Consider the following 569764-nt stretch of genomic DNA (forward strand, 5'->3'; position numbering starts at 1 on the left):
CTCCCTTTCTTTCCTTTGCTTTCTCTGCCACTAGCTGCTAGCTGTCTCTTTTATTTCATATCTTCCCTAAGGCTGAGTGTGACATAACCTCTGCAGATCTCATTCCTGCACGATGGGGAGGAGAGACAACAATAATGTTATAAATCTAGCTGCTGATATCATTCCTTCACTCTCCTGCTAAAAGGATAAATTCATCCTCTGCAAAATAAACATGAAATAAGCACAGGCAGTCTGCTGGGGAAGTGGCAGGAAAATGTGCAATAGGGCTCGTACTCAGCGTGCCCCACCTCACCCACCTGGCTCCTGCAAAGCAGAGCGTGGGTGGCCCCAAGCCAAGGGACTGGGGGCAGCCAAAAGCTTCTCCTTTCAGTTCTCCAGACTCTCTTTGTGCAGGAATGGGGAATTGCATGGGCCCAGGTTGGGCTGCAGGCAAATCTGCTCTGGGCAGAGGTTGGGCTTTGAGCTGCAGACTGCAGCAGGGACAAGCTCCCATCCCCTGGGTGGCATCCTGGGAAAAGCAGAGGGATTGTCAGAGCAGCACAGCTTGATCTGGCCTCTCATGGTGGAAATTCAGCTCTTGGATCACAACACAGTGATAACTGGAGAGGTGTTGATGCTGATACTGGAAATGAATCTGATGTCAGGCAGGTGAACACAGGCATGTCTTTGTTCAGGTGGTAACAGGTTACAGGAGCAGAGATGTGTTTTGGTATGAGTGTCTCAAGGTTTCTGCCTGTATTGACTTCAATCTTTGCTTCTGTCCTGGTCTAAACTGTCACATTTTATGTGCTACCATCCTATTATATTATTATTTTTAACATTTTAATGGCAATTTCAGCTTACAGACACTAGTTTATTTTTCTTGTTAGTCTGTTTAGCAAATTTCTTTTACTTTCCCAATGATATGATTAGCAAATCTCCACTTACCCAGGTATTGTGAGAAATACATTTCATGATGACAGAGGGAATCCTAAGGAGCAATTTAATGTGTCCAATCTCAGAAAAGCCCAGCAACATTTGCACTGTGAAAAATCAAGACCTCCTAATACAACAAAATGAATTCCCAATTGTACTTGTGAAAACAAGTCTTCTACTTAAAATATAATGTAAAACATATTTGAAATTCCAAATAGCTTTGGTGAAAACTGTAGGAATCCATTTGACAGCAAGTTTGGTCACAGAAGATGGAAAGGATGGCAAGGACAGGGTGACAAGACACTGTGCATGTAGATAGTAGAGATGTGAGATAAGAAATCAGTAGGAATTGTGCTTGTGCATGTGAATCACAGTTTAGTTACCAGTTCCCAGCCTTCTACAGCAGCACCTTTTCTTTGGGTTCATTTATGTTCATCTTCACTCTTGATTGTTACAGCAGGCTTCCAGAGAGAGAGCTGGCTGGTCTTGCTTTGGGCTAAATAAATTCAAAAAAATCTCCTGTTTCTTGAGTTACAGGATATATAGAAAGAAAATTGCAATAATGAGAACACCACTCCAACACCAGACAAGTTCCACATTGCTCCAGTCTAAGCTCAGAAAATCCCATTGCTGTGGAAGTTTATTTAAGAAACTCAGAAGTAGTGTTTCAGTGTGAAACTTTTTGCTACCACTGTGAGCATTTCAAACAGTTCTGTTCATTTCCAGGTGCTGAAGCAGTAATAAAAATATAGCAGCCCAAAATAGTTGTCAAGTTTTTAATTTGTCTAAAATTTATCATAAAAAAGATGTGGGAAGCTGTGAATTTGCCTGAGGCACAGTAAAACTAAAATACTAATAATTACATAAAAAATTACATAATCCAGGGATTCCCTTCTCCTTCATCCCAGTTACAAAAAAGGCTTAGAGAAGCTGGTGCTATATTTTCATCTATTTCTCTTTGACAGAAACCACCATGGAATATCTTTTTCCAAGGAAAAAAACCAAAGAAGACACTTTGCAGAGCTGTAAACTTGTGTCAGGATCATTTAATCATGGGCTAATTGGGTTACTCTGCTTATTTGCTTTTTCTTTATGGTGCTGATCCCCACAGATGAAACAACAAGTTTGTCTCCAAGCTTCAATGGATTCTTTTCTCTGAAATAAGAGCCAGCAGATGTTTCCCTGCAGGCTTCTGGAGAGCTGCATGAATTCAGCTGTCCTTGTTGAGCTGCACAAGGTTCCTGCCCCATGCCCACTCCAGCCTGTCCAGTCCCTCTGGATGACAGCACTGAGCCTATGGATGGCACCATCATTCCAGCTGTGTCAGGGCAAAGGGCTCTTCATCACAGCCCCAGGGGGATGGTGGCAAACAGCACTGGTCACAGGACAGACCTGCAGAGCCCCACTCATGGCCAGCTCCCAGGAGAAGGTGTGTGACCCATTAACCACAGCCCTCTGAGCCCAGCCACCCAAAGAGCTGCTCACCCATCCAAATCCCCACCATTCAGACTACAAATGACAAATTCTGGTGCATTATTATTATAGGAAACAACATTTAAAAGCCTTGATAAAGTTACATGAATGCACCCACATCATTAAAGCTGAAGTAAATGGTAAATGAGATCCAGTTGGGGTCATTTTATCACAGAAAGCAAACAGGCTGGACAGGTATGATTTGCCTGTGTAAAGCTGTGCTGGGGACTCTCATTCTTCTTCATGTGTCCAGAAATGCACTCCCTGATTTTCCAGAGACTGAAAGGTTGATTTGCCAATTATTCCCCAAATTTTGCTTCTGGTTCTTTTCAAGACAACCATATATAACAACCTTTTCCACATGCTGCTACATACAAAAGGTCATGACACCTGGCAAAATTTATGTGAAGTCCCTTCACATCTCTCCTGTGGCCATCTTTTTGATCATCCCAGTTTACCTAAAATTATTTGGGGGGAGCAAAAGGGTGGAATGAGAAATGCTCATGTCCCTTTGAAGGGAAATTCTCCTTCAGACAGTTGGGAATTCCAGTTCTATAACAATCCTTTCTGCTCCTACTGCAGAAACCCAACCCTGTCTCCTAAAGCCTGTCCAAGTTCAGCAGTGCTGGACTGGGAGAAGTGGCTCTGCTGTCACTGTCCCCTCGTGCTGCAGGCATGTACAGGAGATGCCAATCCACAGTCTGCATCCACAGACTGTCCACCAGAAGCACCTGGCAGGTAAGGAGAAAGACAGGCTTTCAAAAATTCATTCAGTATGTTGCAGAAAATTAAACACATCCACTTGTCTACTACAGCCTTCTGAAACACACAAAGAGTGAAAAAAGTCTGTGTGTCCTTGTTCATCTACCAGGAGGATGTGTCCTAAGTGGTTTCCATAAAAAATAGAGATCCCAGAAACAAAACATTGTTCACCAGGGTTTTCAAGGTGCTAATGAAACAGCCTCCAGCAGCTGCTTGCTGCAGAGTAGAGATGCTTAGGCTGCATTTTCACTGGGGGAAATATCTGCTGTTCAAAAAGACACAGGTGAAGGTCCAGCATAGAAAGGAGCCACCTGCACTGATGGCACATCTCAGTCTGTGGCTCTAGCTCTTACTTCAAACAAGAAATTGATCTAGAAAGACCTATGTTAGAAAGGATGGGGCAATGAACCCTCCTAAAGGTAGGTGAAACTGTAAAAATAACATTGACATCAGTTTTACAAATAAAGATACACCTGTTTTTTCTGAGCTTTGTTACAAACGTTTTCAACTGATCCTCCAAAACTTCCTTTGCTTTCATCTTTGATCACTAATAGCACTGGACAGCAGATCTCTTCACTTATTATTGCCAGAAATACAAGCATCTGACATTTGCATCAGTCACCTATGGAAAATATGAGCAGTTTATTCATGGAAGTAAATATCTGTGCTTTTTTGAGAACCTTGCTTAGCTATGGCTCGTGAGAGAGTTGTCAAACATAATTTTGCCTGTTTCTGCACTGTCAGACACAGTAACACAGCCCTTGGCCTCTGATTTGAGCAATGAAGGTTCTTTGGCTTCCCTTGAAGTCTCCATGGACATGAGTGCTACCTTCTGGCCAGCAGGGCCTTCCATAAAATAACAACTATGGATGGTAGGACACCCTGGAAACCCACTTCTAACAATTCTTCTGTATTCTCTTGTACAGCTTGACACAATTCTGGCTTTGCAAAATGTCACTACTGCCCTGACACAGCCTCCAGCCCTTTCATCAAAGCTAGTAGGAGGGTCACATAATTTGTGTTTATCTTTTTTTTGGAAATTTGATGCTCTATATCCCTCTAGCCCATTTAGATACAATTCCTTTAAATCTATTATAGCCAGGGAGGATTTTTTTGCTTTTGAAAGCAAAGTCCCACTGTTTACCTCAGTATTGTTGCCTTACTCCCATTCTTTACAAGTCTCTCCCTTTTGTAAAACTTCCTTTGTGCTAATTCTAAGGACTCAGCATAAAGGAGCTCTCACCACACCTTCTCTATTCCCAGAAAAAAATGCTAGTGTGATACATAACAAAGGTGGAGAGCAGTATCAGTAATTTTAATTTAAAAATACTACTTTTGTCTTCTTGAAGCTGTCTCCAACCCAAGCAGAATAGGGTCAGCAGACAAAAAACTGAGACAAAACATGAAATAAATAAAATCCTGATAAAACATAGAAATGAAAAATCAGGGCATCCCAAAAATCATATTACTCTTCTGCAGTGACACTATGCCAAAGTGATATGATCATGATCAAAGTTCTAAAGTAACTCTGACCATAGATTAAACTTGATTCAAGCTTAGGACATGTTACCTTTATTTCCTTCTACTTCCAACACCCTCCAGAGACACCTACAAATGAAAGCATTCAAACTCAGGGGACTTTCCTGAAAGAATTGCCCTTAATCTTTTAGCTGTTGAATAAAATCACTGTGTGGAACATGAATCTAACAATTCATCTTTTACTGATAGGGCTCTTGTTAAATTGTCTGTTCCCAAAGTCATAGGACTGTAGAAGCTATTATGAGAACAGAGCATTTTATTTCAGATGCAACCACACAAATCTCAAGGAGAGAGAAGACTGGCAGAAAGAAATGTCCCCTGATATATATCTTTTAATTAACATTGCAAAACATTCCTTTCTGTATGCAGGTGAATAATTTATGCACAATTCACTTGTATTTCTAATCCTTATCACTAAATACTTCTTTCTTTTTCTTCCAAGTTTGATTTATTTTGAAAAAAAATCGAACAAGTGAAGAGTATTGTATGGTGAGGGACTTCAGGATGTATACCACCAAGAGTATTGAAATTGCATCAATTCCTCCACAAAGTGAGAGCATAAAGGCCACTCTGTCTTACCCAAGTTTTGCATTATTCACTTAATGGATCCAAGTTTATTTTAAGGTTTTGGGGTTTTTTGGTTTTGGGCTTTTTTTCCAGAATGCTGAGCTATGAGCCAGGGACATGCTAAACTTTTAGGGCCCCATTTGTCAGCAAGTCAAATACAAGAGACAATTCCTTTGCATCAGGATCCTTTCCCCAGAGCAAGAAGCACAAGCAGAAGTTCAGGTCCAGTTCAGGCAGTGTCAGTGTTGGACAACTGATGTACCACCACCATGAATTCACCTACTGCCTGCATCCTCTGAAGATCCCAGGGAGTGTGTTACAGCCCTCAGACCCACTGATGGCCACAGAAAGTGACTGACTTATTAAACTATAGAAAATAAAACCAACAACTTAAAGCACCATAAAAATTAATGTTACTGTCCACAGGGCTACATGGAGGAATTGCCTTGAAACATTTTTTGAGGGGGACAGACTCAGCACATATGCACAGGGTGCTTATAGCACAGTCACACATAAACTCAAATTACTGTACTGCAAGGAATTCTGCCATTTCAGACACATTGTTTGTTCTCTACATCACTAGTTTCCTAAATTTGGATGGAGGTTAGATTTTCACCCCAATTATTTTCACCCAAAACCAATTTTGATTTCTGCAAAGTGTGCATCCATCTGGGTGGGCTTAATTTTATACTCTCTATTACTGCAGTATCTGTAGTAGTCATGTACTGTGACCACATGTATAGTATGCAAGGTCTTTAAAAATGGCTATCCTGAACTACCAATGTATTGGAGATGACAGCAGAGCCACCAGACCTTCTCAAGGGTGTGTAAGGGGCTGACCCTGGCTGGATGCAAGATGCCCACTAAGCCACTGCATCACACCCTCCTTCTCAGCTGAACAGGGGAGAGAAAATAGGATTGAAAACAACTCATAGGTTGAGATAAGGCAGTTTACTAAAACCAAATAAAAGGCTGCGAGCACACAAGCAAATGTAAAAACCCCATATATATTATTCTCTACATCCCATCCACGAGTGATGTCTGCCCACTTCCTGGGAAGCAGGGCTTCAGGACACGTGGCACTTGCTCTGGAAGGCAAAGGTTGCAAGCAACAAATGTTCCCCAGATCCTCCTCCTTTTCCCAGCTTTCATTTCTGGGTAGACATCATATGATATGGAATATCTCTTTGGTTAATTCAGGTCAGCTGGCCCAACTGTGTCCCCTCCTGAGACTTTGCCCCCTGCCTTCTGCCCCCTACTGATGTGGGGGCAGAATGTTGGAGAGAGAGCACCGAGGCTGTGCCAGCCCTGCTCAGCAGCAGCCAAAACTCTGGAGTGTTATTGGCTCCTGCCTAGCTCCAATGCAATGGGGAAAACAAGCTCCACTTCAGACAGACCAATCTCCACCCCTTATTCCATACCATATGTGTCATACTCAGATCCTACAAAATTTAATCTTCTAACTATTCCACTGCATTTACTTCTTATTACTGAAATCTCTTTTTACCAGCACTTACACTTTAAACCACACCCTTAAAACATCTTATACCAAACATATACACTTTCATCGACTATTGTCCCCAGTCCTTCCACAGATAGATACAATCTTCCCATTCCATGGGTTCCTCCACCCCTCCAGATGTTCAGAGACAGTCCATGGCTTGGATTCCATTCCATGAGGATGGGCTTTCAGGACAGGAGAAGCAGCACAATTGATCATTGGGCACTGACACAGCCTGGCTCGGGTTGTCGTCGCACTCTCCTTGCTCCTTTCAAAACTCACTCTTCACCAGTTCATGTCACTCCTGCTACTTTACTTCCTGCAACATAAAACTCACACCACAGATCATTTCCCCCCCAAGCTCAAATCTCCTTGAGACACACACCAGGTCTCCCCATCCTTTCTCATTACCCACCAAGTCCACCCAGGTCCTTGGGCAAAGACAATCCCACAAATGGGTTTGCCTTTTCCCATGGGACAAGAAATCCACACTGATTTCCCCAGCTGCTTCCCTAGGTGTAGTACAGGGACCTGACCTCCTCCCACAGCTTGGGCAGGACCAGGGCGGTTAGCAGATCCCCTGGTGTTAACCAGCCAAGTGGCTTCTGCTAAATTTGCATCCCAATTCTTCCATGCCCCATTGCCCAGCAACTCCCAACATAGTCTTCAGCTGGCCATTCCACCTCCCAGTCTTTCCAGAGGCTTGTGGCTGATAAGGGATGTGATACACCCATGAAAGATCATAGGACTGTGTTTCCACCCCCTGGGGCAGTCGATTCCAGGTTTATTTCTCTCACTCTTCACACTGGAGTTCTGACATGTTTGATTCAGCAGCACTCAGGGGTGCTGTGACTTCATTTAGGCCATGATAGCCTATGCCAACTCCATCCTCCATCAGACTTTTGCAGTGGCCTTATGGGACTGTTACAAGGGGAATGAGTCTTGCTGATGACTCCTTGGTTCTCCAGCTGATGAATCAGCTCTGATCAGCCAGGGAACCTCCGTGTGATATTGCTGCTGATGCACTGTCTTGGTAGCAATTGGCACCTGCTGCTCTTCACCTTGCAGCAATCCTACCAGGAAAGGATGTTCTGAGGCTGCTTGGGGTGGATAACTGCTTGATCTCTGTATTCACAGTAGCTACACCAAAAGGCCATTGGTACCCCTTTAGGTCCTTGAAGTACCCTTTCCTGAGACAGCCAGGTCCAAGGATACCAGGGGCCTCTAGGCCAGTCACAATGGGGCACTTTTCCCACTTGTCCCCTGCTCAGCTCCCTTCAGCTTCCAAAACAGACGATTCTTGGCATCCCCATGTCAATCCAGAGATCCAGGTGGGTTCTGAGCCCCTGTACCCCAATGGCACAAGCATACACTATGCACCAGTATCTACCAAAGCCTTACATGCTTCTGTGGGTCTGATGTGCCAGGCTATCAAATCCAATACATCCAGTCATCCCTTTCCTCCTCCTGGCAGAAGGGAGGGACACTCTATTCTTTTTCCTGATTAGAGCATTCACTGTCTGCCCCTCACAGTGCCAGACCAGAAGTGCCCTCGCCAGGATCAAGAGAGGTGATGTCAGTTCTTCTATGTCTGGGAGGCTGCTGGTAGTTGTCTTGTGTCTGCAGAAACTACACTGACAGCTTTGTTGGATGGCTCCTTCTCTCTTATCTCACAGCTCTCTTCTTTCCCAGCCCTCTTCTCTCTCAGTTCACGGGCACGGGCTTCCAGCTTAAAGGTGGGCTCACCATCCCACTTCCTCATGTCTTCCCCCTGATCACACAGAAAGAACCACAGAGCACCACGTGTCATGTGTCTGGGGCTCTCTTTCGCTCTGATCAGGGCAGGAGAAGACTGATTTCTTGGACTACTCTTGACAGCTGAGGTGCTGGCCTGTAGGGATGAGGAGGTAGAAAGAGTTTCTTCTAAGTTTTGGAGCCAAAAAGATGCTCTCCCTACAGCTGGTATCTCCATTTCTGGGTAATACATTGCTGCCAACCGGTTAGAATATGATGCAGGGGCACTTTGAATCACCTTCCTCCACATGGCCCTTGTGCAAGGGACGTCCCCTGGATCTTTAGAGATGTTATCATTTTTTACATCACCATAGATGACTTCCAGCACTGCTAATTCTCTCAGGTACTGGATACCTTCATCTGCAGTGGTCCACTTTCCTGGGGAGTTCACAAGATCTTCTTTAAATGGATGTCTTGCCTTCACACTTGAGAGGAGTCGTCTCCAGAGACTGCAAACTGCTGTCTCTTTTCCAATTCCTCTATCAATTCCCCGATCTCTAGCAAGGGATCCCAGCTGCTGGGCTTCCCCACCTCCCAGCAGGTGACCATCAGCCCCACAATTCCAGCACCTAAGCAGCCAGGCAGAAATCTGCTCACCTGGCTGGCGCCTGTAATTTTTCCGCAAGTCTTGAAGTTCTGAGGATGTCAGAGACTGGGTAATTTCTGCTTCCTCTTTGAATTCTTTCACTCCTTCCTTTAACTGATTTGTTGAAGGACTGGTTTCTTGATCAGACCTCTCCTTTCCTGATGATTCTTCTTCTTCCTCTTTTTCCTTGTCTTCTTCTTCTTCTTTTTCTTCTTTTCCTTTTCCTTTTTCTTCTTCTTTTCCTTTTTCTTCTTTTCCTTTTCTTCTCTTTCTTTTTTTCTTTTCCTTTTTCTTCTTTTTCTTCTTTTTGTTTTTTTTCTTCCCTTTCTTTTTCTTCTTCTTTTCCTTTTTCTTCTTCTTTTCCCTTTTCTCTCTTTTCTTTTTTTTTTCGTTTTTTTTCTTTTTTTTTTTTTTTTTTTTTTTCTTCCCTTTCTTTTTCTTCTTTTTCTTCTTCTTCTTGTCCTTCTTTTTCTTCTTTTTCTTCCTTTTCTTTTTCTTCTTTTTCTTCTTGTCCTTCTTTTTCTTCCTTTTCTTTTTCTCCTTTTTCTTCTTGTCCTTCTTTTTCTTCCTTTTCTTCCTTTTCTTTTTCTTCCTCCTTTTCTTTTTCTTCTTCTTCTTCCTCTTCTTTTTTTTCTTCTTCTTCTTCCTCACTTTCTAATTGACAATAAGGACCTGCAGCTCTCCTTGCCCAGATTTTCTTTTCCATTGCAGGGGCAGTTTCAGCGGTTGCTGTGGTCTGGGTCCCTGTCTCAGCCATCCTGACCTCACGCACAGTTTGTGTCCCTGCCTCAGTGACAGTCCTCTGAGAGTGCTGAGCTGTGGCTCGGTAGGCACAGGCCAGGCCCCAGCACAGGGCGAGCAGCTGCTGGTTTTCACTGGGCTGGGCAAGGCACCCCTCTATCAGCTGCCGGGTCAGCTTGTCAGGGTTCATTATCTGCTCAGGTGTGAACTCCCAGGCAATGGGAGGTGATAACCGCCCTAGGAACCTGCCCAAATCCTTCCACACTCCCTGCCACCCAGGAACTGACTTCTTCAGGGAGTGTTTTGATACCACCTCACCCAAAATTTGTTTTCTCGTGCACCACCATGACATCAGATTCCACAAACTCCATGATATGCTTACAGTACTAATTAAACAGATCATGTAAGGATGAACAAGGACTGCTGGAGCCTGCATAATAAAAGAATCCGCATCAATCCCGGGTAGGAAGAGAGAGATGTATTCCCTCATTGTCTCCACAAGATAGCTCCCCCAGCACAGCAAGGCCATCAATGCCAGGGAAAAGCACAGAGCCATTGTTTGTATTAACATGTTCCCAAACTCAGCAAAATAAAGAGATAAGCAGTGCAGCTGACAAACCGCGTTCCGCACAGGAGCTCGCTGCTGGGTGATTAATGCTGCTACAGCCTGCAATATATATACAGGATGCTGTTGTCTCACCCCCTCATCAGGCACCAAAAGGGGCTGTGGTGGGCTGACCTGGGCTGGATGCCAGGTGCCCACCAAGCTGCTCTATCACTTCCCCTTCTCTGCTGGACAGGGGAGAGAAAAATCAGACAGAAGACAACCTGTAGGTAGAGATAAGGCAGGTCAGCAAAGCAAAAGTGAAAGGTTGTGCATGCACAAGCAAAGGAAAAATGTCCAAAGATATTATTTTCTACTTCCCATGAGCGAGTGATGTCCGGTCACTTCCTGGGAAGCAGGGCTTGAGGACACACAGCAGTTGCTCTGGAAGGCAAATGTTGTAACAAATGTTCCCCACTTCCTCTTCCTTTTCCCAGCTTTTATATCCGAGCAGACGTCATATGGTATGGAATATTCCTTTGGTCAGTTTGGATCAGCTGGCCTAGCTGTGTCCCCTCCCAAGACCTTGCCCCCTGCCAGCCTACTGATGTGGGGGCAGAAATGTTGGAGAGAGAGCACCGAGGCTGTGCCAGCCCTGCTCAGCAGCAGCCAAAACTCTGGAGTGTTATCAGCTCCTTTCTAGCTCCCCATGCAACACACAGCACTGTGAGGGCTGAGCTCCATCTCACCCAGACCCAATGCGGGACCTTAAGACACAAAGTTAACCTACAATTCTCAAGGAAGAGCTGGAAATTTAAATACAGGTGCCTGCTTTTAAAAGTTTGGTATCACCCACCTTTCTTCTCCTTCCACCATTGGCAAGCTGTTTATAAAGTGAACAGAAGGAAAAGCTTAACCTGGGAATCCTGGCTGCAGTTGTGGGAATGCCACCAGCCCCCCCTGTAACTTCCTGGCAACTAATGCAGCTTTTCTGCTGTGAGACAGGACAGAGATTTCTTTGATTTTCCTTTAACTACCAACAAAAGTAAATGCTTACTGGGAAAAGTAATCTTGGAAATGTAATCCTAAACTCGGGAGAAAACATTAATACTGTTTTCAGCATTTCCTATACATACTGCATTTGCTCTGCTGCTCTTCCTTACTGTGTCATTCCTCCTGCTTGTTATGTTCGGGACTTCAGTAACAGCTGGGAAGGTAGGAAACTTCATAGATCATTATTAGCTTGATTATTTTTTGACATTACAGTACTCACATTACTCTTTTGATATTCACACTACTTTTGCTCACACTACTTCTCATACTCAGAAATTATTAGCTCTTTTGAGCAATTCCTGCATAAGTGTGGGGGGTGAGTTATGTACATATAGCAAATAGGCCATGAGAATGATGATAAATCTAACTAAAACAACAGAATTCACTACAAAGATATTGTTTTGAAGCATTTCTCTTACAGATTTTTTTTATGATATTCTTTGAAACAGTTTATAGTGTTTTTTATCTCTTTGACTGTCATTACAATTTAAAAGATTAACTAAAAATGCCCTACGAAAAATAAACCAGTAGAGCAGTCCAATTTGATTGTATTTATTCTGCTCCAAGAAATTAGGATACAGGTTATCAGCAACTGTTCTTAATTAGTAAGAAACCAATTTAAACCTAATGATACGCATGGTCAGGGTTGCTGCTGCTCAATGGAGACAGTAGTTCTGCTCGATTGGGATGCTTTCAGATGGTGTAATTGTTGAAACTGATGCTCTGCTGGTTCAGGCTTGCAGTGGTTCTCGCTCTCTCCTCAACTTGCTGGGAACACTCTGCAATTGGAGCTGACATAGCACCCAAAGGGCTCCCTGACTGATGCCTTTTGCTTCCCAGCTCATGCCTCCGGCACCCGTTCTGCACTGCCAGCTGCCCCACTGCACAACAAATCTGCTGCCGAGGACAGGGACGACTCAGGGCAAGGGCTGCTGTCAGCTCCCTTGAGTGTTGAATCAGTGCTTTTCAGTAGCTGGAAGGACTTTATCATCAGCTCAAGGGCTCAGCAACACAATACAGACGTACCTGCTGCCCCCACCACACAGAAGAGCAGCAATTACAGCTGCTTGAATTATTTCAATGAGAAGTTTCAGAAGTATGTGACTCCTGCTGCTGTGACTTCCTCCCCAGCAAACACCCAGTGATTTTTATATTTTGCATTAATGCTGTACCACTTGAGAGCTGTTTACTAACCCATGGGAAATGGAGATGAAGCCTTAGTTCAGCTCCTAGAAGAGCCTCCCTCTCACTCAAACCTTTTGCTGGCAGCCTCAGTGGGAAAGGGTCACCAAGAGAGTCACATGTTTTCTCAAACTGGACAGATGATCTCCCCAAATCACTCTGCTGAGCAAAACAAGGAAGCTTGCAAAGTAGCTGATCTGTCACGCAGAAATAACAAAAATTGTCTCAAAAGATGGAAGTTTCTGGTGGCCATTAAATTCACTGCCAATAACAAAGGCAGCATTTTAGACAAAGTACCAAAGCCAGGACAAAGTTTGCACAGTCCGCAGCACTTGGCAGAGTGTCAGTATAACACAAGATGGCTCCACTTCCACCAACAAAGAGCTCAGTGCCACTGCAGAGTCCCTTGCATCCAACTAATCGTGCCCATCGACTGAAGCCAGACCTGCCAGGCTGTCCCTGCCAGCCCACTCAGCCCCAGGGCCAGGGAGCACAACACTGCTGCAGCCTGCCCCAGGTGAGATGGGAGGGGAACACAAGCCTGGGAAAAATGTGGAAAGGGACGTGAACTCCAAACTGCTTTACAGATCAGCAGCTGTCTCCAGCCAAAGACTGACAAATGGGAGACCAAGGGCAGTGTAAATATGCCTCTACTGATCCATCTATAGCTGAACATTCTTACAATCCGCTTTCGCATTTTTGGTGTTTCCTTCTGGCTTTTCACACTCAGAATACCTCTCAGAATCAATGCAGACATTTTGTGAAAAAGGCTGGGTTTGAAACCTTGCCTGTACCAGTTCCTATATAAAGTTTCACTGGGGTTTTGCTAGTACAATCCTGCTGCTAAGTATTGATGTTCTCAGCACAGGCTGGTGGGAGAACAGCTGAGGCAGAAACGACCAGAAACATCAGCATCAGCCACAACAACAGCAGGTGGAGGGAGAGAGGAGTGAGAAAGACTGGTAAGTGTGTAGGGAGAATGGAAAATCAGAAGGCTTTAGAGAAAAGATGAAAGGAGAAGGAAGGGTAAGAGAGTATAAAAATTACACACCAACACTAAACCACCTCAGGACAGGAGACTGGTTTGGAGCAGGCACTTGCCTTGGGCAGAGGTGGCTCAGTGTGACAGTCTGTAGGGACTGGAAACATGAATTCAGATGCACACAGTGCACCTATTTAGAAGTGAAACAGGACTGCTCGTCACTGTGAGCATGTCTGTGTGGCAGGGAATATCCATGCAAGATGATGCAGTGCATTTTGGGGCCTGTCAGTATATCTTTAGAGAACACTGAACCCCATCAGCTGTCTTGTGTTCAGCTACATCCAAAACCTTACTTCCTACAGAAGGATTTTCTGGAATACATGGGGGGAAAAGGCATCATTTCAGTGGCATGGTTCCACTGTTCAGGAACCAAAACTTCACCATTACACACAGAGAAGGCTTTGTTCTTTAAAGAAAAAAAAAACAACTCCAGGCTCCCATCCTTTTATGTGAGTCTTGCCTGATCCATTGCATTTCACAGCCCTCACTTCCATGGCCTTCCTGCTGTTCCCCTCTCACCTGGATGAAGGCCTGCAGGGTGACAGGGAGATGAAATCTGCTCAGCCAGAATGCTGGCCCCTGCAGCTGCCAGTGAAGGAAACTGCCTGACCAGGGGAAGAGAGAGCTCTGGATACCTGTCATAGCACCTGGGTCACAGCAAGTGCATTTCTGTATGGGGTGACCATGAAGAATAAAATGGCCTGCCCTGGAACAGCTGCAGTAAAACTTTGAAAATGCCAAAATGCAGAAGATCCCAATAACAAACATGGAGCCTTTTACACCTACAGTGAAAAAAGCATTAAAACAACTGAACAAGACCAGCTCTGTACTATTGATTTTCAGATAAATGCCTGGGTCTGGGAATGACTGCAAGCACAGAATGAAGAGATTTGGATGAAAAGTTAAATGCTATTTTGGCTTTCCTACGACCTAGGCTGGCCATATGCTCTATGAAGATTCATGATCAGAACTGTAATTTGGTTACCACTACAACAGTTTTGGGGTTCCCAGCAGCAGCTTGCTGGATCTGCTGAGGTTTAAGATGAATTTCTTGGTTTTTTGAGCTATATGAATGATCATTAAACAAGATTGCTAAAGAAGCAAACTGTCAAAGTCATTTCATTTATTTCTTAGTATCACATCTGTACAATTTTCATACATACAGCAGGAAATGCACATTGGTTACACAATGGCATTTGGCTGCATTTCCAAGTATAATACAGTAAGTGCAACTCCACTTAAAATGTACATTTATACAACTTAAACAAATTAAGGATTGCTACACCACTATCTGTGACAGTATAAAGCTTCATTTATGTTATGTCTCATTACTAAACCACTTCCAGGTTAAATATAAAACATATTCAATCATTTTAAAATGGCCTTTGTGGTACCTGGCCAGCATATAAAATATTTGTTGTTTAAAATTTAACCATTAACTTTTTGTTTTAAAAAATAATCCTCTAAGCCTATTTAAACATTTGCTATTGAACTGTTATACTGACACTTTGTAGCAGGAACCAAATTTTACCCTCCTTTTGTTTGCCCTTGCTTACCACCAGAAGAAATTACGTTTGCAATGTATTGCAGCTTTATTCAGATACAGTCAGGTGGTTAAACTATTTAACAATTTTGCTCAAAAGGTAAATAACATTTTTCTTTAAAAAAAAAAAAAACAAAATTACATTTCAGAGATACATGTCAAAATTTTAATGGGTAGAGTGCTACCAGCACTAAAAAAAGAAAAAAAGAAAAAATAAAGAAAATAATTAATTTATCTTTTAAGAAATGTCCGAATATTCTTATAATTTTACTTTTGGAATACATTGGTCCACAGACCACATTCTTGTTACAGCTTACCAAATGAAAATCAAAATTTCTTATTGCCGTCCCTGTAACAGGAATGGTTCAGTTTTAAACCTCCTTTAAAAATATACATTTTACAATCCTTTCACCTCAACAAAGGTGACACTGACAATAAATACACTGGTTTGGTGGGTTATTTCCTTCACTATGAAAAGACTACAAACTACCTATTGTATGCCCTTTCTTTTTTAGATTTCTCCAATGCCTTGTCCATAGTTTTCTCGTTTTCTCCTCTACATTTGGGGCAGTACCATTTGCCCTTTGGTTTATGGTTGAGTCCCACACAAGAGAAGTGAAACCATTCAATGGGGCACTCATCATTATCACATCCAATCATTTCTCCATAGGAGACTTGGTTGCACAAGCAGTATGTTGGCTCATTAGGGTCAATAGGAAGGTCAGGGGGAGAAGCTTCCCGCTCTGCTTTAGCCTTGGATCGTTTCTTCTTCTTGGATGTTTTTGCTTTCTTCTCCTTTGGTGTTCCTGAGGTGATGTCATCATGATCATGATTATTTGAGGCATTTTCTCGATTCTCATTATTCCTCTGCCTCCTCGATCTCTTGTTGTTGGGCTTTTCAGCCTGTGAGATTGTCTCATTCTTTGACTTATCCTGGCTGCCTTTCCCGCTGTTTCCTGTGGTGTCATTAGTCTCTTGACAAGTCTCAAACAGTTCCACGTGGCTGTCCACTTGCCTTGTTCTGTTCTCAACAAGCTCCACCATCTGACTGACAATTTGGATCTTCTCGTCCCCCAGTTCCTGACTCCGAATCAAGGCTCTCTGTATGCAGTGCAACATTCTCCTCTTCTGCACAGCATCTGTCTCCCGTTTAAATTTTTCATAGTAATCATCCAGATCCTTCAGAATCTCTGCAAAGAAGAAATAAAAACTGTAAATATTTTTGACAGGGAGAATGGCAAAACAAAACCTCCCATTTTTCCTTCCACACAGCAACAACTTCTTGCAACATACAGCACTGATCAAAGACAGATTCCCTGAAGCTCATATCTGACAAGCAGCTCATAGCTCCACTGGACTACTTTTGTTCTAGTTGGTCCCACAGGAATGGAATGCAAATACTGATTTAGAAGAAAATAGTGACTAAATAAATGTTTATGTATGTTGATAATATTTCTCTTTAAACTTTTCAGTAATTAAAAGTAACTAACTAAACCAATACAAATGTAACAAAAGTTACAAGGTTAACTGCAAAAGTAGAGGGGAAATTAATGGGCATTTTCTGTGTAACAACATTAATATTTTCAGTGAATGACAGAGTGAGATAAAGAGAGAGGGACAGAAAAAAAGCACAAGCCAGTGTAGAAGCATGTTGCTGGGTTATTTGACAGGAGATGCAGAACCACCAAATACGTGGTCTGGACCCAAAGCTATTTCATCCAATACTGTCAAGCTATTTCTGCTGAAAATATGAGGCCACATAAATTCCTTGATTGCAGAATCAGGATTACAATATACAGGATGCTTAGATTATTTCCTACCTATACTTTCTGTGTTTCTGTAAAATACATGTTAAAACACAAAAACATTATCTTCATTAAATATTTACTGCAAAGCAGGAGGTGAAGTTGAAGGATAACATTGAAGATGATAGACAACAATGGCAGTAGCTAGAGCTTCTGCTTTAAAATACGTTACATCTGAATTGCACCTCAAGGATTGTTCTAGCAGTTTACAAAAAACAACAATACACCAAATATCTAAGGTTTTAAGAATGACTATGGAAACCTATTTTTAAGAAGATGTTTTTGAGTTTCATTGTGATACACAAATCAACTACAGCATATGGGACACTCAGCACTCCATATTAAGTCCTCAAAAACATATGGAATGTTTTTCCTGAATCTCTGTTCTTCTCTGAATTTTCCCTTTCTCACAGGTTAGAAGTCTATCTTAGAGAAGCAAGATACACTGGGATATAAAATCTGACCTCAATTCATGTAACAGAAACCAGGATCTCTCACACATGCAAATAGCATTACCAAAACTTTTTTAAACTTGTATTTATTAATTTATTTACTTACTTATTTATTAATAGGAGAATGTGACACATATGCAAACCAAGAGTTACCCCGTGGTTTAGGTTTTTTCTTTCCTGGACAGAGTTTTTAAAGACACATGATTTCCAGTGAAGATATGGAAATATTATGGAAGCTTTACTTCAGATTTTAAAGCCGCAGCTTGTTCTTCACACATTGGTTAAACACAACCTGTCAGCTGCTTCTGCAGCACAACCTACCTGACCAAATCAGCATAAAATGTTATTAACCATTTTAAGCAACTGGTGGGCTTGTTTATGTTTTTTGACCTACAAAAAAAGTCAAAAGAAAGCAACAATAAAAAAAAATACCAAAAAGAAATCCAAACCCAAGATGCCACCAAAAGATCCTTCAGCAGATTCCACATTCGGGGAGGCTGAAGAAGCAGAGTTATTGATTTTCAGTGGCTGAAATGCAGAAGTTTTATGCTTTAAGCTTTGGTACTTGACTGATGTCACCAGTTTAACCCATGTGAATCTGGTGGGTGGGCATCCTCCGTGAAGAACAGCGCAGAACAGTCAGCGAGTGGAGCTGGGCGCTGTTGCGTTCGGCTGGGGCAGGGCTCGGTGCGGCTGCCGGGGCAGCGCGGCTGCGCTGGGCTGTTCGCAATGCGAGACGCGGCGGGGCTGCCGCACAGCCGGGATATCCGCTCAGCCCGCCGCCCAGAGCCATTCGGGCGGCCGTGCTGCGCCCGGGGCTGGCTGCGGTGCCCGCCTCGGGAGCCCGCTCGCGGCTATTCCAGGAATTCCGAGCTGCCACAGCGGGATCGGGAAGCTGCGCTCTGAGCGACAGGCGAACGCACACTCGATCTGGGGAAAGCGGCGCTTCGCTCCGCAGCCTCACGGGGGCCGAGACAGCGCGGAAGGACGACGAGCGGGACACGGGCGGGGGCCCGGCCCCCTCCCCGCCCCTCTGCGGCGCCCGGGGCCACCCCGGAGGTGACGGAGCCGCCATTGTTCTCGGGCAGGAAACCGGGGCGGCCCCGCGGCGCTCCCGGGCGCGCGGGGGGGGCGGGGCGGCCCCGCCCCCGCGGTCCCGAGCGGGGCGAGCAGATCCTCGCGGGGAAACAAGCGAGTGATTGACGCGGAGCAGCGGCCAATCACGGCGGGCGGGAGGCGCTCGCGCCCGCCCCCTCCGGCCATTCACCAGCGAGGCGCGGCTGGATAGCGGCGCCCCCCCCACGCCGGGACACGTCAGTCACCCTCCGGACGGCCGAGGCTGCCCCGCCCCCTGCCGCGAGCCCGGCCAATCAGAGCGCGCCGGCCGGGGCCGGCCGAGATATTCAAATCAACCCCACGGAAAAGTTGCTTCTCGAAACGTCACGAGGGGGCGAGGCCGCGAGACGGCCCGGCCCGGCCCCGGAGCCAATCCGCGCGGGGAGGCGGGGCAAAGCCGGCCCCTGGGCCGCCCCCGCCCTATCAGCGCCCCCGAGGGGCGTGGCCTACAAAGATATGCTAACGAGGGGTACCTATAAAAGGAGCACGGACGCCCCTTCCCAACACAGCGCGGAGGTGCCCGCTGGACGTGGTTTTATGGGGCGCGATGTCCGCCCTGCCCTTTTCTTCTCCTCCCACCCCCGACAGCCCCCGCGGGCTCCGGTGGAAGTTTCCCCCGGACCCTTCCCCCGGGAGCTGATGGGCTCTCATGGCGAGCTGCCTGAGGAGCGGCTGAGGCAACGGCAGGCAGGACTCGCTGCCTACCGCCGCTAAGGCCACATGGACGGGGACGGGGACGCGGGCAGGGAGACGGGGTCCCCCCTCCCGGCACCCCGGCTGTCACCGCTACCTGCTGCACAGAATAAAGATTGGCCACCCCCTCCCCCCCCCCACTTCCCGAGCGGACGCCAGCGACCAAGTGACACAGCTGCCCCGAGTCCCGCAAACCGGCCTCCCCTTCCTTCCCTCCGCCCGTGGGGACAGGGACGGCGTGCCCCGAGCTCGGGGAGGGGAGGGGGAGCTTCAGCCCCGCCGTAAACGCGACCGTGTGTGCCGTCCCCCCCACTCACACCGCACACGCCGGTCCTGCCCCCTCGGCCCCCCCGCCCCACGGAGCGGGGCTGTTTCACCGGGTGAAACGAAACCCACCGAGGAGGCAGCCAAGAAAGCACACCCTGCCCCCCACTCTCGACTAACCCCCCTCTCCTCTACTCCCTCCCTCCTTCCCTCCCTCCTTCACTAGCTGCCTCTCTCCCCTACTACAGCCATAATGAATACTGTACATTCCTAAATGTTGTGCTGTAATCTCTCCCCCTCTATCCACCCAGCACTTTCTTCCGTACCCCCAAACCCTTCCACCTCAGCCCCACGGCCAGGGACGGCCCCCCTTTGTGCACCGCACACCCCACTTCCCTGCCCCCGCCTTCTTGGCCAGCAATTTACACAGAAAAGCAGAGTCCTTGCTTAATAAGAAAAGCCGGAGACCTTTTGTTCCGCCCCATGACAAGAGCTAACGCTGCAGATCAGTACCCTCTCTCTCCTCGGATCTTTCCTCCCGGCTTTCTTTCTCCTTTTACCTCCAAAAAATAAAACTACCATCCCTGTGGGGTGCAGAGGGGCAAACGGAGCCGAGGCTCAGCTCTAAAGAAAAGAAAGACACCCTTCCCCCCTGAGCCCCGAACCACACACACGGACACACACATATATAGAAAGCACTTACCTTGATATTTGGCGTCAATTTCCCTCATCAAGGAGACATTTCTCTGCAGATCGAAGGGCATAGACTCGATGGAGTCCAGATAATCCTCCACATAGTTCACTAGGTGAAGCTGGTCTCCGTTTGCAGGACTCAACATTTTCATCCGGCAGAGAAACAAAAATCCTTCCCCACACCTCTCTGTGTGAGAGCAAGTGCTGCTCCCTTCAAAGACGGTAACCCCGATGAAGGTCTCACTCCCTGCCCAGCTCTCTCCGTAGCTCCCCCCCAAAAAACCGAGGGAAGCTACATCTGACTCCTCTTGTGTGAAAAAGAGGGAGAGAGAGACACACACACACCCTCCGCTAGTCCCCTACAGCCAGCAGCAGCTGATTGAATGGCTGTCGTTGTGGGTAATTCACGAAGGAGGTGGTAAGAACAATCAGAGGGATTTGTGTGTGTGTGTGGGGAGGGGAGGGAGGGAGGAGGAGGAGAAAAGAGGGGGGCTTAAACCAGCTCCTCCGAAACAATCTGGAAACAAAATGTGCTCTGCAAAGTGTCTGTCAGAGGCAGCGGCAGCCCCTCTGCCTGCGCCAGCGCCGCTCTGCTCCGCTTCTCCTCCGCTCCCCCCTTCCCCGCTCTGCTCCTCACCGCCGCCGCCGCCGCCGCTCCCCGGCGATATCAACGCAGCCTCCTCGCTCCCATACGCCGCGCTAGATCCAACGTGGAAAACCCAAATACCAGTTTCAAACACTTGGGAAACATTCGGCCCCGCCAGCCAAGGCGCATGCGCTCTCTCCCAGCGCTGTGTACACACACACACAGACACACACACACTCACACACTCACCGCACACACTCAATCCCTTCCCCCGCCCGGAACCTCCGCATATCCATCGTCCCGCCTCCCTTACTCACGTTTGGGGAGGGAGGGAAGGCGGCGGGGATGCGGGCCGAGCCAGGGGGCGGGCGGCGCAGGGCCGGCGTGGGCGTGGAGTGAAGGAAGCCCCGGGGAAGGCGGAGGCTCCGGTGAAGTTGTGCGGAGGCTGCGAGGCGAGCGGCCCGCGGGGACACTGGGGGATCGCGGGGGCAAGTGAATGCTTTTGCGGTAGGGTACCGGGACTTTGGAGGAGTCTCGCCTCCTGCCAGCTCGCCCCGGGATGGAGCGGCTCCGAGGCCTTTTCTAGGAGAGGGGAACACTGAGAACCATGCGACGCCACCCCGCGCTGCGGCCAGGGCTGTGCCCGGCGCGGCGCCGGCCGCCGAAGGGAAACGGGGAACGTTTCGTCCCTCCCTCCTCAGCGGGCACCCGCATCCATCACCCCGCGGCGCCTGACAGCCGGCGCAGCCAATCAGCGCGCCCCTCGCGTCCCGCCCCGCGGCGCCCTCAGCCAATCCCCGCTGTGCCACCGCTGCCCGGGATACCGCGCGCCGCGGCAGAGGGGGCGGTAACGCCCGAGGGGAGGGGGCGGGATTGCGCATGCGCGGTTCGTCTGGCGAGGGGCTAAAATGGAGTCGTTAGGGACGCAGTGCGACTACGTTTCCCAGCGGCCTCCGGGCGGTTGCGCTTGCGCGAGGCAGGCTGGCTGGAAGGCGGGAGGGGAGGAAAAGGGAAGGAGGGCGGGAGCGTGGCCGAGCGGGTTTGCTGCGGCTGCCTGGTCCCGCGCAGTGGCGAGGGAACGGTCCCGGGGGACGCCGCCGGGGCTGCGTTGTAGAGGAAGCCGGCGGCGGAACACGGCCGCCACGCATGGTTGCCGGCGGAGAGGCCGGCGAGGAGGAGCAGAAGGGGCGCCCGGAGTGACCCAGGGGTCGCGCGGCGGAGCCCCGCTGTCGGTCGGCGTTGCCTTTGTGCCGGAGTCGCTGCCGTGTCCCGGAGCCTGCGGGCGCCCGGCTCTGCGAGGAGCGGGGGAGGCGGGGCTGGAAAGAGCTACCGAGCTCTGCTGAATCAAAACAACGTGCGCTTTCTGCCTCATGTTTTTTTTTTTTTTTCGCAGACGTCACTGGCAATCCCCTAATTTAGGGGAGACTGAGTCATCCCTTGTGAGCGGCCGGACTCGCTGGAGCAGTCGCTGCTCGGCGCGGCCCTGGTTGTGCTCGCTGCAGGGAGCGGCGCCCGGCCCGGCTCCTCTCAGCCCCTGCTGCGGGCTCAGCTGGGTGCGTGCACGCCCAGAGCTGGCTTTTCAGGGAAGAACAGGCAGCTGTTAGCAGTACTTCCAGTATCCTCTCTCCAGCGGGAGACATGCACCCAAATATTTTCTGAGGAGTGGAGGCGGTGCCATAGACCAGACTTTGAGCTGATACCGACCCGCTGTTTCGGGCAGATGTCAGAGGGCACTTCCTTGTTTTCTGAAGATGCCTGTAAGTTCTCCCGTTATTTTCTTCTTCTCATTTCCTGTTTCCATGAGTTGTTGTAAAAAAATGAGTTGCTGAAGTAAACCTCATATACCCACGATGTCAGATTTTTAACTTAGAAGCACCAAGGCATCTAAGGCAGTGCTCCGAGCCCGTGTTTCTGGACCTGTGTGCTCTGGTTTACTGTGGTATAGAGAAGGAGTTGGCAGCAGTAGCCTGGGAATACCTATTCCAGATTGTTGGCACCAATTTGGTAGTTAGAGCCTGTTTCACCCTCACCTTCAAGCAGGTGAGCCACTGTCAGCAATTAAAGGCAGTTAACAGTCCCCTGGGTAGTGTAAGAATCCAAGCCAATAATTATGGCTCAGTAGAGGCAAGACATCTGAAAAGAATACAGGTGAGTCCTAAAAAGAGTCATTCTTGCAAAAAAGATAATCATTCTAGACACACACAAGTAATTACACATATAAGAAATGAGTTTGTAAAAGTACCTGCTAATTTACTAAGCAGGAACAAAAAAAAAATAGGAAAGGAAATGCTGAAGTGTAATGGTAGCCTACTAAGTTTGAGCAAATTTGGATGAACTGAGGTTAGAGAGCTTAGTATCATCTGGCTCTTAGCAGTGCTGTCTACTAGATCCTCCTCTGTTAGTTTCTTATATGTTGCTAGAAGAGTGACAGAGAGAAAACCATCATGGGACTTTGCACAAGTCCCTGGGACAGGAAGGGACTGAGCTCCCCTGAGAATGCATTTCATATCCACTTTGAAGGTCCTCTTTTACAGCTCTTCAAGATGATACTCAGTGCTTTGTACATTAAATATATATATTTTATATATTTATATATATTATTTATATATATATTATTTTTATATATTTATATATATATTTTATATATGTTATATATATATATATATTGTAATTAAATATATACCCCTACCCAGAAATATCAATTCTTTGCACCCCCCTCTAGGCTCAGCAGCAGGTCAGCCATTGTTTTAGGAAGCTGGGCAGGGGGGAAGGAAGGATCAAATCAAGTCAGGTGTATGTGTACATGTCTAGAGTGGAAAGTTTTAGAAGGTATAGAGCTGATGCCCATTGCCCATCTCTGCTTTACCTCATTATGGGTCCATTTCTTACCCTTGAAAAGAATTCACAAGTACAAGTGAATGTCATGTGCCAAAGAAGGAAGAGACTCCTGGGCTTCATTTTCTTGTTAGTTCCTATATTTGACTGGAGAATAAAGTTATCTATCTATAGTCCTTTGGCTTCCTAGTCCATTTGCTCTGTTTGTAAGAAATCTTTCTTATTTAGAATCTCAATATCTGATGTTTTCAGAAGTTTCTTGAAGCTGTTGCCTTACTGCAGATCTAAACTCATAGCAATTGAAATCAAGGGAACTTATAACCAGATCAACAACTTGCACAACAACTGTGTCATATACATACTATGTGTGTATATGCAAAATATACTTCATATAATAGAAATGTTTTAGTAAATATAGTTGTTGCAGTCATTATGGTTATTCCAGCTAATCAGCACAAAGTTCAGAATACTTGATATGAGCAACATAAAATCCCAAACCTCCAAACGTTCCACAAATGCATATACTGCATAGCTGGTACAAAGAATTGTGGCTGCCTCCTTTCTCCTCTGCTTTAGCTAAATATTGCTGTATGAAATACTATTTAATCATTACAGCTGTGTCTCTGTTTATTAGAAAAGATAGTGTCTTCTGATCATTTGTCATTATACTTTATGGTACAGACAAATCAGCTGGGTTTATTCCTGCTAATGAATTGCTGTTTCCACACCATTTAATAGCTTAATCCCTCTTCTATAGTTACATATGCTTGGATGGTTTTTTCCTTGCTTGTTTGTCTGTTTATTCTTTATGAGGCTAAATTCATGCTTATGTGGATGATGGTAATAAAATTTTACAAGTCTGCTCATTTTGCTTGTGGTCAAAAGTTTTGAAATAAATGTACAAACAGTTAACATGCAATATGAGCAGAGCTGAGGTTTGCAATAGCAGAATCATGGCTCACCCTTACACGCACTATGTATTGGCTGTGCCCTGGATAGTATATACTGTTTATGGATATTTAGGCCAGAAATACCTATTCATGTCACCAAATGATGTCAGATGAATAGATTTTAAAATCTGGAAAACAAATCTAGTTGAGTTTGTCCTTTTTCTGCTTCCCAGTAAAGGCTCAAGAACTTTGAACTTTCCAAATGCCTACCTAACTGGCATTTGGAAACTACCTAATTGGCCTGCCATTCTAAACTTCTCCCTTTTTTATCAGTCAAGTAAGAAAGCAGGTATTTCACTGGGTACACCTCATCTCCTCCTGTGCTTGCCCCAAGGCAGTTGCACTCCTTGCCTCTTCTCACACTTGTTTCCTGGCTGCTGACTTTTCTTGCACCTTCTGTGCTGGTGCACTTCCAAAGCATTGTGAGCTTAAACAGCATTACACTGGCATTAAAAAAAATTCTGAAGGTAGTAGGTGGTGCTATAATTTAATAGATTTTTGGTAAGAGCAAGAAAATTTAATTGGTTGTGTATGCCCACCAATGAATTTTCTTTTGCAGTGTTACTGCCTGTCCCCAGAATTACTCTTTTCAAATAGGTTTCTCAAGATTATTTATCTTTTATAAAAACATACTCTTACCTTGTGAATATTTGGTGGAATGGCCACTCAGCATTTACAGTATTTCTGAGCCAAGCATTTGTAATAAGATTGAGGCAATTTTTAGTGTCCTTTTAAAAATTAAACAAGATTCTGAAGCCAACCAATAAGCACCTAGATTTTGTAAACATAACAGGAACATGAAAGTTAAGTCAAAATGTGCCTGTAATTACAGATTACTACAGAGCACCAACAGAAATTCAGTCCACCTAAGTGGATTTAGCTCATCCATATTTTCTCAGGTTCAGCTTTCTTTGCTGGGTTTCTGAACTAGAACTTGATGAGAAAGGCCACAGTTACTGGAAACATGCTCTTGTTAACACAGAAAAAGCAACCTTTTTCCCCTGTGAACAATTCTAAGATGATATGGTTGAACTTTTTAGAAGAAAGAATGCAGCGTCTTTAGTAATAGGGGAAAAACTGTAAAACAAAGCATGTGTCTCCTAATAATAAGTGGAAATGGAAAATTGTTTTTAGCTTTATTTATGTATGATACAAAACAGCTCTGGGATCTTACTTCTGGGGGCAAATCTTATTGGTATTCCTGGGACTGGAAACTGGAAAATACTGAAGACAGGTGAGCCAAAATTCCCAAAGATCCTCCCTGCCCACCACAGAGACGTTGCCAGCACTGCTGGTGGACAGCACACACAGCTGTACTTCTAACAGACTTCCTTCTTGATCAAGGATGGAAGGGAAATGTTGCCTTCTTACAAACACAGATAAAGGGGAAACAGAAAATGTAGAGATCCCTTCTAAGGTGTTCAGGAGTCACCCCTTTACCATAGAGCTTCAGTTTTTATTTTAAAGGAAGTTTTACCCTTAATGACTCATAAGAAAAACATAAGAACATGACCTGACAGTATTAAATACAACAAGAGTTTACCTGAAGCTCAGACAGACGTGCAGTGGGACTGTGAGTCTGAGCTGTGCTGCTCTGCAGATCACATTTCCTCCTGGCTATTCGGCAAGTACGGAAGCAACAGGAGTACAGCACACCCAGGCCTGGCACTGATCATATGTACCTTGGCTCCAACTGCTTGCAACCTCCAATGGCATCTCCTACTCCAGGTGGAAGCAAAAAATCTTTTGCTGCTATACTGCCTTTCTGGTGGATGACTGTTGTGTCCTTGCACGTGTCCCAGAGCAAGAGTAAGGGTGCAGTATAGGTGGCATAAAGTGGAGGTGTGCTTACAGCCACAGACCAGTTGATTCTGAGAATGCTGGTGTTTTTAACATGAATAATTTATGGGTTTTATTCACCAGGATTAGTTTTGCTTTTATTTGAAATTAGGTTATTTTTGTACTTCGGTGCTTGAAGAACACTTTCCACTGTTCCACTGGATGTATCTGTGCATTAAATCTCAAGTGTGAATGCTAATAGCTGTTTGTTTCAGGTATTTAATAATTGTGGCTTTTCCCACTGTCAGAAAATAATATTTTACAGTAGGAATAGCGGTTTTGGGACTAAATGCTAAAAGCCAGTCTAGCTAGCACAGACACTAAGCCTTCTGAAACCAGTGGGAAAGAAAAAGCTCTTGCATTCTTCTGATCTGTTGGCAGTTTCATCCATGATTAACTAAACCTGGAAATTAAGTCTAGAAAAGTCCATTGTTACTTAGTATTGATTTGAACTCTATCAAAGTGCTTGGAACCCCACAGAACAAAGAAGACAACAGAGTTAATGACAACTCTTAACTAGATGTGTGTTGAACAGCAAGACATCAAAAACAGCTCATTATGGAAGCTGAAATAATTGGCTTGTGAAGCTTCCTGAGAAACATATAAAGCAAACATTTACAAAGGTTATTGGATAGTATCTTGAATTTCATCCTAGGTAGTCTTAAATTAACAAGCTCATAAAATAGGTTTCTTATTTGATCAAAAAGTTAAGATTGTTAAATGAAAAATTCTATGGAAAGTACCTATTAAAAGAGAAAGGAAACATTTGTCACTGGTAGGGCTTTATATCTGATATGCTCTAAAATTAAATAAGATGTAAACAGACATCAAGTATTATGTAAAAGCAATTATTTTAAATGATCTTATTACTTATGGGAGAAATCCATAAAGTAATCCCTGGCAGATAGAAGAGGAAACAATACAAACACTTCTGGGAGGCAGCTCACCACAGGCAGACCTGCAGCATCCAGAAGAGTATTACCATCTTCCCAAAGGCCAGCAAGGTGCTTTAGCAGGTAATACAGTGGCCTGAGAGACCTGAAAAGGCTCTGCCCTGAGCGGCCTGTTTAGAGGATTGTGTGGAGGAAACAATCAGGAAGTCAGGAGCAGGAAAGACAACGTGCTGGCACTGGCAGTTCACTCTCTCTTCTTGTACAAGAGCAGGGGTGGCACAATTGGAGCTCACGGGCCTTGACTTCAACACATGCCAAGAGGCTGCTTCCTAAAGATGGCACTAGACCTGCAGTACTCCTTGGCAAAGCCTGGCATTGATGTGGGTTCACAGAGAATGGGGAAATTAATGGTACAGCAATCTACCAAGCATGGGTACAAAAACTTTGGGGGGGGGATTTTTTTTCTCTTCCTAGCATCTATCTAAATCACTGCTCTCTCAGTTCTAAACTGTTCCTCCCTTGTCTATCTGTACATGTAAAAAGTTGCCCTCCCCCTTTTGTAAAATCCACTGTAGGTACTGGAAGGTGATGTGAGGTCTCCCTGGAGCCTTTTGCAGGGTGAACAACCCCAGCTCCCTCAGCCTGTCTTCACAGGAGAGCTGTTCCATCCGTCTCATCATCTTTGTGATTATAAGCTGTGGAATTCTCACTTGTTTCCTTGGTACCTCCTCACAGTGACTTTTGGAAACAAGTTACTAGTTCAAAAATACTTTTGGTCCCTTATGTCAGTTCCATTACACTGTTACTCACTCCAGTTGAATAGTTTACAGTTTCCCAAGTGGTTCAAGGTACCGCAGACAGTTAATCTCCATTTCTCTCTGAAAGAAAAAAAAAACCCTAGTGAGGAAGCAGACCTTGACAGTCAGCTGGGCTAAAGGCCGGGGTACCTCACCAAGTACCCGGCAACACTTGCTGTCATTTTTGAAAATGTCCAGGTTAGGTAACACTTTATACAAGTATGTGGGAGTCAGGGGGTGCATAAGTGTTTTCTGAGACTCTGATTTATTATCCGGTTTGGGAATGTCACACCATGTTTTATTTTCAGGAGCTGTAACAGGCTGCCAGACGTATTCTGACCTGAAAGGCAATTCAAAAATAGATTCACTCGCCAAAGTGACCGAATTGACTTAACACAGTGTGGACCGTTTTGCTAAGCTAGTCGCACATTTCCTACAAACATCGCCCTTACCACCTCGCTTAGAAGCCGCGCTGGGTTATACCGAAGCACAAGGCTAGTACGCGCTGTTCCAGCGGAGCCCGCACCGACAGCTCAGCACAGCGCCGCTCCCAGACCGCGCCGGGAGCGCCCGCGGCGCTGCCCCGGGACCCGGCGGGAGGCGGCGGAGCCCGGCCCGGGCAGAGCTGAGCGGCCCCTCGGCCCGGCGGGAGGCGGCGGAGCCCGGCCCGGGCAGAGCTGAGCGGCCCCTCGGCCCGGCGGGAGGCGGTGGAGCCCGGCCCGGGCAGAGCTGAGCGGCCCCGCGGCCCGGCGGGAGGCCGGGGAGCCCGGCCCCGCCCGCAGGCCCCGGCCCCGCCCGCAGGGCCGCCCCTTCCTGCGCCCCGGCCGGCGGCTCCGCTCTCCCCGCACGGGCTCGGCGGGTTGTGCCCGCTCCCCGCCCGGGCACCGTGCGGGCCATGCTGCGCGGAGCGGCGGCGGCGGCCCTGGCGGTGCGGCCTTGGCCTCAGCCTCGCTCCCGGTGCCGGCCCCGGTGCCGGCCCCGGTGCCGGCCGGGGGCAGGCGGGGGCGCGGCGGTGCTCGGGCTCGGCGCGGCGGCAGTGGGCGCCTCCGGCGGGCTGCGACAGCGGGATCGTGGCTTACAACAGCCGGAGCCAGAGCAAGGAGCCGCTGGTGCTGGCCACGGAAGGAGTGGCGACCTGGTAGCGCCTTGCGAGCGGCGGGCCTGGGGCTGGCGGGGTGACAGGAGCGGCTTGTGTACGGAAACAGCTCCCGCGACCGGTTCTGGGCTCCAGTACACGAAAGCCTGGAGCTAGTGGAAGAGGTTTAGCGAAGGGTCGCAAAGGTGATGAGGGGACCGGAGTATCTCTCTTATGAGAGACTGCAGGACCCGGGCCTGTTTAGTCTAGAGGAGAGAAGACTGGGAGGGGATCTCATCAATACATATAAATATCTCAAAGATTTCAGGAGGATGGTACCAGGCTCTTCTTAGCAGTGCCCAGCGACAATACTAGGAATAGTGGCCATAAACTAAAACATAAGACGTTTCAGCTCAACATGAGGAAGAACTTCTTTACATTGAGAGTGGCAGAGCACTGAACAGACTGCCCAGGGGCTTGTGGAGACTCCTCTGGAGACATTCAAAACCCACCTGGACACATTCCTGTGTCACCTGCTGTAGGTGACCCTGCCTTGACAGGGGTTTCGACTGGGACATCTTCCAGCCCTAACAATTCTGTGATTCTCCTTGCCTCCCCTCTCTGCAGGTACAGCTGTGGGCCGACCGTGTATGACCATGCACACCTCGGGCATGCCTGGTGAGTCGTGGATTGCAGCCTGGAGGCATCCAGGCACATAAACAGTGCTGGGCATCCCCAGCCAGTGGTGCTGGGGGATCCAGGCTGATACACAGAGCTGGACATTCCCAGGCTGCAGTGTGTGTCCGGGTGACAGAGCTGTGACTGGTGACACAAGGCCCAGCCCTTCACCTCCTGTGCTGTGCAAAGGGCAAAAGTCTGTTTGTTATATATTTTTTCCTCTTGGGCTGGGATAGTTTATAAAGGGGCTGTTGGTTCTGGTGCCAGGCTGAGGCAGAGACAGTGTGTGTCTGTGTCTTGGGAAGAAGCATTAGGAATATGTGCAGTTTGTTTGGTAGGGTGAGTTGTTTCATATCGTATCAGCATGATGTGACCTGTCATGTGGAGGAGTTGTGATTCTGGAGCAGAGCCTCTCAGCTGTGTGAAAGGATAGTTTCACTGCTGGCTTAGTTCAGACACTGTGTTGGCACCAAGGAAACACCATGCAGGATTGGCTAATAGAAAGGTACTTCCTAGGTTTACACATTATCTTAGATCTCAGAAAGTCCAGGTAGCTTAAAGGCCTTTTTGCATAATAACGCTGCAGTGTATGTTTAAAAATAAAAAGCAATCCAGAACAGCACAGGTTTTTCTCTGTAGTTCATTAGGATGAAGCTAGCTTCATTATAAGTGACTTTGAAAAAGTATGTTAAATACACCAGAGGAGGTTACTGCCACTTGTTTCAAAACAACATACCTGATGAATAGGCATGCAGAGTGTCTGCTGTTCCTGTGAAACAGAGGGGAGTTGCAGCAGCTCAAGCTGCTCTTAAGGTTCTGTTTTTGCATTCTTAAAAAGTAAGTTGTGTTGGGCTCTTTGGAAGAGCAGGGGTTTATGAGATAATTGCTGTCTGTATGAAGATCAGGTATTGTGCATTTCAGTAACTGAATAATTCCCTTTCAATGTAAGGGATTTCACAGCTTCTCATTCAGAAACTTGTGTTGAATCTTGCTCATGTTGAACTGAGCCATTGCAGTAACTGCACAACTGCTGCTTTGCTCTGTAAAAAAGAAGACTTAAAATACCAGTTATGTAAAAGTATTATTGTCAGTGCTAGTGTTAATGCTACTTTACTGTTGTGTGTATGTGATAGTTTCTTTTTCTTCCTTGCTTTACTCAAGTCTCAGCAGAAAAATTACTTAGCTGGTAACCTAAAAATCAAGAAAACAATATCTTGGACTTTTTGTTTGTACTTAGTATCTTCAGGGGCACTTTTTGAAAGTCATAGTAATCTGTGTATTTAAATCTACAGCTGTTGTGATAAAGGCTCCATTACAGTTTACCTTGAAATAATAAGAATTTAAAATCATCACTTGAAGGTAACTGTATAAAAAAGATGATTTGTAAGTTTCTTGTCTTTATCCCTCAGTTGGGGCTCTCTGGTGTGGTAGGGCCTGTCTTCCCTGACATGGTCTAATAAGGAAGGGAATTGCACAGGTGCTTCTATCCTAAGGGGTGTAGTTGATCTCGACCACAATGTTTTATAGAGGTGGAGAATTTCACCTTTTGGTCTTGCAGCTCTCTGTAGCTTTTAAATGTCTGTTTTTTCTTGCCCTCAGACTTTTTTGATTAAAAGAGAGAGTAGAAAGGCCTTGCTTACACTGGTCTGTTTTTTTACTCATCTTTTCTTACCTGTGTCTAAACTAGCAATTTTAAGCTTTCCTGTTGTGGAGTTTTGCCATGATCTGCATCACCTGTGTCTGACCTCTTCATTGCTGATTTAAGGAAGACTGGTTAGTGCTGAATATTGCCTTTGGTGTATCATGCAGATATACCAGGTATAATTCTCTCTTTTAGCACCTCTTCAAGCACCTTCACCTGTGGTTCCTGTTGTGTGCCAAGGTGTCTGCACTGAAGACCATTTGCTCTCTTTTCTCATCAGTTAAACCCTCCAATGTGGGAGGAGTTGGCTGTTCCTTTCCAGTATCTCTGGTCTTGCACATGTCAGTGTTGACATCCTGTTGCTCAGCTGATTTGTTCAGGATGATGGAGCACTCTTGGTTCTATTTATTTATTTAATTTTTTAAAATGGTATCCTTTTTTCCTCAGTAGCTAGGTCCAACCATAGAACAGCTGAAATGTATGCTGCTGTTGGGGGCAAGAAGATGCACTAGGAAATAGCATAAATTCAAGAGGAATGGTGGCTGTTGCTACTCTTCTGCTCTTGTTAAATACCATAATTTTGTTGTACTCCTGCCACATATTCTCTTCTCACTAGAATTCCTCTTTTTCGTCTCTGTCTTACATTTGAGTTGTGTCGAGCACAACAAATGCAGCAGGTAATAAAGCTGAAATGGATCATGGAAATGAGTTTGAGATCCTTGAGGAGAATTTGGAAATAATGGCATTATTTTTCTCCTGTCCTCTTTCCATTCCATAAGGAGTTCTTATTTCTCTAAATAATTTAACATTCTCTAGTATGTTGTGCTTCCTGTCTTAAAAGCAGATGCTCTGTCTGTCTCTGTATGATATCCAACACCCATTCTATATGGAGAAAGAAGTAAGACAGGCAAATAATGCTGTTTTTTCCCCAGTTCTGGGTCTGACCTTGATTGTGCTGGTTTGACCTGCAGCCTGGTTGGCATCCAGGTTCCTGGCTGAATGCTTTGAAGTAATAGTAAAACCAAGCATGAGAGATTTCTCTTATGTGTACTCTGCCACCCCCTGATCTTGACTGTTTGTTTTGACTTTTTTTTTTTTTTTAATCAATCCTGAAGAGGTAAAGACCCTGCTTTCTGAGGTATTAGGAAATCTGCTCTGGCTCTTGCAGAGTTTCATTCATTAATTCAGTTGGAAGATGAGTGGAGAGGGAACAGTGTGAAATTTGTGCCTGCTCTGGGAACAGTGACTGCAGGGCTGTTCAATCTAATATCAAGCTTTTGATGCTGGCGTTGTTCCTCTGAACAAGATCCAAAGACCAATTTAATATTCTTATGGAATCGTGTCACCACATTAGATGAACCTTACTCCCAGTGAGCTGCTATTCATTAAAAACTATCTCCCTGGCAGCAAAGCTTTCAAAAAGTCTTTTTTTTCCAGCATGGGCATGGTGCAAGCAAGAACAAAAAGTATTTTTCTTCATTGAGATATTATGCATCCATAAATCAGTACCTTAGTGCTACCTGGCACTTGCAGGGAATGGTGCACATCCATTTCTGGTAGTTGCTTACACTTCTTTGTTCTGACAGCCATGGGAGTTGCAGTTTGTGTGATGCTGTGGGTGAAATGGGAACCTGTAGGTCTGTGAACCTTCTTGGTGGCTTTGGACAAAACAGAGCCCAGAAGGGCTGAGGATTCTCATCATTCTGCACAGCAGACCCAGAGTTTTTAGTCACCTTCTAGTATCTTGGGTTTAACTCAGTCAAAGTGTGTCTTGAGAATTACTAATGGAGAGTCTATGAGCAGAGGCAGCTGCAACAGCCCTTTACAGCTTGTATATCCATCAATCTATCAGCATTAAATACTCTGCTTTGTGACAAAACCCATGAATAATTTCCAGAATAACTTTTATTCTCAAGTGTAAATAAAACAAAGTGATCTATAGAGCATCTACTCTTTGCTATCAGAAAAGATCTGGGGTGGTGTGTGAATGAAGTACTTCATTGGTGGCTGGTATCTGTTGTTACTCAATCCTAAGAAAAATTCACTTGAATCCTGCTTTATTCTCCCTGTTCTTCTATGGGAATGACTTTTGAAAACCTGTCAGGATATGGTAAGCCCAAGGGATGTATTTCAAGAACATCTGATCTCTGTGTCTTACTTTGTCCTGTTGGCTTTGAAAGAGTTTCCTGGCTCATGTAGCTTGTGATGCCCTTTGAATAAAGAGATGCAACAAAAGAAAGCACTCAGAAAATTTGGTGTAATGTGTCACTAATGCCAGAAGAGGGTAGGCCAGTTCAAGAGAAATTTGCCAGACTTTTGTTGAGGTAGCAAAAGGTTTTGGAAAAAACACATTAGGCACTGAAGATCTTTTCTTTACAAGTGTTGGGGTAATTAAATTGTCCCTGTGGCTGTTGGTTATTTAAGTTTATTCTTAATACTGCATGTTGAAAAGCTTGCATTTCTTTCTCTTCCAGCTCCTACGTTAGGTTTGATATAATTCGAAGGATAATGACAAGGTTTTTTGGAATTGAAGTTATCATGGTGATGGGGATCACAGACATAGATGACAAGATAATAAAAAGAGCCAATGAGGTAGGTGTACGCTCCAGTCTTTGACTAACATTTTGATATTTTCTGAGTTACTTATATAGAAAAATTAACCTAAGTTTGTGGTTTTTTTGTTATGTTTGTTTTAATTAGTAGATAATAAGTGTTGAGATTTCTGGTCCCCTAGTGTGTCTGTAATGGGTGTGGGGGTGAGAAGGGCTGGGTGTCAAGAGCTGAGTGGGGTAAATGGGTAGAGAGCTGTGTGATGGGGGGAGGCAGAGAGGGGGCTACCTTACAGCACCCACACTTGGGATTCTCCTGCCCTCTCCCCCTGCCTGAGAGGCTAGCAGGGAACAAAAGCCCTGCATGAATCCTCAGCACAGTGAAATGATCCCAAAACTTACCAGCCAGAAGGGTTCCATGAGTTCTGGAGAGGTGCTGTGTGCCATGATCATGAAAAGCAGTGATGAGGAGAGGCAGTAGGTACAGCAGTGCCAGTGGGGCTGAGGCAGTTCCTGGCAGGTGCAGAGCACCATCTAGCTGCAGTGTCAGCACCTTGGAGAGCTTTGTCAGGCCCGACTGTGTCACCTACAGGAGAGTTAACATGTGTGTAGGGGTAACTCTTGATAAGACTGGGGCAGTAAGTGGTTCTCAGCTGAATTTTAATATGACCTTTTACCAAATGAGCTTGTTGAATAATTATTGCAATTATTTTTTTTAAATTGTTTTAAAAACACTTTTTGAACCCTGAAGGTATTCTGTGTTTTATTCTGCATTTTGAGTCTTTTTGTTTCATTTGATTTTAGAGTCTATAACATGTGTCTTCAGGATCATAAGTGAATGTGTTGGATTGAATTGCAGTTTCAATTTTTAGGATAGTTTCTTGGAGCCAGAGAATTTGACAGCTGTTCCTTTTACTTATCTTTAAGTAAACAATTACTTTTGCAGTTAAATATAGGCCCCTGCATTCAAATGAATACTAGCACACGACTCATGTAGAAATGTCTGTTCCCTTAGTCCATTTCCTTACATTTTTCTAAGGCTGTAAACAATTTTAAAACAACCCCCCTCCAAAAAGCAGGCATTTTAAATCTATGTTTGCATTTTAAAAATTTTCCTTATTGTCAAAACATCTTAGAGATTTTATGTTTGAGGAGGGAGAATTGACATGTTCTTGGATGATATGTTGCTTTACTACATTCTTCTACATTCTTTGATTCTCTGAAGTCATAGAAGAGTAGTTTTCTTGGCTTTGTTTTGGTGACTTTTTGAAATGTTTGCTCAGCCATTTTGTTTGGATGGCCAAGGCCTCTACCTCAGTAGCCTGCTTTTGTTGTTGGAACCTGTGCACCTGAAGCATTACAGAGGTAGAAGCAAAATGCCTATGTTTGTTCTTTATCCCCTGGTGGGATTCATCTGGGAGGAGCCTGAAAGCTGGGTACTAGTTTATGATGAATGTGCTGCATGCCATCAGTGGTCCTTTGAGAGAGAGATGAGTCTCTGTGTGTGTTGAACATCCATCTGGATGGGAGGAAAATCCCCATGTTCTTTCTGTGGGTGCTTTGTTTCTCTCTTGATCAAAGAAGGAGCTGAGCTGTCTGGGGAGATTAAACCAGTCACTGGTCTGTAGGCAGAAGCATGTCTTTGTTTTTTGGTGCTGAGCATCATCCTCATGCATCATTGCTGCATGGATATCTGGACTGTCTTCACCAGAACTCCTGCTTTCTCCAGGAGTTTGTATGAACAGTGGTACCCACCTGCTCTCTCAAAATCAGAACCCATAAAGATGCTCCAGTAATGAATTGGAAGTGATTAAATGGGATTTATGTTGTTAATTATTCAGTTACCTGCAAGATGGAGAGACTGACAGTATGCTGTCTTCTTCCCAGTAGTTTATTCTCAGAGAAAATGTAAAAAAGCATGCATTTGAAACTTTGATGCCAATGCAAGCTGTTTCTTGCTAGGGCAGGTTTTGCTGTCATGTGCATTTCAATCCCTGGCCTCTTCTGAATATTTGAGAACAAGTACCTAACCATGTGCAAGTACCTTTCCTTCTGGGTTGCATTTTCTCATTGTCTCTGCAAGAGGAACCTGTTCATGTCCCACAGATGAGAAATGTAGAGAAGGTGCTTGAGAAATGTCAGACTTGACAAAGTGTGGAACTGCTTTTCAATATTGAGATCTATGAGTACCCATGATCTTCAGAAATAGCTTATTTTTCTTAATCATTGGAAATTAATATCTTGTCTCATCCTGCAAGTCTCTGATCTGTCTTTCTGACACGTAGGTGGTATTGGTGTTTCCTGTCAGTAAGTTGAATGGTTTTTATGTCCTCTGTATGGTGGTATATTTTGTCGCTGGAAATGAAAGACCCTCTCAAGAGGAAAAAAATAAGAGAGGGAAGGAGTTTATTATTTTAGTCTTTGGTTACTTTCTCTTAAAAGAGCTATATTAATATTTTGGAAATTGAGACACATAAGTGAAATACTACTTCTAAGTTATTTATAACTTACATCTCCTCCCTGTCAATGTTAGATTAATAAGCCTTTCTGACTCTTTACCTTGGGGGCTCTCTAAGTCTTCCAATTAGCTATTAGCTGTCTGAGAAAAGATTGCCATATTTTATGTCATTACTCTGATTTATGATTTGCTAATCTGCTTCTCTTTTTTTTCAGATGAATATATCGCCAGTAGCTCTTGCTCGTATTTATGAAGAAGACTTTAAACAAGATATGGCTGCCTTAAAGGTACAAATACTCAAGATTCTAAATTTAAGAGTATTTCTAAGCAATTATTTTGGTAAAGAATCTAGTTTTGAGAGTTTGGTCTGAAAAACTGAATTTGTTGCTTGGAAGCTGAGTGCTGATTTACTTTTTAATTCTTCTGGAACAATATTGCGCACATTTTGAGTAAGGAAATGTGAGGAGAAGCAATCCCAAGCTTTGGAATGAACAAGTTAAATTTCTGTAGGAGCAGATTTTTTTTCATATTCAGTAGATCCTTGATTCACAGATATTTACTATAATGCAGAAGTAGCTTGATTGAAAGCACAAGAAACATGAAATTTCTCATTGAGTTCAGTGCCTTTGCTTCTTGTTTTCCTGTCAGAAGCAGGGATTGAGCCACTGGGAAAAATCAGAGGGTTTTTTGCCACCCTTAAAATATTTTTTCTGTATGTGTATTCTTAAATACTACTCATGAATTTTTTATGATACTTGCAACTTTTTTTAAAGATAAGATTGAGGAGAATGCTCTTTTAGTTAGTTTGTTTCTTAGAGTGAAGGAACTCATCGGCAGTGTGTTAAAGAGATATTACTCTTTCTTTAAGGTCCTTCCTCCTACAGTATATATGAGGGTGACTGACAATATTCCTCAAATAATTTCCTTTATAAAAGCAATAATTTCCAGTGGACAAGCTTATGCAACCTCACAAGGTAAGACTTTGAGTAAGGTAACTCCTTGTTCAGCACATGTATAGGAAGTCACTGCTCTTAATAATCCTGTTTTGGAATCAGATGAGATATCCTGTGCCAGGCTTTCCTTCTGTTGCTTAACAGGGTGTGAGTGAATTGTTTGTGATGACATGAGTGGGCAGAGCAACTATTACTCAATTTCTAAGTTAAATGTGGCTCATTAGTTAATATAATTGTTTACTGTAATAAGCTGCTGTCTAAACTCCTTGGGGAAATCCTGGCCTGGTTTCTACAAGAAAATGGGGGAATCTCTGAAGAGGAGCTGTGTATCTCCTGTGTGCTGTAAAAGATTGTCTACAAAGCAAAATGTGTGGTTTTCTTTTTTGGCAGAGCTGGTGGCTGTAGAAGAATTCAGGTACATTGTAACTGGACTAGGTGTAGCTTGAGCTGCAGTAGGGGAGGGGATTGCTGATTGTGCATGGGCAAGGAAGAACCTGGGAGATCTCCAGAATTCAAAGTTTTGCTATGGAGAGAATGAGCATGTGCACAGAGGATACTGAAAAGCTGGATAACATGGAAGCATCTGCTACTACTTTTGCAGTGTTTCTGAATTGCTAAATCAGAATTTCAAATGGGAGTGGAAGAGGTCTTTGTTTTGCTTTCAGGGAAATGTTATCAAGTTCTCATCAATGTGCCTCATCTTTGCTATACATTTCTTTTGTATTAGGCAATGTTTATTTTGATGTTAAATCCTGGGGAAAAAGATATGGAGTGTTAACTGCTATTAACCCTGATACCCAAGATGAAGCAGGTAAGTTCATGACAGCAGCATGTGTGCTAATGCACTGTTTGAATGCATTTTGCATCTGTGTGCAAACTTTCATTCAACAGTCTAAAACAGTTTTCTAACCTGTTGTGTATAGCTAACATTCTGGTTAATTAAGATTACAGTGTTTTTGTAGTTAATTTTTGAGGTGCACACTACTGCCACTACAGGATGAAACTTTTTTTTGTCTTCATTTCATCCTTCCCTCTACTTTTTTTCTGGTACCTTAGAACAATTAGAATTCTTAAGCAATTTTAATTAAATACTTGGCACTGGTACATAGAGACTTCCCAGTGAGGTGGTGTTCTTGCTGTTGCACTAGCCAGCAGTGATGTACTCAAAGGCAAACACAAGAAAACCTCAGCTGCTGTGTTATTGTTGGGGCAGTTGGACTGCTCTGAAGTTAGCTGGGTGAATTGCTTCCTTCATTACTTGTCACTGGGCTAAGCAGCCTCTTTGTGTGAGGGTGAACAATCTCTTCACAGGCTGTGCTAGAGCTGGTCTGTACCCTGGGCTGTGGGGATGTTGCTGCAGTTCCTGCTTTGCAGGATTGCTGAACCTCTGTAGTTTCTGTAAGGATCTGTTTGGGTCTCTGTGTCAGAGAATTTGATACAGGTCTCCTGTGTCCTTTTGCAAACTGAAGTTCAGCATTTAATAATTTTAAAAAATCTGTTTGTAATTACTGATAATGCCTTGGAGGCTGATGCTCAGGTGCAGATAGAGCTTCTCACAGTTCTGCTCTGGAGTTGTTTCAGCATTATAGCTTACAGAGGGAATGCTTCTTGTCACCAGTTATTTAGAGGTAATTACTGACTGCAGAGAGCCAGCAGTCTCCTGGGCTGCACAGGGAAGAAGATTGTGGAGATGATCCTTCTCTGACCTCCTTGCCAGCAGCCAGTGGAGGGGATCCTTCTCTGCTCAGCCCTGGTGAGACATGCCTGGGGTGCAGGTCTGATGCTGGGCTCCCCAGAACAGCAGTGCTATGGACATTGTGGAGAAAGGCCAGCAAAGGGCCACAAATATGGTGGAGATACTGGAGCATCTTTCATATGAGGTAAAGCAGACAGAGCTTGGACTACTCAACATGGAGAAGAGAAGGTTCAGGGGAATCTTACCCATGTGCACTCATGTAGAGTAAAGCAGATGGAGCCAGGGTTTTCTTAGTGGTGCTTGGTGATGGGACAAGAGGCACTGATTCCAACTTGAAACACCAGAAATTCCATTTAAAGCTAAGAAAAATCCTTTTCACTCTGAGCATGGTTAGCACAAACCATGTTGCTCAGAGAGCCTGTGGAGTCTCCATCCTTGGTGATAATCAAAGCCTGACTGGACACCATCCTGGGCAGCCTGCTGTAGCTGCACCTGCTCTGAGCAGGGGGTTGGATTGGACTGTCCCCAGATGTGCCTTCCAGCCTCAGCTGTGACTGATTATGTGTTTTACCCTGCTTCCCCTCTAGTCACAACTAAGTGTTCTTACTTCTAGAGATTTTGACTTGTTTTGCTTACAGCTGAGAAGAGTGCTCTTTTGTAGCAGTATACTCAAAAAAGGGCAAAAGAGGGTTGGAGTCAGCAGATACTGGTTAGTCAGAACTTGGCAATTCAGTGCAAGAGCCCAGGTGAAGATTCAGTGTATAAAACTAGGGTTATATTTCTGTCTCTTTAGTTCTTAGAAATTTTGAGTTGTATGATTCTAAAAGTGAGGTCATGTGTTTGTCAGAAAGATTAAGTCCATAGTCCAGAGCCCTGTTCTGTGGCTCCTGCCAGGGAGTGCTGGGTATTTGGCTGGAGGTTAGGAGTCAGCAGAGATGAACAGTCCTGCAGTATTGTGACAAAAAGGACTGCATCCTTGGCAATGTAGTGAAGGAAGGAACAAATAGCTGGGAGAAAACCGTTGTAGAGAGCTCTTGGTCAGAATGAAAAAAATATATGTAAAATTTTTCTGTAAAAAAATTTTTGTGCTGAAAAATTGCTACTGTCCAAGAATAGTTTTGATTCTTACCTCTGTGTGCTTTGTTTTGTAGAATCTAAACCACAAAGTACTTGTGTCCCAGAGAAAAAAATTGTGGGGTGTTTGTGTGTTTTGGTTTTATTTTATTGCCATTTCTGCTGCAGTGCAGTCAGTTTGTCCTGGGGAAACTGCCTGATGTGTAACTAAATGAATGAAAAATCAGGCAAACAAGGGAAGGATGAAAGGACTGATAGGATAAGATGTATTAAGGAATCTTAAATTCATCTTTGTAGCTTGTCAAAATTCAATATTTCACTTTTCCCCTGTGTGAGAGGGGAAAAGAGGGAAGTTGTAGTGAAAAGAAGTTGACTGAAGGGGATTAAAATCAGAGTAGTTCACTAAACACACATTTCCTTTTGCTTTCATTTGGTCATTTTTTTCCTTTGAGACATATCCCATTAACAAATCACTTATTCTTGCCAGTTGATTCTGATAAACGACATGGTAAAGATTTTGCCCTGTGGAAGGCTGCCAAGCCTCAAGAGCTATCTTGGAATTCTCCCTGGGGAAAAGGAAGACCTGGCTGGCACATTGAATGTTCCACAATATCAAGGTCAGATTCCTTGGATTTTGATAAATCTAATGCTATTTTTTGTTTTCAGTCACAGTGCAATGGTAGCAGCAGTATTGAAAGTGATTTCTGATCAGTATATAGCACTGGTTTTAATGTGACCATTTTATGCAACTTGGGCTGTCACTTGTGGCCCAGATAAACTCTGCTTCACCTTACTGTCACAGCTGTCTCTGTGTTTTGGCACCATCTCTTGAGTCAGATATAAGACTCTGTGCTTAAAATATGGCAATGGAGTCACACTGTCGATTAGCAGTCATTTAACTTGAACTGAGTGACCAAAGGTATGGTGAAAGGTATGGTAGCTCTTTCATTTGCTTCCACTTCTCCATCAGACCTAGTTCAGGATGTGGGTGTCAGGAGGACATGTGGGATTCCAGCTTGATCTGTGAGATCTTGCAGTCCTTATCTTAGCAGCAGCTGTGCATGTTCATGCTAATAATCTGAGTGTTATTCAGCTTTCTTGCTGAGTAGTGTTTTGCTTGCAGTTGGTTTGATGTAATTTGCTCTTAATTTAAAGTTTTATTTTCACCACAGGAGAAAAAGTCTTCACTCTTGGAAGATTGATAGTGTACTTAGTTCTGCATTAGTCTCAGATCTTTTTTTGGAAGCTAATAACAAATAATTTAGATCTGACCTTGTTTAGCTTAAATTTTCAGCTAAAGCTGAAAGGAGGAGGAACCAGCTGCTTTAGGTTTCTCTTTTATATGCTTTTCTGGTGCACCTGGAATTGTTAGTAATTTCTACCTTCTTTGTGAAAAGTGTTTATAAGGGTGATTTTCTGTCTGTAAATAGTTTCAGCATAGTGAGGCAGCTCTTAAAGCTATCAAAGTGCAAAAAATCATGCTGTGTTTGATGTACAACCTGTGACAGAAGTGCACAGATAAGAAATGCCAGTTACAACATGGCTTATCAGCTAATCTAGTACTGTCTATAGTCTGCATTTCTTTCTGTAAAAATGTATTTTACTGAGGCTGGTTGAGTCTCCTGCCATATAAATAGAAACTGACCCATGGAGAGCATAATGTGGTAATCTTGGACTGTGAAAAATCGAGAGCTTACTTTGGTAAGTGACCTAAAACAATTTGCTGTCCCAGTCAGCTGTTGAAGGCCCATTTTTAAACAATATTTATTTAGCTGTCTGTTTTGCCAAGTATCTCAAAGCACTTCAACAAAGTTAGGTGAATAATTTTGAGAAGTCTGTTGAATGTGGAGTCTCCGGTCTCTAGAGCAGCCCTAGAGGAGGGAATCCCCTGCTTTGACCCCGTCAGGTCTGACCTCTCTGCATTTTCCCTTGTGGTGAGGTGGATGGTTCCTCCTGTCCCTGTGCATTGGGCAGATCCATCTGTCACCTCTCTCAGCGATTTTCTTGGAGGAAACAGCAAGTGCTCCTCTGTGAGTGGCACAGGGGAAGGTGAGGGTCAGTCCTGGGAAGATTTGTGCTTTAGCTGGTTTTGAAGCAGGCAGGGGCAGAGAAGGATGAACTTGGGAGATGATGACAGCTGCTCTTTCCTCCCTTCTCTCTTCTCCTCCTTGTCTTTTCCTCCTGTGCACCAACAGCTTCTGCAAAGCCCTCATGTGGCACAGTGTTAGCAGCGTGTTTTATCTCAAAAAGGGACCAAAGTATTAATGTTTAGCCAGCTACCAGGAGCACCTTGTTAAGGTGACATATGGGAGGCCTGTGTGTTTGTAGGTTTGCATCTTTCCCTGCTTGAGCATTCCTGGTTTCTGATCAGTTAAGGTTGACTGACATCACTGTGAGGCTGTAAGTGTAATCTTTGTTTAACAGATAAGCAAAATAAAGTTGTTAACGTGCCCAGCTTGACCTGACTGCACACAATATTGTCTGAATTCTTACAGAAGAGGTACAAGATAAGGAAGAGTAATACTGAATTTATAGAAATACATTGTTAGGTTTGCACATAAAGACACTTGTCTGATACTGAAACTGTAGCAGGACAAGGAAAGGAGTCATCCTGCTTGTTGTCTTTTAAACTAAGGTAGAAAAATAATTGCTTCTACTAAGGAGAAATAATTGTGAACAGATATGGGTCCTGTCCTTTTGTATCCAAGATATGTGTTAAAGTCTTGTTTTAAAACTGCAGTTACTAAATTGTACACTTAAATTTATGTTGTTTTGTCTTACCTGCATTTCTTTTTACAAAAACTTTTTGTGGTGTTCTACTTACTGATCAGGAAAATATTGTTACAGTGCAGTATTTGGAAAGCAGCTGGACATCCATACTGGTGGAATAGATCTTGCATTTCCTCATCACGAAAATGAAATTGCACAGTGTGAGGTGTATCATCAGTGTGAGCAATGGGGGAATTACTTTTTGCATTCTGGTAAGTAAAGTATTGATCTTGAGATCAGGCTTTTTGAGAGGCCTGTACAAATACAGTAGTTTGGGTTTTTTAAGTTTGCTATTTTATGCTGTAAAAGCACATTACACTGATTGGCATTATGTAAAACCTTTCCTTGCTCCCTCTGCACTAAAGTGCTTCATTCAATGAAGTTTGTGCTGTAGAGTGCTTTCAACTACATGACTGATGGCTCTGATGCTGGTCCCATTGATGGAAAACCTTGACATTTGTTCTTCCTGTTGCAGATGTGGTGGTTCTGGATGGACAGCTGAAGTCAATAGAAAGTCAGATTCAAGTCTGCAGCCTCTCTTTTGCTGATTAGTATTTTGAGCAGGATGTCTTTGTGAACTCTTGGAGCAGCTTCTCTGAGTAGAAGAGCTGCAGAGTTAAGCCTGTGGTACACTCTGGGAATTACATGAGCTTTCATTTTTATTTATTTGTACTGTATGGGATGCATATTGAATTCTAGTTTCAGATTCCAGTGTAGAGCCTGTTGTAAATCAATAGCAGTTGTTCAGAGGCTGGTGCATCCTCCAGGGTGTGCTTTGTTCCCAAGGTGCTGTGGAATCTTCTGCACTGCCACTGGGATGCACTGGTTACAGTCAAGTGGAGCCTTCTGTTGACAAATCAGTAAATCTGGCTTTCAAACTTGGAACTGGAACTGTAGGGGAAATGTTTTTCGATACCAGCTAAATAAAATGAGTCCATAAAAAAAAAAAAAAGGGGGGAAAACTTAATTCCAAGGGCAATTTGTACACTGAGGTTTTTCTAGAAGCTGACAGATTACATTCATTAAGTCAAAAAGTCTTGCTGGAGGATGATGGTGTGAATTATTTAGGGCAAATGAATCAGCTTCAGAAACAATTTATTCTGCTAACAGACTTCAGAATTTTAGCAGCTCAAAATTGGAGGAGCAATCCCCATTAGAGGAAGAAAATCCCTGTACTGGGGATAAATCTTATAAGGACTCTATTTTTAGACTACTTGTACTCTGGGAAGAGTGCCAAACCAAAGTTATGAAAATCCTTGTATTTTGTATTCTTGAATGAAATCATTCTAAGTACTGAAACTCTTGGAAGAGGAATATTAATTCAAATTCAGATGTTACTGGTACCTTTTTAGGAAAACAGAATCCAACTATTTTAAGTCTGCCTGAAGTTAAGTAAGTCAGTATTTGGGCACCTTTGCAAAAGAGAAAAAGCAATCTTACTCAGGCTCTTCCCCTTCTCCCATTAGAATTTTGGCTGTGGGTTTTACTTGAGTCACGAGAGGTGCAGGTGTCCAGCTGTGTCTCACAGCCTGAATATGCTTATTGAGTGTCCCAGGTTTAAGGATGCAGTGGTGGAAGTGGCCTTGCCTGCTAGCAGACAGGACAAACAGTGAAAGCAAGATTTTTTTTTATCATGCTGTAGCTGGTTCTACATCCATAGATTTTTTTTATTCATTCCTACTCTCCTTAGAGTATGTTACACAAAATTAAATTTTGAGCTGGTCACGGTAGGACTGGAGGTAGTCTTCTCATGGTGAGTTCCTGCTGCTTTGAATCATTATCAGAAATAGCTGAGAAGTGAAACTGAGCTTTTCAGGTCCAGTTATCAGGCCTGAGCTTGTTGCTTTCATGTCCTGATGAGTGTAATGGGGATTTTATCTACTTGTGGAAGCAAGAGAGTTTCAGGCAAGGCTGCGAATCAGCTCTGTGCAGTGAGTAGCACAGAGTGTGACAGCTACATAGATTGCTGAGCAGGAAATGCCACTTCTGTCAGCACTCACAAAAGCAGGTGCATGATCATACATTGTCCTTGTGTAGCACTCTGAGACATTGGTAACACTGGGCTTCCAAATGTGAAAGAATGCAGTGCTGGTAGGGTTTTATAGAGCAAGAGAAATTTGTGCTAAAAAATCTCCCTTGGAGTATGATTAAGTGCTGGATAATGCAGGTCACAGAAGTGCCTAAAATGCCATGCTAGTTATGGGTGGTTGGTAACTTACAGAATTATTCTTTCATTGGGAGAAGTCTATTAAGGCTTTTAACAACATTTCTGAAATTAGGCTGAGTAGTCTTTCAATGGCAGCATGTTTGCCATCTCCAGTGTTGTGAATAATTGGTGTTTTCCATCAGTGGTGCTGCTGTGGCTCACATGGATGAGACCTGGAAGCAGGCAACCTCAGGCTGTATCTCTCCTATCTTTCTTTGACAGAGCTTTCAGTCCTAAAGCCAAGCTCTACATACCCTCTTAAATGCAGTGTTACTACCTTTTTCCTGTGCTGCAGCCCTGCAAAGCAGTGGTCCATGTGACAACTTGAAAATTCTAGCTGTTCTCAGAGATCACATTTTGAAATAAACTAACTTAAATTTGGCACTGTAGCTGCATCCCTCCCTCTCCCTGCTTTTTCTCAGTCTCACAAGTCTGGTGAAGTTGAGAATGTGTAGAAAATTCATTTTGCATTTAAGATACTTCAAACTAGTGCTATAAAACTTTGGGGTAAAAAATACACTGCTAACAGCCACCAGCAAGTAATAAATACAGAAGATTGAGTTTTAAGGATTTTTTTTAATGTGAGATTGCTGGAAAATATTTCTTAAAATACTTCTGAGAAGTCAACAGTAACAGGTAAGGTACTTGTCTTGTGAGGACTGAAACTATTTACTTGCTTGTTTTTATCAGTTTATTGTTGATTGTGAACAGGGAGACTCGTGATGTTTTGTTTTGTTTTTTTTTTTTTTTTCTGAAAAGAAACATTTTAAAATGTTTTAAATGTCTATATTTTAAAATTTACCCAGTGTAAGTTTGGAGGATGGAGAGGTGTGCAGGACTGAAGGCAAAGCTACTGAAAAATGTTACCTATTATATTTAAATGTTTGACATGTATCCATCATAGTATATGCTGCCTCCAACATTTACAGTGTCTCAGTGCAGTCTTTCTCATTTGCTTCCTATTCAGAAGCACACTTATTTATCCTGATTAATTCAGTTTTGTTTTGTTTTTTTACTATAGGGCATTTGCATGTTAAAGGAAGTCAAGAAAAAATGTCAAAGTCACTGAAAAACTACATAACAATTAAGGTAATTTCTTTGTTTGAATTGAAGCAATTTTGTAGGTTTGTAATATGTAAATATTAATCACAGCCCTCTTCTGAGAAAACTTTGGAATATGTGCTTGTGCTTCAGTGTTTCTCTGGTACTGATGTATCTGTTACTGTGGATTTGGATGTAGGATACCTGCTCAGATTCATGGTTTGCTTATAATGATGGATCTTGCTGAGCTGAGAGTGTTTCTAGGAGCAGAGTTTGTGCCCTGTACCAGGATCCTGCACTATAGATTTGTGGTTGGACTTGACAGTCTCAGGGTCTTTTCCAACCTTCTGTAGTGATGGGTTCTCATCAGTTTGTTCTTAATAGTGCTTTGAAAAAGCATGGACTTGGAAAAGATGGATATTTTTCCTTGTCCTTCTTTAGGTGAAATGGGATGTAGTGTCAGTGTTTTGCCAGGAAGCTACTGGATATCCTGAACTACAGTATTGCAGCAGTCTCTCCCATTACCCTTTATTTTTATACAGTGACCTTTGTGATGCACAGAGGCTTTTCCTTTTGATATCCATGAGCCACATGACTATGTTACATTTCACTGTGTCCCCAGGTCTTTGGTGTGGCCCAGAGCAGGATTTCTCTGCCAATTATGTGTGATAGAACTGTGGGTGGGGGTGGCTCCCATGATGGCTGATGCCTTCTGCTGGATTACAGTGATTTCCTTCCTTTAGACAAAACTTGGGAAGCTGCTTTGGCATATATGTTCTCCTTTGCCCTCTTGGAAGAATTAATTAAAATTCCTTTAAAAAGAAGTTCAGTATGAGCTGCTTTATTCTTAAGTCCTTTGGTGTTGTCTGGGTACAGTTAAGCCCTGTTTCCCTGGAGCTCTCAATTTTCACAGAAATCTCATGAATCTCAGCAGATGTTGTAGACAGGGTGGAGAAGTGACCACAAATGCATGGAGTTAAAAGCAGCATATAAAAATGTTCCCCTCCATGTCCCTCTAGATGACACAGTTTGTGTTGAGGAAACAAATATTTCTGGCCTCTCTACTTTTCATGTCTGCCCTTACACATGGCTAACAAGTATTAATCCTTCCTGGGAAGTAATTTTCAGTCCAGTAAAACAACTTTTTTCCTGGCAACCTGCCTGGCACCTTGAAAGTTAAGCCCTACATTGAAGATTTTATGCCTGTGCCAAAAGAGGGGAGGTCTGTCCAGGATCTTCCCTTGGTCCAGCCAGTTGCCACCTGCATCCCAGGCTGTCACCTGGGCATAGCAGCCCTGCATCCAGCTATGCTGTTTATCACCCCTTGTACCCTATTCCATTTTTTTTCTTTCATTTTTTTAATAGCTATTAATTCTGATGCCAAAAATCAAAGAGATTGTGATAACACAGGGCCGAGCAGCCTTCTTTCAAAGAGCTGTGATTCTTCATCTGTTCTCTGTTTTTAAAGAAAAACACAGTTGTTTTTTCTAGTTTGGGTGGTTTTTTCCCAAATTTGAATTTATTTCTGTACTGTAATCATATTGTTCTACCTCTGTATATTAGTGTAAAGCTTTTCTGGGCATATTTGGTACACTCATTTATATCAGTTTATTTTAAAAACACACAACAAAAAGAACACCAACCAAAATAATCAGTATCACTGTCTCTTGATCATGATTGCCTCAATTATTCCTGTTTTCACTTGAGAGACAGTACATTGCTGTTCAGGCTGGTTTAGTCTTGTAGCAGAAGTCTTATTTCAAAATGTGAGATTTAAGCAAATGACACTTCCTGTATTTTCTCACTTGTACTGGCTTCTTATGATTTTTGATTTTTATGCCATTTCAGAGAACCTCACCATTTTGCAAATTAAAAAAAAAAAAGAGCAGAAGTGCAATAGTCACAGTCAATCTACCACAGTGTCCAGCCTTACTGAGAGCAGGGTTGGAATTGATTGAATGTTTTATTAGTGTACCTTCCAAACATTTAAATTGTTCATTATACTATTAATATAAACTAACTGTACTAGTAGTAATACTAATAGTTTACTATTTACTGGAGTAAATTATTTGTAAAGCTAGATAAATATTAGAGTGGAGTTTATTAGGCCTCATAATTAACACAGTTAACTCTTTTTATATAGGATTTATCTTTGTTCACTTCCCATGTTTCTTCATATTCTAGTCCTGCAGAAAAAGTACACTTATTTTCCTTTTCAATAAATCTTTTTTTTTTTTTTTAAGTTTGCAAAACTCATGAGCTTTCTTTTCTGTAAGATTGTATCCCAATCGTAGTCTGATAATTTCATTTTGGGTTTTTTTTGCAAAGTTCTTTATATAGTGTATGTCTGATTGTAGATGCAAAGTAATTGTCACTGTTTTATATTGGACATCGTGTGTATATTTGTATCTTGTATAAATGTATGCACATCTATCTTATATGGAATTGAATTTTATTTAGTTTAGCTTCTAAAGCAGTGTTAGGGTTTAAAGATTCTATGCCTATCTTAAATTGCAAAGATGTGTTATTTGTCATGTTAATTTGAAAAGCAAGGGGGTGGAAGAGCTCCTGAAATTAATACCATGCTAAGGCTGTCTTTTTGTGCACGGAGTTTAGGATTTCCTGAAGAAATGTTCATCAGATCAATTCAGGATGTTTTGTTTGCGTGGCAGATACAGCTCAGGTAAGGAAAAGCCCCGTGGCTGTTGAGCTTTCCACACACCCTCCCCTCTGTGAGGCTGTGCAGTTCCAAAATCCCCTGGGTAGAAAGGTTGTGCTGGTGCTCTGTGGGGCTGCTTCTTGGCTAACATTTAGAAAATTGTCTTTTGTGAGCACAGTACATAACCATTCATTTAAATACCTTCTTGAGCTGCAGTTAGTTGTGGCTCTCCGTTAATTGTGCTTTTAATTAATGAATTACCTCTGTCTCTGATTTGCATTTGTTGTAGTTATTTGTATTGCAGTCACGATCAGCTGCTGTTGGAGACATATCTAGATGGAGCTGTGGCTTGTATTCCTGTAGGGTAGGATGAGGGCTGGCTAATAATTTTTTATCTCCCTGCTGTGTTGCCATTTTGTCCTGTGGAGTTCCTGAGTGTTCAGGCAGTTCTGTGGTGCAGTGCAGCTCTCTCAGACCAGCACGTGATAACCTAATGAGCATTTTAGCCTGGCAGATCATGTCTCTGCTGGTGGGGAGAGGTGTGGCAGATTTTGTCAGCTTCCCTATCTACCCCATAGTGTTTCCAGCAGGTAGGTGCTACTTTGAGCTGGAAGAGGTTTTCACATGTCTGTGTTCTTACCAGTTTATTGGGGCCTGGCAAAAGCAGGTGATAGTTCCTTAACCACTGCTGTGTCAAATGGCTTGTTGGCTGTCCTGGCATGGCAAGGGAATGGTGGAGCATGGGGCAGCAGCTGCTGTGCTGTTTCAGTGGGCCTCCATCTGCCTTGGATAAAGCACCTGTAGCTGTGTGACTATGAAAGCTGGCATGGCCAAGGCTCTGGGGCACTGCTCGTGGCTGTCAGCATTCAGTGTGCTGCCAGTCTTTGTAGTCATGCAGTCATTGGATGAGAAGTCTTTCTGCTTGTTAATACTGCTAGCTGCCTTTCAGGAGCCATCCATGTGATTTTCCTGGTGGATCCTCCCTCTCCTAGGACAGCTGAAGGCATCAGGAAAGGAATAGATCCCTGCAGTATTTCAGAGCTTGGGATAGTAAAGACAAAGGTGGTTATTAACTTCCCCTCCACTGTGATAGAGCGGGATGCATCCCATTGGAAGATCTGCTGCAGAACAGCATCCTGTTTGGGACAGGCAGTGGGTTTGTGGCATGCTTGGCTGTTCTGGGATGATACTGCAGGGCAGTGGCACATTTGGCTGATTTCCTCTTTTAGGAGATGAAATACCTTGTGTACACTTAAGTGGTTCCCTGGCTGAGAGAACCTGAGAGTCATGAACAAATGTGTGTTTAAAACAAAAGAAAATACCTACTACACTATCATATATATTTTTGTCATGTAAACAAGAGCCAAATGTCTGGTAGTTTCTAACCTTGCCTCAGGACAAGGAATGGTACTGGACCCCTGCAGTAGAGTGTACCTGCTGACTTTCTTCACTCTCACCCTGTCAGCTGGCTGCATTTGAACCTGTGCTTTCTGCATTACTTCTAGGATAAACACCTTCCTGAAGTTGAAAAAGAACACTACCTGTGTGGATGTGGGTGGCTTTGATGAAAGGATATAGTGGTGTCATATCAGAGTTTAAGGCAGTTGGCAGGTAAGGGTTGATCAGAAGTCTCCACTTGCCACCTCCACTGTTTGAGGCTGTGTGCATTATTAGCTTCCCAAAAAAAAGCCAGAGTTGGTCTCTGCTGAGCCAGGTATTCATTCTGCTGCCTGTCAGCTTGTATCCCTGCTGTAGTCACTTTGGTCTAAACATAAGTTTACTGCACTCCTTCTCATTTGGCTGTCTGCTCATATTTTTATTAGAAGTGAGATCTCAAGCACTTTCTGTTTGTTTCTTAAAAGGTTTTTATAGCCTAGACCTGTGGGTGATGGTTCCTGCCATCCCTACCTGCCAAAGAAAGCCTTTTGTTAAATCCAGGTTTGGGGGTCAGGTGGCACCACAAACGTTGGACTGAATGTGTAAACCAGATCTTTGTAGGCCTGTGGATGAGGGCAGCTCCTGACATTTGGAAATGACTTGTGATTGATATGTGGTTTCTTGAGCTTGGAGTGGGCCTTTTTTGTTGTCTGAGTGACCCCCCTGTCTCTGTGTGCACTAACAGGCACAAATAGAGACAAATGTGACTCCAGACTGCCTCAGCCTTGGAGGGGCAAAGGTTGAAAGGGGGTACATATGTTTCATGGGAGTGGAGTCCCTTCCTGTGATTATTGTCAGAGAGAGGATAAAGCTGCATGCCTTGATTGTGGGAAAGAGGAGAAAAGTCAGAGGGAAGAGACTTTGATCATCCTTCCGTAATGTTTTCCTGAATGGGGGTCCTCTGCTTCATTGCTCTCTCTGCCTGCTTGGGCTGGTGATGCAGAGCTGCTCAGGCTGAAGCTGAGCTCTGGGGGCAATGGTGATTATCTGGGCATTTTGCTTTGGCTGGTGCCTCTGGCTCTTCCCTTCTTGGCCTGAACCACCACCCCGTGGCCCATCTGAGGCTGATAGGAAAATGGTTCCTAGGTACCCTAGGCAGCAGCATGATGACCCTGCACCAAAGTGCCAGCTGCTTCTGGTGCAGCTTGAAAGGAGAGGTGCCATCTCTGAAGATCTCTGTGACCCTGCTGTGAGGCAGCACTTTTCCTCTTGCATATCTCATCAGCAGTGGCTTCACTTCATGCAGTGAAGGGCAGGGCGTGCGAGCCCTGGCACAGGCAGTGGGGTTCTGTTCCCAGAATGCTCACCTGGTCTCCAGAAATGCTCCGGTGATTTATTTTGTGAACCTGAGTGAACTGCAGTGTTTTGAACTCTCTGGTGTGTAATTACTTGTTGGTGCTAATAAACAAATGTGTTTTGATGGTGCATTGATGATGCTGTCGATGGCAAAGGAAGGAAGGAATGGGGAGCACAGTGAAGGTTTATAGGGCCAGGCTTGCCTGTGCTGCATTGTGGGTTTGAAGTGCCTGCAGCCAGTGGTTTGGGAGTATGCCCTGAACTGGGGATGAAGAATGTCTTGAAGCAAAGTAGGTTTCATTAGGATAAACTTTTATCAAGTATTCTGTGCAGAATTCTTGTAACCAGGTTAGTCAGTTGAGTAATCCTCGTGTATATAAATGATCACCCTCAGTGTCTCACTGTTATAGAGGTCTGTACATTGGTCTTTTTGAAAACTGAGTAATGCTTGATTTAATGAGGCAGTAATGCAGATTTTTAATTATACACAAATGAAAAATCTGACAAATACAGGGCAAGGCTTACACCTTTGTTACACTGGGGTAAATCCTATAGAAAGTATTTTTAAACAGTTAGAATTCCTTGGGATTTAGGCTAATGGAACTGAGATCTGTCTCACATCATTTTCCCCTTTTACATCTGTCCTCTTGCTAAGACTGTCTGCTCTTAAGAGTCTGTCTGGGCATCAGGTTATTCTACAAAGCAGTTGAATGTACCATGGGCAGGACGAGAGGTCAGATTTCTGTAGAAATTATGGATGATGCTCAGTGCTGATATTAGGAAAATGCTGGCAGCTGTAGTTTGGATTACCTTATTGCAGAAGCTACACAACTGTGAAGCAACACTGCACTGGCTATGAATGCTCTGGTGTGATACTGGGGCAAGGAATGCATTCAAACTTAGGCCTGTCCTAGGTGGCCACAACTTCCACTGAAGTCAGGTGAACTCTCCTATGTGGGGTCAGAAAGCTTTTGTACAGAAAATTGCACATTACAAATATAACAAAGCCTTTCACTGATAGCAATTCCCAGTAAAAGTGACAGGGAGCTAGTCTGGCATCTGCACTTTTCAAGGTGCAGGCAAGGCAAGAGGAGCCTGAGCTGCTATCAGGAGTGCACTCTGGAAGTTCCCAAAGTGGAATTGCCTGCTGAGGTCTCCCTGAATGCAGTGGGGATGTCTGTGCATGGATGCTGGTTAGTGGTAGGGCTAATGTTTCTGCAGCTGGTGGAAGAGAAGCTCTGTAGAGTTCCTGTACATCACATCTCATTGTAAAGTGGAGCTCAGCTGTGGATGCAAGGAATCATTTACTTTGAGGTTTTATCTTTCTTTCCAGTGGCCATAAGAGGCTTTGATATGTGTGTGTGATGAATCCCACTCCAGACATGCCCTTATGAGTTTAAGCAACTTATATTTTCTCTAAAAATAACTTTCTCAAAGTGATATGGTTGATTTCTCTTTGAAGTTGTGAGGGAATTGTTCAGGAGTTAGATCACAAATTTTAGGTTGATCTAGATTTTAGATGTTGGTGAAGCAGCCCTTTTAACAGAGTCAGTGGTGAGGGTCAAGCCTTTTTGGAGGTCTCCAAATACAAATTGTGTCTACCTAATTTAGAATAGGCACAAAATTAGAGGTATATGTCATCATCACTAGAACACTTAGAAATATATCAAATCTAATGCTTTGGATTGATAACTTTGTAGAGAGATTCAGTAATGGGAAAAAAAATAAATAGTGATTGCTTCAGTAAATTTCCAGATTCAACTTTTTTAATCAGTTTGGTATGTTTTCCAGTAGGTTATACTTTGTCATATGTAGTGATAGTCTTTTATATTGATTTAATTTACCTGGTGTGCATGGAAAATGGAGATTTTAATTAAATGTGCAATTAATTGTAAGAAGTTTGTTGTATTAGTAATAACAAACTTCTCCTTTGTTTCCAAATACTGTTCCTATGTATGAAAGACAGCATTCTCTCCATCATAATACCTTAATTTCTTTATTTTTTAGCAGTAGAATTTAGCGAGGAGAGCATGGAAGATGCAAAGAACCTTCTTCAGTCAGTCTCCTCATTTATTAGAGATGCAAATGCTTATATAAAAGGACAGCTGTTGTGTGACCCTGTTAAAGAAGATATATTGTGGGAAAGGTAAGTGCACCTCCTGTATAAGACTGTAATTATGTGAGCAGCAGTTTGCTGTCAGACTCAGAGGTTCTGTTTAAGCAGCAGTCTTCCCTCCCAGATTCTCTTTCTTGCCAGCTGTTTTTGCTCATAGTCTGCTACACTCAGTTCACTGTGTTTCTAAGGTCTGTGTGCCTCTCCTAACACAGGTGTCTTTGCCCCTTGTGAGTGATGCAGGAGGCAAAGCAGTTGTGGGGTTCCCCAGTTCATAAGTAGAGCTGGGCAGTAGTGACTGGAGAAGAAAGAGGATGACTGAAGAGTGACACAGCCTGGGCATGTGAATTTGTAATCAAGCTGACTGGCACTGTGGTGTGCAGCAGAGGGGAGAAGGGGCTACTGAGAGATTGGCCATGGGCTGGGATGTCACAGGGAAGGGAGCAGTTAAAATTGTTGTGACCCTGATAATGGTGAGGAGAATCCTTTGGAGTCCATTATGAAAACCAGATTATTTTAAGGCCTGAGATGTGTTGGGTGCAAAGTTGAGAGCAGGAGCACAGTGCTCTGGAGTCAGGGTAGGAGGGGTGAGAGCCCTGAAGCAAGGTTAGTGCAGGCAGCTCTGGGCTGTAGAATCAGAGGGGGGAGACAGTCTGTGCTGTAGAGGTGAGAGGCAGCTTCCTTGTGGCTCAGGTACCTCACTGTTGGGAAGCTTGTGGCTCCACTGACTGAGGGTTGCAAGGGGCACTGGAACATGATACAGGAAAGTGGAGTTGCATTAAGTAGCTGTGGTATTTGGCAAAAGCAAATCCTTCAGCAGGAGGCTGCAGGGGATCTGTTGGTGCAAGATAAAACTGAGCGGCATGAGGAAGTTGAAATGGATAATCAGTAGGGGACGTGTGGGAGGGCACAACTTGTGTATTCCTAGGTGTAAAAACAACTAAAATGAAACAAAGCTCTTAATTAGCAAAGTGTTAGATACTCAGTGGAGAGGGGAGGCTTGCAGGGAAAAGTGTTGGGAGGGATAAATTAGAACAGCAGCCATCCAGTATCTGAGGGGAGGTAGGCATTCCAGGCAAAAAAAATCAGAAACAGGCAAAATAAGGCTCAGGAGAGCCCCAGAGATGCTAGGATAGCTTGAGGTTCCCCAGTTAACCTTGCACTTTTTTGAGAATTGGCATCCTTGGGCCAGTGCTGTCAAGCTCTGATTTGCCTGGCTGTGTATGGGAGCAGGCTGCCAGCAGCTGTTTGTAGCTCCCACTTATCCCTGCTGCTCTCCTCATCTCCCACTCCAAGTGGCTGCAGCTGGAGGCACTGGTTCTGTGGTGATCTGTGCTGGTTGCCTGCTGGCTTTTGGCACTGTTACACAAATGGTCCTACTGGACCTTTCCATCTGGGCCATGGTGAGTGGAATCCCTTGGGACTGGGCTCTCCTGGGAAATGAGGAGGCAGGGCTTGGTCCTGAGTCGGATCCTGACACCAGGATTCTTGGCCAAACCCAGGACAGCTTTCTTGCCAGGCACTGGAGTGCTGCCTGTGATGTGCCTTTGGAAGAGAAGCATGCTGTTAGCATGATTAATGGGCTGCTGGGAAAAAAAAAAGCCAAACAGAACTTTGATGTGCTTAATATCAGCCTCATTTTCCATCTGTTTTTAAATGATTTAAGGCAAACGTTGCTGTGTTGCTGTTGGCCCCTCTGATTAACCATGTGTATTTATTGAATGGATGTAACACTTAGGATTTTGACATGCATCAAATTTTTCCCTTCACAGCAGAAATATGCATTCTCCCTGATGAGTGCAGCACTGTCCATCACAGGACAGCTGGGAAGGAGATGGCAGTGTCCTTTCAATGACTCCCTCTGGCTGAATGGCTGATGAATTCAGCATACTGCTGGCATCTTGTTTGTCTTATCTTAAATGTTACCTTTTCTTCTTGAAGGCTAGCCAACACAAAAGTAACCGTGAAGGCTGCGTTTGCAGATGACTTTGACACCTCCAGGGCTGTTGCAGCAATTATGGACCTCATTCACCATGGCAACAGACAGCTTAAGGCTGTTACTAAGGTAACCCATTAGGATACAGAGATCAGAAAATGACAGCTGTCCACTGTCCTACTGCTTAATGCAGACAGATTAGTTTATTGTTCACATAAGAAACCGGCAGAAACAAAGCTCCATAAATTGTTGACCTTAATGGAGCCCATTTGTCCTGACCCTATCACAGGAATTGTGCATGGCTATTGTTTTGTGCTTTGTTGTGTCCAGAGGATGTTTCTTTCTTGCTGCCCTGTATTATTTATACCTAAGGCTCCTGAAGCTGTTGTGACATGCTGCTCATTTAAGTGCTGATTCTGTGTTCTTACCCTGCTTCTTTGCTTAATATCCATGCACAGAAATTAAGCTAAACTGGGAAGTGGTGGGGGGTGGTTGCTGCAGGGGCTTTGGCTGGCAGCCCCAGGTGCACTGGACAGTCTTGGTGGCAAGTTCAGCATCGGGGTCTGAGTGGCTCCTGCTGTCAGCAGACTGTAACTGGCATCAGCATTCCCTCATGAGTCTGTCTTCAGATTGCTTTGGCAAATTAAGACCCTGTTAAGATCTCTCATGCTGACACAAAAAGCATGTGGTAAGGACAAGACTTGAGCAAGAAACACTATCTGAAGCATTTCTGGGTTCTCCATTTACCAACAGCTCCCTTTATCACTCAAGGAGAGCACCTCAGCCTTGTTGCTGTTCTCCCTGAGTACTGTTGTCACCCTGTTCACCATGTTCATGCAGTAAAAGAAATGTGTACATGGTAGTAACTGGTTTTAAGAGAGAATTAGCCTGTTGGTTTAGAAATCCTGCCTCCTTCTGGTCCTGTTTTGGCATTGGCTTTACATTCTGTCCTTAGACTTATATTTACAAATTGATCTCTAAGTGAATCCCTGACCTGAAACACTTTGCAGCAGAGATCTGTAATGGCATTGCCAGTCCTAGATGCAACTACCCCCATTTTGTCAGTCACTACCTGTTCCCTCTGAAGTCCTCCTGTCAACCATTTTGTTGAAAATGGGATGGGATATTTGGGGCAGCCAACTGGGATTTCTGGTTGAGGTGGTGGAGCTTTTCTAGGTACAGCTCAGCTGTGTGGAGTGTTCCCTCTTTAATATATGTTATGACTATAGTTTTTCTCCTTAAGAACTGTGATTAAATCCACATAACTACTTATTCCTCTCTTTAGCCTTCCTGCTAAGCATTTCTCACCTTAGATGGCATGCTCCTGTTCCCTTGTCTCAGTGGCCTGATCCACCTCCTCCCAGTTTAGATGCACCTATACATGTTAACCTATAGCTTATCTCAGGCCCTAATGAAGGTGTCAGATAAAATCCAGTACCAACTGCTGATTTGCTTGTGCATGTCATCACTCTTACTTTTTAGGCAAGGGTTAGTCTGTCATTTAATCCTTATTTTCTTGCTACTGCTGCCAGGGCATGACAGAACACCATACACTATCTCGAAGTGGTCTCCACATGGATCAAATCAATAAGATACTCTTAAGAATTTTTAAAATCTTTTATATTTTAGGTGCCCATTAATGTGGGATTTTGTTCCTTTCATTTTGTTTCCATACACACAGCCCTTTCATGCCCAGAAGTTCTATTTTTAGTTCTATTTTTTTTTAATTTACTGCACACATGTAATGCATGGCAGCTTCTCACATCTCTTCTCACTGTGCAGGCTGGTGATAAGCTCTTCTCTTCCCTTGTTTACTTAAATCCCTTCCCTTTGTGCTGTGAGGTGCTTTTATATCTGTAAGATTGCCTGTCTGGGCAGGTGCTCCTGGTGGAGGTAGATCTTTATAATTAGTAATAGTTTTCCCTTGTGAACTAGGCTGCAGAGAGATGCTGAGTTCTGTAATATGTATTGACTGGACAATCTCTTTTGAGTGTTTTCTAAACAGGATGCTGGATCTCCTAGAAGCTCTGTTGTGTATGGAAGCATTATTTCCTATATAGAAGGCTTTTTCAATGCCCTTGGGATGTCCTTTGGAGAAAGACAGGTAATGAAATATCTTTTCTATGTGTTTGAGGATATGGTAGCAGCCCCAGTGTTATATTTCATAGAGTGCTTTCTGAAAGCATCAGATGTAACAAAGTTATTTATGGTTTTAGTAAACCTTTCTGCACTGCTTGCAGTTTCTCCTGTGATGTTTTAGGGCAGTGTATGAGCAGGTGGAAGAAAGTATTGGCTTTTTAGTTCCTGGAGGTACTCCCATGTGACTTCTGCACCAGTTTTGCTGTGGAAATGAAAGACTGAGGAATGAAACAAGAAAAAGTTAGCATTGGAGGCCTTTAAATTGTCGTGTTATGTGCCTATCTTGCCCCAGCTTTTCCTCTTCTTCCAGATGGCAGCATCCAGGCTGGCTTTGATTGCTGTATGAATATTTGCAGTTGTGAGGTGTCCCACTCTTCTGCAAAAAGCCAGGGAGAGGGGCTGCTTTGCCTTGAGCCATGGGGGAATATGGGGAGGGGAGGACAGTGAGCTGGGGATGGGAACCAACTAGTTCTGGGAAAGATAGGAATGGGGAGAGGGGGAAAAAAAAAGGAGAGGAAATCTCAAACCAAAGTACTGAACAGGAAAAAGAGAAATCAATATGGAGGTGATACCCCAATGTATGGAAGGGGATCATTTAAAATGACACAAGGTGCTGGAGAATAGCAGGTTGCTCTTTGCTCCTCTCTGCCCAAATATGGAGCTGAATGCAAAATAGTGGAAAAACTTCCTGTAGAGAAACTGTTCTGCAAAACAGAAGAGTTCTTTTGGGGAGGGGGAGAAGAGAATAAGAAAATGTAAATAATGTTATTTATCCTTTGAAAATCAGGCAGTATAGTGGTAAATGCATTTATTTAGTTTGCCTTCGTGGATTTTCTCACAAAATTTGTTTCAGTGACTGGATGTAATTTGGCTGTGTGTTACTCCTCACAGGCTGTGGTTTGCATGTTAATTTTTAGTGGAGTTCTAAACACTTAAAATTTTTTGTTAGCTGGATGGCCAAGTCATTCCTCCAGATTCTGGGCTGTCTGTGTGCAGGCATCTGCTGCACCTACATAGTTGCTGAAACAAGTATCTGAATGCCTTTCTTTGTTGTAGTCTGTGCTAGTCCCTTTCTCTGTGTGGCAGGGGCACCAGCAGAAGATGCTGGTCTGAGATAAGCAGGAAGAAAGGAGCTGCTCATCAGACTCCTCTCTGTTCCTCTGCTCTTTCAGCTTCCAGTAGATGAATCAGTCAAAATCTTCATCAGAAAGGCCCATGAACTACCACAATTTAGTAAATAAAATGGTGTAGGGATTGTTCCCTGACTCTGAGACCAGCCACAGCAGCTCAGCATCCAGCCTTTCTTGCCCCTCAGCCAAGTAGCCCCAGGCATGCAGCTTGCTAGGAGCAGTCCTTGACCACAGTGGGTCCTGGCATGTGTGCTGTGTGGGAGAGACTGCCTGGCCTGGACACTGCTGTGCTAACAGTGCAGAGAATACAGGCAGCACTGTTTGGGCCCCCTCATTTGGATGTTTGCTTGTAGCCTGTGGGTCTGTCTTGCTCCTGGGCTGGGATTCATCTCAGCTAATCAGCCTAATGTAGCTGCATGTGTTTTGAAGTCATCAGTGGGGATGCTAAGGAATGGCTCATCCCAGTGGCTGTATACAATAAGAGCACCTGTCTCTCTCTGCATTGGCAAGAGGAGATCTTATCCAAAGGGAGGTAAGATGAATCCATCTGGAAAGGTGATGAGTGAAAACCATTGTGCCTGTTTTTGAGCTGGGGACCTTTTGCTCTCCCAAAGAAGTGCAGAGTGTTGAATGTATTGCAGGTGCAGCTGGGGCCAATCTGTGGAGTAAGCAAGGGCCAGAAATTTGAGAACAGCTCTGAGTGGTTACACAGTGTTTTATGTGGCAATCAGACTGCTTCATCTCCTAAAGCTGCTCCTCCTCTTGAAAGCTCTCCCTCCAGTAGGTGCCTGGTTTGAGCTCTTGGAGTGCTGTTTGTAGAGCCATGTTTCTTGCTCCCATCATCATGGCTTTTCCTTCTGTATTTAAGTATTTATCCTGCCACAGGTTACTATGGAGCATTTCTGGCACTTGTATTTGCTACCTTTTTCAATCTCATAAACTTTTTCCTTAGTATGGTTACATGTTTTGAAAGCTTGAGGAATTCACTGCATTTCACACTCATACTTCAATAGCTTCCCCCTCACCTCCTCCTCCTGCTCCTCTTTGTTTGTCAGTGACCTCTGAAACTCTGCTGCCTTTCATTTCCATCCTGCTGTTCGGTGACTAAACCCAGTCCCCTCTGGCTTTAATTACTCAGCTGCTCTTCTGCTCCCAGATGATGTTGCTGCCAGGAGCTTTGCCCGTGGCCTTGGTGTGCTTTGTGCTCCTGCCCTTGTGTCTTAGTGATAAAACACTGCAGTGGTGTTCTTGTTTGTTGGCGGTTTGTCCTTTCCTCCCCCTTGGGAGTTTGCCTCTAATGAGAAACAGGGGTGGTCTCTGTGCCAAGAGTGAGATCAGGAGCCTGGCTGTGCTGGTGCTGAGGAGTGGCCTTCCTCTTCAGCTGGCTCCCAAGCTCCTGTGCTGGCAGCTGTTGGAGCAGGGCTCTGTAGGAGGAGTGAGTCTCTTCCTTCCTGAGGCATTGACCAGTGAGACTCCTGCCAAGCCAGAGGAGGGCAGGGAAGCCTGGAATTTGCTGAGGGGAGGAAGGGGCTCAGCTGCAGCCAGGAAACACCCACGCCCTGAGTGCAGTAGCTGCTGCTTCCTGCCGGTTTGTTTGAATGCTGAAACTTTGGGTAAGGTGGATCAGATTAAAGTTCTGTGGATTTGGGAAGGGTTTCTGTAGATGAAAGGAGAAAGGATAGGATGGACTAGAGATGTGAAGCCAAAATACTTACTTTTCCTGGTTTGTTTTTCCTGAAGGCAGTCTGGAGCTCAAAGACAAGAGTTAAGGGGCTGATGTGTTCTCTCTCTTTGGACTTGTACAGCCAAGGAGCTGTCTGAGCTGGTGGCTAGGCTTTCCTTGCTGTGTTGGATTCCTGTTGCCAGGCCTTTCCTACATGAACTTGTCTGATCCCTTTTTAAGCTATGCACACTTCTGGAATCTCCGAGGTTTCCTGTGGCAATGAGTTCCCCACTTGGGTTATGCAGTGTGTTGTGTTCATGTGAGAGTACTCTGCTCCAAGGTAAATGCTTTCTTGTGCAGGAATATGCTGCATTACTTGCAAGTATCACTCCACCATAATTTTTTGTCCAGCATTAGTGAGATAGTGACGTTTTAATCCTACCAATATATGGAGGATGCACAATCAAGAGAGGTGATAAGGCTCACATTGCTATGGCAATGGGGGTGATTTTTGAATATCATACTCAGGTGTTTTTGAACAAGCACTCTGCTTGGTTCTAGGTGGCTGTGGGAGGAGACAAGTCTGCAGTGCTCTGCAATGTCATTGAAGAGCTGGTGAGGTTCCGCTCCAAGGTGCGTCATTACGCGCTGGCCCTGCCCGAAGCGGCAGGCGCTGTGCCAGGGCAGGGTGAGGCAGGAGCTGAGGAACACAAACAGGAGCAGAAGGAAAAGAGGAAGCAGTTACTGCAGGAGAGAAAGCCCCTCCTGGAGGCTTGTGACAGTCTGCGTGGGGACCTTGCTGCCTTTGGGATCCACATAAAGGTAGGAGACAATAACCCTCTTTGTGAGACTCTCACTTTGTGCTGTCCTTGAGCAGCTTGTGGCATTGTGCCCTGCTCCCTGTGTGACTGCAGTTGCAGCAGGTGGAAGTCAAGCCCTTGTCTGGTGGTACTGCTGCCTTCTCTTCTGCTCCCCCTCAGCCTTGTGTCTCCATGCAAGCCACTGAAAATCTCATAATGCCCAGAAATCCCTAGGTTGCCCAAGTTCAATTCAGAAGGAAGTGAGTAATGTGTGCAATCTTAAAAAACATTGCAAAGGAACTGGAAAGTAAACCGAGATGACTTGTGAAAATAATGCCTTATCTACCCCACACTCCCCACCAAAAATAAGTCTTCATGAGTAAGCCTCTTCCATGTTCAGCAGCTTCATTCTCAGTTGTTCTTGAACCATAGGATTAGTACAGGATTTGTGAACCACTCCTCTCTCCATCCTGCTTTCTACTTCTTGTGTACACCTGATCTAGGCTAAAACACCACTGTTCTTTTCCATTATCTCAGTGGCATCTCTGGCTCAAGAGCAGACCCTCTGTGGCATTACTGCCTTCTGCTGGTTCCAAGGACCTGCATTACTTCTTTGAAGTGCTGCTTCTTCAGTTCCTCTTGGTCATTGCCCTTCTTTCCTCTGTGAGACAAGGGTCAGTGTTGCTCCTTGAGTGCAGAATAATCCTCCACCTTCTCTCCCTCCATCCAGCTTATCCTGTTCATTTTTCCTTTGCCTGGGAACTGATCCTGGCAAGTCTGGCCCCATGGTTTTACCAGTGGGAGGATGGAAAGCACAGTGACATCAGGGAGTGACAGCACACATCTGCTCCAGCTGCTGAGTGTGAGGGCTGTCACTTGGCAGCGTGGTCAGCTCTCTCCTCTCTGGGATGACAAACCAGGGTGAGGGCCAGAGTGTGGTGGTGGTGGTGATGGTGAGCTGCAGCTGTGAAAGGAAAGGGAAGCTGGAGCATCTGCTCCCTGTAACTTGTTTGTAAATCCTCACTACACTCACCTGTCAAGCAAGTTTGCAAATCCAAACAACTGCACTGAGACAGTCTCGGAGAAGTAGCCTGCCTTTTCATCTATTGGAAAAATGTTGTAGCCCCACCTCCATCCTTTCACAGATCTGTTTTGGTTTGTTTTTGAAGGCATTTACATTTGAAAATTCCACAAATTAATCTGAGCCAGGATTCAAACCATTCCATTTATTAAAAAAAAAAAAATTAATAACCTGAAGCTCAGCATAATCTGTCCCAGAATAGATTGCTCCAGCAGACAAAGCACACACATGCACTTAGGAGCACACACAGAGCAAGCATCAAGCTGAACTCCTTCTTTTTTTGCTGATACTGTGGGAGCATCCAAAGGTGTGTTGTGAAGTTAGCTCACATCTTGCTTTTGCAAATCCCAGAGTCCTGCAAATGGAGTGATGCAGCTCTGCAGTTCCTCACACAGGCTCACCAAAGCACATGTGCAACAAGACACAGCCTACACAAAGCAGGGCTCTCCCCACCCTCTTGCTCATCATGAGTCTGCCTGGCTGGCTCAGCTGATGCCAGAAATGCCTAGTAAAACCACCTAACAGGAGGCCTGCTTGCCTAGTAAGTGCTTGAGACAGTTACATGAAGTTCTCATTTCTGTCCAGCCCCTCATTTCCACAAAATGTTTGAACCTCACACTGTGCATGCATTAATGCCAACACACTGCCCTCTGTCATGTGAGGCTCAAGCAAGCCAGCAACTCCTGAAGTCCATGTGCAGGAGGAAAAGCAGTGGAACAGATGAAGCAGACTAGGAACCCTGGTTTGAGACAGGGGAGGGTGGGGGTGGCTTAATTTTCTTAAAAATCAGGATTGTAGAAAGGATAATTTGTCCTTCATGTTCTAGCTTGTGATTTCCCTACTCTGGTTTCTTCTGTGAGGTTGCTCATTGCAAAGGATGTTGGCTGAAGTTCATAACTTGCAACAACAGACTGATTTAAAAAAATCCACATGCCTTTTCTTGTCATTGTAATGTACTTGGAAGCAGTGCTACTAAGGGAAATGTAGTAATTGGGTATTTAGGCATCAAAGTTTTCATTTTCATGTAAAAAAAGATTCAGCAGTTCCAGCTGCTCTCATGAGTCAGCACTCATGGAAGGTTGTCATGTTCAGATTAACTTTTATTTTCAACCACTGCAATCAGACAGCTGGTTCTAAATAGAATGTTCAGTTTAGCTGCAGTATTGGCTTTCAAAAATGACAGTATCACATTACAGATAGTAAAACCAAGATGCTTCTGTCTTGAGTTCAGATGAAACATGTTCAGCAGTACATTCTTATGTACTGAACGTGTGTTTTCAGGGACATGAGCCACTGAGACTTGAAAATGCAATTGCATGAGTTGGGTATGGCTACTCATATGAGAGGCTGCAGCCTGCTGCTGCATCCCACGCTCAAGAGGTGACATTCCCACTCTGTATTTCTTCCCTCTGAGCTAGGAAAAATTGTCTGGTTTTGTTTTACAACTCTGAGCATTATTAGTAGCAGTGGCATTCCTATGAGATTGTATTGCCACCTCTTTTGTCCAGTTGGATGAACAGCTTTGCTGAGTGAATCTTGGTTAAAAACCTGTGATGCAGTCTGGCAGGACTGACCTGCTGACCTGCTTACTTTTTCTTACAGGACAGAGCTGCTGTTTCAACCTGGGAAATTGTGGAAGGAGGGCAGACAGAGAAGCAGGCTGAGGAAAAAAGCTGATCCCTCATCTTTGGACTGTTTTTTTATTTCAGCTGCTTTGGCAACTGCTGTAAATACTAATTCTTTCAAAATAAAATCTGTTGAACAGAATGGCTAAAAATGATAGCATGTAATTTGAGCAAAACTGTTGGCACTAGTACTTGGTAAATAAATACAGGCCTTGCAGCACAGGTGGTGGAAGCATCCAGAATACAAGGCAGCACAGGAGCAGCTGCACTGACTTTACACAGATATGGCTCTGTTCAACTGCAGGAACTGCCCCAGCCCAAGGGCTCTGTCATCTGCCCTCACCTCATGTTGCTGACTTCACACAGAATTTAAACACAGTGAAGGCAGAGGCAAGAACTTGGGCCAGTTTTTAAGGTAAAAACAGTTTTATGCCTGTTGGTTTGACAATTCTGTTCCTCTGACACAGGAAAGGGGGAAACTTTTAACCTTGAAGTATTTCCTTATTGCAGTGGTGCTGCTTTGATCCTATGACACCTCTACCTGCAATATGATGGTATCCAGTTTCCTGTAAGGCTTGGTATCTTCTGTTTGCTTTAGCACAGAATACAAGGAATTTCTCTGGCACACTCAGGATCTGCACAGAATTGGGAAGATAAAATTAGGATGTATATGTATCAGTATAAAGTATGTTTAGTTTGCCTTTTTGCTGGCACTGGCTGCTGTGGCTGTGGGCAGAGGTGCAGAAGCCTCTCTTACACCTGAGGTGACCTGTGTTCTAGGGCCTGTGTTAATGTGGGGCTGGTACTTACCTGGTACCTGCACTTTTTAAAAATTAATTTATGGAAACATAAGAACCAAGAATGTGGGTTCATTACAAGGCACTTGTGTGTTTTTAAAGTATCTGTTCAAGAGGCTGAAAGCTTTCTTTTATACTGTTGAGAATAAAATGTGTAGCTATTTTTCTGCTCCCTTTCTCTACTACCTCTATTCCATAGAAGAGTGGGGTGTCTCTCCATTCAGCACTAGGGCACAGGTGCTTATTTGACACAGCTGGTAATGTACATTTGCTTGTGGCAGTGTTGTTCTAGCAAAACAGAATAAATGGGGAGCAGCAGCTCAGCTGCTGTGTGAAATGGGATCAGCACACACCAAACAAAGTCCAGTCAATTTGCTATTATTTTTATTTCCTACCAAAAGAAACTGCTACATTTCCAGAATGTTTAAAAATTGTAACAATTTGTATACATTAGTGAATAGCAGTTACAACTTCTGTGTAGCTTTAAAACCAACAGGGCAGGTTGAAATCTGTACTGAGCTCTGTTAATTGATTGACTTTGCTTACATGTCATTTAGATTATAGTACCACTGATGTTCTAATTACAAGAAAAAATAGTATTTTGAAGGCAGTAGCTGTTTAAAAATCAGTTTTAACTTTCTGATTTCATTTAAAAGTAGTCAGGTCTCTCAAAAAACATTTAAAGGGGGAAATAATAGCTTAAGTTTCCCCAAAGATGCAGACAGTTTACAAAACTGCTTAAATTAAACACTAAAACCTCAGTTCTTAAGAGTAGTCTGTGAACCCTCATAGAGCAACACAAGCAAACACTTAAAAACCTATTTTAAAAATAGGTAACTGGTTTAAAAAGAAAAATGCATCAGGGTGAGGTAGTAGTCACAGTGCATCCAGAAATACCAACTCTAAGGGCTGAAGGGAAATACTTGGAGTAGCCTTTCTGATTCCAGGTGCTTTCTGCAGGCAGCCATTGCAAGGAATGAGAACAGTCTGACTGGTCTGTGAGACACATTCCAGCTGAGAGCACCACAAGAGTGGCTGTGCTGAGCAGGTGACATCTACTGCAATAGCTGGATGTGTTATGTGCTTTAAAGGGCAGGAACACTTGGAGCTGGAGTGGGGGTTCAAGGGCAGTACCCATTTAAATTTGCTTTGCATTAACTTGCCTCCCTCTCCACTCTGGTTCAATCCCTACAAGATTTGACTAAATCTCCAAAAATTTAAGGAATGGTCCTGTGCAAAATCCAGCTGAAGTTCTGCTTCACACCTAATGCTTGCCTGCTCTGCCAGTGTGCCAGATCAGCGTGGCACTGACAGTGTGTCTGTCCTGCAAAGATCAAGTAAAAGCCTCTATGCTTTTTGCTCTAAGAACTGCTTTTTGCAGTACTGTGCACTGCACCTGAAGCTCAAACAGCAACCACCCTATTTCTGTTCCTCTTTGACTTGCTGTGCATGCTGCCTGCACTCTGCTGTGAGGGTACAGGTACGAGCTCTGGGCTGCCTTTTGCTCCTTCAGCTTGCATTCCTGCTGGCTCATCACTGTCCACCTACAGATCTGTGTGCTGGGCTGCTCTGAGCTCTGACCCAGCAGGCAACTGGAGTTTCAAAAGCACTTTGCTCTTCCATGGTCACTGAGAGCTGAGCCAGTTCTGCTGGCTATCACAGTCTCTTGCCCCACCTAGTACCTCTCTGAATGACAGTTTCAAATGTTCATTGTACTGAGCCAAGACCAGATAAAGAAAACAAATTTATTTATCTTTCAGGTAAGCCTAATTATTGTTTAATGAATTTTACTGCTAAGATTCCTATAGCATATCTTTCTTCTGCCAAGGGGGAACCTTTTAAAAAAAGACATTACAGGAAGGGATGCCTTGTCCTAATGAATGCTGCCTCTGGGACCAGGAATGGGAAAAGGCAACTAATTACATTCAAAATCTACAGCAACTCTCATGCATTCCCTTTCCAAAGAGGCTTACTTTTTGCTTCTTACTATACTAGCATGGCAAAATATGAAGTGCAATAGCTAATTCTAGACAGAGGGTCTAATAATGACAAGTGACAACCTTGGTGAAATCCAAGAAATTCAGTTGAGCTGGTGGAAGACTTTTATCTACATATCAAGTGCATTTTTTTTTTTTGCTGTTCACACTTTAGTTATTGCTCAATAACTATCAAAAAGAACAGAGGAATACTTTCAGTTTAGTTTTATTATATTATAACAGTTCTGCAACTACAGCTTATTTCAGCCAAAACATTTTTGTATTCCAAACTCTTAAAAAATATCTACATTAATCATATTTTTCTATTCTTAAAAATAAAAAATATCTACCTAACATGTCAATGCTGCTACAGCACTTGAAAGGGTGCATTATGTAAATTCTACGGTACATGTAATTACTCTTGCAGTCATTGTTCTTCCTCCTTCTCTGCAGCTTTGGCTTCAGGTTTCAAAGAGTTTGTTAAAAGCTGTTCCAACTTCTGAAATCATGTCAGAGGCTGTCATTGAACGTCCGAATTTCTGAAAGGCTTGGTGGTTGGACTGCCTTGTGAGAGAGCAAGCTCCAAATGCAGCCACTAGAAAGGGATTTTGACTGAAAGGAAAAAAAAAAACAAACCAGAAAACAACATTGTAAAGAAGAACACTTCTGTGCAATTTATAAGATGGTGGACATCATCTTTGTACTTGCAAATATTAGCATTGCCAGGAAGGCCTCTTAAGCAAACATGTTCTAGACTCTTGCATTGCACAGCATCTTTTGTCTGAGGTTTTTTAGTCAAATACTTCCCTACCCACGGCACAGCATGTGACTGCATAAGAAACACCACCAGGGCCAAAGCACTCAAAGGACAACAGGCTTAAAAAGTGGGGAAGGTGTTCCATGTCTAGTTTACTGATGTGAAGCTTCATGCTTTCCTTCAGAGAAGACTGAAGGCTCACCTGACAGCCTTTGAACCCCATTTCCTCTCCATTCTCTGGGTAACTCTGTTTAGTTTTGTCTTGCAGGGCTGGGGAAGGTCATGGGGACACAGACAAGGCATGATTTTCAAAAGGGCCATAGGGACTGCCCCAGAGCCTTCATTAGATCAGCTTCAAAGGGGTACAGTGGCAAGTGAAGACCACAACACAAGCTAAAGCACTGCTGAAATGCCTCCTATACACTTATGAACCTTCGTACTTCTAATACTGAACCTTCCCCAGAGCAGCCAGCACAGTCCAGAGCCACCTCCAGGGAATCTTCTCACAGACTGGGCTATGGGAGTTTAAAACAGAAAACAACTGCAGAATAATTCAGCAGCCAGTGCTGTGCTCCACGTCTGGCTGATTAAAAAAATCTCACAAAGCTCAGCCTCAGCTGAGCATTGCTGCCTGGAACACACTAAGGACCTCCTGACTCCTCTGCCAAGTGAGAGTTTTGTGAAGCATCCCAATGTAAAACACAGGTAAAGCAGGACATTCACAATTAAGTGTTACTTAAGCAATATCAAGGAGCAGGAGTATTTAAGCCACCTTGAGAGTGAATCCTGGATGCCCAAACACTGAAATGAGCTGTGTACAGCCTCCTGGGCTCAAGGCAGCTAAAGCACCATACTCCAAACACATCAGCATCCTCCCTACCCAACTGAGGAATGCTACCTACTGTGCCACTAGCACCCCTGAAAGCACAATGTCAGTGCTTGAAAACCTTTCTGTACAGACCCATTTTGAAATGCCAGAGCCAGGCACAAGCTGGAAGGACTGGCTGGACTGCCTGCAGTGCAGTCTCCAAGCGGATGCCCTGGCTCACTGAACCCAAAAAGCTCCTCCTCTCCTGCAACACATGAGGTAGGCAGGATTGGTACAGCAGGTGTCTGTGAAGGGTCACCTTAACACCACTGCAGGAGACACAATGCATAGCTGGTGCCAATTACACTTTTCCTTCATCTATAAAATAAAGGAGTTTCCGAGAGAGCTGTTTAGAAAAGCCACGGGAGCTCAAGTCAGGACAGCCTGGAAAACATGTGCTGTGTTTGCTAATCTCTCCAACAATTTAATACTGCTGTGCTGTACCCAATGCAAAAATGAAGGCACTCTTTAACAACTTAAAACAGAATTCTTCCTTTAGTGGCAGCTGCAAATTCAGATACCCAGAATGACAAAGTAAACCAAGATTCAGATTTCAGGATTTTGAAGCCTGGTTCAACTCTTTTGCCCTGGGGCACCTTGTGCAGTGCCCTTCTGGTAACAGAAGCACAGCCTGGGTAACTCCCATGGACATCTGATACTGTGCACCTGCATGCAGCACCCCAAAGGCTACAGAAGGTCTCCACTCCTCAAGCTTCCATAGCTCATTACTTACTGAGAAGAGGGACTGTAACTCCCTGACTGCTAACATTGCTTTCAACTTTATTTAAAGCTGATGCTCTCACAGAAAGACTCCATGAGTATCTGAACCAGCCAGTTCAGCAGGAACTGACATAATTTAACTAAAAAGCCAAAAGCTGTCTGCATGGCTGCTTTATGTCCAACCCAAGTGGACTGCCATTTGGCCTTAAAAGAATTAACTCTCTTTGAAACTGTCTTTATTTGCAAGTTTAAACATACCTGCCCCACTGAATTACTTAGCCACAATGCAGGAGGATTCACCAAAACAGAAAAAACAAAGCCAAATAACATGTCTTTTGAATTACAGAGATGTTATTGCCAATGACTACCACTTATTTATCCTTTCTACTTTCTGCCTACATTCAATTGTTTTGAAAACATGCACCTCATACATAAAAGTCCTTGTGAACAGATCCAGAGGCTGTTTTTTTGCCCCAGACTTGGAAGATGTTAGATTACTAAAAGGTTTGTCTAATTGAAATTATTACTGTTATATAGACTACTCTAGACACTCTTATACTTCTAAAAAGTGGATACTTTCTTACAAAAATCTCCAATTTAATTTAAAAATTTATATAATAGCAGGTCTATGACAGTTGCTACAGGTGAACACAGACTCACAGCAATTAAGTTGTTAATTAATATTCATACCCATTTGTTTTTTCAGCTCCAGCAACAAAAGCCCAGTGTGCCATGACTCCAAGAGAACCAGAAAGGAGGTCCCCCTGTCCACCACATCTCCGGCTGCTTCCTTCGTGACTGCACACGAGTACTGTGAACAGACAAACCACAGTCATGTGCTTTTATCCATCTCTGTACAGTGACAGCACTGCAGCTGCAAGGGTTACCCTCTGAGGCACACAGCAACTAGCAGGTGAGAGACAACACAGGCAGAAGAAGAATATGCTGAAATACATTATTAAAAAAAAAAAAACCTGAATTAACATTTCTAAAAATACTTTTCTCATTACCTTTTAATCCATCACACATAATATTGCACCATGTGTGCACTTTCTTCACTTCACTCAGCCTGCATAGCTGAGTTTAGCTCATGTGCCATCATGAGCCATCACCCCAAACTGGACCAGGTCCTTCCACAGAGCCACTGCACAAACACAACTCTTCAGTGTCTCTGACCTTTGAGTCTGCCAGTGTAAACCAAGGTGTTTACAAAAAGCACTTGCAAAATAGAACTAAAATCTCAAATGTCCATCACAAAAAGTATTTTATTGAAACAGCCTTTTCCTTAGGCTTTGTAAAAAGCACATGCAAGATAGATTTATTTTTTTTTGCCAATCGACAGTGTCCTCACCATCCGTGTATGTTTCTGTCAGCAGTGTCACTGTGGATAGGCTGTGTCAGGATATCAGATGTTACATTTCTATTTTAAATACACAAAAGACCTTGATCTCTTTGTGCAGCTTTAACTACGAGGAACATGCAAAGGGTTTCACTACATTTAACTCCTTTGTTCTCCACTCTCAACAAGCCCAAGCAGGAAGGCTGGAGGACATATAAGGCACATAAAAAGAAAACAGCATCAATTCTGCTATCCTCCAAGTCTCTTGTGGGTATGTACCTACCCTTAGCTTTTTTTTTCTTGCTTGACTCTGAAAAAAAACCAAGAGAATTCATTTTCCTCTCCTAGGAGGATGGAAGAGCTGGCAGAATCATGACTGGCCAAGTGTGATCCTTAGCATCTCCAGACAGCTACTGCAGGATTCAGATCTGTGCACACAATCACTTGTGTGCTGCTGAGCATGCCAAATATACAAGCAAAGGATAAAGCCAGATCAGGCACTGCTTGGACAACAGCTCTTACCTCAAGCCTGGGCTGGATTTCTCCAAAGAATAGAAGCAGAGCAGCCCAAGTGTTTTAAAGGGAGTACTGCCCACATTTTTAAAATTTAAAAAAAAAAAAAAATTATTTTCCAAACTAATGGAAAAAACTCGCACAGAACTGAAGGACTTGCAGATACATCTTTCTAACTAGCAAGTGGTAAAATACTACATAATGCCAGTAAACCCCTTCCAGTTCATTGTGTGCAACAGCAGAGAATTGTACTTCACTTCCATTTCTGACCCACCCTTCCAGCAGTAATTGCAGGGCCAGGCAGTTGTGCGTGTTTGCTGCCACTGAGAGGGCAAAGATTCATTAGTCACCATGAGCACAGCACACACCACTGCAGCCCTGCCAGCAGTTCATTTTCCCAATCACTCTTCTCCCCCTCCCCCTCTCAAATTAAGATTCTGGATGTGTTTCCCAGTGAGCAGTAGCTAATGTCAAATTTCACAAGTGTAATGCCCTTCTGAGTTAGCTATCTGAAGAAGGTATGCCCTTTTAGGTGGCCTGATTTATTCTTATTTTTATTTTAAATACAGTGCTTTGGAGAAATTACCTCTAATTCTACTACTTTGAAGATGCTATCTCACAGGATTTTTACTTTGAGGGCTTGAACTCCCAGCAGGAGGCAGGATGGAAATCCTCTGTTCAAAAGCTTTGGGGCCTTCTGACTGACAGCTGAGCACAAGCCCCTGCTTATTAGCTGTATGTCACCATCTGCCACTGCTCTGTAGCCCCACAACCTTCCAGTCATCTTTGAGCTGTACAGGAAAGCAAGATCACCTCAAACTAGGCCAATTATAATACTCTGCTAAACAATTTTTTTAAAAAAAGTGATCTTTTGTTTGTGGTTTAAAAAAGTAAGTCTCAAATATGTGCAGACTACCTCACAGGCAATAACAAAAGCAGACCTTTGTACTCTGCACACAGATGCTGGAAAACAAATCCACAAAATACCTTCAAAGAAGCAGAACTAGAGAAAATTCACTTGAATGAGAAGGGAAAGATATAACACACAATTCTTGTGCAGAGGCTCGGCTCATCAAAGAATATCTCAAAATAAAAGGATGATGAACATGACAACAGGCAATGAGAAAAGGATTTAACAACACTTCTGAATTACAGCCATTATTAAGAGCTTTTAGAATATAAGAAGGAAGCCCACAGTGGCATTAAGACAAACCAGCATACTGCTGAATCAACACAGGATGCTTTTCCCACCCTTCTAGAACAGCAAAATAGAACTGCTGTGTTCGTGCTCACCAGTGCAACATCCCCCACTGCAGGTCTGAGCCCTGCTGTGACCAGTCCCAGCAGTTCTTCAAGGACCATGGGGTGATGTCTTTACCTTGCACTGAGCAGTCACAACCAGTGCCAATGTTATAACACCTGGATTAGATGGACATGGCTGGATAGTCAGCTGTGATGCTGAGAAGGTGAGCAGCTCTATTCCCTGGAGACATGCACAATGCTCTATTTAGGGAAGGATGAAGCTGGTTTTGATCAGCTGTTCATGTACATCAGCAAGCATAGAAAACATGGGTCATGGAAGAGCTGAGGAGACCAAGATGACTGGATATGGGACAACAAGGAAACTACAAAGACTGAAATCACCACAAGTGTCAGTTTTGAAAAGGCAGCAGCCAGGACCACTTAAGGTCAATTAGTTTGACACCAGTCCAGACCAAAACAATGGAGAAGTTCAGTTATAGTTCCACTGACAGAAACACACAACTAATGCTGGTCAAGCAGCCTGTTAGGGCAGAGTGTCTAGTTCTGTTTTCTAACAGCTCTGAGCAATCAAATCTGATGTCATTATTGCTCAGGGTAATGAATCAAAGAAATTCCACCTCAGTGGAAGCAGCAGACAGTTTATAATGAAAACTAATTTATACCAAGTAACTCTCAGAGAAAAAAAAAAAAAAAGACCAAACTCCCTAGCACTTATTCATGCAGCACACATATACTATCAGAAGAAAAGGCTAGATGAAATAAAAATGTCATCACTGAAGAAATGTCTGCAAGGAGATCTGCTGGAGTCAGAACCACCACAGTCCTATTCAACAGTTTCAACACAGTCTCAGCAAGTAAACATCACATAAATACTGCCAGAGCTTTAGGCAGCAAATAAAACACATCCCTCACATATAATCACACAGATTTCTTGTGTGCCTAACCCATGGAAATAATTTGTAATGAAATGAGTGCAACAGAAACAAAAAATTGAAGGCTGCCATATGACAGAATATTGTAAAATCGAAATTCAAGAGTTTTAGGCTTCAAACAATTCAAAGCCCTGCCCCAGACTTTCTGGGTAACTATGCTCAAGTCATTTAGTAGCTCTGTGTTTAATATATTTCAGGCCATAAAATATCTTCAAGAAGTGCTGAAAAGGGAGTAATGGTATGATATACATTAATATATATGAAAGCATTCAGACCATGCTGTCTCATGTAGCTGTATCATTGCCAAGTTTTAAGCTGAAAGAACTCTCAGCCCAAATTTTGCTGCTGCCAAAAGCCCAGAAGAATGACTTATTTATGGGTATTATATGCTTAATTTAAAAAGCCCAAAACACAACAGTCTGTTATGTAATTGAAAATAGCTGTCTTCTCTTTGAAGGGAAAAAATAAATCAGAATGCAGTAGTTTTGCTGACTTCAAGCACTACAAGTTAACTGGAAAGCACAGATTTTCATATGGCTGTATGCAGGCAGCACCATTTCCAATGCCAGCTCCTAGATACATCAGTTAGAAAACCAAAGTTTTTCTAACTACAAAAGGTGTTGTTCCTGATTCACCATGTTCACCCAGTAGTGAAAAAAATAAATTAATCTCTGGGGTGGTTTTTATTTTTGCATTTAGAGCAGGGCATGTGAAATATGGGATAGTTTAGTTCTTCTGATGATGGCCAAGAAGACTGAAGAGCCTATGTGAAATATCACATTTATTGAGACTGCAGACTGAAAGACTGGAGATTTGAATTTAATTCCTGAATCTCAGACATCCTGAACAAATTCCTTGCACTTGTTTTCCTCTTATAGAGGAGGAGTATTACACTCACCCTGATGTGGTCATGAATCCATGTAAGAAACATGACCATTCTAACCTCTGACCCATCTGGATCAACAGCTAACAGCCACCCCACACTGCAAACACACTCCAGTTTAATTGAAAGGCTCAATATTTCCATTCTCCTATGCAAATAATGTAGCTACCAAGGATCATTTTACCCCATCAGTGCAAGATTTAGACCATTATAAGATTTTTAGTAAAATCTCTTACCAATATACACCTCTAACCTAGCATTTACTTACACTAGTAAGAAATGTATCTTTTTCCTTTTGCAAGTTAGTTCACAAAAGCACATAGCTGGAGATGATGGATTCCCAGGAACATGTCCCAGAGTGCATACAGACAGGGAAATCAAGTTTAATGACTCTGGCTGGAGAAACAACTCAACTGATGTGGAAAATGTAAGTTGGCTTTTATATAAAGGGTGCTTATACTTTTTTATTCCCTAATCATACTTTTAAAACTTAGATAAGTCCTTGAGTGCAAGACAGAGCAGGCAATTCAAGCTGAGACGAAAATGACCCAAATTTTCCATGAGTTTTGCTGGACAGACAGGAGCCAGGGGCCAGGTGAACAGTGCCAGGGAGAAGCTGGCTGGGCTGCACGTGCCAGAGACAGCACAGTGGCACCAGGGACAGGAGCCATCACCTCCCCATTTTGCTCATTCTGCAGAAGAAGGTGCTGTCTCAGTTACAAATCCAGGTGAGATTTACTCAACAGCTGTGAGTGAACCAGGCAGTGAACAGCTCTTTCTTTCCAGCTCTGTGGGGAGATGGATGGCTGGAATTAGAAGGACTACCTGGGCACTTATGGCAAGAGTTGGCTTTTTACCCCATGGCCAGTACTCAGTATTCTGCTTCACATGCTTCTTTTGACCACAGCTGCAGCTGAGCAACTGGAGAGAAAATGAATTTAGCTACTGGCTCCAGGTAAAAGGAGTCCCAGACAGCAGGGTGGTTCCCATAAAACCTGCCTTTTGGAAGGGAGGAGGGTCAAACACAGAAACTCACTATCATGTTTAAAAATCAAAACCCAAATACTCTAATTCAAGGACCTAGCCAAATTTTAAATATGTTAGGAACTAAGGCTGGTATAACCACACTTTATTATTGACCAGTTCTCCAAAGAATAATAAAAAGATAACCTTAGAGAGCTGTGCCATAGTGAATAAAAGCTGACTTACCTTTTACCCACAGGCTGAGTACTCATTCCTACCCTGGTCAGTGATGGCACTGATATCACCTACCAAGAGCATGGTGAAGCTCATCTTTGTAGAGCAGGGAATCAACAACTGTAGACCAAGCTATAATGTGAAATTGCAAAAGGAAAGAGAAAAAGAGTATATAAACTTAATTTAAAATCTTGGTGATTATGTTTACAGGCCAGTTGGCAGCTCACTACTGAAATGGAGACAAATTTTAGAAAAACCTCCTTTATACTGGAGGATTGCTTCTGCTTTTACAGAGGCCAGAAGGAATCACCTGCACCAGCTAGCAAAGTTTCAGGTACATTGCTGTATTAGTTAATTTGTCTAAATCTCACTTTGAAGTTATTAAACTTCAGCTTCCAATCAGAATTTATCAAGCCTCTTTGTGTAGGTTACAAAGCTTTTTGCTGAGAGTAGTTCTTCAGCAATACCTGACACCAAATCACCTGTTAACCCTTTGTGTCTTCAGGCAACAGAAGTAAACTCTCTACTGCATTTCCTACAGACTCATGAATAAAAGTACTGTGAAAATAACCACTACAATCACTCTAGGCTATAAAGCATTCACAAACCAAATCTTCCCTGCTGCAAAATCTGGCATCTTCAAAAAGCATTTCTTCCTCAACAACTAAGCATAAAACACTAAAGTTACACGGTTGTGTTTGCAACTTCTCAGTTTCTGGTTTTCCTGGAGAGCACTGAGAGTGACTTTTCTCTTTTTTCCTCCCCCTGGAAAGCACACAGGCAGTATTTTCCCAAAGGAGAAAGTTTAAAAGTAATATATGCAAACTGGAGTGTCAATATGCTGAACACAGGAGGTCAAGCAGGAAATGCCTAATAAGTAGGGCTTAAGCACTACAAATAAATGATGACATATTAAATAGAAGGCAAGAGGAGTACAGAGATCTTTTCATAATGTTTGATTGTGCCCAGAGGACATTGGCCCAATCCAGTAACTTTGGACTTCCCTCATATATGTAGTCTTAGCTGAAAAAAAAATAACATCAGATCAAAAGAAGAGACAGGAGAAAAACAAGAAAAATCCTGGGAAAGAATTCCATGTCAGTAACATGACAACATATTCCATGTTTGGCACAGAACACACAGAGTAGAATCTCCTTTCTCAAGGTAATTTTGCATTTGAGAAGTTTTTAAAAAAATGACCAACAGATCAGACCCAAAGAATATTGCTGTTAAAAGGAAGCTGAAGTCTTTAGTTTCTGCAAAAGTCTCAAGAACCTTCTTCAAAGTCATGCAAACTCTAAAAACTGTTCTTGTAACAGACATAGTAACCTGCTTTCTTACTTAGCTCAGCAATGCTGCCTGTAATGTCTGTAATCCAACAAAGCATCAGTGATAGCACCAAGGTAAGAACAAGAAAGCAGCCTATACCTGGACATCAATCAACTGCTGTAAAGGCACAGAACTGCTTTTATTCCAGAACAAAAGCCACTTCACTAATAGCAGAAAATGCCAGAACACAGAGACAAATAGCAAGGTGGGGAAAAACATAAAACTAATAAAACCCCTGAAAACACACAAGACATACATGAATTTGTGCCACATATGAACATTCAAAATTGAAACTGTAAAGAACTTCACTTGTTTCCTGGTTTGTTTTTTTTTTTTTTTAAATCCTGCATGACAAGAGACATTGGAGACCTGTCCTGTCTCTGCAGCAGATGTGAGGATACACTAATCTCAAGAATAACAGTTCAAAAAGAGAACAGACATATACTAGATAATGTACTCAATCTAAAGTGCTCACCCAGTCTTCCCAATGTTCATTTAAAAAGCAACAATCCTGTATAAAAAGAAAATTGTTGACATAAAAGCAGAGGAAGAAGACAACTACAATGCTCTCAAGCTCTCTAGCTGGCATAAACTGGAGTCAAGACATTTTATCCTCCAGCAGAGTTTGTCCACCCTAAAGCCTGGCCTGACTAAGGTTACAAATCAAGTCTGTAGGGGTGCAAAAATGACAGCAGACTTCCTGTGGGGATAGCTGGCTACTGTGTGAGGGAGGTCCTTCAGCACAGAGATGTAACCCTACCCTACTGCTGCCAGGTCCCACTTGTGGCACAGTGTCTGCACTAATGGGGTATGTGCAAGGTGGCTCTGCACAAACCAGTTGTCACATTACATCTGCTTTTCTGTTATAAAAGACTTCCATGGCTCCCAGTAATGAAAAAATGACTGTATATACAAAACAGTTCTGAAGCAGCATAAACATTTATCAGAGATTAGCATTTTAAGTAATTAAAAGCAGAGCTGCTGCTTGTTATGTATGTGAAATAAGACCATGCAGGCAAAATGTGACTAAGGCACTTGTGAATTAATTTTACGCTGATCACAGTAAATGATCAGTATAAAAAAAATCAGACAAGCAGCTAATGTTATTAAGTATACCTTAAACCACGTTGGTATGAGACTGTTGTAAGGGCAATCTAGAGTTAATTTTTTAATTTGCCAGGGCTGCTGTGAAGTTGTATATGTACATGATTATCTACAGCCCCATGATGGACAGCATAAACTGGAACTGAGCAGGTCATGAGCCTCAAGACATCTTCACTTCTCACACACACTGATACATCATGAACTAACAGTATTATTTTGTATCAATTTAGCAATGACAACTGCACTTACATAAACCATCTCAGCAAAGAACTTTCAAATGCTCATGATGATTAAATAATTAATTTCTCAATGTCCATGTAATGTAAAATATAACATCTACAAATGTGAAATAAAATCAGCATTTTTTTTCAGCAAATAAATTTAGTTGCACTCTTAAAATATCAATTTACACAAATGATCTAAAGGTGATCTGCAAAGGCAGCAATCCCTCCATCTTCAGGGGAATACAGCCAATTGCTATACACTCTACTGGACTATGACTGAAAGCAAACAAACAGAACAACCACATTGCTAAAAGCAGGAAGCTTCACTTACCCTTCTCTCCATCTGAAATAAGATCTCTTTCTCCCTTTTGCACAACTGTCAAATTCCCCATGGCTTGGCTGAGTCTCAGTACACATCCATGGTGATCACTACTGTCTACGGGGTCTCTAAGCTACAACACAAGAATTCCATACACAGTGCATATTTTACTACTAGAACAACATATTCTAACACATGCTACTTACATATGCATGGGGGGAAAAAAAAAGGCAACATCAGTCTTCCTATGTATTTTTTCTATACCCACTGCAATGTTAAAAAATGCATTCAAATGAATCTTCTTTAAAAAAAGAGCTCAGTTTAAGAATATGCATTGCTGTGGCAATTATCCCATAGAATAAAAACCCAGAGTGTTTCTCTCACATACAAGAAACAGCACATAATATTTAAGCCAGTAATAAGTTACTTATATTCAAGGACAAACAGACTAAACTTGCACATACTTAAATACCAGAAAGGCAGAGAGCTCACCATGGCTTCATACAGTCTACTGAACTCCATATAGTTTGGAGTGAGAATAGCTCGCTGGTAGCCTTGAATAAGAGAAGGCTGCTGGGAAATGAGCCACAGTCCATCCTGCAAAACACAGCAAGAACAACATTTACTGAACAGGTTCTTAAATGTTAAACCACTGACTGAAATCAAGAAAATACTTACTGCATCAATAATGATAGGAATTCCTTTCACTTTTGACTTCTCTATAATACCCTGCAAAAAACACAGATACTTTTAAGATGCTTGTTAATTTAGATCTTGTATGATCCAAACCAAATTCAAACAAATTTGACCATGAAACTTTTTTTTACAAAGTGTCAGAAAAAATCTGTTATTTCTGCAAACTAATGTAAAACATTTTCAAACCAGTAGGTAATTTTACAGTCAATGTTCTCTCCTTGGTTTAAATGTCCACAGAGTTGGTATGTGTATTGGGTACTCATGGCAAGGTTTTGGGAGGGGGAAGAGGGGCTACAGGGTTCTCAGAGAACTTGCTGGAAGCTTCCCTCATGTCCAACAGAGCCAGTGCCAGCCAGCTCCAAGCCAGTCCAAGGCCAAGCCCATCAGCAACAGTGGTAGCATCTCTGGGATAACAGATTTAAAAACTGGATAAAATTACTGTGCTGAATCAATTGCAGCCAGAGAAGAGAGGAGTGAGAATGTGTGAAAATTACAAACATGCAGGTCAGTGAAGGAGGAAGAGGGGATGTTCCAGAGCAGAGATTCCCCTGCAGCCCAGGGAAATCCACACAGTACCAGAGCAGGTGGATGCCCAAAGCAGCCTGTGACTTCATGGACAGCAGAGACCATATGTGATGAACTGACCAGAGTACCCATTTCCCAACCCCCTGCACCATTGAGAGCAGGAAAATGAACCATTTTGGAGTTAAAATAAGCTTGGGAAGAAGGGAGGGGTGGCAGGAAGGTGTTTGACCATTTGGTTTTATTTCTCATTATCCTACTCTGATTTCATTTGTTATAGAACTCATTTAATTTCCCCAATTTGACTCTGTTGCACATACTTCAATAGAACAGTAAATGGTGAATGATCTCTCCTGTCCTTGTCTTAACCCATGAGTCTTTAGTTGTATTTTCTCTCTGTCCAGCTGAGGGAGGGGAGTGACAGAGAAGCTTTGATGGGCATCCAGCATTCAGCCAGGGTCAACCCACCACAATAAGGAAACAAACAAGCAATCCCACCCACTCTGCCTGCTGTAGTAATGCCAACACAAATCACACATAGTAAACATACATGTTCAATTTAAAAAAACTCCAGAAAAACCCCAGTGACTACCCTTGATAGAAATCTAACAATAATACTAACTTCAGTTGCTTTGCTGCTGACAGCTCCACTGCAGTGTTAGTTTATACAAACAAACATCTGAGACAAACAGTATGCATGATGTCATTTCACCTGTGGTTCTGGAGGTTTTCTGCTTTTAAAGCCAAGCCAAGGTGGCCCAGACAACAGACCATTTGTCAAAGTGTTTTTTTCAGCAAGCAGTATCTCTGAGCAGACTGTCTGCCCTTGTCCTCTCTCCTAACTCAGCAGCAATGACAGATCCTCAGGCTTTTTAATGAGCAGTGGATGACAATCAAGTTTTTTTCACTGTTGGTTATTACCAACTCATCTTTGAAGCTGGAGGGTTTATCTTTTTCCTGTATAAGATAACAGAGCATGCTACCCATCCGAAAGTTTAATTAATTTGGAATGTTATTAAGCTCTTCAGATTAGCTATCACACAGCACTGAGCTTCACAGGTTAGCAAAACATGATGTAAGGAATAAGGAAGTAATTTCTAATTAATATTCAGAGATTGAACATCTCTCCTTTCTTGTATAGTGGTCAAAATCAACACCACCCACCTTGCTCCCTGTAAATTATTACATATGGCATATACATATCCTCACAAACATTACTGCTTGACTCTGATTTTTCCAATACCAGTGGAACATATTTCCCTTCTATTTTGTTTGTTGGGCACTGTTTGCAGTTTGGAAGCTCCAAAGCCTGAGGACTTGTCTCAACACACAGCTGCAGCTACAATAGAAACCACTAGGGAACAGAAACCTTTCCTACATGGATTTGGAATGTGTGTCAGACTGCCAGGTGCCCACCTCCTTTGAGATCCCTAGGGAACACCACAGAGTCTTCTCTTACACCCAAATACTTCAATATTTTTGAACTAATGGCAAGTTTTACACAACTCATACTGTTCAGCTACTGCTAAATTATTCAAATTTATTAGTAAGTACACCCAACAGCTGTGTGAGGATGGAGTCTTAAAACCTAGAATTAACTGTGGCATTCTGAAAACCAGAGCTCCTTACTTGCAAAGCTTTTAAGAAATGTATGAGAGAGTAATTTCTTCATTCATTCATGTTAATCTGCACAGATGTGCACAGCTCAGTTTTACTTCACAGAAGCTGCTTTGCCCCTGCTGTGTTAAGTTCATTAACAATTATGTTTAACTTGGCTCACTTTGTAACAATAAAACAAAGCTGTGGATCTAGCAACCAGATTCTGTGTTTTGCTGTTTGCATTTTCCATGTATGAATGAATTTTACAGATCCAAGAGCCCAATTATTTTTGAACCATACTAAGATTTTCTGATTAGATATCATAGGGCACTGAGACCCAGACCTCATCAAGATCCTCCTCCCTCAATCTTTGAAAGTACAAACACCTTTTACTGCATCCTGGTTTTCTATCTGGTTATAATTAGAATATTTTTGTACATTAGCAGCTTCACCAAACTCCTTCAGAACACTTAAAATGATTACTGCTCTACTTCCCACTAATATGAATCACCAGTTTATTCTAGTATGTCAACTTCAGTAAGCCAGTCTTTCATGACACTTGATATTCTAAAACTAAAAAACATTTCCCCACCAGGGTCAGTAAGGAAGTCTGGAGGAAGACACCAGATCTCACGAGTCCTTGTCCTTCTGAATTACATTACAAGCAATCTAGGGAAGAAATTTTGTCAAAGTTCTGTTCCCAAAACAGCTGAAGTTTGGCAGTTGCTGTTATTGTATGGCCCCTTTTCATGTTTCCTCATAACTGCCATCTTGGCTACTGGAATCTCTCACTCTCTCCTAATTAAGCAATCCTGATGATCCATGGCATACCAAAAGAATGTATGTGTAAGATTAAAAAAAAAGTGCAAGTTACAAAGCATGACACTGTGTCTACAGCTAAATAGCATCTGGAAGGTCAGATCACTGGTGCACTTCAGAGAAATAAGGCATTTTTTCCTAATAATGTTTTGAGTTCCCACCTCTACAGCACATCTTCCACAATCCTGAAACATCTGACCTCTACTCTAAAAAGAAATTTCACCTTGCTAAATAAAACCCACTGGGCAAGCAACTTCTATTGTGTACCAAGTCTCTGAGGAATCAGTTTCTAATCTGACATACTGAATGATCTTTGCTTGTTCCTCCTCTCCTTATAAAACAAATAATCAGGGGATACAAAGTTGTTTGTCTTATTTAGAAAGCTCATTTTTGATTAAAAATGCTTCCTACTGATGGTGGACAGGCCCACTGGAGAGCAGCTCACCCCATGCAGCTCAGACACCTCATTTAGGGTGGGATGAGCAGCCAACAGGCACACCTGTCTCTCCTCAGCTATCACAGGGGGTGCAGAGACACTTCACTGTTTTGTTTTTAGACATCAAGAACTAGATGAGATGAAGCTCACTTTTAAATACTCTATTTCTGCAAATATATTAAAAAAAAAACCCTCTTAAATATTAAAAGGAGTTTATGGCAATAATGGTAACATCCTCCATGCAGAGCACCTTGTTCCTGGATGCAAAAAATCAATTTTCAGCTGTATTTGTGCCCTGGTATTTGGCATGGACTTTTTCGGTTAATACCTGTAGATACAAAAGAACCTTCACTGTTTATTGCCCACTTAATACAGCTCAGACTAACTCTGCTTTTACACCAAATGTAACAGTTCCTGACAGAATTCCATGTATGAGCACAAACCATGTATTCAGTTTTATCCAATGTAACAATTACTTCTATGGAAAAGGATTTAAAAGAGAACATTGACAATTAAAAATATTAAGAAATGTCACTAAGACAAAAGCTGAAATCAAAACACCAATGACAAGTGAACAGCAACACATACAGATATCAATGACAGGCCCAGGACATCACTCCTTCCCTTCAAACAGCATTTTCAATATTAAGATTTTGAAGATTCTAGCTCCAAGACATCCCAGCGGACAAACTTTCTGTGCACTGGATGTCTTCTACTACAACAGTGGTGGTTCAGCTTGGAGCAAGGCAGGAGCACTTCCTTCAGTTGATTCCTAAGCCCTCAAGAACATCCAAAACTGAAGCACTGGACTCAAGGCAACCTTGGCACGAGCCAGAGAGCAGAGAGGACAATGATGAGAAGAAGAGGATGACACACTGCTGTCACCAAACCTTAAGACCTACAGCCACACTGTGTACCTAAGATATCAAAGACTGAAATTTGGATCCTTCCTCTGTAATTCACAGCCAGGGCCAAAATTCAGTCTCTTACCTTTCATATTGAGAGTCTTAATAATGGGGTTTGGGCAATCTCTTGCTAGAGATATTCCTCTTTGTATTGGCTGGCTAAATACCTGGTAGTCCTCTGAAACAGTGACTCAACATTTGCATGAGAAAAGGAAAAGAGGTGTCAACCCCCTCTTACTAAAATCAGTGATGATTAACTGTATTGCAAGACTGCAGTACTGGTGCTAGAACAAATCTGTAAGAGGAGTTTCCTCTCCTAATAACAAGGCCAGATTGAAGCTCCTATCCTCATTAAGCCAAAGAGGAAATTACCTGGGATTGACACATCCCACAAAGATGCTCTATGGGACAAACTCTCTACAGTTACCACCATTTGTTAGCAGCACCAAATTCTTGACATTTAAAATTGCCCAAAATAGTATTTCAGTCACTACAGTTTTTGGTGGTGCTGATTGAGGGGAAGAAAGCCAGAGAGGGTAAAATTAACCTGAATCTACTCCTACTCTACTCTTGAAATACACTGTTTCCTGAAAAAAACTTTCTTTGACTCATTATTCAGGACTTCTACACAAGCAACCTACTCAATAAGAACTGAAAAAGAACTTGTGTCACAGTAGAAACCACTGGTCTATCTGACCAGTGTAATTACAAAATAATTAGTGTAATTACAAAAATTTATGCAGTTAGGATGAAAAATTAACATGTTTTAATTATTTTTTTTTATTATCATGGAAACTATTCCCTTAAATGCAATCCACACACTGCAGTAGAAATCTGTATTCTGTCCCAACTTTCATACTGGAATTTTAAGAGATTCCCAAACCCAAATTCCAATCTTTAAAAGAAACCCAAAAGACAAAGCTGAAACACAGAAAAAGCAAAACATACCAAAACGAAACCAAAACACACCAACCACCACACTTCCCTCCAAATAACCTGAAACACAAAACCCCAACACACTGATACCTGTACAACACACACACAAAGACAAAATTATTCAGGCTGGAAAGGACTGCAGGAGGAGAAGCCTGAAGGAACAGACAGGATGCTGCTGAAAGAGGACACAGGAGTGCAGAAAAGCAGGATATGATTTAACCATTTGTTAGCCTGCAGCTGTGCTGTGAAACAAGATTCACCTGCACTGTACTAACATGGACATCCAGGACTCCTGCACACTTCCACAAATATTATGGAAAAGGGAATGGGGCTGAGATGAGCCACTGGTTGTAAGAAACAGCCATGTGGAGAACAATGGGGAACATGTGAAGGAGGAATAAATTACTATGGAGCTCCTAAGCTCAAGCAGAGGATTCCTTAACATGGAGAAAAGTGGGGAACATGAGGGAGGAATAAATCACTATGGAGCTCCTAAATTCAAGCAGAGGATTCCTTATCAGCCATGAAAGTCCTCCCAGAGCAGCCACCCTGAGGCCCCAGGGGCAGGGAAGAGGTGGATCCCTCTCAGTCAGTACCCACAGCCTCTTTGAAAGAAACTCTGCAGTCTGGACTTCTCCACCTGAGTCCACGAGCCAGCAATAACACCCATCCTATTTATGCTGCCCACATGCAACAACATAAAAGCTTCTCCACACATCCACAGAAAAGACAATTATGTAGGTTTGCCATACCTAAGTGAGATACACTTTTCAGCTTTTTAAATTAGATGTGGATTAGCAAAAGAATGCCTGCAGTGACTTCTAATTTATTAGTAGTTTTATCTTACTTAAGTTCTTCCTCATGAGCTAGTTCAGCTACACAAAACTTTCATTTGGTATTTACAAAGGGAAGAATCAGGAAATTAGAGCCAGTCATTTAATTATAAGATGGAATTTTAATGAAATGAACAGAAAACCATATTAGCAGAATATGTAAAGCAACATCTACCCCACATCAGTAATTAATTTTCACACTGCATTTTTCTACCTAGCAAAGGAAATAATGCTTTTCTTGACATCAGCAAAAACCACTGGATTTCCTCAGTCTCTTCAGGAGTCATGTCTCGACCCACTCTTAGGAGAAGTCTTACTCATGTTCTCAAAAAGAAATTCATGCCTTAACACGCCATAATAATGGAAAGTATTGACCAAAATGACATGCAAACACTTTAGGAAGCAGTGCCTTCAGCCCACTGAAAGGGCACTCCACTGCAACCTGCAAATGCCAAGTATGTAATTACACACTCTGGTTTGGTATAGACATGCAAATGTGCATAACCTGGCACTGGCAGTTCCTTTTACAAAGAACCCTCTCCTGAAAGCCAGGGTCAGAAACTGCTGTGGAAACACCACCTATAATTGCTTATATTTTCTGCATGGATGTTGCTCTCATCCAGCAATCCTGAATCCACAATTTTGTCTGAAACAGAGAGATAAAAGAAGAAAGGAGCCAAAATTTTCCTGTAAATGCTGCAGCTCAAAGCATTTCCACACATCCTCCTCCCCAAGGTGACCGGGAGGAACAAATAAGTTCCAGCCCAACACGCTGCAAATCGATTCCTACAAACAGGCACTGAAAGCCCTAGGAAGCATTTCTGCCTTGCTTGCTTCAAGTCTGGATAAATGCAGAGTTAGCAGGGACTCAGCTGCAATAGAGGTCAGGATGCAGCTCTCTGGTGGAGATGCCTGGAAAATGGGCTTGGCAAGCAGGAATTTGTAATCTTGCACAGCTAGAAGCAGGCAAACATCCCAGGCACAGGCTGTGCTCAAGGCTACAGTCATAGCTGGCAGGGGGGAGAAATGTCCCTTAATATATTCTATTTGATGCAAGAAGTCTGAAAAACATTAAGAATAGAGTTCTACTGTTTGAGATTCTTCCCATTAGAGCCATATTTTCAGAAAACACAAAACTGGTTTTAGGCTTTTTATTGACTCACTGGTTAAAACGTGCAGTTGTCTCTTAAATGTGATTTTATTAATTCCTACACACTGATCCAAAGACCTATCTTCCTTTCAAAATTCACCAAAGACAATGAAAATCTCTCTCTGTGGACAAGATATACATATAAATCACCCTTAACTAGCCTAATTGCCTGAGCTTTACTTTATGTATTCCTGTATTAATACCTATCAGTAATTCATTATTGCTCCACTAAGCCCTCAAACCTCAAGCAAGGAATGACCACCATTTGTGAATGAGGAGTCACATAACAGAGATGAATATCCCTCCTCTGGAACAAATAGGCTCTTCACCTCGTGGTTCATGCTCCATTCAATTTAAGTTGGTCTTTTGTCTTTTAACTGTAGTGCCACATGCTAGGCCCTGTTTTCCAGAACAGATTTTCAGGTGCACAGCAAAATATTTCACTTAAGCCAGGCAGAGTGTGATAAGGACTCTAAAATTCCCCCCTACACATCAGGCTTATTAACTGCTTTGGGAGATGCTAGAACCTGTTACAATTAACAAAGCTGAAGACACTGTAGAGGACAGCTCATCAAAACTGTTCTATTCTACATTAAAAAAGATACTAAAATTATTAATTTCTAGATTCTTTTTTGAATTCAAATTAGATCACTTGCCTCAAGCATGGAGGAAAACTGCAACTAACAGTTTCTTAATATCAGCATCAATCATATGCTAAATTTTTAAAGAAGTGACATAAGCTAAAGTAATGCCTGAATACAAGAAGAAAAAGAAAAAGCCTCTGAAATACTGTCCTAGTTATAAAAAAATCCAGAGCACTCCTTTTTGCCTATACTACCCCAAAATCATGGTCAACCAAAGACCACTTGAGAAGCTTTTATAAATACATTTCAGCCCTGTACACATGAAAGTCCACTTTTAAGCATTAATCTTTTTTATTGCAATTCAAAGTATAAATACCTACATTAGAATAAATAAAAGCAATTTTTCTCCTGCTCTCATTAACTGAATGTTTGCACTCACAATGAAAACTCTACAAGGTTTCCAATTTATAGCTGATTATGTTAACTAGATTTGGCTTAAGATATTCATGGTCAGCTGTTGGCACTTTGTCTTAAATAAACATAAACTTAAAATGAACTTAATTAACTGAATTTTTCAATGCCAATTCCCTTGCAGGGTTTCTAGCTGAATGAGATCAGAAAGAGTTGAATAGATATCCAATACCAGTGCTTTGCTTACAAATGCTTTTGAGTATCAAAATCAAGTTACACAATATAAGCCTACATGCAGAAAGCAAATAAATATCCCACTTCACTGTGAATGATTTTCATCAAGATCCATTACACATATTAGAAATAAATTCTGTTTGCAAGCTGCATAAACCTGTATTTAAGGTTCTGTTAGCATATATTCAAACACTATTTTTCTAATCAAGACATCTGTGAGGAAGTCACAGAATACTAATAGTTCTTAGCACAAGCAGCAGTAGTTTCTTGGCATAACCAAGAGGGTTGAGCCTTGAGCTGGTGCTCCCAAGCTTTATCCACACCAGTAACACCACCACAGATAAAGACCTGCATCCTAACCCAGCAGCTGCTCCACTTTAGCTGATGACATCCACAAATTCTGAGTCTCATCAGACCTTTTGAAAGCAATGAAGCTTGGCGAGCTGGAGATCAGTTTTTCACTGATTCTGTTTGGGATATGTGCATCAGTGCTGGGCCTTGGGTGAAGGCTGACAGCACACGTGTTCCCACATAGAGGGCACATACATCCCACTGGGTTTTGCCCTTGCAGTACCCCAAACACAAAAGATTTCAGCTACCTCATCTCCTTCTAGCTGGGAAGAGGCACATCCTTGCTGCTACTTCAGTTCCTTATGAACTGCTGAATCCCCACAGCAAGAACCTCCAAAGGGTATGAACAGAGATGAAGCAAATGCACATGACACAGTAAAGAATGAACTTTACAGAAAACAATTCTTCTGCTGATTTGAGCTGCCATGAGCAGTGACTCCAAACAATAATACATTCTGTTGGTTCATATTTGCACATGGTGGCAGGTACCACAGGCAATACTAATCTGTCACCTGGGATGCTTCTCAGGTGTCTTACACCTGTGCTACAAAGAGAACTGAGAAGGTTACTTAGATATGAAGAGGAAAATCCTTCTCAAGTCCCACAATGGCAGATTCAACTCTAACAAACTTATATGGTAACAACAGGTGGCCCTGTACTCTGCAGTGCTGTTGATCTTGCAAAAAAAAAATAGTGCAGGTAATGTAGTGAAGCACCTGATCCCACTCTCACAACCTACTAGGGCTGTAAAGCATTGCCTAAATCCTGAATGCATGAGGCTTGAAAGCAGGAAAATAATCCAGCTAATCAAACACAGAAAGGCAGATGCCTCAGTCAAGCTGGAAAATTTCAAATGGGCTCTCTCTAGGCACACCTGATAGAGATGATCCATGACAAGAGCCCAACCTCTCTCACCATGCAGATGTTAACTACAGCCAAGACATTTTAACACAACCTTAAGACCATGTCCCAAAGGGTGGAAAATGAGATTCTGAAATATAAATCCCCAAGAGATAGCAGAGATCTTTAAGGGCAAATGACTGACTTAGGGATGCATTGCAGGGCAAAGGGGCTGAAGGAAGAAAAACAGCAATAGCAATAGGCACAAATGGCAGCTAGGCAGGGCCTGAGCCAAAAGAAAACCCAGGCTAGTCTTCCTGACATGCTCTGGAAGCTAAAACAAAGACTGAGAATTGAGCAAGAGGAACGAGCATATGGTTTGAGAACCCAGTCAATTTTATCATGTGATCTGAATTACACAGAGCTGTTCTTGCTATTGATTACTACCTCTCTCCTACAGGAGGAAAGCAAGCATGCTCTGCTGAAAACAGCACTGACTTCAAGCAAAACTCTGGAAAACCAGAGTCCAGGATTTGGTGCTACCACTTCAAGGAGAGAGGCAAGGAACTCAGTGACAAGCAAAGAAGATTCCACCATCAAAGTGTTCATTAAGGAGAGGGCTCTTCATCAGGATGAATGCTTATCTATGAGATCCCTGCAGTAACAGCTATTCCACCAGCAATTCTGTATGAGACCACTTGGCCTCAAAGCCAGAAGGAACAGGGGAGGGGAGATGAAGAGGATGGAAAGTGCTGAAGGACATGGCTCAGCCTGTAACTGCCTAACTGCTAGGTGGCAGCAGAATGCAGAACATGCTGGAGCATTAGGCAGCATCTCCTGCTCTCCCAGGGGGCTATGCAAGGAACACTGTGCTTTTAACACAGTCCTCTCAAAGCAGAGGAACCTGGTTCTGCCACACACAAAAAGATACAGCTCTTGATGGTACAGGCAGAACTTTCCCTACTTCCAAACTTCTCCTAGAAAGAAAATCAGATCAGAGTTGCCAGAAGTGCAAACATACATGCAACAGCTGAATGAAGCAAACTGTGATTGGTAGATGTGATAGGGACATAACACTGCTGCTGTGTGAAAAAAAAGGAGAGTATCCAACAGCTTTGGAAATATGTTGCTTCTAAGCAGAGGACAGTCAAAAGGATCTTGGCCTTGCTTCCACATAGCAGCTAAACTCTTTCTCAACAGGCTAAACCACCAGCAGCAGCAGCAGTCCAACTGGGCTAAACTCTGTGACATAACACACTGGTATCTTTGGCCAGAATCAGTCATGGACACTGAAAGGAAAAAACAGATGGCCTGATGCTCCCTACAAGAAAGCTGACATCATGGCCCACTTTCACACCAGATGTGCTAACAGCATTTCAAAAGCCTGTAATAGTATGGGGAGCAGAACTGCTTCAATCTGCACACTCCAGAGCTGAGAAGCAGAGCAGAAATGTGTTTTGGCTCTTTACTCTTGAAGAGAAGCTGCTTGGACAGCTTATTTGCTTTGGAACTGGAAGGTCTAACCAGGCTGAGACCAGAATTGTCACATCTGCAAGGGATTCAGGTGTACAGCTATCAGGACACAACAAATGCTTTCTTTGGGAGAATTTTCTCAAGCTGAAGCTCCTGGTCTCACAAACTCATGGCTAGAAAGCTCTGACAGAGCATCAGCTCCAAGCAACTGAGTAACAGCATGTGAGGGTTCTGGCACAGACCCACACAAATGGCTTATAAAAGAAGGATATAACTTGCAGAGCAGCTTCTTGTAACAGGACTTGTAAATGGAACTACAGCCAAACCCACAAAATTGCAGGAAGCCAGTAAATATGAATTCAAAGACTATCAAGGTGCTCAAGAAAAAAAAAAAAAAAAAATCAAAGGAAGCTGATCACAGGGTGGGTTTTTTAAAATCAGACTGTTGAAAGGAGCTCAGATGCCACAGTGAGCAGTGCAGGCATTAAGAATGAGGGAGGCAGGTGACACACTAAAGATGCTGAGGAAGCAAAGCATTCTTTGATCTGGAGATGATGCACCATCTGGTCAACAAGCACTCAAGCTATTCCACAACAAAACACTGTCTCTTGGCCATATACCACAAATTGAAGGTTACAGCACTAGTAATTAATTTCTTAATTTCTCAATGCTCAGAAGAGAGAAGAAGCCCAAACACATGACTGTTTGGAGAAGCACATTAATTGGAAATGTGTTGGCACAATACTGACAAGAACTGACATAAAAACAGCTTTAGAGAGATGCCAGAACACGATGCCTCAGCACCTTAATGGGACAGAAGGAGGCAGAAGGGAGGCTCTATCTCACCATCACTACCACTCTGACACAAAACCCTGAGCAGAAAGCAGGCACTCACCTTCCTCCCAGCCCTGTGTTCGTACGACACATGCCACACTCAGCTTAAAGGGAAACAAGAAAACTTTATACCAAGCCAGACTCCTATAAAAGTTTAAAATAGCTATGCTATCATCTCTTGTTTTTTTTTTTTTTTTTCTTGACACTTAAAATTTGCTGCTGAAGCAGGAGGGAGACTCAGCTTTCTCTCAGCACAGAGGCACCACTCTTCCTCAGACAGGCAGCCAGGGTTCACTTGTCCCCAGTGGCATGTTAAAAACCTCAACACTGGGCACTAATGAACACTTACACAACTACAGTGCAGACAAAGAACTTGAGCTTTAATGTGACTTGAAATTAATAAGGTCAGATCCACAGCTCATATGAATGTGCCCTGAGATTTTAGCATGCAGTAACTTCCAAATGCCTTGTCTTTATTGGCTGGGTTTGTTTCTTTAACTCTAAGCTGGCTTACACAGCACAGCCAGACTGAGGTAAAAGTATGCTTGTAATTCACTAAGAAAGCAATATTATTTTTAGCAATTAGGAAAAAAATACAATCAAGAAATCTTCCAGATACTTCTGTAGTACAGATAAGCACATAAACCCTGGACAGAATTCTGACATAAAAGCAGCTAATCTTAGATATTCTAAATAAATTCTTGTATTCTTTTGTTTAAAGTTGTTTTCCTTTAGGGAAAAGCCCCAAACTTCATTTTTTTTTTAGCCAAGAAAACAAAGAATTGTCTCAATGATTTTTTTTCTGTTAAAAAAATTCTGAAAAAAGTGTTATCAGAAAATAAAATCTGTTTAAATTTTTCACTTATAATACAATTGGATTTCTTCATCAGCGGTAATATATTTATTTTCTAATCTTTATTAGTTTTGCACCTCTGCATAATAATATACACATTTTTCCTTCAAAAAAAAAAAAACCAAAGAAGCATGAAACTCCAACAGCAACTTTCTCTAACAAAATCTAGCAACATCACCATTCATAGCTCTTAAGGTATTCTAAACACTTGGATAGTGTAGTCTCCACCTCCTGCCTCCCCTGTTTCATGATTTCACTGTGTAACTGTCAACATTTCTGTAAATTATATTAATTCCACTTGTTAGTGCCACTGATTAATTTAGTAATATTGCTCAGGAAAAAAAAAAAAAAATTAAATTGACATTAGACTGAAAGACACACTTTGAGCAAACAAAGATAAGTTGACAGTAATACAAAACATCATTGGGAAGATATTATTTAAAGTAAAAAAAACTATCTAATCTCCTGTTTCAGCTCTCCACTAAGGCTCAACAGAAAACTGGACTATCTCTTTATCCAAAGTAGAAATCTGCAACATTTTATAATTATGAGTATTATTTCTTACTGCTAGAGGACACAGTCCCTGTTCTTTGGTGCAAGCTGTCAGAAATTAGGGACTCAAATCCATATTCATGTACTTACAGTACTGGTGCTTTGCACCTAAGAAAACACAGAGCCTTTTATCTAGATATGCCAACATCTATTTCATAATTAGTAACTTTCACAAGCTAAACAAAAGCAGATCAGATCAACCATACAGGTGCCTAAAACTCAGACTGAAGATCACAGCTTAACAATGAAGACCACGGATAGAAACTGTAATTTTCAGCCAACAATATTTTATTAAATTTGGTATTTAGCAATCAGGACAAGAACATTTGTGCAATGATGTACAATATAGGAATGGTTAACATAAAGACACAGGATAAATTATCAGTATGCACATTACCTTAGCATTCTCAAGCAGAACTTCATCTCTGCCCAAGCCAGGTCCTATGACAACTGAGTGCAGCCGTGGTAGCCACTTTTCCACCTCATGGACAGCATTGGGACTATCACTACAAGGAAGTGTGAAGAAAAAAAAAAACAAGAAGAGAGAGAAGTTTTAAAAGGCTTCATTTTGTAAGATCAGAAACTGAATTCAGGATGCAAGATAGGAAATACCTCTTTCTATCTTGAGTGTCAGGCAATTTTATCCTCCAAACTACCAAGAATTGTGACCCAGGAAATACAGAATGGTTGTCCAAATAGATAAAATGAAAAATTTCTCTCAATCCATTCTTTAGGGGATACCACATAAAAATGAGGTAACTGCAACTATCCACTACAGCTGTTACAAAATAAAAAAATAAAATCCAAGCAGGAAACCACCAATTTTTCGAGTCTGTCACAATTCCTTATTTAATGCTTCTTTGCAGAGGTTATACCTTGGAGAGAGATCCACCATCTCACAGGTATATATTGCAGCTTGCTGGAAATGATGCAATTGTTTATTACCCCACATGGCAGAATGATAAATCTACTCATATGGTTTTGTCAGTTGCTCCATAAGAATTTGTTCCAACTGAATTGCAGCCAAATTGTCCCCTTTCCCCAAAAGGCAACAGGAGAAACAAGCTATTCAGTATGGGCATTATCTGCTTGTAATGCTCAAAATTTCTATAGCATTCCAGGTTTTGTCTACATTGGAAAAATAATGAGAAAATTCACTGCCAAATATAGCTGCCACAATACAGCATTCAGCCACTGACCAGAACTGTTTATTTTGTTCTGACCAGTTTTGTTGTGTAAATAGGTCAGAATATTTTGAAAGCACTGCCCAGCATTTGCAGTTAATCCTTACTGACAGTATGGAAGGAAAATTTTCCCTCCCTCCCTCCCTCCCTCCCCATCTCTGACATCAGTGACAACAATAAATGGACATTTTTAAACGGAAGCACAGGGGAATAAAGCTCCCTGTAGGCTGAGCAAGGGGGTACTGCTTCATAGTATTGCTCAGATTATTGTAAGCTTGCAGTACTCCAACAAAGCTGCATTATTACAGATGAAAGCCACCGCACGTTTTTCATAACCAACAGCTGTCCTGATGGGACTCAGCACTTGGGAACAAGTGTTTGGGTTGTGTCTGGCAGAATCAGCAAATTCCACAATGATTTCTGCAAATGCCAGGCAGGAGCCCAAAGCTTTTGCAGCTGCAGGGAGCGAGGCATCCCACTCAAGGGCGCAGGGATGCGGAGCCTGGCCGCAGCCCAGGCAGCCCTGCCTGACCAGAGCTGCTCTGAGAGCCCAGAGCTGCCTGTGCTGACACCACACAACTGCTCTGGCTGGGAGCAACGCCTGCTGCAAGGGCAAGGGACACAGGGAACCACGGCAGGATGTGGCTGTCCCTGGAGCAGCCCTGTGCCAGCAAGCTGAACTCCCACCTCAACACTGCAGCTCCTTCCTCCTCCTCTACCTCACAAGGAGACCATAGCAGCTGCAGAACTGCTACACAGCTCACTTTTTATTTCTCTGTACAGTCACCTATCAGTTTATAATGCAGGTAAAGGCTGGAAATAAAATTTACTTAAGAAATACCTAAACCTTTATTTAAAAAAAAGGACAGGTCTTTAATATGTGGTAGGTTGAACATGTGAAAAATTGCCTGCAAACAAAACTCTAATAAAACATCACCATTTCTGAATGCAGAGCATTTTTTTTGTTCACATACTGAACTTATTTCAGCTTTGGAGAGCAATATATATCTCAATATATGTATATTTCTCAAATAAATATATCTGTATATCATATAGTTGTAAGAACACTGCAACTTCTAGATATATAAGGATGTCTGGATTCAACATACATTTGGATAGTAGAAGCCAAATACATTAAAGAAAAGCTTAATTCAATATAAGCTAAGAATAGAGCCATAGGTAGTATAATAAATGCTCTGCCCTTCTACAAATACCTTATGCAAATAATCTAACCATAAAAAAGTTTGTCAATTTATTTATATTCAGGATTGAAATAACATAATTTTGTCTAAAACTCAATCGATAATGTGCACTTTTCAAAACAAAGCCATCTCCTGGGAAATAAACAATCCAATATTAAGCCACTCCTGCACACTTTGCCTCTGGTAATAATAAAAAACCTACTGGGAAGCTTTTCATCTTCAAAGCATTTTACAAACATTATGTTCAACTCCTTTGCAACATCACATCAAGAAGCAATCCAAGATGTGAAGGGTCAAGAGATTAAAAATGGTGATAATGACTACTACACTGCAAAATCAGCCATAAAAACATGCTGTAAAGTAACTGATGGATTTTGAATCTTCATAAAGGAAGCAGAAAAATACTGTCTCACCACAGCATCCTGCCAGCTTCACTTCCAGACACTGGATGTTCACAATGGCTGTGGCTTGGCAACTACAGACACTGTACCAATATCCTGTACCTACAGCTGCTCTGGAAGGGCTGTTATTTATCTCACAGTTTATGTCCACACACACACACCCCAAACCAGTGGCATTTTAAAGCTGATAGGGTACAAATGATCAACAAGCAGCTTTCTTCAGGCAGGGGTAAACCTTGAATGTTCCTGACCATGGGATTTAGCACAAAGGCAGAAATTCCTCTAGCTCTTAACAGCTACAGTCTACACTCTATGTTTAAACACACCCAGAAAAGCTCTCTGACTGAGATCAGATGGCCTCTGCACTCTCAGGCTTCAAAAGAGACAAAGCTCAACCTCCTGTCAGGCACAGTTCCTGGGCCATGGTAGTTCCTCATCAGTGAAAGAAGTGGTTGGGAAAGCTAGCTGGCATGGACCAAAATCCTTGCTAAGAATCATTTGGATAATTTGCCTGTACAGTTAATTGTGCCTGGGTACTGAGGAATAAATATTTCTTGGCAGTATTTAGTTTATCATTATAGAAAAAGTCAATGCACGTTCTTGTTTGCCTTTGGATCAAAACCAGGCAAAAATGTCTTTGGAAAAAACTACTTTGGAGGCACCAGCACAGAATATCTTGTCATGTCCTGAGCTGCTCATGGTGTGCTATGCTCACACAAAGAACACAGTTAACCACTTTTGCCACTTCTTGCCAATTTCTCTCTCTGCCTAGTTACTAATCTGATCTCAAACCTCTCCTTTTAATTATCACCTCCACTGCCCAAGACATTGAAACAACAACTGAAACTAGTGCTGTATTTAGAAACCCAACACCTCTCTAGAAAGGTACAAAGAAGTCCCCTTGACTAAAAGAGATGTGATCTTCAAGCTTTGACAGAAATGAATCAAGTAAGCAAGAATTACTATTCCTTTAGAGGTGCAAAGCCATATGATATCCAATTTGATTTTTTTCCAAAAGCGGTATCACAAATGCAATACCTTCACTCTAAAGCACAAAGCTAGTAATAATCTAAAGAGGAGTAAGGAAATCTCTTAAAGCCAGAAGAAAACAGTATTTCCGTTTCTGAGAAGAGGATAAAACCCTTGAGAGAGACTTTGACTACATAAAAATTTGGGATTTTCCAAAATAAAAGCAAGTTTTTTTTGGAAGGTGATAGGGCAAGACTTTGGGAACTAGTCTGGCCTTCCCCTAATATAAAAATACACTCTGCACCATGGACATACAAAATAGGAATAATTGGGAAGCTGAATTCTAGCAGTAACACCTGTAAACATGGATAGTGAACTACAGTACCATTGTGCAGATGTGTGCAATAAAAGATTCTAGTGACAAACCACACCAGGGAATAAATGGGGAATAAACAGATCTTCAATAGCTACTTCCAGATAATCACTATGTGTTATGTGACATGTTATCAGATGCCATTCTGATGAAAATCTAGCTTATGACAGCTCGCTGTTGTTCAACTAAGCAACACCCCTCCAAACTCCCAAAAACTTCCTCAAAACCTCAGCTTGTCTGCAAAGCAACTGATAATCTGACTGCACACATTAAAGACCTGTCACAAGATAAACACAAACAACAACTGCAGAACAATAGAATAACTAATAAGAAAAGCAGAGGAGCTTCTGTAACTTGTGTTGTACCTATGAAGCTGCCTAGGTAAGACTAAAACTAAAGTCAGCAATCACTGAACCTACTTCATCCATTGTCCATTAGTCAGATCTAAACAAATGGACAGAGGGGTTACATGGAGGCACACGAGGGAAAAGGACACCAGAGATGGAGTCTGATCAGCTTTCCTTGGCTTTTAGTCAGAGGCAAGGGGAGGCTGGGATGTCTATTGCTTGGTGGCTTTTGATCATTTGGTAAAAGCCAGTCATTGAATAAAATGCAGCATAGAACAAAATTTTATTTGGGATGACTGATGATCCCTTGGGAAGGCAGACACAACACCTCTATCATTTGCCATCCCTGAAGCTGCTGGGTAGACAGGACCACAGTATGGTGTTCAGTATCTCACATGTTTAGCATTTTCCTCTTTTCTCTGCTTCCAGAATGTATTGAGAAAAGTACTTTCCATAGCAAAATAGACAAGGATTCTCAAAATTAAACATCATCAAGTCTCTAAAATTATGAGGACAAATTTTCTTTGTAAATTATTAGCGGCTCTAGATAAGTTTTGTCACATTAACTTCATGAAGTTCAATGAGTACAAGATGCTGCCCCTGGACTGGGCCAATTCTAGATATGAGTACAGACTGGGAGAAGTCATTGGGGGCAGCCTTGAGGTCAAGAGCTAATAAAGAAAGAAGAACTAAGTTAAGTTTTTTGCTCTTCAGAACTCTTCTATATTTCACTATCACACAAAAATTATCTTAAAACACAGTTCTGTAGATCTTCATCTTAGGAGAAGCCTGATGTAATAACCTTTCCAAAGCAAACACAAAAACTTCCTAACATTAAAAAACAAACAAAAATCCCCAACAAATACCAAAGAGGATGGCTATTGACCTAATATCACCCACAGTTCCTAGAGCTGTTTGTAACAGATACCTGACAGGTCCCATCTGCTTTAAAGTCTCCTCTAGTTTGGTCACTGTCAGGGTAGGGGGGACACATGACAGCTAGGATCTGAAACACCACTCCCATCCTCAACTCTCCAGGAAAATAAAATTTTGTTCTATGCTGCATTTTATTCAATGACTGGCTTTTACCAAATGATCAAAAGCCACCAAGCAATAGCTTTAAATAATCACAGAAAGCTCTAAACACAGCAGCTTTCCCCATTCAGGATGAATGACAGTTTCTGTCATTGATTTCTAGAGGAGGGAAAGGAACAAGAGATAAGGTGCAGCCTTGTCAAATTTTACATGGAAACAAGAAAATGTGAAGCAAAGTAAGCAAGGGTATAACCAGGAGCTGAAATAGTAGATAAGCATGAATGACAGCATGAACAGGAGGCAGCAGGACTGCAGCTTTTCACATGGGTCTTAGGCAGAGCTGGTACCACCTTAGCAATCAGAGATGTGGTCTGGACATCAGAAAATGCCAATCACTGGGATCTCCTGCTAGAGAAGAACAGGGGACAAAAGCAGGACTGCTGACACCAGATTGACTATGTGGCTCCTCACTGGAGAGCACATTATTCAAATTCTGCTCATTATCTGTACACACTTGGTATGACTGAGGCAACTCCAAATGCATTGAAATGTACCACTGCACAAGTCTGTTTATGCAAATTCAGACAAAGCCACACTAAGGGGGCAGTTTCATAGCAAACCTCCAGACTTAAGCTCCAAAGATGGGAAAAAGTTTCTCATCTGAGGATGAAAGAGTTTCAGTTTTGTAGGTAATTATAATTAATGTGAATTGAATGTTACACCTGCTGACCCTTGGAATATGCCATGTAATACAACACATCAAAAGGGACAAAGATATGACACAATGTGTAGCCCTAGAACTGAAGTAGCTCTGTCAGAAAGCTAATTGTTATAAACCTTAGGTGAGGTTTTTATTGGAAACTGGGAAAACAAGAGAGGGAGTAAAATTATCCTGGAAAGGAATGAAAAGCAAACCCAAACAGTGAAAAAAAAAATGTTGAACATAAAATTAAACTAATTCTCTATTCCAAGAGTGGCTGTATTTGCCAACATTTAAATCATCTTTCTTGTAAATTAATGCCAAATTTTCAGAAGTCAAGGGCATCAGGCAGCCTCTCTCAGTCCCATGAACAGAACTGGAAATAATAGCTTCTTCTAGAGAAGCTCACTGAGCCCATTATCAACTTGTGTCAACAAGCACCTCAGGTTGAGCAAATCACAGAGACAACACACTGGCATGAAGCTGTCTGGATGCAATTAGACAACAAAGAGAAATACATTTATTAAAAATAGGATTAGCATAATAAAATGTACTCCCCCCCAAGTTTAGAAGACAAAAGCATCATATTTTCACCTAACATGTTTAAATCTTTAAAGTCTGTATAATTCTGGATAGACAATACATATTTTCCAGCTATAATTTGATTAAATAACAGGAAATAAAATGAAAGAAAAATAAAGACCTTAATGAATGAAGGGCTGAATTCCATTCAAAGCAAGTCTCTGTTTCCAGACATTAAGTTAATTTAGACACCAGAGGTGAACCTGCTAGGCTTCTTCTGAATATTAGCAGCAGCAGGAACAGCAACCCATTATCCAGGAGAAGCAGGGGTGTCCCAAGTTCATAGAAAGGGACTGCTCTTAATGTGCAGATACCAGAGTCTTTACTTGCTCCCTATTCTACTTTCAAGGCAGTAAAAGAGTGAACAACCTCCTGAGGCAAACTTTCAGAAAAAATTGTCTTATTGACCATATTGTTGGCTTTGGGTTTTTTAAATAATGACAATGACAAAGTGTTTTCCATAGCTGCTACTTGGACACCAGGCTCTCACTTAGGTATCAGATGTTCTGCTTCATTAGGAATTGGGTGGTCACACAGAGCCACAGCAGCCTCTTTAACAACAAACCCAAAAGCACTACACACATGGGATCACCTCTCTTAAGCAGAGCAGAGCCTCTTGCATCCTGTGAGAGAGCCCCAAAGGAGAAGCAGCTGTTGCCTGTTTTCTGAGATTTGTCATACAGACATGACAACAGCACTGAAGGTCAACCTTATCTAGCCTTGTAAAGATACCACAGCTACCAACACAATCATTTTATGACCTGTATTTGGATATATACAAAAACTTAAAGCAGTTGTAGTCTGTTTTGATCTCAACCACATTACCAGTGTGTATTCTGACAATCCTCCCCAAAAGCATAATGATAACCACATGTCTTGATCTCCTATTTTCAGAGTTCATAGAAGTGGTCTTGACCCATTATACTTCCTGTGAACTGAATTGATAAATAGAATCTGTCTAATATTTTTCAAATGGACAGCAATCAACCAAACTTGTGACTTTAAAGGCCATACAATGAAGATGACAATGCAATTTCCCTTAGAAAGCAACAAATTAAAAATGTCCCTAGGAAAAATAATGCCTTTTTTTTATGTTAAAAGAGTAAATAAAGTGACAAGCTTTTATCACATTGGTAGCCCTCACATTCAACCCTCAAGGCAGAGATAATAGTTGAATTAATCCCCAGAAGGCTAGAGCACTTCCAGTCAGCTGTGGAAACATGAGAAGGCAGGACAGGTCTCAGCCCTAAATATCTGCTTTGCTTATTGTCATCTGGGGGTGGGGGGGGTGGGGTTGGATCCTAAAACCTTCAAAAACAAACTCCATTCACTCAAACTCAAGAAGACTGAACACCAAAGAAATTTGATCCCATTTGCAAATCACAGCAGTATGGCAAGCATTCAGGAAGATAAATCTGGCCAGATCTAACAGGAGCACATCTCTTTCTGACATATCAGAAGGCATTAAAGGCCAGCAGCACTCTCAGCAGCAATGCTAAAAATCTTTGGCTTCTCACATTCTGAGGAGGTGACAAAATCTCTGCTGGAATCACATGGGACCTGTGCAACAACAGGAAGGAAAGGGACTATAGTACAGGGTGAATGCACCTCCCAGATTTTATTCACTCTGCAACACACAGCAAAGGAGGAGCAGCTTTTTGCCAAGAAAGCTGGACATGGCAAACAGGTCCATAAGCAAGTTTTGGCCATTGCATGGCAGAACAAGAAAAATTTAACTATATAAATTCTCTAACTCAGCACATATAAACTGAACTTGATCTCTCCCTAAGTACTCAAGAAAAAACCCCAAACTTTCTCATGTGATTCCTAGCCAGGCTGATGTCTAATGAGGCTTTGGAAGGAAGATCACAGCGTTTGTCTTCCTTCATCTTCTCTGCAGATGAAATGGGGACCCAGCAGCCAAGTCACTTGTGAGACATCTTTTTGATTGTTGGAGCAATCTCTGTTTATTCCCTGACTTTCCCTGGTGACAACAACTCTGCACTTCTTCCAGCAGCTGATCCAAAAGTGAGGTTAGTGCCAGCATTACACTGAAGTAGTGTTCAATAGCTATCCTTAGCTAACACAACTAAAAGGCATGAGCATCCTCCCACATTGCATCCATGTTTTTGCATCTCCTCTCCCCATAATAAATCACAGGGGGGCAAAAATCTTATTATTCCTGGGCCTTCTATAAGAGATTTGGCACTGGTTCAGAGTGCTCAAGTAACTTATCGGGCCTCAACTACCCATGATTCACTTTAATGTTTTTTTCAAATGATCAAAGTATAGACAAAATTCAATAAAACTAAATAAAATATGTTCCAGAAACCCTGATCTTGAGTTACTTCATTAAAGGTAACTGGTCTCAACACAGTCCTCAGGAGAATTTTCTTCCCAATTATTCTTATTTCAAACTCAAAAGAATCATCTTTTTCAAAATGCAACCCGAAACCTGAACTCTGCAATTAGCTGTAAGACTTCTAGTAATTCTGACAATCTTTCCTGGTCCACACAAACCCAGAGATCCAACCAGCTAAGAGGAAGGTATTGGCTCTAAATCCATGCCTTGTTCAAAGGTTGCTTTTTTGGTGGATAATGTAAAATTACATCACCTCTTTGGCACCACAAGAAATTAATGACCTCATTCTATTTCTCTGATAAAACCCTGGAGATTAAGGAGTATATTGACTATTGACTTTACAAACTGTCTGATAACTAGCTTACAAGGGGGGTTACTCAGTAGTATCTGGCTCTTTTCTGGCCTATAGAGAAAAAAATCTCTCTACAATTATGAAAAATCCCTGCAAGAGGGGAATATAGCACAATAGATTTCTTCTCTCTTCTTCCAACATACAACTGGCTCATTTAGCTCTGTGATCACTTGCCTATCCAGGAGAGGATACCCAACGCAGGCATCCAAGAAGTCTATTCAACCTGATCTGAGCCAGGCCACTAACATGGAAAATATAAAAAAGCTGTTGAAAACTCTTCTCTGGAAATGCATGAAGGAAGTGTGCACACATCTACAGCAAAAATCCATACAGAGAACACCTGCAATAAAACTTAATAAAATGCAAAGCTAAGTTTTATCTTGCCTGTATTTGTGAAGCATTTACAGTAGGAGCACATTACCTGACAAAATAGGAAAAAGCTTCACAAACCTGGGGTAGCAGTAACAAGACCAAGGAGAGCAGATGTTACCAAGACTGTATAGTGGTATATTAATATATAATAGTGGAATAATCCACTACTCAAAACACTCCAACTTCTGTGATAGACATTTTTTGCTTCTTCACAGGAAAGCAAAAGTCAGACGACAACAATATTGAACTGGTTAATCGAGCTGGTCAATTTTTGAACAATACCATGTCATTGTGAAAGGGACCATAATGCATTTGACAGAATCCCTGAATAAAAAGGAAAAGTTACTATTGATAACACTGACTATTCACAGCCCCTAGACACCCTGCTTTCATTATTCTGCTCAGGTAGTGAGGACACAGAGGCAGGAGCTGAAGCACCATCTTTCCAGATCCCAAGCTGTCACTTGCAGCTCTCACATTCACTTACAAGGAATGAAGTCAAGAAGCAAAAACCACAGAGAGTGGCACTATGGGTGTCCCCAGCATGGAATGTTACACCAAAAGGATTCCCAGGATGGACTACATCTGAGGTCACATGGAATTGCCCTGGCAGTGCTGCAAGATTGATGTTCATTTTCATAACCCTCCTTCTGCAATCCAGCTCAATCACTCACATAACCTTCTCTGCATCCTTCAAGTGACAGACATCTGCCAAAGACCTGAAACACTCCAGTCCAACTTCTAACTCTCACGTGCCTTCACCAGTCATGCTGGCAGAGATCCACAAGAGCAGCTCTAATGAGCCAGAAGAGCCCAAGCACTCAGAGGGGGCAAGGAAAGAGCATTTTCTTCCCTTGAGGTGATCCCCTGTGAGGTGAAGGCAGCAGAGAAAGCAGTGGCAGCTAAGATGATAAAATGTCAGACTCCAGGCAGTACAAAATGGCAGCTGAACCCTGGCAAAATGCCAAGCTGCTCAAACAAGGAGTTTGAACACGGGGCCATAATTAGGATTTGCATAATAAGAGAGTGGTACAACAGCTACCTAGTTACTCTGAAGGGTCAGGGAGAAATCATAACAAAGCAAAGTTTTAGGGAGAGACACAAAGAAAACAATGCCATAGCTGCCCGTGGTTTTACCCGTGGCTCTCCCATGCGTGAAGAGAGAAAGTACAAAGCTGTTTAGGAGATCAGGCTCTGAAGGGAGAGCAGCCAGCCCTGCCTGCAGAACTCCACAGCACAGAAAGGATCCTACGGGAAGTGTGACGCCCAGCACAAAGCACCTTACAAGAAAAACAAGCTGTTGGTGTAAATTTCAACAAAACCTGGCCTCAGTAGAGTCAATCAAGATTGTTTCCTTTCTAACCAGAAAAAGACTGTTTTCTCTTTCCCTCTGTCCTGGTTTGAGAATGAAGGAGAAGAGATAAAAATAGGAGAAAATTTAATAAGTAAAATCTGATCACTCAGATATTTGCATGTTTTTAATTTTGAATGTCATGTAAACAATATTTACAGATCCACTGCATTATGCAATTAGCCCAAGCTGTCTGTGTGAAATTAATCAGAGTTTTAATAAAAATATGAAATACTAAGTCACAGATTTAATATGGATATGAAAATCTGTAGATTGACTGTACTGTGTACAGCTGAAGGAACTCATAGACAGAGCAGAAGTTTAGAACCTAAATTTCTTTTTGCAGATAGGAAGAAGAGAGTTTTCACTGAAATCTGAATTCCACAGAAGACACTGACAATCTGTGTATACAAACAATATAAAAATCCCACTCTTTCTTAGCAGGTACAGTCTGGTCCTTCATGAACAGAAGTGTACTGTTAACCCTATTTTCACCTCCCTTTTCCTCTGTGCTGCTTCTATTTCTCCTATTAATGTTTTCCATTACCAAACATCAAGAACCCTCATGTACACAAACAATGCTTTTCTCAAGGCAAGGTCAACTCGTTGCCACACAAGATGACCATATGCTCTGTTTCAAGTGGGACACATCAAGACACCTCAGGTTAAATGTTAATATTGCCATTAGGCTTCTCCATTGCATTTGCTATCATATGATATCAACTGAAGAGATGCTTTTTAGAGTGAAGAGGCAAAGAGTACTGGTAAAAACTATCTCTCCCTTGCTTTCAAACATTTTTATTTTGTCTGAAATCCATAAAGCTATGGGTTTCTTCTATCTTTGGGAAGTGGGGGAAAAAGCAGCCAACAAAACACAACCCTGTTTAAGTGCCTTCCTTCTAAGCACCTCTGTTTCCAGAGACAGAAATGAAACCCACCTTCAAAATGCAATAAGCTTACGACTCCCAACCATGGGCATTCCCATAAGGAAAAACATGTTCTAGTTCTCTGACACCAAAATATTTCTGCTGTCATAAATCCTTCCTGACAGCAGTATCTGACAAACATGTTTTTAAATTATACTTTTCCTACTCTAATCACAGCTTTGCTACATACAGTAACAGACTGACATGCACTGGTGCAAGCTATGTGCAGAGGCACATACCTAAGGCACACATCTAAATTCTCATTTGCAGTGCTCATTACAAATAATCATAACACCTAGATGAAACAAATTTATCCTGAGAAAGTTCATCAATCAGTAACACATTCAGAAGGAAAATTCAGAGAAGCACACACATGCTGATTTTTCCAAATAGGAGGACAGTTACTTATTAAACTTTTCCTCTTCTTAATTAAATCCTCTATTTTATATAATTTTGGAACATCTATTTATTCCCAAGAACAAGTGCATATCTCAAAAAACATACACATGAAGAAAAAGGAGAATTAGCATCTCTCTTGCCTAGTAATTTTGCACAGGTGTCTATACACACAGCAGTGAGAGGAAAACAGATACATACTATTAAATACTACTAGGGCTGAAGAAGCAAGAGAACACACTCCATTTGCCTTTCAAATGCAGATTGCAAAATGCTGACTTGTAGTAATTTGTAGTTCTGGATCTTGCTACTGTTCACTGAGAAATGCATTACAATCACAGAACACATCAGCAAGAAGCAGAAAGAAAGTTCTTTGCTTTTTAGAAATTGTACTTTGACAGTCATGAAAAGAAATTCACAACTGACCATCTCATATTTAATATTCAACTGCTTGTAATGAAAGGACAAAGCCTGGAGTTCTTGTGATCTCCAGCTCATCAATCCAGTTACTCAGCAAAAAAACACCCCACAAACTAATTGATTATCAGACTGAAATATTAAAACTAGTAAGCCTGAGTAGCTCATTTAAACAAAATGTATGTCACTTACAGAACTGGATGAACAATCAGCTCTGGACTATATGATTTGATTACTGTTGCTGCATCTTTGGTACAAAACACATGGGACAAATCTGCACCCTAAAAAAGAAAATTTGCAAACAGTATTAGCAAATTTATACTTAATAATAACTTCACCATTCCAAACATTACTCAACTAATAATTCAACTGAATTCTTTTTTCTCAATAGGTTAAATAAATTTTATTGTCTTTCTTCTATTTTGGCATAGACTAGTATGAAACATTCTGTTCTTTCTGTATCTAACTTCCAATGTTTTTTTTTTTTTTTGTTTCTCACTTACAGAATGACTGAAAACACAAATCTCAAATTTTTATCCACTTGAGGAATGTTTCTCATCTGTAGATGAGCAAAGACTACAATGTCTCATGAACAAAAGAAAACAGATGAAAAGGAGAAAAACTACATAAGAGAGCCATAATACTACTGTAACATACTTGCAAAATACAGCTATGGCAACCCATGAATACATCTCTAGTCCTACCATTTTTACTCAATGGGCCAAATTCATACAAGAAAAAGACTGGCACAATTTTGGCAACACACCCTATGTTAAGTAAACATTAAAGCTGAAGAGTTGAGTCTCAAGCTTCTGCTACCAACTCAAAAAACCAGAATACACTTAAAATTATGTAAGCAGACCAGTGATCTTATATTGGTCATGCACACTGAAATTTCCCAGTATTAAGAAAGTGTCTTCTTTGCTTTACTACTATACATGTAACATTTCAAGCTACTCTGACTGTTTATGTGCAGATGTAACCTCAAATCAAGTGATTTCAGTAAGGAACCTCCCAGTATTACCACTGGATTTGCACATAGTGGACAGAAAGTTGAGTGGCCTTGGGATTTTATAATAATATGGTTAAATAACATCATTTCAGTTTTAAATCTTTAAGGGTTTGCATCCTGAGGGAAGAGGTGGCTAGAAATATCTGTGATGGTTACCTATGTATTGAGAGAAATCTTCAAAAAGAAAAATATATACAATGAACTGAAAGTACTGACACACTATATACAGCATTCTGAAAATTAGATGTATTATGCAAGCATGACTTTTTAAAGTTTACATTTAAACAATCATCCTGTATTTACATAGTCTGTTTAACCATTTAATATGTCAATAAAATAAGGAAGTTCATGCTTTTATGAAAAAATAAAAGCTTAGAAAACACTTATGATGAAGATTAGAATGCAAATAAAATGTGCTATTAGAAATTACACTGAATTCCACCCACAATCTTTAAACTTGCAGCATGTAAGAATTTTACTAGGTTAAAGTTTTATCAGGTTGAGAAAAAAATTCTGATAAACTCACTACAGTGCAAAAAACCGTAACTTTAAACAATAATCTAAGGTTATTTTATTGTTCACTTTTGGAGAAAATATATCATCAAGTCTTGAAATTTCCTATCCAAGTCCCTGAAATTGTCTAATTCTAGACATATTTCTAACTTCACCTTACACAGAGAAAGGAAACACAGTGAATGAAACACAGTAAATATCGCATTTATAAAGTATTTCTACAAATTCTGGACTAAGGATTTTCTTTGCTCAAGAGAAGATCTTCTTGAGCTCAAAGTTCATGTGCACTACAGAATGAATGCTATTTTAGACATGACACCTAGGCAACAGAAATGATGAAAAGTTGCTTTTGGACTTGTATAAAAGAACACATACCACTTTGAGAGCTGTAATTGCAGCAAAATATGGTGCTCCAGTGTATCTAAAATGAAATAAAATTTAGGTTAGGAAGCACAGTAATAAGATTAGATAATGATCTTCCATATAAATATTCACGAAGATCATGCCAGAAACCAGCAAAATTTTCTCAAGTAACAGAGGTAAAACTTTAGAGACAAACAAAACAAGAACCAAAAACTGTCTGCCAGCTAAATATGGGATCTGTGACCTGGATCAATCCCATCTGGCTTTAGATGCTTAACTAAAGTGCCTAAACTGTGATTCCAGTTGCCCTAAATTCTCATTATAAAAAACTGAAGAGAGATATGAACACCATCACCCTCCAAAGGTACTTACTTCAGCCAAGAGGTAAAAACTTAGGACCATTAGCTCCTAACTCCTGGCTATTCAACCCAGCTACAAGACAGCAGTTTTGTTCCTTATGGGATGTTTATTAATATGTCCAACAGTAGACCTATCTTACAGGAGAAAGATGTCATCTCCTTTTCAAAAGGGGAAAATGAAAAACAGGAAGGTGTAGTGGCTCAAAGTATTAGGTCAGTACATAATTTAACTGATTTATGCAGTACATCTTTTTTTACCTGAAATAGGATATTTCCATTGTTCCAGTACATGTTATTGACAGAATCTAGTAAATACCAGTATTTTCCAAACTAAAAAGCCCACAAAAAAACATAGCATAAGAAAATACAGAGACAGTTCCCAAGAAAGCAAAAAAATCAGATGTGCCACTGTCCTACTCTACTCATTCTAAAATCTCATCATAAAATGGGAAAAGACTAATATTGAAAGCAGAGATTTTGCTGGTCAAAAAAAGACAGAGAAGGTAAACACAAGCAGCATTTTAAGTTCCTGTTACATTCAGTATCAAAATTTTGCAACACATCTGCAACGTAACATGCTCTTTCCTAAGTATGCATGGTCATGATAATGGAGTATTGAAGCTCTCTGGAATTAAGTGTGAGTTTAAATGGCTTCTACATGTAGTTGTGACATCCTGAAGCTTTATCAGAAGCAAAACCCAAAGTTCTATTTGACTTACTCTCGACATCCTCCAACAATGCCTATACGACCATCTTGACCTTTATGCTTTTTCCCTGTCAGAGGAGGGATAACATTGCGCACCAGCTGGAAAATGTTCTCCATATCCTTCAGAGTGTGTGTTCTGTGCAGTGAAAAAGATCTCTCTATAACTGAAAAGAAGAAGATAAGTGTTACTTCAAAGAATGTTCTGCCTTAAACTAATGTCAAGCATTTCTTTTAAGTGCTCATGTAGACTAATAAAATCACATGGTTACACGTCTAAAATCCAAATGCTTTGTCACTTAAAGGCCTTTAGAACAGTGAGTAACTAGGGAAGGTGGCATTCAGGGTCTGATGAAGAGAATATTCTCACTGACTGTTCACAGTTCTAATTTAGGGCTCAGGTACAGAAAGAAACAACCCAGAATAGTTATATGAACATTTTGTAACTAGAAATACCTTCTTAGTGCAGCCTGAAATCAGTTCCATAATTAAGCTCAACTGAAATAGGAACATTTAGTAAGGACTAAACACATCCACAGAGCAAGCACAAAGCAACTGAAACCAAATTTTAAATGTACACCCTACCTTATATTTCGCTTCCCCTTAAAGACTTGCACCTCTTAGCAGAACCAGGGCCTAGCTCACTGTTTTTTTATTTTGGTAGGCAGTTACAAAGCACAGTGAAAGTCTTTCTGCAAAACTATATTCCAACACGCTAGATGCAAACATCACAAATATCACACACACATCATTTTTAGCTATAATACATCTCCAGATCTCTGATGCAAAGCTACATGTCAAGCCACATACTAAAACAACTGCACACTCAGTAGGCTGTGTCCAAATGACTTTCAAAAGGCTACAAGAATTTAGAAGAAAAAATTACTTCAACAATTACAACTAGAAAGAATTAAAATATTTTCCTAACATGGGAAAAATGTGAAGATTCCTACTTCTATCAACAATGTGTTAATTATAAACTGCAGCAAATACACTAAAAGAGCAAGTTCTTAAAAGCTCCTCATTACCTGTAAAATTTTGTTCAGAAGAGCAGCTTATTTGAATTAGAGTATCAGTGTCCTACACCACAGCCATGCTCACTTTCTTTTTTACAAAAAAAAAAAATCCTTCAAGGAACTGCTACACACATATAATGTAATTATGTAGAAAACAATTCCCATGATACTCCTTATTTTCAGCTGTAAAAAACTCAGTAACCCCACCTCCCAACTCCAAAATACAGAGGAGAGAAAAAAAGGAGGAAAAATAAATAAATCAAGAAAAGCTGTTCCAGGAATACTGTGCATAATAAGGAAAAAAAATGTAATAAACAAGAAAATTCCAAAACTGTGTGCTATCATTAAAGTGCATCTTTTTCTCTGTCTTCCATGGAATATAAACCTGAACTAGACATGCTAATTTTCAGTAATAGTATGCTTTAGTCTTCAATAATGATAAATATCTTGGTTGATCTTTTGCTTTTGAATACAGGCATCCCACTCTTAGAAATAATAAAAAACAGGGCGAGGGGTGAAGACAGGAATGAAAATAAAATAAAAAAAAACACAACTTGTTTTGGATTATAGCCAAAACAGCATTGCAGTGACCCAGAGGAGAACAAAATGCCCATCTCCTCTGAAAACATGCAGATTACTGTCTTTAAATCACACTTCATACACTCACTGGTTTTCAACCACACAAGAACATTATATAGCTTGGAACCTTTAAAGTGCAGCATTGTTAAGAAGGCCTTCTGTTTATTTGCTGCTGGTTTTTGTTCATGTGGGAATATAAAGTGACTACACAATAAATGGAGAGAAAGTAGAACTATGCAAAAAGCCATTTTTAATATAGCCCTACTCTACCTACAGAATCACTATGGCATATTCAGCTCTTAACAAATAAAATCTTAATTCCTTAAAAGATGTGTTGCCTGAAGCCTTATGTTCACATTTTAGCATAAACACTTTCTTACAGTTTTGCCAATTATAAGATTAGGATCTCAAATTGCTCTTGCTATGGTTAAATAAATAAAATGTATTTTTGCACAGTGCAATATGCCTGTACACCTATATGATGAAATTCAATGAGAAAAACTGAACCTCAGTTTCAGGTTGTTACACATAATTAAGCTTCTCAGGAAAAAACTTTCACAAATAAGGGTAAGGTCTTGCAGGTACCTTCACTCCAGTCTAGAACCTTAAATTATTTCCTAAGGGATTTTCTGCAGCACACCAGTTTTCCCTTATTTTAAAAGTGAAAATAACATTTGAAACACTGTATCCATTCATATCCCATAAATTATCTACAAAACTCTGCTGCCACCAGGAAATCCTACACACCAACTATCCACTCAAGAAACACAACTAGATCTGCCAGCCTAAACACTCCACAATCCCAAGCACCCAGTCTGCCACAAATTTACAGAGATCAGTGACTAACACACAACTGGAACAGCCTCTCAGGACCCAAAGAAAACCCCTTAGGATTTGGCATGCCAGGTTATTATTCAACACTGATACTGGGTGGCTTGTTTGTTTTTTTTTTTTTTTCTTTCCAGACTAGACTTTTTTCCTTCCAAGCAGTGTGAAATTCAGAATGAGAACAGAGTAAGACTTGTTTCATTTCCACGTGGCAGTCTACAATCACTAAGCCCCAATCTGACTCTAGTTCCAGCACTGATGGAGTAATCCCTGATTTCCTCCTGCCCATGCAGTCCACGACCATGATACAGATAAATGCCACAGGCACAGAGATCCCATCATTCTGGCCCACATGAGGTACAGAAAGAAGAGCTTGTGCATAAATACCAATTCTTGAGATACTGCTTTGCCTTTTTCTTTAAAGTAAATTCAGATGCCCATTGAATTTATAAAGAGGTGGTGCAGGAAAGAAAAAATAAGCAAATATTTTCATCTTCTATTACACCTACTACAATAACACACTGTTTAATTGAGAAGATTCAGAATTTTGTTGTAAATAAATTTATTTTAAAGAAGCTAGATCTTTAACATCTGACTTACTTCGGTGTAGACAAAACTCCACTTTTTTCCCAGCCCTGAAAAAACACATGCACAGCCTTAACTTCATATACTGAGTTATGCTTGAAAACTCAAGCAGAACAGCAGCAAAATTTCTGCTACAAAGTAACTAATGCTTCCAGCAACTCTCCTACTTGTTTTTTACATACAAAACTCCTCCTAACTTCACTGTACAGAGACACAAATGTGGAAAGAAGTTCCCAAGGTTTACAGGTTTCACTTTGCTCATCAAATTCTGTTATAACTAATGTACCTGTATTAAATAATCAGCACAATGGTACGAATAATCATTCAATTTCATTTGACATCAGACAAACACCTTCACCACAGTATCAAATAATTAGCTTTTATTTTCAAAAGCTTATTCCTACCAGTGCTTTCACACAGAAGTTTTAAAAAGTACCCTAGCTTTTTATTTATGCTGTAGAGGGAAGTACCTATCGGTGGAGAAAGTGTTGCTGTCATAGCATTATAATTAAAGTTATCCGCATATGAACGATGGTTTGCTCTCCGAGGTGGGCTTGCTGGTATAGACTGTGACCTTTGTGATACAGTAGATGAAATTCCAGCCAACATCTGTCCCAACATCTGCAACATCTGGAGTTCTCGAGCATGCTCAGCTTCCCGACGCTTGTCCTCAATTCTGAGCCTCTGCTCTTCGAATCTGTAAAATTTCTCATCTGTATCCATGCTCTGCTGCAGGAATTTTTCCATCATTTTATCCAATGTCAAATTTGTATGGCGTTTTTTTGATCTTTTGGGCTGGTTGAGAGGTGGGGTAATAGTTGGAGCATTGACTTCTTTAAAGCCTAAAGCAAGGAAAGAATCTATTATTTTTCTGATGGAAAACAATTTTCTAAGAGGAAAGCAGCAAAAAATCTCCATACAAGATGTGACCTAACATCTCACAAAGCATTATGTTACTTTCTCAATATGAGCTGTATTTATTTGAGATATTTTTCTTTCAGAGTACTAAAGCAAACACACAAACTTCTACCAAGTTGCAAGGGTAACACAAAAATCACAGAGGCATTTTTAAATTGTTGTAGTACTAAACTTCAACAATAGGAGTCTTTTTCATCTTCTAAAAAGGTTTGAGTGAAGGTTATTAAATAGTATAGCCTCATTTGTGTATTGCAGGTAATTACATTAATCTAAATTGAGTTTCAGTCTGTTGGCATTCTAGATTTGCATTTCAAAAGAACATTAGTGTAAACAACTCTTTGAAGGGGTTTAAGTGTAAAAAGGTTGCTTAAACGTCAACCAATTGGCTGATTCCTAAGTGATGTCAACTTCTGAAGACAGGTTCACGTTTGTATTAAAAAGTCTGCATTAATCTAGATTGAAAACAAACAAGCGACATTTTCCCCACACCTCCACAACACAAATGTGGACGGTAAAGAACGCACAGGGAAAGGACAAGCTTTACTGAAGCGCTGTTTCTGTTCGCAAGCTAGATAAAGTTAGAAACAGTGTTTCTGAAACAACCCGTGCAATTGATCATTTAAAAGCTTTCCCCTAGCTTTCCGGCCCATCTGCAACAATAAGCAGATTTCTCAGGTATTATCGTCATCATTGTTTTAATGCCGATTAGCAAAACTGCACACAGTCTGCAGGGAACAGGAAAATCCTCCAGCGAGAAGGATGCTTATTTTCTTGCACAATGCTACCTGACACTTTGTCTCGATAATCTCTGCGCTAGTTTTCCAGGGGTCTCCCATTGATAAATGCGGATAAAATCTCGCTAGAGTCCCTGTCCGCAGCATCTCCTCCTCCCCGGCATGCAGCATTTCCAGCAGCCCGCTCCCGGGGAGCGCAAGGTGCAGGAGCGGGGGGAGGCACGGGCGCCTTTCGGAGCGCCAAGGACCGGACAGGAGGCAGCAGCACCAGGCAAAAGGCACTGAGAAGCGCCGGCAGCGGGGCTGCGAGAGCCGCGGGGTGAGGAGAGGACACCCGGAGCTACTACTCACCGTCACCCGGCGGCACGGGGATGGCGAAGGACGGGCACTCCACCTTGATGGGGTGGTCGGCGTAGGACGAGCACTCGCCGGAATCCTCGGTGAAGTTGTCGCGGGGGGACTCCGGCCCGGCGTCCTCGTCCAGCTCGTCCAGCTCGCGGCTGTGGAGCGGCGTGCCCGGCGCGGGCGGCGCGGCCAGCGGCCCCGCGGGCGGCGGGGCACCCTCGGGTGGTGCAGCCAGCGGCTCGGGGCCGCCCTCGGGGCCCCCCCGGCAGCTCAGGATCCGGTCCATCTCGTCGTAGTACTTGCATATCTTGCGGGCGTGCCCGTTCTTCTTCAGCCCGTCCCGGGCCTGGTAGTACTGCCGCTTGAGGCCCTTGATGCGGATGCGGCACTGCTCGGGGGTGCGCTCGAAGCCCAGCTCGGCCAGGCGGCACGCCACGTCCCGGTACACATGGCTGTTCCGAAAGTTGCCGTCCAGCGCCGACTGCACGTCCGCCTCGCCCCAGATCTCCAGCAGCGCCCGCGTCTCCAGATCCGACCACAGGAAGCCCCGCGTGTTCGTAATCATCCTTGGCCGGCCGGGGTCACTGCAATGGCCGCGCACCGGGGAGAGGGAAGGAGGGAGGGAGGGAGAGAGGGAGGGACGGAGGGGGCGGAGGAGGGCGGCGGGGAGGAGGGAGGGGGTTCAGTGCCCGCACGCGGCTCTCCCAGGGGGCGCCTACGCCAGCCCCGGCAGCCGCGGTGCGGCGGGCAGCGGCGGAGAGCCGGGCCCCGGGCCCCGCATCCCGGGCCGCCGCCGCTCGCAGCCCGCACGCGCGCACACAAAACTTTCCAGGCGCCGCTTTGCGTAGCGGGCACCTGCAACAAGGGGGGTAGTGGGGTAGGAAGAAAAAAAAAAAAAAATAAAAAAAAAGAGAAAGAAAAACGCCTCTTCCCCTTGACTTGCCCCCTCCGAAAAGGATGATGAACATAAACAAGCGAGATGAAAGGATGAAATAAACAAGCGGGCACCCGGCGAGGAGCCGCGGTCCCCTTCTCGCCCCCACTCAGGCAGTCATCCGTGCGCTGCCGCTCCCCCGCCCCGGGCTCCGCTGGGAGCGACAGGACGACGGCGCTGGCTGGACTTGGAGGCTCTGCTCATCACAGTGCGCCTGCCTCCCTCTCTTCCTCCTCCCTCCCTCCCTCCCCGCCGCAGTGGAGCGCGATCCCTGCGCACACACACACACACACACAGACAGGCGCTGCAGCTCCGCTCGGCGCCTACCTCACCCCCGCGCACCGCCGTGCCGGGCCGCGCCGCGCCAGCGCGGGCAGCGACATCACCGCGCCCCGGCCGCCGTGTCAGCAGAGCCGGCGGGCTGTCCCCGCACCGCGGCGGCACCGGGCACACAGCGCGGCAGCGCTGCCCCTGCAGGCCGCCGCCACAGCCGCGCCGCAGCCGGCGCCGCCCGCAGGCCCGCGGGGACCCGGCAGCGCTGCCCTCGGCAGATCCGCGGCGGGGCTGGGGGTCGGGTCTGCGAGCGCTGCCCCCGCCCCCGGCCGTCCCTCCGCGGGCAGGTGAGCGGCCCGGCCGGCCCCCGCGGCAGCCAGGGGGGCTGCATCGCGCTGGGCCCCGCTGCCGCCCCTTCGCTTCGGTTTTGCTCTCCGGCGGCAGCGTCACGGGGCCGCCACCGCCTCCCTCCCGCCCCGGCCCAGCCCCCGGCCAGGGCCCTTTCCCTCCGTGGGACGCGCACGGCCCGGCCGCCCGCGGCTCCGGCAGCACCCGGTCCCCCGCTCCCGCCCGGGCCGGCGCTCCGGGGTTTGTACCTTGGTCCCGCCGCAGCCAGAGGGCCGCGGCCACTGCGGCCAGGGCGATGACAGCGCCCCGTCCCCACATCCCGGCGGGGGACAAGGCAGGGCCGTTCCCTCTTACCTCGGCACAGCGCGGGGCTCCGCACGGCCGCTGCCCAGCGCGCACAGCTCATCGGCGCGGCTTCCGCCTCCGCGCCGGCGGGGCCGGGCCGGGCTCCGCGGCGGGCGCGCCCTCCGGCACCGCTCCGCGCCTGCCCGCGGGCTGCCCGCGCCCTCCGGCACCGCTCCGCGCCTGCCCGCGGGCTGCCCGCGCCTCCCGGCACCGCTCCGCGCCTCCCCGCGGGGCCGCCCAGAGGGTTCTGTGTTAGAGCCCCGTTCGGGAGCTGGGAGAGCTTGGAGTGCCTGGCCCGGCTCTTTCGGGCTGTTTTCCTGGCCCTTTAATTGGCAGCTCTTACAAACTCCCAGGAATTTGCTGCCGGCGTTTCACACTCTTCCCATCCCTCACCTCACCAGGTGTTTATGAGAAAACTCCTCATTAGCAAGTGTGATTTGGTTCTAAGGTGCTGTTTCTTGCTCAGATATACCATTTTCCCTATACACACACTTGCCCTGTGCTCCACTGGTGAGGCCACACCTCACGTACATATCCAGTTCTGGGCTCCTCAGTCCACAAAGGACACTTGAGGTGCTGGAGCAAGTCCAGAGGAAGGAAACAAAGCTGGTCTGAACACCAGTCCTGTGAGGAGCAGGTGAGGAAGCTGATGTTGTTTAACCTGGAGAAAAGGAGCCTCAGGAGAGACCTTATCACTTTGGACTGTCAGAAAGGAGGTTGTAGCCGGGTGAGGGTCAGCCTCTTCCCCCAGGTAACCAGCGACAGGACAAGAGAACAGTCTTACTCTGGGCTGGGGAAGGTGTATGTTGTACATCAGGAGGAGTTTCATCACAGAAAGGGCGATTAGACCTTGGAATGGGCTGCCGAGGGAGGTGGTGGAATCACTGTCCCTGGAAGTGGTTAAGGAAGGACCAGATATGGCACTTAGTGCTGTAGTCTAGTTGACATGTGTGATTTTATAACAGCATTCCATAGTTATTCCATTGTTATTCTCTTTAAAACACAGCAGGGCTGGTAAAACTACCATCTGATGTTCACCTCTGGTTCTATGGCACCTGCTTAATCTACACAATGAATCAAAATGCAGCATCACAAATTTAACAGGATTATATGCTTGAGAAATCTGAAACATTTTTTAAAGCTCAAAACAATTGTAATTTCTGCTTTAGACTCCTTGATATTTCAAGAAAAAGTGTTGTTATTAACTCATAAATTCTTGTAGCCTAACCAGCAGTAAAATGTCAATGTTTCAATTAATATTTTGAAAAGGTGAAGACAGACAACATTTTCCTTTACTGCCCTGTGTTATATGTAAGCTGTAGTCAAACAGTCCTGCTGGTGTTACCTGGACCAAACCCCAGCACATGATATTTATGTTTTTCAGCTTCAGAAACACTGCTTTAAACAGCCGTGCTGTCTGCAAAGTACAAAACAGACAACCTGAACTTTTAGTGACCCAGGTTGATCAGTAACCCATGTTTTGGAGCAGGACCTTGGACCACCTGATGGTTTCACTGTCAAGTATTAACTTGTTCAATGAAAAGCTGCTCTTCTATAGGTCCTGGTATCTGGTATGATTTTAAAGCCAATACAAAGTTGGTGACATTTTCCCTTCATTCAGTCAGCACAAGTAATGCATTTTACCCTCTGATTATTTGAGTGGCAGTCCAAAAGATAGATTAAACAGACAATCACATTTAGTTTGCAGATGAATTTCAACCCAGAAAAACTGTTGAACACCGCATTTCATACACTCATGTTTTGATTCCAACTGGAAGAATAATGAATGTGTAGATTCCCACAGCTCCAGCACTGATTTAATGTCTGGAAAAGATGTTTTTTTCATCCCATCAGGTATCTCCACCAAAAGCATGTCTTGTGCCCAACAAAGGAGAGGAGCAAAGTTATGTTTATCTTAGTACAGGACAAAATGTGGCTTTATGGTGTAAATTTTAGTTTATTAGTTTGATGTCTCTCTAGGCCACAAAGAAACTAGGAAAACCTGAAGCTATAGTAATTATTCCTATCACTTCACTTTGCATATCTGGTATATTCAAGAGAAAGAATAGCAGCAAGCAATTGACAACAAACTGTTACAAGAACACATCAACATGGCTTTGGTTTCCCTATAAAGTTTATTAAACAGGAATGTTGTGTGGGCTGAAGAAGGAAAAGGAAACTGTATGTGGAAAGAAACATACCCACACCTGATTAAATACTGTGATGAAAGTTTGTCCCTACAACTTCTGTTATTCTTCATATTCTTACCAGGGCAGTACAGATATTATCACTTCTAGACCTAGTCAAATAATATTTGTGAAACTCTATGTTTCACTAGGTAATTTTTGTTTTACCCAAAGTGAACACTCTTTCTGCTGAGTGTTAATGGCAAAAAAAATAAACATGAAGAAAACAATAAAGAGGCTGTTTCTGGTTTACACTCAGAGCAGGCAGTAAGAAGAGAAGAGGGGTTTTTTTGGGCTCACTCAAATTCTTCAAACAAGTTCCTGATATCTAGTGCAAACAATTATGTAAAACCTCTTAAGCAACAACCACAATGTTAAAACAAATGGCCTCTTTTCCAAGAGGGAATAATGAGACTTTCAGGAAGTTGATACTGGGGAGTTATAAATTTTTTTTTAAACTGTTTTATCCTTTTTTTTGGTGGCAGAAGGTAACATTTGCCAAATCCATTAACTTACACAATTTAGAACACTGCTATTATTATGAAATACACCATTTATATAACCTTTTTACTCTTCAGTAATGTCATTTAGACATGATTTATTTTAGTTGTGTTGTAGCTGAACCTGAAGGATTTGCCTGAATTTCATCTTACCCATTGTACATATACAAATATCAGCCCCTTGCTCAAAACTCAGTTTTATGTGCATTTAGGAGAGACATGAATACTCAGAATGATGGACAGATTTGTTTTACCTGAAGTTATACAGCTCAGTTCAGTCTTGGAAAATCATAGTGCCTATTGAACATGACTGCTGGAGGAAGGCTACATGCTGTATTCACAAAGGGATTTGAACACTGAAAAGTTCCTCTTTCAGATACCTTGCTTCCTTGTTTTTTTTTTTTTTTCCTGCAATGTGCTGCTAGTTATCTCACAGATCCAGCACATGGACTTTAGCAGTTGTGGACTTAGGCAGTCTGTTTCTCTGAAGACTCTGTGGTTGCTTCCCCTGCAGCCCCTAAGCCTTGCATTTGTAGTCAGGCTCAGATTGCTGTAATGCCACGGGTGATGTCTGCCTGCAGTTGCTTCTGGATTGTGCATAATCTTGTTGCCCACAGGAAAATGTTGTAGCTTTCTTTTCTCCCTGGGAGAGCTGTTCCTATTACATATGCCTGAGCTCTCATATATAGAAAATATATTCTAGTCCTTAATATGCCTGCACTTCAGTTTATAGGTATTAAAATTAAACACACGTACCTGGTTTTGGTTACAGCATCTTCTACTTCAAAGTCAGCATATATGCATGTACATTATTACTTCCTGTGATTGCCACAGCTGTATAAATGTATGGGCAGCAACAATTCATTTTCTCCATGCCAAGGCCAGCTCTGCAAGTTCTACTGGGGTAATTAATCCCACTGTGGGAGGAGAAGGTCATGCAAAAATAAAAGCTAAAATAGGGTAAGAGGGTGGATATAACTATGTCATTATAAATATGACACATCCAAATGATTTTCCTTGCTGTATGGGAATAGCTATCCCAGTATAAAGCTATGGACTTGACATGTCAGAAGTTGAGACAGGAGGGAAATTGCATTGCTTTAGTTCTTTCACAATAATTAAAATAGGACCTATTTTATTTGAGACAAGCTCAAAATAACGTATGGCAATAAAAAATTACTTCATTTGGCAAATGATTTTCCATGACAAAAGTTCATCCTTTCCTGTGAAGTAAACTTTTCAATTTCCCCCACTTCCATTTTCTATCCTTCATTACTATTAACACCCTTCCAGAAGAGCACACCACATTAAATGAATCCAGTTCTCCTACTAGCACATTTTCATGAAGAGTAGTTAATGAAGGAGCAGTAAATATCAGAGGGAGGGAGGATTTTTTGTGAGTGTGTGGGAAGGAGAGCCTTGGTGGGTGGCTCTCCAGGACTAGGTCTGCCAAATGTCAGCAAAGAGGATGCATGGCCAAGGAGGGAGGGAGGCTGGTTCTGCCCTGAGCTCCTGCTGTCAGCTCTGGGCTCACATCAAGGGTTCAGACAGCCCAGCCAGGGCCACCATTCTGTACCAACCCACCCCTCCCACTGTCTTCCAGTGTCTTCTACTCTCCCCATTCTTTTCTCTTGAATGCCTCTTTGTCCCACTGTAGAGCCCACTTTGGTCCCTGCTCTGTGCTTCCTTCTGTGAAGGGGATCCCAGCACTATGCTGAATGTGAGGGAAAGGACCAGAGCTGGACATTGAGCCTCCCACACTTTGACCAGATTGCTGGGCATTCCCAAACAATCCTGCATGTGTCACATGTGAGCAGTTTCTGCAACTGGTAACAGCAGAGGACCAAATCTGTAAGATGCCTTCAGTCCAGCTGTCAGCTGTAAAAACATTTTTAAGACACTGCCTTCCAAGTGAAGGCTTTCTCCCTTTATATGGAAACCAGATTATTGCTGAACTTATTTGATCCATTCATAGGGAATAGTAAAATATACATTTTGCTCAGTAAAATCTCCATCTGATCTCTGAGATATATTGGCATGGCAAACATCCACCTTCCATTGCTGTCACTTGCAGTCCCCATCCAGCCACTTATCAGTTCATCTGTCACAAGAAGCAGAAAGATTCCCCTTGCACAGACAAAAAGTCACCTCCCTGAGGCACCTAGTAACTGGTCCTGCCTCTATTCTGCTAACTGGAGTGGCACATTTTAAGGCTGTAAAAAGGATATATCAGACTGTCGCTTCTGCTCAGGCATTCAGAGCGTCTCTGTACAAGGAAACTGTGTAATAGGGAGGAAAAGCATTGGGAATTGAAAATTAATCACTCTTGGTTTTTCTGTTGGAGCTCTTTTGTAATGCTTTAGAGCAGACAGGAGTTAGCTGGTTAGGAAAATCAGCAAACTGAATGCCTTCTTTTGAGATAAAATGTGATTCATTTGCAGCTGTGCAGACACAGTCTTAATCCACCCCATGTTTATCAGATTGAAAAGCACTTTTATCAAATTCACCAGAGAAAAAGAAGTGCTGCAGGTTTGAGCTTAACTATCCTACTGATATCTGCAGGTCAAGGCTGAGACCTCAGATCTTTCCTTTTTTAGAGGGGGACCCACTTCCCTTCCTCTTGTTCTAATTTTATTGAAGCTTCTGGCCTGTTGCAGGTCATTGTGATTACAAAAGTGACTCAGTTACTTTCTAAAAGCATCACATTATTTCAAAACAAAAATATTACTGAGTAGTATCAAGACCTGTTTGTCAGGTTTAACTGATGCTTGGGGTTATTAGTTTTTATGTTGTGTGTTTCTGAATTTTTCCTGCTCAGACATGTCCTGTCAGCATGCTCTTCTCCCTCCCTGCTTTTTGTCCTATTTAGCCAAAATCCATTAGCATGTTGCTTGAGGGCATTAAACTTCCCAGTCTTGTTCAGTTGTAAAATTATTCTTAACTGCTCTTGTAGGATTTCAGAGATTGAAAGGACACCTATTGATCCATTAACCTATGAACATTTAGTGTGTAGAGGGTCTGGAGATAAAATTTTTGCTTTTCCTGGGCTTTCAAAGTCTCATGTCTTTTTTATAAAAGAGATACTTTGACCATTCAGTGTGAGTAAAAAGGCTCAGAACTGGAGGTCAGAGTGACAGACAACAAAGTTGACCTAATTGTGGAGGTGTGTGAGGACTGTTTCAGAGTAATGAGAAAAAATGAGAATAAAGGAGGTCAAAGAGTTTCAGATGATGCTTCTGACTGAGTATTTTTGCCAGGTCCTGAGCTGTAATGGGAAATAAGGAGTGTGATTCAGCTCCAGATTGTAGTCAACTAAATTTAGATATTAAATGTAGGTGACTGCCTGTGAGCCACATATCTCAAGTTCCATTTCAAGCAATGGAGATCAAGTCCTTAGAGTTATTGGAGAGCTACTGAGCTCATCCTAAATTAGACACCTACCAGGCCAGCCTGTCAAAGACCCAGTCGTGCTGCTGCTAAGATACTTCTTAAACTTTGACAAGTCTATTTGATACCTCCCCAGATGCCATGGGTTCCCCAAAGACAGAATAATCACACACATCTCTCTGGTAACTGTGTTGGCAGGGGGAAACTATGATTGTGTTTGCCCAGCCAGAAACACACCAGATGGTTGGAACAACTGAGTGTAATGCATCCTTTGGGGCAAACCTCCTTGAATTTCCCAAAACCTGCTTGTGTACTTGCTCATTATACATGGTAGACACAAGAAGGATGTAAACATGGCATCAAGTGCTCCTGGGCAACCAAAGAGCCTCATTTGTTCACAGTCTCTCTGCCATATACAGTCTAGTATACATGTGGACTATATATGGACTATATATTTTATTATCTATAGCTCACTTTTTTGCAAGAGAAAGGGCATGTTCATAATGTATTTCTCTTTTAGCTTATCCTCTACTAAAAAGGTTAAAAAAAAAAAAAGAAAAGAAAAAGCCCAAACACACGATGACATTATTAGAGCTTATTTTTATCTCTTTGTTTGTAGAGTTCACTAACAGGGTTACAAATCTTTTTGGTATATACAAATCTTTTTGGTATATCTTTTTGGTATATTACAGGAATTCAACTACTAATGAATTTTTTCCATAGAACATGAGTACTGAGCATTTCTGGGAATACAGTATTTTCATACTGTCCAAGTTTAGGACAAATTTGGGGAAAAAAGAGCTCCAAAGGGGCCCCCCCCCCCCTTTTCTTTTTTACAATTCCTTCCTTCAATGAGCTCAGAAAGAATTGTTCTTGTGGTGAAAATGGAAAAAACTTTTTATTAACAAAAATACAAAAGAAACACTCCCCCAACCCAAACCCAGATGAGACGAACCCAGCCGGTCCTCGCCGGGGAGAGTGGCAGAGCCTCCCAAGCCGACCTCCAGCAGCGGCCCCCGAAGTCCAGATCCTTGTCCTCCGGAGTCGGTGCAAATCCCTGGAGCAGGGAGAAGGGAGAGAGGGGGAGGGGCAGCCGGGAGCAGGCCCAAAGCAAGCCCAAGACAAGCTAAAGCGAGCCCAAGACAAGCAAAAGCAAACCCAAGACAAGCCAACACGGGGGCACAGACAAAACAGCTGGGGGAAAAGGGAAAAAAACGGCCAAAGAAGCCAGGGGAGGGGGTCACAGCTGAGCAGACGGCAGAGAGCAAGACACAGCCCACAACCGAAGCGCAGCAAGAGAGAGAGAGCCGGAAAACACCAGCCTAGATAAAACCATCCGAGGGAGGGACCGGCAGCTGCACGGGGGAAGCAAGGAGAGGAGCCAGTCCAAACATCAGCCCATAACATTCCACCCCTTATCCCACATCGTGATCATTGACACACGATTGGGATACACACTCACTAAACACGATATGGAAATTTCCTGACTTGCTTAAACCTTCAATACTTACACATTTCTTTCTATTCATAGAATCTAGTATACAATGGTGGCAACACTCAACAATAACATTTGTCTATACTTCATCCTATAGTCAGATCTCCCTGAGGTACACAGCAGGTTGTTCCATCCTTCTGCATTATCCACCAAGTACATCCTGGTCCTTGAGCAAAGGCAATCCCACGAATGGGTTTGCCTGTACTCGAGGCAGGATGAATCCATACTGTCTTTCCTAGCAACCCTCTAACATGGGCCACTGGGACTTTATCTCCATCTATCACATTAAGGCCTTCAGACTGGGCGGGACCTGCTCGGTTGGTGGAACCTCGAGTGTTGACTAACCAAGTGGCTTTTGCCAGGTGCTGCTCCCAGTTTTTTAAAGATCCCCCACCCAATGCCTTTAATGTGGTCTTCAACAATCCATTGTACCTCTCCACTTTACCTGCAGCTGGTGCATGGTAAGGGATATGGTACACCCACTCAATACCATGTTCCCTAGCCCAGGTGTCAACAAGCTTATTTTTAAAATGCGTCCCATTGTCTGACTCAATTCTCTCAGGGGTACCATGCCTCCAAAGGACCTGCTTTTCCAGGCCCAGGATGGTGTTGCGGGCAGTAGCATGGGACACAGGGTAAGTCTCCAACCACCCAGTGGTGGCTTCCACCATGGTCAGCACATAACGTTTTCCCTGGCGGGTCTGAGGCAGTGTGATGTAATCAATCTGCCAGGCCTCTCCATACTTGTATTTGGACCACCGTCCACCATACCAGAGGGGTTTTACCCGCTTGGCCTGCTTGATGGCAGCGCAAGTGTCACAGTCATGAATGACTTGGGTAATGCTGTCCATGGTAAGATCCACCCCTCGGTCTCGTGCCCACTTATAGGTGGCATCCCTACCCTGATGGCCTGAGGCATCATGGGCCCATCGAGCCAGGAACAACTCTCCCTTATGTTCCCAATCTAAGTCTATCTTTGAGACCTCTATCTGTGCAGCCTGATCTACCTGCTTGTTGTGCCTGTGTTCTTCATTAGCCCGACTCTTGGGAACATGGGCATCCACATGACGGACTTTCACGGGGAGCTTCTCCACCCGAGTGGCAATGTCTTTCCACTCATCAGCAGCCCAGATTGGTTTTCCTCTGCGTTGCCAGTCAGCCTTTTTCCACCTTTCCAGCCAACCCCACAGAGCATTGGCTACCATCCACGAATCAGTGTAAAGGTAGAGCTTTGGCCATTTCTCTCTCTCAGCAATGTCCAAGGCCAGCTGAACAGCTTTGAGTTCCGCAAATTGACTCGATCCACCTTCTCCTTCGGTAGCTTGTGCAACCTGTCGTGTGGGGCTCCATACGGCAGCTTTCCACTTCCGGTTCATCCCCACAATGCGGCAGGAACCGTCGGTGAAAAGGGCGTAGCGTGTTTCATCTGCTGGCAGCTGGTTGTACGGTGGAGCTTCTTCAGCCCGGGTCACTTGCTCCTGCTCCTCTTCATCAGAGAGACCAAAATCTTCACCTTCTGGCCAGTTTGTAATTATCTCTAAAATCCCAGGGCGATTTGGGTTACCAATACGGGCGCGCTGCGTGATGAGGGCAATCCACTTGCTCCATGTGGCGTCAGTGGCATGGTGAGTAGAGGGAACCTTTCCTTTAAACATCCACCCCAGCACTGGCAGTCGAGGTGCCAGGCGAAGTTGTGCTTCTGTGCCAATCACCTCTGAGGCAGCTTGAACTCCTTCATAGGCAGCCAAGATTTCCTTCTCTGTGGGAGTGTAGTTGGCTTCGGACCCTCTGTAGCTTCTGCTCCAGAATCCCAGGGGTCGGCCTCGGGTCTCACCAGGCACCTTCTGCCACAGGCTCCAAGACAAACCATGGCTCCCAGCTGCTGAGTAAAGTACGTTCTTCACATCTGGTCCCCTCCTGACTGGGCCAAGGGCTACTGCATGGGCAATCTCCTGTTTAATCTGAGCAAAGGCTTGCTGCTGTTCAGGGCCCCAGTGGAAATCATTCTTCTTGCGTGTAATAAGGTAAAGAGGGCTCACAATCTGGCTGTACTCAGGAATGTGCATTCTCCAAAAACCGATGGCACCTAGAAAAGCTTGTGTCTCCTTTTTATTAGTAGGTGGGGACATAGCTGTAATCTTGTTAATAACATCAGTAGGAATCTGACGCCGTCCATCTTGCCATTTCACTCCCAGGAACTGAATCTCTCGAGCAGGTCCTTTAACTTTACTCTTCTTGATGGCGAAGCCGGCTTCCAGGAGAATTTGAATAATTTTTTCTCCTTTCTCAAACACTTCCGCTGCTGTGTTTCCCCATACGATGATATCATCAATATATTGTAGATGTTCCGGAGCTTCACCCTTTTCCAGTGCAGCCTGGATCAGTCCATGACAGATGGTAGGACTGTGCTTCCACCCCTGGGGTAGTCGGTTCCAGGTGTACTGCACGCCCCTCCAGGTGAAAGCAAATTGAGGCCTGCATTCTGCTGCCAAAGGAATGGAGAAAAATGCATTTGCAATGTCAATGGTGGCATACCACCTTGCTGCCTTGGACTCTAGCTCGTACTGGAGTTCCAGCATGTCTGGCACGGCAGCGCTCAGCGGTGGAGTCACTTCATTCAATGCCCGATAGTCCACAGTCAGTCTCCATTCCCCATCAGATTTACGCACAGGCCAAATGGGGCTGTTAAAGGGTGAGTGGGTTTTACTGACCACCCCTTGGCTTTCCAGCTCTCGGATCATCTTATGAATAGGAATCACGGCATCTCTCGTTGTTCTGTACTGCCGACGGTGCACTATTGAAGTGGCAATTGGTACTTGTTGTTCTTCTCCCTGCAGAAGTCCTACTGTAATTGGATTCTCAGATAGTCCAGGCAAGGTGTTCAATTGCCGGATGCGCTCTGCCATCACAGTTGCAATTCCAAATGCCCATCTTAGTCCCTTTGGGTCCTTAAAATATCCACTCCGAAGGTAATCTATGCCCAAAATACATGGGGCCTCTGGACCAGTCGCAATAAAATGTTTCTTCCAATCCTTTCCAGTTAAACTTACTTCCGCTTCCACCAGGGTGAAGTCCTGCGATCCACCTGTCACACCAGCAATTGAAACAGATTCTGCTCCTACATGTCTTGATGGAAGTATCGTACACTGTGCACCTGTGTCCACTAAAGCTTTATATTTCCGTGGTTTCGAAGTGCCAGGCCATCGAATCCACACGGTCCAAAAAACACGGTTCTCCCTTGCCTCCCCCTGGCTAGAGGCAGGGCCCCTCTAAGCCTGTTGCTCCTTCTTTTCTGAGGCATACATCTTAGAAGTTCCCTCAAGAGGGTCAGACATGTCATTATCAGTATCACATTCGGCACTTTGGCTGCGAGAAACAGGAGCGGCTTTCTTTTTGGAAATTTTTTCTTCCTTCAAATCCCGCACTCGTTGTGCCAGAACAGCAGTAGGCTTCCCATCCCATCTTCTCATGTTCTCTCCAGAATCTCGCAAGAAGAACCACAACTCAGCTCGGGGAGTGTACCCTCTCTCCCAACTGGGGTAACGTCTGCGTTGGATATCAGGGTTTCTAATCTGTACAGCTGAAATTTGGAGGAGGTCCTCCTTAATCTCCTCCCTGAGTCTCCGATGATTTTTCTCTATTTTATCTTCTAAGTTTTGCAAGCGTGTTTCCACAGCTGCAATCCTAGCATGAGTCGGGCCATGTACTGCATCCGCATATGCACGAAGCTTCTTTGCCATATCGAGTACTGTCTCATACACCTCATCTCTCTTCATTATTGCTAGGGCAGACGCATATTCAGGTGGCCCAAGCCGCACGAGCTTTCTCCACATCACCGGTGTGCATGGTACCAGGTCTGGATTTCTAGTTGTTACATCATCCGAAAAAATAATTTCTGTTACTGCCATTTCCCTGAGGCGTTGGACCCCCTGCTCTATGGTTTTCCATCGGGTCTGCTGAACATATAAGTCATCTGCACACAGATATCTTTGTGCCACACTATCCAGGACCCGTTCCCAGAGACTTTGAGGGTTAGCCCCTCTCATCACGCCCTGGTCGATAACAGGATCATGAGACAGAGACCCCAAATGTCTCGCCTCAGAGCCATCCAAAACTGTGGCCTCACCTGCCGCATCCCAGAGACGAACCAGCCAGCTGATAATAGATTCATCAGGTCTCCGGGTGTAATCTTTTCTTAATCCACGAAGATCCTTCAGGGAAAAAGACTCATTATTGGTCTCTGCTCTCCCACCAGTTGTCTTGACTCCTAATTTTACATCAGGAGGTGTCGAGGGTCCCTCTCCAGCATCATCATCATCATCATCCTCCACCGGCCGATCGGTCTTCTTGGTGCGTTTCCCACTTCTTGTACTGGTAGCCACAGCCATTGGTTGGGGCTTATTCTCCAGTTTAGTTGCTGGGTTTTGGCCTAGGGTGTTGGCAACAACCTGCGTAACTGGGATAGGAGACAATTTATCTCCCTGTTCCCTCTCCTCTGTCTCCTGCTCTATAGTGCCTAGCAGGGTGCGATATGCATGTGCTAGGGCCCAGCTCACTGTAATAATCCTTTTCTCTTTAGAACCATCCTGGCACTTCCCTTTTAAGTAGCTTGCAACCTCGATTGGATCCTGAATCTTTTCAGTTGGGAATTCCCAGATTATGGGGTCAGAAAATTCCTTTAAAATCTGGCCCATTTTCTCCCATTTGCCATTCCACTCAAGATTCCTCCTGCCGAGCTTGACTCCTAAATCAGGAGTCTTCCCAGCCCCTTTAGAAATCTCAGCCTTCATTCTATATAGACTGTAAATGGTGCAACAAAGACTTACTAAATTAATTACCATAAAGATGATTTCCTTAATACTCAAGGAGATCAGGGAGATCTGAATGTTTTCTAATAAAGATGTAACCGATTCAGAGGAGAGGAAAGGAAATAAAGGCAGGAAATCTTCTTTGCCTGCTTCTCCTCTAATAAATAACACAAACCATGATTTATACATTCCTGAAGCAGATTCCAACATTCTCATAAATCTCCTGTAAGCCATTGCAACCAAGCCTAGCCCGATGAGCATTTTCGTCAATATTCCTTTCATACAAAAACTACGCATCAAAGACAACACCGGAGCTATCTCCGGATGAGTAAACAGACCCATTGACCACAAAGGCATCAAAACATCAAAGAAACCTAACGAGCCGACATACAAACAGGTCCCCACCACGAAAGACATTATGGATTTAAGAAACTTAGCCATGCCGACAGCTGAAACCAACATAGTATTAGATAAAAGTTTTTTCCACTTTTTTCTGGTGCTGATAATCTGAAGGTCGTGAGTTCCTCACACGGGGCACCAAAAAGTATGTCCAAGTTTAGGACAAATTTGGGGAAAAAAGAGCTCCAAAGGGGCCCCCCCCCCCCTTTTCTTTTTTACAATTCCTTCCTTCAATGAGCTCAGAAAGAATTGTTCTTGTGGTGAAAATGGAAAAAACTTTTTATTAACAAAAATACAAAAGAAACACTCCCCCAACCCAAACCCAGATGAGACGAACCCAGCCGGTCCTCGCCGGGGAGAGTGGCAGAGCCTCCCAAGCCGACCTCCAGCAGCGGCCCCCGAAGTCCAGATCCTTGTCCTCCGGAGTCGGTGCAAATCCCTGGAGCAGGGAGAAGGGAGAGAGGGGGAGGGGCAGCCGGGAGCAGGCCCAAAGCAAGCCCAAGACAAGCTAAAGCGAGCCCAAGACAAGCAAAAGCAAACCCAAGACAAGCCAACACGGGGGCACAGACAAAACAGCTGGGGGAAAAGGGAAAAAACGGCCAAAGAAGCCAGGGGAGGGGGTCACAGCTGAGCAGACGGCAGAGAGCAAGACACAGCCCACAACCGAAGCGCAGCAAGAGAGAGAGAGCCGGAAAACACCAGCCTAGATAAAACCATCCGAGGGAGGGACCGGCAGCTGCACGGGGGAAGCAAGGAGAGGAGCCAGTCCAAACATCAGCCCATAACACATACTGTTCAACATAAAATGTGTGAACACACAAATGCTTAACAGAGTATATCAAGAATAGATACCACAAGTTAATATAGGAGGATATAAAGGTAATTGACTTGCACTTAATGGAAAGATTCTTGGTCCGTTACTGCTCATTGCACATTTCTTTCACAAGGTATTTGTGGTACACAACTGCCTTGAAAACATCATCAGCTTTGTCTGTGCCACTGTGTTTTACACGATCTTGCCCTTTCTTGCTGTTGTTAGGTTTCTGTTTGCAATTAAAAGCTGCTACTTCCATCTGCTGTGGGCAAAAATGTGCTTCTGAAAGACTCTCACTGTCCCTTGGCAGTGTGCCACAGAAATGTTTCTCCACAAAAACAGTAGCTGTCAGTGCTGGATTTTAGAGACTGATGGATCATCTTGAATACTGTACAGTGTACCTTTATACAAAAGTTATCAGATTCCTGCAGAATTTTCTGGGCCTGGACTTCTTAGTCTTACATTTTCAAGGTGAGCAAAGTGACTGATGTACAGCTCACTTTTCATGCAAACACAGAGCAGCCTGACTTCTGCTGTGAATCTGCTTCCTTTTCTTACTTTTAAAAGCCTGTGAAAGAGAAGTGTTTCATCTTTTGTAATCGTATATATCACTTTACTACTGAACAAAATATTTCTTTTCTCCACTACCCTTTGTAATAAGTATTGGCAACACAGTTCTTCTGATTGTTCATCAGATTTATGACCTGAGACAATGCTTGAGTTGGTACAAACAAGCAGAAAGGAGAATACAGAGAATCAAGAAGTCATTAATGGCCAGCATGGGGAGGACAGTACTTCCAGCACACCTATAGCAGAGTTTCAAGATTTCTGCTGGAAAGCTTTGAAAAGCATAACACATTCACTCCTTAAGTGCTTGTGGCATCCTTCACTCATAATGTGATGGCTGAAGGAAGAAGTGCCAAAGGGGTACATTGGGAAATGCAGCACATGACCAGTTATTGGCTGGGATCAGCACCTCTATGGAGAGTGAGGGATAACAGCAGAGTGCAAACATGCTAGAGAAGCTCTTGGAAATGAAGACAGGGATGTATTTGATGAGCAAGAAAAAAGAGCAGAGGATAAATGTGTGGAGTTGAAAGACAAACAGATGGAAAAGACCTGAAAGAAACAAATGGAAGGCAGGACCTGTCACATAATGTGGTAAAGTTTAACTTAACAAGTCTCTAAGCTGTTGGCTATAGAAGAAAGAAAGGAACCCTCTCTCTTTCTAGGTTTTTGGTCATCTTTGGCTCTCCACAGGTGATTTCAAGGAGTGCAAGATAAGGTAAATACAAAGTATAAATCTTGCAAGTTAGGAAGGGTTAGGAATTTGCCGTGCCAAGTATATTGGAGACTTCTCACAGAAAAGTAGTTGTCTCTACATTATTTTGTTTAAATATATTTCTCTAAATATCTCTGCATTTTATTAGCTAATGATCAGCAGTACAGTATATGTTCAAACACCATGTTTTTGTTACCAGGACAAATAGAAGAATAAAGAATGTATATAGAATGTGGTACTCAGTACCAGAAACTTACCTTTATTAGTCACAAATGCCTTAGTCTTATTTAGCTTGCTAGAGAAAAGCTGTGACATCTGACTAAGACACTGGTATCCAAATAAGACCAATTCATGCCCAGTCCACATAAGATTATTTGTATGATACGGAAATCTCTTAAATTTGCTGAGTTTTCCCTCCAACCTCTCAGCATCTTTTATGCTACAACATATTACCCAGAGCTTCTCTGCCATCAGAGCCACTCACCATCTCTTAGCCTTTTTTTCCCCGTTAATATAAAATGAAAGAAGTTTTGAAGCAAAAGTTTAAGTGTTGAGTTTTCTTCACCTAATTCTTGTCATTTAAAATTTAGTCTAATAATCTAAAAGTCAATCTGCTGATTCAGTTCAGGATGAATAAATTGAGAGTGGTTCATTTAAACTCTTAAAAATAACTATGTGCTTACATTTGCAAAGACACTGTAAGCTCTTTAATGTACAACTTCAATCTTTTTTCTTGACCTTGATATCAAAACCATGATTCAGGTTCACTAGAAGAAAAATCCTGTATTAATAATCATTGATTGCCCACATTAGGGGACCTGGCAGAGGACATCACTGCCCACTCCTTTCTCAGCTATCTAGGCCTTCTTTGGGTGGAAAAGACATCCAGAGGAGGAAAAGCAGCCCAAACATCTGGCTTTTCCACCCAAGTCAGGGTGGAGTCAGAGTGGATATCTACTGACACAGCAAATGTTGTTTGATCTATGACATATACCAAATAATCTCTCATTGTCTTTGTTAAGTAAGTCTGGTGCCATTTTTTAGCTGTCAGACACAGTCTGCAATCTGTAACTTCTTTACAAAACAGGTCACAAAACCCAGGGTAGGGAAGATATTATTAGAACTGTATTCAAAGGTCTTGAGCAGCCATTTCTGTCTCTTTCCTCTATTTTTATACTAGTCGTTTGGGATTTTATGATGTTGTTTTCACATATTTCCCGTGTTTATTGCTGGAGAATATTTATATATTATTATTGAGCTGTTTAGGTGCCCATGGCTGCTCTTCTCATGAATCTCCTAATTTTTGAAATTTTCATTAATACTTTTGTTTGAGAAAAAAAAAAAAAAGCAGCATGCACAATAATTTGTAGACATAGCAAACTTCAGAAAAGCTATTTGTGTTTCTGAGCTCTCATACTTAATTCTGTCTGTCCCTTTAATGTCAACTGTACACTTAATACTGATGAGAAGACAGCTGGCTGCTCAGACATGGATGCACAACATCTGTTGGCTGCTGCATGAGCATGAGACTTGGAACAGCTTCCACTCACTGTGCACCTGACTTTTTTGAAAATGATCCAGTTTTTGTGTTTGTGAACTGATTTGATGCCTTTATCCCAGAGCATCTCCTCATCCATTCCTTATCCATCCTTGAATGTGTGCCACACCATCTGAAAATGAAAGATTGAATTGGAAGAATGACACTTGTTTTTTTAGCTTTTGTTCTTCCAATATTTTCTTTCTTTAAAACAAATATAAATTAGTTTTGGAGTGTCTGCTAGTCTATGTGACTCTTTGTCTCCCTTGCCACAGGTGGCAGAAGGAAGAAAATGGAACAACAAAATGCTCAGAAGCTTAGAGCTTATAAGCAAGGGGATGCTAAAGAATCCACGTGGGGATGAAGAGTCTCTGGTTCTGCTGCACCTGAACTGTGTGGTCTTGTTTCTTTGATTAAGAATCAGATGACTAGGAAGAGTGCCTGAGAGATTAATTAAATCAGCAGAGTTGGAATCCACTGCAATAAAGAAATTTAAAGAGCTTCTGGATCCCTGATTGTATCTGGGTAATCCTCCAGCAAGGAGAAATCTTTCTGGGCTGTAACCTGCACTCAGAGTGCTTCCCCATGCTGCTGGCAGCTTTCAGCAGAGTATTACAAGGTAAGTTGCAAATACTGAATATGTACATATGTAGATGATGGCTTTCTAACTCTGGAAATGCTTTTTTTCCAACACAAAACACATGCATGCCATTCTATGCCGCTGCAAATGTGTCCATACAGTTTGTTAAAATCATCCCTTATGTTAAAAGAGTAAATGGGGAGCTGGGAACTTTACCATCAACACAAAAGTAAGAAGGGATACATTTCATTGCTTCTTTCCACTTCACCTAAAGCACTTTCTCAGGGCAGGTCCTGCACAGACATACACACCTGTATAATCTCCATACTGACCTGTGTAATCTCAAGTGCAAACTGATTTTTGGGGTGGGGAGCGGAGGTGTTAATATACTCAGGCTTAAGCACAGGGCTTGCAGACCCAAAGCTGAGAAGGTAAGTTCTCCTGGGACATGCATTCCCAAGCTTATATATACATGTGTGTATATATCTTCAACAGCATTACATCCAAAATTCCCGTATCTGTGTTTGCTGCCACGTCACCTGAGTGTGTTGGTCATTGTTACTGGCTGCAGATGGTGCTTTATGAATACTTCCAGATGTGTTCTGGGTTGAAGTTATCTCACTTGAGTGAGGGTGAGGGAAAATACTGGCATAGGTACTAAGTGTTATACAGTGTCCAGTATAGTCAGGACATTGGGTTTTGCCTAGAACCTGTAGGTATCATTGCTATAGAAATAATTCTTTTTGCCTCCTTTGTCAAGATAGGAGAGGATTTAGGCTACAAGCATTTCAACAGGTGCCTGCTCCTTCCTTTTAATAGGGAGGACAAAATGTCTTCCTTTAGCTGGTCTACTGCAGTCCTCAGGTCAGGATAGCAAACCCACTTCATCTACTTTTTAGCTACAATAAACTCTGAACTGGAACACCTAAAGTATGTGCTTGATCACACTGGTACTCTTCTGGGTGTGTGTGGATGGATTTCAGAAAAATCTGAATTTTTTTTTGTGCCTGTGGTGACTTTGTCAGGTCCCTTCTACCCAAATGTGAGGAAATGTGGGCACACCAATTTCCTTTTTTTTTTGTAGGCAGAATCAGATTTGAGCTTATGCCACTGGTTGTGACAAGGCTAGTGTCTGCATGTGAAGATATCCAAATCCTCTTGACATGCAAGCCTGAAAGGTAAGGATAGAACCCATTTGCTTATTTTAGGTGTTTGAGGATGAAGTATTTAGCCTTAGATTACATTATAGACTCTTTTCTTTAGCAATGAACAGGGAAATGTACCATCAAACCTGATGTGTGTCATCCCAAAATCAATGCCTGTGAGAAGTTAGGCAAGTATGAGAGACAATTCCTCTGATTCCTTCCATTCCACTTGAAGGGAGCATGGGGTACTAGCTCTGGCTGCTGTGGATGGCTGTGCATTGGTGGCAATATTTCAGTGCTTATGGAACCTGGCCATAGAATCCCTCTTCACAGATGACAGAGGTAGAACACAACTATGATGGCATTCTCACAACTATGACAACAATAAGAGCAGAAGGACCTGGGATGACAGACATTTACAGTGACCATCTGGACTGGATGGCTCTCCTCTAGAAGCCATGAAGAGTGGGACAGCTGACTTGCTAATAAATATCTACAAGTGTTCATCTCACATTTATTATGCCACACTGAGATGAAACCCTAACCCTGACTCTAAATCAGGTACCTGTTAAGTTACAGATATTTTATTTTTCCATTATCCTGAGGAACAGAAATACTGTTAACACTGAACTCATGCTAGAGGAATTCCAAAGAAATACCAAGCGAATACCAACCAGAATAGTAATCAATAAACTCAATGAGAATGACAAAATACTAAGGGACCTACAATTTAAGAGCAGCTTTCATGAAGAGAAATTCTGACTAATTTTGTGTCCTTTTCTTTTTGGTAGCAAATTAATAAGGGAGAAAGAAAAGGACACAAATAATTTACTAGCTGAACTTTCACACAACAGGCAGTAAAAGAAACTTGAAAACCACAGGGTTGCAGGGGCTGTTCTGTCATTAATCAAAACTTGCAAGAGAAACTGAGCAAGAGTAATAAAATCAGTTTGAAAAGGGATTAAATTGGAATTGTTCAAGTGACCACTACACGTAAAATTTGCTGGTGTGCAATCATCAGAATTAAAAACAGAATTAGCCAGTTATAAAAGGTTGTATAATTAATTAGCAAACTGCAAGGGATCTAAAAAAATATTCAGAGTTTAGCACTTACTTTCATCAAACTTCATTTTATTAATCTATGCTGCAAAACCTTCCTACATTATTACTTTATGCAAGAATCTCGTGGAGTGAAGAAGGATTCTGTTTTCCTCTGGAGTACATCATTTGCTGCGTTTCAGGTTCTGCATTTTTTGGCATCCATGGAGTAGGATGGGAGTGCAGCTGGTTGCAGCTGCTCGTGCTTTATGCCTCTCGACATCTTAGAGCCTGGCAGAGAGCCCTGAGCGTGCCATCACCAGCATGCTGTCTTGAACATTTGGCCAGAGGCAGGCAAAATAGAAACCCTAATGCCTGAACAGTTGTACTGACCAGGTGTCCTCAGAGGTCGGCTGGGGACACAGACGCTTCTTTTTACACTTTCTAGGAAGCATCCGGATGCAATTGAGTGAGCTAGGAAAAATAATCTGTTCTTCATTCCTTGGGAAGCTGAGGTAGTGTGGAAGAAATGCTCCAGGTTTTCCAGAACATATTCCTAAAATGGTTTGGTGAAGAAGAAGCATGTTTGACCAGGGAAACGGGCAATGCAGTATCATGTTTTTGGAGCAGTGGGGTGAGTGGAGGAACTCCTGCACTGTGGAAATTACCCAAGGTTGTTCTTTGATGCCTTCTGTGCTTTGTGGCACTGCAAAGGTGCCACACAGCAGGAGCCACAGGGTCTGACACTGGTAGTGTTACCACATCCTCTGGAGCTAGTTTTGTTTATCTGCCCTTTCCTTCCCAACTGACTACGGGTGTTGAGTGGAAAAGGTCTCAGTGGGGACTGGCTTCTGGTAGAAGCATTTCCTTGTTTACAAGCATGAGAAAAATTGGTGTAACTCAGTCTGATACTTACTTAACCTCATTTAAGTCCTGCTGAAGACAGTCTTGATCTTATCTGTTGTTTTTGTACACTTCTGTCCTTCAGTCCTTGGAAACACAGGGGCTTTCTGGACATGAATTTTTGAGGGAGCAGTGGCTAACCAAGTAATCTGCTCCAGAATCACATTCAGCACCACTGGCACATCCATTAAAGTCTGCGAAGTGCATGCAAATAAAATTTGTGAAATATCATTGTCATTAGCCTGCATGCAGTGCCTCTTAGATTTTCAAATAAACTGTTGAAGGTTAGAGCTTTGTTATTCTCTTTATTGTAGGCATAAACCAAGAGATGGAATAGTTAAATATGAATAAAGTCACTCCCAATTTTTGGCCAGGATGGCATGTTACCAACACACTATTTATGACTTTTGCTTAATTGCAAAAACCAGGCCTTTTAAAGCACTTAGCCCATTATCAGTTACTTAGTTTTAAATCATAACAAACTTAATTCAACACACCACCTTAAAGCACAATGTGAACACATAGTGTTTATATAACTTATACTTTTATATAACTGAATATCTCTCACAGTCCTTTTCTACTTAGCTGAAGTGGCAGGCCTGAGACATGATTTTACAAGGCCTTGCTTTTGTAAGGTTCTACCTATATGCAACACCTTCAGATTAAAATGCCAACCAAATTAATCAAAATTAGGAGCGCTCAGCAGAGCAGGAAAGACTGCAGAATGCTGCTTCTGCAAAAATTAATAGAGACATTCTGCCCCCTGACTCCATCGTGTGAATGAGTCTATAACCTCAACTATCAAAAGTTCATTATGTATGTAGCTTTGGGAGATTTAGCAAACCATGTCAAAGATTGGAGACTGTAAGAAAAATGAAAAATAAATTAAATATATTCATTACAGTATTGTTCATTTTGCCTTCAGAAACTGGCACATACAGTTTAGCTGAACAGACTTTTTGATCAGAATGAAATGCAATGCACTTTACCCTGCTCTTTACCTCTTAGTCTTCCCATGGCTCAGGTTGCACAGAGTTTGGTTCATGTACATGTTTCACACAGGGTAATTTTTACTTTTATATCCCCTCTCATAGCTATATAAAAAGGCAGAAAGATACCCTGGATGAGAACTCCCTTGTGTCAGAGAAAACACACACATATGCTTTTTTTCTTTACCTGAATTTTTGTTCTATGGTTTTAAAGGAAATAACTTTCAAGGTCATAATTTTTGCTTTTTAGTGAACATATTATTGTGCTGGGAAGAGAGCAAACCTAGAAATGAGTAATCAGCCAGAGTTACCAACAGAATACCACCCTGAGAGTTACAGGCTTGGTCTTATGGGAAACACTTTAATATAGTCTCTACAACTACTGATTGAAGGCAACAAATATCTTATTGGTCCTACCAAGACCATTTGATGTACTAATCTAGTTTTACATACCCAAGTAAAACCTGTTGCTCCCAGTGTTCTATATTTTTGTGACTGGAGTGTGCATTTAATTGGTATATAAAAATGAAAGCAATGGGTTGTTTTTGTGGTAATATTTATACCACTGATAAAAGACAGCCTGCCTCCAAGCTGAAAAAGTTCAATCACCCCTTTTCAATATGGACAAAAGTAGATCTTCTTTCTTTTTTTCCCCTCAAAAAACTCATGCAAAATTTAATTTCTTCAGTGCTATTATTGCTCTCATATAGATATATACCTACAGGCTTCAAAATGGTCCATGTAAGTTATTTAACTTCAGAAGACTTGTCTAGTAATCTCCATTGGTGTACAAGAGCTATTGCATTGGAACTACTTGGGTTGTATCAATGTATACAATATTGCAGGTGTTGTTAGACATCGAATCCTTGAAAGTACAGCAACTTTTCAGCTTTTTACTTCCTCCTTTATTTCTAATGGATTGCAGCACTACACCGTGCCTAAGAGTCTGCTTTCTCATTTGCTGATATAGACTGTGATCTGTATTTCAAGGCAGCAGAAGTAAAAGCATCTTTTCTTTTTAACCGTGCCACTGACATAAGGGCATAGCTGATAAACTGAAAACAAGGCAGTTCACCTCTTGCAAAAGTGTTTCTGACTGGCTGTGTCAGTGCTGCTCCTGTGCCCTGGCAGAAGCTGCTCCACAGAGCTCTGTAGCAGCCATGGAGAGCTCTTTACTCACTGTGAGCAGCCACTGAAATGCCATGAGGAATCCACATAGTAACATTAGGCCTTTTTAAAAATGGAGGAGAAAACCAAAATCACCAAAAACTCTCAGCATCACTGTTTGCATCAAAAGAAAACCTCAGCTTGTTTTTGACACCCTGCTGCTGCTTCCTTACAGCAACCTTTGCAATTCAAGGCATCTACCCAAACTTGGGTTAATACAGTAGGATATTTAGACCAACTAATTTAGAGATTTGTATATTTTCTTACCATATGAGTGGCTGTATTTTTTCATACTATCAGAGTGTTTAATGCAGTCAGAATGTAGTTTCTGAGGTATGTGAGTAAAGAATGAATTGACACTTTGTTATTATAGATATACCAACATTGTCTAGAAATAGGAATCCTTATTTGGTAAGCAGAGGATATAGAGATGAAAAATGTTGCTTGATAGCTGACCAAGTAATTGGAAGCTGACTTGACAACCTTCACTCCTGATGGCATAATTCAGTACACCTGCTCATTTCCATGGGCTGTGCACTGAATGTAGGGCTGAATTCTTCTTCTCAAAGCCATAGAAACACCATCAGGTGTTTCCACTCCTGCAAGGTGAGGGCTTCTGTGATTCTTGTGGCAAAGGTAGTATACATCCACCAGGACACTGCTCTGGAGCCTCCAGGGTTTTCATTCTACTCTGGCCACAGCTCAGGCACCAGAAAAGGGCTTAGGCACATCTTGGAGATGAACTGCCTCCACACAGAGGGGCTCTCTGTTGGCATTAGGTGTGCAGAGCTGGGCCCTGCAGCAGCCTTGCTGCCCTCCTGGGGTTTACTAGTGCCAGGGGAAAAGGACAGACTGGAGAAGGACTGGCAGAGCTCTGTATTCATTTTCCAGACAGTCCCAGGATGGGCAGTTGTGGCAGCCTGCACACAGAGCCAGTGCACCAAGGCTGTCACCTGTTGATGAGAAACAACAGAGTTTATACACGTGTATAAACACAGGAGGAAAAAATGCACACAGCAGCACCCACTGCACACACAGCACAGGTGATCACACACAACCTGAAAATTGTGTGGAAGCAACAGGACACCTGACACAGGTTTTGTTCCAAACAGGCTTAAACAAGATATGTGCATTCATAGGAGGGAGCAGAGAGATAAGCTGAGCCAGCACAACTGTGACAGTGGAAGCAGGGAATATAACATGCACTTAAAATTAGATTATTTGTTTTCATGTCTTTAAGGAATGCTGTCAGTCTCTATGCTCATCAGCACTGATAAGTTTTTCCAGAAAGTGAGTATGATCTTAACAACATCTGACTGTTGAACATTTTCTGAATACAATGACATTTCTATTGCTTTTTTATAAAAAGCATCATTGGGAAGAGTAGTCCATGACAGAGTATTTTCTATAAAAGCAGGACAGAAAAAAGTGACTGAAGGAGGAAATCTGTCTTATTTCAGCAGTGTAAACGTGGAGCTGGCTGTTTGCACCCAGCTTGAAAACTGAGATCTTGCACTCAGCACTGTTCCTGTGGCATCTATTTCCAGAGGGTGAAGAGGGGTCTCAAGGTGGCTGGTGAATCCCCAGGCAGCAGCAGCCTCTGGGCTGTCATGACAACCACAGGGCTATGGCCACGGGCTCTGGACACTTGCACACACTGCATGGCTGTTGGGTTTGTGACTAATTCCTCACCATCAGCTGGCTCTTGCCCTCTGCCAATGCTGCTTCCAGTTCAGAAAACACGGGAAGTAATTTCTAACAGGCAGCTCATTCGTGTTGCTGAATTAATGGTACTTTTCTGATTAGTGGAACAAGATTATTTTACAAAAGAAGGCATCAATTGACCCTTTTATAAATGGCCTAAAATAATATACCACCTTTTGTCTCTTTAATTTTAGTAGTGGCCCTAAACCATTTATTTTGTAGGCTCAGGACGTTCTTGACTACTCCAGCAGTGAGAGAGAACATGAACAGCAATATCCCAAGACTGTCAGCATCTCAGTGCAGTATGACTGCAAAACAAATTATTTTTGGACTCACACTGTAGTTGTTTAGGGGAAGAGACTCTCCATCTCCATGACAGTACCTTCACAGAGCTTATCAGCAGAGTTATTCCAGAGGGTGGAGAACCTAGGTAATCTCTGCTGTTTGAATCATTCATGTTTGTCAAATATTTCTTGCTGTGTTAAGCTTTCAGTTTAATTTGTGGGTAGAATAATTCATATTCAGAGCAGTGGTAGCAGAACTGTATCCAAACAGGATAAATGCTGATCCTTACTTACCACAATACCGTGCAGTTTCAAGATGCTGCTGTTTGCTTAATTAGAGAGAGGGGAATTAAGAGCTCTGTAGTCCTCCACTGGCACACCAGGGGTGTGAGCATCCCCTGCTCACCCAGTCCACATCTCAGCATTGCTGAGACCAGCACTGAACTGCAGCAGGGCCCCAGCAGGCAGTGACTCCTCTGCCCTTGTGTGAAACCCTCTGAGCAGCTGCAGCTGTGGCAGCCCTGGACAGACTCTGGGCAGCTCTAGGTCTCCCTCTCCAGGAGCAAGGCTGATGAAAAGGTAACTGCTGAGGCTGATCATCAGGTCCTTCATTTACTAGCTTCTTCAAAATGTAAGATTATGAATCCAGCACTAAAATCTTTCTTATTGCACTTACATGACTGTTACATGTTTGAGCTTTCACATTAAGCAGTTAGAGAGCAAAGCATAGTGAGGAAACACTAGCTTTCCATTAGATATGGTTTCACTTGATTTCCATGGGAAGTGTGTGCTTTACCCTTGAGCATACAGTGCCCCTTGCTCCTTGGGCCATGGCACTCACGTTTCCCTTGGCTCCTGACTGTAGCTAGCAGTGCCTGGTTTCCAGAAGGACCTGATCCTGGCCAGCAGCAGCAGGACTGGTCTGTCACTGCTCCTCACTCGCATTCCTGTTAGCTCAAGGGCCCGAGCACACAGGCTCTCAGGCAGAGTAGAAATCTCTTGCAGGACAGCAAGAGGAATGTGCTCCATTCCTCAAGAATATTCCACATGCAGCTTGAAGCCAGAGGCCGTTTCATGACCGGGTATCGGGTTGAGAAATGATGCTGTGAGGAGGAAAGGCGGGCGGGCAGCGGGGCCGGCGGCTCCCGGAGCGGAGCGCCCGTGCCGCCCCCTGCCGGCCCCGAGCCGGTCCGGCACCGGCCCAAACCCAACCCCGGCACCGGCACCGGCCCAAACCCAACCCCGACACCGGCACCAACCCAAACCCAACCCCGACACCGGCACCATCACCAGCCCAAACCCAACCCCGGCACCGGCACCGGCACCGGCCCAAACCCAACCCCGGCACCGGCACCAACCCAAACCCGACCCCGGCACCGGCACTAACCCCGTACCAACCCGGTACCAACCCCGGCACCGGCATCAACCCAAACCCAACCCCGGCCCCGGCACCGGCATCAACCCAAACCCGGCCCCGGCCCCGGCCCCTGCACCAACTCGAACCCAACACCGGCACCAACTCCGCACCAACCCGGTACCAACCCAACCCCTGCACCAACCCCGGCACCAACCCCGCACCACCGTGGCACCAATCCCGGCACCAACCCCGCACCACCGTGGCACCAATCCCGGCACCAACCCCGCACCACCGTGGCACCAATCCCGGCACCAACCCAAACCGTCACCAACCCGGCACCGGCACCAACCCCGCACCAACCCCGGCACCAAACCGGCACCAACCCCGCACCAACCCCGGCACCAACCCCGCACCACCGTGGCACCAATCCCGGCACCAACCCCGCACCAACTCCGCACTAACCCCGGCACCGGCACCAACCTGGTACCACCCTGGTACCGGCACCGGCACCAGCTCCGCACCAACCCCGGCACCTCTCAGACCTCTCTGCTGCCCCCGCTTTGTGCACTTCACAAATTATCTTACACAATTCCCAGTTTTCCAAACGCCTGCGGGACCAGACATATCCCCAGCATTCGCATGACATTCACTATGTTTCATCCGACTTTAGGGTAAACATTTATATCACGTAACGGGAGACTTTGGGAAAAAACACAGCAGAGAGAAATAGCAAACACTTATTTTTCTTTGCAAGAACTTGTTTTAGAAATAATCACTCCAGTTTTTGGTTGTGCCAGTGGTGTTGTGGCATACAAACTGTATACATGGCTGCAGCCTTGATTTTCCCACTTGTTCAGGTAAAGGCACTGGAGAGATTGTACCTGCTCATTCCTGTCTGAACATCAAGTTTTCTTTAACACAGAAAAAAACGAACAGCAAAAGGATAGGAATGGTGCTATAAAATTGGGATACAAATTTTTAAGCATCCAGACTTGACAACAGAGGTGCCCTCATGCCCCATAATGCAGTCATGTTCTGAGTATTCTATTGTAATTGGAGTAGTTAATATTTCCAGGCACCACACACATCTGCAAAATTCTCACAAAATGTAGTATGAGACTAAAATTGTTGTTTCTTCAAGGATATTTTCCAAAAGTGTATCTATCTTATAAAGGATATCCGCCTGCTTCATTTTTTTTTCATTTATCCATGCCCAGAACAGACAAAGCAGAAATTCAGAGAATGTTAACCAGATTTAACTGAAGGGATAATGCAATAGTAGATGAACTTTATTGTTAATAAATGAGAAATCATTCACCCTTGGGACATCTAGACCTGACAGGGTCTCCTACAGGAGGCCTTCAAAACCACCTCTATTCACTGACTGTATAGCATATGCCCAAACCATTCAGTCTGGGAACTGAGGAAGAGTGTGTTTCACAGGCTGAAGTCAACAGGCTGCTTTTAGGACAAGGTACGCCATGTATCCATAGCTCGGTTAAGATCATAGAATTATTTAGGTTTGAAAAGATCTCTAAGATCATTGAGTTCACCTGTTAACCCTGCACTGCCAAGTCCATCATTAACCATATCTTTTAAATACCTCCAGGGATGGTGACTCAATCACTTCCCTAGGCAGCCTGTTCCTCTGCCTGACAACACTTGATGTGAAGATATTTTTCTTAGTATCCAATCTAAACTTCCCTGGTATAGCTCGAGATAATTTTCCTTCATCCTGTCATTTATTTGGGAGACTGACTTTCACTTTGCTACAGCCTCCTTTCAGGTAGTTGTAGAGTGATAATGTCTTTCCTGAGCCCCCTTTTCTGCAGGCTGAACAAGCCCAGCTCCCTCAGCCACTCCTCATGTGACTTATTCTCTAGGCCCTGCAAGAGCTCCATTGCCCTCCTCTGCACACACTCCAGCACCTCAATGCCTCAATGTTTTCTGCCAAAAGGGAACAGTAAAGAGGGCTAGAATGAATTTTGCTAATACAGATAAGTCAAAACTAGAGGCTGAGTTGTTAGCTCCTGGGTTATCCTGGTGAACAGTTGCTTTTCTGCATTTTTTATCATGTTATGCTAATTCAATATGTTAATTAATATGCCAAAGAATATATACTGATCAACTGCTCTCAGAAGAGGCTAATGTTTTGTTTTTTTTTTCTGCCAGCAGCAACTGAGTTTGTCGAGGTCATGAATCATCTCATTTTTCAGCAATGACTGATTTCAGAACGTGACCAAACCAGCCTCCATCTATTGGTTAATAGTTAACAGTTTATTTCAAGTGCCTGATAATTTCTGGGCCAGATCTCCTGAAAAACATGTGCGAGCTCAGAGTTAATATTTATCTTAGCAGGGTGAAAATGTAAACTACTTATTTCTGTAGCCTCGTGATTTTTTTCATTTCCTGTATTAAACAAATGGGGTACAAGCAGCCACCTATCTTGCCAGGGAGACAATAAAAGAGCTGATCAGAAAAGTCTCTCAGAAATAGAAGACCAGACAGGAGGAAGCTACAAGGACCAGAACCAACATTTATCACCACTAATCAGGTAGTTTAAGACCAAACATCTACCCTCACCTAAGCTTTGATCAAGTTATGCAGATTTTGCAAAAACGTTTCCAGTCTAACATCTCTAACTACTATCTCTGTATTTCCTTGCTCAAATCCAGTATAGACTACTACTTCTGAAATCCACATTACGTAATTTTTTTTTTCCTTTCAACTACCTGGATCATGACAATATAAGTTTTATGATCCTTCCAGCTGGGAAGCAAGAGAGCACCTACAGCTTGAAAAATAAAACCTTGAACAATTATTAGACTCCATGTGGGTTATGTGGGTCCAGAAGCTTTATACTAGAGGATGTGGCAGGCCAGAATCTGGGAGACCTTTCTACAGCACCCCTTTCTACAGCCACCTCCTACTCTCAGTGAACCCCAGAAGGGACCAATGAGCTGTCATTTTTATCTCCTGAAATGCCACACCTGTTAAGTTAATGCTTTAAGACCAGCTGGCCCAAGTTTCAGTTTATGTTTATATGTAACTTCAGCAGTTTGGGGCTGCTTCCTAAAACCATTCCATTCATAGAGGTGAGGAGGGTTCAATGGGAAACAGAGCAAGCATACAGGAGCTCTTTCCAGGTAAATGCTGCTCAGAATTAGTAGCTTTGAGGCTTTCTGATTTTTTTGGGTTTTTTTTTTTTTTTTTTTTTTTTTTTTAAACTTTTAACCTTCACAAGGCAAGAGGTTCTGCAATGTACTAAGCATGCAATGTACTCTAATCATGCACTTCCTTCCTTTTTAAACCTCCTACCACAAGACTGCAATGGCTTCTCACACCGTTGGTAATTTCCTGCTAGTTTTTCATGCTTTTTATTGGCAATTTGAGGATAGAGACAATGAAGGAAATGTTATATCTGGAAAACAAACTCCACTTCCACTTCCTGAATTGCCTGAATTCTTCAGCTTTAAAAAGTTCTTCAGTTTCAAGTTCTCTTGTGCCTTCATGCAAAGATTTGTTACAGATCCTTTCTGCTTTATGACCACAAAATGTACTTTCAATGAATATAAGCACATTGTCAACTTGTGTGCCTTAGGCATCAAAACACAGGCTGTGACCTGAAGCTCACTGAAATGGATGGATTTTTTGCTACTCACTCTGAAGAACACAGCTAACAAGTTTTCCTTGCAATTTCTCCATCTGCACTCAATTATTTCTTTTTGTTAGTATCCATTATCAGTGTGTCCAGAAGTTAGTCCAGAAGTATGTTAGAAGTTAGCTAATTTATAACTCTAATCAAAAACTCATAACAGACTTTAAATTCAAGTCCATCCTTCTTCCCTGAAGAATTTTAGCATAGCTTTCATTTAGGTATGCTTTTAACTGTTAATGGTATTCCTAAGAGCCAAGAAAATACTTCAGCACCCAGCTGAATATGCCATAGGATAAAGTCCATACTTGCCAGTTCACTGAGAATGGAATTTTTTTTCTAGACTCACTGATATTTTACAACCAGACCAGGTATTCCTATTTCTTTTTATTTCACCCTATTCCATTCTTGTTTTCCATGCATATATTCTATAATGAAGGTTTAAAGCAATATTTTGTAGACTTTCTCTTCTCCCTTGGACATATCACCTCCTCATTCACCTTTTAATTTCAAGCACTTTTTCCATTCAGTGTCATTTGTCTATATTAAATTAATTGCCACCTTTCTCCTTTTTCTGATTTATGAATAGAAGTATTGCCATGTCATTTTAAAGTAATCCCATCTGAGCTTTAGAGAATTGCAGGCTTTTTCATTAGACTTATATAGGAACAAGCTTACTCCAATAATAACAATATCTTATGTTAACATGCCAAATATGTTCTAAAAGTTTTCTTTACTCCATTATTTTTACTCAATAAAAAGAGTAGCTTTGACAGAAGCAGGTGTTTGATATAAATTAAATTATATCATATTATATATGGAATGAGTTTCACCTAACACTTCTGTTTAAATAAGGGATTTAGATGAAATATCAGCTAGCATTAATAATTTCTTCAATGTCCTCTATCCCACAGAAGCTGTTTTCTCAGTGTCTTAAAAGGGTACATATAGTTCAAATTCACTGAAAAAAAATCTCATAATAGAAACATTTCCTTGAATATTTTCCTTTTTCTTTCATCCTTTAGGGTTCCAAGTTTCCCCTGTTGATTAATAGTTTCTTGCCCTGGGTGTGAAGGAGGGTTAGGATACCAAAGTTCTGGAACCAATCAGAGATGTTGGAGGCCAAATACAGAACTGATTTGCTCCCATAAGCAATTCCAGCAAAGTTTTAGTTAGGTTGGCTTAAGTGAAAAAGAGCACAGACTGTGGTGCTGCATTTCTGCAACGCTCTGAAGATGGAAACATCATGACAATGCTAATTAATACTGGTAACTTAATGCCAAAGAAAGCCAATCCACAATTATATTCACCTCCTGCCAGGCATTTTAAATGGAAAAAAAGCAAACAAGCAAGCAGACTTTTAAATATTTTCAGAGCTGAAGCCAGTACAGAAAGAACTAAATTAATTACTTAAGCAACTTGCTTTTGTAAAGGGAATTCTCAGCAACAGATTTCATTTCTAGGTGACTTCCCAGGCCCCTAGAAACACATCAGCATCCACAGTCTGGAAAGATGTCAAAACAGCAGCATGCAATTCCTAGCAACTCATAAGTGCTAAAAAATACACTGCTTCAGCAAACATGGCAAATTTTCACACAACAGAACTACATAGAGAATGACTATTATCACAGGAAAAAAAAGTTTGAGTTTCAGCTGCAAGCACTAGACACTGTCAGAGGAAATTTTAAAGTATTTTTGTTCTTGAATTTACATCAGGATTTTCTCTACATAATTAGATTGGAGAATATTTTTTTGAGATGACTGAAGGTCAAATTGCGTCGTACTTATTTATACCTTGGCTATGAATAGTTCTACTGATCTCAGTAAGATATCTGGAGGACTACCCAAGGTGAGTAATGATTAAAACCTTGGTTATTAAAAAAGGAAGGACAGAAGCAAAACAGAACAGCTTCCTTTTTGAATGGTGAAATTGAAAATGCACTCAAAAGAATAACATAGAAATGAATTCTCAGAAACACTGTGATGTGAAGAGATGTGTGGGGGAGTGGTGCACTTTATTTTAATCATTAATATATGGCTAAAGACAAAGAAAAAGTAGGAAATTCTGGCTGCACCATCTTTATGTAAACTCTCTACAGGATATTTTGGTATGGCAATGTTTCAAATGTAATGAGGTTGCCCTCATGCTGTGTTCGAAACTATTTTAGTAAAACTTAGCATATTTTTAGTAGGCTTTAATGCCTAGATATAATGTCTGCAATGGTGAAAGTCCAACTAACTAGCTAGCAACTAAAATCTGAAATATCCTGGGGGATTTTTTCTCTTTATACAATTTAGAAAGCAGCCAGGGAGTCCACTTTCATATTCCAGGAAGAAAATAATTTCTGTTATAGAAGCAACTAAGAAAATCATCATAACTTCCTTTTTTTCCTAGTTTTAAACTAGGACTAGCAGAAGACTGGAACATTTCATGCAGTAAGTTTCTAATTTGAAGGCTACAAACTTGGCAAGAATTTCCAGTATTGCTCTCCAAAAACAAGCTGGTATAAATAATATTTGTATATTCTAAATTCCACTTTGATCATCCTTTTTTCTTCTAATCTCCAAGCCACATCTTCAGAGTGTAAGTAAATCATTACTATTTTTATCCTTCTAATTGCATTAATATTTCCTTTTTAAATAGGTTCTGTTATCCATGAAAAGCTGAGGCATCTCATCCAAGGGCCAGACATGGCTGCATGAAACAAGCCCATGAAGGGGGTGCAAGAATTTTAGGAGAAATCCTTGTGATGAATTTCATTTCATAGTGATCAATTTACACTTTGAAGGTCACAGTGTTGTTTTTCTGTAAGGCAATAAAAAGAGGGTAGCTGTTTTTTCCTCACAAATTCAATCCATTTTTCTTTGAACTTTAACATGCACCAGGAGGAGAAATCCCACTTCTCTTTACAATTGCCAGTATGGGTGGGAAGGAGTTCAAAGAGGAAGAAGAAAAGGAGATTGCAATGGTTTGTCTAGCCAAGAGGTGAAATGAAAGTGTAGTAACAGGGCTGGAGGCAGGACAAAGTGTAACTCCTGACATGTGTGTCCCGGTTTAGGAATGGTTCCCCAATTCAGTGCTCCCAATGAAACACTCCAAACCACATGCCCTGTGCTCACTCCCCCATATCCTCTCCCTTTCCCTGCAGGGAGATGGAGAATTGGGGGCTCAAAAGGTACAGATCTTGGGTTGGGACAAGAACAATTACTGGAAATGACAATGAAATAAAAAAAGTGAAGAGTAACAGCAACAGCATTAATAACAAAATATCTAAAAGTTGAACAATTCACATGTGAGTGCTCACCACACAGAAACCCCTGACAACAACCCATCACATAGCCATGCTTTGACACCAGGAAGGGACCCCTTCCCATGTCCCCAGAAAATGGTGTAAGGTGGTACAGAATTACCTCCAGGCCCTAGCCATGATCCCACTTAGCTACTGCAGAAATTAACCCTGTCCTGTCTGGAACCAGCGCAATGGGATTGTGCTGCTAGGCAAATTTGTCTGTGATGCTCTTTAATGGGCTTTTCTTCATGACAGAAACAATGTAGCTTGGCACCACATTAATTTATTCATAGGGAATAGCTATGACTACAGCCTAGAGAAATTATTTAATGCATAATATCCAAAAGATACTTGATATGCATACCTGCCATTAGGAACAGGTGATTCAACCAAAAATCACACATCTATTCTGCATGTCACCTTTTTAACAATTCATATAATGACAGTACTGAACTTGCAAATAAAAATTAAATTCTTTCAACTGTTATAAACGTGTTGTGAAAATAACTTTGCATTTAAAGGTAACAAGTTGCATTTCTTTTGACTCCTTTGTCATTATTAGTCAATAGGATCACACTTTCTGATTCTGCCAAAACTGCACTCACATTCCCATTGTGGGCTGCTGCAGTCCATAGGATGTCTCCTAGATACATAGGTCTGCTTATCATGGACAAGAACCTGAATTTAAAAAACTAAACAAATTCTGTCTTACTACTGGCTAACTTATCCCACCTTCTTCATGATGCCAGGAAAAGTGAAAATCTAATGCTGTTACTTCTTGTAAGCATATGCATACCTTTGTACATATCCACACACAGTGCCCTATTAAACTTCTGGAATATTGTAGTAGGACAGTCTTGGATTCTTGTGTGCTAGTGGAATCAGACTAGACCTTAAAATGCTGCAGGTAAAAAAAAAAAAAAAAGAAATCTTTGCAAGACTTACATTTTGTGCTTTTACCAGAACTTCTTGTATCATGATAATTTTGAATCACAATGCTTACTTTTTGGTTGAATTTCCAGTCCTACATTTCTATGTCCTTTATTGAGTATATCTATGCTAAGCCTCTGAAACTCAGGCAAAAAAAAAAAATTCTTTCATATATTAGAAAGTATAGAAAAAACTAGAGCAACTGATTCTTTCAAACAGGGAAACTCATCAGTCTCAAGTACAAGATACTGAAGGGCTGAGATGATTTTAGTGAGCAGGAAGTACTAGCAAGGAGAGAATCCAGCTGTCTGGTGCAGTGGGCACAGGAGGGTTGCTCCCTTCACACAGTGCCAGCAACAAAGACTAAACTAACTTCCTATGAAAGACCTGGGTGCAGAGTTCCTCCTGAGCTCCTATTTTCATCTGCATCTCAAGCACCTGTGCATCAGTGAAGAGTTTATTTTTGCTCACTCAGTGTATATCTATAGCTCAGGTTGCTTCGTGATTTCCATCTAAGACCTGTTGTTAAACTGCTTGTAACACAGGCAAATTCTAATAATCCAGGTCAGGTTTATCTGTGATAAGAATATCTTGAGCTTATCATCTCATTGTCAGTGTGGTGAGATTCAGACACCTACCAGGCAGAATTTATACAGTGAAACACTTTGCCAGTCCTGGTGAAAGAAAACAGTCCTGCCACTGAGGTGCTCCAAAACCTGCAAGGTTTGAAGATGAGGTAGAGCAGGGACACTTGCCAAGGGAAAGTAAAGGTCTGTGAGCAGCCAGTATTGCTTAGTTGAAGACCCAGGAGACTGAAGCTCAGTGCCTCCAGCCATGGGCTGCCTCCTCAGCCTCCTTGTGCTGATCACAAAGCCAGCAGAAAACTACTCACTGTCACTACTGAGCTGGTTTTTCATCAGCTCATCAAGCTCAATTGTCATAGGGAATGATCAAGCCAAATCCAGTGCCAGCCTAAGAAAAATGCCAGGAAAAGGAGAGAGACAAAAGTGTGGAGCTGCAACCCTAGAGAAAGCAGATCAACTTTTGATATGCAGTACAGGCAACTTCTCTTGATTAGGGCATCTAGGCTGTGGGCTAACCTGTGGGTGAAGAGGAAGAACATAATATATGTTAGAATAAATATGTAAGCAGAGCAGTGGCAACATGAAGAATAGCATTTTCAGGCCACACAGCTACTCATCACATTGCCACTGCTCTGTCTACATATTTCAGGCTTTGTAGCCTGAAAGAAAGCACCTTGAGAATGAGCTCTAGTTACAGCTGTCTGGAAGATGATGAGGGCAAATATTTCTGTTTAATGAGCATGCATACTCATTTGCTCATTTAGAAGAAAAAAGTCATAAAGGAAGGCAATAAGCAGAAACAAAACCAGAAATTGCTGTGGTTCACCAAATGGTACCTGTTTGTAGCTTCTGCAGTGACCTCATGCTTCATGAAGAGGTGCAACAAAGCACTGGTGTGCCTGCACGTATTAAGGGCAGTGAAAAAGCCTCCCTTATTGTCCTCCTCTTTGTTTTGTAAAGCCTTGTCTAGGATTCAGTAGGCAACTGAGACAGGGATGGCTCTTAGATAGGGATTCTTCCATGTTTCAAAAGTAGGATGAGTCTGTGCCACCTTCATTGTTGCAAACAGTCCTGTTGATGACACCAGTGGTACCTCCAGAAAGCCCACATCAGGTCACGGAGATTTGACATCCCAAAACACAGAGACACTGACAGAGGACAAAAAGGAGGCAGGTTGAGCTGCTGAACATCAGGTCTACAGCACACCTGTGACATGTTGGAGGCAGCAGCTAGTAGCTGACATGACATATCCTTTCAACCACTTGCTCAATTTGTCTCCAAAATAAGATCAGCTCAGCAAAAAACAACCCTGCTCTGTGACAAACATTTCACCTCATGTGAACTTACAAAATATTGTTAGCCTGAATGAAAACCATAGGCAGGGGAAAAAAATGTATCTAGGGAAGGCTGGCAAGGAAAAAAATAATCAGGCTCTAATTTTCTCCTGCAATACTAAGCAGCTCTCATACTGCAGGAGACTAGAAAGGTTGAGTTACCCTGACGTCAGTACAGTCATTATTGGCTGAGGTTTTTGGCTTGTGTACAAGGCTAACATTCTTACTCTCAGGAAGGTCTTACTCTAGCATAGAAGTGGGTAAGAAACTTTAATGTGTTGTCCCTCTTTGTATCCTACTCCAAGTGTCTGAATTTCAGAACATCTGGAGCCCAACCATGATGAGCACATTGTCACACTGTCAGGAAGACTAATGAATTGTAATTAAAGGGGCCCTCAGATGCTCTGAAATGAAAAACAAACACCAGACAATGTATGTAGTCTACATATATGCACTACCTAGACAGTAAAGTATTCCATATTCCTTCCTATCAAGCAATTTGACATTCTTCATGCCCATGCTGAGGTGAAGACCTCTTGCTACAGATGACTGAGTGATTTGGGGAAATTATCTTGCAACAGGCCAATACATCTGAGTGCTAGAGAGCAAATTACAGGCCCTTAATGTTTTCCCAAATATTTTCACATATGCTCTGTTATTATTTATATTGCATTACACACTATCGTGAGCCATTTGACTTTAACAAGAGGTGACTTAAATTGTATGCTGTAGTTCAGAGTGCATTCATCCCAGGCGACGTTGGCAGTAATAACAAAACACACTGTGCTCTGCCTAGTGAGCTTGTTTTCCTGAGGTCAGTGGGAGCTCAGGCTGCTGAGCATTCTTTAAGGGTTTACCTCAGAAGCCCTTTGACATACCTTGAACCTGTTCAGATCACCACTGTCTTAATTCTCCCAAGGATCTGAAACAGTCTGCAGCACCCCAGTCCTGATGCACCTGATTATTAGGGACCCAATGAATAGAGACAGCTCTTTAAGTAAGCAGTGAATGGGAGATGAATACTAGTGGGAGAATGCACATCCCTGGCTGAATGAGAGTTTCTAGCTGTGGCAGCAGGTCCAAACCAGTACTGGACCAGATGAATTTGGTGCCTCGTTGAGCTAAACTATTGATACATTTGGCTGGTGACACTTTTCAGGAGTATTCCCTGTCTGGCTGCTGCTAGCTGGAAATACACCCACTAAATATGTGAAGATGTAGGTATGTGTTTCAAGAAACTGTGGGAAATATCTGTGAAGAGAGTGGGCTTCTCTCTTTATAGAGCATGTTATCAACAAAGCCTAAAATCCCAGTCACATTTTTACCCTTTCATTCAGACTGTTTTCTGTCCTAACTTCTCTGCTTACTTTTAGAAACTATTGATATTTGTTTTGAATGCCAAAAAGACTTACACTTCACCAGTACTTGAAAATTATTCGAATACAGCTGAATTTTGGTAAAATTCAGCAATAATTGTTTTAAGTGCTGTAACTGCTAGGATTTGGTAGCAGAAGCACACTGCTGTAACTCAATAACTGTCTTTAAGGTGTTTTGTTATTCTGTGGACAGTAAAACAATTCATAGGGTAAGAGTACATAAACCCAGGATTTTTTTTTTTTTTCAGGTGCAGATCCTTATGGTCTCAACTCTTTGATACAAGATTCTTCTTTTCTCTTTCTGAAATGGCATCTGCCACTTCAAAAGGGTGAAACATATTGCACATGGGAATTTGCAAGCAGTCTCCATACAAAGAGAATTTTTGTTCTTTTTACACTTTCATACCAAGCACCCAGAAGAAACCTACTTGCTTTGCGGTATGTCAGAGAAGCACTTTGATCCAATGAGTATTTTTTTCCCAGCTCTGGGACTGAGATGGGAATCCAGGCAGAAAGTGGGAATTTGAGGTGAAGGCTGCATATGCCACATAAAAATAGTGCCACACAATTATCCAAGTGCAACAATTCCTCCCCTTTAATTAGTATTGCACACAGCCCTGAATCACATCCCATATTAATATCTTGAAGTCACTTGTAAGACTGTGACTTACCTAACTGTGACTTGACTGTGACTTTTTGTACCTAAACATTTAACACCCCCTCTCTTTGGATGTCTCAAATATTTTAATATCTGGAGCATATCTTATTCTGAATTAAAATTACTTATCACTGGGTACAGCTGCAAGACTACAGATCTGGTCAGCAAAAGCAGAATAAGCAAAAGTAAGTAGGCATGGCTTAAAAAACCCACACTGTCACACAGCTAATCCTTTTTAGCAGGTAGGCAAAAATCAAAGCATCGCATAAATATTAAGTTTAGACTGGCTAAAGAAATTCTAGCAGTTTCAGCATGAGACATGCAAGAATGAGGATGCATGTTCACTTACTAAGAAAAGCACTTCTATCTGACCACTTTCCTGTCAGGAAGGGAGGGAAGATTAGTTAATAGTAGGTTCTCTTAAGAATACTGTATCAGTTCCCCCCCCCCTTCCATTGGTCTACAAATTATCCCTTTATTTGCCCCAAATTTGAAGCATGTTTATATTTTATTAATATTTTTTCCCCCAGATTTGCTCAGCATAAAGAGGACCGATGCAAAAAGGATAGGCTACATCTCTGGGTAATTTAAATGACTGCAATTTCGTCACCTGTAATGGAATTCATCTGAATTACAGCAGCTGGGCAACCGACTGTGAAATTGAGCAGACCTGCCCTCGAAAAATAACCCCTGATACCTCTCTCTCACCAGGGCAAGGGTGTTTGCCTGGCAGGTCTGTGAGAGATCTTAATTTCGGAGCAACTTTCTGCCCCTCCATGTACACGCCAGGAGGGGAGCGGGATGAGCGGGCTTTCCCTTGGGCTCCAGGAGGGCTGCGGGGATGGAGCCTGTGCCGTTCCCAGCTGGAAGGACGCGAGCATCCCGGGACGCAGCTGCAGCCCCCGAAGGCTCAGCACGGCCCGGCTCGGCCCCGGCACCCCCGCGGGTTCTGACAGCCGGACAGCGGCCACCCTGCCCCGGGGCGGCGGGGACACCTCTCCGGAGACACCCCACCGGGGACACCCCACCGGGCCGAGGGCAGGGGCGGGGGGTCCGCGGAGCTCCGGCCGCTTCCCCGCCCGCGTCCCCTCCCCCTGGCGGGGCGGGAGCGGGGCCGGGCCGGGAGGAGGAGCAGCCGGAGCCGGGGCCGGATCGCGGCGGCTCCCGCGGAGCCCCCGAAGTTTGCGCTGCCGGCAGAGGCGGCTCTCGGCCCTCGTCCCGCCGCTTCCGGGGCCCCGCCGGCCGGAGCGGGCCGGGCCGGGCCAGGGGAGCGGCCGCCGGCAGGGAACCGAGCCGAGCCGCGATGAAGAAGCCGGACGGGAAGGTGGTGCTGCTGGGGGACATGAACGTGGGCAAGACCTCCCTGCTGCACCGCTACATGGAGCGGCGCTTCCAGGAGACGGTCAGCACCGTCGGCGGCGCCTTCTACCTGAAGCAGTGGGGGCCGTACAACATCTCCATCTGGGACACCGCGGGTGAGCGGCGCGGGGGGATGCGGCTCCGGGGGGGCTCCCGGCGTTTCCCGGCGGAGCGGGGCTCCCCGAAACCCGCGGGCTGTTCGCTGGCGGGCTGCCCTTCTCCTCCTGCGCTGCCCGCTGCACCCTCCATGCCTTGGGATGAGTAGGGCTTTCTTTTCCCTAGTTTTGGCTCGGCCCTAGGGTCCGAGCTGCTGATGGGGCAGGTTGCGGTGGGTGGCCCCGCTCGGGACAGCCTGGCTTTCCGGGAAGCGGCGGGCGGGAGATGGAGCCGGGAGCCCGCCGTGCCCCGGAGGCGGCGGCCGGCGCCGGGAGCCCTGCCCTGCTTATCGGCACCGAGTCAGTCCCCTGAATCACAGGGTTTGGCCGTAGGACAGAGTCTGAAAAGAGACGCGGGCTATGAGGGACCTTAGAACCGCTCGTCTCTGGTATTCTTGGAATTGCTTTGTGAAATGTGGATATACAGGGAATACTGCGGTGCCTGGTTACTTTCTTTTACCCGAGTAGGTGGCTACTAACTGCAAGTTCAGTCAGGAATTAGAGAGGTTACAGCTTCTGTCCATCCCTTCTCGCTGTGTTCTGCTGAGTTTGATATCAGCTGGTGTCACACTCGGATTTCCAAACGCGTGTCGCCTGCAGCCCTTCAGACGTGGCGCTCCCCTTGCCTGCAGCTGTACGAAATCGGCGCACAGGGAGCGTGGGCTGCCCGCAGCTTCTGTCTGGGATAGCAGCAGGGGATGTCTGACCCACTCTTGCGACAGGCAGCATCTCGGGGATGCAGGACTCGGCGTGGGTTGTGGTTTGGAAGTCTGGGTGGAGGAGGTGGGAGCGCACGGGCTGGAGAAGTGGTTTGTGGTCTTAGTCATATGAGTGTCTTGCTCTTGATTATTAAGGCAGGAAGCTCCCCTCTGTCGTGCAGGACCAGTGTGTCCTGCAAAATTAACTCAATGGATTCTTGCCTTTAAGTTGTTCTTTGCAAATATGTTCTTGTTCCTCCCCCCCCGCCCATGTTTAGCTGGATTTTTAGAACTGGTTAGTGGCAACATGAAGAGTGTAGGTTATATGTCCTTGTGAAACTTGTGGAGCTGCAGCATCGTGAAATATTCCAGTTTCCTCTTGATGAAATTTGGGAGGGAAGTTCATTTGCTGTGTCACTTCATGTCACAATCTAGTCCAAAATGGCTTTTTCTGTGTCAGGAATTAAGAAGGAGGAAGGGGAGAAATGAAACTGACGAAAAGTTATACAGAAACACTTTTGGGAAGTGTGGGGAAAAATGCTTTTTCTTGCATTTAGTAATCTGTTACTATCATGAAAGCTCTCTACTAGCAGCTCTGTTATAAATGTACTTTCTATGTAATTTGCAGTATTTTTTTAAAAAAAACTACTTTAATTTTGGAATCGCTGTGTTTTACTATGGGGAGTCTCTTGTGGGCAGTTGCTGCTTGTTTCTAGTAAGCCAGACCCCTGTGAGTGATTAGCAGTGGGCTTTATTTCAACAGAAAAACCATCTGCCTTGGTGAAATTGTTCCTTGGTAATTTCCATTACACCCTTTCATTTTTTTATTTTCAATCATACCTAATAAGTCCCTCCAAGGCTTGTCTGCTGGTTTTAGAGCCCCTTTTTGTCAGTTTTTTATTCTTATTGTGATGTTTTGTTCCCTGTTAATTGAGGAATCAGGTCCCAGTTGTATGTGAATCTGGAAAGCTGCAGAGGTGGAATCTCCATGTGTCAGGTGAAGCATCCAGGCAATATCTGTCTCAGGACAGTGCAAGTTCAGAGCTCAGCAGTCACTTCCCCAGTGGCCACAGTTCCCCCTGCACTGTTGAGCAGCGCACTGCCCATGCACAGCCCTGCAGCAGAAGTTCCTGCTGCTCAGCAGGACTCCTGGAGCAGAATTGCTGCAGCTGTGTTTGCAGAGCAGCAGTTGAAAAGTGTTGCTGTACTGTATGAGGGTGGCATAACACATCTTCCTCATTCTCTGTTGTTGGAGCTAGCACTGAGCCTGGCTGTCCCATCTCTTGTGTTTCAGGGGCAGACAAGGGCTCCTGCACTGTCTCCCTGTTGACTTGTGCTCTGGCAGAATGATGGAAGCTGACAAAACTGGGCTAGACTGTCATTTATTAACAACTCATTAATCTTGGGAGAAATAGCAGCTCCCAGGGCACATATGTGCTTTCTGCTATCCTGCTGTGGAAGTAAGGAACCTTGTTGACACTGTAACTAGTGTTAAGTCACAAGGGGATTCAAAAGCTCCTGTTATTTAGTTTCTTATTTTTTTGCTGTGTGAACCTTATGCTTTTGCTGGCCTCAATGTGTCTGGAGACCTTGGTTTGCACCTCTTATCTTTCTGTGGTCTGGTCTCACTGTCTTATCTCTACCAGGTGGGTATCAAGTAAGCTTGGAATATGTAGTAAGGAGAAGTTTAAAATTTAGCTTTTTTGTCTGTTTATTAACCTGATGTTGCTAACTACTGAATTCTTGTGAAGCAGTTATAGGGCTATCAAATACTAATACATTGTTTTCTTTAATTCTGTATTTGTAGATGTATAGAGAGAGACATATAGAGAGTCATTCAGAAGATTTAAAATTCTTTACCACAGCAATGACAAGAACATGGATCAAAGTTTGCACCTGTCCCACCTACTTTAAATATTAAGTGCCTGCTCAGGATGTCTGTCTTAATACCTCAATAGCATTTTATACAATGTATGATGTAGAAATATGGAAGATTTGGCCTAGAAAAATGCATAGTAGTAGCTACTGTGCTAGTTCAATATGTAATTAAACAAAAACTGGAATACATCTTCTTTTTAAATTTTGTCTGTTTTTATTATATTTAGTATGGGGATGTATGTTTATTTTTGTTGTTGCTTATTAGTTTTGGGGCTTATCTCCATAGAAGTCCCCCGTGTTTTGTTTGCAGTTCAGATTGTGTGGTTATTTGTTTGTCTGGTACGGGGCTGGCATTTGGCTGTACAAGCTTCAATATACTGAAGCTTCATTCTTGTGATACAAAGTAATGTTTGTGCACACTTAGACTTAAGTGATTGATGAGAATATCTGCACTAGTGGTGATGGATCAAAAGTGAAGTATGCATGGGCACTAGTACTAGACAAGTTTGCTGATTTTCAGAGTTATTTAAAATGAGTGTCATTTTCACTAATCACTCTGTTGATTTTGCATTGCTTCTTGCTCTGAATTTAGAAAAAAATCTGGTTTTCCTAGGAAGAATTAACTTTGCTTACCCCAGTGCTTAAAATATGCATTTCTGTGTTATCTTTAATGAAATCAGTGCGATCACCTGACCTGTTCTACCAAGTTAGATTTGAAGTGTAAATCAGTTATTCTAGGGAGGGCTCTTAGCTGTACATTCACACCCCTCCTTATCTTGGAAAAATCAGCTACTTAGTCTAGTCTAAATCTTTCATGTTCTTATCCACAAGCCCTGTACTATGCCTGGGCAGAAGTTGTCAGACTTGATTTTTTTAAAATGTAAATGCTCATGGCAAATAGTTCAACATTTCCCTTTTCCAATTTGATAATTATGAGAGAAGTTATTTGAAAGTTGCATTTAAGTCAAGGAAATAAACAAGCCACAGATGTAGGAATACTTGGGAGAAATATCATATGCTTGCCATGTTTCAAAGCTCTCCTTTTCCTGTTTTTGACTGTTTGTCAGAGGCTTGGAAAGAGAGTTTTGTGTCTGACCTAGCATAGCTGCTGTTGTATTTGTGCTTGGTGCATAGAATTATTTACTTCTTATATTCTGATATGACAAATTGCATCTGTTTGTTTTCTTTTTTGATTAGTTAATTCAAAGGAACTATAAAAAAGAGCATTAACTGTACAAAAAGAAGTAACTGTACACTTTTAGCATGCTTTAAAGAACTAATTTGCTGGATAGAGGCCTAGTCTAAAGATTTGAGTACATGCTTTGAGACCTTTGTACCAGTTTTTTTAAGTAGTATTTTTCTGAAACAAGGAAAATAAGCAACAACATCAGCGAGAAGAACTTCCTCCTCACAGAAAATTATTGGGGGTTGAACACACTCAGGATGTCAAAGCTATATATATATATATATATATGTATTTCTGTGTGTGTATGTATATATTTTCAATGCAGTGCTGACAGCAGCTGCAGAGTAAACTAAAACTTCCTGCTGGGTGCTGATGGCATGTAGCTCAGAGCTAGCATTTTGTGTCTGGCAGCACAAAACCTCCTGAAGTTTTGAGGGTCTTGGTTCTATTCCACCATTAAACCTGGAATAATAATGTGTAGTGGCTATAGCTAATGATATTGTAGGAGTCTTTGGGTTGTTCAGGCATATTTTCTGATGCTTTGGTATTTCAAAAAGTGAAACTTTTTCTGTATGTTAGATTTCAGTCTCTTTAGTTTGACAGTTCTTCCGACAGATAAGTGGTTTCTTAACCCCAGCAGCAAGGTTTCTTAATTATTAGTGGTCATGTTCTGTGTTGCTGGCATAGAATTGGAGCAGTCAGCCAGTGAATGAATGATCAGCATTTTAGAAAGTTCACATCAGGATCCTCTAATTCTTTTTAAGAGGCTGAGTTTTGAACTTTTTAGTAGACATTCATACAGCATTTTAATGGGGAAACATAACAGTTGACTTTATGGAAAGCAAACTTTCCTTCTTTTCCTTCTCATCTTGAGCTGTCAACAAGAAGTGACTTGATTTTTAATTTTTTTATTTTTTTATTCTGTGAATACTCAGCTATCGGTTCATATTTTTGCATCTTGCACCCATTTATTTTTACCTGCATATATATATATGTGTGTGTATATATATACACAAACTTGTCAGAGCTAGTATAATTAGGGTCAAAGGAGATATATATAGCCTAGAAAAGGCTCTTCTGTGCCTTGGGTCAGTAGTGTATCTGCCTAGTGAGTGCTTACATCTCTGGGGACTGCTTTGCTGATGTCTGATGTTAATCAGTGCTGGTGAGCACGTGTGAATTGCTCACAGCTTCTGATCTCTGCTGGGTTCCATAGTCTGCAAGCTGCCTGTGCTGAGCTTGCTCGGGCAAGGTGAGAATGTTTGTTTGTCTGGTAAGATGTGTTAGTTTTCCCTGGTAAAAAGGATTAGTTTCCTCCCTTGCTTAGTTAAGCTTTGAGGTTTTTGTGGGTTTGGTTTTGTTCTTTTTTTCAGAATTTATCTGTGTTGATGAACACTTCCTTGTGCACAGTGAGTCAATATCTTGAGCTGCAAGGGACCCCTGAAGACCAAGGCCAATTCCCTTCTCCTTGCAGGTTTACTTAAAACTAAACCATTAAACCATATGACCAAGAGGGACCTCCCTGTACTCTGTACTCTGACAATGGTGCTCTGGGGAGCCTGTTCCAGTGACTGACCACCCTGCCAGTGAAGAATCTTTTCCTAATGTCCAATTTGAACTTCCCCTGATGCAGCTACACTCCATTTCTTGGTAAAGGCAGTGACCCAGCTTGGTTCTTAAGGGAAACCTGAGACAGGCTGTGACTTGGTCCTCAGAAGGTGAGATCAGCCCAGGAAGCTGGAACCAAACATTGCCTGGTGAACAGTGTGCAAATTGTCAGTAATTAGGGAGGAAACATGGTCCTCCATCATACTGAAACAGAACAAAGAAGAGCATTTAGGTGACACATTTCCTCACAAGCAAACACTGATAGTAGCTGCTCTGTTTGATAATATTCTGATTTTGACTTTGGGAAGGAGAGGATTAAAGCAGGGAAAAAACAGCTGCAGATGAGAAGGTTGGGTAGATTTGTTGAAGCCAAAGAGGGCTGTGATGGAGGTGCCTTTCTGCACCTGATGAAATTCTGGCATGGTTGGGGTTGAGTGTTGCTGAATGTGTAGTGAGGTATCTTTAGTTCAGGAGGCTCCTGTTGGAAGGACATAGGGGATATCTCCTCAGAAAGTGTCTTGGGCATCAGGGACCATCAGTGAGTAAGGCTGCTGAGTCTGTACCTACACTCAGCAGGTGAGAACTAAACAACATAGAAATTGGAAATTATGGAGAATAAAATCCCTTAAGTTTATTGCAGGTAAGTTATGGCCTGGGGGTCAGTCACCAGCAAGAGTCTTTGATTTTTAATTTTTTAAATAATTTTTTAAAACATTTTTATTTCCTTTATGCCCTTGGGAAAATTATTTGGCAGAATATTATATTGGCCTCAATTAGATCTTCATGATTGTTTTATGTAAAACAATGATGTGTGAGACCCAGTGCTTCATACACACATAGTGTGGCTTCCTTGAGATTACTGTGTGTGGTTATAGGCTACGTATTTTCATATTTTTAAAAGGAAAGCATAAGAGTGGAAGTTTGAAGGGACAGAAATTCCTGAAGAGTTCACTGTCAGTGAGCTCTGTATCTTAAGCCTCTGAAGCAGACTCAGAAGAAGGAATAAAAGTTTAGGCTTTAGACCATCTCTGGAAACATGGTTTTGTTGTTGTGAAACAGTGCACTGGATTACTTTTGTTTTTTTTGTAATGGATGTTTCCTGAAAAGAGCAGAATAACTTGGGAGGTGAATAAAAATATGAAGAAATAATGAACTGACTGGGGAAAGTCCTGGAGGAAGTTCTATTTTTTGTGTCCAGCAATTTAAAATACAGTGATACACAAGTAAAGTCAAAGGTAACAAATTCATTGCAGCTGAAAGTGCTTTTATATGCAAATTAAGTAAAAATACAGAAATACCTTGTCAGAGGGAACTATGAAGAATGCATATTAAAAAGAAACAGAAGACAAAAGTAGCAATTTATTCAGCTATAGCTAAATCACTTTATTGAAAGCAGAATTTTCTAATGTGTAATTTTAGTACTGACTTGCAAGGCAAGCTAATGGGGAGGTTATTGGCACCTGGTGAGTACTTGATGCAGGCCAAGACAAATGTTGTGTGTGAACCTCTGTGCTGTCTTCTGTGTTCCAGCCCCCACATTAAATCCCCACGTTGCATGGTATTTAATAATAGTGTGTAAAGTGACTGAGCTGTTCTAGCCTAAGTGGGAAAGTACTTATCTCTCCCTGAACAGTGTCAGTGACCTGAGATGTGTGCCTGGCTGAAGCTGTCCAAGATCTTGCCAAGGCTCGACAAACATGAGCAACTTTGGTGTTCTCAAGAAGACTTGAACAAACTCAAGTTCTTGAATTGGCTGAATATGCCATTTTTTAAAAAAGTCACAGGTTCTAGGCTGGAGCAACATGCGGAATCTTCTAATGAAGAGTTTGGTCCTCTGGCATTACATTCTTCTTCCTTGGCTACTGAAGGAAGAGATGTATTTTGCAGAAGTCTGTCAAAATTGACTCAATGGCTGAAAGATTAGTTTAAATACTATCTGCTTTGTGACAATACTGAAAATGGATGAGGGAGGGAGGTATGAACATGAGAAATGGTTAGTAAAACTGTAAATGCAGTGGCAAAGCTACTGACAAAAATTGCTGATATATGGAAATTCATCTTCCTGATGGATCAGGAGCTGGTAGGAGAGACTGTAGAAAATAAAGGTCTCCAAGAACTGGATTATTGGTTTCAGTTAAACTGGTGTCCTAGAAGGTGTATGCTTAGTCATAGGTATTCTGGGCAAGAAAACAAGTTACTGATGCCCTGTTGCATTCTTTAGTTTGACTTTGTGAAATGTATACCTGAGCTATCTAACAAACAACACCTCTTTCAGTTTGAGTGAGAGGGGAAAAGCACAGGGATGGGACAGGAAGTGATTTTCCCAGTAGTTCTCCTAGCTGAGTAAATAGTGTTGCATAGAACAGCAGAATGGTTCATAAGCTGTAGTGTAGAGATGAATGTGTACAAAGTAATATACATTGACTCAGTTGTGTGTGTTATTTTGTAATGAAAAACAAATAGGTATTTAAAATTAGTATTGTTTGTCTAGGTGCCTGAACATGGCCTGTCAGGGTTGTGGTGCCTTTCTGTTAACTTAATACAATTTACTTTTGTCTCTGGGTTGGAAGGAAGGAGACAGTGAGCACTTAAAATGCAATGTGGGGCAGATAACTGGCTGCTGGTTGTTTTACAATTGCTACTTTGAGTGATCATGTTTGGTACATTTCTAGCTTCACCCTCTGTACATGCACTTTATGGTGACACCAATATCAAAACCAGGAAAACTCATAAGCAGCCTCACAGTGCCTTGGCTGAGCTTCTCCTGATACTCTATGGGCTAGTTTAAGTATCTGTATTCACACTCAATCACATCTTATCTGGATGAATTGTTTGCTTTGCTGCAGTTGCTGTCTTGTGCTGAATCCACTGGCCATGTGAACTTCCACGTGGCATTGTTTTACTGCCTGAACTGAAGGTACACTTAGTAATCCCTCATCTGAGTCACATTTTGCTATTGCAAAATATCCAAACAAATAACCTTTGTTTGGGTCTCCATTTAGAAATATGCTGGGTCTGTGGTGGATACTTTTGGAACCATTGAAAATTGTGGAATAGAAAGAATAATTTTCTCTTCCATGTCTAAATGGTTTCCTTTCTTCCAGGGAAGCATTGGGTACAACATCCAGGGGGTTGATCAAAAGACATCAAAGCTCCTTTTCCTGTGCTTGATTGACTGTAATTTCATATTCAGTACCTGAAGATATGCCTAGGAAATGAGATTTCAGGTTGGTGATTAAACTTTACTTATGCAAGTGTGCTGCAGAGAGCAGAGGTGGTCAAAGGAAGTGAGTGGGTTTTTGCTCTTAATTTGAATTCTTAGCATAAGTTATTTTTTCTATCTTACATCACAGGAGATTCAGGATAGCTTCATTTAGGGCTACCAACTCAATAAACATACAAGATTTCCACACCTACCTGGGAGTGGAAAGAAGCAAATTTAGAAGAGTGCTTATTGACATGGTTTTTGAAGGCAGATAGATCATCAGATGTGTTAGTGAATTTCCTGGTATAGCTTTCCATCTCTTAGAAGCAGATGAGAATTGAAGTTGGCTTTGCAAGGGCCACCAAGAAGCCATTCACAGGAGATCCCTGCTGAGAGTCTAAAGAGCTCTGTGAACATCTGATGTAGATACTTCTCCCTGTTCCCTCAGCCTTTCTTTTTAATTTTTCTGTACTCTGTTACATAATTTAATGAACTTGTACTTCAGTATAAAATCTATAGAGAAAATGTGTTGTCCTGTACTTAGTTTATAAATAATGGTCTTCAGTACAGTTGAAATAAAAGGAAAATTTTTGATTTACATTCTGCAGCTGATGACTACTTGTGATTTTTTAAAGTCATATATAATATTCAACCATATGTATTTAAATATGTGAGATTTTGTTGTTAAAGGCCTCAAAAATTCAAGTTTCTGTTCTTCATAGTGGGATCTGTGATCTGAGCATATAAATCCATTGTTCTTTTCTTAATTGTTGAAGGTAGAAATAAGAATCTTGGTAATATTCTAGAAGTTTTTTTGTTTATTTTCCACCTATCATTTGCTCTCAAAATTTTGGTTCATTCAGAAAAGGAAGAAGTTACCAGAATCTGTAGTGGCTTATAGTTAGAAAAATAAATGAAAGAAAAAGCTGTGTGTAGTTGAGTCAGCATCTTTCAAGCCTCATAAAAGGGATCAAATCTTGTGGTTTGCTGCAAGTGAGACTTAGGTGTTTTAAATCAAAACAAAAAGTCCCCACTGGTGTAATTGCTGATTTTTATTTTTTTTTTCTTCCCTTCCTGATACAGGCTGTTGCTTTTTAAAAAAACTAAATCTCTAATTTTGTGATACTAAAAATGTCTCAAACTGCTCAGCTCCTCCAACCCCTACCAGTATGATTGCTTCTTATTTTTATGGGACTGTAAGACTATCTTTAGGACATGAACTTTCCCTCCTGCAGCAGATATCTGTATGTATGACATTAGTATTGTTTCACTTATCTCCCTTCCTGTTCTGGTGTTTTGTGCTCTTTCCACATTGTCCTGTTTGACTTCTTTTTTCATTTCAAGTCTGAGAACCACAGTGGAAGTGGAATAGTTGTTGTCTGTCTTCTCTTTGAGTGGCAGAACACTTTGTGACCTAGAGATACTGCCCTAATTATGAAAGAAAAGGATGCAGTGCAAGCAAATCAGTAAGCAGTTCCCTTTCTGTAAATAGCTTTCCCTCTTGGCATGAGGGTTGAATGGGCAGACACTGGACAGTGGTAACATTGCTCTTTGTAGCTTATTTTGTTTAGAAAGTTCAGAACTGAGTTGTTTATGATTTTAGTGCTACTCCCTTTGTACCAGGTTGGAGAGCAACAACGAGTTTATGTACCATGCCTCTTGTCTGATTATGGTTTCTTTAATTCTCAGATTAATGCTCCTAAACTGTGGGTATTGCATATGCTCTGGAGTGTAGGCAGAGAAGCTGGAAGTAGAATTAAAAGGGAGAAGTAGTGCTGGGAATAGAGAGGCCATTTAGGTCTTGGCTAATATAAGCTCTGAAAACACAAGTCATGGGTCCTGTGATAAAAATATCTGAATGATTTGAACAAGTTTTAAATACATTCCCACAGAACCCAGGTAGCATCACTGTCTGCAGTGTCCCCCACTTCTGATTCTTGCTGAAGGCAGCCCACTGGATAACCAGAGCTGCCTCCTGCTTTTGACAGAGCAGCTATTCAGAAGCACTCAGTGAAGAAGATTTCAGCAGAATAGAAGGAAGCTGTTGGTAGCAGGTAAGGAATAGAAGCAGTTATAATTTTCTTCAAGGTTAATTACACGTGAATTCATTGCTTGTGTTTTTAGTTGAGAACCTGCCTATAAATCATTGAAAACATTGAAACAAATCATAATGAGTGAGCCTGATTTTATGTCCCGTGTTATTGAATTTCTCTTCAAAAAAATAAAACAGCAGACTTTTTCATTCAGTTTGTGGCCTTTATTTCTAGACATTTAGCAAAGTTGAAATATTTTTCAAATTGCTAGTGAAGGCTGGTTTGAAGTTAAACTTGGTGTTACAAATCAGGAGCTAGCATGTAGTTATCTACTGTGCCTCAGTTCCATTTCACCAAAAGATGATTTAACCTTAATTAAGAGGCACTTGCTAAGTAACTGCAGGGGCAGGCCAGCTGTGGGTATCTGTATCAGATAACCAGAGCTTCCTGAAGCATTTTGGACAACTGTGTTATTTGCTATGCAAGAATCATTCCTCACTTTTGAAACATGTGACACAAAAGGTCACTTCTTACAAAACAGCCTGCCAACTCTCAAATATGCTTTTGTGAAACCTGGGCTCTGTTTTTTGGCATGTTAATGTTGTGATTGGTAGATGCCTTTCCTTGCCCCTCCTCACCTAATAGTGATCAATGGTGGATACCAGCATTTAGCTGCTGTCTTGCACTAACTTCAGTTTTGTAAAAGCTAGGCCTGTAGAAGTGCTTCTAGTTCTCTTCTTCCTGTCCTCTACTCCTAATCAACCTGGAAACATATTAGAAGGATAAAAGATTTATGCAAATAGTGCTTGAGGTGCTGCCTACATATGAGCCCAGCAATTAATTTTATCTTCAAAAGGAAACATGACCAATATGCTTGGGTCCCTCTCTACACTGCAGTGCCCCATGCATGTACTGAACAAAGCTGTGCTGCAGCTGTGGAAAAAGAGAATTGTCTCTGCCTGTGTGCTAGGGTTGGAAGGTGCATTCCCATGGATATGTGACCTTCCAGGCTGATTACTAAAGGCTAAAAAGCTCTTGCTTCTGGTGGCCTGATGCTGTGGTAAAAACAGGCTGAAGATCCCTAAAACTGTCTAAATACTGAACTTCTTGCAGGTTCTTAAAAGCCTCTGGCTGGTGTCCTGGGTTGGTCCTGAAGTGGGGCACTGAGAGGTAGGGCTGGGCTCTGTTGCTGCTGTTAGTGCTTTTAAAATATTAATTGAAAGAATTATCATGAAAGTGGGGCTGATGGAAAATAGGCACTGCCATAGCTAATGCTCTTGCACATGGGTCGGAAAAGATCTTAAAGATCATCTAGTTCCAGCTCCTGTATCATGGGCAGGGATGCCACCCACTTGATCAGTTTACTCAGGGCCCTGTCCAGCTTGTTCTTCAACACTTCCAGGGATGGAGCACCTACAGCCCCTGGGCTCTGAGGCTCTCCTGTGGGTCTGTGGAAGAAAGCTAACTCCCTGTGTTACTGTGTGTGACTCCCATTGGGGGGTGTGCACAAAAGAGTTTACAGCTGCTTCTTGATAGCTTGGCTTCTTATGCATGGGAAGAGGGGAAATGACTGACAGCCAGGAGGCAGAAACACATATAATGTGTTTGGGGTTGAAGTGATATTATGGTAAAAGAATGTTTCTAAAAGAGTAGAGCATTTAATTTCATGTCTGGTTTAATCCAAAGAGGGCCTGCAATGAGTAACAATAAACTCTTTTTGTAGTCTCTAGAATGTCAGTTCCCTTAACTAAGGTGTTTATTAAGTCTATGGTGTTTCCTTGTTCAAAAAGTGGTGTGGTGTATTGTTCTGATTGACTTGGTATGTATGTAGTTTACCCTTCTGCAAAAAATCCTGTGGGGAATTTTGATTTTAAAAAAAGAGGTTATGAAGTGCTAAGGCTATACCAAAGTATCTAATGAGGAAGTTAAAAAACCTAACTCAGCTTAAAACAGGAATAAAGAATGAAGAAAAACAGGAAGAATTTCTTGTCTATGAGGTAGTGGCAGACTTAACAATTCTTTGCTGAGGGCTGGCAGGAATGCTGACGAGGGGTGGAATTTCAGAGTGCTTGTTGAGATACATTTAGGAGGGCAATCTTGACTTAAGCTCCAAGCAACCTCTTGCTTACCCTGCCCCACTGGATGGGGGAGAGAACTGGGGGACTAAAAGTGAGAAAAATTGTGGGTTAAGATAAGGACAGTTTAGTGGGTAAAGCAAAAGTTGCGTGTACCAGCAAAGCAAAACAAGGAACCCATTCCTCACTTCTCATTGTAAGGCAGTTGTTCAGCCATCTCCAGGGAAGATGGGCCCCATCATGTGTAATGTTGACTTGGGATGGCAAGTGCCATCACTCTGAGCATCACCCACTTCCTCCTCCTTTCCCCCAGCTTTATCTGCTAAGCATGACACCATATGGTGTGGGTTATCCCTCTGGTTAGTTGGGCCCAGCTGTCCTGGCTGCATCCCAGTTTCTTGTGCATTCCCAGCACTGGTTGGGTGATGTCACAGAATCAATAGGTTGGACAGAATGTCTGAGGTCAAGTCCAGCCTTTGAACACCACCATGTTACCACATGACACTCAGTGCCATGTCCAGTCTTTGCTAAAAAACCTCCAGGGACAGCCCAATCCAATGTCTAATCACCCTTTCTGTGAAGAGTTTATTCCTTAGGTGAAACCTAAATCTGCCCTGGTGCAGTTTAAGTCTGTCCTGTTGTTCTGTTGCTGGTTACCCCAGAGAAGAGGCTGACCCCACCTGGCTACACCCTCCTCTCAGGTGATTGTAGAGGGTAATAAGGTCCTGCTGAGCCTCCTGTTCTCCAGGCTAAGCACCCCCAGCTCCCTCAGCCTCTCCTCATGGCACATGTGCTGTTGACCAGCACTCCCAGGTCCTTTTCTGCTGGGCCACTTTCCAGCCCTCTGCCCCAGCCTGTGCTGCTCCCTGGGATTGTTGGTGCCAGGTTCAGGACCCAGCCCTTGGTCTTGTTGAACCTCATGCCATTGGTCTTGCCCCATCGATCCACCATGTCCAGGTCCCTTTGTCAAACCTTCCCACCCTCCAGCAGCTCCACCCAACTTGGTGTTGTCTGTGAACTGTTGGTGGTCGATTCAATCTCCTCATCCAGACAATCCAAAAAATATATTAAACAGGACTGATCCCTGGGGGATACCATCAGTGGCTAGCTGGATGCAGCACTGTTCACCACCATTCCCTGAACCTGGCCATCCAGCCAGTTCTTCTCCCAGCAAAGGGTGCACCTTTCCAAGATGGGAGTTGCCAGCTTTTCCAGGAGTATGCCACAAGTGATGGTGTCAAAGGCTTTGCTGAAGTGCAGGTAGGCTACACTGTCCTTCAGCACATAGGAATGGCCTACTTGTACATCTTCACCTTTTTTTCTTAAGGTACATATTGGTAAAAGTATGTATTATCTATTAATTAAAGTTAAAATCTGTATTGAAGTATATGAGAAGCAGGAAATATTCTAATACTGTGCAAGTGCTGCTCAACAATAGTTAAAATATCTTTGTGTTATCTATGTGGTTTCCCAAATCAGCAGCACAAATCCCAAAACACAGCCCCATACTGGGTATGTGAAGAAAATTGACTCTGGCCCAGCCAAACCAGCACACCAAACTAATCTACCAGTTCATTATTAAGCAATTTAAAACATCTAGTAAGTGTGGAGTGATCTCCTGGTCCTGCAGTGCCAGTCAAACCATGTTGAAGTACACCTGGCCACAATTCCTGCCTGAACTAAAGATCTACTCAGTTTGAACACCAAGCTTTGGGAGGGACTGTGGGCTTGAAAGGTCTCCTTTGAGTGACTCTGAAGTTAAGGCAACACCTTCTGCTTGGAAATTGTGTGGAGAAGTGGCTCATCTGCAGTACCTTTACCCCTGTGGAAAGGAGTTGTAAATGAAGGGGAAAAGTATCATTTTTCAGGTACTGCAAAGAAAAAACCAGCTGCTTTTAGAACTCCCCCTGTAGAAAATGAATTGTTTTTTGCAGAAGGTACTTTTCTTTGAGGAGATGAATTGGTGTTTCAGCAGGTGTTAAAGCTGAAAAGCTTTTCCCACAAGCCAGAAGTGAGTCTCACCTAGGTCAGGTTGTACAGCCCTGTCTGTCACTGGCCTCTTTGTTGCTCACTGCTGAGCAATATTTGACTGTCAAGCTCTGCTGCTGCAGTTAAGTGTTCAGTGATATTGCTTCCTGCAGAACTCTTCCAAAGTAAATCCAAGGTTTATTTTTTTCCCTCCCCTTGTGATTTCCTTCCAATTATATTTTCCTTAAGGAAAGCTGCCAAATGACCCCTTCCTTCTAAGTAGCAGTTTCAACTTCTTTTTTAAACACATAGTTTCAGAAGAATTTTACATCAATGCTTTTTACTTATATGGACTTAAATTTCTAGTTTCATTCTTGCATTCCTGCTCTCATTTCAGTACAGACATATATGAACTTCATGAATTTAGTTTAATTAGCTTAATTTAGCATCCTGCCACATTTTCAGTAGACATGGTGTTGATGCTAGATTTCAGCTGGAGTTCTGGTGGAACATTTGCTTGTAGACAGGATGGCAATGTCCCATCAGTCTGTCTTGCCCTCGCTTCTTTTGTCAGGTATCAGTGTTTAGATAAAACATTTCCCTTCACAGCTGTGAGATTTCAGAGAGAAACAGTTAAAAACTGGTGTCATTTTGTCAGTTTGTGTTGAATGTGCACCTTGGTATGCTTGCCAGTCTGGCAGGTCTAAGATTATTCTATTTATCTTTTACAAGGCACAGCCCTTCCAAGCAGATGAAAATACATGAAGTGCTTGAATCTCTGGGGTTATCTCCTTTTTCAATAAATGAATACAGTACATCAGGAGAACTAAATAAAATGAATAGTTTGGAAAAAGTAAGTCCAGCTAGCTAAATGTAAAAGTTATTCAGGATTATAGAGTTATCAGTGGAATCTTTAGCTACAAATAGGGGTTTTTTTATTTATTCAGGTCTAGCCAAAGTTTTTTTTGGCAAAACCATGTTATGTAGCGTGGTTAGGAGGTTTTCTCTCTGTCTCTATGTAATGTATTGCTAGACATAATATGGTGAAGTTTAAAACTTTGGATAGAAAGCATATTTGTGTTTTTATGAAACATGATAGCTTTGGATAGAAAGCATACTGGTGTTTCTATGGGAACGTCTATTTTGAAATTAAAATTCTTGTGAGTTTAGAAGCTCAGTTTTAATTTCATTATTAGAATGGTAAGTTCTGATTTATTCTTGGCAGCAAGAAAAATAAGTTTGCATTTATGTAGAAGAACAGATTGCAGGTATTTTTTGTTCCAGAAAGCTGAAACTTGTGGGCTAAATCTTGTAGATAAAGGAGAAACAATGTTAGAGAAGGTTCCTATTATATAGGCATTGTACAGCTGAAGGCATTGCTGATTATAGAAACCCTAAATATCTCTTTAGTCCAAAGACACTGTTTATAAATTTCTTTATAAAAAGACAATTGCAGCTAGAAATATGCAGGCTAAACAAATGTGTAAGGCTGCAAATGAAGAGAGACTAATGTTAGGGGATGCTGGCAGCAGGTTAAGCTACATTCATTGGGCAACAGTATGTTTTGCAAGGTCCATTGAGTTGGTGGCAAATGGCAAACCAAGCTTTTGGTACCTTGTGCTGTCCCAGAACCTATGAGCTGTTCTGGAAAGTACAACAAGTGCAGGGAGAGATGAAAGTTGTCAAAAATTTAAGTACCATTGTAATTTCAGTGAAATTCTTTATACATTCTTGGTAATAAAATAATATGGAAAGATGGGAGAAAGGATCCATGGGTAGGGTTTCTAGTTTAGAGAAATATGCCAAAGAGTCTGAGTGAAAAAATACATGATTGGTACCTGTGTAAGGCATCTGCTTTTAGTTTAGCTGCCTTTAGAAAATTAAGCTTTTACTTAAAAGCAGATTTCTCCGTAAACTATCACACTGTTAACTGTCAAAAAAGCCAGGGAATTTTTACCCATGTTTCAGTTGTTGGTTCTTTGGAGGTGTGCTGTGAATTAAGACTACACAACTTTTGAGGCATTTCTTCCACACATCAAAAAAAGTGGTGACTAGCCTTTTATTTTGGAGCTTCTATTAGGACATGCCTAGATTGACAATCTTCTTGGAGAATATGAAATCAAACTAATCTGCAGCAAAAAATTCCCATTATTTTCTGTATTGTGATTCCTATTAGACAGGGGTTTATGTGTGCCTTTTTGTGAAGAAAAACAACCCATCTTCTTCAGATAACACTCAGATGATCCTGTAAATCATTAACCACATCTTGCAGAGTTTGGCATGTGATGTGCAGCACACCACGCTGACATTCTTGCATAACTTCTCAGTGTGCTGTTTGTCCCAACAATAAAAGGCTCATTTAAGTGAACTTCTTTGGAAGAATTGTTTTATGTGAATTGTGCCAAAGTATCACTTGTGGAATGTTAATTGAATTGATGTTCTAGTAAAAGTTAGAGTTGGTAAAACTGCTTGACCTATTGGTGTACTTCAAGTTTGACAAGGAAAGGATGTTCTTTGAAAGGTCAGGGGAATAAAGGGGATTTTTCTCCCAACAAATCCAGGCTTTCTTGAGTGGATTAGCCTATAATCATTCTGAGGGTATATGGCAAAAAAGAAAAACAGGAAACACTGCCAAAATAGAATTAGGAGCACTTTTTACTAGTGAGAACCATAAAGAGAAGCACATAATAGTAGTTGGTGCTGCCATTTATTTTAGACAGTTAAGATGAGGTGGGAATTGCCACTGCATACGATGTCAAGGGCAGGTGTCAGGGTGGTGGGGCCAGGTTTTTCAGTAGTGCCCAGTGATGGGAAAAGGGACAGAAGGCACAAATCAAAACACAGGAAGTGTAATCTAAATATTAGGAAAAACTTATGTACTTTGTGTGTGATAGAGCACTGGAACAGACTGTCCGGGCAGGTTTTGGATCCTCTTTATCTGGAAATGTTCTAAAACCTACCTGGAATTATCTTGTGCAACCTGCTCTAGGCAAGCCTGTTTCAGCAGGGAGGTTGGACTAGATGATTTCCAGCTCCCTTCCAACCCCAGCCATGCTGGGGTTTGTGTAGCTTTCCTTTCGAAAATGCTCTCAACAAGCAATAAGCCTATGTCTGTAAAGAAACATAAACAGTGTTACTTTTAGCAAAGCTATTAACTCTTTTTAAGGGAAGACTTCTCTTTCAAGAAAGTAGGTGAAGTGGGTAGAATTTTAGTGCAAAATCTTTATTTTGTATTTGTTGGTCCTTGCTGAAACATCTCCTTCCAATCTTTATGGCATATTAGTTAGCATTAGTTTAGTAGTTACACTTTAAGGGGAGAGGAAAGAAGTAGGCTAAAAGCAATCTCCATAAAGCTTGTTTCATTAAATATATTACTATTCTTATATGTGAAGTATAGTGGAATTTCCATTTTCAGTAAGTAATTTTTCATTATTTGAGATGCCTTCTAGCGATTCTTTTTGTTTACAATTATTCTGAATTAATTCCTTTTGCAGACACACTGATTGTGGTGCTTTTTAAATTTTATTTGTGTAGCAACACAATTTGTGCATTTGGTACCCTTAGATAAAGCAGAGGAAGAGTGAGTTGCATTTCTTAATGGACATGGTAGGTGCTGGTGTAGATTAGCCTTCCAGGGGATAATTGGATTCTCTTGGCAGAATCTTAATAGCTAATTTAGATGCCCAAAAGGATGTTGGCTCTGTTATGTAAAGGAATGGAAATAATGTGTTTTACTTTTTCCCTTGCATATTGTATTAGAGACAGAATCCCTAGTAAAAGGCCTTGATGTTTAGTAATGCTTTTAATTTCATCCAGCTTTTCCTGCAACCTGTTGTAGATTTTCCTCTTATTCCATGGAGAATATATTTATATCTATTAAGTAGTCCAATATAAGTTTGCTTCCAAAGAGAAAAGGTAAGATTTATGGTCTTTTAAAAAATGTGTTTAAGAATTAGCCCTTTTTCACAGTCCTTCACTTACTTATCTCTGTGTATTTTCCCTAGATTTTAATTTGTAATAATGTAGATTTCCTAGTAACAGAGTTTACATATATTTTTGGATGTATTTTATCCCTGACACTTTTGGATCACTGATGGTAGTTCAGTAGTCTTCTAAAAAAAAAAAAAAAATCTCTTTAATATTTTTATTTATGTAGAAGGATACAGCTTAATCTCTCAGGATAGAAGTCATACTGTTGACCCATGGCTCATAAATTCAGGATTATAGTGCCAAGGCATTTCTTGTTTTATCAAAACTTTCTCTGCTTCCAGTTAGATGACTAGTTGGATTTTCTTGAGTAATTTTATCCACTTGTCCAGGGAAAAATCAGATCTATTAAATTGAATTTTTAATATTGGATAGAATTCTATTGTATAGCCTGCTAGAAGATTGTATAAAATTTCTGAATGTGAATTCAGTGGGGACTAGAATATAGTGACATAATGTAATGCCACCTCCAGATCAGGAAAATAGTGTTACATTCCTCCTGTAAAAAAGCTCACTGCAGTCTCAAGATCTGCCTTTTATTCAAATGTCATGGAGTTAAATGTATTAGATAAAGCATCTTCTGCTTCACTGCATACAGTTCATAAAGCTTTCTCATCTGTGGCAGTCAGCTCAAATACATCGTTGGCCCCTCTGAATCTGGGACTTGCCTCCATTGGGATGTTATGATCTCTTTTATGGGAAGAGATTTGTAGCACTTGGAGCTAATGTCCAGAGTGTATTTGCCTTCCTGAACCAGCCTCCAGGGAAGGAGAAGCAACTCATGCAGTGCATTTCCTTTATCTGTATAAAAGCAGCAGTATAAATACCTAAATGCTGTCAGGCTTGGCTCTTCTCTTTGGTTCTAATCTTGTGAATAACCTCTGTGATAAGGACTCTGTGTGTGTATTGGTAGGAAGAAGGAATCATGTGCAACGTGATTTTGCATGGGTTTGCGTTTTAAATCAGAGTGAAAAGAAAAATGTTATGAAGACTGAAGTTGTGTTGTTTCTATTTATTTTAAGTGTTTTAAAGTAATCTCCATTTTCTAAGAGCAGACCTGAGGGTATTTAAGCAATTAATAGAAAATGATAGTGCAGTGTGCAAGTTCTAATCTTTCTAGACATTGATTTTGTGTCCAAGTGGCCCATTTGTTAGTGGAAGTGTGGTATTTCTAGTACAATAATTAAAGCTGACTGGAGGACAGGGCTCAGTTTGTTCATGATTTCTTGTCTTGCTTAAGTGAGAAGTGAATGATTGCTTCTGGTTCGTGTGGGTTGTTTTCTCACACTGAGCTGCAGAAGGAGATTGAGAAAACTAGAATAATTCATGTGTGTAGAGTGGGAATGTTTACAGGGTCTTGGCAATTTCAGACTCCTTTAGAACTCAAAGTATTTGCTTATTTAGTAAAACTTGCACAGATTTAAGGGAAGAGATGATTTCTTTCACAAATTTAAGTCTTCTATTATGAGATAAAGATTCCTGAGTTAACAATTTAGAATAAATTGTGTTTAGAGGTGGAGTAAGCATGTCTGAATTGTGTATTGCTTTGAGCCCACTTTCTTGACTGTTTTTGGTGTTTTCTCTTTGGAGAGCTGTATTAAAGAATTTTCCTTTGTTCATTGTTCACTTAGCCCATGTGGTTGTTATTTTCTTCCATGTGTAGCTCTTTCTACTTTAAAACATGCAAGTAAAGCCCTTTGGGTATTAAGATCACTACATGCCTGTGTTTATGTTATATTCTGCTTTGGCCAAGACATACATATCTAATTTTAATAACTTAAATAGAAGCTGTTAAAATAGGACACAGTTCATGCCTTGAATATTGATGCATATCTAAGTAATGAGTATAAACAAAATAAACGTCATCTTGTTTTTTTAGCAGAGCTAGACATCTGTTGAATTCTGAAACTTCAACATATGTGTCTCCTATAATGCAGCTTTGTGAATGTATAATACTGGGTGAAGGTGGATCTTAAATGAGTTTTGTAGTTGCTCAACTGTAATTGTTTTTGTGGCTAGTGGTTGTTTTTTTTCTGGGCAGGGGTAGGGTGTGTTTTGGTGGAATTTTTTGTTTGCATGATTTAATTATTTAGTTTCTCTCTCTCTCAGAGACTTCCATTCCATAGGGAGTTTTGGATTGAAGAAAAACCAAATGCTGGCATTTTTCTGGCAGATCAGGAAATCGTATTCAGACAGCTCCTGGACAAGTAGAAATTGGACTCTCCAGTGCTTTGTGGCTTGTGTTTCCACTGATTTCTACTTATGTCCTTCTTGTTAATCCTCTGGGATGGAGAGCTTTATTTTTATCCCCAAGTAACCACAGGTGTAGTACAGTTCTTAGCACAGCTTCTGACTTCAAGGGAAATATGATAAAGCCACCTACATGAAATAAATACCAAGCTTGAACAAGGTAATGAGGAACTCTGACTTCATCACTGTCAATACTTGACAGCCTGACTCATATGTGGGCAGGAGAATTTTCCTGAAACCTTTAGGGACCTTTACTGTTTGCTCTCTGGTAGTCATTACATATCTTGGTATAAGTGCACAAATAGAAACCTCAGTTCCTAGCAAAATTGTTTCCCTGATGTCCTTTAAAGGGTCACAACTTTACTGCCTTGCCTGTAAACAGAAAGAAATGTTGTTCCCTTTTCAAAAGGGATCTTTGTCTACTCTTGTGATCGTGAGGATGTTCCTGCTGAGGTAATTCAAGGGCATAAGGGTCATCCTTTGAACCTTCATCTACTGCAGCTAAATCCTCAAAGCTTATTTCTTTCTTATACTGATTTCTGTTGTGTCATGGGTGTCATACTTTCTCTTTTCTTTCCTCCTCTAGCTACCTCCCTAGGGTACAGTTCCTGTCCCTCTCTGAGTACACTCAACTTCAGACTCCTCTAAAGCAGAAAAAGAATCTGAAAGCCAAAACTTAGCTGATACCTTGTGTTTCTGTTAATTCTTCTCTACTAGTACTGTGCAAATCACAGTGAAAATCCTTGGAAGGTACCTGGTTTATGCACTGAGCACTTCCTGGGCAATTCTGTGATCTTGTGCAATTTTAATGCAATGGTAACATGCCTCTGTAGCCCACCTTTGTATACTTTTCCCCACTATGTATTTACTTAGGAACTGAGTTATGCTGCCACTCAGACTGTGATATGAGAGTAGAAATTGTACTTTTTTAGTGCTTTTTTCAGTACTTTATTGAAGACCCTTTTAGCTTTTCAATATTTGTTGTGTTTTATTAACCTCCACACTGAAAGTAACAGCCTGTTTTGCATTCTTGTCGTGCTCAGCACTGAGAGATTTAAGGCTTCTTCTTCTGATAGAAGTTTTCTTGAACTGGTGTGTCTGTGTGAAGTTGTGCCTCTTCAGAAGTTGTGGTGAAAGCCTTTGAGGAGGTGGTAGGTAAGGAGCTTTCAAATCTGGCATCTACTCTCATAAACATCCACAGCAACTTCATGGGCTGTTTTGGATATCATCCTCAGGGGCTGTGGACAGGCAGAGAGCTCCAAGAGCAGCACTGAGATGCTGCTGTCAGTGAATCCCACATCTGGGAAGGGATTGGGATGCTTGGATGGACTGTCCCATCCAGAGAGAGCATTCACAGGGGCTGCTGCCTTCCAGCTGAGAGGACAAAGTTCAATAGGAGGCCTTAAGTTCAAGTCTTAGTACATTTTAAATTTAGTCTTTGCTTATTTGTCAAGCCAACCTCTTGCAAGGTCTGTTTTTCCCTTCTTTCTTTTTTAGGTTCATTATGAACTTTATGGTACTGAGGTCCATTTGGGTCAAAACTTTGATTTGTTTATGACAACCATCACAGGACTTTGAAAATGCTCGTTGCTTGTGCTGCCTCTGAGTGGCTGAAGTCTCTTTGTATACTTGATGGAAGATCTTATGGAAAGCTAATGGTACTGCAGATACAGCTGTAGGGTTGTTGAACTGCTCTAAACATGGCAAAATATAAATATGAAAAGAAAATTCAAATTAGTTTTTGGTTGCTTGGTTTTCAGAATTTTCCCTGATGTTGTGCCTTTGTGGTTGATTTGGTGGTTCTTGCAATTCCTTTGACTGCAAATTATCTAAGAGTTCTATCACTCTTCTCTGTTACTTTTATTTTTTTGAAAAGGCAGAACTGTTTAATTGTTGGATTCAGGCCTTACCATTTGATTTAACTCATTGTTTAAAAAAATACATATTTGGAACAAGACCAAATGGGTCCAGAGGAAAAAATAACTGGCTATAAGAAGTGGGTGACTGTTCTCATGCACTAAGTTTTTCATCCTAGTGTTTGATACTATTTTTCCTGACACCTTTAGGACAGATATTAGTTTAAATACTTGGTGTAGTTTTGGGGTTTTTTTTTCCCATATTTAGAGTTGTTCCAGCTCTTACATGTCAAAAGTGGTCTGTATGAGGAAGCTGCTGCAAAAATACGTTGTGGAGTTTTTTCTGCATGTTGATTGTGTGGGGATGAGCAAAGGAGACTATCCATAATTCTTTTGACACAATTAATCCCTTATGCAAGGTAAATTCAGCAATATGCTGGTTGTAGAAGTAGTCAGTTGGTAGTTGCCATGTAAAAGTGTTATGCTTTATGTTATGCCATGCAAGATTAGATTAGCATATAAATGCCATGAAACAAGCAGTAGTATTGTTCCAGTGCTTGGTTGCTGCAGCAAATTATTCTGGGGGCTGCATTTTATGGCTTAGGCATCTGAAGTGGGAGAACAGGGGAGATACATGTTCCATTGTGGTTTCAGACCACAGCACAATCAGGGTTTGCGTGAGAACAAAATCGCTCATGGTGCAAACTTGTATTGAGAAATTGGGAACATTTAAAGACTCGGTTGCAGTGCAACTGAAAGTACAACTTTAAAATGAGATTGGTGGAAAAAAGCATGAAAGGATTGACCCCTTCCCTGTATCCCAATCTCCCTTGCCCTTACTCAACATACCTAAACAAGGGCATAGCTATTCTTTTTGATTTTTAAACCTCCTTTTTTTCTACCTTCTAAATCATGAGTTAAAAAATTTCTTTGGCTGAGGAAAAGCAAATCAGAGGTTATACAAAATTACACCAAAGCAAATTTCCATTAACTTTGCCTAATGATTTTCTGGATCCTGTTCACTGAACTTTTGACCTCTGCAATGTTAAACAACTGTTACTACCAACTATTTCACTTTGAAGAAAGTTTATATTACACATGTTTTTGGTGTGAAATCCTCATTTTCTGTGTGATGAGAAAGTAACTGAGAAACAACTATTTATTTTTTCTCCGCATTAGGTCTGAATTTATAGACAGCTGTTTCTACCCTTTTTTCCAATCATTCACCAGCCTGAGAGATCCCACAATTTTTCCTCATGCAAATATTTCACATGCTTGTGAGCATTCTCACCAGCTTCCTTTTACCCCTCTTTATAGTGAACTCTGTGCCTTTCCAAACTTGTTTCTCTGGGAATTACCAGAGTTTCACTCAGTGTTAAAAGTGCAATGAGATTTCAACTTCATGTTCTAGGTTGAGGTTTCCCAGATCTGTTTTACTGATAAGGATGAACACTGTCTCTCTTCTGGCAGCTGTGGAGTACAGTCCTAATTTTTCATCATTAATTTATTCTCCCTTTCATATTCCATGGTCATTTACAAGGATTTCATGATGAATCATTCATCATGATGAAATAGCTCATGGTGGTCAGTAACTTTGTGCAGAAGATGGATGTAACCAGATCTCTTCCAAATTTTCTATAAATGAAGGCTCTGTGCAAAGAGATGGTATGAAAAGAGGTGGAAAATGATGTTGATTTTTAAACATTCATTAAGCGTGTAGTTTTTTTTGTTGTTCATTCACACTTATATAGTGACCTAAGGCTGACTCTGATAGCTGGTTGAAATCTAGTGTCTTTATCTTTTTCTTGATACAGTATTTGATAGTAAAACAAACAGCATATTCTACAGGTAGCTAGTATTTGGGCAAAGTAGCAGTTCTCAGTAGGAAGGAAAGCACAGTTTGTCTTCTGCCTCATTTCCCTTGGTCTTGTTGCAACTAGTGAAGAACCTTGTTTGCTTCCCAGGATTTAAAGAAGAGTCAGTTTTATTTTCCAAGAAATGAAGTTGAAGGACACCATCAAGGTTTGCTTGAATGTGCTGGAAGATAGTCCTGAATGAGGGGAAAGAAATGTTTTAACTGTTGGCTATTGAGGGGTAAATTTCCCTTAGAATGTATTAGGATTTTCTGTATATTGTGTGTTCAATACTCTAAAAAATGTGTGTAAACTGGTGGTGGGACAGATGGATATCACTGCAGGCTGGATACCATAAGAGACTTTTGCTGTAAAGCCAAAGCACCTGAGAACTGTGGGTGTGTAGTATCAGACTATATAGCTTACAAAATCCTTCAAAGCTTAGGAACAAGTGGATTACTGATTTTGATACAGGTTTCTGAACTAGATATAATTGAAAATGCGTGCTGGATTTATAGGAGTAACAAATTCTAGCAGAACTTGAAACAGTAGAACTTTTTTGTTTGTAAATGGTGAAGTAGATGGATGGGCCATCTGTGGGTGCAAGCAGGACAGTAGTTGCTGTGAGGTAAATCAACTAGCATGCAATATATTAAAAAAAGAAAGCAGGTATTTTTTCTCTTTGCAAGTATGAATGCTGCATGAGATTCCTCGTTCACTTATCTCTACAGATTCCCTTCTCTGAGACTGAGCAAGCAGTGAGCAGAGCTGTTCTGTGGCACCATTTCTCTCTTATGGAAAAACAGAAGGAAAAACCCAAAAGTACTACAAATAACACATTTTTACCTTCACTGCTTCATCCAGACTTGTGAAATTGGTTTAAAATTCCTTGAACTCTCTTACTTGGTTAGTAATGTGTTTCCCAGCAGGCTAACATTTGTTGTGTTTAAACCCTTGCCAGGACGGGAGCAGTTCCATGGCCTTGGGTCCATGTACTGCAGAGGAGCGGCGGCCGTGATCCTCACGTACGACGTGAACAGCCTCCAAAGCCTGACAGAGCTGGAAGAGAGGTTCTTGGCACTGACAGACAGTGCAAGTGCTGACTGCATTTTTGCTATTGTTGGAAATAAAGTTGACCTCAGTGATGACTGTACTTTGCCACCGGATGAAAATAGAGCTGAGGAGTCTGGTGCCAGCTGTGGCTCAAAGGTGCGAAAACAAGTCCGTGCAGAGGATGCAATTGCACTCTATAAAAAGATACTGAAATACAAAATGCTAGATGAGAAGGATGTTCCAGCAGCTGAGAAAATGTGTTTTGAGACCAGTGCAAAGACAGGATACAAGGTGGACTACCTCTTTGAAACTGTGTTTGACATGGTAGTCCCGATAATTGTACGGCAGAAGGCTGAGGGGCCGTCGCAAACCGTGGACATCACGGACTACAAGCCAGCCAAAAGGACAAAATCAGGCTGTTGTGCCTGAAACATCTATGTGACTAGAAAAGGGGAAGGAGTTTTCACCCCAGAAAAATGATAAGAGCTGCTTGCAGATGACCAGAAATGGAATAAATAGACTAAAATGGTGTATGCAAAGGAAAAAAACAGCAAACAAAAAAAAACCCATATAAATCTTCTGATCATTTAAGGCTTCTGGGAAGCTCTGTGTATAAAAAAAATATGAATGTGAGGGAAGTTATGGAGCAGGACTTGCCAGTTTCTGTGGGCTCTGAAGGCAAATGGTGTGTTATTACAATGGGTAGTGACAATCATTTGGACAGATTTGAAAGATTCTGATTTTTAGTGACTTGCCATTTCATATTGTGTGTAAATGACCTGTTTGTGTACTCTTGCAAACTTTCATGTGATGATCTTCTTTTCCCTTATGATTCTAACTTTGGAAGATTGAACACACATTACTTTTTTATGCTTAAGGAAAAAAAAGAAAATCCAGGTATATTTATATTTGTAACTAATAAATCAATTGCAATCTTTTTATGTCAGACATGACAGTGTACAATTCAGAAGCTGAACTATTAAAATCACTATGGATATGTACTGTTCATTTGGAGACTTTATTAAAGAGAATTCTTCCATAGTGGGCTTTCATGTATTAACAAGCAGTATCCCAGCTCTTGCTGTTCTAATTGCAAGTTGCAGGAGGAATTTTTTTTTTGCTTTCCTTCCATTTTTCTCTTGTAATTATTTTTAATATAGGTGGGTTTATGGGGAAGAAATCAATCTTATTTTGTCTGTATTTTTGTAAAAAACTCTTTTTGCTGCCTTTAGAGATATCATTGTGCCCAGTATCTGTGTGCTGTCTCCCACTCCTTAGTTGTTCTCAGGCAGAGCTGCAGCTTTGATTTTTATCAGCTGTGCATGACATTACTACCTGGAGTAGTAATTACCTCTACCTGGAGGGAAGTGAAGACTGATGTTTTCTGATGTGGAATGGGCTAATGCAGGAGGAAGGGAAGAAAGTGCCTTTTGTGGAGTAAAGGGCCCATGAAGGAGCAGTAATGAGGTACATGCTTTCTCTCCTGAGTGCAGTGAAAAGGAGTGGCTAACACTTAATACAGCTCCTAGAGTTTCCCACCCCTCTCAGCTACAAAGAATGCGTGTAGTGACCCAGGCACTCACACTGAACTGAGGCAGAGTGAAGAACTTCTAGTTTTTAAACACCCCCACCCCTGAACCCCCCCCATTCCTCCCAAAACCAGCCAACCACTCAACCCCAAAGATGCAGCTTGCATATTTTCAGGTTTGTGAGTTCTTGTGTGAGGACTCCATCTTCCTTTGGATGCCTCTGGTGCAATTTTCTAAAATGGAGGGTTGGTGGTTCTTATGCTTTGTCATTGCCTCCCTCTGTCCCAAATCACAGTTGTTTCGTACATAGGGAGAAAATTCCTAAACAAACAATAAATTAAATTATTGCTAAATATATTTCAGGCTTTTTTTTTTTTTTTTTTTTTTTTTTTCCAAAGTACGTCATCTTGAGCAAATTGTTGCAGAGCATTAGCTTTATTTTCTACTTTCAAGTTAATTCATAGTATACATGTAATGGGGAGGAATGGCTCAAGAGAAACCACTGAGCATTAAATAATATAATCAATAGGTTTGGGTTGGAAGGGACCTTTAAATGTCATCTAGTCCATTCCCCCATGCATTGAGCAGGTAGGTCTTTGACTTAATCAGGTTGCTTAAAGCTCTGTCTAATCAAAACTTGAATATTTCCAGGGATGGGGCATCTACTCCCTCTCTGGCTGTCCTGTTGCTGTGTTTTACCACTCTCATTGTCGAAATATCTTCCTTATATCTAGTCTACACCTGCCCTTTCATGGTTTAAAATCATTGCCCCTTTTCCTATTGCTACAGGCCCTACTAAGTATTGTAATCTTTTGGGTTTGCTAGTGGCTTGCAGACACCTACCAGTCTGTCAGAGACTAAACAGCACCTGTGCTGTGGTATTTTAAAACGTGTATAATTAGAAACCTTCTAGCTATTAACAAAATTCCTGGGTCAGTATGTAGTCTTCCTTCAGGACTGGGAAGAGACAAAGAGGTTACACCCTCAGTTTTGTTTGTGACCAAAGGGTTCTGCTGACACATCTGTGAGAGGTCCAGCACTGGCTTTGCTGTTGACAGCTGAACCTGTGACACACACTGATTGCAAGGTCAGGCATTTTGGGAGATGTACATCTAGAAGGTACAGAATAGGAAAAATATTTGGAAATTTAACATCCCACACTTCCTAAGGTATAAATATTTGCAATTTGTTGCTCCAGCATTTGATTCATATGAGATCTTAGTAATTCTTACAGTCTTTCTAGAAGTTCCAACTTGGGTATTTTCACCAAATGAGATGGTACTGGAACCAGTCTTGTGTGCTGCACTTTTGCCCTTAAGGCTGCACTTGTCTGGTATGATGTTTGTGGCTTTTTAGTGTTGCTGGCTATTGTTCCTTGAGAAATTTCTGGGTTATGATGGGTTGACACTGTACTAGCCTTTGTGAGATCATAGGGTTACATGACAAAACTGGGAAGTTGTGAAATACATGGGGCTGTTGATGAGAGGTCAGTTGTCTGCAGCTGGGCATGTTGTGGTGATGCTGCTGAAGCCAAGGGAAATCCTCCTGCCAGGACTGGTGAAGGTGAGGGAAAGCATGGACAAAGGACTCTACCTGCCCTGCCAGGGAGGGGGAACTCCTCTGAGGAGCATTTCTTCCTCCTGCCCCCTCCCTGTTCTGTCTGGATTATGTGAAGTGATTATGTAGTGAAATAAAAGAGGTGCCATTTTTGGCCATGCTGGGTGAATGTGGGCTGGAGGCCAGCCAGTGCCTGAGGTGATGGCTGAGCCATGCTGGCCCATGGGGGAGGATCCATCCTGTTTTCTGCCCCTCATGAGCCCTTGACAATTCCAACAAGGCTTCAGGTCCTGTAGGGGTCAAAAAAGGAGCCAGAACCTCCTCTGCCAGTGCCCATAGAGCCTCTTAGTTATATCCTTGCCCTCATCATGTTGGGAAGCACTCCTGCCTGTTTCTGCTGCTCTGTTTGTGAGTCACAGGGTGCAGTGATGTTGCTTCTTTCCCTTGTTCAGTGGGGTTTAATTGCTGTGTGCTGGACAGCTGCAGGGCCATGTCCCTGTCCCCTCAGCAGGTGCCCATGTCTGGGGGTGCCACTGGTCCCCATGTGGGTACAGGGGCAGCTGCTGCCTCAGTTGGACACTGGCATATTGGCAGTGACCCCTCAGCCTCTCCTCTGGCAACAATTTCACACCTTCTGTGCCAAGGCCATGCTTGCTGCTTGCTAATTTTCTATTTCAGGCAGCCATGGACAAGCACAGTCATGTAGGGTGTGAACAGACTCTGCTCATTTGGTCAGTACACTGAGGGAATAACTGGGATCAGCTCACATCACTATGTTGATTTCACTATATCTGTATAGATACACTGATGCACTGTTATCTTTAGAAGGGGAATATAATCCATTTATCTTCTCCAGGCCCAGCAGCATGTTATACTTCAGCTTGTTTTCAAACAGGAAAGTGTGGGAAGCATACACCATGCTTTGAAACAAAAGATTTGGTCAAACCAAGGCAAAAAATTTGTGATTTTTTTTTTAATATCCAAGGCTGGAGCACTCTAGTTGAATAAAACGATTGTTTTGTTTGGTCGTAGCTGAGTTTTTCCTGTATAAAGATATTTTAGCTTCCTGAAAGTGGGTTCTACAGCCATGACTGTGGAATGGTTTGAGTTGGAAGGGATCTTCAAGAATCATCTAACTCCCAGCCTCTGGCCATTGGCAGGGACATCTGCCAGCCACTCAATCAGGTTGCTCAAAGCCCCATCCAGCCTGGCCTTGGACACTCACGGGGATGGGAGACAGCCACAGCTTCTCTGTGCAACCTGCTCCAGTGTCTCACCACCCTCACAGTAAAAAATGTCCTCCTGTCCAATCTAAGCTAACCTCCTTTCAGTTCAAAATTGCTGCCCCTTGCCTGTCACTACAGCTCTTAAGTCTCCTTTAGGTACTTTGAGGCTGCTGTAAGATCTCCCCAGAGTCTCCTTTTCCAGCTGAACAACTCCAGCTGTGAGCCTGTCTTCACAGGAGAGGAGGAAACTCGCAGCTGAGAGGCATTTGACAAGTCAGTCTCCTTCCATGCAGGGCTCTGCATTGGCTCACCAGGTGAAATCCTGTCTGCTGTGAGTGTTCCAGGCTTTGAGTGTTGCACAGGCTTTGGAAGAACAGCTGTGGGTGCACAGACCTCAGGCACACGATGGGCACACAGTGCAGGAGCTCAGCCTGCTTAGCACCCTGTGCTTGGTTTTCCCCTGCACTGTGCTGATGTGTTCCCACTCAATGCTGTGTTGGGACCACTCTGAACAAACTTGTTAACATCAGCTTATTGAGTCAGAGACAATGAAGATGTAAAGCAACTGCTGGTGGAAGAACTATGTGCTAAAGTTTTATCTGCAAAAGCAATAAGCTTTGTATGAAGATTAGGCAATATATTAGCCATGAAAATCCTAACAGTTTGCTGTTGTTGACATAATCAGATTTTACAGATTTGTTCAACCTTCACTTGAGTTCTCTTTAAACACTGAATGTGCTGCATTGCCAGAGTTGCAGGCTTCACAACCCACAAGTGATAGCTGCATGATCATCCTACAAGCACTGCTGTCTAGTAATATGTGGAAGAGGCAAGTTGTCTGTTCTTGGGTATTTGTTATTGTCACGTTTAAGAGAATTGGCAAATATAGAATAGATTTACTTCATGTTGGCTGCAATGCTTTCAGTACTAAGAGTTCTATTTAGCTGAAAGAAATAATGCTGTAATAAGTTTGTTCAGGGGTTCCATTTCAGAGCTAATACAGGGTCAGAGAACTCATTTAAAGCTCAGGTAATTTCTCTGTTTATGGCTATGTATAATTCTATGAGCAGCTCATCTAGGTCAGACAGTGTGCTCGGTAAGTACCTGAAGGCAGCCACTAGAAAGATGCAATTTTTACAAGGGCATGTGCCAGGACAAGGGGGAAAGAAAGGTTTCAAACTGAGAGTAGGTTTAGATTAGATATTAAGAAAAAATTCTTGACTGTGAAGCTGGTGATGCACTGGAATGTCACCCAGAGAAGTTGTGTGTGCCCCATCCCTGAAATTGTTTAAGGTGAGGATGGATATCACTCTGAGCAACCTGGTCTAGTGAAAGGTGTCCCTATCCCATTTGTCTATTGAATAAAATTATTTTTATTGTCTCTTCCAATTCAACCCATTCTATGACTCTAGACCTTTAACTTAATTTATATATTTTTTGTGAAGGTAGCACTTGTCAAGTCTGGTAAATGTTGGTTTCCTTAGCATTGTAAAGCATGAATAATTGTTGTTTTAATCTGCAATGCCACAGTTTCTTTGCGTTAATCATTCTTACAATAGACTAAATACTATTTTACATGTTCAGCTTAAATAAATTATTTTAGAGACAGCTTTCCTCTTAGATCTTTTGAAGTGCCATGAAATAAACAAATGTGTTCTAGTTGAAGAGTTTGAGTTTCAGTGGGAGGAGTTTGCTGGGAGTGCTTTTCTAATTCCTTAGTGCAAACAAACTATTTCAACAGAGTAGTCCATATACACTGTATGGAAAAACAGTTAACAAAGTAGAAATCACCAACAAATAGAGATGTAGAAAAAAACAGGTTTTATTTATGATACAGTGAGGTTGGAATGTAATAATAAAAGCCAAGAAGCACCTGAAGCAGGAGTGAGGTGAGTTACTGAAAAATCAACTGTTATTGCTATAAATGGTAATCAGATTATGTGAACATGAAATTTGTAGCTGATCCTTTTTTCCCCTCCTCTCTTGCAGTGCTGACAGACAACTTTGGGCTAAATTGCTTCTTTCTACAGAAGGAAAGAACTAACCATTCTGGCAATTATCAACCCTTTTCTACAGGAAAATATGGTGCCAAATAAATGCCTTGCTTCCCTCCCCCTTGCTTTTGCAAGGTTGACTGTGTGCAGGTTGGGATAGTGGCTGTCCCATTGCCACTTGTCCCCAGCTGCTAGGACAGGACACGTTCAGAGAGGAGCTGGCAGGGCTGCAAGTTCTGTGTTTGAGGGTCATGTGGCATCGAGCCCTCCTGCAAACCCTACCCTGTGTGCTGCTCCACCATGATGTGGCTAAAGCCTGTTTGTGATGAGTGGCTTATTTTCAGAGGGGAAAAGGTGCAATGCAAAAACCAATCACTGCTCTGTGTGGGTGGTGTGCCACAGATGACATGTCCACAGCATGGTGGAGTGAGGGATCCTTTGGCTTGGGGTATGTCTAGGAAAAAAACATCAAGCTTATAAAATAAAATGCCAATCTTCATCATGTAGACTTCTAGCCAAATTGAAAGAGTTGCATTTTATGGTTAACTGTTTCTGGGAGCCTGTGGACTTTGTTATTGGCAGTGGTTAAGTGCTAAAGAATGGTGAGGCTTGGGAAAAAAACCAAAAAGACTGTGTTGGGTGTGTTTGAAATGCCCAAGCATTAGCATACTAAAATGTAAGTTAGATGTTAGTGCTGGACATCAGCATTTTAGACCACAGTATATTTTCAGTACTTGCAACATTTTAGGACTTAGATCATCCTGTATTAATTTATTGAACTGCAGCTGTTAGTGTTTACTGTTGTGGCAAATACAGTAAATAGAAAGATACATACATTCTCTTCAGGTAAATGTGGTAGGTATCTGACCAAGGAAGCCTTTTATTACTGAAGTTTTTTTGGTGTTTCAAAGCTGTGAGTATTTCTATAATTTGGCAAATGATGTAATATTAGACTAGGAAAAAAGTGTATATATACTGCACAGTGGGAGAACACAACACTAGATCTGTTAGACTTAATTCGTGTTATACTTAACTTGCTTTTACAGATGTTAAAAAAATTAATTTCAATTCAGCTTTTGAGGTAATAAGTTAAAAAAAGCACCAACATGATTTATTCAATTGTCTAACCACCAAAGAAGGCTCCTCTGTATAAGAACTACACGACAAGGCGGTTCCTTATACTGTCAGAGACTTCTATAAGTTTTTCATACAGACTTGACATCTGCTGATGTGGCTTCGGATGAGTCCTGCCTTGAGTGTGTCTCCCGAGGGCTTGCTCTGGAAGGGCTGGTCGATGGTGGTGAGCCAGAAGCTGTATTTGTTTGCAAAGTAGTGGCAGGTTCCGCGAGCGCCGTTGCATTCGATGAAAGGAGTGGCCCTGAAATCTTCCAGGCAGCTGCCAGGAGAAACCAGCGACTGTCCTCCTCCTTCATCACCAGCAGCAGTGTGCTAAGGGAGACAAGGAGGGCAGTGTTCAGAGTGCAGCCTCAGGCAGTGCTGTCATACACTGACATGTGTGAAAGGAGGAAAACCACTAGAATTGCTCCTAATTCTTATCTCCAGAGCGGAAAGTTGGCCAGTCCTGCAACTGTGTAAAGGTTTGGCTGTGTTAAACTATATAAAGCAGCTGATGCCTCTTTGAAATCAAATCTTCTAACAAATATCTTTCCTCTAGTTAAGATTTTCACTGTTGAAGTCTTAGAATTGGAGACTCATTTAGGTGGAAAGGGCTCACTGGAGGTCACTTCCCCCAGTTCCCTGCCCAAAGCAGGGCCAACACCAAAGCTGCCCTCAGTCACTCCAAAGCACTGTGGAGTTGTTGATACCTCCAAGGATGGACCTCCCACAGCTTGTCTGGGAGTTTTGCTCCTCTGTTTTATTACCCTCACTAAGAAAAACTTTCCAGTATATATTTATTTTAAATTTCCCAAATTATAAAGTCTGTCTTACTCTGCATTGCATGTGAGGAGCACTGTGGAAACAATTAGCTTCTATACAATAACTAGTTCCCTGTATGAATTTTTTTTTTTTTTGACAGCAAATTACACCAGAATCATGCATCTTTACACCTCTCAGATGTTGCCTTTGACAGGTTCTGTGATAATGAACTGAATGTTACTTTCCTTCTGTCAAAGACATTAATAAAAGAATGGGCATTTTTTCTGTCCCTGTAAGAGCTGTACAGCTGTATTTTTAAGCTATACTGCAGCATTTTTGTTAGGAACTGAAAGAATCTGCAATATAAAAGAAAGCAGCTGGAAAAATAAAGTTTTTAAACAGTTTTGTAAATGTAGGGAATATAAGAGGCAGCATAAATTATTACAACTTTGAGGCCTCTGCAGTTGGGGCTGGAAAGCAGATATTAAAAACTGCTGATGCTATTTGAGCCCTGGCATGGGAGCAGCCCTGCTTGGCAACCTCAGGATGAACACTGGTATTCCATGCTTGGTCTGTATGCTCCAACTCTATGCCTGTAACATCTCTTTTGGTATTGACTGAGGCTTTTCATCCTCCTGCAATGTTTACTCATATAGGATGTATGACAATGGAAATGAAATCTTACTGACTTCTCTGGTTGTTTGGCAGGGTCTGTGTGTCTGAGGATTGTACCTTACTGAGGGGAAGGAGGTGACAAATTTAAGCCAAGGAATTAAAACAGCATGTACTCTGAGAAAAGCACAAGTGTGCTCTACTTCTTTTTCTACTTTTTTCACAGCTGCCTGAGAAGCAGAAATGCATACACCAAACACTTCATTCGCTCCACAGGCTGGCTGGGAAAATGGGAATTCTCACAGTGTGTACCACAGTGCTGACAGACTGTCCTGGCAAAAAGTTCTTGCTAAGGTGACAACGTTGCTCTTAACAATGCTCAGTGTTTACATGGGGCTTTGCAAATATTTAATTAATTCTTGGCGTTCTTGTGAAGTAACTGCGAGATCGGTATCAGAACTTTTTATAGAAGCAGAAAAAAAGGTCAAATATAGGGATGGTAAAAAATTTGACCTATTCTCTCAAAATGTGGGGTTTTTTTTCCTGTACCTATTTTTGGATTTTCCTGTATCTTATTTTCTGAAAAAATTAAGTTTTTGGCTTTTGTCATAGAAATGGTTTGTGGTGAAGATTGATTATTGTTCTTTTCTGATGTCTTATGCCACAGAAATCTTGTTTCTTTTCCAACACTGTTTACTTCAGGATTCAGCCCAGCCTTCAATAAGTGAACTACATGGGCATGCTGCTGCAGGTTTTGACTCTCATGTTCACCAAACAAGCCAGAAAAATGAGCATCTGTCAGACCATTCACTGACATTTCAGCTGCTCTTTACCATGCTAAGCCCTCTGATGCTCATATGATCCCTCTGTACAGTTCTGCAAAAAAAGGTCAGGCCCTTCAGCAGGTCTTCTGCTTCACTCAGCACTAAGTTTTTCTGTAACATCCCATTTCCTAATTGTAAGATCACAAGATTGAAGAGTTCCTGTAAACCATGGGACGTACAGCACAGCTCTTATTGCCATCAGAGATACAACACTAAAACTTAATTTTTAAAATTAAGGTGTCTCTTTCAGACTAAGTGAAAGACTTTGTCTTCCAAATCTTTGATGAAAACACCAATGATTTTTAAATTTTGAAAAGAAGGGGGAAAGTGTGTTGCTGCTTTTCCTTTTTTTCCCCTAGATCAACTTCTTAGTGTTGTATGTAAATACTCTAAATGTTTAGCTGTGGAAATGCTTTGTATGTTCCTGTTGCACCTCTGTGTAATTTTATTTGTTAAGTCACAGCTGTCCTTTTGTTCTGTTTTGAAGTGCTATTTTGTACATTAAGTAAGGTCTCCAGATACTACTCTGACAAGAGACAATTTTCTCTGAAAGCCACAGAAATTTTCATCTTCCTCTTCTGCTTCCTAGAAATTACTTTTGTAGTTCCCTGGTTCCCCAGTATGATGCATGGTTTTGGTCTTGCTGGCTCTGAAGCAGAGCAGCCTTATTAGTACCAAACACTCAAATTTAAAACCCATTGCTGCACAAAACGTGACACTGGAGACCAAATACCATAAGGAAGGAATATCCAATCCACAGACTGCGCCAGCCTTCAGGGCAGTGAGGAATAGAAGCTTCTTGGCTGTGGACAGCAATTGCCACAGCTGGGGCTTCACAAACTGAGCAGCGACTGATATATGGCTTAATGTCTTCTTCTGCCACGGGCATCATTGGAAGAGGTGCTGTAGTTGAGAGCCAGTAGGATTTATCATTTCGACTTGCATAATAACAAATATCCCCAGGGTTACAGTAGAGGAATGGCATGGTGCTAAAACGAGATAAACATGAGCCAGCCAGCCCTGTTAAAAAAGAAGAGGAAAAAAGAAATCATTCTCACAGAACACAGTTTTTTGCTCTTTCCCAAGTACCTGTCAGGAAAGCTCTGTGGTCCAGAATGTTTTGCTGGCTTTTCCCTCAAACAACACTAATGACTTTCAGAAGCTCTCTCAGGGGCACTCCACGAAGACATGCAGTTTTTATATTCTCATTTTGGTGCTTCCTCAGCCTGTTTGCTGCAGTCCCAGCTTTTGGAATCGAGGCTGCTGCCAGCAATATTTGTACATACCTAGATCCTGGTTGTGTGCTTTCTCTTGTCCTTCAAAATAGAGCAGGCTGTATCCACTCCAGAGTTTGTTCATGCCCACGGGGCACATTGGCTCCTGGTCGGACTGGCTGTGCTTCACCAGCAGGTAGCCCATGCTCACACTGCGACCCGGCATGCCTGGTGGCCCAGGGCTACCAGGGCGGCCTGGCTGACCTTGGGGGAGGGCAGAAAGGAAAGAATCCAACTGAGTTTGTGCTCCCACAAATTATCTGCTGCTAGCTGATGTTCCAGCTAAGCTGCTGCTGCTGAACAGCTTAGTGGCACGATGCCTTTTCTTTATGGTAGGTTATTGTTAGAAGAGCTGCAGTTCTAGAGTTACAGCAATTGCTTTTGTAGTAGATTGGTGCTGGATCAGGCTCCCTGGTTTCTAAGATAATGTATTTCACACCAGAACTAGGGAAAGTCACAAATAAAGTTCTGATGAATTTGAGCATACTTTGTACAACACAGATGAACAGATATTTTCTTTAAAATATTTTCTTAGTCCGAGATTAACCAATGTTTGTTGGACTTTTTGCATTTGATTCATACACTTGAAACTATGCTCTGCAAATACCTTTTTCTCTTAGCCAACTAAGATAGTAATAGCTCTGCTCTTTGATTTGATAAGGGCACAGGTATTTCTAAAACAAATACATTCCCTTAAACTTTCTCTATCCAAGTATCACTGACCCAGCCATTCATCTCCATGAATGTAACTGTTAGGTAAACACTAGACTGAAAAATACTTAAAGAGAATAAATACACTCAGAGAAAATGAACTCATGAGTGGACTGACATATACAGCTATCAGAATTTATTCTGAAAATATTGCTCCAAGGTAACTGTTAACATTTAAGTAGTTGTCCCTCGTACAGTATCTATGAAGACAGAAACTCTCCTCCCCTCCCTTCTCCTCCCATCTTTCACCTTCCTCTTGCTCCCAGCCCCCTCCTCTCTCTCCTCTCTTTTCCCTCCAGTGAAGTAGTAACTGCAGAGTGATTAGTGCAGAGAAAAGGAAACAGGAAAAAAGTGATATCTCTTACCTTCAAATCCCACCGGACCCTGAAATCCCATTCCTCCTTGTTCCCCTCTGGAGCCAGGAGGAGCTGGAATGCCACCCCTGCCCTGGAGCCCTGGCTCTCCAGGTGAGCCTCTGAAACCTTGTACAACAATGGTTGTAAGCACAGTGATTGCAGACATAACAACATGCCCATCCCACTTTGTTAACACATGCTCTACTTGTGTATGTTTGGTCTGTCTGCTGGGTTTACTAATTTGCACTGAATGCAACATCCTATGGTACTTGCTCAGGAAAAAAGTACCAAATTCACTGGAAAAGGTTGCTGGGATCAAGACTACCTGAGTCCCACAACTCTAATCCTTCACTCTTGGCACGACTTAGATGAGGCTTATGGCAAAGGGTGCAGTGCATCAGCTCTACATGTCACTAATGCTACATTATTCCCCAAGCTGACAGCATTCCCACAAGGATATGCACTTTTCCACCAAAGTCTTGATTTGCAAGATCCATATCTGATGTTGCTTTGACTATGAAAGTGTTCCCATGTAGATTTGGCTGTGTGAGTGTTGCCAAAGTTATTTCCTGTTTTGCTTATGTTCTGAATGCTAGGAGGAGGAAGAAAGCTGAAGCTTCAGCTTTGGAAGACTAAAAATTGACTCTCCTTTCTGGATTACAGACTTTTAAGAGAAGAGCATCAAATCAGTGACCTCACTCTGCTAAGGGGAGCAGCTTTCAGTGTGAATGTGTGATTCCTACCTGGATCTCCTGGTGGGCCTTGAGGTCCCATATCTCCTGGGCTTCCCTGAGGTCCTATATTTCCACGGGGACCTGGTGAACCTTGCTCAGCAACCAGCCTTGGAGGAAGAGGGGGCAGCCCAGGAGAGCCTGGAGGTCCCTGGAAGCCTGTCATTAGAAGCAAGATAAGATAGTTTAATTAAAAAAACCCCAACCACCCTATATTTTTCCTTAAGATACTTTCATAAATGGACATGTTGCTCTTACTTGACTGCCTATGTATGAGAGGTGTATGGTCTGTAACTCACCAGCTTGGGTATAGCAGTTGTATTATATTGGGGAAATATGTGTGGGTATGGGATACCCAAGATGAGACAATCTCCAAGAATGGGATCATCTCCAAGAAATTGTTTTCACTTGGGCTGTACATAGATAAGCAGAAGGAAATTAATGATGCTACTGCTCCCTCGTTTATGACACAGGGACCTGGGAAGTTCTCCCCAAACAGCTGCAGCTCTCTGAGGTGCAGCACCATCTTTTGGTGGGCTTCAAGAGACACCAATACATGATGGTATAGATGGAGTGATGGATTTTAAAGCTCTATTTAAATATTCAGTATGTATACTCTGGAGGATTAGTTTAGACAAAAAAAATCCTTCTTTTTATTAACCCCAAAGTGGCTCTGATTTTGGAGTTGGCACTTCATAAAAGTCAAATTCATAAAGCCAAAAAATTGACTACTCATGCTAAATTCAGGCATCTTCCCTCTGGAATTTCCCTTGATTAAGAGTCATTCAGGATGGAGGACTCTCGAGTTCACCAAGCCCAACCTCCTGCTCAAAGCAAGGCCAGTTAGATCAGCTCAGTGGAGCTGCAGAATGAGTCACACATCAAAAAGAGTCACACATCTGACTTCTTGCACTTACCAGTCACTCCTCTATCTCCCTTGGGTCCGATAGGTCCCAGATCACCTGGAAATCCTACTGTGCCCATGAAGCCAATGACACCTTGCTCACCCCTAGGACCTTTAATGCAAAGTGACAAGTGGCATTATTGCATTTCAGTACAAATCAAGTGAGTGCAAAAGTCATGGTGTTAAAGCTGCTGTAGCACAGAAAGCTCCCCTGCTTCCTGCCACAATCAGCATTTCCCATCTTTACCTTTTGGTCCAGGGAATCCAGGCAGGCCAGGTCTTCCTGCTGATCCAGGATCACCTCTACTTCCTTTTGGGCCAATTTCTCCAGTCCTACCTGTTTGTCCACTTTCTCCTTTGCTTCCAGGTGGAGCAGGTATTCCAGGCTGCCCTTGTGGTCCTGGATAGCCTGTTTAGAGGACATATAGATTGTAATCTGTATATAATTAACACCTGGGCACAGAAGACAGTAACAGAACTATCTAACTGTATCTATCCCATCAGGTTTTACTTCCTTAGATTAATCAGGGGACTGACTTATTCAGCACTCCTGCTCCCAGGCTGGCAGCAGTGGCAGAGGAATTAGAGTATGAAACTTCCACAATACAGTGCAAAGAATTCAGCAGAAACAGGGTGCCTGCTGAGATACAGCCTTTAATGAGCTGTTCCTTCACTAGCAAATGACCCACTTCACTAGGTGCCTCCTTGCTTCATCCTAAATTATCCAAGTAGCTAGAAACAAATCAGAGAGCAGCAAGTATCTGACTCAGAGCCAAGGACTTACTGTTCTGTGTATCTTAGTGCTTCATCTGAACATCTGGAACCAAATAAATACTGTCTTGAGAATTATGGGAACAGCTTCTTTTTCTGGAATTGCATACTGCCTGAAGCTAAACCTGGCAGGTTTCTCTTCAGTTACCTCTGCTGCTTACAAGACATTTGGACTTGTTTTTTCTGAAGAGTGACTTACTAAGTAGGGTTTTTAGTGGGGCATCTCTTGTGCTGCCTTTTTGAAGCTGGATCACATGAGGATACTATTACAAGATGTATGTGGCAAAGTAAGATGAGCCACACTTGTCTCGCCATTTTGGCTGGGATGTGGTGTTCCAGTTTCCACTCTCCTGACTGCTTGGAGAGTTGGAATCAGTATGCAGAATCAGGCCAACTAACATTCACTTTCAACTTGGAAGCCTAGGTATTTTGTTGGTTTTCAGCTGGTTTGTCTGTTCTAAGTTTTTGCTGAGTTTACATAAAAATTTCCATCCATCATATAAAGACGTTAGTGGAACAACTTCTGCTACAAGCTCTTCAGAGTGGCACCACAGTTTGAAATGATTGTGCAGTCCAATAAGCAACAGGAATTTTTAAGAAGGAAGAGCTAATACTTTCCAGTGTAGTTTAGCTTGAATGGTCATTTCACTTAGGAGAGTTCTGTAAATGATTAAGACAGTATTTAATAGACTTGCATGTCTGCCACAGACCTCGGATTTTAGAGGCATTAGTGTAATGCTTCTGAAAGTTGTCAAGAGAATTCTGCATTATTTAATCTGTTATTTGCATGAAGATCAAACTCTTCCATCAGGACAACCTAGAGGAACTGCCTTTTGCTTTCAAGAGGTCTGCATCTCCATGAGTTCTGTCCAACAATTTCACTGTTGTGTTTAATAGGGCCACTTTACCAAATCAAGGCAGAAATAACAATGTCTGCTGTTGCATGAATTACCTGGCACTCCATCTAGACCTGGGGAGCCTTTATCACCAGGATATCCTGATATATTTGAAATCCCAGGAGGCCCTGGAAATCCTTCCTGCCCAGGAATACCAAAGGGTCCTGGGACTCCTGAAAGGAAGAGAAGAAATAATTAATACTTCAAGGAAAATGCACAATTGCAATTAAAAGGACTCACCTTAGACTAGGGTGTGGGATTTTCAAAATAGAAAACACTTGCAGTTTCCACTGATTCTTTTTTATTATTTTCAGATGATATTGTGGAAGTTGTTCTTTTTTTTTTTTTTAAGAATAAAATACTAGTTCTCAGACAAAGCTCTCTGGGTAGCTAATTACATCTCACTGTGTGGAATACTAATAATCTTGTGTCTGCCAGGTAAAACATTACTTCAAGACAGGAAGTACTCAAAATATCCTAGGTATACTGAAGTAGGCAGGAAAGCAACTTTGTTCTTCTGTGCCTGCAGGGTGAGGGCTGACACTTAGCATTATTTGGGGTCAATTAAAATCAAAATTTCAAATCCAAAAAGTTCTCTAGAGATGTAAAATTGCTAAGTGGTCAGAAATCTGCCCTACAAGAAGAGATTATTCTTCTAAGTATATTGAAGTTGTGATGAAGTCGACCTTTTGTTTATAATTGTGAGAAATAAACATGAATGAGTAAGCTGCTTTTTTGAATGCTTGATAATAAATTTCTGAATAGTGTTTGAGATGGCACAGCATGTTAGCAACAATAAAGTGTAACACAAAAGAATATGAATGAGCCATTGAACCAAGCAGACAAAGGCAGTAAGGTTTTGTATCTCTGTCAGTCCTTAATCCTTTAAGAGCCAAAATGTTGGAAAAATTTAAAAAACAAACTCACAAAAAAAAGTAATTTGTTTATTTGTTCATAACCTCAGTCTGGTGGCTTCTTGATGAACCAAAACCAGGTGGTGACCTATTCTGAGATGAGCACAGCCTGTTACAGCACAGAGGGTTGGAGCTTATTCTGCACAAGACATAGATGGCACCAGCAAAGCACTGTGTATGGGAACAGAGCCCATGAGGTGCCAGCAGAACCATCACACACTGAGAGACAGTGAGGCTTTCAGGAGAAAGGTTTGCAACAAAATGAGAGAGGGGTAATATATTTGTGTTACTGAAATGTCATGAAAATATTTGGGGAGTGATGGCTGAGAGCAGCCTCTGGCACTTGCAGCTTGCTGAGCCCCGTGGGTGCTGCAGGATGGGGAGGGAGCCAGGCTGCCCATCCCTGGGGAACACACTCTGCTGGCTCTGAGCAAGGGCTGGCTGTGCTGCAGCACAAACTCCACACACAGACCTTCCAGCTTCAGGGTTCACCCATTCAGCTGTCTACACCAGAGTGCATTTGTGACATCTCTAACACCCACAGATGGAACAAACAGCAGGTGGGTCCCAATCTCTGAACACTGACCTGGAACACCTCTGTCTCCCTTCTGGCCCGGGGGTCCTCGGCTGCCTTCCACTCTGCTTGGCTCTCCTGCTTCTCCTTTGTCACCCACTGCCCCTGGGAAACCTGCAGAGCCGTACCCATCCGGACCTGTTGAGGTGTTCAGAACAAAGAGGAGAGCTGAAATGTTTCTGCTTAGAACAATGCTTGACAAATACATGCAGGGAGCATGTGGATTTACAGAATACATGAGTCTGTCATTGCTCATTGAAAAAAAGGCTCATGATGAGAAACAAGGCATTGAGGTTTTAACTTTATCAGAGGAAAGAAGCTACAACTTGAAGCTGTGTTTCTAATCCACCTGTGGTGTATGGAGTTGTTTGCCAGAGGTCACAATAATGAAGCACATTGCAAAGCTTTGGAGGACACAATTAAAAAATGTTGTGCCTGTGAACAGGCAGAATAACAGCTTCACTTACCTGGTGATCCTGGTAAGCCCTTAGTGCCTGGTAAGCCATGCAGTCCACTGATTCCTCTTAAGCCAGGCTGGCCTGTTTTAAAATTACATTCATGTTATCATAATACTTTCTATTAGTCTGTTTATATTCCTGGGCAGAAAAAAAAAAATCAAAAGCTTGAATTTTAAGTGCTATTCTATGTTAAAATATGTATTACATGCAAATGAATTAATTACCATAAGTTTATTATGAAATACACCACACTATGGTTTTGTGATTGGCAAATTTGTTTTTATCCAATAAACTCATTACTGCAGAGATATTTTTAAAAATAATTCTGATCCATCTGGTAGCATGCCATTATCTCCTGTCTTGTTGCTATAGTTTTTTTAATACCCATTTAGTTTCCCAAAATCCTCAAGCCAAGACAATTATTACATAATTGTAGGCTCTACATGTGGTTATAATAAAGCTGTCTTTGGGAAGAATTCACTCTGTCTCATTTAAAAAACCTCCACAAAATCCAAAAAATGTGTTATAGCTACTATTACTATTGTTACAGATAAAATTTATTCCATCTATCTGTACCTGTTGAAGTGGTAAGTATGATGTTAAAGCTAGACAATGGCCAGAGTTCTGGAGGACTATTCAGTCTCGGAAAAATAACTGTCTGTCTGTCTCTCTCCACTGTCTAAAAAGGCAGTCCTCATAACTGTATTAGCTTGGCTTTGAGGCAGATTCTTAGTAAGAAGAATCTTCTAAAAGCAGGATGTTTTCTGGCTGAAAGGTAGAAAAACATCTGCTAACTTAATATATTAAGGAATTAAGTGGCAACCATTGAGATTCTGTATCCTGTGATGCAAACATTCATTTTTAAACTATCACCTGCATTTTGATAGCACAATTCTGTCTAAGCCGTAAGTCATTTTTTCTTGAGACCAGATATTGAATCTGTTAACAGTTTTTGGTGATGATGCAGGACAAATAGGTTACTTGCTATCTAATGCCACATTATAATATTCTCATATTGAATATTACTACCCTTGTTGCATGTTTAGTAATATTTTATTGTTTTTTCTTCTTAGCTGTCATGAAAAATGAAAATGTGTCTTGAAAACTGCTTTTCTAGTTGAAGAGTTAAAAACAGTTAAAATGAGCTGAAAAGACACCAGAAACCATAAATCAGCAACCACCTCTGTCTTTGTTAATGCACCTGGACTTTGTGAGGAACAAATATTTTAGTACAGGAAACTCTGCCAGTCTGAACTGCAAAAACCCCCTTTCTCCTTCTTCATCCCAAAAGAACATTTGCAAGTGCTCACACAGAATGAGTGAATAGCTGAAGCTGTATGAATACCTGCTTGTCCTGGTAAGCCAGGCCAGCCAGGAGTTCCCTTTTCCCCTGGAAATCCAGGTGTCCCAGGGCTTCCTTGCTGCCCTGGGGGGCCAACCAGTCCTGGCAGACCTGTGTGACAACAATGAATCATTGCTCATGAGCATCCTTAAAACCAATATCACAAACATACACTTGTGCTACTTCCATTCTCCCAGGCAGCAAAATAAGACTTTCCCTTCCTGATGTCATTGTGTGACTGCTCATCCAAGTGGAAGAAAACTAAAGAGAGCACAGGTAGGAGAGACAAAATATAAAAGAACAACTCATTACAAACTTCAGGCTTGTGACAACCTCAGGAAGGCAGTGGGCTCCTCCTATTAAAGTGATAGCTTGAATTCTATTGTCAGCTGCAATAAGTGATTTCATTGCTGTGCACATCACTTTCCCTTTCTGCTGCACCTGTTTTACCTTTCCCACTGAGAAGCTCATCAGACAAGAACTGTTTCACACTCAGGCACCTATAGAAACTCTTCCAGTCTTGGCTGGAGTTTTTAAGCCCTCTAATGAGAGAAGTGTGGAGCAACTGTTCTGATAGAGCATTTCCAGGATCCTCCTGCAACAGGACATGTTCTTAAGCTGTGTGATCCAGCCACAGCTGAACCTGACTCGGCTGCTCTTGTACAGCTGGCCCATAAGCCTAGCTCAAAGGCTTTGTAACTGTGTCCTGGGGGTACTGACTTCATTTATGGCAGAAAAGGTCATTGAAAAGCCCACTCCTTTTAGTATGGAGGCATTAGAATACTTGAGTGTGCCAGCAATGCAACACTTTGACTGGACACATGGTTGGTATAGAAAAGGAAAAACTGGTATGAAGATGAGTTTGGTTTTTGCAATTTCCTCTTAACTTCTGCTGTGAGTTCAACATCCTTGTCACTGCTCCTCACCAATTTACAGAATAATAAACATATTAAAAAAAAATTCTTTTGATGGAAATACTATTTTTTCTCTTAAACAATGTTATTCTTTGGAGTGTTAAAATTAATATTTTACCTTCCTGTCCCAAAGAGCCAGGGACACCCTGTGTGCCCTTGAGGCCTTCAATGCCAGGGAAACCAGGATCACCACCTTCTCCTTTTGGTCCCACACCTCCTCTTATGCCTGGAAAATCACAAAACCAGTATATTATTTTAATAATATCTATACAACCCAAAGCAAATAAACTTAGCTATTGAATGGATCCTGGTCTTGCCACATAAAGACATTCTTCTACTCAGGGTGCTTATATAATCTGGGACATGAACAGTCCTCTGGCCAAATGACCATAAATTTGGTTTTAAAAGTGCTCCCTAAATTATGTGGAATATGTCACTTATGTTCAAGTGCACTGCATGTACAGGGAAATTGAATACATTTTATTTTATTTACATAACAACTCAATCCAAAAGCTACAAGATTTTACTATCCTGCTTCCAATAATCATGGCCTGATAATGTTCCTTTTGTCATCAACAGCAAAACAAATTACATAGAAATGTTTACTGGAGTTGCCTGTGATGATGTTTACTGCTATAATGGTACTTTCAGTTGAAGAGGCAAATGTAGCACATACTAATTTCAATAAAGAACAAATGAACCTCTCCAGGAGCTGAAATGAGTCCACAGGTTCAAGAGCCATCAAAATCCCATAGGAAGCTCCCCCTCCCTTCCTCTGGGAATTTCAGTATGTGAAAAGAAATACAGAGAGCAACTGTGGAATTAATACCTGTTAAGCCTGGCACACCAATTTCCCCTTTAAGGCCTGGCATTCCTGGTAAGTTTATAGTATCTCCTCGATCACCTGTTTCAAACAAAAATGAACACATGAGTGGTAAGGCTTTAATTCAAACAGTACTTCCTGTTGTTTTGAAGGAATTGCAACTTCAGAGGCAAAATTCAGCAATTATTATCTTTGTAGAATAAAAGAAAAATTAAAGACAGCAAAAAAAGTGTCTAGAAAAGCCTCCCTCCTTGCCATAGATGGATTTATCCATGGACAGCACATGTTGCATGAAATTAACAGTTAGACTTTTCACAGCCTTCCACACCTACAATATCATTCTGTAAGACAGTAGAAAGAAAGACTCTTTCAGATTGAAGACACACTGAGACCCCTTATAACTTATAACTTAATGTCAGGTATTTGATGGGAGATGAATACAGAGGGCTCAGATAAAAGAACAAACTCACCTATTTCTCCATGTGAGCCAGGAGTACCAAAATGGCCTGAAATTCCTGGAATGCCCTTTTCTCCCTATCATATGATTGAAAACAGGCATCAGTTAGTGAAGACGAGGATTTATTCAACCTTCCAAGCAGCTGACTGAAGAAATACTAAAAAAGACTATTAAATATACCATTTTTGAGCTTCTGTAGTACTTTATAGAGGAATTTGTCAGCAGTTAGTTAATCTAAATCAGTACCAACCAAGGGACAAGTTATGTTTGCAAAGGTTTAAGTCTGAAATTGAGGACATCCCATTATGCATATATAGCAGTGAGTCCTTGTGCTGGTTTTGGTTGGGGTAGAGTTATTTTATTTCACAGTAGCCAGTACAGGATTGTGCTTTGGATTTGTGCTGGAAACACTGTTGATAACAGGGATGTTTTCATTCCTACTGAACTGCACTTATACAGTGTCAGGACATTTTTTGCTTGTCACCTCACCCTGCCAGTGATCAGGCTGGGAGTGGGCAAGGATTTGGGAGGGGACACAGCTGGGACAGCTGATCCCAACTGACCCAAGGGAAATCCCACCCTCTATGGTCTCATGCTCAGGATATAGGGTAGGAGGAACGATGGACTGAGGGGTAACAATGCTTGGGGATTGGCTGGGCACAGGCAGTTGGTGGTGGGCAATTGTTTTCATTTGTATCACTTGTCTTTCTTGAGTTTTATTTATCTATCATTGTTATATTATTACTATTACTATTACTATTACTATTACTATTACTATTACTATTACTATTACTATTACTATTACTTGTTATTGTAGTTTATTTAAATTATAAAACTGTTCTTATGCACAAGTTCTCTCACTTTTACCCTTCCAATTCAGTTCTCCCCATCCTGCTGGGGTTGTGTGGAGGAGCAAATGACTGGGTGGGGCTTAGTTTCTGGTTGAAGTTAAACTATAACAGTCCTGCAGTCCTTGGTTAAAAAAAAATAAATCTTACTGGAACCTAAAGGCAAGGAGAACCTGAGAAAGGAACATAGTATTTGTCCCTCAAATAAATTTCATCCATGAGTCTACTGTCAGGCCTTTTCTAAGTGTTTATTTCTTCCAGTGTAACTTATTTTGCAGCCAGAGTGAATGATGGTGAATTACCCTCTAGAAGCTAAGATTCTTAGGCTCTTTTACTGTTAGATAAGTGACAGTGAGTAACTTTCAGCAGTGATACCATTAAGTCCTGGGACAAAGAGAAAAGTAAGCCCATCACTGAGAATAATTTTTACCAGCAGCTGTGGCAACAGGATCAAAGAGCTAGGAGGAACCATCTGGGTCCTCACTGGCAAAATGCTGGCATATGAAATTTGGATGTCTCACAATAAGAAAAGAAATTAATGAATGCAGCCTAATGAATGTTGGAGGGAGCAAGCAAAAGTATTTGATCTATTCATTCAATGCTTATGGCATTTTTATCTTTGCACTGCCGTTGTTCAGCAAAATTTCAAGGGGTGAATGCCACTTCCTGAGAAGCTGAATGCCAGCACAAGGACACCCTTATTCCCTCATGTGCATGAACTCACTCTGACTCCTGTGGTGCCAGGGAAGCCTCTGATGCCAGGAGAGCCAGCAGGACCAGGATAGCCTTTGACACCTGTCAGCCCTTTGGCACCGATGTCTCCTTTCACACCAGCCACGTAGCTGGGGTGCCCAGGGGACCCTGGGGTTCCTGTCCTTCCAGGAAGGCCTGGCATCCCCTTGCTACCTGCAGGCAGGGAAGAAGGAAATTAATAAGCAAAGACTGATGTGCAGTTGCTTGTGTGTAAGATATTTTCCTGCTACTGGCCTGGAAACATGGCACCACAATGTGCTGTACAAGGCAACACACACACACACACACACATCATCATCATCATCATCCCTCACAGCTTTCCTTGGGGGTGACTGTGCAATGCAGCCAGGAGCTCAGTCTCTGCTGTCAGAGAACTTGCTGGGGGGCTGCAGCCAAGTGGTACAATGAGCAGAGAATATTTAATATGGTAGCTGAGAAAAAGCTGAGAAAAAGAATGACAGCTCTGAATGTGCTCGCCTTGTTTTACTACGACCACTGACCTTTTAAGCCAAAGAATCCCTTTGTGCCCCTTTCTCCAGCATCTCCTTTTTCACCTTTAACTTCCTTCATCATGCTGGGCATGAGCTTTGGAGGGTCTCCTGGGGGTCCTTGATCCCCACGGTCACCTAAAAGGTAAAAAACCCAACCATGTTACAAAATGCTAGTCAGCAGCACTGTTGGAAAAAGTGAACAGGAGAGTGAACTAGGAAAAAGGAATGACCTTGCACAAGCTACAGAAAATCCACTAACCTGTGTCAATACAACATGGCAGTGGAAGAGTCACACTTAGGAAAACATGAAAACTGAGTTAAACTTTTGTACATACAATCCTGGGAGTTGGACTCAGACTCCTGATACATAATTTAACTTTCAGCAGATCAGTTAGGAATCATGTGTTTATAAAAAAAGCCCCAAAATCACAGTTTATAAAAAACCCCAAAAAGGACATTAGAGAAAGCAAAGAAAAGTAGTTTTATTCTAGTGAAAAAGAGATTCTCAGTCAAAAAGCCTTGGGCAAAAGAAAGTGTTGGGATTTGTTACTAGTTACAGTGTTCATTTTCTTGACTTTATGGTTACTGGTGATATCAGTAAATAATGTCCTGAAGAAGGGACCCATATAGACTCCATGAGTGTCTTTAGCTCTTCATGGGGTGCAGAGACAGGACAGTAACCCAGACTTGTCTCCCATGATTATGCACTTTCTTACATTTCTTTGCCAAGAAGCATATTTGCACTTCTCTTCACAGGGGCTGCTTTCACATTTGTCTTTTGCTGAGACTGTTGCTGGAATCACTGTTCTGCAACCTCTGAACAGCAGACACTTTTTAAAAAAAATACCAATCTCAGGGTCTCTAGAAAGAACATTTTGGTCTTGTGGCAAAGCATTTATTTAAAGATAATTGTGTGCAATTAAAAGAGGACTGAGTAACAGTCTTCATTTCACCAACAAAAATACCAGCTGAATGTTTGTGACTTTTAACTACTTAATTTTAACGATTTAATTGCCTGGCTTTCTTAATATTTAACTGTCTTTGCAGTGCAACTGGAGAAAAAACCAAGTATTCTCCCCAAAAAATCTTATGCTTCCTGGGAAAATGCCCTCTGACTTCTGCACATGTCCAGAGGTCACACCACCTGAGTTCAGATGAGTAATAAGATTTTTGTCTCCTGCTTAAATGTATAAGGAAGTAGCCTTTCCCTGAACCTAAAATCCAGGCCTGTTGCCCAGAGGCCCATGTGTCAAATAAGTGGAGGAATGTCTGAGCTAAATTTACCACGTGAAAAATGTGTCTTCTCAGTCTTTGTGTCCTTGTAAAATAGTTCTGCAGATGTGAAGAGCAAACACACTAGTACCACCCATAAGCAAATACCTTTGAAGCCACGTGCACCCTGTGAGCCTTTATCTCCCCGAGTGCCAAGTGGGCCAAATTCTCCTTTAAATCCCTTGATGCCTGGTCTTCCTTTTAGGCCTGTCATGCCTTTGAAGCCATCAATGCCAGGTGAACCTTGCAAGCCTTTGAGAAAGAAGGGGAAGAGAACAGTTACTTCACTCAGATTTCTGCAAACTAAGTAGATATGAACCAGCAACACATGACTAAAATGGTATGAAAACTTCAGGGCAGCAGTACTTATTTTTTTGAGTGCCTTGATGCTTCCAGCAATCTGTGGGTCTGGAGTAGGCACCCAAGCTCTCTGAGAGGCAGTAGGGCTCCTGAGGTAGTGTACTATCAGAAGTACACAAACCTGCCTCAACTGGCCAAGAAGAGATGTTGTGGAGATGACCACAACTTACTGTATTCTCCTGAGAGATCAGTACAACACCTTCCCTAAGATGACCTTACAAACCTTAGTTCCACATAAGGTTTGTAGTCAGCCTGGTCTACAAGTAGAGATACAAATGATGGGTCTAGGACTGTCTGGTCCTTTCCCAACAAAAATTCCCCTACTTTTGTTTTCTAAACAAGAGAATGCTGTTTTACATGGGTAATGCTAACAAACAGATCTTAATTTCTGTCAAATGAGAGCTGACCAGTACTCCAGAGCTAGTTTTGTCCTATCTTGCCAACTGATGAAATTGCAACATGCATTTTTAAACTTAGTTTGGCTTCACATGGAGTAGAACCCTGCTGAAACTCCCTGTGTGGTGTAGGCAATGTGTATTACACATATGTGTTTTCTTGTGGATGGCAGGTGAGAATCTCAACATAAAGTCACCATCGAGGTCTTGTGTCTGGCATTGCTCAGGTCACAGCTCCCAGCTTTAAAAAACTTTAAATGTTTGGGGAAACATCTCTTAAATTTCACTGAGGACCAATGGGACTAGGATGAGAGTAAGACTTTTAGAGAGAAAACAGTAGATACTGTATATTTTTTAAAATGAGAAATAAAAGAGCCATTGCTTTCCTAAATAGGGCTGCATATCACTGTGCCAAGCCCAACACAAGGCAAAACAGGCAGGAATTTTGTAATATTTTGGAATATATTAGACACATGACCCTAATTCTGCTGTTGTAAATAGGGGGAGACCAGAAGAGAATATGTCTGGTTCATGTCTGCACAAAACAGCTTTAATCAACTACTGTTTTCAGAGCTCACCTTTATCTCCTGGAAAGCCATCCATCCCACGTATGCCAGGGGGACCAGTCACCCCACGTATACCTGGCAATCCTGTGTGACCCGTGTCACCTTTGTCACCAGACAGACCCTTCAGGCCCACGGGCCCAGGAAAACCTTGCTCACCATCTTCTCCCCTAGCACCAGGTGGACCTGGGAGAATAAAAAAGGTTTGGACACAGATGATGATTTCATACAAGACAGCTCAAGAAGGAGAAAACTACTGTCCTGCCAACTTCATATGAAGGGGGAAATTTAGGATTTTTTTCATCAAAGAATTGCAGAAATTATTGTAAAGACAAAGTAGCTCATCAACGTGAACCAGCCTTCGCTATCAGTTTGGTTACACACCCACTTGCAACACGACCTTCCCCTCCTCTTTAATTTAAGATTAAATTAAGATTTCCATAAGCCTACCCTCCTTTGGTGGGTCCCTTCTCCCAGCTGCCAGCAGGCAGTGCTAACCTGACTGGGTTGGTGGCTATAGAAAGAAAAGCAGCTGCTCTGCCTGCAGAGATCATCCCCAAATTTAACTGTCTGCTGTGTAAACTATAGAGTTGCCCTGCCACAGAGGACTGACAAGAGGAATGACACAGGATTTCTTCCTCACCCAGAGGCCCCTGGGAGCCAGGCCCACCATCTGGCCCACGGTTTCCTGGTGGACCAGGGAATCCATGTGTTCCTGGTGTTCCTGGTAATCCCATCAAACCAGGGAGACCCTGTGGTCCTGGATCTCCTTTGGCTCCTGGCAAACCTGGGCTACCATCCGCTCCTAAAAGACCAAAATCATGCATTAGAGAGCATCATGTGTAGAGAACATGTTTTTATATATTTCTTCTGTGTACACCCTAGGATTCCAGGGTTTTTCCTTTGAAACAGAGAAAACAGGAAAAGCAAATTAAAGGACTGGTCTTTAGATTAAAAACAATTGATGTTACCAGCAATTATTTCAATATTTGCATCAGATAGGTTGATTGACTCTTTCAAATGAATGGTAGCTATTTGGCATAATGTGGATATACATGCAGGTCTCTTTCCATTTCAATCCCAGTCTTTCTATTTTAATCTAAATAATTCTGTTATTCCTTATCTTGCTATCACATATATCTTAGTAAGAACTGAATCAAGCAGCTGACTGAACCACTGAAATAATGATATGTATCTTTTATAAAATGTTATAGGCAGGAAAAGTAACATTTAAGACAGATGGTGGAATCTGTCATTGTTTAGAAATTTTCAGGGAGGCTGTTACAAGGCATTGCTTAAGACTGATACAAATTCCTAAGCAAAAAGGCCCTAATTTTGCATGACTTAATGCACTGAGTGAAAAATTATGCCTCTACCATATGCAAGAAAAATAGGTGTTAAGTTTTAAAACATAAATGCCTGCTTTTCATTCAGCTTGGAATAGCAGCAGCATGCAAATAGTACATGGCATTTAAATCCAGGTCAAGTGGATCTCCTTCTTTTTATTCAGGTTTTACATCAGTGTAGGTCCATTGGCTTGACTGTAGTTAAATAAGCTTTATAATAGTGGTCACTTAAAGTGGATTTTCTAAACAACAGCATACAGGCTTTAGTTTGGCATTCTGAGTGAAGTGGTAAAGGTGATATAATGGAATCCCTAGTCATTTCATGTTAATTTAAAATATTCACACTTGTAGAAAAATTTACATGCTATCTGGAGCCATTCTGTCAGAACTTTAAAATAAATCAGTAATCTAAAATAAACCAAGCAGAGAAAAACTAGTAATGCTTTTTATTTTCACTGTATTTTTTACTACTGAAAACTTAGTTCTACAAAAATGCTTATTTTTTGTTTTCAAACACAATTGGATTTTGTCCCCTTTTCAGATGTGTTAGTGATGTTTTCTGCCTTTTCTCAAACTTGTTAAGGGCTACAGAGCTGCTTTCATCCCTTTCCTTCACTCTAGGGCTCTACTGCAGGTGAAACCAGCTCTCCTCACTTCAAATAACTCTGAGAAGATGATGCTCTTCATTATTTATTTTCATCAAAAATCACAAGAAGGATATCCAAAACTAGTTCCTGTGATAAACCTTGCTTTGAGCTAGTCATACAATTACCACTCCTTTCTCAGTTCCACACAGGGGAAGGGGATAATCAGCTATCCTAAATTTAATTATGTGTCCAAATGCAATTGAAACAGTGTAGCAGGATATGATAAATTCCCACATGTGCTTTTGAAAATCCTTCACAGAGTTCAGAGAGTGAAAAAATCAGATTTTGTAGAGAAACTCAGTTTTCTGCAGGGATTTTAGAGTGGTTTTTATGGCCTGTGAAATAACGAACTAAAATGATCACCCTGAAGTTACAATGAATAAGTATATAATATTATATTTTTCTTATTTGTGAGTGCCCAAAGACTGACAAGGTAAAATAGCTCATTAGCAGGTAACCTAAGTCTATGTCCTCTTAGTTAAAATTTACAAATTCAGCACTATTGCAGTGTGCTTATTAGCAAAGCCATGCAATTCCCAGACATCTTTTGGTGTGTGAAAAAATCTCAGTACTATTGCTGTATGTAAGTGAAAAGTCAGGATAATAGCAATACAACCATTCCAGTACATCTGAAAGGGACAAAGATGAGCCAAGTCTGGTTCTCTGTTATCCCACTGTAGCTGATTTCATGTTGAGCAGTGTAAAGGACAGCTGAATATAAACAATGGATCTCCAGAAAGTGTTCAGAGGAGTCAGGCACGTTGGCAACAGCTGATACACAAGTGGAAGGAATGGGAGATGATCAGGCACTGGGAATTGACAGTGAGGACATCAGTACCTCTGACATACCCTGACGAGGTCTCTTGCCACTCTCACATCCCTGCAATTTGGCTGCATTGGTCTGACACTTACACAAGCCTTTCTTTATCTGAAGAAGCTGTTACCTCTGGTTCCTGGTACTCCTTGATCTCCTGGTGCTCCTTTCAAGCCTGGGAAGCCGGGCAGGCCAACATCCCCTCGGGAACCTGGTGCTGCTCCAAAAACGTCACCTGGAAGCCCCTTTGGTCCTGGTGCTCCTGGAGCTCCCGATTTTCCTGTAAGGCCTGGGTGTCCCTGCAGTCCAGGCAGACCATTTGGGCCCCTGTCCCCCCTGGGACCAGTAAAACCTGTAAATAAAACAGGGATTAGGCATCACAGAGTTCACTACAAATGCTGGAGTTCAAACCCCAGATATACCAACACGATGTCCCCATTGCCACAAATAACAAGGTAAAGGCTTCTTGTTGATGAAAAACTGGAGCTGACACAAACATTGGTGAAAGGTAACATGGAAATCTGCAGAGAATTGCTCCCTGTGGCCTGGGAGCCACATGGGAGCCCAAGTTTAGCAATCAGAGCACTCTGTAGAGCTTCCCAGGGGAGACAGAGGTTCATAGTCATGCCCTGTGCTGCACAGAGTTATGTATTATCATCAACACCTTTTATCATCACCCCTTGCCTGCTAACCAGGACATGCATCAGCTCTTCTTCTGCTGTCTCTGTTGCTGCTACAGATGCTGTAGATGAGTCTAGAGAACACTGTCAGGCCATGTGCTGCCTGAGGGCAAAGCACCACCTGGTACCGGATTTGGGAAAGTTTGCATCACTTCAGAATCTTTGAAATCAGATAATTCATAAAAATTTCCAGAGAGCTCATAAATTCAATTGCATCAATGGCTTCTGTAAGGAGGTACAGAAAAAACCCAAACAATTCATTACACATTTCTCACTAAATAAACTTGGTTAACCACAGGGTAGTGGTAGTTTCTGGAGATAATTCCTGTAATTCCTGCAGGACTGACTGATGATTTGTGAACGTACACACCCATTGCAGCTAACATGTGCATGCCACTGCATGGATCACATGTGCATTGGCACACACAGAGGCTCATTTATACTAATGTTGAAAAGAAATAAATGGAAGTACTATTACTATTTTTTTCTTCCTTTCTGTATCATCACTATGAGTATAATGATGGAATAAATATACCTTAATACATATGAGTAAACTTGGAATCCAAAATACGTTGTTATTGAATTTCTTTATGAGAATTTAATGAATTTTTACCATCTCATTTATAATGTCAAACAATATGCAGATTTTAAAAGGTTGGCATGTATGAAATTTTTCATCATTATGGAAGTTGCAAGAAATACTACTGGATTTGAAAAATAGTATTTTGGTCTAATGGCTTATTGGTTCAATGTAGAAGGGAAGATAAGTGAAAATATATCAGGAATCAGATATTTGTGTTTAAGTGACTGCAGTAAAAAAGTCAAAATATCTAAACAATGTCTAATTAATTCAAGATACCTGGAGGACCTGGGAATCCTTCCCGACCTGGATCACCTCGGGTACCATTTAGCCCTGGGTAACCCATTGGACCTGGATCACCTGGGAATCCTCTTGCACCTTTTGCACCTAAATCATATAGAAGAAAGTATGAAAGTGTGATCAGAACTAACAAAACAGAAATGTGCATATAACATAAAAAAAAAAGTAGTAGTAAATATCATCATGGTGTGTTTCTGGATGCAAAGATGAAACTTTGAAAAAAAATTAATGGGGCTATACAGTAGCTCTTTAGAAGTATTCAAGATCCCAAAACATGGACCAAAAATCTAGGTTAAGTGCTTTTACAAACATGAGTTAAGCTGGCTTAAAGACTAATGATATGGAGACTACTAGGGTAAAGATCATTAGTTTCACAGACTTTTGGAGCTTTACAATATTTTGTAAATTAAGGATTTTAGATTAAGGTCAAAAGGCAATGTCAAAAAAGAATGTTCACAGAAATGGGCACAGATGAGATGCTGTAGGAGGAAAAAAAAATCCTTTCCCTGTTAAACTGATCACAGAACAAGAGCAGACTGGTTTAGATAACTAAGAAGCAGAAATGTAAGGCTAAAGGTTAGATCTAATAATCCCTCAAAATGAATGCAAATTAACTAGCCTACTTACTATATTTGTAACATTAGTGGTCTAGAGATTCCCTAGTAAAAGAAAGGATGTGCCTGAAAAAAAAAGGATGTGCCAGTTCTTCTGGAACTGACCTCTTGTTCATACTGATTTTTCTCCTGACAGCTAAAATGATACCTCACTTCCCTGTGATACAGTATTTGACATTTCAGTAAGGGCAAATACTACTGTTTTTTAACATCTCAAAACCTGCAAGCATTTTGTAGGATTCCTTTGTTATGTTTCAAAAATTATATTTTTTTTCCATGCAAGTTCTATTATGTGAGTCTCATTAATTCACTGTATTACGAGATCAAGATTTTTTTGGTAAAGTTCTTTGAAAATAATTCCTGTGGAATGCTTTCTTTCCTACCCTCCCTAGCACTTTGAACTTCATAAGTTCCCAGCTCAGACTTGAAGGTCAACAACATGCTTTAACATTTAAAATCTTGTTGCTTAGCATCAATTACAATCAGAAATTACAGCTCATTTATTCATTACTGAAAGCAAGTTTCTTTCCACCCCTAACTATGACAAACTAAGGAAAATATCACTTGGATTTTGATGCTTTTTTTACTTCAGTTTTCTGAAATTTATCTTATGACAGTGAGAAGGATCTGCACGTGTCAGATGTTCAGTCAGCTCTGAGACCTCAGCACTCTCCCTAGCACTAAACCTGTAGATTCTGTATATTTTTACTAGAGAATAGCAAATGGACAAGGCTCTTTCAAGTGTTTTGTGGCTGACACTCATTGGCAAAGGCAGGCTTAGCCCAGGAATGGTGAAGTCACCAGGGCTGCACACTGCTTAGATCTCTCTGGCAAGGTCAGGTTAATGATGTGTTCTAATGTAATTTCTAAAACTTGCTGTCTTCTAAGGCTCAGTCATAATTGATATGGCAAGATGCCCTTCAAATGCAATGTATGTGGGAAACACAATATGGGTAAAGGCAAAACATCACCTGTGGCTCCTGGCACTCCTGGCCTTCCTTGGGATCCCTTTGGTGGCCTTACACAACCTGCACCTGCAAACAAACAACAAAAAAAGTTAGCTGCACTATATGTGCTCCTATGCTGCCTCTCCATGTCTCTGGTCCTGTAATTGAGACAATTTCATTAAAACAGGTGAAGGAAAATTATCAAGCAAACTTCTAATTTGAAAAGAATTTTTATTTTTCTGGCTCTGGGTGGCATTTTCAGAGGAGCACTCAAGCTGATCTCCACCCCAAAAGCTGCTCTTCTGCCTATTCTTACAGGGGCTGTGGTGGCAGGACCAGCACAGGAAGGATAGTCCAGTCTCATGGATGACTGTATTTTTCAGAATAAGAGAAACACTTTCTTTCCCTATGGATGATTTACACCTGTGATGCAATCAAGTCAATTTTTGTAAAAATCTAAGGGATTTTTCTTATATGTCACATTGCACTGAAAATCTTCACTCAAAATTATTCTTTAAAAGAAGTTGCTAAAATTGTATTGGGCACCTAATTTCTGGTACTGTTTTTATAGATTGCACAGTAATGATACAATAAATCCTCAAGAGTGATGAAATAAAGAATCTCTGAATTGTAGAGCAAAAAGTGCAATAATTTTAGAAAATCTTCAGTTTGATTAATTTAGTTTAGAGCTACATAGAGTATATGCATAGTTATTTGTGACCTAAAGTTCAAATAGTTTACAACAAAGAGCATCCAAAGCAGTCATCAGAAAAAAAGTATCAACCCACAAAAGCTAAAAAGATATTCAAGCCATTTGCATACAGTACCTGACCATATTGGCTCAGTTGCATCTCCTCTAGGAAAGTCTTCAGTGACCTGCCCACAGTCTGTGAGCAAATAATTAGAAAACACAGTTATTTCAAAGAGAAAAATTGCAAAAAAGACAAAAATGTTCTCAATTCTAACCAAAATGCCTTTAAAACCAGCAGATAATATATTCTTCTATGCATCATGCACACATAACACAAATTATTTGCTGTAACATACTGAACACTCTATCCACACATTGATTAGGCTTAAAACCTCTCCTGTCCAACTTAGGAGGCTGTCCCATGCACTGTGTAAGGCTGATGTGCTTGCTTTAGCTTGAATATTCTGCTAGGCTTCTCAAAGTAGAGGAATAAAACTCTGAGCCTGAGCTCTTTTGAACATAGCCATGGCATTGCTATGCTTGGAAGGGACTTGTAAAGCTGCAGAAATACTATGAGGAGCTCTAAAGGGTGGAAACATGATTTTCTCTGGTCAATTAAAAGATTATGTTGGATGGGAAAAATCAGAGAAACCACCTGTGAGATTTTTAATCCCAGGACATTGCTCCATTGCCTCCAGCTGCTTGAAGCATGAAAAATGTTACTTGCTGGCACTAACACATTAATTCATGCTATTTCAATACCTGACATGAAACTACTGGGACTTCTGAAGTACCTCCTTCTTTAAGATTTCTGGTCAATATCAGAATTTCCTTTTACCCTACATAACCTCCACCAAGTTCTCCCTTTTCCACAGGGTGCTGGATAAATGCTGCACCCAACTCAGAGCTGATTTCCCATGGCTCTGATGTAAGACAGTGGTGTCTCTTACCTGGTTGGCCAGGCTCTCCTGGCAGACCTGGCAGACCTGGAGTTCCTGGGCTTCCAGATTGTCCTTGGTCACCTGGAGGACCTCGGAACCCTTTTGGACCAGGAAATCCTTCACCTGGCAGGCCTGCTTCTCCTGGAAAGCCCTTTGGACCTAATTCCCCTGGATAACCAGGATCACCAGGGAAACCTCTGATAGCATCACCCTGTGGGAAGTGGATGGAGGTTGTCACTCCTGACTTTGCTGAGAAACAAATGCAACTCAAACACTTGAACTACTCTCATGAATAACAGCTCATAGGCATTAGTCATTCTAGTCATTCAGGAATTCTTCTTGCAAGATATTTAATTTTTGTCTATACAAGGAAGTTAGAAAATGAACAAAGACTATATGCATAATTTCTAGATAACTACAGTTAAGTGAGTTGCTATCAAGCAATATGATGATACAATGTACATTTTAAGGACACAAAATTGTAGTAAATTTTGCTTTCCTTCAAGACAGTTCTACTAAAGCTATTGTAGTCCAGTCACAAAAAATCTCAGACTATACTAGAAGGAATCACTAATAAACCATTCACTACCACTTTTCAAAGTAAAATGGAAACAAAAATGAAGGATTTTTCTAAAAACTCCGAGAGTAAACCTGATGCTTAATTTATCAATAACCAGCAAACCCAGTCTAGTTTTGCATCATTCTCTGTGCAAGGAGGACAGGCTGGTGATGAGAACCCCTGAGAAATAAGAGCATTGGTAACTGGGTGTGTGTTTGCTGTTTTGCTGCTCACCGGAAGGCCAGGCTGTCCTGGTAAACCATCTAATCCATCTCTGCCTGGGAAACCATCTTCACCTCTGATTCCAGGCAGCCCAGGGTCTCCTCGGATTCCTTTGGTGCCTAAAGAACACCTTCCACTGTGAGATCAATCTTTCATTAATGCTACAAATAATAGGAAAATGCAGGTGATAGGAATTTTCACTCTACCTTTTGTAGTTATGTGTAAAGAGTCTCCTTTTTCTCCTTTCCGTCCAGGAAATCCAGCTGGACCCGAAAATCCCTGGTGTTACACACATTAAAAAAAGCCCAAAACAAACCAGAACTGCTTAAGAAATAAGTATCAAGATTTGCATTGCCACTGTCTTGCTTTAAAAAAAAAGCCACCTTAAATTTTTCTGCTTTCTCCTGTGCAGAACCTTTATTAGTATGTTCTAACTAGGACCAAGGTTTCTATGGCAGGGTAGAGGAGATTTTGCATGAGGATGGATTGGGGCACGTGTGGCTTTCCATGAGTTCTGCAGGTGACTGCTGCTGCAGAACTGCACTGGAGACAACATGGTGAACATGGTGAACTACTAAGAGAAAATGCCCTAAGCAACTTAAAAATTTCCTGCTTAGAAAAAGCAGGAACTTAAAATAGTGCTGAATTACTGTAATAACACTGCACTAATAGCATGCTCTTCACATTGCTATCTTTATGTCCTCAAAATTTAGTTGTTAAGTATATAATACAATTTAGCACAGAGGTATTTTCAAAATACTATACAGATAATTCTAATTTCTCTTTCTCTACAGAAAAAAAATCCTTTTGCTTGGGATAAAGCTTCATTTTCATTAAACTGACATAGATCTCATCAGGATTAATTGTATTTATCATCCACATATGTAGCTTGTTGAACATGCTTAAAGAAGTATGGAGTGATTTTTGCCCCAGAGTATGGATCAAGAATATGTAAGCTATATTGTTTTACTTTTTGAATTTGCTGTGCTGTGTGTGTCCATCTTTATACTTCTCTCTGTTCTACAGTAACTTAAATTCTGGGATGAAGAATCTCAAAAGCAAAAAGCCTTGTAAAACTTGCAGAGTTTTAACTAAAGTACCAAGATTACATTTTGGAAATAATTCTGTCAATTTTTTCATGACTTCTAGAAAGTATAGCTTTCCATAAAAGTATTTTGAATTTTTTGGGAAAAAAAAAAAATATAAATATAAATAATTTTTTTATTTTTATTTTTAAATACAGCCATGACATAGTCAATGTCTAATGAATGGTTTTTTAATTCTAAAAAATCCAAAACTTTAGACAGTTGTGAGTGGGCCTGGTTTATTTTATGTTCAGAAGAGCCTAAAGCATTAACTGAAAACAAGTTTGCTCTGATATCTTTGGACCTTACAATGGTATGTAGTGATAGGAAAAGAGGAATGGTTTTAAACTGAGAGAGAGTAGGTTTAGATTAGATAAAGAAGAAATTCTTTACTGTAAGGGTGGTGAGGCACTGGTACAGACTCAGAAGAGCTGTGGATGCCCCATCCCTGGAAGTGTTCCAGGCCAGGCTGGGTGGGTCCTGAGCAACCTGGTCTAGTGAAGGGTGTTCCATCCCATGGCAGGGGTTTGGAACTGGGGGATCTTTAGGGTCCCTTCCAATCCAAAGCATTCTACAATTCTATGATAAACAAAATCAGTTTTTGGGTCAGTATTACAAAGAACTTATTCTGAAATCTTGAGAGATGTCACTGACTAAAGCCAGTTCTGCCTTTGGGGAGCCACAGTGCAGTTAGCACACCACACAGTACAGCACCTCTATGCATCACTAACAAACAAGCTGTTACAAGCACAGCCCTTTCCTCAGTGTTATTGCACAGTGTTTTTTAGAAATATTGTACTATAAACAAGAACCTTACATTTTATCAGTTTAACATATGCATGCTACAAGCAACAACCCTGGGTTACTGATGGAGCTGTTTTCCTTCTAGATGGTTGGATCACACTCAGTACTACAGCAGGGCAGTGAAAGGATTCTGCTTTCTTCACATAGAAGGTGGACTTTGATTCATTGGGAAATATTTCACTGTCCCCAAAATTTCCTATTTTCAGTTCCATCCTAGCAAGTTTTGGCCTTCAGTATTTTATAGATAACCTCCTGAGAGCTAGTGAAGAAGGGAAGAAGGGAAGAAGGAAGGATGGAAGGAAGGAAGGAAAGGAAAGGAAAGGAAAGGAAAGGAAAGGAAAGGAAAGGAAAGGAAAGGAAAGGAAAGGAAAGGAAAGGAAAGGAAAGGAAAGGAAAGGAAAGGAAAGGAAAGGAAAGGAAAGGAAAGGAAGGAAAGGAAAGGAAAGGAAAGGAAAGGAAAGGAAAGGAAAGGAAAGGAAAGGAAAGGAAAGGAAAGGAAAGGAAAGGAAAGGAAAGGAAAGGAAAGGAAAGGAAAGGAAAGGAAAGGAAAGGAAAGGAAAGGAAAGGAAAGGAAAGGAAAGGAAAGGAAAGGAAAGGAAAGGAAAGGAAAGGAAAGGAAAGGAAAGGAAAGGAAAGGAAAGGAAGAAAGAAAGAAAAGAAAAAGAAAGAAAAGAAAAGAAAAGAAAAGAAAAGAAAAGAAAAGAAAAGAAAAGAAAAGAAAAGAAAAGAAAAGAAAAGAAAAGAAAAGAAAGATTATACTATTAATCATTTTCCCATGGAGAATGGCTTGAGGTTTTGGATTTTTTTCATAGTAGGCATATAAAACTAAGCAATAAAGAAACAACCATCTTACTTTTGCTCCAGGAAAGCCAGGAAGACCATGTGGTCCTTGATCACCAGGTTCTCCTTTCCTTCCAGGCTGGCCAGAGGTTCCTGGAAAGCCAGGAGGGCCACGGGGACCAGTAGGGCCCCTTCTGAGCTCCTCAGTCAAAAGGCATGTTGTGCAATCCCCTTCTTCACCTAGGGGAAAGATTGGAATGAGAAGAAAGAAAGCTCTATCAACAACAAATAGATGTGCAGCTGTATGCATCTTATATATAGACTTGAGAATATTTGAGTAGTTTCTCAAGTACTTGAGAAAATGATTTTTTTTTTTTTCTGACAAGAATCCAACACAGCATTTTTTTTGTCGTGTTAGCCCCAGAACAAATTCATCAGTCCTTATGCACATTATAGTTCAAAAAACCAAGACTGAACATACTGGGCTTTTACATAATGCATAACAGCAGATCATTTATTGAGTTATCTGCTATAACCTACCTTTAGGTCCTTTTTGTCCTCTTGGCCCAGGGAAACCTTGTGTACCAAATCTACCTGGTATTCCCTCTCGTCCTTTTAATCCAAAGAGAGGACCTAGAAGTTTAATTAAATAAAAATATAAATTAATCTACTGTAGATTTACTCTCTTTCTCTTTCATTCCTATTTCTTTGAGCTGCAATGCATTTTCCCGTTTCACCTAATGTCACTTACTGTCTAACCCAGTCTGCTATGATGTACTCCCTTCTCTCTTCCTCTCTCCGTTTTCTGACAGCTTTTCACACTCATCCTCAGTAACTTCCACCTGCTGTGCCAGACAAGCCTTGCCATTCTTTGTTCTAACACTGAATTCCTCCTCTCAGCCCAACCTACTCTGCATTAGCACTGCTCTGGATCACCTCCTGCACACCCTTTTCTTCATTCTTTCAAATGTTGCCATGACTGTCTAAAAATCATGCAAACCTTTTCTTCACTGATGAGTGTACATCTCTGCATGTTCTCCCCACCTCTCATTTCCATTTAATTTAATTTAATTTAATTTAATTTAATTTAATTTCATTTCATTTCATTTCATTTCATTTCATTTCATATTTCATTTCATTTCATTTCATTTCATTTCATTTCATTTCATTTCATTCTGTCAATGTCTCTCATTGCCCTGCCCACAGCTGTCTTTAAAATAATCAAAGATGTTCCTGTGAGTTCTCATCATCTCTGGTTTTGCACTTACCAGGGATTCCAACAGGACCGGGTGGACCAGGAATTCCTGGTGAGCCGTCCTTACCCGGAAGCCCAGGTGGTCCAGCAAAATAAGCAGGAGATCCTATTTCACCCTTTTCACCTTTTGGCCCCATTTCTCCAGGTAAGCCTGGCCTATCCCCATCCCCTGAAACAGAACCAGGGAAGAAGTTCAAAACAATTTCTTAACAGTGTTGCCCAAAGAGCTGTGATGTAACAGAAGAGAAAGTTCATACAACTGCATCTAACATGAAAGGAAAAATGGACATATTTAGCATGGAGCAAAAATGGTAGCTGCACTTTTGACCTGAGTAAATCAATAGCAGTAAAACAGAAACAAGGCTCTGTCATTGTCTCAATTTCAGTAGTTTTGCAAGAGTCCCATTGGAAAATGCTCCTCTTGCTCTTTGCCCCCCCCCCCCCAGTTATTATATACTACTCTGTATTGTGTATCACATGATCAGCATAAAAATTTTCCCCTCTGTGACCCTGTATCAGTCAAACTCCCTCTAAAGTTAAGGTGCTAAAGAGGTATTGCTGGGGTATTACCATCAGAAAACCCAGGAAGACCAGGCAATCCACGATCTCCCTCATCTCCTCGGTCTCCTGGCAGTCCAGAAGCTCCAGGGTAGCCTGGATCACCTCTTGCACCTGAAAGATATTCCCAGTTCCAGAAAATATGTTAGTGTAGTGCTGCTCTTTGTAAAAATGCGAATATTAGAATCTTCAATTGGAGTAGTAGAGTTCACAATAGCTTTAAAATGGACTGACAGGAATGGTGGGGAGCCACCAAGCCCAGAAGAAGGATAGTATCTTTCAGCTTTTACTAATATGCAGCCAGAGTTATATTGCTCCTGGGAAGCACAGAAGAGCAGCTCTCCTCAGAGAGCTCCTCTTTCTCCTATAGAAAGTTTCTACTGTCACAGATGTGTGATATGTGAGCTTTCCTCTGATTCCTACTACCAAAAGCATCAGCCTGGGTCCAGCTATTGCCTGCAGAAAGTATCGTGCTCTTCTCAAAGATTAGTGATAGCAGAGGACATGTGCTGTGCTCAGCCCCTTGCCTGCTTCTTTCTCTCTCTACACAGTCCCTACTGCTTCTAAAAGGTTGGCAGAGTATTCAGGGTGATTTGACCAATGTTTTGGGCCTCTTGCCCCCTTTCTCTGGGAGGAAGGGAACCATTCACTGCTAGTCTCTCTGGCTTTCAACAAGACTAGTAAACTCCGTGGGATGAGGACAAAGGCCAAGGCAATGGCATGTGATCACTCTTGCTGTTTGCTGGCACCTTCCCTTGAATAGTTTTGGCCTTGGCAAACTGCTATCACCTTTTATGTGTTTCTAGTCTACCCTTGAAGAGCCACCAGAGCTCTGCAGAACAGCTGACACTGGGTGCTGCAAGCTTAACGAAAAGATCACAGTGAAAATTTGTCAATTTAAAAAAGGAAAAAAAAAATTCTTATATTCCTCAAGGCTTTTTAAATGTGTGGGGTTTTTTTCTTTTTCTCTTTTTCTCTTTTTCTCTTTTTCTCTTTTTCTCTTTCTTTCTTTCTTTCTTTCTTTCTTTCTTTCTTTCTTTCTTTCTTTCTTTCTTTCTTTCTTTCTTTCTTTCTTTCTTTCTTTCTTTCTTTCTTTCTTTCTTTCTTTTCTTTCTTTCTTTCTTTCTTTCTTTCTTTCTTCTTTCTTTCTTTCTTTCTTTCTTTCTTTCTTTCTTTCTTTCTTTCTTTCTTTCTTTCTTTCTTTCTTTCTTTCTTTCTTCTTTCTTTCTCTTTCTTTCTTTCTTTCTTTCTTCTTTCTCTCTTTCTCTCTTTCTCTCTTTCTCTCTTTCTCTCTTTCTCTCTTTCTCTCTTTCTCTCTTTCTCTCTTTCTCTCTTTCTCTCTTTCTCTCTTTCTCTCTTTCTCTCTTTCTCTCTTTCTCTCTTTCTCTCTTTCTCTCTTTCTCTTCTTTCTCTTTTTTCTCTTCTTTCTCTTCTTTCTTTCTTTCTTTCTTTCTTTCTTTCTTTCTTTCTTTCTTTCTTTCTTTCTTTCTTTCTTTCTTTCTTTCTTTCTTTCTTTCTTTCTTTCTTTCTTTCTTTCTCTTTCTTTCTCTCTTTCTCTCTTTCTTTCCCCCTTTCACTGTACAACAAAGTCACACGATTTTTTGCTTGCTTCTCCTCTGTGGATACAGGCATGCATGGAAGCCTTTTGTATAGCAATCCAGTTTCAGTGGGAGAGACCAAGAAACCACCTGCCTGCAAAAAGGTGATTAGGGCACTCTCTTGGAAGGCAATTACAGCTTTTGGAACACTTTAGCAAACTTTTTTTTAAGGAGTTGAATTCTCAGAATGTCATGCTTTTGATCTATGCAGAAGGTAGTAAACCAGCTAAGATAAACAATCTAAGCAAAGAAGATGTACCTTTCCTTGGGATGCGGGAAGGAAAATAGGAATCTGGCCCTGGAGGACCCATCTCGCCCAGCTCCCCCTGTCAACAGAAGTTGAAATATCATACCCAAGCACATTATTATAGAGAATTTATTTTAAAATGGAAAGGTATGTCCATGAAACACAAAACCCCAAACTACCAAAGGTACTGACATGATATTTAAGAAACCTCTAAGATGTCAAATTAACAAACCACATAGCAGGTTCTACAATGACATGATGACAGAAAAGGAAAGAAGGCAAAATGACATCTGGCTTATTGCTTCTAGCAAATGAAAGTAAAGCAGTACCTTGCTTCCTCTGAGACCAGGGCCACCAGGTGGACCATCAAATCCTGGAAAACCCTGTAATATACATAAAAATGATTGACCTTCCTTTACCAAAGAGAGACTAAAATTATTTGGTCTGTAGCAATTCCTGTAACACCAATTAGGTTCCTTGTCATTTGATGTCCCAGCTCTTGGACAAAGCCTAGCTCTTGCCAAAGGCCAGAGGGATCTGCTGTGCTGCAGGCTCTGTCAGCCCTGGCAGTGGTGCAGATGGAAGGAGCACCTACACTCACACCATTCCATGGATGCTGCAGGGTGCAGGAGGAGGAAAGGGGATGCTCTCCATGCCAGCTGACCCTGAGACACAGGGGCCAGACCACACCAGCTTGCTGCTTGAAAACTGAATAAGTCAGAATCATTAAAACTAGGCATATTTTCACTGGACTGGAAACAGTGAGCAGTGAGATAGCTCTGAAATGCACAGGTCCTTTTTGTTCCTTTCCAGGTGGCTGGAGACTGTTTGGCTGAAGAAGAGCTGAATGAGAAGAACTCAGAAGCAACCAGATTTCAGAGATGCTGATGAGATGAGATCATCTCTTTTGTGTGTTTTATTCAGCTCTTCGACTACTTTTGTTCTCTACAGAAAATGTTTATGGGTACTCTGGAAAGAGACTGGTGTTAAAAAGGTGTGCTTTTAGTAGAAAACAATGTCTATCACTACCTGATGTCAAGTAACACGGTTTTCCTGAAACCAGTAGTTTTGCATAATTCACACTTATAATTAGATTATTAGTTTTTTAAATCTCAGCATCTCTCAAGTTTCACAGTGAGTACAACTATTTTACAACCAGCTCTGTAAGTCATTATTGAAGTAGTTTTGAAGCACTAAAAGTACCACAGCTCCCAAAAAGATGCCACAAACCCGATCATATTTCAGAGACTTTTCCATAATGGCAAGTGTACATCACACCATTGACAAAAGAGCTTTTTGATTATCAGTGTAAAATCTCTTTACACTAGGTGGAGCTGGTGGTCTAAAAGCAAAGCCAGCAGCTTTCTACTTAACTGCAACTTCATCTGTGTGCTGGCAGGACTTAATCATCCTTCTTTCTTTCTTTCTAGAGAATAAAATTACTCAAAAATCAACAAAAAGGATGTTGTGAATAGCACATAGAGTAGGGGGTCCCCTTTCACATACACATTATACAATGATAGTCCATCCAAACCAATGTACCTTCTGTTAAAATTATTGCCAAGAATCATCCTCAAAAAAGATCAGGCACTGCTCTCATCTGACTGGAGCATGAACCCATGTTAAGGTCACCCAGGGGGCTTTAATGGGTTTTGCACGAGCCTCTTCATGTATGTATTACTAACAGCATTTCCCTTCCACACCACCAGGACTGAGTAGCTGTGCAAATGGTTTTTTTCAGATTTTGTGAACTTTCATGTCCCATGTGTTTCATGTTATTATTGTTATGCCTTGGTGGCAGGACAAATCTTTAAACAACTAAAGATGGCAAAGCGTGGAAAAATTGTGCATCCCACAGCTATTTACCTCATGGAAGTGATTTCTAATGCTGACTGAAGAAGCCTTTTTCTGAGACCAAACAGAAAGTCTCTGTCTGACAGAATGCTATTTTAAATATTTGGGTGTGTTTCCATGGGGACAGAGATTTAAGTGGTATATTTATCAGTTTCCATCGCTTCTCCCTTTGTGATATCCAAGATAACAGTACATCTGCAGAAAGCTATTCAAAAAAGTTTCTGCTTGTGGCAAGAAAATTACAGAAATCATAATCACAGTAATTAGAACAATAAAAATGACACCTCCCTGTAGATGCTCTCAAAAGATGCTCATGGTTTAAGCTAAACCAGACTTTAATCATACGGTAGTTTTTTTTCTCATTGAGGAGAAAAATAACTGACCCAAAATTATAATGATGGATGAACCCAGATGATATTTGTTAGACTACAGCTAGTGTAATTGCAGGCAGAATTTCTCGTCCACAGTTTACTTTTCAGACAGACTGTCGACATATGTGTTAGAAACAGCAGTCTTGTATGAAATACTCACTCTTTCTCCACTGAGTCCTGGAAAACCAGTGATGCCAGGCAGTCCCTATGAAGGTACAATAAAATTAACAAAATAAAATGGCAAAGAATCTTTATTATTAATTAGATAAAATAAATCTAACAGCTTGAAACTCTAAAAGTTGCACTTCAGATTTGTTTTCAACTAGATTTTTGTATGGTGCAAACAGTACAAGTCTGAAATCTATTACGGTATTTTCTTTTTTCTCACTTAATCAATTGTAAATTGACCACAAAGATTTACGATGATTCAGATTTTTTAAAAAAAATGTATTCTCAGTGCTGTTCTTACTCCATTTAAGCACTCCAGAAACACTGCCCCAAAACAGTCATAGATGCTACAAGGAAGCATTTGGATTGACTTTTGTTTGAGTGCACCAGTAAGTGGAGTCAGACTCGTGTTTGTTAACCATGGTCTGCAGAGAGCTCAGATGGGAGCAGAGGAGCTCAGTCTGTGCTGAGGACCAGGACAGCAGCTGTGCTGAGCTGACAGTGAGCACAGCCTCAGGTGAGAGGTGCACAGAGATTCCCAGTGATGGCACAGGCACACCCTGCCATTCTCTGGCACACCTGGGGGCCTCCTCCCACCCCCATTTCAAAACAGCCTTTTCACTTTCTGCTGTTCTGAGCTGGCCAAACCTACTGATCTGAAGGACTGTAATTTCTATGATTTGTTCATCTGTGTTTTGTTCCAGAAAGAGAACTCCCAGCTCAGATCCACACGTCCAGCTGAGTGAATTCTACCCTTAAAAGTGACTCACCCTTTGTCCTGGGTAGCCCATTACCCCTTCTTCACCTTTTTCGAGAGGAAAGAGGAGTACACCCTAGGAAAGATTGCACATCAGTTAATGTATTTCTTCATTATGTGCAAAAAAATTGCAACACTGTTTTATGGAAGCTAAACAGGAAGAAAGCATCATTATAACACAAGGGTAATCTAATAATAGCTGCATGTGAAAGAACTGTTGTCCTTAAAATTAAGTGTAACATGCTTGCTTCACTGCAATAGCAGGAGCAGGTCAATAGAGAGAGGACAGTGTCCCCCTCCTATTATCTCCTTTATTTCTTCTGTGTCTGCAGCTCTGAAGAAGAGCCAGAGTAGTTATTCAGCTGCACAACCAATTAAGCAGCTCATCTTATGCCCAAACTTCAGAGAGCTATTTGGCAAATACAGGCATGCTGCTATCCATCATGCTATAGAAAACAAAAGAAGCTACATTCATATCTACAGGTTTTTTTTTCTACATCCACAGTTTTCCTAATGAGTAAAAAAAAATCCTAGATGTGTAAAATATGACCAGCAGCTGAAGAGCTGATTAGCAACCACACATGGAGGGCATCAACAATGTGACCTTCTCCCATAACCCTGTGGAGCTGCTGACCAGACCATCTGAGAAAATAAAGCTCTTCAAAATGCTCACTGAGGCATCCCTGCTTGGTAAAGACTGTTTTTTAAACCATCTGGGAAGTCAAAAGGAACCACTCGATGGCAAAGCTATTTAGTCAGTCTAGAGGTTGTCTGTGAGTTATAACTAAACCATGTTCAGTCAAGCTGGGTTGACAGCTTTACAAATTACAGCAACATATGGGATTACTGCCCACTTACTCAACAGATCTAAAAAAACATGAGACAAATGTCTGTATGTGTTTGACAGCAGGCTAAAAAGAATTAAAAAGTATTCCAGATATTCTTATTTAATGAAATACAGTCAAATTTTAAAACATAGATCAGAAGAACAAGTACAGAGATTTATTAATAATTAAAACTAAAATTAAAAATGTTTGAGAGAAAATCTTATTTCAGTAAACCAGTAAGAGAACAACTGATTGTGCTGTAGAGTTATTACACATCAAGTTGTTTATTTTTTCTGAAGTATTAGAACTGGTGTCTTTGCTTATAACATATATATATTGTTCCATATCTATATTGCATCACATTAGTGAAGAGCACACAAACAAATATTATTATTTGACTTTGTTCTTCTCCACATGACTTACTGGAATTCCAGTTTCCCCTCTTGGTCCAGGGTCTCCTCTTTCACCCTAACAATAAAGAAATAGTATTCAGATAGGTTTGGCATTCCCATTTACATTTCAATAACTTTAATACAACACAAAATGACTGATAAAGTGAAAAAACACTACTCTTGTGCTGTTCTTTATTCATTCACTTCTCATATGAAATGAATGCTTTCATAAGTTCCTGAAGTTGCTTTAAAAGAAATATTTGATAATTTTTTCTGAAAAGGTCCCTAGGAATGTGAATGCTCAGCTCTTTCCAGGCTTGTTCAGGAGATATATGGATGGTGAGTGCCTAAGTAATGCCTATGAATAAATCACACACTCCTATTTTTACCTACTGATTATCTATGAATTATTTGATCAGGAGCTCCTGCTAGGGTGAGACAAATCATAGCCTAAATTCCACTCTCTATATTGATGATATCTCCATTGAATATAACAACTCTTCAGGTTAAGTAGCTCACATATGGGTGTCTCTGCTTAGTCATGAAAATCTCAGCATGTATGTTATTTAGGGTAAACTGCAGAGTATTAAAGGGGTTTTTAGATCTTCTAGTATCATAGCAATTTACTCATCTTACTGCAGAAATTGTATGAGCCATGTAATGTTCCTCACTTCAAATATGGGATGAAAAATAACTGGCCTGGAGGTTGGTGTCTGATACAGAAAATACACATACAGGGAATGACTGCCTCTGCTCCCAGTAAGAAGCAACAGATGAGAATAAACAGCATCTTGCATGTGGGGATTTCTCCAATATGTATGAATAAGTCTATGTATATAACTATCTGCATCACATAGATAAGTTATCAAAACAAACACAGCAATGGCTCCTCAGCAGGCATTTCTGCTGAGATCTGAGTGATGGCCAGTAGTTGGATGCTTAAACAAAGTTTGCCAAAGGTACCTCTAAACTTGAGAAATACCTTCTGAATTACTTAAGCCACCATAGTGTCAATAAATACTGTATGATCCAAGTTTGTGAAACCAGCAGATTTCTCCTGTGATATAGTAAAGTCTTTTAAGTTCTGTATGTTAAAGCACCTTTGTACAATATCTTAGTTTTCACAGCGCAAAACTCTTAGTTCCTTGTTTATTTCAGAAAAATGCTCTCTTAAATACCTTGTGTTTGTCAGAGGGGACACCCATCAGTTCTCTTGTAGGAAGCCCAGGTAGACCTGGAGGACCTGGGGAGCCCTGCAGGAAAAACAGGAAGGAACATTTACTGACAGCTCCAATACCTGGTCAAGCTATTGATCAGCAGAGGCTTGAGGACACTGCAATCAAAGGAGCACCACAGGTCTGTCCCTGCTGGGAGTATGGCTCTCAACCATATGCAACATACCAAATAAATTTATAGAAAGATATATTAATTTTGTGCTGGATTAACATACAGCAATACTTGCTCTTGCCCTGTGTATTTCCAGAACAACAGCTAAGATTATTGCATTACATTAAGTAGCCTGGCTTTATAAATTTCAGAAGTACTACCTCTGTGTCAGTGTAAATGAGAGACAGAGAGACCTAGACACAGACCTATAATTCATTTTTCTCCTATAATTACATAATGCAATTGCAAATGAAGATAGTATTTAAAATACATTCATTTATAAATAGCAGATAACATCCACCTGCCCTTTGGTAGTGATACTAATACATTAGTTTTCCTTTACCTGTTCACCTTTTTCTCCATAGAAGCCAAGGCCCCTGTTGCCCTGCAAAAGCAAAAGGTCCATGTTTACCAAGCGTACAACTCTAATCTAGTCCCAAATTCAAATTTAAACATACATAAAGGCTTTTTCAGGCTTACAAGTCTGTATGACACCACTGAAAAACTGCAAGTAAATAATAGTCTAAGTTTACCTTGAAGTATTTTTATAGATTTAGAAGTAATTTTACAGACCCAAACTTTTAGAAAGACAAATTCTATTTAAAGTGTCATGCTACCAGTTCTTTGAGTCATCCACTGAGTAATGCAATGAAAAGATCAAGCATTTCTTATGCAAGATTTTTAATAGCCTTGAATGCTAAATAAAAACACCTAAATGGGCTGGAACAATGAACTCATATATTTTTTTAACGTGGAAATAAAATTGAATATTGTGAATACTGCAAGGATTCTCTGTTCATGGGAAGCTACTGTGACTACAGTAGTAAATTAAATCTGGCTGTAGAACAGGTTTAATCTTTTCAGGGTAGGTGATCCCAGTGTAAGATTAACTTTCCATGGTATGCAGCCAACACAGAAAGTCTTGTGCTAAACAGCCTTTGGTGCAGCCCGTGGCTCTTTATTTTAATGCCTTCAAGTAGGTCTTGGACAAACCTCAGCAACACAAAATCAACATTAATGACTGACACAAAGACTTACTTGTGGTCCTGGGGGCCCTGGGGGTCCTGGTGGTCCCTGGAGAAGCACAATAGGGGAGAGCAAGTTACTTGTTGCTTTGGAATCAATGCATGCAGGAGGTTAGTTACTCTGTCTGAAACCTAAGTATATATATTTAGCAGGAAGTGCATTCCCCAGCATCCCATGTGCTATTGTCACTATATTAGCTGTATTTACTATTCTGAAAAATACCTGCCTAGGTCACACTGTAACCTCTCTGAACAGAATGACAGTTACCCAGCCTAACTCTAACAAAAATCCATTTCTCAAGTAATAAGAACTTGTGCTTTTGGATCCTGACTAAGCAACATTTTAAGCTCATACCTGAATTAAGCACATCTTTAAGTGCTTCACTGGGCTGCAGTTTTGGTATTGTATTGGTCTGTAAGGGGGCTGAACTACCACATACATCTCAGATTAACTGTTTGGGATTGTACAGAATGAAATCAAAGGAAGATGGTGGCAAATGAAACTGAAACAGGAAATATATCTGCCAAAGGCTTATATGAGGTAGGAAAGCCATTAATTGAAGAGATAATCTCCCTTTTTTCGGTCAGCTGTGGTGGTTAACAGGCTCCAAAGGGCTCTACACATTAGAAACTGTCAAATGATGGAAAGCTGGGGTGAATAAGAAGCATGACTGTTCAGCTCATGGTGAATGAGTGACAGGGAAAGGAGAGAAGGCTGCAGATGGAACTGTCACCTACTGAGCCCTGAAGGGGATCTTAGCTGCATGATGCAAAATCAAGCCTAAGCTGCAAGCAAAAGATAGCAACATTCAGGTGAGATCTGAACTCTTCAGACACCTCTGCCTTGCTATGTACCTTTATGTGCACAAACACTAGACATGCTCTGAAAAAAATACTGCTTTTGAATCACTTTTGGTAATTTGTGAGCTGCTGCCTAATGTACTGGGCAGATGCAGTGCACAGGGAATCCCTCACCTGGGGAGGCTGCAGGGACTGGGGGAGCCCTGCCTGCCCCCTGCACTACCCAGCACTCAGAGAAATGCAGTGATGCAGCTCAGACCTCTGAAAGTGCTCCTGGATCTCTCTCACAGGTCAGCCACAGCTTCAGAGGCAGTAAACAAAGTCTTTTATTTATTTTACTATATGTATTTTTCTCAAAAGAGATGCTGCCAGTATGGTAACCACAGTAGTTGTGGGGCCTTCCCAAGACAGGGGCTCCAAAAATACACGGTTCACAGCACTCCTAATATCCAAGTGAGAGCACTGGGAATATGAGTCACTGTAGGCTGGGCTCCTGTGTGAAACTCATGAACTTCTGTGGGTTTGCTCCAAAGAAAGAGCAAGTGAAGGACTGATTTCCTTTCAGGAGGACTGGTGAGAAAGAAAAGGTGCAGTTTACTCCAGGTTATAAAACAGACCAGTGCAGATAATTAACTTTGAAAGGCTTAGCATGCTGGGGATTTAGAGGTTTTTTTAGTTAGTTAGTTTGATTGGTTGGTTGGTTGGTTGGTTGGTTGGTTGGTTTGGGTTTTTTGGGAGTGGGAGGAGGATGGGTGCCCCTGAAGACAGTTATGGAGGCTGTGAGTGAGAAGCCCTGAATTAGGTTTTTTTTCCCCTCAGATCAGGTATGTAAAGCAGGTCCAAAGAAAATTTTGACAAAACAACGAAAAAGAGCAAATGATTCAAAGTTGTGTTACATGAAAATAAAAGAATCTTAAAGAAAATTAAATCTATTGAATTGAATATCTGCGTCTCACCCATAAAGCTATTAACCATGAAAATAAGAAATGTGGAAATTGTATCTGCAGAGAACAGAGTCTTCTCAAAGAATTATACCACAAGAGTTGAAAACATCAATGCTGTAAATGACTATTTTGGAAAATAATCATGGAAAAATTGTTTAAAAATAAAATTGCACTCTAAATACCATTCAATCTCCTCTGGGAAGTACAGAGAGCTAATATACATATCTTTATGAGCAGAAAAGATAACATCTTTAAGGCATTATATTTCTGATAATTCAGTGTAGGGAGATGTTCCAAGGAGGTTAAAAATATACAATATGAATCAAAAGCCTCTGACAGCACAAGGCAAAAACCCCTTTACCTCTTCTTGCAATATTCATCTCTCAGTGTCTCACAGAGCTTTTTAAAAGGTTTTATGTCCATTGACACCTTCTTGCTATTTCTAACCTAGGTTACAATCCAACATCATGGAACTTCCTGAGATAATTCTTTTGTTTGCTTAATTTTCTAGAGAACATAATTTAAATATACTTACTGGTCTTCCTCGCTGTCCTCTTGGACCAACAGGTCCTTGAATACCCAGCGTACCTGGAGGTCCCTTTAAATAAAAAAATCCACCAGCTGTCAATAAATGGTGTTCTGAAGTTAGTTACTGTTGACACTTTATCACATCCACTGTAACAGTACTTACTGGAAAACCAATGAACCCTGAATCCCCAGGATCTCCCTAAAAAACCAAAAAAACACAAAGAAGTAAAAAATGGAATAAGTTCTATATACAAAATAGGATAAAACCTTTTTGCTGCTCATTATTTTTTTTCTCATTCAAACAACTAATTATAGCATGCAATGCTACTCAAACCCTTCCATACAGATGGATTCCAGAGATGTTGAGATAACTGAATGTGGGCCACACAGATTTTATAGCTCATAGATATGGTGTAGTTGCATGCAGTAGAGGAGCAGGGTACAAACTTGGCTAGTGAAGTCAGGGATTCAAACTACAAGGCTGAACTATACAAAAGACCACACTGATTTTTTTTGTTGAAAAATCCTATCTAACCAGTGGCTTAATTAGGGCTATAACCCTAGCTGAAATGTCCAAGCTCTTTTTTTGTGAGTTGCATGGGAATTACTGAATCATTTTGATTCTCTTCTGAGTCACTAAAAGCATTTGGAACATACTGTTTTCAGTGACCACATATTTTAACTTCAGTACATGCTGAAATGTTTTTGGAAATTAGATCCAAAAATGTTCTAGCCCAAAGACCTTTCAACACACATAAATAATGTGTTATTCAGTCCAAACACCTTCAATCATTTTGAGTAGCATCTTAACTACCTAGTTAATTTGGGTTTAGTTAACAGAATAATTTGTGGAACAAAGTACTTTCTGAAATGAATACAGGTGTCAGTATCCATCCTTGGCCAAAATACAGTTGAGCATTTCTTAAACATTACTTAATCACTCCTGATCACTAACACTGCAGATCTGAAGATTTTCTAGAAGTAAAATAAATTTCCATAAAAAATACAGGCAACTTTCAAATATGTCAAGAGAAATACCTATTTTGGCACTTACTGCTGGCACAAAATACACACAAACAATGCCAGCAGATCCCTTCTGTGCTGAGTATAGCTGTAGCTTTAGATCAGCCATGAGTTATACTCTACATGGGATGTAATCTCTTATCTACCTCTTATACCTTCAAATTATGAAAAATTACATATATATGAGAAAAAGATGCAAGTGAGTACAAAAAAAGTTTTAAGGATTAGAGACAACAAAAACAGCTATTGCAGTACCTGGAGTTTACTAAATACCTAAACAAAATATTGAAGGATATTTTATCCTAAGTCAATCAAACACTTGCATGAAAATTTTACAGGAAAGGTGCTAATAGTAACCAGAATCATTCAATGGACAAACCTATGGCAAAGAAAGGATTTTGCCATGCATGATACAAAGGTAGTCATTGAATAAAGAGAGAAATACTTAACCTATATGCCTCTGCAATCCACCTTTGGGCTGACATTCCTTGGAAATAACTGAGTTCAGATTTTTTCATAGAAACTTTGCTGTGACCAGAAAAAGCAGAAGGCAGAAGAACTGCTTTTCAAAAGCTACACAGAAGCAAAGTGGGCCTCATGGGATGTGCCCATCACAATAGAAGAAAAATTTACCCTCCATGCTGTGTCTGAAAATGTGAACGGGGCAAGAATAACTGGGAATAATAATAATAATAATAATAAACTGGGAATAACTAAGAATAATACAGACGTACCCTGTGTCGGCTGATGATCTCTGGTGCTACTATGTACGGCTCTCCCTTCTGGCCCTTGGGCCCCTGGACTCCCTGGAGGTGACCAGAAAAACCAAAGCACAATGTCAGCTCTCACACCATCCATCTTAACTTGTAAACAGCTAAGAGTGAAATGAAAAATATTTGTTGGTGTTTTTGTAAGTGTACATAAACATACTGCGGTTTAGAGGTAGAGGCTATGCCTTGCTTTGGAAATTTGTGGTTTAGAAAAAAAAAAGTGTAAATCCTCACAATACATAAAAGAATGGATTTCTAAATTTTGAGGAGAAATCCCCCATTACCAGGGAGTGGTATTATGGGGTAGCACCTCCTAGCTAGAACTGATGCTGCATTTCCCAGGGCTGATATGTGCCCATGTAAATCCAGCAGATCCTCACCTCAGCATGATTCTGTGTATCTCAACATGAAAAGCCAATACTCTGGACATGTGGTAGGGAAAAAAAGGATACTTTCATCTGTAGTTTTGAGTTTAATATTATTTTATTGCTGTTGATTAAAGCTGTACAGGTTTTTTTTCCTACAGTTATCCCTCTGCAAGGCCTGTGTGACAGGTGGAGCTTTGAGCAGACCTGGCCCTGGCTGCAATGCAATGACTAAACACAGTGCTGTGTGTCCATGATGAGTCTGCACAAATGCTCTGCTGGGCCAAAACCCCCCACATTCCCTTCATTAAGAGATGTCCCATTAACCCAACACATGTGTGAATGAAACTCACTCCAGCAATGTTCTTAGCTTCAGATTCTCACTTACTGCCAGCTACTTACAATGCTACCAGGGAAACCAGAGACTCCAGGAATTCCCAAGTCACCAGGGTCACCTGCTGTCCCATTACAGCCATCATGACCTGGTTTCCCCCTTGGTCCTGGCTGGCCTGGATGACCCTGTTGAGGAGAAAAAAAAAGTGTTTATCTATCCATCTGTTTCTAGTTTTCCTTTTCCTGTAGTCATGAAGTATTTAGACATTCTCACATTAAGCCCAAGGCTTGGATCCATGGGAAACTAGGATTTTCAAAGACAGAAACAGACAGTGCCTTTTTTTAATATAGCTGCAGTTTGAACCAGATGCCCCAGACAGCATGAAAAAACGAGTAGTGAAGGACCTCTCAGAAAGGGTAAGAAAGCTATGTTCAATGCAGGCTCTGTTATGCAGAGAACTGAGCCAGATGAGGCTGCTGTGCAGGGATCCACCAAGATCATTCAGTGCTTCACACTGGAAGAGTGGGAAGAAATGTCCCTCACTGAGTTTGAACAGCTTCCAAGCCAAGAAAAAAGTCAAAGATGCTGTTGGAGCTAGACTGAGTGTCATGATGAGGCTGTGAATAGGGAAGAAAAGAGCAGGGCTCAAAGGTACCTAGCTGGGGGCACTCCAAGACCTTGACACAGAACCTCTGAAAAGCTACTCCTATCTCAAACTCAATTTTTATTGCTGTTCCTACATTCACCTTAACTGCTGCTGCTTCTGGTTTGCACTGAGGCTGATGAGCCTGTTCTAATGTTCACTTGAGCACCTCTTTTTGTTCCAGTGGGCTCAGTCCCAAAAAACCAGAAACAAACATAAAACATTTCTCCCTTCTCCTTTATCTACAGCAAGAGTTTTCTCCTTGCTTTTGCCCCATTACTTAGAAAAAACAGAATATCCATGTCCTTATTCAGTTCCACCAAATACTGGCACTCCTCATCCCAGAGGAGACTCAGTCTTGCCACCGTTCTTGGCTCCCAGCCCCACATCCTAGCACTGTGCCATTGTGGTTTGTTCAGGTGTCTATCTACCTGCCTTCCCATGGTCACTGAAAAAACTGGTTGGAAAATATAAGGGTGCTTGAAGGGCAGGGGAGCTCAAAGAGAGTGCACAACAAAAATGCAGGTTCAAGTTCTGTTTGAAGGTATTTTTCCCTCACAATGCAATGTGCAGAGGTCAGGGAGCGAGAGCTGAAAAAGAAAACATGCCCAGGTAAGAGAAGCAGTCCAACTATAGCAACACTGGGAATCACAGGGGAGCAATTTACACTTCTTCCCAGGATGTTACAGTGCTTAGAAAGAAACTCAGCATGATGCAGTGAGATGAACAAGATCCTTGGCTCAGGAGTGTTGATAGAAATGGCAAATATGGTCTTCTTTTTTTCCTTAAAGAGTGAGAAAGAGGGAGACAAGGAAGATTGTGAAAGAAATCCCTGAAACTTGATAGGAAACTCTTCTGGAAACAAAAGAGGGTGAAAGCAGAGTGGATGTGGATGCGTGGGCTGCAGAGCAGAGCCCCGGAGTCAGGGAGCACTACAAAGGAAACCCAAGCCTGGGAACTCTGTCCAGGGATTCCAGTGACTCAGATTTCTTTGTTATTTTATGACACAAGATGTAAAGAAGTGTAGGCTGGGAAAATGCTGTGCTGTGAACTTTACCCGGTTTTCCTCTTTGAGTGTTTCAGTTTCATAGACCTGGTCAATTTGTTCAAAGTTTTACACTGTTCAGTGCTCAGTAAGATTTTTAAGACAATCTCAAGTATGACATATGAGCTACAAAGCAAATTAACAATAGTTAGTATTCTTAAAATCACTAGTTGTTATATGAGCTTAGCAAATCAGAAATAATTAGGAATGACCAAGTCGTGTCCTTTGTTCACCAGCTTAAGAGTTGTGAAGCACTTATGTCACAGATCTTTCCTAGAAAAGAACATACTTAGCTGGGTAACCTCCAGAGACACAGGAAGTCTCTATCCTTTTCTGCCCCTTTTACAAGGGGATTTCTCCATAGGACAAAGCAAATGGACATCAATTGTCTGAGGGAATGAGAGGGAGCACAGATTCTGCTCTTTTGTTGTCTATCTGCGGTTCCACTCGCTTCAGCAAACGTCCTTGGCTGAAAAGTGTGTATGTGGCTGATGCAGAATTTAACCCAGACATTTTAATTAAAGTACAAAGGCTTTAACCTAGCCTGCAATATTAGCATCTGGTGATTTCTTAAAGATGAAGTAACCCACTACTTACAGGAATGCCATCTGCCCCAGGGAATCCAGTGACTCCTCTTTGTCCCTAGAGTGAAACAGCACAATTAAAATGAAGTTCTGCCAGCATTTTGATTATTAGCTAAAGTATTTGATATTCAAAAGTTACCACTTCTCCTTTGGGTCCAGTTATTCCTGGGTGTCCTCTTTCACCTTTGTGACCTTTGGGACCTTGTACTCCTGGGATCCCCATCAATCCTGGTGGTCCAGTGAATCCCTGTGATCCAAGGAGTCCTGGCTGGCCCTGATAAAAACAATAAAACAGCATTTACATAGGAACAGTTGTGATGCATGGAGCTGGATAAGTTATCACTGCTGCAACAGAGTCAATCTCTTGAAGAAAAAATAAACACAGGATTTCTTTCCATCCCAGTAGGCCAGGCTCTTTGATAAAAGTGATCTGAAACACCACACAGAGAAACTCCTGCAGCAGTGATTATACTGCACATGTGGTCACAAAATTAACACATGCATACTAGCATTCAAATCAATATTCACTACTTCAGTATTCATGGCTACTCTATGAAAAAATTGTTTTCTTTAGAGTGAGGATTCTCAAGAGTGATTCTCCTACAACATATGATACCCAAACAAGTAAAATATGCTTAACTGTGAAATTTGCTTATTTGCCATATTTATTACAAGTGGCATCTGATATTAAATGGCAGGAATTTCTGCCTCTTTGGTGACAATATTGAGCCTGAAAATGATGGGACATGCATGGATTCACACAGGTTGAAGAGCTGCACACAGGGCTCCCTGGTCATTGTCCTTTCCAGTGCTGGTTTGGCTCTTCACGCCACTTCAACTATTGTTTAAAAATAATCCCTGCTGGCTGCCAACATCACAAGGCTCAAAAGGGGAAAAAACAATTTTGAAATGACACAGTGGTGGTTTAGGTAATGGATTGTGACAGTATGTCTGAGATCTGTGAACTGAAGTATTTCAATATTGTTCCAGATGTAGCATCACTGAAGGCACACATGTTTTGCATGTACTCACTGCACTGATGACATTAATAGTACATTGCTGCAATCTTTTCCAGAGAAATATGTTTTAAATGGGGCAAAGTGCCATTTACCAAGACATTCAAATTAAGTCAAATCTAATGAAAGTTGTTTTTAAAATGCAATTAGATTTTTTACACAGGCCAAGCTGGAACAGCACCAGTATCTCACAAAGGAGAACTACAGCAAATCATGAACAAATGCATATATATTTATACCAAAAAGTTGATTTAAAAATATTACCTTCTTTCAGTATAAAATACTTACAGTCTTGCTCATGTCTTCAAAAAAGGAGCTAGAAGGTGAATGCAATTCCCATGCAGAGTTCAACTTTATTTAATGCCATTGAGGTGAAAGAGGGCAGTGTGAGGATTTGAAAAAAAGAAACCTGAAGATAGCCTAATTTCTTTGGATCATGAAGTTGCACCAAAAATACTGACCATGCCCACTTGTGATACACTTTAAAAACTTCATAGTCAACAACTATATAAAATAAATATTTATCTGTGCTACAGTTGTCTCCACACCACATACTCCAAACCAACGCTATGACTGAAACACAGCTTACTTGTAGCTTCAAAAACAAATCAATTTTCCACAGTGCTTCCATGTAAAATGATTGTCACAAGACTTGGGGTAGGTTTTATATTTTAAATCTTACTACATCACATCATATGAGTACGTATTGAGAAAATGACACAGCCAAACAAAGTACAGAACTGAGTGTGAGTCCTTAATTTTGGAAGAAGAGCAGGAATGAGCCAATATGAAGGCTGAATTCCAGGAAGGTCCTCGGGACAAACCACTAGGATGGATCTTGTACAGTATGGATCTTTGCTCTACTTCTGTGACTGATTTGACAAGATTGATGGTTTAGGAGCAGTGCTAAAGGACAACACAAATTTGTGTTTGAGCTGTCAGTGTGAAACAGAATTCCCTCTACTTACAACCAAACCTGCCTTTATACTGCATCCCCCCTTTTAAATCAAGCCAGCTCATGTGGATTATTAGGTGCTAAGAGGCCAATGCATCTCAGATTAACAGACTGAGAAGGAACAAAGATTACAGGAATGCATCTAAAACATAAAAGAACTCATGTTAGCAGAAGGCATATGCATCTGAACAAGCAGCTGCTCATTTCCTTATGCCAGGCACCACTGGCTACTACAAATGTATCTATCTCCACCAGCAGTAGTTTTTAGTTTTTTCAAAATGCAATGAATCTCTAAAATTTATTCTGTGGAGGTGCAGATCGCAGTAGACACATTTTCTGAGTTACCTGACTCAAATGGAAAGATGCTGATTAAAAGCACTAGAATAATGACTTAAGTCTGAACCAGAATTTTTCACTGTGAGTTCCAAGATCAGGAAAATCTTTCTTATGCCACATTTTCTCCACTTTTCTTACCTACCATAACTCAAAAATTAAGTATATAGGAATTATGAGCATATGAGTATGCCCCATGAAACTGCCTTTTTAGGGGAATTGACAATTCATTAATTAAAAAAATGGAACCAGTGATCTTTCTCTCTCTCTCTTCTTCTTTTATTTTTTTTTTTTTAATTTTTTTTTTTATTTGTCGGAGGGTTCTTTTGGTAGAGCAATATAAATTCTCATGCAAATATAAATCAAAAATATTAAAATATTTCAATTTTACTATAAAGCCTTTAAATTTTATTCAAAGCTTAAAGCAGTTTGTTCTTCCTTGTGCACTCAAACCTAGAAAGGAACCTTTAAAAAGGCTCAAAAAGGATGGAAATATATCCATTAAAGAACACAGAAAAATGATTCAAATTAATTAGTAGAGATTTGAGTTGGCTTCATTTGCATTTAATTTCTGAAAATACATGTTTCAGTTTCTTCTGTGAAGAAAGGAATACATGGGTTCTGTGCACTGAAAATGCCACTTCATTTTTGGAGTACCTGAAAGGCAGAATAAATCATCTAAATTCCAAAAACCACTCATCCTCCTGAGATAAGCAAACTGTCTCTTTAGTGTTCCTCTACACTCCTTTAGAGGGCAGCTGTATGGAGGAAGAACACATGTAAAACTTTTCATTGCAGCTTCTGACAAAAGGCTGGTCATGCTCAGAATTTTCAAATCTGGCTTTCTATAGGGACCACACAGAGTTGTACAGCTCAAAGGTGCCATTCCAAGGAACAAGGTTACCTCTCCAACTCCTACATCAGACACCACTCTCCCAGTCCCATTTTCCTGTCTGGTGTGGAGGAAGAAATAAACAAGGAATGGAAAACAAGGAAGAGGACCGGGTATCAGCACCCCTTCTCCTCTCTTTCCTGGTAGCTATCTGATCATTTGTTTGTTAAGGAATATGGGTTATTTAATACAAAGACAAGAGAATAGATCCTCATGGGACTAGTTTAACACAAGGCTAGACTTAGAGCTAGGGAAATACTTAATATCATGACAATGTTTGTGCAATTCTTCAGCCAATTAGTACCTTGGCTTGTTAACTGAATTAACTTTGTTAACCTTCGTTAACTCAGACATGTCAGCTTTAACTCTGCTTTCTTTATCTTAGATCTTTTGTTGGACAAGTATGTCCCCTTTTCATTAGCAAGTGACCTAAGAACATTCTCTCTTTGGCAAAGGTCACTGAGGAGATTTAAGCAAAGACAATCAGTTTGAAAGGTTCAGTCAAACAAAGCATGACTCAATTCTTAGTCCCAAATACCCCTGTGTGACACATGCCATGCATGGTACTACCCTGCCTGTGCTCCTGGAGGGTCAGAAATCCTGGAATATTCTCCAAAGTTGTAAAATTGTGCTTGAATGAAAATTTCCAGGTCTTAAAAAAAGAAAAAAAAAAAAAAAGCACAAGAAAAAAAAAAAAATCAGCAAACATAGGGGAACATATCTATGTAATATTTTAGAAAACTCCTAAAGTACTTTTTCTTGTACATGCTCTGGCCCATAGTGCCCTTCCCACTTCACTAGGGTGAACTGGACCTCTTCCCTAATCCAGGGCATGGCACCATTACCCCATGTCAGCCACCACAGGCCAGTGCCAAGAGGCTCAGTGGAGTGTGTGTGGAATGCCACAGCCAGCACCCCTGAGAGAGTGCATAAAAAGAAAAGGATAAAGAGGGCTCATGGAATATCTTGAAGATTAACAAGAAGTTATTTCATTGTTTTTATACAAAACTTGCACAACTGTTTAGTTGAATTGCAAAGCTCTCAGTGTCAGGATATACACCTAAATAGGCAGCCCCTGCTTTGCTCTTCCTGCAAGCTGACCAGAAGAGGTATCACAAAATTATTGTGGCCAGCTCAGATATTGTGCAAAAACTATTTACAGAGAGGAGCAAAGGTTGGAAATTAGAAAGTCTGGAGGAAATCTCCCCAGAAAATATTTGCCATGTTATATATACATTGTCACTTGTCCAGTGACACGCAAGAAAGAAAATGCTGCCAAGGTTGTGACTGAATTCAGTAAGTACATTTTGCAATTAAATACCAGTGGATGCAAGAAGATCCTGATCAGACTTTTAAATTTGTACTCAATGTTAATGTTTTGTTGCTTGAACTTTAATTTCCAGTTCTTTCATGATCAGTCAGATGAAAGAAATGTCATGCTGCAATACTTTCTTCCTTCTAATTTACTGTTAAATTTACAGTGTGGAAACAAAATTGACAGAGGAGGGTGAGCTAATCTTGAGAGCAACCAAATGTTTGATGTGCTATACAACGAGATGCAATAAATGACAGTGCCCACTCCAAAGGTTTTATGAATTTCTGAGAATTATGAATTTCTGAGAAATTCACCTACCAGGGTGGAGATACAAAGACAGGAGAAAACTGTTGATTTGCAATAAAGAGGAGACAGAATCAAATTTTCTACAGAGCTTCCCAGCCACTGAGCCCATTTCTCCATGTTTCATTACAGATAGCCATTTTGCAATTGCTTCTGGTACATGGAATGTGATGATTCAGTATTCCCCACATGGAAACGAGCCTTGTAGACCATCATTTCTTTTAACAGTGGACAAAAAGAAAGGAGGTTAATTCCCTGACATTTTAAAAAGGTCACTGGTGAAAGGACAAGTTCATTTCCTGTGGGAAGGGTGATGTGACCCTAACAGACAAGCTGGAGCTGGGATTTTTTGTAAGAGCTTTTAGTCTGGAACAGTCCCTGTAAGAACAGATGGGGAAGGGACGTGACAGCAAGGACCTGAGTGCACTCCTACTCAGTGAGACCAGCAAGCGGAACAGCAGCAACTCAACGGGGAATAAAACAATTCATAAGGAAAATGAGCAACTTTTGAGCTGGTTAAAAGTGCTAACCCAGGAAAGGACATGCTCCCAGGCATACAAGAAAGAAACAGAAAAGTTTTTAAAATGTATTTCTGGCAAATTGTGGAAAACTGGGTGTAGATGTATGGAATTTGTGATTCTTTCAGGTGATTTCAGTGGATGTAGGGCACTAAAGCAATCACTGACTGCAAATAAAACATGATCTTGGTGCTCCCACCACCCCCAAAAACATAACCTACAAGGAATAACCTCAAGAACCCTGCTGTGGCACACAGAGCAGACCAGGAGGAGCATATCACCTGGCATTTCTGTTGGAGCATAAATCCAGGAGGTTATCTAGGAGTTTATGGATCAAACACATCAGAGGGGAATATGTAGGGGAAGGGTTTGGAGTTCAGCTCCACTAAGTGCACACTGTCAGAAATGCTTCACCTACAGGGTTGCACCACTTTGGGCTGAGAGGCAGAGAAAAGCAGACCACATGGAGCACTGCTGCCATGGCATGGTTTGACTCAGCAGCTGCTTCTGGAGGCTGCTCAGTACAGACAGACCTCCAGAGATCTCCAGACACTGATGAGCACAACAGACAAGAATGGAACATTTCTGTACCTTCCATTATTATGTTGGACATTGATTATGTTGTTTGGATGGTTCCATCCACCTCAGCAAGACTTTATTTTGTAATTCCACCCAGGAAGAATAGATCAAAACGATCCATGGAAGGGTAGGAAATACAAACACATAGGGCAAAACACAACCAGTGCTAGCCACTGGAGAAAAAGATCACCTGAGAGAAAAAAATCCTGAAGTTTGTGCAGGCTTGGTTGTTATACATATTAGCATGTTACTTTATTTCTGTGCCTCGAGTGTAGTGACGAATGCAGTGAGCATTCAGAAGCTCCTCACTAGATGGCACCAGCCATTGCTGCAGCACACAGCCCCCACCACTGCAGGTGCAGGATTCCAGACCACGGTACAACCTCCAGGAAATCTGATAAGGAGTTCAGATAGGGTCAAACCGTCCTTGAGCAAGTCTGAGGCAACAAAAGCAGAAGGTTTCTGCCAAAATGTCTGTAAGTGAGATAGCTGGGGAAGTGCAAATGAAATGGGATTAAATGCATCATGCAACCTGAGCAGCACAGCTACCTGAAGTGAAGGTGTTCTGTCATTCAACCTATATTTTGTGTAGTAGGCAAGCCTGGTCTTTTATGAGAAATAAGAAAAACCTGTTATCTTAATTTTTCATTGGATTGCTAAATTTACATTTACTGTCACAGGCTTGAAAATTCTCAAATTTATCTTCTGAATCTATTATTTTTAATGTAGGGCTGGCATTAATTTCTGCCTCCACACTGATACCAAAAGGGGAGTTTTGTTGTGATATTTCAGACCTTTGGTAACATGGCTATCACGGTACCAGGAGGAGATGAGACTTCTGTTGTCTAACTAGAATATTGATAAGCAAATCAAACAAACCTTTCTCTTAAGCTGTGTGATATTCAGTTCTTAAACACACAGTAGCACTGAAAGAGTCGTCAGACTTTAGCAAAAAAGTACATAATTAACAGTTATTTCTACTTTTTTTCCCCTGTTTTGCTACTTTAAAGGAGATTATTTAGCTGAGTTTCACATTCCAGCTCTTATTCTCTGAAAAGACTTTTCTTCTTATTTGTTAACAAGCTTTTTTACTTATAACGAAATACTTAAAAAATTATAAAATTCATTAAAAATAACTAAAAAATGAGGCTATTTCAGCCTAGTGGCATGGCAACAATCTGCTGTTCTTTTAACTTCATTGTCTGGACATACGACATTTTCTCTCAGGACAGTGGTGACCAAATGACATTAACACCAATTCCAGAGCAGTGATTCATCTTGCAGAAGGGTGGGTTTCTTTTTCTTTTCTTTTCTTTTTTTTTTTCTTTTTTCTTTTTTTTTTTTTCATTAAGGAAGGAATACACATTAAAATCTTCATTAAAAAAAAAAAAAGAACTATGAAAGCATTCCCTTTACCAGAAGCCACATCCCTTTTCTGTACTTAGTAATGCAATAATTTTGTACTGTTTTCTGTTCCCACGGTTTGATCTAATTTGTGATCTTCCAGAAAGCTGCTATGTCACCCAAGAAGATAAAACATGTGCAAAAGTAAATATATGCTGGAATGTAGGTCAAGAACTCAAAAGAACCAGTTAATAGTTTCTTCATGTCACAAAATACACAGGAGTAAATGTCAGAAATGCTTTCCGTGCTTTGCAGTGCTGCTGCAGCAAGAACAATACTGGGACCACAGCAATGGTCTCTGAAAGAAAAGCATCAAAAAGGGCAAGTCTAGACAAAACCACAGGAGGATTTCCATAGTAAACCTTCAAAAGGTTATTGCACAGAGGAAAAGAGAAGAGGAAGGTTGACATGTTGTGGGAAAGAAGAGTTGGGCAGAGCCAAAGGGTGGTTTTGTTTGCAGACTCAGTGATATCTCTGAAAGCACAAAGCAGAATCTCTGCTGAAGTACAGTAAAACAGGCAAACCAGGAAATTTAGGATCAGAATTAAGACATACATTAGCAAATATATCTCTCTAGTAAGCATGCTGTACTGAACTATGTGAGAAGACTTGGAATGACTTGAAAGACACTGTTTTTTTTAAAGTATTGTATTTATAGAACAGATGTAGGCATTTATCTACATGCAGTGTAGTCATCCAAAGCTCCCATCAGGTGCAGGTGATATCTCATGGCATGATATCCTAACACAGATATTCAAACTAAGTCAAACAAATGCACCTGAATGTGCCCATTTTTCTTAAGTATCTATAAAATGAGCTCAGGTCTCAAGCTCAAAAGTTGAGCTCACATCATTGCTTTCTAAACTGTGCAAGAAGGCAATACCCCAAAAGGTCAAGCCCTGAAATTGTGGATTTAGCAGTTAGAACTAAGACTGAAATAAGAATCATGCTGCATGAAAAGGGAGCTGATATAAATGCAGTACACTTACTTAAGCTGGCAAGCAAAATATGGCAGAAGTGCTGCTACTGGTAGTACAAAACTGCAGGATTTTCTTGGAAGTTAGAAACATTTCAGCATTAAAGAGTAATCAGATGATAATGGTGTGCTCTCAAAACGTGTCCATTTATTCCATGTTAGACTGAAAGCAGAGGTGCAGTTAACAGAGCTACTCACTTTATGCTGGTTAAACTGAGACTACCAAGCTAAAACAAGTATAAAATCATAAAAAAGCCCCCCCAGGGACGGTCCCTTTGACTACCAGCTAAATTCTCTTTTTGAGAAAGAGGTAACTAAAGTTAAATTTGGAGATGTCAACTTTGAATGAACTTGAATGAACTTGAATGAGCTAATGATGTTTTACAGAACACTAAAATGACATTTATTTATACTTGTCAAATGTTCATTACTATGTAATTAATTGGACGAGGTTGGTTTGATAGCCAACCAAAAATTCACCAGAGAGGAAAATCACCTTGCCAAATATGCTCTTATAACTAGACAATTATCACATTGATGGGTGTGGACAAGGAGCAGGAGGAAGCAGGGAACTCCCAGTTACCCTGTGACATATGTTGTATCATGCTCATGTAAAGGAGCAGACTTTGGTCATGATGCCTATTAAATGTGCAATTAAGCACTTGGAGGACAGAAAATGCCTTATATGTTTTTTAGCACAATGAGTATATTATAGAACAAAATTCTGCTTATTCAACATGGGTTTTTACAGGATCAAAAAGCCAAAAAATTTCCAGGGCACCATAGAATGCAGTGCAATCTTCCTACTCTGATAGTATCTGCATCAAAAATATTTAAAAAAAAATTCTTCTCATTAATTCCATTCATTTTATTACCATCATAATATTAAGATCAACTGCTTTCTGGGACTTTTTAAAAGCATACTTCACACTTATTGCCAAAAACTTGGATAACACAGTCAGTTGGATAGCTGTAAAGTTGCTGCTTGGCTAACCGGGCTTCTCAAGGCAAGACAACAACCACCACCTGCTTGAGTTAGAACATTCAGTCATAGACACAAGAACCAGTCTGCCAGAGGAATTGCTTTCAAATGGCTTTCAGTGGTGTGTGGGAGTGTTCTCAAGATCCTAAAATTCAGGAAGTTCAACACAGATGTTTTCTGTCAGTAGGCGTTGGAAGCACCAATAGTAACATCTGTTCACTTTTCATATTTGTGAGAACATTTTTTTTTTTTTAGTCCAAAAACCATTCACTGTTGAAATTTCCAAATTGTGCAACTGGCCAAAATGTTAAGCTCATTAGGCTCCATGAGTTTAAGAGTATGTGAAAATTAAAACCCCTGCAGGAGTTCAGCCTATCGTATGCCAATTTTTCCATTCTGTGTTCTTCTGTTTAAACAAAAGCGTAGCTATTTTTGTGGTGGGAACAGCTATCAAAACTGACTTGATCATGCAAATAGAAGTTACTACTGGCTGTTTTAACTATAGAAAGAATTTAATTCTCTTACAGAGGCTGTGACTTTTTAGTAATTTGTGTACTGGGATACCCTCTCCACATGGGAGCCCAGAACACATGTTCTAGCAGCATGTACAAGGGACTCGGTACAGACCTTCGCACTCCGGTCATGGGAATTTACAGTTTGGGACAGTCTCCGAGCTCCCAGCAAGGCCAGATGATTGGCTCTGAACCACCAGGAAGGATGGTGGGCTTCAGGGCAGATGTGTGCAGCAATATGAAGAGTCATTGTTGATACAGAATCAGAGACATCTTTTTTTTCCCCTACCCCTTCTAGACAGACTAGTCTCAAGAGCAGTGGGGTGCTGTGATAACATCTGAATGGAGTTTGGACAGTTGTTTCCTCTACATGATTTCTCAACCTTGATGTATCAATGCAAATGTTCTAGAAATTTCAGTAACTGGGATTCTGTTGAAACCTGCTGTTGAGTCAGCTTACACTGAAGCTGAATCAACCCTTATGCCTTCCAGTGAATGTGGCTTGTTAACGTCACAAATATTCTAACACAATCACTTTGATGGCCAATAAGATGGGCCTGCATTCATGTTGGGTTTGTCTCCAGAATCAACAAATAGTCTAAATAATCTGTAACCTATGACAAATCTTCAGTTAGAAAATAGAAATACTGAAAATTATCAGCAGTTGCCTTTATATCATATAATTATGTTCCCTGGACAGATTCACAGTAAATTTTTACAAGTTGGCAGTACCAGATCAAGATGAATGACGACCTAGGGAAGCTAAATTATTTGGGGGAAGTATTATGGAAACCAATTACTTGGAGAACTCTCTGTGATTCTGTGAAGTCTTTCTTTTTTTTTTTTTTTTTTCTTTGAAATCAGGCAGAAGGAGAGTAAAAAATATTTTTCTTTGAATCATGAAGGAAATAGCTCTGTATCATCTACCCGAAAAAAATGAATGTAACTTGCGATAACAGTCTTGGAGTGTGGCAAGGGTAGAATAGAAACTTGAACAGGAAGGTTCTCCAGAACAATTACAAAATATCAAGTTTTTCTGGTAGACTCAGTTTGAGGTAGCATTAACGGGGGCCAAGAGTGCCCACACATCTTCTGCAGATTCCAAAATCTCATCACTCATGGGAAAGGATGTTCTGGAGAACATCAGCAGCAGACAGTTCCACAGCTGTTCAAGGAGAAAGCCTATTTATCATTTCAAATGTTGATTTCAAAAGCTACTGGAAATATTCTAACCATTTATTGTAAGCAGTATGGGCTATGGAGCTTCTTCAGCAATGGATCAGGATAATAATGAGAGCAAACCATTTTGTTTGATCACAAAATCATAGAATGGTTTGGACTGGAAGAGACCTTTAAAATATCTTGTTCCAAATCTATTACCAAGGGCAGGAATACCTTCTATTACACCAGACTGCACAGAGCCCCATTCAACCTAACCTTGAACAATTCTCATGGCTGCCCTCAATCTGGTCATCCCCCAGCCCTTGGTTGGGCTACTCTGACCCAGATGCAGCACCTTGTTGAACTTCATGGCTTTTCACACTGGATGGCATCCCTCCCCTCCAGCACACAACACACCATACACACAGCTTGCTGTCATCAGGAAACTTGTTGAGGGTGCACTTTGTCCCACTGTCCATGCAGCTGACAAAGATGTTGAACAGTGCTGAGCCCAGACCAGCTCCTGAGGAACATCACTCACCCCTGCTTTCCACTCAGACATTGAGCCATTGTCTGCAACTCTATGTGTGTTTCCATCCAGCAATTCCTCAGGCACCAAGTGGTCCACCTGTCAAATCCCTGCCTCTCCAGTTCAGAGACAAGGATCCTTTACTCCTTTCCATTCTGCAGATACTGAGGGGCTGCTAAATTGTAATTGCAAGTTTCTTTTACTTGAAGGACATGCCATTAGTTTGACAGGTTTTGCAGAAAATTTAGGTTTTCCTCTAATTGGTAGCAAATACAGGTAATCTGGAGGAAAAGAAAAGCCTTCCAGACAAGAAGAAACCATAGAGGGAGCCTATCTGTTCTATCAGAACACCATAGAGATTGCTAAACAACTTGTCACAACTACTCACTGTGTCCCATCACTGGGGACAGGTTTTGGGCTTCAGCTTGAGGAAAGTATCCTCAGTATTTCAGATCCTGATTCTAGAGTGTGTCTAAGCTTTGGTAAATTAGTGCCTTCTTGGCTAAAACACAGTGTGCTTACAGGATTAACTGTGTCAAAGGAATCAGTGATGTGCAGTGATGTGCTGTCTTTGTGAATTTAAAATGTACTTGCAGAGATGCTTCCATCAGTCTCATGGGAGAGGCTGCATTTATCCACAGGGAAATTGAATTCCTGGTGGTGAAAAGTCAGAATGGCACAGTTCACAGGTCAACCATGACCCCAAACTTCTGCTAAGATGCCTCTCTTGCTTTACCATATCTGTTACAGGCAAGGATGAAAGAAAGCAAGAGATTTTCAAGAGATTTTCAAGATTTTTCAAGAGATTTTTTTCAAGAGATTTTCCTTTCCAAAACACTAATTAATGCTGGAATCTATACCCAAGATTTATAGGCCCTGGATCCTCCAGGTCCCTGAGAAGATCTCAACTACCCACGAAGTGTCAGTCTTCTGTATTTTTGACAGAGAGAATAACAAAAACACTTAATAATATTTGGTTCCTGTAAATTTTTGACCCTCACTCCTCCCCTTTTTAATGACAAAATATTTTCAACTTTTGTGACTGTTTCTCCATCTGGAAGAACCTAAGGCTTTTATCTAGCTACTGAAAAGAGCCAATGCTAGCTTTCCTGTCCAAGTTAATGCCTGTAACTTTTACTGGGTTTTTTTTGGTCAAGAGATAAAGAACATTTGCTATATGAAAGCAAACAAACTGAGCAATAGTGTTTTGGAGGCTACAGTGCTCTGTACAGACTGATGATGTGGATGGCTGAATGAGTTACAATGGCCTGGAGATTGGTAATTCTCTAATTACCTGGGTAATAAAAAAGACTAAATATTACCTGCTCTACCTGACCCTGCCTGAGCATGGCAGGTTGGACTAGATGATCTTAGAGCCCCTTTCCAACTTCAACCACTCTGTGATTTAGTGAAATACAGTGATACTGGTGTCCAAAATCCTCTTTAAGACCCTGCAATTTAAGTGTTTACCTACTCTATTGCTTAGATTTCTTTCCTCTCTGTGATGTCTGCAGAATTTTTCTGTCTGTGAACATATTTATTCTCTCTTTTGTTTGCTGTCTTCAGATCTCTGTGTATCTAACACAAGCCATAAAGCACTTCAGTTTCTTCAGAACAGATAAGGGGTGGGAGTCACTGACATGAGGTGGAATACTTTCCTACTGTTAAAAACACTGGTAATTGCTATGAAGTGTTTGGTAAAGTTAGTATTGTTGATAAAAGCCAAGATGCAAGTTTATAGCTATCTGCTTGTGGATAACTATATCTGTGTGCTTGTTGCAGAGATACTTATGTATGTGTGAGGTCTCCCATATCTTTACAGTTTACATGGGTATTTACAAGAAAAAAACCAGCCTTCTGGTCCTACAGTGCTCTAATAACTTCACTAAAACCCTGCCAGCCCCATCACTCTACCAACTCTACTGATTTATACAGTTCTGAACTAGACTGAAGAAGTTTCTGCTGTTGTTTCCACAGGAAGACACCAACAAGCACTCCTAAGGATAAAAAACAACCTACATTTTTATGAACACAGCCTGATACTTCCATTACATTTTGACACAATAGAGAGGGTGCACTTAAGAGGAGAGATTTGAAGACAGAGTCAGTGTATAAAAAGATGACAGAGCTATTCAGCTTCCTCAATTTTTTTTGACTTACAGCCATATTTCTCTTCCTACTCCCCCTGCCACCTCCAAACAAGCATAAAACCCACAACAGATTTTCAACAGATACAGGGAAAAAAAAAAAAAAACCAACAAAAAATTAAATTTGTCTTAATAAGGCTGGCAGAATTTTCAGATTGGAAGTTTCCAGTAACAAGGACTGAAACAAGAATCAACGAAAACTCATTTTTAATTATGTTGCCTGGGGTAATGCAATATTACCTCCATATAACTCAACTGCAATGAAGAAAATCAGCAATTTGCCTATTTGCATATTCTTTTTGGTCTTGATGATTTTATCAATCAAATTACTATACATATCAGATACCTTTGGAAGATGAAACTATAAGAGAATATGGTTTAGCAACCCCATGGAGTTGATGCAATTCAAGAAGAATTTGAATGAAGCATCATAGAGAAAGAATTTGAATTAACTATGATAGATTGTGGACAAAAAAGAAAATCAAATCTATTTCCTCTCATCATTCAATAAAACTATTTAGTTCTGAAGAGAAATATGGTTTAATATGATTTTCCAGTTAATTATGATATTTATAAAGGTCTGACTAGACACGGAGCTATGAATGCCTTAGATTTTGAGTTACCACAGAAATTTAAATAATTTTAATCATTTTACGCTAACTAGTTATGAGATTTCTGCAAAAGTTCCTCCTTGACTGAACTTTTCCCAATAAATGCAATTACTACTGTTTAGCAAATCTGACCAAAAAAGTGAAATAAATGTACTTTGAATGTACAGCAGAAACATTAAGGAAAAGAGCTGGAAATTTATCTCCAGGCATAGCAAAGGCTTAGATTGCTTCTCAGCTGTTTGACTAAGCAACATGCTACTTCATTCAATTAGTATCTTAGAGAACTGATGACCTTGTTACCCAATTGAATGTTTAATCCTTGACATCAGGAAGCAGCAATGACTTGAGAAAACAGCTAAACAACAGGACACAACATTCTCCATCACACTGAGAACACTGCTGCCCTAAACTTTCCTTCAGATATAAGAAACAGCTATTAATTGGTGTGTTTTTAAGGAATACAGCTTTCAGTTTAGAAAGATTAATGACACTACCCTGACCATATGCAGGGTTCACTTGCTTCATTGTAGATGAACAAATTAGTAGCATTAAGAAACCAGAAGTTTTAGGGGAAAAAAAAAAAAACAAAACCAAACTGCAGCAAGAGATTTACCTTAATGTTTGAAGAGTGGTTGTGGGGTAAGCATGCAAAACTACAGCCTTCTCACTCCTTAGTAAATGTGTGCAGACACTAATGAGGGCCTGAGGAGGATCTGTTCTGAACTAAAGGGATGCCACTCCTGGAGGTGGGAAGCATCCATGGATGAGAACACCCAGTCAATGCCCAGCACCTCCCCACAATCAGCTCTCTGAAGCCCACAGTGAGTTCCCTGTCACCTTTTTGCAGGAACACATGTGGGCATCACAATCCCTACCACACCTCAAGGGTGCCACAGGTCTCAGACAAGCCCTTCTGAACTGAGGTGAATTTCAGCCAGTCTAATATTTGCTAACTCTTAGTCTGCTTCAGCAGCAGCAATCCTTCATCACAGAGATAAACAGAGACTTGGAAAAACATTTCAGAAGACAGTTTTTGTGCAGCTGTTAACAACTTCAGAGAAGAAATGCAGAAGATATGTGTTGGGATAAAACACACAGTGACAAAAATGTAAACACAAAAAGCCAGGCTGTGACCTAATTTAAGCCTGTGACCTAAATTAAGCCTTGCTCAGTAACAGGCTAGCTAAAGCATACTTCTATGCTCATAATTAAAAAAACATCCTGAAAGTTAAAACAACTGAAACCACACAACTGTGGACTTCTTGCACTGTTCCAAAGATGTGTGGTGAAAAAGAATCAGTTAAATGTCTGAGATTAAATAGAAAGTATCTCATAATCCATTTAAAATGCTTTTACATTATTAATCACTTCTTTTTCTAAACCTAATAGAGCATGTATGTTTCAGTAAAAATGCACCAATATCCATTCCAGATTTCAAAAAAGCCTGATGACACAATTAATCTCAAATTTTGGGAAATGAATTAAAAACACTGTTGAAAAGTCTACATTCCATGTGCAATCAGTTTGCCTTGTTGCACAGCAGGCACATAAAATGGCACAGATTGAACACAATGCTCTAGGCAAAAACAGCTATCAGAGGGCACCTTGCAGGCCATTGTGAAGAGCACAAGATAAAGAAATCTGAGAAATACTCCATCATGTCCTCACAGCAAAGCTGACTATCAGCAGCTGGCAGTTTGTGGGTACACAAGAAGCTACTGACTGGAGTAACTGAGAGTTGATAAATGGGAATTTCATGACCTTCAAGATATGGCCCAAAACATGCTTGTCTTTTCAGGAAACTTCAATACTGCATTAGATGAAGTTACATGATGTGGTGGCCATAGCCCCACTCAAGGTGAGCTGCCTGCAACCACACCTACTTATGTTTTTGCATGCAGTGGTTGAGTGGTGTGAGAGGGTCATGGGAAAATCTGTGAAGCAATTTCAAGCACCTTTCTTTAAATGCTCCTATGAATCCTTCAAGAGACTGAAATGGTATATAACACAGAATAATTATTTGTAACAAAGTTGGGCAATAAGCACTTTCAAAAATTGTACTTAGATACACTTTTCTCCAAAGCTTAAATTTTGTCTTGCAGAGACTCTTGCACCACTGCTGTTCCTGACACACATCAGGGCATGGAGAAGCCACCAACAGGCATTCCTGGTGGGGCTGCTGCCCTAGGAGTCAGGAAACCACTTGTTTCTCTCCACTGCCCTGCTGCTTCAGCCTAAAGAATGCAAAGTATTAGTTACTTCTGGTAAAACCAAGCCCATGATAATTCCTTGGCTGAAGCCCATCAGTTCCTTTTCAGGAGAGATGGGTGTTCTGCTGAGTGGCTGCTCTCCTCACTATCCTTCCTAAGGACCACAGGAATCCAACAGGACAGTTGAACTGTAAAAATTAAATCAGCAATTTTTGGGGTGCCTATTTTATGGATCTGCTCAAATAAACTTTTCCCAGACTGTCAGCTGCTTCTCACAGTATCTGCCAGAAAAGTTTTTCCAGCTTTCTTTGGGAAGCAGACACAAGGGATACAACACAGTCATCTCTGACCACCTTTTGAGTGGATTTCTATCTGCAGGGTGGAGGGAAGGGGAGAACATCTTCCTTGTTGGGGGAGCTGCTGATCTGCCTTGCCTAAGGGAGTCTTTGGTGACACTCTGGACTATCAGCTCTTCCTTCCATTGACCATCACATGGACTGAGAGGATGGGGCAGCACCCAGCACTCGTGCCCCTTCAATTCTGTTCATCTTCCCCAAGTAAAGAACCCTTTCTATCTCCATGCTGTTGATCTTCAATAGGCTCTACAAATGTGAAAAAATGAACCGCTCATGCACAGCACTTGTGTTTTTTTACAAAGTTATGTAAAAAGTTATGTAAAATCACCTGCATGAAGACTACAAAACTAAAAATAAGCAAAAATACTATGGAAAGTGACTGTCCCAAGGATACTTGTTACCACAAACATGCAATACACAGCTCCTTGTTTAAGTTCTCCTACACCATTCCAGTCTATTCCCTCATCATTATATCCACAGAAAGACCATTCATGATAAGGCAGTTTGATTAGTTCAGATAATTTTCCACTGCTGCTCCACGCGAGCTGCAGTCACGGCAAAGAGTCACCCTCGTGATCTTGTTCCAAAATTTGTCTGTGTTGCCCAGTGCCTAAACCCATCAAAAGAATCATGCTAATGTTTGCATGTGGTGCTATTAGTTAAATAATGAAGCTATAGCTGGACAAACAAGGATTAGAAGCTTTGCTACTAATCATAATCAGATGCCTGTAACAATCCTCTTGGTTTTGCCTGCTTGTTCAGTTGTTGCTCACACAAACTATCCACAACATGAGTGGGAAATTCCCGTGAGAAAAGATTCTGGAAATGAGGTCCAAATGGTGCACTCTATTGGTTTGAATGAAGAAAACAAGGTTTTTTTGGGTCAGTTTACTTGGATTAAAGCAGCGCAGAATAAATTGAATATAGCCCAATAAATGACATACCTTTTATCACTGATATGTATTCACTTTTGTATTATTATATATTTTTATAATTAAAAAAAAACTGTCATAGAAAAAACTTACTGGAAACCAATACATGCATACTTGATATTTTTATCTACATTTTATTGGTAAACAAATTTCAGACACATCAGTAAGTAAGTATACTGTAAAACATATCTCTACACAAATATCAGTGAAGATAGCTAAATAGTCTTGAGAGAGGAGGTTTAAAAAAAAAATCATAAGCTTCATGTAATATTAACAGGAATACAGTGTGCTTTCCACAGAACTACTTGGAACGAAATGTTATGCCCATGGATGGTAAAGCAATGAATAAGCTGCAATGAATAAGTCCTGGTCATGAAGCACTGTTTGAAGGCTGAACATGAATGCCAAAAGATCTGTACAATTAAGTGCTACTAGTCCTACAGATCCCAAGTAAGCCATAAAAGAGCTTATCACTCTGCTTGCTGTGGAAAATCAAAGAGAAACACAAGCTCGGCCACTGCATACTTGCAGCTTTTCTAGCTCTTAAGGGCTAAACAAAGCTGGGAACATGAAGCCACAGAAGCCACCCATCCTAAGGGCAGTCTGAAGAGAATTCAGCTTTGGACTCAAAAGAGCTTTAAAACCAGAGCTGTGCAGGATTATTTTGCTGAATGAAAACAGCAATACGTCAGAAAATGTTTTTTGTATGGATTGATTAACAAGATAGTGGGAAGGGAAAAGGGGACAGAATTCCTAATTACCAAAATAAGGGTTTTAGTCAAAATGAGACAAGGTGCCAACTCTTGAACTAGTGAGTACAGTCCTCACAGGACAGATGGCAAGCTCAGGTTTGACCCTAGAGCACAGCTGCATTGTCATGTCTGTATTTCTTTTCTAAAACTGTTTGTTCATCTCTGTCTAATAAATAGAAAGAAAAAAATTTGCCATATTTAGGAATAAAATATCACAAGTCTTGAAAATATTTCAGGCCAGCAAAATGGGTTCTGTTAACATTTGTTCTGCCATACACTACCCAAGAGCAGTCTCCTTGCTTTTATGCTGGAAGACAGCATGTTTGGATCTTGCTGTCTCCTGCTTTCTACATCTGCTATGCTGTGAATGGAGTCAATGTCACCATGCTGGCTCTGTTGGCCTTATTCCAATCTAAGATTTCCTCATACTGGAGGGAATTGCTTCAGCTGCTTTTACAGACCAACTTTAATTCCCTTTTCCTCTGCAACAGTTTACCAAAAGGGCATTGTGCAGAAATTTAATCTTCCATTTTTTCCACCTTCTTCCCAAGAGTGTAAATTCTTACTAATATGGCTTTGACAACCAAAGTAAAGGAGCTTGTGCACTCATTTAAACCAGGCTTTTATTGTAATTTATTTCCCCTAATCTTCATGTGAAGTGAAATGCTGTATATGCTGGACATCAAAACTCAGACCTAGATATATTCCTTTCCGAAAGATTTAGGGAATATGGAAAGGGAATTTGAAAGACAGAAGAGCCTGAATATTGTGCTAGAATAGGGCATTCACTGGCTTTCAGCAGTGGACACAGAAAATGTTCCCACTGCAAAGAGACATTGATGCTGAAAGTCTGCTAGAATAAGGTTCCCTCTGGGTCAACTTCTGACCATTCACAGTTTCTTTATGTTAAAAGTTATAATTCTTAGATTTCTCTGCCTCTCACCACATGATTTTCCTAATTTGTGATTATTTTAGCTTTCAGTATACTGCCATCAGTGCTATTTAAACAGTAGGTGTGTTGCAATAAATGCTATTCACTTGTCATCTCTGATTAACTCCACTGAGTTCAGCTACACCACCCCAGTACTAGACCAGAACAGCTGAACTGGGAACATATTCGGGTCTAACATCTAACAGATGTTTGATGGGAAAATTTCCAACATCTCTCCTTTTTTTCTTAGAAAGCAGTTCAGAGAAAAAACTAGTTTAACTCCAGTTTCTCAAGACTCAGAATCTCTCACAATAACAAGCTTTAGGAATAACATGGGAATGAAAGAAAGCACAGTAATATAACAAGAGGGAATAACTGCTCTGCTTAAAATACAAACTATTTCACATGCTTATTCCTATCCATATTATATAGAATCTTTCTGCTGAAAGCATTCCAAGAATGTGCCATTTACTGCTAAATCAATGAAGTCAAAGAGCATGGGAATGTAGTCTGAGATCCCAGAAGAATCCATCCAGATTGTGCTATCAACAACCTGCAATGCAGTGCAAGGTTGAGACCAAGCCTGGTACTTTGTACAAAGTCTGGTGATTATTTTTTTTTAAGGCTACAAGTGCAGGCATTTTCAGAGTACCATTGGCTGCTCTTTGCCTTGGGAAAGTTAAGTAAAGTTGGAAAACAATACTTTCTTAATGAATAGATTTTATTTTCTCTCAATCTGTATGCAAGTGTTTATTGCAAACAAATTGTGTGTAAGCTGTTCTAAACAACCCCCTAAAAATAAGTAATTGAAGAATGCTCTAATACACGGCAGAAGTAGGAATTTTGCTGAGTTACTACATGCTCAGCTTTTTCACCCCATGCCTTGTCCAATGTTAAGACCACAGCTTCTGCAATAAATATGATTCTTATATAAACACATTCTTTCCAACAATATTCATCTGGCTCTTTGCGTCTAAGAGAGTATGAAACGTTACAGAGCTCTCAGCACTTCATTCTCTCTCTCATTCAGCGAGCAAAAATAAATCCTTGCTTCTTCTGTTGGTATATCATAGGCAGTGCCAGGAGCTGCAAAATCCTTCCCTTTTCTAGTAGTGTCTAGCGCACTCGAGAACTCGGCGTTAGCCACAGACGTGAAGAAATGTTAAACAAAGTTGCTACTGCATAAGCACCTCCTCCTGCATGAGCTCTTGGGACAGGTTTAATCCTCAGCTGCTCTGGAAGAATACACTTGTTGAGATTACAGCACATCGCAGCCGGGCTGCGTGCGTAGCTCTGCTCCGAGCCGCGTCAGCATCCCCGCAGAGCCTGCCAGCCTTTGGAACACACTCACCGGGCAGAAATCGAGATTTGCACTCTGAATGCGGTGAAATTTCCACAGGGGATGGGGAGAGTTCGACTGCTGTTGGTCTAAAGAAGTCCTTTTACATGTAAGATGGAATTTAGCTCCTCCTTTTCAGGCAGGGCTACATTTAGAAAGACCCAACACAGTGCCTAGCTCCTGCATCCAGGTGCTTACCCAACCCTTTCCTTGCTGCGTATCAGGATGTGACACAGTTTTTTTTTTTTGTTTCCTTTTTCCATTTCTCTGCCCCGTACTCTAGTGGAAGAGCACAAAGATCTTGAGAATACAAAAATTGTAGGAGCCCTGTCACTGCAGGACTGGCTGCAGGAAGACCTGGAGTACACTTCAATTTAGACACAACTCTAATGAAACAGCTGGAACCAAACAGGTAGATGGAGACCAAAAGTAGAAATTCAGAACACTACCATTATTTCATAGCTAAAATACTGGATGAATACTCTGCAGATATGAGCAATTTAATTCTCAGCTCCACCATATCTTTTGTTTAACACTTGCAAAGCTCTTACAGTTGCATCAGTGGGTAACACCTCCTTTCTTCAAGTATGTTTCTTCATGTTCTTCAGCGCCAAATTTATATTTTCTCATTATTTGCATCACTTCAGTGAGTAAAGTCCTCTTTTCAGATTAGAACCCAATTTCTGTGTGAATAATGACAGTAGAATAGCTGCAATTCAGTCTATTGTACTAATTTGTAACTGTTCATTAAAGAATTCCATGCCTATGTTTCTGATTATTTGAAATCAAAAAGAAAACTTCACTAGGACGACATGCATGAAATTTCTTCACAATAGCAAATTGTGAGAGTGATTTGTTCAGTAAAAGCTTGAGTCTTGCACACACACACATGAACAGGCACACACATACATGGAAAGCTCTTCATGCCTAACATGTAGATATCCATTTCTGTAGAGGAGGGGAATTACAGTTCCTCCACATTTGCTCATCATCATCATCCCTATTGTGTGCCTGCTGAGCTTCTCTCTCTGGGGTCTACCTCCAGGGAGAGAAATGTGATATGGGCAGTTTTCTGTATTTAGACCTGAGAACAACTGAGAACCCCAATCCTGGCTGCACTGAGCAGCTTTTCCCTCTACTGCCAAGCCCACAGCAGCCTTGAGAATTCACACTCTGCATAGCAAAAGGATATGTTTCTTTATCATCTGAGTTGGTTTATTCACCACTGGCATTTGCTGAGACAAGGCACTGTACAGATGAAAGCCAGAACCTGATCCCTCAAAGCATCCTTTCCAAAGCTATGTTATTCCAACTGCAATGCAGCACTCCACACAAAATAAAGGCTATGCCTTTTTTCCTTTAGTAAGAATAATGTATGGTTATGGCTGAGTTCTCCATCAGTTTCTGACACAGGGAACTAAAAAAAAAACCCCTTTCCTGTTTCTTTGTCTGTGTATATCGACATGTGCCAAAAGGAAGCATGTTTGGACACTATTATGCAGCTTGCTGAGAAGCTATCTTAAACATGAGGTTTCTTCTTTCCTACTAGCCATTATGGTTTCTTATCTCAGGCATTCAAACTATTTGCTAATTGCTCTCTTTTCTGTTTTGGAAATTTTTTTTGTGGAAATTTTTTCTTTTGGGGGGGGCTTTTTTGTTGTTTTACAAAGTAGTTGCTATAAAAATAATAACTTGTGGGCAGGAACATTTCTGTTCATATTTTTAATACTGAAAGACCCTGTATTTATTTTGTAGGAACGTTAGCATTTCTCTGCTGATATCCTTGTAGAAAGCAGGTAGAATTTTGCTGTGAGATTGAAACATGGGTGAAATAAAAAGACTAAGTCTTTGTGACTAATTGCTACCAGGAGTTATACTGAAGCCCAGTTCATTAGCATTAAAACAAGTAGAAAATAGACCCCATCTACTTTACATTATATAAGGTATATTAAGCATAAAGGCTTCAACTATTTTTCATTGCAAGATCTAGTTCCCCTTGATCTCTTATTTTGCTCTAGCCTTAAGGAAAATCCAAATATATTCAAGTATGCTTGTTATATATTAACACATTTAGGGTGCTTTTCAGATACATCATGCCCACAAAGTTGCTAATGTGGCTATAAGGGGAGAGAAGATGATGTGTGACCTGTATATGGGAACAAGATTGACAAGAATCTTGTGACATTGTGCCCTAGCTGGCACTAGCATTGCTCCCCTAATGCACAGCTGGAATTCACAACCAAAGCATGGACATGGAGAGGTTGTTTCTTTTAAAAAGAGGTAGATGGTATAAAAATCAGCCTCTAAAATCTCCCAACAGAAACATCTTTCCATCTGCTGCTATAGTTTCTTTATCCTGAAATTGTTCTGTGGAATTTCCTGTTTACTCTCAATCTCCTAATTTATAGATCATGTCCTTCACCACCAATGGTAGAGTTTATGCAATTCCCATTCACTGAATTCCTTCATTACGTCCTTTTAGAACAAACTGGGTTATTATCTTAATGTGTGCAAGTTCAGGAGGTTTCACATTTTTCTACCAGCTTCAACTTAATTGCAAGTTTTAGCTTCATACTGACAATTGCCTAACTGAAAAAGAAATACTGAATTCAAACCACTGGAATAAAATCTACAGTCTATCTTACAGAGTGACTGTAGAGTTACTTTTGAATTTCCTAATTTTATTGGTGTTTCTAGTATGTATTAGTGATATCTGAAACACCAACAAAATATCACATCTATTCAGCCACCTGAGGAATCCTTCTCTGCATCACTTTTATGGCTGATCTCAAAGTACAGGACCAGCCTGGAGCATCAGCAGTGTGACAGCTGAGACAGCTACAGGTGACCCACTCAGAAGGGAGAAATTTGTAAGTATTTCTGCAAGGAATTTCCCTTTCATGGAGCTGGTAGGACAGGCAGCCTTTCCACAGGGCAAATGGTGGGGCTCAGCACTGGCTATACAGATACTAAAGCAGCAGAGACCAGGACTCATCTCTTCTAACAACCTCCCTTTTCCTCCTGCCACACTTCTCTTACAGAAAAGGACAGACACAAACCCCCTTGCCTGTGCTGTCCTTCCTAGGCAGTGCTTAAGGAGGAGGATGGATGAATCACTTTTTCCATCTCACAAAAGCATGCACTTGCATCCTGCCAGCCCATGCTGGCAGCCTTCCTGCAGCCTGGGAAAACCAAGGAAGAGAGCACTGGACCCTGGTGCACACCACTGTTTCTGTCACTCAGGAAGAACTTACAAAATCCATTTCTGAACTGGCTTTGGAAAATTGTAATTCAGTTTATTTACTAAACTAAGACTAATTTTGCTAAGTCCTACCTGTATTTTTAAGTGGTTTTTGAAAATCTTCCAAAGGTCGAGTTGGGAACCAAATTCATTCTAACTTAGCAGAAACCTTCTTTTCACCAAATACATAAGAAGCAATTGCCATTTGCTGCTGACTGGACAAACTCAAGTTGTGATTAAATAATCCTCATGATCCTTTGAATCCTCAATTCCTCCACTTTCTCCTCAGAAGTAACAAGGCAGGAAAGGCCCCTTCATTCCTTTACAGACACCACTGGGAGAGGGATGGATGCTTAGTGCCCACAGTGAGAGCAGCTGAGATGGCACTGAGCCACCTATTTAAACAGCATTTTGGCTGCACACAGTGAATGAGATGGGCATTGTTATAGCTCACAGGCTAACCTGGCCCTCAGACAAACAAAACATTACACTGATAATACTCTAATTCCCTCTATTTCCAGCAACTTTATTCTAAGTGGGAGAGGAACACCAACATGACACCCTGCTCTATGACAGCTTACTGAGGATCATGTCCACTACACTAATACTGGCACAGAACAGCCTTACCTTCCCCTTGTGCTGCCCTGAGCCTGCTGCATTTTGAATGGTTTCCTTTACTGCCCAACTCACTGTTCATCTCCTCCTCTTCTGGCCTTCGTTCCAGCCATTTGCTGCCAGTTCCTAGACAATTCACATTCACAAACCTCCTCCTTCTGTCTCCTTCACTGTCCACTCCCACACTCTCCTGAAGCATCTTCACCAATTAGCCACCTGGCAAGAAAAGCATCTTCAAGTTCATTAGGTGAACATTCCTGGGTAGAAAAGCACCAGTTAAAAAAGAAGGGTGGGGTTGGCATGGAATAGCCAGGGAGAAAAGGAAAACAAACAGGCAGTGGAAATAGGGTAGGAAAGCAATGTACAGACTTGGGAAATTCCATGCCTGGTAGTATGAATGGCCAGCTGGGTTTCACAAACCTTAGAGTGAATAAAACATCCTGCCTTACTTCTTTTCTATAACCTGATCTTCAACAAGAGTACAAAAGAAAAGAAGAAGTGGCTGGAGTACTTTGATAAAGTCTTTATGGGCTGTGAGATACTCTAAAACCCATCACTAAAAGGATCCAGAAACACAAAGAGATAATCTGAGGGCTTGCATTTTCTGTTTCAGCAGAAGAAATATAAACCAGACCAAAATCAAACACAGCTCATTTTCAGAAGACAAGGGTAGTAACAAGCAGTTGTGTTTTGTAAGAATAAGCCATCAAGAAGAGGAATGCATCCTACTTTTGACTTTTTTCTAAACATGGATTTGAGGTCGATAAAGGCGAATGAGCTCACCTCCCAGTAGAGATAAAATTCCACTCATACAACTGATTAGTTATAAGACAGTCCTCATCATACTAAAACTATTCCAATCAACCCCTCCTCCCAAAGTTCCCACAACCCCCCAATGCCACCCACAGTTCTCAGTGCATTGGAAAAGTAGCTGCTGACAAATGGGAGTGCTGTCCATCTACTGAGTTTTCCAAGTGTTATGTTTTGGCTATTTATTGGCACAGTTACATTGCAAATGAACTTCTCACTCACTGACACGTTCCAGAAAAATCTGACCTAAGCAAAGCCTACCCAGTCATTTTGGCCAGTTGGCAAAGGCTGATTAAGATTCCTGTTATTTTTACTTTGTTTTGACTGGCTTTGAAAAGGCAGTTTTTAACAGGCTTTTCTCACTTTCTGGAGCCTTAGGGAGCCAAGGAGGTATTGTCCAGTACATGTAGAAGCTATTGAGTGTCCACACAGTGCTGTGCCATTACAGGCTGCCACTTGCACCTCCTCACTCTGATTTACCACCCAGATATGAAAACAAAATGTACTGTTGTGCAACCATTCCTTCTAAACTTTGATAAAGGAAATGATATTAAAACCCAAAGGGGCATACACATATTTCCACAACTCCTGGTGAATACCACATTGTTCTCATGCTCCCCACCTTTTACCAACTAGAGACTAAAGTTTCTACCACTTTTCTAAAAATATTCAGAGCCTCCTAGATGGTGATTTTCTGACTGGAAACAGAGGAAACGTTCTAGTAATGGGAGAAAAGAGTTGTCATGCAGACTGACAATCCCTTCAGTATTTTTGCAGACATAGTCCTTGGAGTAATTCTCCAGCTCCTCAGACCTACATTCTGTATGTGCAGCTTCCACCAATAAGAATTACTTGGCAGTAAATGTTGCATTAAATATTGAACTCCAATATTCAGCTATATACACATTCATCCAACATCAGATTCAAATGTGAAGAGATGCCACAGCTACAACATAATTTAAGAAGAAAATGACAACTGTATCAAAGAATAGTAGAAAAGTTTGAATTAGAAGGAATCTTTTAAAGGTCATCCAGTCCAACTCCCTCCAAAGACCTTTCTTTCCTCTGAGATTTTGAGCATGAAGACAAGCATAAGACACATGAAATAATCTCTATCCTCTTCTCAGCATTGATAGGCTTGTGGTCAGATGGTCTAAGTTCAGTTCTGGACTCTGCATCTCAACAGTCAAGAGGAAAACAATGAAGAATGGTCAGCAATACAAGAAGCTTTACCTACAAGTAATAAATGAATGAGTCAGCTCTCCCTAGACTGCAGCAGCAAAGACCAAGTGGGGTATACAAGCACAGACACCAGCACAAGAACTTCAGATATGCTGACAAGCTTGCTGGTGGACTGTGGAATCTCCATCCTTGGAGGTCTTTAGGAGAAAGTGAGACATATCTGTGTTTGCAACAGTAGCAAAACCAGCATAACCTGCAGTTTACTGGGAAATAAGGAAAAAAAGCCCTGCCAAATCTATAAGTTGTATTATCAGTTGTACTATGCTTATTAGTTGCACTATGTACAGTCTCCAAGAGATCAAGGCCTCTGTGTCAGAGACACTCTGTGCACACTGAGCAACTGAGTAACAGAGCATGCACTGCAAATAAACAAGAGGGATGAAAGAGGCAATTGGTGATATCTTCTTTACTAGGGTTGAGAACCTCAATCACAGCAGTATTATCCAAAAGACAAGAACCTATTTTGCAAAAACAGTCAGTACCAAGCCCTGGTTCCAAGTTCCCTTGGTTGCCTTTAGCTCCCAATTAGTTATTTAGTAAATAAGTACAATGACCAAAAATTAGCACACAGTGGATGTAACTCCTTGTCAAACACTTAAAAAATCTGCTTTACTAAGGAGAACTGAGCTCTTAGGAGATTTACCTTATATGACTTCTATTCCAAGATATCACAGCGAAGCCAAGAGAGGAAGCAATATCTCCTGAGAGCCTAAGGCTATGAGCAGGAGAGATTTCCTGGAGGCTACAGCAGCTCCTGCCCCTCATTTCTGCTCTGTGACAGGCTCTGGGCACAGGGGGGACACCCATGCAGTAATGACTGAGCTATCAGAAGTGCACACAGCCAGGCTGGCTGAGCTCAGTTCTGATTCCCTGCAGCTGGCTGAACTGGGAGCTGTGGATCAGCTGCTGCCTCCTGAGCTGGCAGCCAATTCACCTCAGCAGCATCCACATGTTGATGTATCCCACATAGGAGGGAAACACTTTTTTTTGTTTGTTTGTTTTTGATAGTACCTCCTCACATACTCCTGTATTTTGCAAAGGTTTTCTCCTGACAAACAATGTATTGAAGTACCTTGTGTCTGAACAGGACTGAGAGCTTCAGAATGTAACAAATACTTCTAGTAATAAAATAAAGTACTTAAATGTTGTCTAATGATGATGTAGAAATCTAATCTATTGGGGAAAAAACTCAAATCTATTTTGAAATCAACATTCTGGATTTTGTTTATTGGGTACAGATCACTAAAGGTGAACAAGTACACTGTACTAATGAGTGCTTTTCATCCTGGTATTCTTGATTTATACACTTTAATGAAAAAAAAATTAAATTGCTTGATGCTAACAAACTTTGGCTGTTGGGATTTTTTGTTTGTTTTTTGTTTTGTTATTTTGTTTTGTTTGTTCTTCATGATGACAAATACAATCTAATTGATAGGTATGGCAAATAAGATCTAGATGAAATCTACTGGAAACCATGGGTGAGATGTCCAGCTGATACTAACTGAGGTAGTTCCATTTTCTTATTGAAGCTGATGCTGATAGTTAGCAATTTTCCTGTAAGGAAATCTGACTACTGTCATCAGGGAGGCTCCAGAAGAAGCACATGTGGGTAAAGGAATGGGAATGGCAGAGAAAACACCTACAGGACATCTGACTTCCACTGGTCCAAAAAAGGAGACACAGTGCAATGACAGATCAGAAAGTATTTCACTTCTTTCCCCACCACGGGCCTTCATCAGTTTTTCTCCAGACCACAGGGAAACCACCAGCAGCTTCCTGCACACCTCCCAAGTCTTGTGTCAAGAGCCTGAGTGGATGGATGTCAGAAGCCTTAAGTTTTGTGGCTACTTCTCAGTTCAGGAGTGAATTCAGCAGAGGTGAAGGTGGACTGTATAGGAAAGGTCACATGCACAATTTATACTGAATTCACCTGAGTTTTGGGGCTCTTCACTCAAGAAATCAGAGCAGTCAGCTTTAGCCTAAAGGACTAAAGGAGAAACATGAGCTTATGTCCACAGTAAGATGGAACATTTTTATTTTCACACTTTTTCTCAGTAGAAGTTCTTGCTCAGCCACACTGCACCCTAAAACCTGGAGAAAATCTGCCCTATTTTTGATCTGGGAGACTACAAATAAATGTAGATAATAGCAGACAATTGCATATTTTTACATACATTACACAAAATTATAGCAATATGCTTCCTTGCTGAAGTGATTTTTCCTCTTAAGCTCTTGAGACCTTTGTACTTCTGAAAATGGTTGTGTGTGTGGCACTTTAATGTAATGACATAATCTGTAAGTACAATAGTCTAAGTTAAATAATGCTTCCTCACAAAGTTTCAGGCACACAACTAAGGAGTTAAGTAGTTTCCATGTTTGTTTTTCCTGGATCCTGTTCTGAGACTATCTTCCATAGCTGGAAAAGGTCAACATCCTACCATTAATACAACATTATTCCCACAAGTTTCTACAACAAAAAAACTTTTTATAAACAAAAGCCATTTTTTAATGTGGTGCATCAAGAGCCATGTTTACTTGCACTGTTATTTTGCCAGTACCTTATGGTTTAGAAAAGATAAGGCTATTAACAGAATTTAAAATACATATTTTTTGATCTTATTCCACATTGGGAATGAAAGAAAATGTTACTAAACTGTCCTCCCAACTTCCTCTCTTGAGAGGTCAGATAACTTGGCAATCTATCACTTCTGAAAAAGAGTGTACATATGTGCATTTGAAGGAGCCAAGACATGTAAAAAAATTATATACAATCATTCAAGATTTTCTGAACTTTGCTCTCAAAATAAATTATGCTGACATTAAGAAACCAGTTTGAAGTATTTTATAGTTATTAAAGTAAAGCCCCACAAATCTTCTCATAATCAAAATGCTCAGAGGAAGTTCTCTGCTTTGACTTAACTCTCTTTGTTCCTATGCACTGGTTGGCAAACACAGTTCATCTGGGAAATGCACATACCTTTATAGTCTTTCCATTTGTCAACTTTCTGTAAAACTTCAAGAGTGCTCACAAAAGCAGTACCAAAATACTTGCATGACATCTGGCTAAAATGTAAAACGAATCTCTTAGTTCACACTGAAGAGATGTGAATTGGTTTGTGTTTTTTTCCTTCATGTACAGTTTCTAACTGCAGCACCTGTTTGCTCATTTGTTCCCAGTGCATATGATTCACATCCCTTCTTTCCACAGAAACAAATGTACCAAATTGCAATGTACAATCCAGAACATGGATTCCACTATTTCTTCTCTTTGAACTTCAAATCTAAAGTGGAAAGAATGTAATGGAATTGTGGTATCTGAACAAGAAGTTACAGGGCATGGAATTAAATATGTGATAATCTTGGACTCTGAAACATATAAATTGTTATTATCTGTTAAACTGGTTTATGTGCATTTCCCATGGCTTCCCAGGGCAATTATTGAGCTGGTGCATGCTACCAGTTACCAGTTTTAGATGAGAAATGCTCCTGCTGAGTTTTCTGACATGAGGTACACATAGAAACCTGAAGAGCTGAGGCACTGTGTCAGCCTCCTGCACTGCCCACACTGTCTGCCAGTGCTGGGTCATGGTATAGGTCTGCCTTGATCTCTGGGTGCATCTCCTGGGGACCTCCCTCTTTGAAGGATTCTGTTTCCTCCCCTACTCCACTAAGGAAAAGGATTTTGTGTCAGAAAAGCAACTTTTGACCTTTGCCTGACACCTGAGCAAGATAAAAACCTTGGTGAAGTTTCATACACTCAGCAAAGCTTTTCATTTTCAGCTCCTGAAATGTGGTAGTTCCCACATGGACGATGTACCAGCACAAGAAGGGGCTGTGTTTTTGTAAATAAATGAACAGAGTGCAATGGGTAGAAGAGGGACTTTAGGGTCAGGTGAATGTAGATAGTTAAGAGTTTCAGTATAGAAAAATGCAAAAAGGGAGAAAGAGTGGTAATACTTGTAATTTTAAACATCTTTTTATACCTTATTCTGAATTACACAAGAGGTGAATTACACAGGATTAATGACTGGACAAACAAGTCAGGATTTTATGAGTGAATTTCTGCTTCTATTCATGAGCAAGTCAGCAGTACCAGGTGCTGACTGCTGCCTCTTCTGAGGAAAATGCAGAGAGCAGGTAAAGAAAAGGTGCTGACTGCAACTTTAGTTGAAAGATAGTAAGTAAAATCATAGGAGTAAGATGAGATATATTTCCTTTGAGAAGCTTTCACAAATGTTCTGTTCAAATTTCTGACCTCTATATTTGTTTAGCTTTCACCCAAGGAAGGAGTTTCGTTAAAAGAGCCCTATCAAAAGCTCAGGCAACCCACAGCTCAACCATTTAGAATATCAAAGACACTGCTTCCACATCCTAAAGACTTGGGTTGAAACCTTGGAAGAAAAAGTGCAAGGGGTCTATCCCTAGTAATCTCACCTAGCTGAGACACTGAGACATGTAAAACCTCACCCAAGGGGAGAGGGGCAGAACACAGAAAACAGTCTTGTACTATGGGGATAAAAGTGACAGCATTCTGAAGTGGTTACAAGATACACTCAGCTGCACATAACAGAAAGCAAATGTGCATATTACTCAAGCTTCATATTCACCAGCCACAAAGCAGTAAAAATACATCTCACACTGACAGCAACAGAGGAGATTACATCACTTCAGGGACACATCTGACTGGCTGTAAGAGAACCTGGAGGAGCACAAGTGTCAGGCTAAAAGCTGGTAGAGCCAGCAGAGCATTACAAGCACCATGGCATCACACAAAGGCACATGCTCTGGACATACACTACACTGGCCCTCGTTTCAGGGTGATAAACAAAGCAGGGGATTGTTTCACAGCCCCTATCAGAATTATTTTAGCAAGTTCATCTCCCTGAATATTCAGAAGTCAGATAGGAAGTACATGAAATTCATCAGTCATCAGCTGGCTGATGCTCGTGCATCCTGGAGTGTTCATGGATTGCGCAACATTTCCTCTCCCAGGAAAAGAAATACTTGTTTCAAGCATTAAATTATTTTTCTTCAGTCAGTAACTCTTTACAGCAATTTCTTACTGAGGTTTTCTTTGCTTTGTCTCTTGACAAAAAGTGTCTCATGACACTTTTGCATCTAAATATTAGTGCTTTGTTTGAAAGACTTGTCTTTTGTATGGTTTACTTATCGCTATGTACACTTCTACAATTTTTCTTTTTGACTACCATCATCTCCTCCTTCCAGTCCATCCTAACCAACACAAGGAAACTTCTGCTTGTTCTGTGATTACATCAAAAGCTTTGTGCCCAGGGAAGGAGGCACTTCTAGGAAGGAAATCTCAATAATATTTTGCTTTGGAGAGTAGTAGATTACTATCTCCAGACAATTTTATCTCAATTCTCCCCTGACAGTCAAATTTAAGCAAAGATGGCTATTTCCTATTTCCATTACAGGAAACTGAAAGGTTCTCACAGAAGACTATGCTGGAAGCTTAAGCATTTCCCTCCTGGACCCTCTGGAATGTCTTCATTACTGCTGCAGTTTTGATTTAAAACACCTGGGTCTGCCCTGGTCAAACACAAGGTAATTTGCCTGTGATGCTTCTGCTTTCTTACAAAATACCCTTGAGCCTCTCGTGAGTTCTTAGATGCTTAGTTAGATCTTAAAAAGCCAAAGCTTACTTTTCAGCAAATTTCAATTCTGTAAGCTAATCAGACCAGCAGCTAGAATATGTGATCAAGCTAGAATAGTCCTTTTTGCAGGACCTCGACCAAATTGTGTCTGGTGGCAACAGCTGCAGTTTATTTGGCAAGCATAAAGCTGGGGTGGGATACATCCCACAGATTACAAAGACCTGCAGCTAAAGGGATTAATTTGTAATGTGCATAAAAGGGATTGTGTACTTGCCTAAAGACACTGGTTAACTAACAGAGGTTACAAGAGTCTAGGAATTACTGGATTTTATAAAAAGGGAATTTTAAGGAAGTTTTTCCTTGAACTAAATAGCTAGTTAAGGGATAAGTTAGAGTTTGACCTGTATTTCACTTCATGACAAGAATAGATTACAATACCTGAGACAACATGAGCTGAACAATCTTTTTCCTGAAAACTGTAGTATATATTTGAATAAACAAACTGCAGGAATAGATGAACAATTATAAACTGATACTAGGCATTGTATTTCATTATGGGAATGCTCTTAATTAAGCTGAAAATGAAATAGTACTCCACTGGGTACAGGTAACAGCTATGCAGCCTCTAACTGCAGACACTGAGATTTTCAACAGAATTTGGTTTACAGAATTGGGAATATAAAAAAAAAATACAGTATGAAAGATCTCTTCTTGAAGCAAAGGATTGACAAGTGGCTGCAAGAGTGTTTGTGTGACTGTAAATACAGGACAGAGAAGTATGTTTATCCCACAAAAATGAAAAGGCCTCCTGTTGATTCAGTACACAGAGGCAGGAACACATTCAGCTTTACAATTATGCCTCATTGCAAGGAGGGTTTATTTAGCCAGTTGGTGCTCTGATTTACACCATACAAAACATCTTTGAAGTTACTTAATTTACACAACATACATAAATCAGGACAGTTCTCTGCCTAGGACTAAGAATAGGTAGGGAAGGAAAATCCTTATAGGGAAAAAGCAGAACACAATATCTGTGAGAGAAAGAGTAAACAACAGCCCAAACTGCAGCTGTGTAAATGCACCAAGCCACAGACTCAGCTGACAATATGATGTGTATATTTATTTATACACAGTGTTGGGGCTTTTTTAAAAAAAAGTATGCTTACTGAGAATGGCATTTAGTGTGCATTTAGCTTTGGTAAACATGAGGGGCCAAACTGCCATGCTTAGGCAGGAGATGCTGATAGAGGATTTTTGCTAATTAAATGTATACGTGATTCATATAATTAGCACTGTATAACAGAAACAATTACTTAGTAAAACTATATTACTGTGGCAGCAATGTATAGCCATCTTGGATGGGTATAAATGTACTTTAACAGAGGGTAGCACTCCTGTGGTAGCAGTGTCATGTGTCCCTCCAGTGAGACTGAACATGCTGAGGAGGGAGATGCAGGGACTGGAGGGTCTCCATCCCCTGGGGGGGAGCACTCCCACCCCTCTGCATGCTTCTTGTCTGCACACCATAGACCACACTGGGGCATGGCCTGAAGTGTCCTGCTGAGCTGTCAGAGCTGGCACCTTGGAGCAGTGTCAGGGGTAGCCCAAGGACACTACTCTGTTTCTTCCCACGTTTGCTTCCTCAAGAAGCAACCTGATCTTCCTTGGCCTTGGTGGCAATCATGGATCCAGACTAAACAGCCCCAAACAGACCTGTTCTCCACTTCCCATGTATCTGGAATAGCTCAGGCATCTTTAGAGGTATGACACAGAAGGATGTTGGCAGGAGAAGCAGACCTGTTCTCTAGTTCACTTGATTAAGTTACCACTTCAGATCAGGCCCCAGACATGCTAGATCCCATGGAGATGCCCTGGACCTTCATCATCACTCCAGCACATACCATTCCCTTCTCCAGAGATGCTTGAGCCATTGTGCCAGATTGAAAATATGCCTCTACATGCCAGACTGGCTCTGAGAAAACAGCTCTAAAGATGCAGGGGTGAGCAGCTCCCTGCTGAGACACTGACTGTGGCTCTGTGCACAGACCCATCCATGACCTTGGGTCTACAGGTCTACATGGTCTACTCACCCTCCTCTACATTTTCCCTGAGGGCACGGGAACAGCTCATTCTTTAAGCAGAACTTTCTGTGGTGGCCAAAGCTGTATCAGCAGATAGATTTTGTGATGGCTTTACAGATGGCTTTACAGCTCACTAAGGGTCTGTCTTTGACATGGTTTCTCTCCTCAGACTGCTCTGTTGCTTTCCTGGGTGTGTATGTGTGTGGGGGTGTGTGTGTGTGTAATATTTTTTTCCCATCTCCTTTGATAATGAAAATCTATTCTGCCTCACAAAAGTTTTCTGGTCTTTCCCACCCCTCCTCCTCTGTGCTGAATTCTAGATCTCTCCATCAACTTATCTAATTTTAATGCTGTTTTTTAACTGGATAATCTGACTTCTTCCATTTTACATTTATATTTCATAGCACATCTGCAGCATTTGAGAGGTCACTGCATGGATGTTTCAAACCACACCATAGGAATCTTGGCAGTTACACATGACTTCAGAGATTTTATACACATATATCTGATGTACAGAGGAAGTCATTAAACCATATGGACCTCTCCTATACAGTAGGAAACACAACACAAATCTTCTCACTTGATTTATTATAACCTTATGTCATTTAGCAAAACCACCACTGCAACTGTCAGAAGGAGGGAAGCCAGCTGAGGAGAGGGAGGAGCTGTGTGGAGAGCTGTGGCTCAGGAAATCCTGAGCAGTCCTTTGTGCCTGCAGCTGGACAGAGCAGTCAAGACCTTGCTGGCAACACCAGGTATGAGGCAGCTGAGCATAAACTCCACAGTTTGGTTTGCAAGGTCTTGTAACAGCAAGAAAAGCAAATGGATCTGTCCTCAGCCTGCAGATTCAGCTCTGCCTCTGCTCCAATGGCAGGGTCTGAGGATGAGGAGCTGCAGGGGACAGCAACAGCAACATCTTCTCACACAGGGAGCCCAGCCCTCCTCTGTCCTGCAGCCTGTGAGGAGGGGTTGGAGGACAAGACTGGGCTCATGCAACCTAGCTTGTCCTGTCTGCAGGGCACACTGATGGAGGGGCAATGGTCCCGTGGTGTGAAGTTGCTAGCAAATACAAATCAAGTAAAATAAAAGCTGCGAAAAAGGGTGCAAGACAGTGTTACACTGCACATCCATCCCAGGCACATGGAGGGGTGTGCCCTGTAATGGAAAGGGGGTTACTCTCACAGTGGTAAGGGATACTCTGCAATAGCAGCACAGACATATTTGAACTGAAGAGTTTCCTGTGGAAAAAACGATGTTATCCATAAATCTGCATGCCAGTGCATACCCTCATTAAACACTGGAATAAGGAATATATATGGGTCCAACATCCACAGCATGGTGTGGTGCCTTTGAGCCCTTTGCTGCTGGAGTCCCTGTCCCCTGGAAAGAAGCTGTCACTGTGCTACTCCGCCACAAACCTGGGAGTGTAGCAGCACTTCTGGCACTGTACAAAGAGCCACATGCAAACAGCTCCTGCCCAAGGAGCTCCTGTCTGAACACAGACAAGCCCAGACAGCTGCAAAGGCAGCATCCTGCATTACAGGAGGGAGACCTCATCTCAGAACCAGCTCCCCTCATTTTTCTTCCAGGCTACCAAGACAGGAGTCCCTCGTAGGAAGCCTTTAACAGAAAAGGAGATGTTGCATGCTTGAGAGTGGATAACAGAAAGTTCATCAAAGAAAGAGGTAAGTAGGGGATCTAGAAACTGAAAAAGAGTGAAAAGGCGATTTATTGAGGAAAAAAAAGGGTATTTGGATCAGAAGAAATAATACAGACATATCCAAGCCTTTATTTGACTGGACAGAAAGACTATAAAGGTTGGCATACTCTGAATGGAGTGAAACAATTTGTACTGGGGAGGAGAGCAGCTACAACTTTCTTTTTTGTTCCTACACCTATGCTAGACTTTGCCAATCTTGCGGACAAATAAACCTGCTCTAAACAAGTTTATAAGGGCTAATAACATATCTTTAACCAGTGATACTATAGTTACAAAAATTAGTTTTGCTAAGTAATAAGCAATAGATAGATACAGAATTTCATTGAAAAATCATGACCCATACTGAAAAAAAACCAAATCAAAGCCACAAAAAAAAAAAAACAAACCCAAAGTGCTTTTCTTTGCTGGGCATCTATGATAGCACTAGACAGAAAGGAATTTGACAGACTAATTCAGTCTTTTCATAGAAAAATAGTTTTAGCCTGTGGGAGAAAAAATGCTGCATGGATTCTTTATTTGTTTGGGCTTGCAGCTTTATTCATTGTCTAGAGCTATTCCCTATGCCTAAAACACCAACTTCTATCCTTCAAGATCTTCTTTATGCATGATCCCAAAGTTCATATCTAACAGCCAGTATAAGATAATTTAACATTTGCCATCCTTTTACAGATAAATGAAATGGCAACACTCAGGTGTACTTCAACAGTCTTGTTCATTATGCCAACACACTGAAGATGATTTGGAAACCTTATGTACAAACTGAGATTAATAAAGAATTTATTTTCTTAACTGTCAGTAAGAAAATGCTGAGAACAGGCTCAGTCTGCCTTGGCAGATATTGTTTGAGATGACAGCCTGCCCATTCCCACATTCCTGGTCTCTCCAGGTCAGACTCAAAGGATTCCACTAATAGTTTGGTACTTAGCAAAGCAGACAAAAGGAAAATGGGTCAATGTTACTTGCTCCCATGTGACAAAAATACAGAAAATAGAAACAAGCACCATTTGAGAAATTTGTAAAGCCTCAGACATATGTCATGAGAAACATTTACAATCTCTGGAGTATAATTTAAGTGCTAGAGGATGACCTGGATTATCCCTCTTGGATGCCTTTGTGAGCTACCCAGGCACAGAGTAAAACCATCATCCAGCCACTGCTCTATCTTTAAACTCCTTCTCACAGTAAGTAGAGATTGCAAAACTTGGCTGAAAGCACAAATAATACTTTTGTGCAGTAGTTGTACTGTCTGACTGCTAGAAGTCAAAGCCTGAAGGTCTAACCAAATGGACAACACATTTTTCCAAAACCAATCCTGACAGTGCATTTAATTTCCTTAATGAAGTGTAATTCATATGTGAAAAACCAAACAAAAAGATCAATGATACAGAATCACAGAATATTCTGAGTTGGAAGGGGCCCATAAGTATCAGGCAGTCCAACTCTTAAGTGAATGGCCCACCCAGGGATGAAACCCTTGGCTCTATAAGCATCCCATGGTGGGAAATTTCTACCCAAATGAGCTGACATGCATACAACATACACACATACAAACATAAAGGAGGATGTGCTGTGCTGTGCAGACACTATTGACACAAATGTGTGGAACCCTTTCTTCCCCTAACTTCCAGTACTTATTTTCTAAATAACCAAAATATACTTGCAGGATTTCATGGGAAGACATAAAGGACTTTAAAAAAAAAAAAAAAAGCCATTCAACAAAAAAAGTATGGCAATATTTTTAAAGGGTAGTGAATTGCATCAAAAGGATTCTTATCTCAGCATTGGCTATTATCACCAAAGTTAATTTTGCACTATTCATCTCCAGCAAGTTTTCTTTCTATTAGTTGTTCACTAGAGTTAAATTTTAAGCCATTTTATTTTCTGAAATAAAATGGTTTTTGATTCCTTAATGTGATCTCTCTTGCACTTTCTCTCCATCTCTCATTTAAATTTGTGATATGTAGATGATCAAACACTCTTAAAAATGCTGCACTCAAAATAAATTCCTGAGATATCAGTGAAATACCTTCTGGATTTATTAGTAAGCCGCCATAAGATTTGTTTTTTCAATGAGTGCAACAAGCCCATAAATCAACAGATCACATAGGTAATGCAAAAGGAATCAGATGGTGCAATTTCAAACAGAAGAGCTGAATCTAAATGCAAATAGTTAATCCAGCATATTGACTTTGGTCATAAATTTGTTTAAACTGCACCTGGGTATTCATTTTGAATGATGACACTAATTCTTGAGCTTTGTCCAATGCTGTTGGATTGTTTTCTCACCACACCAGCTGAGATTGCAAACACTTCTGATTCAAGGTTGTAGAAGTATCTGCACAGGTCACACCTTGGGCTTTAGGAGGAAGGTGCAGTATCTACATGAATGCTACATACCTTGCATACCTTATTTTGCTGGAGATAATGCATGTTGATCCAGGCAAGTTTAAAATTATTAAACTGAAAATGCAAATAAAAAGGTGGATGTGTCCTTCTGACCACCTTTCATTAAAGTATCATTCTTTTCTTCTTCTGTACAGTTCTGTACAGTTGATTTGAAAAGGTTTTGAAGGAATTTTGCTTTCAGGGCTGGAGCAAAAGGCAGGGAGTGCAAATTGTTACCATGAGATGGGCTTAAAAAATTATATTCCTTTAGATTACAAATAATTACAATTTCCATATGTTACTTATAGAATCAAACAATCTTTCATATCTGGTTGAAATAGAAATGTTCTGCAAAGGAGCAAAAGAGTAACAAAGAGTGAAAAAATAATTTTTGGTCAATATGCATATTTTGTTTTATTTGAAAGAAAGACTCCATTTGAGTTTATTTTATCTTTTAAACATTCTTTACAAGGTTCTGAGAATTTAAAAATGAAAATGTGATTTCTGTGTGAACAATTAATTGCATTCCTGCATGTACTGAAACAAAACAGCCTGCTTTGTTTTTTAATATATCTTGCATTTTTTATTTGAAACAGATTCTGAGGAAGACCTTCCACTGCTTCCCAAAAATCAGATTTTGTGTAGAATGCATATATGGGAAATGGAGCCTCTTGCTCATGGGAAAGTTATCTAATCTCGGTCCACCAGTTCAAAAAGATCTCTGATGTTGATTAAACATGTATAAACAGAGCTTGGGGGGGAAAAAAAAAAGGAAACATGCATATTTCACTCAAAAAAAAGTCAAGACAAATGTACTAAAGGATAACAATTAGCAAGCAACATAACTATCCCACTACAAGGCTGATTAATTGTCAATGTAGCCCAGCACTGTTCATTAAATAAAATATTAGGTCATACACTAGGTATCAAGTTTCAGACAGATGCAAGTTCAAGTTCTGTCAAGCAAACCTGTACACTGCCTGCCTTTGCCAGTGAGCTCAAGAGATTTGGGGCTGTCTGCTGCTACCATTCATGCAATGAAGACTTATACCCAAGATTTAAGGTCTGTGGAACAGTATCAAGACTTCAGGCATTTCAGTATGCTGGCAAATCCTTGGAAAACTGAGTTTTAAAAGTATAAACTTAAACAAAAGCTTGCATTTGAAACCACCCTCACACACATGTGCAAAAGAAAACTGTATTTATGTATCTGAAAGCAGAATTTATCTTCACAAGGTTATACAGATTTTACAGTAACACTTTTCCTGTCTTTTGCCAGTGGAGCTGCTCTCCTCTATTACCTTGACTAGAGGAAAAAAATAAAATCAAATCCTGAAGTACCACACCAGACACTGATTATAGCATTGAAACAATGAAGAGTGGCATCCTGTGCCATACATAGTGCTCATTAATACCACAGGTACTTTACTTTTAAATCTGTTACCATTACAAACACCTCCTCCAAATACCTTCCCTCAGAGGGCAGCTCTTCCTCTGGGAATTTTCCAGAGACTTAACCTTGGTCTATTAAACATTGTGATATTTTGAAGCACCAATTTTTGGTACTTATATCCATTCTGCTGCAGAATCTGACAGTACTTCAGAAGATATGGGATCAAGTTCACTCCCAAAGCTTTGTGTATGGCAAACACTGGAGAGCAAATAGGACATTTTCCAAACCATTTCTGTCTTGCTGTCCATCAAAAACATCCCTCTAAAATTAGATACTGGTCTAGGAAGTATTTAGGGTTGTCAGTCAGAGGCAAGGTGGACAATCAGCCTGGAACAAAGGATCAAATGTCTGATAAACTCTAATTGATTATAATGTCTGCTCCTGGGACAGAGTGAATCTTCCAGGAGAGAACAAGCAGGTGATGGTAGGGGGAGGTTTGATGAGTTGACACAGAGAGCTGGATTTGTAACAGGTGAGAGGACTGCTAAGTACAAAGGGAGCAGAGCCCATGAGATGGCCAAACAGGTATTTATTCTGGTAGAAGGGACTGGTGACCAGCAGCCACAATTCTGTATTACACCCCTTGTGAGGGAAAGTAGAACAGGGGTATCCAAGGGGGTTAACTCAAGGCAGCTGGGTGGGAGTCTGTGGTCCTTGCCAACTCTGTGGAATAGGCAGGGTAAATAACAGCATTTACAATTCCACTTGACTTGTGCTTGCAACGGAGGTCAAATGGTAAAAAGTTGTAAATGCTTCTACAGCAAAGCTAGAAATCTAAATAATAATAATATGGAATTATACTACCTGGCAATAAATGACAACCCTGATATAAAAGGCATCTCATGCTGGTGAAAGGAGGATAATCAGTGGCATACATAGACTAGTCCATCTGGAAGGATAGAAAATGAGATATAGCCAGGGCAATGGCACAATATGTGAAGGCTACACCAAAGTGTTACAGAAAAGAATACTTGGGGAGGAAGGGAACAATAGGATTCCTTGTGCATGGAAACAACAGAAAGATAGGACTTTGTATTTAAGATTCCTCTGTTAAAGACACCAATCATTGAATACTCAGTGAAATTAGAGAAGCTGAACAGCTAGGTTAGGTAGCAATACTGGCCAATTCCAATTACCCACATACTGTCAGGCACAATGCCTCATCCAGATGTGATAAGGAAATAAAAGTTTTGAACCCAACAACTGACTCTTTCTTAGCACAATAAACACTGGGACCCATAAGAAGGAATGCTGCTCTGGGTTTAGTCTCAAGGGCTGCACAGGACCTGCTTCAGAAGGTACCACTGGGAGAACTGCCCTGCAAGAGCTTCAAAATATAACCCAATTTAATGTTGTACTGTAATGGGATGAAGTAAGCCAAACAAATACATCACACAGATATCCAGTTTCAAGAAGGGGAAATACAAGAAAATCACAAAAATAGTAAAAGCCTGAAAAAGCAGTCAAAAAAGCAAGAAGCCTAAAGCAATCTGGAGGCTTTTCAAAAACACTGTATTAAAAATCCCAGTAAATTATGTGTCACACATCAAAAATAAAGTGAAATGTTTCAATAAAAACCCTGCACAGCTCACAAAAAAAGCCCCAAAAACTAAGGAGGCTATTGTAGGCAAAAGGTTTGGCATTTAAAATATTGTTCCTGAAATGAACAGGAAAGCCCATAAAAAACAGATCAAAAACAAATGGTAACTAGGATAGCTAAAAATGAATGAGAAAATTTTGCAGAAGATAACCAAGCTGTTAGTAAAAAGTTGTTTAAAAGAAAACAAGAAGCCATCAAGGAAAATAGCAGTACCACGTGATGCCAAGGGCTCACAGAGGGCACTTGGGGACAATAAGGACAGAGCAGAGAAACTTCTCTGCAGAGGTGTGTACTGCTGAAGGTGTGTGAGAAGGTCTCAAACCCAAGCTATTCCTTGAGACAGAATAATTTCAGGTAAATATGAAGGAAGTAAGAGATAAAACAGGTAAGGAAGTTGTTACTAAGTGAACATGGATTTCTGAAGGAACTCAAGTGTGAAGCTTCAGAACTGCTGGCCAAAATGTGTAACCCAACATCAGAAACTGCCCTGGCACTAGTGGGCTGGTGCCAACCAAGCTTCCACATGGAAAAGGGGCTCAAGAGGAGACTGTGAGAACTGTGGGCCAATTTATTTGACCTTCCTGCTTGGCAAGGCAAGGAACACAATAACTGATCTCCAGGATAAGCACGGTAAAGCAAGCCTTAGTGACTATAATATATTGGGATTTTCAAAACCGTTTTTATAAAACGCTTCACTGAAGCTTTTAAAATAAATTATCTCGGGGTTGTAAGAGAGGTGCTCTTATGGACTGAAGGCTTTTAAAGGAGAGGAAGAAAAGAATAGCACATGATGGTCACATTTCAAAGTGGGTCGTCTCAGACATGCTGTAACTGATTTTTGCAAAGATTCCAACAGTGATCGACAGAAGGGACTGAACTGTGAAACATCTGACTCTATAGATGATATTAATCTCTCTCAGGTTGTTAAATATGATGCTGGTGATGAGGAATGGGGAGATCTGGTGATTTCCCATGCTGGGAGATCCAGAAGGACCCCACCAAACTGGATGGGTACAGTTCTGGTCTCTCGCAGAAAAGAGAGCAAAGGGACTAAGGGCTAGAGTGTCACCCTCAAAAGAGAACCTAAAAAGGCTGTGACTCACCCTCTTGGACAAGAGAAAGCTGGGAGGGAATATAACTGAGATTTACAAAATTAGGGAAGCAGTGAGTAACCTAAACATAGAGCTACTTGAAATATCACTACTAGAAATAGGGTGTATTTGATGAAACCAAAGGGAGCTTTGCTTAGAACAGGTCAGACAGTGGTTTATATCATTATTGTCATTTGAGTAGTGCCACTGGAGGTTGCAAAGACACACAGTTACAGTAGCTTCAAAAAAGGATTAGACAAATTCAGGATGAAATACAAACACTGAAGGAACATATAAATTGGGTTATCTTGGGTAGAAAAAAAATCAGATTTACTCAGATGTATCAGTTTATACCAACACACTTACAAGGAGCTACTTATATTATACCAGCTTGGAAGCCAGTTAATTGTGATATACAAGAATTAAATTAACAGTTGATAAAATTATTTTATTGGATTTAAGCATTTCCCTATGATACAATAACGGAGTTCACTTTAGAATATTTATGTGTTCTATTTTGTTGTTTCTTGTTTTTTATTACAAAGAAACACATCTAGATCCAGCCCATGTGTTAAGATTTAAACTTGTATGGAAAATGCTTGCAGGTAAATATCACACACTAGATTTCCCAGCTGTATAACATCCCAAAGCACACAGAAGTGTACTGCTAATAGTTTACCCTTGGCCACTGCATTGTGAAAGCAATATAATAGATATCTGTAAAGGAGTTCTAGTGAACACTCATGTCAGTCTAGGTTAAAATGGAATGTTTGAGCATTCCCAAAAAGTGGCCTTTGTGGGGGGACACAAAGCTTCAGTTTCCATCATTCCAGCCCCTTGTAAAAACAATGGCTTATTGGCCTGAGCACTGTTAAACGCTTGACTTGGAAAGTACAAAAGAGTGCAATTTCTCACTCTGTGGAAAGATCAAAAAGACTTCTACTCACTTCCACTTTCTATAAAGCTTTGTAGGCTGGTTATGAAGTGAGGCTGATTATGAACTTCAATAGGTCAAACAGTTGCCCATTGTGCTGAATGGAGTTATCATTTCCTACATAAGTGCATTAATGTTTAACAAATTTTAAGGCACATATATTGTTCTCTGAGCAATGCATGGTTTGCAAAGAACTATACATCTCAAGATTTTAGGAGCTGCAATAAAAATCCTGAGGAAAAAGAAAGAAAACCAGATGTTTTTAATTTTTTTTAAACCTTTTTTTTATTTTTATTTTTATTTTTTATAATTTTTATTCCTTTAATCCAGGCTTTCCATCTCATTCAAAACAGAACTTCAATACCATATCAGTGTTTCCCTTTGCTTTTTTTCAGGCATCTGTGTACTCCTTACATTATGTACCAAATGTACCCTAGGAAAAAGTTGAGTCTGTTGTCGAAGGAGAACAATTTAGGAGAAGTTGCCATAGAAGAAAATGAGAAGATGAGTGTCTCAGGGAGAATATCACTCTGCTGTCTTTCCTCTGCCTTCTCACTCTGTGTTCTCCACTGATGCTTATACTAGGGTTTCTTGTCATGTGGATTTGAACACTTTCAGGAGCTTTGATTTGCACTGCAACCCCACTGAGCTTTTTCCAGCTGTGAGAAGGGGAGATGAGGCTGAGGCTGGACCCCAAGCTTGGCTCCTGCAGCCCCAGCTCCAACCATTACCTAGATGTAAGGTATGGTTAGATAGACTGGATATTTGTAACCAGCTAACAGCAAATACAACTGGGAGATAAGTAGGCTGCAGTGAAACAAAGACTAGAGTGTCATTAAAGACTGGGAAAAACAAACCCAGCTTACAGAAGGAACTTTACTCTTTCTACTATGAAGATGTGAACACAAAGCAGGACTGGAGGTGGAAATTTCAAGGGGATTGTGTATGGCCCGAGAAACATTTCTTTAGAGAAACTTCTCCAAGAGACAACTCAGATTTGCTGTGCATTGCAAACAGAATTATCAGCAATGTCATGATTCTCTGAACATTTGGATTTAACCAGCTTTCCTTTTGGGAATGAAGTAGAAAGTGCCATTTGCAGGTGTCCTCACAGCCCTGGGAGCAGCTCAGATGAGAGGCAGGAGGTTGCAGGCTAGATGCTGCTGTTGCTTAGCTGAAGCACTCCCCCACCTCTACAGAGGGCAGATGATGCTTCTGCTGTTTTATTTTTCTATCCTTACTGGATTTTAGCTGTGTCTGAGCCCAGTGAAAGTTGCAGCCCAGTCCAGGCAAAATAAAGTAGAAGAAAATCTAAAACCACATACCTCTTTCCAGTAGGCCTGCTAGGTGATTGATTTGTGCTAGGTTGCCTTTTGCCCCTGGAAACTGTCCCAGTGAAGCAGGGTTCAACTCTCCTGCACCTTTGTGCCTATCTTTACCAGTCCTGAACCAAAAGCAGTGTAGACAGTAGCACAGGCATTCCAGATGCCCTGCACCTGGAGACCTGGCGCACATCACCAAAGCCTGGATCCATCTCCACATCTTGACAGTGCCTCTCTGTCTGTAGCACAGAGCTCCAGGAGATATCAGTGGGCATATTTTACAAAAAACCTTTTAAAAATAAAATTATTGGATTAAGACTACAAATTAAGCTAAGAATCTTTTAATAAATCCTGTGTCTTAAGACCACAAGTGAAGCAATGACAGCAAATGAAGGAGAAGCACATATGAATAAAGAGCAGGCATTTCTTCACACCTTTACTCCTTTCATAGTTCAAAGTTGTGTTTACCACTTCAATGAATTTGCTTCATTCAACAGATGCTGATGTACATTCAGTAGCAGCAATCCAAAGAAAATGCTTTTAATTTGTCTGTTTTTAGAGCTGTCACAAACAGAGGGTGAATTTCCAGAGGATATAGCAGGGCTGACAGCTGGCTGCAGACCCTTGCAAGTGCTGCTCCTACCTGAGTTCCAGGCACACTAGTCCCTGCCAGAGTCAGCTCTGTGGCTCCTGGGCTGGAGAGTCACTGCAGAAGCAGGCTCTGACACCCTGCTTCAGGCACTCTCACAAGTGCAAACACGCAATGCATCCATTGTGCATGCAGTGAGTCACCTCCAACAGAAAACGTGTGCCGTGCCAGATTATACAGAGGTTTTGTGAAAATAAATATTCCCATTGAGGATTAGCATGAGACCAGAAGCTAAGCCAAACTTGACTAGACTCTGAGGGCCAATCTTGTTCCTTAAACCAGATGTTAACAGGGGTTGTGACATCTGAAGAGATCAGCAGACACAAAATACAGGCAGTGTATGCTAAATCAGAATAAGGTATTTAATTTCAGATAGGTAAAATACAGAGAGATAAAATATGATTTTTGAAGTATAAAATTCTGTAAATCCCTTTTCCCAATACTTTTTCACATCTTGCACAATTAACCACAAGCAATAAAATGTAATTAATGTTTTGTAGCATATCCTTTTTCTCTTTTTGAGTATCTATTTAAAGGGAGGCCAATGTCATTAGTAATTGGGGTTACATCTCTAAGGTAAAACTGAGAGTAGTAAGCAAGTACATAAAATATGCCCTCACTTTCCCAATCTAGATGGGAAGTAAGTCACAGGGAGCTTCTTGTCAGTGGCACCTGTCTACTTCTCTACTGTGGTGTTTTCACATCTTCAGCTTTGCTAACCTATGCATTAGTTTTTTTTAACTACCTCTTTTTCACATTTGGCAACTTGAAATTGAAGGTCAGTTAATAAGGAGCATGAAAAACAATTCAGTCACAGAAGTTTGTAGTTTTGCAACAGATATTTTCATGAACTCTAGTGAGCATCTTACAGCATCAGCTTTTGATTTTCAGTCAAAAGTGGGAAGTGGCAGGAGGCACTTGCCAAATTTCATGTGCTGGATGATAAGGGTAAGGCAGTAACAGCTGGAGGGAGTCCCATGGGAAGAGGTGTCTCAGGGCTTGTTTGTCCTCAGCTTCATCAGGTTGCCACTGGGTTATTGTAATGGAAAGCAGATCCTGAGCAGCTTGTGCCAGGCCATGGGAGTATAACCACTACAGTCCCCATGGCATAGTAACCTCAGGATCATCTGACTTCCACAGAGACATCAGGACTTCTGTAAACAGCAGTGTTCCTTGCCTCCCACCTACACTGTGACTTTCCTACCACCTCTCCCTCCACTCAGACGTGGAGTCAAGCTTGAGGAATGCAATGGGAATGGGTTGGCTGAGTGAGGGAAGACAGAGAACTGAAAAATCTTCTGAGGTTTGTGATAGCAGAACAAGCACATGACCTGCCACCACATCTCTAGCCTGACCTATTCGTAGAGATGGGTGGATGGAAAAGGCTGAGTCACTGTCTCAGCTGCAGAAGACCAAGCTGTACAGAAGGAGCCTGCCAGCCAGGGCTCCAAGCCATACAGGATAGGAGCTGCCCTATTTCTCAGTGCTCTTTGTGGCAGGTGGCTAATCCCCTCCACCCCATCTCCCTTCCTCTGCCTCATTCCTCATTAGTCCCCAAAATTAAGAACAGACTATCAACCACAACATAATGCCAGAAATTCTAAACAGTTCCCTTTCAGCAGGGATTTCAGGTTTTGCAGGCGTGGTTCCCTCTGCTTTAGTAGAAATCACATAGAATCACAGAATTATTGAATCATTTAAGTTGGAAAAGATCTCTAAAATCACCAAATGTATGTATTCCATGCATGTATGTGGTATCTTTTCATCATTCTGATCTGATCAGCTTGTCATGGCCATCAGGTCCCCTGACCCTCATCTTTGAGATAAGCTTCTGCTACATATCATAACAAGGTATTCAAAAAGAAGTATTTCTTCAAATCTACAAGTCTGTGAGAAAGTAAGATGAAACAACAACAACTTTCTGAAAACGAATAATTATTTTAACATTCTTAGCAGTTTAGTACAAGTTCACCTATAACAAATTATATAGCATTGAACTTGTGCCATCAAGAACAATTTACAGGAAAATATATTACTTACTCGGCTCCCTTTTTCAGGGAAACACTGACATCCTCCACTGCAGTCTCTGCCTCCACATGGTCCTGTATACTTCTTTCCACCCTGCAAACCAGAACACACATAACAAAAGTTAAAAGGTATCAGCTAGAGCATCTGAAACAGCAAAATCAGCTTTTATTAGCAGACTTGCTGGGAGCTTCTAAAGCAAAGACCAGAATCAAATCTAAGATTTACAGTTGAAACCTCTTTAATATATGCTTAGAAGCAGCCATGAGTGGCTGTCCAGTTCTTGGAGATCAGCATCAAGAAATATAATGTTACTTCATTTATTTCCCTCTACATTTTCCAAACACAGCACCTTGATGCTGAGCAGTATCTCATGTATCTTTCTGACACATGCAATAGATATCATATCACAGAAGTGCAGCTGCTTAGATTCTTTAGGGACATGGACTAATGCAGCACATCCTTCTGTGCATGCTCCAAATGGTTGCTGTATTTTGAAATATTTATTGGTGGACATAAAGGAAGATGTAGGTATCATGTTCAAAATCATGAGCCAAACTCCTGCTTCCTCCTCTTCTACAGCTGCCTATTCAGGAGGAACAAAAAATTTGCTAGCAGTCAACCACTGTGATTTAGAAGTTACTCTCAGCTTAAGGAAATGTCTCCAGTTACATCTCTCTTGCCTGACTAGAACCACGTTGACCTGGTCCACAAATATACAGATCACAAAAATCCTTGGATGGACTTCAACAGGCAGGCAAACTCAGATTATATTCCATTCAAGTGCCTGCACAGAATGCAGCAGCCACAGTCAGTCTTGTTCAGAAACCTGAACAGCAGAGCTGCTGTGCATGCTGTGGTGTGACTTTTATGAATGTAACTTAATGACTGGGAATGTTGTGAAGACCAGCCTGCAGCCCACCTAAGCTCAGGGTTTTGAATCCCTGAAAATGACCCAGCAGCCTAGTAAGTAATCTGGGAAAGGAGGAAGGGATTTCCCATCACTATTTCTGAACCTGACTTGCCCCACGGCAAATAATTACTGCAGTCAGAAAAAAAAGAGAGAAGGACTAAGTCTAGTGGCTACAGGAAACCAGAGTCCCTCATTCAGGGCATTTCATATGCTCTGCTCCTCTGATGAAACCTCAAGGCAACCCAGCTGTAGGGTACAGAGTCAGGCTCCATTTCATTTGTCTCTCTTGGCTAAAGCAAACAGTGCCTTCACTTTTCTGCCTCCTTCATAGATTGAGCCCATCACCTCTTGAAAGGGAGGTGAAAGGGATATGAACAAGCTCCAAAACAGGATGCTTGCTCTGAACTGCTATGCTGTTTCATAAATACAGTGATGCTGCTATTCCTGCCTCTGAGGCTGACTTAAAGAGCTGAAACACAGAGAGGGGACCAAAGCTGCCATGCTTAGAATTTTTCATGTGTCTCTAAGCAATCCTCTGCTCAACACCTGAGGTTTTTCAGTCACATTTCTCAGGTATCCATTTTTGCCTTTACACTACCTCCCTGGCAGTCAAATGAATGAAAGGTATGGAGCAGGCACCAAGCACTCCTAAGTCCTGCTTTGGTCACATTTGTACAGCAGGCTCTTAATCTTATGACATACAGCATTAAAAAGTTCCCCAAACAAGTTTTTATGCTCGTAATGAGAAGGTTCATGTCTGTATCTTAAGTACTTTTATATTCTAAAATACTTTTGTTTCAGCTTTATATTTAATTCTCATGTTTCATTGAAGAGGTAGTTTTCATACTGACAAAAGCAGTCCACCAAATTGAAATCATGCCTTGACCTATTTACAGGTTAAGTGTTTTATTCAGGAAGTTATTTCATAGATGTAGCAGAGTTCTATGGCATGTTATGAATTCTGCTTGATGTTTAAGCTATTTTTTAGAGGAAATATTTAATCAAGATAATTTCATAAACTCCCACAGTTTTCTCAGGTTAATCCATTTTTTACTTAAATATCTGGATGATCACAAACTCACTCTTTCCTTAACCTATTAACCTATTTGCAGATGAAATGTGCATTTTATGCTCAATATTCTTTATTTTATGGAGTTTCCCCCACAGTTCCTTTTCTGAAATTGAGTATATTTCCATTAATTATTATGGATGCCATGTAGATATATGGATTTTGTGATCATATTCCTCTGCAGGATGCAGGTATACTTTAAGGAGCACTGTGCCATGTAGTGCTGTCATTGGTAACAATCAATTTTGAAATTTTAGAATCTGTTTTTGTTGGTGCTGTAAACATCAGCATATCCCAGCCTAAGAGGAACAGACAGATACAGTAATTTGATCATGTGAGTTTTCTGTTTCGCCTACTGAGAAAAAAAATGAGAACAATAAGTTTATTTCTTTAATTAGCAGAGTGACTCAAAATTCGGTTAACTGTTGACAAGGAGAAAATAGCAAAGGAATCAGAATTATGGTAAGACATTTGTGCACTTGTAAAAAAAAAATGGAGGAGGCTGCTAATGCTTATTTCAAATGGAACTTCAAGGCCTATTGTTTGTCTAGTACCCACCAGCCAATATCTTAATTTGCATGCTGTAACAATACCAGCAGCTAATACAGGGACACAATTGTTTTCTTCCACAATTTTAGGAAGCTTTTTTTTTCTTCATTATTTTCTCATTTTGTATCCTTTTATGAACACAGGTTCTGCAGATAATGAAAAGAAAAAATCTGGAAGATTCTCCAAAGGTAGGGAACATAATGGAAAAGCATTTGAGACCAGCAGCAATGTACCTCTTCTTGATTATACCTGGGCTTTCCTTATTACCTTATCTCCACCTTTTCACTTTTCAACTGCTAGTGGAATGATTCTGGAACTTAGTAACATGCAGCATTTTCTACTATCTTCCACTATTTAGAATATCTATAATTTCTTGATTATCACTGCATTGTTGTTTGATCTTACATTACTGGGGATTACAGTCTAAAACATTATGCTTTACAAACTTATTAAGATTCAAAACTAAGTCTGTTAAGGATTCTTGTAGAACTTTGTTAAAAACAATTATACCCATGGGCACACAATTGATATGAAGGGAAATCAAATGGACATATATCAGTCAATAATTAGAATGCAAAAAGCCTGAAAATTTCAAATTTAGCAATGGACAAGGTACTTTGAAGTGCTCAACTATTTATGTCCTGAGAAAAACAGATTTCTGGAACATAACACTAATGGTGACAACCCAATGTGGTTGTTTTGATCTGAGCAGGAGCCTTTTTAGTCAGTGGCAAAACCAGTCAGATCTAGGACATATCCCATTCTTACACTGGCATTGAAACTGACTGACTGCATCTCTCCCAGAAAGTTCCTACTGCTTTCTCTCAACCACAAAGGTGGGTGGAGGTGACTTACACAGAGATCCATCCCCTCTAGGAAGTGTAAGGATGAGGAGATAATCTCCTGATTTGCTCAGCATGCAGTTAAATGAAGAAAAGTGTGCCTACACCAGAATGATATTCTAGGATTTGTGTAATCAAGCTGGAAGAACTGGCCCTCAATTATGAACGTGTCTGCTGAGAAGGCTTTCAGCTCCAGGTTTTATGTTTTGGATGATGCATAATCCCACCAATCTCTAAGAAGTCCACAGTCTAAGCAGAGTTTAGAAATGGGGTTTATAGGATTTAATTTAAGATTTATGCAATACAGGCACAACATCTGCCTGCTGGTTTAGATCACCCAGGGAATTTCATCAGATCTGTTTCAGATACCAGAGCTAAATCTCACCACAGAAGGGTGAGGAAATTAGAGATGTAGCATAGGGTAACTGGTTGAGAGGTGTTTACAGAGCAGATGTCCAGCTCCACATGAGGTGAATCCTGTGCTAAGTGCCCAAGTGTCGCCCTCACAGAAGATTTACCCTTTGGTGGGAACACTGAGTGTGAAGAACACTATTTAAGAGCAGACAGATGTGCAAACACAAAATGAGCTATAGCATTGCACTGGTGTGCAAGCTTTCTCTGCACAAGGTGAGGTGTTGCTTAATTAGAATTAGGCTGGAGAATCAAGAGTAAAGTATGGTAGTTCTGTCCAGAAATGTGTCCATTAGTGTCCCCAACGAGACCCACAGAATCAAAAGGCAGCCCTTGGAGGCAAGGCTGTCTCATTCAGCCAACTGTAATGGTAACATCATCTTAGATAAAATATTGCCTAGGTAATACTGTCAGAAACACTAACTTTTGAGTGTAAAAAAAATGGGACCAATGGGAGAAAAGAAATTAAGACTAGGTTATTTATTTGGGAGGAGTATAAACAGGGAACTGGTAGTGCAAGTGTGGTAAAAACTTGGAAAATGAAAAAAAAAGATGAAGAGGGCTTCAAGTTAGGTGAAGAATGAAGGTAGTGAGGATATACTAGGAGCAAGAGCAGGGACATCTGCAGGCAGCAGTGATGCTGACTTGTGAGCATAAGGCCACTGGGAGCCCCAATGGGGAGAGACCACAGATCTCTTGGCCCTGTGGGAAGGTGGGGAAAGAAGAGATAAGCTTGTAAGGAAGGATAGGCTTACTTCTGAATACCAACTGCAGGAGCAAAGGCAGTAGAATTGCCACTTAATAGCCCTTTCATATAATTAATCAGATTTCTTACAGTGATTTTGTACAAATGCTAATAACAAGAAGATATAGAATTGTATTTCAGTGTTTCTTGCGGTGATGTAGTTGTGAATTATTACTAATAACAACAGTGATATGTTACTTTGCCAAATAAATAAAGACTAGGTTCTTAGAACTGTTTTCATTAATCAACAAATCTTGAGTTGCATCTAATACTGCTCAGATCCATGCTGTTCAAAGCCAGGCATCTCCAGAGTTGGCTTATCCAGCCACTGGGTTAGCTGGGATGAATATATTCATCATGTTTAAGGAACATGAACACTACTCTAACAAAAGCAAGAGAAAACATTAAGGGCCACCTATGTTTGTAAAGCTTGCATATTTGTCTAGTGCAAATATTTCACATTTTTATATATAGCATGCATAGAATGTGGGTGTCCCAACACAAAACCTTTTCTGCCTTCTTGCTTTCTTATCCTTTTTTTGTCCCCAAGCAGTATTATTTATTTCATTACTTACACATCTTCAGCCAAAAATAGACAACTTAAATGCAGTTTCCTTCATCCAAACTTTTAAAAACCCAGAAACATGCATGCATTTTTCTTTAAACTTTTCCACACGTTAATGATTTATTTGTTGCTAATGCTGGCCACATTTGAGTAGTTGTCATTTCTGCGTGCCCATTCAAGTACCTCCACTTCAAGGGCTGGTATTCTAACAAAGAACAAAGGCAACCAGAGACAGACCTCAAAGTACAGTTCTATGAGTACTGAAAGACCAGGAAATATAAGCCATTTCCTTACATACAGCTCAAAAAATAATTCCGGAAATTATAATGAAAATATTGGAACTCAGAATCAAAGACTCCATACACCAACATCTTCTTTGATAACGTTTTGTAGGCTGTAGCTGTGCATTGACTTCTGTGCTGACAACCCCATTCTGCCCACCCAAGGTTCACCAAGGTGTGTTTTAGAAGGTTTTAGGGTTTGCTGGAGCACTGAACTGGGACTGGAGGTGGTAACATGGCACGTTGCATGTCTCTGCAGTGGGGCAATGAGCAGCACACTGGAGCTGCATATTCAGACACTGGAGCTGCATATTCAGACACTGGAGCTGCATATTCAGACACTGGAGCTGCACATTCAGATGCTCCAAGTCAGGCTCCAGCCGGGAAGTCCCGAGGGAATTCCTGGCATGCCTGAGAGTCAGCCCTCTGTGCCAGTGCCAGAGAGACCAGAGCAGACCACACCTCCAGTATGAACCTCTGCTTTCACATCTGACCTTCAGCTGCTGATATGGACATTAATTTCAAATTCAGTTTATACAGCCCTGACTTAGAAACATTAATTTTTTGCTACCTTCAAAAGAAAGAAGAAAAAATAAAGTAGAAGTATGACAGAATATTTCTGCTGCTGATCATCACCAGACATAGAAGAATTTCATCAGATTCAAATGTGACAGCACAGTTGCCTTTGCTCAAACCTAACATTTTACTCCTTTAAGAAGTGAAAACATTTGTTGCCTGTTGCCAAACTTATTTCTCTAGAAATATGTATAAACAACCACTCAAAACAAGTATTGAGAATGCTGTCAGCAGAGAAGGCCTGGATTGCCCAGGAACAGGCTTGGTCTCTTCTCAGAGGTACAATGCTAAGATGGAATCAGCCATCTGAAACTGCCTGCTAACACTCCAGGAGCTACTGGTGCATGGGACAGTAAGACCACTGTGGAGACCTTAACTGTCCAGGGAAAGGGAGAGATAATTGGCACAGTCAGAGAGGAAGGAAAGATGTGGGTGTGGATCCTCTCTCCAACTGTTCTGAGAATTATTTCGCTAAGAACTAATTCTTTCTTTCATATTTGAATGGGAGCCAGAACCTTTTCCAGACTGGATGCATGGCAACTAGAATAATTTAGTGCGTGACCTCAAAACCTTCTGAATGTTTACACTTCCCACCAAAAGTAGGGGGAGCCATGTATCTACGTATCCTTCAAAGAAAAAATCTGGAGGAGGAAACTGGTCCCAGGAAGAACAAAGATACTTAGCACCAGCTGTATGAAGAGAGCTGGTCTCTTAACCACTGCCTAATGGAGTCTTCCCAATGCAATGAGACAAGCCATACTTGTGGCAATCAATTATGTATTATAAACTGGTGTGAAGTTTCATGTGCCATCTCTCTCTTATGTAGTGTATCAAGAAAACTGGGAATCAGGATGCCAAAAAGCAAGTGGCTTACTTCAGCTCTGAGTCCTGATGGGCACGGGAATGTCAACAAAGGAGAAGCACCCAAAGGCACTACTGCTCCCAGGGACTGGGATGCCTTTGTTTGATGCCTGGAGTGAGGAAATAAAGGCAAAAATTTAAAGTCTCCAATGCTGAGGAGACGCCAACAGACAGAAACATTGTATTCTCAAGGGTGTCTCAGCAACTGTGTTGGGACCAGAGATGGTAAACGTGAATTCTGTATCTCTCTGAAATGAAGCTATAAAAGGCTTTCCTCTTATGGACTTGCTTGTGACTCTTGATTATATGAACCTTCTGGCATGCAGCCTTGATTTGAAGGCTGCATAGTTTCATTTCAAAGTGAAACTCCACAGCTTCACATGTCCACTTTATTTGAGGTACTATTTACTGCCCCTCTTCAAATTAAAAAATTGTTGTTGTCTGGAGACACTGCCTTGGAACAATGGCAGAAGCAGATATGATACGGTGTGAACTTATCCATCACGTTTTTATAAAACCATTTCTAATTTTGTGGCTTTCATCCAAACACATAGTTACCCAGAAAACCAGATGAAATCCAGAAAGAGCAGCTGTGATATAGTAGGCACTAAAATAAAATTTAAAAAAAAGGTCTTTAAGAGGCCAGGCAAAGAGTAATGCTTAAAAGCTGCCTTCATACAAAGCACAGATATTTGAATAACTGTCCAGGGGTCTTGCCTAGTTGTCCAACATGAGTTTGTCTGCAAACAGCACATTTTGAAGCAAGCATGCTGTGACAGTTTTCTGTCAAGAAGTCTGAGAATGGAAGTCTCATATTTTACAGGCAATGAAGTTGGATTCAGCCATATTTTTCCTTTTTTATGTCACAGAGATGATTATGTGTTATGCTATGAAAGACACCTACGACCCACAATGATTACAAAAAGAGAATAAAAATGTTGCTGTATTTTACCAAGGCCAGAATTGAGTTTGCCTGCAGAAAAAAAACCACCCCACAGGTATAAGCCTAGTAAGACTTTGAAGCTGGAAATTTATTAATAAAGGTAAGCAAAGATACCTACATTAATTATTATTATTAGTTAAGGCAAACCCATTGGCTTCCTTGATTATAAGGAGAACTCAGACACCTCCTGAACATGTAGATGCCTAAAATTAGCTGACTTCATGTCACCTGATTCTTTGTTCAAATGGGATTTTTAGCTAAATCTGAGAGAAAGAAAAAAGATGCAGCAGTAGCTGGAGGAAAATTTGTATTGGTAAGTAAAAATTTGATATCCTATAAAACTTGATCCCATCTTCGTAAATCCATACTTTCAGAGATGAGTATTATTTCACTATTATCTTTTCTTATGAGACAACAGACTCTCATCTAACATTCATCATGACATTCCTCATCTAAAGGGATGGTGGTCTTTAGACTAAGAGTGCTGGGACATCTTAACACGAGTCCTTGTTCCCAACACCCCATCCCTAGAAATTAAATATATCTCCACCCAAGCTACTTATGTGGTTTTAAAAACAGCATTACAGAAGTCAGAAGAAGTGTTTTCTAGTTATGAGCAATGAAAAAAGTCCTTTGACTTAATTCTGTGATTTGTTTGTGACTTGCCAAAGTAGATGTAATCATTATTAGGGAGACTGTGACACTGAAAAGCACAGATTGTTTATCTTTTAATTTTTATTCTAATATTTTATTTATGCAAACCACTGTGCATTTTGTATTTGGTCTGCCCAAGGCTTATGCAAGGTGCAAGTTAGTGGACAGTGCTATCTTGATGTGTGCAGTTATACTGGAATATTTTCCATAAAAGAATGAAGTCAAAGACACTGTCAACCCTTAATCTGAATTTGGCTTTTGTGCAGTATCTTATATTACTGGAATAAAACCTCCTTTCCCATCCCTAAGAACAGAAAGACACTTGTTCACATACTAGTAGCATAATAATAATGAAACACAGCATTCACTCATTAAAGTAGCAATTTCTATATTTAACTACTTCTGAAAGTCTAAGTCTGGAAGTTCTTCAGTTTTGGAAAGACATCCAATGATGATATCATTTGCTTGAAACAATAGAAAGTCTGGATACTAGTCTATATATGGAGATTTTTTTTAGTCTATTTATAAACCACGCCAGTTATTTGACCTGTCTAGTTTACTCACCTACGTAAATTGGCAGACTCAGGAAACTTAAGAACATATTATTCTTTGTGACTGCTAAACCTCAAAGGTTGCTAATCATACTTCAGATAGGCAACCAGCATTTCTGAAAACTCATCTGTGCCTATTACACTAAGAACTAACCAACCTGCCAATGTAGGAAAGATTTTTTTACTTCTGAACCAGCAGCAGTGCAGTTGCATTAGCTCTGCTGGTGGGGAGGGACTGACAGAAACCAGCTGTTTGCGTGGCTGCAGCATCTTATTTCCTTCAGTGCAGTGCAGTGGTGCCAGGGCTTCCCAAAATGTGAGCATAACCACTGAGATTTTATTCCTGTTTCATGTCCTTTGTAATTACTTAAAAACGTTTGATTGTGTATGAGCTGCTTTTATCAATTGAATTAGTTAACTGTGTTTTCCTCTGATAACTGTTTACAGACATCTTTCTGTTTACAGTAATGGTCCAGACATGGCTCAGACATGCTGATCTGGTTCTGAAGTGAATACTTAAGAGGTCCTGGGAGTTCTTTTTTCCCTTGGGAGGGATGAAGTTGGCAATGGTTTTCAGTGGCCTTTTAAAATCTTATGCCTGCAGAATCAGATACAATAAAGAAAGCAAGAAAAGTGAATTTAAATTCTTCCCACAGAAGTACATAAATTGCAACTACAAATATCTGCCAAGAACTGGAAGTATGGAACTATCCCTGACAGCATGACTTTGAAAGAATGGATTTGCACAGGTTTATCAGCAATGGCACAGATTGGCTGACACTGCATTTATCATACATGCTGATGGGTAAGTCCAGTCCAGTATAATGTTTACAGCCCTGGCTCAATTTTCAGAGTTGGCTGCTAGACAAATGACTGTAGTGGAAATATGAAATGTGGAAATTTGCTATGCAATTTTTCAGAACTGCTTCTTGGGACTGGACTCTGGTATTTCCTTAAAAGTAAGAAGAATGGGTAAGAGATTTGCAAACTGGAAAAAGAATTGCATTTGATGATGGAAGTGTTTACTGCTAACTGCTTGGTCAGATGCTTCACCCACCATTTCCTTTCTACTTCAGTCAAGAAAAAGCCCATGAGAACTAGCTTTCTTACTGACCCATTTCACTTTCCACATTTGATTGCAAAATTTAACCTCCTCCCTGAGCCTTACTGCCTCTGCTCCAAGGTGATCAGTGTTGCCAGTGGTGAATGCCTTAGGTACAAATTTAGCAAATAAAAAAGCTACAGTAGAGGATCTGACATATCAGACATATGCAGACATCTGTGAAAGTTTTTCTATTTGCAATGAGGTTAAGGAAGGTAATTTAACATACAGAAGAATGTATTCAGAAAGAAAAGATCAATGTCTTGTAGATATAAAAACTGGTAGTCAACTATCATCGATAATTATTTTCTCACCTATATAATTTTGATTAGCATAATGTCTGAAAACATTTGCTCATAAAACTCACATATCTTTCTTTATTCTGCCAAAAAACCTCATTTAGTTACTCAGCTAATTAGGGGTCAAAATCTATATCTCAATATAATGTAGTTGTATCTGTAGATTACAAAATTGGAAATCTGGAATGGCTGAATTGTTATCCTGTATCCTAAAAAAATAAATGACAGTTTATTCTTTGCCTATTTCTTCATCCTGCATATCTGTTTCCACATAATTTTAGTGGGAATAGTGGGAAGATTTGTTTGTTTTATGGTTGTTATTTTTTGTTCTGGTTGGTTTTTTTTGGTGTTTTTTTTTTTTTTTTTTTTTTTTTAAGTGGGAATGGGGGAGGTTTCACTTTCTTCAAAATACCTCCTTGACTATACAAGAACATTACCACAGCCATACTGTGAAACATTGGAGATGGTAATACGGAAATTACATTTATTTACTCAATGAAAAAAAGGGTTCATCTTTCCCATATTACCACTGACTTGTGGCTTAAAACATGCTCTGGTTCAGTTTGACAGCTGAACTGATTTCTGCAATGTTGCAGAACTGGGTTAAATGCACTTTCCCAGAGTTTGATGAGTCACTGGTTCAGCTTGGTCTAGGACCCAGATCTTCCTGCCTTCCGGTCCACTTCCCTACCAACAGACAAACACTGTCTGCATTGCTGCAATAAGTCTTGTAGCTCCATCTCCACCAAAAATGCTCTTATCATAGTACAAACAACTAACATACTGAGATTATAAACAACCAAATATCAAGCTTTAAACTGACTTAAGGGATGTCATCTGGCTTCTCTTTCGCATCCTTTTTCATTACGTGCTTGTCATTTTGCAAACAGATCTACAAAATTCAGAAATGCTCATGTCTTGGCAGGAAGGAGTAGAAAATAGACAAGAAAAAAGTAAGTAGCACATTAGCTCACTGCATTAGAACTTTCATGAGCTTGACTATGATATGAGCTTGACTCTTACAAGAGCTGGAACAAACTCCAGACTGCTCAAACTCAAGGGTCTTAGAAATTGGCAACAGATGCTTTATTCAGAACATGTTTCTGTATGGGCTGTACACTCCACCTAACTCAGGAAGAATAGACTTGAAATTGAAATCCAGAGGCAACCAGAAGACTGGATGTCTGCATTCAGCTTTGCTATAAGCAGCTTTCTATGAAACTCCTCATAGGTGATGTCAGCTCAACATAATGATATTGAGAAAGAATGCCCAAAGCCCAAGAATGGATCTTAGAAATACTTTATCAGCAATGGTGTGGAAAAAACCTGGGGCTGCAATGTTCATGTTCAACAAAACAACAACAATAAATGCAAGTTCTTGCTAGCCTCCTTGAAGCCTCACAGATTGTATCTCATGCCTCTGTTCAGAGCAGATCTTCAGATTAGAGACTAGTCACGAGACTGTTGGTCTCTTGATCTTATTATGGCACAGGTCTGGCATCTCTAAGATCTGAAACACAAAATCCCAGTGTTTTTTTCTCTGACAAGATGCAAGACTCTGTTAAACTCCAAAGCAAGTAGAGGAAAACAGTTCTCCCTATGTAGATTGAGGAATCAAGCATCTAGTGAATCATTACTATACATATTGCTCTAGCACCATAAAAACCATTGTCCAGGGTCCCTTTGCTCTACCACACAAAACCACAGCTTCATCTTCAGGCATCAGAAGGTACACAAAAAAATCCCATATTTGTCTAGTCTTTCTTTTCTGTGATCATGGAAAAGTCTACACTCTATTTTGTGAACAGAATAGATCTCAAATGCATTAAGTTTCTGGAAGCACTTAACTACAGATCCCCTCCTGGAAGAACTAATCTCTCACCATTTATTTTATAAAGAAACTCAATGTTTCACCTGCTGAAAGCCTGGTAAAACACTTTCATTGCTACCTCTTCACTAGATCCTTCGCTCTGTGTTCTATATTTCTGATGTCTATGAAATTATTCCAGCTGATTTTTGAAAGGCAGGTCTTTTTCATGAAAAGGCAATAGTACTGACACATGCTGCATCAGTAATGAGGTTCTGAGTCTGGCCACACTTTGTCAGCAACATCTGTTGCTCACAGAGATGAATCCCACCAAGTTCGCATTTGAGGGGCTAAGTTCTGTTTGGTGCCTGCAAGCTGCTTAACTACAACTTCATTTTTCTATCTAACAAGCTGAGCAATAGCCCACAGTAAACTCCCACTCTCTGTTTGTATTACTTAATTTGAGTCTCTTCCCTTTTGTATCTGGAAAGGTAAGAAGAGGGTTTCCCTAGTTGTCAGATCTGGGATCTGTTTTACTGAATTGGAAAGCTGGTAAAACAAATCTTGGAGGCATTTACTTCAAACCTTCCAAGCCTCATCCACTTTATTTCCTTAGTGTGTTCTTCATATGCTAAGTGTAATTAATTTCCCAGCTGTGAAATATAATAGCTTTTCTTCTGGTTTCTTGTCAATACTTTTCTGTTTTTCCTGATGAATTGGGTTCCACTCAAGTAAAAGCTCCTCAGTAGCAGGAGATCCCAGATAAGCTGCTAACTTGGTTTGAATTTTAGTGATGCTGCTCAAGTACAGTCTTTTAGCACAGTTGGACCATTTCTCTACAGTTCTCAGCGTGCTACCCTGTTCACATAGTGTCCACAAAAGAACATTTATTCTGCCATTCTGAAAATTCAAGCATAATATTTCAGTTTCCCTGGACTTTTGACTGCTGCCCATTGCCTACCTTAAGCATACACATATTATTTCCTTCTCTCTGTACAGCACTCAGGTCATCAGATCATTTGGTTAGCTCTCTAAAGTAAATTACAGTCACACTAACATTAAGCCTTATTTTGTGGCATTAGTGATTCCCACTGCCCAGTGTTACACAGAACACTGGCTTTATCTTAGGAGAGTGCTTGTTCCTGTTGGTGTTCCAGTGCTTCTTCATTACACACAAGCCAGATTTTGAGTCTAGGTCACCACTGATGCAGCAAGGCAAGATACTAAAAATATGGGCATGACAAAAAGAAACTTTGAAGATCTTAATATGGTAATATTTAAGAACCTTTATGGATTTCTCTTATCCTATTTACTGAGAAAGATAAAGGGTATCTATAGTAACGCATTTCTCAAAAATTCTTGAGACATTTCCATGTCTCGCTTTTTCTTATTCATCCCAAAAAAATCTCCTGCTGCAAGTAGCAAGTTGGCCTGAACTCAGTTGTTCCACTAAATCCAACTGTATCCCTTAATCATGGAAACCCAGCTTCTTGTTGCCTACTGGAAAACTTCCTTACCATCATAAAATGGGATGTTCTTGCCTGTGAATTCCTGCAACACTGTGAATTGGGATCCCAAGGCAAGTAAGTCTTTTCTGCTTCTGTTGTTTTTATTATATTTAGGTAAGTAAGAAAACAATATTTCTTGTGTTTTCCTCATTAAGCCACATCAATAATACAAAAATCAAAAAGCTACTCTTAAAAATCTCACAATAACAAACCACTCATCCTCCACACAAATACACTTCTTTAACTCTTACAGTCCCAAACCCCAGTATGCTTTTCTTTGTAAAAAAACACTATTATCCCACAGAGGTAGCAGTCTAACTCTCCAGTCATCTCTTCCTAGCAACAAGGGATCTAAATGAAACAGGAATGAAGACAACAGTTTATGCCAGATGCTTCAAGAGCAATAGGATACATTATACAAACAATTATTTGGTTTTGAATTTTGACCAACCATACAAGTTATTAGCCAGCCCTGTTCCATATCTCATCTTTTTTTAACTATTCTATTCTTTCAGGAAGAGAGCAGTACAATGCTGACATGCTTGGCTGTGTCTATTTTGCTGACAGTAGCTGGCATAGCTGGCAAAAGTGAGGTTAACTTACTTTTCACTTCCCCCACTCCCACCACCCCCATCCTAGGAACACAGTAGGAAAAACGGAATTGTCCTTCTGAATTGCACATCTGTCAGCTTCCTCCTGGGAAGAGACAGCTATTCCTTATCTTGGCTGTTTGACATCACTGAAATGTGAAGGGAGAATTTGAAGGAAGGAAGTCATAGAAAAGAGAGACCTCTATGTTTCAGAGCACTGGAGGGAACTACCAGAAAAAGGGTGGGAGGGTTGGTAGTGGTGGGGATGAGAATGTTGTAGGTAATGAAGAGCTACAGAATTTCCAATGATAGAAAAAAAAGACTTTTTAAAGAAAATATTTTTGATCTGCTGTCCTTTACTCTTTCAAAAAGACATGAAAATAAATACCTTTACATTATTTCAGTCTGTAAACTTTTTATCTTCTGAAATCTTAAAGGAAAGATGTCTCTCTCTAATGTTATTCATGCCTCAAATATAGAAAGAAAAACATCCTTTTTGCACTATTCTGGGACACACTGCTCCTGAAAGTAGGGATTTACAGCTAAATCTAGTATAAATAATGTCATTTGGTAACACTTCCAGAAATGACAGCAGGGTTAACTTAGTCTTCCCTTGAGACCATAAATGAACACATGGGTTCTCTATAAAGACATGAAGAAATTTTAATAATCTCATTTAGAAGAAGATCTGTTTAAAGCACACAGACTTGAAATGAATCGGGGGCACATTTCAAAAAATTGGGAGTTAAGCATCCAAAATGCAGAGTACTTATCTGAAACTTATTAGGACTATTTGATGCTCTGTGAAACAGTACCAGAAATCCTGTACCAGCAGGCCAACTGCAGTAATTTCACAACTTGCTCTCAGGCTAGAAACATGATCTGTTTGGTGGTAATTCCTCACCTCTGGATCTTGAGTTAATGCTGAGAGCATAGCATAAGAACTCAAAACCCAGTAACTTTAGAACCTCCTATCATGGAAATGCTCACCAGGCATGTCAGAACTCAAAACTGCTCATGCAACAACAGGAGCTTGGGCAAAATCAGTCACTTTCTCCAGAGAAAGCAGATGATCTGAAAAGCAGCCCTTTCTCAAGAACTTCTGTGGACAAAATGTCTTTTCCACAGCCCAGAAAGGAAACATAATTTCTTGCCATCTCTGTTAGTGAGGGAAAGGAATAATGGACCAGGCTTTATAAAGTTTAATTGAACATTTATTTTCTGGCATTTTAGACCTTTGTGTCAATTAAGTTAAAGAGTGTAGAAAATGGTATACAAAAGCATATTTGCAAAAAATTTGGTACCTATCCTAGGGTAAATAATGGTCCTGATAAATTTCTCTTGTCCCAAAAAGTGGAAAAACCTGCCTAGGAGGGCAGCCAGCACAGCCCCTGCTCCTGGAGCTCGGTATGATGCTGCTCTATGATGGCAGCTCTGCCTCCTGCTGTGGGTTACTGAGGTTTTCCAAAATGATGTATGATTAATTGGGAGGTGGAAAGAACAGGGAAGTGTAAAGATTTATTTATTTTGTTTGATTCATTGTTCCTGCGGAGGGAAGTGCTGCTCAATAAGAGAGCGTAATTTAGATTGCCAGATTTCTGGGTGGAGGCTCAAACTGGTGCAGTTTGTTTGGTTCTGCAGGATGGGCTGTTTTTCTTTGGTAAGCAAAGCTAAAATTGATTCTGACCTATCCTGCCTCTTGCCAGAGAGGTTTCCCTCATACTGAATTCCCTACTGGGTAAGACATCAGTCTACCTGAATGATCTCAGCTCACAGATAATACAGATCTCTACAGAACCAATGCATTTTTATTTGTATTTGTACTTGTATTTGTATTTGTAATGCAAGTATCAAATCTAGAAGCACAGTTATCTGGGACTTAATGGATGTGTTGAAGTGTCATTTATCACTCAGACAGCTCAGCCAGGAAAAGCTGCTACTGCAATCACACTGTCAAATCACACTGTTGCCAGTGGAGTGCTTTTATGCAAGAAATACAAACTGGGAACAGCATAGACTTTGCCTTTCTAGCTTTATGTTCAATAGAGGCTTTTGTCAGTAAAATGCATAGATGTGATCCACTGATGGTTGGACTGCAGACCTGCTAAATAAGAATGCTTGGACAGTTTTCAAAAAATTGGGCAAAGACTGCTTGGATTGCCACAGGAGTTGGAGAGTTTGTGAGTCAAACTGTTCCACACCCTCACCATCTCAGTGCACCTCACCCCATGTCTGCAGCCTGGATCCAGCCTTGATAAAAGCATCCTCCTTGCCCATATTTCTACAGCAGCTCCAAAAGCATTAATTAGCACTAATTTGCAGTGTTAAAACTGTGTTAGTATGTCAGTCACTTTGTTTCACTCTCAGGAAGCTCTGTTTCCATTGCACAGCACCTGTAGCATGTGTTTTGTGGCATTATTCAGTCCCAAAGTTCAGGACAAATATAAATACCCTTTGTATTTTCCCACTGCAGGGCAGATGTCCATCCCATCTCAATATCTCTTGCTGCAAACTGAGGAACTGATCAAGATCAGTATTACCAAATACTTCTCTTTTGCTGGTTTTTAATAGATCATTACAATTCTCACAGTAATTTGTAGGCTGAAAGTTGAATATAGTGCCTATAAGTGCATTTATATGCTTTCTGCTACTGTATTTTTCTAATCCTTGGACTCAAAAATAGCAAAAAATAATTGTTTGGGGTAGGAGACAGCAACAACAATATCAAAACGTATATAAGCAAAGCTGGGAAAGTTTACTTAACCTGATTGTAATTTTAATTTTTTTTTTTTTTTTTTTGTATACAAACAAAACCACTTGGGTTTTTCCCAGCTTTGACTATGTTTTAGATCTACATGGTCAGAAAAATTTATATGAATGCAACATATTTCTATGTAAATATGAAGTGTAGAAATCTCCAATATCAAAATGATAGATCACTTAAGTTATTAATCTCTTCTTTCTGAGTAGGAAAAACGTGTTTTTCAGATACTTTTCCATTAAACATATTAAATATCTTTGAAATGTGGCTTCCTTTTTTTTAGATTAGAAGTTGCCCACACCTTCAGGAAAGCAGCAGTGGTAGAAAGGTCAAGCAACTTTCTTATCCATGCCTCCATACAGACTCAAGGCGCCTGTGCTGAGACTTCTCTGCCTCAGGGAGGTTGCCCAGCTCTGCTCTGCTGGGGAGGATCTGATAAGGCTGCAGGCTGGGCTGACAAGACTGCAGGCTATGAAGAGTAGCCAGGCTGCTCCAGCTGTCTCCCACCCCTGGCTGGAGCCTGCAAATGTTACTGCTGTAGCACAGCATCAGATTGGTACTCAAAAGTGGAGCAGCATCCACAGAATATCAAAAGCAGATTTGGTATCACTTTGCTATCTGATCTCATCGAGGTTGCAGACTTTCCATGGAGGACTTGTGTCTTGTTTCATTAAAATGCTGTCCAGCACTGAAATTTTTTCCCCTGGCACTAAATATCTGTCTTTTTTTGCACATGGCAATACCTACTGCATGAGGAAAACAGGAGGTCCCACAAGCATGTGGAGAAAGTTCTTGGTTAGCAATGCAAAAATATTCTTCACTTGCTCACTCATTTGCAAAAAGAGAATATTCCTGAGAATTCCCAAGCCTCTGTTATCTCTGTGGCTGATCCTTGGTGAGCAGCCGGCAGCAAAATGAACTTTCCAGAGTGGGTGAATATCAAATAATTGTGGGTTGCCTGGACTAGAGAACAGCACCATTACCACTTATCTTGTTATGACAAAATGAGTTAGCATATCTGGCATTCTTTACTTGATAAATGTAAACACTAGGGGTATGTAGGGACATAACATCATTTTCTTCCATTTCTCAAAAATAGAAAAGCTAAAAGTCTCTGTAAGGCAGTGTATTCAAAAATAGAAAAAAAAAAAAAAAAAAAGACTGGAGAAAGGTTTCTGGGACTTGGTTTTCTAATTTAATAATGGGAAGAATGGTTCCTTCCATTCTTCCTGTTTTTTTGTGTCTCTAACTTGGCGGGTAGATGGAAAGCGATTTGAGAAACAGGGAGTTGAGTTACATCCAAGTTTAAAAAAAAAAAGGAGCTATTAAACTGAAAGAAACGGAACTTCAGTGTTGAATTAATATTACATAGGGGTGTTCCCAGACTTACTTGATGATGGCAACAGCTCTTGCCTTTACAGATGGGTGTATCTATTCCTTGAATTTACAGATGAGCTTGAATTCATTACTTCAAAGCTGTGCAATCACTCCTTTCATCTTCCTGTTACATACACTCACTCCCCTAATGCCTGAGCTCCAGCCTCCTTAGAGCTGCAGGTATTCTAAAGGCTTCTCTGCAGGTGCACCCATGCTAGCAGGCAGCAATAGAAATGGATGCTTCTGATTTTCCTGTGTGTTGAGGGACACTCAAGTGAACTGAACTGGAAGCTGCTGTCTCTGGCTGGTCCATGTACTACTTTCAAGCAGTGTGCCCATGTGGTTGTTTTATAAAATATAGTCTGAGAATCATATAAGAAACTGCAGTAATGAAGATAATGGACTGAAAAATAACAGTTACAAACATTTGGCTCCTTAATGCAGCCCAATTCAGGAAGTAGAGGCCAGAGTAGCCTGTCTATAGACTCAGTTCTGGAATTACACATCTGGAGTTCTGTCACTTGTATTAGCCCATGAAGGGAAGATTCATCAGTGTTACTCCTGACACATGCGTGTGGAAAGACCATAACAATAAAGCAGATAATTTTGAGTATTCAATTGCTGTAACCATCATAAAGGTGAAGTAGTTGTAATAGCAAGATTAAGTTGGAGAAAAAAATGCACTGACTTGCAAGAAAGAGAATTAGTAAACCTAAAATCTCAAGGAGCACATTAAAAAAAATAATAATTTGACAGCTACTCTGAATCTTCTGGCAGCACTAAAAAAGTCACATAAAGTAACTTCTGTGCTGATGCTTTTTCTAAAGCAGAAGTATGCAAACTAGTTTTAAACTTATCTGTTATCTCTATACTTGTTGTAATTGGAATTTTCCAGAGGAATTTCTCTAGCAGTTGTTTTTAACTAATGTTCATTGAAAGTGTGATGAAGCCCCGTCAGGGAAAATAAATAACACTGTTATGACACTAGGAACCCAGTTGTCATTGTTAGAGATGAAAAAAGATAACTGTCTGTCCTGGCCAGTAATGTTTTGGTGGTCTAAGTAAAATCTAAGACTGCAGAAAACAAGTAGGACCAAATTCTGTGAACATGAGTATTCTGTCATATTCCTTCACATTATAAAAAGCCTTGATAAGTTATTCAGCAGACTACAATATCAGATTTTAGGAGCACTTGCTGCATATCTGGAAAATACAATATCTGGGAAAAGGAATTGCCCCTCATCCACTGGAAACTAAGAGTGAAATGCAGGAGTCCTTGGACCTTTAAGATGAAAACTTTTCATCCTACAGAGGAGGACATGGTTTAATAGTGACCATGGTGATAGTGCTAGCAGGACTAGGTTGGCAGCAGGACTCAATGATCTTATAAACTTGACCAAGGTTACAATGTAAAGATGTGCCCAAAAGTATGTATTCTATCACTATCTGCTGAAACCACATGGGGCAGTGATCCTTATCTCCGTGGGAGATATCCTCTGCTAATGGGCCAGCTGTTAAAAACTAGATGGGACAATGTTCTTTATCTTTCCCATGACTCATCCTTCCTCCAGGAAGATATCTTCTGTTAATGGGCCATTGAGTCCCACTGCATGACTGATAAAATTACATCATCCCATTGGGAGGTGGTCCACCAAGGGGGAGGAGCTAGGCCTTTCCTACCTATATAAAAACTGAGATTTGGAACACCAAGGCAACACTTATCCACTGGTTTCCAGAGGACAAGAGCTGCCAGACCTTTTTACAGAATCACTACTTCAATAGGACCACTTCATCTGGACTGCTACCACTGCCCTAACTAGTGGGGTGCCAGGTTGTATTCTGACTCTGTCAGTGCTTTTTCTTCTGTACTGTATTGCATGTTTTTATTGTTCTTTTTTTTTTTTTTTTTTTTTTTTTCCCTATCAAATTGTATTTCTGACTTGGAGTCTCTTACTGGTTTTGCTTTCAAACCATTACAAAGGTTAATTTCAACCTTAACAATTCTAAGATTTTTTCATAATTAAACTACTTAAAGATAGTCACAGGGGACACAGACAGAGAAAAAGATGAAATTGAGTTCTCTGCACATTTCATGCTACTCGTGCAGCTGGTTTCTTCCAGGCTGAGAAAGGAAAATGCCTAAAGAAAGAGGGAGGAAATTCTACAGGAAATCTGGTAAAGATTTCCTTTTCTTGTTTTTCTCATAGAAGAAGGTGACCTGAACTCTTAAGGATAAAAAATAAATGCTCCATAAAGCCTCATACAAATCAACTTCTTGTCAAAAAAGACTGCTCTTCTTCATGCAACACTCTTACAAGTTCTAATGGAACAATTTAACATAATTAGTTCCATCCAATATGCACAACTCCATCACTGATGTGCTGCTTTTGCAATTCCAGAAGCAAAATTGAGCATGACTGAACTCTTTTCCTGCAATGTCATGTTGCTATACTAATAGCAACTGGCTTCAGGCTACAACATCACACTGCCCTTTGAGTCCAGGTTAGTCTGTGCAGGGTGGCTGCACTCTTGGGCCTCTTTGGAGAGGCAATGAAAGGACACTGTGGGTGGTAGAGAAAATAGAAAGTAGGAGCAAGAAGTGGAAATCTATTATACGCCCACAAAGCTTAAAGGGAAAGAATAAACAAAGCACTATTATTCCTTCTGTTGCTGCTTTTTTATAATTCATTTTCTCACTGTTTTTTTTTACTAGATTTCTTTCATCTTCCTGTCTCCTGATCTTTCTTTACCAAAACCCGCCACTTTGAGATGCACTCAGGCTTAAAAATCATTAAAAGAACCACACTGTACTTATCCTCCCAAGTGTTCCTTTGTGCAGAGGCATTTCTCTGCTTCCCTGCTGACTGGGTGCTGAGCCAGGTAGCAAACACACAGTGCACTTCACTTTAGCAAGCATGCTCCCTCCTACACTTGACCCTGGATCACTGTGGAGTGCAGAGCAGGGGCGTCATATCTTTTAGGGAACCCCCACCTCCCTGTCCCCTGGCATCAGGCAAAGCTTCCTCAGGAGAGGCTGTGGCAGATGCTGATGGCTGCTAGCAGCAGCCTTCCCAGTGGGCTCACCCCAGGATGGATTTGAGAAGGCAGAAGACGCCTCTCATTATGGGCATGTGGCTGCAATGAAACACAGCTGAGCTGTGCCCTGCAGGGTCATGACAAACAGGAGCCTTGGAGCCACAAATAAGTGCCTGGGGATTTAACAAGCTCAGAGGCAAAGCCTTGAGCCCGTGTTACCATGCACAAGCCAGCAATGGTTTCTGAATTACAAAAGGCTATGGATACCTGGAAGATGAGGTGTGCTGCTGAAACATCTCAGAAGGGTCTGTTTGACACTCCCTGCTGACTGTGCAGCCAGGGAAGAGACAGAGATGCCTCCAGAGGAGGCTGTGCCTGCCTAGATCCCATCAACCATGCAACAGGCTCAGCTGTGCCTGGCAGGCACCTTCTCCCCCACAGCCAGCCTAGACCTACTGCAGAGCCCGTCCAGCTAATGCAGGGGGAAGGGAAGCCAAGCCCTTCCAAAAACTGCCTTCTCTGAAGCATCTCACACTGCACATTTACTCTGCTCAATACTTGGACCATTATGAAGGGGAAAAGCTTGCATTAATGAGTTTATCAACTCAACAATTAATAACAACAAGTAGGCAATAAGATTTTCAGGTATAGAGTTTACTTTTTTCTGACAATGTGGAGAAATTCTTGGATTAGCAGCTAGCAAAAGGAGTGATGGATGTGTGACATGCATTCAGAAGCATGAAAAGAAATGCAAGGAGGTAGAAATGCATTCCTGATAAGTCTCAATTTACTTGAGAAGATGCATTTTACTGTCCTAAGTGTGAAATAAATTTATAAAATGGAGTTTCCAGAAGATCCTATTATTATTTCATCATCACTGAATTTATAGTACTTCAGGGAAAGCTTCTGTTTCTTAGGATACCTCCCAGAAGAACCTGGCATTGGAATGCTTGACTCAGTAAATGCTTAACTTTGGTAGTAAGTGGTAACTTTCTTTCCAGAAAAAGAGTGACCTCTGGTTATTTTTGTGAAAGAAGACATTTGGAATTATCTATCGGAACAGTACTTTTTAATTAGCTGAAAGAACCCAAATTTCTCTCCCTAAAAGGAGACTTTGAAAGTAAATTCTGTAAGTCTTTAGAATATAGTTAAAGAAAATCAGAAGTGATTCCTTTTCCAAGTAGGATGAATGATATACATTATACAAGATTGTACAGATAGGCCAAACTTCCACTTTGATTAATCTACCAACTTTGTCGAAGGAAATGCAACCTTTCAGAAAATACTTTCTCTATACAAAAAATAGGACCTGAGCCAAAAGGTGGACACTTTTGAATAGGTTTTTAATAGCCAGTAAAGCCAAAATTGCCTTTACTGTGTACTTCTTCATGAGTTCAGACAAAGGTATGTTTCAATATATGCTGAAAGAACCATTTTCAAAGATGAAAATACTAAGTTGCTTGACATTCTTATCAGACAGAGACCATCAAACAAACTCTTGGTTTGGAAAACTTTAAACCCAAAAAAGGAAACAGCCCTAAAAGCAATTCTATCCAGAGACATGAACTTTAGAACATAATACTTGCCAGTGAATGGTAACCACAATTTCATCCTTTCAGGCCAAGAACAGCTGCATTTTCTAAGTACACTATGAGTGTTTCTTTGCATTATTTCATCCCTAACACCTCAGTTAGGTAACATACAGTCTCTTCTTTCTATTCATCCTTTATAAACTTAATTAAAAAGTCTGACTGGGGAGAATTGTTTGTAAACAATTGTAAACAATTCCCTTTTCAGTGGAATGACCTTTTTTCCTAGGTATCAAGTGTCACAGTTTGAGTTTCTCTCTTCACCCTGTGAAGCCTGTATTAGGAAACAACAAAGTAAACAATAGAAAGAAAAGAGGAAAGCCACCAAGCTCTAGACCAGCTGAACTTAAAGGACTTAATCTCTGAGCTAATTAAAACAGTGTGGTAGCCTTTCTGATTAATCTTATATAATATTACAAGCTTCCTGGAATACAATGCACTCTGTCCCAAAATTGTCCAAAACTTCAAACAAATCTACATCCACATAAAGAAAATATGCTGCATTATGGAGTGATCCTGATTTGTATTAGTTGCCCTTAATAGACCTACATTCAACCTTTTATTAATGTCAGAATTTTAAAGAAAATGCAATAAAATAAACTGACTTTGTGATGGTACTTTTAATGCTGATCTGTGCTGGATGGGAAGATCTGTTGCTACCAGTGTAGCATGCAAGTATACAAGAGTCTCTGTATGACCCCAAAAAGGGGGAAAAAACCCTTTTATTTGTGAATGGGGATTAAATCCCCACTCTCCACCACTTCAAATTTTACAATGGTGCTAGCTGCACTTAGATTTAAGAATTGGGATTTTTCCACTCTGTAGAGTGACATTGCATTGACCGACAAATTTTTAACCTTACAAATGTCAAGTTCTGCTGCCCACAGGAATATTGCACTGGCCATACTCCACATGCCAAGTAAGACATTAAAGTTAACATTAGGGTAATGTCACATTTGTGGAAATAGACCTATTGATGAATGATACACATCTGATTTCTTCCTGTCCTTTCACAGAAGAATTATTACTAAATGTAAAAACATAAGAGACCTAAGTGAAAATAAGTGGGACTTTTTGTTAAATAATTTTAAACCACCATGACTATCTTAAGAGAAAGAAAAAGCAAGAGTATTAACTGGAATTCATTACACTGTAAGAAGTAGGCACACCAATCTCAAGTTACTATTTTCAGCCCAGTATGCACAATAGGACAAGAGGGCAAAGGTAGAAATTAAAGAAAAACAAATTCCAGCCGTCAGGAAACATTTTTCACATGAGAATCATAAATGTTGGAACACTTTATCTAAAGTAAGGTTAATGAGGCTAATAGCTAGCAGCCAAGGAACATCAAATTAGATGGCATCATGGGTGGATGACAAAAAAAAAAAAAAAGAAAAGAAACAATTTTGCAATTATCCCAAAGGCAAAATTGCTTCTGATGCTCTTTGCCTGCCAACATACATAAAAGGCCACACTTGCCTTACATCTGCAAAATCCAAAATCATCTCAAGGGGAATTACACAGCATCAGTGACAAAATAACCTGGTCTATGGGTTTTATGGAAGGTATGCAAGAAATGAGAAAGGAAATATTAGTTTTCCTTAATTGGCAGTGATTTAAAAACTATGTTAATTTATATACATAAAGTACCTATATAACTACATAATTAAATTAGTAAACTTGTAACATCAGCATACTTCATAATTATCAGTCTTGTTTTATATATTCCATCTATTTCTTTACAGTGATATGCCACATTAATCGAGTGTTCTCTACCAAACTGAGCCTGTACTTTCAGCTGATGACAGGCAAGGACTACAGATGAGAGACAAAAGACTTTCAGTTAGAGCTGTAGTCTCACACCAGTGTAATGTGTATGTGTGATGGGATGTCCTAGGACACTCTCTGCTTGCATAACTTCACTCCAGACACAATTTCATTGATTGATAATAAATGTAGGTAACCAGTCTGGGGACATATCCTGACTCACTCTTCCAGGACACTATTTTCAGCTTCTGGTTCTTAGAAATTAAAACTTGAACCTCTTAAAGGAAGGAATGTTTATCAGCACAGAGAGAGAAATAGGACATACATAGGACATACAGCTACAAAACCAGGAAAGCCAAAAGATGTACGTGATGTTAAGTCACTCATTATTACCTGAGGGAGACTTGAAAAGCAGAACTTTAGTAACGATTAACATGAAACCTCACTGTCAGCACACACTGGAAGAATTTCTATTAATTGTTACCCTGAAAACTAAATCCAGTCAATCCTATTGTATTCTGCTGCATCCTGCAGCAACTAACAGAAAAGGTCAAATGCTTAGAGCCTGACCCAAAGTGTGCTTAAACCCACTGATTTAAAGGGGGTTTCTACAAACATGTTGCACTTTAAAACCTGGCTGAAAACATGAAACCATTTGATAGCACACACTGAAATTAGAATTTTCTGTTGAAGACATCATGCTGTTCTGCTTAAGCTGGTGACACAAAATGGTTCTCATAACACTGTAGTTAATTATTAAAACACAGTGGAGCTGGGGAAGTATTGTGTTTTTCAGCTTTAATTATTTAGACTTAAAGCAACTGGTCACATGTCCTTAATAATTAGACAGAATCCATGCAACAGTATACTGAGATCTCAGACCACTAATTCTTTACAAATCATGCTGAATATACTGTTTGGAAACATGTGACCTTTTGGGGCATGTTTAATGCAGCACATAGCAATGCAGCACATAGCAATACAGCACAGGGATTAAAAAAACTAGTCTCAAGTGAGTGGCCTTGGGTACTGTATCTGGCCTGAATAGCAAAAGTTGCAGTGCATTTGTAAAATCTGCTACAGGAGTTCATTAGGAAAGATCTTGCTGCAAAAAACACACAACTTATTGAAAGTAACTTTCATATTAGCAATGTAGCCAGCTCAGTAACCTGTAGTGGTGTCAATGCCACTCCAACATATTTCTTTCCCTGCTATTTTTGATGTTAGAAATGTTACAGTTAATGCAATGCAACTGCAGAGGGGATGTGTGTACTGAATGCTAAGGAGGAGAAAATGGTTAACCTGCTTAAAGACCAACAGGGAGAATGAGTTCTGTCTCCCCTGTATGCTGGGCCAGGCAACACACACCTTCTGCATGAAGCAGATTGGGGCATGACTCACAAATCAGCAGATCTGAGGATAGCACCAAGCTGGGCAGAGTGTCGATCTGCTGGAGGGTAGGAAGGTTCTGCAGAGGAACCTGGACATGCTGGACTGAGCCCAACAGTATGAGGTTCAACAAGAACAAGGGATGGGTCCTGGTCACAACAGCCCCAGACAGAGCTAGAGACTGGGGGCAGAGTGTTGGAAAGTGGCCCAGCAGAAAAGGAGCTGGGGTGATGGTGAACAGCCTGATGAACTGAGCCAGCAGTGCCCAGGTGGCCACGAAGGCCAAGGGCAGCCTGGCCTGTGTCACAATAGTGTGGCCAGCAGGGCAGGGATTGTCCCCCTGTACTCAGCACTGATGAGGCCACACCTTGAGTGCTGTGTCCAGGTCTGGGCTCCTCAATTCAGGAAGGACCTTGAGGTGCTGGAATGTGTCCAGAGAAGGGCAACAAGGCCAGTGAAGGGGCTGGAGCACAAGTCCTGTGAGGAGCAGCTGAGGAAGCTGGGGTTGTTTAGCCTGGGGAACAAAAGACTCAGCAAGAACCTGGTCACTCTCTCCAATCACCTGAAAGGAGGGTGTACCCAGATGAAGGTCAACCTTTTCTCCCAGGCAACAGTGGCAGGACAAGAGGACACAGTCTTACTGTTTTATTGGGCCAGGGGAGGATTAGGTTGGACATTAGAAAGAAGCTCTTCACAGAAAGGGTGATGATACATTGGAATGGGCTGCCCAGGGAGGTGGTGGAGTCACTGTCCCTGGAGGTATTTAAGGAAGGACTGGATGTGGCACTGTGTGCCATGGTCTAGTTGACAAGGTGGTGTTCAGTCATAGGTTGGACTCAATGATCTCAGAGGTCTTTTCCAACATTATTGATTCTGTAATTAACCTGCACCATGACTGCAGCAAGACCAACACCACAGAGAGGGAAAGACAGCAAGTCCTGGCTTGCTCATACTCCCTAATTATTCAACTGTGGATCTCACAGTTTATGTTTTCATAGAATGGCTTGGGTTGTAAGGGACCTTAAAGATCATCTAGTTCCAACATCTCTGCCATGGCAGCAAGTTTCTCAAAGACCCATTCAACCTGGTCTGGTTGACTTTCAGGAATGGAGCTTCAAAAACTGCACTGGTCAACCTATTCAAGTGCCTCATCACCCTCACAGTAAAGGAATTATTCCTAATATCTAATCTATACCTAACCTCTCAGTTTAAAGCCATTCCCCTTTGTCCTATCATTACATGATCTGGTAAAGTCTGTCTTCATCTCTCTTTTATACCTCCTTCTGGTACTGGAAGGCTGACAGTTTCAAGAGAGTCTGTGGAGGCTGATGGACAGTCTGGCACTCATGCTTGAAGGAGAGCTACAGGAGTTCACAGCAAACCCCATTTCCAGGTCTCTCACAGCCTTGGTCATGAGCTCTGTGCTGCAGCTGGGCTCCTCAGGGAGCTGCTCCCTTCTTCTGTTTGTGAAAAGCTAGAGCTTTGCCTTTCCTCAATTCTCCAAGTCTTCTGGTATTTGTCTTCATGCTTTTGGACATGCAGAAATTTTGGGAACAGATCAAAAGGTCAGAAGTCTTTCCTGCTTGTGCTATGGAGCACAGTTCTTGTCTTCATTGCTCATTTGAACGAAGCTGGGACAGCTGACACTACTAACAAGACTCTGCAAGGGCAAACCAGACTACCTAAAATTATGTTTGGTTTTGAAGTGCCAGAAAAAAAGGAAATTTCTTGAAGCTATGGCAAAACTGATTTAGTCTTTTACCCAAGAGAAGGAGAGGAAAAAAAAAAAAGGCAAGCAACAACCTCGCACTTTTATCTTAATTCACTATTTCCCCATGTCCTTTCTTGGGAAAACTACTCACTTTTGACAGTAGACAAACTTGGAAGTAGGAAAATACAGCAGGATTTATGAGATTAAACAGCAAGATTTCTGCAGCTGAAACAATTTTAGGTCAATCTGACCACAAAAAGACAAAGACTGGTCTGAGGCCTGGCTTCTTAGTTACTGAGGAATGGGATTTTCCTCAAAGAAAAGACTAAATTTATATTTACAGAAATGCTGGAAACATTGGAATCTCTTTAGATTACAGTCAAATAATTTTAGGGTGGTCTTTGTCCCTCTGTTAAATAAAGAAATCCTGTTATTTCTGTATGCACATAAATGGGTTTGTGGAGTTTCTGCACAGCTGAATGGGGTTGCCCATTACCTGCATGCAGCACTGTAATCTCTCCACAGACGGTGTCTGCAGGGTAAGTAGTGAAACTACCAGGCAAGTGCATTTTTATATCCCTTTTTTTTTTTTTTTTTTTTTTTTCTGAGAAGGATGAGCTTTAATCTCCCCAAATTAATTATGCTATTCTATGAAGTTATGTGTCCTTGTCTTAATAGAGCATTCTTTTTAGAGCCTAATGAAAGATCAGTAGCCTCAAGTCTTAGAACACGTGTCCAGGGTGGATCTCAGTCTCCTCATCATTTACAGCACATGATGACTGTACTTCAGTTCCCCTCTCCTTGTTTACACGTTACTGACTTTATTGAAGACAGTGAATGACACATGACTAACATGGAAGTCATGTTCAATGAAAATAAAATGCCTTGAACACATAGTAAAAATTACATCATCCCTAATTTGAGATAGTATAGCTCCTCTGCAGCTGACAAGCCTCATGGAATCCATCTCATGGAAACTGGATTCTATACACAAAGAGCTCCCAACATGCCAGTATGATGTTTCAGGCTGCCTGTGATTTGGTCATAGTAACTGCTGTATGTTTTTCCTTGGAATAAAAAAGAACAGACCATTTGGTTCAAAGCATGAAGCAGTGCAGGATCATGCAAGCACGTTGCTGTCGAGCTCACAGGATTCCTTACTCAGACAAATTCGACTACAGTCCCAATCTTCAAAGTGATTTATGATACAGCCTCAAGCTACTTTACTAATCACCCATATACCCACTTGTGACTCTATGTGATACTGTGTCCCTAAGGGACCATACAAATTTTAAGGAAGAGATTAGAGTTGTAAAAGCAGAGGTAACATTTTCTTGAAGAATGGCTACAATATAATCCCCCTGAAGACACAAAAACAATTATTATGAGCAAGTAACAACAAGGAGAATTTAAAGTTTCTTCTATTACACAGAAACATAATCAGGTCAGTGTTAGGCAGATCATGTCCAACAGATGGATCTCAATTTGATGAAATAAATTCATAAAAAGAAATAAATGTTAATGAGAAAAAAATAATTTCTCCCTGGATTTTTCCCAGTCCATCGACCATATAAGTTCATTTAATTTCTTAAAAGGGATTCAGGTATAGATGATCTGACATGTAAAAACAGCACCATATTTCACTCTTTTTCAGTCTAATTAAGTCTGTTTACTCAAAAGAAAGGGGTACTGATCCTTTTGGTCCCTGGGTCACTGTAGGGATAGAGTCCCATGAAGTCCTCTCCTTATTCTCTATGAGCAAGGTAAGACCTAAACAGATGTTCTTAAGTAGATTTTCATTTCTTTTTAAAGGCAGTATTAATAGCTTAACAGCCAAGGCAGAAAGTCTGTGATTAAAAAACAAACAGAAAAACAAACAAACAAAAAAACCAACAAAAATCCAACAACCTCTTGCTATAGGAAAGAAGTGGAATAGAAAAGTAAGAAAGAAACCTAGACTGGAAGCTGTCATTGTGTGACTGACAACTGGTAAAAACCGCAGTTCACATCAAGTGAGGATAATTAAAACCCTTACCTTCTACTACTCACCTGTCCTTGACTGGATTCTAAAACTACAAGGTAAAAGAGCACGTTTCTGCCATGTCCCTCACCTATTCCATGGAAAATCTCTCTGGAGAGTGGTGCAGTTGAAGAAAATATGCTGCAGTGTTGACACTCCAGAACAGATTAAGGTGCAGTTGGGATGTTTGACATAAGCCACCAGAATGCAAGTATATAGCCAATTTCTACATATTCTAGTAACTGTCCTTTTTTTGGGAAGGACTACTTCTTCTAACACCTAGGCACGACACAGAGGATGAGTTGCTTTTTGATACCTCTGCTTTTGCAATTTGACTTGTGACCTATTGCCTTTCACACCTTCTTATATGCTTATTTTTGTCCTTTGTTATGCTTATATGAAGTAGGTATCAACAGATATGGCATGATAATGCCATGAATCATCAAATAAGCTTGAAACAAAACTATCAGGAAGGGTTTGGGTCTTCTTTGGCACAAATTTCCTATTCAAATGGGTGACTGCTGCTCAGTCCTTTTATTCTATTCTTACTCAGGCAAAACTTCCCAATATAATGATGTATGTGAGGAATGAGAGTGGATCCTGATTTCCATCCAATGTCAGTCTGAGGCACACATGTTCCATGTCTGTAATAATGTACTAAAGAGCCCTGTGCCCCACAGCCTGACCACCTGTACCATTTAGCTGTCAGAATGGTCTCATGAGTGCCTGCAGCCTGGGCTAGGAAGCTTTCCCTTGCTTTGCTTGCAAAGGCAGTTTTGGCCATGGTGCAGGAGTCAGCATAATGTTAGGAACACAGGCATCTCCAAGGGGCCATCCTGTTTTGGAAACTAGGGAGGCTATTACTGTTATGGACATGGATAGACTGTGCCAACTGACCCCAAGGCAGGGAATACACCTGGGACTCTGCGGTTTACTGTAAGGGACACAGCCAGAGAGGAAGCAGCCTCCATGCCTCAGCCAGTTAAGAGATAACAGATGTGCTGGCTACCTCGTGGGCACGTACAGAGCACAGAAGATTCGGACAACTTCACACCGACTTCTTCACACCTATTCTTACCACAAACCTGCAATGTACCTGGTGGAAATGTAGCCTGAGTCCCACACTGCAAGGAAAATGCTTACATTTCCCCGTTCACTTCCCTCTTCCACCCAGTGTCACTTAAGATTTTCTAAGTTTCATGCAGAGACGTTTGGGCTGTTTCCAGCAGACTGTTTCTCTGGCTGCTGGCTTGGGGAGATATGCAGGCTTCCCATGCTCCGTGGCCCCAGCGGCTATTCCCAGCCCTGGCGGGAGCGGCATTCCTTTCTGCCCACTCCCTGTGCCGCGGCTCAGCCGGGACGCTCCGGGCAGCTCCTCCCCTCCCGGCACGGCACCCCGGGCTCCCGCACATGTGCTCAGCACGCCGTGAGACTCAGACCAGGTGTCCGATCAATTACACGGGGTCAGCGAGGCTGCAGCTTGAATGTGGGAATGCCTTGCCTCATCCATATGCGGCATGCCCGGGGACTGCACAGATGGAGCAGCAGGAGACAACACTCCGCTGAGAGCAAGACACACGCAAGTGTGACAGGGAAAGCCTACAAAACCTCCCCGGTCTCCTGTCCCTGCCTTGGAAAACGGTTCTGCTCCCCTCAGCTGCAAGCATGGGCAGGACCTGACAGTGGAGACCCATGTGGTACAAGCAGAGAACTGACAATTTGTACAGATGCCTTTTTTCCTTCTTTTTTTCTCCAAGCCTGTGTTTCCACAGGAGGCTGCAGTGTGCACCAAGGGGGTCAGTTCTGTGTTGAGCCAGGAGCTGCAGCCTCCAGAAGATGGACAGAAGGGCAGCCACACTGCTCAGGCACTGATGGAAGGTCCATCAGATGTAAAAATTCATGAACTCAGAGCTGTGCTTTGTGACAAGGCTTAAACCTGAGGCAGTCAGTTGTTTTGCAATGGCAGAAACTAGAAGATGACAAAAAACCCACCAAAACTTCCCAAAACCCCCAACTGCAGTACAAAACAAATGTTCTGTATCCAAAATATTTCAGCCAGCATTCCTTTTCTGTATACAGCCTGATTATATATTCAAGTAATTTTGGTCAGACCTTTAAAGATCTGGTGAACTATTAAGGAAAAGTATACTTGGAATAAAGGCAAATTATTATTTGGCTGCATCATCCAATAGCGAGAAGAGGTGTGGATAGGATCTGCAGCTAGGACCTGCCAAAAATAAGCCAAGCCCTATTTATCTGAATGATCTTTACTTGCAAACTTCAGAAAGCTACTTCAAAATAAAGGTCGGGATCATTTACAAATAAATAGGATGCCTGAAATATCCCAGTAAGTGTGCATCCTTGGTAACTGATATGATCTAAATGTTCTTCTGATCTCGTGTTTCTAAAATAAAAATAGAACTTGTTAGTAAATTTATATTGGAAATCAAGGGGTTTTCTTGACAAAAAGTCCCCTGTTGAGGAACTATTCCTGGAGAGATATAAGAAATGATGATAAGAAATGATGCTGCCCTTTCAATTAATACAGAAGGCTCTGATCAGTTTTTAAATTCTGTCCCGACCCTCCTAAGACATGCTGATTTCTGTAAAACTGCCACAAATTTTAAAGTTACACATCTGCTTTTCCAGCTCCCCAGTCTCCCTGCAGCCAGCTGGGCTGCCCCAGGACCTGCTGGCTGCCTCTGCCTCAGGCTCTCTCCCCCATTGCACCCAGGGGAGCCCCGGGTCTGCTCACCGGGCGCAGGGCCAGCCCCGGGTGCAGCTGTGAAATGAGCTGTGTGGGAACAGGGCTGTGAGAAGAGGGGCTTCCCCCTTGGCCTGCCAGCAGCCTGGGAGCTTGGCTGAATGACCTGAGCAGTGGCCAGCTATGTCTGTGCCATGCCTGTGCCATGTCTGTGCCATGCCTGTGCCATGCCTGTGCCATGCCACCCCGACCTCCTCCACCTGTGCCAAATAGTCCAGCCTGACCTCTGCCTGTCTCCATCCCCATGGCTCTGCCCTCCAGGGCAGTGCCTGCCCTTGGTGACCCCCTGGACCCATTGGAGGGTACAGGTCCTGCCCATTTCCCCACCCTGTCCATGTCCCCTGCCTCCCACTCCCCTGCTGCCCAACCCACAGCCACATCACCCCTCATTCCCGGGAAGCACAAAAGGAAAGGCAGAAACTGAAAGCCAGCACAAACCCGGGTGTGTTCAGAAAATGCAGCAGCCTAGTCAAACACCCTGGCTGTCAAAGAGGGGAAACTGCAACAAAAACATGATTCTGCTGAAGTAGGGCAAATTAATCACACCAGTGCAAGTTTGCTCATGAACTGTGAGAGCGTTTTTCCTTTCTACATATTGTTTCTAGTGTGTGAAAACAAGGAGCTACCTCTGCATCCAATCAGCACCTTCAGCTTCCAAATGGACAAAAAAGGGCACGTGGAAACCAATAATGTTGGTCCTTGGTCACTCAGAAATGTTTGTGTGATAAAGATCACATACTTTCACTGTGAGCTGAGTCAACTGCTGCTATCAACTAGGTGCTGTCATTTTAAAGAAAATAACTGTTGATAAACATCAGGAAATACTGCAAATTTCACTGTGCTTTTTACTCCTGAGGAGCAAACAGGGTACTGTGAATAAAGCAAGGCATGAAGACAGGCTACCTTCTTAGGCAAAACAATGTAAGTTACTAAATTAACATTGAACTCTCAGAAGATCTTGGATCAGTATAATAGGATATGAAGAATGTTCCACTCCTTGGCCAACTTTTGGCTTATCAAAACAAAAGCAAAGAACTAATTACGAATCATCTGGTCTCAAACAAGAAATGCATTACTGCAAAAAAAAAAAAAAAACCCAAACCCAACACTAATACAAAATGTGCTCTGAACTACTGAATTAAAATATTTATAACAAATGTGTTTGTTTATGGTATAACTGAATAAGCCATAATGCAGCTTTATATTTTGAGTAAAGCAAATATATTTGGACCTACAAATAATTCTTTTTGTGCGTGATTTAAAAAAAATACACAGTAGATTTAGTATCATAGTGCATAAAGACTTCCTGTGGTAAAATCACTACACAATAAAACCCAGATGTCCTACCTTAAAAGCTCAAGGAAAAGAAATGCTGAATTTCTGAAACCGCTTCAGCTACTTTCAGAGTAAGGCGAAAAAACAACAAGGACATTACAAGACAGTTTGCCTTGTCACAGTTCTTGTCCCTCAGTATCAACATTGTAACTCTGAGAATTCAGGGAGGCTGACAGAACTCTGTCTATTCTGCCACCAAATTCAGCATGACTATATGATAAGCCAGTTAATAACTCAACAAAATAGAATTAGCTTGAATATGTTACAGTATTATTGAGCATATTGAGTACATTGAGCGTAATTCTGATCTGTAAAGAAGAAAAAGTGAGTAAAGGATCTATGTGTGACTTTGCACAGAGAGTTTAAAAAACACAGTCATGTGCAGGAAACTTCTCCTCATCATCACTAACTTCATGCAGATACAATATTTTGCTTTTGGTGTAATCTGTCTTGTCCTTGCATGAATAGCTTGAATCAGTTATATGATATACAGGATATGACTGTATATAAAGAATAGACTCTAATGACTCTTAAAGAAATCTTTCAAGAAAGAATGATTAATTAGTAAATTAGAATCGGTATCAGTTTCATTGGCATAGCAGAAAAAAAAAAAGAATTTCAAGGAAGAATTTGAAGAGTAACAATAAAAAGACACATTTAAGGAACTCCCTTACTGGAGCAGACAGCACACAAGAAAGAAAGGACCAAAAATAAGGAATTCAAAGCTATCGACCATGACTACACCTCCATATGTGCAACACTGGCTGTGAATATGTTTGTCTGTCTGACATCATATGATGGGAGAAGTCATGGCTCTTAAAAAAATCCTAAACAGATTCCCACTTGGGCAGCCATCCTGCCGCCTGCCCACAATGTGATACAAACTCTGTGATCCTTATTGTCAAAACAGCTCTGCCAGACCACGGCAGGGCTGTTGATGGCAGTGAAAATGAGGGGCTTTGCCTCAGGCAGCCACCTCCTTCATTCAGGATTTCTCATAGTTTATAGGAGAGCTGCCCTTTCCTGTCAGCTCCATGACTAAACATAGTCCTCTCTAAACTACCCAATAATTCTTCCAGGGTTCAAAGAAATTTTGAATAAAGCAATCAGGTGCACTAGGAGAGTCCCCAAAATGCTGGCCATTTTTTCAAGGTATCATTATTCTGTCTGATTTTCTTATGGAACACCACTCTTACTCAAAGACTGAGCCCAACTATACACTTATTTAATCAGGCATAAACAAGCCATGTCTGTCAGTGTGGATATACCTCAAATGAAGTTGTTCTAAATCAGGATTGCAATGTATCTTTTTGGGGAATCTCCTAGGCTATTTCTGAAGCAGCCCACAGGCAGGGATCCTGGTATTTCCAGGAAGATTCCAGTGGATTCACTTTGCCTGCACTAATGCAGATGAAATCAATACATCAGATTGATGCCTCTTTCCTAAGTCACCTGGGCAGTAAGTCTGCCTTATCACATTTTTCACACTGTGATCCCAGTGCCTACAGTAACAGTAGACACATTAAGCAGGATGGGCCAAGTGATTACTCCACCCTGGCTTCTTTAGCCTGGAAATCCTGTGTTAATGTAAAAAGTCCTCCTGTTTCAACCAGGCAAAACTTTCCAGATGGAATAAAACAGGACACATCCAGGAAAACGAGGATGTGAGATAGCCCAGAGCAATAACTTAGGCACTCATGTCAGCAATCTAATTTCACTACAAAACCAACAGAAGTAGTACATAGTTGGTTTTATTTTCTCTTGTAAAGAATTATTTCTCCTCCCACTTGGTGACATCCTCCATTATATATCTTCTTACAATCCCACAGAAATGAAGAGAATTATATCTCATGCACTACTTCAACTGTTTTCTTTCTATACATCTATATATGGTCTCTTGTTAAAATAGCAGTTGTGACCTGATATTTTTTTCAAATGTTATTCACAATTATTCTTTCTCAATTTTCTTTCTTTGATCTGACAGGTATTTCCTTCTTTGCTGGGATTCTATTGCTCTCACCTGAATATAACTTGGAAAAAAAGTAACTCTTGTTAGAGACAGTTTAAAAAAATATACTAAGAGGACACCAATAAAGTAAGAAAATGTTACAAAACTATTTAGGTAGAAGTGTTATTTTTAGAAGACAAAAGGAAAAAAAAATCAGCATTAGGAGAAGATACATTGTCTCTGAAGAGAAAAAGAAATACCCAAGAACTGTATTTTTGACATAATGTATTAGCAGGGACAGAAAGGGAAAAGAAATGTGTAAACTTGGTTGAACTTTAGGTAGTTAATACTACTTAATTTTGTTTAAGACATGTGAATTATTAAATCTACAAATCAGAGTAGTTCCAAAGTTATTTAAGGCCTTTAGCATCACTATCCAGTGTATGCCAAAGAGAGCTAAAGATAACTGTGCCTGATCCACTCCATTTGGCTGTCTGTCCTGGCACTTCCATTCAGGGACTTCTCTTCCTTAGCTCTTCAGGACTGCTACCAGCATCTTCTTCTCTTGCCAGAGACACCATTTTTTTCTCTCCCAGTTCTCTGATATCCTAAACATCCTTCTTTTTCTTCCTCTCATTTCTTTTTCTGCAGAGAAACATCCGTCTCCCTAACAGCCAGCAGTAGCCTGCCAGGAAACACACTCAGTCAAACTCTCTTGAGTTCCGCTCTCTCTCTCTCTCCCCCTTTCCTGGCCTTTCCTTAATCTCCCTCCAATTTCTTCCTATGTGCAATTTTTCTCATTCAACACCACTTATGTCTAGCAGATGTAACTCATTCACATACATATGGCTGTCAAAGTCAGCAGCTCTGCCCATCCCATTACAGGCAGGACCATGACTTTAAAGACCTGGTCCTACAGATTCTAATAATCCACCACAGTTTTTTAATTCAAGCTAATAAACACTTCATAACATTAGCACATTGATCTGTGTAACAAATAAGAGAAGATTCAGTGTGACAAATAGGATTGCAATATAAATAATATGACTGCTAGCAGCTCTGGCAATTATTCAGGTGCTGCTGCTTCCCATTGACCTTCCCACCCACTTTGTCACTTTGCAAACATATTTGACCAGAGCAGTCACTGCAAGGAGCAAGCCCAACCCTCCTCCCACCCCCAGCTTCCAACCCCACGCCAGCCCAGGTTTCTATGAATACAAGTGATGATCTGACTCAGGATAAAGTTAGCTCTCACCCCTCTTATTTTTGGGGTAGTGATTAGTGCAAACAAGGAATTTTCCAATACAGTTCACCACACAACTACAGAAGGACCTGGGCTGGACAAGGGAAGGAAGCAGCATATGAGTGGAGAATAGGATAAATATTGTGGTGGCAGTGCAGCTCAATTTTTCATGGAAACATGACCAGACTTCCCCATTCACATTCACTGGGGTGTTTCATCTCCTACAGCCACCAGCTTAGGAACCACTAAATCTGAAAAATTAAACCTTCAAGCAAGCCAATTTACTTTTTCAAGATTCTCTGCGAAAACCAGCAGGTGGAGATTCAAGCAGCCATGATCAGACTGCATCCATTAACCAAGATATCATGAACACCTCTTCAGTATACCTCTATTTTTACACCATAGCCTGCAGTCTACTGTAAGAACATGAAGGAGAATGAATTAGTCCATGCTATAGCTAAAACACCGGTATCATGCTATGCATACTACAACACAACTTCATAAAATAATGGTCATAATCCACTGGTTTATGTCAACTGATCCCAGTAATGTCATTACTGGGCATAAAACATTTGCAGTTATCACCAGCCTGCTCTGGTTTCAGTAGCACATGGCAATTTTATCATCCATTCAGCACTATGCAGCAGAACAATGTTTGTATCTAAATGAGGCAAAGACAAGCAGCACATGACACAAGGTTCTTGCTCCTGTCCCTTCCCACAGGACTGTGGGTCCCCAGCCAGACAGCTCTTGTTCAGACATGATGTGGGGAGATCAACCCTCCACACAGGCTGATGGGCAAGCACTACATACCAACTGCAGGATTATCGTGTGTCACAACACCTGCTGCAACAGCCCCAGTATTTCCCATTCCTTAACATAATATTTCCCATTCCTTAACACAGTATGCCATCTCACCACAAAGATGTGGCCTACCATCACACATCTATATGGAGTGGAAAGCCACAAAGTTGCAGAAAGTAGGATTAAAATATAAGTAGGACAGCTTTTGAAAAATTGTAATCAAGGTCCCACTAGCACATGACCACAGAGCCTTACTCATACTTGTGGCTGACCAATAAGTGCAGCCACAAGCCAAGCCTACCAACCACAGTCTCCTATATTCAGGCCTGATCCAAAACCTATTTCCACTGACAATGACAATCCTTCTACTAAACTCCCCAAGCTCTGTAACAGGCAAATGTTACATTCTCCTGTACATTATCTCTCACATCCTTGTGACGATGATGCAAGAGTTTTAGTAACTTTTCCTTACATCAACAACTCAGGTAGATAGCTGCAACAACTATATGGTGCATAACAGCTGTTTTTGGATTTAACTATTTAATTTAAACAATTTGTTCATAAACTCTGACTTGTAGAAATAAGCTTCACAGTCGTCAGAAGAGATCTGTATGTAGCTGAAGACATTTCACCTGCAGGCTAACTTTACCTAAGTACTCATTGGTATCTACAGCAATGGATTTTTGATGTGTTTCTTACAAAAATCAATAAGTTGTTTGGTTTCTTTCACTATTGCTTTAACGAATTACTCAATTTGAGCAAATTTAACAGTGGAATACTTCAAACAACCTGACACTCTGTGCTTCTCTGCTGAACATCATTTTGTTGCAGGCAGAAATTTGTAAGGCTTACAGAGATGATTTGTTAGCTGTTTCTTTTAATAGAAAGATAGATAAGCCATCTGGCAAGGAAAACACAGTTTCTCACTTATGGGTACCAAAGAAACTACTTTTTCCTCCTCTTTTCTCCTTAGTAAAAGTCAGAAGATGTTTTACTTACAGCGTCTACTCTGACGGCTGACAGCACAACTTCCATCAGGATCAGCAAAAGCCCCGTATTCCTGCAAGGAAAGGCGAATAAGGACGATACTGTTTTAAGCTAGTGCAAAACAAGCACGTGATAACGCTCTGCAGTTAAAGGTGACAATACGACTTTAAAAAAGTTATTTCCAAAACCCTACCGAGCGGAATTACTTACTGACAAAGGAAAATACGTGCACCGGGAAGCTGCGAGATGTCCATTTTCGCTCCTTCCCCGGCCGGGGGCTCGGCTCAGGGCTCCCTCCCGCCGGACGGCCACCCCTGCAAGGCAGAGAAGAGCCCGCTGTACCGCCGCTCCCCCCGCCGGAGGTCGCCGGGCTCGGCGCCGCCGCTGCCGCGCAGGGAGCGGCCCCGGCGGGCGGGCCGGGCTGCGCTGGGCAGCGGGGCTGTGGCGCACAGAGCCCGTCCTGCGGCGCGGACCCGACGGGCGGTGCAGAGCCGCAGCCAGAGCCAGAACCAGCGCCGGCGCCCCCGGCCCTTCCACCGCCCGCTCCGCTCCGCCGCGCTGCCGTACCGTGCCCTCCCGGGCGGTCCCGGCCGTGCGCGGCGAGCGGGCGGCGCGCCTCCCTCTCCGCCCGCGCCCCCCGCGGCCCATCACAAACCCCGGCGGGGACGAGGAGGCGGAAGAACTGCGGCCAGCGGCGAACGGCAGCGGGCGAGGTTGCGCCCTCCCAGGGTCCCCGCCCGGAGGGGAGGAGAGGGGGGGCTGCCACCGCCCATCGTGTACGGCGAGTCGAGTCCTTCGCCCCCGAGGCAGTGCAGGCGCCGCGGCCGCCACGGAGGGAAGGGACGCGCATGTGGGGCCGGCCCCGCGGAGCCCCACTCTGAGTCGGCGGCGCCCCGCCGCCCAGGCACCGACGGCGCGGAGCGGAGCGCGGCAGCATGCGGCTCTGGCTGGGCTTCGGGCTGCTGCTGAGCGCCGAGCTCAGCGCCGTGTCCGCCGCGGTGAGTACGCGGGGGCGGCTCCTTCGGGCTGCGCACACGCGGGACCCGCTCACGGGGAGACGCGGGACGGGACGGGACGGGACGGGACGCGGAGCCGGCGGGGTCGGCGCGGGCCCTCCGCTCTGGGGCAGCCAGGTGCGCTTGGCGCGATGCGCGTTGCCCCGGGCGCTCCCCGGGCTCCGCTGCCCCGGCGCTCAGCGGCGCGGAGCGGGGCGGCCGGCACGGCGCGGGGATGGCGGCGGGTCCCGCAGCGCTCTCCCACCGCCCGGCACGGAGCGCCGCTGCCTGGGGAGGGAACAGAAAGCACGCACCCACCCGCGACTGGAAAGTAGCGAGCTGTGTTTCCACGGTAAAAAATAACAATAATTTAAAAAGTAAAAAACCCCCAATGTTTATATTAACAATAGTTTAGAGTTGGCTGCTTGGATTCAAAGTGCTGTGCACTCTGCCTTTGACCCCCGCGATGGGCAGTAGGCTGGGGACTGGGAAGGATCCTAATGTTAATGGTTAAAGTTGAATTTTGGCATCTTTCCGGATGGAACTAGATTGTGGCATAGACTAAAATCGAAAGCATGCAAGTAGTCTGAAAGTTTTGCTAAGGGAGCTAATTTTATCACTGTGATAATAGCTATTAGCTGTCCTTAAGTCTAAAGGGCTCTCTTTCCTGGCGCTCCTGAAGTATTTGGGCTGCTCCTTCTGTACGTCTAAGTAAAGGGCAGTTCACACGATGATTTGAAATAGGTTATCTTTTTGTATCTCCTTGTTTCCTCGAATTTGGCTCGGTTGATACTGTATTAGTGAAATTCACAAGTGCAGAAAACTCACCAGTAGCTGCAGACACATGGCTTTTTGCCATGCTTCCGTCTATAAATGTAAGATCTTGTATTAGCCTTTCAATTAACAGTGGAGGTGTGGGAAAGGGTTATTTTAAGCTTTTCTGCAATTTCAAATGAAATTAAGTCCTATAATGAATTTTGATACCTCTGTGTGACCAATGGGACCATATATATGTATTGAATCAACTGAAGTAAGCAATGTACTGAACTTCTGATGTCTTGTCTCTTGCTCCCAGGTTGATAACATCAGGCCTACTGTAATTGCAATAAATCACTTTGTGGTGAATCCTCTTATGCAGTTCACTTGATATTAAGCTGATAAAATGGTATTCCCTTAAAGTTATAATTATTTTTAATTAATTAGGGTATTTTGAAGTAAATTATTTACATTTGAATTCTGAATTTGGTATATGTAGAGATAAAATACCTGTCTGTGAGATACATTCCCACCTTGTGCTATAAAGTGAAGCCATTGGGTAAACCATGTCAATCAAAGACACAACACTATGTAGGGATGAGGTCCTGATAAAAGAAGATACAAGTTTACTATCAGTTGTACAATTTGAGGTCTTCTGTAGCAACTGTGATAGAGGCTCTGTCCTAGAAGCGTCCAGCATGTGCTGGATAAATTATACCATTAAAATCAAGATTTCTTAATATGTAACCTGAAGCTTTTAATTACATTATGAAGTTATTCCAATAATAAACTGTTCTTTGTGTATTAAGCTGACTGCAGATTTGCAGTTCCTCATCAGTGCCACCAGGAAACACAAGTATGCAGTGGAGGTTGAGCTCCTTGCAGTTCTGTTGCCTTAGATAACATTTCAGCCGTCCATGGGTGGCCTTTCAATCAATTCAGTTCTGCAGGCATTGTCCCCAGCTCCACACTGTTGCCTGTCACTAGCAACCACACAAAAGGTGATGGAGAGGCTGCTCTGTGGAGATTCTTGAGCTGGGCTGAAGCCTGTGCATGATTGTGGCAGTGTGGTGTGAAGCACTCAACAGCTGGGCAGCACCTATTCTGCTTTTGGACAGCTGGCAGAGCTGACCCAGTGCTCACATTGTCCTCAGATGAACGTGCTCCCACTGTTTACATTTAAAGAGTAGTTGTATTAGCAGAAGATTGTGTGCTAGGAAAGGCTGTAGCAGTACTTTTTGCAATAGGCTGAATGGAGCAACCACTTTTCTGCAGGAAAAAAATAACATGCTGGTTCCTTTTTTCCCCAAAGTAGCTTTTATTGGGTAGTCTTTTAAAAAAATTATTTATTTTAATTTTTAAATTTTTTTTTAATGTCAGTTGTGCAACCACAGTCTCCTTAATTGTACTGTGGCCTTCATCACAGAATTGGTGAGGCTGGTAGGCACCTTGGATATCTTCTAGTCCAACTCCCTGCTCAGAGCAGGGACAGCTACAGCAGGTTGCTTAATGCTTTGTGCCACTGAGTTTTGAATATGACCAAGGATGGAGCCTGCTCAACCCCCCTAGGCAACCTGTGTCAGCACTTAGTCACCCTCACAGTAAATGTTTCTTGATATGTGCATCATGGTTGTCCTAGGCTTGAGCCCACCCATGCCTGTGAGCACAAGTGTGGCAGAAGCAGCTCATGCTGTGCTGGTGGTGGTGATTCTGCAGTCTGTCAGGGCTGACAGTGTGAAAAATTGTTTTTATCTCTGACATATCTGTGATTAAATGCATACAAGGAGATTTGGAATGACTGCTCTGACAGAGGCATTTGACGTAGCAAAGCCAGTCCTGAGCCAGCTACTGTCACAGTCATATGCCTCAGTGCAGAAAGAGGGAGCTGCTCCATTGCAGCTCCTGCTGGTTTTTGTGTGGCACCATGAGGTGCCTCCAGATGTGACAATGGAAGTTCAGTCTTCTTTATCTTGATCAATTAAAATTAAAAAAAAAAAAAAAAAAAAAGAGTGCTCCCATGAGATGGTCACAGGAGAAGCTTGTTTTGATGGATCTCTGCAGGGGCTCACATTTCTGACACTCTTCATGCTGCCATTTCCTTTGGAGAAAGTCTGTTTCTTAACATTAGTACTGCTTGGTTGAGAGCAGTGCCATGGAAATGTTTCATGTTTGGGTACCTTGTCTTTGTGCTGCATGCAGTGGAGTGAGATCTTCAGCTGCACTTGAGCCCTGGCTTGAGTCACCTTCCACACAAGTGGACTGGCTGCCATGTAGACTGGTGGAATGGAGAAGTACTCCTGGCCACCACTGCTCAGCAGTGGCTTAGCATTTTCTCCCAACCAACCTCCTTTTCTGCTTTTAGTCTTGGTGCTGGGACAGAGCTGAAAGCAAGCTCTATGGAGCTAATAGGGAAAGGCATGCCAGAACAGTGATAAAAGCATGCATAAATTTTTCCACAAGGGAAATGCTGATTCCACTAGTGCTACTTGAGCTGAGAGTGTGGTGGCAACTGGAGATGCCAAACTGGTGGGAGGCCTGGAGGTTCATGTCCCTATATAAAGAGTGGTCCTGTATGTGGCCAGGCAGAGACAGCTCTGCTGTGTTGTCCTCATGCCTTCCTTGCATCACCTCTCCTGTTTTTACATTGTATGTGCATTCTGACACATGCAGTTAGAAGCCAAAAGCAAAAGGAATATAATTGCTTCCAAGTAATCTGACCAACTGTTCTATTCTCTTTTCATTAAAAATGTGATTTACTGCATAGGGCATGTAAACCAAGAGCAGATAAAAAGAATGACCTGGGCTTTTGGCATGTGGTTGAAGAGAAGTTGTATGACTGAGTCTGAATCACTGGTAGCACTTCACTTGGGTGTGCTTTCACTAATGAAAGTAGGGCAGGGCTGGGCAGCTGCCTTCTGCAGCAGTTCATGTCTAGGACTGCCATGTCTGTGATGCTGAGACACCTATTCCCTGAAGTCATCTGACACCCTGGCTCCTGAACATCCTCAAAAACTTGACAATACCAAGAGCACATTTAATAAACCCTGGCAAGTGTTAATTCAGGAGGGAGATATGGTCACTCTGGTTCCAAAAATATGGCCAGAAGGGGAGACCCAAATGATTTCTAATGACTGAAGCTCCACTCAGGCTAGAAGGCTTCAGAGAAAAACAGGAAATGGGTTTTGGTTGCCCCTGCCAGGCTATAGTGGTCTGTAGGAGTCTGAAGAAGATAAGTGCAGTGCTCCCTTTTCCTCCTGTTGGAGCAAGATGCCTTGTCAAGAAGAGGTATAAGCCCCCAGGGTGGCTGAGGGTGCACTAGAGAGGGTCATGAGAGCATGGGCAGGAGGGTGGCCTTCCAGCTTGTGGCCAGCAGTGCTTGCTGGGGAAGTGGAGGAGTGGTGGGGATGGGTTCACCTGTTCCAGCAGTGGGAGGTTATTACTCAATGTGTATACACAGAAAAATGCATGGGCACTTCAGGGGACAGGCCTGGTGACTCCTTGCTCCCACAGGAATGTCTTTATGCCTGTTGTCCTTTCTGCCAGCTTCCCCTCTCCCTCTGGCCACTTCTACAGCATCATGGCATGGGGTGCTGGAGGTGGGAGAGAGAAGGGCAGGATGTTTTGGAAACACACACCTGCCAGCAGTGTTGGTGAGCACATTCTCTGAACTGTGGAGGGTCAGCGTCCACAAGTGCCTTCATGGGCTGTTATCCCAGGCTGTACAATCCGTGCTTCTGGGTGTTTGTATCAAATGCCTGCAGGACTACTGCAGTGTTTCATTGCAACCTGTCTGCTTGGTGTTTATAATCCTGGATATAGCTTGTATAAAGCCTGAGGTTATGCTGGATGTATATTCTGTCAGTTGCCCTGATTATGTAGAGCAATGTAGCACAGCTGCTGCAGGCAGCTAAGACCATTGTTCTAAAATGTCAGAAACCTTCTTTAGGGACATGCTTAGGAATATTGTTCTTTTTATAGAACTAGACTAAACAAAGGAAGATTCAACAACCTCTACACAAGAATAAATTGACTTACTTCATCAGTGTTTGAAAGTTACATAGTACACCCTTCCCAGAATTTCCGCTGACTTTCCCATCATAAACACTTAACACCTTAACACTTTACAAGATTTGATCAAAGAGAACAATTTGGGCATGGTCTATGACCTGAATGGAAGAGCAACCTGTGGGTTTAGTGAGCAGCTGAAGGTGTGAAGTACTGCTGCAATGTAATGATGTGTGTGGGAAGATAAATTTTTGATTTCTTTGCATTGTGACTGGCTGGAATTATTCTTGGTGATTTAATACATCAGGAAAGTATGTGGCATTAACTCTTCAAGAGTTTTTATATAGGAGTGTCTTGGACAATGTGTCAGTAAAATATAGGACAAGTAAAAACATTATCAACATACAATTACTGCCATTATGCTTTTGTAATCTGTGGTGAATTACAGTAAAGAAACAGGTGAATTTATTCTTCATAAAGAGTATGACTAGTGCAAAAAAATGAGTCCATTTTTACCCTCTGGCATGTGCAAACAGTTATAGGATGAAAAAACTGACTGTTTAATCTTCCTTTATCTCTGACATATCCTCTTACAGAAGGAGGAGCTTGAATAAACTTTCTAAATTGAGAAAAAAAAAGTACAGTGTATATTTTCAGAAGCACTTCAGCTTCCAGTCCCTTGTACTTCTACTATACTCTGTTAAGCTCAGGGCTCACTTTTTACCACTTTGATATCTCAAAATATCTCACATATGTATTTTTTAGGAAACCTCTTAATATTGTGCACTTTCATTATATTTCCAACATGGGCAAAAAAATGTAAGCCTTAATGTTATATTAGCTTTTCTTAGCTTAGGTGTTTGTGTGGTGGTGATAGGAACCTTCCCCTTTCACTCTGATTTGCCAAGTTATCAAGCATCTGAAAACCTGCACTTAGGGGTTCCAATGAGAATTGTAGCCCTGCTTTTATACCTGTGCTGGGGTATTTTGGTGACATCAGTGCAGTTCTGTGCAGTGTGCTGAGGCCTGGGTGCAGACAGCAGGTGCTGTGGGACCCAGCAGCTTGGGAATCTGCCTGGGTGGAGATGAGTCAGCCTCACAGCCGGCAAAAAAGTTCCCTTTTTTTGGCTTGGCTTGCCTTACAGCCTCATAATAAAAAGGCCATGTCCAAAAATGAAATGAGGGAAGCCAAAGAAGAGATGGAAAAGGATAGGTTTCCTTTTTCTAGATTTTTTTTTAATGCTACCTTCATATCTAAAGAATACTGTTCTCACACATGGTCTGAAATAAATTGCATAGAATTTTCCATTAATGTGCCAATTTAATTTATAAAATGTGTAATTGTGTGTTTAGCAGAGTTATTCAGCTACTTTCAAGGAATTTCTTGTAAGCTAAAGGGTTTCTTTGTGTGGATTGAAGAGAATCACTAACCATACTCGTTACCCTCCTTTCCTATGCTTTTTTCTCTCCGTGTGCATCCGCTGCCTTCACCTTTGCTGCTGCTGGCAGACAGCCCCTTTCTCTGAGGAAGGGTGTGCTGCTTCAACAGAACAATGTGAAGGACAAAATTCAAAGTACTGTCAAATGTGTGGAGTAAACAAATTGCAAAGTAATGATTAAGTTTCTTTCATCTTTTTGTGGCTTTCATCTGCTTGTAGCAGTGACAGAGAGACCACATTTTGACTTGCAGGTTTTTAAGGTGGCTGAGAGGAACCCAGCAGAAGAAATTATGAGTTATAAAGTAAATCCAATAGTTAGTTTAATACACTGAGATTGGTAGGGAAAGCTAGAATATTTTAGTTAAAAATCAAGTGAGTTTGGTCATTTGCATTCAGAAGAGATGTAGTTTCTTTATAGAAGACTGAAGCATGGTACAAACTATCCATTATCTTATCTGTAAATAACATATACCTTATTCAAGAACATTTCAAATGCTACATCTGGGAAACAGAAAGTTGTTGGTAAAGTCTGTCACCCCCATGGAGATCTCTGCCCAGCTGGTAAAGTGGGAGCAGAAGGGATGTGCTGAGTAGCTCCAGTTTTGTGCTTCATCTCTGAACTGAGATAAGATGAAAGACACAAATCAGGTTTAGATGTTGGACTTTTCTTGAAAGGTGCCAGAAGTCTGGTGGTGTTCCCTAACACTACTAGAAAAAAATTATTTGAGGCAAGTAACCTTCATCTCCTCCACCCCATTTAAACACCAGTGTCCAGCCTGCTCTCTGCCCATGTGTGTCTCAGCTGTTGTGGGATTTATCATCTCTCTGACTACATGGGAGGTCTGAGGTTTCAACCTTTCTTCTAGTCAAGGTGCCCTCTCAATATGTCTTCTCTGCATGTGGATGTTGTCTTAACACTGGGGAGAGAATGTGGTAGAACATTTTAAAATGGTTTAGTGGGAAAAAGAGTTCTGATTCATCACAGTCAATGATCAATGCCATTTGTACATGAGGATTCTTCCTATAGAGAATTCACATTGGAAATTGATAATGAAATATACAATCTTTGATGCAAATTATCACTAACTTAGTGGAAAATTAATTGTTTTGTTAGCTGGTTCTCTTTTAGTAGATAATTTATGGGGTTCTTAGTTTAGTATACAGAAATCAGAATGAGAAAGGCTCTTTTATTTTTTTTCTCTTTGCCATGATAAATGTTTCAGTTGTAGCTAAGGGATAGAACAAAGTAGCCCATTTTCACTGGATAGCTATGTGCTGACTAGATATTGTGAGTCTTTTGGACTTATTAGTCCAGTTATTTATCTAGTGCAAGAAAACTTGTTTTCTAGTCTACTGAAGACTTCTGTTGAAATGTTTATTAATATAAAAACATTGAAACAAATCCTAAGATTGTAATGAAACCCAAATAAGGTGGAAAAATTACACTGGTATGGACTGATGAGGCTGCAAAGAATTAGAACAAAAGTTTAAAGAGAAATTAGTTCATTAAGAGTTTGTATTCATAGTGCACACATTAAGGGAAAAAAATCGGCTACATGAGGGTAGATTCAAGCATTCCAGGAATTTTCATATTGTACTTGAAGCTTGTCCCTTTTATGGCAATGGTAAGTCAGTTATCTGCTTGCAGAATAAAAAAAGGATGAGTTCTGGCTGCTCTAAAGCCAAGATACATGTGCAAGCAGTAATTGTGGCCAAAATTCAGAAGACTTTTTTAGCTGCAAATACACATGTTTGTTAGAATAGGCAAGGTAGGCTAAAGTTATGTAGATGCTTGTAATGTAACAGCTTTACTTGGGAAAACTATGAGTAAATTTTTATTGAAACTTGTATTTTTAGCTGAAGTGTATTGACTGGGGCTGTATCTTTGTTAGGAACAGCTACATTTTTTGGAATTGATATGGACCCTTTTAGAGAAAAGCAGGGAATAGCAAGAGGCATAAATGAAAGTGAGAAGAAAGTAGAAAGCTTAACATTATCCTAGGAAGTCTATGTTTTCATCATGCTTAGTTTTGTTGGGTTTGGTTTTTTTTTTTTTTTGTTTCTTTAATGGTACAGTGATCCTGAGGAGTCAAGGCTGAATGATGTATCTACAGGGGCCAAAGTAGAAAGCAGGGCCAGGAAAAAGGGAAAGAACTAAGTGCTAGAGCCCTGCACTTAGTTTTGCCTAGCTGGACAACAGCAGTGGGAGCTGGCTCTTGGTCCTGGCCACTGCCCCCAGTTGTGGGGACCCTCCAGCTGGCAGTTCCAGCCTGGAAGGGGCTGTTCTGTGATTGCTGCTGGTAAATATCAGCTGCGAGAAGACTTAGACATGGATTCTGGTGCTATTAATTCTTATGCAATGTAATCCTACTGTCTGTGACTTTCTATTGCTATTTTAAAACTTACTTCCCAGTATGGACCTTGGTGATCCAGCAAATGTTGTACCAGTGCCTAAAGTCACTGGGTTAAATAATGTCTCGGCTCACGCCCCTGAGGATGCCAAAATAACAGCTCAAATCATGCAGAAAAGTAGATCCATCTTTCTGGGAACATGCCTTTGAAAATGTGCTGTGATTCACACTGGTCAGACAAACAGTGGATGCTGATTTCTGATGCATTTTCCAGGAATTATGTGCTTGGTTGGGACAGAGCTTGTGATTTCAAATGGACTGGATGTGTCATAAGCGTGGAAAGCTTTGAATGACAGCCCCTGAGATGAGCAGACAGGCAGCTGCTAACCTTGTAGTGATTGTAGTTCACTGCCCTCTGTCTTGCCAGGTGCAGACTCATTTCCTCTAATAATTTGCTAATTATTAGAGTTGCTAATAATTTCAGCTTCCACTTAATTGATTTTTACAGTAGTCAAAGATGCTATGAATGTGGAAAGAATTTTTTCTGGAGTATTAAGGAGACCAAAGATGATGGTGACAGGACAAAGTCAAAAAACTGGATAGGTCAAAAATTAGAAAGATAATTTTGTGAGAATGCTTCTGTGTGCTGTCATTATAAGAATCACATTTTCCTTGTAGCCTTCAAATAAAATCTTTAAAGGAGCAAGCCTAGCAAGTGATTGCCTTATACCTATTTGTGTTCCCACAGCCTTTGCAAAGGTAATACACACACTAAAATATACACCTACTGAAAGGTGTTTGTTCTAAATGCCTTCCTTGCATTCAAAAAAAACTTTCTCATCAATACCACAGGAGCTGCTGGTGCTAGAATTGATTTGTCAGTGTGAAAGCCAGAGGAAAAGGGCTGGTCCTCTAGATACACTGCTTTGGATGCTGCCAGGCCTGCAGAAAATGCAACTGTGCAAAACACAAGTAGGATATTATCAAGATTAACTGTCCCTGTCTTAGGGCCTGAGATGGCATTTACATGGTCCCTGTGTAATGAGCACATTATGGTTTTGGTCCAGAGTTTGCAAATTAACAATTCTTTGCACAGCTTTAGTTACTCACACAATATAAGGCACATCTGTGCATTGACAGAGATGCATATCTAGACTCTATTTCAGCAGAAGACTTTTTGTATTTGTTCAATGCCAATACATCAGTATCCTTAATTTAATAGTGCCCTGTTGGTTATAATTAAATATAACCAATTTAACTTGCAAAATAGAACAGCATGCAGAATTTAATGCAATGCCAAAACAGTCTGTGTAGTGAGTGTCTTCTGTTGAGCTCAGCTTTATTTTTTTTGGACTGTTATCCTGTACCACATGGTTCACAAGCAATTCTTTGTTTTTTGTAAATCCCCATTCAACATCATGGATTAAAGTCTGAACATTTCATGGCCAAAATGTGAAAAATTCTGTGTTTCCCTCCTTGTGCCCTCTGTGTGCCATGGTTGGAAGGGTAATGGGCAATTACATGGGATGGGTTTGCACATGGCACAAGTGTGTGTCTGTATTGTCCAAGGGAAATTGTGAAATTGATTGATGTGGAAGGCTGCATATGTGATTATGTCATATTGGATATTGTTTTGGTTAATATCCCTGCTTTTCTGATAAATGTGGTTCAGCTGTCTAGAAAAATATTTCATAGTTCTGGATCCAGAGATCTATAAATCATATTGAATTAGTCTTGAAAACAGAATGAGATTTTTTGCAAAGTTTCACATGTTATTGTGTGAGGCACTGCTGAAAATAATTGAATGTTGTGATGTGCTTAAAACATGAGCCTCTTATATCAGTTTTTTTGTACCTGAGGACAACTGACAAATTTCTATTACATTAGGCAAAATGTAAAGCTTTTTTTCAAAACCACTCATTAAAACAGAATTTGTAAGTTTGTGTGTAATCTGTTTCTTGTGACTATTGTTTGCTGTGTTTGAAGGTATAAAGTGCAGAATTCCTGTGCTTAGATTTATAGTATTAGATGGAAGCTGCATTTTTAAAATCTGAGTCACACCATGCCAAAGGCAAAATTATGGTGTACCTTCATAATAAACCTATCTCATAGTTGTCACTCATGATTGATAGTGATTTGTGTGTTTCCCTAAGTACCAATTGTTATTATCCTGATAGCCCTATATCAAGTGATATAATTGATAGGAATTAGTCATTTGACTAAAGTTTGGTGCTGATGCTTCAGTATCTGACTGGATGCAGGAACTATTTAGTGAAGCATCAAGTGTAAGACTGGGTCTGTTTTTGGAGAAGCCACCAGCTTCTTTAGACTGGGGTTATTTGCCTGCCTTTGTTTGGGAAGGTGGAGAAGGGGTGGGACTGTAAAGGAGTCTTTGCATGTTATGATGAAGTGCTGAGACAGCAGCTGGGTGAATAATTGTGAACTAGTGTCTGGGTGAGCCAACAGCTACCCTGTGCCTTCCTGTGTGTGCTGTGCTCCCTGGGGGACAGATGGTGTTTCAGCTGCTCCCTAACCTGCTTTACTGTGGTGTAAGGAAGTGATATGCCATCTTTCATTTCCTGGCTGGTGTCTCCTACACATTAAGCCTTGCAGGTGAATGAATGTGATTTGTGTTTTACCTGCTGTCAGCACCTGCATTTGAAGCCTCTGCTGATGCTTGGACTGGGCAGCAGCAAGGATGTGCTCCTGCAGGAGCAGAACCCACTGCCCATCATCCCATGGGAGGGGCAGGGGATACACAGCTGGTGAGCTCTACATCCTAAGTCAGACCCTTCATCTCTTCCTGTGAGCTCAGGGATGTCCAGTCAGGGTCCATCACTGCCTGTCCTGCTGGGACTGGAGAGGTTTGCTCTCCAGGAGAGCTTGAACTGCTCCATCCCTTCCTGAAGTTGTCTTTTGAAGCTCTGCAGCTGACTGCAGTAGGGAGCCAGAGCAGTGCCAGTTGCATCTTCTTCAAAGCCTACAAGCCATGAGAAAAGGGAGGGAATAAACTGTAAAAAAGCCGGAAAATGTTTGTAAGATCTATGTGTCTTTTCTAACTCTTAAGGTTTTTCAACAATTTATTTATGGCATGAGAAATTACTTTTGTCACTGAAGAATTATTACATGCTGAGAAGTAGTTTAGTGGTCTTGATCAGCAGAATAAAAATGAGTTTCACCAGCTTGGTTGTCTGAGGATGATTTTATTTTGACAGACCTACAGATGGAAAACAGAGGCTAGTAAGATGTTCTGTGCCTCTTTTCCTCTTTTATAACCAGCTTTGCTCTGTTCCCCAAACTGAAAATCCAAAATGTCATGTCTATAATTATTTTTTCATGCTTGTTCCATTGTTGGGGCTTAGTGATGATGAGCCTATCATAATTTCCTAAAAACTCAGTCAATTAAAATATAGGGCATGAAAATATATGCTTTTGTCTAATGTAGAGAAACCATTAAAAGCTTCTGGATGTGTTGATGGGTGAGAAACTACTGAGGTGGTGATCAAGGTAAATTACCAAGGGAAAAGTGTCTCCTCAGGCTCTCAGATGAGTCATCAAAGAGTTTTGGTATTTTAAAATAATAAAGACATTAACAAAGAGACATCCTCTAGAATGTTATCAGTAGAGTACAAGACAACCTTTTTTGTATAGTTTGGCTTAATTTTTCCTACTGTTAAGTGAACACTTCAAGCTACCTTTAAAGGTGGAGGATGTATTTCTTGGTATCCTGTTTTTCTCCTTGTGGTAGATCTTAACATTGCCAAGGAGATGGATTACTTAGTAGTCTTTTAGTCCAGAGGTGATTGCAGGAGAGAAACGAAGAATGTAAGGTTGACTTAAACCCAAAAGTTTTGCAGCTCTGCTCAGCAGGTTTATTATTTCTGTTTTTTAAGGATAACTGGCAGTTGGTACAGATCACAGCATTTAGAATCTGTGTGAAATGCAGGAATACATATGAGCTTTCTTTTGGGGACAGAAAAAAAGCAAAAAAACCAAAAAACCAAAACCAAACAATTCCAAAAGGAGTGAAAGGTGGCGCTTTTTTTTTTTTTGTGTTTTGTTTTGTTTTTTCTTTTTTTTTTTTTTTTCAGGCCTTATAAAGAAATACTGGAAAGAAAATGGACAGAAATGCAAAAGAACTACATATTATTATTTTTTGTCTTAGAATAGGCAGAAAAGTAATTGCTAGGGTAATGAAAATGCATTACCACTGCACTTATATTTATCAGAATTTTTTCTGAAATTATAAATAGTTTGAATAAACAACTTCATTTTGGAACCTGCAGTATCAGCCAAACACAATTCCTGTACACTGCAATCTGTACTATTCTCAGTCCTGTGCAAAATAGGCTGTTGTGTATTGGCATATCTGTGTCTTGACTAAGATTTTTTTACCAGAAGCATCTCCTTTATTTTTATTATAGTAAAGTACCTATGCACATACTTGTTTCTACAATCTTCATTTTTTCTCTGTTATAGACATATGCCATTGGTGCCTGCTCATGGAAGTATGTGCTAGCAGAACCCCCTCAGTATTACATGTAATATTCAAAAGTATTTTATCATTCATTTAATGCAAACATATCTATCATGGCTCACTCATTTTAGGTCTGAGAGATGCTTTATGCATAATGGTGATAAAACCTCATTTTGATAAGCAGTTGCCTGAAAAGTGTGATACCCTCCTGCCCACTCTCCCAACACATTTAAAACCTGTGGAGAGTTCTCACATCGAAATGACAACCATGGATTTTGATAGATAATCAAAGAAGAATAAGAGTTCCAACTCTTATTCAAGGATGTCTTTTCCCTTGCCAATAATTGTCATAGCCTGTATTCTGATCCAGTGGTAAAAATAAAATGGTGGTGGCTTTTTCTGTTCTTTCAGGTTAAATGATGAACTTTCTCACTGTGCAATCTAAGGTTTTCCATTTCACTTTTTTCACTGACATGTTCATCAGAGCTCTTTAGATATGAAGATATGGACATTGCATCCTGTCCAGAGGTGGAGTGTGTTTCAGAAGTGGGTCTCCAGTGTTGCTCTGGACCTACACCATGTGCCACAAACCCTTGAGGGCTGTCATTTTCCACCTGAAGGTTCCAGTGCAGTGTTGTATCTCCAGTGGTTCCCCTCCTGCTGCACACCCACCTGCTCTCTCTGCTACAGGCAGAATGGCAAACAGGTTCAGGTCCTGCAGCCTGAAGGGATGAATCTGGCATATTTGTAAGCAGCTTGGTCTAGTACCAGCTTGTACCATCCTTTCCCTTTCCCCTCTTTCCTTTGGTGCATGGAAGGAGTTCTCTCAGTGTGGATCTCTGCTCCATAACTCTGTTCCCTGCTTATCTCATTCCTGTCCAGCTTGGAGCTGAGGGAATTGTTGCAGGCAGTGTTATCCAGTGCAGCTGCAGATGAGTGTGGCTGAGCTCACGTGTGGGAGCAGAAATCCAGTCCCTGTTTTTCCACAGCCTGCTTTGGCAGCCTTAAGGCAGTATTTTTAGCTTCCCTGTGTCTCCCTATCCTAAAAGTGAAGTAAGGAAGGAGAGCAAAACCTCTAGATATTCAAAGTAAGAGATAAGTGTGTGATATTCTGTGATACAAAGCTTGAAAGCGTGTAATAAAAATGAATTTGGTGGAGATTGAAGATTTATTTTGCAATATCATCAGCTTCAGGAATAAAAGGTGTTCACACACTCAGAAGTTGGCAGCACACTGGCCCTTATGACCTAACATGTAACTCTGGGTTGCCAAGTTTTTTCCTGTATTGGCTCTTGCTGCTCTCATTCTAGGTGTTTCTGCAGTAACCACAGAGACAAAACCTTTAAATACAGAGGCTAAATATCAGAATGGGGAAAAAGACAAATGATCAAGAGGGATCTTGTGATGGGTTCAGAACAGTGTACCAGATTAATTTGGGATTTCCATCCAGTGGTTTTGGCTTTTTCTCTCTGATCGTCTTGGAGCACAAAATAATTATGGTATATTTAAAAGCTTATTTTCTAAATTGTTTCTGCTTAGGACCTCAAAATATAAAAATCTTGGTTTTTTTACCAGAATGGGCAAGTATTCACAGAATTATTTAGATGAGTAAAGGTAGAGGAGGCAAATAAAAGTAGTAAGAGAGAATAGCATTAAATCTGCATTAAATCAGCATACCTTTTGATGCCCAGCAGTGCTTTATGAGGTAAAACCAGCCAAGATCTCCATATAAATTTATTTTAATGATTAAAAATAGTCTTTTGGAAATGGAAATTTTAACTTTTTAGTTTTTTTTTCCAGTTTCACATGGAATTCCTGTCCAGTGAAAAAAGGGGAAATGAAGTAAATGAAAAAAGGAAAGGCTTGCCAAACAATGATAAGCTTTGGATTGTTGTAAATAACAGTAAAAAGTTTAGTGTCATTATAGGAGGGTATATTACCTGCTTTCCTCTTCTTTTACTGCTAATTGAAATTAGGGGGTCTGTTTTTATTCTTTACAGTTAAATTTACAGCATTGAACAAGGCAGGGAATCCAGGCTGTTCTCAGCTGGATAACAAACAGTAGAGCTATTCTTTTGGTCTGAAAACCCTGACCTCGTAGGGAAAAGTGATCCAACTGCTTCCAAAATAGGCACATCTGTATACTGTAGTACTTTGTCTCTCAGGGATACTTGATGTGTGCTCCACCAGTGGAAGAATGGGTGAGGTAAATGTAGAGTTCCAGAATAAAAGGCATGAAAACTACACCTAATTCCAAAAATTTTAGGCATCCCTGGGTGTTTTTTATTTAGAAAATTTGTGTCGGTCTATTTTAGGAAGTGCACAGACAGCTTCTGTTCTTCATTCTCTTCACTACTTGTAGTTTTTGGTGAACACTTAAATTCTTTACCTGTCTTAAATATACTTACAAATATTAAACCACTCTATTGCATCATATTGAAAATAAATTTTTCTCTATTCATGTGCTGAAATACAGAAATTGAGATGGAAATGTGCAGCAAGCATCTAATCAGTTGACTTCACTTCCATTTTGTGTTGAAAATGCAATGTTTTTGGGATATCTAGAAAAAAACATTGAAATATAAATGTGATTATTGAGTGAGGGATGGATGTGACTTGACTTTTGTGAGCACTGCCTTTTGCTTGGAGATAATTCTCCATGTGGAGTTGAATAGGAGAGCTCCCAGGCACTGTCAGCTCCTTGCCCCAGTAATATCAGGTAGCAGTGGAGTAAGTATTGCAGGACCCATTGGTGGGGAAAAAATCTCCCTGAAGAGTGATAAGAGCAAGCAGCCTTCTGAGCAAGCCCCTGTGCTGCCATGTAACAGGATTAAGAGAATAGTTCATCACAGCAGCAAGGTATTGGCAGTGAAGGTTTTTGGTCTCCGTTGTAAATGTTTTGTGATTAATTTAGCAGGATAGGGAGGCAGGTTGGACTGGCTTGCTGGCTGATGCTGGAGTGGCTGTGTCCCACAGGGCTGCCAGGAGAGACATTTCCACTCCTGTTTCTCATGGATGTCAGTGCTGGCTTTGCTGTGAGCTGTGTCCCAGCCAGGCTGGTTCCCAGAGCTGGCTCTGGAAGGGCTGGCACGGAGAGGCAGCAGGAGCAGGGCCAGACCACAGCTGTAAGCAGCAGCAGGGATGGGGCTGTGCTCAGAAACTCTGCTAACCACAGCCTCAAGGTGTGCCTTCACCTCAGAGCTGGGCTGACCTGAGCAGGGGTGGAGGAGACTGGGGCTGACCTTCTGGCCACTGCCAGCTATTAACTGGCTTCTGCAAGCTGCAGCCTTGCTTTATCTCTGTCCCATGCATATGGAGAGGCAGTGGCCATTTAATGCATGATGTATAGTCAGATGCACTGCCTTCTCACTACTGGCCATGTGCTGACATATTAATGTGTCTTCCAACAGAGAAATATTCTGTTTTCATTGTCAAGCTCTGTGCAACCTAAACATGGGCCCCTTTTGCATCATTCTAGTTTTAATTGCTTGATGGATTTCACAGGATCACATCTTATTCAATACATGGAACAGAATGTGCTCGCTGAGCAAGGGAAGATGCAGGAATTTTTGCCTTACTCTTCACTTCCTGGACTTGTTTCTTACTTAAGATCTAATAATCAAGTTGTGCTTTGAAGGCAGAATAAATGTATTCGGCTTCTCATGAACTTCCTATGGCATTTATCACAGTAATACCTGAATGTTTTGAGAAATCATGTGCTGATTTTTATATGCATACTCCCCAAAAGGAAGGAGGCAGTGTATTGCTGCACTCAGTTTTTTTATCCCATTCTGTCTGTGCAAGCCAGAGTGGTGCTTTAACCTTTCCTAAAGATTTAATGGCAATTTATTTGATGACTCTTTGGGAGAGGAAGCCTGGAGAAAGTAATGACAAAAATACCTCCTAATTAGCATTCAGTAGCATTTCATAGTCTGCTTTTAACACAGCAACTTCAGCTGAAGCCAGGACTTGGAGATTTTGGTTTGAGAAAAGATCCAACATTAAACATGTAGAAAAAATGGGGAATGTGTAATTAGTGACTGCCTGTGAAAAGTGTGGAAATGATTTGTGCAGCATCTTTAGCTGATTTCATGGGAGAGGCAGAGGCTGGATCCCATTCTCCAGGGCACCAGTCGACTGCCTTAACCAGGAAATATCTGTGCAGTTGTCTGTGCATCACCTGTGTGCATCCTCCACTACAGCAGCAACCAAGCAGCAGACTTGCAGGCAGTATGCTTTGGGATTGCAGAGCCTAGTGCTGACATTTCACATTCTCCATATTAAATGGGCCTGAGTAGGGCTGGTGCTGGCCAGGGATAGCCATGCTCTCTCACAGCTCACACCTATTTTCAGGAAGGATAGATGTTCTCTACCAGAGCTCCTTGCTGTGGCTTGCCAGGCTGGAGGAATGCTGCAGATGGAATGATGTGACTTGGCCAAGCCAGGCTGGTGTGGAGGGCTTGGGTTGCCTCAGAACAGCATTAATTTAATGACTGCAGCCTGCAGAGCAAAAGAGCTGCTTGAGAAGAAAGGGACCTTCTGCTCAGTGCAGGCTTGGATGGAGCTTTCACAGAGCACCCTTAATTTGCATTTCCTAACTTGCTTTAGCTTGGAAGGAGAAGACTGTAGAATTAAAACCTCCAGAAAGAATTCAAAGAGCCAAGTAAGTTGATAAAAAATAAAATGTAATTATTTTTCCATTTTGACTCTTACAAGAAAGACATTTTTTCAGCCAAGCCTAAGTTTATGAAAGGTAGCTGTGTCACAGAGTTTGTGATGAGAGGTACCAGTTCCCTGCTGCTTTCAGTTGTTCCATCACTTTCTCAAGGCAAGAGGAAGGTGTGGTGTTTTAAATCCTTTATGAAAGGCTTCACAGTTACTTACTGAAAGCAGTGGTGAAATGGAAATTGATTTTTCTGTGTGTCATCCAGACTGCAGTTTGGTCTACCAAAGAGACTGCACTTCTGCTTCTTCCTTCTTACTTTCTCAGCCCAGAGTCTTTCACCTGACTGTATTGGTTACTTTCCAATTACATTATCTGTTTATCTTGTTTATCTTACCTGTTATCTTTTTTCTCCTTGTTCTTGTGCATTAATAGTCCAGCCCCCATGAATTTGACTGTTATTTTAATCTTGACCATCTTTCTTCACATGAAACCATTTGACATTAAATACATTGGCAGGCCTACAAGCTTTGTCTGTATTAAGCAGGAAAAGAGTAGGCAGCAACATACAGATTTTGGTGTTATCATTGTGTCTGATTTTGTGCTTTTAACTGCTGATGAACAGGAGTTCCCAGTTTACAGCTGCTTAATCTGTTTGATTACACATGTCTGTGCTCCTCCTTTGGTGTTCCTTCCTTTCTGTTGAACTGTTGCCAGATATAATTCATATGTCTGAAAACATGGAAGAGTTCATGGAAGAACTGTCTTTTTCCCTGGAAATAGTTCAGTGGGCTTTTGCTATGGTGGAGTTCTGTGTTGTGTTTATCTCTGTCTCCTACGCTTAAAATTGCCGTGAGAAAATAAAAAGGTCAGATGCTGCAGCACTTCCTTGCAAATCTGCTTTCTGTGTCATGAGTATGGAGCTTTTAAAACCAGCTAAAAGCTGTGTGGAAACAACTGGAGAATGATATAATCTATGAAAATCAGGTGAAGCAGTGGTGAAACAGCAGTATGGTTATTGTTAGGCCTTATGCAGGTTTTGGCAACCTGTTTTGAATTATCTTTGGTAGCAGAAAATGGTATATTACTGTTAACTGTGTAAAACTTGAGGTTTTCCTAGGCATGTTTTTCCTTAGAGAGTATCTTTCAGAAGATCAGCATTGGCACTGTGACAGGACATGTCCTCCTACACATGGTGCCTTTTATGCACTGCTGGTCGCCCCAGGCATCTACTGATGGCAGTGAGCACCTCAAAAGTCATCATAAACCTGGTGTGCATTACACATGTATTAACCACACAGTGTACTGGGAGATAGTTCTAATTATCTGTTTAAAGTGGCAGTTGTTAAAAAAAAAGGCCTTAAGTTGTCCAAAAAGATCATGATATGCCTTTTCTGAATAAAGTGATTTGATGCTGTGAAGCTGGAGAAAGTAGTGTGATATAATTTTATATAGCCTTTAGGATAAAAAGAAATGTGTAGTTTTCAATCTGCTAATAAGCTGAGCAGAAGTACAGTAGAAGGGAAAAAATTAGGAAGTTTGAGTGCAGTATTGCAGCAGGTGTTTTATAGCTTGCACATTAAATAATTTTGAAGCTTAAAAGAACTAAAAAGCTACCTGCTCTTTCAGTGAGCTTTAGTTTAGATTTTGAACATTGGGCTTAGGGCTGTACTAAGACTTAGAAATGAAGAAGGAAGGTGTAAGAAACCTGACAGCCAGAAGTTCCTGCTCCACTGGAGTTCTGTGTTCTGATCTGATTCTGCTAAATTAGGTCAGTAAATATTGATCTATAGCTGCAGGTAGGTCTCATGGCATAAACAGTCTACTAAGAATCACTAAAAAGTTTGAGGAATTATGGGAATTATGGGCTTCTTTGGCTACTGTTGGTGTTTGAATAAGAATTGTTTTCCTTTTATTCAAAGTGAACAAATACTGGGATTACATCACATCTTTTAAACATTTATGGGTGTTATGACTTCCATAGTGCATAAAACTGCAAGGAAAATAAGTTGTACTTCTTGAACAGCAAGATTTAAAATTCTCACTGTTGGTATTTCATTGGTTTTTAGGACTGGTTCTTTTTAAAGAGTTTTGCTTTTAATATAAATGATCAATTGTTTAACATTTTCAAAGGAATAATAATGACATTGTGTTGCATTCTAGATAGTTTGGAGTTTAGGAATGTGACTTTTATTTTAAGGTTGCATGGGATCTCCCAAAGGCATTTCACTTTTGACCTTTAGATGAAATAAATGGATGTTCCCTCTTTGTAAAATGGACAGAGCCTGCTGGTGGAGTGCAAAGGCATTTCTTATTTAGCACAAAGTCAAGCTTTATGTGAGGAATTAGATATACAGATTAAGAAACAGTACTAAAATGAAGTAATACCAATATAATGCCAATCTTGTTTTCACCCTAAGGAAGTTTACATTCTTAGACTCAGACTGCTAATGTACATCTGTGTTATTAGCTCTGCCTTTAGCTTCTTTGCTTCTAATTTTCCATTCACAATTTCATAGCAAGAGATGCTTGTGCATAAATGTGTGTGCTGAGGGTTTATTTCTACCAAAGTCTGGGTGTTCTGTATAGTGAGGTAGTACATATATTTGTTAGCAGATATGTCTAAATTTCACCATAGAACAGTGTCGATTGTAGGTGGTAAGAAATAGGTAGATACCTAGATTAAGAGTTCTGCAGTACATAAACTTTGTCTTCCTTTTATTATGGTGTTTCTTAGATGGTAATTCTTTCAGCTGTTCTTCAGGGCACTGTATGTGCAATGGTTTTGTGTGGCATTAATTTTTAAAACAAAAGTTTTGTACTATAAATGGATTTATATGCTAGAGAAAGAAGAATTAAAAAATAAGCATACATTGGAAGCAGAAGATGAAGAGATTTATTGTAATGCTCAGGAGTCTGTAAAAATCCATTCATATCTGTGAACCAGCTTTTTTGAAGTGCAGAACTGATCAGAAGGAGCAGGCTCTGGACTTGCCAAGTGGTTTGTCCAGCTTGCCAGCAGTGGGATATGGCCTTGAGGGGTGGCCATGGCTTCTGTCCTCAGTCCTGCCCACCCCAGAAGAGTTGTGTGCAGATGGGCAGTACTGGTGATCACTCATCCTGGTTGAGGATCTGGCCAGGCCTGTTCAGTTTTGGTTGAACAATGCCACAAGGAGGAAGCACAAATGCTGCTTCCAGTTATTTATTTATTGACATACAAAGTAGGTCAAAGTGGCATTGAAATGTCTGCTTCCATTTTCAGGCACCTGGCTTAGATGAACAAACAAGGATTACAAAACTTTTCAACACCCTTCCTCTCTCTCAACTCACTTCTGCTGGACCTGCATAATTGAGGGAAAAATCAAGCAAAAATACTGTACAGATAAAGTATTAATCACTCACCCATAAGATGTTACTTTGAATCCCAAGTGGTATTCTATGTAGTAAAGTATATCCCAAGGGAGGAGTATGGCACCTCAGTACTACAGTGCCATGCATTTGTTTCTTCAGGAAAGTTATAAATGAGTTTCAGTATTAAAATGGATTATTGCTCAATTAAAATTTTTCTATATATTTAGGTCAAAATCCGAATCTTGCACAGGCCCCATTTCACTGAGATGCAGGACTTTTGGGCCTGAAAGGCATTTCACAGAAACAGGGTCTTTCGAAGAGCAGATGCTTCTAAAACTGTTTTTAGAGGCCTGAGCTTTGAATAACCCCAGTTAAGTGCAAATGATTTCTTTGTTTCACTGAACCTCCTGACCTCTGTAGTTTGAGACCTGTTCTGTATTTAGATGAAAAAATTGCAGAGAAAGTTAAAACTTCCAGGCACAATAGTGCAGCAGAGTTGCTTTTGTAGGTGAGAGATGGCTCCTGCAGATGAGGAGAGAAAGGATGCCTTTGTGTAGGCTCCTGCTTTGCTGCCTTTCTCTGACTATTTGTTTTGTGGATATACTCTTGAGCTTTAATGAGCTCTCTATACCACTTGCTCCCAGTGCTGAGCTCTGGTGTTGTGAAGAGACTGGATTCTCAGCTGTCTGCCTTTGATTGTATCAAAGGTAGAAACAAGGGAGGGAGAGACATTTCACTTCCCAGTAACCTTCTCAGCAGTTCAGGTGATAGATGGAGAGAGAGCATCCAGCCTGGCCACTGCTTATGCCAAGCACATTGTGCTGTACTGGTAAGGACACAGAGTGTTGGTAGTTGATTTGATTTGTCCTGTAGGTTTGAACTAGCACACCTATCGGATAGTCAAGGATATTTTGATTTTGAAAAGCTGTGGAAATGCTTCCATAGCTATGCAGCTTTTCATTCTGGTTCTGTTAATGGGAGAGTGGAAGGGTGAGTACAGCTGTATAATAAAGATTCTCAGTAACCTGTTTTGAACTATAGGCATATGAATTTGGGGAAGGTTTTTTAAAGAAGTATGAGTGTGTTAGAATAAACAGGTGGGAAGCTGGAAACAAGAGCATTGGTAGAGCTTGCAGTTCCCTCCGTGGCCCAGGGTCTGGGGGAGCAAGCCCTGTCTGTGTAAGGGCGATGGTGGGAAGCACTGTGAATCAGATGCACCCAAAATACAGTTTCCTGTTTTACAGCAGCAGCGATTCCCCTCTCTGTGCTGGCTGCAGAAAAAAAACATTCTTGCGTTCTTCCGAGTATTTAACCCGTCATCCAGTTACAGTTGTGAAAAATACAAAAAGATTGGAGTCCATAAAAGGAGATAATTTGAAGTTAATAGGGGCAGCTCTGTATCACACAGAAATAGAACGCGAGCTGTCATGCTTTTCACTCTTGGGTTCTGCTCTATTAAATTAATCTGCCAGTTTAATTCATGTCTGTACTAAACAAAACTTTTCATGACATAACAGAAATTAGCTTGTGTTTCTGCCTTGTTGCCTCGGCTCTTTCATAATACTGTAACTTTCTGCCTGCCTTAGGACAGCAGAATGAGCTTCAGTGTGGGCTGGAAGGCAGGAGATTGAATACTTGAAGCTAAAAGGTTGGCCAAAATGTCCACCCTGCCTCTGCTGTGCTCCCTGATACAGATTAACCTAAGGTGGTTAAATATACAACTTGATTTATGAAGCACAAAATTGCTTCAGCAAATGAAAGCTACCTAAGCCTGTAGATGTAGGATATTTCATTGCCCTTTTTTTTTTTTTTTTCCCTTCAGTTAATAAGTTAGTACAATCTCATGCAATAAATGAAATTCTGTGCCTCTCAGTGTGTTTGATGAGCCAGGAGCATCAAAGTCAGGTGAGGCTGATGATGATTGCTCCTAAAGCTTAAGGCAAATGCATTTTACAGCAGGGAACTGCATGTGAGAAAATTTTTATCTTAAATCACTAGAATTGAAGATCAGAGAGGAAGCAGCTGTGCCCAGCTGGCTGATGGCCATGGCAAAGGAGCTCTTTTGGAAGTCTGGATGCCCTTGGTGCTGGGTGCTCTGCTTTCCCTCCCCTCCATTGCTTTAGCTATAGGCAGGTGGGAGACAAGGGGCTCCTGGCTGCACAGGATAAACCCATTTCTGTTTGGAGTGGCTGGCATGTTTCTGACCTCAAAGAAAGTAGGGGACAGAGGAAGTAAGCCTCTTTTTTATCCCTTTGTTCCTTGAGAGAGGACCTAGAGCTGCTGTGGGGATGAGGGAGAATGCATGGACACAAGGGAGGGTGCAAAGGTGACTGAGATGATGGGGGTCAAGTGGAAGCATAACATATGGGAGCCCTAATATTTGCAACCTTGTTATGCTGACCAAATGTGACTAATGCTTGGAAGACTAATGGTCAGATACCACTGCTGATCTGTTAATTGAAGATGGCTTTTGACTTAATCTCTTGTATTGCAACATGTTGGACATGTTGGACATGCGTCACTAGATGTTTACTGTTGGAGATTACTGATGTTCTTCCAGACTGCCTTGTGTATGCTCAGTTTTGAAAACTTGAGTACAATTGTTCCACTGTGAATTTTAGAAACATATGTTCAGGGATATATATCTTTCATATTCCATTTGTGCAGCTGCAAACAAAAACTTGGTACTATCTCTTACTAGAGGGGAAAAAATAAAGGACATGGTGTACCCATGGATGAGTCATGATTCATTTATGTTCTATGAGAAATTTTAAATGCTATTGCATGACCTTTGTCATCTTTGTGTACAGTGGAAAAAATATGCCAAGCCAGGAATATCAATGAAAGTCTTCCCAATAACCAAAAACAGGCAAGTAAGTTCCCATTGGACTTTTTTTTTTTTTTCTTTACTAAATGGGTCTTTACTGTGGAACAAATGATGATGACTGCCTGAGAATTTACACACTAAATAAGCTTTGAGATTAAACAGCCTCCTAGACTAACCATCATTATCTGATCTCACCTCAAAGGAATGGGGCTTTTTTGGTGGGCAAACTGATTCTGGAGCAAACCCATCTGCTTCTGTGTTTTGAATTAAAAGAGTTATTTATTTTATTAATTAGTGGGTAATTTGGATAATGCATTTATTGCAAGTGTGCCTGTAGCCATGCCCTGTTCGTTTGGTGCTGTACTGAAATACATGAACTATGACAGAGGAAAAATGAAAACTTCACACCTAGACCTGAAATACAGCTAGAACATCTAGGACAAGGTACATCTCCTGGGTTCATTCCCTCACGTGCTTCAAGTAGTGTTATTACCCAGTGCACTGTGTAATGCAGCAAACATTTCTTATCCACCCCCTTTCTCCCCAGGCATCTGGGATTCTCTTTCATTGAGAGTTAATGTTTGGCTTGGAACTAATCTAACAGCTTACTGCAGCTTGCTCTGTGGACCCAAGCATGCCCTGTAATGGATTAGATACACGTCCTTAGAATAGGAGGGATAATGTGTCTGGATATTTGTGGGGGTGGCAGAGAAAGAAATTAGAATGGACAGATAATAAAATGCTCTTTCATTCTTTTCAAAATTTTCATGAAGATTCATAATGCTGTTTTTTGTGAGTGCATATTTTCACAGTCTTATGTTCTTGTCTTGCAGTTTCTGTTACTTCATATCCTGTTTATTAACATACATCCTACAATGAGCTCTAATGTTAGGATATACCAGTTGCATTTTTCATAGGAAAGTGGGAAATTGAAAATAACTTCTTAGGCTGAAGAGGGACATTGTAGGAGTATCAGTCTATTAGGTAAAAAAAAAAAGGAATTTTTGGGATATGGGCCTTTTAGATTTGGGTTTTACCTGTTCGGGTGAACTTTTAGAGATTATGAAAATGGTGTAGAATTGTTAATTGTGGTTGGTGATAGTGGTGAATGATAGTTTTAATAATTTCTGAAATGAGGAAGAAGCAGAAAGTAGTTGGATGAATGAAGTCGAAGTAGACTGTCTTCAATGGACTCTGGGATGCTTTGGTAGCATTTTGCTGGAAGCAAGACTAAACAGTTAGTGCTGTACTTCTAAGCAGCATAAACTATACAACCACAGTGAGAAAATCAGAAAGTGTAATCAGAAACTAACTGAGAGATGCACGGAAAAGATTGAGGGAGTTGGACCACATTCCACAGAAAATGGCAATGAGGTCAAATTACTAGAAATCTTTATAAGTGAGTACCATGGGCATATAGGGAAAAACTTGAAAAGGGATGAACGAAATAAAAGGATTTGAGGGCATAATAGATAATTCTTGCAGGTGATTAGAGAAAACCAAAAGTCAAGAAGTTGCACCTTAGTAACTGGAGATGAAAACCTCATGATTGAGGCTTATACCTTCAGGTGGTTAATGCATGCATCATCAGGAGTCTGAGCTATCTTGGGGAAGGAGCAAGCTAGAACCTACTTAAATTAGATGGTTATTTTAAAGTCATTTGACCTCCATGACTCAGACTCATGGCAGCATTCTCAGTCTAGTTTTTTTTTAAGCTTCAGAGCCATTAGACGAAGCAGTGTCTCTCTCCTGCCCCTGCCCACTCCCAGGAGCTTACTCCCACTCCTGAACTCTGCCCCTTCTTGTGCTGCCACAGGAATTCATCCAGTTATGTGGCAAAACAGGGCAGGGAGTTGATTTGGCTCAAAAGTTTTGATGTTTTAAGAACGCTTTGTTATGTTAATTTTTGGAAAATGGCTTTCCCCTACCCAGTCCACTGCACACTTGTTCTGCTGGTAGAAGGGCATCAGGGAGAGAGGTCTACTTTAGGTGGCTTACATGAACTCTTGGTGGATCTACAGCACTGCCTTATGAACATAAGCATGAAGTTCCAGCATGTAAGAACTACCAGGGTGTATTGTTATGCCTGATGTGTTTGGCTCTATCTTCTTATGCTTAGCACTGTACTCTTGTTACTTCTACTCTGAGCCAGTTCAAGTTCACTAGCCTGTGAAAAGCAGAATTATTCTTTTAAAAATAGTCTTCTTTTTATGGGGGAGAATGGGATGATTCCTTTATAGTGGCAGTGACTGAGTTGACTGAGACTCAGCTCCACTTTCGGTGAGTGGGCTGTAGCAGTCTTCTAGCTGTCAGCAGCTATCTTTGAGAAGTTATGTGAGGACAGAGAAGCTGTAATAACCCCCTTTAAACGCTGGAAAATGAATACCTGTGAACTCATTCAGACTACTCAGTTTTTCTCAAATTCCCCAGAAAGATCCCTGGCCGACTAAACAGAGTGGAAGCACCCATGTAAATAAACACCCACGCGGCTCATGCTGGCACCAGCTGTGTTAAATCAGCTTCGTGGCTCTCTAACACAGTGGCAAGTGGACAGTGGGGAAGGAGCAGATAACTGTGATTTCAGTAATGATTTTAACAAGTCTCATTTACTTTGTGATGCAAATGTCATGTGTCAGTGTTGGGTCAAATGGCAGAGGGAGACAGTAGCATGGTGTCCTCCATGGGAGGCCTGTGTATCCAGTCTGGAAAAAAAAAAGAGGGACATCACTTCTCTGAAATGAGAGAGAAAAAAAAGAAACCAACCCAAAAAACTTCAGCTAACTAAAAAGTTCTTTGTAAGTGAGTAAGAATATTTTTTTTTTCCTGTTCTCCAGGTAAGACAAGAATCATTACATTTCTAGGAGAAGGATTCAGACAGGGTCACTGAAGTACTGAGTTTTAGCAAAGACCAGACAAGTACTAGGCAGAAGAAGTAGAGTTGATCCTCCCTTGAGATAGTAGGCTTTGTAACTTCTTGAGTTCTGTTTTTCAGATACTAGTTTCTAGTATTTCAACTTAAAGATGAAACATGACTCTTAACTGCTAGTATACACCAGCAGGAATTCAATGTGTAGGCAGTGAGCTACAAGATACCTTCAGTGAAATTTATTTTACTTCAGAAGAGCTGAAGGACTATTAGGCATTATGTGTAGTTCCCTCAAATGCTGGCAATTAAACTCAGTTTCAGTGTGCATCAATAAACACTTGGAAAACTAATCAAACCTCCTCACATGCTATGTTCTTATATTTCTTCATTCCCCACCGTCCCCTTTGTAGGATGCATGAGGGAAGTGCTTCTCAAAAATTTTGTTTGTTTGTTTCAATAAGAAGGCTATAGGTGATTGCTATAAGCAAAATATCTTTGCTTGAATGCACCTCAAACTGCCTGAAAAATAAATGTGCAAAAGGTTTAGAGGATCTTTAGGTCTTTTTTTGGGGTGGTGCACCCGTTGGAAAGCCCAACTGCCAGTTCCTCCTGACCTTTGTTTACATTTTATTTAAATCTTTGGGAAGAAAAGTGCAAAAAAATCGATTAAGGAAGAAACATTAGTGAAGCTTTTATTTAATCAGAGAAATTAGAAATTTGAAAAAATGTACTTCACAAAATAAATCTTTACCTGTGTCCAATGCTGTTCTTTCTTGGTAGCCAAATGTATTATTCTCCAAGATTCTTCATATTGCCTATAACTGTGAACTTTTAATCATCTTTGAGACTGAATGTTCATAGGAATTATGAGGCAGTTTTGAAAAACTTCATTGAATTTGGTTGAACTGAGTGGGAACCTGTTTGGGAGCAGAGAGCAGTTTTAATGTTTCTCAGGGTGAGGGATGTGTGCTGCCAACATGCCAGTCAATGTTGAAGAAAACTCCAGTGTCTCTGAAAGGCTCTTTCCTCACCCTGCTTGCTTCCCCTTCCATGAAGCACAGCTTTTCAGCACTTCTTACATTTTACACAAAACATATGTAGTGGGACAGTTTAGCAAGAAGACAGCCAATATAATGTTCTCTTAGTTTGGTTTGCATATGGCCTTGGTTGTATGTGCAGCTTACATTAAATTACATGAAACATGGATTTAGTATTTCAGGGTGAGTTTTTTAAGCATTGTATTTGTTATGAAGATAATGCTTCCCCTAGTGGGAAAAGGAAGACTGTGCTGTTATAGTGACAAATCTTTGTAATTTGAGATGACATTTCTTTTCAGAGCTTAGACTTTGTGTGTGTAATTATAATAAACCCCCAGATCTTTGGTATTCTAAACTGCAGGCAAACACAGTTCAATAGAGGGATGCAAACAATTATTTTTTATTAGTTTTCATCATTACTTAGAAGCAAAAAAGAAAGATGTGTGTTGCCCCTGTGCTTAAGATCTACAAAAATTTGAGATGCTGATTCATGAAAATTAGCCAAGATGAGAAGGATTCTTGATAGCAAACAAAAAAATTTACCATGTGTTGGGGTTGGAGGGCAGCCCTATATAAGTGTCAACATACCCATACTGGAAGAGCCAGGGATGGAGAGAGATCTCCCTATGGTACCCTCTCTTCCTTTAGTCCACAACCCTGACCCAGTCTCACTTTACTGCTCCTCTGTGACCTATCTGAGGGACTCCTCTTTTTTGGCAGCTCACCTTTTCTCTGATCATCTCCTACTCACCAGTCTTCTGTGAATCAAACTCCTTCATATTCTCCAGTTCTCCATATCTGATTCCTGTACCTCTGCTGCCTCATCAACAAGGGACTCTCACAGTTCCCTTTCTGAGCCTCCCCTTGCTCTGTCTGCCCTGGCTTACAACTAATGACATCTTCACCTTTCTCTAGCTACCATGGTCTAGTGCACTCATCCCTGCAGCCTCTTCAGCCCATCCTCTTATCTGGTCCTTTTTGTCACAGAAGAAAACCTGTTCCCTTTTGACTTTTTGCCATCTGCTTGCTCCCACCCTCCCAGCACAGAAAACACCCCTGGGGTTTTGGATGCTTCTGCTCCTGTCCATCAGTCCTGCCTGGTTCTGAAGCTGTGTGTGAGTGCATCCCCTGTCCTGCTCATCCCGAGGCTCCTCTGCCATCCTGCCCAGTCTATGCTGCTATGGGAGGTTGTTTCATTTCCCCTCTTAATCATAGTTCAAAGGCTATCTTTTAAATCATCCCCTGCTGATTGGCATGTCAGTTAATTATGTTGATACTTGAAATTAATGGATATTTTAAAAAAAACTTTTTTGTTTGTTTGATTTTAAATTAATTGTCTGGTTAAAGCCAGGATACATGATACTGGGCTCAGAGTAGTGCTCATCCCAGTTGGGGATGTAGCTCATCTCAAACTTGCTGTTCTAAAGAATGTTGTTTTTTAACTTAGAGATATTTTCTTTCTTCTCTGAGTTAATAATGTAAAAGGAACTATGGAAACAGGTGTCCTCTGAGTACTATTTCAGTAAAATTGTGGCAATATAAAGAGAATCCATTTGTCAAATGAATGCTGGTAGTGGAAGCTTAATTGATGTTTGTCTTTGGGGGAATTCACTGAAATTAAATATGTGAATTGTGAAGATCCACACAATAAGCACAATTTTTACCTCCATTGACATTAATATCCCACTGACCAACTGAACTTCCAGCTCTGTCAACAAAGGAAATATAGTGAAGGATTGCTTTTTATATTTTTTATTTCCAGATGCTATTGTAATTCCTTCAGTAATGAAATACAAGTGTGCCACGATTTGGAAGTATCTTAATTATCCCTACTTAATTCTTATGGCCTGGTGATGACTTCACTCCTAGGAGAAGCTGTTTCTCTTGCAAGTCTCCTAGAAGTCAAAGGTTAAAAAGCTATGTAGACAAATGGTGACGTTTAAGAAAATTTCACAGTGTCATTTGAACCAACATAGTTAATACTGTGTCAGAGTTTACAACATTTCCTGTTTTCAATGCTTTGTAATTGTAATCTAATCTCTTTTGGTTTGGAGGAGAGATTAAATCTTTGCCAGGGACTAGTTTTCAAAAACTGAAAGTACATGAAAAGTCAGCTGGTTTTGCTTGAAAGTGAAAATATAAAGTGGAGTAAGTTTCTATGTTGAAGTGAAAATAGGAGGACAAATATTACAGTAGTGTCTGAAAAGCAGTTCTTTGACATACACCTCTCTAATGTTATTTTTTCTGGGTAAAGCCTAAGACTTTGTAGAAAATTTATTTCTGTAATAATGCATTTTTATAATCCACTTCTATAATACTTTAAGTATCACTTTACTAAAGCCTGGAAGTACCATTCAAGAATTCTCAAGCTAGTGCCTGTAAAATGAATTTATTTTTGTGGCAGATTTTTTATTATGTGCACTATCCAGGTACTGCATTTGCATTGCTAGAGCGGTTCTTGCCACTTCATGGTCATCCAAGTCCAAATCTGGTCGTGGTACACAGTTAAAGAATGTGAATTGGTAGAGCAAACCAACAACTAAATATTAATGGTGCTGCATGCCTTTACAAGGTGGAACAAATCTGTCACATTACAAGTAAGCAATAAAATATAATAAAGTCTCCAGGGACCTGTCACTGGTGTGGAAGTTTCCACACAGGACATGGCTGAGGTGCACACAAATTGCCAAGAGTAGGATTAGGATGTGAGCTGGAAATGTGTCTGTTGTCCCAGGTGTGTGTTTGTCCAGCCCTGTGCACAGAGATGAAGCCAACCTAAGGATTCTTCAGCATAGAACAACTTGAGCATTGTTTAGTTTGTCCTTGAGATTTTCACTGCCAAAGTACCCTTAAGACAACATTTTACTGCCAGTGGTGTCTTCTGGTCAGAAATAATCAAAAGCTCTCTGTACTTTTGCATGTTTCTTAGAGCCTATTGGAAGTTTGCTTGTGATTCAAGTATTTAAGAGGTGGTGCACATATTACAAGTAGCACTCAAAATAGAAAAGACTAAGAGTTTTTGAGTAAGGGAAACATTGTGAAAGTCAATTGTCCTTCTGCCATTTACTTTAGAATGAATATTTTCATGAGATATTTTAAATTAATCACGATTGTTAAGAGAAAGCAAAACATTTTTAATGTACTTATTTTTGTTTTTTTTCTATTTTGGGTTCTTTTGTGGGGGGGCTTGTTTTTGTTTTTGTTTTATTAAAGGCACATTTTAAAAAAAATGTTCTATTACTTCTCCACAATTATTTAAAAATTCTGGAATTAACATATTTGAGGTTTTGCAATGATAAAATTCAGATGCTTTCTTCTTTACAAAATGGTGACACACAACCACCTAAAAGGAAGGAAGGATATGAAAAATAAGACCAAAGGAAGAAGGATGCTGTCTTAATGAGTATAGCAGAATCTTTGTGGTACTAGTTGCTTGATGTTTCCATCTTCCGATGGATGCTATTTTTGTATAGAGTTTTTCCAAGGTATGAAATGGTGGCTCTGTGATCTAAAAAGCCATACAAGGTTCTGCCTTGATTTGAGCATTCATATTTTCAAGACAACTGTTTGATACATCTTGGGATGGTGACATGATTCAGAGATAAAAACAGACATTTTTTTGCTTTTGCAGTTAAATTAATTGTGTTTACCCAAGTAGTTCCTAACTTTGGTTGTGATATTTTGGATTATTTCAGAAAATCTGCAAGTGTGGAGACATGTCATGATTTTATAACATTCTGTTTGTAACAGATGATGTAAAATTCTTATCATGTGAGAAATAAAGCTGCTGTGTTGAATATATATGCATTACTAATAAATAGTGATAAAGTCAGGATCCTATACTGAAGGTGAGAGAAGTGGTCATCTTATTTTACTTGGTCCACCTGGAGTGGTGCCTCATTCTTAAAGCTCTTTGACTCAGAAAATTGTACTGAATGTATTCATATTTACTAAAAAAAGTGTGCCAAAAGTTGGGCTCATATAGCCAAATCTAAATGATTTTTCCAACAAATCTAACAAGATTTTTCAGTTGTTGAATACTCTGAAGTTTCTGATCATAATTTTAGGTGATGTGATAGGTACAACACTATTGAAAGAAACTACTGCAGTGGTTTGATGCTGCTTAGTGCTCTGTAAATTTGAAAACTGTGAAGTTTATTTTGATTTTTATAAAGGAGATATTAATGTTAATGCCATTGCTTAATTAAACTTTATATGTGTTTTGTCCAGTGGTTTCTCATTACTTACATTTTTTAAATTAGATGCTTTAAGTGTTGTCCCTCTCCAGAAGAATGCTCATTTAGTTCCTCAAAACTTGTTGGATATTCAGAACCTCTTAAAGGTGTTTTGATTCACATGGCCTATTTAGCACCACTTTTGTCTCCTTTTTGAAGAAATTGTGGCAAGGAGTCAGATACTATGTGCATATCAAAGGAAAAAACAAATGTATCTATTTTCTGTCTGGGTCCATTTTTTTTTTGGCAAAGAATATCCATCCTTCCAGCCATTCTGCTGGTGTGCAGTTTGTAAATCACTGTAAAGTATGTTCCTTCTGTGAGACACTATGGCATGAGTATGTTTGTGACTGCAGATGTTTGGATTCTGATTTCTGTTGAAGTCTGTGGAGATTAGTTTTGCTTTTTCTTCCCCCCTCTAATTTCAGCTGGAGTTGAAAGGAATGCCAGACAGAATAAAATTGCTATTCATTACCTTAGATCTGCACCTGTGGAGAGTCCTACAGGTTCTGCAATTGGTTCTTCTCCTCCTTCCCCAACTTGGGGTAACCTGCCTCTGTTCTTTGTGCTGCTTTTATTTGTCAACCAGAACTCTGAATCATAGATGATGGAACCTCCTGAATTGGAAGGGACCCAGAAGGGTCATTGAAGTCCAATTCCTGTCCCTAGGCAGGTTACCTGAAGAGTCACACTGTGTTTGAGAGCATTGTCCAAATGCTTCTTGAGCTCTGTCAGGCTGATGCTGTGACCCCTTCCCTGGGGAAACTGTTCCAGTGCCAGCCACCTTGTGGCTGATATCCACCCTTTTCCTGATATCCAACTTGATACATGTCAGATGGTGATAGGAGTGTGAGCTCTTCCATTTCTGATGGCTCTGGGAGCTACTGGAATTTGCACAGTTTAATTATTAAAATGCTTTAAAATAAAGTAACTCCACTTTCTTTCTAGCACTGTATATTACTTAGATTAGATGTTTTATCTTAATGAGATACTTTTCAAACCCAAATTATTTTACTTGATGATCAAATAAACTGTTAGAGACAGAGAATAATAAATATTATAAAAACCTAATATAAATAAATATCCCCTTTAAAGCAAGCACCAGTGAAATTAAGGAAATAATTCCCTTGTAAAACTTTTGCTTACATTATGTCTCGTTAAAATATGCTAATGGTTACTTTATCAAGCAGACTGAATCTGCCCTAAAAACCTGAATTATTTAATAACTGACTTTTTTTTCCTGTCTTTCAACTTCTGAATTACATCAAATAGAAAAATATACCTAAGCCAATTCAAATGGAGTTACCATTTTCCTTGTGCAAGAAACATGAGCTGAGCCCAAATGAAATGTGGTTTTAGTTTAAAAAGATATTTTTAAATAATTACTCTGTTGAAATTTATGTACTCTTTTAGATCTTCATTGTGCATATTTCTGGTCTATAAGACAGTCATACAGATGACACTTTTAAAATAAATAAAAAAATAGCTAGAAGATAACAATAAAGTCACTTAACTCCAGAGTAAAGTGTAATGCCAAAAGTGAAAGGCCCCTTGACAGCCATGAACTCTTGCCATGTGCTGTAAGGCAGCAGTCACAAGTTTAAGGTTATGTATAGGCAGAATTGATACCCTTGTGGTTACCTAAATGCTTTTATTAAGTAGAGGTAGGGATTTTAATGACTTGAGTTTTTAACTTTTCATACAGTGTCAATATGAGATCCTTTTTAAAAGTGTTATTTAGATGTGTGGTTTAAAGTGTGGTCTGTTCTGGGGAGTGATTTGGGAATACATCTGGCGCATTAAGGATGTTGCCATAAGAATGACATGTTCTGAACTTTGAGTTTTAGTATGACTTTTGCAGATGTGCTGGCTTTGAAAGGCAGTCCCGTGATGTGACTTTGGGTGGTTTTGCTTACATTTATCACTTTTATTCCTGTTTTTTTTGAGGGTACTTGTTACTTAAAATTGTCAATATTTGCATATTTTGTAGTGAAATTATTAAGCTGAACATTTTTTCATTCATGAATCTTCGTGGAATGTTCTGAAACAGCTAGACATTTATCATTTGCAGTGATATTTAATTCCAGCAAAATGCTGGTCTGTTAGGACTGTGTGAGATTTCACATTTCTTTTTTACATGACTTGAGGACTATCTGAGGATAATTTTCTTGAGTTTATGATAGTATGTTAATGCTGGGAATATACTGCAGATCACAAGGATGCTTAAGAATGATGAAGGATAATTATAAATTTTAAATTTCTTTCTGTATATACTCTGGACGAGACATCTTCTTGAGTGTTCATCTTTAGAGGCTGGGAAGGTTTTTGGAAAGCTCATTTTCAACATCTCTCTGATTCCCCTGAGATTTGCTAATTATGGTAAAAAGCCATTTTAGTAGTTCTGCAATGTATGATCATTTTTGTAGGTAGGAAGCTGGGCTAAGCTTGCAGTCACATTACAAGAAACTGCTACAGTGAATTCAGCCAGTATCCATGATGATACAAAGCTGATCAACCTATTTTGGAAAAATAGCTTACAAACCCAGATGAAATGGGGTTATTAAACATACAGGTCATACAGGGATAGAAAATGGAAAGTATTGATCACATTTTTTTCAATAATAATTTAGATTAGCATAACTTTAGAGATGCTTTCAACCTTATTTCGCAAATACCAATAAAAATGAAAGTACCTCTGTTGGTTACAGTATTGGAAAAGGGACTATGATCAATAGTATTTTGTTGTAAAGGTAAACTCCAGGGATCTCCATCTTTTTCTGTCACAGTAGCATGCAGTAGCTCATAAATGTATCAATTTACCAATTTATCTCATAAAATGATATGTGCATTTGATAATTGAAGTACTTGTGACACCTCTGTCAGTCTCAAACCCCCTGCATCAGTCTTTTCCTAGACAGTTCTGCCTGTTTGCATTGTCTTGCCCCTCCTCTATGGCAGTGTTTATTTGATTGACCTCATTGTGAAGGTAATTCAATTAATGAAACTGTACCATTAAAAAAAATGTGGGTGGGAAGGTCGCTGTATTTAGTCCTCACATATTTTAATTCCAGGGTGGGTTTGATGTGTGGAAGTGGCAGGACAAGAGTGGGGCTGGAACTACAGGAGGGAGAATGAACATGTGTCAGGTCCCACCAAGGTCTCTGTGGCTTTACCCATTGTGACCCAACCCTTCATCAAGTCCCAGCAGGAAAGGCTTTTCTTGTGTCCTTCATTTGCCCTTTGGGTGCCTTTTACCTCTCAGTGGCAAGATCTTTTCTGGAAGGACTCTGAAACGGATACTCAGCCTGCTTCTATAATAGCCCATGTTTATTAACTTCAGAAATTTTTGATTAATTTTTTTGATGAAGTATGAGATCTTTAGCATTGACCTTTCACTGGATGAATGACCTTAAGCTTATTGTTTCTAATTCTAAATAACAAGCATGGATTTTGAACCTATTTGTGTCTGCTTAATCAGTGGAAGATATCTTATTGCTGAAATATTATCTGTCTGCTTCTTACACTTTTTAAATAAGCTGCTCACTAAATATTTACAGCTGAATCTCAATGCTCATCAATGTTTGCACTTCTGATGACCTCTACATGCAGGAATACAGGTTAGGCAAATGTTTAATTTTACTCAACTATAACTTTTCCATCACTCAGGAAGTTGCCATAGAAAAGAATGGATTTTCAGCCTCTCTTCTAAACCATGTTATTTCCGTTTCTGCAATGAAAGCTATTTACTTTTCTTTTTGTACATAATTAGTACTGCATTTTTGTAAACTGTCAGATATCAAGCACTTCCCTGGATGCTCATGAAGTATGCTTTTATTTACAAAATGCAGTCAGCAACTGAAGTGGTACAATAAAAATTATGTTGTATGCTTTACAAGAGGAAAAAAAAAAATCAATTTTTGTCAGCTTCCTGTCTAGTCAACAAAGAAACATAAAAGAAAGAGAGGACTGACAAGTTTGTTTCCTCTTACGTCTGGTAAATGTTGCACACTAAAATAATATTTCCTGTGGCTATTTTACTCTCATGTTCCAACATTTTAATTTTTATTAAAACTGGATTTTCAAATGTCAATTTGGAAAAATATGGGTTGGAGAAAATTTTTGTCTGTTTTTCATTTGGGCCAGACAAATAAATTAGACAAATACATGTCAATAGCACTGGTTTTAACTTGCCACTGTGTTTTAAAAATGGCAAAAGCGTCCAGTTGACCCACCAGTAGAAGTGAGTTCCATGGTTGAAAAATAAATACATGTTTTTAAAAAGTTGTTTGACAGCAGTCTACATTATTACTCAGCTACTTTTTAATACAAATTGCTCTGATAAATATGTTCATTTGCTATGCAATGTGCATTTAGAATGTCACAATCCAGTTGCAAATGAAAATAGTTTTTGGACCAAGAAGCTAATTTGCATAGGAAGACATGGCACTGTAGTTTCTACCACAATAAATATTCTGCTCTGTTTATGTAAGGGTGGAGTTCAAAGCAAGTTACAGGTTCAGGCTACAGGACTTCAGGGCAATGTAAGCCACACTGATGATTTGCCCTGCCTTTCTCTGAACTCCTTTATGCCATAAGGCTTTTAACTAAGAACTGAATCCAACACGAGGTGGAACTACTGCAAATGTGTGTTTTATGAGACAAAGTGTGAGTTAAACCATCTAATTTGCACCTAAATCCCCTTTTCATGTAATTTTGATGTTCATTGGATGGACAAGGAACACAGCAACATCCTGAAAGAGATCCAATCCATCTACTCCCTGTAAGCCCAATGCACACAAATGCTGTGAGATCTTGCAAGTTATTCAAGTCATTGTTAGCTTTTATTCCAATATTGTGATAGTGCTGCTCATCAGGTAGCAAAAGACATGGGCTCCTCTCCATACCTCTAAATTCTCAGAGAAGTTTTGCAGTCTGTAGGGTGAGGCTGTGGCTAAATTCACTTTTGTTTTGACGTCAGGTGGAAGGGAGTCAAACTGTCATAAGCTATGGATGTCCAAGAGTGTTAAAGACAGAGGCTGTTGTTCACTGAGAGAAGAATTTTCCTGCTGCTGGGCTTGTCTGTGAAGGGTCTAGAGCCAGCATCTTGTTCCAGATGTGAGGTGATCCTCAGGGGCATTGCAAAGTCTTGCACAGCAGACCTGTGAACTGGAATTGTGATTTGGGGGCTATTACTTCTCAATTATCTGAACAGTTGCTGAATGTCACATATTTTTTGAGGGTTGAGGTTTGTTTTGGAGTTTTTCTTCCTCCTGTTTTCTTCTCTCTAGACTCTTTTTAGAAAGACAACACCACTTGGAAAATGCTGAGTCTTACTGCTTAGCTGGTGATTCTCAGAGAGGAATAAAACTTCCTTTGGGATCATTTATTTGTAACAGCAAAGGAAAGGAAAAAAAACCCACTTATTGGACTCCATTTTAGTGCTTTTAAACAGGAGCTGAGTCTTCACTTCTCTATTGAGCAAGGGCTTTTGTAAAACCATGAGCTTTGCATTTAAGAGGAATATCTCTTGAAAGCTGGGATTCTTCAAGAGTCAGACAGACCCATATGCATCTGTAACCTTTAGATATGCAGTAATGTCCTTTGAAATGTAGCTTGGACTGAGTGGTTTATCTCTGGGGTGTGTAGAGTCTTTAGGAGAAAAGATGTTGGTGTGTCCTGAAGAGAAAGCAGCTCATAATCATGGCATTGTTGGCTGGAGCAAAAGACAAAATTCAGTGGCCTGTTAAGGAGCAGAGAAAACAATACTTACCCTTACAGTTTTTTAGGAGTACAGACAGATAAATGACTAGAGATTTGTTTGTTATCAATGCAACTGAACTAAAGTTGTAGGGCAGATCTTAAGAGAAGATGCCCAGATAGACTCATGACTGACAATTTGTTAAGATATTTGAGAGAAAGTGCATAGTGTAGACTTCTGGTGCTGCTTCCAGTCCAAAAATTATGGTAGTATTATAATGCAAATAGTCCAAAAACATATTTAATTTTAGGATATACTCTTCCAATTTTAGACCTTCCTTGCTTTACTGCAGTTTCTAAAGCTGATTGCAACAAGTGGCTGAAATCTTTCACTAGAGCAATTAAATACAGCTTCTTTTTTTTTTTTCCTCTTTTTTTTCCCCCTTTTTTTTTTTTTTTTTTTTTTTTTTTTTTTTTTTCTTTTTTCTTTTTTCCCTGTGGCAGTGACATTGTCATAGGATGAACCTGTTTGGAAGAACTTTGAGATCTGTGAGGAAGAAAAGTAGGTTTATCTAACAAATTTTTGTGTATTTTGGCTGGCTGCTAAGTAGACTAAACATGGTACATGCTTTTTAAATCCTGTGTTTGACAAGGATGTTGAACTGCTGTGGTTACTACTGCTGTTTGCAGAATACCATAAGGCTCTTAAAATGCACCAATTAGTTGCTCGTTAATAGTCTTGTAATTCGTTGTTGAGTCTGTTGGCCAGGGTGAGGCCATTGCTGCCCCACCTGTCTCCTCAGCATTACTGAGGAGATGAGCTTGTGAAGTGCAAGCAATGTATTTAAAATAATTTATATTAATTGCTATTATTATTTCATTGTCAGAAGTTTTGAAAAAGTTGAGGCTCCTTTTAGAAGAAAAGATAACTTCACGTGTTTTACTTGAGAAATCACTTGGGCAGTTCTGATGAATTTATGCAATGAAAGTTGCATATGTTCTAGTAAAATTGGCAAATCTTTAAATGCTCTATCTGACAGAGACCTCCTGAGAGGGTTATAGTGGCAAGTTGTATATACCTGCAATATGCCATGGAGGCCAGTCTTCCATTAGGGTTTTCCTTGCAGGAGCTGCAACATTTGACAGGTATGGGCAGATCTTCCTGGCAAGGTCAGATGGGGCTGTGCATTGGGGGTGTTTGTGCCGTGCAGGTACAGCCACAGCTTCAGGGAGGGGTTGCAGCCCTGCTCTGTCTGCAGAGGAACTGCTGCCCGTGCCTGTGCAGAGCCTTGCTGCAGCTCAGCCATACCCACATCAACCCACATTGTTTGCTAAGTAATGCAAGCTCATGGAGAAGGGAAGGGTGGGGAGCTGCTGGTGGGGAGCAGAGGACAGAGAAGGAGCAAGTGGACCCTGGTCATGCAGAGTGTGTGGACCTTGTCCTTGGTGATGGGGTTACCTGAAGTGCACACAACCTCCTGTGCTGGTGATGGATCACAGTGGAGGATGGCAAGAGGAAAGTAGGAGTGCAAGGTGAAAACACAGTGCTCAGAGGAAAGCCCTGCTCAGGTGTGTGAATTGAGGACACACACTCTGTGCCTGTGCTGGGCTGTGCATCACTTGGGTTTCTGCTCTGTGCTCCAACATGGAAGTCCAGTTTATCTTCTGTGCTTTTCTCACATTCTTTGGTGTGCGTCCCAACCAAGAGGATTTTGCTTCTCGGTTTATTTAGTCTAGGTGAGAATGGTGGAGGCTGAAGACCTCTGCTTCCCAGCACTGTGTTTTTTAAAAGCTGTTACTTCTAAATGTATTTGTTTATGTTGATGCTCATGTTTATCAGCTAACGGAAGCGAAAGCAGCACTCATGGATGTGCTGTGCATATTTGCAAAACGGGGTCACCAGCTTCCTGCATATCTCTCCTGAGGCATCTCCTTTGCTTTTGGGTTTATGAAAATGCCTTGCTTGGTGGGGGCTTGGGAAGGCTGCATCTCCCCTGCAGAATTCCTCTTTCAGTGCACTCCCCAATGTAATGGGGGCTTGCTGGGCCTGACAAGTTTAAAGGGAAGACTTAGTGATTGAGTGGACAGCATGGCAGAGGTGGTATCTCCATCAGGACCAAACCCACAGCAGCACAGGGATGCTCCTGTGCCCTTTGTGGGCACAGCTCTGGGGATGGTTGCCACCATGGCATCCATCTCTTGCCTTATTCCCAATGCTGCTTAGAGAGAACTGCTCCCTGTAAGAGGAGGAAGGAGGGAGTCCACTCTAGACTTCCCTCTCATCCTGGTTCTGCCTCCAGCCTGGATTGGGGAAGTGCTGGGAGATGGAAGGTGGCTGGGAGGGGCTGCATTGCCTGCTGAGCTGGTGGCCACCACTGCCTCTCCCTCAAGCCTCTGCCTAGTTCTGGTGGCATTGTGTTCTGCCTCCCTGCTGGAACTGTTTTGGAGGCGGCTTTCAGCCACACTGAGTACCCATACTCAGACTTCTTATGGGTACCCCTTGTGCTTGTGAAAACAGGGTCATGCACTGAACAGCAAAGGCACAGGGGCCAGAGAAACTCTGAGACATTTCTAGAAAGCAGTGAAGCCCTGCAGGTGTGGATTTATTGAGAAGACAGCAAGAAGACTGCCACCTGTCCTTGCACCACAGCATTGTAATGACACAGATTCCTTCTTGCCAGGTTATGGCTAGATCCAGCCTCATACCTCTGGCAGGTGCTGTAAGTGGTTGTGTATATCCATCCCATAAGGCAGGAAGAAAAACAAACCTGTGTGATTTGTTTTGGAGTTTATAACCTCTCTGCCTCATGAACAAGAAAGAAGTTGATGTTTGGTTAGCCCTCCACTTGTATATGTGGGGGTTGCTAATGCCAGTTTCACCAAACATGAGAGTTACAAAACAGGGTGTTTGGATCTGTTCTGTGCAGGAATTTTTTTTCAGTTTTCTTTGTGAGCTCATTGTATATGAGGTGGGTGGTAAACTCTGCAATAGGATTCTCTGTCCTCTCTGCAGGTTTTTTCAGGTTAGCAAGATGAGGAATGGGAGTTCCTTACCTGTGTCAATTGGCTTCAGTTTGCCCATTCACAGAGTAGAAGAGCTGAGTGATGATTGTTAGCAGTGATTACCATAATCAAATTGAGGAAGGGTCATGCCCTTTGAAATGTATTCCTGAAAGCCTTGTCACTGAGTGTTAGGGAGTCCTGGAACATGCTCTAATCCTCAGCTGTCAGTGAAGTAACATCAGTGACTGAACACCACCTGCAATTTTTTTTCACTTCTTTGAATATAAAACTAAGAGTGGAGTTCTTGTATAGGAAAAGGGTGCAAAACCTACTGGATGGATAGTCACTTGGTAAACACAGCCTTCTCTGTTGTAGGCTGAGCAATATGTGACAGTTCATGGAAATATATCTGTTAACAGATAATGTTCATGGGAGACTTTTTTAGTTTTTAGCTTTGAGCTGTGCAGTACAGAGTTCTATAACGTGATATGCTGAAAATTTCCCCAAGTAAGCAGATACCTTGATTGTTTCCAGAGCTTCCTGTTAAAGAATGTAGTTAGAGGAAACAGTTGTTGTAAATGTAATTTTTGTCCAAATATGGAACAACAGGAATAGCTATATTTCCTGTGAGCTAACGGGAAGCCCCCTGGATTTGCATTACTTTGTGAAAACGATGTTCACATCACTAACAGGAAGGTCATATTCACAAAGCAGCCTTTAGGGTAGTCCCATGACCCTACCTCCAGGATAGACCCCTGGGGAATTTGGGAAAGAATGTCAAAAATGAGGTCCCAGCAACAAAACGTTTCAGCTCCAGCAATCTGATATTCTTTTGATTAAGAAGACACAACTCTTTTTTTAACATATTTTAAGTTAAGTACTTCCAACTGGTGCTAATTTACAAAATAAACATTTTAATGAATAATTAATTTAAAATCTACTGAATTCTAAAAATTTGCTAATATTCCCTTAAGTGACTCAAGTACACTGGATATAGATAAGAATCTGTGGTCTGTCTGCAATTTTTGTATGAATATCCTGCATGGTTCTGGTAACACGAAAACAACAGCAAAACAGCCCTCCCACCAGCCAAACAGAAAAAACCCTGCCAAAAATATATGAACAACCCCCTCCTGTCCCAATACCCATAATGTTGTTTTTTCTTTTCCAATTGTATTTTATGGAGTTTTTCTTAAAATTACATTATCTTCTGAAAATTGCATAAGGCTTTTCTCTGACTCACAGAAGAATTCTGGGTTGAAAGGCATCCACAAGGATTATTGAGTCCAGCTCTTAAAGTAAATGGTCCCATACAGGAATTGAACCCACAATCTTCATGTTGCTAGCACCATGTTCCAATCAACTGAGCTAAACTTTTAAATAAAACCAGAGCTGAATTGTTGTAATTAGTTCAAATTTCATCATGCACAGCAGTACTTAAGACAGTGACTTGCAATTCCTTTCAGATATGAATATGTTAATTTGGAATTTGGGACTCTAAACTTAAAGTTCCCCTCTGACTAACAGGACTACTTAACTCCTGCACTTGCATGCAAGTGATCATGAAGTGCTACAGTTTTCCACTGTATAGGTTTGTTCCAGGAGATTTTTCAGCTGGTCCAAAACAACCCCCAAAAGATATGTTAGGAGAATGGCTCTGCATTTACAGAGAGAAATGAGAGGGGACCACTTCTGCTTCCTCCTGTTACACTCATGTACATCAGCCCACAACCAAAGAAGGTCTTCAGGAGAATGAGTATTTTAATTCTTAAGTTTAATGAATGTTTGGAGATTATTGGGTTGCATGTATTTCCCTTGCTTAAACACAGGTATCTGGTTCCTTTTGAAATATTTACATATACCAAGTAGATATGACCAAGAACTTAGGGGAGATCTGTTCCCACCTGGCCTGGCAATTGAAAACAGGTGGTATCCACAGGACATCTTGAATGGCACTTGTTCTGCTGTCCTCAGTGAAGGAAGACTGGATCTGCAGAAAATTGAAATGACACAACCAGGAAGTTTAAATAGCTGCTGCATGACAGAAGCTTCCAGTCACTGCTGACGAGAGCTGAACTTAATTTGGTGATCTAGAGGGTTAAAGCTTCAAAACCAGTAAGTCTTCCCTTGGTTTGGGGAATTCCCTGAGCAGTCATAACTGGAGTCTACCCATGATTTGCTGGGGGAAAAAAATTAAAAAGCCATGAAGATAAGTTGCCAACTTTTGTGGTTTGTGGAGGGTTATTTTTGTTTGTTTTGGTTTTTAATAATGAGAAAAATAACTCTGGAGAGGAGGAAAAGCTGGAGCTTGCTGACATTATAAAAAATTGTAAAATTTGTTCTTTTGTCTGCTATTTTTCTGTCTGTAGACATCTGAAATTGATGGGTTTACAAAAGACATGAGAACTGTGCTCAACTTCTGGTCTCTGCTTTAAGTTCTCAAAATGAAGGAATAGCAGATGTTCCTTTTCCTGAACCATTTTAAGAAGTGAAGTTCAAATCATCAGTCCAGAAAAACTGGCTTTGTATCAAGTCCTTTAAGAGTGTATAACTAAATTTTACTAATTGCTAAGGCAGTGTGGATTTTTTTTTGATCTTCTTTGTTCTAGCTCAGTGTAAATCAGGAGTTTTAGCTACATGATTTTTTTCAAAGTTGTTTATGGACTGTAAAATCAGTTAACAATATACTAATTATAACTGGAATATACCAATGGTTTCCCCTAGTGGTACTTTACACACAAAAGAGCAGTTCTGCTAATTCAGTAGTTATATCTAAAGGGTGAAGACAAGAATAGTAATACAGCCAGGGAGCTATTTTGACATTTTGGAAAGAGAAGAAAATATGAGAGGAATGCCAGATAAGTGTCCTGCAGTTGGCATCAACTCCCTGTTTCTGTATTTGGTGGAATGTGAAATGTGAAGATGTTATTGATCCAGCTCTCATGTCAGCTACATGAGTTGTGTGCACGTGTGCTTAGGTAGAAATGTGGTGTGTGCTGCTTAGGGATAAATCTCCCTTGGGCTTCCAAGAGACTGGGTTTATGTAGAGGTGGAAAGGGGTTGATTTTGTGGAGAGAGGAGATTCAGACTTAAAGTTGTCACTGCCAAGCAGCCATCTTATTGGCCTAGACTTTCCTGTGTTTCAGCTTGAAACTGCTATTGGAATTCAGCTCAAATTGGGGTTTAAACTAAAGCAGTGTAGAGTGGGAAATCTGCACTGTTTAATCAGAAAACAGCGTCAGTTCAAGCATCCCATCTGAACACAAATGGTCATTTTATAATGAATTAATCCCAAGATGAAGTAATTATGATTATTTTTACCTTTTGAAGCACTTTGGCTATGAATTACATAATTTGTGAATAGTCAGAGAATTTTGGTACCTGTGCTAGCCTCACCATTCATCTATTCACAGGATTTTCTGTGATTTAAAAGACATTGTATTTTGTGCAGGAGTGACTGCATTTCCTTGAATGAGATTTTTCACATGAACAGAGTTAAGTAAACAGGGAGGATTTTAATTAAATTTATGCCTTACATTTGTGCTTTACAGTCCACAATGTGAACTGGATTGATACCTAAGCAATGAGCCTCAGCTGGTGGCTGCACAGCAAGTGAAACCCAGTAAGCAGAGCCTGAGGTGTGGGAAAGAGAACTACATTTTGTCTTGAGAAATGCACTTCTGTAAGAGAGTGTAGCTTCCAAGAACTGACTCTGCCTTTGTATTTTTTTGGAGATGTCTGTAGCCTCCAGAAATGGTGCATTTCCAAATATGGCAGTCTCCCTCCTAGGCTGCTCATCTGGCTGTTGGCATCAGCACTGTGCAAGTTCCAAGCAGTAGTCCACAAATGCCAGGAAAGGAGCTGGACGGGGAGAAACAGGGCAAAATGCAACAAGTCTGTGGCTGTGATCTGACAGATGTCTTACAGGCTGCATTGCAGAGCAGAGTTTGTTCTGTCTGCTGCAGGCAATTTCAGCAGCTTTCTCAGCTCTGTCACTGGCAGAAGGCTTGTAAGGCTCAGTATGTGGGTCATGGGATGCTCATTCATTTTTGAGCTATATGTTAGTGTGATAGAAAATAAGTAGGTGTTCTTTAGGCAAACACTCAGGCTGCATGTAGCACCTCTGTGTGTGTCGTGTTGAAGGGACTTAATCTTTTTATAGTTTAAAACTGATTTACTAGGATGATTCACTAAGCTTATCAGTTGCAGACAGTCTGGGAGAATGAAATGGAATGGAAATGCTTGTCAAGAAATGAAACAATTTGCCTCACTAAAATAAGCTTCTGCTTCTGGGCAGACTTATATTTTGTGGGTGGAGTAAGATAAAATTAATGTCCCCTAAAGTTACACGAGAGGCTGGCCTATGGTGCAAGGAAGCTGTGGGTATTTGAAAATTGTGAGTGTACCATGCAAAATAGGGGAGCTACCTGGTGCAGTGCACCTGGCCAAAATCTTTGGATTAGCCTGTAACTGGCTCCTAGACAAGGGAAAAAGAGCCTATCTTTTCATCTACCACTCCTCCCCACAGATTATGCTTCCTGCCCAGCACTGTTCCTTCTCTGTTTTGGCACTTGGAGGACAGCAGTGATTGTTCCAAGCTCCATGCATTTTCTGGGGAAGGCGTCTCAATGAGGATGTCTGGGAGATATGACAAAGTTATTTCTCTGTATTTGTCTCATTATCTCTAGTCATATGTGCTGGGAATTCATTAAGTAGATGATTCTTGTCATGAGACTGATTTAAAACCAAAGTTTAGAAAGGAACAATAATTTGCAAAGTTTCATTTTAATTGCCTTGTGATGATTCCTGTACTTGCTATTAGCATCCTTCTCTCTTCCAGCATCTCATTACTTTAGAGCCCCTTTGACCTCCTTAAAGTGACCTTTGATCCTCAAACTTCTTCCAGCCTGGCCCTCCCATCTTCCCAGAGAAACAGGAGGGAAAACCTCATACTTCTTCCTAGTATAGGCAGAATGCTCAGACATTGCTCAGACTCTAAATGCATTTTAGCAGTTGGGGATAATGCTGTTCATTGCTGGCCAGCCTCCCACCCACCGGCTGAGCTTGCAGGCAGTGACAGCAGGAGATGAAGTTACTGTGAAATAAAGTGTTTTGTAGAGCAGGTGCTGTTCTGCCATAGCAGGCTGCAGCCCCTGCCCCAAACAGGACCTTGTGCAGTTGTGCACCCCAGTGCTCAGTACCTTCTTACCTTCCTTGCCTTTGGTTATTCTAATCTGAGGCATTACCAAACAGGAAAAATTGAATATAATGGAGCCATATTTGTGGGGACAAAAAGAAGCTCGAAAGCACAAGCCCATTCTTCTGGCTATGCTAAATTTGAGAACAAAGCCATACTTAAATAACAACTTTTTTTTTTTTTTTTTGTCTAAAACAGTGCATGTTAAATAATAGGCTGAAGGAAATATGCAGGGATTAACTTGAAAACAGATGTTTATAATGATTCAGTGACTTACGTTAAGTACATTCCCAGACGCAATTAAAACAGACTTCTTCTGAATTTAGGGGACGTGTTGATAAAACTGATAACATTCTGCATGATCCTGGAGGAGGAAGTATGAGCTGCAAGCATGCATCCTCCAGCTGAGATGCCATCAGGTCTGAAAAACTAAGAGAGGTCACACCAGGTCACTTCTTGTAATGGGAGACCCAATGTTTTTCCTGGCATAACCATGTCCTGCAAGGAATAAAGCTGATTATTCAGTGGGTGGCACTTCTCCCTTCTGATCATTACTGGAGTTGTACTGCAGCATGGCTTGAGATTGATTTCAGGTCCAGTTCTCTTTCTGTATTATATGATAAAAACTCCTTCTAATCATGTTTAGTCCCATATTTGTTTGAATTTACAATATAACATGGTAAAATGCTATAATAATGTAAGATAAATAATTGTAACTATTTTTGCTTTATGTCAGTATGGAAAAAATTCTACTTCAAGAAACAAATTCAGTGGATGAGCATATTAAAAAAATGTGTCAACAAAAAACAATAAATTTTTCAGGAGATAACACCAGTTCTATTGGACAACCTTTTTTTTTTTTTTTTTTAAAGTATTAAGGCCCCATTTCTCTTTAATGCTTTACTTTAAAATAAAATGTATTTGCCAAGTAAAAATATTACTGTATTATTTGACTTTCTGGGGTAATAGTTATTGGTTTCATTGGGGGCTTTCCAAATTCAAAACGGATTAGGTACATTTTCTTTTCATTTCCCAGAAGTACTGAGATCCCAGTAGACTGGAGCCTGCAGGTGCAGAGGGACAGGTGCCCAGCATCTGTGCTGAAAGCTGTCTCAGGGGAGGTGCTGTCCCTGACTGCATGTGAATCATGGCCTGAAGGGGCTCTGAAGGATCTCCTGTGCGTTGGTGGAATATTCACTGATACAGATGTTTTGCTTCTTTCCCTCATAGTTTGTTTCTGGGGGGCATGACAACAGTAAAAGCAATTGACTGCTGAGTTCCTTACCAGTTGCTTTATGACTATGACATAGGAGGAAAAGTAGAGAGTAGCCCAGATGCACTTAAGAGCATCTTTGGTAACACAAAGCAACTGTGAGATTTTACCTGTGCACCAGTTAATCTGACTTCTCTCATGTTGCTGTATGGGTTTAAACAAACTTTCCCTGCACTGACTAGCCTTGCAGTCAGTGGGGTTGCTGCTGGCATCCCTGGCTCATTGCAGTATGTTCTGCCTGTCACCCACTTCAGACATTTAATTCTCAATTTCTTTTATTTTCAGGGATGTTCCGGTTGTGGAAAATGCGATTGCAGTGGAGTAAAAGGGCAAAAGGTAAGTCAGCTCTGTCCATTTCATTTTCTTGCCTATTTCAACCACAGGCTATAAAATCTGGGAGTCAGGTGAGCTGTTGTGTTCAGTGAAGGTTTGCATGCCAGGGAGCATTGCCATGTGCCTCAGCTGGGATTCCAGCTGCAACCACCTCCAAATGTGGCTGCACAGGGCAGCAGGGCCAGGCTGGGGGCAGGTGAGAGAAGCCCCCAGCCCAGTGTGGCTGTGCCCTCTCTCCTGCCCCATTGATGGGATGCTAACCTGGCATCACTCACCTTTCCTTCACCTCATCTCCAGCCTTTTCAGGGATCAGCAGGCCCATCCTGACCATGGAAGTGAGGAAGCAGTTCAGTTCAGAAATGCTTCTCTATCACACCATGCAGGATGGCTGTGATGCATCAAAACCAATGTACCCTGACCAGGGTTAGCCCTGGGAGGCAAAGACTTGCAGTAGGAAGAGGGAGGTTAATGATCAACTTAGATACAGAAAAGTGCTGCAGGTCAAGGAAAAAAAAATATTTAAAACTTTTGACAGAGCCTTGCAAATGAGTTTCAAAGTTCCCATTCAGTTATCCAAACTTCTTGTGTATGAAACAAAAAAGGCACTTTGAAGTCTTCTTTTAAAGCAGTAACAGTGAAGAAAAATCACAGTGCACTGAAGCATTCCCCCTGTAAATTACCTGCTTTTGTAAATATTGTTGACATTCAATCACTCTCCTTCTCTCTTCCTGTTTTGCTTGAAGAGATTTTAATCTATGGTGTGTTTTTTGTGTGTGCAAATGTGCTGTATGTCTACCATTATAAATGACTGTAAACCAGTTTTATCATCCTGTGTTTGCTTTGGGTATGTTTTTTGAGGTAAGTTTAGGCCACCCAAAGGAATACTTAGAAGAGATGGAGGGGTTGTTTGCTTTTTGTTTTGGGGATTGTTTTGTTCTTTGAAATAAATAGCTGGTGTTCTGTGTTGTCTCAAAGGCAATAGCTGCATATTTACAGATGATGGATTTAAGAATGTCTGTTGGTGGCTTTTCTTTGGTGTTTTCCAGAACTAGGAATGTAAATTACTTAATTGGAGGCCCAAGCAAGAAAATTTTCTTTGTAACAGAGCATAGATTCATTTGTGATACAGATAAAAAGTGTCAAGGTCCAAAACATCATTCAGATGGAGTCTCCTTTTTGTAATGACCCATTAATGTTTGTTTTATAAAATTCAACTATATATTGAAAGCAAATACCGCAAAGATTTGGGAAAGGTTCAAAACTCTGAACTTATTCCTTGATAGCTTGATCTTATTGTTCAGCAATAAGAACAAATGAGTCATGGTAGAATACAGGAGACATGTTATAACTCTTTTGTTGAAAGACATCAGTGTTCAGTTCAGAGAATATGCCAGCGTCTTGTAACAAGATCATTTTAAAAAAAAATGATAGCTTGGGGAAATAAATAATATTAAACCTTATGCTTCATTTATTTCCAGCTGTGTTCCTGTCTGCTTGCTAGAGCTCTTGCTGACATTTTTCATTTGCATAGTCCAGAGTCTCAAAATGTTCTCTTTAAAAGAAATAGATGCTTGTCTGATATGCTGGAATCAAAAACTACCTCACATTAATGTAGGCAGTTTAAAAATTTTGATAAGAGAAAAATATCAGTCCACATTAACACAAGACTTAATAAATTCAAATTAAATTGTGTCAGTGCACTCTCCAATCTTTGTAATGGATTCCATCACAAATTTCTCTGACTTTAAGCAGAAGTATAGTGAAATATTCACATAATTTTGGACTGTGTAGGAAATGCACTTATTGACATTAGAGACATCTAGACAAATGAATGAGTAGTTATACCTAGAAAACAATAATCAAGAAAGGCATTTGAAGGTATTTTGGAATGCATTTAACATGCATGAACCTTGGTCATTACATTAACTCTGTTTTAAACATACTTAGGATTTTGAACAGAAAACTGAGTTTTATTTTTAAAAAATCTGCCCCTGACCTTCAGCCTCATGTAGTTTTTCATCCTGATTCATTATGTTTGACGTCTGTCTAGAATAAGGACAAACCTTCCACTTGGTCCCAGGCTGGAGACAGAACCTGGTGAAGGAAAGCAAGGAGAGCATCCTTCCTGCTTCCTCTGTAATATTTCTGCAAATGGTGTTTCCAGTGAATGCATTTGAGTTTGAAACATGTCCCTGCTAAACATGGTTGCTGTTAACACACACACCGGTAATGGTACCTGTTACTTCAAAAATCCTTGTGAATATTAGTCAGAGGAGAGATTAGAAAGACTGATCCTAGCCAAGATCCAGGCTGCCATGCCCAGTTCCTGTGGTACCCCAGGACACCACATGAGAGAACATCTGCTCTCCACTTCATGTGGGAGCACAAATCACTCTACCCCACACCATCCATAGCCAACACTCTGCCTGCACTGGAAACCCTTTTGATCTGGCTTCCATGTCGTGCAGAAGTGCCCAGATGCTGAAGGGCCTTTTCCAGTCCTCCCCCACTCTTCAGCAATCCACCCACACCACTTCAGTGCCATGGGAGCTTCAGGAGCTGCGGAAATGGGTGCTGGGTTTGCTCTCTAATGCCTTAATTATTAACATCTGGAGAGATATTTCCTATTATGGTGTGGGAAGACATTCCAGACCCAGAAGTTCCAGACTGAGGTTTAATTAAAATTCATTTGGCCAAATAATTGTATTCATGATCTCATCAGAAAAAGTGCTGAAAACGATATTTGACTTAAAAGCTGTGAAATACTCACATTATAGTACCCAAGAGCATTTCAGACATGGAAGAGTAAATTACATTACCATATTTTTCTCTCTCCTTTGAGAATAATTTCATCAATATGATGGCCATATTTAGATTACATTTAATATGTTCTCTCATAAGACTGTTTCCACAAAAATTGCATTTCTGTGCCACACTCCTTTAACATGACTCATATGTTATCAAGGGCATATAATTGACAAACTCTAAGGGTTTTCATCCCTTTCAGAAAATGTAGAAAGTGAGCATAATTGCAACAGATGGCCCTTATCCTATAAAGCCTTTATTATTACACTGAACATCAGGCAGTTGTTTTAAGCTATATAATGTCAAATATCACATATTTGCCAAACAAAAGGTACAGAAATTTTAGAAAAACGTAATAGTGCTAAAATAATAAATAATACCTTACTGTTTTCCATTAGAGAGATTAGTCTAAAACATCTCCATTTATTACCTCTTACGCTTTTTATTTGGTTTTCTGCATAATAACTTGACTGTTCTCTTAAACCTCACTGAAGTGTGAGATCTATCTGTTTAAACTGATTAGAGTTCTGAATGCTTGTCTGCATTTTATTGAGCTCCTCAGAAGACTGAAGCTATGTTTTCTTTTTTATGCCTACCTAGATTTTGAGAACAATTTCAAGCAGCTGTCGAGATAAGGAGTGCTAGCCATTAGTGCATGCAGAAAAAACATGTTAAGCATTTAATTACCGTTCAGGACAAAGACTGCACAGAGATGAGTAAAATTCTCCATGCATCAACTTTTTCTAGAAAAGTCCCTCCTCTAATTCCATTTGCAGTACTTTTACTCTGTATCAGAAACATGTGTTAATGGAGGCAACACTGGAACCTTGCTGTAAGTAACACAGAATGATTAAACTTCTTAGACTTATCAGTTAGAATGCACTGAAGTATAAATCCTCATTCTTTAGTATAAATATTCTATGATGATTTCATTGTCTCAGCATTAACTACTGAAAGTTGAAGTCAACAAGAATATCAAACATGCTTTTGTCATTGAGCATGAAGTATTGCAATTAAAAAAAAACTTTGCTAAGTAGAAGATAAGAATAGAATTTACTCTTAGTGTAACTGCTGGTTTTCACATTTTTATTGTTTGAAAGATGGAAAACTTGAGAAAATAATTTTATTTTGGCATGTATTTTCCCCCTAATTCTGAAACTGTGTTTGTATTATTATACCTACACAAATTTTAATTAGTTTACCTTGATGGGTGCATCTCCCCTGTGTGGTTTGACCATGCTGCAGAAGTACACAGACTGGCTTTGCTTGAGGTGTTTTGGATCTGGAAGCCAGATAACTCTGAATTAGACTGAGAGTCAGTGGGACATCTCTGGAGTTCCCCACCAACAGGAGCAGAGATCAGTGTCTTCTCTCCTGCATTCTTCTACAGCCTTAAAAATCACAGAAGGTTTTGGTGCCTGCAGGGGATTGTGCTTCTCCCTTTGCTCTGTGTAATGAAGAGTTGACTGTTGCAATGGACTGTGCCCCTGTATTTTTTTTTAAGGTTTACCAGACTGTGAAGAACTTTGAAGTTTTCTGTCATTTTACATATTAAAAAAATAGAACAAAAATATTTCTAATATTGATGGTTTAGCACAATATAAACCCCCTTGTTGGAGAGAAGCCCTAGTCAGTGGGAAAATCACTATTAAGTACTTTGAGTTTCCTTGAAAATATATTAAGGGCAACAAGTTGGTTCATTTAGTGGAGCAAATCAATAATCATTAGATCTATGCTTTTCATAGTCAACCTTTATTAGCCTTTTAAAAATCAAGAATGATAATTTTTTAAATTACATTTCATTGAGACTGCTTGATGTTAGTAAGTAGTGCTCAGTGTTCCTATTTAAATCCCCTGAGAATGAGAGGACACAGTCTTAAGCTGCACCAAAGGAAATATAGGGTAGATATTAGGAAAAAAAAATTTTATGGGAAGAGGGATAAAGTAGTGGAATAGTCTGCCTGGGGAGGTGGTGGAGTCACCATCCCTGGATGTGTTTAAAAAAAGACTGAATGTGGCACTTGGTGCCATGGTTTAGTTGAGGTGTTAGGGCATGGGTTGGACTCAGTTTTCTTAAAGGTCTCTTCCAACCCTGTGATTCTGTAAAGTGGCTGCTGTAGGAACTTTGTGTCCAGCACCAGGCTGTGCCAGAGTTGTAAAGACCATTTATAAATCAATATTTTTATTGATTTATCCTTTACTCAGGAAAGTAATCTTTTAAATTCAAATCAGGTTAAAAGAACATCATGTTTCATGAAGAGAGCTGCTATTCTTAAAAAAAACAAAAGACCAAATAACTTTGAATAATATTGACTGTGATATGCTAAATGTTGAAAAGTTTCCTACTCTTTCCAAGCTGCCAGACTAGTCTTCTAAGTGGCATCTGAAACCATCAGCTTTTCTTGGTTTTAAATAGTTATAGGAACCATTTGTCCCAATTGTCTCTGACAAAATTTTCTATATTAAGAGATGTTTTTGCACTCAGTACACTGGGTATCTTTGATTAATACAAACCAGTGGATTGCACTGATAAATTTATGGAAAGAGGGCTGTAAAAGCAGTAGTATTATATGCTGTGACATGCTCATATTTAGCTTTCAGAGCTGATTTCTGAAGGTATTCACAAAGTAATATTTAATTTGTCACAGTACAACCTTGTAAGCAGCTGTTGCTAGATGCATTATCTTTGATTATAAGGGATCATTGAGCTCAAGCTCTATTCTTCATTAAATGGGCTCAGAGGGCTTGATTTTAAATTTGCACAACTGTTAGTGAATGCCTCCATTATGGTTTCTTGAAGGATTGCAGGGCCTTAGCTTGATCTGAAGTGTGTGAGTCTCCAGTGAGGTCAGTCAAGTTTCCCCAGTGTGAGGCCTGAATAAGACTTGAAAAGATGTGTAAGAACTCTGCTTCTCTGAAATCTTCATCCTCAGGAAGTGAAGATGCCCAGTGCCTGTGCAGTACCTGTGCATAGCTTGAAATCTTCACAAATTTAAAATTATGTCCATACAGATATCTACTGACTAGATTGCAAAACTTTTGTCCTGATGTGCAGTTTTTCAGTATCTGGTCTAATTGCCCACTAAAGCTCTTTGATGCTGGAGGGATTTGTGGATGTAGTTTAGGAATCTGAGACAGCAAACTCTGGGGTACAGCAGTAGCTGCATTTTTAGTTAACACTTTAAGTTTCTTTAAATCATTCTGCTATTGAATTTATATTGTATTTGCTGGGGTTCTCAGACCAAGACAGACATTAAAATAGACAGTTCTGTGATATGTCAGTTCCCACACAAGTATTTAATCCTTGATGCACTTAGTACTCAGTCTCAGTGTACTTTTTCTCTACAGCAATATTCACAAGAAGCGACCTGGGTGTATATTATTATCACTAGGGAACCATAGTAATATTGTATATGGTAGCCTTTTTAAATCCCTTTCTAGTCTTTCTAGCCAAGAGCACAAAGTGTTTTGGGAAGTTGATGTTTTTTGGTTTTTTTTAATCTCATACTTCATGGTAGTTAGTTGTTTGCTTCCTTTCAGCTACTTCTTATTTCAGATTTTAGACCTATGCTTTCAGAGAAAGGTCATAACTTAGATTAGTCACTGAAAACATCTGGCCATATGATGCTGGCCTTCAGAAAATCAGATCTGGATTTTCTCAAAGTTTGGATTTCATTAAGGAAAGGTAAAAAGCCAAATTTTATACAAAGTTCTCAAAACCACTTTCAGCAGAAGCAATAGAAAAGCTTGTAACAGTATATGCCTGGAAGGAGACAGAACAGTAAGAAGTAGCATGAAAATGGGATTTTCAAAGAGGAAAACTGAAGTAGCTCTTAAAGGAGTGATAGTGGGAGTACTTCATCACACAGGGAAGTCTCTAACCTGCTGGAGAACATATTTAGTTTAGCCACAGAAGAAGTTTTATATCACAATAGGAACAAAACCAGTTGGGAAACCATATTTAGGAGGTGTTGAAGATGATTTACATTTCTCTTCAAGTAACTACAACACCTGAGAAAGGGCTACAGAATAGTTAATTGAACTATTGATAACAGAGCAAAGAAAGTTCAATTAAATGATGAAAATAATGACTAATTTTCAGTAATAGATAAAGTGTTGTCTTATATAATCTTTAACAGCAAAAGAAACACAAAATGAAGGTTAAGCCCAGAGAAAAGCAACTCTGATGCCTGTCTGGAAAAGCATGTTTATATCTCTTAGAATATTTAAGAGTGATTAGAATGGCAAAATGTACCCATAAATTTTGTAGCTCTTAAAGAAAGCATGTGACAGCTTCCACCGAAGTTCAGCTGGAACATTTTAAAATGTATTGATATGCCAACAAAAATAATTCTCACCAAGGCTTGTGTCAAAGTTCAGTTTGCACAGTGTGCTGAACTGAGTGAGTGAGCACAGGCACTAGCATCAAACGGGGTGTTCTCTCTTTTCTCACTGGCTGTAAACAGATGCAACAAAGCATTTCATGGCTAGTTAGCAGAATACTTAAAGCCCTTATCGGGTTTGGTAACCCTTAATTTTGGTAGGTTTGCTCGAATGCCAAGCAAAGACTGAAAGACAATGCAGAACTGCAGAAGAAATGGTTTTAGGTGGTGGTGATGGAGGCGGGGGGAACTCTAGTACCCAGTATCTCTAGTACAGGAAGAATTTAAATGCCTCCTGGCTCCGAAGTCAGGAGTTAGGTGAAATTAAGGGAGGAATACCGAAGGCTGGTATAGCAGCAATGAATTGAGAAGCCAGTGCTGCTTCATCTGTATTGCAGCACTTTTAATGGGCTGTTAGTCAAGGGCGTGATCCCAACATCAGAACTCAAACTTCATTCCTGTCTGAGAGAGTAGAAATCCAGCAAGGACGCATTCAGCCCCATAAAATTCCTATAAAAGGAATTTTAAAAAGAACTTCTGTATAACTTCTGTATAACTGTCTTCTTCTATTAAAAGAACTTCTGTAGGAAGTTCTGGGTATTAAATGCAGTGAAATCAGTGTTGAGGTAGGAGAACTGAGTGATGCTGTTTCCCTCATCAAAAAAAAAGGAAAATAGAGTGTTTGTGATACTCTCCAGAGCATAGGCTTTAGATAGCAAAGCTGCCTTTGCCCGCTGTGTCACTGGGCTCCATCAGCTGTGAGGAGGAGCAGGGGAGGGGCGGCAGGGAAGGGCTGTGCCGGGGCTGGCAGTGTCCCAGGAGCCTGTCCGGGCTGTGTCACTTCCCCGCGGGGTCCTCTGGGTGGCAGTCAGACATTACGGATGTCATTTATCCTGACCAGCCTCTTTACATGGCCTTGGACTTTTTTTTTTTTGGTTTTGTTTTTTGTTTTTTTTTTTTTGTTTGTTTTTTTTTGGCCAGAAAAACCTTAAAGGCACCTGCTGAGCACCACACCAATTTCACTTACTGACAAGGATACTGACATCCTCTATAATGTCAAAATAAGAAAAATACTTGTTTTTATTATTGTTCATAATTATTGCATCTTTGTTTACATCATTGGTTTAGGCTGAATAACCCTGGAGGTATTACAAAAATATAGTTTGTCATGTCTGTTTTGCAATGGATCTGTTTGAGTCAAGAGACAATAAAGTGAAGAAGTACTGATTGACACTTTGAGGCACAATGTTGTCTGCCTTGTGATATTTACATAATTAAAAGTCAGAAGCCAGAATATTTCCTCTATTTTGTGGAAAGATGTTTTACTCCTATGGAACTTTCAAGTTGTTTAAAACTTTAGAAATGCCATTCTAACCTGACCCATAAAAGCAGCTAGACTAGCACTGTCTCAAATAGTACTGTCACATACCCTCAAGATATGAGTACCTCATTATGAGAACTTTATTGCAGTCTGTACTGTCTAGGACCAGCTGCCCATGTTTTTACTATTTATGGAAGAGATTATTTTCTGTAAATATGTCCATGACGAACCTTTGGCAACAGAATAAAACTTGCATGTAACGTCACATTTCATTCCTGGTCTAGGATCTGAACAAAAATAAATTAAAAAACCCAGAGAAGTTTAAGGCCTTTTTTTCCCTTTGCTGTTTCATCTTTAAATGTGAGCCTTTAAACAATGCCAAATGCAAACAAATGCTAAATAATTTTCATTAATGAAGTAGGAAGGGTGTGGAGCATTTTTACCCCTTATATTCTTGGACCTTCAACACTGGAAGTGATTTAATACAATGTGTAATAAAACAAAGGAAGAGTTACTCAGACCTAATGTGTTCAACAGATGATTAGAAGGGGTGGGAAATATAGCACCCTTTTGATTCAACCTGTATGCAGGTGATAGAATTTCCTTTTTCATTTTACAGTGCAAACACATTTGTCCTTCAAACATCCTCTTCCCTTATGGTTCTTTGAGTTCTTCTGTTCCCCTGAGTGACTCTTGCTGATGAGAAGAGGCTCCTTGACCCATGTGCAATAAAAGATTTAAAAAATAAAATAAAATTGGAGATGTGTACCTTTGTAAAAAGGTTTGTGTGAGTTCCTTCTGAAACATCACAGACTGTGTTATTGTGTTGGACTTTTTTTCCCTTTTTTTTTTAAATCAAGAAAAGTTTAAACATAAAGACAATGAACCTCATACTTTAAACTGCCAAACTCTGTGCAGGCAGACTTCCACAGCTGAAGATAGTTTAGTTGCTGTCAGTTGTCCTCTTCTCTCTCATTTTCTATTTCTGTATTTCATGTACCATGCCCTCAATCATGCTATGAATAAATATGTACCCCCTCAGCATCCCAGCTACTTCTGAATCTGTAACATTTATCTACACTGGGATGCAATATCACACAAAGCATACATGAACAAAAGACATGCAAATAAAAGGAAATATTGCGAACTTAAGGTAAGAGTGTGCATGGCTCAAGAAGTCCTAAAACATGAACTTTGGGCAGCTGCACTGAAAAAACTGGCTGCTACATTTGGAAAATGAGGAGTAACTATGGGTCAAGGAAGAAGAAGGATTATATGAAGAAGAATTCTAAATTATGTAGGGAGGGGCTCTTACTTATAGTTGGTTTAGCTGAAAGTGTATGATGTTGATAAGAAACCAGTTGCTTGGCACCAATTAAATTACAGCCATGTTTGGCTTTTGAATGTTAATTTTACTTCACTCATTTTACTTGTTATTCAACTTCTGAATTTCTTTGAGACACACTGTATATCCACACACTTGAGCACTAGCTAAGAACATAGATACTGATATGTAGGGAAAAGGATAATCAAAGATTGTTATTTCTATTTTTATACTCCTGGGAAGCACTTAGCAGCTTCCTGAGGAATGTTCTGTGCAGCCATGAGGTGCCACAGAAATATGCTTTGCTCTAAGCATTCTTTAGTATTCAGGAGGCAGAGGCCCAGGCTCAGTCTCTGAACCTTAAACCTGAAAAGCTCTCTAATTAAATGTTTACATCAATGGAGTCACCATTGGAGGTTTGGGGTCATCTTGTATCAAACTGCAGGGGTTCCTCAGTGTTGTAAATTCACCATCCTTAAAAAAGGATACTTTCATAGTAGGAAGAGTAATCCTGTCAGGGAGTGAAAGAACAGATTTGGTGATCAGGGTACCTGCCCCTGTATGGCACCATGAATAGGGGCTTCCTTCCCAGTGTCCTCCCCTCAAAATGCAGCCTGAGAGTTCATCTGAGTGCAGCACTGAAGGAGTCCCACAGGGAAAAGTCACTGGGGAAGGAGCAGAGGGAGAAGGAGATGCAGAATGAACATGGCAAAGAGGTCATGAGCAGGAGAGTGCTGTTCCCCAGCAGCTTTGGGGTGTCCCTGTGTTGTGGTGGGTGTCTGAGTCTGGTGTGGAGCAGCCCAGGTAGTGCTGGAGGTTGCTCAGAGCCTCAGCCAGCCTGGCTGGAGCTGTGCAGGCAGTGTGAGACTCTCACGGCTGCTCCTTCTGCTAGTCAGCCAAAAAAGCTGCACTCACATTTCCATGGGACTGAGTTCTTTCAGATGCTTCCTGGCAGTGCAAGAATCCAGGTTTTGCTGACTCTCCCCCCTCTCTCTGCCTTAGACCCTCTTCCGTTCCACATACTGTACTCAGCCCCAAAACTTCTGGGCGAGCCAAGATCTTTACAGAGCTCCTACACAGATTCTTTGCATGTCTGCAGAGTTATGTTTGTGTAATTAATGACTTGTTACTTGTGTGGCTCCAGAATTGTATAGCTATGGTGCAGATAGATTCTGCTGAAGAATGTGCAGTGGGAATTTTGTAATGTTAAACATGCTCAGTGCATTTGAGGACACATGTCCTGTAAGCATATAGCAATAATTCTGCTTGACTGATATCCACTTCACACTTTCAATAAAATACTGAAAATGCTAAGTGCATCTGAGGACAAACAGATGACATTTATTGTACATGTTTATTTTATTCCTGAAATATATTCAGGGCCAGTGCTCCCTCTGGTGGTTAAAAATACCATTTTAATAACGAATTGGCTATTCTCTGTGTCTTCTCTAATGAAACACTGAGTAACACTGACCCAATTACAACTCTAACATATGTTATAAGAGTGTGGAGAGAGACACTGTGACTTGAGAGCTTTGCTCAGGTTGCACAGTGCTGCTTCCCACTGCACACTGTAATTACTGCTCTGAGACTTGGAGCCAACTCACTTGAGTGCTCTCAGTTACATTAGCTGAAGGAACAAAACCAGAGCCTGTATTAACCTTTCATGTGATAGCTGGGGATAGTCTGGGTAGAAACCATGTAGTACACTGCAAGGCTGTTGTCCATTGCTGTGGATTTTGAGGTTGCACTGGAGCATCCAGGTGTGTTGACTGTTTTGAATGGCAGGTTTTCCTGTTAACAGTCAGGCTCTTTTTTTACTCTTTTTGGAAACTTTTTTGTCAGTTTTGGTCTTGAAACCGTTGCATTTCTTTGCCAAATATGCCCTTGGTAGAGATTCAGTTCAGTGAAAGTTAACTCTTGGGAGCAGGATAGCACGTGCATTTGAGAGAGGAATTCTGAGTTCATAACACATTGGAGTCAGCAGTGACACTGGTCTGAAGACAGCCCTCTGGCAAGGCCAGGGGTTTGTTGGCTCCAGCTTAGTTTCCCTTGCAGTGAAGGCACAGCTGAGGAGCTGTGGTGGACGAGCTCCAGCAAACCCCACTGTGCTGGTGTGAGAAACTGCTCTTGCTGCCATTCCACCTCGTCTCCTTGTGTGCTGCTATGTTCTCCCTGCATTGGCTTTGGCAGCTGCCTGAACACCTGGTGAGCTCCTCAGCTCACAGAGGCCAGACCAAGCTCACTCACTAAAGAAAAGGGAGTAAATTTAGTGAGCTGAAGTGGTGCAGTGGAGTCTGAGGGAATCATACCAGGTGGTGTAAAGAAGGGTGAGGTGGCACCATCCCTTTAAAAGGTGAAGAGCCACCTTTGCTGGGTAGATCAGTCTAGCTGCCTTGTGAAGTCTTTCCATTAGACTGACTTTTATGCCTTTTCAGCTGAAGGACAGACATGTGTCTGTCCTGCTGTTTCAGCTGCTGGGGGATCTCTGGCAGAGGCAAATGTTAAGAAGTGAAGCATCTTTCAAATGGCTTTGGGAAGATCCACACATTGTTATTCACCATGTGCCTGAGTCTCTGGAGAGCCTGAGAACATCATATTTGTACAGACACAGACACCCTGTGAGCCCACACTTCGGGAAGCAGTTGATTTATATCCATTTTACCAGTCTCTCAAGCCTAATATCTCCCAGCCCAGCAGTCCCTAGCCAAAGTAATAGGGGAAATAATTTATAATAGGGTGGTGATTATTTCCTCCCCCTCAGCCCTTGATATATTACAGCTGAATGTTCTGAAATTACTTACTTTATGTGACTCTCTTGCTTAGCAATCTGCAGTTGTTCCATGTGCCAAACAGCATTTCATGGCTAATTTGGAAGGGTAGGTGTCAGAAAAAAACTTCAGCCCATTCAGTGAAGCTCTTAACAAGTTCATGCCTGTTTAGAAGCCCATTCAATTTTAATTTGAACGACCTAATGCAAAGGCATTTCACAAAAGCTGAGCTAACACAGTCATCTTGCTTATTAAATGAGTGCAGTGGTGACTGAGCACCTGCTGTCTTTTTACGTAGCACCTCCACATTTTCAGCAGCTGAGTGACAGAATATGCATTTTTGGGAGCTGAGTAATGTGTTCTCCTTTGTGCTTTCTGACAGCTTGCATTGAATCAGCAGAGGTACAGATGACATGGTTACATCTGCTTTAATTTTTGAGTCTCATGAATTGATTTGTAAGAAGCAGAAGCTCTTTCAATATTACTTGCCAAGATTTTGCAGCTGTGAATATTGGAACTTGAACAATACATAACCCTTGCAGTTGGAGTCTCATGCTCTTCATGCATCCCAGCTAGAAATTTCAGTGCTGAGCAAAAAATAAGTGGGGTAGCAGTGATGACCTGGTGCTTGCCAATTTATGCAGAGTATGTGCTTAATGAGTTGCAGCATAAATGTAGCACAAGCCCTTACTGTTGGGCTGTTTGGCTGGAATAGGGAATGAAAGGAACAGGCAGGCAGGGGAAGGATGCTGCAGGTCAAGCATTTCCTTGCAAGGCAAGGCATCTTCAGGACATGTTTATGTCTGTTCTGTACAGTATAATAAGTGACAGCTTAATCTGATCTTGAAGTTCCAAACAATCCACTTCAGGTAGGAAAGCAGCAGTATATTTATTACCTCAGTGATCTTTGGGGTCTGATCTACTCAATGACAGTCAGATACCCTTCAACCATGACTTTACAGTTTAAGGATGGTAGAATTCCTGTATTCTCTTGTTCAGTATAGCTACTCTGATAGAATTTTACTGTAGTTTACTGTAGGATCACTGATGCACAAAATATATGATGGAAGTTTGTACTAACTCAAACAGGACTATTGAAGTAAAAGCTTTATTTGTTAGTCCTTACAAGTGCTGGCACCATTAGTTTTCTAAGGCTGTTGTACAAAGAGGAAGACTATCTGGACTAAAGAAAGGGACTGGAACCCAGAAGACATCCCTAGGTCTTGGTGGGTCTTGGTGGACTAGGTTGCCCTGACTTCTCTGAGTGTCCATAGGTGGCATGAAGGAGTTAAATCCCATTAATTGTGTAGCCTAAAACTGCAGAAATGTGGACTTCTTACACTACACTTAGTTTGGACTATTTACCCTGAACTTGCTTTGCATTAAAATCCAGTGGGAAGGCAGAGCAGAGGGAGAGGTGTTGCAATCTGTAAGTCCATGATTCCCTGTTAGAATAAGCAGCCAAGGGGCAGGTTGCATGCAGAGAGGGATCCAGCAGCTCTCACACATGCAGTCTCTTTTATGTTTCCTCACTTCCCTCTTGCAAAAAGATGAGCTCAGTTCCAGTAAGAGAAATCATGAGTCTGCAGGCTTTGGGGTGGTACAGACCTCCACATGCTCAGGAATTATATTTTCCAGGCCTTGGAACATCCAGTACCTTGACTGGGTGTCCAGAAGTTCTGGACAAATAGCCAGTTGTTTTTCTTCTTAGCCTAACAGTTTAAGTCAGAAAAATAAAAATGTTTCCAGGGAAACCTGAATGTATCTTAGCTCAAAGTGACTTGTTATGGTCTCAAGGCTGCTCCTCCAGCTGTTTTACCCCTCAGACAGGGCAGCCTGGAAGGCTGAAGATAGCCTTAAGAGAATTGACTATAGTTGCCTTAGAAGTTGCAAGTTTATGTGTATTTTATGCCTTTAGGTAACCTCCTTGGCCAGCTGAAGCAGTCATTCCCTTAGTAAGTGATTTACAGACAAGTTAAGGCTCCTTTACAGTTCCAGAATGGCCTAAGGGAGCTTCAGACCAAGTGAAAATCTAATCTGTAAACCTCAATTTTATCTTTCCTTAGGAATGGAGGAAAGACTGCTTTTCTGTGTTGCAGGGTGCTATGGTTCCAAGGGTGGTGAAACCCTCAGGGGCAGAAGTTCTGAGTGCAGGAAGTATCAGCCAGGTTGCACATTACTGATGTGTCACATGTGTTACCCATGAGGCATATTTCTCTCTGGGTGTCAAAATAATATTTTTTCCTTCTCATTTGCACATGTTGAACATTCCTTCAGCAGTAGAAGATGTTGTTGTATGTACTTGAGTATTTTCTCCTTTTTCCTTTAGTCTGTCTCACAGCAGGTCATGAGAGCAAGTGCCCAGGGTGCAGTGTGAAATTCTAGTCTGAAGGACATAACAGCTGATTTTCTAGAACTGCACTTGGGACAGCAGTGCAAATTAGCCAGTCAAAGTATGGGTTTATGTAATTTTAACTTTACAGATTTATTTTAGATTGCTAATTATTTCAACTTTCATTCAGAGACCTGCATTGTGATGTGCTCTTCCTTAAAATATTTTTGAAAAGAATTTTAGTTACTTTAGAGCTTGGACTTTGTACCTCTACAACTGACCTAGAAACATATTTCTCCAGCTGTTCTGATGTTTGCTTTGTTTTGCTTTGTTTTCTGGTCTAATACACTGCTTCAGATTTGGCTCTAACCAAATAAAGAATTCTCAAACCATGATAAAGAATATTTGGAATCAAAAAGAGAAGATCATGCCATTTCAGCACTTCAAGGAAAAACTGAATGTTTGCCTCAGAAAGTACTCTTTTACTGAGAAATTTTATTTTTGTGGGAATATGGAGAGGAAAAGCAGCAGGATATTTTTTTTTTTTCTGTCACGAATTTTTAATAAATGAATGCTATTTTGATTTTACTTTCTCATGCTTTTATCATCTCAGTTTAAATTTTCTCCCTCCCTCCTTGGCCCTGCTCTTCATACCCATCAATAATGTCCCTTCCTCCTTGTCTCTTCATTTTAACGAAATCCTGGACAAGGAGCTAAAAAACAACATCAACCCAGTAACTCCACAAATCTTCCATTTCCTCTCATCTTCTGACACTAAAGCACCATGTCTGTTGGTTATCACTCAGTTTCCTCTGTCTGCATGTCATAACTTTTTCTTTGCAAGATGCCTCTTACACTTCCTGGACAAATGAGCTCTCCAAGACTCAGATGTTCTCATGTCTGCTCAGTCCTCAGCTGACCTCTAAGCAGCCAGCATATTTCTGGGAATCTTTGTCCTGAGCAAATAGGAGGAAAGTTCATTGTTAAATTGTCATCCTGAAATAAAATACTAAATTGCTTGCTAATTTCAAGTTGCAATTTCACCTCTTGCTGTTTTGCTGTAAGTCCTTAAGTCTCTGTAGTGTTCCTTTATGTGTTTTGAGCATTGTTAATTTTATTTTCTTTTTGCTGTCCTTTGAAAATTGCTGTATTTTGAGTTTCTAAAGCAGATTCCATGATTTTAGCTGTTTTCCAAACTTATAAAACTTCTTCTTTTTGCAGTTTCACCCTAATATTTTATTCGTCCAATGTTCCCACCGTTTTAGACATTATGATGTGTTTCTGCTTGTTCCACATCAAACCTTGAAAGGACAACTCTGGTTACTTCCTGCATGGAACCAGTGGCTTTTAATTTGCTTGATTTGCTGTTTCCAGAAATTGACATGCATAAGATTTCCCCCCTCTCTCTCTGTGTGTAGATTTTGTATCCTTTATTCAGATAGTGTTCCTCTTGGTTCCACTGGGAGTCCAAATGCAGTTGAATGTATAACCCCTGCAATATTGATCTAGAGTGTGAATATGTTTTCTGCCTCTTTATTTTTCTGATTTAAACACATTTGAAGCTGTAGGGAGAGGGACAGCACAGATATCCTGTATAGCATTAAAGTGGAATCAAAAGGATGACACATACAAATAGAATTTTGTGTTCAGCTTCTTGGGAAGATCCTGTATCTCAAAGCACCCTGTCTCTGAACCACCCTGAAATTCAAGTCTAGGAAATTCAAGTTTGGGTCAAAGCTGGTCTCCAAAACCTGCTGTTGTGAGTGGTGTATAGGAAGAGTGGTATTTACCATTAATAATTGACTAAACAGTGATATTTGTGATTTTCAGAAATTTAGTTGCTGATTTGGGCTGTTAGATTTTCTATTGGGATTTAGCAGCACCTCTGGAGGAGCACAGGTAGGCTTATAGGCTTAATATTTAAAGAGTGCTTTTCTGTTATGCCACACTCAGCCCCTGCCAAATCTATTATTGAACCATAAATATTTCTCCATTTATGATAATCCTTCTTTCAAGTACCAACATGAACTCTTTGCTGTCACATGTGGCTTCCTACTATGTAACAGGTTCCTTGAGCACAGAGATGGGATCTGTGAGTTATTTGAAGAAGGAGCTTCAGTTGTGTAGTTGGTGATTAGATTTTTTTCTTCCACAGGGAGAAAGGGGCTTGCCAGGACTACAGGGTGTGATTGGGTTTCCTGGAATGCAAGGACCTGAAGGTCCCCCTGGGCCACCAGGACTTAAGGTAAGAACGTAAACTTTTATATTCAAAACAATCATATTTCCCTAAACTGTTGTCCCAAGAAAATATAAAACTTTCTTGTTTACTTTTCAGGGTGATACTGGAGAACCAGGACTGCCAGGAACAAAGGGAACAAGAGTGAGTTGTGTCATATTATCTTGCAATTCTGATGTCTTTGGGTATGGCTGCCTTCAAGTGCAAGAGGAAGTCTGTGAGTTGATGAATGACATCCCCTTGAGCCGCACAATAATTTCAAAATTCTCACTTTTGCCTTTGAAGTTCTTGCTGCTTTGGGCAGCCAGTACCTTTACTAATTTGCATTGTTACCTGATACTTATCACTGTGTCAACAGCACTGGTTTTAATGTGCCTCTGATATCTTCCTGACATACAAAAAGGCTTTTTTCCAGCTTCAGAATGAACCAACCTTATTTCCTCTTGAAAAATTCTTCTTTATATTTGCCACTTACCCTTGAAGCACTCCAGCAGAGAAGCTGACACAGTCATGAGCACATATGTGCTAAAAATGATATAGAGCAAATTAAAGCTAGGGACAAAGGTTTCTTAACTTTGCCAGAAGAGGCTCTGAATATCTGTGATTTTCTGTTGTAATTTCTGTTAAATGGGGCACTTACATAGCACTTCTTTTAGCATATTATATTGGCCAGGGCCATGCCTGTTGGGGTATTGAGGTGCCAGGCTCTTTCTGAGAATTTCCACATTTCATAATGTGATGATGAAAGAGGATTCAAATGACTTGGCCAGTAATGATGCATGCATTTCCAGCTATATGCTCTTGCTCATAGATTCTCAAAATGCCATCTCAGTTTTGTTCTCCATTTGTCTGAAGTTGCTGCATCAAGTAGAATTTACTGAAGTAACTGCAGTTTATGGGGTGTTACAGAGAGGCTATTCTCCTATATTGAGAAATTCATATTTCAATCCATGATGTTTGTGTTGACCTGGGGTATCCTGAGTATTAATGTAAATTGGCACCTCCTGGCAAATGTATTTTTTTTGCTGCAGAGTAAGCAAAATATATTTTAGCAATTATAAAGTTTTGAAAGAAGCAAATACACTGTCTGAGCTCAGGATTCCCATACATCTTTTCTGCTTCATAGCACATGTTTTAGGAAATGCTGCATGGATAAGTATGATAATAGGATGCAAATGATGTCCCAACTTAAATGCCTGGTTCATTAAACTGAAAAGCTGTTCAAGGAGAAAGAATTATCTCAGCCTGGTAGGATTTTCAATAATAAGAATACACTGATGAGTATGAAAGACAGAGAAGCATCTTTATGGTGTGTTAACATTATCTTCTGCTATGAAGAGATGCCTACAATAAACTTCATTTTGGGAACAATGTTTATGAGAAGGGAGCACCTGTGCATTCCCTTTTACCTCTTCATGAGGCTTTGATCTAGTTCCTACTGTTTAAAAAGTTAAGGAAGTTTAAATGTTGCATTCAGTCATTCATTACTAATGTGATGTATTTGAGAGGTTTTGAAGATTAAAGCTATTTTGTCAAGGAAGTTCAAATGCTACTGATTTTTACTGTCAGCATTGGAGATGCAAATTGGGCTGCAGCTTGTCCTTGCTGTTTTGTGGATTTGTCATTTCAGTTTGTGTTTATCTCAATTCCAGGGCCCTCCAGGAGTATCAGGCTTTCCAGGAAACCCAGGCCTTCCTGTATGTATGAAGTATATATGTTTTTACAAGGAATATAAAACTTTTAGTCATGACATGTGTCCTGGATTATTCCAAATATTGCTAATTTCTTTACTTTCTCTTCATGTAGGGCATTCCTGGACAAGATGGCCCTCCTGGTCCACCTGGCATTCCAGGATGTAATGGCACAAAGGTGACATTTACTGATGTTTATAACAGCATCTCTGTGGTGAAATAAAAACATCCCTCAAGCATATATTTTCTAAACAAAACCAATTTCTGTGTTCCCCTTAGGGTGAAAGAGGTCCAGTAGGTCCCCCAGGTTTACCAGGACTGACTGGAAGTATAGTAAGTAGCTTTCCTGTTTGATTCTTATTTTAAAGATTGACTCTTGAAATGCAAATAAATCTATAGAAAATTATATTAAGGTGCAATATATACAACATTGAGGAGAGATAACAACAAATATATCTGTTTTTTTTCACAGGGACCTCCAGGACCTCCTGGAATGAAGGTACATTTTACTCTAAGTGTATTTATATCCTGCTTCTAACAGTAAGAATTTGTGTGATCTCTACACCCTTTAGGACTAGCAGCACTCTTTACTAAAGGACTGAGAAGTTGTATTGCCTTGTTTCACTTTGTTTTGCAACCCCACTAAAAAAAGAGAGTGGGGTGGCCTCCCCACTTAATAACAACTGAACATATGTGTTGTTCCATGCAGGTCTTAAAAGGATAAGTATCATATGGACTACAGCAGAAAAGCAGTAGTACATATCATTAATAATAATAATCATAATAATGTATAAACACTATGGTGGCCACCCAATTGTGTATAAAGATTTAGACAGCTTTTATGATTAAAAATTTGGTTTTATATTAGCATTTGATTTATCTAAAAAATTTCACATGGATAATGTTGGTGGAAGAAGGTCCTATACCACACAAGAATCATCCAACACATACTAGACAGTTTTCATAGAGAAAAAAAATCAAACAAACTAGCTATCTGAATGCATTTTGTGAACTGGAGAAGGAAGCATTGAATGACATCTGAGAGCCTTTTGTCTTTAAAATGAACAGGTATTATCTGAAACTGTAAGCTAAATGTAAGTCTAAAAGTAATCTCAAATTTTTAATGACGTGACAATCCAAGTTATTAAAATGTCCATTTCTCTTACTGTCACATGGAAAGAACTGAATCATTCTAGAAAAACTGAAGTACTCAGATGTTTCTTCCCTAGGCATGTGTGCACAGGTACAGAACTGAAATAAAATCACTTACAATATTGTAACTTTGTACCAAAAACACAGGAAAAATGGGATTTTTACTCTCAAAAGAAGGGGCATAAAGAAAAGGATGGTGATCACAATACTTCTCTAAAGTAAGACTAAGTGTATTCCTTTCTGTGAGGAAAAGAAGACCATAAATGGCCTTTATGTCAAAATGAGATATAAGCATGAAGATCTCAGTGGGGGAAAGAGATTGTGAGGTTATCACTTCTCTCAACAGCCAGATGCTCCAGTTGTGTGGTGACATTGGAGTAGTGATAGATTTCATGGAAAAATCATTACAACTACCCATTACAATACAGGAAATGTATGAAGATAGTTTTGGTACTGCACCCTCTTCAGGCAGCTTTAGAGTACATTTGGCCATTAAGGTCTTAATTTTTAATGTTTCGGCTGAATTGAAAGAAATAAGGTGATTTTTTAAAGTCAGCTTTCCAAATGATACCAAACTATGCATAACTACAACTTTCCTCACCTGGTGGGTTTGAATGTATTTGAATTCATGCTCAAGACTTATTCTTTTTCTTTTTTTATTATAGGGAGATCCAGGTGAAGTGATTGGTCTTATATCTCCTGGTGTGCTAAAAGGTGAAAAAGGGTTTCCTGGTCAACCTGGAGTGCCTGTAAGTCTAAATGATGTTTGAATAGCAGAGAGTTTCAACTAAAATTAAATCAGTATCATGAAATTACAAGTATCACTTTTTTATGATGCCATTTGAATTTTTCATAGGGTCCACCTGGAGCTTCAGGGTTTCAGGGACCAATGGGGCCACCAGGTCCTCCAGGAGAGCAAGTAAGTTTCCTTTCATGGTAATTTGCACTTAACTTATAGATTTTATTAAAGGTATGCTCTAGAATGTGTGTGTAGCAGGTCTTGGTTGGGATTTAGGAAAGATAACATATGGTTCCAGGCTTCATGTTCAGCCTTCCAAACTGTACCATGGCAGAAACTACTGAGCAACATGGGTTTGCAGTAGCAGCTGCTCCTGCAGTCCTCTTCTCTTCTTGCACTCTTGGAAGGTGTTTTTGTGGGGGAGAGGCTGTAGCTGTTGGTCCTCCTTTCCTCTCTTCCCAAATTTAATTTAGAGAAAACAAACTACATGCCAAGCATCCAGATCAAAATCCAGATGCTTGCTGAGGTTATCCTTATGGATAGCAGCACTGTGGTACCATGGAAGCACATTACCATCTATCTGTTATCATAATAATTAATGGGATGTCTCAGATTCTCTTTGTTGCTATCTTTTTATTCTAAATTGCAAATTATACACAGCAAGAGCAAAATGAAATTACTGGGTTTAATGAAAAGATTTGCCTTCTTTTTGCTTTCATACAACAAGGCATTATTCCATTTTGTGTACTCTGTACATGCTAAAATGTGTTGTTTTGTAGGGTCTCCCAGGGCCACCAGGACTTCCAGGCGAGAAGGTGAGACTCTTTAATACAAATACAAATACAAATACAAATACAAATACAAATATTAAGTCCATTTTTAAATTTATTTTGCATACCAGATCCTCAAAACTCTGAAAACTAATGGTCCTAAAGGTGTGGGGTTTTTTTATATTTTGGGACCTATTTCTGTGTCTTAATGAACATCATAGAGATTTATACCACTTTTTATTTTTTTTACATTTGTCTAGCCCTGTTATCTCACTTGATCAAATCAGTAGTAATTACAGCATTCCATGGTTGTTTGAATTAATTTTAAAATGTCAACATTTTCAGTAAAGTGTTGGGTAGGTGAGCATGTTGACAATAAAATTACCTGGTGAATTTCAGATCTGTTTTTCACAAGTTGCTGTGACACAGGACTTAAAAAACATCAGGGAATTTAGGACATGATTCTTTATTCGTTTCACACGTGCATTTAAAAGACATATTCTGTCTTTTATGTTCTCTCTTAGCATTTGACAAGTACATAATAACTTCATATGTTTATTTGTATGCATGTATGCACTGCAGAAAAGAATTGACTAAGTGTGTGTAATTTACATTTTCAGGGCTACATGGGCTTGGGCTTTCAGGGTCCCAAAGGTGAAAAGGTAAGGCTCTTGTAAACTTCTAGAGAACAACTGTCAAAAATATTCTTGATACTTTGTTTTAAATAAACTCTTGAAATCAATCAGTGGAGAAAATCAACATTGTAATTTTTTGAAGACTTGAGTAAATCTGTAACTTACCAAATGAACAAAAGTCGTGAGCAGCTTTTTAATGGTGATGTTATACCTGATATTAATTTAGGTCACCATCCTGTTTTCCAGCTATGCCTGGAAAGCTGCTTTAATTTGCAGTAGGCAGATCTGGAAACATTTATTCTGTATATTAGGACTCACCATGAGATTTTTTAAAAATCAATTTAGGTCTGAGGGATGAGATTTAATGTGCTGTTCAGAATGATTGGAGATAATTGTTGTAGGACTCTAGGGCCTGTCTGCCTTATTTTGGTTTGGTAATGCTCACATTTGAAACAGATCTTTCAATTGTCTCCCCTTTTATTGTGTTTTGACACAACCGGGTAGAGGTTTCAGAGCACACAGAGTGGTTTACTTTTGAGTGAATCTAAGCCAACAGATGTACTCCAGGATCCCATTTATTCTCTTAATCAGCATCAAATGGGAGGTAATACATGTCAGCTTTAATCTGTTACCTCTCACACTGAGAGGTCTAGGCTAAAGTGCCTTATGTTGTGTTTCTGGGAGCCAAGAACTGCATGCATTCAAGGGCTGTTCAGCAAATTCATAATGTGTCTGAGCTCTTCTCCAGAATCTTTTCTTGAGTGTCATTGACAGAGGGCTTTTGGGGTATAAGTAAATTATATTACTTAGGTAGGTTTTTTTTTTTTAAACAATCACCTTATTAATAGATTTTGAGTCAATATTCCTAATGGCTAGAATTTTTTTGCAACATGACATGTTGTTGAAATTAATTTGTTATCATGAAATTTATTGAAAAATGTTGGAGATGATGACATAGAAGTGTGTGGAGATTTCCAGGACTCCTCAGGTTTGTCTTTAGCAGAAGATAAATGGCACTGCTGTGCATTACTGCTTGACATATTTATGGAGTCTTTTCAGAGGTGTTTTACTGTTAAAGGTAGAGCTTTTGCACTATAGAAGGAGGTGAGGCTCTGACCCTGCAATGGACACATGCATGCTAAAAAGTCATCATAAAAGGTATCAGAAGTTGGCCTTTATGGACCTCTATAAAGCTTTTGGAGCACTGTAAACTTTGGGCAACATTTTCCTTTAGCCATTGACTTTCTGTACCTGACCTCTTTCCTCCTAATTTGCTTCCCCCTGAAGGAGGCACTATAAAACTTTGGTACTATTGCTGCAATTATTTGGATATGTTTGTGGTATTTGGTATTAATCAATCTTCACCTTAAAAGAAGATTCAGAGGTCTTTCTTCCGGGCAGTCTCTGTAGGTAACCAGTGAGACAGTAACCCTTTGTCTCACTGATTTTGCCGAAAAAAGAATTTTTTAAAAACCCATTTTACTCTATTTTCAAAACCAAGTAGTAGTTCTCTTTAATGTTACTGGTCTTAGCCATATTTGATCTCAGTGTCATTCTGTTTTCAATGGACAATTCTGTATTTGCTATTGACAGGGTGAGCAAGGGGTAAGGGGCCCCCCAGGACCCCCAGGACCAGCACCTCATATGAAAGAAAAAGGGAGTGAAATCATAAAGGGAGAAAAGGTGAGATATTAAATGATTAAATTTTTGTACTTTTCATTAAGGTATAATCAGTGGAAATTAGCAAATAAAAGTGAAACAAAAAAGAAAATACAAAGTCATCTAGAGCAAATTTTTCAAAAATCTCATGTTTTACTTCATGGTTGAATTTTAATTTTCAGTCTAGAAGTCTCTCTAAAAATATGTGATAGATGGTAAATGCATTGATAATTGCATAAATAGGTAAGCAGCAGATCACTTTCTGAAGAAGGAGAATTGAGGATATTATAAAATTATTCTGAAAGTTTAAGTAGCATATACTCAACTTTTCCTATACACATCCATGAAATCTTAGTGCTAATGAATTTTTCAATTACTGAATTAAGCAGACGAAGCAATAAATATAAAATAACTAAATTTGCTAAATGTAAAATAAACTAGCTTAATGGATTCACATTGATGTTTGTCTAAATTCTTACACATCATACTATTAGTAAAGTTCTTGAAATGGAAAACAGGATTAAATTTGCTTTTGCTGAAATGAAGAATTATTTACAACCTAAATTAATAATGGTTAAGTTTTTATTTACTAATTTACATTTTTTTAATAATTTCATTAGGGTGATCCAGGTGAAAAGGGCGAACCGGGATTTCCAGTGAGTATTGAGTTACTTTGTTTTACTACTATAAAATTTTTAAAGGCTCTGATAATGGCACTGAATATCTTTATACCTATTAGATAAAATAAAATTTACTTTGAAATTTGGCAGTGTTTTTAATCTGGTGAATGTTTATTTTCCAGGGATTGCCAGGTTCAGGTTTCAAAGGAGATAAAGGTGAACCTGGAAAGCCTGGTCCCCGTGTAAGTATACTCATTTTTATCAATACCATAATTGCAGATGTTGTATTGTTTCCATTAGCTAACTAAACTTGGTAACCATTAGTTAATCAGCAAATTTGTTATGTTTTAAACTATCAAGTTTTGCTGTAGGGCAGGTGTACAGTCAAGGTAGTAGTAATCTGCAGTAATGTTAGTATGTAACATTTCAAATAATTAACAGTAGCTTGCAGTGCTGAATGTGAAGGCAAAACTTCTGTTAATCCAAATTGAATGATAAAAAACGGATTAAATTATTCCAGAATGGAAAAAAAAAAAGCAAAGAAGAAATAAATCACTCTGAACAAGTGACTTCAGCTAAATGGAGCATGTTGATTTTTTTTCAAATACTCTCACATGCAATCAACACCATAAGTCTGCTTAGGATGGAGGTGCAGTTTTGTATAAACACAATGAATGGAGCAAAAGATTTAGGTGACTGAAGTCCTTTTGCTTGCTCAGCGTTTCATAGCTGAGCAGGTGGCAAAATTGTACTTTTTTCTATGTTCAAATGTATCTAAAGTATTCTAAGTGATCCTGAGTTTTACAAGGTGTGGGTGTTCATAAGCTGTTAGGCCCAGCACATCTACAGGCATTTGATTTTACTTCATTCTGAAAAAGAGAAAATCTCCCTTTCTGCTATGCTTCAAAGTCAGATGTTCTATCAACTTTTCAGTAAAGTTATGTGATGGGATTGTCTTTTCTATCATACATGTATTTTTATTCATTTAATATGAGGGCTTGAAGCTGGAGGAATGGAGACATGTTGGCTTAGAACTTTTTGAGGGAACCAGAACATATGAATTTATCAAAACTATAGTTTTCAGTTTCTGCAGAGTTCCCTGAACAAAGTTTCTAAGATATTTTATATATAATCATTCAGGAAATCATAGCTACTTCTGAAATTAAGCTAAGCCTTGAAAGATAATAGATGTTACAATCTGATATTCTAGTTTGATAAAACTAAACCATGTGGTTAATTCTGATCACAGTGTATATTTGAAGACTCTATTGACTTTGCAGATCATAGTTTTAATAAATCATTAAAACCTCTTCATTATAAGAGACCATAGCTGCACCTCAGTGGTGCTGGTTCATGCTTGTTCTGTCAATTTTATTCTTTAAATGCCTTGTTTAGGACAACATTTTTTTAACTAAACTGATGAGATTATTTTTTTAGACTAAATTACATGCACTGTTAATTTGTGTATTAAGTATCTACATTTCCTTGGGTTTATGGAACAAATTCATATTGCTTATGCTACACATACAATCTAAGCACTGGGACACCAGATGGAAGCCAGCCTCCAATGGATCTGGTACAAGCTGATGTCCCAGCCCTTTTATGGTGTTGAGGAGGGAAAAATGCTGAAAAGTAGGTTTGTCCATCTAGATAATTTATCACATATCTGCTGACTACTTCAAGGGAATCTTACCCTTTTTGTAGGTTAATACAATGGCCTAATAGTTGTAATTTTACACTGAAGGAGGGAATTTTTACTTCTAGTGTAACATCTACCTTATAATTTTAATTTCACTGTGAAGGAAGTGTATTTACCACCACATTACCACACAAAATGATACACTTTCCAAGCATTCTGTTGTAACTCAATCACTGAATATCTCTGCATAAATGTATTGTGAAGTTGAAGAGTGTGTACATAGAAAGGGATTGTTGTGAGGCAAAAAGATGGATCTGGTTCCAGTTTCCTGTGCTGTAGATATATTTTGTCCTGGAGACTCTGTGACAGGGAAATCTATGTTATTTCTGAATCTGGGAATGGATTTGCAGAATTTAATTTAATTTGGCATCTTGGAGGTTGTTGGGTAATACAAGCACTAGTATATTCACCATTTGTATCCTCTTCTATGTTAGCTTCATTAGCACACTTTGATTAATGCACTGCAATAGTGATAATGTTGTTTTGGTATTGCACCTACTGTATTTAGAAATTGCATGTATGTGGTTGTCTGTTAAAAAAGAGTGTAACTTGCTGTTTTGCAGGGAAAGCCTGGAAAAGATGGTGAACCAGGACTGAAAGGAGAACCTGTATGTATTTTACCCAATTTCCAATACTGTTTCTTACATTCAAAAAAAAAAAAAAAAAAAGGTCTATATATTATAGGTAGTTAATATTTTCTAGCCTTCTAAATTGTTTATTTAATTTTGTTGCTTTCAGTGGATTTGTGACTTTTAAAATTTTTAAACTTTGCTGCTGCTACAGCTAAGATCCACCTATATTTGTCTCTTCTGGTTTCACTGTCTTCTACACACAGGGTTTGCCTGGAGGGTTTGGGGTTCCAGGACGACCTGGGGAGCCTGGCATAAAGGTGAGTAGCAGCTTTTGCTTCTCTTCACACAGAATGAATTAGTAGCTTTTGTGCTGTGTTCACTGATTGATTAAAGCAATGAATGCACAGAAGGCAATATTAATTGAATGGTGCTAATCTGTATGTCATCATTCAGAGACTAGAAGTCAAAATGAAGGTAGTGTAGGTATGCCCAGTTTAGATCTCTTTTCTGTGTTGATTAATGCAGGCTTTATTTTCACAAGCTCTTTGCCAGCCAGCATAGGTACAAGTGTACTTCCCTAAAACCTCCAGTTTCTCTTAAAATAGTGCAAACCAGTACAGGCTTGCAAACTAATTACTGTTGCTGATTATTACAGCATTCCAGGTACTTACCATGTAGATGTTGTCTGAGTCTTATCAAGGTGTTCATTTGTTGAGGAGCTCTGATTTTGTTGGCAAAAAAATCTGATCTGGATTTAAAACATAAGTTCTGTTTTGATTTAGGGTGACAAAGGAGAGCGAGGTTATCCAGGACCTCCAGGAAGAGTAAGTAAAACAAATTTGTATTTCATTTTAAATTTAAATTTACTTAAATTTTGTAAAAGTCAAAGTTCCCAAAAATGAGGGAAAAAAAGAGAGATACTATGTATAGTCTGATCTTCTTCTCTTCAGTCATGAAGAATAAAGTTAGTAGTGTTAATAATCATGAAGAAAAGGGAGATAACAAGAAGAGAGAGAAGAATAAAACCTGAGGAAGACAAGTGATGCCATTGCAATTGCTGCTAAAATGGTTTGCAAAATAGTACATACTTTCTGAATATTGTATTGTAAATATTAGCATCCTAAATATTGAGCTCAGATCAATGTTAGAACTGGCAGGACATAATATTTTAAAATAAAAGGTAATACAAACCTAATGGATCAGTGCTTAGATCATGTTAAGGTTTTCTGGCATCATTCTTTGAGGAAGATGCTGTAAAAGCTCTCCACTTAATCCTGCAATTGTTATGAAAGCACTTGGGTAGAATGGGAGTTATTTATTTTCTCTGGTAATTTCTCAGCAGCTACAAGCCTCTCACTTGCTGAAACTGCAAGTATAATCAAAATGCTGAAAATTGTCAATAAAACTAAAATGGCCTCTGTACCATCAGATGAAGATGGGGGAGATATGATGGCTCAGTGTATGTTTATAGTTTTTGTCCTGTGATTTAGATGATAGATGGTGGACCAGTAGATACCTTTGGTGAAAAAGGAGACCCTGGAATTTCAGGTTTGCCTGGATTGAAAGGTCAAAAAGGTGAAAAAGGTATGTATTTTGTCTTGTCTTTTTAATTGAGTTATACTTTTAGTTTTTTGCTAAAGGAAATTAAATTTGTGCTACCTGTGCTCAGGAGCTCTATATGACAATGTAATGTTCCAGTTATTTAATTGTTTTCAGTTTATTATATTTTGTAGTAGCTTGTAGGACACTTCTGGTTCTCATCACAACTAAGTTTGCCTTTCAGTTAATGATGAAAAATGATAAAGTGGGATCAGTTTTTATGGCAGTTAAAAAATTCAGTGAGATTATCTAAGAAATCGACATGAACATAATTAGTACAGAGAATCTTGAGACTTCTTTGTATGAGTCAATAGCTAATTTCTTATCCTAAGATTGGCTAGCACAATTTAATAAAAGTCTTCAGTAAACAGAGAAAAAAATCAAGCATTTCCCTTGTCAATTTCCCCCATACAGACTTTAGACAGTTCAAGAAAAATCACTGGGAAAGTTGGCACACCTTTTCTTTAACTGCATTTCTTGAAGATATATATAGATGTTTTAATTTCAAATTTGATTCAGAATGTGAATATTCATGAATGTAAATTTCAGTTATATCTCCTAAAAGTTCACTTTCACTGGCATTTCAGAATTCATTGCCTAATTGAAACTTTCTCTTTCTAAAGGCTTTCCTGGTGCACAAGGAATCCCAGGACCTCCAGGTATGAAATTATGACTACTGATTTTTTCATATTTGTCATGGGTTCTTGGGTGGGCAGTCCTGAGGAATATTCTCCTTAGCTGCTTTCAGTTACTGCCTGACTTCTGAACACCCAAGCACTGACCTTTCCAGAGGTCTAATCATTCCTGCAGACCCTTCCTCTGGATTGCTTTTCTCATGTCTCTGATGTGATCCAGCCTTGTTCCTTCTGTTCTGCTCTGATAATGTTCTGCTGAAATTCGGAATGTTGCACAATCTGTCAGAGACAGGCCAGAGTGTGAGTCCATTGGGCAAGAGGAGTTGTTAAATGTGAATGTCTGAGTGTGTGCAGCTATACCTGAGTGTGTATGCTCATAGGTAGATCTTTGTCTTGCTCTCACTTCAGCTCTGTATGTGTTTGTATAATAAAACAAAGTTTGTAGGAAGAAATAACACTTACTTAATCAAAGTCATTTCTGAAGGCTTCCTGCTTTTTTGACTATGTCACTTGGTCTAATAAAAGTTGCTTCTTTTCCCTACAAATGTTGCCTTTTTCAGAGCCTTACCATCTTCACATCCATGGTAACACTGCTTTTATGGTGTGTATATAAGTCCATGTGTTTGACCTACACCATGATGTTTGCTTTTTAAAAATTAGGCAAATCATCTGTGGAGGCCCAACACTTAGCACATCCTGCAGTGATACTACCATTACCTTCCTTGCTTTTCTTTTCTGTCTTGGCAGTGAGATAAATATGAAATTAATGTCAGCCAGGGTCAGATAGTTTCCAGGAAATCTCTCAGAGGTTGGGGAGAAGATGCTATATACCACAGAGTGTAATGAGAGCTCTTAGTCTGTAATTACCCTACAGAAATTGAGCTTTGTGTGCTTCCTGCAATGTTGCAGAGGACTCAAAATGTTTTAGTGGTCAAGTGTTGTGATGAGTTGTGAATTGAAAGAAGTCACTAAAATATGAACTATACAGATAGCTAAAAGGAGATCCTAAGTAGGGTTTTTGGTACTTGTTTTAACTGCTTCTCTTTATTTGCTATTTTTCACTTATTATTCTTACAAGCCATTTTGGTTTTCGCATTCCTTACATCTGCTAGCATTGTTGAGTACTTATTTATTGAAGTTTTATTTACTTATTTATTGAAGTCAGACATGCCTTCCCTTTCTAGGTGTGTTTTAATTTGGTTGGTTATGAGGTAAGGAAGTATGTAATAGTTTCTAGATGGAATAGCTAAGGTAACTCCAGTGTTGCCTCTATTCAAAACCCAGCAACAGGGTGTGCAGCTATATCTCAGAAAAGCACTTGATACAGGTGTGTTTGTCTAGGGACCTAACAGAAGTGAGTTTCTCTCAGATGTAGTGAGTATACAAGCTTAATTTTGTATAAATCACCAATAATTAAAATACAGTCCCTTTTTTGTTTTGCACTAACATTTCTCCATTTCTTGCTAAAGCCCTATGTTGATTATGTTGCTGTCTTTTCACTTGTCATTTTTACATATTTTTTACTCTGTCCAAAGGTCGACCAGTTCCAGACAGGGTAGGATCACCTGGTGTCCCTGGGGAGAGAGGTGAAAAAGGTGAAAAGGGTTCTCCAGGATTCCCTTCACCTGGAATGCCTGGAAGAGATGGTTTCCCAGGCATCCCTGGGCCACCAGGCCCACCAGGACCTCCAGGAGTACCAGGTGGGTAAAGCCCATGGCTGCTTTTCACATTGCACTCATAATGCACATTAAAAAAGAAAAAAAGAGGCAAGATTATAAAAGCTTTTATCAGGGTGCATCTATATCATAGAATAAACATATCTGAGTTGTTGATCCATCAAGTAAAAGCTGCTGCACAGTGCAGGAAGCCACTTGTTTCCTTACTAGGAAAGGACAAGGATTCTTTGCTAAATAAATGCTTCTAAAATTTCTAAAAATTTATTATGAATTGTTAGAATATAATCAAACAATTACTCTTAATTCACATTAATTTGTTCTGTGTCCTAATGCACCAATATAGTGACATCTGTATATTTCCAATTAATAGCAGATACTAATACTGTTCTTAGTGGCCCATGCTAAATAGTTCCTTACAACTAATGTTTTAACTCTGATAGAAAACTTTTGCTATAGGTGATACTGATATTGTAAGTTAAATTATCATTTTGATATCAGGAATGATACCTTTGTTACAGTAGTTAATGTACTTCAAAGCTATTGAAAGAAACATTATTCTTTATGGACTTCTTAAACCAAAGACACTTTGTTCAAAATCAGGGGAAGATACCTGGTTGTTGCTGTATTTGCTAGTGAAGCAGGGCAAAATACAGCATGTAGAATATGGAATTAAATGGCTAAATCTTACTTTTTCCTACAGATAAGAGCAACTCCTATTTTTCATACAAATTATTGTTGTTGTTTAATTCTGCTCCTTCCCCAGATAGTTCTTTAGCCTTCTTCAAATGCACAATGGGAAGCAATTCTTTTTCATTAAATTTGTTTTCCCAACTTAACGTTAGCATTTTGACTACTGGCTTTGGCCAAAATAATGTCATATTATATTGGGTCAGATTCTGTACCATATATCATCAGCAGAACAAGAACTATTTATATTGTTATATCAAGCCTGATAAATATTCTCATTTTTTACCTATTTCAGATCCTAACATATGAAGTTTGTTATTTTCAGGAAGCTTGATCCATGTGAAGAAATTAAATAGATGTTGACAAGCTGCTCTTACCTAGAAAGTTTCCTAAAATATTGAAAAGAGAAGTCAGGGTACAAAAAAACCCACTCTTAATTAATTTCTTCAGAACATCAATACTCTCTATTTTCTTCAGGGTCAAAACATCAGTTTTTCACCCGTGATTCTTTTCCAAGCCAAAACTTAAAATGAAAATAGATTTTATGTTGAAATTGCTTGTAACCATATTATGGCAGAGCCTGTCTTTTCTCTTCCCAGGGTTTCTTAAGCAGTGTATATGGAATAAGAATACAGAATCCCAGTTAAATTTTTCCAAGTAAATCCAATAAAGGAGTAAAATGCTATCCTGACTTACCACTTTTTATAGGAAACATTTCAGGTGTGATGTAAATGCAACCCTGTACTGGAAACTTGCACTTGTCAAAACAATATTCTTTATTGCAATTGCATTGCAGATGGAATTGATCAGTGCCAGCAGGGAGAACCTGGTGCACCAGGTAGTCCTGGACTTCCAGGAAGAGATGGATTTCCAGGAGAGATGGGAGAGAAAGGTAATAATGTTTTAAAGTGATTGTATTCTAATGCTTAGTAGCCTGGAGCTTGGGTATGCAAAGAGGCTGAACACATTAGGCTGGAACCAGAGAAAGTGTACTTAAAGTTAGTTAAATAGTTCATGGACATAGGAGATGTTTCTGGACTCTCTGGTGAGTAAAGAAGAATATTGTGTGTTGAATGGTGTGATAGGAGCTTCTCTTGGCCTTCTCAGTGCTGGGAAGTGATAAAGGATGGCCCAGGGCTGCAGGAGGAGCAGAAAGGGTTGAATACATACCTGTGCAGTGTCAACTGTTCAAGGCAATTCAGGTGTGAATTCTGAGATGCAGATTTAGAGAGGGGCAAATGAATTGAGAATGAAAATGGTTTATGAATTATTGCCATGAGTATAATTAAAGATAAAATTTGAGCACCTATAAACAACCTTAGGCTGGACATTATGAAGAAGTTCTTCACAGAAAAGGTGACTGGGCATTGAATGGGCTGCCCAGGGAGCTGATGGAGTCACCATCCCTGGAACTGTTTAAGAAAAGAGAAGTAGCAATTTATTTAAATATTAAATTGACATTTGCCCTGAATCCACCTGATTGCAGTTGTCTTGAATCTTCTTGTTGTTATTCATGTGCTTTGTTTTCTTTTTTCAGGTGACAAAGGCGAGGCCTGTGCCTTGTGTGATAAAGTAGGACCTCCTGGACTTCCAGGACCACAAGGACCACCAGGTCCAGCAGGTAAAACTCCTTAATTACCCAAGAGTGAGCTATGTAGGCTAAATTCTAAAAAAATACAGCATATATAATAAAATTAATTGCATTTTATCCCAGTAATCAAGTTGTTTGTGAAATTAATGAAAGGACTAAGGAAAGGAAGGTGGCATATTCCTATTTTTGGCCTGATTCTAAATTTCCAATACAATCAATCAGAATTACCCGTGAAGCCAAAACTGGCCACAATGAAGGGTCTGTGACAGTTGTGGGCCAAATATTTTCACAGTGAGAAATAATGTGGGAATCATTTGCTACGTGTCCTAGCTTGACAGTGACCCATACATTTATTTCCAATTGCAACACTAAATTCTGTGGCCCAAAAATAATTTTTTTTTTTGCTACCATATGCAAGAAGTGTCACATGCCAAAAATATATTATACCTGAGGTTTGTTGTAGTGCTGTTCAGAAAAGTGAATGTAGTTTAATTGGTTTCAGTTCTGCATTGGTTACATGAATTAGTAAATTGATTCCTAAGTCAAATGAATCATCAGCTTCCAAGTTGCATGGCAACACAAGTGCATGAATCAAGACAGCTTCACTGGCTTTAGCAGCATTATGCTGGTATTACTGGGAATGGAATGGGACAGTTTAAAAGGGATCACAAAGAATTCACATGCAATTAACTATTTGTGAAGGCATGTAATAAATTAAGCCATATTTTTGTCTCTCTGAAAAGGTTTTCCAGGACAAGCTGGTTTCAAGGGTGACAGAGGCTTACCTGGACTTGATGGCCTTCCAGGGGTGCCTGTAAGTAATGCCTTGTCAGATACATGTCCTGCTAGGCATGTGATCAAAAACCATGTGATGATCAGTGTATCAGTGTGGTTGTGTAACAATTCTGTTTAAAAAAACAAACAAAAAGCTCAAACAGTGAACTAATATGATAGAATTAGTGCCTAATGAAATAAAGTAGGAAGTAGTGAGTTTGAATTGTAAGAGCTAAAAAAGAGCTGTTGGATACTGGTTATAATTCTGAGTTTATCCATCATAAGACCTCAGTGGGACACATGACCTTCTGCCTGAGCAAGCTAAGTGGAGGAGCTGGGTAAAGAGCAGGATTTCTCAGGAACAGATGCAGGTATTCCCTGACCTTCTCGTGAATTGTTCCAGTAACACTTTGCTGTTGAGTACAAATATTGAGAGAGAGACAGTGCCATCTAGTGTAGTGTATGCAATCTAATGTTAGCATGCAGCACACTGTGGCAGTTGCTGAATTTTGAATCATAGAGCAAGAGAAAATGCTGAGTTGGAAAGGGCTTATCAGGATCATTGGATCCAACTCCTGGTCCTGTGAAGAACATCCCAAACATCACATCATCTGTCTGAGAGAGTTGTCCAAATGCTTCTTGAACTCTGTCAGGCCGTTGTTTTGACCACTTCCCTGGGGAGCCTATTCCAGTGTTCAACCACCCTCTGCATGTAAAACCTTTTCCTGATATCCAACCTAAATCTCCTCTGACTCAGCTTTGTGCTGTTTCCTCAAGTCATGTAACTCATCTTGAGAGTGAAGAGATCAGTGCCTGCCCCTCCTCATCCCCTCATGAAGAAGATGTAGACTGATGTGAGATCTCCCCTCAGTCTCCTCTTTTCCAGGCTGAACGAATCATCAGCCATTCTTCATAAGGCTTTCCCTGCAGACGCCACCATCCTTGTGGCTTTCGTCTGGATGTTCCCCAATAGTTTTATGTTTTTTTATATTGTGTCACCCAGAGCTGTCCCCAGCCCTGGAGGTGAGGCTGCCCCAGCCAGAGCAGAGCAGGACAATCCCCTCCCTTGCCCAGCTGCCCATGCTGTGCCTGATGCCCCCAGGACAGGGTTGGGCCTCCTGGCACTGAGGTTTGCTGTGAAAACCTACCTCCTGTAGCATAACCTTGGGTTTTAACACCATTCCTACTGTGAGTGGAGTCTTCCCAGACCTCTTCTCCCCAAAGCTGCCTGTTTCCTTACAGCTGATCCTTTTTCTCAGTGACATTCCCAGGCACTGGCTTTATCACACACTGGTGTTATGCGAGCTCCCTCTGTCACCAGTGGTGAGAGAGAGGTACCTTCAGAAGTAGAAAAATAACAAACCACTTGTATGAATTCATTACTCAAGAAATCTGTTTATGTCCCTGGAGTATAAATAAAGCCTTGTTGCCTGAATTCAGCCAATTAAAGTTGACTAAGATGAATTCTTTATCTGTCATCACCACAATAGGTTGCATTACTAGGTGACTGTACTATAATATCAATGGGATCCATGAAAGAAACAGTGGGAAAGAAATCAAAGACATTCCAATGTATTTAGGCATTTTTGTTGTCTGGCATTTGTTCTTGGCACCTGTTTTGCCACACCTTTATATTTTACTTGTATTGCCTCATAAGTGCTATTCATGTCTTTAATCAGACAAGGATTGGCTACTGATCTGAATGCTTTTAAGCTTGTTTTGCTCCACAAAGTTCAGCCAGGTGGTGATCCAACATATAATTTAACTTGGAAAAACTACATAGAGGCCAGCCTTGCAAGCTGACATTGTGTACAGCTGTGCCAGAACATCAGAGTCTGATTCAGAACACTCCAGTGCTAATGAAAAGATTATCATTGACCATGTTCTGGTTCAGGTTGAAGTGGAGGGCACACATGAGCTGTACATAGTGGATATGGCCCATGAAGTTTGTGTTTTACTACCTTAATGAGTAGCTTTTAGTCACTAGAAATCATGGAGACTGTTCTCAAAAGAAACATGCATTCAAGTCCTAGAAAATATGTAGAGGAAAAATTGAAATTCTCAAAATCCTGTAGGTATATACAGGTTCTGGAAGACTTTACAAAACTGTTTTCTGAGCATGTGCATAGTATTCTGATATTACCAACTGATAGTGTCAGCTCTTCAAAATCAGTTAATATTAGTAATGAAGGAACACATGTATTCACATTTGCTAAATGCCATGAATAAGCTACCCAAACTGCTTCCAAAACTGCTGTGTCTTGGAAAATATTCTCATTTGACTTCCTCAGTCAATGACTTGGTGGTTCCCTTGATTTGGATTTTCATTTCAGTTTCTGGAAGTTTGGTTTCTTTTGTATCAGTTGGAGGATTTGTAGGGCAACTGATGACATCTGAATTTATGAAATTTCAGGGTCCCCCTGGCACTCCAGGACTTATGGGCAGCCCTGGGGCAAAAGGAGAACCCGGAGATTTTACTTACGATTCTATCCTGAAAGGCGAAAAGGGAGAACCTGGTTTCCCAGGACAACCAGGCGTTCCTGGAAGAGAAGGAAGACCAGGAAAAGATGGATTTCCAGGTCCCCAGGGTCCAAAAGGAGTGGCGGTATGTTTGTTTCTTTATGTTTACATATTGTACTCCTGTGTGCTTATTTAGGTTTTCTTACTGTGCTATACATTCTGTCTTTCAGATCAGAATTCACATGTTTTTGTGCCCTATACATGCTTTATGTTCGTTTGCCTCATTCATTTTTCCACATCTATTTCTTACCTTGAATACATTCTTCCTCAGAAGATGATTCCATTTTCATTGGAAGTAGTGAGGAAGACAGCAACAGACCATTTCAGACCTAGGTTTTTCAGACCAATTCTTTTTACATGTCATGCAAATAAGTGATCTGACTCAAATGCATTCAGCATGACTTGTTATTTCAGGACTATAGAGAAAAGGTTCATACACAGTAGTTTTATTCTTTCTGCCTTTCTTACAACTTGATAGTGAGAACTAGTGTGAATGTTTTAACTGATATTTGGAGATGATTGAACAAATGCACTTAGAAATTATGAAGACAAGATTCAAGTCTGTTCTAGCATATTTCTCTTTTTGTGGAAACAAATTCTTCAAAATCTTGCACTCATACAGTTCAGCTGCTGTGGATATGGAGCTGAATGTGGAGCTCACCTCTGCTTCCAGATCCCATATTGGAAACATAACCTACATGTTAGTTAGATGCATTGCTAGATGTGATTTCCATGTGCTACTCCACATGGAACCTAGTTCTGTTTCCATTGAACTCAATAGAAAAAAATCTACTTTCTTCAACATTACCGATACCTGTGCTAAATCCCAGTTGCAAAATATTCAGAGAGGATGATGTGTTCTGTCTTGCCAGCCAGGCAAGAAGTACACTTATACTTTCCAAAAATTAGGGTACAGCTGGCTTGAAAGGAGAACGTGGTCCCCCGGGCCAGCCTGGATTCCCTGGAGTGCGTGGTGAAAGAGGTTTTCCTGGCCCTCCTGGCATAGGTGCTGCAGGATTACCTGGTGAAAAAGGAGACAGAGGCTTTGCTGGAACCCCAGGTTTACCAGGACTTCCAGGTAATGCTATAATGTGGTTGAAAACATACAAAAAAACGCCCCAAAACCAAAAAAACAATGAACCTAAAAGGTGCCCTTTAAATGGTACATCCTAGAAGATCATCAGAATTTAAGACTGAAATAAAAACACTTTCCAATTTAAATCAATGTTTGCTTTCAGCAGTATAATTGGAAATTTTTGAGGTCAGTTTTCTTGAAGAATTTGCTTGGCGAAGTGGGACGGTTTAGGTTCATCCTAGTGTTTTCTGAATCTTCTACCAAAAACCTTCATAACATGTCACTTTTAATGTTATGGATGAATTGATAATGCTGTCAAGGTAGAACTCCCTTGTTTTATTTCATCAGTTCCTGTACTCTAATACAGTTTTACATTTGCAGGAGCAAAGGGTGAAGCAGGACGAACAATATCGCTCCCTGGACCTCCTGGGGCAGATGGCCTTCCTGGGCCTCCTGGCTTTCCTGGACCCCAAGGTACAGCAGTCTGTTAACCTTTGTCTGATTATCAGGATGGTTCTACTCCCCAAAAGTTCGCCTTTGTGTTAACATTTGTCTTTTTTTTATTTGCAAAGGTGACAAAGGGAATCCCGGGCTTCCAGGTAGACCTGGCCTACCAGGAGAAAAAGGTGCTGTTGGGCAGCCAGGTATAGGGTTCCCTGGACCTCCAGGTCCCAAAGGTAAGATAAAGCTACCCATCTAACAGAGCTGGTGCAACTGGAGTGTGGATGGAGGTCTCCACGGTCATCCAGCCACAGCTGCATGGGATTTGGGAGGTGCAGCTGAAGAGCTCCCTTGCAAAAGTCAAGCAGCACCACAGCGAGCATTCTTTCAATAGAGTTCAGCTGCACACTTGCTGCACACTTGCTCTGTGTAGTGCAGTGGTGCACCTACAGACAATGCCACAGCTACTGCCAAAATAGAGCTGATATAGTAAAGTATCTTACATTACAGCAGCTGAAGTTGCTGAGATGAGATGACCCTTCTGAGAGATGAAAAACAGTGTGTTGTAGCTGGTCAAAATAATATGCTGATGTAACTATAACAGTTGTGAGCCAGAGCTTACAACTCTGCTGGGTCCCAGACAGCTGAGAGTGGCTTAGTTAGAATTTTAGCTTACTCAACATAAGTGTAGTCTTCCCTCCATGGCCATTGTCAGGGTATGCAAGAACCTTAGAGGGGGTCTAAATGTTTTGGATTTTTTGAAGATGTATTTCACAGTACTGCTGCTCATTTAGAACTAGATGACTGAACTTTCAGCAGCAAGCTCAATTACCAAAATTCTTTTTTGTCTTCATTATTACTTCTTATAATTCCACACACCAATGAACTGGGAGGGTCAGAAATGTAATAAGGAGAAAGGGCATATTTTTCTCTGTAACCACGGCTGGTTCCTCTGAGACTGCATTGGGACCTGAACAGAAAAGGCCCATTGTATCTAAAAGAGAATTGCTCTATGCACTTTGATGCCAGATGAAAGAAATGACACATGAAATATATTTCTTCAAAGGACCCTTCCATGAACTCTGCTTTGCCCAATGACATCCTGGGGTCTTGGCCCAAAAGCTGGATTTCTGTCTGCTTCATCTGAATTTGTTGTGTGTGTGTGCTGATGTTGAGTGAGGGCTACCTTTAAGGGATTTGCAGTGTTGTAGGTATTCCTCCATTCCCAAGGTGGGATAGCTCTGGCATAGAAACCTTCTGTATGAAACCTACCACAGGACACATAGGAGTCACAAGATATATATACACTGCACAGAGGTGTTGATTCACAGGTGGACTTTGCTGTGCATCCCTCAGTCTGATGGGATTAACATTAAGTTGCCTTTTCTGAAGAAGACTTTAGGAGCCCAGTTTTACAGGATGTTTCTGACAAGGGAGATGAACCCACATGGCTGTTTATTTGAGAGGAGACACTCAGCATTTATTTCTTCTGGATGGTTGTTTCTCATCAGAAGCCACCTGCTGCACAAAAGTCAGCATTTTAATCTTTTTGGGACATTTGCATACTGGCATGCCTACAGATTTGACTACCTAGACTTTTTTAACACATTCCTGTGAATAGCTCAGTATAGAGGCTTAAAGAAACAGCAAAGGTCACTTACAGACAGAGACAGTAGTGATGTGACTATTGTTTTGTTTTGCTTTGTTTTATAGGTTTCCAAGGTCAGCCTGGCTCACCTGGTCTGCCAGGAACTCCAGGAACTCCTGGTCTGGATGGTTTGCCAGGAGTTCCAGGTTTACAAGGCCAAAAGGTAGATATCAGCTGCTGATCCTGTTATCTGTGACTCTCCATGTTGACAGGAGAGTGTGTAAGGAAAAACAATTAAAAGCACAAGGGGACAGAGGATTAATGCCTGACATTAATACTTTCAAAGGGCTTACAGCTCTCCCCTGAAGTCATGTAAAGAGATCTATGCATTAGCCCTATACTGCATGATTTAAATACATTTAATAAATGATTCCTTGTTTTTGATGTGTTGATTCCTACTCTGTTGTGTTTCTTTGGCTAGGGTGAACCTGGTGTTGGTCTACCTGGCCCTAAGGGGTTGCCAGGCCCCCCTGGCCCAGCTGGAATCCCTGGAGAAAAGGGAACTCCAGGGCTGCCTGGTTTACGTGGCGAGCAAGGCTTTCCGGGCATACCTGGACAGCAAGGATTCAGAGGTAACATCACTGGGAAAATGCAGTTCTGTCTTGGTGTTTCTTTTTAAAGTCACTCTCCCACAGATGCAGCAAAAAGTCTATTCATCAGTGAAATATCCTAATCCTTGATGAATCCCAGGGATATCTCAGGGAATTGCTGAGGATATCTCAGGGAATTGCCCCTTTCCCTTCTTGTTTTCCTACCACCCACCACCAGCAGCAGCAGATGCTTGCAGCAAAGAGCAGCCTTTATTCCAAGCCCACGTTTGGAGGTGTTGGCAGCTGAATGAGGTCTCCGTGGCCATCTGCCTCCAAAGCACTCTGTCTGGCACTTTCAGCAAGCAGGATATCAGCAGCATCAGAGAAAGCTTGGTCCATGTTCCTCCTGTCTCCCTGCAGGTGACCCCGGCCTCCCAGGCCTCCAAGGCCTGCAGGGCCCTCCAGGAGCACCGGGGCTGGGCCCCCCAGGACTGCCAGGACCTGCCGGGCAGCCGGGACCCCAGGGGCCGCCAGGTGAGCAGAGAACACTGCCACGGCGCTGATTAGGAATTGCAACATGAGTGGGTAACACAGGCAAAAGTGTTGCTTGAGAACTTTTTGCAGTGGGAGGTAGATGGGGGGACATGCCAGTGGGCCTCCTCCATGTGGGCCACAATGCAGGGTGAGGCCTCCTGAGAGGGTTTGCTGCCATTTGGATTGGTCTCCTCAGGTCTTTGTGGGTAATAGATACAGGTTCAAAGCCTCACCTAGGAAATGAGGACTGGTTCTGCTGTCTGCATTTGTGTCTTCATCCTCCGTGCCATGTAATTTGTGAGTCACAGGTGGGCTTGGTCAGATATATTAATAAATAGTTTTCTTTGTTTTTTGCTGAGGACTAATCCTGTATCTTCTGTTTATCCTAGGATTTCCTGGAGTAAAAGGAGAAAGGGGTTTCCCTGGTGTCCCAGGTCTAGACATGCCAGGACCAAAAGGGGATAAAGGAACCCCGGGCCAGCCAGGAGTGCCCGGCTCTGTGGGGTTACCTGGCCTGCCAGGTCCCCAGGGGGCTGTGGGACTGAAAGGATCAGCAGGTAACACTGTCCCTCAGAAATCAGCATCTTTGACAGCTGTTTTAAGTTGTGGTAGCACACCCTTTCATTCAGTTAGGAATTGATTGACCAAAGAGCCCAGGCTTGGGAAAACACATGGACTGATGTCAGTAAAGCAGCTCTGTGCACGTGTAACTGAACTGCTGCTGAAGTCCTTGCATGGAGCAAATCCAGCAGGTTGAAGGAACCAGCTTTTCTCCTGTAATAATGAAAGGGGATTATTCTGCACAGTTTTAGTGACAGAGCATGGTTTTAATAATGCCTTTGTTATGACATCATTGTTTGCTTTAATAGGAAGTTTTAAGAATTTGTCAAAAACCTATTACCAACTATTTTCCTCTGGTTTGCATAACACTGTTTTTACTGTTGTTTTCTCTATTAGGCTGTTTTAGTTTAATCATCCTCTTTGTCCTATTTTTCCTTAAGTAGTGCAACTCTTAATATGATAGGCAGTAAATAATTCTGTTTCTTGTACTTCTCTACACTACTTGCTTTATTTTTTTTTTATTCACTCTTCTCCTCTGACTTCAGGACCCAAAGGAGAAATGGGAGTTATGGGAACTCCTGGATTGCCAGGAACTCCTGGACCAGTTGGAGATCGAGGGTTACCTGGAGAAAAAGGTAAGAGAGAGATTTTCTCAAAGTAAAGATTGCAAACCTAACAGAAGTTGGGAAATAACTGAAGATAAGGAGTATACTTGCCCTAAGGAACAGTTTATGTCAAGTAACTTTCCTCTAAGTTAGAAATAATATCAAAGGACATAGCCTAGGAGCAGTCATGTGTTCTTGGCACCAAGATATGATTTTTGTCCATTCTTCAACAATATATGGGTTTGTTAGATGTAGGGCTGCTATAGGTATTACTCCAGTAAAAATACACTATTTGAAATTATTAAAAGCCAGCAGAAAGGTCTTAAATAAGAGCCTCAGATAATGCTCTGTTTTACTGCCAAACTCCCATCCTTATTGTTCAAGAGTCTAAAATTAATGGCTGTGAAGTGCGAAAAATATGTCAACTTTCCGACACAGCTATTGTGAAATATAAAAAAAAGAATTCATAGGAGCTGTTCCAGAACATGGTATTTGGTGCTCAAAATCTGAATAAATAGCTAATTTAATTTGTTGTTGTCTACTTAATATTTTTGCAAACTTTTTATATGCCTGTATAACATTCAGTGCTGTGTCTTTATAGGTAGCCAAGGTTTCAAAGGTGTGATTGGACCACAGGGGGATCCTGGTGTTAAGGGAGATAAAGGTGAAGCTGGTCTCCCAGGAAAACCTGGAACAATAGACAACATGGACATGGTTAGCCTCAAAGGCCAGAAGGGAGATCAAGGAGAAAAAGGTAACTTTATTCTCTAACTGTGAATAAGTGGAATTAACACTCATATACTACCAAGCAGCAGTACTTGGAATTCAGTTTTGCATTAGTTTTAGGCAACAGTTTTTAAAATGAAATCAAAGTGTTTCACAAAGCAAATATAGATATTTTTCTGTTGTTTTTCAGCTCTATAGAAAAAAAAAGATTAATCACAGAGCAAAAGCATTTTGGCTGAATAGAAGAGGTTCAATTTGTCCTTTTATAATTTTTTTTATCTCTTTAATCAGAAGACTCTGAAAAGGAAAGAAATTTTAAAAGTAAAAGCTAGAGCTTTCCAGAAGGGAAAAGCTGTCTTTCATGTGAAACGTGTAGCTGTGACCATGAAGAAAAACTGATAATTTAAGAAAAAAAGTGAGCAGTCTTTTTTGAGATGTGTTTCTTTGTGACCTGAATAAAATTCAGGAATGAAATGCATTTATGCCACTGATACCAACAGATCTATTTACGTCAGTTTAGAAACATCTGGAAGTATGCGGAAGAAAGGCAATCAGTTTTCTGTTTAGAAACTTCATGGTTATAGATTTGTTAGCTTTTTTAGATAATACATGCTCTGAGAATGATTTGATTGACTTGAGTCACTCACCAATTTGGCTGCATCCTTGTTAAAGTGCACATTGCTGAAAAAATCAAAGTCCTTCTACTCAGGCCTGACTAGAATGAAATTTCCCTTTCTTGAAACAACAGCTGACTGAGTTTGTCATTAGCTATTTCTTAGTCCCTTAGTTCTGGACTACTGCCTATGTAATAATTTTTCATGTTGTATGCATGTTTTTGACTTCTTATCACACACATGGTTCATTATACTTTTTGATTTTCACTGTGATGATTTTCAAGCTTCACTCCAACTCTTCAAAATCCGTCTGTAGTCTAATCCTGTCCTCTTTCTGAGCCTTTCCTACTGAGTGTCTTCTGTACATTTCATCAGTGTATTCCAGGGCAGACTCCTTTCCAGTTTGACAGTGAATCACTAATAACTATACTATGTTGTATTTGAACTGTGGAAACAGGAGAATATCCCAGTCTTAGCTACCTCTTATCTCCATGTCCTGGCTAATTGTCAGAAGGAGATCTGGGCTCACGTGTTCTGGTTGGGTCTCAGAGAAACCTGGGCATGTGGGTAAGTAGTGCCTTGCAGCTTGGGCAGCCAGGGACTGCAGGGGAGGGCATGAGCAAGTGTGGACTACAACTGCCCTTCAGCTGAGATGCAGCTTCTGAGAGTACTTTTAATGAAACTCCCAACCTATAGTTCATCTAAATTATTTTTTTCTCATTTGTTTCTGATCTTGGTAAATACAGTGGTATGTAAAGTCTTAAAATCACATAGGTTGTTTTCACTATTTCCTTATCTACTACTGGCATGTAGGATGATTAATTTTATTTTGTTTCTAGAAATCTAAATTAGGCACACTTGTCACATGCAAATAAAGAAACCTTTGCTGAGAAATTCAAATGGTTAATTTCTAAGTTTCTAATTTACTAATCTTTCCAGCACTAACAATGCATGCTTGCAAGCTTCTGTGCTCTACCTTTTCCTGACCACACACAGTCTACAGTTTGCCCTGGCTCACACAGCCTGGAAGAGTAGGTTCCAAACAGATCCCAACCTGCAAATTTCTGCTCTTATCCTCTTCAACAAAAAGATACTTAGTACCAGCAGAGGAAAGTAATTTGGTTATACTCTAGTACTTTACTGATCTTTTGGCTGCCTTCATTCCTCTAGACATGAATATCATGTAATGTTTTCAGAAGCTTCCAAAATACAAACTGTGCAGAGAAGACACGGAATTTTTATGGCATATTATCAGTGATGCTTAATGGAAAAAAATTGGGTTTGGACATCTTGAAATGTCTTTAATAAAAGCTGCTTACTTAAAAACATTCAGTGACTTATCTTCAATAACCTGTTGTCCTGCAGCTCTATGTAACACTAACAGAATGCTTTATGACCAAAAAGCATGGACATAAAGTTGGAGAAGAGGCACACTACAGAGTAAGAGATAAAGCCTTCTGAAGGTGCTTTAACATTAAATGGAACAGGGAAAACAGCAAATTTCTAGCTGTTTACTAGTTTTTCAAATGTGCCTCTTTAGAGAGCTGAACAGTCAAATAAATAATTTCTGTTAAAACGTGTCAGCCACTTTTCAAATAACTCATTAATCTAACCCAAAACCACATTCATTTCAATTTCTTTTATAGATATTACTTGCTCTGTAATTTGCACAGACACCCATAAAATCACAATAGTTTTCAGCCTTTCCTCAGTACTGGTTTAATGATTAGAAAGTTGTGTTTTACTCAGCCATTTTCTTGTTCAGCAGAGAGAAGCAGCAGTGATCAAAAAATATCTAGAAGGGTTATTATATGTAACTCCAGTAAATTGCAATAAAACTGTTCTCACTGTGTTTTTTTCCTTTTTGGTGTCCAGGGGATCATGGAGAAGCAGGAGAAAAAGGGCTACGTGGGGATTATGGAGAACCAGGAATTCCAGGGCGAGATGGTGAACCTGGTACTCCAGGACAACCAGGTATGTCTGAAGCAGACAGAATAAAATACCTGTTTGTACTTTAAACCTTGATAATGAATGGGATTCTTAATTTCTCTGTTGTCCATAGGACCAAAAGGTGATCAAGGCCCCCCAGGGTTCCCAGGGGATCCAGGAGTTCCAGGACAAAAAGGATCGGTTGGTGAAATGGGTTTACCAGGTACTGATTGCTAGGAATTTTGTCTTATTTTTTTTTCCTCAAGTTAATACTGAACATTATGAGAAACCTGTATGGAATATTTGTTGGTGTGGATCTACTGAATAATTGCACTGATTGCAGTGACTGAATGTTAGGCTTTTGGGGCATTGCTTTTCAATCCTATTATGATATACAAATAATAGGATGGTTTCCTTAGTTTCTATGTGCAAATCCTTTAGCTGGATGTGTAGGTTTTCTGTATTTGTTTCAGGCAGACAGTTTTTTGAGTGGTGCCTGTTTGTCTGTCTCTGATAGTCTGTGAACTGCATTAGGCTTCATGTGTATTTTCCCCCTTCTGAAAGGTTTGGTGAGTTGTTGTGTCTGACCTTGAGTGTCAATTATGAACTGTAAGGGTGTGGGAATAATGTGGAAGGGATTGGTAAAGAATAAAATGGATAAGAACCTCTAACTCAACATGGAAACTTTGTCTCCATTGGGATGGCCTTATGTCTAGCATATTTAGGAAATCAGTGTGAAAGTCTGAAATGGTAATTGAGGACAGAAAAAAAATGCAGCAGAAGAGCCATTTTGTCACTGTAGTATGATTAGAAATTATTCAAATAAAAAAAATAGTTTTATTCGGTTCCTATTTTTAGCAAGATCTTTGTTTACTGTGAATTCAAGATTATGACAATTTCTTAGGAATAGAGTTTGTCATCCAATAAAAAACTCCCATTTAGACAATGAATCTCAAAGGAAAATTTACTTACTTTTATAGCTCTGAATAGCTAAAGCAACATTGAAACATTACTGTCAACACTAGCTCTAATGCACTCATTTTTCCCTTCCCTTTACTAGGAACACCTGGAGAAAAGGGTCTTCCTGGAGTACCAGGTTCACCAGGCACACCAGGGTTCCCTGGGCAAAAAGGTGAAAAGGGAGACAAAGGAGCACCAGGTTTTCCTGGAATTGGCTTTCCAGGGGCTCCTGGTGAGAAGGTATGTATACCCATAAGGATTTTATTATCTCTACCAGGCACTTGAAAAGATGCTATTGGGATTTAAGCTGTTTTGTTATATTTTCTATTGTGCTAATTAAACTGCCTTATGAAAAACTGGAAAGTTGTGCAGGTTAGATGCATTCTGTTTCATGGAACCAGTATCTCCAGTGTTCTTTTTTATTATCTGTGCTCAAAATAGGCTGATTCACTGTGCTAAAAATGAAGGGAAGGGGAAGACCTTTTCAAAATACTAAGTCAGTAATGGAAAATGGGCATTTTATGTACAGGGCAAATAATCTACACTAAAATTATGTTACTGTACTTTTACAAAGATACTCTACAGTGCTCAGATACTACTGAAAAGTGAACTGCATTAATACTGTCTGTAAAGTTTAATTTAGTCTCTATTAGTAGCTAATAGGATTCTCATTTGTTTCATATTCCTTTTCCTGGCTTTACAATGACAGCTATCATGAATTTTTAAGTAAAAATGGTAAAAATAATACCTGCTCAGCTAGTATCAAACTTATTGAGGATTCAAAAAAAGACTTTTTTTAAGATGATGAAGTATAATATGTAAGTTAAGAGCTAATTTTGAAATGACTTTGTATAACCATCCTAAAAATGCATAGAAAACTGTTCGTTTTCATATGCAGGTATTAAACAATTGCTAGATTAGTTAAAAACTCTGATAGTGGAATTTAACCAAATTTAGCCAAATTTAATCCTGAATTACATTGTATAGGAATGGAAAAACAATGGAATTCTTTAAAAGTCAGATGGATGAGGGGTGGCATCTACCACTGCATACAGAAAAAAAAACCTGTTTCTGAATTAATGTCTGGATTTTATGTGTGCTGCTTCTTCTAGGGAGAACCAGGAAGGACAGGCAGTCCAGGTTTATCTGGAGATAAGGGTGAAAAGGGTAGCGCAGGAATTCCTGGAATGCCGGGTGCCCCAGGTCCCAAAGGATCCCCTGGCATGGCAGGATTTCCAGGCAAGTGTTAATGCTTTTATAAAACTTAAAGTGCAGTGAAAAATTAAAGTAAAATTTGTATCAAATATCGCACATGGAAACACATTCTTCTTCCTTTGTTTAGGAAGCCCTGGTCGTCATGGAGAAAAGGGTGAAAAAGGACTTCCTGGCTTAAGTGGGATTCCAGGTTTAAAAGGAGAACCAGGTAAAAAAGAAATATAAACCACCAGAGGAGACTTAAAATATTGTTCATCTCTAAGCAGTGGCTAAAACAAAGTCTTTTGCATTCTACATTAATTTTGGCTCAATAGTTCACAGCACATTTGTTCATTTCATAAGCAAAAAGGACATTGCTGTTTCCTAGGCAAATCTAAGTCAGTGTAGTGGGGGACTTACATTTCTTTTGCACTGTTATAGGAATACATTTTACCACCTTCCACAAGACTGCTTGTTGTTACAGCTATTACTTCTCTTGTGTCTGACTTAATTTAACTACAATTCAGTTAATCTTTATGCCTAAACCTGAATTGCCACATTAGTAACATTTCACAGCTGTTAGAAAGGAAATAGAGTATGGAGGAGAGTAAGTCCATTGCTATTGTGAAAATTTTTGATCTTGGAGTCTTCTGTTCTCAGTTTTTTTGCTGCAGGACACATCATCTTACAGGACAATAGACTGTGCTGTTCACAAGTCTTTGCTGGAGTTCCTGCATTCTAAACTCACTGTGATTCATGATAATTAGCTGTGTCAAAATCTTTAACACTTGAGCCCTGTCTCAGACTGATTTAATTCAGAAGTAAACTCAAGGAAAAGTCACACACTGAAGTCATCATGCAATGTCTGGTTGGTCTTTGTGGGAGCAAAAGAAAAAGTAAAGTTCTTGAGAGAAAAGTCATAGTTAAAATGAAATTGTCTATGATTTTTCAGGTGAACCTGGTGTTCCGGGTCCTGCTGGTGCCATTGGTCAGAAGGGTGAACCAGGATATGATGGGATTCCAGGTGCAGCTGGTGCAAAGGGTGAACAAGGTACTGTGACTGTCATCTTCAGTTCCCATGGTATGAAAGTGCACAGACACAGGCTGCACAAGAGTAGCTGGTAGAAGTGTGTACTGGCTTTGAGTCCTTTGGATGAAGCCTTAGAAAATAAAGTCATTATTGGTGTCTTACCATCCTCCAGCATTGCAATGTGATCATTTAGATGAGCAACTGTGTTTAATCAATGTAATCTTAAAAGAATTTCTTTTACAAAAGCTGGTAATACTTTCAAGAATCATGTTTTGGAATTAATTTCAGCCTGCAGCTTAGCTGTGAAATAGTGGAGCAGCCTTGCCTTTTCTTTGGGTTGGGTTTTCAGTCATACAGGACCTATTGTGCTAAATACAATACCAGTACATAACAAAAACAGCCTCTGCCCTGAAGAGCCTTTTGCATAAGCGATTTATTTGGAGTTTGTATTTGCATAATAGTTTTATTCATTACAGGTTAAATGTAAGTACTTTCCCAACTTCTAATTTTTTGCTGTCTCTATACTACAGGTCTTCCAGGCAGAGGACTTCCAGGATTTCCTGGTGCAAAGGGAGATAAAGGTAAAACACTTACTTAAACAATTCTAAACCTCCTTCCCAACATACTATAACCATAATTCTGTAATGCAGACATACTTTCTACTTCATTCTTTTACATCCAATGCCTTCTCAGAAGCTCTGAGAGGTTCAAATACTGATTTCTGTTACAGTGGCAACATCTTGGAGTTAAATATACCCTAAAATAGGTAATTATTCATAGTGTGGAATTTACTGCAAGCTGTGGTGTGATGAGGTAATATAAATAACTCCTGAATTTGTGTGCTGTGCTTTTGACTCCAAGTATTTCTGTTTTCCTACTAATTTTGCAAGAATCAAAATCTTGTGAGGCTCTGTGCCCATGATAGCTACAGCTAGTGGTTTTGTGGCCAGGATAATGTAGTAATTCTTTTGCCTGAATCTGTTTTGCAGCCCAGATGCATTAATTGCTAAAATAGTTATTTACTATAGCTCAGTAGAGCATGTCTAAGCTATGCACAGGAGCATGGTGCAGAGATGGAAAAGATAGCAGAGTCCTGATTTTCAGATCTCACTGAAAATTTTTATTGCCTAGACTCAGGAGTTAATAGCTTGGGTACAGCCACATAACTATGAAAATTCAAGTCCCTTATTTTCTTTGAAAAGTGTGTCACTACACTGTGCTGTGAGAATGGTTTGATTGGCTTGAGTAAGTGATTGTTTAAGGTGTCAGTAATGCACCATGCTCCATTTTATGAAATAAGTATATCCTTAGGATGCAATAGATACAGTAGTGAAGGAATGTCAAAGTGGTGTTGATAAAGGAAACTGTATATAATGGTGGAATCTTCAATTTTAACTGTCTGGAAAACACAAACAATTCAACTAGTCCATCCATGAAATTAACATGACATGGCAGATTTTGAAGAACTTATATAGGTTTAAATATCAATGCCCTACCTCACTCATTTGTTCTATTAATACAGGAAACTTGTCTGGACAATCCAAAGTAATAAATCAGATTTTCAGAATATCTTTTATTTACCATCTTAGACTAATTAACAGTCATTGACTACTGTGAAAGCCCTAATGTTAGAGAACTTAATAAATTGAGCAAATTTTCTAATCATAGCTCGGTAGGCATGTAGAGCACTAGATAATGAACACTTCTCTCACCTCCCCATCTCTCATTTTGTCAGCTCAGCTCATTTAAAAGTATCTGGATTTAGAGTAAATATATATTCTACTTATATAGTTTGTGTTCTAAATCTATTGTGGGTCCAAAGAAACAAGTCCAGGATTTGAAAACCTTGTTCTGCTCAGGCAGAGTGCCAGGGATAGTGTTCTCTATATGTTTTGTTTCTCCTATTATTGTACTTATACCACTTACTCTATATTCTTTTGCTCTATCTAAAATTAGATTGAATTGCAGTTGTTAAGTATTTGTACAAGCCTGAAAGTAAGTACAATGGGTCTAAATCTAGATCTTAGTCAAACAGTGTTCCAGTTTTCTCCAGGAGCAAGTCCTTTTGTGCTTAGTCAAGCATAGTCACTTGACTGACAATAATAACTTCTGTGGAGTAAGGGTTTGGGGGCTTTATAATCTTTGTGTAAGAAGTGGTTGAGAGATGTTGAATGTTGATCTATTTTAAGAGTGACTAAAAATAGCCCAGTGATAAGTTTAGATAAGATATGTCAGTCAAACTAATTTCCTCATATTTTATATCATAATGTGAAGAATAATAGTTTTCCTGAAGTTTTGCATTTTTATAGAAATGTATGAAGTTAAGTATTTTCAAAAAGAATAAAGCTTACTATGAGTGGATAATAAAGCAGAAGGTTTCAATGATTGTGATCTCTCTAATCACATTCTGTGGTTGTTTCAAATCTTAGGTGCAAAAGGTGAAGTGGGTTTTCCAGGATCCCCAGGGAGTCCAGGCATCCCAGGTCTGAAAGGGGAACCAGGATATGCAGGTCCACCAGGCCCTAAGGGGAACCAAGGTCTTCCTGGGCTGCCTGGAAGTGCAATTGAAGGTCCTAAAGGAGACAGAGGACCCCAAGGCCAACCTGGTCTTCCAGGTAATTCTTTAATATTAAAGTATTGCTGTTCATCAAGGCTCACCTAATTAATTAATTAATTAATAATGCAATCAATATTGCTTATCTTTGATTATCCTTTTTTCAGAGAGAAAGCATTGTTCACAGGTAGTTCTGCCATTATGTCCTAGAACAGGCAGATTTTGTGTCCTCAAGCAGTTTGCTTTGTCCAGAAATCTTTCTAATGTTGAGAAGGTTGCCTTCCATTTCCATGTTTCTCTATGGACTTTATTTACTGTTTTGAGACATCCAGTGCTGCATATTTCTATGTTGTGGAGGGTCAGTGTATTTAAAAATGCCCCATTTTGGCCTTTCCATGGCAGTGGCCCGTGCTAGAGACTAAGGAGGAGAGTGGAAAAGAGCTGCAAAATATCTTTAGCATGTTTATGCCTGAGGATGGACTATCTGCTTGTTCTGCACATGTGGAAAACTCCCTCTATTTTCAATCATCCACGGGCTAAGAGGTGATTGGATGAGGAGTCTCCCTGCAACAGATTCTCCTGCTTACTTTCTTGAAATGTTACAACAATTTTTTTGGTTCTGTCCATTTGTAGACCCTGATTGTCCTCAATCAGATATTGCTGTAAAGCAATTTTGCTACTGAATATTCTCTTTTTTCTGTTTTACAGGTTCACCAGGTCCATCAGGGCCACCAGGACCTCCAGGTCTGAAAGGGGCCAAAGGAGAACAAGGGAGCAATGGCTGGCCAGGGACTCCTGGGGGTCCAGGAATGAAAGGGGATCCAGGTTTCCAAGGACTGCCAGTAAGTTACTTTTAGTACACTCCAGAATTGCTGAAAGCTGGTTCTTGTAATTAATGGATATATTAATCATACAGGTTCTTGTTCAAAATAGTGATATTTTATGCTCAAAGTACCTTTGGACTCACTGCTGATGATTTAAAGTCAGTTTGAAAGCATTTCAATGCTCTCCTTGGAAAGGCTGCCCCAGTGAGCTATGAACTTATTAGAAATTTATAGATAGTGAGTGGTAACATGCAACACCCAAAATGTAATTTACAGTGTTTTAACAGTACAGGATGGCTGAAGCACATCCATAAATCTGGTAAATGCATTAGTAGTTAATTTTAAAGGTTGCATATTTCACGATAAATTGCCTTCTGAAAATACCTGAACTGTTTGCTTTTGTTATGAAAGCTCTCAAATAAAGTGCAGTTTCAGTACTGTCACTGATGAAATATTGCTGCTGATTTAGATCTACAAACAGGCAATACTGTTAATACACTTCTGTCATATATTATTCATTTCCCCTGGCCTAAAATAGTCTCTTTTCAGTATACTGGTGAGAATGAAGTAGAATAGGACAGTCACCTAGAATAGTTGGTCTTCTGTATTCTTTCTCTCAGAGTGCATGATCTCTTTTTCCACACCGAAAAATATGCTCTATTTTTAAACTTTTCATTCCTTCTTTCCTACTACACTGGGAATGGTGATTGTTTAGCACAAAGTAGAAGGAGGCTCAGAGGGAACCTTATCCCTCTCTACAACTCCCTGAAAGGAATTTGTAGCCAGATAAAGATTGATCTCTTCTCCCAAGTAACAAGTGACAGGACAAGGAGACAGCCACAAGTTATGCCAGAGGAGCTTTAGATTGGATATTAGGAAAAATTTCTTCACTGAAAGCATGGTGAGACATTGGCATGAGCTGCCCAGGGAAGTGATGGAGTCACCATCCCTGGAAGTGTTTGAAAAATGTGTGGATATAACACTTGAGGTGTTTGGTTTAGTGGTGAGCATGGAGGTGCTGGGTTAATGGTTGGATTTGATGATCTTAGAGGTATTTTACAATCTTAATGATTCTATTAAAAAAGGACAATAATAGCAATAAAAATAATATATATGGAAAAAAGGATGAGAAAATTCCTAGTGCACCGAAGCAAAAAAGACTCAGGAATAAGGTCCTGATATGCAATGCAGGACTTCAAAGGTCTGCTTTATTCTTGATAATGCAAATATCTAGTGCATTTTTTTCTGCATCCAGAAGTCACTTCACAAAGACATTAAAGATTTGATTCCATGTTCAGACCTTTCTATGTGTTATACCATACTTACATACCATACATACCACACCAGTTTTGAAGGTAGTAAATTCCAGCAAAACACTCCAGTATATTTTCCCTAGTTTAATAATTTGCACTACTTCTGCAGGGAGCTAAATTGCCATACCTCAGGAAATTGTAAAGCTTTTCACTGGTTGATATACCAGTCTGAGACTGTTTTGCTGAGAAAGAATGGGAAGTGCCTGAGGATTTTGATTCCATGCCTTCAATCAGAAAAATTTTTTTACTATCCTTGAGCCATAATTCATAGTAGCAAGCTGTTAACTCGGTGTGAAATGCTGCAGTGAGAGTGATATTAAGTATTAAGCTTCTTCTTGTGATACATACTAAGATGAGTTTCTAATGTCTTCATCCTCCCCAATGTGAAAGGCTCCTGTCCTGATTATGGCTCAATTGCTCATCCAGGTAGATGGTTACCTGTATCAGAAGGGAGACTTTGTTTCAACATGAGTGCCACAACCTGTCAAAAGTTGCATCCAAAAGAAGTAAATGCAGAGATCAGACTGAAATACAAATCTCATGGGTTTTTCCTGTTCGTTTTAGTGTTCAAATAAGAGAAGAAACATTTTCCTGAAATAGTTTTGTTCTGTTTGAAACAGATCCAAAAAAGAAGCTGTTTACCAAGCTTTATCTGAAGAGAAAAAAAAAGTTTAAGAAATGCATACGATTGTGGAAAACATATTTTGGTGGAAAGCTTCCAATACACTCCTCATATAAATTATAACACACACACACATATATATATGTATGTTTTAAACCCATCTCTTTTAATGTGATTTTGACTCATAAGTTCCTTCTGAATGAAAGTTAGCCCTTCTGTTTTGGGCTTCAGAAGTTATGATATAAAGAAACAGCCATTTCTTTAAACAATCCTTCATACTGTGACTGTGACTGAAGTAAACCAGGGAATCTTATTTCATTCATGCCTCCCTTAAACTCTTGAGAATAGCATTTCTTTTGTTTAACTTTGGATTCTTTGGAAGTTTAACTGTGGACATCCATTTTTGAACTAGACATCTATTTTCCCTTTCTAATGAGTGGGAAGAATTAGACATATGTCGTTCTTCTCACCTTATATAAACCTGAATGAAAAATCACTCCTGTGTGCCTATGATGTTGCTCTGTAAATATGATGACTCCTACTGTTGGTATTAGTTTTCACTGGGTATTCAATTCACATCTTCAGCTTCTGGTTGGTAGGTTACTTAGAAAAGGGATTTTATTTCTTTCCTCCACCTGTGTCCCATGTTTTATTATAGAGTGAACTATTACTGTCATACCAATTCAGCCAGGGAGAAACTCTAAACTATACTTACAAGCTTTTGCAGATGATCTGCAACAGACAAAAGAAGAAAAGGAAATTGGCAGCCATTTGAATTACAATTTACAGTGTCTTTTGAAATAGGGTCTTGGTTTTCTTTGAAGTAAGGCTACAGTGAACTTGCTACCATTTATTTCAGGGCTGCAGTTTAGAATGGTGAAGGCAGAAGGAGGAGTTCCCATTGTGCTGGAAGTGTTTTAAGTCCTTGAATGTTTTAGTCCTGTTGAAAAGTAAAAATCTTCAGAGGATTATAAATTGTTGAGCATATTTTATTTCATCCCATGTGTAAATAGAAGTTTTCAAGTCCACTGTGGTCTGGAATTACCCCTTTTAATTATCTCACTAGCAACCTCCTGCTGGGACTGCACTGAAATTAGTATCTACTGAGATTTGTGCTTGCTGTTGTTTTTCGTAATAATATGGTCTATGGTTGAGAACCTTTTTACTGGCTGCAGTGCTAGTAGGACATCATTCTGATCTGGTATCTTTGTGAGGCAAAAAATAATTTAGAAAGAGCAAAGTGTCACTTGTGTTCCTGTAGGAGAAGGTTCTAATCTCATAAAGGGAGAGAATGACCATTTCTTAAACTTAATGGCTTTCTCATATTATATTTATTTCATATGTTTCCAGTAAGACACAGCCTATTTATGAGTCATAACATAATAGTGTAGGATAACTATATTTCACATTTTCTTTTATGCAGGGTACTCCTGGTTTGCCAGGAGATATTGGTCCAAAAGGTGATCTCGGACCTCCAGGAGTTCCAGGTGTCCCAGGTGAGGAGATAACTTCACATACTCCTGAAAAGCATGGTCAAAAGAGATGCCCAAAGAATGTTGACTCTATGCTAATAATTAACAGAACCATGAAAGCTGCACAAAAAACATACAAAAGCATTGAGATTTTTCTTAACGTTTTTTGTCTCTTGCCTATTCTTGTATTGCAAATATTGAATGTGCACTCCTTTTAAAAGATGGATGTAACATTGATTGTTAGATACTACCAGTCAAGAATTTTCAAGATTTTCTTGAGAACTGAAGAAGCAAATGTTATAGCTATATGTGAGGAGAGGGGCTCTGTATGTCTCCCTTGTTGGTTATATTTCTGATACTGTCACCATCATATACATCAAAACACCAGGTGTATAAAGAAGAGTTATTAATAGAAAAAAACATAATGCTTTTAATCTAGAAAATTATATTATTAAAGTAAGAGAACTTTGAAGAAAAGTAAGAGAAAAAATAAGATAAACTTATTTTCAGTCATCATTTCTTTCGTGACTTAGTGATGTTGTTTGTATTGTGTTCCTGCAAGCAGTTAAAAAGTACTTCTACAAATAAAGTCACATCCTTTTCAGAATGATGGGGTCATACATACTTATTCCACACATATCCTTACAAAAAAAAAAAAAAAAAAAAAGCTGATTTTTCATACAAATATTTCCTTTGACTTCAGGTCCAAAAGGAACTCCTGGCTTCCCAGGCCTTAAGGGTGAGCGAGGTGACCAAGGTCTTCCTGGATCTAAAGGTATAATACAGACTTGTGCTTTTTTTCCCCCAGATGTTTTTGGTAAAATGCTTATTTGTGATTAATTTATGGTTATTTGTGGCTATAACTCCATCACCCTTTTGTTCAGTGTAAAAACACAGAATATGAAACCGGATATCATGTATCGGCATCTGAATGGTCAGATTAGAATCATAGAAATGTTTGGATTTGAAGGAATCTTAAAAATCATCTGGTTTCAACCTGCCTGCCATGGGCAGGGACATTTTTCACTAGACCAAGTTGCTCAGAGGCCCATCCAACCTGGCTTTGAATGCTTGCAGGGATAGAGCTTCTGTAGCTTCTATAGCAAACCTCTGTTCCAGTGCCTCACCACCCTCACAGTAAAAAATTGTCCTCCTTAAGTCAAATCTAAATTTACACTCTTTCTTTAAACACTTCTTTCTTTCACATTGTTGCCCCTTGTCCTGTCACCCCAGACCTTGGTAAAATATTTCTCTCAGTCCTTCTCATAAGCCTCTTTTATATATTGAATGGCCACAGTGAGGTCTTCCCTGGGCCTTCTCTTCTCCAGGCTGAACAAGCCCAACTCTCTCAGCCTGTCTTCACAGAGGTTCTCTTCCACCCCTTTGATCATTTTCCTGGCTCTGCTCTGCACCTGCTCTAACAGGTACATGTCCTTCTCATAAAGGGGACCCCAGAACTGCATGTAATATTCCAGGTGGGGTCTTATGAGAGCAGAGCAGAGGGGGAGCATTACTGGCCACACTTCTTTTCATGTAGCCCCATCTTGACTTCCTGGGCTGCGAGCAGACATTGCTGCCTCATTCTGTTTTTCATCTACCTGTGTTTCCCAAGTCCTTTACTGCAGGGCTGCTTTCAATCCATTCATCCCCCAGTCTGTACTGATTTTGTGGATTGCTCTGGCCCATATGTAAGACCTTGCACTTAGCCTTGAAATTCATGAAGTTCCCATTGGCCCACTTGTCACACATGTCAAGGTGCCTCTGGATGGCATCCCTTCCTTCCAGCATAATGACTACACCACTCAGCTTGGGCTATTTGCAAACTTGCTGAGACAGCTCCGTGCAACCTAAGGTCTGGGCAGCTATTTCAGTCCATGAGAAGTCTGGCTGGCTGGAGATATCAGTATAGATAGTCTTCCATTTGGGAAGCTTTGCAGTTTAATTCATATGTAAAGTCTAGGACATGTTGATATCTTGTGAGAGGCTCCAGTGTCTGACAGCATAAATGGCAATACAAGGTAACATTTTGTCGCTTTTTAAAAAAATCATGCAGTATTAAATACGTGCTGATTTTCTTGGTTCATTTCCACAGGTTTACAAGGCCCACCAGGTCCACCAGGTCCTTTTCAGCTTATTAAAGGGGATCCTGGCTTACCTGGACCTGTAGGACCAGTTGGTCTCAAGGGATTCCCAGGACTTCCAGGTCCCAAAGGACAACAAGGTGAGAATTTCTAATATGCCAGTAGAAATACATTTCAAGTAATGTAAAAATAGACCTAAGGCAGGCTAGATACTACAATATTTTTGGTATAATATTATCCAGTTTTTGTATGCCCCTTAAATTGTGTCAATGATGAGGAAGAGAGTCCTTTTTGAAGCTCATCCAAAACAGATGCCTTCCTGGTGATTTTTTAATAGGCTCTTACTCTGCAGTCATCGCATCAGTATCTGAGATCAGTAGCAAGCAGAATGAATTGCAACACTCTGCTCATCCTTTCCCCAAAATGTATTTGTTAGGGTGTCTTCTGTCATGAGTATTGAATCCAAACTTAATTACTGTGTATTTCTGGGAGAAGACAAGTATGAGGAAAAACTCTTGATCCTGGAATGAAAAGTACTTCCTGAGGAAGCTTGTTCCATGGTCCTAGATTTCTTTTAGTTCAGATATTGCAATTTTTATAAAGAGTAGGTGAACTGCATAAATGAAACACTCCAGAAAGTACGAGAATGGAGGAAAGGGTAGGACAAATTAAATGCTGGCACAAGGACATGTCCTTCAGAATGATGGGACATGAAGAGTGGGAGCTCAGGTGTGTTAAGATTCTAAGGGAAAATTTTTTTCCTGAATGATTTATGTTAAGCTGATGGGGAAGTACAGTGGAGGATAATGAATATCTTCTTCCTAGGCAATATAGTAGGTGTGAAAGTTTTCTCTTGAAGATGGGGATATAACTCTTCAACTGCTGTCCTTTAGGACATAGCTATGAAAAGTCTCAGTGACTGAACACAGCATGGCTTTGCTTGTATGGGATCCATTGCTCCATCAGTAGTAGTCAATTCAGTACATAAACACACTATTGCCTTTTGGATGATCAGGAAAAGGAAAGCTGTGATTGTCTAAAGCTTCTGATGAATCCCAGAACTGTTGCTATAGTCTTGGTGGTATTAACTTCCTTTTCCTGAAGTCAGATTTGCTGAGTTTATGTGGGATTCATAGCATCCTTAAAAATCAATAAAGGAAAGACAAAATATATCTGAAAACTTGTTTGGGAAGAAGCTAAGAGGATACCCATTTTCCCACTGTTCATGACCCTACTTTTTTATGGTCTGTTTTTGATTGAGTCATATGATAAGCAGAGAAGAAGACATTCCTTTTCATATTCCAAGCAAATGCTTGTTATTTTAGAAGCATGCTCTCTCCTTACTCGTTCTTCCCTACTATAGAATCACTTTCCTTGCAGTAACTCTCATGTGCTCTAGATATGGAACTGTATGCACTGAATCTGCATGAGTTTAGTTTATGCTGAGGCAAAAACTAAACCTGTGCTGTACTGTATTAAAAGCCAAAAAGTCAGAACTAACATGAAATAATATCCAGTAATAACTATTCCATGTTTTTCAACAGGGGTGACAGGACCTTCAGGTGTCCCTGGACCACCTGGTAGTCCAGGGTTTGATGGTCAGCCTGGGCAGAAAGGAGAAGCTGGTCCTTATGGTCCCCCAGGTAAGTCAGTGCTTATTATTCAAAGACTTGATTGCTTCATGGAAAAATAACGTGTGGTATTAGGTGTGAATGTATCTGATTTCACTTCTTCAGTTAGGTAGGGAGAGTACTGCTGTCTGCAGCAATAAAAGGAGCCTGTCTGTGTTGCAGGGCCCAGAGGATTCCCTGGTCCGCCTGGCCCTGATGGCGTGCCCGGGGCCATGGGGCCACCAGGGGCACCGTCTGTGGCTCACGGCTTCCTTGTCACCAGGCACAGTCAGACCACCGAGGAGCCGCTGTGTCCGTTTGGAACAAGGCTCATTTACCGCGGCTACTCCTTGCTTTATGTACAAGGCAATGAAAGAGCGCACGGCCAAGATCTGGGTAAGTAGAAACCAAATTAGAATTCGTTACAAACCAATGGTTTCTCCAATTTGTAGAACTGCATTGAGTAAATTTGTGTAATTGCTCTGGCTCAGACCTAGGCAACCCAGAACAAGGAAGATGTTGCTATACCACAGTGAATACAACGCCTAATTACTGAGATGGCTCTTGGGATCTGGGCAGTCTGATGGAACTGGGTTTGCTCAGCCTTAACACATAATTATGGGGAGGCCACAATTGCAGTCTACAGCTGTCTACAGGGAGGGTAGAGTATGGAGTCCCTTCTCAGAGAGTCTCAGTGATAGAAGAAGCAATGGACCACAAATATGAGATAAATTGCAGTGAAACATAAATAAAAGCTTTTTTATCATGCTGTTGGTCAGCCTTGGAACAGAACCCCAGAGAGATGGTTGAATTTCTTGTCTTTGGAGATCCTCAAAGCTGAACTAAATCTGGACACAAGAAACCAGATCTGTCAGAGCAGTATAGATGACCTCCAGAGGTCTATTCCAACTTAATGCATTCTGTAGTTCTATGGGCAAGACTGGACTACTCCTTTCCTTGTCCTATTCCTTCCACATGGAGCTAAGAAAATTCAGTTCCTCTGGGAAAACTGGGCCATCCAGAGCAAGTGTTCTCTGCTTTTTAGCTGCTCCTGTGCTCCTGGAAATAATTGTTAGGCAGTTGACAGTAGCTTAACAAAACTGTGTTAAGAAATAACCTTTTAACATTTCAGGCACAGCAGGAAGCTGTCTTCGTAAATTCAGTACCATGCCTTTCTTATTCTGCAATATCAACAACGTCTGTAATTTTGCATCAAGGAATGACTATTCCTACTGGCTGTCTACTCCTGAACCCATGCCAATGAATATGGCTCCTATCACTGGTGATAATATCAGACCATTCATCAGCAGGTATGGTTTCAGTTCTGCTGTATTTATAAAGTGAAAAAGCCTGTGGAAAGAGCACAGGGTACTTTATTTTTCTGAACAAGGCTTTTAATTGTATACTTTTACTTCCTGCCTTTAAATTTAAAGTTTGAATTCTTTTGATGAAATGTTTCAAAGTGTGCATGTTGTTAGTTCAGACTTTGATCAAAAATAAATCCATGTTGGGGGAAACCCAAACAAATAGAATAGCCTATTTTGAGTATAATTGAAGTGAAAAGATCTACTTTGAAATGTCTTACAAAAACTGTGATGTCCTTTGAAGGAGAAAAAGTTTTGCATTTTTTCACAATTCTTGTCTGAAACACTTCTGTTTTTTGACTAGCTATAGCTAGAAGCTTTTTAGAGCTCATTTTCCTTTTGTTTGAAAATGGTATCATTTTTATCATACAGTAGACTGACAGTCTTCTTCCATTGTTTTAGACATTCTGCTTGAATACAGCCATTATTGTCTGAATTAAAGGAAACAATTGCAAAATCAATCATCTATTTTTAAACAATTACAGACTTGCAGCTAGCATAAAGAATGGTGTTTATATCAGAGACATAACTGATCTGCATCAATGTAACATGTTGAACTTTTAGTCCATTTGAAATTTTAAGACCACTAGAAAACCTCTTCTGGTATAACATGTCCGGTGCTGAAGCAGAGTTATGAGCAGAAGTGTGGCAAACTGCCCCACTCTTAGATATGAATCTCACAAGGGAATCTTCAACTTACAGCCTAAGTGATAATCATTAGGTACAGGCATTACTGTCCTTTCTGTCATTGCTTCTAATCTGTATCAGCTCTTGCTGATCCCTCTTCCAGCCATATTTAATGAATGGGAATGGGGATTGCTGGTAATGGTTTCTCAGGTACATCCAAGAGAAAAGACAATCCAAATCATCAGTAGGTTGTATTCTGGACATCTTGGATGTTCCAAAAGCTGTATGGATCGCTCTACTGCAAAATATTTGATGTTTGTTTTGCATAGCAGATTCCATCTTGTAACTGTAGTTGTACTCTGTTTAGTACCAAAGTAGTTGGTATATTTTGAAAATTAATGGGTAGATTGAAGACAAGATTCTCAAGAGAGACTACAGCTTTTGTTGGTCTTAAATTTTTGGTTGTTCATTGCATGTAAATGGAAGGGGCTTGACTTTCAGAAAAATTTGAATTTCCAACTTCTGAAATACATATTCCTTTTATGCTACCCCCATATCATACACCCAAAATAGCCTTTAACAGTCATGTGTGAAACTCTTGCTGAAGCAGGTACTAACCAACACTTTGCCTTATCTTATGCCTACGGATTACCTTTTGCACCATAAAAATATGTAAGTGTGTGATATGTATGTACATATGTGTATGTGTGCATGTATGCTTATGTGTTTTTCTCCCTTTAGTCACAGCAATGAGTGAAATAGTTGTAATATTCATTTTTAGAAAACTAACAAGGAATCTGGAAGACTGTTCTTTCAAATTATTTTATTAGCTGATGCTTTTTAACAAACAGTTTTCCCTGTCCAAATGTTGAAAATGTGTAGAAGTGTCACTTGCTGCCTTGAATCATAGGGCTTCTTTTCCTGTAAGGCCTTCTACTGAAATGCCCAAAATCTCTTGAAGCAAAGCAGAGCTCCAAAAATAGAGGCAGCTTTACATTCTTCCTTTTAACTTACTCTTTCATTGATGTGTTTCTCAAAATAACTCTCTTGCTTCTGCACTGAAGATGAAGACAGTAGGTATGAAAGCAGTCTTCACAAGGCAGAAATAGAAGGCTTTCATTCTGAATACCTTTCCTTCTCTGCATTTTTCAGAATCCAACTTAATCCATTTTGCACTTGATTCTTTTCCCTGCTCTGATAACGAGAATCAGACTATTTAGTTTTGAATCATTTTCATAATTGATAACTGCAGCAGCCAGTTGAAGAGTTGTACAAGAAAAAATTAATTATATCTACCAAATTCCTTATTACTAGCCCCCATATTAAAATTCCAGCCCAGCTCATGGGTTTTTTATGATTCTCCTGTGAAGGCATGATTGGTCATTGGATTATTCAGTAACCTAGCAGTTCTGAGACATGAGGAATTTATCTAAAGTAAAAGAACTGGTGCTGCATGCCTTTCATGGGAATTGCTTTGAAGTTTGTTGTGCAAGTTACTAGAAATCTCTTACTGGAGATGCAGACCACAAATGTAAATAAAAACCTCTTTCAAGGAGAATGTATGGGAAAGGGTCTGCACTAGATTAGATTAGCAGTGATTGCCTTTGTAAGACATGTTCCAGAGAGATGGCTTTTCTCTGGAAGTCAGAGCTAAGTTTAGGATGATGAATTACTGTTACTTGTTTCTGATCACAGTAGACCACTTTTAAGTGATACTTACTGAGCTACAGTGCTTGGCTATTTGCCTCCTGTGTTCATGACATTGAGCACTTTTAGAAACTTCAGTACAAACAGAACTAGAAAAAGAAAAATGCATGGAAATATTCTGATAGGAGGTCTCTTGTTCTTTTCTCGTAGGAATGCTGATAAAATAAGGCTTAATAGTTGAAGTGTCTCTAAGAAAGGGAGAAATTGGAAGTTACAAAATAAATTAAAAATTAACAAAAAAGAAAAGGGAACCAGTAGGCTGCTTTTCTAAATGAACCATTGTGATTTTCATTTAGTTTTGGATGTGACAACATTGTCTATTTCATGATTCAGTAATGAAAGTAGCTTCTGAATGAAGAAGTATTAATCCTTAGCTGCACACAGCTCATTCATGTTTCGGTCCTTCTAGATGCTCTGTGTGTGAAGCTCCTGCTATGGTAATAGCTGTTCACAGTCAAACAATCCAAATACCACCATGTCCTGAAGGCTGGAGTTCACTTTGGATTGGTTACTCCTTTGTCATGGTAAGTACACTGGGACATACTCTGAGCTGAGGAAAGCATTTATTTTAGGATTTTGATCTATGGAAAGTTGATATCTGACTCTGTCAGTTCAGGTTTTAGGAGAGCATTAGGTGTCTACCCTTTGGAGTGACTTCAAAAATAATCAAATAATCTGATCATGTTCCCAGGCAAGGCCTGGGCATGGTCTGAGACACAGAATGAATCCAGAGCTGTTGGCACTTGGCAGTGGGAGAGAGGCCACTGTGATGGGGGGTGGGAATGGAGTTAAGCTGTTCAGATAAAAGCCATACCAGACCTTATGCCTTCTGATCATGCTGCTTATATAGAGATAGCTTGGGTCCTGCTGTGTCTCCTGAAGGACTTCTGTGCATACAGCTGCCCCTGAAGTTGATATTGCTGATGTGTCATGCTGCTGTTGAGTGAGACAACCCAATGCCAGCTCTGGAGCCTTCAGCTCCCCCTTCTTGCTCTTCCTTGAGCTGAGCAACAGAACAGCAAATGGACAGAACATAGCTCAAGGAGAGAAGTGTGAGGAAATACTTGTGTGAGAGAGTTGCTCGAGGTTGTAGCAGAAGAGGTAAAAGTCCCTCTCTGACCAAGGCTTTGCATTTCCTAGCACACCAGTGCTGGTGCAGAGGGCTCTGGCCAGGCCCTGGCGTCCCCTGGTTCCTGCCTGGAGGAGTTCCGCAGCGCTCCCTTCATCGAATGCCATGGCCGGGGCACCTGCAATTATTATGCAAATGCTTACAGCTTCTGGCTTGCCACTATAGAAAGGAATGAGATGTTCAAGTAAGTTCATGATTTATTTATCACTTTCTGAGAGTCAGTTGAACCTTATCACATAAGTATTTTTTGAGTGTAATGGTGGTTCAAGTATTGGCTGTCTACCGGCAGAGCTAATTTATGTATTTAATTATTTTTCTAACAGAAGGAAAAAAAAAATAGTAGCTTCTGGGGGAATTAGTGAGTGTATCATCAGTTAGTGTTTGCAATGTGTCATTTGTACCATGTATTTTGCTTTTCAGAATAGTCTAACAATGTTCACAATTCCACTATGTTTTTGGTTGTATTCACCAAGTGGTAACTGGGATAAGCTGACATACTGATTGAAATTAGATTAGAATATAACATTTCCTGTAATGGATGTTAACATATAATAGAACCACTTGCAATTTGTACAGGTGTTGAACTAAGAGAGTTGAACAATTATTTACCATTCCCTAATGTTAAAGGAAGTATGTTTGAGAAAATGCAGATGGTAGTAATAGGCTTTGTTCTGGTCTCTTGCACATTAGTATTTTTCAACACAGGCTAATTTTACTTATATGAATGCTATTAATGTGTTAGCATATAGATCAGTTCCCATGTCTGCATAGCTTAACTGGTCAGCAGGCATTCCTCAGGAGTGCAGGTAATCACCCTCTTCCACCACAGTCCTACTGCTGCTCCTGTTACCCTTCATCTCTTCTTGTCTTCTAGATCTGTGAATGCTGCCTTGCCTGTCTCAGATTGAAGCAGGTTGTTTAGCCAGTTTTGACTGTTTGTATATCAGATAGTTGTCAGTGGAGTAGGTAGAAAAATTGAGCACTGGGGCAGGGTATCACTGGGGCTGTGATAATCTCATCAACCAGAAAAACTACTACCAAAACTACCCCACCACTGGGGTAAGCCCTGGATCCCTAGGAAAGAGGAAGACTGGTTAGAAGAAAATTTAGAGTGAATGCTAAAATTTTCCATCCCTTGAGTCCTACTCGGAGACCTCTCAACTTCACACTCTTTTCTAGTTATAAACTATACCTCAGATTAATAAAATAATACCAGATCAGGGGACCTGCCCTGCTATCATAAATGACAAATATTTCTAAATTTCCTGTAAACCCATAATCTTTTTTAATGAAACACATTAAATTCAAGCACACTTTTGTCTGAAAATTGTTTATTTCTAGTTGCTAGGAATAATTCCTTATGACAGGTTAGAGACTAAAGGCTTTAGTTTGTGTTTCAATATGACATCACATAATTTCCTTTGCCACCTTTTCATTAGTCTTTAAAGTCACAAGAGTTAGCAGAAACTCATAAACAGTCAAATTTCAGCTTCTTTGCCCAATTTTATTTTATTACTCAAATTCTAGATTGTTTTCAAACTGCTGCTTTCACAGATGGTGTTGTAGGTTAAGGAAATGTTATGCCTCGTGAAAGAACTGAATTCTTCAGTAACTGTAAGTGTGTGATGTTTAAAACTAATCTTACAATAATTTGTGACCAAACTTGGAAGTGATTACACACTGGAGAACTTAGGAACACCTTCTTGATTCAGCAGAGGCTGGAAGGAAGACTTACATTCCAAGTTGGTGCTGTCAGTTATAAACCTGAAAATTGTTAATGGGCTTTTTAATTTCTTTCTTTTCAACAGGAAACCGACTCCCTCAACTTTGAAAGCCGGGGATCTACGCTCGAATGTTAGCCGTTGTCAAGTCTGTATGAGACAAACATAATGACTTTTGAATTTCAACTAATTTCACACAATATGGTGCTATTCGTTTAACAGCAATGAAGCCTAGACATATATCATATGTACCTCATTGTTGTCCAGTATGAAAACAGTAAAGTGCCTTTTAGGAACTTGCATAACTAACACACACTGCTTTACTGGCCCTGTCCTTGCTAAAGAAGAAAAGAGACAACAAAGATAAGCTTCAAATGTTGACATGCCAAATGGCACTTTCGATCAAAGTATATGTATTTTTATATAAATGCAATGCACTGATAGAATAAAAAGTCAGCATTTATCCAGAAAAAAAATGCAAAGGTGCTAGGAGGTATGCAGTTCTGCCTTATACTGTTTGACCCCCCTTTCTCATTCTTGTATTATATATATTTAGATTCATTTTTCTTCCCCAGATAAGTTTGTTACCGTTATCTAGCTGTCTTAAAATTCCAGACTCTTGGGTATGTACTTATTGTTCTTGTACAAAGGAATACTAATGTAAAAAAGAGGTTTGGGATTACAGACTGTGGTTAAGCAACATGTAACCATCTTTTCACAACATAGAGTGCCATCCTGCAAATCTTTGCTTCTGTTCATAGCCTTTAGTGCTGTCAGTATTAATGGGTCTACATCTGGAAGAGATTGCCAAATTGGCTTCACAAATAGCCAAGTAAGTGTTTCTGCTATGTTGGTACTATGCAGCTTCTTTGTGCAGTAGAACAAACTTTCCTGTGGAATAAAGAATGATCCAGCAATGGTCAAGAAAAAATATATATAAATATTTTAGTAATTTATATAGTTATCAACCATTAGACAAATCAAGGTCTGAGTTTATAATTTCAAAAAGAAGCTAACAATTTTTTTCTTCTTTTCAGTGTCATGGATTAGTTGTTAAATGCCAAAATATGATGTGAAATGTTCATTTTACATAGCCATTTCAATGCTGAAGTTGCAGAGACTGAACCCAGGTTAATAGTTATTTGTGTTTATAATGGTAAATCCTGCTTTGAGCTTATATCTTTATTCTGTATTTAATATTTTTCAGGGTTTTAAACACTACTCACACACTGAATGACTTGATTTTGAAAAGTATAAGGCCTTAATTTTGTTAATATTGTGCCAAAAAATTTTTCAAAGTGGCCTCAGAAATATTTCTAAAGAATTTCTATGCAATGATGCCATTGTTTGAGCATGTCTGTGTCCAAAAATGTTTTATGGACTATTACCATGGAAATACCAGAAGATTTTTGCAAATGCCAAGGCCTTTGTGTAATTTCTTACATGTGTATTTCTTAAAAATTCAAGTTTGTAATAAAACTATTTGTGTAAAAAAAAAAAAAAACCAGAAGAAAAGAAGAAGTTTTTACTAATTTGTTATTAGCATTCCTTTACAGCAATGAATTAATTTTTAATAAGCCACCAATAAATGCACAAGCTTGATGCAATCCTAGATGATTTTTGTTTTGCACATCTTGCAGATGTACAAAGCATCTTCTAAAGGGGGAAACAGGGCACTGTACTGTCACTTCTGTTGTTATCTTGTAAGAACTGAATTTGATAGATTGAACATGAGAAACTTATCACTGAAATGTATTTGATAGGAACACATTACAAAAATCTGCTAACTTCATCTCAGCTCATGGGAATCAACCAAATTATGCACATTTTTCACTTTTCCTTTGAATTTTTCATGCACAAGCAGCACTGAATTATACAGGATAAAATTTAAAATATCTCTTTAAAATTTGAAATATCCCAATATAACTTTGCTTGTAAATGGACAAGGTGAATCTTGGCTCTGACTGAGGAGAAAATGGGCCATGCTGTTGTTTTCCTTGGCAAAAGCACAAAAGGTTGCTAAGGTTTCATGATGTTTTCCAAAATTTGTGAAGACACTGTGGCTGCTGCAGCTGTTCTGAACTTGGCTTTCACTTATAATCCTTCAGGACATTCTCTGACCAAATGGCTGAAGGCTCCTGCATAGAAATTGGCCATTTCATCTAGCAATGAACTCTCACAGAAGTTCTGACACTTGACAAGTTTATTTATAAAAGTCCTCATGAAAGTTTATTGCTAGTCTATAAAAATAGTGTGATTATGCCTGAGCAGCCTCATACAGGGTTTTCCCAAGGGACACTTGATATCCAGAAGAAGAGGAGAAGACAATAAGGTGATTCCTTGTGGCATGTAGAGAAAATTATGCAAAAATTCAGTCTTCACTGACTCAGAGCATCCAAACTGCTGTTTACACTCTACAGTTTATTTCCTGGTTAGCTAGGGATTTAATTTGTTATGATCAAATTGTCTTAGAGCTGCCAGATAGTTGGATTTATAATGTGCTTCATGTATATCTAAATCACCTCTGTGTGTGAACCCTTGTCTTCTCAGTTGGGAGCAATTGGAAACAAGGTCCTTTAAAAATTTTTGAAAACTGCTTGAGCTGTAGTTTGATGTCTTCCTTATCTAATAGTAATTATTTATTCCATAACCTCCAGCTCATATAATGATCTAAACCATTCTCATGCTAAAGATGCTATTTCTTTTAAATCTAAACTTTTTGGTGCTCATTGAATATCAGTCAGATCTCCTGAAAATGCTAGATTTTGATGCCCTGGGTGAGGAAGAGCCCATGTGAAATACTGCCTTTCAAAAACCTCTGAAGTACTCCATATTCAGACTTTTATGGCCAGTGTTGTGACTACAGTACAGTTCATCATGTGAATGGGCAACTGCTAACTCATTAGTTACTCAAATCATCTTGCAGAACCTTCAATTTCAGGAGAAAATTTTTGAGTGCAGTACTTGGAAGAGTTGCTGTCATGTTCCAAATAAATACATTTCTAAAACAGCAGGTGGTGCCCTTGCTCTCTTTGTAGTAACACTGGGAGGACAACTTTAACAAATACCTTGGTCTCTAATCTGCTAACATGACCCTATTGAATATATTACTATTTTTCCATGTCTCCATCTCTGTTTTGACATGTTCATCACCAGCAATTTTCCTTTCGAAATAGGAATAGATCAGTTTTCAATTAAAAAAAATTCTCTACATACTACAAAATAAAAATATAATATAATTAAATGATCCAGTATATATTTAGAAGCAAATGATGCTTTAGCCTGTGTGTCTTTTCTGATAAATGTACATTCAGTTTGTAAGTGTAGCTCTTATCCATTTCATAGTGGTAACTTCCTTGATGATATACACTTTTTAATATGTAACAGGACTCCTGAGAAGAATATCCCCATACAAGGCTCCCAGAAAAGTGATTGTATTTTTATGACTGAAATTGTAACATTGTACGACTTTTTGAGAATTCCTTTCCTATCTTCTATGTTTTACAAATCTGTAATATTCTGCACTGACTGCATAAGGTGAAATACAAACACAGAGCCAGGCTTGTGGGTCTCGGAGCACCAGCTAAATATAAAAACAGCACCTGGCACAAAGAAAGACCACTGAGTAGTTGAAGTGGCAGCTATCTCAGCATCTGCCTGTATCTCCATCCCTTGCTCTGTGAAGGTGGCTGGCCATGCCTGCACTGGGATTTCTGGAAGGACACTGAGCATTTTTTCAGAGGTTGCAGTGGAGTTTATCTCTCTGCTGGTCACATCGTGGCAGCGATGCACTGCCCACTGCATTTCCACCTCTTCATATAGAAATTATCTTTCTTATGGTCTTCACATTTTGAATTAGATAACAGAGAATCTGAGAGACTAGAGTGGGTCTTTAAATGCATATTTTGAGCTCAGACAAATGCTGAGACCAGTGATGGATGGTCTGGGTTATAATTAATCATTATTAAGAAATGAAGTATCCAGTGGCTACATGGAAGTGTTCAGCCTATCAGTTTCAGCAGTAAGATGGTCGACAGAAGGAAATAATCCCACCAATCCATTAGGAAAAGTATAGTATGAAATGTATAATAATTGTGAATTTGTAATATTGGTGATGTCTCGTGTGATGACAATGATGCATAATTATAAACAAAAAGTAATACACAAACTTTTACCATTAACAGCTAAACAAGAAGCGCATGTTCTTTGTGAAAGATGTACCAGCCAAACAACCTTCAAAAAAAATTTCCTGGAAGTATAATCTTTAAACCATTCTCTTTCTTCAGAGTGTCAGAGGAAAGTCCTTCAAAAAAATGTAGAGGGGAGTGTGTGGGTTTTGGCTATTTCTCTCTGTCAAACTGTAAGTTTGCTGTGTTGCTTGAGGTGTTAATACCTGTGGGAGGATAAATCACTACTACTTCTCATGAACACAGGATGCTTCTACTGTGAGATATTTTACCCAGTCAGGCTTACTGACACCACCTTCTCTCTTCAGCTCCCACTGTAAGAGGATGATACTCAGAGTTGAATATTCTCACTTTTCAGTGTTGATTTTTAAACATACATTCCTTCCCAGCTTTTTATTGTCTTCAAACCAGAGAACAGAGTATAAACATTGAAATTATTTAAAAATGCCTGAATCTTTTACATATGCTAGAGAACTGCCTTTTTTTCCCCTCGGGCTATATGCAGTCAGCTATATTTGTTATAATTGGTGTGCAGAGGACAGAAGACTTGACAGAGTGAAAGTTATAGATGGAACATGATCATTTGATGCTCTGTCAACTCCTGTCTCGCCTAAGAAAACACGTTAGGTTTCATGAAGAATTGTGGCAGGATTCATTTGTCATCTCAACATCATGAAATATGATTTACACTGTAGTAAATAGACATGTAAAATGGTTTGAGTAAGGCAGAAAGTCCTTGTAAAACAGTCTAAAGAGCATTGATCAAACCTTTTTGTTATGCTTAGTGCGCAGCTTTTAGACCAGTGTAGCCCATGGTGTGTTTTTGCTGGAATGTTCCTCTCGGTGGTACACTGGTGTGCTCATAACCATTGGTTCCTGGAAGAGGTTCAAAGTGAAGAATGCAAGAACATGCCCGGTGTTACCTTCTGCTAAAGCTTTTGTTATCTTTGTGGGCATAGTAGCTGGCAGTGGGAGATGTTATCGTCTTCCTATTTCCTCTAAATAATTATAGCAGCATTTTTTCCAGCCTAATTTTGGACATGAACCCGTTTGAGAGATGTGATCAAAGTGTCAACAAAATCATAGGGACTTGAAATGCAGTCACATGAATCCCGTGTCAAGAATTGCTTCTGTGTACCACTGGCAATAATGTATCTGGGATTCCCCCTGGAAACACTGATTCCCAGTTTATAGTTATATCTAGATCCACCTCCCACTTCCCTGGCCTGGATGCGTTGCAGTGTCTTTGGGAATTCAGACTGGTAAGAAGGTGAGTACCACACAGAAGTGAATGAAAACTCCTGGTAGCTCAACATCTGCAAACAAAATTGCCATTTGCTCACATTTCCACATTGACAATCTTCACTTTTTCAAAGACTTTTTTTGCTACCTTTGATCAGTTGGAACTGTCAGCTGTCTCTGTTCAAAGCTGATACTATCCAGGCCTTTTGGCATTGTCTCTGAACTGAGGAAAGGACCTAGTCCAGGCAGCGAAAGATACACTCTGTCTCATTCTCAGTATTTCTTTTCCCAATTAAACACATAGAAAAGAAGTTCTGGTGTCCAAAATAGCCTGCAAGGAAACCCTCACTGCATTTCTCCTTCCCCTCTCTTCAAAGGCAAATCTTACTTCAGGGAAAGATAATAATGTCTTTAAAATTGGAAGGAAAAAATTGAAAATGGAAATTTGAGAAATTATTCCCTGGACTATAAATTCACTTTATAACAGCAGCTACTCACAGTAAGAAAGATGATATCTGAAATACTGTAATCACCTCTAGTTATGTGAGAATTTGAGGGATACACTGTAGAGACTGGGATTTCTTAGCAGGAAAGCTACAGAAGTTATGAAGACTGGATTAAAATAAGTCTTCTGAACATAGCTGTATAAATTTGTAATAAAAAATGGTATTCAGATTGCAAAGATTACTGGGATTGCTAGTGGTCCAAACCAGAAGCATAATTCGTAGAGGAAGTCACTGCAACCTGGGAATCACAGGTCCAAACAACTGGGACAATAGCTGGGATCTGCTCAGATGAGGTGCTTTGGAGCTCCTGCAAAGTGGCACTTCACAGGCACTTGCTTTTTGGAGAACTGACCTAAAAAATTGAGTAGGTCCTACTTGTCAAAGGGCAAGGTTGTCTTGAGAGGACATTTGTGAAGAGAATCTGAAATCAACAGGCAAGTGTGTGAACCCCCTCTATGAAAACTATGGCTTTTCCACATAACCTTGGTACTGAAGCATTTTTTTTTGTATTTTCTATACTCTCCTATTGTAATCAGAGAAATCTTGCCAACACAGGTATATTAAAAACTATTTTCAAGAAGTAGTTTTCTTCCCAGAAACACACAGTAGAAAGGAAATTTTTAAAGTTTTTCTCCTCTATTGGGCAAATTGCAGAGAATCACAGAGAGAGAGAGAACAACAACAACAAAAAAAGTAGTTGTTTGTTTGCTCTTGCAAGGCACTGAACATGACCCCTCAGGAATGTGTAGGAGAGGAAATGAAAAGCAGACGTGGGAAGCTGAAAAAGCAGTGCTTCTCCTCTATCATTAAGTATATAATAAGGTAGATTACATCAGTTGTTGTCCTAGTCTCCCTGGTGAACAGGTGTCATAGATACAGCACTGTCTAATCAAATATTAACTCATCATGTGGCAGCAGTGGAGAGGGAATGTGTAAGATCATCTACCTCCTTTCACATGTGGCCAAGTCTTCAGCACCAAGGTTCAGCAAAGGACATTCTTACCATTCCTATGAGTTCTTATGAATCTAATTTTATATAGTTGCATAGGCTCGTGACAACTGATTTTTTCTGCTTCCTGAACAAAAATATGTTAGATACAAACATATGAATGTTACAAACTCAGACAAAAATTATGTTTATGTACATTGTTGTACAATGAACCCACAAGAGCTTAGTGTCTTGAACCTTTACTTAGGATAAATGGATATAAAAGATTTTTGTTTCATATATTTCTAAGTTGTCTACAATTACAAATAAATGCTTTTGCTCATGTGAAAGTGAGATGACTTACTGTTAATTAGAAGCTGACTGGAAGTCAGTGCTCAGCTTCTGGACCTGCTTGGTCATGGTCTCCTAAGTGTCTGGCACTCCTGAATGGTGATGAAAACTTGCTTAGTTTTTTGATTATTCCATTGCACTTGCTAGACTTTTTAATGTGTACAACTTTACATAGATTCTAAAGTGTTGGAGTGGTTTCAAAATGACAGCTGAATCAGATATGTGCTTATTGTACATAAGACATACAATAACCACAAATAAGCTGAGGAAAAGTTCCTGATGAGAGTCACTTCTTGTCTTCTCAGTCACTTTCCTGAAGGAGGTAAAAATCATTAGCACGGTATTCAAAGCAGAGTCTCCAAAGCCAGTTAATGATAAATGAGGCAAGGTATTTTTTTAGGAAATATCACTTCCTTTCTTTTTCTTTGGGCTCCAGTAAGAGTCAGTATAAAAGGAGAAACAATAATTAGAAGAGGTTACTGTGCATAAGCAGGTATCCTGACATATGGACTTTTAAAAGTGTCCTCTTTGATTCATCCTAGCTGTCCTTTTGCCAAGATGAGAAGCCTAAAATTCCTTCACAGAATTTAAAGGAGAGGATTAGAAACTCTTACTATTTAATAGAGAAAGGCCTTAGTAAACTGGTTGTAAATTGTAAACTTTGAAGAAATCAGCCAGGGCAGTCCTTTGTAATCATCACAAAAGGGAGATTTTGAGCTACTTTTTCAGTAAGAATGTAGGTATAAAAAAATGTTAAGCATTAAAGCTTGACAGATTTAAATAGCTCTTTGGTGGGCTGGCAGGACTGTTGCACTAAAATGGTTCAAAGTACTAAGATGAGGGGAAGTTTGAATGGAATGAGCTGCTTGATGATGCTTAATTTCCATCTGGACCTAAACCATCCCAAGCTGTGTTATCACTTACTAAAAAGAAATGCACAGCTCTTGTCCATATCTGTAGTTTCTTATTATCAGATACTACTCTTCTATGTTCTGGTGAGATTCTTACTATGGATTAGATCTATAAATATATATATATTAAAATAATAAGTATAATGCGTAACAAATCAACAGTTATTTTATATATATTTTATCTCTAAGGACTATTAACCCATCATCTGTACTGCTTGTCACAAATATCATCTGACACAATGGTGAAAATCTGTAATAAGTAAGATATCTTGCTCAGTTATTTTAATTATTCATTGAGAGGGAAGATGGGCCAAGAGCTGGAGAGTTCTAGGTGCAAATGTTAGCTCTGGCTCAGCTTCACCTTGAAGGAGGTACAGGTGCAGATTGTTCCCTCTCCAACCTGTTTGCATTTGGGAAGAAGCCCAGCACAAGAAAAAAAAAAAAAAAATCTGGTCATGAGCTCTGACTTGTTCGTAATGTGGGCAGTCAGTGTGTTAGGACTGATGATACATTGTGGGGTAAATTTGCTCTATGGCTGGGATATCACCAAGATCCTTGACTTAAAACCACCTGCACTACCCTGCAATTACATCTGGTGTTGCCCATCTCTGTTTCTGCTCAAGTCAGTGTTAGTCCATGGGAGAAAGGATGGAAAGAAATACTGCTGGGCCACCTGTTGATGATAAAGCCTTGTCAATTTGAGATTAATTGAGGATGTCTCTGTGGATTCTGTATTGTATCACCTTCAATCTTTCAGATACCTCAATGTGACAGAAGCAGTGAAAGGAGGAAATCTTTTTGAACTCTCACTTCTGGAGACCAGTAAAGGCTTGTCACCAGTTTCTGTTAACACTAAATATTTGAGTAAGTGCTTGCCATTTTAAGTATTGTGGGCAAAACAAAGTAGTCATCTGCCTCCTCTAGCAATTTTCATGGCTCATGAGACTAATAGTTGCTGTCAGGTAGCTGGAGTGCTTTTTCATTAAGCATAGCTCACAGCTTTTTTGCATTTTGTACTCAGAGCACAGGCTCCAGCCTTATGCTACCCAGAACATGCTACATATTTTAATAACTTCCTAGAATCACTCACCTTTTGAAAGAGGCACAGCACTGAGCTGCAAAGCAGCAGAACAGCATTGAATCTACAGGATTCATAATGTTTGTAGGGTTTGGGCAGAAGTGTAATACACCATTGACAGGCACTGAGATCAGGCTCTGGTATGATCTTGCTGAACTTGTGATCCTTACTGTCATCCTCAGCATGTGCTTGATCTAGATTTTAATTTTTTTAAATAGCCATATTATTGGTGGGTTGTAGAGGGTTTGTTACAGAAGAAAAGAAACATAGAACAGAAAAAGTCTCTTGTTTTTGTAAGAAGTAAAGACTCATTACCAAGAGAGATTCTACTTCAATAAACTTGTGCTGATGGAGCAGTTTAAGCACTTAATCCTTTTTCTGCTCCTGTTACAACAATTCCTAGAATATGGCAATGCTAACAGGATGTTTTTCATAGAGATTAAAAAGGATTATTCATTTTAGTGACTCATCTCTAGCCAGTCCATTGTTGAAAGCTGTGGTTGATAGTACAAACAGTGTGTTTTCCTGATGAAATGAAAGCAAACTGAAGAGACCTGGTCCTTTTCAGCCATCATCTCTTCTGACCTTTGTTTGCTGTTATCAGTATAACAGTTAAAAATCCCAGCAAAGTCTAGTTCTCTTGAGTGTGTACCATGTGCTACCCCAAAAATCTGTCTCCTCCTGTCCTTACCTGTACAGGCTGTTCAGAAACAAACACCACCACAACACGCAGTGTCCACTCTGTTTTCTTTCAGATTGATGTAACCTCTGTGTGTCAGTATTAGGGTCACATACTCATCTGGTCCTGCTTAGAAATTCTGGGAACAATAGGTCTGAGAAATTTTTCTGCAACAAAAGAAATTCTCTTTTGACAAGATAAAATGTAACGCTGGGTGGAAGCACAAGAGCAAGTAAAATATTTCACAAAGAGATGCAAAAATATCTTGCTTTTTCACTGAAAGGCAGGAATTGTGCTGCTGAGTAAGGTTCCCAACTCTCATCTTCCTCAGCTATATATAGACAAAGTCTGTCCCTTCTGTAAGGGCAAACTATAAACTCCTGGTTGAATTAATTTTGTGTCCTTTCAGTCTGCTTGAAAAAGATTTAAATAGTGAGAACAGACAACAAAAGCCTTTACTTTAAAAAATACAGCCTAGCTTGGAACAGGTCTTTTAACATTAACTTTCCTGGTGCAATTGAAGAGCTTCTTACTTTATCTCCAGGGGATTATCTCAAAAAGCCTCTCACTGATTTTTTTTTCATTATGTGCTTTCCAAGAACTACTTTTAATCTTTCAGTTTTTTAGATCTTCTTCTGGCTTGTTACTTACTACTTTATGGTCAATAATTGCCAGAAGTCTTTTGAAGTATAACAAATGCATGCATTCAAGACAGCTTTTTGGGTTATGTTCTCTAAATAATTACTTTTAGCCCATAACAAAAGTAGTTTTCTTACATGGTAAAGAAACTGGACTTCAATTAAACATCATGAGGCAAAAGTTGCCTGGAAGAAGGATTTTCCAGTGAAATAGGAAGTACCTGTTCTCTTGAGGTAACTGATGTGACACATCCTGCCACCAGGGTGCTCTGACACTGCAGCTGGCGTGCTGCCTTACCTGCTGCTCTCCTCCTTTCTCAGTGGCCACTTCAAACTGCACTCCAAATGAAAAATGCCATCAATTGTCAGCCTTTCAACCTTACCTAATGCCATTTGCTCCAGGCTTTTGCAGTCTGATTGATCATCCCCATTTCTTGCCAGCAGAGAAGTTGAAGCAAAGATGTCCCTGAACCATGGGCTGGGAACAGAGCTGGAACCCAAATTCTTCACACAGTGCCTACTCTGAGGCCATGTCCACAGGCACTGCTGTCTCTGTGTCCACAGTTCCTGCCAGTTACTGCCAGTACTTTACAGCTCTATAAAACCATTGCTTCTGAGCTCTTCACAGAATGGCTGGGGTTGGAAGGGACCTCTGGAGATCCCCCAGTCCAATGTTCCTGCTAAAGCACACTCACTGAGAGCAGGCTGCCCAGGATTGTCCAGGCAGGTTTGGAATGCCTCCAGTGAAGAAGAATCCACAATCTCTCTGTTAAAGCTTCTTAAGAGACTATAAATAACACTACATTTATAGAATATTTTGTGCTTCAGTACTTGTCCCAAATCAATCATAGCTAATATTTAATGCACTTTTTCCTGCTCCACTTTCCTTCTCTGTGCCTAGGTAATTGAATACTGGTGAAGTGCCTAATCTGACACATTATTAGATACATGTCTATGTGTAGGTCACTAAGAGTACATTAAGAATGCAGTGACATTTGTCATTCAAACTATCACATTGACCAAGCCATTGTGGGTGTTAATGATTTTACAACTGGCTGCACTCTGTTATATCTCAGATTGGCATATTACCAAAGAGTGATTTTTTATTTTTTAATAAATAAAAATTCCCTTTTCTTTCCACATTGGTATCCTCTTAGATGGCATTGCAGTCTTCAGGTACTTTCAGAGGAATGTGAAGACACATTGAATAAAAAACAAGAAGAAAGGTTAAATTGCAATCTACTCCCTGTCCTATGTTTTCTTTTTGTGGCAGATGGCTGAGGTTCCTATTACATTGCTCAGTCTTGCAGGGACTGGAAGGAAGGTATTTCATTGCCCTCAGGAACTCAAAGGGGTTTGTGTTATAGTGAAGTAGCAAGAAGTTGTTTCAATTGATGCCTTTGCCAGAAAGGTCACAATATATGTTAAATCTTTATCATGAATCTGGTTTCTTCTTTCCAGAGGCTGAAGCAAGAATCTGTATTAAAAATCAATATTATTTAGTAATGTATGACAGAGAGAACAAGCAGGATGTTTCTAAAATTTAGAAATAAATTGTCCATTGACTACTGCTGATGGCTTAATCTCCTCTTCATTCTGTGAGCATTTGGCTGCACAGCCAGCTGGGGTTTATAAGATCCTTCCATGGTTATTCCAGCTGGAAATGCCATCCTCTGTGAAATCCCCAGAGTGGAGGGAGGCTGCTGAGCCTGTGCACTCTGCCAGAGCCCAGGCACTGCCCTGATCGGGTGTAGCCCAACTGGAGCCACAGCTATGACAGGACACTGAGCAGGGACGTGGAAACTCTGTCCCTGGTCATTATGTTCATTGCTGCTATAAAAAGATTTCAGTCAATTATAAATTTTGTCAGAACATTCTAATACGGATGGAAGGAGAAGGTCACTTTGAAAATAGCTCGTATTTGTTTGCCTGTCAATGCTCATAAGAAATTATACACATACACCAGATGCTAGACTGCCTGTGCTCTCTGTTCATAACTCTGGCAATTAAAACAAAACCAAGAATGTCCAAGTGGTATAGTTTTAATAATCCCAAAGATTAGCAGCTAATCCCAAACCATAATGAATTTTCCATCAGCATGACTCGTAGGCCACTGTCACTATAAATCTAGTCCAGTAAAGTTCATTACCCAGAGGAATGCTCATGGAGTGCAGAAGAAAAGAACAGAAGCCAGAATCAGTGATGAAAAAAGTAAAAATAATAAAACTGCCTGGAAGGTACTGTATTAACACTCAGTAGATAACAAAGCACTCAACACAGTTGATACTGATGTATTCCACAAGAAAAATACCTTTAAGGAGGTAGACACCCATCATCTTTTCAATTTACATTGATTTCTGATCCATTCCATCCTAATAATACCAGGTCTTTGTCATTAGTACAGTCCTTTTATCATGAGTGTTCTTTGAATAATTGCTAGGTGTATTGTGTGAAGGGACTGGGGCTTGTGCTCAAGTAACTTAATTCTGGACAAAATGCTTCCAAATCAGTAATGCTCTAAAGAGAAAAAGATGTGTGAGGAGAGACACATACTTGGCAAAATGGGAAAACACTACTCTGGTCACATTGCCTTTGCTGAGTATGTCACAGAAAGGCTGAGGGATGAGCTGACAGGAACCTTCTGAATTTCAAGAGCCCAAATGCAAAGAACAGAGAAGGAAGAATCTCTTACAATCACACAAGCTGGGCACAGCTCTGGAGAAAGGGCTCTGGGGCAGAGCTGGGCAGGAGCTGCAGCAAGGACAGGCAGCAGCATCTGGGCTGCAGCAGCAGCAGCACAAGGAGGGGCTGGGACAGGACCCCCTGCCCAGCTCTGGGTGCCAGAGCACACCTGGGCAGCCCAGCTTGCTGCCCCAGTGCAGAAAGGGGCTGATAACCAGAGTGAGTTCACCCTGCAGGCTCAGGGCTGGAGCCTGGCCCCTGAGCAGAGGCTGGGCTGGGCCAGTCCAGGCAGAGACAGATTTGGGGACACCCACAGACACCCAGAGCCCCAGGGGAGGGGAGGGGAGGAAGAGGAGGCACTGAGCCTTCAACAGGAGCTGCAATGAGAGAGCCTCAGGCTGGCACTGGAACCTTTTCCATGAGGACAGGCAGGTCCTGCACAGGGAGGCTGGGCAGGCTCCATCCTCAGGGATTGTGCAACCTGGCTGGGCAAAGCTCTGAGCAGCCTGGTCTGACCCCACAGCTGGCCCTGCTGGAGCCTGAGGCACCTCCTGTGGTCCCTTCCAACACAAATTACTTTATGATTCCATTATTCTAATCAACAATATTAGATCTAGGAGCATGAAGAGTATTGCTCCTGCTGTGATGCTATTCCCATCTAAATATGCACTGGTGATAAATCCTGGCTGGGGACAGTCACCTAGACCCCCAGTGTCTTGACCACTGACATAAATCAACCAATTCTTTATTGACTCTAAATAATTTATATATAGCAGAGTCTTTTGCTCATTTTTTACTAAGAATGGCAAATTTGTCAACAGAATATTTAAATGCTTTTTTTCCAATATAGAACCAAATTAAGAGTTTAACCTGGTTTTTTTCTGTTACTATTTGCAGTTCACCACCAATATCCTGTGATGGACCTGAGACTTGGAGAGGGTATTTTTTTCCAATTTGTTCATTTTTTAAAGAGCTCTGTTATAATTTTGAATTCCAGTGGTCATTCACTGTGACTAGTGGCATTTCCTGGTCATTCACTGATGATTGGTGACTGATTCCTTCATTTTTTGCTTCTTTCCTTCTTTTTTAAAATTAATACCTATGAAATTTTACTTTAATATTTTTTTCCTCTCTGATTCTAAATCTTTGTTTTGAGGGTTTAATTATCTCTCTGCATTTTTTTTTTAATCCATTGCATTTCTTGTGGTTTCTCAATCACAGTGCATTATTTAGCATTCAAGTTCTTAAGCATTTAGCATCTTAGTTCTTAAGTATTTCCTCATGTGCTTTTTAAAAGCATTCCTTGCTCTATATATACATTCCAGTCTATAATGTTGCCAATTATTTTAAACATTTAAAAATTGCTATTTAAAGCTGGATAAAATAAAACGCTGATTAGTGGCAGTACTGTGGTCAAATACATTTAATCTAATCATGACCATTGATAGACAGGCAAGCATAAATATTCAAATTCTGCAGTCAATATTTGCTTGTCTGGCAAAATGAGCTGTAACATGGGAACTCTCTTATTGTCATGTTGTATGAATATTTTGGGGTCTCTGTTATTTTAGCTAACTCTTCTCCCAAACATAACCACTAGCACATTTTCAGACTCCCATGAAAAGCAACTAATGTCATTTATTTATTGCCACCGCCTAAAAAAGTGAGTCTCTTTCTGTAAATGCTCCTAAATTATTTCCTAAAATACAGATAAAACATAGACAATGTGAACTCCAGAGATCCCTTCCAACCTCAGCATGCTATTCATGCATGTGACTTCTCCTGCTATACCTTTAGCATGTTCTTCTGTCCTCACTCCTTCCAATTTTTTTAACATCTACCCTATCATTTTTTACATGCTTCCCACTGAATACATTATGAATGGGATAGAGAAGCCTGTATACTTCAAAGACCCTTGAATCCAGACAGCATCATAGAAATGAGGTTCAGGCTCAGAAGGAATATCTGATGTCTTAGCCAGTGAGATCCACAGACTCACTTTAGATCACAATTGCTGGTGCCACAGCCTCTGGACCTGTAACTATCAAGTTACCTTCCTTGTTAGCAGGCAAAGCTCTGGTTTCTAGTAGGGCCAGGGCCATGGCAAGAGGAATTCAACTACACCCAGGAATGGAGAATATAGCACTCTGAAAAATAAAAATATTCCATGAAGGCCTTCAAGCTTCATCTCCTTGGTTTGAGCAGTGATATTGCACAATTTGTCATTCCTTCCTCAGCCTGATTTTCTTTTTCTTACAGAACTGGGGTCCAGATTGCAAAAACAGGGACTTCTTCCCTCATCAACTTTCTAGGAAAAACACTAAGAGACAGTAGTCATTTTTCCAGTAAGGAGAAAAATTCCAGAATTTTTCAGAGTGCTCTGATAGCTCAGGATGTCTCTGCTGCACACCTGAGCCATCCCTTTTCCACCAGAACATCAAAAGCCCTTACTAGTGCTCATCCTCAGCCTGAAAAAGGGAGAACCTACAAAGCAGAGACACCTGACCTGATTTACTTTGAACACTTGCGAATCCAGCCAATTGGAAAGGATCATGAATGAAATTTATGAAAAATGTATGTATTTAATGATATTTATTAAATGTATGTATTTAATGAAATAAATCCAGCTTGGTAGAAAATGGTCCTAGGTAATAAAATGCTGATTATAAGAGACAGAATGATCCAGGCCAAACCCATTTAAAATTTTACTGATAAATTCTGGACTGCCCCCTCTGGATACTTTGAGAGACTCTGAAATGTTTGCAGCATGAAAACCACATCACAGTGAAACTGTGGCTATGTGTAGAAAGAGCTGATTGAAAACCAAAGAGCAGTTGATACTCCCACACTGATGTTTGAACATGACTATAACCATGTAGTGAGCCCAAAATTGCTTCATATTCACAGTGTGGGTTGAAGACAAGCTGGAAAAGTGGGGGGTGCTTAGGCTTGGATTAACTGTGAGTTTACTCTTCACACCAAACCCATCCTACTTGAATGGCAGCCTTTAGTCCCAGCCCAGGAAACAGGCTGGAAGTGTGCAAGGACCACATGAATGAGGTCCTTTAGATTAGTTAGTAGGCTGGTTATAAATATCTCATTGACATCATGCAGTTGTTGTCACTCCTGCTACCCTTAGCTGGGAGAAGAAAGAGCATTGTGAGTGTTTTGTTCAAGGTGCTTTGCTGCAGGCCAGCTGAATCCAGTTAAGTTACAGCAGGCTGGGGTGATGGGGACCTGGTTGGTGCCAGGTCTGCAGTCAAAAAGCCTTTGTCAAGCCCTTGGCTCTGATGGGGATGTGAGGAGCAGGCAGGTTATTTCTGACCTGGAGCAGCTAGCCTGAGTTAGTTAGATCCCTTCTACGTGCAGCCAGGACACTCCTGAAAGGTCTGTCACAGGACATAAACATTTATGATTTCTCTAATGCCAAATCCTTGGGCTCAGAACCAGTTCAGGTTAAATGAATGCCTGCTATTCTTCACTATTGCAGCTTAAACCAAAGTCAGTGTGCTTAGCTATTCAGTAGTCTGTTGCTTCATGTTTCTGATGAGTGTAGGACAGTTGTGCCTGTCTTACTGGTTCACAACACCCTGCAGACTGTCTCAGTTTTTCAGTGTGACAGAGTGCACAGGGCCACTAGTTGCAGAAGTGCCACTGTGTGACTTCCGTTGAAGAGAACGAAAAAACCCCTTCACAATGCAAAAAAACCCCCAAACCCCACTGAAATAAGGGAGGGCTGGATGAGGCTCCCATCATCTGGCTGATTCTTAGGCTTTCTGTGTAGCTCCCTGCTCCACACACTTCTTTCTCACTTAGTCCTTTGTCCTGGTTTCACTCCCCTGTTTCACTTCTTGCGTCCAAAATACACAACCATGTCACACAGGTCCACTCTAAGTTAGCTACATGCAGTTATACGACTGATTACATCAATAAGCAGCAGCCTTTTTTTTTTTTTTTTTTTTTTTAATAGAGATTAAGATTTTCTTCTCATGGGTCTTGAGACCTTGCTAAGGAAATAGCTTTGCTTAATACAAGAGTTTTGCAACCAGTTTCAAATCACAGAAAAACTCTCAAGATAGTTGTAAGATCTTAACAAGCCCTCTTTGCCTCTCTGTTTGCATTGGTGTATTCACACACATGGAATTATCAGTGAGAGGTTGTTTGGTTTGGGATTTTTAATCTATTTGTCAGAATTCTATTCTTCATGATTTTTTTGGTACTGAGCCAAACTTCAGTAGTATAACATCGTTGATTTTATCCACAGTAAATACCATCTATTTTTTTTCTTTTCTGAGAGTCTTTAGACTCTAACCCTGCCCTTCAGAGCTCAGTTAAAGTCACACCACTCTCTCAAGGAGGACAAGTCAGGTTGCAGCATTCACTGGATTAACCAGACAGAAAACATGAATGCAAGAGATCATAATCACAATGAATAAATGTCCTTGAGATGCAAGAGTTTAAATTTAGTGATACAACAACAAATTAGCTTGTTATGAATAACATTTACAATAACTTCTCAAGCACATCTGCCATTCTGTTCTGTTAACTATGTAAGACAAAGCCACAAGGTGAAAGTGCCAAATGCTAGGAAAGGGAATAAAATTCATACCTTCACACCAGGGCTGATTAGGAACAACAACTACTGCATCTCAATTTGTGTTTGTTTTAACCTGCTATTGCTCAGCTAAAGGTCTTTTCCACTGATGACAGTTTTGTAAGATAAATCTTGCAGGTGCTGAATTACTTTCAAAATGCACACAGAACTCTGCAGACTAGTAAGAGGTGGAACCTATTAAAGGATGAGTTTATGGGTCTTTTCCAACCTAAATGATTCTGTACTTCTATAAAAAGTTGAGAACTGTAATCTTGCAAACACATCAATGATCTCTTTGATGTCAAATTAGAGCTGTGATGCAATTAATTATTTAATGTGCATGTGCATTTGCAGATTAGGTCTGGAGTATGGAACTTTTAGCATGATTTAAAAAAGAAAAAGGGAAAAAACTGGTGGAAAAACAGAGAAAGTAATGGCTTTCTAGCTTTTACTGACACTGTGTCTTTCTACTTCAACTGTGTATATGAGTTAGTGGCTTTTAATGTGTGTATATGGTGGAAAGGAGCTCAGAGTTGCGAAACCATGTAATGAACAAAAGTAAGAAAGAATACTTTTTTATCAGGTGAGACAGAATAGTTCTGAGAAGCAGCCAGAAGGCAAGACAACAGCAAAACTTGGCTGATTTTAGGGTAGGGAGGTGAAGAGGTTTTGAAACTAGAATGTAACATCTGTTACATGAAAAATCCTAAGCAAAGACACTTGCAAGGAAGTGGTCAACAACATATTCATCCCCCAGTTCCTCCCACTGTGATTTATGTCAAACAGTTTATTTCAGAAAAAATTTAATATTTGCCCTGATTTTGGATGGCATGATTATATAGTGAAAGCTACACCTTTGCATCAACAGCAAAGTGTCTGTTTAGAGGCCAGACCTCACCACAATTTCTGCTTCTGGGCTTTGACCCCAGCCTAGCCAATGAGACTGAGACCGTGATACCATTACATACCTATGCAGATTTTGTTTATTCTTGAAGGACTTTTTGAACCACACCACAGAAATTAGAAGGATGGAGGTTTTCTGAGATGTGACAAAAAAGAAGGGTAAGAAAAACTCATTTAAGCAGCAGCATGTCAAGGAAGTAAATAGGCAGAGACATTAGGGAAAACAATTAGATCCACAGGCAGATAGTCAAGATGACCTTAATATCTGAGATCAGATTGAGGGACTGAGAGAATCTTACCCAAAAGTGGTAGGTGGGAATCAGCTTGAGTCTAAGATGCCCAAATTGTGGTTATATTATGTAGGTGCCACCCATGGGCCACTAGTCTAAGCTCACACTACTGTCAACAGAGGTTTAGTCAATGGGATCCAAAGAGAAATACAGCAGACACGTTGCTTGGGGCATGGCTGAGCAGTTTAAATATATCTAGTGCCAGTAGAGATGTCCTGGGCTGTGTCCTGGCCACAGCTGCCTCTCCTGACACTAGCAGGACAAACAGGACTGTATCACATCTGCCAGTCTCAGCTAACTGCATGCATCTGAAAAGGATGCTGGACACTTCTGTCCAAGGGTACCTATGAAGTAGCTGAATTGAGTCTTAGTTTGAGTCTTTAGCTGAAAAGAGTCCTGAGACTGTTTTAGAATGAGCCTCTAGGATGCTCTCTTGGGTCTTCTACATCTAGGTGTCTTCAATGATTTCCCATATGGATGCTAGTTCCAAGCTAGAGTATCACTTCCCTCAGAGGTGTACCTATAAACAGGTTCCTGGTGAAGGTGAGCCAGGTAATCTGAAAATGGTACTAGAGCTGATCCTAGGTGATAACAGCTGCCTCTCTCTGAGTTTTATTTTTTTAAATTAGCTACAAAGGGTGGTAAGCCTGAATAACTTGCACTCTAATATCTGACTTCTAAATATCTAAAAGCATGTGAAGCAAAACCCACAGTAGGATGCTAGTTCCAGAAGAAGAATTGACAGAATTTAGGTCTGGTCAAGAGAAGAAAAACAAATTTTCTCTGGAATTCTTGGTGCAACTTTATCTGAATGATTTCATACTGGTATGAACACTTTTATTCCAGGATCATTTTCCAGTTTTGCTTGTGAGGAGGCTGGTGAGAACCAGTTCCAGGGTAAGTGTGCCTTTGTGGCATAACTTAAAACATTTCTGTCCAGAGAGAAATGCCTGGGGACTGAAGAAGAGAAAGGAGAGAAGGGCTGGTAAAACCAATGTCAGGGGAGGTTAGTCAAGTCATGGACAATTGTAGCAAAAGGAAGCACTCATTTAAATACTTTCCAATTGTCTAATAGTGATGATAAAACATTGGCTCCATTTATTCTGTTTTTTAATGGTTTTTGTTTTTATACTTCTTGCTTTTTTATTTCATTGTGATCCTTTTGTTTCCTACAAATTGCTTCAATATGTCTTTGAACAGCCTGTTTGAACACACAGCTAAATTCACTTCCATTTTCAAGAATAAAATATCTCAAGCACTTTAAAATGTTTAGAAATAGCTCCACACTCATAAAACTTTAAAATATTTGCAAGTGCCTGGAGTAGGAAATAATGCAGGTTTGAAAGATGTTTGCTATTTGAAAACCAATTGGATGTTTCATTTAAAAAGAAATTATGTAAAAATTATTTGTCGGCTTAAAGCAATTTTAATTTAAGGTGTCCCTTGAAATTGCTTTCATGCTTAAAACTTCTCATTTTTGCTGTCCTTATCACCAGCTTTCAATCCTGCAGGCACTTGTGCACAACAGGACAATAGTAATAATCTAATTGATCCAATGGAACAGCACCTAAGAATGATGCCAGGTCTGACAGTTTTTGGAGAAGCAGGATCTGGATAAAATATTCCTACTTCCCACTGGAGGGAACTAACCTCACTTGCTTGCATGGTATATAGGAACCATATTAGAAGGTTTCTTTATAGGGAAACATAAAGATCTTAGCAAAAGATCTTACTGTGAATGTTCTGAACAGACATTTAAATTTTCATCCTGTTAAAATGTCTGTCACACTCAGTAGCCAGTTACACTCACAGAGATAGCCTCTCTTTGGAAGACAGACAAGGTTTGTGGTCAGATGAGAATGAATGTTATCCTAGGGTTACAAATATGCTTCAAGTCTATAATGATGCTCAAACAGGGAATAGCTTATCAAGGACCTAATGCCCAATTATGAAAAAGGCTTTTGTGAAATGTGTTATAAAGGAAGCAGAGAATACAATATTTCAATTTCTAGTTTGCTGTGCCTTGCTTCATGAGCCCTTTTACTTTGCAACTATAAAATAACATTGCTTTGTATAGAGCTTTTTATTGTTTCCTTTCTTTTTAACATTTCAATTTGTCAACACAAAGCTCATAGGAAATGTCTGAATCACAGTCTTCAATGTGAAAACATGGGAAGCCTAAATCACCTTTACCAAGGAATCCCTTCTGTGGAAAGTCTGGAAATTTAAGAGTGCTATTTGCTATACTGGCTGAGGTATTTTTGTTCCATTAAAAACAGATGCTGTTCCTGAGTATTAAGACAGATTAATTTCACAGATACAATGGGATCCCATTATAACAATCTGGTTTTGTTTCTAATCAAAACAATTTCATCATATGCATGACGGCTGGCTATAATATAACTGTTTTGATGTGCAAATGGAAATCTGGAATTCTGACTTTCTTACAGTCTATGTAAAAGGTGGCTATATTTGTAGACTCTAAAAGTGGATTCAACTGTACAAATGAAATGTTTGAATACATACCATCTGTGTTAAACATATGTTCTTTTAAGGCCTGAGTTTGCCACTGCCATTATTTCTTTGAGATTACTTCAGAGCACTTTGAACTTTGGGCATCTCAGAATCCAAGATTAATTGGCATCTGTCTTGTTAAAACTTGGCACATATTAATAGCAAGTTGCTCTGCAATTAACAAAAAAAAAAAAAGAAGAAAAAAAGATTAGATTAGTTGTGAGATAAGGCACTTCTCAATGCTGTGAGCAGCACTTACTGTGGCCCTGGCCTGGAGCCAGCCATGCACAAATTTGCTCTTCAGAGTGACAAGGCAGGAGCCTGGGAGCAGGAGCACAAAGAGCAGCGAGCAGCGAGCAGCCTGTGGCATTGTTGTCACATCTGGTGCCAGAGATGGGACTGAATGGAGGGCTGCTTGTAAACAGCTGAGCTGTGGCACAGCTCTCCTGATGCCTTTCCAAGTGAGGTATGTTTTCAGGGAGTAGAGGCTTAGTTACGGAATTTAATGCTCTTTCAAGAACATCTGTGGCTTGTTTTTCTAATTAGAAGGGCAGTCCACAAACAAGCTGCTTTCTATGCTGGGAGAAGAAATGACATCTTAGAAAGAAGCTCAAGGCTTTTCAAATATGCAACAACTCACAAGGGGGAAAAATAATCAAGCAGCTATGCTTTTCAGACCAGTCACATCACTTTTCAATAGTGACATGTCACTGAGCTCTGACAATTACATGTGTGTCTTCAAATGAAATGTCACTGGGTCCTCCATTTATTAGACTTCATCATAATTGATTGCCTGAGCCTTCCCAGCATTGGCTTTGATCTTGTTGTTTGATTTATGTGAGCTGAGTCTGGAGCCTTGGAAAACCTCAGCTGAAATCAGAGGTGTGGTACAAGGGTACAGAGTGATGCCCTGCAGCTCAGGTTTCAGGATAGGAAAATGATTTTATAGCACTGAAAATTGCTTTTTAAATTTGCTACTGTGAAATGCCAAAATAATGCGCTGAAAATTTTCATTTTCATAAACACACCTGTTGATACATGACTGGAAAGTGTGAATTTCCAGAAAGCTGGGTTGAATAACTGTGCACTGTCTGCTCAGCACTGCCCTGACTCACAAGGCATTGAGCCTAATGGGTGTATAAGGAATTCTGTATCTAGTCCACAGAAATGAATGAGGGGAAGGAAAGCTGATTGTAACAACAACAAAAGATCTTTTTTCTTTTCCATTTCAAGTGATTAAAAAAGTTCTCATTGTTTTGGCAGTGCAGGGAAACTCAGGTCTTGCCTTTACAACCTATTCATCTTCTCAGAGTTTTCTCCTGATGCTTCTTTGAGGCTTTTGGCAGCTCATCTCTTAGTGATTCCTTACTCAACAGAAACCTAATCCCCCTTTCAAGATTTATACATATATATATATATATATATATATATTGGATAAAGTAGATAACTTTAATTAAAAATAAACACCTTTTTAGCTTTACATATCTAACCAATATTCATTTTAAAAAATGTTATATATTTGTGTGTGTATATGTATTTGTTTACATAATGAATAATAAATAATATTAGAATATCTCAGTCCCCTGAAAGCAGTGGGAAAGTATGTAACAGGAAAGACTTTTGGTGAAGTAGAGTCATGCTGGAGAACACTAAAACAAACCAGACATCCAGAAGCCCATAGGGCCTGAGAGATTGTACACACAAGTGCTGAAGGAGCTAGCTGATGTCACTGTAAAGCCACTCTTGATTATGTTTGGAAGGTAATGTAATGTTCAAGAAGGGAAAGAAAGGGGATCTGTGAGTCCATAGGTTGGTCAACCTTAGCTCAATCCCTGGTTAGTAGTAACTGATCCTGAAAACCTCCTCCAGACATGTGAAAGAGAAAAGGTGGTCAGGATTGACCAGCAGAGATTTACAAATGGAGAATTGTGTTTAACCAACTTGACAGTCTTCCTCAATGAGGAGATTAGCTTGGTGCATGAGGGTAAAATGGAGAATGTTGTTTAATTTGACCTTAGCAAGGCTTTTGACATTGTGCATCCTCATAGACAAGCTGACAAGAGGCACATTAGATGGCACACAGTGAGGTGCATGGAGAGCTGGCAGAATGGTCAGACCCAGAGGATTGCAGCCATTGCAATAAAAAAAAGCCCAGTTTGAGGCAAATCACTTGAGATGTATTCCAAGAATCAATACTGAGATCAATAATATTCAACTAATGACCCCACTAGTGACTGTGGAACAGAGTGCTCCCATAGTGAGATTGCAAGAAGGACAAAAGTGGGAAGAGTGGTGGGTATGCCAGATGGTGTGCTCATGTTAAGAGGAGTGTCCAGCAATCAGTCACAAAGACTGAGAGAGCTGAGACTGCTCAGACTGGAGAAGGCTGAGTGGGAATTTTTCAGTGTGTATAAATGTCCATGAAAAAAAGGGAGACAAGATCTTTTCAGCAGTGCTTAGGGACAGAACAAGAGGCAATGGGAACAAATTAAAAAAAAAAACCAAAAAACAAAAAACAAAGGAATCAATCTGAACACCAAAAACTGCAGGAGTGGTCTAACACAGGAATGGGCTGCTCAGAGAGGTGGTAGAGTTTTCATCTGTGGAATCATGTAAAATCAGGTTAGAGTCCTGGGGTCCAGCTCTGCCTTATGCTGCTTGAGAAGTGGGAATGGACTTGATGCACTGAAGAGTTGCCTTCCAACCTGAACTGTTCTGTGATTCTGTGATATTCCACAGTAGAGCTGTTGCTGTGTTCAATTGCATTTGCTCATTGATATAAAAGTATCTCCATGGAAGCATCCATTAGCAGAGTAGTGGCACATAATTGTTATTTAAAGCAAAAGTGCTTCTGCTACTAATTAATCAGACCTGCAGGGGCTTTCTAGGCTGCACAGGGTGAACTGATTTCCTCTGAGTGACTATTCCCCAGATTCCCTGCTCTAGTTTTGCAGCAATCCAAATGTCACTTGCCAATAAAACAGTGTTGTAGCTGTTTGGTTAGCTACTGGAAATGGTTTCCTCTCCATCTCTGGAAGCAGGTTATAAAAAGCAGGCTAACACTAGACTGAAAGCAGAGAGGAATACTGCTATCACATAGGATTTCTGCATGTCTTCCCAGTATGTAGCTATGCTGGGAATTCTGTCACATGGGTGACATGTTATGTCAATTCTATAGAGTATTTTCCTTTTTTGGCCATGCTGTGTTGTTCCTGCAGCTGCTGATATGAACATTGCTTTGGCTGCTTGGCAATGCACTGTAATTAACTGTCTGCCAAGTAACAATGCCTTTAAATCAGGATTTTTAAAATGTAGTTTTTTGTAGGAGAATGCCAGATAATTAAAGCATTGGAATGAGGTTTTCTTAATACTATATTCTGTGCTGTTTACTGACACAAATATATCTTATTAAAAAAAGAAATTTAGTTTTCAATAACAAAACCCTTTTGAGTGTGTCAGGTTGCTGTTGGCATGTAAACTCTTACCTCTCTCACTAATGCTGAAGAAACTCTGTCCCTTTTCTTTTTCCTAATGCACATTTGTCTGCTATTTTATAGTCACTGTACAGACACATCAACCATTGCCATGGACCTGAAAAACCCAGAGGAACAAGTTTCTGGACATAATCAGATTTCCTATGCAAGTGCTGACCAGATACTCCCTTTCCAGAAATCCTGTACTGTGTGACATATGCACACCTGTGTTTGGGAAATCCCAGGAAGAAATGTGGAAGTGGTGTACCCACTGTGTGGGTATGTGCACTCTGAGTACCCAAACCACACCTTCCTGACCCTTTTCCAAGCCTCACTCAACTTCTGCGCTCTCAACTCTCCACTTTTGCCCAAAATGACTCTTTCCCTTCATGCTCCTTTTCTCTGGGCACCCTTCCCAGAACTATCCATGAGCTGTGTTCGCCACTCCCCTCTGCTGTGCTTCTGAATTCTAGAAAAGAAAGCAGTAGGTAAGGGTAAGGAAAAAAGAACCTCAGAGCCACTTGCTTGGAGCTCTGCAGGAGATACAGTGGTGGGTCTTTTCTCCCAGTGATGGCACGATGAAGAGAAGCAAGACCTGAAACCTGCATGTGATTTGAAGTTTGTGTGTGAATATCATAGTGGACCATAGTTTTCTATCCTACTTACTCAGGGGAGTTCCACTTAAATTCAGTAATGTCAATAGATATTTTTTATCCAGGGTGACCTGGACAAGCTCTCTTAGCAGGACTCAGGATGATTTAATTGCAGCCTTCCAGCATCTGAGGGGAGCCTGCAGCAAAGGTGGAAAGGGACTACAAGAGTATATAGTGATAGGAGAAGGGGACATGGCTTCAAACTGAAAACAGTAGATTTAGATTAGATATTAGGAAAAAACCCCTTTCCCTGGAGGGTGGTGAGGCACTGGAACAGGCTGTCCAAAGAAGTTGTGGATGCCCCGTATCTGGAAGTTTTCAGGGCCAGGTTGGAAGGTGCTCTGGGCAACCTGATCTATTGGAATGTGTCCCTACTCTTGGCAGAGGGGTTTGGAACTAGATGGTCTTTTGTAAAGCATTCTAGGATTCTATGACTGCTGGAAAATACAGTGATTGTCTGATGGGAGAAAATAACCATGGTCTCTTCATCTCACCATTTTTAGCCTTAGGCTGCCCATCTTTTGTTTCTTTCCCTAACCATTCTTGTTCCCTGCTATTTCTCAGGAACCACTTTGCAAACTGCCCATTTCCACCTTTCTGCCTCCCTTCCCCTTGCTCCTGCCTTTGGTCAGCCCCAAATCTCCCTTCACAGCCTTGTTCTCCCTGTGCTACCACACAAAGCCTTTCCTTCTGCTGCCTCTTCCCCTTGCCCACAGCCCCTTCCCACTCTCACCCTGGAGTCCTTTCCCAGACCTGGCTGCTCCAGTTCCATTTGCCTTTTCTGCTGTGCCCAGGTGAAACTGAAATCTTGCCCTGCCCTCTGCAGCTTCCATCTGGAACACGTGCAGGAAGGGTGCAGTTTCTAGACAGTTATTGATTTCTAAACAGGGGAAATCACTGTTTCTGAAAAGCTCATGACTGTATCATGTCAGATGGAGAAAGCCAGGAGGTTTTTCACATGTAAGGCATTCATCTCCCACTAGATTTCAAGTGACTTGTCTGAACCTCTGGATTTACCAGCGGGTTTCAGAAGTCTGGAAAAATGAAAAAATGTACAATTACTCTTTCCCCACACTTGTTCTTGTGGGTGGCTGGATCTTGCCACATCAATTTTTCCCCAACTCTTCATCATCCCGTGTCCAACTGAATCTGCAGCTTTTCATACATGTAGTTAGAAGCTGACAATTCCTCTTCTGGGCAGTTTTGTAAAGAGTTTTATCATATCATTATCTTATCATTACCATGCCAGGCTAAATTTCTAACAGGAGTTGCTATTAATCCCACCTAGTATAGAGAGAAAAAAAAAATCAATCATTTATTGATTTAGAACTCCAGCTACTGAACATTATATAAAATATCTTACACTGACACTGTGTTTTCATGTCACCTCATCCAAGACTTAATTAAGACAGCTCAAAAAGCATATTGACTTCCATTAGCTTTGTATCAAGTTCTGACTGAACAAACAACTGCTTATAAAAGATGAGAGATAATAAACATGGCCAGCTTCATTTTTTAAATGTGAATTTGGAAGAAGGAGAGAATAATGGGCTGAGGAATGTTTTATTTCTTCTTGTCAGGGTAAAAGAAAGGAAAAATACACCCAAGATGTTTCTTTAAAATATCCATTTAAATGGGACCGCTGCTGAAGGAGGCAATTACTTTTTTTATCATAAAAGCTTGACAGCCTCTTTTTAGGGCTGAAATGCAGAAACAAAATGAAATCTTTTGTATGATGGATTGAGTTAATGCACAGCAGCTTTCTGAGTGGGAAAACCAGAGAAGTGATTAGGTTATTTTTATTACTTTACCTAGAGAGACTGGGTAGTGCTTCTACAACTAGTCACTGGGGTACAATTAATAGACCATTTGCTAATAGAATGCAGAGCTTTAAAAGCAGATGCTGTTTGGGATTTCAGCTCTCTTGCTGCATCTCAGGTGGTTGTAAAGAGTGCAGAGCATGGTCTGAGCTGCTCTCATGGAGCGTGCATGGTTAATCTGTGCTGCTCTGAGAGCCCTTTGCTGTGCAGAGGTCCAGGCAGAGAGTGGGGCTGTCCTGGCTGGACTGGGCTGGAGCCCTCTGGCAGCTGCAGGCCAGGGTGTGTGTGCTCAGCCACTGCTTGTGCCAGGTGCCAAAATAAGTCCCAAACTCTGCTTGGCAGGCAGGAGAGGTGTGGCTGTTTTTCAAGAGGAAATGAGGAACCATTTTACTATCCTGGACTGGCTTGAAAAGTGAAGAGCTATCCAGCTTTCTATCAGCTCAGACCTGCTGGTTTGTGGTGAAATCTCAGAGTGCCACAGAGAGAGCTCCTTTTTATGTCAGCCCAGAAGAGTTGTCTCTCCTTTCTCATCCTCTTGCACCTGTGAAGCTGTTTCTGCTCAGACTAACCCAAACTTAGCTGATGGAACAACAGCCTTCAGCACCTCAGGTGTTGCAGGTCTTTACAAGAATGGAGTGATGCAGGAATCTGATCTCAGCTGCAGATGCTTTGCATGTTACAAAAGGTCCAAGGGAATAAAGAAGCAAAGTCAAGCAGGAACCTCAAAATAGTGTGTGTTAAGGGCTCCCTGACAATGGCACTGATCTTGTCCAACATGGTTTAACTCACTTCATTCTGGGTTTAGGATACATCTCTTTTCTGCAGAGATGGATTTAGATTACACTGAAGTTCAAGTATCTCAGTTTGTGCTGGAGATGGGGTCAGTCTTCCAAAAGGGTCAGAGCACAAAGACTAAAAACCACATCTCATTGGCACTGCATCCTCTATTTCATATTTTGCATAGGAAATAGACATAGACAGAAATATGAACCTGAGTGTTTATTTACATGCTCCTGATAAAAATGTTTACCACATTTTAAAGAGCAATTAAGATGAGTAGGAGATATTAAGAAAGTAATTGTAATGAAAGATCTGTAGGTTTGTTTTTCCCAGAAAGGATGCTAAGAGGGAGAAAAAGTAATTTGTGGTGGATGCTGTGTAACTCTTGAGAAAATACACTCTATTTCTCTGCCTTTGACATATTTGAGAGATCTCATAGTCTTAAAAACTTTTTATCCATTTTATTCTTCGTTGTTTGCAGTGCTTTAGATGTTCCTATACTGCTTGTATACCTGTTTATTATTTTCTCCCTATATCCCTGAGCCTGCAGATAGCCAGAGAAAGGAAATATATGTGCCTTCCTTAGACTTACAGGACTTCTTAGGTTGGAAAAAGATATTTAAGATCATTGTGTCCAGCCATTTGATCTCTTTCTGACTACAGCCCAAATTTCTCAACTTTGGTGTGGATGAGAGAGACAAACAAACCAGTGACATCTAGCAGCCTCTTCCAAATTACATTGTGTGATAACTCCAGGCACAAATGAGAAAAATGCATGCCTTCCATCCCAGCTGCTTCTCTGCTGTCAGTGTAGGTTTTGTTTCAGTGTTTCCATTCCCTTTTCAAGTCACATAGACAAGGTACATTGAGAATTTGCCACCTTGCAGAGCATGGCTGCTTAAAGAGGTGTTTGTGAAGCAGTTTAGGGCCTGTTATTGGTGACAAGGTTGTGAGAAGCTTCCTTGGGGACCCTGGGGACCACTTTTCTGCTCAGGCCCTGTGGGGCATCTGTGCCTTGCTTTACTGGTCCAGTCCCACCTGGGTGACTGGACAGTCAGTCCCACCTGATCCCCTTCTTGTCCCCTTGGCCTCCCCTCTGCCCTCAGCTCTTGCTCCCCAGCCTGCACAGGACAGCAATGGCAGAGCCAGCCTCAGATCTGCTTCAAGGCTGATTTTTCATGCTGGTTTTTCAATATTTTTTCCTTTCTTGTTCATTGGTATAGTTAGTACCACAGCAGGTAATCCTATCTGCAGCCATTGAGAGCTACCACAGCAGACTTGAACATAACATAAAGTTCATTTTCAGAGCTTAACAAGATGCCTCTCATCAGCTGCAATGGTGGCTGCCTTCCTATACTCTTAGTCTGCAGTAAATGCAAGATAATTCAGCTTATCTTAATTCTTTATTGCTGCAGGCTCTATTAAATCCAATTACTTCACATTTACAAGATTACACACACATACAGGATTACTGCCACTCAGTTGCTTGTGGAGAATCTGACAACAGCTGAGCCCAGCCTAAATGTTTCTTACTCCTAAGGATATTTTATATGGCTGTCTGCATGTCTTTTGAGTTTGTTTGCATAGAGCTTTGTGTCTGAGAGAAGGTGCTCTGCTTCTAGGTGCCAGCTTCTGTTAGTAAAGGAATTTACATTAGGCTGAACTGGTGACAGCCAGCAGAGAGAAAGAAAAAGGCTCTCTAACAAATAGGAACTCTTAGCCTTGGGCTGAGACAATAGTCTAGGCATTGAGAGGTTAGGAAATTGCCTTGCAGGAACCCCAGGCCCTGCACAGTTATCCACAATTTATCAGAAATGTTTCAGGGAATGAAGTCATGCAGTGTTTTTCTGGAACTATTTTGTGTCTTTCAACAAGATGGAAATTAAATATCAAATCTCCCCAGTATGTTCATGGTTAAATTTTGGAGAAGTTTATTGCTAAGTAAATACACAGGATAAAAAACAACCAGAAGGGATGGAAGAGTTCAAGGTAGACACAAGAAATAATAAAGTCAACAGAAAGTGTTGGTGGGGCAGAGGAGGCAATACAGGCAACCTCTGAGGAAACAAGGAACTTTCTATGAAAGGTGGCCACAAATAGAAGAAGGACCATTTAAATATGGCATATGTTCTGAGGTCCTTAGTAAGATAATTATAGAATAAAGTTGCACACACAGGATGCCCTGCCATCTGAGGCTTAGTGACTCCCAGAAATCTGCTACTTAGGCAATCCATTATTTGCATGACAGAATAATGTGAAAATGGTTATAAAATAAATTGCACATGCTTTCAAAAATTATCTTTTTTTAATAATAAAACATGGCAGCATGTGTAGTTTGGAGGGTAAGGTGACCACAGATTACCTTTGAGTATAACATTAGTAGCTGGCTTTTCAGGTAAGGTAGTAATGGCTTTTAATGGTTTAACTAAAAAAAGAAATCTTCATCTATTACCTTCAAGCAGATTTCAAGAGTCTTGAAGTGCTAATTTTGTGCCAGAATGATCTTGAGTGCCATGCTGTTAACACTCCAGAAAAGTATTCCAGCACCTGCTCTCACATAGAATTAGCTCTACTTATATTCCTAAAAAGAAGACCAAATGTATTATACTATCTGCTATAAATAATTTCACATGTATCTTCAAGAGCCATGATATTGTAAATATTCAGCAGTTTCTGTTCATGCAGTAATAGGAAGAGGTAATACACTTCATTATGGATAACTTCAATTTCAAAGTAAGTGGAGAACCAACTGTTTGATCTATGCATAACACAAAATGCTTTTAAAATCTATACCACTATAGTCTTGATTATTGTTTAATGATAAAAACTAAAATCTAGACAAGAATGGACCACATTCATATCAATTTGTTTGCAAAACACCTTCTTTGAACACTGAGATGGATTGTGAGTCAGGTGGTTTGCTCTTTATGTTCAGTGATACAACAGTGATTTCAATAAGGTCAAAACCAGTTAGGTAAACCTTGAAAGCATTTGCTATTTATAAGTCACTGAACTTCGAACAAGTGCACATCATACACTGGAATCTGACCTAGCAGAAATAAAATCTAAAGCGGATTGAACCTCATAGAGTAGTTATACCACTTTTCACACAATATCATGTTTAAAGCATGTTCTTCTGGAGCTTCTCCAGCCAATATGGTTTGTAGGTCAAAACCTTCAGCTTCATTTACCACAGCCTTCATTATACTTAAATATATGAGTGACTTTAGAGAAAAAAAAAATAGTGAATAAAGAAACTGAGACACCCTGTTTATATATTTTTCAAGGTAAGTTCCAAAGCAGCCTGAGAGGTATAGTTCTGGGGTCCAATTCCCTCCTGCCAACTGGCAGCATTGGAACAGACAACCTAGATTTTATAATTTAAACTCAATTCTATCAGTCAAGACTTAAATAAACACAACACTGATTTTTTACTGTTCATATTTATTTGTAAAGGTTATTTTATATTGAAATTTCCATCTACACTCCAGAAAGTGTCAGGTCTTTTGTACCTGCTTTCTATGGTTTTATATCAACTGTGCACTGAATCTGATATGACAGAGTCACAAGGTGCACAGGTGATTTTCAGCTACATAGAAATGTAAAAGTTGGGGCAAAGAGATCCAAAATCCAGTATTCTATTCAAATCTTTAAATTCCTAAGGCAGCCTGGGATAGGGAGGTGTGAGAAGACACCCCTGTTGCAGGCTGTGCTGTGGTGCCAAAAGAGCTGGGAGGGAAGGGGAGCTGATATTATCTTCAGCTGACCTGGATGGATTTGGAAGAGGACATATGTCTACAGCTTCAGCCAAGGGTTATAAATATAGGATTAAGTTCCCATTCCTTTATGCTACACTTCCATCTAGGAAAGCTGAGTTACCTCAGTATTTCCACAGTTGTGAACTAGTGATCTTTGCCATAATGGCTATACAGTCACATTTTTGTTCCAGAGCAGTCTGCCTACCATTTATAGGCCTCCCATTAAAGTGACTTCTTTAGTGACTTTTCTACATAGCAACTATAACTGGGGATCAAATATTTTTGGTGGCAAGATATCATTCCTATGATTGGCATTCAGTAAACTGAAGATGTTTTAGATTTTGGAGACAGAGAGATGAAAAGACTCTGTGATCTTCTTAACAATCTACCCAAAATGTGGATAATATATTTATATAGGAGCAATTTTACAGCCATGAGAAAGAGCTATGAAGCTGTTTGAAAGGAGTAGAAAATACAGAAATGAAAGAAAAGGAACAGAAAATTATATTCTTCATGGGGCTCTGTGCAATTCATTTGCAAATGTCTGCTCAGACATTTGCACTGTTTTCTTACACAGTATGAAGCCCAGCTGTTGATCATACACATCAACAGTGTGGATGTGACTCTTGCACTACATTTTAATTGTGGCAAAGTGACTGTTAGCAGGTATGACCCATGTGTATTCTTGTAGAAAGGGAAAAAGCACAAAATAAAAATAAACTCTGTCACCTGAAGATGAGCATTTGTGCTCATGTTGGAGGTGGAAACTTGTCACATCAGATATCATTCTGAAAAATCAGATCTTGTGTGTCCATGTAGAGGCCACTCCTTTGGCTGAGGCATTCTCTCAATTAAGGGGTAGATGCTGAGTGACAGAAATCATGGGTTAAGATGCCAGAGCAAAGGGGGTCATTTTACAAACTGGGCATGTTAAAATGTGAGTACTCTCTGTAGCATATTTTAAAGACTTCCCAGTCTTAAAATATTCCAGTCCTGCTGGTCAAGTTCGTGTCTCCTGTCCACAGGTACCTGCTGGGGAGATAAGTGCTTTGATGGAGTTCAGTCAGGAACAAACCCATTGGGGATTGCTGCTTTACTGTTGCCATGCAGGAGGCTTAGAAAGTCTCTAAATGTATTTTAGGTACATTTAGATGTACCTTTGCTTCCCATTTGGCCATTCTGTCAAATGTAGAGAAACTACATGTGCTTGTTTCCCTCAGACTGGAAGTCAGAACTACTTTCTTTTACTAGGCTGTTTGTGTTAAGTGTGATTAACACCTGGGGTCAAAGGGAATGACTGTCCATACTGAAATCTAGAACAAAATGTCAGACAGACATTTTATTAATGATAGGCCAGAGCAAAGGAGTCCTCAGATAATCTTTTTTACATCACATTGTCCTGTGAGCAATTATGATGACTTTAATAGATAGAGAGTGAACAATGATTTGGAGGTAAAATAAGTCCTCTTTCCATTAGTAATTTACAGGGATAAAATTTACACTGATTTTGTGAGGAATTTGCATCACTTAAAACACTCTGAGTCTTGAGCCCTGGATGTTTGGAAGCAATGATTTCACATGGGAAATTTCAGTTGTTCACCTTGCTTTCTTGAATTTTGTTTTATTTCTATGATTAAAGGAGTACCTGCTACCTCTATCCCTCTTTAAACTTTCAGTTATCCATGATTGAATGTATCTTTTGGAATGTGTGTAGGGGTCACCTACCACCCGAAACACACAGATTTTCTTTTTTGTGCTGACAGGAACAACCTGTGATTTTTGATATCTCTAACTGTGAAATGACCTATAGTAACCTACTGACATGTGAATGTATTTACTTCTCATTCAGCTATGAGTGTCAAATGCTAAATTCAGCATATAAATACATTAGGTGAATCTACAACATTTATTAGAAGGATCTGAGTCCATAGCTTTTTAGTAGGCTTTTGCAAATTTTACAAGCACACCTGTAAAAGCATGAAGTAATTTGAAATCTTTGAAGTTAAATTTCCTGGTATAAATAAGCCCAAAGTATCAAAGTTGAGAAGCCTGAAAAGGCCCATGTTGGCACAAATCCTGGGACAAGCAGTTCCTGTGAACAAATCAGGTTTAGCTATAGTGACCCAGAATACATAAACTCAAGTTTACCAGTACCAGGCTCTAAACAAGTCCTGGCTGAGAGCTGACCCAAACTGCATCATACTAGACCCTGTTCTGGAATGGAACTGAATGGAGATTTCTGTCACCCTAATTATGACTGGTAATGTCTCATGCTAACACTACCCATGGCTTTTGATTATTTTGGGAATCTGTGTTTTTTGTACACCCATTGGTTCTGACACATGTACTGCACGCACTTTAATTCAAAGAAATTTACTCTTTTTGTGCACATTAAATTCATGAGGAGCACAGATTTTTTTCCCTATCTATTCTATAGCATGAAGTGGACACAAGTTTTCTAGGTGCTTCAGAGCTCTGGCTTCAAGGAAAGAAGCTACTTATCTTTAGGAGAGGTGTTTTCAGCCATTAAACAGGCAACCACAGGGAACAGGGTCTGGCTGAGTCTCTGCTGCAAAGGAAAAGAGGTTCTGTAACAAAGACTCAGCCCAGGGCTTAGTGCCATGGCTGGATTTTGTCCCCCCAATCCAGGGCTAGCACTTCTAGATGTTACTTGCCATTCAAGGGCAAATGGAAACTTTTTGGAACAGCAGCCAAGCAGTGGGAATAATCAAGTCTCCAGGAGCTGAACTCATTTGCTTCTCCTCTTGCTGAGCTGCATGACCTGTGTTTGTGACTTCCAAGAGATGTGCTGCCTTAGAAGAGGTTTGAGGAAGAATGTCTCTATTCCTAGCCTTTTGCAAACTAACCTTCAGAAAAGAGTACCTAAAATGTGTTCTTTTAATGATGCTAGCCATCCAGTAGATCCCTGAGTAATATTTCTTTACACTGCTTTATTCCAGAGATCTTTGTCACACATGATCCACTGAAAGAGAAATAAATATGGATCTATTTACTTGCCTTATTATCCCAGGAGCTCAGAAACACTCCTGGTACTTGCTTATGCCTCTCACCTCTCCCTATGCAGCTGCAGACCCTTAACTTCAAATAAAAAACATCTGTGGGGGGATACTCTCTTTGATCCCTTCCTTTGGAAACCCCAGTCTGGAATTGTGCTCGGTGCTGCAGAGAAGACCAGTTTGCTAGCACTCTAGGTTGGCTTTTTTTTTTTTTTTAATTTTTGGGCTGCAGAAAATATTTCATTTGGGATTTGTTTTCTCTACCACCACAGAATTGGGAAGCTGCTCTTTTGTTGTTGTTGTTGTTCTTCCACATCAGTTGAAGGAATTAAGCAAACACACTTCATTTGTCAATCTGACAAATGAAAAGAAAGAGAAAAGAACAAACCCAGCATCACAGGATGCTAAGAAAATGACTTCTATTTTTAGCCTGGTACATTTTCAGACATGTAAACACCTCTGTTAATCGCAGACCCTGCAGCAGTGCTCCAGGGATTATTGAATTGCTTGGAAAGCTGGCAGCCCTATATGGCAAACCAGTGAAGGACTTGACAGGGCTAATTGTGTTCCAAGTTGTTTTCAGCACCAGTGGGAAATGAGGTCTGTGTGCTGGATGTACTGTACAAACGAAGTAGTGACGGAGGAAGGGAGGTGGGAAGAGTGAGGTGCTGAATAAAGGTAACAGGATCCATCAGCATATGACATTTCACTAATATATTTGGCCTCTGGAATTCCAAAGGCAGTTGCATGCTTAACAGACATGTGATATACTATCGTGAGTGCCTGCATTTCCCTTGGAAATTTGAAATGGCTGTTAGCCCTGGAGTACATCTTTCTATCTCTTTTCTCTGCACCAATGAGAATACAAAATCCATGACAGGATTTTTCAGATCCTGAGAAGTAAAATTTTTCCTCTATATGCTCCTGGAGCTAAAAATTATGTCTGTAGTGTTTCAACCTCTACGAATAACATTTCAGGATTGGCCTCTCCTACAAATTCCTAGTAGCAACAAGCAATTTAAAAGTACCTTTTTTCTTGTTTCCTGTCTTCAAGTATGGATTTCTATCTAATCTATTGCTTGAGTGACTTATGTCCTGTCCTATGAGGCTCCTTAAGGAGTACTTAATTCAAAACTTGTGTGAGCTGGTAAAACTTCTGCAGTGTTTACACCAGTTAATTTCATATTTAAAATTGTTTCTGTTCATCAAATTCAGCCTATTTCACCACACTATTTTTCAAGGCTTTGATACTTATTCAAAACCTGTTTATGTGACTCTGGGTTCTAGTGGGAGGAGGCAGGTAACCTTTCATAGCTTAGAGATCCGTGAAAACTAGATTGTTTTCCATGCTGCAGGAACAAACATTCCATAAAAACACCTCATTCAAATACCTTTAGCAACATTTCCTCTTTTTATGAGCACTGCAGCAGATTTTGCTAGATCTGGCTTTGGAGCCTTGATTTCCTCTGTCATATGCTGTTAAACATAAAATGTCCTGGAGAAAGGAGCTGTTTCTTCTTTTCTAGGGTATATCTACCAGTCTTACAGTGACAATGCAATCTAAGATTGTGATCAGACTTGAGTGTGCTAGTTCTTAAGAACTGGTGTTATGAGCCCTCTCATTGGGGATTTAATAACAGGAAATTTTGGGCAATCTTGGAGGGACATCGTGGGCATCATGGGTTTTTGGAATAATCTGTCTACCAGAATAATAAAAGAGAAGTCAGATAAAAGGATTGAAAGGATGTGAGACGAGGTAAGGATGAATGGAGGCTTGGGGAAAATAGCCAGGAAATGAGAGAAGGTCTGGAAGAGTATCAGGGGTGTGATGGAAAGAGATTGTGAGAAGAAGCATTTCCAGAAGGCAGAAGCCTGGCAGAGAAGTGTGAAGTGGTATTAAAGGGTGATGCATTCTCTGGCCTGGGGACAGGAGCAGTTTGGGGCTTGCAAGGGGAGCACTCTCTTTCTAGGAGTCTGGACCAGGAAACAAAAGGATTGTTATGTTTGGGAGCAAGCTGACAGGCAACCTGAATGCCCATTTTCCTAATAGTATTATGTAACACCTTGTTGGTGCACTTAGAATTAAATGGTAAGGACACTACTTTTCACTAAATCTTTTCAGTTTTGGATTGAAGGATTCATGTAATCTCACTGAAAAAAAAAAAGTGCAATGTGTTCTCTGGCCTCCTGAGCAACTGTCAATGAGATGATAACACTTCCCTTTCTCTTCCCTATCAAATAAGCTGTTATTATTCATTGAGTCTACTAGTAGCAGGCCCTCATCTACATTCTCCCATGAATCCTGCTTGAATATTGGCTGAGAGGACCTAAACTATGAGTGGGAACCTACCAACACTGTGGTTAGTCCATGGTCCTGCTTAGTTTTCCAGAAAAGACATAACCTGTGAAAGTGCTCCAAAGTTCAAAACTAAGTGTGAGAAGGATATCTTGCTGAATAGAAGGTCTCATGATTGTTTTGCCATACTATCAAAAGTTTAATGGGTAATGTGCATTGGTTTGTGTCATAGAGCAAACTGCAGTGTGCTAATGATCTAATCTCGTGTCATATTTGGCATGTCCTGTCCTCTACACTGTCTTCAGATAAAAGGGCAAGGAAAATAAATTTTGCACTTCTTTGCAAAATAGTTAGGATGTAGCCAAAGTACCTGCAAAGATCCATAAATTGAAGAGTACTCAAATCTTCCCATCACATCCTACGCTACTGTAGTGTATTTATTTTTTTGTTACCACGAAGCTGAACTTTAAAGAAAGTAAAAATAAATTAGTTCCTAAGACTCTGTTCTGTGAAAAGCTTCAACTACCAAGACCAAGAACTGTTATGATTACTCCACAGACATCAGCACAAAAATGGCAATATATTCTGCCAACAATGTGCTGTTCCATTGCTGTAGGACTACCAGCCCCAAATTGCCATCTGTGTCTCCTTCAGTGTTCAGTGTCCCATGTGGCTGATTAGCTGGCATATGCCAACATGTGAAAGAAGGAATTGTTCTGTCTTGTTGAAGGGCTTTTTCTGTTTAGCATTCTAGATATTTACACTTGTTCATTTAAAAGGTAAAGGGCTTGTTATGAGAGCTGTTAATGTTCTGAGAACTGCACAGAACAAATAGAACGCATAAATCTTGACTGCAAAGAATTTATCTAATTCAGAAAAAAAGACTTACAGGGTCAGATGGATGACTAGTTGTACATTTTAAAAATTGCTACAGAAGGAAACTTGGGTTTTCAAGAAAAAAATTTCACAAGAAATTCTTGGTTTGAGCCAAATAGATTTTAGATAAGAACTAACCATAAATTTCAGTTCAGATATTCTGCAGTGAAAGTTATAGTTAGGCTGTTCTGGGTTTTCTTTCTTTGTATGTAATCACTCTGATTTTCACTCTGAACTGCAGTCCTACTGATGTGATCTCATCTCCTGCTAATTGGGGACCATGTAGTGTCTCAGAGAAGATATAGTCTAAACAATAAACATTATTTACAGAGACGAATGTACACCAAATACACTTTAATTCCCATTGGAATAGAAACATTTCACCAAAAGGAGATTCACAACAAATTTTCATGAGGCAATTCAATTTCATTGGTTTTGTGTCTTTCTCTTGTGTAAGGGCATTTGTCTTCATGCCAAACAGACATCAAGGAGCCAGAAGGGTGGGGGATTTGTAGCTGAAAGGATGAAGAGAGACTGGTTTCTGAAATACTTGGAGCTGACAATTCTGCTAATCATCTGTGGCTGTTTTTCAAAGAATTATAACCTGGCAAACACATTCAGCTTCTGCTGACTCTAAAAGGTTACTGAGATAAATATACAGTTGTCTATTCTAGCAGTGTAAATTTGCCTGAATAATTTTTCAGACCTAAGAGGAGAAACTTGGCCTGAGACCACTATGAACTCAAGAAGCAATGAAATCCTGCCTAGATGAATTATCTAATATTACTCATAATTAATACACATTATTATGATGTTAAACACATACCTATGGTTAAAATGCTTCTGTTGAGAGTACTTTGGAAAATAAACTATTTTCATCTAGAGTAATATTGTGTGGTTCCTGGCTTCAGCACAGAGGTTCTGTATAAAATAAGATTTCAAAAGAAGACCTAAGGGCTGTGGGAAAGTAGGATGCAGCATCACATCTCCATTTTTGCAGGAATTTTCTCGTTACTTCACAGAGTTAAGAAGTAGGTCTGGCCAAGCTCTGTATCTTTCCAGCTGAATCATATACATGAAATAATCTCCTATTTCTTGTGGTTTAAAAAGTAATTATTAGGCCATGGCCAGAGAAAATTCAGGGTAGATCTGCAAACTCTTAAACAATTTAACTGTGAATGGGACAAGTTAGATCTCTGTGGAGACCCCCTCAAGATAAGTCCCACTGATGTTCTGCCAGGCTTTCAAATGTTGTTTGCAACTTTAGAACTACAATAAATCTGTAATAATTCACCTCAGCAGCCTGTCTCAGGAGCATTTAACCCAAGTAGCTTGCCAGCTTTCTTAAACATGCTTTACTGTATACAGACACTTCAGCTTTTTGTGTATTTCTGTTTCTTTGCCCGTATGAGACACTCCTTAAAATGGTCTGTTTCCCTGGCACTGGGAACGAAACTGGAACAGCTTGTCCTGGCAACTGTTGCTAGTCTGCAGTAATTGGATGTATTAAAAATAAAAACAACAACAAAACAATTGTTTTTCCTCATTCCTTCCCAGTAGAAATCAGTTAGTCACAGCCTTTATTTAGCACATGTGACATTTACCTAAGCAAAGGCAACTGGTGAGCCAGTTCTATGTAACAGGCCTGGGGAGCACAGATCTTACTCATGCTGCAGACTTTGTTCTGTTGTCCTGCTTGTCATCAAGGCTTAGTCATTGTTCAGGATGTTTCTGGTAGCAGGACAAACTGCTACGAGATCATTATTGCCATGAATTTGAAAGGAATTGGATGGACGAATTATTGTTTGGAGTACCTTCCAGCAGAACCCCACGCAAGGAATTTTCCCTGGGCTTCATGTCAGGAACACATCCCTGGCACTAATGGTCACCTTCATGGCTTCTCTTCTGCAGTTGATAGGATTTCTGTGTGCTCCTGCTCTTGTGGGGGTTTTTGCAATAAATTACACACTTGTTCCTCCATCACATGGTACTTTCCCTGTATCCTACCTGTCCCCCATCCCTGCAATCCTTACCTCCAGTTTCCAGAGAGAAATGGGGATTCATTTTATTTTCTTGAGAAGACACCTGATTTATGACATGTGGGTTCAGTTGTCTTGGGTGGGCTGCTCAAGACAAGTCAAAATTTGGGGGCAGTGTGGGATGTGTGAGGAAGGATAATCAGGAAAGTCTTGGCTATTTTATGTGTTGTTTCATTTTTCTTAACTGTAGTGAAAATGGAGGCTCCTGGGGAGTTGTAGATTCAAATTGATTTCCCTTCTTGGACTGAGGTCACCTTGGGCTACATCACCCAGAGAGAAACACTTCACTCCCTGGCATGGTGCAGATGACCTCTTGATATGAGCTCTGAAGAAAATGCAGTTTTGACTCTGTAACCTGCTTGCAGTGATGTGCATTTGGGCAGTAGTATAGCTGGAGTCCATGTACCTGTCCTGAAACATGCCCTAATAACTGGATTCTCCTTCCCTGCAGACTTCTGTCAGCGTTGTGTCTTCAGCACCTCATTTTCTTTGCAATTATTGACAGCATCTAAGAGAGAATTGAATCAACTGAAATGTGCAGTGCAGCATCTGATGAATTTTTTCAAGATCTCCCTTTGTTTCAATGGGAAGTATCAGAAATAATTCTCAGCTTGTGCTAAATTAAATTGTTCTTTAGGTTTTATCTTCATTCTTGTCACATCAGACATTATCTTTCCCTCAGTTCTGACCAGCCTTGTGTGTTGCCTGTGTTTTGTGTGTTGCTTATGTTTTGAGGGGTGGTTTCTGTCTGTCAACTGTCTAACTCAGAAAAAGGCTCTTTCTTTTCTCTGACAGTATCTTGTCTGAAAAATAATGCTCTCACATCTCAGTTTCATCTAGGCATCACCCTGCTTCTGCAAAGCAAGTTATTTTGGTATGTACATTCATGAGGACTTTCTTTAACTCTATCAGCTGGCATTTAATCATTGCTTAGATTCAGCATACATAAAATTTTATTTTTAAAAGATACATTCCTATACATGAAAGCCTCCCAGGGTGACTTTGAAGTTTGAAGATAATTATTTGGCAAGCAATGTGGGGTCTGCTGACATGGTTGGTTAAAGAACACATTGTGCTAATTTGGAGTTATACTAACAGAGATAAGAAGCCTGAACTAAAGAACTCAATACAATCAGGGGCATGTAAATGGGACCTATGCTAAGCTTGCTGGATCTCCTGAGGTTCTGGCTCTAGTTTAGAGCATTTCTTTTTTTAAAACCCCTCTGTTGGAATGTGAGATGTGTTGAATGTTCCAGAGGAATGTGAAAGCTCTCTATGTGGAAGGCTCTCTAGAAAATGAGATTTCCCTTTCATGCCTGATAAACGATTCATCTATTGCTACCTGCTTTTCCTTTCCTAGATAATTACAGAAGATATGATTTTTATCTCCCATATTAATACTATCTATCTACTGTTAAAGACTTTACTGGATAAATTGATACATTCTGAATTTTGCAAAACCTCCACAAACAGAGCAAACAAACAGGGCAGCAAATAACTAAGGACAATGGTCATCTAGTTTGGCTTTACAGAAAGTACTCAAGATAAACTTTGGCTATTCCTATAGGAGTGATTTAAAATACCTGCTCCATTTTTATGCCAGGTATCATTACCCCAGCAGCAGAGGCAGCAGAAAGGGTGATATACCCTTTCTCTCAGCTACAGAGGTCATAGCCTGGCATATTCACTGAAACTGCAATAAGACTTAGCTTTTGGGCAGTAACTCCTGGCTGTGTGGGCAGGCAGCTGAGAGCAATAACCTCCTAAATAATTCCAGCTTACATTGCAGGAACTCATTTAGAAATACTTTGCATAATCTTGGGCCCATATTTTCTAAGGTGCATTTGATGTCAGGAGTGTATACATTTTGTGTATGGTTTTCACCAATGTTCATGTGGCCATTTGACTTCTCATCTGCAGATGAAACCACCAAAATGCAATTGTCTTGTGTGCAGCATGGGTGGATATCCATCGTGGTACTGATCACAGAAATGTCCTGATGCTTGCAGAAATCCTGTTCCTCTCTCTTTGTAAAGTGCTGGCAATAGCACCATGTTCTAGTACCTGGCTGGGAGCCTTGAGATGGCAAATCAAGTGAGGCATTTCTCTCATAGCAACTGCCATGTTTGTGGGTTTAGGTTTGTTTGGGTTTTTTTGTTAGAGGGTAAATTCTGTGTTATAATCCATTGCAATTAACATATTCTTAATGGAGGTAATAAAAATATTAATAAAGTTATTTTGGGATAATTATTTAGAGACTGAGAGCCACAGTAAGGATCAGAGTTTAAGTGGAGGCAAGAAAGAGCTATGACAATTCATATCCCTGTTCACCAGCTCCTCCTCTGCTGCTCTAGTCCTTCATCAAAAGCTTTCAAAAAGACCTTTGAAATCACATTGAGCACAGTGACTGACAGAATTCTCTCAATGGCTTTTACTTGCCCCCTTAATTCTCAGCATTTTCCCAGGAACTTGAGGTTTGGTTGAGGCCTACTTATTTTTCAAGTCCAAGTCAATTATTTCACTAGACTTTATACGTTTTCTAAAAGTATTAGTGACTAAACAGCTGTACTTGACATTTCTTTTGGGATGGAGGAGAAACTGACTAGTGGTTTCCCATAACAGATCAATCTATTCAGGAAATGTCTGTTGGAAGCACAACTTCAAGGTTTATCTTGGCATATCCAAACTGCCACTTGGAAAGAATAGCTTCATTCATGGCTCTAGATTTTGTTGTTGCTAAGAGTTCTGTGCTTTCTGAAGTGTAGTGTACACATATAAGGGACAAGGGTACAACACCAGTGGAGTTGCAGATGAGATTTAGCAAATAGCTGTCTGAATAAATAGTTACAATATGTCAGTTCTCAGCCTCCACTCCTTCATATCCCACAGCTGAAGCCACATGGAGATACGGTGAATACAAGAAAATCTCTGCTAAATCTTTGTGATCAAGCATGTAATAAAATAAATAAAAGTGCTGACCTAATTTATGACAGCTTGAGCACCATTATTCTCAGGCTGGCATCTCGAACTGGAGTTCCTTTACAACATCTGACAACTGCAAGGACAATAATGCCAGGAGTTTACTTTAACTCATAAATTGTACCTCTTTTTTCTTCTGGATGAGTTTTATCAACTTAGATTTCAGTTTCAATGTTTTATCTAAGAAAATGAAAATGATTAACACAATCCAAGTACATATTGAAAGGGTTGATGCTTCTCTTTTTTTCTATATAATCTTCATCTGCCTCTGCTTTGAAATGTTTCTGTTTCCTTCTCTCTGCCCTGAAGAATTCTAATAATGAATTCGGATGAAGTCTTACAAAAATAATAAAAGTAGTAAAATACGTTAAAAAATCAGAAGAGTTTCTCTTGAATTGCATTCTTAAAATAAGGTCTGAAGTAATTTAGATGAAACATGAGGGGTTTTTTTATTCCATTAGGGAAGATCAACTATCAGTGGGTTATACAAATGTAAGGAACTTACATCACCTGAAATATAATTTACTTAATTGTTCCTTCAGTTTACATTGTTGATAACTATTTTAACTTTTACAATATGTGGAATCATAAGAAAATTTTAAAATTATCTGTAAGTACAAGCTGTAGTTCTGATAAGACACCTTAATTACTTGAAGTTTTCAGCCCAGTTTTGAGTTACTCCATGAGAAGATTGGAAATGTTCTTGTTAATGAAAACTCAGAATCTGCATTTTTTTCTTAAGAACACTGATTTTACAAATATTATTAACTTTCTTCAAATAAAATGAATGGAAGCAACAGGTCTGGCATTGAAGACACTTTCCTTTATACCTCCTCCTCACAAAATCTCATTCATCCGGGTTCCATCCCGACCCTGTTTGTAGTGACTTTTCTATGCAATTTCAGCTCAGGGTGTGTGTGGATTTTCAATGAAAATGTGGATGTAGAGGGTGTCTGGTTCCTGACAGTATTTCAGAGGTGCTGTCTCAGTGACATGGTTTAGGGGTGGCCCTGGCAGTGCTGGGTTGGTGGCTGGACTCTGATCTCACAGGTCTCTTCCAGCCTAGTGGCTCTGTGATTCTAGGCTTTGCTGTAGACCACCTGCACTGGTTTTCAGGGCAGGCCTGCAATGTCTCTGCTGCACTGTGGTTGAGTGTTCAGAGAGCAAACTTGCTTTCTAATTTTCTCACTTGCTGGCAAACTGGCTCTTGAGACTCAGTTAATGATAGCTCGTATATCTGAAGCTGGCACTGCATTGTGGATTGCAGCCATAGCAGTAAGAGCCTTTAAAGGTTGAGTGGCTATTACTGATCTATAAAACATTATTGCTTAGCAATTTATTCCACAAAACCAAAATGATACAAGCAGAAGCTGTATTCATTACATAAACAGCACTCTTCCACAAACAGGATTGACGTTCTATAAGCAGCACACATGTAGGAATGAGAATTTAATAAAACAAACCATGAAAGGAACAAACTGTTACAGTCTGATGTAATTTCAGTAGTTTTGTAGTGGAGAATTTCCACCCACTATGTGTGAAAGGAAAAGTACACATAGTCCTGCACACTCATTATATTTTTACTTCTTTGATAGTGGCAAGCATATTAGTGAGAAAAATGATGGCATTGTGTCCTTTCTGGTATTCCTTGAGAGTCATTGCTTCCTAAAATTAGGGAAAAATACTTTGTATTTTGATAATTAATATAATTCCTATTGAAAGAAAATTGGCACTTTAACTTAAAAAGACCCACAAGTACTGAAAAGTTATTTAATTGAGGTATTTTTTTTCTTTCAGCAGTAAAAAGTAAGCTCATTGGGAGGAAGATTGCATGATAGCTTACAGTCGATTTCTTTCAGACAGCAGTAATGGAAACTGTCCTTTTGAATATAATTACATATGTGAACAATCAGGGAAATCTGCCAAAGGTTTCACTGCTGGGAAGTTAATCTTTCATCTTCTCAAATATTTATTTATAGATCCAGATCAGTTACAGGAAGAACAACAGCAGCTATGGCCTCAATGTTTGCATTAAATACAAGAAAAGTATACATGTGTACATATACATATATATATACACACACAAACACACATAAGAGTATTACAGACATACAACAAATCTGTATTGCTAAAACTAAAATCAAGCTCATAGTTTCTGTTTCCAGTTCTGTACCACTTTTTGTGTTGTGCTACAAATTTTACTGACTTATTAGGTTCAGACACTGCTTGTCATTCAAATTTATGTTATTCATACAAACAAGTCTGAATGTCAGATATTGGAAGGTCATTTTTTGGCACTGAACTTCTGGAAAGATGTGAACCAGCTGGAAAGAATCTGGAGGAAAGTAACAGAAATGAGTAAAGGTCCAGAAAACATAACCCATGTGAAAAGATTGAAGGCACCAAAGCTGTTTAGTCTAGACAGAACCAGAGAGAGGGTGAAAATTTTAACAGTTTTCGTGTATCTAATAAGCAGCTCTGCTTATCTATTTCCAAGCTGATGGCTGATAAAGCAAGAAGGAATGATCTTAAACTGTGCTAAGTGAGAGACAGATGAGACACTAGGAAACACACTGTAATGGTATGGCAAGACAAGCCCTGAAGAGTGCTGGAAATCTGATCAGCTGGAGATTTGAAAGAGCAGGTTAGAAAAACGTCAGCCAAGAAACACTGGAAGGGGGGTAGCAGAAGGAATGAAAGGGTTGAAGTAAGCAGCCTTTTGACAATCTTTTGAAAATTCCTTGTTTCTGGGTTACATTACTTCACATCCTGGACTTTATAGTGGCTTTGCTACCTTTCCAGGCATTCAAGATAGCCTGGAGACAGATGTCATTTTCCAAATCAAAATGCACCAGTGGAAAAGGTTACTCCCCCATGTTGTTGCATGCAGTGGGAGCAGGCCATTTCTTTGTTCTGTCATTCCAGTCACCTACCAGAGTGGCTTGGGTGGACACTCTAAAACCATTTCAGTAAAAATAACTAAATTAATAAAGATATTTTTGAAGTGTGTGGGCAAATCTGGCTATCTCATTTGACTGAGCAGCACCTGTCAGCAGCTCTCCAGGGATAAAGAGGAGGTGAGTCTGGGCTATTTGACTGAGCACATCTTCTTCCTCCCTCTTAAGACTTTGCAGACATTGCTCATAATTTCCCTACTAACCCTGGTGCTTTCCCACCTGCCATTCTTTCTCCAAGGAGCAAATATCTTTCCCATCCTAGGAAGTACTCAAGGCCATGTTGGGTGGGATTTTGAGCTACCTCTAGTGGAAGGTGTCCTTGCCCATGTCAGTGGGTGCTGGAACTAGATGATCTTTAAGGCCACTTCCAGCCCAAACCATTCCAGTCTACCATTCAGGCATCATGGGTTGTACCTCTGAGATCTTTTACCAGACATAAAGTTAACATAAGTTAGGATAAGTTACAATCAGTGCAAGACAGACTGGAGTTAGAGTCTCAGGAAAAAAATTGGCAAAGTAGATAATGTTTTATCATTGTTTTAATATTTTGCATTACTGGAAATAAAATCCTGATGAAAGATTTTGAAGGGATTGTATTTTAGTTAATGGATGTGTCTTTTTAGAGACTATCTAAAGACAGTGGAGCAGAGCTGTGTTCTTGAGAAGAATGATATTTGTATTGCACAGATACTTTGTTAAGGATCTCATGAAAGTAGGGTTTAGCAATTGTTCAGTAATATATTGCAGACTGATAAGCCTGGGTCTGCAACTGCTAAAAGGTTAAAATAAACCCCAAATTTAGTTCCAGTTTTTCAGACCTTGCATCCATCTGCTATGTCTCTGTTCTACCTTGCATTTCTGGACCCTCTAAAAATCCCAGGTGTGTACAAGCATGACTCACACAACCTCCATCTGCTCTGTGATCCATGTAGAGCATAAGTACCTTATATCACTGTCATGAAGCCAAAGAGCTCCCTTTGAACTAAACATGCTTTTTGTGTGGGCATAATGCCATCTTTAAAGGATACTGCCATCTAAAGATTTTATTGTGTTTCCATATAACTGTTTGGATGATGCAGAGGGGTATTAAGCTCTGTGTCCTTATAAAAACCAGTGATGTATTGGAAGATGAAAATGGATTCCAAGAAACCAAACTTTTTACAAGAGATCCTCAGGATTTAGTATTGTTATGGAATATAGCACAATCCTGATCTTCGTGATTTAAAGATTTAAATTTGCTACTTTTCTCCATGTAATTTTTGATCCTATATTTTATAAAGGTACCTTGCTAATTTTGCAAGACACACTGTACAAAGTTCCACCCTTGGTGCTGGCTGTCTGCTTTTAAAGACAACTGCATGCAAAGATGCATTTCATCCAGACTAGAGGTTGAAATCCCTGCCAGATACTACATAACACTAATGAAGGTCAATATAGTTTGTTCAGAAATAGCTCTAAAAATGGAAGCTAGTTCCAGCCTCTAGAGTCCTCAGTTCACAGGCTTACCTACAGTTTATAGATTTACTCACATTAATCTAAGGGAATTTAACAAGATATTTTTCAATTATATCAGCAGTTTCTTTTAAATAGTTCCTTCCAAATGTAAAGAAGTTCTGTACAGAATTTAGAAATCAATGGCAAAATATGTATGGTGGTAGAAATTAGTAAAACTAATATTCAGAAGGAAATTATTTTGCATGTGTACTGGTCAGAATAGAAACATTTATCAGAGCAAATCCCACTACCTAGAAACAGTTTCAACTAAAATATTTCAGCAACACAGCCAAGGAGAAAGTGAATTCAGAAAATCAGAAATAACTGGTTTTGCTCAGGAAAGCCAGCTCCTTTACTTGAAGCAATTTAATAGCCCTTCACTTGCATAAAACTTGCAGGTGGAAAGAGGCTTGTAAGTATTGTACAGTCATGTTTTGTATGATGAACAGCCTTCTCCCAGCTGCAGTTATCAAGGGCAGAACAACTGCAACATTCCTTGTAGTGTCACCATTCACACTTCAAACAGGACATATATGGGAACAAGATTAACACTGGTGCTGTTCTGAATGTATATTAGAAAGCACCAAAGTGGATATAATTTATCCCTGTGGCATCCAGATGCCGTGGAAACCAACCTAATATAAGCCAGGATGTTTCTTTTATGATTTAAATTCTGTTTCTTCTGGCCCACATGAAGCATATGAATACCACCAAGGGAGAATTCACATATAAACTACCAAATGCTTCTCAGCAATTTCAAACCTCTTCTGAAGTGACAGTAATATTTATATGATCCCTGTATACATTTTCAGTCCTTTAGATGTTTACAGAAGAAACAGAAAACTATTTTATGTAAAACTTTATGTAAAGCTTTGTCTATGACATTGTACACAAAACCAGATTGCATTGTACTTCCACTGGATGAAAACATGGACAGAACAGAGGTTGTAATGAAGACACTATTTCCCTACAGAATGACTAATTAAAAGGCTCTAAAAGCTCTTAAAATCTTCCTTAAGAAAAATTCTTAACAACCTTTTATTATCTGTTTTTTATCATGGTTCTCAATACCAAACCTTTCCCACTTGAGAGAATGAAAAGTAGATAATTTATATGCTAAAGGGTATATAAGGTAATTGTGTTGTTGGAAATCTACTTGAGGAGCAAAGTTTAATTTACATTTGTTTTTAGAAAAGAGAGGGCTGCATGGAAGACTGAATATTCTTTAATACACTTAGAGTTCATTGAGCATCAGCTGGAGATTTGATCAGCTTTCTGGTATTTTTTTTCAGAGGCAAATTGACTAAGTCACTAGAACAATCTCAGTCCTTCCATAATGTTTCTGTGTCTGAGTTCTGCTGGTTAGCTTTGTGTTGCAGAAGACATGATCTGTCAATCACTCATCATCTTCCAGCTGTGTCCTTCAGCTGCTTCACAAATCTAAAATTAATCTTACTGTGTTGAAGCTTAGAAAACTCTCTTCTATAAAAGTGCTTCTTGTTAGTAGATGACTAATCCTCACCATCTCTGCCTTCCCTTGCTATGAGGAACTTCATAAAATGGTAAAATGATTTGGGGAAGAAGGAACCTTAGAGATCAGCTAGTTCCAGGCCCCCAACAGGTTGCTCAGAGACCCATTCAGCCTGGTCCTGAACACTAGATACGGGGCATCCACAATTTCTCTGGGCAACCTGTTATTGTGTCTCACCCTCACAGTAAAGATTTTCTTCCTAATATGTGATCTAAACATCCATTCTTTCAGTTTTGAAGGTCAATGTCCTACCTGTGCTGGGGACTGCATGCAGAACTTCAGGTGAGGTCTCATGAGAGTGCAGCAGAGGGGCAGAATCACCTCCTTTGAGTGTCACTTCCTCTTGTACTGCCTGTATTTTCTTATGCCTCAATGCTGCAGCATTTGCATTCCCAAGTATTCTGTTTTTTCACAATCTACAACAGCTGCATTGATGGCAGCAGTTTGTGTGTGTGTGTATATATATAAATACTTGGGGGAAAAGTGACTGCCATGCTTAATGCTCTGGAACACTTTGACAATGATAGCTGCATATTTATTTTCTTTGAGGTTGATCAACAGCTATTGGCAAGGTGTAGGGATGGATTGCTTCTGTCAGCCCAGATGGTGCTCAAAGTAGAGTTTATTCAGTGGTATTTTAAAAATATTTACACAAATGTTTTCTTACAAGTTCTGAGAATAACATTCTGTGTCGACTACAATATATGCTTTGCCTTCAAAGGTTGTTTTTGTTAAAGGAGACTCTTTCCTTTTTTTGCTCCATTCCCTTGTCAGAGGAGCTCAGGGGTAGGCTCCAGGGCTATCTGTGACCCCATCAGCCCTAGCAGCCTGCATGGAGTTATTTCCCCAGAGAGGATGAGCAGGGCCCAGGTTGGCTGTTTAAGGTTTACACTTAAGCAGCTGATGGCACTGAATTTATATCAGGGTGCTGAAGTGCAAAGCCTGTGTTTTTTTGACTGTTGGTGACCAGCATTAGACAAAAAGGCAGGTACAGCATAGAGGAGACCCACATCATCTTTACCCACTGCAGCAGTCACCAGTGGATGTGATCACTGCCAGAGCTGCCAGTGCTGATGGAGCTGGGCAGGCTTTGGAGCAGCTGCCTTGGATACAGCTGAAAAATAGCTGAGGCAGCACGGGGTTCAGCGCAGGCTGCACTTCAGCTATTTGCTCAGCTTCTCCATGGTTTGCATAACCCAGGCACAGAGCTGTGCTGCCATAGCTACACTGTAACATCACTCTGCTGGTTTAAAGTTAGACCCGGCTTGTGTGCATGAGCTCCAGCCATGGCTCCACACAAACAGACCAGATCTGCCCTTATTTGTTTGTTCCAATTCCCCAGTGGGATCTTCGGGCACTGCTGGAATAGAAATAATAATGAATAATTAATAACTTCTGCTGAATCATTTGAAAACTATTCACTGTGCAGTTGATGTTTATTAGTGTGGAGTAGGTGATGCAACAAAAGACAGCAAACAAAATGAGCTGTGGACTGTTTTGCTTCAATTTATTGTACATTTTCTTCTGGGGATAATTATATCTTAAAATGAAAGCAAATTATGTGCATTTGTGGTTGGAAACATTCCCCTTCCCTCCAAACATCTTCTGAAAGTAGCTTTGTTTATTAGTCTTGGTATTATTTTATTATTAATACAATGCTGAAAAAGTGTCTGGAGAGAGGTGAATTTTTTCAAAACTACAGTTATGAGACATCAGAACTGGGTATTTTCTGTCTTTCTGTTAATATTTCTATGTTCTTTTGGCATAATTCATGTCAACTTCCATCTTTGAGTCCAAAACAGCTAGATGGAGCTCTTTGCTCTCTAATTAACAGGAAACCATCTTAAAGAACTAATTTAAACTCTTTGGACCAATCTGTCAATGAAAATATTCTCATTTTTTAAAAAATAAGATAGCTCTGAGTAAGATCTATGTAGGAAGGTATTGCAAGATTAGACCCAAAGGCTTAAAATGCAATGTTAATAATGAGCTTGTGAAGAGAGCTGGTTCTGCAGTGCATGGACTGGCAAAAAACCCATAAAAATAAATGAAACAGAATCAAATATATCTCAAAGGTTTCCTGTCAAGCAGTAACTCTGTCATATATACATATAGATACAAATATTGAATTAGATGATATAATGATCTTTTTCTGACACAATGAACTAGACAGATGCCAAGTGTATTTGTTAGTGAAGATAGCAAAGGTGCTGCTTGTAAAAGTTGTATTGAAACAAGCCAGGTAGAGATCCTATGACCTAAAATACCATGGCTAAGACTAAACATTGTATTCAAAATCTACAAAGCAAGACAGCAGTCTTACAGCTAGTCTAGATAGGTTAATAAAATCTACCCTAATATGGGTATCTTTCCTTCTGTCAACCCTCAGGAAATAAAGATAAATGAAAATGGAGTACTATCTGCTCTAAAAATATGTACAGTAAAGATATTTATAATGTATATACATTTAATTTATCCCATTTTGGAAAAGGCAACTAATAAACATAGATATGAGGATGTTAGCTCTTTGTTTTTCTTTGCAATACACACAGTTATGCTGGTTTTGCACTAAAACCTCTTAGAATCAGTGGAAGATTTTTCCCAATGGTAGAAGAAACTAAAAATAAACTACATAATGTAATTGCTTTCACAAACCACTAATCAAACTCCACTCCTGAAACTGTGCTTCTGCCAACTACTAAGGCATCCTGGTTATTACAGACACACAACAGCTCTGCCTGCTTCTGCTTTGTTCTCCCCTTCCTGGTCTATCAACACTGTGAGCTAGCACAGGAACAGAGTTTCAGTGGCACTGTGGCCCCCATGCATCACCTCAACTCCAGAGCACACAAGCATTTTCCAGAGGCTACCTTGACTTTCTGCTTATTTTGCTGTCTGACCTGGACCTGTTCTTCCCAGGTAGCTGAAGGATGCTGGGAATACTCGCTTCCCTTTAGTACCCCCACTGCCATGGCCCAGGGTGGAAGACTCCAAAGCTGACTTTGGGATTGTCTCAGCTGCACTCTGGACCTGAAGGAGTCTGCCTGAGCTGTATAATTGAGTCTCATAATGTTATGGTCAGTTACAAATTTTGTTTCTCTTTGCCTCTTCAACTCCAGCTAGCAATAGCTTTATTTTTCTGCCACACAGGAAAGCTGTTACAGGATCTCAGTGCAAGATTAGAAACTTTCTACTCTCCCAATATAACTTACTGCTAGCCTACTTTGTCTCATACCTGAAAGCTTAACTAGAGCCTCCTTGATGCTAGTGGAATAGAGCCATGCTGTGGCTACATTAACAAATTACCTGCAGTAATACAACTGGATTGGTAGGGAAAAGCAGTCACTGATGACACTCTTGTGCTGTATCCTGCACTGGCACTTGGAGTCTTATCACTTGAGATATGACTTCTTCCAGTTGAATACTTCCACTGCATGTGTGATTCAAAGTTTTCCAAAGGAAATCCGTGCTTCAGACCTTTTCTTCCTGGATCTTGGGATCCTTTAGGAAGTGCCACTCTGCCTGCCTGCCTCATGCAGATAAATGCCACTACTCACAGCAGTTTCCTCCTGGTATTATCTGTCCAACATCAAACACATGAGAATATCATCTCTGTTCCTGTGCAAGACACCACCTGCACCTCCACCCACTTCCCTCCTCACAGCCTGCACTGAATTTGCTGCTCTGTGCTGCAGTCATGGAGTGAATTCTGTGTTTTCAGCAGGTATCCCAGCAGGACAGCAACCAAAAACTGACACTAGCACGCCCAGATTTCTGCCTGATGACTTTGCCCAGCTTGTCTGATGTCAAATTGAGACCACTGGGACTGCATCACCATTGGGATGACCAGTAGCAGGGATGACATTTTCCACTGCAGTTGGACACCACCAAGAATCCCTCCTGTGGGCTGGCTTCAGGCTCTTGCCATCCTGATGTGCAGTTTTGCAAGCTGATATCTGTATTCAGAAAAGCAACTGCAATCCTATGGAACTTCACAAACTTTAAAGCCTGGCCTGTGGCTAATCAGCATGGGATGGACAAGACCAGCACAGGCAGGGTGCAGTGAAGCTCTCCAAGACCATTCTCCACAGCTGCTTCCTACATCCAGAGCAAATAAATGACACAAGCAAAATTGTTGTGACTTTTTCCATTCAGGGGCTGCATTACTGTTTGTGTTGTGGGAGAGGGACAGGGCCCTTCTTCCCCCTGCTTCCAGTGCATGGAAGCTGTGATCCCCTAAACTGGAAGGGCTGCCACCACTTGTTCAGGCCAAAGGCAGGCCAAGATGCCTTGACAGAGTTTGCCAAAAGGAATGAGTGTTCCATGGGATGCAGGCACCATCTTTTGAAGCAGAACAAGGATCATTCAGGACACTCAGGTCAGGTAGCAATACTGCCCCTGCATGCTTGACTGGATCATGAGTCTGTGCTAAGGACTACACTGGCAAATATGGGAATGCTCCCTTACTGCAGTGAGCTTCTCACCCTGTGTGCAAGCCCTGGGTTTCAGCAGCACACTGCAAGGTGGAAGGCCATACAAAGCAGCCTTGATGACAGTGCCCTTCAAATTATGGGTGTCTGCTGTGTCCTGCAGGATTGTGGGAGAACTGATTTTGGACTGAAATGCTGAGGAAGAGTTTCTTCAGAAAAACTGTGCACAATCTGTTGCACTCTGCACATGAAACACCTATGGTGACATGCATGCAAGGGATGTTATCTGCTCCTTCATGGATGAAGAACATCTGACACCAGATGCTTACATGTCCTCATCTTTTCCAGAAATTAAACTTCATCATGGAAATCATAAAGTTTAAAAAAGAATAAAAAATCCCAAAGTGTCTTTTAGATCTGCTTAGTCCTCTTCTTCCTTTAGAAGGGGGTACAGTGGATTTTTGTAGCCCTTGTGTTGGTCTTCAATTTCTCAGCAGTGCCACTCAATACATTATTCCTTTCCAGCTAAGGTGGTTACTACAGTTAAGTCTTCTCTAGATTTCTGCCTTCTATGACTTTTTCTGTGTATCAGTATGTGCTTTGACTCAATAAGGCTCAGGAAACCACCCTCACCCTCCTGAGATGAGTCTCCTGCCCTCACAGGTCTTTCCTGGAGTAGCTGCTCTGGAGGATGTAGCAGCCAGAATAAACAGGGGATTCAGCTGCAAAGGATGGTGTGTGGGTGTGTTTTTTGCTGCTCAACAAAGATCTGACAGGAGAAGAGGGCCTTGAGGGTGGTTTGCTTGCATGTGGCACTGCAGGGAGCTGGCAGCTACACAGTGGTGGGAGAGAAGCTTGTTGAAGGTTCTGTTAGTTGAAGCTGTTCAGGATGGGATAATCAATAAATGTTGCAGTAGTAGATCTAGCTGGTCCTGAGCAGGGGGAAAGGACTCCTCAGCTGGAAGATTTCTCCTCCTTCCTCTCTTCCCAGGAACCTGAGCATGAAGCTCTGAAGAAAGGCGAAGGAGCTGCTGTTGTTGTCCCTTTTCCTGCTCCTGAGACCCTGGCCCTTTTAAGGGAATGTGGAGGAAAGATGGAGAGGAGTGGTAGCCAGCTGCTACCCCAGTAACATCTTTGTGTTGTAAATACAGGGAGTCTTTCAGCACGTGCTTTTCAGTCTCATGACTGAGGGCAGAAGTGGGAGCAGTAGTGCTGTTGTGAATGGTACCATATCCACACCATCATGTGATAATCCAGTGCCTGCAGGAAGGGACCATGCAAGAGTGTCAGTTTACAGCAAGCTAAGAAGGATGAATCACCACAGAGTGCTCTAGTCACAGCTTTCCTGGATATCTGGCCTGAGTTAGATGTTCCTGCCAAGTGGCATTGGATGAAAAGTTTTGGATCTAGAGACAGTTGCTACATGAAAAAATACTCTGGCAGATTTCAGACCTTGAAGAATACTTAACAAAGTGATCAGATCACCAATATGGTAAACCACAAATATATACCTGTAATACAATTACTAGAGATTCACCCCTTCTCTTCCCAGCATGGAGATGTGAGGATGAAATTGTACCCATGCTTCAATTAACCAGGACAGAAGGTGACTTTTGCAGGTTATGGTTGGAGTGCCAAAGCAGAAGCTCCTCTGAATGTCCTCACAGGACTCCTGCATGGCTTAACTGTGCGCTCTGTAGGTCAGTATTGGCCTGGTGGCACTGTGTCACAGGGCTGTGTAGTTCCCAACAAGCAGTTTCTGGTGGACTCCCAGCCACAGAACTTTTAAAGCAGTCTGTGATGGACACAGACCTTCCCCTGTCTTCACAGTGTGATTATTTTCTTCAGAAAAACTGTCTTTCTCTTCTCAAATATCAAGCACTGCTAGCAACCTGCTGACACTGCCCCGTGATATTCAGCTGTCCAAGAAGTTTTCACCCTTTTCATCTCACAGTTTGATGAAAGATGTCATTTCATCAGGTGTCTGTAAATCTTTCAGGAGACTGGCAGGTGTCTGATACTTTGACATACGAACAAAAATTGCAACCTGGAAAAGGAAACCATGGCAGAGTTGGACTGGAAGTCAAAAGGAAAGGTAGGAAACCCAGTGATGCCTCTGTAGAAGATGAAATGTCTTTTCAAAAATAGCTGAGGCATAACAGTTGTTGATAAATACAAAGACAGAGATGACACCTGTCCATTTGAATGCCAGAAGAAATGCTTTATGGGACCTGTGGAAGAGTCAAGAGCCTCCTCACAGCACAGATATTTTATATAACACCTAGTGGCAGTGTGGACCACACCCTGGCTCAAAACCTACTGTCTCCATGGAGCATTGGAACACCTGTGAAATGATAATTTCATTTTAGTTTCTCCAAGGGGAATTTAACTTGTATGCACCAAAATCACACTGCCATCTCAACCAAGATGCTGGAACTGAGGCAAACAGGGAGGTTTCTCCAAAACTGCACAATTGTTTCAAGGCCCAGTGCCCATGTAGAACTCTTTCCTTACTCTTTGGAGGGTAAGAGGATACGAGGTAAGAATTTTTATGTCTGTGTTCTGCCCTTATACCTGAGACATAATACTGTAGATTGATGCAATACCTACAGGATCCCTGATCTATTTTCTATGTTCACTTTCTCTTCTGAGGAATTTGAGTATAGGGATTATTTTAAGCATCTGACCCACACCAATAAAAATTGGTATCTGGACCTGGGCACTTGGAAGCATCTATAGGTCAGTAAAATGGACATGACTGGTAGGCTGCCTCCCCTGAACATAAAATGCTGCACTGAAGCTGGATGACTTCTACTGTGTCCAAAAAGGCCAAATTTCATGGCAGACTTTCCTTCTTATTCATATGTAGAGGGTCTTTTCAAATTATTATTTGGCAGTAAGCAATACAAGAAGATGTCTCCCAAAAGTCCTATAGTACAGAAAAGATTGAACAGAAGTAATCCAAGTAATTGGAGACAGTAAACTTATCCCATTGGACCTATGTGCTTTTCAAAATTTCTCACTTTCAATGATGATTTTGGAACTGAACAAAGTAGAAAAAAAGAACTGGATTTTTTTATTTCACCAAAGTGTAAGAAAGGGCTCTAGTTTAAATCAACTCTGCTGCCTCTGTTTAGAGGACACATTTTAAAAGCAAATCTTTGACATAAAATTATAATTCATATAACATGAAATTAAAACTTTCCAATGTGATATCTGGCATTTCCTCTTTACTACTTTGTATCTTCCAGTTGGATTAGCATCAAAGAATCATCACAAGATGTTTGCCTGAGGTTCAGCAGCATGATCACATCAAATTTTTTCTTCACACCTGAGGGATTAACTTAGAATTTTATCTGCTTCAACATTAAGCACAAATATTCAAACTTAGTATATCTTTTTACACTTATTGTGTGATGATCAATAGGAGATTTTTGTTTGACTTTTCTCTTTTGATACATTACTTTGGAAACAAGATACTCCAATATTTCAAGATGAATAATCGCTGAGATTTTGCAGACTATGAGGCACCAAAATGTCCTGAAATGCCTTGCCTGACAAATATATTTACAATCAGACTTGTTTAATCCTTAATCGATCATCAAATCCCATTTATAGGTAGGTGCAAAAATCTTCAGGTTAACAAACAGATGACAGGAAACCAGATAGTCAGATATTTGGATAATGTAAGGAGGTATTATCCAGGCCTGAGTGATATTCTGCAAACCAAGGGAGAGAAAATGCCAGCTCAGAGCTCAGCAGATGAGAAATAGTACAACATGCAGCTTTCTCTTTCCCCTGCTGACAGCAGCACCTGGGGTGAAGGGTCCCTTGATAGCCACGAGCCTTGCAGGGAGCTGCTGGCAAAGCCCAGCCACGTGTGCACTGAGGCAAACGAGGTTCCAGCACTCCACCTAGGAGGCAAAGAAGTCAGTCTGGCATGCAGGCACTGCTGGTGGATTGGCAGAGCCATAGAAGAGATAAATCAAAGCAAATCCAATTTTAAACTCCTTGTGCTATCTGCTGCACAGTAAGATATCATTGGCACTCTTGTTTTTTTCTTTTCCCATTTTGAACAGGCTAAGGAGCACATTTCCAGTATTGCTCATGAATCTGCCTTCTACCTGCCCTTCCCTGAGCACCCCTCCTACAATACTGTACCACAACTCTGGGGGCAGACACTAGTTTCCACTAGTTTGGGTATTCCTGTTATTAATTAATGAATAAAAAATTGAGCTCTGCTTCATTTGAATTCCTATAGTTTACCTGCATTAAATAGCATGCAAAGAAATAATCTCATCATCCTTCTCCTATTGTTTGCAATAGTCACTTATTTCCTGTGCTGAAATGTAGGATGTTATCAGATGTCTATGGAATGGAAGTAAGCATGCCTATAAAGGGATATTCTACATAAATAGATGCTTCTCTGAGCTGTGAGAGTATATTGACATAACCATTTGTGCATCTGAACCTCCTCTGATTCCTTTCAGACCCCTTATCATACACAACGTGCTTCAAGTGTGAGAGTATTTCTGAATTTGTAGTTGAATATTAACAATTTCCCATTTATTCTCTAAGAAAACCTGGTTGGGGATAAGGTGAGAAAGACAAATGGTGAAGGTACCATATCACAGAGAAATCAGAGAGGTTTTAAAAAGTTGTCAGATTAAAATGAATCATTTTTTAAGAGGCAGCAGCCAATATCTTATACTTCAGGAAAAGCCACATCCAGTGTCCACAGTTTGTTTCTAATGCTGCTGATGGTATTCTTTCCTGATCCAGCAGTAATATAAAAAGTTTTCCATCCTTTTGTATATCTGGAAAATGAGTTCTAGGATGGATTAGGAAATTCTAAAATAGAAAACAGGAAGTAATTTCTTCACATGAAACTATTAAGATTAACCTTTGTGGTGATGGTGTCAAAAAAGTCACCTGTGAAAAGTCATCGATCATACCTTGGTTGATTATGTAAATTAATACATCTGCACTGTTAAAGGAACTATCTCTTCATTTCCTTATTAATTATTTTCTTCCTTCCATGATATCCAATCCCCTAAACAAGGTAGAGAGGGAAGGTAGGAAGAGAGAGGAGATTTCTAGTGGAAGGGTATGGCTATGGAGGTTGGCAGGCAGATTGGCCAGATGATGAATGATACTCAGGAATGTTTGCACAATGTGCCTCATTAATTGCTCTCCATGAAGTAGTGAACTGAAGAAGGAAAGGTTGATTTTATTTTGATCTGAATTGCTCACATGACCACAGTTTCATTTCATCAGACCCCTTTGCTTGTATGGCTCAGCTCCCTGTGATTCTATCAATTAACAGCCAATTTTTTTTCTCCTTTTAATGTACCTTATACATCCTTCTATTCAGCTTTTGGAATGATAGCAATGAGATGCAAAAGGAAAGCAAAGTGTATGTTTATTATCCTTGAATCATGTACTGTCTGCTGGAGTGCAGCACAAAACACTGTCCATGTTGTAAAATCAGAGTATATCAGAGTGAATTACTAGAGGAGAACATATTCAACCACAACTTCACTCAATTCAAGTCTTATGGAAGATCCAATATAAACATTTGAAACCTGGACTCTGACACTATTTTATTCCTAGTGAAGGACAAAATTGAAAACTTCAGTCAGGCACAATGCAGAAGTCAGTGATAGGCAAAGTCTTCCAATGTACAGCTGTGGCATGCTGTAGACAAATGTAGGGGTGCACACATATATGATTTTCAGTAACATTTTTTTCCATATCAAGGCTAGACTTTTTCCCAATCCCTGTGCCACTAATGTCTATGCATCCTCTGAGGGGCTTCCTGCCAAAGGGACTCCCTACAGAGCCTCTGTGCCCTGCAGCCCAGGCTTTAGGACTAAGCATGCCCACCATCAGTTATCTCCCTCCTCAAGGCATCTTTGTTGTTCTTCTTGTGGGCTGGAAGTGAGGATGAGTAAAATATGGTCTCTGGCAGTGGTGCTGTGCTTTTGCTCCTTCCAGTTGGGCCTGCATATTCATTTGCTCAAGTGAAGGGGCCTTCTTCTATTTTAGATTGTGCAACTTAAAGTGCATATTCAGTAGAAAGTCTTGCATAGTTGCAGTGCAGTCCACTTTGCTAATTAAACCAGAGCTGTGTTTAATTCATTTTGACAGCACACTTCTTCCCTCTGTTAAATTTGTAACAGCAGGAATTCTACTCGCTGGCCAATAGTTCCACAGAAACATGCAATTACAGAAATTGCCCATCAGTCTTCTTGTTTCTTGCCATGGCCAAAACAGTGAAACACTGAAACTTATCTGACCAGATATAAACTGGGTGTGTGCCATGGAGGCTTTCCTGTCCCTCCAGGCAGTCATAGGCAGCATAAATTTGAGCATCAAGTAGAGGACAGAAGCATAACTGCAGATGTTCTCAATGTCTGCCAAATTCCTCAATTCTATTTAGAAATAATCACAGCTCTTTCTGGTCCCTTGAGCTAATGCTTAGAGTAGACTCAACTAGTTACCTAACATAATAAAGTGAAAAAGAGAGTAGGAGTATGGTGTGAATCTGTGGTGATGCACAGACTGGATGTTAGACAGTGTAAGAAATTAGGTTTCCTTCCATCCATCTATTAGCTGTTAGAAAGGCAACCAGAGAAAAACAGCCTTGGTAGGAGAAACTGGAACCTACAACAGCCATATCCATTGAGACCCATTAAAAAATAGACAGAAGCAATAGCATCTGGATTTGTGAAAGAGAATAAAGAAAAAGAAGAAGCATTGCATCTTTTAGAAGAGAAAAGCTGATAATTTTCTTCTATCTACATCAATGCCTCCTGTGTCTGCTCATCACAGCCCTAGGGTGTTTTTAGAACAATGGTCCATAAGAATTCCAGAAAAGTGTTTGGAACTGCTGTGCTGGTTCAGTATGCAGAACATTAACCTGCAGCTGAAAATGTAACACTAGAATTCATTAGGTGCCACTGCACCCCTGTGGGACATGAAAGGGTTGTCTTCTCCATTTTGCAAATAAACAATAAACAACAGCAATTATTAATGCTCAAGTATAAACCTACAACATTATTAACAAAGACCAAGACAGAGTGCAGCTTTCTGCTGTACAGCTGTCTTTTTTAATACATTAACCAGGTAAAAAAAAGGAGGATTTCAAACTAGTAAAACAGCAGGAATTTTTCATGTAGGCTATCCATAGCCTCATGACAGGAGTCTCTCTGAACACTAAATGAAGACAGGATGAGCTACCTACTAAAGGAAATATTCTTCCTCTCTCTCTGTCCCTCTCTGTAGCTTGGCCAGCTGCACCTGGCTCTTGGGCAGTTGTGAGAGGACACCCATCTAGAGCAACACTAAATGCTTGAGTTCATGCAGGAGCTGAGGGCAGAGGGCAATGCTGACCTGGTGTTAGGGAAGGAGACTGCAGACCCCAGCTCTGCCTTTTCATGGCTCTTTCTCTTCCCATGATGAGACAATGGTCAAAACACTCTAATTCCTCCCAGGAGCAGCCTTCATGCTCCTCTTCTCTTTGGATCTCTTGTGCATGCAGTGGGTGCTTTATGACTCTTGTTCATTCAAATACACTATCAGCTACTACTGACAGGAGAACCAATTACCCTGGAATGATTTCAGAAATTATGCTAAAATTGGCAGAGATGCCCATCAGGGTGGTTTTAATTATTATTAGACTTTTCATTTCAATTTTAAATCTTTTTTCAAAGTATATGAGTTCCTGACTATACAAGAGTTAAGCACTCAAATACCTTTAAATCTGTGGTTCCTAATCCACGCTGAATATGCATTACCTCCTTAGGTGAAACAAGACACTTGAAGGTTTGATGTTTGATCTAAGTCCTCAGCTGAAATGCATCAAAACTGGTCAGGTGCCTGCTCCATTTCTTTTTTTTTTTTTTTTTTTTCCCCCAAGGAAAGTATTTCCACATTTGAAAATAATTATTTTAACTATTTTCTCTAATGGAAGAGTCACATTGACAAATATTTCACAAGCTATTTCACCTTCTTTGGCTTATTCTTTTTCTGGTTTGGTTTTTTTTTGTTGTTGGTTTTTTTTTTTTTTAGCAAGCAAAGAGAGCTAGGACAAGGCAGCCAACGTAAAAGCACAACCTTTTGTTGTTTTATTACACTTGCCTGGTGCCCTGGAATTTTATTTCCATGACAGCCTTTTTGAATGGCATATTTGCTATTTTCAGTTTACTCTGCGTGTGTTTGCGTGTGAGTGTGCGTGTGTGGGTGTGCCTGCAGAACAATCCCCATTGATGAGAACGGCCAGCAGAAGGATTTTAGGAGATGTTGTGAAATACTTAGAAGGAAGTAGTGCCTGTAACTGCCAGAACAAATAAATTATCAATGTTTACAGCTCAAAAGTTTTTAGAAGCCGGGCTGATCAGGGTGGGTATATGCACATGTATGTGTGTACGTGTGTGTGTGTGTAAATATAAAGGTTAATGAATCACTGTGCTTAGTCAATGAATGAGTAAAAGAGCCCAGGCTGCACACATGCCTAGTAACCATCACCCAGAACACACAAACCCAGAAAACATATTTCACTTGCTTGGGATCTCTGGCAGCCCTGCTATCGTCATTGCCATTTATTGGCTCCTTTATGATGTTATAAAGGACATATTGCTTTTCCTTTTGTGAACAAAAGTACAGTGCATGTTTGCAGGTGAATAGTAATACTTAAGACAGCTGACTGTGTTTTATTCCAGGAGAAGCCTAGTAGCTGATTTGAAATGGTAGAATTTTGGTGTTCCCAGAAATCACTTGTATTTAAGGAAATGATTGAACAACTAGCCAATATTCACTTTGGCATAAGAGCTCATTCTCTCTTCATTTCTGAATAACTGACAGGAAAATTTCATTTGGAAAAATTCCTCCATTACTCACACAAGTAGACATATAGTTAAAAGCTAAAATAAATTTTAAAAAACTAAGAAACTGTATCTAAGCACAAAATGAGAGTTCTGATATTTTTAATGGTTCACATATTCACAAATAAGGAAAAGAAATGACATTTGATTGATTTTTGCTCCTTATCCAGGAGTAAGACCTTTAGCTCCATTGTCTAAGTGGATTTGCACTCAGAGCTTAAGCTCCACAAGCAATGAGTGCTCTGAAATAAATGATGTGTCTCTCTAGCTGAGACTTTCCTATCTATATGGGATCCTGAAACATCCACTGACCCTATTATCTGAAGCCATGCAGAAACTCCTTCTAAAGCATCCAGGAGTTTATTCTCCCTGAATAAGTGAAAGAGTATTTTTTCTCTATGGAGAGAAAAGTGTTCAAATATTTCCAGACAAAGGAGGAAATTGAGTTTTGCAGACATCCAAGATTCACACACCTTAGATGTCTGAAAGAGTAATGGTAGTTTTTTTCCACATCGTTTTTCCATTCAATGCCTACAACTATCTTTTTTTTTTTTTTTTTTTTTTTTTTTTTTTTTTTTTTTTGCCATTGCCTTATTTTTCTTTTTAATTATTTTACTTGGAAATAAATAAAATTTGTTTGAAGGTTTTTTTTTTTTTTAATGGATCATTTCAGCAAGAAAATTGGTATACTTCCATGTGTTAGTGTCACAGCAATCCCCAGCTTTTGCTCTCAAAATCTGGGTTGCACCTGTTCTATTTTCTTTATTTAATACTGCAGCGATTGGAAAATAGTGCTCATTGATAGCCAGAACATGCAGTCCCTGACTGTGCACAGAAAATACTTGAGCAAATATTACACCTTCCAGATGTGGTTGCAGAGCATGAGCACAAAGGTTTTGCCCTCTAAGCTCTGAAAGAGAGCAAAAGCATACTAGGAGAATTTCAGTAATTCTTTGGTGCTTAATATCAAAAGAACTTTTAGAATTTTAATATTATATATATAAATATATGTACACGATTTTCAGCAGTCAGCAAATTCCAGTTAAGTTTAGGTTTCTTTCTTCTCTGCCACTTTGCCAGATTTAATCAAGGATTAAAGCTGTGACTTGCTCACCCCGGCAAGAAAGGTTTGTGAATAAGGAATTGGGAGAACTGCAGATAAACTCAGCCACGTGTGCCTATGAGCCTGGAAAACCAAAGGGAGCACAGACAGAAGATCTGCCTGCATCCAAGCAGGCCTGCTGTCTCTGCAGATGCAGATCCTGAGTGCACCCAGCTGCTGTGGAGCTGGTTGGATTCCAGAATTTGTGCCCACTTTCAACACACTGGTTTGCTGTTCACACGGGGATTAGGCACAGTTGCACCTGAAAAGGTTGGAGTTAGAGGACAGTGTGTTCCTATCAAATTACATCAGGGCTTAGAGCTCCAAGACTTGGCTGATTCTGCTTCTGGAGTCCAGTCAGCCAAGTTTTGTGCTGCTTATAATGTACACAGTGTTCAGAAGCTCATCTTCTTGGGGCTTCCTTTTATCACTCTCACTTTCAAGAGTGAGATCAGCAGCAGAGCATCAGTGAAGATGAAATCTTCCTCTGTTAGCTCCTCCCTAGAAAGAAAAATTTCAACTTAAGCTTGCATATGTGTGTTTGTAGAGATGAGAGACCAGTCACCACTGCTGGGACAATAAAGACACACTTTGCCAAAACCTGGGGTGATTGAAGGCAGAGGTTTATTGTGAGTGATAGAATAATGCTGTGGGACAGAATTCCAACATGATGTGGAGGGAACATAGCACTCATCTTTGCACACAAGTTGCCCTGACAGCTCAGAGGTGAACAGCACTATTGTTACACAGCTGTTTAAAACCTGCAAATTGCAATACCAAACATGCACTACATGAATGCACCAGGTGAAACCTGCTGAGCCTGTGCTCATGGAGGCCTCACATCATATGGCAACATCCTTGGAAAGAAGGAGGGGCCTTACACCCTCTAGGGTCATAAACACCAGCTTTTGTCCTCATTCTTTATCAAGTACAACTTCAGAAAGCACTGTGGAAATTCCTTCAGTATTCCCAAGTATGCAGATTGGGGGTGTTCAGGGGATTAGAGTCTACACAACCCACATAGCACATGTATTTGTAAAGTACTGCTCAAGCATCTGAAAAATCATGGGACACCTCAGGTTTCCATAGCAGTACAACTGTGTCTTCAAATTGTTTTGTGTTCCAGTTACAGATGTCTTTTCCATGGCTGTTAGCAAAAGCAAATTAAGGTTGTAATAGACCCACCTCCATCAACATTTGACCACCCCCAGACAACTAGTGTCATGAGCTATATATGCTTGTTGATCCATAAATTCTTGGCTCTCAGCAGCTGCTTGCCCTCCTCCCACCCTTTCCTCTCAGGGTACTTCCTATTTGAAAGGTATCATATGTCCAGGGCAGATTTTTGCCATTTCTGGTGCTGAGCTCTCTCTTGGCAGCAGAGACTCATTGAATCATGCCAGTTCTGCTGCCAGCTGTACTGTTTCTCCATGTAGAGCCCTCTAACCAAATGGCCATGAACTCACACACCTTGCCAGCTTTCCCTTGATTCTTATTCATCCAGCCACAAAGAAAAAGCAATCCAAAGAATAATTTGTCCCTCTGGTCCCTGAGGCATGTAAAAATTAAAATGTCCATAGAAATGTATCTAGAATGTATATAGAAAAGCAAGAAGGTTGCCAGGAGAATTTTGTGTTCTTCTTACAAATGATAGCTAACATTCATAAATGAGATCTAACACTGTTCTGTGATTAGGTTTGGGGTAGAAGCTGTGAGGTATGTGAAAAAAAAGGGTAGAAATTAAACAGAGTAGTAAAATAATTTTCTGCACCTGCCAACATGATGGCAGTACACGTTATGTCTTTCTTTCAAAAATATCATAGGGTATGTTTATGAGATCAAAATCAAAGAAACCACTTGTTCATTAATTAGCAAATTAATTGGACCAGAAGACAGAATTATAAAATCCTGTGATGAATGTAATAGGGAAAAATAATAGCTGCCTTTGAAAAGAAAATATCTATTTCTCTAAGTCTCAGTATAACAGTAGATTCCAAGGGATGGGACTGACCAAAAAAAAAAAAAAAAAAAAGGAAAAGAAAAATAGAATTGCACTTTGGATTCTTTCAGAAGAGTCTTGAGTCTCAGCACTCTTCATCCTGGGGAACAGACCCAACTCTATAGCACTGGCAATCTTCCTCTCTCCCTCTCTGCCTCCCCTCCCTCCCTCCCTCCCTCTCTCTCTTATTCATACATGCATACACACAAAACCAGATATTTTTGTCACAATTTCATGTGAACTTAATACAGATAGAAAGGTTACCACAGAATGTTTCTCTAGAATGGTGGAACATTTGAAATAGAAGTTACATTCCAATACAAAAATGTTTTGCTGAAAAATTCCAAACTCTCCTTAATAGAAAAGTCCTGAGACCCAAAGTGTTTTTGTTAAATGCTGTCACAGGAATTTTATACTTGTAGCTATGTATGACAGATAATGTTATCTATTTTGGATTAAACAGAGCTTCTAGGAACTGCTGGAAACAAACCTCTCTGTCAGCATAGAGGAAAAACATTTTCTTTTTTCACCATCTGAACTGTAATGAAAATCTTTGCTCAGCATGCAACATCAGTAGTAAAAATCAAACAATGCTAAGATAGACAAGAAGATGGAGGAGAATATGGTTATGTAAACTGAGAGTTTGCCAAATCATGGTAGTCACATCTAAGAACAAAAAAGCAAAGCAAAACAAAGCCTAAACGGGGGTTTCATGCTGATGAGCTAAAATCATGAGGATTATGTAGAAACCTCTGCATCATGAGAGCGTGAGAGTTCATGCAAGGAAGAAGACAAGTAAGAGAACCTCAGTGACAGAGACAAAATACTGGAAATTTAAATGGAATGTAAATTGAGAGACTCCTTTTATGGGTCTTAGAAGAGAAAAGGGATGGCACATGAAATTGGGAAACAACAAGTTTAACCATGACTTAAAGGAAATGCTTTTTAGGCACTGTGTAATTATCTATTAGGACTGCTTGCTAAAAGATAATTGAAGCAAAGGGCTTAGCAGGATTTTAAAAATGATTAGATACAGATAATGGGAACATTCATAGTTAATTAGACAGGATAAGTAATGTACAGGATATATTTAATGTTTGCAAGAGCATAAGAGAACTGCCAGTTTGTGGAGGTTAGATTGATATTACCCTCACAGAGAGACTATTCTGCACCTGTTCATTCATTTTGTACACCTTTTTCTGAAACATTTTCTGTCAGACTCAGATGACAAACAAATCTGTGGAACAATGCTGTGCTGGCAAATGGCAACTACCATGTCATAAAGGCAGCAAGGTTAGATCTGGGAGGTCTGTGAGAGGCTGAAACCAACACAAAAACAGGATTTTGCTTTGCCCTTTAGTAAATGTGCTAAGTTGTTGAGACCTTCATGACCTTGGAAGGTTTTGCTCTGTACTGGACTTGGGCAAAATGGGCTCATGCCTTCCCAAAATGTCTGGCAAGACCTGCATGGGCTGCTGCGTCCAAGCAGGGCTTTTAGAAGAAAGCAACCTGAGACTGTGGGAAGATAGGTTCTAAGGATAGGGCAGGAGGGAATCTTTCCCAATGAATTACAGCTGTACTGATTACTGAGAGGAAACAGCTTTGCCTCCCCAGTGAGGGGGGGGGGTTATAAAAGAGTGGGGTAGCTGGCTATAAGTTACTGTTGGAACCTGAGAATCAGAATCTGCTGAATTTTGGGATGGAAGCTGCTGGCTGTGGGGAGGTCATGCAAAGGACAGGCAAGCTAAGAAGATGCTGTGTGGGGAACAGGGTTAGGTGGCTGGGTAAGGGACAGGTTGGGGTTAGCCAGTCATGCAGAAGGAGTCAGTGTTGCGTAGAGCTGCCTATGAGGAAAGGAATCAGAGTTGCCTGAGAGCAGGCATGAAAAGTTTTTAATAAAGGACTGGTGATGGTACCAGTTGTGTCTGTCTTGACGTAGTTAGTGCAACCTGAGACTGAGCCAGATGAGCTTTAGGACCCATCCCAACAGAGACTGATGGAGGTACCCTCTGGCAGCAGAGGCAAAAGCAACTCAGTGGGCACCTGCTGTTTGCTGAGTGTCTCATGACACCTTAGGGTCTTAATTCCCTGGGTTCCTTTCTAGCCCTTGGTGTCATCCCTCTGAAAGCAATGAAGAGGAAGAACAATGCTTTCTTTCTTTCATTTCACTGCAGAGATGAAAACTGGATGAAGAACTTATCTGGAACTGGGGATTGGGATGAAATCACTGATGTGATAACAGACTGTCTCAGGGTTTAACTGGTCCATTTTAAAAGGATTAGAAAGTTATAGCTCTCAGCCCAATCCAGTGAGATATGAACTTCTCTACTTCTGTGTCACAAGTTTATTTTATTTTTTCAGTAAAACATACCCATAGAGAAATCTTTCTATTCATTTCCCGTAGTTGTACAGTATTTATGGTGATTTGCCACTTAGAGTGTTGCTGTGATCACAGAATTGACAAATTGAGTGACTCTCAATATAATGGTGGAATGCTGATCAGTTGTGGGTTACAGAAGAACTTCAGTCTTTTTGCAAGGGCTGGGAGATTACCTTTAAAAGTGCAGTGGAAATAAAAATAAGATTACTATACTTGTTAAGCCTAATTACATTCACCATTGTGAAGCAGATCACAATAAACATATAAAAAGACTGTATGCTCTTAGTGGGTCTTATTGGAGGATAAGGTTAGGTATAGTCCTCTGCTGGCTTTCCCCAGCAGTCTGGCCACCCATTATTTAATATCATTCTTAGAAGATTATGTAAGGTTTGAGAAATCCAGCCTGTAGTATTTGAGAAGCTCTGTTCACTCAATATTAGATATGTCTCCTGTAGTCAGGCCTAGAGGCAATAACAGGCTACCCTGTCTTCTTCAATCCTCTGAAGAAGAGTTTTTCTATTCTTAAATCCTCATGTTAACTAAGATTTTAAATAAAATCTTATCTTAAAAACCACAGTGTAAAAGTAATGATGAAAGCTTGACATTAAAAATACTTAAATTCTTACAATAACTTTTGGAAGTGTATTTTCATATAATAAAATAGTTATGTTGCACCCTAATGGCAATGTAATAGAATTCTCAGTTGTCATAATAATTGGACAAAATATTATACATAACCCTTAAAATTTAAAATGTAGATACATAGAGATTATGTGTGGTTTAATCAGACAAACATAGAAGAACTTAAACTGTTTTTCCACAACTGAAATCTGACTAATACATGTACAGCCTCTGAAACCAGGCATACACAAAGCATTGCATAGATACTTCTAGACAAATCAAGGCTTAAATCTGCAAAAATAAACCCCCATGAAATCTTTTAATTATTGAAAAGTAATTTTGATGTTTCTCTGCACATTTCCGTAATACTTCAAAATATTTTTAAGGCTCAGTTTTTTTAATTGGGTATTTCTGCTACTTTCTTAAAGAACAATTGAAATTTTGGAATGTGTGTATGAAAATTCATGGATATTTTAGGAATCTGTGCTTTTCCAGCTGAAATCCAATATGCCATATTATAAAAATTGTATCAGATTTATTATTCTTGTTTACATATTTTTAAAAATATTTGTCTTTTGTTTGTCCCATTTGTGTTTCAAGTAAACAGCATGTTTTGCAGCTGGCAGAGATCTCAATACCAGCTCTGTGCAACAGGATGAAAAGATCCTTTTAAGATTCTATTAAAAAAGATGTGTCTGGTAGTGTCAGATACCCTCATATTTAGTTAGAAGTAAAAAAAGATAAATTAAAGATATACCTGTGATTGGGAGGGGTGCTTTCTTATGAAACAGCAGCTGGAATACATCTGTATATGAAGTCTACAACCACACTATCATTTGAGAAATAGTTTTTTACAAACTAAGGTTCTTCCTATGAGAAGATTTTTTTTGTTGCTGTTGTGGTTTTTGAAAAGTAACAATATTACTGGTCATACTCAATGCTGGAGAAACCTTTGAATAATTCTAGATTGGTCCATGATGTTGTCAGTGAGTGAAAAAAGGGAATATGCTCATGCTTATTCAGGTAGTGTGAAGAAGTCCTGTGACCTTGTTCTAATCTCAATTAAACTGCCTGAAACCAGACTAATTCTGGAACTAATCCTGAAATAATTCAAGAAATATTCAAATTGACCTTGGAGTAAAAAATGCCCAAGAGATGTCCTTTCACTTAGCTGTATTCTTTCAAGTTGTTCTTCTTAGGTGAAATAAATTCTTTTTAATCTCCTTGGAAATGCTTTTGAAATTTAAGGAGTAAAATTTATCTTGTCATCACCACTTTTAATAAGACTCAAGCCATTTGTTTGTTCCTACTGCTTGAGTTACATCAGACTTAGAGATCTCATAACCTGTCAGTAGTTTGACTGGTCTCACTGAACGAGAAACTGCTCACCATCACTTGGAGAGTCATGGTTTTTATCAGCAAGCTTGGATTATTTTCTGAAATATTTTCTTTTTCATTAACTGAATGCAGTCTAATGATCTTCCACTTAGCCAAGAAATCTAACAGAGGAAGAGGACAAGGGAGAAGGCAGCAGCAGCTCCATAGACTGCAGCTGTGTGCTAACACTGGCCAAATTAGCCATATTTGTATGGATTCTGACCCTAAGATGTAGAGAGAGATAATTCCCCAGGTTCTTTTTATGCCTCTTCATAGAGATCTGGCCATATCAACAATGCTTATATGAGACTGTATCTCTAAGGTTATCTGCTCCATAAGTATGGTGTTTTCATGTCATTCTTTCACCCTCTAGCTGGTTAAAATATGATAAGCTTTTCAAGTCCTGTCACTTTCCTTTGTCTCAGGTGTTATGAGCTTCTCCATCCCCCAGTCTACCTTTCCTGATGAGAGCCAGTCCTTCCTCAGAAGAAAGGTTGCTGGGCTGCCCAGGTGAAGATTAACCCTTATGGTGCCATTGATGGTAGCCTGTCCTCCCTGGGGCTCTGCCTTGCCCCTGGGCCCTGCAGGCACTGGGCAGACAGCTGCTGGCTTGGGAAGTTTGCAGGCTGTGGGGTAGAAGTAAAATTCCAATAGCAACTTCCCAATTCTTCCTCCAGCCCTTTCTGCATTTCTTTCAGCATGCATAGGCCACATCATTTTTCTAATTTGACAGAAAATGTGTCTGTTCTCAAGGTGCCATACCGTTTGTAGTTCACAATATCCTTTTTTTTTTTTTCTTTTTTCTTTTTTTTTTTTTTTTAACAACACTTTTGTATGGCTCAGCTCTGCTGGTAATTCTGATAAAGATGATGGTGATAAACAAGTGGGTATTCACAAAAGCACAGGGAGAGATAATTCAGGATCCACTGTTTTCTAGCAGGGTGAAGTGAGGTATCACTCTCCTTATATGAATCTTTTTATTACTGTACATGTTGTGTAAACAAACTTTTTCATGTTTGGTTACTTTGTTTATCATGTGGCTGTTCATATACTTACGCAATTTCTTAATTAAAAATTGCAAAATCTTTACAGCTTCATCTCCCTCATCCTGTCTCAAAATTAACCTGATGAAAGAAAAGCTGCCATGAGCAGCTCTATGCTCTACAAGGGCTTAAATAACCAAGGTATCTCTGTTGCACACTCCCTGCAAAATTGCAATGCAAAACAGGTTAAACAAAGGCATCCTAGTTGCCTGTGAGATGCTTCTATTTGCCATGGAAACTAAGTTTCACTTCTTGGTTCAAGCACCCAGTGCTGATACTTGAGACTCCCAGAATAGTTTTATCTTGGAAGTAGCTAGTTGTGCAGAGGGAATTTCTTTGGTACAGGCTTTAAATATTTAAACATCTTAACAAAAAGGAATAAACTCAAAATTCTGCTCTCCTGGACATGTAATATTAAGTAAGAGGCACATTCTATTTTCAATAATTCAGACATGTCCTTTGATAAGTACTTCACCCCTAAAAAAACCCACATTGTTTACCAAAAAATATTACTGGCTGAAGGAAACACACAATTTTTAAATTTCTCTCTTCCTTCTGGCATGGTACTCACTTTTTGACTGTCTCACATCCAGCTGCAAAATAGGTACCCCATCCTGTTTCTGCAAGCAAGCCCCTGGGAGCATATCAGCTCACATAGCTTTGGCTTTGCTCTTGCTTTTTTGGACATTATCTCAGTATTGCAGCTGCCAGAGACCAAAGGAATACTAAATTGCTGCTTCAGTATACACTGAAGGAAGGATATTTAGTGTATGTATTACCTTTAAGCACACCTCCACTACCAGCAGCTCTTGTTGTCTCAGCTGGATTTTCGTCGGTTCTGTCCCAGTACAAAAGGTGTTCTACATTAGTCCCTATGACAAGAGCTCCTCTACATATTGGACTTGCAGAACTGGAAGGTTCCCTCATATTCACATGTTTTGGGAAGGGACAGTCTTTGATGAGAGGCTGGGAGGATTTGAATTTCTCAGGATATATTTTATTTTAATCTATTTTAATACAGTTGTCCAGTTGATCATAGAAGAAGCTGACCAATTAACATGGACAGAAAAGCGAATTTGCATAAATCTATGGTGTAGGGTCTAAGTGGTGGGGAAAGAGGGATCCATATACTGAAATCAGTAAGACTCCATGAGCCTGTTCTATAGACCTTTGTGTTCCACTCCAGTAAGTCACCAGACATAATTCATAAGTTAACATTTGCTTTGTGCCATATGATTTATAATATTTCACTTTTGCTCTGAACTGTGAATGAAAATCACCCTCAAAGATACAAGTATGTAATGAAGTTCAAATGTATATATGTACATATAAATATATATATATTTATTTTCTTGGGAGAAACATCTACAGATGAGATGATGCTTGCCTCCAGGCACATCATCTCCTATCCTCTTCTACATGAATTTACTCTGTAAACTGAGTGTTTAATCAGTTGTGTTTCATTCTTACCTATGGCAGAAACAACATCCCACACCTATCCAATACTGATGTAATATTTGCTGAAGACAAAAACCCCTTTGGTTTCAGGTCTGAAGAAGGCATCCTTATCCAAAAGGCTGGCTGTTTTTTGCTGGCTAGTTTAATAAAAGGTACTACACATTCCTACAAGGTTTACCCAACATACCTTTTGGCCCTTCCTTCTACAGCAATATAAGTAAAGCTGTGCTTGGCATATAAAGGCTCAGGATCTGCCCCCTTACAAATGCTCTTCTTGGACTTGAGCATCTGAATGTCCCTAAGTGCATTTAGGCTCTGAGTGCAATGTTAAGTGCAACTGGTGTGTAAATAAACACAAAATCCGGGAGATGCTTCTCAGCTGTTTCAATGGCAAAAAAGAGTTCCTCAAAAGATTGTTCTTGATATCAGTTCTTTTATTAAGTACAGTGAACAACAAATTTCAGTGTGTTTGTCTTTTAGCTAGAGCTCTATCCTTAGTTTACCACACTAAAATTAGACAGAGAATTATCATTCCTGTTTTCACCAACTAGATTAACTACTAGCAGGCATATTTTCATGGCTGAGCTTTCCCCAAAATATAAATTCATGTTCTGTGCAATTACTCTCATGCAAATATCACCAAGAAGAATAAATTGCACGTTCTTCTCTCACACCCTTGGGGTAGAGCTTAGGTTAGGGACCACCACGCTGAGCACAGCACAAGTTCAGTAATGGAAACCTTCACTTTAAAGACTTAGCTCCCTACAGATTTCAGCTCCAAGAGACCAAGCACACATCCTCTGCTGACAGCAGCAATGCCTCAAGTGGGAGTGCTTGGCAATCCCCACCCCTGTCCCCTGTGAAGATTTGCTTGTGCTAGCACTTTTGCCCTGTTTCAGCTTTAACCTGGCTCATTTTGATGGCTGTGGGTCAGGGGCTGACTATCCAAGTAGCTCAGCTAGCAGGTCTCTAGTAAATTCTGGCAGTGACAGCCTTGACAGTGGGCTCTTACCACTTCCCCCTGCAGCCAGCAGAGAGGGAGTGGGGACCTCAGTGAATCAGTGGAAGTTTTGATTGTTTTTTCCTTTCTTTGAATACTTTTGCCTCTGAATCCCTTTTAGCACAACAACAACTGGTAGTCTAGTGCCAATGTGTGCTAGGGAACTGACATATGAATTTATATAGGAAGGAATATAAAAGGAAATATTCAATCTTAGAATATGGAGGTTTTATTTTTCCAGGCGTAAGTGAAATTATCCAACTATGGAGGAGGACTGTTTTCATGCTCCCCCTGAAATTCTTTTCTGCAGCTCATTGAGCTTCTGACTCATTCATTCTGTGCAAAACAGAGTGATTACATATTTTAAAAGCCTGTATTTTTATTGCTGTTTGTGTACTCTTCCTGTTCCTTTTTTTTTTTTTTTTTTTTTTTTTTTGGTTTTTGATAAGCCAAATGGGTAAAAAGAATTATATCTTTAATCTGTATTTCAGTCCAGATCTCATTATAGGCAAATATTAAACATTAGTTCATAACTTTTAACAGATAAACCCTTATTGTGTGAGGTGTGAAAATGTGTGTCTCAAAAAAATGTCTTTCCTTGTTCTCTTTTAGGAGCTGGCACTGACATTGACTGGCAGGTCAGCACAGGGGCCAGGGAAGCAGCTTACTGCTGGCACTGCTTAACAGGTGCAGAGCAATTCTCCCCATGGTTTGCTGCCTCTGGACAAAGGTCCCAGCCAGGTAAAAGGGATGTGCAGTGCCCTCTGCTTTGCAGCAATCTGATGCCAGCTGTTTGAGCTGGAGCTGCATTTCCACTCTGGCTCTTACTGGAAGAGGCTGCAGCAGGACAGAGCCTCAGTTCGCTTTGTTCTCCATTTGATTTCCTTCCTCTGACCATTTCTTCTCTCATCTGCCCATCTCTCTTATATCGTTCCTGTTTCACCTTAGGCTGAGTGACTGTTACCAGTTGCTATGTGTCAGCATACAGACACTTAGACATCATTTATACATCTTGGTAGTATCTTCATCATTGAGGTTGCCTTTGGCTCTTCAGATCTTTCACTTTCTTACATTAATTTTGAATTGTATAACAGTACTAAATACTTCACCTAAGCTTAGCACCTTCATCAGATGTTCTCTGTGTGTTTTCAGTGAGGATGGCAGGATTTCTATAATTTCTACACTTCCTAAAACACAACTGAACTGAGGCAAAACCATGCAATTTATTCATTCCATGGAGCAATTCATCCAAGATCACACTGGATTTCAGAACCTGTATCACTTGTCAAGTTGCAATGAGATAATAGTGCTACAAAATGGCCTTGTCATCTCTCTTCTTTCAAAACAGTCTAACGAAAAGTGTGCAAATGTTTGACTTTCACATGAATTGCATGATCCTGAGGTAATCAGACTATGATAAAAGTCACCATTCTGAAAGAGGAAAGGTCTGCATGCACTCACATCCACCAGCACAAACTTGTCTTACCTCTTCAGCACCACTGAAGCATGATGCCACCAAAGCTTTGTGCCAATAAATATCCCCAGGATAAGGCTGCTTACAAGTCTCCCATTCATGAAGTTCTCTAAATATTCGCTGTCATGTGTGATATTTCAAAGGCATAACAGTAAGAAAATGTGTGCTATTTTACAAGGGTGAGCTAAATGCATTTCTTCTGCCCTGTGCTTGAGATGAAAAGAAACCAGGCAATTAAATAAGGAAGTCTGGGGCCCTTTTTATGGCATTGTATGTGACCACAAAAGGGAGAATGGTAATTGCCACTGGTGTGTGATATCCTTTAGCAACCTGGCTCAGAAAATATCTCTGCATCCTAGAATGCTGGTGTTTTATAAAGCCTGCAGGCATATCAGTCTTCAATAAGAGAGCTCACCCCATTAAAGCATTTAAAATTAATTTTAATCCAGGGAATTCAACTCCTGTCTTTAAACCTTTACAAACAAGTTTAAAGCTGACATGTGCCATAAATTCATGGTGGTCTGTAGAGGTTTTTTTATAAGCTGAACAAAGCATAACAGTTACATGGGGAATTCAGCAAAGCCCAGTTGGTGTGTATAGATAATAGACTTAGGAGCTTTTTCTACTTTTATAACAGCTATTGTATGTATGAAGTCTATGAGAAAATGTCGCTGTGATAACAACTATCCCTTAAGTCAGGCATGTTATAATGAGAATACAGTGCCCATCCTTTATCTATGTGACAGTAAAAGAGCAAAGTAGATATCCTGTCCCATGTAATACAGGTACAGTTTGCCATTTATCACAATGATGAAATTTGTCCTGTTCTGCTGCAAAACATGGGAAATTCTGTTGTTTAACTTCATGTGCTCCTTCCTTCTGAAGTGTTCAAACAAATGCACGTTCATTTCCTTAAGGTGAAAAAGCACTGAATTTCAGCTCTTGCCATTTCAGTCCACAATCAAAAGGTATTTTACTGACAGTGGCTAATATGCAGCCAGTACCCAACTGACCAGGGTTTGGCTTCTAGACTGGTCCAGACTTCTTCCTTTTGGGCCTCATGTAGTAAAGCAATTTTGACTCCCAGCTCTTCTTTGTCAAAGATTCTGACCTCCACCTGTTATTCTTCGAGCAAGCACTAAGTGCCTTCAGTGCTGCTATTTCACAGCACAAGGACACCCTAATGGTGCTGAAACACTTCCCTGTAGCTGGCACACTGGCACTGCTGCTTGTTGAGCTGCCTCCTGTGACCCTGCTGAGTTCTTTGGCAGCTGTGCCCTGTTGCAATCCCAAAGGCAGCAGCTCCACTGCACCAACGAGTCTCAGGCTGAAGCACCAGCTGCCTGTGGGACACTGATTGCCATCCCTTCAGTGTAATGAATGTAGCAGGGCCAAGGCCTTTATTAAACAGCTCTTTATTAATGGGGGGTCACAGGGAGTAGGCCCTACGCCTGCTGCTGCTGCCGCCAGGCAACGCCGGGAGGAGGTCCTGCCGATCCCGACGAACGTAGGGATGGGAGTCTCAGCCTCACGGACACGTCCGAGATCTCAATAGTGGCTCATTGGTCTGGGGGTGTCATTCTTCTTAACTGCCCTTAAGGTTGTGGTGATTAAACAGTTACAAAGGACATATTGCAGGTGACTTGGCTTGTTAGTTGAGATGATCTGTGAACTTGGGTTCGGTGTTGGTTGACTATTTTTGTGAATCTTTTCTTCAACAACAACTTCCGGTAATGGTGGTACTGGGAAACTTCTGGAGATTTACATATAGGGTGTGGCTAACTTGATAGGCAGGCAGCAGCAGGCCGGAAATGAGGTAAGGGAAAGGGCGGAAATGGTAAGGCCGGAAATGAGGTAAGGGGAAGGGCGGAAGGAGGAAGTAACTGGGATAGGGGAAATACAATAAACCAGGGTTTGAATTACATAGGGACTACACATTTAACTGGGGAAAAGAACATAACAACTTGATCAAAGAACCAACAAACGAATGAGTGGATAGAACGATAAGGTAAGCAACAATCTTTTTAACTCTTCTAGCAATGTTGTTTTATGGTTTTCAGCTAAGACTTTTTACCACATTCAGGTTTGCTGATCCAGCCCTCTTCAGGGTAGCACTTCAGACCTGAAAAGTTAAAAGATTCAAGCTAATAGCTCCCCAGTCCTGCCCTTACCTTAGTAATGTGGTTTTTTTTTTTCAAATGGGAGCACTTCTTCAATCCTAAAAGGAGCAGCTGACATGAAAGAGGATGGGAATGCCTTAAACCTGCTTCCCTGGAGAAATCTTAAGTGAACCCTTATGTTCATTTATTTTCTGTTGGTATTTACATGTTGACTCCAGTCATAATTAAACTGCAGTTCCTTAGGGCAGAGACTGGCCTTTTGTTTGGTGTTAATTAGCAGTTTATGCAACAAAGCCTCTGTGACTTCACTTCTGAGTGACACAAAAATCAATGTGTTATGTTTTTCAGGTTTGGGGGAGGTTCTGGCAGTTTTCACACAGAGAAGATTGACATTTGGTTGAGGATCATAATGGATTCACATTAGTGGAATGCTACTGCTAAAATGATAAACAGTTATGATTCATTTGATGTTAAGACTTGAATGATCATATCAGGATTTTGAGTTAGTAGTCTGCTGTGATCTAGTCAGCCTCATCTGTCCAGGCTTTATTTCAGGCTGTTTGCACAGTCAATAAAGGAACAATGCATGGATTTACTTCCAATTCATACTTTTGGTGTTTTCTGGAGTGGTTAGGGCTGAACACATATTTATTTTCCTGAGTTAAGGCTTGGATTCCTGGGGGATTCCAATGGGCTGCTAACTGTGTAGTGGCTGCCAGGAGCTGCTACTGACCAAGCGTCTGTGCTGGCTCTGGTCTCCAGGTCAGTTAGAAAACAGTAAATATTTTCCACAGATTTTTACTAAGGGGCTATAAAAACCTCTCTAAGGGGAAAAATAAATAAAATAAGGTATATTTCAAATTTTCTGTGCAATACTGAAGCTGTTTGATTCTGAACAAAATATTCCATTTCAGCAGTTTAACTGGTCCCTAAAAAAAGCTAAAGGAAATACACTATGTGAAAGGGTTTTTTTGAAGTCAGTTGTTCATTAAAACTTTTAAATCATCTGTATTTGTGACAAATAGAACATACATGGGGATTTAAGATACTGTTTATGTAATATGTCAGAGAAACAAATTTAGAGCTTTTTCCAAGCATCAGAGAAATGCTAGGAGTTCTCAAACTGTTACCAATCTTATTAATCACCTAGGATTTTAAAGTATGTATTTCTAACCATGCTAAACAATTAAATCAAAGTTAAGGCCAAAGTTTGCCTGTGAATATGTATATGCAATATCCATTTAAGTCAATGTGAGGACAAAATTTAGCTCTTAAGCCTTTTAACTGATAAGGTCCTAAAATAGCTTTACAGGCAAGAATTTCCTGGCAAGGCTAGAGTTTTGTAAATCTAAAAGCATGCAATCATATTTCAATGTAAAATAGCATATAAATATCAAGCCACATCTTGAATTATAGCCAAATGCAACACTACATCAAGCACAGCTCAGAAGTGCTATATACCAAATTAATATTTTGTCAAGTTTCTGCATTGGTGCATAGTAAACACAGAATTTGCACATACATTGTAAAAGATGGCAAGGTTCAGTTTCCTTTTTGTCTCAGTTATAAGCTTTTTTGCTAAAAGGAATTTAACATTTAGCTTTTAAAGCCAGAACAGGGTGTAAGTGAACAGTATTTCAAGGAGAGTGTTATGTCTAAGGCTTACTGCCACTGTGTAGTGCTGTATCCCTCCTGGGGTCACATGCAGCACAGTCAGTATCAAGTAAAGCACTTAGGAGTTTAAGTAGCACAGAATTTTTCTAAAAGCCTCTCATCCCTGCCTGCCCTCCTCCCACCCCCATCTGCATAAGTCTCAAAACCCAGGGAGAAAATTTAACACATCAGAAAAGTAATAATACAATTAATCTTTCCCATAAACTTCTCAGATCCTGCTTGGTTATTACACTCCACCTGTGCATATCCATTCTAATTTAACAATGTATGCACTACATCCTCTCATGTCCTCTCTCAAGCCTAAAGTTCAGTGTTAAGCATTGCTGGAGCTGCATCCTGCAGGAAAAGTTACAGGATTTGCAGAAAAGGGCTTAGTGACTGATGCAATGGACAAAGCAAAAGTTGAGTTGGGAAGCAACACTGAGGATGATGTTATCATAATGATGCCTTGGAGTGGCTCCCTAGAGCAGAGGATAGACAGAGTTAGAGAACAAAGGGGGTGTTTATTAAAGGCCTTCAATAGGAACACCTTGGGCAGCCAAAAGCCTTCCAGAGGCTTTTGTGTGTCCGAGATGGACAATGGTCATGAGTTTTTCACAAATTTAAGTTTGGTCTATTTGCATATCAGAGGTTAATTGTTCAACTATAGCTTCAGGTAGTGAAGTCTCATCCCAGTTTGTTTCACACCCCTGATTCACTTTTGATTTTACTTTTTGGGCCTGAGGCACAGGTGCCCTTGGTCCTCAGGCCTGGAAGGATTGTTCTGTGTGATCACAACGTGAAAAGAGTTTACTGACACTCTACATGGAGCTGAGAGTCATACACTAATGCAGTACAGGGTCTGAAAATTATAGAAGCTAAAAGCTTAAGGCATCAATAATGGTAAGTCAAAGCATCTCTGCAGCAACCCTGTGTTGAGATGCCTCTTGCTGAGGCCAGAGAAGAGGCCTTTGAGGCAACCAGGATAACAACAGCCCAGAACACTGCTTTATATGTAAGAATGTAAAACAGAAGGCCAAATGGAAATGAGCTCTGAGGCCCAAGAGAGAAATGATGGTAGAGTGCCTACAGATAAATGAGCATTTTTTACCTTGTCTCTTGTTAATGATATGTGTTCACATTGGGAGCTTGCATGTAAGACCACTGAAAAAACTCATTATGTCCACAATTCAGCAGGTAAGAGTCCTGGAGAGTGAAGACAATGACAAGACACATGAGTGGGACCTTTCTGAGCTGGAACTAACTAGAAAAGAGAGGCATAAGTGAGGAGATCTAAATAAGCCATTTCAACTCTGATGCTCAGTGAGCTCCTTCAGCTTGAGCCCACCTATCACCGGGTGCTGGAGTCCCTCAGAGAACTGCCTAAACTGTTCAGGCAATTCAAAGGTACTGACAGCTGCCTACTGCCAACTCAGGAGTGCTTCCAGGATGGCTTATTCTCTTCCATGGGGCAGCTGCAGACAGCAGTAAAACGTGTCCTTTGCCTTCCAAGGACTGAGCAAACACAGAGCTTGGAAGCAGCAGGGCAGGGGCTGAATCTGACCATATCAGCCACCCTCAGCCATGCCATCCTCACTAGTAAATCAGAGCCCATAATGCTGCCTGTGGGGAAACAGCATATATTTGCTTCCACTCCTTTTACTGGAACAGGACTTCTTGTGAGATCACTTTGTGGATTAATACCTTCTTATAACAGAAGAAGGCCCTTGAGTTGATGGCAAGTTCTTCTAGACACAACATCTCTCAAGACACCAACTGCTAGCCTTTCCACCAAATGGTAGGAAAAGAAAATAATTAATTCCTATAATTCCTACTGTTTATTTCTAAAGCAATAGTACCAAAAAACTGTTCTTCAGTGAAAAGTAAGCTACAGCAGATTTTGATTTATGAATGTCTTAGCTCAGTCTCTCTCAGAGGAGGGAGTTTTTTGCATTCCTACTTTGTAAAACAAAATGCACTGATGAGCCGAGAGGCCTAAAACATACAAAATAATACAGATTTTTTTTTTCTATTTTTCTCCTTAGAGAAATATGATCTTCTTGAAGAAGCTTCTAGCAAACACACTGGTCACAGTTGCATTTCATCTTCTACACCCCCTCATCTATTCCAGCATTCAATGTTCAGAACACTTAACTTCCTTAAACAAATGGAATTAATTTTATGGAAAAAACTGAAAGTTCTTCTGTATTGATTAGTCAGTCAGTGAAATTGGAAATTCTTCTGCCAACTGACCTCATTTTAAATCCAAGGCTTGGAAGTTTTGCTTCATCTTTCACCACTGTTTATTTAAGAATGCCTTATTCTGTCAGTTCCAGTGTGGCTTTCTTGTCTAACTCCAGCAAAAGTGAGGAAAAAAACCCCCAGGCTTACTGAGTCTGAAGGCTTGTGCAAACAATGCAACCCTAGATGAGGATTCATGCAGTTTATAACTATACATCTAAAAATGTATACAAAGAGAGAGAAATATGCACAGCAAGCTTTTAAAAAGGGCTGGGACAAAATTGCATTGCAGTAAAGTCCAGGTTAAAAAAGCCTAACTTAATAAGACTTGTTTTGATAATATTCAGCTTCAGTATTTTCATTATTATGCATCTTTTGAAAAGAATTTTCAGAAGGTCTAATAACTAAAGATGCTACAGAACCCCTGCATGCAAGCCCCAGACCTGCATCTCTCCCATGAATGACTTGGGACATTCATAGGTTTGCCATGTTATGCAGACACCTCCATACAGCTACTGATATCCTTTACTGCTTAAAAACTGTGCAAATGTTTCTGAGAAGGACACTTTCAGGTGGCATGCTCAGTTTTGTCCCTTCTCTCACATTCTTAAAGAATCTAGCTTGATCAATTTGTTGGCTCAGGTTGCAAAGCTGGTTTAGGAGTTCTTCCTTTCCCCACCTTTGGCTGCTCACCACTATTTCTGAACAGCAGGTCACTGCTGAAGCAACAGTTACTGAGATAACCTAAGAGCTATTTTCAGACAACTTTGTGTATTAGTGGGGGTTTTTTGTTGTTGTTTTAGGGTTCTAAAAGCCAGTTTGGTGGCTGGCTCACCTCCATGGAATTAAACCAGCACAGCTGAGGAGGTGATCAGTTGGAGCTATGGGGCAAGAATAAGCAGCAAATGCAGGAACCTCTTAAATCAGCTGCCACCTGAAAGAAAGTTCCTATAGCTACATCGTTGTGTGATGTGCTGGGGGAGTAGAAGAGTATTTTTATGAATATAACTGCAGTGATTCATGTGTTTGGTGTTCTGGAATGTGTTGAGCATATGGTATTGCAGGCTTTATGTAAGTGACCTTGCAAGTTTGTATTTTTAAATCTATTATGGAGCAACTAATGAATAGGATCTGATTTCTTCTTCCTACTGGGAAAAATCCTGAACTTCTGGTAAACATACTCTTTGGGGCAGAACCCACAGCTATTCCTGTAGGACTAGCATTTCTTTCATCCCAATGGAAGGAGGACTTCTCCATAACATCTCCTGGGAGATTTTTGCTCTTAGCATATGTTATATTGTGGGGCTTTTTTTGGGTTTTTTTCTCCTGTGGGAAGAAATTATCTGAGCCATGTTAGAAATAATGAGATATATTGTATACAAAGTCTTAACACTTTAAAACAGCACAAATAAAGGAGGAATAGTGCTACTGTTTGTGTTCCTTGATAGACACAAGACAGTGATGATACCAGTGAGTGACAAGTTACAGAGAGCATTACTGACCCCAGAAAGTCCCTCACCCTTGGTGCTGTGTGGGATATCTCCACTGTAGGCTTTTGGGTTTGCCTGCTGTGGGTGATGTGATGAAGAAAAGGGCTTGGTCTGGATTTGTCACTTAGGTTGTTGACCACTTCAATAAAACCCTCACACCCAGACCACAGTTTTTACACAGTACAAGTGCTGTTACCCCAGGGCCAGCTTAATCTTTTTTCAGAGTTTTAGTTTAGCAGCAGATACCCCATAGCACAGAGCATGGGGACCATAAAGGGCTAATGTTAATGACATATTGTAGACAAATACATTTCCTCTGTATTGCTCTGAAATTCCTTGACTATGTGCTCAATGATAATATACTGTGCTTAACTGGTTTATAAACAGTGTCCTAATAGTGTGATAACTGTGTTTTCTCATTACAAATAGTTAATTCTATTGGAGTCTTAGTTAATGGTGTTGAAGTCTTTTCAGTGCAAGGCCTCAATCAGCACTTTGTGGAGTTCTGGTCTGCCTTTGGTGACACACACTCTCTGCAGGGCCTCAGATGCAGGAATTGATCAGAATAGCTCTTTCAAACTAATTATTCTGCTGAGCCATTCTTCAGGCACTCATCCAAAATGTAAATGAGCACGTTCCAGAATAATTACTCTACTCACAAAGCAGGGTAAATATCCCAAAATGAAATAATTTCTGTTCCAAATTAGACTCTCTTTATAGAGGAATCATTTGGTAATATTGGAATAGCAAGGAAGTATGGAGAGTGTGTGAAGATTTTGATTACTCATATAATTCTGCTGTCAGTAATTTCTCTAAAAAGTCATAGATTTCTACATTTGTAAAGCCATTTAGAGTATATGAGGTTGTTGCAAGCACATCTACAAAGCTAGATGGTTATGTCAGATATATTTGTACCAAGTAAAAAATAAATTGAGTTTGAATTCCCAGTTTGCATATTTACTATGGAGATAAGGATTTTTTAATAGTTTGGGTACAGCACATCCAATGTAATGAACTAGTTTACTTGCTTGAATGATAAATTGACTAAGGCCCCATTTAGCTGAACGGTTATTTTTGTGGCAGAGTGTGTTCACGTGCCATATCTCCCCATCCCCAATGCTGCACAGTGAATTGGGATGAGAAATTGATAACCTAGAAAAACACTTAGAAAAATGCACCTTTTAAATCTTTATTAATTCCTCACTCCCCTTTGGGGGCCTTGTTTGGTGCCTCACACAGTTGTACCACATACGGTGTACAAAGGGAAATGAAAGGCAGACTGGCAATAACAACCCATCTTCCTTCTATTTTGTTGGAACTTTCCACTGCTCTGTGTAAGTGTAGAAAACTTTCTGCTGTTAAAGGTGGTTAATGAATAATTTCCAAATCAAAGGTGGGTGAGCGTGTGTGTACATCCAGTTGCTGTCAATCAGTCCAAAGGCACAGTTGTGAAACAGGGTCATTTTCCTTCACCAACTTTCATTTTATTTATTAATTAGTGTTATGTTTAAAACTATGTTAGCTTTTATTTTTTTTTCTTATAAGACAGTGTGCTAACTTCTCAGTATTCTAGCCTCTTCTCCCAAAGCTTCTCAGAATTTGGTTCAGGTCTCTACAAGTAGCATGGCCGACTTTAAAATGTAACACTACATTTCTAATTATTTGCATGCAAAATTAAAATGCAGGAGGATAATTATGCCAAAAATGTTCTCTTGTCTAGACAAAACCTTTTAAGGTTGTGAGGATGGGGGAAGGCTTCTGCATTTGTCTCCAAGGAACTCTGCACTCCTACCATGCAGAGCAAGCACCCTGAGGACAGTGCCTCTGAGACAAGGCTGACTTAATGATTATCCCCACACATGCACTAAGAACATGGGATTTGATAGTGTCAGGCTGACTACTCATATGTAAGGCAAACATGTTCTGGCTTGTGCTGGTTTTGCTTCATACCTGACTTTTGCATCAAAAATGACTGTTGATTATCAATCAGTCTTCTTTAATCAGGTCAAATATTTTAATTGAGAACCAGTCTAGAAATACATGGATTTATCAGGTCCAGCACCACTGTAAATACAATCTTCAGAGAAGCATTTAAGATAGAACAGTCAACTGTTAAAAGAACCCTGAAAATGTCTTCTCAAAGGCATCTGGCTAATTAAGGAGTTGAAACTCAAGCAGCTACAACCTTAGGAAGTGTTTTGTGAATGTCGGTGCACATCTTTGTGCAGGTGCCAAATTTTTGAATGTATAGCTCTCCCATTGCCAGGGATATGAACGTGAAAATGTCTAATAAGTAAGCCTTGAGCCAAGCAGAAATGAGACAGCCAAAAAAATCTGGCTAACCCACGACACTTTTTGATATTTGTCTCCAGAAGACATCTATAAAGCACTGTATTTTAGGACCAAGGCTTTTATCGTTCCTAAAGTGTTAGCAGGAAGACCACAGAAAAAAAGCCAGGGCCATTAAATCATTATGAAAAATCATTACTGAGCAGAGACAGAAGCCAAATTAAAAATAAGACTATCATCACTTTATTAAGATTCATATTTTTAAAAATCCCCATAGGGCAGTGCTTCTCTTACTTTTGCTCTGGGACTAAATCCTGGTTCTGCACAGAGTTATCCCCAGACAAGCACACACAAACACTTCCAGAGAGCTTTATTTTAGTATGTGCACATACCCTGGACAGCAGAAGTCGTGCATGCCGTATCTTGTGACATGCATGCTGTCCCCAAGCTTTAGCAGACTGCCCAGGAATGCTGTGCAGTCACTTCCATGGCTGTGAGATGCCATGAACTGGGTCAAGTGATGCGTGGCTGTGGTCCAGGGCAGGGTCATGTGCCTGATATGTGCATGTGGCTGTAGCCAGCTGGGGGTTGGTCTCCTTCACCAGGCAGCAACTGGCAGAACCAGAGGACACAGTCCCGAGCTGTGTCAAGGGAAAAGTAGGTTGCATATTAGGAAAAAGCATTTCTCAGAAAGAGTGATAAAGTACTGGAACTGCCTGCCCGAAGAGTTGGGGGAGTCACTATCCCTGAATGTGTTTATAAAAAGATTGGATGAGGCACTTGGTGCCATGGTCTAGTTGAGGTGTTAGGGCATGGGTTGGACTCAATGATCTTAAAGATCTCTTCCAACCCTGTGATCTGTGATTCTATGTGTGTGAAGGGGGCATCCTGGGGCAGGGTGACAGGGAAGGCAGGGCTGTGCTGCTGCTCTGTGAGAGCCCTGTGGAGACACAATGACAACCAAGTCACTAAACTGGCACTTTCCAGTTGTTGAATGCCCAATGTCAGGTGTAGCCTGGAGCAGGAGAGTGACCATGGCACTGCCCTCTATGTGCATCATGTTGGCTTGTCCAGGCAAAACATTATCTGTGCACAAACACAGGGTTAGAAATTTCTGATCTTTAAATCATAAAGATCATCATTAATTCAAGTAAGTGCCTAAAGCACCAGAGGTCATAACCTCACACCAGAAGATTTTGGTCCTGCTCTGTCTTTATGTAGGGGGTACTTGAAGGCAGAAGACAACCCTCTGGCCACATGGCACTTTGAGAACATGAGCTTTGTAACAGCTGTCTGAATGTCACCCAAAGTGATTAGACATTAGATTACCTAGTAGAGAGGATTCAGTTCTGAAGAGAGTGAGGTAGAATTTGAAGTCAGATTCCTTCTATGAGGATGAGACATCAGTAACAGGAGACAAAAAGACCAAGATTGTACCTAGGAACCAAGGATTTCCCAGACAGATAGTGGGGCTGGAAGACAGGGGAGTTAATTGCTCCTGTTTATTTGGTGGCCATCTAACCTGTTTCTTTAAACAATAAGTGGGTCTTACTGTTACCTCATATTTGCTGTGCTATTCATTGTTACACTTTCATAAAACTGTTGAATATTAACATGGTAGAAACTTCCTGATCTATGATAGGAGTCACAAGGAGGCACTATTACAAGTTGGGCTAAGATGTGAGACAGGATTTAGGGATCAGAACCTCCAAAAATTCAAATGACAAATTCAAACTCAAATGACCAAGCCTGCAATTTTAGATTGCCTTTTAGCTACTGCCTTGCCTTGAAAGCATGGAGTGCTTTGTTCCTGTTTCCAGTACAATTTCTGTATGTCAACCCATGGCTATTCTATTTTAAACACTAAACTAAAACTAGGAAGGGACTGGGATCCACAAATACTTTCTTGTGCCTTCAACAATAGGGCAAAGAGTAACTCTTCAGTCTGTATTACATACTTGTCTCCACTTCCACTTCTGTGGTAGCCCCTGCTTCCCCCTTCACAGTGGGTGAAGGAAAGGTAGATCATGGGCTTCCTGAAGATCAGTAGCAACAAATTCTGAAGAAAACTCCCTGAAGTAATCTGACAGAATCACAGTTTGGCTTAGGGAGCTGAGAAAGGATTGACCTTCTTTCCCCCAACACTCACACACATTTGGTAGGACAAAAGTCTTCTTAGCCTGAACATGAAGGAACTAGTGGGAAAGGCTAGGAAGGAGCTGGACTGGAGAAATGATTACAGTTCACTTGCCTAGACAAACACACAAAAATGAAATGGGAGAGTCAACTGTGCCGGTGGAAAGGCTGTGGAGAAATCCAGAAATACAGGTACGATAGCAGGATTTTCCAAGCATTAACTGTCCCCAAGCAGGTATGTCATAACAAAAATCAGGTGAAAGTTCAACTCCATCAGAAGTTGAAGCAGGGGAAAAGTTCTATGACACAATCATCTCATAAATTCTGCCTACCAGCATTTGGATTGACAAGAAATATGAGCTTGGGATGCTCAAGACATACTATAATTTGGCTACCTTTGAATTTGCTTTCTCCCTTCACTTCAATCCTGTTGGAGTAGTGAGGCACAAACTTCCTTGGGTTCCTTGAGGAAAGATGTCACAAGTGTTTGTGCTGCTTGCATGGGGGAACATATGGTAAGGTGGAAAGCTGGAGCAGAGCCATTCAAGGAGTGCTTTTGTACAGGGGCTGTACAAGCAGTGTCACATCACTGCCAGAGCAGCACATGCCTCAGGGCAGACTAGTTCAGGCCCTCTGCCCACAGCCCCTTCCCCCAGCCTTCTTCCCTTCTCCTTCATGGGAGATGAAGAGCCCTGGGTCTGCAGGGATGATCTCAAGGGGCAGTCTGGAGATGATATCAAATTGTGTTGCTTCTGCTTTCTCTCACAGCAGTTGTGCCTTGTTCCTCTGCTTGCTTCCAAGCCAACAGCAGCCTCACCTGTTGTCAGTATTCAAGCTCTCAAGCTCTTTAAGCTCTTTGCTGAAAGATGCTCCCCAAGTGCCACATCCAGTCCTGCCTGAGCCACACTAGTGAAGGTGCAAACCCAATAATAGAATGCAGAAATTACACTGAAGTGATAAATACTTGAATGATTAATCATTAGTCATATGATTTGCTCTGATAAACTGAACTGGAACAGCACTATTATCTTGATTCAGGCTCTGAAAGGAAGTAAGCTGATTGCTGCAGCATCTGAAGGCTGGCAGCTGCCCCACGGCCAGTCCTTCCTGGATTTCAGGAGGTTCTGTGCAATTTTCCTCCCTTCTGACTGCATTGCTGGCACCTAGGCACAACCATTTCCTGGGATTTCCTGGGCACAGGCCCTAGGATCTGTCATTTCTAGACTATAAGGTAACCTGGTGTCTAATGAAACCTGGAACCAAACTTACTATCGGTAGTAATGTGCTTGCCAAAAGTTCTCCAAACAATGTTACTGCAGGTATTTTTTTCTGTACACAATGCTATCAGTGGGCATCTCCCACAAAGCCAATATAGACCTGGTAAGTGCAATGACTGTGCTAATAACTGGTTAATGGAAGTGAGAGACAAGTTATAATGGCATTACCCTTTCAGAAAGCAGCAGCAAATATGGCTGTTGCTTTCTGGTATTTCAATGTGAGGATCCTGCTGACTATTGAGATTGGTAGGGAATTGAATCACATCACTAGCTGGACTACATGGCCACCTCTTCCCTCACTAGTTGCAGGACCCTCAAGTCTCAAACTTCTGTAAAAAAGGAATGATTCTTGAAGGCCAAATAGTGAGCATACCCTCAGAGCAGTTAAAATGCTGCAATGTGTGTGTGTATTTAAATACATATGTGTGTGTATGAAAATGTGCCTGTGGTAGGGACAATTGTATCAGCACAGTAACAGGAAAATAGATTGCCTTTATTGTTTGAGTACAAGCAGTCCTTTAAGTAATAGCACAGTTGTGTAACAGCACGGAAATTTAAAGCTGAGCTGTGTTTGCTCTAACAAATGTAAGGCTGGCACCCTGTCAGTGATGACTCAAGCAGCACATTGTAACTCCAGCCATGCTGAGCTGTGCGTCACAACAAGACTTATTTCGTACTCCGTTTTCTTGCTGATGGAGGTAAGCACAACAGCACAAGCAGAAGGGATTTTTTTTTTTCTTTTTCTGGTGAGCTGTGGGTTTCTATTTGTTTTCACTAGGATGCTTTGTAATAGGATGACTGCCAGACTGGCTTTCTTACAAAAAACACCTTACCTGAGGAACAGTGCTATTTCTGGAGAGGAAATATGCTTTATACAGCACTCTCTACTGTAAGCATTGGTGATGTAATGAGGTCATAAAAATCAAAAAAAGTTCGAGATTCAAGGATTTTAATTTCACTGTTGACCAATGAGAAGAAAAAAACTCCTCCTGTTTTTCTCTCTTCAGCAGAGAGGTCTGCAGTCACTCTTACTGAAGACCACTAAACAAGCAAAGAGCTGGAGCAGCTGTGATTTCATCCTCATTTTACTTCTGTGCAATATTATAGCCCACTCCTTCATAAAGCTTTGTGGTAGTCTAAAACATGTAATGCTAGCAGTTTACAGCATTGTGTTTGGGGATTTTTTTTTTTTTTTGTCAGATTCTATTTAAATCTTTATTTTCAGGATTAGCGAGCATCTCATCTTAACTTTTGTCCTGAATAGCACAATAGTTTTTTTATTCACCTATGTATTGTCATAATTTTAAAATCTCTTTTCCTCTCTTATACTCATGAGTGTCATAACTTGCTGCTTCATCTGGTGTTTGGTCCAGAAAGCAGTTAACCCTTTTTTCCCCTCAAGAGTAGTTTGAGTAGGTATCCTCCTCTCTTCTCCCTTTGTTCTGACAAAGGCTCTTTCTCTCTCTCCTTTCAATGTAGCTCCCTTCTCTGCTACCAAAAGATGGGAATCAAAGAAAAACTTTGTGACTTCTCTCTTGCTTATGTTCTTGAAGCAGCATTCTGTGGGTAGTGATTTTCTATAACCCTGTGTAATCATTCACCAGGTTCTACTTTACCTAGGGAAATCTTCCAAGCAGCAACAGAAGGAGACATGCCAAGCTACAGAACTTGTCATGGGCATCAAGAAACAAGCAGTCTTATCCAAAAGTGCTTTTAACTAAATGTTAGTCTCCTTCTGTTTTTAAATTCATTATGCATCATTGCCCACATTCATACAGAAATCTTATTCTCTGAAGGCCTGAAATCTTAAATCTCTTTAAAGTAGTGCTAGATGCAAAAGGGACAGGTGTTACCTTTGAAAGTGGAATTTCTGGATTGTTTGGGTACTTTAGATATTTTTGTGTAAGTCATACGGCCTTAAAGGAGCTTACACTCTGCTTAAGGCTGTCAACAGTAGAGAAGGAAAAAAAGGCTAAGATAAAAACTGTAGTTTTCAGCACTTTGGAAAACACTGAAAGAATTGTATATTTTTAGTGTGCCACACTGTTTTTGAATATTGTTCTGATGCACTGCTTTACACTCCCAACTAATATTACATGTAAATTATGCTAGAAATGAAAGTCAGATTTCCTATGGGAACATTTGATAAACATGGATTAGTTAGACTACCAGTCCCACAGAAATATGTTTCAGAGGATATTTTAAAAACTAACTTCAAATCATTTTGAAGTGGTTGTTACCATCTGTGGTAATATGCAAGAGTCACTCAGTCACAAAACAGCCTGAAACTTATTAAGATTTCAGTAAATTGACTTCAGCTGAAGACAGTTTGAATCTTGGCTTTGACTTGCATTTAGAGATAGATTAAGCTGGAAGTGGCCATTGTCCCAGCTGCATACTGCTCAAAATTTAACCACACTAACAAAGAAGTTTAAATGGGATTGCCATCCATCCTCTACTGCTGTAATTTCCAGCATGATATATAACTGTAAGATTAGCATTCACATACCCCCACTGATGCCTGCCATTTTCTGTTCATGGCTGTAGGACAAATTGTAAACAGAGGTTACTCAGATATCCATCCTGCTCAGTCACTGCTGGGAGATGGATGGGATAGTTGTGAGTGCTAACCCAGCTATCCCAGAGAGATACAGTGAGAACAAGCCTGAGCCCTTCAAGAAATTGTGCTGTAAGTATATTGGAGCTGGAGGTGCCCATGTGTGCATCTAGAAGCTCCATTTGGAGATTATGTGTTCCCAGACAAGCAAGTGCATAAGTCCTAGATGGACTGAAATTGGGGCTGGCAGTATATTTCAGAAGCCTAATTGTTACAATCATTGCATCAAAGACAAAACAAAACAAACCCCCAAAAACCCAAGAAGAAAAGTAAGAAAAAAGCCAGTGAAATATTTGACAACAGCTGGTGGTGCAGGGACTCAGGTACTTCTCCTGCTTCATTTTTCTTTTCCCAGAGAGTCCTGTTAAGGTTGTAAGATAGCTTTGGGCTATGTCCTTTCAAATCACACCTACCAGCCATTCCTTCCTCACTTACTCATTGTCTCATCACTCATCCACTCCTGCTCCCATCTATCCATTTGCTAATGTCATTCACTATCTACTTAAAAATTATATTTCATCCACTTACTGAATGAAGGATTCAGATAGATCAAGGAGTTTATTTTCTGTTTTAAACTTATTTTTCCCGCACTTTGGAAGACTTCCCCTCAAAAGTCAATGTGCAGAAACCTGTGGAAGTGGGAAGGAGCTTACTCCTAGCACAGTTTCCACTACCCAGAAATGCCTCAGGGCATAGAGCTTTTGACCTTCTCTATTTTCCTCCCTGTTGCCATCAGAACATCAGAAACTCCATAGGAGCAGGATGAACTTCTCTGCTTCCATGAGGAGCACTCAAGAATTTCTCACTCACCACACTTACAAAGCATGTGCTGAGCTCTGAAATGCACCAGACTTAATTTATCACTAAGGCTAGTCACAAAAATAAATCACAACAGTTTTTCATTAATCATATTTGAGCTTAAACACTTTCTGCAGCTCTGCTCTGAATTATTTTATAGGCAAACCCCTAAACCTTCAAAATAAAACTTTTTAGACCTTGAAATTGGACATCAACATTTTTGATTACCAATATATCTCTTATCACAAAGAAATTTCTAGTTATGCCACAATTATTCTCAACTTATCCCACAAATCCAAAACTTTAGATAAAACTTCAGTTTTCAGGGCTTTGTAATTTTATGCTTCTCTTTAACATTATGCATTTCCCTTAGACATAGAAGATTCTCCAGTTTTTTATTAGAAGTTTCCTATCCATCATCACTATTAAAAATGCCCAATGCTTTAAAATAGAAATAAGTATGAAGAAATACAAATTTATCATGGGTTTTGATGTTTAAACCAATCTCATTAATTTTTTCTTGATTCTTGACTGCTGTGTTTGGGAACACTGTATAAAAACTTATTAAAATTTCATGGTTTTCTTCTAACAGCCTTGAAACCTAATTTCTTTTTTTTTTTTTTTTTACTGGCTCTAAGTACAAAAAACTCTTTCAAATCTGTGAAAATCTCAGTTTCAACTCACCTTTCCTCACCTCATTTCCTAGTGAGTTTAAAAATGATTTTTCATATCTTGCTTCTAGAGGACTTATCTGAACAAAATAGACAGGTCAGTAAAAACATCATTTGACAGCATATTTCAGCTCAAGAGAAATCTTCTTGGAGATTTAAGGAAATGAGAGAATGTCTCCTGATCATTTTATTTTGCTTTGCATATAGGGACTGCAGTAATATAGCAAAAGCTAGTGAACCACAGGCTGAAACTTTGAGGCATTGACAAATTTGAGTGAAGCAGAGTTTGTCAGAGCCCCTAGCAGAGAATGCAGCGATGACAGGAGGCTGTGCAGGGTGGGAGCAGCACCCACCTGAGCCTGGAGCTGAGCCCAGCACCTCTGTGGGCTCGGGCAGCAGGTGGGGAGGTTTTTGGCTGTCCAAGGGAGTTGCTGCTGGGGAGAGCTGGGGCAGGAGCCTTGGCTCTGCTCCTGGCTGGGCTCACACACAATGAGGGCTCTGCCAGCTCCTGCTGGTGTCTGGCTGCTGGCTGGCTGATGTAAACAGCTCCTTAGCTGGAGGCTGACCATGCTGTTCAAAGCCAACACACATACACACACAATGAATATTTTTATTCCCTCATATAAATTGTTAGACATTTGCTGCCAATTATTTGCTAGAAGTTAAGGCTTAAAAGCTTTCTGCAGTCTTTTTCTAGCTCTGTTCTTCCCTCCCTCCTCCCTATTAAAAAAAAAAAAAAAAAAAAAGTTATCAATTTTGTTTTGTCTCTGAGCATTTCACAGTTTATTATTTATTAAGGTAATATCTGGCTGCTGTACTTGGTTTATATGACAAGAAGAACATTTTTGTTTCCCCAGGCAAATGCTCTACCTCTCACACATGTCCTGCTAACAAAAAGGGACCTGATTCCCCAAAGACAGGAGCTATTCCCACCCACCTTATCTCAGCCCTCAGGATGGGCATGGCTGACACTGGCATTACCAGGAGTCTTGCCTGAGACAAGAACTGCAGGAATAGGCCAGAGTTTGTCCAAAAAGTGAATAGACAAATACTCTCCTTTGGCATCTCTTCTGAGGCCTAAGGACATTAAGCACTACATGACAGCAGAAGTTCTGATTGATATTTTGCTGCTTGTACAATTGAACATTAGCAGGGACATGAATCTGGCACTCAGTAGAGACTTCCTACAGAAAACAGGGAAGAAACTTTTAATATAATAGAACATTTCTCACTGACTACTGCCTTTCCTGGTTGAAAGAATCTCTTCACTCTGCCCTAGAAATACTTGTCCCTTTCTCTCTAAAATCTAAATTATTATATTTTGACAGAGCTTCTATCTTTTACAAAAATCCACTGACTTCAAGTTATTCCTGTCCTTCCTGGTATTCTCACATCATGACAGTTTCAGAAGTTTTAATTTTTGTTTTCTTCCCTAATTTTGCTGTCAACATGCTGGAATAAGGACAACAGATTTAGAAGGTATACTTAATATTTTGACATATTAAATACACATGCTTGTTGAAATTAAAGGAAATAGATTTTTGGATTATCAAGTCACCTGTAATTTCATACAAATAGTATCTTCATGGTCTGCAGAATTTATTTTAACTCATGTTCATTGTTTGGGGTATTTTTGTTCTGTTTTTGCCTAAGATGGGAGGTGGCCTTTTCATTTTATTTATAATACTACTGCTGTGAACTTACTACCAGCCAAGTACTAAAATTAAAACAACACAGAAAACATGCACACAGAGCTCACTGCAGGAAGAGTATTTGATTCCAAGTCTTTGCAGACATGGAGAGGAAAAGAGACTAACATTTGCCAGGTGGCATAATGCTGTTCACAGGTGTGCTCCTAAATGCAGCCTGCCTTGAGGGTAGGTTTGGCTGTCAGAACTCCAAGTGTATGTTTTCTCTAAGCAATACTGTATTTGGCTTGCATCAGTGGCTATTGACAAATGTATTTAATCTTTATTGCCTTGTGGTTGGATTATAGATAAAACTTGCTGCCAAAATGATCTTCCTACTGCTCCCACATAAATCCATGCCTGTATCTCGTGCCTATTCCTGATTTTTTATGCTATGATGTGTTTTGTTTTAAACTTGAAGATGCACATTGCACACAAAGAGTGTCTGCTCAGTTTTGCTGCTGAAGTCTGTCACTGCAGCAACAGGGAGCTTCACGAATTCACTGTGAAAAGGAGGGGTTAATACAATGGAATGAAACCCTTTATTAATTTAAGCTCCTATATCAGTTTCTGGGCCTTTCATACTGCCTAGGCTTTTTGCTGCCTGCCAACCGTATCTCTAATTGAAGTTTGAAACATCAGAAGAGATGTCTGTAACCTCAGTAGCTTTCCTCTCCAGTGGTATGAGTGGAATGTTGGCTCTGCATGGGCAAACCTGGTTAACTCCTGCTGATAAAGTGGTGCATGAAAGCCACCCATACATCTCATACCTAAATTTGGTTTTGGTGTGTTTGAACTGGAAACTATCACAGCTCAGTGATCTTCCATTTGTTTACCAACAGAAATGTAAATGGGGGATTTGTGGGCCAATGCACGGCAGAAATGTTGCAGCCTGGTGCAAAATAAGTTGCAGAAACTTTTATTTGTGTACTCTTCTGTTGTCTAAAGGAAATAAAGAAATAAAATAAACTTTTTTTTTTCTACCAGCTGGTTTTCAAAGCACCTCCATATGTAAATGTGAACTATAGACCTTTAACTAAAATGTAAAATTATTGATTATAAAAGCAAGAAGTATAAGAAAATATATTCCATATTGGTGACAAGTGCTGTGTAAATTCTTTCTTTGTATGGTGTGTTACTATTTGTTTGTCAATGACTGCTTAAGGGCTATATTCATAATTTACCATCCACTGAAATCACCATGAGGCTACATTTACTTAATGATTAGGTATTTACAACATCTGTCTAAGTAATAGGTTAAATCTCTGCCTATTTTCTGCATGCACATATACATGAGGTTGTGAAATAAATATTTTCTGGGAATAAACTGGAGTGGCCACACTATTAAGAGATCATGAGGCTGCATTTTGTGAGAATGCACAAGTAAGTATGTCAGAAATCTATTACATAAATGATGGGCATGTGTTCCAGAATTTTTTTTTTTTACATTTAGTTTTCTTTTTAATGCTTGTGGTACATCTCTATCAGCAGGTGGTGCAATACAAAGTGGAAGAACTGGGTTTTGTCTTGCTGGGATCTGCTGTGGTTCCAAAACTGTATATCTGCATTGTATCTCCAGAACAGAACAGAACACACAGAATAGCATATATGAAACACCAGAACAGAATATTTCAGTTGGAAGGACCTAAACAATCATTCAGTCCAACTGCCTAAAAAATTCAAGCCTGATCAAATATTAACTGCTGTTATTTAGGGGATTGTCCAAATGCCTCTTAGACACTGACAGGTTTGGGGCATCAACCTGCTCTCTGGGAAGCCTGTTCCATTGTTTGGAACCTCTCAGTAAAGAAATTCTTCCTAACACTTAGTCAGAACCTAACTTGATGCAGCTTTTATCCCTTCCCACACATCCTGTCACTGGACCCCAGGAAAAAGACCTCAGCACCTCCTTTTCCACCTCCTCAGGAAGCTGTGGAGTGCAATGTCACCTGTCATTTTAATTTTCTCCAAACTCAACCTGTCCAAAGTTCACATCCACTTTTCACTGGACATTCTTTCCAGCCCTTTCACCAGCTTTGTTGTCCTCCACTGGACACATTAGATGACCTTCACATCCTTCTTCAATTGTGGAGCTCAGAACTGCACATATACTCCAGGTGGGGCTCCACCAGTGCTGAGATCAGTGGGATAATCACCTGTTTTGGAGTGACTGGTGATGCTGAGTTTGATGCACCCCAGAATGGGATTTGCCCACTTAGCTGCCTAAGCTTTCTGCTGACTCCTACTGAAACCATGGTCAACCAGCACCACCAGATCCCTTCTGCTGGGCTGGTCTGCAGCCAGTCTTCTCCAAATTCATACCTGTGTGTGGCATTTCCAATCCTATGTGCAGAATAAGGCATTTAAACTTGCTAAATTTAATCTTAATTATCATTGTCCAATGATCCAGTCTATCTAGATCTGGAGTCAACAACACCTGGGATCATCAGCAAACTTGCTAGCAGTGCATTCAGTCCTGAATCCAGATAGCTGATAAACACATTGAGCAGAGCTGGCTGTCACTGCTAGTGGCCAGTCACCAGCAGTGTGATGTGGCCCCAATCCCTGCAGCCCCTTGAGCCCAGCTCTTCAGCCAGTTCCTCATGCTGCACACTATGACCCTGCTCATCCCATAGCTTGTACAGAAAGATGATATGAAGGACAGTATCAGCAAAAAAAGGCCTTACGAAAATCAAGACAAATTACATTCACCACCTTCCATTCATCCACTGGATGATTGAGATTATTAGAGACATATCAAATTAGTTAAACAGGACTTTCCCTTTGTGAGCCCATATTGGCTCGTGCCTGATCATGTCACTCGTAATTTCATACAAAAGTATCTTCATGGTCTGCAGAATTTATTTCAACTCATATTCATTGTTTGGGGTATTTTTGTTTTTGTCTGAGATGGAAGGCAGCCTTTTAATTTTATTTATAATACTACTGCTGTGAACTTACTACCAGCCATGTACTAAAATTAAAACAATGATGATATTGTAATATATAATACTATACCACTTATAAATAAATGGTATAATACAAAACCAACACATACACACCCAAGTATGTGCATAATAATATATTTGCATTTTCCAGATCTTTTAAAATTAGTGTGGAAAAGGTCTTGCTTCTAAACTGATATTTTTACTTCAATGCAAGGTCTTTCCACTCTGTCCAGAGGAACTGGGTGCTGCTAGGTGGTAAGTACCATTGGAACACAGCCCATTGACTACTTTCAATTAATGACATAAAAATAAGGGATTTTTGTGAATTGTGTGGTTTATTGTGCTTCAGTGATTGTCCCAAAATACTGTATAACATATTATGTAACTCGATAGCAAAAAAATCTATGAGTTCCAAAGATATATAGACCTGTTAGTTGGAGCTTCAGAAAAAGGCTGTGTGATACAAATGTAAATACTCAATAATTTATGACATTGTAAGGTGATTTTGTTTCAGGGTTCAAATGCTGTTATTGTATGCCAAAAGTCTTTCAAGATCACATGTTCACAAGTCCCTTAAATAGCTGTACATTTCAAGAGGGAGAAGGAATATCAATTTTCATAAAAGAGAAAATAATTTTTACAAATTATTATTATTATACCTTTGTTTAATACATAATACATAAAGCAACTAAGACAAAATATCTGCAAGGTATAGTTATAATAAAAGTAGAGACAAAGATTTAGCTATTCTAATATGAGGGGAAAGAAAACTATAGACAAGGGAAAATCTGTAATGTAGTAATTGACTTGCTATGGAATGATTCATGTCTCAATTGTGTGTGAAGAACAGATAGGAGATATTCCAGAGCACAGAACACAATGTACCCTGCACTGTAAAACAGCAAAAGCCTTTAGGCCAGAAAAAGCTTATGAGATAGGTACAAATACTTCAAATACTGCTACAAATGGGGGAGCATAACCATTCTGGGTTTAAGCTTGCTGTAACAGTAGCTCCCATGCCCAGTGGAAACTGATGCCTCTCATGTGATGAGGAGTAATCTTGAAGATGCTGACACATGCCAGGTGATTAGATGCAGAATGCAAAGTGTCCCCTACCAGCTCCTCTGTCTCCTGTGACATTGGTACCCTTTAGCTGAATTTCAGTGATATGTTTGGTTTTGCATTTTCTCAAATGTATGCATTTTCCCTTCTAAGATCTAACTCCTAATGACAAAATTAAGTAATTAGTTTTTCTATGAAATGGGAAGAGAAATTTTGATATCACAAAGTGGAAATGCTTATCACAATTCACTTTATCTCTTAATAATTGTTGTCATTTTTCAGCAAAGAAGGGAGAAGAGAGATAAAGCTTTCTCTGATAGTCTCCTCTAGTGGATAGCTAGGACATTTCCAAAAGAATAATTTAGCAAAGTGCTATTTAAAATTATTAAGAATTTAAGTAAGAGTATTAAATTTGCTGCTCAGCTCCAAAGACAGCAAATAAAATCCCTGGTATGTCAGCTACAAACCTGGAGGTGGTTTGGATGATGAGTTTTGGGAAGACATGTCTAGACTTCCTTGTAGAGATAGACTTTATCACATGAACCATTATTCAAAACAATTGAGCCATCACTGCAGTTTTATTTCAGAACCATTGAAAGTAGTCCAATAAGTTCTCTGCAAAATAAAGTATTTTTAAATGATAATCAACAGTAGATTAAAATTGTGCCATTCACAGACTAAGTAAGGAAAGACTGTGATAAGTTGTCTGCTTCTGGTCCTTGAAAACATTTAAACTGCTTGCCATAAACCTTCATAAAAAGGCATAGGGCAGTCTGCAAATAAAATTGAAGTGTTAAAACATACAGATCTGATCCTAAAAGTTTGCAGTAACGTCTCTTAGACTCTTTCTAGTTTTTTTATTTCTCCCGATTCTAGTTTGAAAGGACAAAATGTAAGTGCTTACCCAAATATTTAATATAATTTTAGCTTTCTTTCTCCTCCTTCTCCAATGAAGTTACTCAGTTAAACTACTCCCAAGGCCCTCCTGAAGTGACCTCCTGTCTGAAACATACACATTTTGAAATACATTAATTTCTCAACAGTTCAGCCTATACTTGTCATTACTCTGTCTCACACTTCCTCAGACATGAAACTTGTCTTGTTTCTGCCAGTTGCCATAATTCTACAGGATTTATGGTGAGAACCACCCTTTGGTGGTATACATGGGCACCATCTCCTTCTAGATGTGTTTGAAAAAGCAGTGGAAGACCAGATGCTTTTCTGTTAGCTCTGTCCACTGAATTCCTAGTTTTGTGGATCTGGCACCTTTCAAACCTTTCAGTGTTTTGGCTTCTGAGGCTTTCTTTGTGCTCTGCAGTGACCATGTTCCTTCTGCCAGGGGACCACGGCCAAACTGCTGCTTTTCTGCAAGAAAACTGAGAAGCTCCTGCTTGAAGCCTGGAAAATTACTCTCAATAGGTAAGTCCTCAAGTGCAACAAAACATGGAAAGAAAGATTCCTTTCCCAGAGTTCCAGGTCTCTGATTCTTGACAAGTTATTACTTCGTTTTCCCTACTCTTGTCTCTCTGGGTTGGTTCAGAACATGCAGAATGTTCTAAGTGGGATGGATTAGATGAGCAGGAATCTGTATGTAGACCCTCAGCAGAAAAATAAAATCACTGAAGTGTTGTCTACATCTGTGTACTTAAGGAATTAAGTATTTAGCAGATATGGATTAATATGAAGTCTTTGAAATCTAGAAACTCCTCTGATTTACACTACAGGAAATTCATCCTTGAGCATCTTGTTCCTTTTCATTCTCCTGGATTATTACTAGTATCTTGCAATTTAATGTTACTAAATTTTAGAAATACACAGTAATCTGACTATAAAAATTGCCAACATAACTTTTAGCAAAACAAGCCCTAATTTTTGAGATACAGACAACACTTAATACTTACTGAAGCTGATGGGAGAAACAACATAGCATTTCATAAAGTGGTCTGAGATTTTTGTAACCAAAATGATCCATTTTATTTTATTCTACACTTGCCATAAGCTATCTTACATAATTGCCTACTTGGCTTCATGACTCACACTAGAGAAACTGAGAGCACTGTTCTTAATGACTAATAAAACTGTGTTGAGCTTTTCACTGGTAATGGAATAGGGTTTACAGTTCTCCCCATTCAGTATGATGGAGTTCCTAAAAGTAACTTTTAAACTGAATCTAAACCAATAGTATTACCTTGCAGCTAAATTTTGAAGTAAAATATATGTATTTTGACAGTATCGCCAATTTTTTTCTAGTTACAAATTTAGAAACACAGGATATCCTATGCTTTGTATAAATCTTATTTGTTATGAAGTTGCTGGAAAACTGGCTTAAATCCACAGCTTTTAGCTAACAAATAGTCCTCACTTTGCTTCTAGGTAACAATTCTCACTTTGTTTTTCCATGTATAAGAGAATGTAATTTCTGCCATCTGTTTCAACAATTATTTTGCAGTAACTTCAACTGTTGTCTGCAGTGACTTCTTAAAGTTATAGCTTTAAAAATCTCTCTGATCAGACTTCCCAGTAATGTATTGTAGGTTTTAATTTCTCTGTCTTATTTATGGAACCCACCACTTTTCTACAGAGCTTTTTAATGTCTACAAGAAGAAACTGATATCTGTACATCAGAAAAGGCTATTAGAACACAATTTCTTGCTTAGGACAGACCAAAATCCATAAAGAATAATCTCTACAGTTCTTGGGTGGCATACTTTTCCTTTTGGAATTTCTTTGGCAGTTTATTATGAGTTATTATTTAAAGGTCTGAATTTTTAAGAACTTGTGTTTTCCATTATTTCCACTTGCCTAATGTGAATATCTGAAAAGGTACCCAAGATGTGCTTTCATGGCATAAAGTGCTCAGTGAAAAAACTGTCTTCAGATACTCTATTCCATTTTTTATCAGGCTGCCCTGTGCTGTGGCATGAGGCTGAAAACAGACTGCCAGCACTGCTGAAAAATTGTTTGTGGCGCCACACTGTGAGGTTGAACATGAAACTAAAAATCTTGCAGGTGCTCTGTTGGTAGTGTGAAACTAGAAATCACTTGTCGCTCTAGATACTGCAGGTCTTCCTGTTACAGAATTTGGAAAATCATCCTGCTCTGTTTATTCTGCTTCTATGAGTCAGTTAAATCATAGTCTTTGAACTCCTCATACATGTCTCCTCATACAGCACCCTTATAGAGCTGTTGTTCACTGGATCTTCTTTTCCATTATGACAGCATTTTTCAGATCTAATAAAAATGAAGAGACACTGCAGGCAGGCAAATACTGCCATTCCCTTCTGTAACTGCTCTTTGAGGCTGAGGGTGTAGATTAATTCCTCCAAAAGGACACAGGCTGTATCTGATCAGAATGTGGCAATTACTTCTGTGCAAAACAATTAGAGTGTGAATTTTGTATTGTAAATTCTGGTTTTATAACTTACCTGTCTGTTGGCTGTGGGTGAAACTGGAATAAGTGTGATGATTTTTATTAACAAGGTAAAGACTTTCATGATCAGAAGCAGGAGTTGGACAGTCACATTTCTCCACCTCAATACAGGAGTAAAAAATTGCATACAGTGGCATTCTGGGCTAGAAGGAAACCTGCTATGTCTGTAGCTGTCCTGGTAAATTCAAGCTTGATTAAATATTTCTGAAGAGCCATTCACTTTCAATGCTTCTAATGGGAGCCCAAATACCTGAGGAATTACATAGCACTTTTGTCAAAAGATAATATGTGGAGCACTAATTGGTCTATAGCAGTGACAATCATAATCTTGTCCAAAATAACCTTTGTTTAAGCAGGATTAAGTAAGAGCATATGAATGTGTCTGTCCATAAACATTATCCACTGTCAGCAGGGTTCACAGACAGACATTCAGAGAAATCAAAAATCTTGACTTCTTTTTCTCTGTTCACCATGATGATATTTTAACTTAGATTGTACTTAGTTCTATCCTAGTGCAGAACAGGCTAGACTGAAAACCACAGCTGCTTGTGGGCCTATGGCTAGTCAAATAATGATTACTTGGAAAGTAGGAAATGCTGTTTTTCTTCTCAAGAGGACATAAAATCTTATCTTTTTCTATTAAAGAGAAACACTCCCATTCTATCTGTAATCCCAAAGATGTTTTGATAACAAAAGTCAAATTATTACTGTTACAAGTTAGAAAATTTCTTAGGTTTTTATTTATGTAGATTGATAGGGTGGCTGGGATAAGAGTTTATCAGTTCTTTATGAGAAAGCTGACATAAACCAGTAAAATAATATTTTAAGATACAACAAAATCATTGTTCAAGCTGATGACATAGCAATTATTTTAGCAGTTCTTTGATCAAGCTATGAGAAATAATCTAATTACAATTTTACATACTGTTGATACTTGTGCTATAAATAAGGAATTGCATGTAGGTCACTCAACTGTTTGGTTGTAAAATTGTTTACTTAACATAGTGATGTCATTAAATTATTATTCCAGGTCACTGGGTAATCACACTGGGTAATCACTGTGTAATTTTTACAAGAAGGAATCATCCTTTCACAGAATCAGCTTCTAATTCAGCCCCCAAATTCGTTTAATTCCAGATATTTTTTAAGCAAAATACACAGGGCTACAAGTGTGTTTGTATTGCTTTCACTTCTCTGTGTGAAATTCATGGAATCATAGAGTGGTTTGGGTTGAAAGTGACTTAAGAAGTCATCTAGTTGCAACAACTCTACCATGGGCAGGGATGTCACCCACAGACCAGGCTGCTCAGAGCACCATCCATCCTGGCCTTGAACATTTGCAGGGATTTGCAACTTCTCTGGGGAGCCTGTTCCAGTACCTCCCCACACTCACAGTAAAGAAGGTGCTCTTAATATCTAATCTAATTCTACTCTCCTTCAGTTTAAAGCCACTGTCCTTTATCTTACCTCTACATGCCCTTGTAAAAAGCCCCTCTCCAACTTCCAGTATTCAGTATTCATTAAAATATCAATAACTTGTTTGGACAATCCAGTTTCTGGATTCTGACCTGAAGCCTTCTGAAAGCCTAAGAAGGGCAGTCAGGTCTCTTAATATTGCATAACAAAAGTGGGGTAGGAATGAGTAACTGGCCTGAAGTGCACGTGTTTCCTCTGACCTGGAGCCACACTGCTTCAGATTAGTCTTCTTATATAAGACTTGCCTTAACAAGCAAGATGTGACAGGCCAGTGCAGAGCTGGGGAGTGAACTATCAAACCACTGTGGCAGTGATTAAAATCAGGGCTAGAACTCACTCCCTGAGTCTTGCCCAGTTAGCCAGGTGTACCTTCACTGAACTCCCTGAGGTTTGGGTTAGGTTTCTGCAGTAGTGATGTTTGTTACTGACTCACTTGGTAGAGCAGGAACAGTACCTGGGATTAATGTAGTCTTGACTGGTGGTTCATAAACTCTTCATGGAACTTATCCTCTTGTTTGTAATAAATGTAATGGGAAGAAGAATTCAACATGTCTAATTTGATTATATGTTTAATTCTAGGTGAAAAGCAAGGCTGTGCTAGCTAAAGGGTGAGTATGAATTCATTTCCACAATAGTTCAGATTCAGTGGTAAGACTAGTTTCCCATTCTTTTTCCTCCTCTCCATCTCAGCTGGCCTTTTTCTGCCATTCCCACGCCCTGTCCCCTCCAAAGCAAATGTTATTTGTAATCCAGATCAGTTCAGTGATCCAGCTTAGATTGCAGTTCCACAAACAGTTGTGTTGACACAACTGTGGAGGTGGTACAATATGGGGAGGCAGGAATGAGTGGTTAGGGACTGCATATTGTGAAATGACAGCTTCAAAATGATACCTGGAAATTAAAGACTTTTTGTATTAGACCTACGGAACCATTATAATAATTATAAATCAACAAATCAGAACATAAATCTCAGTAGAGAAAGTCAACAAAATAAATCACCTTGTCTTCATACAAATCCTAAAGCTGGGGTGTTCTGGTAATCTGCCTATTTCTGCCTCTTGTTCTCCAAGCTGAAGCAATAGCTGAAATGTTCAAGACTGTCCTGAATTATAAAATGGGTTGCACATGTTGTTGTTTTCCTCCCTGCTCCCCACCTCCCCCAGTGAGGTTATTTTTCATTTTGAATGTTGTTGTAGAACTCTGTTATTCTACTCCTCATCTACTTCCTCATTCAGTTTTACAGTTAAGCAGCAATTAGAAACTATCACGGGAAAAAGTATGTTGCAGCCATTTGATGTGATCCAGCCTCATAAAAAATATAAACTGTCCAAAAGCAGCAGTAAGAGAATTGCCAAGGACTCATTCTCACTCAAATTCGAAATAAAATGTAAAACCTTATATCGTAGCTTCTCATAACCATTTCCAAACAATGTACAGTAGGGTTTACAGTGGAGAAAAGTGGGAGTAGGTTTTCTTTGCTGAAAGAGCTGAAATGAAGGAAACTCAGAAGAAAGCACAAGAAGGCCAGCAGCTGTGTAACAGGTATGACAGGTCCTACCCACATCCCAGTGCTTCTCTGGACAGAGCCCTCCCATTCAGAGGTTTGGAGGTGCACACCTGTGTTAGGCACAGGCTGATGTAACACCATAAGTAAATGTCTTATGTAAATTCATAAAATAAGGCAGAAGGGAGCAAAATATTTGTCTTTCCCTTGGGGACTAATATCCCAAAGTAATTAGGTTAAAATCCCATGAGATTAAACAGAGAGGTGAAGAATGAGAGACCCACATATCAAACCAAATTTTTTTAAAATCAGGAATGCAGTGGGAGGAGGAAGGAAGCAGGATCAGTCAGGCTTGAATGAAAATATATTCACAATAAATTTTGTCTAAAATGTTTTCTGTGATTTTTATAAGAATAGAGCAGACAGCCCTCCTCTCACAGGAGGCAACAGAAGGCCTTAAAAATTTATTTTACATTTCTGTTTCCATTGTGGTAAGTTTATTGGCTGCAGTAATTTTATGATTGCTTTTCAGTGGCTTGGAGGCATAGAGTATGTTTTATTTCTATATCAATATCAGAACAAATTGCATTCGGCAAACTGTGAAATCTGCTAGGACTTTTCATTGCAGTTTCTCACCTAACCCATGGCAAATGCATTCTGGCAGATTTATTGCATGACCTTATCCTCCCTCACCCCATCTCTCCTTGACCTGACTCTTGGCCCCTTGTGGCCCCAAGGGCAGAGAGAATCTGCCTTCCCTGCCCATACCCAGGGCTCCCTGGCTTCACTTTCACTCATTCTTTCTCATAGGGATGCTCTCCATTCCTACCACCTATGCCTAGAGGTGAGAGGTGTTTTCAGGGTTTTCCTTTCTCATTGGGATTTCAGCCATGGGCTTTTTGGCTGCTGCTTTGCACTGTGCACAGAAGTTCTGTGTGTTTCACAAAGCTCATGTTTCATGTGTTCCAGGCTTTATCTGTTCTGTGTCAGCTGACTTCACACTCTTAGCTAAAAAGAAGCCGTGCAACAAAAATGTTGTGAGTGATGAGAGTGCAGAACCTTCTTCTGAATCAGAAAAAATAGCCTTTCAAATGGGAACTGCAAAGTCAGCTCTTACAGATCTGCAAATTCAGGACCCAGGCAGAGAGCTAAATAGACAATAAAATTAGGAAACAAGTAACAACTTTCTGTTCTGGATAAAAATTCCAAAGTACTTGGTAGACTTTAAGAGCTCTTGATATTTGTGCATTTCATAGTCATGACTAAATTTGCTTTCAAGGCATTCTTGCACTGCAGGGTTTCCATATCATAGAAAACAGGTGTTCCTCATTCTCCAGTCTCTTAGGATGGAGGGACATGAACAATTTTCCTTCTGACAATATTTTCCTCTCAAGCTGCTTGCTTCCATTCCCTTACTCATATTTATCTCGGCTCTGCCAGTGGAGTGTTTGATAAGATTTTACTCAATAGAATCAACAAACTGTTGTAAGCTAAGAAAAATGCTTCAGAAAGAAAAAAAAAAAAGGGGTCTTTTCAACCCAGATTATTTCACTAATCTAATTCAGAGTGCACTGAACACACATTGTCCTGCAACACAGGCACAACTAAAGAGGTGATAAATCGTGGTACAAGGAGAGAACAAATAACTGGGGTGAGAAAGGACTGAAATTTATTAAATTGGTTTTGTCACCAGAGAAAATGAAGTCTGGAAGAGCACTACAGCCCTTATCTGAGTAGGGCTGGACAATATGAAGATTAAAAAGCACTGATAGCAGCCAGGGGCTCATCGATATAAGCATCCCACAGGATATGCTGCAGCAGGGAATTTAGACAAAGAAAGTGCTGGTAAAACAAGGTTCCTAAGGTTGAGGATATTTTGGTTACGAAATTATGATACCTCCATCCTTCAACCGCAAATTCTTCTTTTATTTTTTCTAGTAGAAAACTAGAACAAGTGTTTTTAAAATTCATCTTTGTGCACCTAGGTTGATTTTGCAAGAAATTTATGAGAAAGTCTCACAGGAATAAGAATTGAGAACAACAGTGAGATTTTGAAACTTTACAGGGAAAACATTCCCTTGGCTTGGACAAGAAGAGTTTTGTTTGGTATGTGTGGGTGTATGTTCTTGATGCATTAGTAGATTCCTCTGAGTCTGTGGTGTTTTCAGCTCAGGTGCTGATTAAGAGCTTAGACCTTTATGATTTCTTTATAAACAGTTCAGGCAGTTGAAGATGTCTGCACCTGCCATGTGGTTTGATGGTGGAACCATCAGTGCAGGTGTTGTGAGCAGTGTTGGAGGGTTTCCTAGGCGAGGCAAGGGGAAAACACACCCCTGAACTATCCCTGATATCAGCTGAGCTCGGGGCAAAGACATTCTGCTGAGAATTGCTAACAAATCTAATTGTAAGCTCCATTTAGAGCCAGAAGTGATCACCTCTAGAACCTTACAAACCAAATTAGCTGATATAACTTCTGTGCTTCCCCTGTTCTCCTTCCTAGATTACGCTCAAGTGAGACACTACGGGATCTGGCCCTCCTCAGAGTTTAAGAAATTAGTGTACTGAATGCTAGGATTAAACTCAAAAAATTCCAAGTGTATCTGAAATGATTTTAAGTAAACCAGAAAGAAAGTATTTTGAAATAATAGTGATCTATTATTAGCTTTGACAATGGCAAAGTACATTCACTTCTCAACACTTACTCTGAGCAACCACGGCCTCTATTAGACCACAAAATTGTCAACTGCTAGCTGAAAAGGAGATTAAAATGCATACTGATTTGCAGTAATTTATTGTAGGTCCTTCTAGGAAAAAGCACAGAATACTTCTGTTGCTAATAAAGTTATACTGAAATGGGATTCCATAGAATTCTGCTATCCTTCAAATAATATTATACACTCTGTTAATAACCTTGCACTCTTAATAACCTTCTACTGTTAATCTTCGTATAATATTAAACTGCAAATTAAGAAGTCTTTTCATGTACAGGGGCAGAACTTCATTTAAAGACCTTGATGGTGTAAGAAACAGACTGAAATAAATCCATATTGCAAACAGTCAGCTAATGGATGCAAAGATAAAGAAGGGCTTGTGAAGGCAGAAGCAGTGCAATGTCAAATCTATATTTTGTATAGTTTCTTATAGAAACTATTCCTATTAAAAGCAGGAATGCAGCAGTACATGAGTGTCTTGTGTGAATTAGAAATGTTAATGGTAAAAATGATCAGTGAAGCTGAAAAAGAAAAATTTCTTTATATGTGGTCAGACAGAAAAGTAAGATTAATGGACTCTGATTAATCCCATATTCAACTTTAGAAATCTACTAGCTTGGTAATACTAAATCTCCCATTCACTTCTTATTTTTATATCAAGTTACAAGCTGAGACTTATGATGATTTTATAAACATTGTTTATTCTTAATTTACTATTTGTGCTTATCATGGTTTAACTTTGGTTAAATTAAAATCAAGACCATGGTATTGATGATTTTCATTCTAAGTTCTTCCTGTAACATTTTTTTATTTCCTCCTAAGAGGAACAGTCTGTTTTATTTTGATAGAGTAATTGGAATTCACTGAAATAATAAAGCTTGCTTTTTAACATATCCAGTTGGTGCACCCCTGCCACACAGTATGGACAGATCACAGCACTGGCAAAAACATTTTTCTGGCAGCAATCCTTTCATAAACATAAAAGGATTTTTTCATTTTATGCTGTTTTTCAGGGGTTAGGGAACAATTACCCCTGTTCACATGGGAGTCTCTTTCAGAGAAAGAAGAGCCAGCAATGTTGATGGTCAGGGGTCCAATGCTCACATTTGATATATTGGCATTTTAATTTAACTTGCTGATGGCCCTTGCTGTCCCCAGCCCAGCACGCCCCTCTGCTCTGCCTCAGCACAGCACCTGTTCACATTGACAAGGGGCCTGGGATGTGGCTTGGATTGTTCTGCTTGTGTCTGAGGATATATGAAGCATGGAATTATAGAATCATAAAGGTTGGAAAAGGCCTCTAAGATCATTGAGTGCAACTGTTCACAGCACAAAAAAGTACAGATCTCCCAGCCAGGAGGGGAAATACAGGAAGAATGTTCAGGCAGGGAATGAGTCAAAGCTGAACAGTGAACAGCTGAACAGGGAAAAATGTCCAAATCTGGTTGCAGATCTTGGAAAGTGTGTCATGAACAAGGCAGAGAACTTAAAACTTGATTCCCTGCTTTCCTTTCATCTTTCTCTGGATATCCATGTTAAAACACTTGGAGATTACTCAGGTGGTAAATAATTGCAGCAGAAGTGAACAGGAACTGTACTTGGACTTTATGAAACCCTGAAGTCACCAAGTTGTCTGAAAAATCCAGCTGAAGGGCATGTTACATGGGGAAACAGCATTAGAGGACCTTTTTTCTTTTTTTTCAGTGCCTTCACTCAGGACATACAAGAAAAAAGATAACAACCCCACCAGGGTGTCAGGAAGATAAATTCATTAATACTTGTGAAGAACTAGAGCACTACAATGAGAGTACTATGGGAAAGCCCATGAGAAAATGAGTGATTCTCTATTCAGTGCTGCATTTGGATGGAGAGCAGTAAATAATAGATAGGGCACACATTGAGAGGTGAGTCTAAAAAGAAATATTGAACAACTATCGATTCATTGTGCTCTCTTCATGTTTTCCTGATCTTTCTCTCTGCACCTCCCATGAAGTTTGTTGAGTTTAATCTCATCTGATTTTAGTTTATAAAATAAGATGTCTAGTCTGTGCTTCCCCTGTAGTCAGTGAAAAGGAAAAGGTACCTTAGGAAGCAATTCATCACACTACCCCTGACACCAGGGTTAAAATGAGGTGATGACTGTCAGGGTGTCTATCTCTTTTCCTGGACTCACACTGATGGAGTGCTGAGGAACAATTTGGCTTAGTCCTCCAGAGCTGGGATGTGTTCAGTGTTTAGATGAATTCCTCCCTAAATCTCAATCTGAACAGAGCAGCCATCTCAATCATTTTAAGAGCCTTGTTTTCCTTCTGGTTTTCTGTGAATCATGATCTGTTTTGCACTGTGAAGTAAAGGTGCTGAAATTTGCATTAGATTGTCACTGACAAGATGCTTCAAAGGTGAAATTTGTGGGGCAGCTGGAGAGTGATGGCATGACACCTGATTAGATGTAGAACAGCTGTTTTTGTTTTCACTGTATCGACTAGAGAGGAATCCCTCTCTTTCTTCATGTCACTGTTGCAGAAAGTCCCTTCATAATACAGAAAACTGAAAGAATAGAGTGATTTTGAAAGAAGCTATTTTGCATTAGGAAACAAGTATCCTTTCTTATCCTGGAAAAACTATTTTAATCATTCATAATGCCAATCTGACCTGTGTAGGATGCCAGGATGAAGAATCACACAGTGCACAACCCTGTTAGCAAATCATACTGAGCCAATGATAAAATTTTATTTTGTGACTGAATATGTACTTAATTTGAAAACCAAGAAGAAGGGGAGAAATAAAAGCTCAAAGGAAACATAGTTGGTTGCAACTAGATGAGAGGAGAGGTTTTCAGGGATCATGTTTTTAGAATTATTTTTTTATTTTTCTGTTATTTAAATGGATCTGTGAGGGCTTACTTCTGTATGAAAATGACCAGGTTCCTATGAGCTGCTGAGGACTGGGCTTCTGAAAGGGTGAGTAACTAGCTTAGATTTAAATAATTTAAATAATTTTTGGTTTTTGTGAAAAAACCTTTGTGAGCTTAAATCCCGTTGTATTTTATTTGTTATGCATTCTTTTCTTTTTCCAGGACAAGGTATCTTTTTTAAGTGAAATTCATTACTGTATTTTGATGGTTAAATTTAAAAACTTATTTTGAAAGGGTATTCTGTAGGAAAATGCAGAATAGGAGGTTAATTAACAGAAAGCTCAACAATCAATCATCTTCAATTAAAATTTGGCTATAGTTAATGCAGTTACAAGTCTGTGTCAGCCTCTTCACTCCAGGGACAAGTCAAATACATAATGCAAATCCACCCTACTTCTCTTCATAACATTAATATTCATTCCATAAAATTTTCATGGTAGGTGAAGTTCTGCATTTTATTTTCTGACAGCAACTCAAAACAGCAGTTTTATGTTGGTCTTTTAATTTATTTTCTTTATTTCCTAAACTCTCTCATTTCTTGTATCCCCATCTAGGCAACTACTTTGCCACATGCTTACACAAAGCCCTACTGAATCCTATAATCAGTATTGAAAACAAACCAATAAATCAAAGAGCTGACTAAATGAGATAATATGGCTTTAGAAGCCACCTAAATAAAAGTCAAAGTGGCTTCCAAATGCTGTCTCAGGAATTACTAAGAATAAAGGTGGAATTGCTAAAAAGGTCAATTCCCTACTTTTAGCCATTGCTAAGACATAGCTGGTTTTAGACTTCTGCAGTGACCTGCAGGAAGTGATCATCTGTAGACTGGGTAACAGAATTTCAATGGACTGATTTAAAAAGTTGCCACTTTCAGTAGTTAAAAAGTTTTATTGGAGGTTGGTGTAGAGTTATGTTAGAACTGACTACATTAAGACACTTCATTTGCTCCAGTGAAAAGCTGGCTTTAATTAGTTTAAGTGGCTTTGCACTGCAGCAGATGAAGAATACTCACATAGTTGGTTCTGCCATAGAAAGGGCATCTCAGAGAGAGGGGATGCTAAGCAGCTATAAAGTAAAATATATGAAGTCCACATGTTCTGCAGTGAACATCTCCCCATGTCCTAGGGAGCCTCACCACATCAGGCAGGCTGCTGAAAAGGCACTTGCTATATGATGGAAATTGTTTCATATTTTTCTGAAGGTCTGTGAGATTTGTCTTATGTGTTAAATGTCCATGGCACTCTGTATTCTCATCTGCTCACAGGTGTGCCAAAATGAAGACAGGAGCTTCTGTACAATCCCTCCCTCAGCCATTAACTACATCTATTTACATTACCTTGCTAATTTATTATATTTTTCCTTGTCCTCATATGCACACTGCAACTTCAGTCTCTAAACAGACAACTCTTTCTGGGGAACCAGTCTGGCAAAACCCCAGAGCTGCTTCTGTGGGTCATTATGGATAAAAGACACAGAGAACAAACTGAGGAAGGACCAGCTCTGGCCAGAACTGCTCCTTGAACAATTAAATTATCAGTGGCTGCAGTGCAATTTCATGTGGAATGGTTGCAAGAAACTAAAGAGCTCTGAAGGGTTAGTGCTGGATGATATGAGTCAGGATTTGAGGAATTTTCAATGTCTCAGAACACCCAGAAAGGTTCATGGTCAGACACATCACCAACCATCCAAAAATAAGTAACCATGCTGCTGCTTGAAAACATGAGGCAAAACTGAGAGCTGTATGTTTTAAAGGTTTTTTTATGTTTTAACTTGCCTTTAAAAATGTGGTTTGGTCCATTCTTTTTTTTTTTTTTTTTTTTTTTTTTTTCAGCTTTTGAAAGTGCAAAGGACTCAAGGAGTATTTGACTTAGGGAGTATATTAGATTAGATTAATTTAAATAACACTATAGATACTCATCAATCATATGTTACCTAATACTCTCTCTCTGAAGGGTTGCTTGAAAATCAGATATTTTAATTTACCGGCAAAGTCTGGATTGAAGGGAAATGTCTCATGCAGCAACTGAAATTCATGATGCAACATCTATAAATCAAACCTAAGTAAACAGTTTTGTTTAGTGTGCAGACAGTTTTCTCCATGCTTCAGGGCCTTAATACTGATTTATTTTATGCTGACATTTGCTCTCATCCATTGACTATTCTGTCACTATCTGCCAGTTTTCTATAACCACTTATACTGTCCTTTCTGCTATATTTTCCTGCTATTCTACCCTATGCTATTTTCTCCTCAACACTTCTTTTCTGAAATCCTTGAGGAAATATCTGAATGAAACTCCACAGTAAGAATAACTGTGGGGTTTTTTGACTCCTGAAAAACATTTAAAATGCCTATAATATGTTCATTTAACTTTCTTCATATGCTTTTTTCCCTCCCTACTTTTTAGGGTTTTTTTCCCTGTATTTTAAACTAGCCCATGTTAAGCTGCATTACTTAATAGGCTAAAATGTTAGGGCAGATAGGTTGAGGACTTTAGAAATCACCACAGAATCCTGTGCCTAGGAGAATTATGTTTTTGAGTCATAACCAGGTGAAAGGCAGCAACCATATTTAATTTGAAAAGGATGTCTCCTAAACCAGCCAGAAAATATTCCATTTTTCACCATCCTTGAATGTGAAGCATGTGAATTATGTGAAGAACCTTTTATTTTCCTGTTTTGAGCCAAAGTATGTTCTGAGTTGCCAAACAGGAGAATCAGTGTACATCTAATATTATTCCAAAGTAGAGTGCTGAGTGACATTTTGAATTATGTATTCCCACTATTGTGCATAACCCCCTTCCAGTCTCTAATTGAGGGTCCCTTTTTGTGCATTTTAAGTAGTTTTACATCTTGACTGAATTCTAATTTTATCTGAACCTTTCCAAGTGTGTGTGCTAATTATACCAAAAATCATTCTGCATTCATTTTGAAACTAGAATATGTTTACAAGAAAATGTTTCTATTTCATAAATGTGAAATTACAACTACTCCTAGCTTTGCCAGTCAAAAAGATTTTTATTCAAGTTATATATTAGAATATATTTATGAGACACACAAATAAAGTTATTACTTTTTTTCTACACCTCATTGTAGCATTTCTGTCAATAAGACAAGAATAACCTAAGAATATAAAATAAATTTTGAATACAAGATACAGAATAAAATACAAGGCAAAATTAATATAGATTTTTTATTTTAGAGTAATTTAAAGGAATTATTTTGCAAAAAAGTCACAGTATTCCTTTTACTAATTTATCTTATCTGTGAGATATAATTTCATTTTAATTTTAGATATTTAAAATTAGGCCACTCTACTTTTGAGTACATACATAATAATAGGTATTATTTGAAAATTAAAAGATCCACAAAGAAGATAGTTTTCTAATTATTTCTTACCTAATACTGAAAAGGAAGGACAATGAAATACAAATGATCACTTGAAGATTTAAGTACTTAGTTATTAAATGATTAAAAGTGTAAAGGAAATCATTTTGAAGTCATTTTGAAATGTAATTCCTCATTATACCATCAGCCATCCAGGCACACTCTGATTTACCACTGAAAAATTCAGCCTCATATTGGGTAAGAATAAACCTATATCAACAGCTGCTACAACACATGAGCATTGGTTTTTAGGAGAGAACGTGGTGCAAGATGGATAAAGCATTGTTTTGAATAATTCAGAAGTTTTTTAACTTTATTACAGTTATTCAGAGCCAAAATAATAAGCGTAACTCCTAACTTGGCTAATCCTATCCTGACATTCTGAACTGTCAGTGCTAAAGAATACTCTCCTGGCAACAGATATGCTACAGAGAGGAATTACCAGTATAATTAGGAGCTCAATATTGATTTGAGTAGTTTAACACTCAGATCTGAGTGTAGTTTAATTGTTAATTGTATAAGCTAATTTCTGACAGTTAGCATAAAACCAGCACACGTGCACAGAAGTCAGCCTGAATGCCATTTTGCTTTTGATGTGCAGTCCAAATATTAGTGTCATGGGCCCATCTGACTTAAATCACACCTTCTTCACAGAAGGTAAAGTATTTGGAAAACTAACACAAAGAAAAAAAAAAAAGTTGGAAAAACATGCAAAAATATAATAAATGCTCCAAAACTTAGAATACTTAGAATTCTAGCAACTTTTGGAAAACTGTGTAAGTTCTATAACTGTTGTATTATAAAGCATAGATGTTATATAAAGCAAATTGACTACACCAAGTCTTTTCTTAAAAAGTGTTCTAAAGAATTTTACCCACAGTCAGATCAGGTTTCTGAGCATGGAGTCACCGATCAGGCATTGTGTAGGGGAGTGATCTAAGACTGCACTGCTGAAGTGGTGGTTTTGTCCTGATAATGCTTTCACTTCTCCTCCTCTGATCTGGGTGAAACAGAAACTTTATATTTGGCAAGATCAGCATTTATTGACATCAGAAAACTGATCTGTGTCACCTGTGTGCACAGCAGCACATGTGGCCACGGACAAGGCAGGAGAACGAGCTCCATCAGTGGCCAACTTTTCAAACTGAATTAAACTGTTTCTGATACCTCATGCCTCTGATGTGCTAGCAGGGCCTTCTCTAATCATGTGAGGAGTTGAGTTTTGATGCATTGGTGAGCCTTTCTCCAGCAGGAGATACAACACTTGCAAGAAGAGTCTTATCTTCCCAGGCTGCCAATCCATTAAACTGAGTTGAAATAAATAAATTAATTGAAACCTACCTGATGGTTTTCGAGGAGGTTTCTGATCTCTGTTAAGCAACATCTGGCTAAAAACTTTCCCCTTTCCTAAATGTGAAGAGAAGAAAACATATGTTGTTCCTATCCAGGGAACTGGGTGAGAGCACTCTCCAACTTGAAGAAGGGAAAAAACTCCTTAAATACATGAGCTCAGAAGTGGCCACTATCTAGGCAATACAGTAATTACAGATGGCCTACCAAAATCTAACTTTCCTAGTAGTTCTCAATCAAAACATACTGTGTAATGGCCATAGGGCCAACTGACTCCTAGGGAAGAAGATATGAAGATTCCTTCTGCTGTGTGTCAGATGCACAGCTGCACATGGCCATGGTGACACTGGGAGCAGAGCACCAGACCCATGTTCTGGCTTGGGTATGGCCACACCAACTGCAACAGCAGTAACTGTGCACACAGGATCACTGGGGAAAGGGAGTGGCATCAGCTGAAAATGCAGAATAGCAGCAAATAAATGGAAAGCTGGACTTTAAAAAGAGCACAGCTGGGACAACATGAATAGAATAGAATAGAATAGAATAGAATAGAATAGAATAGAATAGAATAGAATAGAATAGAATAGAATAGAATAGAATAGAATAGAATAGAATAGAATAGAATAGAATAGAATAGAATAGAATAGAATAGAATAGAATAGAATAGAATAGAATAGATTGGAATAGAATAGAATAGGTTTATAGTTCCTGCTGGCTGCACTGCTCTTATGGAAGAAAATGTTACCCCTTTGTAAACTTGAGAGAACAGACACCAGGTCTGCTCTTCAGCTGCCACTGCCTCGAGCTTGGCAGACTGGCATTAAAGTTAGCATTAAAGATCCTGAGGCTTGGTCTCTGGTATTACATGTGGCAAATGGTGCATGCGGTGACCTGGACAAAAAACTCACCTTCAGACCATGATCACCTTTATTTTCTTGCCTCCTCTGTCTTCTTCAGAGCCAGTAGCTCTACAGACTCTTCCTGAGAAGGCTGCTATGTCCTCTTAGGAAAAGCAGTCCTGTAAAAAGTCTATTTTCTAGTAAATTGATGAAAAATAAGACACAGAACAAAATTATCATTAAGATGTTCTAGTGGCTGTCATATAGTTCATCTTCCCTGTCAATTTAATCCATCCTGTTCATATATTGCCCTTTCCAATAAGAAGTATTACTTGAATTGCCAATTTACTCTTAATTCTAGATTGTAGAAATCCATTCTGACTTGTCTAAGGTTACACTTAGAACCAAAATGTATATTTACTAAATTCAAAAAGAAAAATGTTTTTCAGTGGGTCTCAGCCTTTAGGCAAAGATAATTCAAACTGGTTTATTTTCATCAGTATGATTATGTTCTACATACATGTTCCACTCTCCATTGAAAGCAGAAGGTGGATCTTCCACACTAACTGTGCAGTGTCACATGATGTCCATTTGATCCTGTTCTTGCTATTGAAAATTTAGAAAGATGACAAGTGAACCCTAGCATCTAAAGAGATTGTCACCTGCAGCTATCTGCTTCTCTACCCCCCTTTTCTCCCTGAGCAAGGTTACAAGTGCCTGAGGAAAACAGCCACACACAACAGTGAGTGATCCTCAGCCACTTTACAGCAGTCAGTGAGCTCAGCATAAACTTTTTGTACAGGTGAACATAAACTTCAGATTTTGGACATGGTAACACATGGGCTTGTATTTGATCCAACTGGCTCCTAGCTGGGAGGTGGTTTTCAGGCTGAACACATGTTCAGGTCCTGTTTATAAGGGACTGTTTGGAACCAGCAGCACTCTGGTAATGTTTTAATACCCTAGATTCTCAGTATCCTCTCAGGACAGACACCTCCCTCTTTTCCCTCATTATCCCCTTTAATCTTTCTTGGGTAAAACTGGCTTGGTTAACACAAGACAACACAACACAACACAACACAACACAACAACGACGGTAGTAATTTCAGATACCATGGACCATCAGATACCAGGGATACCATCCTTGAAGAGGATGCATGTCCACAAGCTAATGTCTTAAAATGTGTCAACTTAAATGTGACCAACATTGGGCAAGAGAGAACACTTCCCAGGTGCAGTTCTCCATCCCCACCTTTACTGCAGGGTGACTAAGTCATGAATGAAGCTGCTAATGGCTGTGAATTAAAGAAGCACATATCAGTGATGGTTTATTTTCACAAGCCTAAAATCTTTGGGGTTATGGCTGCTTCCCAAAGAGCCTAGCCCATCTTGCAGTGGAGTGAGTAAACTCAAAAAGAGGGGAGAAAGGTAGACCAAAATAGATGACTGTGAGCAGGAAATATTACAGCCACACCAGCATAAGCCATTCTAGCTCCTGAGTCAGAGTCCTGTGTGAGCATGAGTCAAGTCCCTTAATTGTGTCAGCACAACACAAGAGATTTCCAGCACCTTATTGGGGGCCCTAAACCAAGCCTAAAGTAGGAAAAATTCCTATGTTTTAAAATTAAATGGCTAACAGAACTATACAATTTCAAACAGGATTAAACTCAGGTTAACATCTAGAAAAACTGTTACCTGGCATGTATGCTTTAGTGAGGAAAAGCATCACCAAAAAAATTGTTTAAAAGCAATCTCTTGCCTGTATGCAACCTTTTTTACTTTACCATACTTTGTGCTGCTGGAAAGTTCCTAAAGCTCCTGGCTTGTCCCTCAGTAATGATAGTAATTTCAGATATACATTCATGCAGTGAACTGCATACATCAAATCTACTTAATACTCAAGCCAGTATGATGAGCAGAAAACAAAATAAGAATGGTGTGGGGGAAAAAAACTGATAGAAAAAAATGTAGCAATTTTAGTAGGCATGCACTGACAATGTTTTCTGTAAAATATGAGGGACAAGCACCCAGGGTGTTTTTGTGGCTCTTGGTCACCTACACCTGAATGAATTTTTCATATTCTTGTGACTGTCTTTACCATATGCAAACCCTACAGTTCTTAAAACATGTAAATATGTGTTATTTACAAAGGCAGTCCGACCATAGATGTGATGAATCCAAATAGATTTTCCCTTAGCTCAGTTCAGTGTTATTTTCCAAGCTCCTCTCTTCACACATGCAAGAGTCTTGCATTTAGAACAGGCTGCCTGAGGTCACAGACAGGATTTAACGAGTGCAAGCCTGCTTAAGGAGGCGATTTGAACCGAGTGGATACAGAGCCTTATTTATGACACAATCATAATCTGAATGAAATGGGTTTATGTCTTGTTCGCTTTTAAGAGCACTGTGCCCCCCTTATGCAATATTTGCATTGGAAAATAAGAGATTTGCATGGGAGTGAATCACTAACATTATTCACAAGGCATTACAGGATTTTACAGCAGATCTTTAAGAAGGAAGTCAGGTTGGATACTGTGGCATTGATTTCAACATAAAATTTGGATGCTGTGTGTGAAATTCTGTTGATTTCTTTTAGTAAAAGACTGTCTCACCATCACTTCAAATTTAAAATGCAAAATCTCTTACCTTTAAATAACAGCTTTTGCTCCAGAACACCTGCAACCTATCTATCTGCATCATGGTGTTAGTGCAGGCATGTTGAACAGGGAGAAGTGACTTAGTCAGAATGAGAAAGCAGTGTTTGGAGCACATAAGGTCATCTCTTCAATAGGAGGATTTTCTGCTAGCAGCTGCCACTGCTGAATCTGACCAGTGACTGGAAGGCATCATGCCAGAAGCTAGGACATAAAAAGATCTTCAAGCTGGGAAGCACAAAATTGAAATGGAGAGGAGCTGATCAGCTCTTTTTCCTAGTTTTAAAGATAGGTCAGGGAGGTGAGTGAGGTAATGACTGATGGAGCTGGCACCCGTGGATTTGTCTCTGGGGGAAAGATACACTAAGGTAAATTTAATTAGCTTTGAAGCCAGCATATTTATTGTAGTGCCTGTCCCTGATATGCACCTTCTTGGTATAGGAGAGCATTTTTAATTTTCAACCTGTCATTATTGGATTCAAACTAAATGAGAAAAATCATGCTTACTTTGTCATAAAAATGTACACTTGAAAGTTTGCTCTGATACAAAAGAGCCAAATCCATGTCAGGAAAGGTTTGTCAGAATAGCCTTCCCAGAAAGCTCTCTTAGGACAGGGGCATCCTGTAAGTGCAACAAAAGTGCTTTATCTGTGCAAATGCACCAGTGCAAAAGTGCCAAATAGGCTGAGCCACTCCTGTGCAACATAAGTGGGTTTCACCTTGGTGTTTCACTGGTATAGAAAAGATACAAGACAAAGCACCTTGCTGGCCCTTTGTATGGCTACCAAGGCTATCTGTTATATCAACCTCTTTGTCTGTTTAAACTCACATCTATCTTACCAAAACTAGTCTGGTGGTGCATAAAGATACAACCAGACAGACAGTTTTTGCATCCATATCATGGCTGCTAATCAAGTTTTAATGCAATAGTGAGCACATTGAAGAACATATTTAATACCTGACAACATATAACATGTAGGTAACACATTGGTTTTGCAGAGAAACATGTTGAAGATGACTGTATTGACTTGGACTTCACTGCTGAAAAGATTAACTAATTATATTTTTTTTTAACCTTAGAGAAACCAACATGTGTCAGCTCTCTGTCCTAAGAACATAGTCAAGATAAGGTGCTTTAATTGTGGACTGAGGGGAATTTTCCAAGGTCAGATCCAGCCTAAGACGACAGGGCAGACCTTGCTAAAGTAATTTTATAATAAAGTATCCAGCACTTGGCTGTGTTTGCAGTTTAGTATATCTGATATATCCAAGTGTTTTTTGTGGAAAAACACTGTATTTTTTTTTAGCAGCAAAGAACTAGTCTTTCTAATCTGCTGTCATGTTACTTCAAAAGCATTCCAGCAGCTAACTCTCCACACAGCACAAAGCTTATAAAAGAGACCTAAATTCTACACTCAACTGAAATTTGCTGTGGGCATCTATGTATCTATGACAAGTCTCTGAAACAGGGAGCAGTATGTCCAGGGTGTTTCATTATCCTTGGTGATGCAATTCACGTTTGGAATAATCATGTCCACACACAGTGCTCTGGAATTGCTATGCCTACACAGCTGTTACAACACTGCTGCTTTGCATTCTTGGGAGATTCCATGGTTTATTGCCTTACCCTTCTGTTTTTTTCCATGCTTGCTCACTGTGAATACTCCAGTACAGAAAGCAGCAGTAGTAGTTTCTATGATTTCTCTCATTTCCTCACAGCTTTCAAAGTGAGTTCTGTTTTTAAAGGACTATTGATCATCAGGGGAGAAGCACTGAGGACCACTGAGAGGTTCCTGGGGCTATTTGCACACCTTTAGGGACAGGGATATGTGCACAGCTGAAGCTGAGAAGGGAACTGACTAAGAATTAATTTATGAAATGGTGAGGCTCAGTAGTGATGCAGAACACAGACAGACAGCAATTTCAAAAGATTTGGGAATATTAACTTTCAAGAACCTTAAATGGAGAAAATGTCCCATAACTGTAAAAAAGAAACATGACATAAAGAATTTATCTTGGCTTAGTGAAATATATCCATCTATTTTCATCTGTAGAGTCACTATTCTCATTTGATAACCATTTGTGCAGAGAGAAATCCACAGAAAAAATGGTCAGGTTTATTGTGAATGAGTTGCATGCAATAACTAAAAATCTGGTTGGTATGTATGTGTTGGCAATACACAGTGTATTGATGAGTTTAAGTGTTTGAAATTAGTTAATTTCGTTTAGGTCATTAGGTAGTTCTATGATTCTACCAATAATGTGACAGATAAGCTTGTTCTCACTTCATGTTGTACCTAACAGAAGGTAACATTTTCCTATGATATCAGAGATGATCACTATAGGAATAATACTAAATTACTAATACTGACAAGATGACTAGGTCCAAGAAACTTAGATTTTTAGAAATGCTAGACTATTTAATGCTATTTTTTTTTTCATTAAGGGCAAATATAAAAAACAATAATGGTATGATTATTCTTGTCTGTTCAAAAGACTGAGCATACCCACATACCCACGCTTCTCCTGTTTTTGGAGACTTTCAAACAATGCTTAAGTAAAGAAAAGCTGATTTATTCTCAACCAGATTGGGTGAGTTTAAATTGTGCATTAATAATACTCAAAAGCTGGATGCTTGATTGAAGAAATTTGCCTCATGAAAATTATTTTCATGTAGAGATAATCTCTATAGGCTCTTTCACAGCAAAGTAAAGAGAAACACTGAGAAGTAAATAAAGTAGTGATGGAAAACTCCTCCATCTGAACAGAACTACTATAGTCAGTGATGCCCCACAATTAAGTTGTGAAATGAATGCAGATTTGTGAACAAAATGCCTGCCCTCTTGGGGCAGAAGTAGGGACATTTGTATATATGAAGGTTTTTAATATACCAGACAACAGGGATATTACTGAATTCTGCAAAGCTTTTAATATAATCAAGCAAGGTTAGGAAAATAATTTCAGAAAGTATAAGTTAGCTAGGGCAAGAAAGCAGCAGAAAATAAATATTCTTTGGAACTGCAGAAACACACTAACCCTTTGGGCAGATTAATAAGCTTATAAGGTCCCACACTATCACATTTCATTTGCTACTTTGCAATGTGGAATTTGGAAGAACAAAGCTGCAAACTGCTACCTCAGTAGACACACTATTAGCAAATGGTTTTATCTTTGAAAAAAGAACAGATTTATCTGCTGTCTGTCTCCTGCAAAAGCTGTTTCTAAAGGAAAAGCTGTTTATCTACTCTCTCTCTTCTTAATCGTGCTAAATTTAACTTTTTTTTTCCATTTTTCCATAATTTTATCACTTTGTCGTGTACAGAGAATCAGTAAACATTCTACCCCTTGATTTCCTTTCCTTTTTGTGTAGATTGGACAGGTGTTCATCTATTGTAGGCACCTGTGGCTGTGGCTATTCCAATGTAGCATGGATGAGAAAGATAAAAAGGAACAGGTAGTCATTACCAAAGAAATGGCCTCTGTACCAAAAATAATAAAATGTAGCTGTTTCCTTAATTGCACAATATCTTTGCCAAAATAGGGAACTGTGCTTGTCTGAAGATTTCTTTTTTAATACCAGTGGATCAGTATAAAGTAATCTGTTAAACAACTAGGATTCTGCTGTCACTAAAGATATGAAATACTGAGAATCTCTATAGTTATTAAAATATTTGTGCAGTCAGAGTTGGGTGATTTGTAACAACTCAACCCAAAACTGAAGGCATAATAATAATCAGAATATTTATTCTATCATTTTTTTTCATCCTGTATCTGCTGTTACAATTAACTTACCTTCTACTTGTTAGGTCGCACAATGTTGCCCTGTTAGACATGCATGTATCTAAGATGGAAATAGTAGAATGGGAAAGAAGGGTAACCATGAAGAAAGGCTCTTCAGCAGGCTTCATCTAAAAGTTGTGTTATATAAGTGGGACTGAGGTCTTGTACCTTGAAGCACTTCAGTGCTCAACTCCAAAGCTGGTATAGAAAATTAATGGTTTAAAATAATTTTTGTATCTTGAAGATTCTGAGCTCAGCTTTTTTCCTGATGATTATATAACAAACATTTTCTTTCTTTCTTTCTCTCTTTCTTTCTTTCTTTCTTTCTTTCTTTCTTTCTTTCTTTCTTTCTTTCTTTCTTTCTTTCTTTCTTTCTTTCTTTCTTTCTTTCTTTCTTTCTTTCTTTCTTTTTTCTTTCTTCTTTCTTTTCTTCGCTTTCTTTCTGTCTTTCTTTCTTTCTTTCTTTCTTTCTTTCTTTCTTTCTTCTCTTTTCTCTCTCTCTCTCCTCTTTCTTTCTTTCTCTTCTCTCTCTCTCTCTCTTTCTTTCTTTCTTCTTTCTTTCTTTCTCTTCTTTCTTTCTTTCTTTCTTTCTTCTTTCTTTCTTTCTTTCTTTCTTTCTTTCTTTCTTTCTTTCTTTCTTTCTTTCTTTCTTTCTTTCTTTCTTTCTTTCTTTCTTTCTTTCTTTCTTTCTTTCTTTCTTTCTTTCTTTCTTTCTTTCTTTCTTTCTTTCTTTCTTTCTTTCTTTCTTTCTTTCTTTCTTTCTCCAATCTCAGTGAGAAAAGAAAAATGCTGCATGGATGTCCAGATGTAGAAGACTGCTGTGCAGAAGAACTAGATCAGGACTAATCACCATGGGCTCCTTTTATTGTCTGTGGAGGGGAAAATGGAGAGAGAAAAAACACTCTAAGGCATGATTCATACCATCCTAATGTAGGCATCTAAAATAGGTCAGGTTCATTGAGCTCTAAAATGTCTGTTTTTTTCTATGGACAGAGGTATGGTCACCCCGGGAAATCAGCAGCTTATATGTGGATATCTATGCTACCAAGTAAGGTGAGATGATTTCCACCCCATGTAACTTGTGATCAAGAATAAATATCTATAAAGAAAGAAACATTGCCTCTGTTAAAAAGAGCTTCTAATAGAATACGTGCTAAAGCTCTTGTTCCACATTCCCTACATTGACCTAGATCCTATAAAACTTAAAGATTGAAATCTCATCCCAGAGAAAAGCACATTATAATACTGTATTATCCTTCATTCTGACTTGTGAAAGTGATTTCTCACTCAAAACACATGCCAAGAAATACACAGCAATGATCTAATTAAAGATGTGTACACAGAATTCAGAGCTGATTATTATGTGTATTATAATTACTGCATGCAGCAGTACATCAATATACTAGTGTATATACACATATATGTGCTAATAGATTGCTTAAAAGAAAATTATAGATAATGGTTTTGATTTCATACATTAATAAATGCAATATATTGGTATGCAAACTAAATATATCTATGAAAATGTGGGATAAAGACAACAAGAATATGTCCTTATTTTACTCTGAATTTCTGAAAGACTATTTAGCACAATAGAAATTGTAGTGCTGACATAGTTCCATCACTAATTGGGGAAAAGAAAAAGCATTCATTGAATATTTCTGTTTTGCATTTAGAAAGAAAAGCAGTGTCTGCATTGCCAAACTACCATCTATTCTGACATTTTCCAAAGCAGATGGTAAAGAACATCTATTAATTTTTTTTTAATTGGCAGGTCCACATGATTTGATTGAATGATTTTAAAAAAATTTGTACTGCTCTGCATTGGCATAAAGCTTTGGCATACTGGAGAAGTCCAAGAGGCCTGGAAAAATCTAATGCCATGTTGATATTTTAACAACATAAACAGGATGACCACGGTAACTCTAGATGAGTTAACTTGACCTTGGTTCCGTGTGAAAGAATGGAACAGCTGATATGGGACACTGTCCATAAGGAAATAGAAAATGGCAACGTAATTACTGCCAGTCAACATGACTTTATGCAAAACAGGTTAAGTTAAACAAACTGCATTGTACTTTTATGAGATAAGAATTTTTGCCATTCGATTTGTTTAATAAAGGTAACTATGTTGACAAAATAATGCCTTTCAGACTTCTGTTAAGCATTGATACCACACGATGCTCTGATTAAATGTTACACCAGAACAAAACCAAGACAACATATGATATATGAGACTAAACTGTAGAAGTCAGAATTTCCATGTGCAATTGTTAACTAAAATTTACTGAAATTCACCAATGTGCTGCTACAAAGATTCTTCCATGCCTTAGACAGTTATTTACCTATAGGGTGACCAAAAAAAAGGCATAAACTGTAACAATACCTCTAAATCCTGCAAATGGCAAGAGGAGAAATTATGAAGACAGATTAAAACAGGAAATTATTTAGGCAACTGCAGCTAAGTAGAAATTACATGGGTATAAGATATTGCCAATTAAAAACTGTTTTCACAGGAGAACACAGAGATACCACTTGCAGAACTGAGTGTAGTGGGTCTAAAAAAAGGGTAGGCAATGGTTGATGGTTAATTTTTTAGTGCAAAAGAACACTAATTTGGTTAATGTGATCCATGGTTTCACACTGAAAGGGGTGAGAACTGGTTTTCTTATAGCTGTTGTAGTCAGACCACATTAAGGTCTCCATAGAGAAAGACAAGCAATGAAAGCTACCACCCATCAAGCATATATTACTCTGATTTGGACTACACAAACCAAGCAGTTTCCCTGGGATATATTGCAAACACAGCAGATGAAGAAATAGTTAGCAGGGGTTATGTACATCTGCATAAATAAGGCACAAGAAGAACAGCAGGGAATTTTTCCTTGTTGTGTTTGGGAAACCAGACTTTGGCTACATTATTTGTAAATAAAATTGCACAACTCTGCTAGTCCTTGTGGTGTTTTTGTTTTTGTTTTGGGTTTTTGTTTTTTTTTTTTATTTCAGTAAGTACAAAACAAGTCTCAGAGTGAATCAAGAAGCTTGAGGCTGTGATGAAATTTTCAAGATTTTTACTGGGAAACCTATCCTGACTGTGTCCTGCCTATTTTCCTGAATTCTGGTCCCCAGGGATTTGCTGTGTAAGAGCTGTAATTCTTTCCTGATCCCTCCCTGGGCAGTCATCACTGGCATGGAAGGACAGAGCTGACGGTGGCACACACACACACACACCATCCACAGTTACACTGCTTCCTCCAGATTCTTTTCCAGGAACACCAGAGAAAGACACTAATTTTGCACTCCTTGTTCTCCTTCATGGCATGTTTTTAAATGGAAAGATGATAAAGACAGACTCTCTGCAGGTCTCACCTCACTCCTGTAGTTTGGCAAGGAGAGAGCACGTACAAAAGAAGTTTGATGGGGATTTGGGAAGCTGTATGAGATTGCCTGCAGCCAGCCAAGCGACCCTGATCTCTAAGTCCACTCCAGTCTCCAAGGCCAGGGTTTCAGATGGAAACCATGGAGCAGGAAAGGAGGACACTCAGTATTTAAGTTTCATTTCTATATGGAGTCAAACCTGAAGTTTGAAGAGACTTCTTGGGATTCAGTAACCTGGCGGAGCTCACTTAGGTGCCTGAAGGGAAGCAGAGGTGAAGCTGCTCAGAAAAAACGTGGGGAGAGGTGAAACTGAGGGAAAAAAAATTGGGGAGATGCATATCTCTTGGTATTAGTCATTGTCTGTGGATAAGACAGAAGCAATGGCTGATAATGTGATGGGGAATCAGACTGGTACATCAGGTCATGTGAGGGAGCAGCCCTCACACTGCCCTGCAACACAGGCACGTACCCCACACACCTCAGGGTGCAAAGCACCTTCAGTGACTCACTGCCTTACAGTCCTGCAGCCTTTTCTCATGTGTCTCATCAGACACATTACCCTCCAATATATCCGTTCATGGAACAGAACAGCCTGCAGTAAAAGTAAGTACAATGTAAGCCAAATGGAGAGAAGTCAGGCAGGAGCAAGTGTACAAATCTCATTGTTAATGCATGAGATTCGACAGGTTGGGAACTGAGAGGCAAAGGTGGGGCAGGACTGATACTGGTGCTGGAGAGTGCAGGAGTCAAAAAATCATCTAATCTAATCTAATCTAATCTAATCTAATCTAATCTAATCTAATCATTGCTGATATTCATATGGAATGTGAAGATCAATAAAGAAGAAAAGGGATAAAATGGATAAATTATAAATAAAGCACTGATGAACAACATTCCTGCCCCTCAGCATCTTCATTAAGGATATTGTAGGCTTCTGCTTTTAATCCCTCTTCTAAGTAGCCTGTAATTCTACCCTTTCTAAAACAATGACCCAACAGCTGGTGTCTTCCTTCTTTCTCTACCATCATCAACAAACCATCTGTGAGAAGAAAGAGGGAAAAAATGAAATGTCTATATTTTGCTCTCACCGGCTTTCCTTGCTGGCTAAGCATCTGTCCCACAGCTGTCACACAGCACTTGGAGAGAAATGAGTAACCTTAAAGTCCAAATGTCTTCCAGTTTCCTGATTTTCAGGAAAATCATCTGTGTTGTGCTCCATAATGCCTAAAATGTTTCCTGAAATTTTCCAATAAATTCCAAAGTGGTCACATTGCATCCAGGCAGGCAAGAAATCAAATATATACATCTTGGCCTTGTAAAAGAGTGTGTTAGCTGGTTCTCTAGAGTTCCTTTACAGCAAATGGAAGAAAGTTATTCTCTAAAGTAAATGTGCAACATCTTAATGCATTGTTCTGTGATTACTGACACCAAACTGTATCCAACTAAACATAAGAGTCTTTCAAATTAAGCAGAATGCTTTTTTAAGTGAGCAGAGCCCACGATGTTGAGTCCATCAGGGTTTTAAGTTTCAGAAGCTCTAAAAATGCCCTAACTGGCAAGAAGATGAAGTGTGTCATGGTGAGAGGGGATGGTATCTGTCTGAAAATAAACTTCCTGGTGCAAAGTTAATGACTTAATTATTTGTAAAAATATTCAATTAGTAGTTGCAATTGTAGGAATCAACCTACATAATATGGCTACACATTATCTCCTCCATTATTAAAATGCACATTAACCATATTCACTATGCTTTATGTTAAACTTCAGAACTACCTGAAGAAAGGATTAATAACTCTTCCTTCATTACTTTGGAGGAACTCTAGAGCCTAAAATGCATTAGTCATTGAACTTTAAGATAGCTGTGGTTAGCTGAGATGAACATCACCTCACCAAACATGCAGGGACAGCCAATCCAGCCAAATTTACAGCATCTCCTCACTTCTCCCATCACTCATGAATATAACCTAATGGCCCCTCGAGGCCTATATAGGAAGACTTAAATATCATAGTCAAGTTTGATCACAAGTTGTTTGTGTGCTGCAGAGGACATCAGATCCAAACCCTTTGTAGTTGGCTTTAAAATTCATGCTGCTATAATAAATACAACTGAAATTGTGAATATCTATACATAAGTGACTTGTTAAGCCTGCAAAAAAGTGAAAAAATTATCCAAGAAAAACAATATTATAAAATTAGGTTGTTGAGAGAAAATACTTCTTGTGGATTGTGATGGTTTTCTTCAGATATAACATCTCTTCTGGAAATGCAGAGTACAGCTGCTGCATTTCTGTAATATACCCCAGCCTACCGCAATGGTTTAAAACCAGGTAGGAATTAAACTCCAAATAACCTGCTCCCCTTCCCCCTGCCTCTGCTCCAGTGAGAGAGGAACAAAGGAAAAGACTATGTGTTGATATAGCCATTTATCAAAAACAAACAGCTATGGAATTAGAAATGCACAATAATAACAACAGCATTAGTAACAAAAGTGTACAAAGGAAAAGGTGCTTTACACCAGAGGTGTTCACACCTCGACTCAGTTCTGTGTGGCTGCCGAGACACAGACATGATGGCAAGCACTGTCACAGCTGGCACTACCTGTCCTGGAGCCCAGGAACACGAAAACCAGGGATGGACAAATCCCAAGGGGCTGGAGCGTCTGCATTGTGCCACCACTTCCTGGGCTGTGGTTGGCAGTCTTCAGCTCGGCTCCTCTCCCCCGGGCTTGGGATCAGCTGGGCTCAGCTCAGCTCAGACCCAGCTTGGGCTTGACTCAGGTTCAACTCAGCTCAGACCCAGCTTGGGATCGGCTGGGGCTCAGGCTCAGCTCAGGCTCGGCTCAGGCTCGGCTCAGGCTCGGCTCAGGCTCGGCTCAGGATCAGCTCAGGTTCAGCTCAGGCTCAGCTCAGGCTCGGCTCAGGCTCGGCTCAGGCTCGGCTCAGGCTCAGCTCAGGTTCAGCTCAGGCTCAGCTCAGGTTCAGCTCAGGCTCAGCTCAGGCTCGGCTCAGGCTCGGCTCAGGCTCGGCTCAGGCTCGGCTCAGGCTCGGCTCTCCTTGCTCCGCTCCCTGCGGCTGCTCCCCACCGCAGCGCAGCAGCGGGTGCGCTCTGCTGGGCTCAGCTGAGGTTCCTACTGGATGAAGTTGCATTCTTCCCAAGGGATGGGCAGACACGAGAGAGGGACAAAGTCTGCAGCAAAAGCTGCTCCTGGTGACTTCCAGAAGAAAGAACGGAACAAGTTGGCCATGCTTCCAGGGAGTGCTCCCCTTTCCTTCCCCCAGAGCCACTCTCCCCAGAGAGGATGTGCATGGTATAGAACAGCAACCTAGCTCTGCTCCTTCCTCAACACCTGCAGGGAAAACTGACATCTATTCACCACTTAATGAGGGGCAGAAATTAATTTACTGAAACTAATGAACTTGAGACAAAATATTGTCAGCTCTCCGAGGTCATTTTCAAACAGAAGGAAGCCTTGTCAATTGATGTGCACTCCTCAGTCTTGCAAAAACAATTCAGAGGGGACTGAAACACAGGATCCTGAAACACAGGATACACATGAAGATAGGCAAGAACTTCTTCACTGTGCAGGTGACAAAGTACTGGAACAGATTGCCCAGAGAGATTGTGGAGTCTCCAGCAGACATTCACGAGACATCTGGACATAATCTTAAGCAGCATTCTCTGGGATACCCTATTTGAATAGGGAGGTTGGTCTAGATGACCTCAAGTGATCCCTGTGAGTCAGTGAGTGGTCTGTAAGATTTTCAGGCTTTTCCAAATATTAAAATCCAAGTGGAGGCAATGTTTAAAGTAGTTTACTAGCTTGATTAGTTGAACTTGCACTTGGAAAAAGAAAAGAAAAGAAAATTAATTAATTTAATTAATCAATTAATTATTTTCAAAAGTGAGAAATAGGAAAACTCACTATTTATTTTTAATCTGAAAGTAAATAAAAACCCATTAAATCAACAAGCCATGAAATGGTGTAGTAAGAATATTTCAGTATTAGCTGCCTAAAGGATTGGTAATGTAAGGATGTCTCTAAGTGTTTTGGAGACTGTGATTTTTAACTTGTAAATATTTATTTAAATATAGCAAACAACTGTTTTTTTAGTTTGTTTTTTTTAACTTGATTATCCTGCAAGAATAACAAGATCACTCCCCATTGGCATTTTTCAGCAAATGTTCAATCAACAACTTCACAGCCAACCAATAACGTTAAAACTATTTGACCTTTCCACAGTCTATAAATTGTATCTGTTTAACTTATACCAGTAGGATAGTTACATTTTTAAAACACTGGTTGTGTTTATCTGTTCCTAAACAAAGCAAAAACATACTTTTATTACAAAGGACACCTTCTCAGGAAATAATTGCAGAGGAGACTTCTGTAAATAAATGCTGGCAAGGGTAACCCAAAGACCAAACTACAGCGCAGCCCAGGGATCTCTCACCAGCTTCAATTTAGTCAGGACAGAGGTTTTTGTTAGCAAACAAACTCAGAACAATTTGTACCAGAAATGAAAGATCCTTTTAGCTGACTGGAGGGTATAAGAAAAAGATACCCTTAGTAGGCTCAATTTCTAAGGCATCTTTCAGGTCCTTACACAGCACCAGCTGAAGAAAGGGTTTGCTTTGGTTTGGTCACTGCAAGATAGTGAACTGAATGAATCTTAGCTAACTGATCCACTTCCATACCAGCTGCATTCAAGAGGGGACAGCAGGTCTTACAATGTCTGCATCTGGAGTTATTCACCTCTAAAAAAAAACTACTTCTGTAACCTTGAAAGTTTTTACAAGTCAGTAAATGGTCTCTGAAAAAAGAAGGAAGAAAGGAAAGAAGTAGAAACATTCCCTTATTGCATGATTAAATGCAACAGATAAATTAAAAACATGTTCATGTGCCATGATTGCCTCATTCTCTTCAGTTACATATGCTTCTCCTTTCTTAATCAGCAGTTTGACTGAAAGCACACTCTTCACTTGTATTTCATTTTGTGGTCTCACACTCTAGTAATGAACATGTCACGTTCACATGAATATTTAAAAAACATTATGTGATCATTTAATTTTGTGCCCATGAGCACTCAGGAGAACAGGCAAGAAACTTTGCTTTTTCCTTTTTGTGGAATTTACTTGACAGCAATCTTTTAATCAGGTTATTATTATTATTCATGCAGATTGCCTCCAACCATGGCAGTGCTTGATACAACAAGTGTTTTGGACATGCCCACTCCTCCTCATTATGCCCCACAATCCAGGAGAGAGTTTCTAGCATGGGTCAAGTGTTTTATTCAACCTCTCTCACAGGCACATGAAACTGCATATACTTCTGGTGCCAAGAGTTTTATACTCATCTTGATGTGATGCTTAACCTTCCTGAAATTAATAGTTGTGCTTAATCTGCATACCTGAAGAAACATGCTTCCAAAAATATATTTTAAGAAAGATCCTCCACATCTTCCCTTAGGATATATATTGCCTTTGTGCTTCTCCCATGCATATGAACCCATTCAAGTATGGAAGGCTGGCACTCTTTAGTTCTTTACATGCTGAGTGTGCCTGCAGTGTCCATTAGTTAGGAAATGGGTGAGCTGAAGCTGTTGCTTGTCAGCCACAGTGTTCACAGGACTGCAGAATTGCATTTGCCTCCCAAAATTGGCAATCTTCCTCAAGTCATTGCATATGTACAATATATACATTAAAAAAAAACAAAACAGAAGGAGCCCCACCATTAATTACCCATCTACACAGTGTCTAACACAATGGAAGCCTGAGGCTCCAGTAAGTTTCTCAGGAGTTGTCTAAATAATGCAGATAGATGATAATTTTCCTTGAAAGCAGTCAGCCTACTCTGAGGGCAAGCCTTTCTCACCTTATTCACATAAAACTTCTACTGTAGGGGTACACTGACAAAAGCAGGCAAGATTTTCCTCTGTAGTGTCTCTGTTTCCCCACATCTCTCCATAATCTCAGTGGTCTTGTGCATGCACAAATAAGATCAGCATATGTCCTGCACAAGTAAGAATTTCACCAAAAATGCATCCCAAATTGTAAGAATAAGTGATGATTCATAATCACAGTTTTACTTTATTTTGCACAGTCAATCTAGCAGATAGAAAAAGAAAAGAAAAAAATTAATAGAGAGAGCAAGACAAGACTGTTCTCTTTCAACAGTGATAATCCTGGAGCTATTTATAGGTGTATATATCAGAAATCCAACAAAATAGGTCTGCAAGTAAACATGAGATCATCTAGACTATCACACTGCCCTGAGTCAGGACCACTGTACTTGTGTCATTCATTCCTGAGCAATATTTGCACAGCTTAAAATGCTCTAGTGATAGGGACTCTATAAAAATCCCCTGACAGTCTACTCCAGAATTGCATTACCCCTGCTGTTAGGAAAATTATCCTGATGTCAAATTAAACGATGGAAGAAGTTAGGCTATCTTCTGAAGTTTGTTGGTTTATTTTTGATGTTTTTGTTTTCTAAGGCTAGAGAAAAAGAAGCTACTACCTAAAGCAGATGCAAAGGCCACATGAAACAAAGGCAAATAGCCAAGTGAGTTGTAAGGCAGAGGGGAAAGCTGAATGACTTGAATGAATTTGCTGGGGAACAGCCTTCAAGAGCATTCATAAAAGAATATGAAAACTGGCTAGAGCAACCTGCCTAGGGGAAAAAAAAGTAAACAAATAGATTTTCAAATATAATGTTACCTAGTAAGAAACAGAATTGAAAAAGCAGAAACCAGACAAACAAAAAAGCCCTATTTTGTTCAAGTCCCATGGTGTTTGGGCATATGAAGCTCTGCAAATTTTCTGTTAATATTCCATCAAAGAAATATTGAATTCTATATCCATTCTCTGCTTGGAGAGAAAAATACATAAAGGATTGTAGATCTTGGCTATCGATATAGGTCAGAAAAGCACGTTACAAAACCTCTTTAAAAAAAAAAAAGGCAAAAAGGGCTATATGTTCTCAGAGGCAAGAGGGGTATTGACTTCAACCATTGCTTGAAAATATTTGTGTCTGTTTCTTCACGAACAGTTTTGTTGTTTTTTTTTTTTCCTAGGACAGAATTGGTTAATTATATCAGGCTTTTTTTTAATTTTTTTTTTTTTTTTTTTTTTTTTTTTTTTTTTTTTTTAAATCAGTGATCATTCCAGAGGGGGGAAAAAACATCCGAACGAAGCAGAAAGCAACAAATCAACAACACAAGCAGAGCGGAAGGCGCTCTGGAGCCCGTGCGCTGCCCCGCGCTGCCGCCAGGGGGAGCAGCCCCGGCGCGCCCGAGCCGCTCCGCCACCGCCGCCGAGCGCGCACGCACATAAAGGAAAAAAACAACAAACCGAACCCGAACCGAAATAAAACCCGCAACCAACCAAAATAGATGTTCCAGGAAGAAAATCCTGGTTGATTGCGAAGCGCTGACGCAGATCAGCCCCCAGTGCGTAATTTTCGCACCGGCAGCGGCGGAGGGGCGGGAGCGGGGCAGGAGCTGATCCGCACCCCCGCACGCCCCCGGCGCTTCCCGGGCTCGCCCCGGCAGATCCACCGGGAGAGCGACTGGAGGGGGGGCAGCGGGCCAGCGGAGCCCCGCGGCGGTACCGGCGGGTTCCGAACCCGCCTTTTGCGGGCTCGCATGCTGCAGGAAGAAGAACCGTCCCCGTGTTCAGACCCCCGGGATTTGCGCAGGGCTTCCCCCAAACACCACCGGCGTATCGGCCTGCCTGAGCACTCCGCGGGTCTGAATCTGCCCTTGAGAGACTAAATTTGAGGAAGAAATGATCCAAATGCAGGTCTTAGTAAAAAAAATAATAATCTGTAAATAAGGCATGCTCCAGATTTTCCTCAGCTTAATCCCCCCTCCCATATAAGAGCATCCAAGGTAATGACGGTAATGACATCAACATTATTTCCGTATATATTTCAATTAATTAATAAAAGTATTATTTGCTTGAAGAATTATTGAATATGCAGAGAGTTGCATAACTGTAACCCCTATTTATTTAACCTGGAATTCTCTAGAAAACTGTGGGTGCGATATTCACTGAAGCAAGTGACCTTTACTTAAGAAAAAAGTATTTTTAGAGTCTGTGATTTCTGACTATCTTTCCTTCTCGTACAAACCCATAGTTGTTTGCAAAGGACTAGGGGAAAAAATTTGGCAGCCCCTATTTAAGCATAAGGGCAACTGTATCACTCAGCATTAGTCTTGCTATAAAGGAATAAAACCTGCTGTTAGGAGTTGCTAAATGGGTAGTATCAACAAAGTCCTTTGTAAAACTACCTGTAAAGATGGCCTGTCCTTCCTCCCAAATAACACAGACTTCTCAACTGGATAATAGCACAGTCATGGTACATTAGCACTCAAAGGAGTTGAGAAAGGTTAGAGAGAAACAAGGTGATGGGAGTTCATGTCCTTTTACACTCAGGTTATGAAATGTATAACCGGAATGACACTGTATCAGGAATATGCAAATAAATGTACCAGGGAAAAAAACTCACTTCACCTGTTTATGTAGAAGTTCAAGGACATCAAAATATAAATCACTCTGTTTTTCTGGAACAAATAACTGTACTCTTGATAGTAAAGAAAATGTTGCTGACGCACATAATCTCTCTGCACTTTTTTCCCATGGCTTCACTACCATCAGCTCTGTGAACCTGGCAACAGGTAGAAGGCAACAGCCAAGCCAAACATCAAACACATCCCTTTCAACTGTTACTCCTTATGCTGATATTGAAACATATTTCAAAATCATATTTAGAATAAGAACAAAGGCAAAACATATTTTTAAAGGATGTCACAAATTTTGAAATTCAACCTACTCATGCATCCAGTCCCTCAGAAAGTGTTTTTGAGTGACTGGCTGTGACTTTGGGCTATATGCAAATATAGCTACATATTCATAGGGCCTCATGCTTCATTCCCCCTAACAGAGGTGGAGGGGAGAGGGACAGGGAACAAACAACAGAAAACCCCAACTGGTCCCTCTGTGTGCTGGGCTTGTAGAATCAAGCTTCCAGATGTAACTAAGACCACTTGGATGCCCTGAGAAGTAATAAATTCATTTAACTATTCATTTAACTGTTATTCAGACAAGCAGCCTTCCCAAGCAAAATTCACCAATGGCTTGAGAAGTTAATTGCTTGCAAAACTGTTGTTTGCCAGTGCTTAGCATCCATCCATGTATCTCAGAAATGAAAATAAGAAGTTTAAATACATTTATACATAAATTAAATTGCCACCTTAATTATTTATTTATTTATTTATTTATTTATTTATTTTAATAGAGCTAAGGAGCCCCAAGTACTTGAAGCATGGAAATGTGCAGTCAGTAGGCTCTGTGCTGACAAAACTGTATTTGCTCTATCTAAACTTCATTGCCAAAAGCAAGGTCTATAATTTTCTGGGCATGCTTCTGTCATTTTAGGGTGGACAGAGGTAACATTTTATGACTGACATCACTGATGGAAAATGCCCTTCATAGAGATAGTATATTTTGATAAATCTGACCATTACCCAACAGTTTATTTTTCTTGGAGAAAAAAGGAGATGGCTGAAGCCTGGTATGTTGGCAAAAGCATAGTTTAGCAGACAGAAAGATGCTAATATTAGAACTATTTGGTCGGTGTACTTAAATATCAGCAAAGCATTCCCAGTCAAGAGCTCAAACTGGAAGGCGAATGTGGTGAAATAGAGTTGGGGTAGGGTAGTACAGGAGAAAAGGAATGGGGTAAAACAGGATCATTTTTTCTGTCAGGATGATGAAATTGTTCTATAGAGATGATTTAAGCAAACATGCTCTGGCAAATCTGTTGCATTACTAAAGATTCCGTCACCCCTATACTTTGCCTGAAGTTGTTTGGTGGAAAAAGGGTGCATGTGTTGTGCATAACAGGCCCCTGTATCCCTGAAACCCCACTTATTTCAGAAATTAAAGCAAACATTGCTACACAATGCACAGGAATAGCTAAATCATAAGACATGCCCGCCTGTAGGACCATTGAATTTTAGCTGAAAGGTGGGATGGACAAGCCATATTAGTGCATTTTTTGTAATTAAATGCCCTATAATTACATTGAAATGGCTGTGAGAATTTTTCAAAAGGGGTATAGTGTTGAAAAACAGTTCAGAAGACTTCAGAGAAAACTCTGAATAAGACAGAGCATCTATGTAAACTAGGCTCATTCATTCCAGAGTGCTGGTCATGAAATAATTTACTTCTTAACCTGAATTTTACACATGCCTGAGTCCCACTTCTTGTGTTTGGTACCCCAGTTATGCATTAAAAAACAAACCTTGAACATAACTATGGAAAAATAATGCTTATTATGAATCACCCGCTGTTAAAAATGAGATGCTAAATACATGTCAATGCCAATATGGAAATAAAAACTATAAACTGCAGCCTTGTATTCTAATCCATTCTAATGTATTTGTCACATAAATGTTTTCCAAACAAAGCTGTGCTACTATAGCCAGTATATTGAATATGTATTACTTATGTGGTCAAGAAAAAGGTACATGACAATATTAAGTAGATGAAATAGTTTTTATCTTTTT

The 569764-nt window shown here is 40.4% G+C and overlaps 6 protein-coding genes and 3 long non-coding RNA genes across 21 annotated transcripts; 6 read left to right on the plus strand and 3 right to left on the minus strand.

Annotated features, from left to right (window-relative positions):
- Positions 1–14807: 14807 nt before the first annotated feature.
- ING1 (inhibitor of growth family member 1) lies at positions 14808–21840 on the minus strand. 2 transcript variants are annotated; one of them, XM_079304951.1, is made up of 3 exons: positions 21169–21840; positions 20276–20964; positions 14808–16432 (listed from the first exon to the last, which is right to left on the minus strand). In XM_079304951.1, exons 2-3 carry the CDS (start codon positions 20415–20417, stop codon positions 15729–15731), a joined length of 846 nt encoding a protein of 281 aa, XP_079161077.1. In that variant the 5' UTR covers positions 20418–20964; positions 21169–21840; the 3' UTR covers positions 14808–15728. The 2 variants fall into 2 exon arrangements, with proteins under 2 accessions (XP_079161077.1, XP_079161078.1); XM_079304952.1 differs by lacking the exons at positions 20276–20964; positions 21169–21840 and adding an exon at positions 17606–17851.
- A 562-nt stretch (positions 21841–22402) lies between these two features.
- Positions 22403–65145, plus strand: CARS2 (cysteinyl-tRNA synthetase 2, mitochondrial). 4 transcript variants are annotated; one of them, XM_079324641.1, is made up of 15 exons: positions 22403–22608; positions 29868–29918; positions 34035–34152; positions 36783–36854; positions 37436–37541; positions 38248–38331; positions 40778–40907; positions 43138–43271; positions 46287–46354; positions 48923–48989; positions 53706–53844; positions 55753–55876; positions 57753–57851; positions 61241–61501; positions 64163–65145. In XM_079324641.1, exons 3-15 carry the CDS (start codon positions 34069–34071, stop codon positions 64235–64237), a joined length of 1443 nt encoding a protein of 480 aa, XP_079180767.1. In that variant the 5' UTR covers positions 22403–22608; positions 29868–29918; positions 34035–34068; the 3' UTR covers positions 64238–65145. The 4 variants fall into 4 exon arrangements, with proteins under 4 accessions (XP_079180767.1, XP_079180766.1, XP_079180768.1 ...); XM_079324640.1 differs by lacking the exon at positions 22403–22608 and adding an exon at positions 29221–29303; XM_079324642.1 differs by lacking the exon at positions 22403–22608 and adding an exon at positions 29221–29303 and having other exon boundaries at positions 53709–53844.
- A 2023-nt stretch (positions 65146–67168) lies between these two features.
- Positions 67169–115594, minus strand: NAXD (NAD(P)HX dehydratase). 6 transcript variants are annotated; one of them, XM_079324116.1, is made up of 12 exons: positions 115268–115594; positions 113365–113942; positions 111832–112203; positions 108370–108520; positions 107304–107349; positions 105596–105684; positions 92832–92940; positions 79085–79135; positions 78899–79003; positions 78419–78539; positions 69994–70114; positions 67169–67570 (listed from the first exon to the last, which is right to left on the minus strand). In XM_079324116.1, exons 2-12 carry the CDS (start codon positions 113921–113923, stop codon positions 67420–67422), a joined length of 1875 nt encoding a protein of 624 aa, XP_079180242.1. In that variant the 5' UTR covers positions 113924–113942; positions 115268–115594; the 3' UTR covers positions 67169–67419. The 6 variants fall into 6 exon arrangements, 5 of the variants coding, with proteins under 5 accessions (XP_079180242.1, XP_079180241.1, XP_079180240.1 ...); XM_079324115.1 differs by having other exon boundaries at positions 115162–115552; XM_079324114.1 differs by lacking the exon at positions 115268–115594 and adding an exon at positions 114620–114834.
- On the plus strand, positions 68726–435339 carry COL4A1 (collagen type IV alpha 1 chain). 3 transcript variants are annotated; one of them, XM_079322952.1, is made up of 52 exons: positions 321128–321267; positions 368727–368777; positions 385865–385954; positions 386045–386089; positions 387598–387642; positions 387752–387814; positions 387916–387969; positions 388109–388135; positions 389454–389537; positions 389645–389707; positions 390307–390342; positions 390918–390959; positions 392526–392615; positions 393212–393247; positions 393394–393453; positions 395474–395518; positions 395746–395799; positions 396265–396310; positions 396980–397066; positions 397705–397740; positions 399252–399416; positions 400876–400971; positions 401617–401700; positions 402414–402484; positions 404858–405049; positions 405874–406042; positions 406421–406513; positions 406612–406716; positions 408194–408291; positions 408550–408700; positions 409079–409192; positions 409582–409749; positions 410299–410388; positions 410960–411112; positions 413574–413672; positions 413761–413850; positions 414688–414827; positions 415700–415830; positions 415934–416010; positions 416734–416832; positions 417342–417392; positions 419241–419426; positions 420074–420207; positions 423548–423620; positions 424300–424371; positions 425689–425817; positions 427222–427320; positions 427471–427683; positions 428420–428597; positions 431395–431509; positions 432126–432298; positions 433923–435339. In XM_079322952.1, exons 1-52 carry the CDS (start codon positions 321205–321207, stop codon positions 434002–434004), a joined length of 5007 nt encoding a protein of 1668 aa, XP_079179078.1. In that variant the 5' UTR covers positions 321128–321204; the 3' UTR covers positions 434005–435339. The 3 variants fall into 3 exon arrangements, with proteins under 3 accessions (XP_079179079.1, XP_079179078.1, XP_079179077.1); XM_079322951.1 differs by having other exon boundaries at positions 396265–396306; positions 396973–397066; XM_079322953.1 differs by lacking the exons at positions 321128–321267; positions 368727–368777; positions 385865–385954; ... (4 more) ...; positions 388109–388135; positions 389454–389537 and adding an exon at positions 68726–68730 and having other exon boundaries at positions 396265–396306; positions 396973–397066.
- Positions 143218–148147, plus strand: LOC306806819. Its single transcript, XR_013775582.1, has 3 exons — positions 143218–143390; positions 146205–146337; positions 147133–148147. It is a non-coding gene; the product is annotated as an uncharacterized lncRNA (long non-coding RNA).
- Positions 153772–180825, plus strand: RAB20 (RAB20, member RAS oncogene family). The gene is made up of 2 exons (XM_079325235.1): positions 153772–154135; positions 179733–180825. Exons 1-2 carry the CDS (start codon positions 153964–153966, stop codon positions 180251–180253), a joined length of 693 nt encoding a protein of 230 aa, XP_079181361.1. The 5' UTR covers positions 153772–153963; the 3' UTR covers positions 180254–180825.
- Positions 185941–321061, minus strand: COL4A2 (collagen type IV alpha 2 chain). Of its 2 annotated transcripts, none has more exons than XM_079322730.1 (48): positions 320925–321061; positions 320480–320583; positions 320282–320342; positions 281288–281368; positions 233876–234010; positions 233750–233794; positions 231533–231649; positions 230730–230801; positions 229136–229171; positions 228980–229042; positions 226713–226748; positions 226018–226059; positions 225467–225541; positions 224320–224364; positions 223083–223145; positions 222305–222349; positions 220249–220302; positions 219932–219998; positions 218087–218188; positions 217530–217685; positions 216802–216894; positions 216335–216501; positions 213799–213871; positions 213605–213711; positions 212821–213022; positions 212007–212066; positions 211204–211266; positions 209598–209705; positions 208189–208410; positions 205895–206056; positions 205267–205437; positions 204042–204185; positions 202671–202796; positions 202142–202323; positions 200583–200646; positions 200119–200193; positions 199408–199515; positions 198379–198486; positions 197043–197114; positions 196588–196713; positions 195144–195260; positions 193668–193829; positions 193434–193532; positions 192529–192675; positions 191795–191911; positions 190731–190922; positions 190178–190464; positions 185941–187579 (listed from the first exon to the last, which is right to left on the minus strand). In XM_079322730.1, the coding sequence occupies exons 2-48, from the start codon at positions 320521–320523 to the stop codon at positions 187325–187327; spliced, it is 5148 nt and encodes a 1715-aa protein (XP_079178856.1). In that variant the 5' UTR covers positions 320524–320583; positions 320925–321061; the 3' UTR covers positions 185941–187324. The 2 variants fall into 2 exon arrangements, with proteins under 2 accessions (XP_079178856.1, XP_079178855.1); XM_079322729.1 differs by having other exon boundaries at positions 320837–320975.
- Positions 290356–291611, plus strand: LOC306806685. Its single transcript, XR_013775527.1, has 3 exons — positions 290356–290548; positions 290889–291037; positions 291153–291611. It is a non-coding gene; the product is annotated as an uncharacterized lncRNA (long non-coding RNA).
- Positions 435340–527424: 92085 nt separating the features above from the next.
- Positions 527425–537342, plus strand: LOC306806697. Its single transcript, XR_013775530.1, has 3 exons — positions 527425–527551; positions 533089–533189; positions 537256–537342. It is a non-coding gene; the product is annotated as an uncharacterized lncRNA (long non-coding RNA).
- The last annotated feature ends 32422 nt before the right edge of the window (positions 537343–569764 follow it).

The sequence above is a fragment of the Erithacus rubecula genome, assembly GCF_903797595.1.
Source record: "Erithacus rubecula genome assembly, chromosome: 1".
Taxonomy (NCBI): Eukaryota; Metazoa; Chordata; class Aves; order Passeriformes; family Muscicapidae; genus Erithacus; species Erithacus rubecula.

Coding starts and splice junctions, on each gene's coding strand:
- COL4A2 (XM_079322730.1), bottom strand. CDS start 320,523: ATGGACATCTCGCAGCTTCCCGGTGCACGTATTTTCCTTTGTCA. Junction 234,011..281,287: donor TCCCTGAAAAAGGGAGCCGA/GTAAGTAATATA, acceptor TGTTTTTATCAG/GGCCAGCCAGGACTCCTTGG. Junction 192,676..193,433: donor GGGAGATAGAGGAGTGACTG/GTAAGTGCAAGA, acceptor TTCTAATGACAG/GCTTCCAGGGACCTCCAGGC.
- ING1 (XM_079304951.1), bottom strand. CDS start 20,417: ATGAAAATGTTGAGTCCTGCAAACGGAGACCAGCTTCACCTAGTGAAC. Junction 16,433..20,275: donor AATTGACGCCAAATATCAAG/GTAAGTGCTTTC, acceptor TCTTCTTTGCAG/AGATTCTGAAGGATCTGGAT.
- COL4A1 (XM_079322951.1), top strand. CDS start 321,205: ATGCGGCTCTGGCTGGGCTTCGGGCTGCTGCTGAGCGCCGAGCTCAGC. Junction 410,389..410,959: donor AGGGTTACCTGGAGAAAAAG/GTAAGAGAGAGA, acceptor GTGTCTTTATAG/GTAGCCAAGGTTTCAAAGGT. Junction 413,673..413,760: donor TGGTACTCCAGGACAACCAG/GTATGTCTGAAG, acceptor TGTTGTCCATAG/GACCAAAAGGTGATCAAGGC.
- CARS2 (XM_079324641.1), top strand. CDS start 34,069: ATGACAAGGTTTTTTGGAATTGAAGTTATCATGGTGATGGGGATCACA. Junction 48,990..53,705: donor GCGTGGCAGATACAGCTCAG/GTAAGGAAAAGC, acceptor TTTATTTTTTAG/CAGTAGAATTTAGCGAGGAG. Junction 61,502..64,162: donor CCTTTGGGATCCACATAAAG/GTAGGAGACAAT, acceptor TTTTTCTTACAG/GACAGAGCTGCTGTTTCAAC.
- NAXD (XM_079324115.1), bottom strand. CDS start 115,319: ATGAGCTGTGCGCGCTGGGCAGCGGCCGTGCGGAGCCCCGCGCTGTGC. Junction 105,685..107,303: donor CAATTACAGCTCTCAAAGTG/GTATGTGTTCTT, acceptor TTTCTTTTTTAG/GGTGCAGATTTGTCCCATGT. Junction 79,004..79,084: donor TTCCTATCATTATTGATGCA/GTAAGTATTTTC, acceptor TGTGTTTTGCAG/GATGGACTGTGGCTCATTTC.
- RAB20 (XM_079325235.1), top strand. CDS start 153,964: ATGAAGAAGCCGGACGGGAAGGTGGTGCTGCTGGGGGACATGAACGTG. Junction 154,136..179,732: donor CTCCATCTGGGACACCGCGG/GTGAGCGGCGCG, acceptor AACCCTTGCCAG/GACGGGAGCAGTTCCATGGC.